The following is a 472,485-nucleotide window of genomic DNA, read 5'->3' on the forward strand; positions in this document are numbered from 1 at the left end:
TTTTAAGAATATAAGAAGAGGGCACTACTGAGCAGGGAGGTAAAATTGCCAACATCACACAGGCCGTATGCCGAAAAGGCGGTTCAACAATCTTTCCTAACCTTCTTTTGCTTCTGAGAGTCATACATACCCGTGACTTGTGATGAGAAGGATAAATCAAACAGCAAACTGAGAAGTCTCTTCTCAAGTCTTTAAGAAATTCTCTGGAAGTCAATGCAAAGGAGAATAATTACTTCCATGAATGAAGAGTTTTTCATTTAGAGTCTGAGCTAATAATCCTGAGGGTTATCATTGTTGTTAAATTATTATCTACATTTGGGCAGGACCATTTGCATGGACAAATCCCCAGTGAGTCATAACCCACACATGAAATAAAAATTAACTCTGCTCTTTCCATATTATAAAAGAGCAAAATTAAGACTAGAAATCAAATGTAATATCTGCCTCTGGAAGATCTATTGATGGATTCAGCCTGTGTCTTTGGGGCACGTCAAAGACCACTGAAGGGGTGGGTTGCCCCTCCACACCTGTGGGTGTTTCTCGTTAAGTGGGACGAGAGACTTGGAAAAGAAAAAGACACAGAGACAAAGTATAGAGAAAGAAATAAGGGGACCCAGGGAACCAGCGTTCAGCATATGGAGGATCCCGCCAGCCTCTGAGTTCCCTTAGTATTTATTCATCATTCGTGGGTGTTTCTCCGAGAGGGGGATGTGTCAGGGTCACAAGACAATAGTGGGGAGAGGGTCAGCAGACAAACACGTGAACAAAGGTCTTTGCATCATAGACAAGGTAAAGGATTAAGTGCTGTGCTTTTAGATATGCATACACATAAACATCTTAATGCTTTACAAAGCAGTATTGCTGCCTGCATGTCCCACCTCCAGCCCTAAGGCGGTTTTTCCTTATCTCAGTAGATGGAATGTACAATCGGGTTTTATACCGAGACATTCCATTGCCCAGGGACGGGCAGGAGACAGATGCCTTCCTCTTGTCTCAACTGCAAGAGGCATGCCTTCCTCTTATACTAATCCTCCTCAGCACAGACCCTTTACGGGTGTCGGGCTGGGGGACGGTCAGGTCTTTCCCTTCCCACGAGGCCATATTTCAGACTATCACACGGGGAGAAACCTTGGACAATACCTGGCTTTCCTAGGCAGAGGTCCCTGCGGCCTTCCGCAGTTTTTGTGTCCCTGGGTACTTGAGATTAGGGAGTGGTGATGACTCTTAACGAGCATGCTGCCTTCAAGCATTTGTTTAACAAAGCACATCTTGCACCGCCCTTAATCCATTTAACCCTGAGTTTGACACAGCACATGTTTCCGAGAGCACGGGGTTGAGGGTAAGGTCATAGATTAACAGAATCTCAAGGCAGAAGAATTTGCCTTAGTACAGAACAAAATGGAGTCTCCTATGTCTACTTCTTTCTATACAGACACAGTAACAATCTGATCTCTCTTGCTTTTCCCCACAACCACTGTTGGTGGCTGGGCCTGAGGGAGGGGCTGGTGGCCTCCTTTTACCGTCCTCCATGGCTCTGCCTCTGTGTTTCACATCCAGACCCAGCATGGCTCCAAGGTTTGGGGGAAACTGTCGACTTGGACAGGGTAGTGGCAAGTCTCATGACAAAGAGAACTTAGTCTAGCAAATAAAAAGCTTTTGGAGAAAAGTCAACTGAACATTTTTAAAGGAGGTTTTGTATCTATTATATCATTTGAAGTTTATGCTATTTGATTTGTAGGGGCCAGGCACGGTGGTTCACGCCTATAATCCCAGCACTTTGGGAGGCCGAGGCAGGTGGATGGCTTGAGCCCAGGAGTTCGAGACCAGCCTCTGCAGCATGGCAAAACCCTGTCACTACCAAAAATACAAAAATTAGCAGGGTGTGGTGGCGCCCGTCTCCGTAGTCCCAGCTACTCAGGAGGCTGAGATGGGAGGATTGCTGGAGCCGGGGAGGTTGAGGCTGCAGTGAGCCAAGATCGTTCTACTGCACTTCAGCCTGGGAGACAGAGTGAGACTGTCTCAAAAAAAAAGTAAAGTAAATTTAATTTTTTTTTTCAGACGGAGTTTCACTCTCTCCCAGGCTGGAGTGCAGTGTCGTGATCTTAGCTGATGGCAGCCTCCACCTCCTGGGTTCAAGCGATTCTCCTGCCACAGCCACCCGAGTAGCTAGGATTACAGGCATCCACTGCCATGCTCGGCTAATTTTTGTATTTTTGGTTGAGACGGGTTTCACCACATTGGCCAAGCTGGTCTCGAACTCCTGACCTCAGGTGATTCACCCACTTTGGCCTCCCAAAGTGCTGGGATTACAAATGTGAGCCACTGCCCAGCCCAACTTTTTTTTTTTTTTTTTAAGATGGAGTCTCCGTCTGTCGCCCAGGCTGGAGTGCCGTGGTGCAATCTCGGCTCACTGCAACCTCCGCCTCCCCGGTTCAATGATTCTCCTGTCTAAGCCTCCTGAGTAGCTGGGACTACAGGCGCCCGCCACTACTCCCAGCTAACTTTTTTGTATTTTTAGTAGAGACGGGGTTTCACCATGTTGGCCAGGCTTGTCTCGAACTCCTGACCTTGTAATTTGCCCACCTCGGCTTCCCAAAGTGCTGGGATTACAGGTGTGAGCCACTGCGCCTGGCCTCTATTTGTTTTTTAAATAATGTATAGGAAATAGGAATAACTGCAACAACAATATCCAGTATTAGATGGTAATGGAAGATGCCCATCACAAAAGACCACATGTTGTAGATTCCATTTATATGAAATGTACAGAATAGGGAAATTCATGAAGATAGAAAGTAGATTAGTGGTTGCCAGGGGCTAGGGGTAACAAAGTTAATGAAGAATGACTGTTAATGGGCCCAGGGTCTCTTTTTGGGGTGATGAAAATTGGGTAGTTCTGGAATTAGTTAGTGGTGATGGTTGCATAGTCTTGTGAATATATGAAAAATCACTAAGTTGTACAGTTTTAAAGGATGAACTTTATGGAGTATGAATTTTTTTTTTTTTTTTTGAGACAGAGTCTCGCTCTGTCCCCAGGCTGGAGTGCAGTGGTACAATCTCGGCTCACTGCAACCTCCGACTCCCAGGTTCAAGCAGTTCTCCTGCCTCAGCCTCCCCAGTAGCTGGGATTACAGGCACGTACCACCACGCCCAGCTAATTTTTGTATTTTTAAGAGAGACGGGGTTTCACCATGTTGGCCAGGATGTTCTAGATCTCCTGACCTCGTGATCTGCCCACCTCAGCCTCCCAAAATGCTGGGATTACAGGCGTGAGCCACCGCGCCTGGTCGGGATTATGAATTTTATCTCGATATTTTATTTTAATTTTAAAATAATTTTTACTTATTTATTTTTTAGAGACGGGGGTCTCTCTGTGTTGCCCAGGCTGGTCTTGAACTCCTAGGCTCAAGCAATCCTCCCACCTCGAACTCCCTAAGTGTTGGGATTACAGATATGAGCCACTGTACCTGGCCTCAATGTTTTTAACTGCAAAAGAAAAAAACCTTAGCGCTTACCACATGCCAGGACTGGCTAAGAACTTTACTTGCCTCAAGCCTCTTATCTCCATAGTTATCTCGACAAGCTTGTGTGATACTATCATTTTTTCATTTTACAGATGGTACAGATGGAGACACAGACTCAAAGAGGTGATTGGTCCACAGCAACGTGGTAAGCAAATAAACACCAACCAAAATTCACATTTCTGACCCTCACTTTCCAAATCAGACCCTTGACTATCATCCTGGTAATTCAAGGTGACATTTCTGAGTGGAGTTCACCTAGTATTTCCTCTGCTCAACGCCTTTTTTTTTTTGAAACGGAATCTCACTCTGCCATCGAGGTTAGAGTGCAGTGGCGCGATCACAGCTCACTGTGGGCTGAAACTCCTAGGCTCAAGTGATCTGCCTCCCAAAGTGGAATTACAGGTATGAGCCACTGTGCCCGGCCCTCAACCCCTGTAATAATAGGTCTTTGCAATGCCTTACCCTTGTACCTTTTATGGCATCTTTTTAAATTTGGGATTCTTCCCCCAACACCACCACCCCCTGCCGCCGGTGGCGTTTTTTTGTTTTTTTTTTTTTTTTTTAACAGAGACAAGGCCTCACTCTGTGTCCCGGCTGGTCTTGAACTCCTGACTTCAAGGGATCCTGTCACCTTGGCATCCCAAATTGTTGGCATCCCAGGCATGAGCCATCACATCTCGCCTCCTCAACTTTTGAGAGTTAAACATAGCAGTGATTTTCCCTCCTTAAAGTCCTTAATTCTTCAAATCACTTTTCTTCTGACAAAAAGCAAAGTTTCACTTCTTAGCTCCTCCCTAGGGAAGCCCTTTCAGGTCACACAAGGGCAGCTGGTTTTAAGCAAAGCTGTGCTGTTTATCCCTTGCACTTATTCTGCTCCAAGGACATGATTACCTTGCCACCGAGTTTCCCAAGGGTTTTTCTTATGTATACATGTTTCCTCTGACCTGATGGAGCATTTGGGTCACAAGTGAGTCAGCGAAAACACTACAAAAGGAAAAGACACATTGCAGCAGCCTCAGTTATGGGTGAATCCTCAGACATTCAGAGTTGGAGCAAACCTCAGTGATTATTTGCTCTGAGACCTCCTCTCTAACATGGAGAATTCCAGGGTAGAGCAACATTAGGTGACTTTCCCATGGCCATGGAGTCAGAAGTATAACTGAGCCTAAAATTCTGACGCTATATACAACTGGCTTGGTGGATTTCTCAAATGATCCTCAATCAAAGGAAACTCCTAAAAAGTTCCATTTAGTGTTACTGATGTTGCTTGTTTACATTTTACTGTGTAAAATCTACTAGTTAAAAAGGACACTTCTGGGTTTCTTGTTTTTGTTTTTGTTTTGTTTTGTTTTGAGATGGAGTCTCAAAACAAACTCTTGTTTTGAGTCTCTCTCTGCTGCCCAGTCTGGAGTGAAGTGGTGCGATCTTGGCTCACTGCAACCTCCACCTCCTGGATTCAAGCGATTCCCCTGCCTCAGCCTCCCGAGTAGCTAGGATTATAGGCCCACGCCACCACCACACCCGCCATGTTGGCCAGGCTGGTCTTGAACTACTGACCTCAGGTGGTCCACCCACCTTGGCTTCCCAAAGTGCTGGGATTACAGGTGTGAGCCACAGTGCCTGGCCTGACACTTTTGGTATATCCCTATAATGGAATATTATACAACCATTAAAATGTATGAAGATAAGTATTTTTAGATAAAATGTTAAGTTTTAAACAATTAACTAGGCCAGGTGTAGTGGCTCATGCTTATAATCCCAACACTTTGGAAGGCTGAGGTGGGAGGATCACTTGAGCCCAAGAGTTCGAGACCAGCCTGGGCAATATAGTGAGATTGCATCTATTATTTAAAAAAAAAAAAAATTGGCTGGGCGCAGAGTTTCACACCTGTAATCCCAGCACTTTGGGAGGCCAAGAAGGGCAGATCATCTGAGGTCAGGAGCTCGAGACCAACCTGGCCAACATGGCAAAACCCCCTCTCTACTAAAAATACAAAAATTAGCCAGATGTGGTGGCGGGTACCTGTAGTCCCAGCTCCTTGGGAGGCTGAGGCAGGAGAATTGCTAACCTGGGAGGCAGAGGTTGCAGTGAGCCAAGATCACGCCACTGCACTCCAGCCTGGGTGACAGAGTGAGACTCTATCTCTAAATAAAAAATTTTTTAAAATTAAATTAAAAATTTAAAAAAAGTTTACTAAAAGCAAGGACAGTATCATCCTTTTTTTTTCTTTTTTCTTTTTAAGAGACAGAGTCTTATTCTGTCTACCAGGCTGGAGTGCAGTGGTGTGAACACAACTTATTGCAGCCACTAATTCCTATGTTCCAGCAATCTTCCCATTTCAGCTTCCTGAGTAGCTTGGACCACAAGTGCACACCACTGGACCTGGCTAATTTTCCATTTTTATTTTTGTAGACATAGGGTCTCGTTTTGTTGCCCAGGATGTTCTTGAACTTCTGGCCTCAAGTGATCCTCCCAACTTGGCCTCCCAAAGTGCTGGGGATTAGAGGTCATTTTTTTTTGAGAAAAAAAAAAGTGTGTATAAACATTTATAAATACTAGAATATGCACCAAAATGTTTATAAAGCTTCTGTCTCTGAATGTTGCATTATAGGTATTATTTTTCTTCTTTTTGATAATCTATAAGTCTATAAGTTTTAATTTTTTTTAAGAAGACATAAGGTCTCACTATGTTACCCAGGCTGGTCTCAAACATCTGGGATCAGATGATCCTCCCACCTCGGCCTCCCAAAGTGCTGGGATTATAGGTATTGAGGCACCAGGCCAGGCCGTACATTTTTTGCAATTTTTTTTGTTGTTGTTGTTTTGTTTTTTTTGTTTTTTGTTTTTTTGCCAAGATCTCCCTCTGTCACCCAGGCTGGAATGCAGTGGCATGATCATGGCTCACTGCAGCCTCAACTACCAGACTCGAGTGATCCTGCCAATTCAGCCTTCCAAGTAGCTAGGACCAGAGGCCCATGCCACCACATCTAATTTTTTAAATTTTTTGTAGAACTATGTTTTGTCTCACTATGTTGCCCTGGCTTCAGGCAATTCTTTCACCTCGGTCTACCAAAGTACAATTTACCTTGGAAAAGAATAATTTTCTATTTTTAAAAAAGTGAGAATAGGCTGGGCATGGCAGTTCATGCCTATAATCCCAGCACTTTGGGAGGCCGAGGTGGGCAGATCACCTGAGGTTGGGAGTTCAAGACCAGCCTGACCAACATGGAGAAACCCCGTCTTTACTAAAAATACGAAATTAGCCAGGTGTGGTGGCCCAGGCCTGTAATCCCAGCTACTCGGGAGGCCGAGGCAGGAGAATTGCTTGAACGTGGGAGGCAGAGGTTGCAGTGAGCCAAGATCGTGCCATTGCACTCCAGCCTGGGCAACAAGAGTGAAACTCTGCCTCAAAAAAAAAAAAAAAAAAAAAAGTGAGAATAGGCCAAAGTTTTCTTAAACAGGACACAAAAAATACCAAGTATAAAAAGAATAATTGATAAGTTGGACTATATTAAAACTAAGAAAAGCAGTTCATCAAAATACTATTGTAATCCCCTGATGGGTTCTTCCTGCCCCAGTGTACAGACAAAATCAATCCACTGAGACCATGGCATTGCAGTAGAGAAAGAGTTTTATTGATATGTGGCTGGCCCACACAAGAGAATTGGAGTTATCACTCAAATCAGTCTCCCAGACAGTTTGCCAGGCAGGGGGTTAAGGAATGGGTATTGCTGACTGGTTGGGGATGAACTCATAGGGGCAGAATCACAGGCGTCCTCATGTGCTGAGTGCACCCCTGGATAGGGGGGCCACAGGATCTGGTGAGTCATGAATCACAATTCTGGATAGGTTCAGTCTGAAAAACATCTCAAAAAAAAAAAAAATCTTAGGCTCTACAATAGTGATGTTATCTATAGGAGCAATTGGGAAAGTCACAAATCTTGTGACCTCTGGCCACATGACCCCTGAGCAGTAAGGGCTCATAGAAACTATGCCTATATTTTAGCAGAGTTCAGGCCCCTCCCATAATCCTATTATTGTGGCCTTTCGTTAGTCTTATAAAATTAGGTTTTGATTCCTGAGCATGGAGGGAGTTAGTTTCAGGGAGGGACTATTATCATCCACCCTTGCTTTGCTTTCTTTTCTTTCTTTCTTTCTTTCTTTTGGATTTTGATTTTTTAAAAATTTTTATTTATTATTTTGAGATAGAGTCTCACTCTGTCCACCCAGGCTGGAGTGTAGTGGCATGATCTTGGTTCACTGCTGCCTCAACCTCCTGGGCTCAAGCTATCCTCCCACCTCAGCCTCCCAAGTAGTTGGGATTACAGGTTCACTCCACCATGCCGGGCTAATTTTTGTATTTTTTATAGAAACGGGGTCTCCCTACATTGCCCAGGCTGGTCTCAAACTCCTGGGCTCAAGGGATCCTTCTGTCTCAGTCTCCCAGAGTGCCGGGATTACAGGGGTGAGCCACCATGTCCAGCCTAAAAATAATTTATACATTTACATGTATAAATTATGCGTATCTTACAAGAGAGGAAAATAAACAATTCTAACCCTTTAGATAGGAATTGGCACATACAACAAAATTGTTGAAATATGGCCCTGTTCTGTTAGGTTTTTCCCTCAGAAAAATTGGGAAGTCGACCAAGTTTGCCTTCTGCTTAGTCTGCCATCAGCTTTCTGTATCTCTTTACAGAGTTTAAGCCTCCAGGGGGTCCTCCCTTCCCTCTCAAGGGCCCAACTCCTATGCCATTCCAGCTCTTAACTGAAGCATATATGAACCATTAAGGTGTTATCTGGAGATAAGTCAGCTCTTGTCTCTTCCCCAGGGACGTTTGTATTATAAGAGGGAACTTATAGGGACTTTCTAGACAGGGATATATGTTGGGAAGAAGAAGGGGAGGTTAGAAAGGAATAAGTTGGATTTGAAATGATTGTCAGTTTCCCTAAACTTTTTATCGGAAATTCCAAGAAGCTCAGAAGCTTTTAGGTAAACTGAAATTAAAATACCAAACTAAACTACAGCACCTATTATACACTCACATCCTTATCTCATTTGAACCTCACAACAACCCTGTGAGGTAGTCTGGGTCATTGGCCCTAATGGATAGATCAGGAGAGTCACTATTAAGAAATGCTCATAGGAGGCCGGGGTGCGATGGCTCACGCCTATAATCCCAGCAGTTTGGGAGGCCGAGGTGGGCAGATCACAAGATCAGGAGATCAAGACCATCCTGGCTAACACGGTGAAACCCCGTCTCTACTAAAAATACAAAAAATTAGCCAGGGATGGTGGCACGCACCTGTAGTCCCAGCTACTCGGGAGGCTGAAGCAGGAGAATCGCTTGAACCCAGGAGGCGGAGGTTGCAGTGAGCCGAGATCACGCCACTGCACTCCAGCCTGGGCGACAGAGTGAGACTCTGTCTCAAAAAAAAAAAAAAAAAAAGAAAGAAATGTTCAGAGTTACATAAATGGAACTAGAAGGTCTTAGAATGTGAAGTTGGGTCACTTGATTCATGGCCGCATGTTGCACTCTTCTTCCAGAAAAGCGTTTTTAACAACAGGGTTTCTTTAGCCAATCTCCCTAGAACCAGTAGAGAGGGATTCAGTGCCTTTAAATGTAGATTTGCTTTTGGCAACTTCGTCCTCTTTCTTCTTAACTTTTCTCGCTTTCCTTGTAGTCTCAACTTCTGCTATATCGCTTCTTGACTCTTCAGAAAATGCTGGTGGTAACTGCAGTGTGCCACAACCTTTGATTTAATTTTTAAATTTTTTTTTTTTTTTTTTTTTTTTTTTTTTAGCAGAGTGTCTCTCTGTCACCCAGGCTGGAGGGCAGTGACACGATCTTGGCTCACCGCAACTTCTTCCTCCCAAGCTCAAGAGATTCTCATGCCTCAGCCTCCGGTGTAACTGGGATTACGGGCATGCGCCACCACGCCCAGCTAATTTTTGTATTTTTAGTAGATGGGGTTTCACCATGTTGCCCAGGCGGGTCTCTAGTGATCCATTCACCTTGGCCTCCCAAAGTGCTGAGATTACAGGCATGAGCCACCGTGCCCAGCACAACCTTTGATTTCCAGTGCTCTCCACACATTTATTTTCATGCCTGGTCGTGGGTGGTAGCAGTGGCACCATGGGGTGACTTGGAGACAGCTTTAGTCTCTCTATGCAGCAAACCATTCCAAATAAACACATTATTTATATAAAAACAGTGCTAGGCAGTCTGGGCACTGTGGCTCATGTCTGTAATTCCAGCACTTTGGGAGGCAGAGGCAGGCAGATAGCTTGAGCCCAGGAGTTTGAGACTAGCCTGGGCAACATGGCAAGACACTGTCTCTATGGAAAAAAAAGTTTTTTCTTAGACATAAAAATTAAAGCTGGGAGCAGTGGCTCATGCTTGTACTGTAATCCCAGCACTTTTGGAGGCCAAGGCGGGTGTATCACTTGAGGTCAGGAGTTCAAGGCCAGCCTGGCCAACATGGTGAAACCCCGTCTCTACTAAAAAAACAAAAATTGGCTGGGCGTGGTGGTGCACACTTGTAATCTTAGCTACTCAGGAGGCTAAGGTGGGAGAATCGCTTGAACCTGGGGGGCAGAGGTTGCAGTGAGCCAAGATATCATGCCACTGCACTCCAGTCTGGGCAACAAAGTAAGACTCCGTGTCAAAAAAAAAAATATATAAAAATTAGCCAGGTATGGCGGCAGGCACTTATAATCCCAGCTACTAGGGAGGCCGAGGTGGGAGAATCACTTGAACTGGGGGGCAGAGGTTGCAGTGAGCTGATATGGTGCCATTGCACTCCAGCCTGGGCGACAAGAGTGAGACTCCATCTCAAAAATAAATAAATAAATTAATTAATTAATTAATTTTTAAAAATGGATCTAGAGTCTTGAGTTTTTACTTTACTGTGTTCCGAAATCTGCTAGTTTTTCTGCTTCCCAGCTTCCAGCGATTCTCCTGCCTCAGCCTCCCGAGTAGCTGGGACTACAGGTGCGCACCACCACGCCCAGCTAATTTTTGTATTTTTAGTAGAGAAGGGGTTTTACCATGTTGGCCAGGATGGTCTTGATCTCATGATCTGCCCGCCTCGGCCTCCCAAAGTGCTGGGATTACAGGCGTGAGCCACTGCGCCCAACCCAAATCTGCTAGTATGTAAAACAAAGAAAACTTGGACATCTACTAACCTAAAAGAGGATTAATTTGGCTACACCAGCATGAATTACATTGTTTGCCAAATGTGCTGAACTTCTCAACTCTGGTCACAAACTAGAAAGTTAAGCAGCCTTCTGTGTTGAGGGGCCAAATCATGGTTTGGCTGTGTGTCAGAAATGGGGTAAAGTCTATGAGGGCTTCGGTTCCCAAATTGTGGCTCTCAGTCTCCATTTCCAAACTGAAAGGGACATTTCTACCCAGCAGAAAATAAACGGTCATGCATGACTCTTTGCAGGGAGTCCACCCTACATCCTGCTCATGAATCTCCATGTTCTGTTTTTGGGAGGTGCAGAGTGTTCCTCTGTGGGCCTTTTTGGACAGGCCTTAGTTGAGCCACTTAAATTACAGTGCCATTGAGTATGGAGAAAGCTGTAAGCTCTGGACAGCTGTTGCCCCTCACCTCCTGTGGACACCACCCTGTCCTCTCCCTTTAAATTCCAGAGAAAATAGACTCCTTGGCAGCTTTATTGGAAGTCTGCCAACACCTGTTGTTAAGAACAACAAGAGGGGCCATCTCAGCCACCCCTGGGGGATTCATGGGTGCCTCCACTGTTCCCAAGCCGCTGCATTAGGGCATATCTTGCAAAATGACACTTGTAACCCACTGCTCTTCACATTACATCCTGCCAAGTGGGCCCTGCTCCAAGGCCTTAATCTTTCCTTTTGATGAAACCAACATACATTATATTGTGGGCAGAGAGCAAGGAACAAATGGATACCACGTGGAAAGGTTTGGCATCTCCACTACTGGCCAGGGAATTGACATAACCAGGACTGTAAGAGACATGAGAAATTCTATAATACTAATAACTGGCCGGGCCCGGTGGCTTACGCCTGAATTCCCCCATTTTGGGAGGCTGAGGCAGGAGAATGGCTTGAACCCAGGAGTTCACGACCAGCCTGGGCAACATAGTGAGACCCCGTCACTACAAAAATAAATAAATACATAAATACATAAATAAATAAAATTAGCTGGGCATAGTGGAGTGTGCCTGGAGTCCCAGCTGCTCAGGAGGCTGAGGTGGGAGGATCACTTGAGCCAGGGAGGTCAAGGCTGCAGTTAGCTGTGGTTGTGCCACTGCACTCCAGCCTGTGTGGCAGAGGGAGAGCCTGTCTTAATAACAACAAACAAACAAAAACTAATAACTCCTATTTATGATTTACAGTGCCAGGCACTGTGCTATACATGCCATGTACATTTTGTCCTTCATTCAATACAACTACTCTCTGTGGTATTATTGTCTGCATTTGACGAATGAGAATATTTAGGAGATTAAATAAATTACTCAAGTTTACAATAGCTAGTATGGCAGAGTCAAACTTAGGTATGCACTGAACTGGGTTTTTTGTTTTGTTTTGTTTTGTTTTTTGAGATGGAGTTTTGCTCTTGTTGCCCAAGCTGGAGTGCAATGGTGCAATCTCAGCTCACTGCAACCTCCGCCTCCCGGGTTCAAGTGATTCTCCTGCCTCAGCCTCTCAAGTAGCTGGGATTATATGCATGCGCCACCACACCCAGCGAATTTTTTTGTATTTTTAGTAGAAATGGGGTTCCACCATGTTAGCCAGGCTGGTCTTGAACTCCTGACCTCAGGTGATCCGCCCACCTTGGCCTCCCAAAGTGCTGGGATTACAAGCATGAGCCACTGCGCCTGGCCTGAACTGTTTTATTTTCCCCCGAGCACACAGAAAGACTGCATTTCCCAGAACTCCACGCTTGGAGGTGGACACATGTGACTAAATTCGGGTCCATAGATTTTAGATGTGCTATGCCCCATTTCCAGGTTTAAAACATTCCACACAAAGTTCCACTTTCTCTTCCTTATCTGCACAGCTGGAAACAAAGGATCCACCCCAGCCACTCCTCCTAAGGGCAGAGCCTAGATCCCTGAGTAACTGCTTGGAGGAGAGCCACTCAAGAGAGCTGACTGTCTAGCCTGGTCAACACAGGGAGACCCCATCTCTACAAAAAATACAAAAATTCGCCGGGTGAGGTGGTGTGCACCTGTGGTTCCAGCTACTTGGGAGGCTGAGATGGGAGGATTGCTTGAGCCTGGGAGGTTGAGGCTGCAGTGAGCTGTGATCGTGCCACTGCATTCCAGCCTGGGCTACAGAGTAAGACCCTGTCAAAAAAAAAAAAAAAAAGAGCTGATGGGCCCACATTACACTGTAAATGGGAACAACAAATAAACCTTTGTTCTGTTAAGCTGTTGATATTTCAGGGTTTATTTGTCACCACTACATAACCTTGCCTACCCTGAGTAATACAGCCAGACAAGTTGTAGCCAGGACTCAAGTGGATTTCAGTACAGGTCTGTCTTAAGCTGTACCTATAACCACTCTTGACTACTCTTTTACACCTAGCATAGGAGAATCAGAAGAGAGTTTCTAATCTAGAACTCTGCCACTTACGTGTGTGGAATCTTAGGTGATTCAATTAACTCTTCCATGCTTCATTTTTTTTCATTTGTCCAACAGGAATAAAAATATCTGCTCTCCTGACTTCCTGTGGTTATTGCAAGAAGCAAATAAGGCAATTGCTGTGAAATGATTTGGAAAATAAGCATCCTCCAAATGCAAAGAAGTGTTATTATTTAACAGAGTTTTCTGACTCTAGTTAGGAACTCATCCCATTGACTTTAGAATTGACATGAAAATTTATGCTTATATCCCTGCCTGTAAATAATACTTACTCTTTTGATCCATTTAAATTTTAACATAATCTCAAACTTACAGATGAGTCGCAAAAATGGTACCTTTACCTAGCTTTCCCACGTGTTTATATTGTGCCTAATTTTGTATATATTTCTGAATTATTCAAGAATAAACTGGTGGCTGGGCACAGTGGCTCACACCTGTAATCCCAGCACTTTGGGAGGCTGAGGCGGGTGGATCACCTGAGGTCAGGAGTTAGAGACCAGCATGATCCACATGGTGAAAACCCGCCTCTACTAACAATACAAAATTAGCTGGACGTGGTGGCACATGTCGGTAATCCCAGCTACTTGGGAGGCTGAGGCAGGAGAATCACTTGAACCTGGGAGGCAGAGGTTGCAGTGAGCCAAGATCATGCCATTGCACTCCAGCCTAGGCAACAAGAGTGAAACTCCGTATCAAAAAAAAAAGAGTAAACTGGAGATAATGTGTGCTTTACCAGTCCACAGGGAGTTCAACCCTGTTAACATCTTGATTTCAGCCCAGTGAAACTGGCTTCATCCTCCTGACCTTCAGAGCGATAAGAAAATAAATGTGTGTTATTTTAAGCCACCAAATTTGTGGTAATTCACCATAGCAGCCGTAGGAAACGAATATAGTCCATAATCAAATTTTGGCAATTGTCTAAATAGTATTCATTTAACCCATTTCAGTTCTCAAGATAATTTTCAATTCAGGATCATATTTTTTCAATTCAGGATCATGTGTTTTTAGTCTAATCTGGAACAGTTCTCCAGCCTTACTTTGTCTTTCTTGACTTGGACATTTTTGGAAAGTACAGCTATTGGCCACATGTGGTGCCTCATGCCTGTAATCTCAATACTTTGGGAGACTGAGGAGGGAGGATCACCTGAGGCTAGGAGTTCAAGACCAGCCTGGCCAACGTGAGGAACCCCCCCGTCTCTACTAAAAATACTCAAGATCCACCTGGACAACATAGTGAGACCCCGTCTCTAAAAAAAAAAAGCTGGGTGTGATGGTGAGCACCTGTAAACCCAGCTACTCAGGAGGCTGAGGTGGGAGAACTGCTTGAGCCAAGGAGGTAAAGGCTGCAGTGAGCCATGATCATACCACTACACTCCAGCATGGGCAACAGAGCGACACCCTGCCACAAAAAAGTACAGCTATTTATTTTGCAGAATGTCACTCAATTTTTGTTTGGCTAATGTTTCCTCATCCTTAGGTTCAAATTATGCAGTTATACAGGACTATAGTATCATTTCAGGAGGTATATAAAGCTGGTTTGTTCTAAAATTGATAGTTGGTTTTAATCACTTGATTAATGGTGGGGCTACCAGATTGCTCTCTGTAAAGTTATTAATTTCCTCTATATAATTAAAAAGTAATTTGTGGGGATAGTCCTTGAGGCTGTTCCTCATTATGATTTAACCCTCAAGTTTTAGCATCCATGATTATTTTTTCTTTTTTTGTTTTTTTGAGGCAGAGTCACCCAGACTGGAGTGCGGTGGAGCGATCTCAGCTCACTGCAATCTCTGCCTCCCCGGTTCAAGTGATTCTCGAGCCTCAGCCTCCCTAGTAGCTGGGACTACAGGTGTGTGCCATCAGGCCTGGCTAATTTTTGTATTTTTAGTAGAGACGGAGGTTTCACCATGTTGGCCAGGCTGGTCTCGAACTCCTGGCCTCAGGTGATCTGCCTGCCTTGGCCTCCCAAAGTGGTGGGATTACAGACATGAGCCACCAAATCCGGCCTCCATGATTATTTTCTAACTCCATTGTTTTTTCTATATTTAGTAGATGTAAGTCTACCATAAGGAAGATCTTTTCCTTTTTCGCCATTTACTTATTAATTTATTTATATCATAATAGATTTGTAGATCTATATTTTATTAATTGGGTTATAATTCACTACCATCTTTTATTGATTTTTATTTTATTTTATTTTATTTATTTTTTTGAAACAGAGTTTCACTCTGTCACCAGTCTGGAGTGCAGTAGTGTGATGATCTCAGCTCACTGCAACCTCTGCCTCCTGGGTTCAAGCGATTCTCCTGCCTCAGCCTCCCAAGTAGCTGGGACCACAGGCACACACCACCACGCCCAGGTAATTTTTGTATTTTTAGTAGAGACAGGTTTCACCAGGTTAGCTAGGATGGTCTTGATCTCTTGACCTCGTGATCCGCCCACCTCAGCCTCCCAAAAGTGCTGGGATTACAGGCGTGAGCCACTGCGCCCAGCCTTATTTTTCATTTTTTGAGGCAGGGTTTTCACTCTGCCACCCAGGCTGGAGTGCAGTGACACAATCATGGCTCACTGCAATCTTGACCTCTTTGGCTCAAGTCATCCCCCATCTCACCCAGCTCCCAAACTGCCCTGAGTAGCTAGGACTACAGGTATGTGCCACCACACCCAGTCAACTTTTTAAAATTTTCGTTCAGAGCAAATCTCGCTATGTTGCCAGAGCTCATCTTGAACTCGTGGGCGCAAGTGATTCTCCTACCTTAGCCTCCCAAAGTGTTAGGATTATAGGTATGAACCACTGCACGGACTTGTCTTTTTTTATTTTGTTTATTTATTTATTCATTTTGAGACGGAGTCTTGCTCTGTCACCCAGGCTGGAGTGCAATGGCGCAATTTTGGCTCACTGCAACCTCTGCCTCCCTGCAACCTCTGCCTCCTGGGTTCAAGCAATTCTCCTGCCTCAGCCTCCAGAGTAGCTGGGATTACAGGCAACCGCCACCATGCCTGGCTAATTTTTGTATTTTTGTAGAGATGGGGTTTCACCATGTTGGCCAGGCTGGTCACGAACTCCTAACCTCAGGTGATCTGCCTGCCTCGGCCTCCCAAAGTGCTAGAATTACAGGCATGAGCCACTGCACCCAGCCTTGGATTGTCTTTTATTTTTGATGGCCAGATTGTCCCAGATTTGGTGAGCAGGAGCCGCTTAAACTGGCTTCTTTGTTCTTTTGATATGTCCCCAACATTCTTTGAGCATTTTCTTACTTTGTAGCATAAGAAGATATTTCAGGTTCATCTTACACTTTCTCTGCAGCAGTCTGTTCTCCCAGAAGCCCTGGTTCCTTTTGTTGGAGAATGGAATTCAGAAACCAAGATCTGGGAGCTAGGTATGCTCTGTGGCTGCTTCTGTAGGCTCTGTCAGTGGACAAAGCCAGGAAATTTGTATAAAGCCGAGAGTTCATGTTGATACCTCCAAGTCTAATCCAACATCACATAGTACTTTCCTTCTCCCCATTTTTGTCACTTCCTTTTCCAACAGTAGGAGCACTGGTTTCCATTACCTTCAGTATGTTTTCTCATTTACTCAAGCCTAATCTACCAACTATAGTCAATATTTATTTACAGGGCCTTTTTTCGGGGGCAGATGGACATGAAGTGGAGAAATCTTTTTAGTTTTTTGGATTATGTTAGGGAAGCAGGAGCATAGGAGAGCCAAGGTGACACCACTTTAAAAACTGACTCACGTTGTGCACATGTACCCTAAAATTTAAAGTATAATAATAATAAAATTTAAAAAAAAACTGACTCCATCCGCCAGTTATGGTGGCTCACGCCTGTAATCTCAGCATTTTGGGAGGCTGAGGTGGGTGGATCACGAGGTCAGGAGTTCAAGACCAGCCTGACCAAATGGTGAAACCCTGTCTCTACTGAAAATACAAATTAGCCGGGCGTGGTGGCAGGCGCCTGTAATCCCAGCTACTCAGGAAGCTGAGGCAGGAGAATCACTTGAACCCGGGAGGTGGAGGTTGCAGTGAGCTGAGATCACGCCACTGCACTCTAGTCTGGGCAACAGAGCAAGACTCCATCTCAATAACAATAATAATAATAATAATTATAGGCCTGGCGCGGTGGCTGACACCTGTAATCCAAGCACTTTGGGAGGCCGAGGCAGGCAGATCACCTGAGATCAGGAGGTCAAGACCAGCCTGGCCAACATGGTGAAACCCCATCTCTACTAAAAATACAAAAATTAGCTGGGCATGCTGGAGGGTGCCTGTAATCCTCAGCTACTCGGGAGGCTGAGGCAGGAGAATTGCTTGAACCCGGGAGGCAGAGGTTGCAGTGAGCCAAGATCGCACCACTGCACTCCAGCCTGGGCAACAAAGTGAGACTCTGTCTCAAAATAAATAAATAAATAAAATTATAGGTCGGGCACAGTAGCTTACACCTGTAATCTTAGCACTTTGGGAGGCCAAGGCAGGAAGATCTCTTGAGCCAGGAGTTCAAGACCAGCTTAGGCAACATGGCAAGGCCCCGTCTTTACAAAAAAAAAAAAAAAAATTAGCCAGGTGAAGTGGTGATAGCAACAAGAGGCAGCCAAATGCCTAGGTAGATAGGGGCAGATACCCAGTGAAACCCCACCTCCAACCTGAAGGCAGTTTAAAGTCTGAAAGCCAAGCTACAAGTTAAATCCTCAGACCAGATTGAGAGCTTGTCTTCCAGTTTGATATGCCTTCCTCTGTTTGACCTCTACCCTTCCCCTATTTTACATATAACTACCCTTTCCTAATTGGTTTTCTACACTGTCACGCCCACCTTTGAGTGGTGTCTTCACTTTAACCTTTTTTGCATGCTCACAAACCAATCAGCAGGTACTTCCCATTCTAAGTCCATAAAATGCCCCAGACCCAGCCACACAGGGGACTTTCCTGCCTTTGGGTAGGGGGACCACCCAAAGTGATGAAAGCTGTTTCATCACTCAATAAAACTCCCCGCCTTGCTCACTCTTTGATTGTCAGCGCATCCTCATTCTTCTTGGGTGCATGACAAGAAGTTGGGAACCAGTGTGCAAACCAGACCTGGCTTGGGTGGGCCAAGTGAGTGGGCTGTCTCCTGCAGCAGGTAGTGTGCCCGAGCAAGGCTTGGCGGGGGCATTGCCGGCCAGAGGTCCCTGGCTTACAGAGTGACCCAGAAAAAATTCCTAGGCCGGGTGCAGTGGCTCATGCCTGTAATCCTAGCACTTAAGGAGCCCGAGGCGGGCAGATCACTTGAGGTCAGGAGTTTGAAACCAGCCTGGCCAATATGGTGAAACCCCGTCTCTACTAAAATACAAAAAAATTAGCCAGGCATGGTGGCGGGCACCTGTAATCCCAGCTACTTGAGAGGCTGAGGCATGAGAATTGCTTGAACCTGGGAGGCGGGTGTTGCGGTGAGTCGAGATGGCACCACTGCACTCCAGCCTGGGCAACAGAGTGAGACTTCATCTGAAAAAAAAAAAAATTCCTGCATTGATGGCATGTGCCTGTAGTCCTAGCCACTCAGGAGGCTAAGAGGGGAAGACTGCTTGGACCTGGGAGGCCAAGGCTGCTGTGAGCTGTGATTGCACCACTGCACTCCAGATTGGGTGACAGAGCAAAACCCTGTCCCCAAAAAAGAAAAAAAAGTTTATGCTGGGTGCAGTGGCTCACGCCTGTAATCCCAGCACTTTGGGAGGCTGAGGTGGGAGGATCAACTGAGGTCAGGAGTTCAAGACCAGCCTGGCCAACATGGTGAAACCTCATCTCCACAAAAATACCAAAATTAGCCAGGCATGATGGCGGGTGCCTGTAATCCCAGCTACTCGGGAGGCTGAGGTGGGAGAATCGCTTGAACCTAGGAGGCTGAGGTTGCAGTGAGCCGAGATCGTGCCACTGCACTCCAGCCTGGGTGAGAGTAAAACTCCTTCTCAAAAAAAAAAAAAAAAAAAAAAAAAGAATTTAAAACCAGAAGTTCCTCCTCCTGCTCTCTGAGGGCATTGTATGCTGTAACTCAGTAGTTATCAATAAACCATCTCTTCTAACTGCACTCTGCAACTTACCTTGAACTCTTTCTGTGCATGATTCAGACCTCTTGTGGTCTGGACCTGGACTCTTTTTCCAGTAACATTTTATTTTGGTTTGGTTTGGTTATTTTTGAGTCAGGGTCTTGCTCTGTCATCCAGGATGGAAAGCAGTGGCATGATCACAGCTTACTGTAGCCTCAACCTTCTGTGCTCAAGTGACCCTCCCTGGTCAGCCTCCTGAGTAGCTGGGACTACAGACATGCACTAGCACACCTGGCTAATTTTTAAAACATTTTTTTTTTCGTAGAGACAGGGTCTCACTATGTTGCCTAGGCTGGTCTGGAACTCCTGGGCTCAAGCCTCCTTCCTCAGCCTCCCAAAATGTTGAAATTACAGGCTTGAGCTACTGCACCAGCACAATTTTTTTTTTTTCCGGAGACAGAGTCTTGCTCTGTCTTGCTCTGTTGCTCAGGCTGGAGTGCAGTGGCGCAATCTTGGCTCACTGCAACCTCTGCCTCCCAGGTTCAAGCAATTCTCCTGCCTCAGCCTCCCAAGTAGCTGGGGTTACAGGTGCCCACCACCATGCCCCGTTAATTTTTTTTTTTTTTTTTGAGACGGAGTCTCACTCTGTTGCCCAGGCTGGAGTGCAGTGGCTTGATCTCGGTTCACTGCAACCTCCACCTCCTGGCTTCCAATAATTCTTCTGCCTCAGCCTCCTGAGTAGCTGGGACTACAGGCGCACGCCACCATGCCTGGCTAATTTTTGTATCTTTTAGTAGAGACGGGGTTTCACCATATTGGCCAGGCTGGTCTCAAACTTCTGACCTCCTGATCTGCCCGCCTCGGCCTCCCAAAGTGCTGGGATTACAGGCGTGAGCCACTGCGCCCAACCAATTTTTTTTATTTTTTAGTAGAGATGGGGTTCCACCATGTTGGCCAGGCTGGTCTCAAACTCCCGACCTCAGGTGATCTGCCTGCCTAGGTCGACCAAAGTGCTGGGATTACAGGCGTGAGCCACCAGGCCTGGCCTGCTTGCACAAATCTTAAGTGCACAATTTGATCGGTTTTGACAAATGCCTACCTTCATGTAATCCATACTCTTATCAACATACAAGACACTTCCATAATTTTCATTACCTTAGCAATTTCCCTAGTGTTCATTCCCAGTTGACAGCCCAGACACAGCTAGTGGCCACCATGCCCAGCCCTACTTTTTTTTTTTTTTTAATGAGTCTTGCTCTGTCGCCCAGGCTGGAGTGCAGTGGTGCAATATCGGCTCACTGCAACCTTTGCCTCCTGGGTTCAAGCAATTCTGCCTCAGCCCCTACTGGTAGCTGGGATTACAGACGCGTGCGCCACCACGCCCGGCTAATTTTTTGTATTTTTAGTAGAGACGGAGTTTTGCCATGTTGGCCAGGCTGGTCGTGAACCCCTGATCTCAGGTGATCCGCCTGCCTCGGCCTCCCAAAGTGTTGGGATTATAGGCGTGAGCCACCACACCCAGCCCCTACTTTCTATTTTTAAAATTGTAGCCATTATGGTTGTGATAATATCTCTTTGTGGTTTTGCTTTGCACTTCCATAATGATTAATATTATTTTCAAGTGCTTTTTAAATGGGCTTTTTGGCCTTTTGTATATTTTCTTTTGTGAAGTGTTCAAGTCTTTTTTTTTTTTTTTTTTTTTTTTTTTTTGAGACAGAGTCTTGCTCAGTTGCTCGGTTGCCCAGGCTGGAATGCAGTGGCACAATCGCAGCTCACTGCAGCCTTAACCTCTGCGGCTCAAACGATCCTCCCATCTGTTTTTATTCTGTAGAGATGGTGTCTCACCATGTTGCCTGGGCTGATCTCAAACTCCTGGGCTCAAGTAATCCTTCCTCCTTGGCTTCCCTAAATGGTTGGATTACAGGTGTGAGTCACTCTGCCTGGCCTGTTCAAGTCTTTTCCCATTAAAAACTTTTTATGTTTTTTTTTAATTTATTTCTAAGAGTTTAAAAAATATATTCTGGATCCAACTCCTTTGTGAAATAAATGTTTATGAATATTTTCTCAGTCTATGTCATGAGCTGAAGTTTTATTAATAGATTCTGATGAAGTTTAATTTATCCAATTTTCAGATGACTGTTGTTTTCTATGTCCTAAGAAATCTTTGCTTACCCCCAGATTACAGGTCCCTAGTACTTCACATTAGTGTCGAATCAAACAAGCACCCACTTCTTTAAACTCAGGGGTTGAGAAGTCCAAATAGACTTCTTTGGTGAGCAAATGAAGGATTTTAAAGGACATCCAAGGTTAGGAACAAGAGCCTGGAGTTCTTGGGACTTAAATCTAAGGTTGAGTTCACTGCCTCCTTTCCCAAGCAGAATAATCCTCACGTGTCACTGACACAGCCTAGATTAGAGTCATCAACCAAGCCGAATCACCTGCACTCTGCTGACCCAACAAAGCAGCCCTGCCCCATTGCACAATTGCAAGGATTTGGGAAGAGCGGGGAGTAAGTACAAGGTTGCTAGTCTGGGAGTGAGTACAAGGTTGCTAGTCTGGGAGTGAGTATAAGGTTGCTAGTCTGGGAGTGAGTACAAGGTTGCCAGTCTGGGAGTGAGTACAAGGTTGCCAGTCTGGGAGACTGCATGTCACTTCTTCCAATGATGAGCCTGTCTGATGAAGAAGGCAGTTTGTAGGGTGTGGCTTTTTTTTTTTTTTTTTTTTTTGAGACGGAATCTGGCTCTGTCACCCAGGTTAAAGTGCAGTGGCGTCATCTCAGCTCACTGCAACCTCTGCCTCCTGGGTTCAAGTGGTTCGCCTGCCTCAGCCTACCAAGTAGCTGGGACTACAGGCGTGCACCACCATGCCCGGCTAATTTTTGTATTTTTATTAGGGACGGGGTTTCACCATGTTAGCCAGGCTGGTCTTGAACTCCTAACCTCAAGTTATCCCCCTGCCTCGGCCTCCCAAAGTGCTGGGATTACAGGCGTGAGCTATCACGCCGGGTCTGTAGGGTGTGGTTCTGGGAAATGGTCCCACAATGGCAGCCATGACATGTGGTGGGCCCCTCCCACCATGTTATTTTCTTTTTATTTCCTTTCTTTATTGTTTAACAATGATTAACTTAATTTTTAAAATTCATAGTTTAAACATCAAACTTTTGAAAAAGTATAGAGTGAAATATATCCCTCCCACCTCTACCCTTCACAACAGATAACCACTATTTCTAGTTTCTTAGCTCCTTGGAGAGTTTTTTTTTTTTTTCTTTTTGAGACAGGGTCTCACTGGATCAGGGTCAGGATGGAGTACAGTGGTCCAATCATAGCTCACTGTAATCTTGAACTCCTGGGCTCCAGCGATTCTCCCACCTCTGCCTCCCAAGTAGCTGGGACTACATGTAAGTGCCACCATGCCCAGCTAATTAGAAACAAAAAACAAAGAACTTTTTTGGGCTGGGTGCAGTGGCTTATACCTATAAGCCTAGCACTTTAGGAGGTTGAGGAGATAGGTCACTTGAGGCCAGGAGTTCCAGACCAGCCTGGCCAACATGGCAAAACCCAATCTCTACTAAAAAAAAAAAAAATTAGCTGGACATAGTGGCACGTGCTTGTAATCCCAGCTATTTGGGAGGCTGAGGTGGGAGAATCACTTGAATCCAGGAGACAGAGGTTGCAATGAGCTGTGATCATGCCACTGAACTCTAGCCTGGGCAACAGAGTGAGACTGTCTCAAAAAAAAAAAAAAAACCCAAAACTTTTTTGTAGAGATGAAGGTCTCCCTATGTTGCCCAAGCTGGTCTCAAACTCCTGGGTTCAAGTGATGCTCCCACCTTGGCTTCCCAAAGCTCTGTGATCCTTTGAGATTTGTAATGCATTTATAAAATAATATAAATAGTATCTCTCTTATTAATATAAATGGTATCTACTATAAACACTGATCTGCACCTTGCTTTCTTCAATTAATATATCTTTGAGAGTTCTTCATGTCAGTATACACAGATACTTCTCATTGTTTCCTATAGGTGCGTACTATTCTGCTATATGCATGTCCCATAATGTATTTAACCAGGCCCTTGTTGATGGGGATTTAAGTTTACAGACTTTTGCTCTCTTTTCCAAAGAGTGCTTCAATGAGTAATCTTGTATACACATCATTTTGCAATCCTGTAACTATAACTGTAGGATAAATTCCTAGAAATGGAATTGGTGAGTTACCAGGTATATACACAGGGAATTTTCGTAGACACTGTCGAACTGTCTTCAACAGGAACTATTTCAATTTACACATGTATGACGGTTCCTATTTACCTATAATCATGGCTATTCAAAGTGATATCAATTTTTTGGATTTTTACTAATCCAGTAAGTGATAAATGGTATCTCAGTAATTTTTAATTTAAATTCATCTTGTAGTGAGGATGACTATTTTTTCAGATGTATAAAGGACATTTATATATACATTTCCTTTTCATTTGTATTTTTCTATTGAGTTGATGGTAATTTTACTGTTATTTTGTAGGAGCTCTTTATATAATATATCCAACATCTTTTAAAAAGTCAGGCTAGGCCGGGCATGGTGGCTCATGCCTGTAATCCCAGCAATTTGGGAGGCCGAGGCGGGCGGATCATGAGGTCAGGAGATGGAGACCATCCTGGCTAACACAGTGAAACCCTGTCTCTACTAGAAATATAAAAAATTAGCCGGGCGTGGTGGCAGGCGCCTGTAGTCCCAGCTACTCAAGAGGCTGAGGCAGGAGAATGGCGTGAACCCGGGAGGCGGAGTTTGCAGTGAGCTGAGATCGTGCCACTGCACTCCAGCCTGGGTGACAGAGCAATACTCTGTCTCCAAAAAAAAAAAAAAAAAAAGTCAGGCTAGTCCCGGCTGGGTGCGGTGGCTCACGCCTGTAATCCCAGAACTTTGGGAGGCCAAGGTGGGCCAATCACCTGAGGTCGGGAGTTGGAGACAAGCTGACCAACATGAAGAAACCCAGTCTCTACTAAAAATACAAAATTAGCCAGGCATGGTGGCGCACACCTGTAATCCCAGCTATTTGGGAGGCTGAAGCAGAAGAATCGCTTGAACCCAGGAGGCAGAGGTTGCAGTGAGCTGAGATCATGCCATTGCATTCCAGCCTGGGCAACAAGAGCGAAACACCATCTCAAAAAAAAAAAAAAAAAAGGCTAGTCCCAAGGTAGTGAGTTACCTTAATCGATTGCTCCCACTAAGTTACAGATCAAACTCCTTGTTTACTCTTTTTTTTTTTTTTTTTTTTTTTGGTAGAGAAGAGATCTCCCTATGTTGCCCAGGCTGGTAACTCCCGGGCTCAAGTGATCCTCCTATGTCAGTTTCCCAGAGTGCTGGAATTACAGGTGTGACCCACTGCACCTGGCTGTTCTACTCTTTCCTTCTTCCTCACTGCTTTGACTACACTTAAATAAATAGGCTGGGATGGTGGCTCATGCCTATAATCCCCAAAATTCAAAAATTAGCTGGATGTCCAGCCAGGAGTGGTGGCTCACTCCTGTAATCCCAGCACTTTGGGAAGCCAAGGCAGGAGGACTGCTTGAGCTCAGGAGTTCAAGACAAGCCTGGACAACACAGTGAGACCTCTTGGCTACAAATAATAAAAAAAACTAGCTGGGCATGGTGACACATGTCTGTGGTCCCAGGTACCCAGGAGGCTGAGGGTAGGGGAATTCCTTGAGCCCAGGCAGTTGAGGCTGCAGTGAGCTGTGATCCCGCCACTGCACTCCAGCTTGGGCAACAGAGTGAGATCATGTCTCAAAAAAAGAGAAAAAAATCCTAAAAACAAAAAACAAAAACAAATGTGGTGGTGTGACTGTAGTTCCAGCTGCTGCTCTTAGGGAGGCTGAGGCAGGACGATTGCTTGAGCCCAGGAGTTCAAGGTTACAGTGAACCATGATCATGCCACTACACCCCAGCCTGGGCAAGAGAATGAGACCCTGCCTCTAAATCAGTACATGAATAAAAATAAAAAGTCAGGTTTAGCTTTTCCAGCCCCGGCCCCGGCCCCTGCAGCCGCAGAGATGTTGATGCCTAAGAAGAACCGGATTGCCATTTATGAACTCCTTTTTAAGAAGGGAGTCATGGTGGCCAAGAAGGATGTCCACATGCCTAAGCACCCGGAGCTGGCAGACAAGAATGTGCCCAACCTTCATGTCATGAAAGCCATGCAGTCTCTCTAGTCCCGAGGCTACGTGAAGGAACAGTTTGCCTGGAGACATTTCTACTGGTACCTTACCAATGAGGGTATCCAGTATCTCCATGATTACCTTCATCTGCCCCCGGAGATTGTGCCTGCCACCCTACGCCGTAGGCATCCAGAGACTGGCAGGCCTCGGCCTAAAGGTCTGGAGGGTGAGCAACCTGCGAGACTCACAAGATGGGAAGCTGACAGAGATACCTACAGACAGAGTGCTGTGCCACCTGGTGCCGACAAGAAAGCCGAGTCTGGGGCTGGGTCAGCAACTGAATTCCAGTTTAGAGGCGGATTTGGTTGTGGACATAGTCAGCTACCTCAGTAAAATTGGAGAGGATTCTTTTGCGTTGAATAAACTTACAACCAAAAAGAAAAAAAAAAGTCAGGTTTAATGAGGGTATAATTTACATACAATAAGATACACCTGCCAGGTGTGGTGGCTCACTCCTATAATCCTAGCACTTTGGGAGGCTGAGGCAGGAGGATCACTTGAGGCTAGGAGTTCAAGATCAGCCTGGGCAACATAAAAATCCCATCTTAAAAAAAAAAAGTTAAAAAAAAAGACATAAAATATATACCTTTTAGGGGAGCTATCCCTTTTATGTGGAAGGCGTTCCAGCTGGGGGCTACATGTTGGTGATTTGAAGTCTCTATGTGAAAAAAATGAGCTTCAGCCATTGCAGCAAAGGAGTTACTTGGGGCAGGTTGCACTCGGGTCTGGACTGTGGCGGTCTCAGGTGTACAGGCAGTGTATTCAATGGAAAGTGGGTAAGCGCTGGACTCTATTTGGGCTCAAATTCTCTTTTTCCCACATATTAACTATGCAATCTTGTTCAGATTATATCATCTCCTTCAGTCTCAGTTTCCTTATCAGTAAAAAAAGCTTCAAAATCAAATCCCATCAGATAACATAATGAAAGCACATTGCCTAGTGCTGACACAAACTAGGTGCTTAATAAATGTTAGTTTCCCTTCTCTCCCAGTAAAAGCCAAGCCACTAAAAGATAACATGCCATAGGGCAGCAGAATGGCGTATGTGTGTGGGTGTGTTTGTGTGTTTGTATGTGTCTCATTCCCAACCACAACCTCAGGTTCTGCTGGAGTATGAAGCCATATAGAGGCCACTCATGATCCTGTTTCCAGCTTGCCACCCCTAGAATCAGACTGAAAGCTTCCTGCGCTAATAGAATACTCCCTGACCAAAGATCATATCTATCTAAGAAAAGACATTTCAAGAGTGAGTCATAGGGCCGGCGGGGTGGCTCATGCCTGTCATCCCAACACTTTGAGAGGCTGAGGTGGGCAGATAGATTGGGCCCAGAAGTTCAAGACTAGCCTGGGCAATACCGTGAAACCCAGTCTCTTCAAAAAAATGCAAAAGATATGGTGGCATGCATCTGTAGTCCCAGCTACTCGGGAGGCTGGGGTGGGAGGATCACTTGAGCCCGGGAGGCAGAGGTTGCAGTGAGCTGAGATCGTACCACTGCATTCCAGCCTGGGTGACAGATTGAGAACTTGTCTCAAAAAAATAAAAAATAAAAAAGTGAGTAATAACACCTCTTCAATAAGCTGCTACTCAAAACTACCCTGCCAAACCCGTTCTTCTGCCTTAGTGATTAGTGCCTGCCCAGCTTCCGCCTAACACCACAACCTGTTGGTCCAACAGCTTTAGATTAATAAAGAGGTTCAACAAAGAACATGTTCCCCAGGCCCTGGGACTTTGGCCTTTTCTATTCTCAGTAGTGAGCCCTTTGTTTACTGTGAGGGAGCCAGGACAGTAACAGCAGAACTAACGAATAATTATTTCCTTCCCACATAGCCAGGCAAAGATGGGTGGTGTCTGCCACCACCTTGTAGGTGCCAGATGGGCATCCTCATCGTAGTCTTAGTGTTGTTCTCATTTGCCCAGGCTAGGTGGAGAAAGCTTTGTCTCCAGATACCCATGGCCTTGGAAAGCAGCAGCTAGGTCACCTCCCAAGCGATTTCACTTGCAGGGTAGAGTGGGATGAAGATTGCCAGCCACAGTCATCCCAGCCACAGCTATGTTTACACCTACCTGGGAGGCCTGGCGTGAGCTTTTACATCCCTACATCCAGCTGTTGTTTCCAAATAGAAAGATCCAGTTTTAGCCTTCTGAGTCCACTTCATGGCCACAAGCTCTCAGTTCAAAATGAAAAGTTAGCAGGGAAGGCCACAATGGTATGATCTTTCTCAGTGAGGCATCCATCAACAGATCAACAGCTCTGGAAGTATCACTCAGAGTACAGAAGCAAGTCTGTCTTTGGAATTCAGCCTCTCCCCTGCACTTCAGGGCCCTGAGGTTTGGCAATGGAACTAAGAATTGTAGATTCTGAAGAGTGCTTAACAGATGGAGGAGTCAACAGCCAACGATGGCTACAAAGCGAAGCTGATATGATGGAGTAGAAACAAGGTGTAAAAACAAACAAAACAACAAAGTGAAGCTGAAGTATCTTATTGGGAGAAGAAAAATGCCTCTCCAGTTCCACAGCTCATCCCCTGTGTGACCCTGAAGAGGTTTGGAGGGATTCCTGGATTTGGAATTCAAGAGACCTAGGTTTTGGGTACTTATTCTTACTGACAGTCCCAACACTATCCACCAATTACTGCATGCTTACCATGCAGTGCTAAGTGCTTTATTATTCGTTTTTTGTTTGTTTGTTTGTTTTTTGAGACGGAGTCTCGCTCTGTCACCCAGGCTGGAGTGCAGTGGCGCGATCTCGGCTTACTGCAAGCTCCGCCTCCCAGGTTCACTCCATTCTCCTGCCTCAGCCTCTTGAGTAGCTGGGACTACAGGCACCCGCCACCACGCCCGGCTAACTTTTTGTATTTTTAGTAGAGATGGGGTTTCACCGTGTTAGTCAGGATGGTCTCAATCTCTTGACCTCGTGATCCGCCTGTCTTGGCCTCCCAAAGTGCTGGGATTACAGGCATGAGCCACCACACCCTGCCAAGTGCTTTAAGAGAATGATCTTAATCAGCCCTCACAGCCATGACCCTCTGAAGGAGGTACTATTATCATCTCCATTTTACAGATGAGAAAGCTGAGACACAAAGAGGTTAAGCAACTTCCCCAAGATCAAAGCAGCAGCTTGTGGTGATACTGGGATTCAAACACAGGCAGACTGGATCTAGAGGCTGTGCTCATGACCACTGTGCTACTGCCTTTTGATAAAGTTGTCTTATCATAGTCCTTACCAAAAAAGGCTGCAATTCTTTGTTTAAATGCTTATGTCCCACACTAAACTTGAAGATGGGCACAGTGTGTTACTCATTTTCCTATTAATGGTGGCCAACAGAGACCTGAACACAAAGAGAATGCTCAGTAAACATTTGTTGAATAACTATTACTTTTTGTGTTTCAGCATTGTGGAAAGATATAGGAGAGTTGAGGAAGGTGTAGTTTACTATGGAACTAAGGACTCAAGTCTTCTGGTGGTGACAATGGAAATTACCACCTTAAACTGGTACCTCCTTTGAGTTAGGCTTTGCAGACTGGGTTAGGCAAGACCAGTGGTTGCAGCTGTACATACCATTTTGGGCCCAGGATGCGTTTTTATACTTCTTCTTTGACAACAGTACTCCCCCAAGTTTTGGGTATTCCTCCTTCTCTCCCTAAGGTTTAAGTGGGACTGGCAATCACAGTTTTCTACTCATCCCCAACCAAGGAGGATTCTTGATGTATAAGTGTGCCCATTTAGGTCCTTCCCTGGCTTCTGGCATTATGTGCTAGAAGAATGGAAGTTTGGAGATAAATGAGGCTGTCCCATCTGTGTGGAGGAAACCAGGCTGCAACGTGGGACAATGAGGCCAGTGTGCAAAGAGAAGCAAACAAGCAGAGATGAGAAAAGGAGAGAGACCGAGTGACATTATTTCAGGCCCTAAGTCAATCACACCTGAGGATAAATCTACCCTTCAATGTCCCAGCTTGCTGAGCCTCTATATCCTATTTACCTAAGCAGGTTTAAGTAGGGTTTTGTCATATGCAACTAGAAAATTTCTTCCAGGCATAAGCCACCACACCCGGCCTACTGGAAGAATTTTTTAGGAAGGGATAAAGCTAAGTAACTCAACTGGTTAATTTACATAGACTGTTATATTAAAATAGCAGATATGAGTTGTAATAATTAAAACACTTGGTAGAGGCAAATCAATAGACCAATGAAACAGACCAGAAAGCCCAGAGGTTAAATAGAATGTAGAGGAGTTTAGCCTATAATAAAATAGGATTTCAAATTGGTAGGAAAAATGATAGATTTTCAAAAACTGGTGCTAGGATAACTAGGTTGATGTTTGTGAAAAGAAAAATTAGCATAGATCCCTCTTCCACACCTTACTTTAAAATAAGTTCCAGATGGATAAAGGATATAAACATGAAAAAAATAAAATAATAAAAGAATCAGAAAAAATGAGCTAGGCATAGTGGCTCACACCTATAATCCCAGCACTTTGGGAGGCCAACGCGGGAGGATCACTTGAGTCCAGGAGTTCAAGACCAGCCTGGGTAACATAGCAAGACTTTGTCTCTAAAAAAATTTTTTTTAATTATTAGCCAGGCATGGTGGTATGTGCCTATAGTACCAGCTGCTTGGGAGGCTCAGGTGGGAGGACTGCTTGAGCCCAAAAGGCCAAGGCTGCAGTGAGCTATGACTGCACCACCACACTCCAGCCTGAGTGACAGAGTGAGACTGTCTTTCTTTTTTTCTCTTTCAGTGAGATGCAGTTAGAGGTCCTTCTCAAAAGAAAAAAAAAAAGAAGAAAGAAAGAAAGAAAAAAAGAAAAGAAAAATATGTGGGAGAATTTATTTTTTTATTTTTTTTGAGATGGAGTCTTGCTCTTTCACCCAAGCTGGAGTGCAGTGGCATGATCTCGACTCACTGCAGCCTCTGCCTCCCAGGTTCAAGCGATTCTCATGCCTCAGCCTCCTGAGTAGCTGGGACTGCAGGCATGTGCCACCATGCCCAGCTAATTTTTGTATTTTTAGTAGAGACGGGGTTTTGCCATGTTGGCCAGGCTGGTCTCAAACTCCTGACCTCAGGCAATCTACCTACCTCTGCCTCCCAAAGTGCTGGGATTACAGGCGTGAGCCACCATGCCCAGCCAATGTGTGAGAGAATTTAAACAAATAATCTTAGAAAGGTGAAGGCCTATCTACATGTGACATAAAACCCAGAAGTCAAAAAAGAAAAGATAAATAAGTTTGACCAACATACAAATTAAAACCTTTTTTTCAGGATAAAAACTACCCAAAATAATGCCAAAGACAAATAACAAGTGGAAAAATATCTGCAAATCATATAAGAGGCATGGAGTTAATTTCCTTAATATATGAAGAGCTCTCTACAAATCAATAAGAAAAGGATGAGACTAGGGCCAGGCATGGTGGCTCATGCCTGTAATCCCAGCACTTTGGGAGGCCAAGGCAGGCAGATTACGAGGTCGGGAGATCGAGATCATACTGGCTAAGATGGTGAAACCCTGTCTCTCCTAAAAAATACAAAAAAATTAGCTGAGCATGGTGGTGGGTGCCTGTAGTCCCAGCTACTCGGGAGGCTGAGGCAGGAGAGTGGTGTGAACCCGGGAGGCAGAGCCTGCAGTGAGCTGAGATCCCACTACTGCACTCCAGCCTGGGCGATAGATCGAGACTCCATCTCAAAAAAAAAAAAAAAAAGAAAGAAAAAGAAAAACGAAAAAGAAAAAAAGGATGAGACTAACAATATAACAGATAAAGGGGCAAAGAATATAAAAAGGCAGTCAGGCAATCCCAGTACTTTAGGAGGCCAAGGCAGGTGGATCATTTGAGGTCAGGAATTAGGACACCAGCCTAGCCAACGTGGTGAAAGCTCGTCTCTACAAAAAATACAAAAATTAGCCAGGTGTGGTGGCGGGCGCCTGTAATCCCAGCTACCTGGGAGGCTGAGGCATGAGAATCACTTGAGCCCAGGAGATGGAGTTTGTAGTGAGCCAAGATCACACCACTGCACTCCAACCTGGGTGACAGAGTGAGACTCTGTCGCAAACCAGCCTGGGTGGGACAGAGTGAGACTCTGTCTCAAACCAACCTGGGTGACAGAGTGAGACTCTGTCAGAAAAAAAAAAAAGGCAATCTACAAAGAAGGATCTGTGAAATATTTTTTTTTTTTTTTTGGGACAGGGTCTCATTCTGTCGCCTGGGCTGTAGTGCAGTGGCACAATCACGACTGAGTACAGCCTTAGTCTCCTGGGCTTAAGTGATCCTCCCACCTTAGCCTTCTGAGTAGCTGAAACTACAGGTGTGTGACACCATGCCTGGCTAATATTTGTATTTTTTGTAGAGACAGGGTCTCACCATGTTGCCCAGGCTCATTGGACTTTTTAACATATGAAATATATTCACCTTTATTCATATGGAGAAACACAAATTAAAATTATAATACAGCCAGGCACAGTGGCTCACGCCTGTGCACTTTGGGAGGCCGAAGTGGGCAGATCACTTGAGGCCAAGAGTTCAAGACCAGCCTGGCAAACATGCTGAAATCCCAACTCCACCAAAAATACAAAAATTAGCCAGGTGTGGTGGCGTGCACCTGTAATCTCAGCTACTTGGGAGGCTGAGGCATGAGAATCACTTGAACCCAGGAGGCAGAGTTTGCAGTGTGCCAAGACTCGGCCACTGCACTCCAGCCTCGGTGACAGAGTGAGACTCTGTCTCAAAAAAGAAATGATAACACAATGCCATTTTTTATTTATCAGATACGGTAAAAAAGCACTCTCAAATATAACCACAATGAAGGGCGATTTAGCATTATTTTTCAAAATTACAAATGCAAAGAAAGCTCTTCAACCTAGCAATTTCACTCCTAGAATTTTATCTTTTTTTTTTCCTTTCTTTTTTTGAGATGGAGTTTTGCTCGTTGCCCATGCTGGAGTGCAATGGCACGGTCTTGGCTCACTGCAACCTCTGCCTCCCGGGTTCAAGTGATTCTCCTGCCTCAGCTTCCCAAGTAGCTGGGATTACAGGTGTGTGCCACCACGCCTGGCTAATTTTTCTATTTTTAGTAGAGAATGTTTCACCATGTTTTCATGGTTTCATCATGTTGGCCAGGCTGGTTGCGAACTTCTGACCTCAGGTGATCCACCCACCTTGGCCTCCCAAAGTGCTGGGATTACAAGTGTGAGCCACCGCACCCAGCCAATCTTTTTTATTTATTTTATTTATTTTTTTGAGACAGATTCTCACTCTGTCACCTAGGCTGGAGTGCAATGGTGCCGTCTCCCCTCACTGCAACCTCCACCTCCTGGGTCCAAGTGATTCTCCTGCCCCAGTCTCCCGAGTAGCTGGGATTACAGGTGCGTGCCACCACACCTGGCTAATTTTTCTACTTTTAGTAGAGACAGGGTTTCACCATCTTGGTCAGGCTGGTCTTGAACTCCTGACTTCAGGTGATCCACCCGCCTCGGCCTCCCAAAGTGCTGGGATTATAGGTCTGAGCCACAGTGCCCAGCCCAAACTTTATCTTATAAACATATTTGCATGTCTGTGAATTAATGATGTACTGCAGCATCACTAAATTAGAAAGAGACAGGAAACAATTTAAGCATTCATCAATAAAGGACTGATTAATATATGGAGGTACATCTACACAACGAAATACTATGCATCTGTAAAACAGAACCAGGAAACATATTTTTGTTTGCATATGGATAATCTTTTTCTGGAAAGATATGTAAGAAACTGGGAACAAGGGGCTGGGTGCGGTGGCTTACGCCTGTAATCCCAGCACTTTAGGAGGCCAAGGCAGGTGGATCACTTGAGGCCAGGAGTTCAAGATCAGCCTGGCCAACATGGTGAAACCCTGTGTCTACTAAAAATAGAAAAATTAGCTGGGCGTGGCAGTGCACACCTGTAGTCCCAGCTACTGGGGAGGCTGAGGCAGGAGAATCACTTGAACCCGGGAGGTGGAGGTTGCAGTGATCCAAGAGCACACCATTGCACTCCAGCCTGGGCTACAGAGTGAGACTCTGTCTCTATAAAAAAAAAAAAAAAAAAAGAGGCCGGGCGTGGTGGCTCATGCCTGTAATCCCAGCACTTTGGGAGGTTGAGTTGGGTGAATCACGAGGTCAGGAGATTGAGACCACCCTGGCTAACACAGTGAAACCCCATCTCTACTAAAAATACAAAAATTAGCTGGCCATGGTAGTGGGCGCCTGTAGTCCCAGCTACTCGGGAGGCTGAGGCAGGAGAATGGCGTGAACCTGGAAGGCGGAGATTGCAGTGAGCTGAGATCGCGCCACTGTACTCAAGACTGGGCGACAGAGCAAGGCTCTCTCTCAAAAAAAAAAAAAAAAAAAAAAAAAAAAAAAAAAAGAAGAAGTAAAGAAAAAGAAAAGAAACTGGGAACAAGGGTGTGGCTAGGAAACATTTTTGTGGTTTTCTAATTTTCTACCATGTGTATACACTACCTATTCAAATATAAGTAAATAAAATACATTTTAAATGTAAAATACCTTAAGAACAACATAGATGTGTTATGAAGTAGATTACTAACTGTGAGTTTTTAGGACACCACGCAAGAGCACAAGATTTCAAGGGCATTTCAAGCTCAGGTGGGCACTAGGGATTTTGGCTATAGACCTAGAGGAATGAGGGTGACAAATGAACTCTCTCAGTTGCCTTGGACATTCAGAGAAAAAGTGTGAAAAGCACTGCTTTACAAGATAGCAGGGCCTATGGGCAGGAAATGATGGAGATACCCCTTGGGACTTGGAGATAAGGTCACTCTGAGCATATATACATATGTATATATACATATATGTCAAGGTCCAACCTGGAAAACCATTCTAAGTCTTTAAAACACAGGGAACAGGCTGGGCGCGGTGGCTCACGCCTGTAATCCCAGCACTTTGGGAGGCCGAGGTGGGCGGATCACGAGGTCAGGAGATCGAGACCATCCTGGCTAACATGGTGAAACCCCGTCTCTGCTAAAAAATACAAAAAATTAGCCGGGCATGGTGGCGGGCGCCTGTAGTCCCAGCTACTCGGGAGGCTGAGGCAGGAGAATGGCGTGAACCCGGGAAGCGGAGCTTGCAGTGAGCCGAGATTGTGCCGCTGCACTCCAGCCTGGGCGAGAGTGCGAGACTCCGTCTCAAAAAAAAAAAAAAAAAAAAACACAGGGAACTTAATCCAGATAAATGGTTTATACAGGTGTTGGCAGAGACAAAAAGCCAAACAGAATAGTCAAATAGCCCAGACAGAGATGAGTGACAGCAAGAAGCTACTGCCACCCTTACACTAGAGGGACAGGACAACACTGTGCTACCAGAGCTCAGGGTCTAGGATCAACTACTACAAGTTAGATCCAAGTAGGTTGTAGGAGACAGCCTGATGTTGAGGGGTGGGGAGAGGATGGATACTCTGGCTTGGAGGTGGTGTCAGGGTAGGAGATACTCTGGCTTTTTCCTTGATCTCTCCAATCTCCAGAAAATGCCTCCAATTGATGGAGCCCAGCAATTCAGCTTGGAAGTCAACCAGTATTGGAGTCCAGCCCATGCAGCCTTCATGGAGTCAGTCCACCACTGACTTTTTTTTTTTTTTATTTGAGTCGGAGTCTCGCTCTGTTGCCAGGCTAGAGTGCAGTGGCATGATCTCAGCTCACTGGAACCTCCACCTCCTGGGTTCAAGCCATTCTCCTGCCTCAGCCTCCTGAGTAGCTGGGACTACAGGTGCACACCACCATGCCCAGCTAATTTTTGTATTTTTAGTACAAACGGGTTTTCACCATGTTGGCCAGGATGGTCTTAATCTCTTGACCTCGCGATCTGTCCGCCTCGGCCTCCCAAAGTGTTGGGATTACAGGTGTGCGTGCCACCATGCCTGACCTTTTTTTTTTTTTAATAGTGATGGAGTCTCGCTCCACTGCCCAGGCTGGAGTGCCGTGGCCAGACCATAGCTCACTGTAGCCTCCAACTTCTGGGCTCAAGTGATCCTTCTACCTCAGCCTCCTGAGTAGCTGGGATTACCAGTGTGAGCTACTGAACCCGGCTTCCACTGCCATTTTGAAAAGAGCAGGGGAAAAGTGAAGAATAGACTTGAAAGCAAAAAAAAAAGGCCAGGGTCAGCACAGAGGGAAATCAGGAAGAAATCAAAACATTACTGATGGGCCGAGCATGGTGGCTCATGCCTGTAATCCCATCACTTTGGGAAGTTGAGGCTGGCAGATCATTTGAGGTCAGGAGTTCGAGACCAGCCTGGCCAACGTGGTGAAACCCTGTCTCTACTAAAAATACAAAAAAATGAGCCGGGCACGGTGGCACACAACTGTAATCCCAGCTACTCGGGAGGCTGAGGCATGAGAATCTCTTGAACCCAGGAAGCGGAGGTTGCAGTGAGCCGAGACAGTGCCACTGCACTCCAGCCTGGGTGACAGAGTGAGAACGTATCTCAGAAAAAAACAAAAACCAAAACAAAATAAACAACATAACTGATGAATCCATTCCCTTGAGGAAAATCAACTGAAGGTACCTGGACAAAGGTGGGTTTCTGGAAATGCAACATCAAGACCCAGGCATTTTCTGCAAAATGTCCTTTATAGCTGGTTTGTCCAAACTAGGATCTAGATGTAGATGATACACTACATCTGGTTGTTATGTCTCTTAATATTTAAATTTAGAAAAATACCTTTTCCTAAATTAGTGAAGGAAAGAGGCCAGTTGTCCTTACAACATCCTACTGCCAGAATTTGTTTGCTGCCTTTTGCTTTCCTTTAGCTGATCCTATAGACTATCCTGTTAACTTGATTAGATCTAAGTTAAACATTTTTTAAAAATTATTTTTAATTTTTGTGGCTACTAAACATTTTTTATAATATGTCATAGTTGTTGGGTATAGAGGCTAACTAACACATGTAATCCCAGAACTTTGGGAGGCTGAGGTGGGAAATTGCTTGAAGTCAGGAGTTTGAGACCCTTTTTCTGCAAAAAATTAAAAAAATTAACAAGGGTATGGTGTCAGGTGCCTGTAGTCCCAGCTACTTGGAAGGTGAAGAGGGAGGATTGCTTGATCCCGGGAGGTTGAGGCTGAAGTGAGCTGTGATAGAACCACTGCATTCCAGCCTGGGCAACAGGGCGAGACCCTCTCTCAAAAAAAAAAAAAAAAAAGTCATAGTTGATGGTAGCTACTTAATATTGTCATCCCAGCAGGAGACACATAATATCTGGTTGTTCTGCCATTATGTTAAGATTTACCACGGTGTTATGGTGGTAAGAGCCGGGGCACAGTTAACTTACCCCTTAGGACCAGGAAGTAATCTTTGTGGTACTTACTCTTTCTAAAGGTCAGTTTCCTCATCTGAAATGTGAATAAATAGGGTTGTTGAACGGATTAAGTAAATCAATGCATTTAAAGAACCTATGACATAGTAAACATTCAAATAAACTAGCAATTATTATTATTATTTGGTTGCAATTCTACCATCAGAGAACATAGGGTAGAAGAACAAAAACAAAAACTCCCTCTCCTCAGGTCCCAACGCTTGCTAATATTTCCCTTTTCTAAAAGGAGGAAGGCCATTTTGGAGTCTGACAGACCAGGCTGGAAGTTTGGCCTTATTGCTAGAACAGGTGATATCTGTGGACAAGTTACTTCTATCAATTTTCTCCTATGTAATAATTACCTTTTGTGGAGGGGTTAGTGTGTATATTGTATTAAACACTTACAAGGATCTTCACATGTAATTCTTCCTTGAATCCTACAATAATTATTACCTGCCGGGCGCGGTGGGTCACGCCTGTAATCCCAGCACTTCGGGAGGCCGAGGCGGGCAGATTACTTGAGGTCAGGAGTTGAAGACCATCCTGGTTAACACGGTGAAACCCCGTCTCTACTAAAAATACAAAAAAATTAGCCGGGCGTGGTGGCATGCGCCTGTAATCCCAGCTACTCGGGAGGCTGAAGCAGGAGAATGGCGTGAACCCGGGAGGTGGAGCTTGCAGTGAACCGAGATAGCGCCACTGCACTCCAGCCTGAGCGACAGAGTGAGACTCCGTCTCAAAAAACAAAACAAAACAAAAACAAAAATAAATTTAAAAAAGACGAGATAACCTTTCTCTATCCTCTGTAAAGTTGGACTCCCCTCTTCCCTGCTTCACTTTGCTCCACCTAACCCACTACTATAAATATTTACCATTTTTTTGAGACAGGGTACCACTCTGTCACCCAGCCTGGAGTGCAGTGGTGCGATCACGACTCACTATAGCCACGACCTCCTGGGTTCAAGCGATCCTCCCATCTCAGTCTCCTGAGTAGCTAGCTGAGACCACAGGTGGGCGCTATCACGTCCAATTTTTTTTTTTTTTTTTGATACGGAGTCTCGCTCTGTCGCCCAGGTTGGAGTGCAATGGTGCGATCTCGGCTCACCGCAACCTCCGCCTCCCGGGTTCAAGCCATTCTCCTGCTTCAGCCTCCCGAGTAGCTGGGATTACAGGGGCCCGCCACCACGCCCAGCTAACTTTTGTATTTTTAGTAGAGACCGGGTTTCACCAGGTTGGCCGGGCGTATCTCGAACTCCTGACCTCAGGCGATCCGCCCGCCTCGGCCTCCCAAAGTGCTGGGATTACACGCGTGACCCACCGCGCCGGGCCAAAGTCTGGCTAGTTTTTAAATTTTTTGTAGAGACAAGAGTTTCGCTATGTTGCCCAGGGCTGGTGTCCAACTCCTGGGCTCACGTGATCCTCCCGTCTCAGCGTCGGGAGTACCTGACATTCCAGGCGCGAGCCACGGCGCCGGCTCCTGTTGGTTTTAGTATCTGTCTTGTTCCACTAGAATCTCAACCCCACAAGGACAAGAATTTTTATCTGTTTTGTTCACTGCTGTTTTTTCAGCATTTATAGCAGCTCCAGGCGCGTAGCAGAGAATCATTAAATATTTATAGAAAGATTAAATACGCTCTTCCGGAAGCACCGACAAACAAGATTAAATGAGCTTGGATTGAACCTCGTAGCGGCCCGTAGTACTCCTCCTTCCCGCCATCCTATAGATGAAAGGAAGAAAAGGAAAAGCCCCGCCCCTCGCTCGGCTGCTGGAGGCGAGGGCTTCGGAAGTCTTCATGCTAGTCTCGTGGGGTTCCGCGGTGTCGTCGCTGGCTGTGCGCGTCATTTCCGGGCGTCACGTAACGGAGTGGCCAACGGCCTGCAGAGCAACATGCCCAAGTGAGTGGGGCCCCGAAATCTGAGGGTGATCGTAGTCACTAGTTGTGGCCCCCATGCAGGAGCGGAGAGCGGGTTCTGGTTTCTGAAACCTCGAGGGATGGGAGAGTATCTGGGCCGGGTGGACGGAGGCAGGGAGATGGAGAGCGCTAGACACCCCATTTTAGAGTGCAGATGGATCCCGCTTAAGGCAACAAAAAAAAGCCTGGTTTATGTGTCGACGCTTTGATGCTTTTGAGTCGTGAGGCGGTCTGGCTTTTTGTTTTGTTTGTTTGTTTTGTTTTTATCTTCCATGAACAGCGCTTCCGTGGATGGGCATCTCAGTGGTTGTCGTCTTTTTCTCTTCCTTTCACCTCTTTTCAGGTTTTATTGTGACTACTGCGATACATACCTCACCCATGACTCTGTAAGTGGCATATCTATTCATAGTTTCAAAAAGCCTTATGTGTAATAATTAAATGAGTTTTGTGTTTTTTTTAAGTTGCAAGTTGTGCTTTCCCACCTGCTGAGGTTTAAGGTCTACTCCTTGAAGAAAATAATTGGAGGTTATTTTCCCACCCTTCCAGTAACTTTGATTAAAAACTGCTTAACAAGTCAGGCATGGTGGTGTGCCTGCAGTCCCAGATACGCAAGAGGATGAGGTGAGAGAATTGCTTGAGGTCCAGGCTGCAGTGAGGCATGATCAGGCACTGCACTCCAGCCTGGACAACAAAACAAAAAAAGCTGCTTGTCAAATAATAACAACAGTTAAAGCAGAATGTTTTGTTAGTACTTTTTTTTTTTTGAAACGGAGTTTCGCTCTTGTTGCCCTGGCTGGAGTGCAGTGGTGCAATCTCGGCTCACTGCAACCTGCTCCTCCCGGGTTTAAGCGATTCTCCTGCCTCAGCCTCCCGAGTAGCTGGGATTACAGGCATGGGCCACCACGCCCGGCTAATTTTGAATTTTTAGGAGAGATGGGGTTTCTCCATGTTGGTCAGGCTGGTCTCGAACTCCCGACCTCAGGCGATCTGTCCTCCTCGGCCTCCCAAAGTGCTGAGATTACAGGTGTGAGCCACCATGCCCAGCCAACCCCGTCTCTTAAAAAAAAATTTAGTGGTCTATCTTAAGAGCACTTGAGTGGATCTTTTACCATGCATGATTTTGTAATGTGCATTGGTTATTTGGAAAATGTTGATTGACTTGAGTTAGTGCCAGGGTTCAAATGTAGACACATTTGATTATGTAATGAAAACCCTTGGGAGGCCGAGGCGGGCGGATCACGAGGTCAGGAGATCGAGACCACGGTGAAACCCCGTCTCTACTAAAAATACAAAAAATTAGCTGGGCGCGGTGGCGGGCGGGCGACTCTATAGTCCCAGCTACTCGGGAGGCTGAGGCAGGAGAATGGCGTGAACCTCGGAGGCGGAGCTTGCAGTGAGCCGAGATCCCGCCACTGCACTCCAGCCTGGGCGACAGAGCGAGACTCCGTCTCAAAAAAAAAAAAAAAAAAAAAAAAAAGAAAAGAAAACCCACGTTAATTAATGTCACAATCTAATCAGAACCACCTTTAAGTATTGGGAAGCTGTCAAGCTTATGGTGGCAAATAATATTTTCCAAAATTCTGATTTTTGCTTAATAGCTCAAATTCTATCATTGGCAATACTTTCCATTGCTCTCCTTGAAGTGACAGGCTCACTCCATTCATTTTTGAGAAGTCTGAATATACAGTTTGTGTCTCAGTCACTCTCAAATAAAAATGGTGTTCCATCAAAGAGGCAGCTGGGCTGGATATGGTGGCTCATGTCTGTAATCCCAGCACTTCGGGAGGCCGAGGAAGGAGGATTGCTTGAGCCCAGGACTTCAAGAGAGGCAGCTAGTAGAGCTCACAATTTGAACAATTACATGCCTGCTTTTCCTTGAAAGAGCATCATATTTTGGCATGCAACACAAGTGGCTTTGTCTATACTTCCCATTTTGTCACTCAGAATATTAAAAAGAATTGAACTTAAGGGTTTTTAATAAAAATTAATAATTTTGTTGCTTCATTAAGGACACTCAGTGGAACTGGCTTTTTTTTCCCCCATGAGTACATACGTTGAAGAATACAGTGATCACTAATACAGTAGGTTGCCATTGCCTTGATTCATTCTAAAGTACCAGGAGTTTGGCATCATCAGTGAAAATGTCAATACAGTGAAAAAGGAAAGTAATGGCTTAGTAGTATTATGAAAACACTTTGACCTTGCAGACCTCATGAAAGAGTCTCAGAGACCCTTAGATGTCTGTCTGTGAACCATACCTTGAACACTGCAGCTCTATGCTTTGCTGTCTCTGTAGAAATCTGATTAAATCATAACTCTTTTTACAGCTGAGGCCTCACTGTGTTTCCCAGGCTGGTCTAAATTATGATTCTTGATCATCTTGAATAGTAGCTGGAAGAAACTGGCCAGTGATTTTTCTATTGTCACCTTATTTGAAATTCTTTCTAACATATGGTCAGATGTAGTACAGCATTAATAGAGATGTGGAACATTTAAGTTGGGTGGTTCCTCTTGAAGACATTATTATAGTTCTGTATATTATCTTTTTTTTTTTTTTTTTTTGAGATGGAGTCTTGCTTTATTTCCTGGGCTGGAGTGCAATGGCGCGATCTTGTTTCACTGCAGCCTCTGCGTCCCAGGCTCAAGCAATTCTCCTGTCTCAGCTTCTCCAGTAGCTGGGATTACAGGCCTGCACCACCACACCTGGCTAGTTTTCTTATTTTTAGTACAGACGGGGTTTCACCATGAAAAAACGGTCCCGCCTCAGCCTCCCAAAGTGCTGGGAGTGAGTCACTGTGTCCGGCCAAGTTCTGTGTATTATCATACATTGTCCTAGAATAGAGTGCTCTGATAAATTGGTATTTTTAGTAGCTAGTCAGTTCTTCCTTATAGGTCCCTAGTCCTTTTTTTACCCCTCTCTAGGTAAAACCCCTCGACATAATTTTCTGAAATTGTTAATGAGGGGGCTGTGCCTTTCTGCCCTTTTTTGGCATTATAGTTTAATATACCTATTATTCACCTTCTTGCTAATGCCAGAATTCAGAGAACTGAGAAGTATTTCTTTATATTATAAATATCTTTTCATGAGAAATGTCATGAACCCTTGTTCCTTCTAAAATGATGTCTTGCAAAAATAGAAAATGTCTATGGTGATTGATTTTACAGATCCCTGCAGTGGACTTAGAAATGTGTAAAATCAGCTGGGTGTGGTGGCTTACACCTGTAATCCCAGCACTAGGAGGCCAAGGTGGGCAGATCACGAGATCAGGAGTTAAAACCAGCCTGGCCAACATAGTGAAACCCCATCTCTACTAAAAATACAAAAAAAAATTAGCTGGGTGTAGTGGCACGCGCCTATAGTCCCAGGTACTTGGGAGGCTGAAGCAGGAGAATCACTTGAACCTGGGAGGGAGAGGTTGCAGTAAGCTGAGATCTTGCCACTGCACTCCAGCCTGGGTGACAGAGTGAGACTCCGTCTCAAAAAAAACCAAAAAAAAAAACAACAAAAAAGAAATGTGTAAAAACATTCAGTAGTGCTGTAATTTTTGGACTTTGGTTGATTTTTAGTCATGTTTTTGTCTTTTTTTTTGAGATGGAGTCTCACTGTGTTGCCCAGGCTGGAGTGCAGTAGCATGATCTCAGTTCACTGCAACCTCCACCTCCTAGATTCAAGTGATTCTCCTGCCTCAGCCTCCCGAGTAGCTGGGATTACAGGCGCGTGCCATCATGCCCAACTAATTTTTGTATTTTTAGTAGAGACAGTTTCGCCTTGTAGGCCAGGGTGGTCTTGAACTCCTGACATCAGGTGATCCGCACACTTTGGCCTCCCAAAGTGCTGGGATTATAGGTGTGAGCCACCGCGACTGGCTGCTAGTCATGATTTTGTTATTAGGCTTAAGGCATCATTGTATTAATGTAAGCAGTGGTTGGGAAGACAAGGAACAATTTTTTTTTTTTTTTTTTTTTTTTTGTGACGGAGTATCTCTGTGTCGCCCAGGTTGGAGTGCAATGGCATGATCTTGGCTCACTGCAAGCTCCGCCTCCTGGGTTCACGCCATTCTCCTGCCTCAGCTTCCTGAGTAGCTAGGACTACAGGTGCCCGCCACCATACTTTTTTGTATTTTTAGCAGAGACGAGGTTTCACCATGTTAGCCAGGATGGTCTCGATCTGACCTTGTGATCCACCCACCTCGGCCTCCCAAAGTGCTGGGATTACAGGCTTGAGCTACTGCGCCCAGCCAGGAACAATTTTTTTTATTTTGGAGATAGGATTTTGCTTTGTCACCCAGGCTGGAGTGTAGTGGAGTGATCTTGGCTCACTGTAGCCTTGATCTCCTGGGCTCAAACGTGCTTCCCATTTTAGCCTCCCAAGTAGCTGCAACCACCACCTTTGCTGCAGTTACTCAACTGTTCCTTGTAGAGAGAAGCTGTAGCCAATATATAAATAAATGTGCTGGGCTCTGTGGCTCACACCTGTAATCTCACAGCACTTTGGGAGGCCAAGATGAGAGGATCACTTGAGCCTAGGGGTTTGAGACCAGAATGGGCAACATTGTGAGACGTCATCTCTACAAAAAATTAAAAAGTTGGCTGGTCATAGTGGCTTGTGTCTCTAGTCCCAGCAACTCAGGAGGCTGAGGTGGGATGATTGCTTGAGCCCGGATGGTTGAGGCTGCAGTGAGCCGAGATCGTGCTATTGTATTCCAGCCTGGGCAACAGAGCAGGACCCTGTTAGAAAAAAAAAAAAAGATAGATAGAGATAAATGTGGTTGTGTTCCAATACTTTTTTTTTAAAACACAAAAGCCAGTGGCTGGCCAATGGGGCATAGTTTGCTGACCTCTGGTCTAGATAATATAGTAAAAAAATTACCACAGTGTGTTGCTGGATAATGTTTTTAAGTAATACTGTAGCAGCCAGCTAATGCTGCTGATACTAGACACGCTACTTATATAAAGGTAAAACTTTATTAAATTTTTAGTGTTGGACATTTGTTTCTACGTCTGATATGATCTTTTTATTTTACAGCCATCTGTGAGAAAGACACACTGCAGTGGAAGGAAACACAAAGAGAATGTGAAAGACTATTATCAGAAATGGATGGAAGAGCAGGCTCAGAGCCTGATTGACAAAACAAGTATGTTTCAATCTCTTGTTCTGCTGTGGTAAAATGGTCCTATTCTTTCTTATCCCTGTCTCTGGTGTTTTTCACAGAGGCAACTCATTCTGAATGATAAATAGGAGCATTTGGATGTGTCGAATGAAAGAAGCAGAAGGTCATTGGTTTCCCAAGGATATAAGAACACATTAATATTTATTATTGAGGATAGAGCAGTCAGAGACAGCAATAAGGTTAGATGGGGAAGTGAGGCAGAGAAGAGTGGAGGTGCTTAATATTTATCTATTGGCACAGACGAGATTTTGTAGCAAATTTCTATAAAGCCCCTTTGTAGTAATCCACAGGTTTTAGAAGTATGTTCCTATTCTAATAGGAGCAGGTGAGGAGTGGGTTTGTGGTTTTCCCCAAATAGTTTGAGACTATATTTAGATTTCTTATTTGTAGTCCTGATAGAGTACTAGTCAAAAAGAGACTACCTGATGTAACAAAATAGTCTGGATATGTTTTGGACCCCTGTTGTACCTCCCATGCTCTTTTTGTTAGGAACATTTTGTTCTGGCTTATTGGGTCCGGGACACTAACAGAAGGAGATATTGCATTTTTACTTTAGATCATCCTGGTATATTTGAATCACGGCCTTTCTTAATCATTCATTGTACTCCAAGCTGGCAAGCAAATATGGGCTTTGTGATGTGCCTTTTTAAAAAAGCAGTAGGCCAGGTGCAGTGGCTGATGCCTGTAATCCCAGTACTTTGGGAGGCCGAGGCTGGCAGATCACTTGAGGCCAGGAGTTGGAGACCATCCTGGCCAAATGGTGAAACCCCATCTCTACTAAAAATATAAAAATTAGCGGGGCGTGGTGGTGCCTGCTTCTAATCCCAGCTACTCAGGAGGCTAAGGCAGGAGAATCGCTTGAACCCAGAAGGTGGAGGTTGCAGTGAGCTGAGATTGCACTACTGCACTCCAGCCTGGGTGAGAGAGTGAGACTGTCTCAAAAAAAAAAAAAATTAAAAATTTGTATTTTTTATTTATTTTTATTTATTTATTTATTTGAGACAGTCTCACTCTGTCGCCAGGCTGGAGTGCAGTGGTGTGATCTTGGCTCACTGCAAGCTCCACCTCCCAGGTTCAAGCGATTCTCCTGCCTCAGCCTCCCGAGTAGCTGGGATTACAGGCGCATGCCACCGTGCCTAGCCAATTTTTGTATTTTTAGTAGAGACGGGATTTCACCATCTTGGCCAGGCTGGTCTTGAACTCCTGACCTCGTGATCCACCCGCCTCGGCCTCCCAAAGTGCTGGGATTACAGGCGTGAGCCACCATGCCCAGCCAAAAATTTTTTTAAAAATTAAAAAACAATAAAAAGGCAAAACTGTCCGGGCACAGTGGCTTACTTACGCCTGTAATCTCAGCACTTTGGGAGGAGGAGGTGGGCAGATCCTCTGAGGTCAGGAGTTCGAGACCAGCTTGGCCAACATGGCAAAACCCCATCTCTACTAAAAATACAAAAAATTGGCCGGGCGTGGTGGCTCACGCCTGTAATCCTAGCACTTTGGGAGGCTGAGGCGGGTGGATCACCTGAAGTCAGGAGTTCGAAACCAGCCTCAACATGGAGAAACCCCGTCTCTACTAAAAATACAAAATTAGCTGGGCGTGGTGGTGCATGCCTGTAATCCCAGCTACTTGGGAGGCTGAGGCAGGAGAATTGCTTGAACCTGGGAGGCGGAGGTTGGGTTGAGCCGAGATCGCGCCATTGCATTCCAGCCTGGGCAACAAGAGGGAAACTCCGTCTCAAAAACAAACAAAAAAAAACAACAAAAAACAAAAAATTCAGACGGGCATGGTGGTGCGTGCCTGTAGCCCCAGCTACTTGGGAGACTGAGGCAGGAGAATCGCTCAAACCCAGGAAGCGGAGGTTGCAGTGAGCTAAGATTGCGCCACTGCACTCCAACCTGGGTGACAGAGTGAGACTCCATCTCAAAAAAATAATAATAATTAATAAATAATAAAAAGGCAAAACTATTGTGGAAATTTTCAAATAAAATAGAGAAGCGGGGGCCTGGCATGGTGGCTCATGCCTGTAATCCCAGCACTTTGGGAGGCCGAGGTGGGTGGATCACCTGAGATCAGCAGTTTGAGACCAGCCTGACCAACATCGAGAAACCGTGTCTCTAGTAAAAATACAAAATTACCTGGGTGTGGTGGCACATGCCTGTAATCCCAGCTACTTGGGAGGCTGAGGCAGGAGAATCGCTTGAACCCGGGAGGTGGAGGTTGCAGTGAACAGAGATCTCGCCACTGCATTCCAGCCTGGGCAACAGAGCGAGACTCTGTCTGAAAAAAAAAACTAGACAAGCTTAATGAACCTCCCATTCTGAATTTCCTCACCCTTCATTTCTCATTGCTCAGCTGTAGCACTCTTGTTCCATTTATTCTAAGTTTCTCAACCTCGATACTGTTGGCATTTAAGGCTGGATAATCTTTTGCTGTGAGGGTCTTTCTGTGCATTTCAGGATGTTTGACAGCATCCCTGGCATATGCCAACTAGATGCCCGTACCAACCTCCAGTTGTGACTACTAAAAATATCTCCAGGCATTGTGCAGTGCCCCTGGGAAGCAAAATTGTTTCTGGCCGAGACAGCCACTGAATATTGTCATCTACTCCCTTTCTCCTTCCTGGATTATTATGGAGCAAACCTCAGACATTGTCCCAGTTTTTAAAATTTATCTTATATATTTATTTATTTATTTATTTATTTTATTTATTTATTGAGATTGAGTCTTGCTCCATTGCCCAGGTTGGAGTGCAGTGGCACGATCTCAGCTCACTGCAGCCTCTGCCTCCTGGGTTCAAGCGAGTCTCCTGCCTCAGCCTCCCGAGTAGCTGGGACTACAGGTGCATGCCACCACACCTGGCTAATTTTTTTGTATTTTTGGTAGAAATGAGGTTTCACCATGTTGGCCAGGCTGGTCTTGAACTCGTGACCTCAAGTATTCACCTGCTTCAGCCTCCCAAAGTGCTGGGATTACAGGCCAGGCATGAGCCACCATGCCCAGTCACAATTTTTTTTTTAGAACTGAGTCTCACTCTGTTGCCCAGACTGGAGTGCTGTGGTGCCATTAAAGCTCACTGCAGCCTCAAATTTCTGGGCTCAGGTGATCCTCCGGTCTTGGCCTCCTGAGTAGGTAGGGCTACAGGTGCACACCACTATGCCAGGTTAATTTTGTAAAATTTTTTATAGAGATGGTGTCTCACTTTGTTGCCCAGGCTGGTCTTGAACTCCTGGCCTCAAGCAATCCTCCTGCCTCGGCCTCCAGAAGTGTTGGGATTATAGGCATGAGCCACCACACCTGCCCCATTGTCCCATTTCATATGAAAAAATAAACCATGATGTAATCTTGTCTCCTTATTTGAAAAGATGTTAGAAATTTCTTGGCATTAAAAGATTTACAGTATATTCTGTAGTTACTTTCCATATGCAGCAAAATAATTTAGGATGAATAAACTTTTTTTATTTAAATTTTAATTTTTTTAGAGATAGAGTCTTACTCTGTCACCCAGGCTGGAGTGCAGTGGCCTGATCATAGCTCACTGTAGCCTTGAACTCCTGGGCTCAAGCATTCCTCCTGCCTCAGCCTCCCAAGTAGCTGGGACTACAGGTGCACACCACCATGCTCAGCTAATCTTTATTTTTTGTAGAGACGGGATCTCACTATGTTGCCCAAGCTAGTCTTTAACTCTGGAGCTCAAGAGATCCTCCTGCCTCAGCCTCCCAAAGTGCTAGGATTACAGGCAGGAGCCACTGCACTCGGCTTGAATACACGTTTTTGTTTTTGTTTTAAGGCTAGTCAGAATAAACATTTTTAGTGGAGGACTTTTTGAGAATGGGGGGGAGCCCCTCAGGGACACACCTATGAAATCCATGATTATATTGACATAGAGCCTGCTACTAAGTCAGTGACTTTGCTTCCCCCACTTCAGGCTTTACAAGCTGTCCTCTTACAAAGGATGTGAGAGAGGCCTTTTTGATTGAAAAAGTCCATATTGGGGTGTAATCCCTGAGATCGCACAGGCTTTATTCAGAGGCATATGGATAATAAGCTATTCATGAATCTCCACTTAGGTCACTTTTTTTGGATCTGATCCCATGAATTATCAATAATTGATGAGTAATTTGACTTCCTTTGCATTGGTGGGAGTGGAGTGGGATGGGCTGTAGACAGCTTATGTCAGGAATAGACTTTATGAGTGTGTATTTTAATATTTATTTGTGATTCTTTTCTAACACTAAATATAGATGATCTTCAGTTTCTCTTGTTTTCTCTTGTGCTTCATCTGAAAAAAAAATTTTTAAATTGATTGCATTAGACTTTCTTAAAAATCATAATCTCTTTTGGGGCAGGCTTATAGTTTGAAATCTTTGTATGTTTTAAATATCCTAGTTTAGTGCATCGATTTCCAAACTGGTAAACCAACATGGTGTATTATTTTGACCTAGGACAGCATACATAGGAAGGATAGAAATTTTATAAAGCCTAGCTTTTTGGGCACGTATTACACTTTTTCAAACAAAACTATGAATGGCTTGAATTGGTTATAAACTACATCTATAGATTAAAGATGACTGTTCCTCTTTGGTAAAAGACATTGATAGGGCCAGGCATGGCGGCTCACGCCTATAATCCTAGCACTCTGGTAAGCTGAGGTGAGTGGATTGCGTGGACTCAGGAGTTTGAGACCAGCCCGGGCAATATGGTGAAACCCGGTCTCTATAAAAAATAAAAAGTTAGCCAGGTGTGGTGCCATGCACCTGTAGCTACTCGGGAGGATGAATTGAGAGGGTCACCTGAGCCCGGGAGGTCGAAGCTGCTGTGAGCTGCGGTTGTGTCCCTGCACTCCAACATGGGTGACAGTGAGACTCTGTCTCAAAAAGAAGACATTGATAAGCAGGAAATTTTTGCTCCAGTCTCCCATATTTAATTTAGCCATAGAAATGCTAAGTAGAAAACATAAATCAATAAACCAATTAACTGCACTTTTAGCCGGTGAATACCTAAAAATGATTTTAAAACTGTAGAACCATGATGTAATAATTTTAGATGACAACTAGCAAGAGTAAAGTAATTGGAACCGTTGAAGACTTAAAGAAAGTGGTTATTTTAGTTACTGGATTGTTGAATTCTTATTCATCTTTTTTTTTTTTTTTTTCCTCACCCTCCAAAGCGGCTGCATTTCAACAAGGAAAGATACCTCCTACTCCATTCTCTGCTCCTCCTCCTGCAGGGGCGATGATACCACCTCCCCCCAGCCTTCGTAAGTTTAAACTTTTAATCTTAAGGGGTGTGACGGGGCAGGCTATCCTTTGATTAGGTTAGATTATCTCACCGTTGGCTTTCAAATGCTGTTGCATTTGTATGTAGATAGTAATATAAATGTATAAATATATAAATGTTGAATATAGATGCAGGTAGTAATAGAAAACAACTTTAGTGGTATAATTTCTAAAATAACTTTAGAGTTAACTTTTGATTGCATTGTCACTAAGATACTGTATTTGTGGAATCCCAAGTGTGGATCTAAGACAGATTTAAATGGAAAGAAAGCTCAGAATGAACCTGTGATTAGATGAGCTAATACATGAATAGGAGTTGCTAGGTACATTAAATTATTTACTGCTATGAGCCCAGCACTGGAGGATTAAAATAGCTGATAAACTCCTTAGTCTTTTGCCCTATTTTCTAACCCACCTAACACCAAAATCTATACCTTAGAAAGATAAGAATTAGGCTGGGCGTGGTGGTTCACACCTGTAATCCCAGCACTTTGGGAGGCTGAGGTGGGTGGATCACCTGAGGTCAGGAGTTCGAGACCAGCCTGGCTAACATCGTGAAACCCCATCCCTACTAAAAATACAAAAGTTAGCCAGGCATGGTGGTGCACGTCTGTAGTCCCAGCTACTCAGGAGGCTGAGGCAGGAGAGTTGCTTGAACCCGGGTGGTGGGGGTTGCAGTGAGCTGAGATCACCTCACTGTGTACTCCAGCCTGGGCAATACAGCAAGACTTTGTCTCAAAAAAAAAAAAAAAAAGAAAAGAAAAGAAGGAAAGGTAAGAATTAGATCATTGAAAGTGGAGTGGATCATGGGCCCAGCTTTCTGGGAAAGTTTGTTGTTTCTGTGTGACAGACAAGAGGAGACTGAGTGCTGTACTGGGTCGTACTGTACTGTAGCTCTCCTGGGAGGGGTCAGACTGAAATCACATTCAGGACCTAGACTCAATCTTGCACACAATCACGGGTATAAACCCAGGGAAGTAGACTGTTTGTAATAGTTGCACACTAATGTAGGTGGACCACTAATGCCCTGGCAAACCTTTTCTGGGCACCTGCCATCCTAGGACCTGGTCAGGCCTCAGCCCATAGCAACTCCAAGGTTACTTCTCTCTCCTTCTCTACCTTGACTGGCTGGCACTCAACTCCATTATTTTTGATAGCGGAATAGTCTATGGTATGAATTTACCATAATTTACCTCACTATTTTCTTTCTTTCTTTTTTTTTTTTTTTTTTGAGACAGAGTCTCACTCTGTTGCCCAGGCTGGAGTGCAGTGGCACGATCTCAGCTCACTGCAACCTCCGCCTCCTGGGTTCCCTGGATTCAAGTGATTCTCCTGCCCAGCTAATTTTGTATTTTTAGTAGAGATGGGGTTTTGCCATGTTGGCCAGGCTGGTTCCGAACTCCTGACCTCCTGTGATCTGCCCGCCTCGGCCTCCCAAAGTGCTGGGATTACAGGCTTGAGCCACCACCCCCAGCCTACCTCACTATTTTCTTATTAAGTTGTTCCAAATTTTAGGTATTGTAAATGATACTGTCAGAAATATCCCTGCATATAAGTCTTTGCATTTTCAAAGAATCTTTTAAAACCATGTTTTCATTTTTTACAAAGGGATCTTAAATTAGATACTTGTGGCTTAAGTTCATCAGCTTTTTGTCAGGAGCTCTATAGAAGGTACAACCTCTCCACCCCCTTGTTTTGTTTTTTTAAATTAAAATCTCAATTTTTTCTTAACCTAGGGAATCTGACTTTATTTTATTCTCCTGTCTAGGCAGGCTTGTTCTTGCTTTTTATTCATAGATTAATGTGTTATGGCCTGTGATTTTTGTGGATCTGCTATTATAAAAAGAGACCATAAGAGGGTTGTTGTTTCAGAATTTGAAGGAGTTCATGAGATCCTTTTAGTTTGATTAAGAAGAGAAAATGTTGCTGGGCGCAGTGGCTCACGCCTGTAATCCTAGCACTTTGGGAGGTCGACGTGGGCAGATCACCTGAGGTTGGGAGTTCAGGACCAGCCTGACCAACATGGAGAAACCCTGTCTCTACTAGAAATACAAAATTAGCTGGGCGTGGTGGCACATGCCTGTAATCTCAGCTACTTGGGAGGCTGAGGCAGGAGAATTGCTTGAACCTGGGAGGCAGAGGTTGTGGTGAGCCGAGATTGTGCCATTGCACTCCGGCCTGGGCAACAAGAACGAAACTCCGTCTCAAAAAAAAAGAAGAGAAAATGTTAATATGTGAGCACACCTTAACCACAGGCTCCATTCTTTATTTCAGCGGGTCCTCCTCGCCCTGGTATGATGCCAGCACCCCATATGGGGGGCCCTCCCATGATGCCAATGATGGGCCCTCCTCCTCCTGGGATGATGCCAGTGGGACCTGGTAAGTTTGAATGTCTGTCTTTCTAGTTTGTTCCATTTAGTTTAGTTACTATGCATAGCTGACACTTAATGGAAGGAAGTCAGTATGTGTAGCCAAAGCTTGAAAATGGGGAGTTGTGCTCCACCTCTGAGGGTGGAATATTTACATAAATTATCTAATTAGCTGTCTAAATGTACTATTGTAACAAATTAAATTTGGTCAATTATTAATGATAAAGAAAAAGAAATACTTGGTTTATCATTATAATTGGATGGTGTCCAGTGACCTCGTGCTACTAAAAGCAGGATAGGTTGCTTCTGTTTTTCTTTTCCTCTCTTCTGTTTCCTTGCCTCATCCTGGCTTTTGGCCATTTATACTGAAGAGAAGGGTAGATGAGCTTGTTCCATTTTGTGGGAAGGGGGAAGGTTATAGATACATTTTCTCAGTTTTGATTTGGAGCAGAGCCACTTCTTGTTGCTTGTTTAATCTTGCAGTTTAACTTGGCCACATCATTATATTAAAAAGGCTTTCAGCCTGGTAGTTGTTTTTTTATTTAGGGAGGCGTAAAAAACTTACACTTCAAACATTTTATTTTAATGTAAATTTAAACATACATTAATTTGCAAATCTTTCTGATACATGAGCAGGACCTTTGCTTTGAGAGTGTGTCTAGGCCAGGCGCGGTGGCTCATGCCTGTAATCCCAGCACTTTGGGAGGCCAAGGCAGGCAGATCACGAGGTCAAGAGATCAAGACCATCTTGGCTAACACAATGAAACCCCATCTCTACTTAAAAATACAAAAAATTAGCCAGGTGTGGTGGCACGCGCCTGTTGTCTCAGCTACTCAGGAGGCTGAGGCAGGAGAATCACTTGAACCCAGGAGGCAGAGGTTGCAGTGAGCTGATATTGTGCCACTGCACTCCAGCCTGGGTGACAGAGTGAGACTGTGTCTCAAAAAAAAAAAAAAAAAAAAAGTGTGTCTAATGATTGGAACACTGTATATTTATTGCATAAACCAGCAAGCCATAACTATAGCACATCCTCCACCAACTTTAGTTTCATTTCTTTGAAGTGGTCTGAGACCTTGTGATATAATCTAGTTCCAATCTTTTATGATTACTTTGCCTACCAAATTGTTGAGCATTTTTTGGTGATAGTTTATCTGAGTCTTCCTAAGTATTAAGTTAGTTTTCATAGAAGCTATTCTCTTTTCACACTCATTTAATTGGTTTGCAGAAAAATTATATATATATAATTGGAGTAATAACTACAACTGACATAATCAGGTTTGGGAACAGATGTGACCAACACCTACAACTCTTCTGGAAAAACAAGCTGCAAAGTTACTAGAGTAGCTTCCTAGGCAGAAGTATCAGTATGTGTGCTGCAGGTATCACTTAGAGGAGGGGGAGAGTGTAGATAAAGAGAATTCCTGCCTTACTGACTTGTGAGCCCAAAACACAATCAAATGACTTCAATGGCTTTAGCATCCTTAAACCAGGCTCACAAATTCAAATTCTTAGAGGTTTTAGGGATGTGGTGAACTGGGGAATGCATGATTCATCTAAAGAAGTCTTCTAGAACTCAGCTTCAGCCTATGGTTGACATTTGAGAATACAGGCTTGGTGTTGCCTTTTCTCCTGAGTTTGCTTTTTGTTTTCTGTTTTTTCAAACCAGGATAAAATGATAAGATTGTGGGATTTGTGTTAAAATAATTGAGTAATTAGAGGGTGGACGGGGATAGGAATGGGTGGGGAGTATAGATAAAGTTGTCCATGAGTGGATAATTGTTGAAGCTGGATGATGGATACATGGATGTTCATTATACTCTTCTTTACTATTCTTGTGTATGTTTGAACATTTCCATAATAAAAAGTTTAAAAGAAAAAAGGAATCTAGACTTTTGTATGAAATCCCAATGTTGTCAACTGATTCAAAGTAAATTCACTATGGAGACTAAAGAAAACGAGTTTCCAGTTTTTAGTCTTTGGTCTATGTCCATCCATTTCCTCTAAGAAATTCTTCAATATAGGTTAAGCATGGGCTTTTATGTCGTATTTAGAAGTTAGTAGTATTCTCTGTTCCTGTTTAAATTGGTCTTAAATTCTGTACCTGTTGGATTTTGTGTCTTTGCATATTCTTGTGTTTCACCATTTGTGATAAGGCTATATTCAAGTTTGAATATGGTTTTCTCTTGAACCCTTTGCTGCAAACCTTTAATCAAAATTATTTAGTTAAAAATAAATTGGTAAGATTTGATATTTAAAAAGAATATAGATAACGTGAAATTATGTGGCGTAATAGTAAAATTAATATCCATGAACCCACCACCCAGCTGAGAAGTAGAACATTATCAATTCCATTGAAACTACCTGTGTTCCTCCCCTACCCCTCTGCCTGCCCTCCCCTCCCTGGCTCATTTATTTGGCTGGTTTATTGATGGGACACTTAAAAAAATTCATTAATAGTTTCTGAAATGCATTAGAAAAATCAGATTTTTGTGTGCGCTAATTGTTATAAATCACGTTATTGCCTATTATTTTTCTTGACTTGAGCTAAGTATGGTTACTAACAGGTTCTCAGCATGGGCCTCCTGCTCACCTTTCCTACAACTCCGAACAAACGCTTAGTGGTAAGATTGTCCTCTGTGCCTGTGTACATTCATGAAATAGCTCCTGGTTATATGGTGGATAACACTGATTAAAAGAGCTGACTGAAAAACATGTGACTTAGTTGTGAATTTCCCTGAGTGAGAAAAAAAGGTCAGTTTAGGGAACTAGTGTCCCTGGCGATTTCTGGAAAGCAGTCTATTAATAGTTTCCCCCTTACTATCATTAGATCATGATTCCCATATGGTTCTTGTGTTGACCTTTTTGTTTTTTGTTTGAGAATGTCTAAGTAATTTACAGATGTGATAAATTTGTTGCATTTCTTCTGTCACGTGTGTCTTTTTTCCAGCATTTTGCAAGGGGGGCTACGTTTTTTGTTTTTAATTGAAGTCCCATCAAACTCTCCCTAAATCGTATTTTCTGACTCCCTTTTTCTCCCTCTTCTTTGTTTTGTCCTGCAGCTCCTGGAATGAGGCCGCCCATGGGAGGCCATATGCCAATGATGCCTGGGCCCCCAATGATGAGACCTCCTGCCCGTCCCATGATGGTGCCCACTCGGCCCGGAATGACTCGACCAGACAGATAAGGATAGAGGGGAGGCCTTATTGTATCGGTTTTATATTACCTGTTCTGCTTCACCAGGAGATCATGCTGCTGTGATACTGAGTTTTCTAAACAGCATAAGGAAGACTTGCTCCCCTGTCCTATGAAAGAGAATAGTTTTGGAGGGGAGAAGTGGGACAAAAAAGATGCAGTTTTCCTTTGTATTGGGAAATGTGAAAATAAAATTGTCAACTCTTTCAGTTAAAAGTGTGTTCCCTTTTTCCTCCTCTCTGTGTTCTCTGTGTATTATAAAAGAAATGAAACATTCCAGTTCTGTTTCTCTAGCTCATTATCTCTTCAGCATATCCTCTGCGTGAGATTATTTTTTCTTAGCTAATGGTAAATCTCTTTGGGCATCCTCCCTTTATTAGTAAAGTCATCTTGTACAGCACTAAATCTAGCACTTGCAGAGCTTTTGTTGGTTAAAATAATAAACAGCTTGGTTCATTTTTCACATGAATAACACTTTGTATAGTAAGTGGAAAATTTTAAGTCTTTTATGCTGAAGTAAGGGAAAATAGTTCCCATCGTGTGCATGTCAGCCAAGAATGGAAAGAATTGCCTTAACCTCAGCTTCTCCTTTCTCTCAGCTCCCCTCTTTCTTGGGCTCAAATAATCTGAAAAATTTCTCCTTTTTAAAAAATAACTTTAAGTCCAGGCGTGGTGGCTCACGCCTGTAATCCCAGCAGTTTGGGAGGTCGAGGAGGGCAGATCACCTGAGGTTGGGAGTTCCAGACCAGCCTGACCAGTGCGGTGAAACCCCATCTCTACTAAAAATACAAAAAATTAGCCAGGCGTGGTGGCACATGCCTGTAATCCCAGCTACTCAAGAGGCTGAGGTGGGAGAATCACTTGAACCCGGGAGGCAGAGGTTGCAGTGAGCTGAGATCGTGCCACTGTACTCTAGCCTGGGCGACAGAGTCTCAAAAATAATAATATAATAATCAAAAATACTACTAATAATAACAATACAAAATAACTTAAGGGCCGAGTGTGATAGCTCACGCCTCTAATCCCGGCACTTGGGGAGGCTGAGGTGGGTGGATTCCTTGAGTCCATGAGTTTGAAACCAGCCTGGGCAACACAGGGAAACCCTCTCTCTACAAAAAAATACAAAGATTAGCTGGGTGTGATGGCACACGCCTGTAGTCCCAACTACTCTAGAGGCTGAGGTGGGAGGATCGCTTGAGCCTGGGAGGCAGAGGTTGCAGTGAGCTGAGATTGCACCATTATAGCCTGGGCAACAAGAACAAGACCCCATCTCAAAAAAAAAAAACAGAAAACAAAAAACAACCCAAACAACTTTAAATTAGAGATAGTGTCTCACAATATTGGCCAGGCTATTCTGGAACTCCTGGTTTCAAGCATTCCTCTTGCCTCAGCCTCCTTAAGTGTTGGGATAACAGGCGTGAGCCACTACACCTGGCCTGAAAACTTTCTGTAGCATTGGTAAAATTACACAGATTTCTGTGTTACAGAAGGTGCTTTTATTTGTTTATTTTTTGAGATAGGGTCTCACTCTATTGTCCAGGTTGGGGTGCAGTGGCTCAGTCATAGCTTACTACAGCTTTGACCTCCTGGGCTCAAGTGATCCTCCTGCCTTGGCCTCCCAAAGTGCTGGGATTGCAGGGGTGAGCCACTGCGCCTGTCTCAGAATGTGTTTTTAGAATCCTGTTTGTTACATAACTAGGCTGTAAAAGTAGCATATTTTCAGGGAAGCATCTAGAAAGGAAGCCATTGGCACTGTTCATATTCAGTGAAGTATAAAGCTTAAACTCTCAGCTGGGCGTGGTGTCTCATGCCTGTAATCCCAGCACTTTGGGAGGCCGAGGTGGGCGGATCACAAGGTCAGGAGTTTGAGACCAGTCTGGCTTACATGGTGAAACCCCGTCTCTACTAAAAAATACAAAACATTAGCTGGATGTGGTGGTGCACGCCTGTAATCCTAGCTACTCGGGAGGCTGAGGCAGGATAATTGCTTGAACCCAGGAGGCAGAGGTTGTAGTGAGCCAAGATCACACCATTGCACTCTAGCCTCGGTGACAGAGCAAGACTCCGTCTCGAGAAAAAACAAACAAACAAAAAACCTTAAAACTCTCTCATATTGCAAGTGGGAATGAAAACTATTATACCCTCTGGGAAGGCAATTTGGCAGTATCTATCAGAATTAGAATACCTGTATCTTTGACCTAGTATTTCCATGTCTAGGAATTTATCCTGCAGGTAGACTTGCACATGTATGAAATGACTGACATATGTGTATTATGTATTGCAGCAAAAGATTGGAAATAATATAGATGTCCAATGATGGGCTGATTTAAGTATAATACAGTTGCATATACTATGTTGCATATACATGCATCAATACACAGTTCCATATACTATGCATGTTAAAAGAGAATAAGGAAGTTCTGTGTACCAATAGGAAACGATCTCCAAGATACACGTTGTTCTACACATTGGTTCACCTAACAATGTATTGTTTACGGCAACCTTTTTTTTTTTTTTTTTGAGACGGAGTCTCGCTCTGTCCCCAGGCTGGAGTGCAGTGGCACGATCTTGGCTCACTGCAAGCTCCGCTTCCCAGGTTCACGCCATTCTCCTGCCTCAGCCTCCTGAGTAGCTGGGACTACAGGCGCCCGCCACCACACCCAGCTAATTTTTTGTATTTTTAGTAGAGACGGGGTTTCACTGTGTTAGCCAGGATGGTCTCGATCTCCTGACGTCGTGATCCGCCTACCTCAGCCTCCCAAAGTGCTGGGATTACAGACGTGAGCCACCGCGCCGGGCCGCGGCTATCCTTTTTTAAAGGAAATATCTGTATTTGCCTGTGTATGTATAATGGTTTCTACAAGGACAAAGAAGCAACTGATAATACTGGTTACTCATGAAAGATAAAGTGGGTGGCTGTGGGATAGATATGAGGGGAGAAAGGCTTGTCACTTTTTTTATATTGAGTCATTACCTATTTAAAAAAACAGAAGTGGCCAGGCGCGGTGGCTCACGCCTGTAATCCCAGCACTTTGGGAGGCCAAGGCAGGTGGATCACGAGGTCAAGAGATCGGGACCATCCTGGCCAACATGGTGAAACCCCGTCTGTACTAAAAATACACAAATTAGCTGGGTGTGGTGGCACATGCCTGTAGTCCCAGCTACTCGGGAGGCTGAGGCAGGAGAATTGTTTGAACCTGGGAGGTGGAGCTTGCAGTGAGCCAAGATCACACCACTGCACTCCAGCCTGGTGACAGGCCAAGACTCCGTCTCAAAAAAAAAAAAAAACCGGAAGCAAAACACCTTTGCCAACTGAGGTTGTTGTTACAGTGACATTATGGCAGAGGGTACCCTAAACCAGAAATTTATAACTGCTGATGATGAGAATCACAAGGGGCCTTTTTCAAAATGAAGATTCCAGATTTTGATTCAGTAGATCCTGGGGTAGGGCCTAGGAAATTTACATTTTGGAAAAGCTAGATTTTGTTTCTTAGCATATTTAGAAAAAACTCTTAGAAGCTGAGCGTGTTGGCTCACGCCTATCATCCCAGCCCTTTGAGAGGCCGAGGCAGGTGGATCACTTGAGCCTGGGGTTCAAGACCAGCTTGGGCAACATGGCGAGACCTCATCTCTACAAAAAAATACAAAAAAATTCTGTATTTTGGGCTTGGTGGGTGTGCCTGTGATCCCAGCTACTTCGGAGGTGGGAGCATCATTTGAGTCCGGGAGGTGGAGGTTGCAAGTAAGCAGAGATCACGCCACTGCACTCCAGCCTGGGCAACAGAGCAAGACACTCTCAAAAAGAGTGGGGAGGAGAGGAGAGAGAAAGAGAAAGTCTTAGGGTCTGCTCTATTTGAGAACATAACTGCATGTGTGTGTGTGCCTATAATTTTTAAAAGGTTTGGAGCTAGAAATTGAAATGATGGTAGTTGGGTTGCTTTTTCTCCTAGAAATTTGTGACTATTTTGAAGAGGGGCTAATTTAGGTAAATAAACCAGTTTATTTAAGTAAACTAGAGATTAGAGAGATTTTGACAAATAAATGGTCTTTATGCTGTCTATATAGAAGCTGAATCAACTGAACCTTTGACAGGATTACTTGTTGCTTTTTAGTTTCACATTTAGTCACATTTGTTTGTTTGTTTGTTTGTTTTTTGAGATGGAGTCTCGCTTTGTCACCCAAGCTTGTGTGCAGTGGTGCAATCTCGGCTCACTGCAAACTCTGCCTCCCGGGTTCAAGCGATTCTCCTGCCTCAGCCTCCCGAGTAGCTGGGATTACAGGCACATACTGCCACCCCCGGCTAATTTTTGTATTTTTAGTAGAGATGGCGTTTCACCATGTTGGCCAAGATGATCTCTATCTCCTGACCTCGTGATCCGCCCACCTCAGCCTCCCAAAGTGCTGAGATTACAGGCGTGAGCCACCATGCCCAGCCAGTCACATCTTTCTAAGAAGAACTTAAGTTTCAGAAATCGATGATTTATGTGTCTGATGTTTATAGCTCAGATTTGTTAGTAAAATCTTCTGCGGGCCGGGCGCGGTGGCTCATGCCTGTAATCCCAGCACTTTGGGAGGCCAAGGCGGGCGGATCACGAGGTCAGGAGATCGAAACCATCCTGGCTAACACGGTGAAACTTTGTCTCTACTGAAAATACAAAAAATTAGCTGGGCACAGTAGCGGGCGCCTGTAGTCCCAGCTACTCGGGAGGCTGAGGCAGGAGAATGGCGCTAACCCGGGAGGCGGAGCTTGCAGTGAGCCGAGATCGCGCCACTGCACTCCAGCCTGGCGGACAGAGCGAGACTCCGTCTCAAAAAAATAAAAATAAAAAATCTTCTGCAGACTTAACAGTTTGTTAGTAGAAACCTTGCCAACTGTGCTTTACATGTGATTCCTCAAGTTTCTGGTTTGGATGGCTCTTGTCAGTTTCTAGGTGAAGAATGTGTCTTTTGTGTATGCAAGAAAGCATTTTATGTAGCTTCAGAAAAACAGTGTGATGACCTAAAAGCTTAACAAGCTTCATCTACAATGAATACAAGTAGAAACAATAGTTTTTAAAAGTTATTTTTCAGCCTGGGCAACATGGTGAAACCTTGTCTCTACAAAAAATACAAAATATTAGCTGGGCATAGTGGTGCACGCCTGTTGTCCCAGCTATGTGGGAGGATCGCTTGAGCCTGGAAGGTCGAGGCTGCAATGAGCCAAGATAGCGCCACTGCACTCCAGCCAGGGCAGCAGAGTGAGACCCTGTCTCACAAAAATAAAGTTCTTTTTGTGTTTTTATCAACTCTTAGGGCAAAAGTATAATTATAATGAATAAGACATTTCCTTTGTGAGAAGCTGTGAAGAAGACAGTAGAACTTATTTATTGCTATTGTGCCTTTAGACATCTGGTCTTAATTCTGAAATATAATGAACTGTAATGGGAGAATTTGTAAAGGTGCACACAAGAATACTTCGAAATAACAAAATTAAAGAAGTTAGTGTCGATGTGGGATAATGTACTTGCTTCCGTGGGCAGATCTGAAGCCATTGTAAGTATGCTTAAAGTCCAAGCTGTCAGCATTTCCACTGCTAGGGCTTTTGAGTGATTTGTCAGAATTGTTTTTTTTTTTTGAGGCAGACTTTCACTCTTGTTGCCCATGCTGGAGTGCAGTGGCGCAATCTCGGCTCACTGCAACCTCCGCCTCCTGTGTTCAAGCGATTCTCCTGCCTCAGCCTCCCGAGTAGCTGGGATTACAGGCGTCCGCCACCATGCCTGGCTAATTTTTTTGTGTATTTTTAGTAGAGTTGGGGTTTCACTATGTTGGCCAGGCTGGTCTCGAACTCCTGACCTCACGTGATCCGCCTGCCTCTGCCCCACCAAAGTGCTGGGATTACAGGCATGAGGCACCTCTCCTGGCCAGTTTGTCAGAATTCTAATCCCCTGATTTTAAGCTGCATGAGTAATAGGATCATTGTACAGAGCCATAGGCTAATTTGATTAATCCAAATTTGGAAAAGCCTTTGGAAAAGTTCACTGATGATTAAGTGTCCCAGTTACATAGCTCTATACTTGAATAGGTATCTTTCCCTACCTGCCAATTAAAAAAAGCCCATTGACTTTTGTCTTCATCTAATGATAATACTTGAAGCATAGCACATGAAGTCAAAATCTCAAAGCACTTTGTAAATACTTAGTCACAGTGACCCTGAGAACAGGTCTTCTAATCCTTTCCTTCTTTCCTTTGCCTATATATCATATCCTAGCACTTCGTAGGAATGGTTGTTGAAAGGATAAAGAAGTGAAGGGTATGGCTGGGTGCAGTGGCTCACGCCAGCAATCCCAGCCCTTTGGGAGGCCAAGGCGGGTGGATCCCCTGAGGTCAGGAGTTTGAGACCAGCCTGGCCTAGGTAGTGAAACCCCGTCTCTACTAAGAATACAAAAATTAGCCAGGCATGGTGGCACACGCCTGTAATCCCAGCTACCCAGAGGCTGAGGCAGGAGAATCGCTTGAATCCGGGAGGCAGAGGTTGCAGTGAGCTGAGATCACAACACTGGACTCCAGCCTGGGTGACAGAGCAAGACTCCGTCTCAAAAAAAAAAAAAAAAAAGATAAGGAGACATAAAAGAAGGTAAGATGTCTGCACTTTGGCCGGGCGCGGTGGCTCATGCTTGTAATCCCAGCACTTTGGGAGGCCGAGGCGGGCGGATCACAAGGTCAGGAGATCGAGACCAAGGTGAAACCCCGTCTCTACTAAAAATACAAAAAATTAGCCGGGCGTGGTGGCGGGCGCCTGTAGTCCCAGCTACTCGAGAGGCTGCAGCAGGACAATGGCGTAACCCGGGAGGCAGAGCTTGCAGTGAGTCGAGATTGCGCCACTGCACTCCAGCCTGGGCGACAGAGGGAGACTCCGTCTCAAAAAAAAAAAAAATGTCCACACTTCACTTGAACTGGTAAATGTCAACACCAGTAGATGTGATAAGGTGTGTATATATAATGTAATAACCCAGAGAAACAACTAAAAGCTATACAAAGAGATACACACAAAAACATGATAGATTCTTTATATTAATTTTTATTTTTATTTTATTTTATTTATTATTTATTTTTTATTTTTTTGAGATGGAATCTCGCTCTGTCGCCCAGGCTGGAGTGCAGTGGCGTCATCTCGGCTCACTGCAAGCTCCGTCTACCAGCTTCACGCCATTCTCCTGCCTCAGCCTCCTGAGCATCTGGGACCACAGGCGCCCAACACCACGCTCGGCTAATTTTTTTGTATTTTTAGTAGAGTCGAGGTTTCACCGTGTTAGCCAGGATGGTTTCGATTTCCTGACCTTGTGATCCACCCACCTCGGCCTCCCAAAGTGCAAGGATTACAGGCGTGAGCCACCGCGCCCGCACATTTTTATTTTATTTTATTTTATTTTTTGAGGCGGAGTCTCACTCTGTCACCCAGGCTGGAGTGCAGTGGCGCGATCTTGGCTTACTGCACGCTCCGCTTCCCCGGTTCACGCCATTCTCCTGCCTCAGCCTTCGAGTAGCTGGGACTACAGGTGCCCCCCGCTACATCCGGCTAATTTATTTATTTATTTATTTTTGTTGTATTTTTAGTAGAGACGGGGTTTCGCCGTGTTAGCCAGGATGGTCTCGATCTCCTGACCTCGTGATCCGCCCGCCTTGGCCTCCCAAAGTGCTGGGATTACAGGTGTGAGCCACGGCGCCCGGCCGATAGATTCTTTATTTTAAAACTTATTACAAAACTAATTAATCAAGACACTGTGGTACTTGCATAAGAATAGACATATAGATAAATGAAACAGAATTAAGAGTCCAGAAGTAAACCCTTGCGTTTGTGATCAATTGATTTTCACCAAGACAATTCAATGGGGAAGAAAATGGTTTCAACAAATGTTGCTAGGACAACTGGATATCCCCATGCAAAATTATGAAGTCGATTCCCTGCATCACACCATATACAAAAATTATATATGGGTCATGTTAAAATGGATCATATTCCTAAATGTAAGAGCTAAAACTATACAATCTTAGAAGAGAATATAGATGTAAATCTTCATGTCTTCAGATTAGGCAATGATTTCTTAGATATGACACCAAAAGCACAGCAACACAAGTTGGGGGAAGATAAACTGGGTATCAACAAAGTTTTTTGCACTTCATTTTTCTTTTTCTTTTTCTTTTTGTTTTTGAGACAGAGTCTCACTCTGTTGCCTAGGCTAGAGTACAGTGGCACAATCCCAGCTTACTGCAATCTCTGCCTCTCAGGTTTAAGCGATTCCCCTGCCTCAGCCACCTGAGTAGCTGGGACTATACGCGTGTGCCACCACACCTGGCTAACTTTTTTGTATTTTTAGTAGAGATGGGGTTTCACCATGTTGGCCAGGCTGGTCTTGAACTCCTGACCTCAGGTGATATGCCCACCTTGGCCTCCTGAAGTGCTGGGATTACAGGCGTGAGCCACCGTGCCCAGCCTGCACTTCATTTTTCTATCAGAAAAATTAAGACAACTCACAGAATGGGAGAAAGTCTTTGCAAATAATGTATCGTGTAAGGGACTTGTATCTACAATATATAAAGAAGTATAACTCAACAAATAAAAAGACAATTAAAAAATCGATGAGATCCGTAGAGACATTTTTTCCAAAGAAGATTTACAAATGGCCAAAAACCCATGAAAAGATATTCAACATTAGCCATCTAGGAAATGCACACAAATCCTTAGCCAAATATTGGCAATCAGAATTCAGTAATATATGAACATTATATACCATGACCAAAAGAGGTCTGTTTCGGGGATGCAGGCTGATTCAGTATTTGAAAATCATTAGGCTGGGCGTGGTGGCTCACGCCTGTAATCCCAACACTTTGAGAGGCTGAGGTGGGCAGATCACCTGAGGTCAGGAGTTTGAGACCAGCCTGATCAACATGGAGAAACCACATCTCTACTAAAAATACAAAATTAGCTGGGCGTGGTGGCACATGCCTATAATCCCAGCTACTAGGGGGGCTGAGGCAGGAGAATCACCTGAACCCGGGAGGTGGAGGTTGCGGTGAGCGGAGATCGTGCCATTGTACTCCAGCCTGGGCAACAAGAGTGAAACTCTGTCTCAAAAAAAAATTACTGCCGGGCGCGGTGGCTAACGCCTGTAATCCCAGCACTTTAGGACGCTGAGGCGGGTGGATCACCTGAGGTCAGGAATTCAAGACCAGCCTGACCAACATGGAGCAACCCCGTCTCTACTAAAAATACAAAATTTCCATCCTGGCCAACATGGTGAAACCCCATCTCTACTAAAAATTTAAAAATTAGCTGGGCGTGGTGGCATATGCCTGTAATCCCAGCTACTTCGGAGGTTGAGGCAGGAGAATCGCTTGAACCTGGGAGGCGGAGGTTGCGGTGAGCTGAGATCGTGCTATTGCACTCCAGCCTGGGCAACAAGAGTGAAACTCTGCCTCAAGAAAAAAAAAATAATAATATTAAATTTAATCCACCATGTTAACAGGCTAAATAAGAAAAATTCTTGATCATAGCATTTCATGCAGACAAAGCATTTGACAAAATTCAACACTTGATAAAAGTAGAGAAAAATAGAGAACTTCCTCAACTTGTTAAAGAGCATCCACAAAAATCTACAGCTGATCTATGTGTTGGCGAAAACTGAATGTTTTGCCCCTAAGTTTGGGAATAAGACAAAAATGTCCACTCTTAGCACTCTTTTTAACAAAGTACTTGAAGTTTTAGCTACCAGAAAAAATTAAAAGACATGCAGATCAGAAAGGAAGAAACAAAATTGTCCCAATTGCATATGACATAATTGTGTACATAAAAAATTCCAAGAAGGTAACTCACACCTGTAATCCCAGCACTTTGGGAGGCCGAGGTGGGAGGATCACTTGAGCCCCAGATGTTGAAGTCACAGTGAGCCTTGAAAGCACCACTACACTCCAGTCTGGGTGATGACAGAGCAAGACTCCATCTCATTAAAAAAAGAAAAAATTAAGGAATCTACAAAACGACCTCATACTACAAAATACTACTTCAACCTATAAAAAGAGCTAATGAGTGAGTTCAGCAAAGTTTCAAGGTACAAGATAAACATCCAAAAATAATGGTTTTTCTGTATACTAGCAATGAGCACGTGGACACATACATTAAAAATAACATAACTGCTCAAAAGAAAAAACAGATGTAAATCTAATAAAACTAGTATAGGCTGGGTATGCTAAAAAGTACATAGTGCTGATGAAAGAAATCACAGAAGATCAAAATAAATATATTAGAAGACTGAATATAATAAATATGTTTATTCACCCTAATTTGATATACACTTTTAACCCCATTCCTGTTAAAATTCCAGCAAGATGTTTGTAGATATAGACAGGATTATTCTAAAATTTAAATGGTTGGGCCGGGCATAGTAGCTCACGCCTGTAATTCCAGCACTTTGGGAGGCTGAGACGGGCAGATCGCTTGAGGCCAGCCTGGCCAACATGTCTCTACTGAAAATACAAAAATACGAAAATACTGAAAATACAAAAATTAGCCAGGCATGATGGCAGGCACCTGTAATCCCAGCTACTCAAGAGGTCGAGGCATGAGAATCACTTGAACTCAGGAGGTGGAGGTTGCAATGAGCTGAGATCGTGCCACTGCACTCCAGCCTGGGTGACTCTGTCTCAAAAAAATAAAAATAAAAATAAAAAATTTAAATGGGAAGATAAAGAAACTAGAATAGCAAAAACGATTTTGAGAAAGAATAGGCCGGGTGTGGTGGCCCACGCCTGTAATTCCAACACTCTGGAACACCTGGAGATTGCACCACTGCACTCCAGCCTGGGCAACATACTGAGACCCCATCTCTACAAAAATAAAAATTAGCTGGGTATGGTGGCATGCACTTGTGGTCCCAGTTACTGGGGAGGCTGAGGCAGGAGGATCATTTAAGCCCAGGAGGTTGAGGCTGTAGCTATGATCACACCACTGTACTCGGTGACAGGGCAAGATCCTGTCTCTTAAAAACAAAAAAGGAATAAAGTGGGAGGATTCTACCTGATTTCAAGACTTATTACATAGCTACACTTATCAAGACTGTGTGGTATTGGGAGAAGGACATAGATCAATGAAACTAAATAGAGATCCTAGAAATAGATCCACATAAATATGCCCAACTGGGCCAGGGGCAGTGGCTCACACCTGTAATCCCAGCACTTGGGAGGCCAAGGCAGGTGGATCACTTGAGGCGAGGATTTCAAGACCAGCCTGGGCAACATGGCAAAACCCCATCTTTACTAAAAATATGAAAGTTAGCTGGGCATGGTGGCAGGCGCCTGTAATCCGAGCTACTTGGGAGGCTGAGCCAGGAGAATTGCTTGAACCCGGGAGGCGGAGGTTGCCATGAGCCGAGATTGCACCACTGCACTTCAGTCTGGGCAACAGAGTGAGACTCTGTATGAAATATATATATATAGCTGGGTGGAGTGGCACGGGCCTGTAGTCCCAGCTACCTGGGAGGCTAAGGTAGGAAGACTGCTTGACCCCAAGATCGCACCATTGCCAACACACCTGGCCACAGAACACCTATTAAGAGGGAAAAAGACAAAGGCTGGCTTTGGTGGCTCATGCCTGTAATCCCAGCACTTTGGGAGGCCAAGGCGGGCGGATCACCTGAGGTCAGGAGTTCGAGACCAGCCTGACCAACATGGAGAAACCACGTCTCTACTAAAAATACAAAATTAGCTGGGCGTGGTGGCACATGCCTGTAATCCCAGCTACTTGGGAGGCTGAGGCAGGAGAATCGCTTGAACCCGGGAGGCGGAGGTTGCAGTGAGCCGAGATGGCGCCATTGCACTCCAGCCTGGGCAACAAGAGTGAAACTCCATCTCAAAAATAAAAAAAAAAATAAAATAAAATAAAAAAAGAAGAAAAAAGACAACCTACAGCCTGTGAGAAAATGTTTGCAAGGCCCAGCGTGGTGACTCAACGTCTGTAATCCCAGCCACTCAGGAGGCTGAGGTGGGTGGATCACTTGAGCCCAGGAATTTGAGACCAGCCTGGGCAACATGGTGAAACCTTGTCTTTACAAAAAAATACAAAAATTGTCTCCCTCTCTCTCTCCCTCTCCCTCTCCCTCACCCTCCCCCTCTCCCTCTCCCCTCTTTCCACGGTCTCCCTCTCCCTCTCCCTCTCTTTCCACGGCCTCCCTCTCCCTCTCCCCTCTTTCCACGGTCTCCCTCTCCCTCTCCCCTCTTTCCACGGTCTCCCTCTCCCTCTCTTTCCACGGTCTCCCTCTCATGCCGAGCCGAAGCTGGACTGTGCTGTTGCCATCTCGGCTCACTGCAACCTCCCTGCCTGATTCTCCTGCCTCAGCCTGCCGAGTGCCTGCAATTGCAGGCGCGCGGCCACGCCTGACTGGTTTTCGTATTTTTTTGGTGGAGACGGGGTTTCGCTGTGATGGCCGGGCTGGTCTCCAGCTCCTGACCGCGAGTGATCCGCCAGCCTCGGCCTCCCGAGGTGCCGGGATTGCAGACGGAGTCTCGTTAACTCAGTGCTCAATGGTGCCCAGGCTGGAGTGCAGTGGCGTGATCTCGGCTCGCTACAACCTCCACCTCCCAGCCGCCTGCCTTGGCCTCCCAAAGTGCCGAGATTGCAGCCTCTGCCCGGCCGCTACCCCGTCTGGGAAGTGAGGAGCGTCTCTGCCTGGCCGCCCATCGTCTGGGATGTGAGGAGCCCCTCTGCCTGGCTGCCCAGTCTGGAAAGTGAGGAGCGTCTCTGCCCGGCCGCCATCGCACCTAGGAAGTGAGGAGCGCCTCTTCCCGGCCGCCATCCCATCTAGGAAGTGAGGAGCGTCTCTGCCCGGCCGCCCATCGTCTGAGATGTGGGGAGCGCCTCTGCCCTGCTGCCCCGTCTGGGATGTGAGGAGCGCCTCGGCCCGGCCGCGACCCTGTCTGGGAGGTGAGGAGCGTCTCTGCCCGGCCGCCCTGTCTGAGAAGTGAGGAGACCCCCCGCCTGGCAACCGCCCCATCTGAGAAGTGAGGAGCCCCTCCGCCCTGCTGCCACCCCGTCTGGGAAGTGAGGAGCGTCTCCGCCCAGCAGCCACCCTGTCCAGGAGGGAGGTGGGGGTCAGCCCCCGCCAGGCCAGCCGCCCCGTCCGGGAGGGAGGTGGGGGGTCAGCCCCCCACCCGGCCAGCCGCCCCGTCCGGGAGGTGAGGGGTGCCTCTGCCCGGCCGCCCCTACTGGGAAGTGAGGAGCCCCTCTGCCCGGCCAGCCGCCCCGTCTGGGAGGGAGGTGGGGGAGTCAGCCCCCCGCCCGGCCAGCTGCCCCGTCCGGGAGGGAGGTGGGGGGGGTCAGCCCCCAACCCGGCCAGCCGCCCCGTCCGGGAGGTGAGGGGCGCCTCTGCCCGGCCGCCCCTACTGGGAAGTGAGGAGCCCCTCTGCCCGGCCACCACCCCGTCTGGGAGGTGTACCCAACAGCTCATTGAGAACGGGCCATGATGACAATGGCGGTTTTGTGGAATAGAAAAGGGGGAAAGGTGGGAAAAAGAATGAGAAATCAGATGGTTGCTGTGTCTGTGTAGAAAGAAGTAGACATGGGAGACTTTTCATTTTGTTCAGTACTAAGAAAAATTCTTCTGCCTTGGGATCCTGTTGATCTATGACCTTACCCCCAACCCTGTGCTCTCTGAAACATGTGCTGTGTCCACTCAGGGTTAAATGGATTAAGGGCGGTGCAAGATGTGCTTTGTTAAACAGAGGCTTGAAGGCAGCATGTCCGTTAATAGTCATCACCACTCCCTAATCTCAAGTACCCAGGGACACAAACACTCTGCCTAGGAAAACCAGAGACCTTTGTTCACTTGTTTATCTGCTGACCTTCCCTCCACTATTGTCCTATGACCCTGCCAAATCCCCCTCTGGGAGAAACACCCAAGAATGATCAATAAAAAAATAAAAAAATAAAAAAAATACAAAAATTAGCTGGGTGTGATGGCACATGCCTGTAGTACCAGCTACTCAGTGGGGTGGGGAGAGGGTTGAGGTGGGAGAATTGCTTGAACCTTGGAGGTGGAGGCTGCAGTGAACGTGATTGCGCCACTGCACTCCAACCTGGATGACAGAGTGAGACCCTGTCTCAGAAAAAAAAAAGAAGAAGAAAGAAAGAAAGATTTGCAAATGACATACCAAACAAGAGACTAATATTTCAAATACATAAATAACTCTCAAAACTCAAGGGTAAAAAAAGAAAATCCAATTAGAATGTGGGCAAAAGATATGAAGAGGGATTTCACTGAAGCAGATATACAGATGGCAAATCATGTGAAAAGGTATTCAATGTCATTGGCCATTAGGGAAATACAAATCAAAACTACAATAAGGTATCACTACATACCTATCAAATGGCTAAAATAAATATAGTGACAACACAAATTATGGTGAAGATACAGAGAAACTGGATCACTTACACACTGCTGGTGGGAATGTGAAATGATAATAGTCATTCTGAATACCAGTTTGGCAGTTTTTAGATATGCTAAACATTCAACTACCATACAACCCAGCTATTGCACTCCTGGGCACTTATCCCAGCAAAATGAAAACTAATGCTCACACAAACACCTGTACACAAATATTTATAGCAGGCTTATTCATAATAATAGAAAACTGGAAACAGCCCAGATGTCCTTCAGCAGGTGAATGGTTAAGCAAACTGTGGTATATCTATATCATGGAATACTACTCATCAGGAAAAAGGAACAAACTATTCATACACATAACTACCTGGATGAATCTCCAGAGAATTATGCTGATGGAAAAAGTACCCTCAGGCCGGGCACGTGGTGGCTCACACCTGTAATCTCAGCTCTTTGGGAGGCCGAAGTGGGAGTATCGCTTGAGCCCAGGAGTTCAATGCCAGCCCGGGCAACATAGCAAGATCCTGTCTCTACCAAAAATAAAACAATTAGCCAGGCATGGTGGCATGTGCCTGTAGTCCCAGCCACTCAGGAGGCTGAGGTGGGAGGATCACTTGAGACCAGGAGTTGGAGGCTACAGTGAGCTATGATTGCACCACTGCACTCCATCCCAGGCAACAACACAGCGAGACCCCATCTCTAAAAATAATAATAAAAATTAAAAATAAATAATAAGAAAAAGTACAGTCCCCAAAGGTTACATACTATATGGTTCCATTTATATAACATTCTTGAAATTACAAAATTATAGAAATGGAGAACACATTAGTGGTTGCTGGGGTTAAGGAGGTGGTGGGTACTGGAGGAAGATTGGGGTGATTATAAAAGGGCAACAGTGGCTGGGCGTGGTGGCTCACGCCTGTAATCCCAGCACTTTGGGAGGCTGAGGCAGGCAGATCACCTGTGGTCAGGAGTTTGAGACCAGCCTGGCCAACATAGTGAAACCCCGTCTCTTCTAAAATACAAAAATTAGCCTGGCGTGGTGGCATGCGCCTGTGATCCCAGCTACTCTGGAGGCTAAGGCAGGAGAATTGCTTGAACTTGGGAGGCAGAGGTTGCAGTGAGCCAAGTTCACGCCATTGCACTCCAGCCTGAGCGACAGAGTGAGACTCCATCTACAGAAAAAAAAGGGCAACACTGATGGACATGTTCTGTATATTATCTATTGATGTCAATATCTTGGTTGTAATATTGCAATATAGTTTTGCAAGATGTTATTATTGGGGAGAACTAGGTAAAGGATACAAGGATTTATTTGTATTATTTCTCTCTTTCTCTCTCTCTCTTTTTTTTTTTTTTTTTTTGAGATAGAGTCTTGCTCTGTTACCCAGGCAGGGGCATGATCACTCACTGCAGCCTTCGCCTCCTGGGTTCAAACAATTCTCCTGTGTCAGCCTCCCAAGTAGCTGGGATTACAGGCACCCACCAACACGCCCAGCTAATTTTTGTATTTTTAGTAGAGATGGGGTTTCACCATGTTGGCCAGGCTGGTCTTGAACTCCTGACCTCAAGTGATCCCCCCGCCTTGGCCTCCCAAAGTGCTAGGATTACAGGCATGAGCCACCACGGCTGGCCTATTTGTATTATTTCTTACAACTGAATGTTAATCTATAATCATCTCAATATAAAATGTTTAATTTGAAAAAAATGCATGGATTGGCTTCAGATCCCTTTTGTCTTTTATTTAATTAAATTAATTAATTAATTAATTAATTTTTGAGATGGAGTTTCTCTCTTGTTGCCCACGCTGGAGTGCAATGGTGCCATCTCGGCTCACCGCAACCTCCGCCTCCCAGGTTCAAGCAGTTCTCCTGCCTCAGCCTCCCGAGTAGCTAGGATTACAGGCATGCACCACCACACCCGGCTAATTAGTATTTTTAGTAGAGACGGGGTTTCTCCATGTTGAGGCTGGTCTCGAACTCCTGACCTCAGGTGATCTGCTCGCCTCGATCTCCCAAAGTGCTGGGATTACAGGCGTGAGCCACCACACCTGGCCTCCTTTTGTCTTTATATGTCTCAGATTCTTAGAATTACAAGGAAGGATAAACACATTAATACTGTTGGTGAGAATATTAACTCTCCTATTTCCTGGTCCCTAAAGAGGCCATATTTTTGTAAGGAACGAATTTTTGCATTCAACAAAAATAACTCATTCACCAGGCGTGATGACGCATTCAGTGAGGATGCTGAGTCTCTGAGCATGAGGTAGGTTTTGCCTTACATAGCTGATTCAGATGTCCAATCTTCTTTGCTGGGGTGCTCCAACAAAGGAAGCCTGAAATGCAAAAATTGCTGTGAGGCCCCTGTGGCTGAGGACCGAATTGGGAAAAAGCAATAATAGCCGATAACATTGGCAAGAAACCTCCTCTTCCATAGGCCCTATTGGTCCCTGTTATATATTCTGGTGAGAGGTGGGCAGAGGGACAATTAATGATATTCAGTCCTACTGGAGGGGAGTGGGTAGTAAAGCACCCGGGCCGAGGATGATTTGCTTCCCTTTTATATAATATTTTGGGGACTTCTGGGAAAAATTGAACTTACTATGACTAAGGGATAGGCATAGGAATGCATGGTGTGTTATTTTTGAGACAGTCTTGCTCAGTCGACCAGGTTGGGGTGCAGTTGGGTGATCTCAGCTCACTGCAACCTCTGCCTCCCAGGCTCAAGGGATCCTCCCACCTCAGCCTCCCGAGTAGCTGGGATTACAGGCGCGTGCCACCACGCCCGGCTAATTTCTGTATTTTTTGTAGAGATGAGATTTCGTCATGTTACCCAGGCTGATCTTGAACTCCTGGGCCCAAGCGATCCGTCTGTCTCGGCCTCTCAAAGTGCTGGGATTACAGGGGAGAGCCACCGCGGCTGGCCTGATTATTCATTTTAAAAATTTAACATATATATGGTTTACCGTGCTTAGACTATCTCTGGAATTAGGGAGTAATTGTTTTGAGGGAAACAATTGTTTTGGAGCACCCTGAATGACTGACGGGGGAGACAGGGAGACATGGTTGAATGTCTTTGGTTTTATATTAAAGAATGACTACATTTAAAATGCAATATTAGCTGGGGGCCAGACTTCCTATAAGGCTGTCTCAAGAGGTTTTTGTTTTTCTTTTTTTCTCCAAGTTTTTGCTTGAAGGCTTAAGTCCGGAGAACTGTCACCTTTCCATCTTTGCCATTGGGTCTACGGGTGTCGCCGGCATGCGGGTTACACTTTTAAGCATATGGATGAAATAGAGTGCATCTAACACTTGACTGGGAGTCAGAATATTTGGGTTCTAGTCCTGGGTGGCCCTAAGTAGGTGACCTTGGGAAAGCTCTTATTTCCCAGGGCTTCCGTTTCCGTATTTGCACAGTGAAGAAGCTGATCTCTAAAGTCCTAGGTCATTTTAACAATTGACCGTCTCAGTTTCTTCTGACCCCACATTTGGGAGGGAGTGCTTCTGCAGTGAGCCGCTCAGGTCTTGAGTAAATACATTTTGCCCATCGGTTCAGGAGACGAGACTAAGGGAGGCACCAAGAGGGTGACGGGCGCCCCCTTCCCAGCTCTCCAGCACAAAGCCCTTCGCAGGTGACCGCAGCGGTTGGTTCGCGTGTCCCATCTATGGGTCTGTGAGGTCCTTGATACTACTTTTCAGTCCCCAGCCCGATACCTGGAGTACAGCTGGTGCTCAACAAATACTGAGTGAATGTGTGAGGGAAATAAATGAGAGGCGGACGCTGGCATCCGGGAGCTGCGCAATGATCTAACGAATTTCTGCAAAAATTACAACTACCCCGCCTTTCTCCTAGGTTTCAAGGCGACTGCCGGGTGCGAAAGGAACCGCACACCCCTCAGAGGCGAAAGAAGCGTTTCAGACCCGAGAGGCGGACGGGAGCGCGGAGGGAGGAAGCTCGAGCCAGCCAGCCCCGGCGCTGCGCGCGCCGCCGCCCCTCACCGCGCGCGCCTCTGGCCGCCGCAAGCAAGGCCGGCGGGTGGCGCGCGATCTTCGCGTCGCTCTGGGCGGGCGGCCGCGGCGCCGCGCTGGTGGGTGGGATCGTGGCGGAGCGCCAGGCGCCCAAAGAGGGGCGAGAAAGCGCCATGGCGGCGGCGGCGGCTGTGTCCGGTGCTCACGCCGCGGCGAGGTGAGGGGACCGCCTCTTCTCCACAACTGAGGAGGCCACAGCTGCCGGCCCACCCGCCTTCCACGCGGGCCGCGGCTCCGGCATGGCCGGGATCATTAAGAAGCAGATCCTGAAACACCTGTCCCGGTGAGAGCGCCAGCGCCGGCCCCCGGCGGTCCTGGGCCCTTCCTAACCCTCTCCGACCTCCTCCCTGACGCCGCGCTCCGGGCCCAGTCTGCCTCTCTCCAGCCCGGAGCCCGGACTCCGTGGCAGCCCCTGCCTAACTCGAGCCCGGACAGCTTCCCCCCGCGCCCGCCGGCGCCCACCGTTGTCGCCGCTCTGTGCTTCCCCCGCGCTGGGCCCTCCTGTCCTGGCGCCGGTGCCGCTAGTCTCTCCCCACTCTAACAACCCCCTGGACTTTTTCTTTCCCCTCAAGGCCCTTCTGGCCTGCTGTCCCCACCTCCCACACCTCCAAGCAGGTCACCCCGTGCTCCCTTGACCGTCTTTCCGAGGCCCCCACGAAGCCCACTCTTGCCTGCCCGAACCAGCTGTCTTCTCTCTGCTTTCTCTGGCCTTCGGGCCCCTGCCCCTTCCTTTGGGCCTCTGACCGCCCTCCTCTCCCAGATCCTATGCCCCTGCCCGTTCTAAATAACCCTGCTACCAGTCCTGCTAAGCCATTTCCCCTTAGATTTCCAACGCTGAGGCTGGTTTTCTCTTTCCCAGGAGCTCCCACCTCCTCCTCTTCTGTCTGACCCTGTTGCATCACCCTTGGAAAAGCCCAGCACCCAGGGCCGTTCCTCTGGACTTCTTTTTCCCTCTTTTGCTTTTCTTTTCATTACATAGCCTAATTGGAGAAAGGTCATGAGAGTTGGGGATAAAGTTTCCGCAACCTTCCCTTTAAGATGTGGAGGTTTTTTTGACAGCCTGTGAAAAGAACCAACAACGTCCGCTTCTGCTTTGCAGCCTTTTATTAAGCAATGTTATGTCGCTGAGTAATTTGGCATGAGGAGGCTGGCCGGCAAAACAGTTTTCAGGTGTAGCCGAGTGACTGCTGAACCCCGTGTTGCGATTGCAGGTTGTCACAACCAGTGGCCACAAAAATTGGGAGCTAGGTTTCACTTAGTTTTCACTCCTTATTCCATGCTGGAGTTGGTGATGGTTAATACCTTAACCAGCCTTTGTATCTCAAGTAGAGAGTGACCCAGGGCTTGGCTGCACAGTGGTCAGTGGTTTTCAGGAGGTAGGGGTGAGGGGAGATGTCGGTCAACATGGGACACCCAGGCTTGCACTGATGTTTCTTTCTGGGTCTTCTCATTGCTTTGGTAAGCGGTGTGTGAGACACTTTTCCTGCCACTGCATCCCCTTTTCCTGGCTGACACTTTGATCTGAGACTTTAATTAGTAATTAGACCCAGATCCATCTTTTGGTTAATCACCACGTAGTAAAAGAAAAAGCACATTGGAGGCTGGTGCTGGAAAGTGCCTTTGGACCTTTTACTCAGATTAACGTAATATATTCTTTTTCAGGTGATAGTAATCTAGATGTTCCATGAGTCTGGTTTTGTGTAAAGATATAATAGTATTTGGGGCATGACCAAAGATTGCAGAATGGAACAGATAACTTAACCAGAGGAGAATTGTATAATTTGAAAGGACATAGAATTTTAGGGCTTAGAGATGATCTCACCTATCATAGCATTGTTGTTTAAGAGCCTGGGTTCTTTCTGATTTACTTTCTCTAAAATGGGGATAAGAACAGTATCTACTTCAAGGGTACAAAAAAAAAAAAAAAGAATGAATAAGACCTACTGTTTGTCCAGCCCAGCCAACATGATGAAACCCTGTCTCTACTAAAATACAGAAATTAGCCTGGCATGGTGGTACAAGTCTGTAATCCCAGCTACCTGGGAGGCTGAGGCAGGAGGATCGCTTCAGCTCGGGAGGCGGAGGTTGCAGTGAGCCAAGATTTCGCCACAGCACTCCAGCCTAGGTGACAGAGCGAGACTGTCTCAAAAAAAAAAAAGTATATTTTAAGATAAAGTATGTAATTGAATTGTTTGTAACTCAAAGGATAAATGCTTGAGAGGATGGATACTCCATTCTGCATGATGTGTTGATTTCACATTGCGTGCCTATATCAAAACATCTCATGTACCCCATAAATATATACACTACTGTGTACCCACAAAAATTAAAAATTAAAGGTTATTGTGTTACATGAATTAATATATGTAAGGACTTAGCACAGTGCCTAACATACACTATGTGCTCAATAAAACATGAGGTATGGTTATTTTTTGGATCACAATTTGTGTGACAATTTGACATAAGCTATAGACCTTATCTCCGGAAAAATTCATATACGCAAACAGGTAATTTTTATATAAGATTAAGAGGAAGGAGCAGTTATAAACCCCTGAAGCACATGCCTGAATCCCTCAAGGCATCTTGGAACTAGGTGAATAATCCCTGATCTAGTTTCGTACCTCATTTTATGGCTGAGGAAACTAAAGCCTGGAGAAGATAAGTGACTTGCCTAAGTTGCATAGGAAGGTAAGGTAATGGAACAGAACCTAATTCTGGTACACTTTTCTCTGTAATACACAGATATTCTGTGCACTCCTATGAACGTAGAGTTTTTTTGTTTTTTTTTTTTTGAGACGGAGTCTCACTCTGTCACCAGGCTGGAGTGCAGTGGCGCGATCTCGGCTCACTGCAACCTCCAACTACCGGGTTCAAGAGATTCCCCTGCCTTAGCCTCCTGAGTAGCTGGGACTACAGGCATGCGCCACCACGCCCAGCTAATTTTTTTTTTGTATTTTAGTAGAGATGGGGTTTCACCATGTTGGCGAGGATGGTCTCGATCTCCTGACCTCGTGATCCACCTGCCTCGGCCTCCCAAAGTGCTGGGATTACAGGCGTGAGCCACCACGCCTAGCCTTGTTTTTGTTTTTTAGAGACGGAATCTTGCTTTGTGCCTAGGCTGGAGTGCAGTGGCGCGATCATGGCACTCTACAGCCTTGACCTCCCAGGCTCAAGTGATCCTCCTGCCTCAGCCTCCTGAGTAGCTGAGACCATGCACCACCATGCCCCTGGCTAATTTAAAAATTTCTTTGTAGAGATCAAGTCTTGCTATGTTGCCCATGCTGGTCTTGAACTCCTGGCTTCAAGGAATCCTGCCTCAGCCTCCCAAAGTGCCGGGATTACAGGGGTGAGCCACTGCGCCCAGCCTGAACATACAGTTTTTTTTGTTTTTTGTTTTTTTTTTTGAGACTGAGTCTCACTCTGTCGCCCAAGCTGGGGTGCAGTGGCACGATCTCGGCTCACTGCAACCTCTGCCTCCTGGGTTCAAGCGATTCTCCTGTCTTGCCCTCCCAAGTAGCTGGGACTACAGGCGCGTGCCACCACACCCGGCTGATTTTTTTTTTTTTTTTTTAGTAGAGACAGGGTTTCACCATGTTAGCCAGGATGGTCTCGATCTCCTGACCTCGTGATCCGCCTGCCTCAGCCTCCCAAAGTGCTGGGATTACAGGCGTGAGCCACCGTGCCTGGCCTGAACATATAATTTTTAAAGAAAAATTTTAGCAGTATATGCTTACACATTCCTTGGCGAACACAGTGCCTTTTTTATTAATAGATGAAGTAGGAATAAGTATCACAGACATTGGGGAAAATTTCTGATTTTCTCAGCATTGGGCAGGGGACTGAGGAAGAGGTCACATTATAGTTGCAATTTCAGGACTCCAGGAAGAGGTGGTAAATTATGAGTCTTGTTAGGGGAAAGGCCAAACTCCTGGGGCTTTTGTGTTTGTTTAGCTTGGAAAAGCTGCCTAATCACATGTGACATTTGTGTCTCTGTGTAGTCTTTACCACATACAGGCTAGCCTGCCTGGGGAGGAACTATGACTCTGTGGCTTCCCAAACCTGATGGGGAAAGAGAGAGACGGGAAGGCATATCAAGTTAAATAAAGATATAGTGTATTAAATAAATACTGTAGGTGTTTGATAATTACTTGTTGCTGATGATGCCATTTGACCTACAGGAGAATGGCCCACAGCAGAGAGGATACACCAGTGAGTCATATTATGCTTATTTGGACATGAAGTTTTTCAGATGATAAAGTATCTTGTTGGAATGCACCCTCCTTAGTAGTAGAGTATTTTGGTAAACGAGATTTGAAGAGAATGGTATTCAATATGATTTTCTTAAATGCCTACCCTAGGCCAGGCACTAATCTGGGCACTGGAGATGCAGTGAGGAAGAAATATAAATGCCTTTTAAAGGGTTTAACTCTTGGTTTTCATGACTGCTGCTCAATGCAAATAGCTTTAATGCCCAGTATTCATTTAAATAGACCTTGGAAGAAACCTTTTCTTAGAAACACAAAGCAATGATTTAAAAAATATTCAAAATTGATTTTTCACTAAATTAGGTTTTTCTTGTTTTACGTGACCTAAGCTAATGACCTTTCGTTATACAAATAAGAAGAAATATGATCAATTGTAAAGAAAGGCAAGCATCTATCGTTAATGGAAGGAGCATGGGCTCTGGAGCCAAACATGCCAGATTCACCTTCCAGCCCTGCCACTAATCAGCAGGGCAGCCTTTTGCAGTGGTGCAATCTCGGTTCATTGCAACCTCTGCCCCCCCGAGTTCAAGTGATTTTCCTGCCTCATCCTCCCGAGTAGCTGGGACTGCAGGTGCACGCCACCACGCCCGGCTAATTTTTGTATCTTTAGTAGAGATGGGGTTTCATCATGTTGGCCAGGATCGTCTTGATCTCTTGACCTGGTGATCCGCCTGCCTTGGCCTCCCAAAGTGCTGGGATTACAGGCGTGAGCCACTGCGCCCGGCCCTGAGCCTTAGTTTTCTTATCTGTAAAAGATAAGGAGGAAGAATAATACATACCTAGTAGTTTTTTTTGGCGCATTGGGGATAAAGTTTTTATTATAGTGCCTGACATATAAATAGATGTTTAATAAAGAGTCGCTATATAATGTAGCCAAAGAAGTTAGGTCCACTGTGATGGCATGGATGACAGAAACCCGGCTAGCTCTTTTAAAACCCATCAGGAGCCTTAATTATTTATTTTAAATGACCGCAGGAAATGTGAACCTCAGCGATAGAGACCTGGCTGATAGACATGATAGATATTTTGAAAACATGTTAGATGAAATTCAGAGGCATAGAAGAGTTCAGCATTTCTTTTGGAGAATAAGAGAGCCTGATTGCAAATTTAGCCCTCTTAGTTCATGATGACTGCCTCCACTCATCATCTTGATGAACACTGAGGAGCAGCAAAGATCTTAGAGATCATCGGGGCCAGCCTCCAGTTGATAGTAGGAGTTCCAGGCTCAGAGAGGCTGTTACTTTTCCAAGGTCACTTAGGTGGAAGCTTGTCGGACTAGTCACAACTTCCAGTCATGTTCTTTTTACACTAGACTTTAGTTATTATCACGTTCTTTTCCAAAATAATTATTTCATGCATTTTCTAGTAATAGTTAAATCCTATGTTTCTGTTTCCCTTTCTCATTTTCTTGTGTTGCTTCAGAATAAAGCACTTTTATTTACTTAGCAAGTATTTAATAATAGCCCACTGTGCTAATAAGCACTTTACAAATCTTAAGACAATTTAGTCCCCATAATAACCCTATGAGGTGCATATTAGGCATATTTTATAGATGAAGAAAGGAAGCACAGAAAAGTTAAATAACTTACCCAAAGTTGTAACTAGTAAGTGATAGAGATTCAAATGCAGGCATTCCAATTCCAGAGCTGTGCTCTTCAACCACTCTGCTGCTATAATGCCTCCCATCTATTGAGTGTTTCAAACTGAACATGATCATGTCACTAGCAGCCACCTGAAGAAACAATATTACTAGCATCTGAGAAGCTTCCCACCCTGCCCTGTGTCTCCTTCCAGTCATTATCTCCACCAAAGGGTAACCAATGTCCAGATTTCTAACAGCATAGATTCAATTTTGTATTTTATATAAATTGAATTATATTTATACATTTATGTCTGGCTTCTTTAGTGCAAGATTTGTGAGATTAATCCATATTTTGCATCAAGTTGTAGATTCTTTTTCATTGCTGTATAGCATTTCATTATGTGATAATACCTCAGTTTACTTGTACATTTTACTGTTGATGGACTTCTGGATACCAGTTTAGGGCCGTTATGAACAGCGCTACTAGAAACATTCTAGTACATGTCCTTTAAACAAATGTACGCATTTCTGTTGGGAATATATGTAGGGTAGAATTTTTAGATTGTAGAATATGTATATGTTTAGCTTTAATGGATACACTAAACCATTTTCCAAAGTGGCTATACCAATTTACATTTCCACCAGAAGTGTGTGAGGGATCTGATTATTTTATATCCTTGCCAGTGCTTTGCATTGTAGCCATTCTGGTGAATGTATTTTTAATTTTCTTTCTTTCTTTTTTTTTTTTTTTTTTTACTTTGTCTGTGGTAAACAAGATAGGTATTTTATTTTTGCTGTCAGTTCAGTTTTTAGATTCTGAGGTATTTAAAATTTTAGTCACAAGCATATATCAGAACCTTGAAAGCATAAGATCTTTTTTGGAGTAATGTTCAAATTACAAAGGTACAATGAAAATAATTAGGGTTATTTCTGACCATTAACCTATAACATTTCTTACTTGGAATGGATGTAATGCTCAGCCCTCTGTCAAAATGACAATCATGTACATTAAGAGAAAGGAGGGGCTATTCTCCAGGCATTTGGGTTTTTGTAAATATTTGATCTTTAGGCTACCCTGGATTTTATTTGTTTGTTTTTTTGGAGACAGGGTCTCGCTCTGTTGCCCAGGCTGGAGTGCAGTGCCATGATCTTGCCTCACAGCAACCCCCACCTCCTGGGCTCCTGTGATCCTCCTGCCTCAGCCTCCTGAGTAGCTGAGACTATAGGTGCCCGCCACCAGGCCTGGCTAATTTTTGTATTTTTAGTAGAGACAGGGTTTCACCATGTTGGCCGGGCTGGTCTTGAACTCCAGACCTCAAGTGATCCGCCCACCTCAGCCTCCCAAAGTGCTGGAATTACAGGCGTGAGCCACCATACCTGGCCTAGGCTACCCTAGATATTAATGAAATAGTTTCATACTTGCTTTGTAATCTTGCCCCATTGGCATAGCATTTTATCTTTATTAAACAAATGAAAATTTAAATAGCCAGGCATGGTGGTTCACACCTGTAGTCCCAGCTACTTGGGAGGCTGAAGCAGGAGGATCACTTGAGCCTGGGAGGCTGAGGCTGCAGTGAGCTAAGGTCATGCCACTGCACTCCAGCCTGGGTGACAGAGTGAGACCCTGTCTGGGAAAAAAAAAAAAAGTATTTAAAAGCAATAAAATTTTCAAAGCAGTACTGTAGTATGTATTTGACATTCAACAGCATAATATATGGTTCACAGTAATGAAAATTAACTGCTTCGAAAAATTGAGAAGCATGTCAATGTAGCAGAAAGAACCAGGCTTTGGATTCCAAAAAGTGGCTGTGAATTTTGACTCTGCTACTTCTAAGCTAGACATTCAGCAAGTTTTTTAGCTTCTCCAAGTTTCAATTTCTTCATCTGTAAAATGGGCATAATAACGCATAATGCTTTGAGGATTAGAAATAATGTATAAATCTCCTTGGTCCTGAAAAAGTATTCCATAAACAATAACCATTACAATTTATCTTTACTTATTAGAGTAGCTCAAGAGAGACGACTGTTAGTTTTTGGAGATAGTACTTTTTTTTTTTTCATTATCTTCAAGGTTATGCCAGACTTTTCCAGATGTCTAATTCTTTAGACATTTAGATATTTGGAAATCACATTTCTTAGTCTTTCAGTACAGAGAGGTTGAGATTAATGCTTTTGCATTGATGCTTGAGGAGAAAACCAAAGTTGTTCCTATTTATCTTTTTTTTTTTCATATCAAGGCATACCTCAAGGAGGAAACTTTGACCTCAGCATAGCTGAAATAGCTGAAATTTGTATCTTGGGTTAGGCCTTTAGAGGATTTACTTATACAGCGTCTAAGAAGATAACATATACTTTATTAGGGTGAAAAATTAGAGGTCATTTAGGTACCCTTACTTAATACAGAACCTGGTTGAATAATCTGGGTATGGCATTAATCACGGAAAAGAAAGCTCAGTTCTCTATACCCACTGTAATGTGTCCTCCAAAACAGCAGGGATTGTGTGTCTTGGTTGCTTTGAAATCGGAGAGTTTGAGGATGCGTTGAGTGGGTAAATTGGGAGAAGATATATGTAGTGAGAATGCATGGTTGGAATTCAGAACTCAGAGAACCTTAGACTTGGGGAGTAATGGGGGTTGTAGGGAGGGGAGGACAAGGAAATCCAGTTCATCCCGTATCTTTAAGGGGCCTTTTAACTCTGTGTGGTGATGGCAAGTATTTGCTACTGGTTGTGAACACAGATATTAAAGTACCGGTGCTGAATACAGATAAATATTGGAAAAGAACATTTCCCAGTATCTAGAACCAGTAGAATCAATCAGTATCTATAGTAAAGCAGAAAACTAAAGTGTAAAATAATAATATATCTTAGTAAAAGGGTATGTAGTTGGTATCTGTTTGTCACAAAAATAAGATATATTTATATAGTGGTGTGATCTCGGCTCACTGCCACCTCCGCCTCCCAGGTGCAAGCGATTTTCATGCCTCAGCCTCTTAAGTAGCTGGGTTTACAGGCACATGCCACCGTGCCTGGCTAATTTTTTGTATTTTTAGTAGAGATGGGGTTTCACCATGTTGGCCAGGCTGGTCTCAAACTCCTGGCCTCAAGTAATCCACCTACCTGAGCCTCCCAAAGTGTTGGGATTACAGGCGTGAGATTACAGCCACCGCATCTGGCTAGGCCTAGATATATTATAAAATATTTGTTGAATTGACTGTTGTTTCATTTGCCTACACAGCAATCTTTTTACATGTATGCTTGGTCTTTAGAGTGCATTGGTTGTATGTAGCTTGGATTCCAGCCTATCATTTTAAAAAATTGTGGAGGACATTGATGGCAATCAATGTATTTAAGTCAGACTTAATAGAAGCACTGTGTTACTGTGTTCCCAACAGTTATTTCTAAGTTTGAAATTTGGAGTGTGTAGTCCAATAGAAATAGTGACGTAATGTTGAATAGTTCCCTATGTTAGCCTGCAAAAGCCACATAAACTTACTATATTAAGTTCTGGGTCTTGGTTGTTAGGGAACTATATTTGAAGGAGCTGGGGAGAGGGGGGAAAAGTATTTTTTTTCCTATTCCTTGGAGTAAGTTCCTTTAGATCATTGTATCTCACCAAGGACTGTTTTTGGTTGTCACAGTGACTGAGGGGCATGACTAGCGTTTGGTGAATGGGGGGCCGTGTCCTGCAGTACATGGAATAATCTCACATAAAGAAGCATTGTCCCTTGTCCTTTTTGACTTTTGAATGTCGTTAGATGTTTATGTAGCTGAATCCACTGTATAGATTAAATGAGCTTAGACTCTATTTTACATAAAAGCACAAAATATCGCACAGCTTTATTTTATTTATTTATTTATTTATTTATTTATTTATTTTTTGAGACGGAGTCTCGCTCTGTCTCCCAGGCTGGAGTGCAGTGGCGCCATCTCCGCTCACTGCAAGCTCTGGCTCACTGCAAGCTCCGCCTCCCGGTTCACGCCATTCTCCTGCCTCAGTCTCCGGAGTAGCTGGGACTACAGGCGCCCGCCGCCACACCTGGCTAGTTTTTTGTATTTTTAGTAGAGACGGAGTTTCATCGTGTTAGCCAGGATGGTCTCGATCTCCTGACCTCATGATCCACCCACCTCGGCCTCCCCAAGTGCTGGGATTACAGGCGTGAGCCACCATGCCTGGCCTGCACAGCTTTAAACTATAGTGAATATTTTAGGAAACTGCCATGAGGGAAGATCGTTTTGAACTTTACCAAGAATTTGTCACCGTTTTGGAAAATGCTGTTACTCTTGGTATTGGAATCACCAATATGATAAAGTTGTATATGCCTGCATTTTTATTATTTATTATTTATTTATTTGTTTATTTTTGAGATGGAGTTTTGCTCTTGTTGCCACGGCTGGAGTGCAACGGTGCGATCGTAGCTCACTGCAACCTCTGCCTCCCGGGGTTCAAGCAATTCTCCTGCCTCAGCCTCCTGAGTAGCTGGGATTACAGGTGCCCACCACCAAGCCCGGCTAATTTTTTTTTTTTTTGAGACGGAGTCTTGCCATGTTGCCCAGGCTGGAGTGTAATGGTGCGATCTCGGCTCACTGAAACCTCTGCCTCCCGGGTTCAAGCGATTCTCCCGCCTCAGCCTCCCAAGTAGCTGGGATTACAGGCACCCACCACCATGCTCAGCTTATTTTTGTAGAGATGGGGTTTCACCATGTTGGCCAGGCTGGTCTTGAACTCCTGACCTCAGGTGATCCGCCTGCCTCGGCCTCCCAAAGTACTGGGATTACAGGTGTGAGCCACCCTGCCCAGCCTGTCTGCATTTTTAGTAGTCCAAATCCTGGTGATTCCACGTTTGCATGCAAACATCTGACAACTTTGTCTTCTGGTGCAGTGGTGTTGGAGCACTTAACATGTTGAAATACAAATGATTTTATTGTAAATTATTTTCCTTTTATATTATACTTTGGACATTGTATTTTACTTTTTTTGAAATCATGTGCGTAAGTAAGTAGGTTATATTATATGTAAAAAAAATCACTTGAGAGGCTGGGCGCAGTGGCTTACACCTATAATCCTAGCCCTTTGGGAGGCTAAGGTGGACAGATCGCTTGAGCTCAGGAGTTCCAGGCCACCCTGGGCAACATGGTGAAACCCGTCTCTACAAAAAATACAAAAATTAGCTGGGTGTGGGGCATGGTGGCGTGTGTTTGTCGTAGTCCCAGCTACTTGGGGGGCTGAGGTGGGAGGATTGCTTGAGCCGGGAGGTCAAGGTTGCAGTGAGCTGTGATCGCGCCACTGCACTCCAGCCTGAGCAACAGAGCAAGACCCTGTATCAAAAAATAAAAAATAATGATTTTAGTAACTAAGAGAGGCATTGTAAAGTTAAAAAAAAAAAAGGAATTGAGTTGAGTCTGTTAGGGTTGAAAACTGGTGACTTAGTATGAAATTTCTTTTGTATGAAATTTTGAAACAGCTAAAGTTTGCTCTTGTACACTCTTTTTCCCTACTATATGTCTCTTACTCACCTCTGGAGGTCTCTCTTCTCATGCCCCCAGTTGCTCTGATTTTGCCCTCAGTGCTTTGCTACTGTACCCCCAACCTGCTCAGGTCTGCATGCTCAGTTTCCCTTACTCTTTTTTTTACCAGAATCCTCAAATCTTTAGGATATAAGATTTCAGCTAAGTCAAGAGGAAAAGTAGAGAACATATTTTGGAGCAGGAATGCCACCAAATAAATAACCAGATCTAATTCAGAATATGTCCTACTAGGTCTGCTCTCCTAAGCTACCCTTACTTTCACAGCTTCTGAATCCACAGATACTCCAAAAGTTCCCAGTTTGTTTTTGTTTTTCCAAAATGATTTCTGTGGCATTGGGGACAGGACATGGGTGTGGGGAGCGTGGTATGTATCAGTCATTTGAAAGTTGAAGAGTTCTAATATGTAGAAAATCCGAGTAAGGAGGGAATACTAGTTAATCCAAGCTGACTGCTTCTGGTCATCTGTCTCGGTGCTTTCCTAGGCAATGCTGAAAACTTTATTTTTCCTTCTCAGATAAACCTGTTTTTCTTTTTCTTTCTTTTTTAAATCTTTCTTTAAACTTGGATGAAAGAAGGGGCTGCAGTTGAGGAACACATTTCATTTGAGAAAGTGTCTTCACAGCGGCTGATACGAAATTAGAGGCCTGGCAGTATATAGTAGTATGTGTATCCTTTTGCTGAGCCTCAGTAAATCCCCACACTGTCTTCCTTTCAGGCAGGCTCTGGCTCTTTAGTCCTCTGAGCCCAGGTGAGCTTCCTAGCGTCTTTAAGGAAGGTTTGCTGCAGTAATATTGGATACACATCTGTAGGTAGTGTCTTAGCTCTTCCTGGATGTCTGGGCTGGAGAGTTCAGGTAGTCTATCCTTTTTGTCAGCTGGACCCAGACCCTGAGCTACCTTTGGGGACTCTGTTTTTGAGACTATTTATTCATTAATTATTTAGGCAAACTTTATTGCCCATCTGCCATTGGTTGCCAAGCAGTAGGAACTCAAAGACAAATGAGACAAGGTTTCTCTTTAAGGACCTAACTGCCAGTAGGTCTGTAAGCAGAAAGCCCAGTAATGCATTAAGAAGTATCTGCAGAGCTGGGGGGTTGGAGTGGGGAGTGGCACAGATGGGAAGAAAGGTGATGCCAGGCAGAGGGAGCCGCATGAACAATGATACTGAGAAGCAGCAGGGTGCATTTAGGAGATTGCCTATGGTTCTGTATCACTTGAATGTAGGGTTTGAGGGTGGAACACAGCTAGAAATGATATTGGAAAGACAGAAGCTAGATCATGGAGGCCTTTTGTACTATACCAAGACATCTAGATAGGGCTCAGCTTGTTCCCTGCTGCCTTCAGTTGCTACTGCCTTTGATCTGAGGCAACTGAAACATCTCCAAACCTCTACACCTGTGTTGACTTTTTTAAAAGTCAGGGAGATTGTATGGTTTAGTTAAGGTTGCAGGTTCTTGAGCCAGACTGCCAGATTTTGAATCTTAGCTCTGTTGATTACTAGCTCTATGACCTGGGCAAGTTATTTGACCTTTCTATGCCTCAGTTTTCTCATATATAAAGTGGCGATAATAGTAATCTTTTACATCATGAGGTCATTGAGATAAATAAATTAATTTAAAATGTATAGGCCGGGCACAGTGGCTCACACCTGTAATCCTAGCACTTTGGGAGCCCAAGGTGGGTGGATGGGTTGAGCTCGGAAGTTCCAGACCAGCCTGGGTAGCATAGCAAGACTCCAATTCTACAAAAAATAAAAAAATTAGCTGGGCATCGTGGCACACACCTGTAGTCCCAGCTACTTGGGAGGATCACCTTAGCCTGAGAGGTCGAGGCTTCAGTGAACCGTGACTGTGCCACTACACTTCAGCCTGGGCGACAGAGTGAGATCATGACTCAAAAAAAAAATAGTTAAATATAAGCTGGATGGCTGGGCGTGGTAGCTCACACCTGTAATCCTAGCACCTTGGGAGGCTGAGGCAAGCAGATCACTTGAAGTCAGGAGTTTGAGACAAGCCTGGCCAACATGGCAAAACCCCATCTGTACTAAAAATACAAACATTAGCCAGGCATGGTGGTTCATGCCTGTAATCCTAGCTACTTGGGAGGCTGAGGCAGGAGAATCACTTGAACCTGGGAGGCGGAGGTTGCAGTGAGCCTAGATAGTGCCATTGCACCCCAGGCTGGGCAGCAGAAGGCGACTTGGTCTCAAAAAAAAAAAAAAAAAAAGATAAGCTGGGTGTGGTGGTGCATGCCTGTATTCTCAGCTTCTCAGGAGGCTGAGGCAGAAGGATTGCTTGAGCCTGCCCAGGAGTTCAAGACCAGCCTGGGTGATATAGCAAGACCCTATCTCAAAAAAAAAAAAAAAAAAAAAAAAAGTATAAAGTGCTTAGAGCAGTACCTGGAATAAAGTAAGCAATTATTAAATGTTAGCTATTATTTTAAAAATAATTTTATTCTCAGAGCAATAGCATCCTTTTCCATTTTTCCTGGATATTAATTTTATTATAAAAGCTTGTAGACTGGGCTTTTAAAAGGTATTTATTTCTCTGTCTCCTTTTTAAGCACTTTGCACACCTAATTCTCTCTAATGGGAAGAGTGTGCCTTCTACCTCAACCTCACAAAGAAATTTATTTTCATATTTACAGATGATAGTCTTAAACCTGGTTTAACAAGTCTGATTAATCAGACATATTAGAGTTGATTTGCAATGTGTAGAAGAATGTAGATGGATTGTTGGATAGCTCATTCCACCTATTTGGCAATTATCATTTATTTGCTTTGTATTGTTATCAAGTCATTAAGCATTAATTGAGCATCCTTTTCCTAGACTTTATGTTTGACGTAGACTAAATGTCCCAGTTCTTGCTCTTAAGGATCTCATAGTCCTTAGGGTTAGAGACCTTTGTTTTTATTTTAAATTCTTATTTGTATCCTCCACAGCTCTTTTGTATGGTTTGAGCCCATTAACCCTAGCCAGTTGAATGTGCTGCTCTCTTAGGTACGTGTTCGTGCAGTCATTTGCCCAGGTGAAACAACTCAGATGTCTGACAGGGCTTTTCTTTCACCACCATTGGTAAAAGAGAGCTCATTTTGCACAGTCTTTGCCTCTTAACCTAAGCGTACATGTTGGTCAAAGTTAGGGTCAGTTCTGCTCAGAAACTAACGACAGCCTTACTGTATGAATTTTCTTATCCTCAGTTTCTTCCTTGGGCAGTTTTCAAAGATATATGCTACACTTCTCTAAATAGCTCTTTGAGGCAGTAACATGGATAACCTATTCTCCCCCCCTCCCCAAGATGGAGTTTTGCTCTGTTACCCAGGCTGGAGTGCAGTGGCGCAATCTTAGCTCACTGCAACCTCCTCCTCCTGGATCAAGCGATTCTTCTGCCTCAGCTTTCTGAGTAGCTGGATTACAGGCTCCTGCCACCACGCCCGGCTAATTTTTGTACTTTTAGCAGAGACAGGGTTTCACCTTGTTGGCCAGGTTGGTTTCGAACTCCTGACCTCAAGTGATCCACCTGCCTCGGCCTCCCAAAGTGCTGAGATTACAGGCATGACCCATTGCACCCAGCAGATAACCTATTCTTATCCAATAGTGAATAACAAGCAATGCCTGTTAGTGGAATAGGCCTTCCTTTTCTGAGCATTAGCAAGTACATTTTCACTTTAGGTAATCTAGAGCCTGCATGTAGGTTTTAACACTAGGAATCTAATATTTAGAGTTTATCAATTATTGTCCTAGATGTAAGTTTGGGAATGGTCAAGAAGCGGAAGTAAAGGAAATTAAGGGAACTGTGTTAGGATGACAAGAACTGTTCCTAACAAAGTGAGACATGCCAATACATGAGTCATGAGGTATAGTATCTTCAGGACTAGTGTAGGGAAAGAATTTGGGCCCTAACCACCGTGGGAGCTGAATGGTCAAATGAAAGCGGGTAGAGGGTTGCTATCCCTGAGATAGAGTCACTGAGGAGCTCTAAGTTCTAATTCTAGAATGATTACAGGTGTGAGCCACTGCGCCTGGCCTGAAGATATTCACTTCTAGGAAAGAAGACTGGCTCAAGCCAAACAGATTATTAGGGCTTCAGCTAAACAGGCTGGGTTTTAGCAAGTCTTTGTGCTTAGAGGAGGGAATTAGAATGTTCAGCAAGGCTACTGTTGCGAATTAAGAAAAGAGAACCTCTGGGGAATCCTTGTTCTTTCAACTGGCCCAGTATTGGAATGGCAGTAAATGAGAGTGCTGCAAGTCATGGGCTAGACAGCTACCGTGGGTCTGGGAAATGTATGCAGTGAGTTAGATTTGTTGACAGTGTAAATCCATATCATGTCTATGAAAGAAATATGGGAATATCTGTCAAAATAGAAAATGTAGGCTGGGTGCGGTGGCTCACGCCTCTAATCCCAGCACTTTGGGAGGCCGAGGTGGACGGATCATTTGAGGTCAGGAGTTCGAGATCAGCCTGGCCAACATGTTGAAACCCCATCTCTACTAAAAATACAAAAAATTAGCTGGGTGTGGTGATGGGCACCTGTAATCTCAGCTACTCAGGAAGCTGAGGTAGGAGAATCGCTTGAACCGGGAGGCAGTGGTTGCAGTGAGCTGAGATGACACCACTGCATTCCAGCCTGGGCAACAGAGTGAGACTCTGTCTAATAATAAGAATAGAAATCAGTGGGCCAGGCGCGGTGGCTCATGACTGTAATCCCAGTACTTTGGGAGGCCGAGGCGGGTGGATCACCTGAGGTCAGAAGTGCGAGACCAGCCTGACCAACATGGTGAAACTTCATCTCTACTGAAAATACCAAATTAGCTGGGCGTGGTGGCGGGCACCTGTAATCCTAGCTACTCTGGAGGAGGCTGAGGCAAGAGAATCCCTTGAATCTGGGAGGCGGAGGTTGCAGTGAGTCGAGATCGCTCCGTTGCACTCCAGCCTGGGCAACAAGAGTGAAACTCCGTCTCAAAAAAAAAAAAAAAAAAAAAAAAGAATAGAAATCAGTGAAATTAAAAGCAGGGCAAACAGAGAATTAATATAATCAAAAATTGTTTTGTTTCTGGAAAAGATTAATGGATTTAGTTCACCTTTAGCAAGACTGATCAAGGAAAAAAGAGAAAACATAAATATTGTCAGCGGTGAAAGAGGGGTTATCATTATAGATCGTACAGATGTTAAAAAGATGTTAAGGGATATTATGAACACCTTTTTTTTTTTCTGTTGAGACAGGATCTCACTCTGTTGCCCAGGCTGGAGTGCAGTGACACAGTCACGGCTCACTGCAGCCTCAACCCCCTGGGGTCAAGGGATCCTCCCACCTCAGCCTCCCCAGTAGCTGGGACTACAGGTGCATGCCACCATGCCTAATTTTTTTATTTTTTGTAGAGACAGGGTTTCATCATGTTGCCCAGACTGGTCTCAAACTCCTGGACTCAAGCCATCCTGCCTTAGCCTCCTAAAGTGTTAGGATTACAGGTGTAAGCCACTGCACCTAGCCTGAACATCTTTTTGTCAATAAATTCAATAGCTTAAGTGAAATGCACAAAATTATTTGAATAAAGGCTCATATAGTTTCATTGGTGATTTCTTTTAAACATTTAAGAAATACTTAATACCCATTTTACAGAAATTATTTTAGGAAATAAATACTTCCAAACTTGTTTAATAAATTCAGTATGACCTTGATAAGAAAAACATGACAAAGATGTTATAAGGAAAGAAAACTTCAGACCGCCAGGTTTGGTGGTTCAGCCATGTATTTCCAGCACTTTGGAAGGCTGAAGTGGGAGGATCATTTGAGCCCAGGAGTTTGAGACCAGCTTGGGCAACATGGCAAAACCCTGTCTCTACAAAAAATTGAAAAATTAGTTGGGCGTGGTGGTGCATGCCACTAGTCTCAACTACTCAGGAGGCTGAGGCAGGAGGATTGATTGAGCCCAGGAGGTTGAGGCTGCAGTGAGCAGCAGTTGCACCACTGCACTCCAGCCTGAGCTACAGAGCAAGACTCTGTCTCAAAAACAAAAACTTCAGATCAATATTCATTGTGAACAAAGATTAATAAGTTCTTAATAAAAGACAGTTGACCCTTGAACAGTAGTGGAATTTAGGGGTACCAGTCCCCATGCATAGTTGAAAATCCATGTATAACTTTTGACTCCCCAAAAACGTTTTTTGTTTTTTTGTTCGTTTGTTTGTTTGTTTTTTGAGACAGGGTCTTGCTCTGTTGCCCAGACTGGAGTGCAGTGCTGTGATCTCAGCTCACTGCGACCTCTGCCTCCCGGGTTCAAGCGATTCTCCTGCCTCAGCCTCTGAGTACTGGAGTGTGCCACCATGCCCGGCTAATTTTTTGTATTTTTAGTAGGGACGGGGTTTCATCGTGTTGGCCAAGGTGGTCTCGAACTCCTGGCCTCATGTGATCCACCTGCCTTGGCCTCCCAAATTGCTGGGATTGTAGACATGAGCCACTGTGCCTGGCCTAAAAACTTACTACTAATAGTTTACTGTTCACTGGAAGCCTCACTGATAACAAACAGTTGATTGACACATATTTTGTATATGTATTATATATTGTATTCTTACAATAAAGTAAGCCAGAGAAAAGAAAACATTATTCAGAAAATCATAAGGAAGATAAATACATTTACAGTTTTTCTGTACTAAATCTATGCATGCCACAAGTTTACATCATCTGTTTACAAGATGAATCAGGTTTCTGAAGTGGCGGATACCGGGAGCTGCAGATCTCAATCTATAGGAAATATCAAACTATTAAACTTTTCCTTACAATGTCATGACTTTTCTCTGCTTCTTGGGAGCATTTCCAGCATCATTAGTGGCACATTGTGTGGGTCCCATGGTGTTATTCAGGGTTTACAGTATTGCACTAAGCATCATGAATAGTACACAAGAAACACAAGAGACCACTTTTTTACTGCAATATGCAATTTATTGGAGAGATGAACTGCTCTTGCTGAGATGACATGATTCACATCATACAACGTTTTAAGCAGATCCTCATAACACGTGAGCTTACTGCAGTATTAGATAGCTACAACATTATCACAGCAGTATAGCGTGTACTACAGTTAATTTTATGCAGTTATGATTATTTAGTAGTTACTTGAGACAGGGTCTCGCTGTGTCACCCAGGCTGGATTGCATTCCATGATCATCGCTCATTGCAACCTTTACTGATACTCCCACCTCAGCCTACTGAGTAGCTGGGACCACAGGCGTGTGCCACCATGCCCAGCTAATTATTTTGTTTTTTTGTAGAGATGGGTCTCACTATGTTGCCCAGGCTGGTCTCAAACTCCTGGGCTCAAGCATTCCTCCTGCCTCGACCTCTCAAAGTGCTGTGAGTACAGGTGTGAGCCATTGTGCCTGGCCAGTTATCATTTAGTACTGCATCTTTATATTTGTTTACATTTCTCCTGACTGCAAATGGTGTCATGTATAGTCTGTAAGTATTTTTGCACTTAAGTTTCGATAAATTTCAACTTTTTATAATAGATTAGTATAAACTTTAGGATAGTAAATGATAGACTAGTATCTACATATATTTTATGCATTCATGACATACCTAACCTTTTCTTAATTTAAAAAATATTTCTAGGCTATCAGGTTTGTCTGCAAGTTTTTTCAAGTTGTCACAAATCTCCAAAAATTTTTCCACACTTTTATCGAATTTATCAAAACTTAGACACACAAACATAGACTGTGCGTGGTGACATTGGCAGTCTAGAGAAATGCAAATAAACATTCAATGTGTGTTATGTTCAGGGACGGGCTGACTCATTATTGTTGATATGTGAGGTCTCCCTAAATTGAGCTAAGATTCACTGTAATCCCAATCAGTTTCAGCAGATTTTTTTAAAAACAGAAATAGGCAGGCTGATTTGAAAATCTATATGGAAATGAAAAAGACCTAGAATGGTCAGAATAATCTGAACAAATGAACACAAAGGATTTTTTAATGCCTAAAATGAAGCTGCAGTATTAAAGACAGTGTGGTATTGGCATAAGTATATATAGGTCAGATGAACAAAATAGAAAGTTCAGACATGAGTCATAGCCACGTGCGATGGCTCACACCTGTAATCTCAACACTTTGTGAGGCTGAAATGGGAGGATCTCCTGAGTCCAGGAGTTCAGCCATGGCAATATATTGAGACTATCTCTACAAAAGTGTTTAAAAAAAGGCCAGGCACCTGTAATCCCAGCACTTTGGGAGGCTGAGGTGGGTGGATAACTTGAGGTCAGGAGTTCGAGACCAGCCTGGCTAACATGGTGAGACCCCCCCCCCCGCATCTCTACTAAAAATACAAAAATTTGCCGGGCATGGTGATGCAGGCCTGTAATCCTGCCCACTCGGGAGGCTGAGGCAGGACAATCGCTTGAACCCAGGAGGTGGTTTGTAGTGAGCCGAGATCGTGCCACTGTACTCCAGCCTGGGCAACAGAGTGAGACTTCGTCTCAAAAACAAATGAACAAACAAAAACTTAGTTGGGTGTAGTGGAGTGCACCTGTAGTCCTAGCTCCTTGGGAGGCTGAGGGAGGATCACTTGAGCTCAGGAGGTTGAGGTTACAGAGAGCTATGATTGTGCCAGTGTACTCCAGCTTCGGTAACAGTGAGACTCTAGCTCTTAAAAAAAGAAAAAAGAGTTAAGCCAGGCACAGTGGCTCATGCCTGTAATTCCAGCACTTTGGGAGTCCAAGGTGGGAGGATCACCTGAGGTCAGGAGTTCAAGACCAGCCTGGCCAACATGGTGAAACCCCATGTCTACTAAAAATACAAAATTAGCCAGGCATGGTGGCGGGTGCCTGTAATCCCAACTACTCGGGAGGCTGAGGCAGGGAGAGTTGCTTGAACCCAGGAGGTGGAGGTTGCAGTAAGCTGAGATTGAGCCACTGCACTCTAGCCTGGGCAACAGAGCGAAACTCCGTCTTAAAAAAAAAAAAAAGACGAGATGAGCCACTGTATGGAAATTGCACCTTAAATAACACAACAGTTAAAAAACCCAACATTGTAAACAACAAACAAAAATTTAGAAGGAAAGAAGGTTCTCCTAAGAAAAGCATGTAATATTGTCATGCAGTTTTCTTTTTAGAGATAAGGTCTCACTCTGTTGCTCAGGCTGGAGTGTAGAGGCACCATCGTAGCCCACTGCACCCTCAAAGGATCAAGGGATCCTCCCACCCCAGCTCTTGAGTAGCTGGGACTACAGGCATGAGCCACTGCATCCAGCTAATTAATTTTTTTTTTTTTTTCATAGAGACAGGGTCTCGCTTTGTTGTCCAGGCTGGTCTTGAACTCTTGGCTTCAAGCAGTTCCAAAGTGCTGGGACTATAGGTGTGAGCCACTGCACCTGACCAATGAAGAAGTTTTGAGAGTAAAACCTATTAGGACAAACCTCTAAGATTGAATGGCTTATTATATCAGATTATCTGGGATGAAATGGCATTAGCTATATTAGTGATTGATATGTTTTGTTTGGATGATGGAGAGAATCCTGCTATCTAAACCAACTGCTTCAGTGTTGTGTTATATCTTTGTTTAAAGAGAAGCCTGTGGTGTGGCTTAGTAGTGAAAATATTTTGCTGTAGATTTGGGTAGGAAGCTTAGAAGCCAAGGCTCTGGCTGTGATCACCTCCTCAATGGAAAAAATGGTGAAGGAAGCAAAGTGTATTTGTGGACCTTTTTATTTCTCCCAGGAGGGTTCAATTTCTATGAGAGCTGAAGTCGACTGACTGTTGCAACTTATTGACCCTATTATTCCCAATAAAGATGCTGAATTACAGAGGGCATGGTGTTGTCAGAGTTGAATGAATGCTGGGTTAAGTCCCATTTCTGTTATTTACTTAGTTCCAGCTTTACCACTGGCAAGCTGTGAGTCTTGGGCAAGTCATTAAGCTTTTTGGCCATTTGTTTCCTCATTGGCAAATGTAGATTTGGACTAAACAATTATTTAAGATTCCTTCTAGCTCTGAAATTCTGCGAATTTGCAAATCTAAGAATTTTCACTTCCAAACATTGTGATACATTTTCACAAAGATGAGAGCCTTTCCCTGTCGTCTCTTTGGCACATTGCAATCCTCTGGCAGAAATGAAACTTGATCAAAATCTGTTTTTCCAACCTGATTTCATCTTAGCTTTTACACTCTGTAACAGTAACAGATGGCCAGAAAATGTTTTCCCACATACTTGAAGTGGAATAAATAGCAGGCTGCCATTAGCCTTTTTAGCTGCCCTTGGACTCTGAATGATATTATCCTCAATTAGGAACACAAATGCTTTTTTTCTGCCAGGGACTGTGGGGTATAGAAAGAGAAGTATACAACATAATTCTTCTCAAGAATTCAATATCTGGTTGCAGTTTGTGAATTTTAGACTGGCTATTGAAGATGACTTGGAATAGTTGGTTTTATCATCACGTTGCTGCAGTTTAACCCAGTTGTATTCCATTATAGGCAGAGAGTTTGAGCTATTTTCCCTCTCCAGGTGATGAGAGAGCTGAAACTTGGGCCTCTTATATAATTCTCAGAGCTGTAGTTTCCTTGGCTGAGCAAACCTCCCCAAACCTCCCCAACCCTCCCCAACAACAGTCAGGCCCATGGAACATCTTTTATTTTTATTTTTATTACTTTTATTTTTTGAGACAGAGTCTCGCTATGTCGCCCAGGCTGGAGTGCAGTGGGACAATCTCAGCTCACTGCAACCTCCACCTCCTGGGTTCAAGCAATTCTTGTGCCTCAACTTCCCAAGTAGCTGGGATTACAGGTGTGCCACCATGCCCAACTAGTCTTTGTATTTTTAGTAGAGATGAGGTTTCACCATGTTGCCCAGGCTGGTCTCAAACTCCTAGGCTCAAACAATCCACCTGCCTTGGCCTCCCAAACTACTGGGATTAACAGGCATGAGCCACTGTGCCCGACCATCTTTTATTTTTTTTAACCTATTCTTTGTTATTGCTCTAAAATGCAGGCAAAATCAGTTAAAGAATTCTTACTGCCTTTTTTGAGAAGCTTGAATAAGGCAGTATCCATTTTTTGTTGACTCCTAAAAGTAAACTGAAAAGTGAAAAAGCGTATATATGTTATATCATTATTACAGTCACAGGAGGACCGCTCATGGTGGTCCAGCAGACGTGCATGCACCATCAGCAGTCCTTCGAGTGCTTGAAGAACTCTTGGTTGTTTAGTGCTGTTCAGCTTTTGGTGATTACTTGCTTGTATTGTTAATCTTAGACCTGATGGCACAGTATCCTCTGTGGTCTCTTGTTAGCATGTTGCTAGAGACTGGGTGTCCCTGCTGGAATGGTGGAAAATTAGCCCTGGGCATGCTTAAGAAAAAATTTATTAATCTGGTTGAGTTGGTGAAGTGCAGAAAGGTTTTTGATGGAGTTACACTATTAACTTTAACAAAAAAGTTTAGATGTATTCCCCTTAACACAGGTTAAGCACACCATGGTAGATTATAAAAAGCAAAAGAATGTCCTCCAACCACTTCTGAGATACCTTATAAATTTATTCTGTGCCAGGTGTGTTTTGGGGGAACTTATAATATTAAAATGTTAGTAGAAGTAAACACCAGTGAGCACACCTGGGTTCATACTGCCTCTTCTTGCCCTGTCATCTAGGGCAAACTGCTTCATATCCGAACCTCATGCTCTTCCTCTGAGCAATGGGGATAATAATGCATACCTCATGTGGGATATTGCAAAGATTAATTCAGATGTTATGAAGACCCTTCGTTCAGTGCCTGGTGCAAAGTAAAATGTCATTATTATTTGTAGTTTGGTTTTGGTGGCTCAGGCCAGAGAATAATGCTTTTTCCCGCTTGTGGTGTACAAAATAAGTTGGTGTTTGTTTGTTTGTTTGTTTGTTTTGAGACAGAGTCTTCCTCTGTTGCCCGGGCTGGAGTGTGGTGGTATGATCTCAGCTCATTGCAACCTCTGCCTTCCGGGTTCAAGTGATTCTCCTGCCTCAGCCTCCCTAGTAGCTGGAATTACAGGCATGTGTCACCATGCCTGGCTAATTTTTGTATTTTTAGTACAGATGGAGGTTCTCCATGTTGGCCAGGCTGGTCTTGAACTCCTGACCTCAGGTGATCTGCCTGCTTTGGCTTCCCAAAGTGCTGGGATTATAGGGGTGAGCCACCGTGTCTGGCCAAATTATGTTTTAAAAATGAAATTTTCTTTTAGCTGACAAAAGGATATTGATCTGGTCCAGCCTATGGGGCAAAAATACGTGTAATTATTATTTTGTTATTTGTTTGTTTTGAGACAGAGTCTCACTTTGTTGCCCAGGCTGTAGTGCAGTGGTGCAAACTTGGCTCACTGCAACCTCTGCCTCCCAGGTTCAAGCGATTCTCATGCCTCAGCCTCCCAAGTAGCTGGGATTACAGGCATGCCTCACCATGGCCCGGCTAATTTTTTTGTGATTTTTTAGTACAGATGGGATTTCACCATGTTGGCCAGGCTGGTCTCAAACTCCTGGCCTCAAGTGATCTGTCCGCCTCGGCCTCCCAGTGTTGGGATTACAGGTGTGAGCAACCGTGCCCGGCCTGCATTTTAAAATAAGCATTCCAAAATAATTAAGATCCATGTGATCAGAGGACCATAGTTTGAGATGCATTGCCCTAAAAACTGGCAAGGTTAGGATGAAATGTAATACAATCTGATATACTTTTTTTGTTAAGGCTTGAAAAATACATTTATCTATATGGAACTGTAAATAGAGTTAGATTTTGCAAAGAACACAACGTAGAAATTAGATACTTAGCACTTACTTAGTATAATCACTCAGAGAATGTCAGTGCTAGCTAACAGTATAACTTATTCTTGACTGTGTTTATGTTTTATTTTATCTGAAGTATGTTTCTCTTTTTTCAGAGAAGTCATCAGTTTGAAAACGTCTATCTCACTTTCTTTTCTTTAAAAGTGGCTGGGCACAGTGGCTCACATCTGTAATCCCAGTACTTTGGGAGGCTGAGGTGGGAGGATTGCTTGAGCCGAGCCCAGAAGTTCCAGACCAGCCTGGGTAACAAAGGGAGACCCCATCTCTACAAAAAATAAAAAAAATTAGCTGGGTATAGTGACATGCACTTGTGGTTCTAGCTACTCTGGAGGCTGAGATTGGGAGGGTCACTTGAGCCCCAGGAGGTCGAGGCTGCAGTGAGCCGTGATCACGCCACTACACTCCAGCTTGGATGATAGAGTGAGACTGTCTCAAAAAATAAAATAAAATAAAAATGGCTTTTTATCATATGAAAGAGCAGTTTATCTTAGTGGTTCTCAGCCTTTTCTCCTTACTCCTGCCTATCAGAGGGATCCTTACTTCCATCCTTGACAGTGGCTCACTTCTACAAGAATTCTCAGCTGGGGTAGAAAGGTAACATCTTATCAGAATCTGTGCGGTTGGACAGGAGGAGACATGTAGTTGCAGTCTTCAAAACTCATTCTGCCTGTTAAAACATTCTTATCTTTCTAAGACTAGTAGTACTTCTGAACTATGCCCTGCCCCAATTTCTGAATTGATATGGCTTCCCTGGACCACTTAAGATTAGAGGAAGGGTTGCTAGGACAGTAGAAGGAAATAATTATAATATTTTATTTAAATACATAAGAGACTTGAAAAAGAATTTGCCCGTGCCTAGTGATTACAAATAATGTTGAGTTCTGTTTTCTGCTTTCGCTTCTGTCAGGACTACTGTCTCCTCAGAGTCCTTAGGGGCATGCACTGTCTTCCTTTACTTCCTTTTGTTGTTGTCTTATTAGGAAGTATTTAGATGAGTTTATTTCTCCTTCGTACCTCAGTCCTATTTCCTTGTAGATAGCCATTTGTTTAGGAAAAGGACTGAAGAACCATTTCTTTCCGGAAGAGAAATAATCACCTTCCCTCTGTGGCAAGTTGTTTTCAGAGGAAAAGAACCATTTATTGAAAACTTGTCTTTTTGGTTCAGAGAATAAAGTTAGTTCATACTCAGTAAATGTAGATTAAATTTTTTAAAGTGAATTAAAATCAGTAAAAGTATGTGTAAGGGCCTGGGATTTTATTTTACCCTATTTAGAAGCTAATTATTAACTCCTACTGTTTCATGGATGCTGGGGGAACACACAAGACTTCTGGATCAGAGACAAAGGACTTTATTACTCACAGCCTGTTTTTCATGGCCCAGCAAGCAGCATAAGTATAATGTTTATGTCAATTTTCCTTGCCTCCAGAGTCCTGTGGGAGTGACATGAATGGGCCCAGATGGATGCCTGCATATGTGTTATAGGAATAGAACACTGAGCTTGGGGAATCCATTGCTTTTATAGTAAATGGTAAGCAGGCCTGTTCTTTGTCCTAGTGGGAGAGATTATTTCATTACTGAAAGCTGTCCTCTGTAACCACAATCCTGAGAAGAGGCCTGAGTAAGAAGTGGTTAGGACCATGCATTCTTGAAAGGCCCAGCAAGACGTGTAGGAATTTTTTTTTTTTTTTTTGGGGGGGTGGAGTCTCGCTCTGTCGCCCAGGCTGGAGTGCAATGGCGCTATCTGGGCTCACTGCAAGCTCCGCCTCCCGGGTTCACGCCATTCTCCTGCCTCAGCTTCCCGATTAGCTGGGACTACAGTCATGCGCCACCACGACCGGCTAATTTTTTTTTTTGTATTTTTAGTAGAGACGGGGTTTCACCGTGTTAGCCAGGATGGTCTCGATCTCCTGACCTCGTGATCCGCCCGCCTTGGCCTCCCAAAGTGCTGGGATTACAGGCGTGAGCCACCGCGCCCGGCCAGATGTGTAGGATTAAGAGAGACCCATGAGGCCGGGTACAATGGCTCACATCTGTAATGCCAGCACATTGGTAGGCCGAGGCAGGTGGATTGCTTCAACCCAGGAGTTTGAGACCAGCCTGGGCAACATGGCAAAACCCTGTCTCTACAAAAAATATAAAAATTAGCCAAGCATAGTGATGTGTGCCTGTAGTCCCAGCTACTAGGGAGTTTGAGGTGGGAGAATAGCTTGAGGCCAGGAGGTTGAGGCTGCAGTGAGCCATGATGGTACCACTGCACTCCAGCCTGGGTGACAGGGTGAGATCCTGTCTCAGAAAAAAAAAAGAAAAAAACGAGACTCAATGGAGGAATAGCATTCCCAACACTAAGTACGTAAATAGATAATTGATAGAAATCTTAGAAAAATTTGTTACAAAATATTTGCTGTACAAAAGGTATGGAGTAGCGTAATGAAAAGCCATACAGTCACCTCTCAACTTGAGAAATAAGCGTTATCCATACAGTTGAAGCTTCCTGTCGACCCCTCCCCTTACCCCACAGGTAAGCACTTTCCTAAATTTGTCATCATGCCAATGCATTCCTGTGTATCCCTTAATATCATACGGTATTGTTTTGCATGTTCACAAACTTCTAAAAATGATTTTTACTGTCATTTAAAATTTGTTAAAGAGCTGTTTTCATAGTACCTTCTTAAGTACTTTAGAAAAAAATTGCAAAGATAAACTTTTGCACGTCATGATTTTATGGTCCAAGGAAAAGCAAAAACACTAAAACATAGTTTAGTAAAAGGAAAAGATACATATAGTGAAAAAAGTTGGTAAATATATAGATATGTAACTCTAAACTGTTAGCATCTAATATATGTAAAGACTAAGTATAGTTAAGGTTGGTGGACAAAATACCATTCATGATTGGGGTGAAAATAGTGACTATGAGAGGCAGCAGCAGTGAATTACAGGAGTGAGATTAATTTAGACAGTTTTTCTTTTTTTTTTTTTACTTTTTTTTTTATTATACTTTAAGTTTTAGGGTACATGTGCACATTGTGCAGGTTAGTTACATATGTATACATGTGCCATGCTGGTGCGCTGCACCCACTAACTCGTCATCTAGCATTACGTATATCTCCCAGTGCTATCCCTCCCCCCTCCCCCCACCCCACCACAGTCCCCAGAGTGTGATATTCCCCTTCCTGTTTTTCTTACAGGAGAGAGGGTTATGCTATGAGGAACTGGCCTTAAATTGATCCAGCCAAAAAGATGAGAGAAGGGAACTGGGAGTAGTTAGCCAGCAGGGCAGTTAGCTAAGAGATATGTGGGCCAGCATTCTGTTGGGTCATCATTTGGATTAGGAAGAATGGCCAAGACTAAGCCCCTTACCTTGAAGAGCTTAATTTAATTGAGCAGGGGTGGTTATATTATGCATTTGAGAATTAGAGAACATCCTAAGACACTGTCATATGATTATGACCTAAACATGCATTACAGATTCCAGGAATGGAGAATAAAAGAGTGTAATGTGAGTTGCAGCAGTTAGGGGAAGAAGGCCTCAGGGAGAAGTCTCCAGTTCAGCCTTGCATGGCAGATAGTGGTGTGGAGGGAAAGGGAAATGGAGTGGCTGGCGAGAGCACAGCATCGAGGACTGGAGCAGTGAGAAATAGTGAGAGGACTGGCCTGTGTGAATATTTTATTTCAAGACCATTTGACCGATAGAGTTTCCTATGGTCTGGATTTTGCTGATTGCACACTTACAGTGTAGTTCAGCAGTTTTCATCTGTCCTCAGTATTTCCTTCAAATTAGCAACTGGACCCAGTGGCTTGATGAGATTCAAGTTTAGTCTCTTTGGGAAGACTACAGGTGACTGGTTGTTCTTTTTTCATATCAGTAAAGATATGTGTAGGGGTCTGGGATTTCATTTTACCCTACTTTAATAAGCTGATAATTAGCCTGTTACTGTTTCACATTCTTAACTTCATGTAGCTCCCTCTTCTGTTATTTCAAGTAGTGCTAAAAAAAAAAATAACAGCTTGCTTCCTGAGATAATAGGTCTCTGTTCCCCTCCCTTACTTTTATCTAGAACATCTCTTTTCTTCATTTCTCTCATCCCTATCTTGCTCATTTTTAATTCTTTTCTGTGTGGGGGTCCTTTCCTAGGAAGGAGCTTGGGAAGGTTAGTTTCATGAGTTTATAGGGCTAGACTGCTCCAGCTCCTTGGGGTCTCACTACAGATCCCTTGCAGTGGACAGAACCCTCTCCCAGTGTCAGTTACTGTTGTCAAATCAGTCCCCATTGCTTTTCATTTAATAGTTGTTGGTTATCTTGGGGTTCTTCAGTTCTCAGTTGTCAGATGCCCTTTTGCTTCCCTCCACTTTATTCTGGACAGCTGGATAGCACTTATGTCTTGTGGCTGTTGTTTTTTCCCCACCCACTTGTCTATGGGGATTTATGAAGATACTTCATATTCTATTTTGTTTTAAATGTTATTCATGGACTTTCTGTGTTGTTATCTAGTTGCTCTGTCTGGTGTTTGTTTGTTTTTATAATGGGTCTTGCTCTGTCATCTCAGTTTAGAGTACAGTGTCATGATCACGGCTCACTGCAGCCTCAACCTCAGCCTCCTGGGTAGCTGGGACTATAGGCATGCACCACCATGCCTAATTTTTTTTTTTTTTTTTTTTAGAGATAGGGTCTCGCTGTGTTGCCCAGGCTTGTCTCGATCTCCTAGGCTCCAGCGATCCTCCTGCCTAAGCCTCCCAAGGTGCTGGGATTATAGGCGTGAGCCACCACGCCTGGCCCTCTGTCTGTTTTTTTTTTTTTGAGATGGAGTTTTGCTCTTGTTGCCCAGGCTGGAGTGCAATGGCACGATTTCAGCTCACTGCAACCTCCGCCTCCCAGGTTCAAGTGATTCTCCTGCCTCAGCCTCTGGAGGAGCTGGGATTACAGGCATGCGCCACCACACCCGGCTAATTTAGTATTTTTAGTAGAGACGGGGTTTCTCCATGTAGGTCAGGCTGGTCTCGAACTCCCGACCTCAGGTGATCCACCCGCCTTGGCCTCCCGAAGTGCTGGGATTACAGGCGTGAGCCACTGCGCCCGGCTCCCTCTGTCTGTTTTTATGCGAGGGTTCAGAAATACCGAAAGACTACATTGCCATTGCTACAGCTATTGCCCCAGAATCCTCATCGTAGGTTCTTTAGTAGGATGATGACACAATCATAAGTAGAATCATAGGTCTCACCTAACATCTTATATGGTGTAGAGATGGTGTGGTCTGAGTGCATTTGTTCTGGCTGGTCTGAGTGCAGTGTTTACAACTAATTGATCACAACCCCAGTTACAGTTTTCTGTGTTCCTTCACTCCCACTGCTTCACTTGACTAGCCTTAACAAATGTTCTTTAATTTTTTCTTTTCTCTAGATTCAGAAGTGTTTTGGCTGTAATACCCAATTAGCAGATTCCCATGGAAATAATAGCTTCTTATCATTACTCTTTTCAGGTTCACTAAGAATCTTTCCCCAGACAAAATCAACCTGAGCACCCTGAAAGGGGAGGGTCAGCTGACCAACCTGGAGCTGGATGAAGAGGTTCTACAGAATGTACTGGAGCTGCCCACCTGGTTAGCCATCACTCGGGTCTACTGCAACAGGGCCTCCATCCGGGTGAGAATGAGGGTCAGAATGCTGCTGTTCTCTTTGGCCAGTAGGCCTGCTTTCTGGAGGGTCAGCTACCACAGCCCTGAGACTTTGCTTTCCTCTTTCAGATCCAGTGGACAAAGTTGAAGACACACCCTATTTGCTTGGTAATGACCTTTCTTGATTGCAAGTTATCAAATGGGGATGGCCAGGGTAGGCTTTTAGAAGATAAGGGAGAAAATGATAGGCTAACCCTTTTAGGAATGGTGGGTGTCTCCTTATGTCCCTGTGAGCTTCTCTCTGAGACAGTGTGACTGTTGTCTGGGCTTATTCTGGAACTGCTGTATGGTATAGGATTAGCACTGGGACACAAGACCCAGGACTTCTCAGTTGTTTTCTCGGTTTTAGTGTAACAATTATGGCTGCCTAGGCTCTACCCTTAGACTTTTCTATCTTCCCTTGAAATTTTTTTTTTTTTTTTTGAGATGGAGTTTTGCTCTTGTCACTAAGGCTGGAGTGCCATGGCTCACTGCAACCTCTGCCTCCTGGGTTCAAGCAATTCTCCTGCCTCAGCCTCCTAAGTAGCTAGGATTACATGTACCACCATGCCCAGCTAATTTTTATATTTTTAATAGAGACGAGGTTTTGCCACGTTGGCTAGGCTGGTCTCGAACTCCTAACCTCAGGTGATCCACCCGTCTCAGCCTTCGAAAGTGCTGGGGTTACGGGCGTGAGCCACCGCGCCTGGCACTCCTTGAAATCTTGACAGAGGAAAAATTAGAAGTTTGGTTTGGGCCGGGTGCGGTGCTGTAATGCCAGCACTTTGGGAGGCAGAGGTGGGTAGATTACCTGAGGTCAGGAGTTCAAGACCAGCCTGACCAACATGGTGAAACCCCATCTCTACTAAAAATACAAAAAATTAGCCAGGTGTGGTGGCAGGCGCCTGTAATCCCAGCTACTCGGGAGGCTGGGGCAGGAGAATTGCTTGAACCTGGGAGGCAGAGGTTGCAGTGAGCCGAGATCACCCTGCAGCCTGGGTGATAAGAGTAAGACTCTGTTTCGGGAAAAAAAAAAAAAAAGTTTAGTTTGGGTTGACTGTTGGATGATTATCGGTTGAGGGCCCTTCAGAAGCTGGTTGATGTGTATCTTTATCCCAAAAACTGGAATCCCCAGGAAAAATAATATTCCTACAACTTGGATTTGTGTTTTATCTTTTTGCTCTGAGCCCATCCCGTGCTTGTCATGAGGTTCTGCTGCTAATGGAAATGGAAGGGGGAAAATGAGGACTCTCCTTGCATTTTAGTTTGTTCATTCATTCATTCACTCAGTAAATATTTATTGTCTGCCCACAATGGGTATAGCACTTGACTAGGCTCTGGAGCACGGAGATGAATGACACAGTCTGTGCTGTCATTGTGCTGTGTGTGTATTTGTGTAAATGCTTAGTTCTCCTTGACTTCTATTTCAGTGTCTGGATAAGGTAGAGGTGGAGATGAAGACATGTGAGGATCCTCGGCCCCCCAATGGACAGTCTCCCATTGCCCTTGCTTCAGGACAGAGGTTAGTTTCTTTGAACCCTGTTATTTCCAACATATTAATTGCTCCAGATCCCCTTTTAGTTAAAAAATAAAAACTTTTTATTATGGACATTTTCAAACTTACACTAAAGTAAAGAAAATGGTATAAGAACCTCCATATACCCAAGATCTAATTTCAACAATTATCAACACTTTGTCATTCTTCTTCTTCTGTTTTTTTTTTTTTTTTTCCCTGGGATAGGGTCTTGCTCTGTCACCCAGGCTGGAGTGCAGTGGTGTGATCACAGTTCACTGTAGCCTCGACCTCCTGGGCTCAATCAGTCCTTCTACCTCAGCCTCCCAAGTAGCTGGGACCACAGGCGCACATCACCATGCCTGGCTAGTTTTTTGTAGCGATGGTGTCTCACTATGTTGCCCAGGCTGGTCTTGAACTCCTGGCTTTAAGCGATCCTCCCACCTCAGCCTCCCCAAAGCCCTGGGATTACGGATGTGAACCACCATGCCCAACGTTGTCATTCTTTTTTCTTTTTCCTGCCAGTTTGTGTATGTGTATGTATGTGCATGTGGACACTATAGTACTTGAAAGCAAATCTCAGAAACCATATGATTCCGCTTGCAGATACTTTTTTTTTTTGAGATGGGGTCTCACCCTGTCACCCAGCCTGGAGTGCAGTGGTGTGATCTTGGCTCACTGCATCATCTGCCTCCCAGGCTCAAGTGGTTCCCCACCTCAGTCTCCCAAGTAGCTGGGACCACAGGCATGCACCACCATACCTGGCCAATTTTTTGTAGTTTTGGTAGAGACTGTTTCACCATGTTGCCCAGGCTGGTTGTGAACCCACCTGCAAATACTTTCATATCATGTCTTTAACAGACAAGGCCTGGAAAAAAAATATATTGCTATCACATTAAAAAGAATTAACAGGCCAGGCGCGGTGGCTCACGCCTGTAATCCCAGCACTTTGGGAGGCTGAGGTGGGCAGATTACCTGAGGTCAGGAGTTCGAGACCAGCCTGGCTAACATGGTGAAACCCCGTTTCTACTAAAAATAAAAACTCCATTTCTACTAAAAATAAAAAAAATTAGCCGGGCGTGGTGGCGGGCACCTGTAATCCCAGCTGCTCGGGAGGCTGAGGCAAGAGAATCGCTTGAACCCGGAAGGTGGAGATTGCAGTGAGCCGAGATCGCGCCATTGCACTCCAGCTTGGGCAACAAGAATGAAACTCCATCTCAAAAAAAAAAAAAAACCCAAGAATTCCTTAATATCATCTAGTACCTATTTCATAATCAATTTTCCTGGATTATCTCTAAAATATATATATGTATATATGTATTTTTTTCTTTTTTCTTTTTTTTGGTTTTGAGACAGGGTCTCGCTCTGTCACCCAGGCTGGAGTGCAGTGGCACGATCTTGGCTCACTGCAACCTCCATCTCCTGGGTTCAAGTGATTCTTGTGCCTCGGCCTCCTGAGTAGCTGGAATTACAGGTGCCCCACACCACACCTGGCTGATTTTTGTATTTTTAATAGAGATGGGATTTTGCCGTGTTGGCCAGGCTGGTCTCGAACTCCTGGCCTCAGGTGATCCACCCGCCTCAGCCTCCTAAAATGCTGGAATTACAGGCGTGAACCACTGTGACTGGCCTAAATACATATTTTTTTACGGAACAATATGGATCAAAAGAAGTCCATACTTTATATTTGGGTGATAGGCCTTTTAAAGCTCTTATAATTATATCCCACCACACACACATTTTTAAATATACCATTTATTCTTTGTAGGAATTAGGTAATCTTTTCTAAAGAATTTCACTTGTTTTATATTCTGGCTGATTGTATCATCAAGGTATCATTGAAAATGTTTCTCATTTAATCTGGTAGATTTAAAGGCTTGCCCTGATTGATTTTGTTTGCTTTTGTTTTCTTGGTAAGAATACTTCCAAGGGGGTGAAAGGTCTCTCTCTGGCCTCTTTTCTTTTTTCTTTTTTTTTTCTTTTTTGAGATGGAGTTTCGCTTTTGTCGCCCAGGCTGGGGTGCAATGGCATGATCTCCGTTCATTGCAACCTCCACCTCCCTGGTTCAAGTGATTTTCCTGCCTCCGCCTCCCAGGTAGCTGGGATTACAGGCATGCACCACCAGGCCCAGCTAATTTTTTGCATTTAGTAGAGATGGGGTTTCACCATGTTAGTCAGGCTGGTCTTGAACTCCTGACCTTAGGTGATCCACCTGCCTTGGCCTCCCAAAGTGTGGGGATCACAGGCGCGAGCCACTGAGTGCAGTCTCCGGCCTCTTTTCTAAAGGCATTAATCCCATTAATGAGGACGTTTCCTTCATGAGCTAAACACCTTCCAGAGGCCTCATCTCTAAAACTGTCACATTGGGCTATTAGGTTTCAACATATGATGAATTTTGGGGAAACATAAGCAATCAGACCATAGCACTGAGTAACATTTTAGTGTATGGATATGCCACAATTGGTTTGTCCATTCACTAGTTGATGGTCATTTTATTTCCATTTTTTGACTATTATGAATAATGCTGCTGTGAACATTTGTATACAAGTTTTTGTGTGGTCATGTGTACTTTTCTTTCTCTTGGGTAAATACCTAGTTATGGTATTTAGGGGAGGATTTAACTTTTTCAGAAACTGTCAAACTTTTCCAGAGTGGCTTACCATTTTATATTCTTTTTACATTTTGCATTTTTTTTTTTTTTTTTTTTTGAGATGGAGTCTCACTCTGTTGCCCAGGCTAGAGTGCAATGGTGCATCTCTGCTCACTGCAACCACCGCTTCCTGGGTTGAAGTGATTCTCCTGCCTCAGCCTCCTGAGTAGCTGGGATTACACACACCAACACACCTGGCTGATTTTTGTTTTAGTAGAGACAGGGTTTCACCATGTTGGCCAGGCTGGTCTCGAATTCCTGACTTCAAATGATCCACCCGGCTTGGCCTCCCAAAGTGCTGGGATTACAGGCGTGAGCCACCGCACCTGGCCTACATGCTTTTACATGTTACATGTTTTACATCCTACTTTTTTTTTTTTTTTTTTTGAGACAAAGTTTTGCTTTGTCACCCAGGCTGGAGTGCGGTGGTGCAGTCACGGCTCACTGCAGCCTTGAACTCCTGGGCTCAAGCGATTCTCCCACATCAGACTCCCAAATAGCTGGGGATACAGGCATGTGCCACTGCACCCAATTAATTTTTAAATATTTTGCAGAGATGGGTCTCACCATATTGCACAGGCTGGTCTTGAACTCCTGGACTCAAGTGATCTTTCCGACTTGGCCTCTCAAAGTGTTAGGATTACAGACGTGAGCGACTGTGCCTGGCTTTACATCGTACATTTACTCTTTATACATGTTTTTTTTGTATGTCATACCTTTACAGTCATTATTCTTCTTGATGTTCATATCTCCCCATCTTTGGCCAGTTAGAGCATTTCCAAGTGAGCTCCTGTGTCCTTTTGACAAGACCCCAGTAATCGTTCTGCTTTTAGATAGAATAAGATGTTTGAGGATTCTTTTATACAACTTTACCCTAGACCTGAACTCAGACATCTCTCCAAGGAGCCCTGATTCCCTTCAGTGAGAAACGCTATTTAGAGACTATTGTCTGCAAAACTGTGTACATTGAGTTTTCATTGCTTTAAGGCCTTTTCAGTGTCCAATGCTAGGAAAAAGGTATTTTTAAGAAAGAGAAAAATAGGCCGGGCTCAGTGGCTCACACCTGTAATCCCAGCACTCTGGGAGGCCAAGGCGGGTGGATCACGAGGTCAGGAGATCGAGACCAGCCTGGCCAACATAGCGAAACCCCATCTCTACTAAAATACAAAAAATTAGCCGGGCGTGGTGGCGCGTGCCTGTAGTCCCAGCTACTCGGGAGGCTGAGGCAGGGGAGTTGCTTGAACCCGGGAGGCAGAGGTTGCAGTGAGCCAAGATCGTGCCACTGCACTCCAGCCTGGTGACAGAGTGAGACTCTGTTTCAAAAAAAAAGAAAAAAAACAAAACAAAGAAAGAGAAAAATAAATCATGACAATATCCTGATATTTCTCTATTCAAATAAAAGAAAAGAGGATTTTGAGATAACTTTCTGGATTTAATAGTGGTTTTTAAATTCATACACTGAGTCATGGCTCCTATCAACAGTAACATAAATGATTTACTTTTTCAAGTTTCAGAAAAACAAAACCATTATAACTATCAATAACACTACTACTGAATGCAGTATCGGGGTGTGTATGTGTGTTTTAATCTTGTGAAATATCCCATTAGGGATGTATGGTCAAAATACTGTTTTTGTTTGTTTGTTTTGTTTTGTTTGAGATGAAGTTTTTCCGCTCTTGTTTTCCAGGCTGGAGTGCGGTGGCACCATCTCGGCTCACTGCAACCTCTGCCTCCCGGGTTCAAGCGATTCTCCTGCCTCAGCTTCCTAAGTAGCTGGGATTATGGGCGCCTGCCACCATGCCTGGCTAATTTTTGTATTTTTAGTAAGGACGGGGTTTCACCATGTTGCCCAGGCTGGTCTCGAACTCCTGACCTCAAGTGATCCACCCGCCTTGGCCTCCCAAAGTGCTGGGATTACATGAAATCATTCTTTAGATGGTTGAGTAGCAATTTGACATACAGAAAGGTTCTTTTATTTGTTTAAGTTTTAGATGGTTTTTAAATTTATTTTTAGCTATGTAAAATTATGTAGCTCTGAAGTTAACAACTGTGAAACAAGGCACATTATATGTACTGTATATATATTTGTATTGTCCCACCTTTTTTCTGTACAACATGTAGCATATCTTAAATACTTCTTCTACATTGTTCTTTTCATTTAAAAATATATCCTGGAAAGCCGGGCGTATTACATGGCTCACGCCTGTAATCCCAGCAGTTTGGGAGGCTGAGGTGGGCAGATCACGAGGTCAGGAGTTCAAGACCAGTCTGATCAACATGGTGAAACCCCGTCTCTACTAAAAATACAAAAATTAGCCGTGCATGGTGGCACGCGCCTGTAATCCCAGCTACTCAGGAGGCTGAGGCAGGAGAATTGCTTGAACCCAGGAGATGGAGGTTGCAGTGAGCCGAGATCACACCACTGCACTCCAGCCTGGGTGACAGAGCAAGACTCCATCTCAAAAAAAAAAAAAAAAAAGTGTGTATTTATATATATATATATATCCTAGAGATCACTCCATAGAAGTGTGAAGAGATGTTCTTTATTCCTTTTTGTACCTGTAGAATATGCTTATCTTTTGGAGGCAACATAGTTTAGCCAGTTCTCTGTTGATGGATATTTGGATTATTTCCAGATTTTTTGCTGTTAAACATGGTTCAGCAATAAATGGCCTTGTTCATAAGTCACTTCATATTTTGCCAGCATAATTTTTTTTTCTTATTCTTTCTTTTCTTACAAGAAAACCAAAGAAGCTGGCTGGGTACAGTGGCTCATGCCTGTAATCCCAGCACTTTAAGAGGCCGAGGTGGGTGGATCGCCTGAAGTCAGGAGCTTGAAACCAGCATGGCCAACATGGAGAAACTCTATCTTTACTAAAAATACTAAATTAGCCAGGCGTGGTGGCGCATGCCTGTAGTACCAGCTCCTTGGGAGGCTGAGGCAGGAGAATTGCTTGAACCTGTGAGGCAGAGCTTGCAGTGAGCTGAGATTGCACCATTGCTCTCCAGCCTGGGCGACAAGAGTGAAACTCCATCTCAAAAAAAAAAAAAAAAAAAAAAAAAAGAAGAAAACCAAAGAAGCCAAGCCAGCATAATTTAGAAAACACTTTATTGAAATATAATTCACATACCATAACATTCATCCATGTGAAGTATACAATTCAGTGGTTTTTACTGTATTCACTGGGATGTACAACCATGACCACAATCAATTTTAGAACATTTTCATCACCCAAGAGAAACTCCATACATATTAGCAGTCACTCCTCGTTCTTCCCTGCCTTAGCCCTAGGCAACCACTCATCTACTGTCTATGTCTATTCTGAACATTTATATAAATGAAATCATACACTGTGTGGTCTTTTGTGGTTGACTTCTTTCACTTAGCATAATGTTTTCAAGGTTCAGGCATGTTCAGGCATAACCTTAAAAAGGAATAAAGAACTGTTATGTACTACAACATGGCTGTTTTAGGTAAATATATACTCATTTGCTTCCGGCTACTTTAGCTTAACATTATGTTTGTGAGAGACATCCATTTTGTTACATATGTTTGTAGTTCATTCTTCCTCATTACTGTATACCATTCCATTACCTGAATATGCCATAATCCATTCTGTTGTAGATGCTTCTAGTTTCTGGTTCTTCTTCTTTTTTTTTTCTGAGACAGAGTCTTGCTCTGTTGCCCAGGTTGGAGTGCAGTGGTGCGATCTCAGCTCACTGCAACCTCTGCCTCCCAGGTTCAAGCGATTCTCACACCTCAGCCTTTGGAGTAGTTGGGAGTACAGGTGTGTGCCACTGCTACCATACCTAGCTACTTTTTCTTTTTTTCAAGACAAGAGTCTCGCTATGTCACCCAAGCTGGAGTGCAGTGGCGCAATCTCGGCTCACTGCAACCTCCACCTCCCAGGTTCAAGTGATTCTTCTGCCTCAGCCTCCCAAGTAGCTGGAACTATAGGCACCTGCCATCACGCCTCACTGATTTTTTTGTGTGTGTGTGTTTTTAGTAGAGACTGGGTTTCACTGTGTTGGCCAGGCTGGTCTTGAACTCCTGACCTCGTGATTTGCCTGCCTCAGCCTCCCAAAGTGATGGGATTACAGGTGTGAGCTACCGCGCCTGGCCTCCCCTGGCTAATTTTTGTATTTTTAGCGAGACAGGGTTTTGCCATGTTAGTCAGGCTGGTCTCATCCTGGTCTCAGGTGATCCACTCGCCTCAGCCTCCCAAAATGCTGGGATTACAGGCTTGTAGAACTCTTCTCTATGATGACTTTGGTGGTCAATCATGACTCCATGTATTTGCCAAAACCCACAGAGCCGGCTGGGTGTGGTGACTCACGCCTGTAATCCCAGCACTTTGGGAGGCCGAGGCGGGCAGATCACGAGGTCAGGAGTTCGAGACCAGCCTGGCCAACATGGTGAAACCCCATCTCTACTAAAAAAAATAAAAAAATTAGCTGGGCATGATGGCGTGCGCCTGTAATCCCAGCTATTCCAGAGTCTGAGGCAGGAGAATTGCTTGAACCTGGGAGGCAGATGTTGTAGTGAGCCGAGATCACACCACTGCACCCCAGCCTAGGTCACAGAGCAAGACTCTGTCTCGGCGGGGAAAAAAAAAACCCACAAAGCCATACACCACAAAGAATGAATTTTCCTGCATATAAGTTGAAAATATGTAGTGAAAGAGAATAGTGCTGCTATGAACCTTCTTGTGTATATATCACACATTTCTATTTTATATACCTAGCAGTAAAATTGTTGGGTTATGGGTTCTGTTTTTGTAAATATTGCTAGATAGTTATTCATAGTGATTGTACCAGTTTTCCCTCTAGCATTGCATAAAAGTTCTAGTTGTTCCATATCTGGTATTGTCTATCTTTTCATTTTAATCATCCTGGTGGGTGTGTAGTTGTATCACATTATGGTTTAATTTATATTTTTCTGACGATTGGTTTATTGAAATTTTGGATATTGTCTTTCATAAAGCACTTGTGTGTTTTGCTCATTTATCTTTGAGTTGTCTTTTTCTTATTAATTTGTAGAAGTTCTTTATATATTCTGAAAACAAGTACTTGGTTAGATAAATGTACTGCAGATATCTTCTACTCTGTACAGAATACCAAGATACTGATCACTCTTAATTTTTTTTTTTTTTTTGAGACAGAGTTCCTCTCTTGTCACTCAGGCTAGAGTGCAATGGCGCAGTCTCAGCTCACTGCAACCTCCACCTCCTGGGTTCAAGTGATTCTTCTGCCTCAGCCTCCTGAGTGGCTGGGATTACAGGCGCCTGCCACCACGCCCAGCTAATTTTTGTATTTTTAGTAGAGATGGGGTTTCACCATGTTGGCCAGGCTGGTCTCGAACTTCTGACCTCAGGTGATCCACCCGCCTCGGCCTCCCAAAGTGCTGGGATTACAGGCATGAACCACTGCGCCTGGCCCACCCTTAATTTTTTTTAAATTATTGAACAGAAATTATTAATTCTGATGTAGTCCAGTATATCTTTTTTTTCCACTTAATGGTTAGCAGTTTTTGTATCTTGTTTAAGTTCCTTTTCTATCCTAAGGCAGGAAGAGAGTATCCTATGTTTTCTTCTAAAAGCTTTATTGTTTGGCTTTTAACATTTGAATCTCTAGTCCATCTTGGAACTGATTTTTTGTTGTTGTTGTTTGATGAAGGTAGGCATCAATATTAATTTTTCTCTTTATGGATATCTGCAAACTGACCATGCACCATTTATTGAAAAAACTATTTTCCCCCTGCACTGTCACCTTTGTCATAAATCTAGTGACTCTCAGCATAGTTTTGATTTATGAGTGAGGTTGAGGATCATTTTCTTTTCTTTTGAGACGGAGCCTCGCTCTGTCACCAGGCTGGAGTGCAGTGGCATGATCTTGGCTCACTGCAACCTCTGCCTCCCAGGTTCAAGCAATTCTCCTGCCTCAGACTCCCAAGTAGCTGGGACTACAGGTGTGCACCACCACGCCTAGCTAATTTTTGTATTTTTAGTAGAGATGGGGTTTCACCATGTTGGCCAGGATGGTCTCGATCTCTTGACCTCGTGATCCACCCACCTCCACCTCCCAAATTTCTGGGATTACAGGCATGAGCCACTGCACCCGGCCTTTTTTCTTTCTTTTTTTTTTTTTTAAGACAAGGTCTCACTCTGTCACTCAGGTTGGAGTGCAGTGTCACGATCACAGCTCATTGCAGCCTAGACCTCCTCAGGCTCAGGTGATCCTCCCGCCTCAGCCTCCCAAGTTGCTGGGACCAAAGGCATGCACCACTGTATCTGGCTAATTTTTTCTATTTTTTGTAGTGACCAGGTCTCACTATGTTGCTGGGCTGAGCTCAAACTCCTAGGCTCAAGTGATGTGCCTGCTTTAGCCTCCCAAAGTGTTAGGATTATAGGCGTGAGCCACTGTGCCCAGCGTTTTTTCTTTTCTTCTTTTTCTTTTTTTTTTCTGAGACAGGGTCTGACTCTGTCACCCTGGCTTGAGTGCAGTGGCGCAATCTTGGCTCACTGCAGCCTCAATCTCCTGGGCTCAAGCGATCCTCCTATCTTAGCCTCTCAAGTAGCTGGGACTACAGGCATGCACCACCACGACCTGGCTAATTTTTAAATTTTTTTGTAGAGAGTTTTTGTAGAGAGGGCATCTCCCTTTGTTGCCCAGGCTGGTCTCAAACTCCTGGGCTCAAATGATCCTCCACCTCGGCCTCCTAAAGTGCTGGGATTACAGGTGTGAGTCACTGTGCCCAGCCTCTTTATGTTTAATATCTATTTGCATTTATTTCTTCTGTGACCTGTCCATACTTGGTCCCACTTTTATCAGGCTCTTGCTCTATTTTCTCTCTGGTTTTTGAAGTTCTTTATACATTAGGGATATTAGTTCTTGGTGACATAAATTCCAAATATATATTTTTTTTCAGTTTGAATTTTCAGACCTCCTTTTATCTCTTGTAATGAGCAGTGATTTCACCTACATGTCAAGAATTGCTGTTTTCTTCACATCTAGAGGGACTTTGTTTCCTTCATTCCTCTCCTTTTGCCATTTCTGTCCTCTCACTGTAGAAGTATAGCTATATTCTTTGGGAAGCACAGTTGATCCTTGAATAGCACAAGTTTGAGCTACATGGGTCCATGCATATGCGGATTTTTTTCAACCAAATGCAGATCAAAATATTGCAGGGTGCCACCCACATAGATAGTTGACTTTTCATATATGCAGGTCCCTCAGGGTTGGCTGTGGGATTTGAGCAGATTTTGGTATAGGAGATGGTACTGGGGGCTCCTGGAACTTCACATACCAAGGGATGACTGTATTTGACAGGGTCAAGGTGGGACTGATTTTGAACCTCTTATTCACCTGACTGTACTACTTTTCTTACCACTACTTATGCAGAGTATGCTCCATCATTGAAGATTTTTTTTTTTTTTGACACCAGGTCTTGCTGTTGTGTCTTTGAAGATTTTATAGAAACCCTATGTCTCTTTTCTGTAGTTATACTTCCCCTCACAGACATTATCTAAATATTTAGATAGTTTGTGGTTTATAAAAAGATTTATCAATTTATTCTTTCTAACAGGAGGGAGATTGTTTCAAGGTCTTCCTCTTTTATTCCATTCTTAAAAAAAAATTTCTCATTAAAGAAAGTACTGTCCAGGTGCGGTGGCTCACGCCTGTAATCCTAGCACTTTGGGTGGCCGAGATGGGCAGATCACCAGGCCAAGAGATTGAGACCATCCTGGCCAACATGGGGAAACCCCGTCTCTACTAAAAATACAAAAATTAGCTGGGAGTGGTGGCGCGTGGCTCCCAGCTACTTGGGAGGCTGAGGCAGGAGAATACCTTGAACCTGGGAGGTAGAGATTGCAGGTGGCCGAGATCGCGCCACTGCACTCCAGCCTGGTGACAGAGTGAGACTCCGTCTCAAAAAAAAAAAAAAAAAAAAAAAAAAATTACTGCAGCCAAGCACAGTGGCTCATACCTGTGATCCCAGCTATTTCAGAGGCTGAGACGAGAGGATCACTTGAGGCCAGGAGTTCAAGGCTGCAGTGAGCTGTGATCATGCCGCTGTACTCCAGCTTGGGTAACAGAGCAAGAACCTGTCTCAAAAAAATAAAAAGACTACTGTATTATCATTATAAAATAATTTAAACATCTAATATGAAGACTGTGCAGAAAGTCTCCCATAATTCTGATTGTTGGTCTACCTCATTTGTTGTAGTGAATATGGCTTTGCCGAAAAGGTGGTGGAAGGGATGTTCATCATTGTCAATTCTATCACCATCAAGATTCACTCCAAGGCCTTCCACGCTTCTTTTGAATTGTGGCAGCTCCAGGGCTATAGTGTCAACCCCAACTGGCAGCAGAGTGACCTTCGCCTTACCCGCATCACTGACCCCTGCCGAGGAGAGGTGACAGCCCCATCATTGTGAAGGGAGAGAATGGGGGAATATTCAAAGTCAGACTGATTCTTAAAGGATATTATTCCCATTTTGTGGATTTCCTCAAATGTTCCCCATTCCTGGGAACCCAGAGGCCTTTCTGTCCAGTGTTACTGCTACATCCTTTCCTCAATTATGGATCCCCAATTCACTGCTTTTTCTTGGTGGGATCCCAACTGAGAGTGCTGGGAGTCTCTGCCTTGCCAGTCTTTTTTCCTTGGACTTCTTGCTTCTTGGTTAATTTCATTCACAGGATTAAGGGATTGTACTTTCTCTCCTTCCAGGTTTTAACATTTAAGGAAATAACTTGGCAAACACTCCGAATTGAGGCAGATGCTACAGACAATGGTGATCAGGACCCAGTCACCACTCCATTGAGGCTTATTACGAACCAAGGCAGGATCCAAATAGCCCTCAAAAGAAGAGTAAGTGTGTTCTCTGGCCTCATGAAAACTTCCATCTCTTATTCTATGAGACAGCCTGGATTTGGTATTCCCTTATTGTTTGGAATGTTATTGGCCCTGGAATGACAGTTGAAGGGGGAAGGCCTGTAAATCAGTGTTGCTCAACATCCTCTAGTAATAGAATGTTTCCACCTTCCTGTTTTCTTAGTTTTGGAAACTGCAATTTTTACTCGTATGTAGGGACACTGACATAGGCACCTGGCAGTTGACTATTGCTTTTTTTTTAATTAAGGAAACTTTAGTAGTTTTATAAGAAATTGTCTCTCCAAAGTGCTTGATACTTTCACATATTGGAGATTGAAAAGCCGCTTCTGAAACTGATTGGGCAACAGTCACTTTGAAAGTTGGAATGATACGAGGTGATAAACCCCATGTTGTCTGTGGCTTCCTCAGACCAAAGATTGCAATGTGATATCCTCCAAGCTGATGTTCCTGTTGGATGACCTGCTCTGGGTGCTGACTGACTCACAGCTCAAGGCTATGATGAAGTATGCAGAGTCACTGAGTGAAGCCATGGAGAAGTCAGCCCATCAAAGAAAGAGCCTGGCCCCTGAACCTGTGCAGGTTAGAGATAAAACAGACACCCTTAGTGGGGCTAGGGACTCAGTAGGCCAGACCTAACTCATACTAATGTAGGTGGAATCTAGACTTTATTTGGGAAATTTGTCATTTACTTCTGGGTATTCATAGGCTTTGCCTGCACCTCTGATTTTTTATTTATTCTGTTCATTGGGTACCTCCAGTGTATTAAGTATACAGTGCTGGCCACTGGAGAAGAAAAATGGAATACACCTCTTGTTCCTGTCCTTGGGGCTCTCACTGTCTTGAAAGATGGACCATAAATGAATTATTACAGTATGGTGTGATAAATGCTGTAATACAATAAACAATATGCCATGAGAGCACAAAGAAGAGGCATCTCACTACATAGGCTGAAAGAGAGCATTTAGGGAAGACGTCCTAGAGGAAATGTTTTAGCATCAGTCCACTAAGACCTGGTGGGCGAGAGCTGGGAGGGCAATTCAGAACTATGAACTGTATTCCAGCAGTTATTAGACTAATTATAATTAGGCTTTTGGAGTTTGGGTTATATAATTGAAACGGACCTAAGTGAGCTACTAGGCCAACAGTTGTGAGAGGGAAGGAACATCTTGCTAAACTGTGGTTTTCTTCAGGCTGGACCAAAGCTTAAAGAAAGCCTACAAAGGATCTTTTCAGGGTCTGGACTTCCTGTTTCTCTCTCTGTCACATGTAGATCACTCCACCAGCCCCCAGTGCCCAGCAGTCCTGGGCCCAGGCATTTGGTGGCAGCCAGGGCAACAGCAACAGCAGCAGCAGCCGCCTCAGCCAGTACTTTGAGAAATTTGATGTGAAAGAGTCCTCCTACCATCTGCTCATCTCCCGCCTGGACCTGCACATTTGTGATGATAGCCAGTCCCGAGAGCCAGGTACCCCATGAGGCCTGAGCCTGGGCTGGGTGGTCCACGTCACTGTCTAGCTCTGGGCAGAGCCTGGGGATGAAGGCTCTTTTCAGAAGACATTGTGGAGTACTTTGGTTGGCTTCCCTTAATCACAGGCATTCCTTGGGCCTCAGCCCTCCTGTGGTAGCCCTGTTGTTTGAGGCAGTGCTGTTCAGTCTTTAGGGTACAGTAGAACCACATGTCATACTTAATAAAATACAGATGTTGGGCCTCTCCCCAAACACCTCTAAATTAGAGTCTTCAGTGGTAGAGTTCAAGCAGTGTAAACTTTTTTTTCCCCTCACCAAAGTTCCTTAGGCAATCCTGATGCTTATCAGAGGTTGAAAACGACTAGGGTGAGATTTTAGGAAAGTAAATTCAACTATAGAAAACCTCAGAATTTGTAGATTTGGGTCAGTTTAAATATTTATTGTGTGTAAATGTTCTCTTCCCAAGCAAGGTTATGTTGTAATCTCGACATACTTAGAACAACTGCCATTATATATGTGTTTGTATTTATTCAGAATGAAAAAAACTAATTGACTGATTGCTTTCCTTTATGAGCCCTGGGGAAACCACTTAATTTTCTGCTTAACCTGTTTGAGTTTCCACATTCGTGAAATTGAGTTAAATGATGTCTCACTCATTACCTCAAAAGTTGTTGTCAGGCTCAAATGAGCCAATAGGCTGAATTTGGAGGACCTTGATTATAGGCTAATATTAAGTTTTATTACCCTGCTGCTTGTTTCTTCAAAACTATCTTTGTGTTTCCTTTAAACTCTCCATTGCCATCAGTTCTTGGTTTTTGATGCTTATATATGATATTAAATAGACTTTTCTCTTGCTGGCTTATCTTCTCTAAAGGCTTTGTTTACCTTATAATAAGATCTAGATTCACTGGCCAGGCACAGTGGCTCATGACTGTAATCTCAATACTTTGGGAGGCTGAGGTGAGAGGATTGCTTGAGCTTAGGAGTTTGAGACCAGCCTGGGCAACATGGCGAAACCCGTCTCTACAAAAAATTTGAAAATTAGCCAGAGATCAGCTGCAGTGGGCTCACGCCTATAGTCCTATCACTTTGGGAGGCTGAGGTGGGAGGATTGCTTAAGCCCGGGAGTTTGAGACCAGCCTGGGCAATATAGTGAGACTCCATCTCTTAAAAAAAAATTAGCCAGGTGTGGTGGTGTGTCCCTGTAGTTCTAGCTACTCAGGAGGCTAAGGTGGGAGAATTGCTTGAGCCCAGGAGCTCAAGGTTGCAGTGAGCCATGATTTGTGCCACTACACTCCAGCCTGGGTGACACAGTGAGACCCTGTTTCAAAAAAAAAATAATCTTGAAGTGATTTCAACCCTCCTCTACTCTCATTCTGAAAGGAAAGAAAGGAGCAATGACAGTGCAAAGATTGTTTTTGCCACCACAGGAAATAATTTGCCACTCACTCATTTTGGAAGTTTGTTACTAAAACAAGTATTATTTTGTTTAGTTATTTCTTCCAAGTGTTACTTAAAGGCTTTGGGTATTTTTTGGTTTGATTGTTTGTTTAGATTTTGTTTTTAATGCTTTCAGAATTCCTAATTAAGAGTACACAATTCAGAGTTTCATCCTGTCGCTTGATAAGGGATGTTTAGTACTATTCTCTTCAAGTGCCAGAGTTCTGTAATCCATACTAAGATGTGAATGACTGTAGCTTCACCGTTCATTTATTAAACTATATTGATCTTTTTGGTGGAATTTAATGAAGTTTTAGATGAGACATTTTATTTTATTTTTACAATGCAATTATTTATCTTACAAGGAGATTCTGTACATCAGGGAGGCATCTTGAAGTACAATACACCAGGCTTTCATTTCTTCTTACATTATGATTGTGAGTTTCCATATAAGTTGGTACTTACATGGAAAGGAAACACAAAATCCATTTTTATATACATAAAACAAACACCCAAAGAGACTTGACCCCAAAATGTCTTGTTTCACTTGAAAAGAACATGAATGAGATGAAAGATGAACCAGATTACTTGGTGACACACAGAAGGCAAACAAGTAGCTCAGGAAATCAAATCCTGTTTCAAGCTTGGCACATTAAGGGTAAGAAAGGTAGTGAAAGAAGGGTTTGAAAATATCATCTCAAGCCACAAAAAATGCTGGCAGAAGACAGTCTCCAAACCAATAAGATAGAATGGTTAGAAGAAGTCAAGTTAGAGTTATTGTGTGGCTACCTTATATCCAGACCTCTAATAGACTGAGTGGAATTGTCACTTCTTTTCCCTCAGTTATCCCAAGTGTTAGTAAACTTCAAGGAGGCTGGGCACGATGACTTACACCTGCAATCTCAGAACTTTGGAAGGCCAAGATGGGCAGATTCCTTGAGCCCAGGTGTTCAAGACCAGCCTGGGCAACATCGCAAAACCTCATCTCTAAAAAACCACAAAAATCAGCTGGGCGTGGTGGCACACACCCGTAGTCCCAGCCACTCAGACTGAAGCGGGAGGATCGCTTGGCAGAGGTTGCTCTGAGCCAAGATTGTGCCACTGCACTCCAGCATGGGTGACAGAGCGAGACCCAATCTCCAAAAAGAAATCAAAACCAAACAAAAAACTTCAAGGAAGGCCGGGCATGGTGGCTCATGCCTATAATCCCAGCACTTTGGGAGGCCAAGGCGGGTGGATCACCTGAGGTCAGGAGTTTGAGACCAGCCTGACCAACATGGAGAAACCCCGTCTCTACTAAAAACACAAAATTAGCTGGGCATGGTGGCACATGCCTGTAATCCCAGCTACTTGGGAGGCTGAGGCAGGAGAATTGCTTGAACCCGGGAGGCGGAGGTTGCAGTGAGCCGAGATGGCGCCATTGCACTCCAGCCTGGGCAACAAGAACAAAACTCCATCTAGATAGACATTTTAAAATACGGGAATAATTCTCAGCCTACCATACCCGGGTGTGGTATAGGGGCAGAGATCAGGGAGAGTTCTTGTAACTCTTTCTCTGGGATTTGGGGAGAAAGGGGAAGGGAGAACTAGGTAATATAGAAAGGGCTTTAAGATTTTCTGGAGTTGTTCTGTCCAATATAGTAGCCACTAACCACGTGTGACTACTGGACACTTGAAATGTGGCTGATTCAAATTGAGATGTTCTGTAAATGTAAAATACACATTGGATTTCAAAGATATGTGTCAGGTCCATGACTATGCCAAATGTCATGCCCAGGGTTAGGTTCCAGCCCATGCTGAGGTCGAGGGGAGTGGGTGGATGGGCAGATAGCCGAAAGAACACTCGGTCGGTGGGGTGGGGCACTGCCAGGGGGTAGGCAGGTGAAATGTACTTTTATTTAGCAGCTCTCTCATCAACAGCTCTCTCGCACTGGCCCGGCTGCTTGTCCGGGTGCTCGCATGCATAAAGCTGCGCGGGTGGCTCTCCCTTACCTTCAGAGTCAGCAGCTTAACTCTTTCCCTCTGGGCACAACCCAGTTCCTGGCTCTCCCTTGCCTGTCTGCCAGACGGCCAGTCTCCCTTACAGGGGTCAATAGCTTCACTCTGTCTGGGCGCCAGCGCCTGTACAAGAGCTGTGCCATGCCGTGCTGTGCCGTGCCGTCCAAGCTGAGCCCCAAGAGCATAGCATCAGCAGGGCAGTTACACCTTTTACAGACAATAGTGGTACAGGGCCAAGGGATGACCTTCCTATGTTATGGCTACATGGCTGTGATAACAGGTGGAGTTATATGCCTGTGCTCTAAACTTGCTGAGTCATGCAGGCCTGGACATCTGCCTAGGCATATTCCTTGACCAAAGCACATCCATGTACTTTACAATATGGTACCAAAAAAAGAGTGTAAACCACCTCAATAATTATTTTCATGTTGATTCCATGTTGAAATAACATTTGGGTATATTGGTTTAAATACATATTATTGGCCAGGCTTGGTGGCTCACGCGTGTAATCCCAGCAGTTTGGGATGCCAAAGGCGGGTGGGTCACCTGAGGTCAGGAGTTTGAGACCAGCCTGGCCAACATGGTGAAACCCCGTCTCTACTTAAAAAAAAAAAAAAAAATACAAAAATTAGCTGGGCGTGGTGGCAGGCACCTGTAATCCCAGCTACATGGGAGGCTGAGGCAGGAGAATTGCTTGAACCCAGGAGGTGGAGGTTGCAGTGAGCCAAGATTGCGCCATTGCACTCCAGCCTGGGGGACAAGAGCGAGACTTTGTCTCAAAAAATAAATAAATAAAATAAAAATAAATACATATTATTACAATTAATTTCACTTTTTATTTTCTTGAGACAGAGTCTCGCTCTGTCGCCCAGGCTGGAGTGCAGTGGCACAATCTTGGCTCACTGCAAGCTCTGCCTCCCGGGTTCATGCCATTCTCCTGCCTCAGCCTCCCGAGTAGCTGGGACTACAGGTGCCCGCCACCACGCCCGGCTAATTTTTTTGTATTTTTAGTAGAGATGCAGTTTCACCGTATGAACCAGGATGCTCTCGATTCCCTGACCTTGTGATCCGCCTTGGCCTCCCAAAGTGCTGGGATTATAGGCGTGAGCCACCACGCCAGGCTAATTTCACTTTTTAAATACTGCTTTCATATAGCTATTAGAAAATTTAAAATTTCTTGTGTAATTATATTGTTGTTGTCGTTGTTGCTTTTGTTTTGTTTTGTTTTACAGTAGAGGCTCACTACATTCCCCAGGCTGGTCTCTTTAACTCCTGGGCTCAAATAATCTTCTCGCCTAAGCCGCCTGGGTAGCTGGGACTATAGGCACATGCCACCAAGTCCAGCTCACATTATTTTTATTTTAATTTTATTATTTTTTTTGATTCTCACACCTCAGCCTCCCGAGTAGTTGGGATTACAGGCACCCACCACCACGCCTGGTTGATTTTTTTGCATTTTCAGTAGCAATGGGGTTTCACTATGTTGGCCAGGCTGGTCTTGAACTCCTGACCTCAAGTGATCCGCCCACTTCAGCCTCCCAAAGTGTTGGGATTACAGGCGTGAGCCACTGTGCCCAGCCCCAGTCTATATTTCTATTAGATATCATTACTTTAGAATTATCTGTCCAATATGGTATTAAATTGCCACATGCAGCTATTTAAATTAAAATGAAAATTACAATTAAAAGTTCATTTTCATTTTAATTAAAATTAAAATTAGTTCTTTATTTGCTGTAGCCACATTTCAATTGCTCAGTATAGTCTATAAGCCATAGAACACTTCCATCATCACAGAAAGTTCTTTGGACAGTGCTGCTCTAGAGACCACTTGAAGGCCACACCTGGATGTTGGAACTGCTGACTAACATGCTCACCTATCCCTGGGTATTAGAGGTGAAATGATCGGAAACTGGATGGTTCATTGGGGTCAGCACTGTCTTGAGGTGGGACAGCATTGTCTTGTAAAATCAAACTGGATGGCAAAGATAGAAATAAGGCTTTCCCCAGAAAATAAAAAAAGAAAAAAATCAAACTGGAGCTCACATTTCAGTCTTCTGAGAGAAGATTGGTGATTGATGGGGAAGAGAGTACCACCTACTTTTTAACTGTTTTCTCTTAGGGTAAAGCCTGTTAGCCAAAAACCTTCCTTATTTCTCTTTTTTAAGGGCAGGCTATTCTCTTCCCACTAGTTCACTAGAGAATTTTAGTCATTTATATACACTATTTACCATTTATATCTCATATATGATTATGTGTTTACAATTAGATATGTTGATAATTGTTAATTATATTTGATTCCAATTCTACACCCTACTATAATAAGCTCATTCCATATAGTTTATTGTTCTTTTAGCTCTAAGCAACTCCAGCAGAGGAGGCATTGTTGTGGAACCTTCTTCCTCCAGTAGCCTAGGTCATGCATTCTCAGCTGAGATAATATCACCCCAAACAGGTGAAAATTGGCTCTTTTCTTTTAAGCTGTATTGAGATACAATCTCACACCATACAATTCATCCATTTACAATATATAACTCAGTGTATTTTGATATATTCATAGGGTTGTATAACGATCTCAATAATCTAATTTCAGAACATTTTTGTTTCCCTTAAAAGAAACCCTGTATCCATTTGCTGTCACTCCCCATTTTGAATCCCTAAGCAACCACTAATCTATTTTTGATATTTGCCTATTCTGGAAATTAAAAATTGGTTTCGGGGGTGCAGTGGGGATCTTAGATATAACAATCATCTGTGGCCCTCTAAAGCTTAACCCAGCCAGGCACGGTGGCTCACACCTGTAATCCCAGCACTTTGGGAGGCCGAGATGGAAGATTGCTTGAGCCCAGGAGTTCTATTTTTTTTTTAATTAAAAAGTAAAAATAAAGTTTAACCTGACTGACAAAATTTTATTCCTTAGTACTTAGTTTATCTCATTGAGCAGCACTGACAGTGAGTTCATGGAAGATACACAAAATGTGTGGAAGATCAGTGTTACAAACTATGACAAGTAGATGGCTGTGGTTAGAGGACTTTCTCTCAATCAGTTGCTCCATCTCAGAGTTATATGGTGAGAGGTGGCTTGCAACTGCCTGTTGCCTGCCATTGGCTGCTTTGCTAGTGTTACTTATGTTTGATCCTCAGTACTTTTGTGATTTGAACTTTGAGTATTAAATAAAAATAGTTTATTTTAAAATTTTATTTATTTATTTTTTTGAAACAGGGTCTTGTTCTGTTGCCCAGTCTGGAGTGTCATGGCATGATCATAGTTCACTGAAGCCTCAACTTCCCAGACTCAAACGATCCTCCCACGTCAGCCTCCCAAGTAGCTGGGACTATAGGCATGTGTCACCACACCTGGCTAATTTTTGTATTTGTTGTAGAGATGAGGTCTCGCTATGTTACCAGGGCTGGTCTTGAACTCCTGAGCTCAAGCAATCCTTCTGCCTTGGCCTCCCAAAATGTTGGGATTATGGGTGTGATCCACTGTGCCTGGCCTATGTTACTTTTATTTTTTTTTTGCCCACATATCTATATACAATTCAGAAAATAGTTTATGTTTTATTATTTAATTCTGTAATAGTTATTCAATTCATCATTAAGTTAATCAAGTGCTGAAAAAATGTTGACACTACTCAATGAGTAATAGTTTAAAAGTTATTTTCTTTTTTCTTTTTAATTTTTATGGGTGATAGGTTATATGTTTATGGGATATATGAGATATTTTCATGCAGGCATACGATACATAATAATCACATCAGGGTAAATCGGTTATCTATCACCTCAAGCATTTATCATTTATTTGTGTTACAAACATTCTAATTTTACTCTTTTAGTTATTTTTAAATGTACAATAAATTATTGTTGACTTAGGTTGCTTCCAAATCTTGGCTATTATGAATAGTGCTGCAGTAAACATGAGAGTGCAAATATCTCCTGGGCATACTGATTTCATTTCCTTTGGATAAATATCCAGTAGTGGGATTGCCTGATCATATGGTAGTTCTATCTTTAGTTTTTTGAAGAACTTCCATACTGTTCTCCATAGTAGTTATACTAATTTACATTCCCACCAACAGTGTCCAGGGGTTCCCTTTTCTCTACATCTTTGCCACCATTCATTTTTGGTGTCTTTTGGATAAAAGCCATTTTTACTGGGGTAAGATGACATCTCATTGTAGTTTTATTTTGTTTTTGTTTTTGTTTTTGTTTTGAGATGGAGTCTCACTCCATTGCCCAGGCTGGAGTGCAGTGGCGTGATCTTTGCTTACTGCAAGCTCCGCCTCCCAGGTTCACACCATTCTCCTGCCTCAGCCTCCTGAGTAGCTGGGACTACAGGCGCCTGCCACCACGCCCGGCTAATTTTTTTTGTATTTTTAGTAGAGACGGGGTTTCACCATGTTAGTCAGGATGGTCTCAGTCTCCTGACCTTGTGATCCACCCACCTTGGCCTCCCAAAGTGCTGGGATTACAGGCGTGAGCCACCAAACCTGGCCTGGTTTGTTTTTGAGACAGAGTCTTGCTGTGTTGCCCAGGCTGGAGTCAGTGGCAAGATGTCAGCTTACTGCAACCTCTGCCTCTGGGGTTCAAGCAATTCTCATGCCTCACCCTCCCGAGTAGCTGGGATTACAGGCACTCGTGACCATGACAGACTAATTTTTGTATTTTTAGTAAAGACAGGATTTCACCGTGATGGCTAGGCTGGTCTTGAACTCCTGGTTTCAAGTGATCTGCCCGCCTCAGCTTCCTAAAGTGCTAGGATTACAGGCATGAGCCACTGTACCCAGCCTCATTGTAGTTTTGATTTTCATTTCTCTAATGATCCATGATATTGAGCACTTTTTCATATGCCTGTTTGCCATTTGTATGTCTTCTTTTGATACATGTCTATTCAGGTCTTTTGCCCATTTTTAATTGGATTATTAGATTTTTTTTCCTGTTAAATTCCTTATTTAGTCTAGTTATTAATCCCTTGCCAGATGAATAGTTTGCAAATGTTTTCTCCCATTCTGTGGGTTGTCTCTTCACTTTGTTGATTGCTTCTTTTTCTGTGCAGAGGCTTTTTAACTTAATGTCATCCCATTTGTCCATTTTTGCCATGGTTGCTTGTACCTTGGGAGCATTACTCAAGAAATCTTTGCCCAGACCAATGTTGTGGAGAGTTTCCCCAGTGTTTTCTTGTAGTAGTTTCATAGTTTGAGGTCTTAGACTTAAGTCTTTAATCCATTTTGATTTGATTTTCATATATGGCAAGAGATAGGGGTCTAGTTTCATTCTTCTACATATGGATATCCAGTTTTCCTAGAACCATTTATTGAAAAGACCATCCTTTCCCCAATGTATGTTCTAAGTACCTTTGTCAGTAATGAGTTCACTGTAGATATAGATGTATGGATTTGTTTCTGAGTTCTTTATTTTGTTCCATTGGTCTATATGTCTGTTTTTATGCCATGCTGTTTTGGTTATAGCACCGTAGTATAATTTGAAGTCAGGTAACGTGATTCCTCCAGTTTTCTTCTCTTTGCTCAGCTGGCTTGGCTATTCTGTTTTTGTTTGTTTGTTTGTTTGTTTGTTTTTTGTGGTTCCATGTACATTTTAGGATTACTTTTCCCATTTCTGCGAAGAATATCATTGGTATCTATTTTTGTTTTGAGACAGGGTCTTGCTCTGTTGCCCAGGCTGAATTGCAGTGGTACAATCATGGCTCACTGCAGCCTCAACCTCCTGGGCTCAAGTGATCCTTCCACTTCAGCCTCCTGAATAGCTGGGACTATAAGTGCACACCACCATGCCTGGCTAATTTTTAAATTATTATTATTATTATTTTTTGAGATGGAGTCTTGCTCTGTCACCCAGGCTGGAGTGCAGTGGTACAATCTTGGCTCACTGCAAGCTCCACCTCCCAGGTTCACGCCATTCTCCTGCCTCAGCCTCCTGAGTAGCTGAGACTACAGGCGCCCACCACCACGCCTGGCTAATTTTTTGTATTTTTTAGTAGAGACGGGGTTTCAGCGTGTTAGCCAGGATGGTCTCGATCTCCTGACTTTGTGATCCACCAGCCTCGGCCTCCCAAAGTGCTGGGATTACAGGCGTGAGCCACCGCGCCCGGCCTAATTTTTAAATTTTTTATAGAAATGAAGTCTCCCTATGTCACCCAGTCTGGAGTTGTTGGTATTTTGATAGGGATTGCATTGAATCTGTAGGTTGCTGGGGTGGTATAGGCAATACGGATTCTCTAATCCATGAACATGGAATATCTTTCCATTTTTTTGTGTCCACTTCCATTTCTTTTCCCTCCCCTCCCCTCCCCTCCCCTCCCCTCCCCTCCCTTTCCCTTCCCTTCCCTCCTTCCTTCTTTCCTTGCTTCCATTTTTTTTGAGACAGAGCCTTGCTCTGTCACCCAGGCTGGAGTACTGTGGCGCAATCTCAGCTCACTGCATCCTCCACTTCCCAGGTTCAAGCGATTCTCCTGCCTCAGCCTCTGGAGTAGCCGAGAATACAGGCACCCACCACCACGCCTAGCTAATTTTTGTATTTTTAGTAGGGATGGGGTTTCACCATGTTGGCCAGGCTGGTCTCGAATTCTTGACCTCAAGTGATCCACCTGCCTTGGCCTCCCAAAGTACTGAGATTACAGGCATGAGCCCAGCCCTCCTCAGTTTCTTGTGTCAGTGTTTTATAGTTTTTGTTATAGAGATCTTTCACTTCTCTGGTTAAGTTTATTCCTATAAACTTAGGAATTGTAAATGGGGTTACTCTCTTGATTTCTTTTTCAGATTGTTTGCTGTTGGCATATTGAAATGCTACTGATTTTTGTGTATTGATTTTATATCCTGCAGCTTTACTGAATTTGTTTATTGGTTCTAATAGTTTTTTGGTGGAGTCTTTAGATTTTTTCAAATATAAGAGATCATATCATCTGCAAACAAGGATAATTTGACTTCTTCCTTTCCAATTTGGATACTCTTTATTCTTTCTGTTGTCTAATTGTTCTAGCTAGGACTTCCGGTACTATGTTGAATAACAGTGGTGAAAGTGGGCATCCTTATCTTGTTCCAAATATTACAGGAAAGGCTTTCAGTTTTCCCGCATTGAGTATGATAATAGGTACAGGTCTGTTGTATATACATTTTGTTATGTTGAGTTATGTTCCTTCCATACAGTTTTTTGAAGGTTTTTGTCATGAGGGATGTTGAATTTTATCAAGTGCTTTTTCAGTATCAGGTAAAATGATCATATATTTTTGTTCTTCATTCTGTGATATGTTGTATCTTATAGATTGATTTGCATATTTGGATCATTCTTGAATTCCTGGGATAAATCCCTGTTGGTCAGGATATATGGTCTCTTTAATGTGTGGTTGAATTCCATTTGCTAGTATTTTTTTGAGGATTTTTGCATCAGTGTTCATCAGGAAGATCGGCCTGTAGTTTTCTGTTTTCTTTTTCTTTTTTTTTTTCCAAGAACACTTTCATGTAGGAAGTTTTCTTTTTGATGTGTCTTTGTCTGATTTTGTTATCAGGGCATACTGGCTTCATAGAATGATTCTGGAAGTATTCCTCCTCTATTTTTTGGAATAATTTGAATAGGATAGGTATTAGTTCTTCTTTAAATGTTCGGTAAAATTCAGCAGTGAAGCTATTGGGTCCTGGGCTTTTCTTTGCTGGGAGACTTTTTATTATACCTTTGATCTCATTACTTGTTATTATCTATTCGGGTTTTGGATTTCTTCATGGTTTGATCTTAGTAGGCTGTATATAGCTAAGCATTTATCCTTTTCTTCTTGGTTTTCCAATTTATTGCTCATGGTAGTCTCTACTGATTTTTTGAATTTCTGCAGTATTGGTTATAGTGTCTCCTTTTTTGTCTCTGATTTTATTTATTTGGGTCTTCTCTCTTTTTTCTTAGTCTGGGGAAAAGTTTGTCAATTTTGTTTATCTTTTCAAAAAAACTTTTCCTTTTGTTGATCTTTTCTATTGTTTTTTTTTCAATTTCATTTATTTCTGCTTGATCTTTAGTATTTATTATTATTTATTTTCTTCTATTAATTTTGGATTTGGTGTCCTTGCTTTTCTAGTTCTTTAAGATGTACCATGAGGTTATTTACTTGAAATTTTTCTACTTTTCTTTTTTTCCTTTTTTTTTTTTTTTTTTTGAGATAGCCTCACTCTGTCACCCAGGCTGGATGCAGTGGCGTAATCTCAGCTCACTGCATCCTCTGCCTCCTGGGCTCAGATGATCCTCCAACCTCAGCCTCCCAAGTAGCTGAGACTACAGGCATGCACTACCATGCCAGGCTAATTTTTTTTTTTTTTTGTAGAGATGAGGTTTTGCCATGTTGCCCAGGCCTGTCTTGAACTCCTGGACTCAAGGGATCTGCCTGCCTTGGCCTCCCAAAATGCTAGGATTATAGGCTTGAGCCCGGGAGATAGAGGCTGCAGTGAGCTGTGATTGCACCAGTGCACTCCAGCCCAGGCAACAGAGCAAGACCCTGTCTCAAAAAAAAAAATAATAATAATCAATCAATCAATCAATCAGGGCCGGGTGCGGTCACTCATGGCTGTAATCCCAACACTTTGGGAGGCTGAGTGGGACAGATTACTTGAGGTCAGGAGTTCAAGACCAGCCTGGCTAACATGGCAAAATCCTGTTTCTACTAAAAATACAAAAATTAGCTTGGCATGGTGGCAGGCAGCTGTAATCCCAGCTACTTGGGAGGCTGAGGCAGGAGAATCACTTGAACCCGGGAGGTGGAGGTTGCAGTGAGCCAAGATTGTACCATTGCACTCCAGCCTGGGCGACAGAGTGAGACTTGGTCTCAAAAAAAAAAAAAAATACATAGCTATTCCGTCTCTTTTTTTAGTTTTAATTTGCATGGAATACCTTTTTCCATCCCTTTATTTTTCAGTCTATTTGTGTCTTTGTAGGTGAAGTGTGTTTCTTGTAGAGAACAGATCACTGGGTTTTGTTTTTTAATGCATTCAGCCATTCTGTGTCTTTTGATTGGAGTGTTTAGTCTATTTACATTCAACATTATTATTGATAAGTAAGGACTTGTTCCTGTCATTTAATTTGGTTTCTGGCCTTCTTTTCCTTCTGACTTTCTTTCCTGTCTTCCTTTCTGTGAAGGCGATTTCCTCTAGTGCTACATTTTAATTTCTTGCATTTTTTTTTTTTTTTTTTTGGTGCGTCTGTGGTAGATTTTTTCTTTTTCTTTTTTTTTTGTTTTTAGAGACAAAGTCTTGCTCTGTCACCCAGGTTGGAGTGAAGTGGCGTGATCTCAGCTCATTGCAACCTCCGCCTTCTGGATTCAAGCAATTCTTGTGCCTCAGCCTCCTGAGTAGCTGGGATTACAGGCATGCACCACTGCACCCGGCTAATTTTTGTATTTTCAGTAGAGACGGGGTTTCGCCATGTTGGCCAGGCTGGTCTCAAACTCCTGGCATCAAGTGATCCACCTGTCTTGGCCTGCCAAAGGACTACAGGCATGCACCACCACAACTGGCTAATTATAGGCGTGAGCCACTGTGCCCAGCCAGTTTTTTTTTTTATTTGAAATTACGATGAGGCTTACAAATAACATCTTATACCCCATTATTTTAAACTGATGACAACTTAACACTGATTACAAAAACAAACCAACTAACAAACAAGCAAAGAGGAAATTAACAAAAACTCTAATTTCATCTCCCTGGTTTTTAACTTTTTGTTGTTTTTCTATATATTTTATTATACCGTCTATGTCTTGAAAAGTTATTGTAGTTATTTTTGATAGGCTCATCTTTTAGTCTTTCTATTCAAGATATGAGTAGTTCATACACCATAATCACAGGGTTATAATATTCTGTGTTTGTCTCTGTAATTATTATTTCCAGTGAGTTTTATACCATCAGATGATTTCTTATTGCTCGTTAACGTCCTTTTCTTTCAGATTGAAAGAACTCCCTTTAGCATTTCTTATAGGACACATCTGGTGTTGATGAAATCCAGTTTGTTTGCAAAAGTATTTCTCCTTCATGTTTGAAGCATATTTTCATGGATATACTATTCTAGGATAAAAGTTTTCTCCTGGTCCTGCGCAGTGGCTCATGCCTTTAATAATCCCAGCACTTTGGGAGGCTGAGGCAGGCGGATCACCTGAGTTTGGGAATTTGAGACCAGCCTGACCAACATGGAGAAACCCTGTCTCTACTAAAAGAAATACAAAATTAGCCGGGTGTGGTGGTGCATTCCTGTAATCCCAGCTACTCAGGAGGCTGAGGCAGGAGAATCGCTTGAACCTGGGAGGTGGAGGTTGTGGTGAGCCAAGATCGTGCCACTGCACTCCAGCCTGGGTGACAAGAGCAAAACTCGGTCTCAAAAAAAAAAAAAAAGTTTTTTTCCTTCATCACTTTAAATATGTCATGCCTCTCTCTGCTAGCAGACTGAGAAGTCTGCTGCCAGACATATTGAAGCTCCTTTGAATGTTATTTATTTTCTCTTGCAGCTTTTAGGATCCTTTCTCTATCCTTGACTTTTGGGAGTTTGTTTATTAAATGCCTTGAGATAGTCTTCTCTGGATTAAATATGCTTGTATTCTATAATCTTCTTGTACTTGGATATTGGTATCTTCTCTAGGTTTGGAAAATTCTCTGTTATTATCCCTTTGAGTGAACTTTCTACCCCAATGTCTCCTTCTACCTCCTCCTTAAGGCCAATAATTCTTAGATTTGCCCTTTTGAGGCTATTTTCTGGATCTTGTAGGTATGCTTCATTCTTTTTTATTCTTTTTTCTTGTATCTCCCCTGATTATGCTTTTTCAAATAGCCTGTCTTCAAGCTCACCAATTCTTTCTCATACTGGGTCAATTCTGCTTTTGAGACTCTGATGCATTCTTCAGTGTGTCAGCTGATTTTTTTCAGCTCCAGAATTTCTGCTTAATTTTTTTAAGAGATAGGTTCTCACTCTGTTGCCCAGGCTGGAGTACAGTGGCATAATCATAGCTCACTGCAGCCTCAAAGTCCTGGGCTCAAGTAATTATCTCACTTTGGCCTTCTGAGTGGCTAGGACTACAGGCATGCACCACCACAACTGGCTAATATTTTTATTTTTTTGTAAAGACGGGGTCTCACTGTGTTGTTCAGGGTGGTCTTGAACTTCTGACCTCCCATCTCACTTTGCTTTGGGAGCAAAGTGTTGGGATTATAGGCAAGAGCCACTGCGCCCAGCCTCTGCTTGATTTTTAGAAATTATTTTAATCTTTTTGTTAAAAGATTAGGATAGGATTCCTAATTTTTTCTCTGTGTTATCTTGAATTTCATTGAGCTCCCTCAAAACAGCTATTTTGAATTCTCTGTTACTCCAGGTTTGGTCACTGGGGCCTTATTTAGTTCATTTGGTGAGGTCATGTTTTCCTGGATGGTCTTGGTGCTGGTGGAGGTTCGTTGATGTCTGGGCATTAAAGAGTTAGGTATTTATCATAGTCTTCACAGTCTGGAGTTGTGTTTACCCGTTCTTGTGAAGGCTTCCCAAGTATTCAAAAGGAATTGAGTATTGTGATCTAAATTTTTGGCCACTGCAGCTGTATCTGCATCAAGGGACACCCCAAGCCCAGTAATGCTGTGACTCAGAGGTATTGCCTTGGTGGTCTTGGGTAAGATCAAGAATTCCCTGTATTACCAGGCAGAGCCTCTTGTTCTCTTACTCTCCCCCATATAGCAGTGTCTCTCCATGCTAAGCTGCCTGGAATGAGGGGAAGGGTGACACAAGCACACCATGGCCACCACCACTGGTATTGTTCTGGGTTAGATGTGAAGCCAGCACTGTACTGGGTCTCTCCTAAGGCCCATGGTGACCACTGCCTGGCTGCTGCTGATATTCACTCAAGGTCTTCAGTCAGCAGGTGGCAAATCTAGCCAGGCATGTGTGCTTCCCTTTGGGGCAGTGAGCTTCCCCTAGCTCAGGGCGGGATCCAAGAATGCCATCCAGGAGCCATGGCCCGGAGTCGGGAACCTTAGGAATCTATGTAGTGCTCTATTCTACTATGGCTGAGCTGGCACCCAAGCCACAAGACAAAGTCCTTCCCACTCTTTCCCTTCCTTTCCTTATACAGAAGGAATTTCTCTCCAGGACCACCACTGCCCCAGGCCCACAGCAAGTACTGCCTGGCTACTGCCAATGTTTACTCAAGGCCCAAGAGCTCTTCAGTCAGCTTGTGGTGAATGCTCTCAGGTCTGGGTCTCTCCTTTCAAGGCAGTGGGCCCCTCTCTGGCCCAGGGCAGGTCCAGAGATGTCGTCTAGGAGCTAAAGCCTGGAATCGGGGACCCCAGGAGCCTGCTTTGTACCCTACCCCACTATGGCCAAGCTGGTACCCAGCTGCAAGACAAAGTCCCCTTTTCTCTTCTGTCTTCTTTCCTCAAGCAGGAGGAGTCTCTCCTTGTGGTCACCACAGGTAAGAGTGCACTGGGTCACACCTGAAGCCAGCACAGCCCGGGGTCTCAACCAAGGCCCATGGCAAATACTGTCTAGGTGCTGCTCATGTTTATTCAAGGCCCAAGGGCCCTTTAGTCAGCAGGCGATGAATCCTTCCAGGACTGGGTCCTTCCCTTCAAGGCAGTGGGTTCCATTCTGACCCAGGATCTGTTGTATCTAGAAATGTCATGCGGGAGCTAGAGGCCTACAATGGGGGCCTCAAGACTCTGCCTGGTGCCCTGTTCTACCATAGTTGAGCTGGTATCCAAATTGCAAGACAAAGTCCCCTGTATTCGCCCCTCTCCTCTCCTCTCCTCTCCTCTCCTCTCCTCTCCTCTCCTCTCCTCAGGTGCAAGGAAGCAGTCTCTCCCAGAGCTGCAAACTGTGCTGCATGGGGTTGGGGGAGGGGTGATGCAAGCATTCCTTTGGCTATCCCAGTTGGCATCTCAGGTCACTTGCACCCCAAGTCCATTGGCTCTGATCCCAGCATAGCACCAGTAGTTGCTCAGGAATTAACAATCCTTGTGGCTTTTCAAATTTCTTAAAGGATCCTAGAGCACTTTAGCATGCAGTGATGGGGCTAGCCAGAACTCAGGTAATAACCTCTAATAACCTCCGGATGGATGATTCCTCTCTGACTAGGGCTGGTCTAAATGCTCTGTGGGCACTGGCAGAATTCTGCCCTGTGTTGGCTTTCTGCTGTGACAGCACTGAGTTCCAATGCAAAGTCCCATAATTACTATGATGTCTCTCCCCCAAGCACACGGATTCTGTCTGTGCCATGAGGCCACTGCCAGGAGGCTGGGGGTGGGGTGGTGTCAGCAATTCAAAACTGTCTTTTCTACCTTCTTTGGTGCATCTTTACTTAATATGATGTTAAAACTGGGTACTGTGATCACTCATCTGATTTTTGGTTCTTATGATTTCCTGTGTGGAGAGTTGTTTTTCGTTTGTGTTTTGCAACAGGGTCTTGCTGCATTGCCAAGCAGGCTGGAGTGCAGTTATGTGATCACGGCTCACTGCGGCAAACTCTCAGGCTCAGGGGATCCTCCTGCCTCAGCCTCCTGACTGAGGCTAGGACTCCCGACTGGGACTACAGGCATGCGCCACCATACTCAGCTGTTTTTTTTATTTTTTTGTGGCAGGGGGAGTGTTTTTGCCCTGTTGCCCAGGCCCACCTCAGCCTTCCAAAATGCTGAGATTACAGGAATGAGCCACCATGCCCAGCCTGGATAGTTGTTCAATTTGGTGTTCTTGCTAGGGGAATAATCACTGGAGGGGGTGTGTTTGGCCATTTTGCTCTACCTCCTCCTCTAAAAATTCTTTTCTTTTCTTTTCTTTTTTTGAGACAGTCTTGCTCTGTCACCTAGGCTGGAGTGCAATGGCGCCATCTCAGCTCACTGCAACCTCTGCCTCCCGGGTTCAAGGGATTCTCCTACCTCAGCCTCCTGAGTAGCTGGGATTACAAGCGTGTGCCACCACATCCAGCTAATTTTTGTATTTTTAGTAGAGACGAAGTTTCATCATGCTGGCCAGGCTGAGTCTCGAACTCCTGACCTCAAGTGAACCATCTGCCTCAGCCTCCCAAAGTGCTGGGATTACAGGCATGAGCCACGGTGCCTGGCCAGTTATTTTCTTATATCAAGCAAAAGTTAAAGGTTATGTTCACTACAAATAATTTTAAGAAATTAAAATTTTTGGCCAGGCACGGTGGCTTATCCCTGCAGTTTGTAATCCCTGCACTTTGGGGGGCCGAGGTGGGTGGATCACGAGCTCAGGAGTTCGAGACTAGCCCGACCAACATGGTGAAACCCCGTCTCTACTAAAAACACAAAAATGAGCCGGACATGGTGGCGCATGCCTGTAATCCCAGCTACTCAGGAGGCTGAGGCAGGAGAATCACTTGACCCCAGGAAGCAGAGGTTGCAGTGAGCAGAGTTAGTGCCACCGCACTCCAGCCTGGGCAATAGAGTGAGACTCCGTCTCAAAAAAAGAAAAAAATTAAAAATTTTTAATTGTTTTTCATTTGTGGAAAAAAAATTGGAATATTTAAAATTTTGATTATATTGCTATTATATATTTATATAAGTTGATCATTTGCATATTTAATTTGAGACATTATAATATATACATAAATAAAACTAAAAGTTAGCAAATATAGTTTTGAAGTTAAATATTGATATATTTTTAAAATGTTAATTTAACTTTTAACTTAAAAATTATTTAGGGTTTCTTAACCCAGTAATGAATAAAAAGAGCGTGCTTTATACATGTTCTTTTTAAAATGTTAAAGCACATATATACATATAGTATGTTAACATATATATTTGTGGTATTAAAATTTCATGGAGAGAGGGCAGTTAGGAAAAAAGTATCTTAAAAGCCTACTTGGGGGGTGATTATGAAGAGTTGAGAAACAGAAACATTGTGTAGGGGTCTCTCTTGGTAGGAGAATTTGGGATGGCAAAATGTCGATTGGATGGAAATGACCCTACTGGATGAAGATATGCCAGCTTACACCTAGAGGATTCCATGGTATTTCCCTTCACTCATTTCTGTGGTGTTTTCTCTTATATTTTTGAGCATCTACTACTTACAAGGCTCTATGCTAGATATACTAGTAGGAGACAGGCTGGAAGTTGAATAGGGTGACCCAGACAATACACACATGCAGAGGAAATACTTTCTACTTTTACAGTTCTTTAGTCTAATTGGAAAGAGATGATAGAAACATGGAAAGTTCATTCATTTAGTAAGAATTAAATGTAAATTCAAGGTAAACATAATGTAATATTTGGCTTATTGCTAAAAATTTCAGTTTACCTATAATATTCTATGTGTTTATTTTATAATGTCCTGTTTGTGTAGTGTTTTTAGCATTCTATGGTACTTTGTACGTATAGTATATAATCATTGTCTAATATCAGAGCTTTAGCTCTGAGGCCAGGATATGAAAGGAAATAATATAGGTTATTGTTTTGGGGGAATCTGGCTTCTGCCTCTTCGTGTGTTGTGTTGAGGGAAAATAATACTAGGATTGGGGAAACAGTCAAGGCTATAGAGTGTGTCTGGGAAGCCTAGGACTGTAATTTCTGAATCCCGAGTTTGGCGGTCTCTTTCGCCTTTCTGGAAATCTGGCAACCATTTACAGAGACAATGGAATATACTTTCTTTTGGGTCTTTTAGAGCATGTCCATTGGATATTGTAACTCAAAAGAGGGCCTCAGCCTTGCAAATCACCTCACATCCTGGCCTTTTGGCTGCACCGTGTTATCAGCTGGGCTTTGAAGCTGGTCGTTAAGAGGACTTCTGCATGCTTTAGGTGGTGGTTTGGCTTCTTTGTTCCTTCCACTGCCATTCACCTGTATTTTTATTTTATAGGTGTCTCTGCCAACAGACTCATGGGTGGTGCCATGCAGCTTACCTTCCGCAAGATGGCGTTTGACTATTACCCTTTCCATTGGGCAGGTTAGGAAAACTCTGAATGGGGCCAATTCTCGCATAGCCCAAAATATTGAGGGCAGATTCCTGGATTCATCCCTGACCGCTTAACAGGAGGTTGCCAGAGATTGCAGTGCATGCTCAGAGGGGTGCTGGAAATATCCCTCTTCAAGAGGACGTCTGGAAACTTGCAGGTTCCACTATTGATGATTCTTTATCAGTAATGAGAGGAAGTGAGTAGGGGAGATATCTAGTGCCTGAGATATTGCTTTTGATTCTACTCTCAGCCCCTCACTTCCACTAGTGTTAGAGCCTCTCCAGTAGTCCATAGTCAAATATGGCAGCAGTCAACAGCTTGCCTTTAGGGAGCCTTTGAGAAAAATCACATATGGAACCCAGAAGAATGTGCAACCTATCATTGGATAATTTTTCCTTATCCTAGAGATTTCTGCACTGTGGGTGAGGAATCAGATTCTGAACTATGACTATACTGACAGAAAGGAAAAATTGGAACATTCATCATGATCTTGGGCTAAAATCTTTTCACTTCTTCGTTGCACAGGTGATAGCTGCAAACATTGGGTACGCCACTGTGAGGCCATGGAGACCCGAGGCCAGTGGGCCCAGAAGCTGGTGATGGAATTTCAGAGCAAAATGGAGAAGTGGCATGAAGAGACGGGTCTGAAACCACCCTGGCACCTTGGAGTAGACTCTCTCTTTCGGAGAAAAGCAGGTGGGTTATGAGGAACTGGAAGACTCCAGTTGCTTAGCCTCTTGCCATTTATCTTTGAATAACAGTGGAGATAAAGCAAGAACTAGCTAATTATCCCAGCTGTATGTAATGGAGAGACATCAGTGACTTTTTTCTTTACAGAGACCTCTTTGACTCCAGGGATAGCCACAGTGTTGATGTCATGTCATCATTTCTATTCAGTAGACTGTTGCCTTGGTCTTAAGAATAATATCATTTTTGAGTTCATCCAGGAGCTAGACAGTGTTAAGCTCTCTTTCCTACATATAACATTAATGATCTTAGGATTTTTACTTTCCTTATTCTATTAGTAATGAGAGTTGAATGTATCTGATTCTTTTTCCCACCTTATTTTTATTTAGATTCTCTTTCCAGTCCTCGAAAGAACCCTCTTGAGAGAAGCCCCTCTCAGGGCAGACAGCCTGCCTTTCAGCCTCCAGCATGGAACCGCTTACGCTCTAGCTGCATGGTGGTACGGGTGGATGACCTGGACATCCACCAGGTGAGGACATGAGGAAACATGGTTGGAAAGAGGTGGAGCAGTTTACTTGGAAGGCAGCTGGAACAGTATAAACAAAGTTTTGGAATTTGGGGACTATTTACCTCACTTCTGGGAAGATTAATAGTTTGGTCTGTTTCTTTCTGAGCATGGCTGGTGAGATCAGGACTTGGGAATTCCCCCAGTTTTACTGTGAATGCTCTGCTTTGAACCTCCCGCTGAAAAAACTAACTCGCGTATAGTGCGAGGCAGGTGTGAGAACACCTGGAATATATGTGAAAGACACTGTGTTCCCTGTGACAGACTTCAGAGGGATGGTAGAGGCTTTATGCTTCCTAAGCAGAAATGGAGGGCTGCTCTAAGTTTGATTGTTGATACTAACAAAAAGTTGTGATTGTTTAGGTTTCCACCGCTGGACAGCCAAGTAAAAAGCCATCTACACTCCTTTCCTGCAGTCGGAAACTTCACAACCTCCCTACCCAGGTCTCTGCCATTCATATTGAGTTCACAGAGTATTACTTCCCAGATAATCAGGAGCTTCCAGGTAAGCATCTAGGCTGGCTATTTTTCTGTCTAGCTCATGCTTTTCCCATTTGTCAGCCTTGGGGCCACTACGTATATTTTTATTTGTTGTTAGGAGTTTTCAGTGTTTGAGTTAATTTAGCACACTTTTGTTAAACACTCTGCCCTGTATAAATGTGTACCTTTGCTCTGTTCGTAATATAGTTAATATTAGGTAGTAAGAGCCTAGCTATTGCTTTTTACAGGATGTTTCTTTTCTTCCCTCTGCTTTCCAGTTCCTTGTCCTAATCTCTACATTCAGTTAAATGGTCTGACATTTACTATGGATCCTGTCAGTTTGCTCTGGGGAAACCTCTTTTGCCTGGATTTATACCGCAGCTTGGAGCAGTTCAAAGCTATCTACAAGCTGGAAGATTCAAGTCAGAAAGATGAACACTTGGACATCCGACTAGATGCATTCTGGTTGAAGGTGAGGGGAGAGTGTGACTTTTATCCCCTGTTAGTAGCCACAGCTGCATTTTTCCAATGGATATAATCCATGGTTTTGCTCTGTCCATTTTGTGGAAGTAAGAAAATAGTTTCACAGCCCAAAGGATCTTTTACATGTGTATTAATAGTGGGATGCTGAGATACTCAGATGACCATTCTGAATTGTGTTTCATTTTCTCTGTGAAGGTGAGCTTTCCACTGGAAAAGAGAGAGCGGGCAGAGTTGCATCGTCCCCAGGCCCTTGTCTTCTCTGCGTCAGGCATGATTGCCACCAATACACGTCATGCTCCACATTGTAGTTGTTCAGACCTCCAGAGTCTCTTCCGGGGTTTTGCTGCTGCTGAGTTCTTTCATTCCAATTATGATCACTTTCCTAAGGTTCCAGGTGGCTTTAGCCTTCTGCACATGCTTTTTTTGCATCATGCCTTTCAGATGGATTCCTGCCTGCCTCAGCCTAATACCCTCCCTCCCCAGAGACCTAAGGCTTCCTGGGATCTCTGGTCTGTCCACTTTACCCAGATCTCCTTGGACTTTGAGGGAACAGAAAACTTCAAAGGCCATACCTTGAATTTTGTAGCCCCCTTCCCCCTGTCCATTTGGGCCTGCCTACCCCTCCGCTGGCAGCAAGCCCAGGCACGGAAGCTTCTTTTGGCCTCAGAGGGGAGGCTGAAACCATCAGCCAGTTTTGGAAGTCCTGTCCAGTCTGAGGCTCTTGCCCCTGACTCTATGTCCCATCCGCGGTCAAAGACTGAACATGACTTGAAAAGCTTATCAGGACTTACAGAAGTCATGGAAATTCTGAAAGAAGGCAGTAGTGGTATGGACAACAAAGGGCCTCTGACAGAGCTGGAGGATGTAGCAGATGTTCATATGCTTGTACATTCCCCGGCCCATGTCCGCGTGAGGCTTGACCACTACCAGTACTTGGCTCTGCTTCGCCTGAAGGAGGTGCTGCAGAGGCTTCAGGAGCAGCTGACTAAGGATACAGAGTCAATGACTGGGTCTCCCCTGCAGAATCAGACAGCTTGCATTGGAGTTCTCTTTCCCAGTGCTGAAGTGGCTCTGCTTATGCATCCTGCACCCGGTGCTGTCGATGCTGACTCTGCAGGCTCAGATAGCACTAGCCTCGTAGATTCAGAGCTATCTCCTTCAGAGGATCGGGAACTGAAGTCTGATGCCTCATCAGACCAGGGCCCAGCAAGCCCTGAGAAGGTCTTGGAGGAAAGTAGCATTGAAAATCAGGATGTATCCCAGGAGAGGCCACATAGCAATGGAGAACTGCAGGACTCAGGTCCACTTGCCCAGCAGCTGGCAGGGAAGGGCCATGAGGCAGTAGAGTCCCTACAGGCCAAGAAACTGAGCAGAACCCAAGCCTCCAGCTCACCAGCTGCATTGAAGCCCCCAGCTGGCAGGGAGACTGCTGTGAATGGACAGGGTGAGCTCATCCCCTTGAAGAACATTGAGGGAGAATTGTCAAGTGCTATTCACATGACCAAGGATGCCACCAAGGAGGCTCTACATGCCACCATGGACCTCACCAAGGAAGCTGTGTCCCTGACTAAGGATGCCTTCAGTTTGGGCAGAGATCGAATGACCTCCACCATGCACAAGATGTTGTCCCTGCCCCCAGCCAAGTAAGTGGCTCTGTACCTCCTTCACTCATCCCATCTCCTTCTCCTAGTTCTGATCATTGGGTTTAAGGCCTCTTACTATGTGCATTTCTAGATTGGGAAGTACCATATAGTCCAGGAGAATGCATAGAATGGCCTATTTAATGGGCAGTTTTCAAGCCAATATTTATTGCTTCTTAGAATCAGATTATCTCCTTTTTCACTGATTCACTATTTTTTCCCCTCAAGACAGGCCTTACCGTGTTAGCCAGGCTGGTCTTGAACTGCTGGGCTCTGCAATCCTCCTGCCTTGGCTTCCTGAGTAGCTGGGATTATAGACACCTGCCACTGTACCCAGCTTGCTTCACAATTATTGATACAAATATGCTATATCAGAATAATAATAATGGCATATATATAATATTATTTTCAGTGGGCTTTCATCTAATTTTTTTGTTTGATTTGATCCCCACAGCAGCCTGGTAAGGTGGCCTCAGACATTTGTACCCCCAGTTTATAGCTGAGAAAACTGAGGCTTTAGAGAGGATGAGCTCATAGATATCCTATATCTTGTAAATAGAAAAGTTGTGGCTTTGGACTTGTTTTTTCTGGTACCTTATCAGTGTCTGTCAGAGTAATAGAGAAGGAAGAATTTCATCCATTCAGCAAGTATCTTGTGAGCGCTTTCTGTGTGCTGGGCTCTGTGTTAAGCGCCAGAGATAGAGTAGGGAGTAAACAGGAAAACACAGAAATGCACAGTGAGACGAGTGGAAAAGTATCGATTTTCCCATGGGTGCCTCATGGTTTTAGGAAAGATAGAGTCTAAGGGAAGTCTTTCCTGGAACACTTTGTGGTTTAGAGACCATGGTATAAAAACAGTGCATTTAGAGCTTTTGTCTAAGTGAATTATCTTAAGTGGGTCTCTAATGCCTGTGGGTGAGCTAGTACCTGCTAGGACAGACAGCAAGGAGGAAGGAGAGGAAAACTTCAAGGGTCGAGTTGTATAATAATACTAGCCAACATTTACTGAGTGCCTTCTTTGCCTGACAAGACACAGTCCTAAGTACTTATAATATTGGTCCACTGGATTTTTATAATAGCCCTATAAGGCAAGTATTAATATCAATCCCCATCTCACAGATGAGGAAACTGAGGCTCAGAGAGGTAAGAAACTTGCACAAGATCACACAACTTGTGAGTGGTGGGGCAAGGATTAAAAGCCTGGACTTCTAATCACCCAATGTGCTGCCTTTTCTAAATGGAGACAAGTAAGGGAGATGGAAAAAGAGCAGAGGTGAAAAAGAGAAAAGAAAGGTGTGTGAAATGAGCCCTTTTAAAACATCAACAGTGACTTCCTAACTGCCCAAGCCCGTGGCCTTTCCTCAGTCCCCCTTCTCCTGGACTCCTCTATGGTAGTTAACATTGCTGATCAGTTCATTCTGAATATTTGTAACCCCACCCAGTTACTCTCAATTCTCTGAAGGAGTCTTCTTTTTCCTTGGCTGCTCTCTTCTTCCTTTTATCCTATAGGTGTAAATACTCCACAGGGCTAGGCTGTCCATATTCTGATCACTTTTGTCATAATTTTAATTTTTAATTTTTTTTTTTTGAGACAGGTCTCATTCTGTTGCCCAGTGGTGCGATCTCTGCTCACTGCAGCCTCGACCTCCCAGGTTCAAGTGATCCTCCTGCCTCAGCCTCCTGAGTAGCTGGGACCACAGGCATGCGCCACCACGCCCAGCTAATTTTTGTATTTTTGGTAGAGATGGGGTTTTGCCATGTTGCCCAGGCTAGTCTCAAACTCTTGGGCTCAAGCGATTCACCCACCTCAGCCTCCCAAAATGCTGGGATTACAGGTGTGAGCCACTGTGCCTGGCCTATAATTTTAATTTTTTAAATTATAAAAATGGTTTGTGTTTATCGTGTTGACAGTGTAGGAAATAAGAGAGTAAAGAAGAAAATATAAAAATCACTTGTAACAATCCACAGATAACCACTGTTTACATTTGGGTGTATTTTCTTCCAATCTTTGTATGTCTGCATTCATGTGTGCACTTGTGGATGGTTATGCATATAATATCCACAAATACTGTTTTTACAACAATAGGATTATATTATTTCTACAATGTTACATGCTGCTTTATTCACTCAATGTTTTATTATGATATTTTCCCATTCATTAGGCATATGAATATATGATTTTTATTTATTTTTATTTTTGGAGATGTGGTTTCACCATGTTGCACAGGCTGGTCTTGAACTCTTGGGCGCAAGTGACTCTCCCACCTTGGCTTCCCAAAGCACTAGGGTTATAAGCATAAGCCACTTCCCCTGGCTGAATACATGATTTTTAATTGCTCCATTATATTCTAGTAAATTGATATATCATAATTTATTGATCCATTCCTCTATCTGGGGAGTCATTTAGTCTGTTTCCCATTTTACTCAGGTAGAACCAATGCTGTATGAAATGTCCTTATTTTTGTGAACTTTAATCTTTGGAATATTTTACATATCTAAATCTTTCTTTAGAATAAAAACCAAAAAGTGGCTGGGTGCGGTGGCTCACGCTTGTAATCCCAGCACTTTGGGGGGCCAAGGCAGGCAGATCACGAGGCCAGGAGATGAGACCATCCTGACTAACACAGTGAAATCCCGTCTCTACTAAAAATACAAAAAATTAGCTGGGTGTGGTGGCACGTGCCTGTAGTCCAGCTACTCGGGAGGCTGAGGCAGGAGAATGGCTTGAACCTGGGAGGCGGAGCTTGCAGTGAGCTGAGATCATGCCACTGCACTCCAGCCTGGGTGATAGAGCGAGACTCCGTCTCAAAAAAAAAAAATAATAATAAAATAAAATAAAAACCAAAAAGTGAAATTATTAGGTCAAATGCTACAAACATTTTTAAAGTTGTTGATGCATTTGCCAAACTTTCAGGTTTGTAACAGTCTGTGCTTCTTAATAGTTTCTCTCTCAGAATCCCCTGCAGGGTTTGTTAAAACATAGTGGCTGGGCGCGGTGGCTCACGCCTGTAATCCCGGCACTTTGGAAGGCTGAGGCAGGCAGATCACGAGGTCAGGAGATGGAGACCATGCTGGCTAACACGGTGAAACCCTGTCTCTACTAAAAATACAAAAAATTAGCTGAGTGTGTTGGCATGCACCTGTAGTCCCAGCTACTCTGGAGGCTGAGGCAGGAGAATTGCTTGAACCCAGGAGGTGGAGGTTGCAGTGAGCCGAGATCATGCCACTGCACTCCAGCCTGGGCAATACAGTGAGACTCCATCTCAAAAAAAAAAAAAACCAAAAACATAGTTTTCTGAGCCCTATTTCTCATTCATGGAATGAGATGGGGCCTGATAATTTGCTTTTTTTTTTTATTGAGATGAAGTCTCACTCTGTCGCCCAGGCTGGAGTGCAGTGGTGTGATCTCGGCTCACTGCTGCCTCGACCTCCCAGGCTCAGGTGATCCTCTCATCTCAGCCCCCAGTAGCTGGACTACAGGCGCGCACCATCATGCCTGGCTAATCTTTGTATTTTTTTGTAGAGACCAGGTTTTGCCATGTTGCCCAGGCTGGTCTCGAACTCCTGGATTCAAGCCATCTGCCTGCCTTGGCCTCCCAAAGTGCTGGGAATATAGGCGTGAGTCACTGCGCCCGGCCTGAGTTTTTCTTAATTCTACCTTTAACTGTAACCTTGGGACAGTTTCTTCATCTGTAAAATGGGAGGGTGGTATTTAAAGGTCCTTAAAGGTTTCTTTTCACTGTGTTAATGCCTTTTTAACTTTATCTTCCATTGCTCTCCCTGACAAAACCTATGCTTCAGCTGGGCAGAGCTATTATTCTTACCAGTTTCTTTTTGTTTCTGGCTGTATGCCTTTGTTTATGCCATTGCCTATAGAATACCCTCTTCTCACTTTCACAGTCCTTCAAGGACCACCTCAAATGTTATTTCTTACCACAAAGCCACTCTTGATCCTCTTCTCCTTGTCCTTTTTCCTCTTTGATGTTGTCTAGAACTGGGGATGTCTTACTCATCAATTTATCCGTCTCCCACTCCTGCCTAGTGCCTAGTATGGTGCCTTACATACAGAAGCAACTAAATACTTATGGAATGAATGCAGGTGGCTTCAGGTGCCATTCATCAGCACCAGAGCAGTAGGTAGCTGGTCTCTTCTGAGTCTGGGATGACCTTGAATAAACTTGACATTTAATGTTGATATGAGAGCGCTGTCCATGCAGTTAGCGATGTTGGAATAAAAAGATTCAGAAAGGCCAGTGATTGAAAAATGACTTGATCTCTTTACAGCCAGTAATAGGTAATGTCAAAGTTGTATGTTCCTAATATTGGGAACTTTATCCAGTTGTCTGAGCTGAAAGGGATGGGTATTGTAAGTGGATGGGAATAAACATGTCTCCAAAGCCACATTTGTGGTTTTTGTTTTTTTTTTTAAACAGGGAGCCCATGGCCAAGACAGATGAGGGGGTGGCAGCCCCAGTGAGTGGAGGTGCTGCACGACTCCGATTTTTCTCCATGAAGAGGACGGTATCTCAACAGTCATTTGATGGTGTCTCATTGGATAGCAGTGGCCCTGAAGACCGGATTTCAGTGGACAGTGATGGCAGTGATAGCTTTGTGATGCTCTTGGAGTCTGGTATGTGGGAGCAGAGCCAGGCAAAGTTGCAGAAGTCCAGAAAGGGTTCTCTCTGCTGCCTGTATCAGACTGGCAGGGCTAAAGAGGAGCTGAGAGATGATAATATAGACATTTTCTTAATCAAGACAAAAAAAGAGAGACAGAGAAATTTTGGTGGACTTGTGGGTTTGGGTTTAATTCCATGTTTCTAGGTTATTGGTTAATAACTGACTATATCACAGAAAGAGATTCAAACCAAAGGAGAAAGCACTAGTCTTACAGCCTTATAGCTAAGTCAGGATTAGTTTCATGGTTGGTATCAGTGGTGTGAGTGTGCTTATAGTCTTTTTTTTTTTTTTTTTTTTGCCTGTGTTGTCACTGGAAAATAGGAGCTTTTTATCTGTTAATAAAATGAGAAACTTTTAGGAATTACCTCTGTAAGTTAAACTGGTTCTTTCAGTTTATTGAAATAATAGAAACTTAGGAAATGATCCTTTAAGAGTATCTAGGCTGGGCACAGTGGCTGACGCCTGTAATCCCAGCACTTTGGGAGGCCGAGGCGGGTGGATCACTTGAGGTCGAGAGTTGGAGACTAGCCTGGCCAACATGGTAAAAACCTGTCTCTACTAAAAATAGAAAAATTAGCTGGGCTTAGCGGCAGGTGCTTGTAATCTCAACTACTCGGGAGGCTGAGGCAGGAGAATTGTTTGAACCGGGGAGGTGGAGGATGCAGTGAGCTGAGATTGCGCCACTGCATTCCAGCCTGGGCGACAGCGAGACTCCATCTCAAAAAAAAGAGAGAATGTCCTATTTATTTATTTATTTTATATTGACAAATTATAATTGTATCTATGTGGTATTAATACTAAGCGATCCTATGATATATACACACACACATACAGTGTGGGATTTTTGAGCCAAACTAATTAACATCTCCGTCACCTCAAATACTTACCATTTATTTCTCCTGTTTAACTGAAACATTACACGTTCACTAACATTTCCTCCTAACCCCTCCCATTTCCCTTTTCAGCCTCTGTTAAGCACCATCCTGCTCTCTGCTTTTATGAGTACAGTTGTTTTACATTCCATGTGTAAGTGAGCACATGCTATTTTTGTCTTTCAGTGCCTGGCTTATCTCATTTAGCATATTGTCTGTCCTCCAGATTCATCTACGTTATCACAAATGACAGGATTTCCCTCTCATAAGGCTGAATAGTATTCCATTGTGTGTTTGTACCACATTTTCTTTATCTGTTCATTGGTTGATGAACACATAAGTTGATCCCATAACTTGGCTGTTGTGAATAATGTTGTAGTAAACACAGGAATGGAGATAGTTCTTTGATATACTTTTTTTCATATTCCTTGGATATATACCCAGAAGTGGATATGGTAACTCTATTTTTAGCTTTGAGGACCCTTCATACTGTTTTCCATAATGCCCATATTAATTTACATTTCCACCAACAGGGTGCTAGGGTTTCCTTTTCTCTACATCCTTGCCAACACTTGTTATCTTTAATCTTTTTGAGAATAGGCATTCTGACAGGAGTGAGTTAATATTTCACTGTGGTTTTAATTTAAGAGAATGCACCGTTTCTTAAGCTGGGTGGCATGTACCATGTTTGTTTTGTTATTATTTTTAACTTCTTATGGAAGATTTCATGTCTATGTACAAAAGTAGACAGAATCAAATAATGAACCCTCATACACCCATTACCTAGCTTTGAAATTAAGAACTCATGGCAGGCCCGGGGCAGTGGCTCACGCCTGTAATCCCAGCCTTTTGGGAGGCCAAGGTGGGCGGATCACTTAAGGTGAAACCTAATTCTCAAATTTAAATTAAAGTTCTGAAAAATCTCCTGGGGTTCTTATATATTCACCTTAGACAGCAATTAAACTTGTGACTGGATTTCTGCCTTGGGAAGCATCCAGTCTAAAAGGAAAGAGAAGGCCGGCACAGTACCTCACGCGTGTAATCCCAGCACTTTGGGAGGCCCAGACAGGCAGATCAGGAGTTTGAGACCAGCCTGGCCAACATGGTGAAACTCTGTCTCTACTAAAAATACAAAAATTAGCCAGGGATGGTGGCGTGCGCCTGTAATCCCAGCTACTCAGAAGGCTGAGGTGGGAGATTGCTTGAACCCAGGAGGTGGAGGTTGTAGTGAGCCGAGATCACGCCATTGCACTCCCCTGGGCGACAGAGCGAGACTATTCCATCTCAAAAAAAAGAAAAAAAAAAAAGAACTCGTGGCCATTTTTGTTTCATAAACACTACTGCCCACTTTCCTTCATCTCATAATATTTTGAAGCAAATCCCAAACATATCCTTTTGTCCATAAATATTTTCAGTTATGCATTGCTAGAAAATACAGACTTAAATTTTTTTAAATTGTGGTAAAATACATATGAAATTTGCCATCCTAACCGTTTTTAAGTGGATAGTTCAGTGACATTAAGTACATTCTGATTGTTGTACAATCATTACTACTGTCTATCTGCAGGATGTTTTTCTTCTTGCGAAACAGAAACTCTGTACTCATTAAACAGTAACTCCTCATTTCCCCTCCCCTCAGTCCCTGACAACCATGATTCTACTTTATTTTTATAAATTTGCCTACTTTAGGTACCTCATATAAGTGGAATCATGCAGTATTTGTCCTTTTATCACTGGCTTATTCCACTTGGTATATCCTCAAGATTCTTCTATTTTGTAGCGTGTGTCAGAATTTCCTTCCTTTTTAAGGCTGAATAGTGTTCCATTGTATTTATATACCACATTGCTTATCCTTGCATCCATGGAAGGACACTTGGGTTGCTTCTGTTTACAGACTTTTAAAAATGGGATCAAATGTCATTACACTTTAAAAAATTAAGAGTAATTCCTTAAATTCATCAAATATCTAGTTAGTCCTCAAATTTCTAGTTGTCTCATGAATGTCATAAGTATTTTGTTTTATTTTTACAGTTGTCATTGTTTGTAGAGGTTGGATTTGAACAGAATATTTTGACTTTTAAATTCATTTGTCCTCTTTTTCATGCAGAGTCTGGTCCAGAATCTGTTCCACCAGGATCTCTTTCAAATGTCTCAGATAATGCTGGTGTTCAAGGGAGCCCTCTTGTGAATAATTATGGCCAGGGGTCACCAGCAGCCAACAGTTCAGTTTCACCCAGTGGAGAAGACCTCATCTTTCACCCGGTCAGCAGCTCTACTTTCTTCTCTGCAGAGGGTAGGCTCTGGGCTGAGAGCTTGGGACTTAAAACTAAGAGAATCTCCTTTGATAGGTCTCAGTTCTGGTCCTGAAGGTGAATGAGGTGTCTTTTGGGATTGAGGTACGTGGTGAGGACCTGACTGTGGCCCTGCAAGCAGAGGAACTGACCCTCCAGCAGCTGGGCACCGTGGGACTCTGGCAGTTCCTGCATGGACAGTGCCCAGGTAAGGATGGTAGTCATTCCACGACAGATCATGGGACTTGTCTAGGACAGCCATAGATTAACTTGTACTTGTCACTGTGCTCTAAGGGCAGCCACTCTACTAGTGCCAAGTTCTCTCCAGCAGCCATTAGGGGGAGGAAAAACTCCATTGAAGCCTTTTTTGCAAAGAGCCTCTCAGAGCTCTTTCTGGGGCTTTGCATTCACTGTGCTAGTCTCCAACTTCACTTCCAGGTACTCCTGGAGCTTATAGATGAGGACAGTGTCCACTTCATTTGTGTGTCTCTTAACATAAAACTATCTGATCAGGGAACTTCTGTCATTCAGATTCAGTCCTTTGATGTGAATTTTCATTTATAAAAGATGACAAGAAAAATCTTGGCTTATGTTACATACTTCATTTAAAAATTATTGGCTGGGCGCGGGGCTCATGCCTGTAATCCCAGCACTTTGGGAGGCTGAGGTGGGTGGATCACCTGAGGTCAGGAGTTCGAGACCAGCCTGGCCAACATGGTAAAACGCTGTCTCTACTAAAATATAAAAATTAGCTGGGCGTGGTGGCGGGTGCCTGTAATCCCAGCTACTTGGGAGGCTGAGGCAGGAGAATTGCTTGAACCCAGGAGGTGGAGGTTGCAGTGAGCTGAGATCGTGCCATTGCACTGCAGCCTGGGTGACAAGAGTGAAACTCTGTCTCAAAAAATATATATATATAAATATATTTTTAGGCTGAGCATGGTGGCTCATGCCTGTAATCCCAGCACGCTGGGAAGCTGAGGTGGGAAACCAGCCTGAACAACATAGCAAGACCTCAGCTGTACAAAAAATACAGGCTGGGTGTGGTGGCTCATGCCTGTAATCCTAGCACTTTGGGAGGCCCAGGATGGTGGATCACTTGAGGTCAGGAATTTGAAACCACCCTGGCCAACATGGTGAAACCCCGTCTCTACTAAAATACAAAAAAATTAGCTAGGTGTGGTGGCAGGCACCTGTAATCCCAGCTACTTGGGAGGCTGAGGCAGGAGAATTGCTTGAACCGGGGAGGCGGAGGTTGCAGTGAGCCGAGATCGCGCCCTTGTACTACAGCCTGGGTGACAGAGCAAGACTCTGTTTAAAAAAAAAAAAAAAAAAATTAGCTCGGTGTGGCGGTGCGTGCCTATAGTTCTAGCTGCTTGGGAGGCTGAGGTGAGTGGATCATGTGAGTCTAGGAGTTTGAGACTACAGTGAGCTATAATTGCACCACTGCACTCCAGCCTGGGCAATAGAGCAAGACCCTGTCTCTTAAAAAACATTAAAATATTGAGTAGATACTGAAGAACACTTATAAAATATATGTAAGGCATAAAATAATAACAATACAATGAACCCATTTACTCACCACCTAGTTTGTTTTATTGTTTTTTAATTTTTTTTTGAGACACAGTCTTGCTCTGTTGCCCAGGCTGGAGTGCAGTGGCACGAATTCGACGTGCTGCAACCTTCACCTCCTTCAAGCAATTCTCCTGGCTCATCCTCCTGAGTAGCTGGGAATACAGGCACACACCACCACGCCCAGCTTATTTTTGTATTTTTAGTAGAGATGGGGTTTCACCATGTTGACCAGGCTGGTCTCAAACTCCTGGCCTCAAGCGATCTGTCCATGTCAGCCTCCCAAAGTGCTGGAATTACAGGCCTGAGCCACCATGCCTGGCCCCACCACCTAGTTTAATTAATACAACAGTACCATTACCTTTTAAGTCTCTGGGAGTCCCTCTCCTGAACCTCCTTCTGTCCCTCACCTGTCATAGGTAATCACTATCCTGAATTTGTATTCATTGTTATCTTGCTTTACTTTATAATTTGTACACGTGTTTATATTAATGTATTTTTAGCTTTTTTCACATTTTTCTAAATGGAATAATAGATTGTACTATTTTTGTGATTTGCTTCTTTCAAGTAACATGATATTCTTTAAATTCATCTAGGTTGTTGAATTAGCTATAATTTGTTCATTTTTCATTACTATATAATGTTATTGTATACATACACCACTTTTTTTTTTTTTTTTTTTTTTTTTTTTGAGGCAGAGTCTTGCTGGGTTGCCCAGGCCGGAGTGCAGTGGTTGCAATCTCAGCCCACTGCAACCTCCGCCTCCCGGGTTCAAGTGATTCTCATGCCTCAGCCTCCTCAGTAGCCAGGACTACAGGTGCCTGCCACCACGCCTGACTAATTTTTTTGTATTTTTAGACAGGGTTTCACCATGTTGCTCAGGATGGTCTTGAACTCCTGAACTCAAGTGATCCACCCGCCTCAGCCTCCCAAAGTCTTAGGATTACAGGCATGAGCCACTGTGCACGGCACTTTTTGCTTTTTGAAAACAGCTTTATTGAAGTATAATTTGCATAACATAAAATTCACTCATTTTAAGTGTACAATTTTATAATTGTGTAACCATCACCACAACCCAATTTTAGAACATTTCCATGACCCCCAAAATATCCCTGTACCCATTATACTATTTACTTCTTTATTCTATTCTGGACAGCCATTTGGGTTATTTCTAGTTTTTGTTTGTTTGTTTGTTTTTCCAGTTTCAAATAGGGTTGCTGTGAACATCCTTGTACATGTCTCTTGGAATATATGTTTGAGAGTTTCCCTGGGGTTGTATTTCTGACAATATAATTTCTAGATCATTAGGGTAGGCACAACTTCACCTTTACTAGATAATACCAAATTGTTATGCAAAATGTTTGTACCAATTTGCAGTTCCATAAATGTGTAAGTTGTTCCACAGGATCCTTGGCTACACCTGAGAGTGTTCTGTTTGGAGTTTTGGAGAGATTAGCATAGATCCTGCTTTGCTTTATGAGTGACAGATGAGAAAACCAAGACTTAGAGAAAGGAGGAGACATTCAAATTTAGTAGAGTTTGGGAGTCCTGTGTTTTAAGAGCTTTTCCTTGGCCATTAGCCCACTGTCTCACATTCATAACAAGGCCAATCCTTAATCTCTCTTCCACCTTGCAAGGCATTATAGCAAAGTATCTAAGCCCATGGACTTGGCAATCAGACTGCCTGGGTTCAGATCCTCTCCTTGCTACTTACTAATTATGTAATTTTGGGCAAGTTATTCTCTGTGACTTCGTTCAGTCAGATGAGAATGATGATATTCCTTTGACATAGGGTTATTATGAATATTGGTATATAAGGTGCCTAGAAGACTCCCTGGCCGTTAATTAGTTGTCTTCCTTGTCTTTCTTCACAAAGGTACATGCTTTCAGGAATCCTCAACTTTGAAGACTGGCCACATCAGGCCAGCTGTGGGCCTTCGCTTTGAGGTGGGGCCTGGAGCAGCTGTTCATTCCCCCCTGGCCTCACAAAATGGCTTCCTACATTTATTGCTTCATGGCTGTGACCTCGAGCTGCTCACTTCAGTGCTCAGTGGCCTGGGGCCCTTCTTGGAGGATGAGGAGATCCCGGTGGTAGTCCCCATGCAGATTGAGCTTCTGAACTCCAGCATCACCCTAAAGGTGTGAGGAACCTTTGGTTTTTGCCAATGTAAGGGCACATTGGTTTTTGCCCTGGACTTTGTCAAGCAAGGAAGCAGTGACACCTGTTAACCTCTTCCCTTTTCACTGTAAAATATGGTGAGGATCAAGTGAGGAAATATTAATACATATTTGCATTCTCTGTCAGTGTTATAGTGGTATATAAATGTGTGTTGCTGTCAGAAAAGCCAGGGTTCAGGTGAGGAGACCTTGTCTGTAACCCTAACCCTGTCTTTGGCATGCAGCATTACCATGTGCAAGCCATCAGGTTATCTGATTCTCAGTTTCACCATCTCTAGATGGGAGAATCTGCCATGCCTCTTATACCTTCCAAGAATGTATGGACAAACTGGCATAAAGCTGCTTCAAGCTGAATGATGGGAGCATGGGTTGTGTTAAATTGCTCTGAGCTGGTGGGGGGCATCATGTGGTTTCTCTCTTTCCTGCAGGATGATATCCCCCCCATCTATCCAACATCTCCAGGCCCCATCCCCATCACTCTGGCCATGGAACATGTTGTGCTGAAGAGGAGTGATGATGGTGTGTTCCACATAGGCGGTGAGTCAGGCTTGTCAGCCTGTTGGTTTCTCTGCCTTTTCTCCTAAAAGTGAATAGGTGACACCTAGGAACTGTTTGGGAGTTGGCAGCAGTTTGTCACTTAGAACCTTTACTTGTTTTCTCCAGCTGCTGCTCAGGACAAACCATCAGCTGAAGTACTTAAAAGTGAGAAGAGACAGCCCCCAAAAGAACAGGTGTTTTTGGTGCCCACAGGAGAGGTTTTTGAACAGCAGGTGAGGACCTAACAGAACAGTAGCTGCCCATAACCCTTGGGGGCTATACTTGTGAAACTGGTAAAACCCGGGGTTGGGGGGCAAAAAGGTTGCGTGTGCTGCCTGCATGTGGGTGTTTTGGGTTCCTGTCACCTAGCAGCGGCTTCTAGAAGTGCTGACTAGAGGATAAATGTCAGGAGCTGGAGACGAATGGTTGCTGAGGACATACTGCACCTGCCAATGAACTATGAAGAGGGAATCAAGGTCTTAGAAAAGATATGGTTATCTTAATCATTGACATAACTTGTGGATTTTTCTCCTTGAACTCTTCCTCCCTGTTCCCTTTACTGGCGGTTGTTGCAAGATGGTATTACCGTATTTAACTGTTAACTACTTATTGTTCCTCAGGTGAAAGAACTGCCTATCCTACAAAAAGAACTTATAGAAACTAAACAAGCCTTGGCCAATGCCAACCAGGATAAAGAAAAACTTCTTCAGGAGATTAGGAAATATAACCCCTTCTTTGAGCTCTGAAACCAGTGGCTCAGCCATCTGTGCCAAGGAGAGAGGCTATCACCAGCAATAGCACCACCTAGGACAGAGGGCACTGTCCAGTGCTGAATAAGTCACTACGGATGCCAGAGGGACTGGGGAGCACTCACTTCACTTGTGTGGGTGTGCTTTCCACTAGCTGTTCTTACTTGGACTGAGGACAAGGGCAAAGCATGATTGTATCCCAGGAAACTGGGGCTTGCCCTGTGTGTGGCACAAGCATCATGTCTTGCCTGTATAAAGCCTTTTGGTCCTCTGTGTACTAGGTGGAATCTTCTCAACACTGTAGGGCCATTTCACCTCATGGTTTCATGGCAGGGACATTTGCTTCCTTCACAGGCCTGTGTGAACAAGCAAAAGTACCCACCTCCTCGGTCACCCACAGAGCCACCAAAGATTCCATGTCCCAGAGCTTCCCATAGCAGACCTGAAAAGTCCATGACCTGAGCTTTGGCCATGGTAGTGGAGTGGAACAGGAAATAGTCCAGCAGAGGAGTGTGGGGGAAGGGGGCAGGAGAGGCACAAGAATAAGGGAGACCTGGACTCTGCCTTTTTGGGAAAAGGAACCAAGCTCATAGCAATTTGGCTGATAACACAATCAGATTTTTCCAGGTTAAGCTTCCTTTCTGTTATACTTTCATCATTGTGATGCTGTGGTAGAAAGTAAATAACAGTAGTGGCTCAGTCATTTAATCTTTCCCCTCTATAATACAACTTACTTGAAATTTAAATCAAGAAAAAATTTCTGACGCTGAGCTAGGTTGGTGGCATGATATGCCAGGGGTCAGTGGGGGAGCTTGCTTCTGAGCCCCCTGTTGTCCGCCTGGAGTCCTGCTTGTCTTTCCCAGCTGTGCTGAGTGGCTCTTCTGTCTCCCTGGGGTCCCTGGCACATCTGCTTTCCCAGCTCTGTGACCTTACCAGTTCTCTCCTCAGCCCTTGGTGGTTTGGGAGCTGAATATATGTTTTAAACTTTTACATAAACAACTCAACCTGTTGCCTCTCACTTCCCTCCATCACTGTGGCTTTTAAAACTCATGTATTTTGACTCAAGTGAAAAAAACACAAAAATCCCTCATCCCAGCTAGGTTTTGCCCCCTGCCCTATAAGAGAGCTATTTCCCCCTTTCTTTCCTTTGAATTCTTCTCCAACACCATCCCTTCATTCATACTGCCCTGTGATACACTTGAAGCTGTGTTGATTGGACAGACGTTCATCAGCTAACTTACCTTTACTTGGCAAGATGGTAAAATAGTAACTTAGTGATGTTACTAAAGTCTCGACCATTCACCTTTCCATACTGAAGGAAAGGTAAAAAGGTTTCTTCTATGGGAAATTATGCTTGACTTGCATACTCTAGTTTGATGAGGATAAAAAGAAACATGTAATTGCAGTGGTGTTTACAACTAATTGATCACAACCAATCATAGATTTCTTTGTTCCTTCTCCACTCTCAACACTTCATTTGACTAGAAAAAAAAAATGTATTCACCAAGGAACAGGACCCAATTTGTTCAGACTTTTGTTAAGTTTCTTTACTAAGGCAATTTTTGAAACACCAGTTACTATGGGATGGTGGGAATTTTTCATGCTTAAGAAATAGAGACTTAGGAACAAAGAAACATCTTTCTGGAGAAGATGCTAATGGGAAGTTACCTAAGGCTTGATGCTTGGTTCAACCTTATTTAAAATTTTTATAAATGACCTGAAAGTAGGATTTTACAGTGAAATCAAATGTCACTACTTCCAGGCAGTGAAAGGTAATCTAGAAGAGGTTTAAAAAACACAAAACCGGTCGGGCACAGCGGCTCACGCCTGTAATCCCAGCACTTTGGGAGGCCGAGGCGGGGAGATCACGAGTTCAGGAGATCGAGACCATCCTGGCCAACATGGTGAAACTTTGTTTCCACTAAAAATACAAAAATTAGCTGGGTGTGGTGGTGGGTGCCTGTAGTTCCAGCCACTCGGGAGGCTGAAGCAGGAGAATCGCTTGAACCCGGGAGGCAGAGGTTGCAGTGAGCCGAGATAGCGCCATTGCACTCCAGCCTGTCAACAGAGTGAGACTCCGTCTCACAACAAACAAACAAACACAAAACCACAGAAGGGTTACTAATAAGCAGGGCTGAGAATACTCAGAAAACTGACAGGTGAGGTTCAACATAATATAAGGAAATGTATTTATGGAAGAATTATCAACTGATATGCCTGAACACTGTTAGAACTCAGGAAAGAAACAAGCATTGCTGAGGGGGAGGAGAGATCAATGTGCTGCTGTGGCCAAAAGCCTAATTGCCCTGTGGGCATCATCAGGAAGGGCTTTTGGAGATAACAGAGAACAGCACTTTATACAAAACCATGGATATGTCTTGATCGGATTATCTGTGTTTCTAGTGACCTTATTTACAAGATATATGATAAAGGGAGGAAAGGTCCAGAGAACAGCCAAAATTATCAGGGGATGGAGGTATATCCATATGAGGACACATTTTTAAAATATAGACTCTATCCTGCAAAGATGAAAGCAGAGGGGAGTTAGATCAAATATCCAATCAAGAGCAAGGACCCGGTCCTGTACTACTAGCTCTAGGGCTCTATCTCATAGCCTTAGTAAAGAAAGCACTTCTCATAGCAAATCAGAAATGTAAGGAGCTCATTGTCTAAGAAGGGATGCCACCAGAAACTATACATGGGTGCAGGTTTATGAGGAATCCTTGCATGACGGCCTTCTACAAGGAATTATAGAAAAGTAGGGCTACTTGGTAATATACAACTGAGAGGGTAACTGTGTCCCTCAACAAACTACTCCTTAGTGCCTCTTTCAAAGGCAGAATGTTGATCTGAATGGATCACTGGTCAAGTATGGCATCTCTAATGTTCTTGAAGGGGGAGGAAGGAGATCTGGTAGCTGGAAAATATAATTATTCCACGTTAGGCTCACCTGAATTGGTTTAAAATCATATTCTGATTCTCTTCTCATCCCTTCCTCCCCTCACCCACCATATACCTCTGGCATCCCTCCATGCAAAGAAATGTCGAATAGGCATTTCTTGGTATAATTTACCTACACTTGTGCTTGTGGGGTGGGAGTAAAAACATATCCAGTAAGTACCAAGGCTAACCTCCTAATGGCTGGAGCTCAGTTAGGTCTCTGGGCTCTCTAAAGGAGTCCAGAGCTCTTGTCCATGTCACAAATGGAGCCTTAGAATTTCTGTCTTTCCTTATGTGGCAGCTTTGGCCATTGTGTCTTGAAATTCTCCCTCAGGAAATGTGATAGGGGATATTATCCCATGGGATTTTAGTAAAAATCAGCTTGCCTAATTTCATATTCGTGTTCATAATGAAGAAATGCGAAGTGGTGGTAGTCCTCAGGATTAAGTGTAAAGGAAAATATGCAAGGAAAAAGTAGCAGTGTCAGCCCTTTTGGACTGCTTATGATTTCTGCCTTAGAGCTACAAGACTTGGAACAAGAAATAACAATACCTCAAGAAAATGTCTGGAGAGATAGCACCACTGTCCCTCAAAGACTTCAGCCACTGCACATTACCAATTCAGCTGTGAAGCATTTACAACTGTATTATCTGTGATTGTCTGCATTTCCTGTTTACATGCATGTGCTGGGGATATGCTTTAGTGTGTATGGACTAGAGTTTAAATCCTGTCTTTAACTGGGCTGCAAGGATGGCTATCAATCCCAAATTCTGTTTTCAACTCACTGGAATAATTAATCTGGTGTTCCTGATATAAAACAGGTGGGTTCTATTCACATGATGGCTGCTCTTTACCATATATTTCACCTGACCCTCATTTTGCCATGGGCCTCAACCTTTATGTGTGCTTTTTATGGCTCTGAAAGGACTGGCTCCCGTGTGTGGAATATACAAGGTATAAACACCACCCCTCACATACCCCTGTAACTTAAATGCTTCCATTTAACTCACTTAGATTACTTTCCCCTTAGTGGTAAACGGGTTGGGGGATGGGTGGTAGTGCAAAGAAGGTAGTTTGAAATATTGCCATAGTAATATGGGAACTTTTTATTCCAACCCTTTACCCTGGCTTTTTTTTCTCTCAATATTTGCCTAAAATTCTAAAATGAGTTATAGTAAAATCATAAAACTATGGAAACAACTGAACTTTGGTACACAAGTTAGTTCGATGACATCTTGTTATTTGAGAACAGTAAAAGGTGTGTCATTGCCTCATGATTTATCATAGTCATTACTAAGGGTTTCAGAGAGAATCTGGTGTGAAGCACTATCCTTTCAGACACTAAGGCCTTTACCTAGTTGCTCCCCTACCTTCTGTCGGAATAGGATTATTCCCATGCACCTCTGGGTAGGTATAGGTAGTAGCTATTGAACGGGGATTATTTTCCCCATGGCACAAGGGGAAACACTCTTGGATAACCTTCAACAATGAGGCTTTGCTAAGTGGCCAGACTTGGGATTTGATCTTCCTCACTTGTTATTTATTAAGTTTAAGCCTTATTCAGTATCTCTAATTGCAATAGATATAGTTCCTGTGACTTCTAAAAAAAATTCCTGTTAATGCTGAGACAGTATCTTTTTTGTCAGTTTATTAATTTTTGGTCAAGATTTAGCCTGAGTCTTAAAGCATTTATTTGTGGAATGCCCCACTGAAGTGTCTTCTCCATTGGCTAAGTACATGTTTAAAGCCATGGGTTTTAATGTAAGATACTTTCAGTATCTAATTCTGTTTCCCCCACTGAGGGTGCTAAAGAGAATTAGAATCTTTACTAAGACATGCTCAGGAAAGCTTCACGAGAGAACAGCTTCAAAATCCTCCCTATGACACTGAATGGTAGTGAGGAAAGAATTCTTGGGGATGCCAGTTACATACAATAGCCTTATTACTGCTAATCACTGTCAATAAAAGGTCACTTCATTCACCTCTATTTGAGGAAAACAATGAGAATGTATCTGATGAACTAGAATCCTTGTCAGTATTGGGAAATTTTAATGTTGCAATATCTAGTCAAACTTTGAGTGTACTGGTTCTGTGAACCACCTGAAAAAACAAATTAAATGTATTAAACCATAATGATTGTTGTATATCCGTTGATAAGAATCTGAAATATATGGGCTTTTATATTGTTTATTTTCATCTCAGTCTTGGGGGGGGAATTATTACACTGTTTTTAACAGTGCTTGAAGTACTCTTTTATGAGATAAAATTTTAATGGTTCTACTAGAAAAAGTGCTCAAATTTTCACAAAATAGCCAAAACCAGTTGTATTGGAACACCAAAAAAGAATGATCAACTTCCCATTCCAACCAGCTAGACAGAAAATGAATACACCTAGGGCAAGTTGGAAAACAGTTTAATGATCACTCACCAAAATCCACAGGAGAATCTTAAATGTTTACAAGCACCAATTATTCTGCTATTCCTGCCATTACCGCATCCTTCATGGTAGAGTATCACAAGTAAAAGTTTCTGGTTGTTTCATCTACTTAAAACCAGATATAAGAAACAACCTAAGTCTTAGCAACTTCAGGCTTCAATGTGAAACCATTAAAGCCCTCAGCACTTTAGGAGGCTGAGGCAGGAGGACTGCTTGAAGCCAGGAGTTCACGACCAGCCTGGGCAACAAAGCAAGACCCCATCTCCATAAAAAATAAAAATAAGTTAGCTGGGCACAGTAGTGTGTGCCTGTAGTCCTAGCTACTCAGGAGACTGAGGTGGGAGGGTCACTTAAGCCCAGGAGTTCAAGGCTGCAGTCATGCCGCTGCACTCCAGCCTAGGTGATAGAGCAAGACCCTATCTCAAACAAAACGAAACCAAAACAAAACAAAACTCTCTTGGAAAGGTTTTCTCTCTGAAAGCAGTTCCCCTGTCCAGAAGATGCTTATGGCCCACGTATCTTCTTCCAACTGGTCAAGACAGTTAAATACTTCAAAATGCCCCAAGAGGTCCCAAAATTTAGTCAAGGCAAGTATCAATCAGGCTACATACTTTCTAGGTGTGACAAATATCAGAGTTTTGAGAAAGACATTAAAATCATCATGGAATCCTTGGAGGCCTGAGATACTAAAGCACCAATGCAGACAGTCTTATAGGAAGTCTGGAACCAATACTTCTTCCGTCAGTAACATAGGCCTTTCTAGACTTTGGTCTAGAAGAAGATGATTTTTTTGTGCTTCGAGTTAGGGATCTGTCCTTTTGACTTTAACCTTCTAACGGCTTCCCTCATATGTTTGGGTTGTAGTGGTGGCATTTCTCCCCACTTCTCACACACATCCAGTGCTAAACAGAGGGTAAGGAGAAAGTCTGATTATCACACAATAATTTACTAATCACATAATCCTTTTGAGTCCTGTAATTCTTGTTAACTTTTCTTAAGCTTGCTAAGGAAATAAACAGACATTTTTCCTTTTTAAGAGAATATTAGTATAACGTCTCATAACAGGCTTTATCATAGACAACAGTTTAAAATATATTTCCTATAGGCCATATGCTGTGGCTCATGCCTATAATCCCAGCAGTTAGGGAGGCCAAGGTGGGAGGATTGCTTGAGCCTAGGAGTTCGAGACCAACCTGGGCAACATGGCCAAACCTTGTCTCTACAAAAAATTAAAAAGTTAGCCAGGGGTGGTGGTGCGCACCTGTGGTCTCAACTACTCAGACTGAGGCAGGAGAATCACCCGAGCCCAGGAGCTAACTGTTACAGTGAGCTGTGATCGCATGATCAAGGCACTCCAGCCTGGGTGACAGAGTGAGACCCTGTCTCAAATAACTACATAAAAATAAAATTAAAAATTAGCCAGGTATGGTAGTGCACGCCTACAGTCCCAGCTACTTGGGAGGCTGAGGCAAGAGGATCCTTTGAGCCCAGGAGTTTGAGGTTGTAGTGAGCTATGATCACACCACTGTTACCATCTCATTTTGTATACCATCTTAATTTGTGATTTGTAAAAGGAAAAATAAAAAATATTAAAAAAAATAATAAAGATCATGCCACTGCACTCCAGCCTGGGTGACAGAGTGAGACCCTGTCTCAAAAAATAATAATAATTTAAAAGTATATATCTCCTGCTCAAAAAAAAAAAAAAAATTTCACCAGCTAGAGTAGCAATGGGAAACAGCCAGGCTTTTTACTCAATAAAGGGGTCAGGCAGTTCCTAGGGATCACAACATTAGGGACAACTCACCATCCCACACAGGTCACCCCTGTGATTGCTTTTCTTGTATCTTTACTTTTGGCAGCAGAAATGAGCAAAGTCCACTGCAGAAAATACAAAGTCTACTTCTTTCACCCTGGGCTGAGGAAAGGAATCAGGGAGGGGATTTCCCAGATGGTTCCTTACCATCTGTTATTGAAACTTGCAAGGAATAACAGTCATGTTCTCCTAAATAAAGGGCTCCCCACTTGGTCAACTTCAAGTGCAAATGAGAACTCCCATAGGTGCTTTAATAAGCTCCTTTGTGTAGATATTCTTAAAAATAAGACCACCACAGGTACAATCCAGTATTTGTAACCAACACTACTCACCTTCTTCTACCACCTCCCCGACGAAAACCTTGGAAATACCAGACATAGCAATAACAACATTCTGAGACACAGAGGTGCCAGTGATGGACTGGATCAGCTTGAAAGAAGCACAAAGACTCCGTGATCACAATAGTCAAAGACTGGCTTTGGAACACAGTACCAAGTAATTCACAGAAAAAGGTAAGATAACTGAAGTGCATTTTTTTTCCCACCTAAATAATCCCCTGACTTGTCTAACACCTCACTTCAAATGCCAATGGACATGGCTCTTGAGTTCAGTTCTAAAACGTGATGGAGATGAAGTGTGGTGGTCCATCCTTACCCTTTTGATGGCTGCCTTAGGGAAAGCTGAGCGGCGATACATTTCATAACGGTTCAGCTGCTCCTCAGAAAAAGAAGAAACCAGGATTCTAAACAAAGATCCAGGTAACTAAGTTAACTTATAAGAACGAATACTCAAGATATTATGAAGTCAATAAAAGTTTCAGACAATTCAAAAACGAATTCTTAAAGGGGTCAATGGCATTAGGCTTGGTGCCTTGAGGAATGAAGATAAAACACTTCTACTCCAAAGGAATTTGAGAAAACGTAAAACAAAAACTTCTTTTCTTACCTGTTAACAAAAAGAACAACACTGGGTCACTGTATCGTACTACACAGACTGTTTGCAGCATTAGACACTATCTCCATAACTCTATCTTATTGAATTTCACACTGATGGTAAAAATTTAATATACAAATTTATAATCAAACCAGTAGTTTTCAACATTAACAGATTTAGGGGAAATATCTGCAAAATATGTGGAAACAGTTAATACTCCTAATGTATAATTCTTTCAAATGAATAAAGGGGCCATGTCAATTTTTGAAAATGAACAAAGTACATGAACAGGAAATTTACCAAAATACCAATGGTCAATCAACATGGGGGAAACAACCTTCATTATTAACTAAGGAAATATTATTTTCATAGATAACATTTTTCATAAATCAGACCACTATTAAAAAAAGAATGGTATTAGAATATGGGACACAAACACATGCTGGCAGAGTGAACTGGAACACCTTTTTGGAGAGAAATTTGGAAATACATATGAAAAGCCTTTGAAAATGTTCATACTATTTGAATTAGCAATTACACCTCTAGGAGTTTATCTTAGGAAGTAATGGACAAGTATGCAAAGATATGTCCAAAGATCCTCATCATAATGTCAAAAGTAAAAATACCCAACCAGAAGCACTATAGGGATTGGTTAAATTATAGTTCAACAACATAATGGGATACAATGTAGCCATTAAAAATTATGATTTATGAGCATATTTACTGACATGAAAATATTTAGCTATACATATCAAACATCTAAAAAAACTTTGAAAAGGTACATACCCAAACATTATACCCAACTATATACTTAGAGTGAACTCTGCGTGGTGAGTTTATGGGTGATTTTTTTCTATTTTTCTGTATTCTCTGAATTATTTGCAATGAGCCCATACTACTTTTACAATCAGAAAATGTAATAAAGCTATTTCTATTTTTAAGAAAACTATGACCTAGATGTATAATTAGTGACATGGAAAACATTCACCATATCTAATGTGAAAAATAGGCTACAAAACAGTATTTGACATTTGTGGAAAAAAAAATTTATAGATATATATGTATAGAAACTATCTTGAAACTTATAAGCAGGATATATCTCTGTGGTAAGGTAATTATTTTTTCTTCTTATCTATTTATTTTTTTTGAGACAGCATCTGGCTCTATCGCCCAGGCTGGAGTGCAGTGGCGCAGTCTTGGCTCACTGCAACCTCTGCCTCCTGGGTTCAAGTAATTCTCCTACCTCAGCCTCCCGAGTAGCTGGGACTACAGGCACCCACCACGACACCTGGCTAATTTTTTGTAATTTTAGTAGAGACGGGGTTTCACCATGTTGGCCAGGCTGGTCTCAAACTCCTGACCTCAAGTGATCCACCCGCCTCAGCCTCCCAAAGTGCTGGGATTACAGGTGTGAGCCACCGATCTCGGCCTTCTTTTTATCTATTTATATTTTCTATGCTGTAACATAATTATTTGAAAAAATTGTTTTTGGCCAGGCACAGTGGCTCACACCTGTAATCCCAGCATTTTGGGAGGCTGAGGCGGGCGGATCACGAAGTCAGGAGTTCGAGACCCGCCTGGCCAACATGGCAAAAACCTGTATCTACTAAAAATACAAAAATTAGCCAGGCATGGTGGCAGGAGCCTGTAGTCCCAGCTACCTGGGAGGCTGAGGCAGGAGAATCGCTCGAAACCAGAAGGCGGAGGTTGCAGTGAGCAGAGATTGCACCACCGCACTCCAGCCTGAGCAACGAGAGCGAAACTCTGTCTCAAAAAAAAAAAATTTTAAATAGAGGCCGGGCACAGTGGCTCATGCCTGTAATCCTAGCACTTTGGGAGGCCGAGGCGGGCAGATCACGTGAGGTCATGAGTTCAAGACCAGCCTGGCCAACATAGTGAAACCCTGTCTCTACTAAAAATACAAAAATTAGCTGGGCATGGCGGTGCATGCCTGTAGTCCCAGCTACTCGGGAGGCTGAGGCATGAGAATCGTTTGAACTCAGGATGTGGAGGCTGCAGTGAGCCGAGATCACACCATTGCACTCCAGCCTGGGCGACACAGTGAGACTCTATCTCAAAAAAATAAAAAATAAAAAAAAAAACATAACATAACATAACATTAGAGAAAGGGTTTCACTATGTTGCCCAGGCTGGTCTCAAACTTAGGCCTCAAGAAATCCTCCCACCTTGGCCTTCTAAAGTGTTGGGATTACAGGCGTGAGCCACCATGCCCAGCCATAATGTATTAATCGTTTTATTTTCTTTTGAGTTTATAAAAGAAAATTTAAACACCAAGAAAAATTTATTAAATTTGTGTGGTCAAGTGAGAGCCTCGAAATGGGGAATGATAAGAAAGTGACTTACTGCATCTTCTGAATCTCATCTTCATCTACTTTCTGCTTTTTCTCTTTCTTTTCTTTGGTATCTATTTTCAGTTTTTTGGCTGCAGGATTAAGTAATGATGAGTCTTCCCTTTCAACTGTTGTTAAATCTGAGACATCCTGACTCTCGAGCTGGGAAGATGAAAGAAACTCTATTATATATTTGGCCTACTTTCCAGGCTTGGGCAAAGTAAGAAGACATCATCCTTATCACAAAACAACAAATCCATTTATTGAGTAGTTTTTCAGTTCTAGGCACTGACTGTACCATCAAGGATAAGATACAGTATCTCTCCTAAGGGAAGATTATGGCTCAGCTATGGAAAGAAAACCTGCTAAATAATCTAGTTTTCCAGTTTGGCTATGAGCACAGCTCCAGTATCTGTTTACAAGGGTAATGAAATGCCATGGATCATGAAAATCACCCTCCCCCGGGCCCACTCTTCTGACCTTATTTTTCAGAGGGGATGTCAGCAAAGTCCCCTCCATCCAGCCAGCTCTTCTGCTTCCAGATCTATAGATCTCTTTACTGCTGATGATTCCACATGGAAAGAATATTAAAAAGGAGGCCCCTTCTCATCAAAACAGTGTTTATTTCAATTTGGGACTTTCAAGTGAGCTTCTCACACGTAGTGCTCTTTTGTTCTTATTCTTCAATCCTACTGTTTCATGCAAATGTTTATTTCACATTACTAGTCTTTTTGAAGATAGGTTTGTCTCTTATTATTTATATCTCCCCCCCATCAGCATTTAATGCAATTTTACTTATGCTGGATGTTTAATAAATGCCTGTTCAAACCCCACTTAAAAGTAGGCAAAGACACTTCTCAAAACAAGACATACCTGTGGCCAACAATCATGTGAAAAAAAGGTCAGCTTCACTGATTAGAGAAATGCAAATCAAAACCATAATGAGATACCATCTCATATCAGTCAGAATGGCTATTATTCAAAAGTCAAAAAATAACAGATACTGGCAAGGTTGTGGAGGCAAAGGAAAGCTTTTAAACTCTTGGTTGGAGTATAAATCAGTTCACCATTGAGGAAGGCAGTGTGACAATTCCTCAAAGACCTAAAGACAGAATTACCATTTGACCCAGCAATCCCATTACTGGGTATATACCCAAAGGAATATAAATTGTTCTATTATAAAGACACATCCACACTTATGTTCATTGCAGTGCTATTCACAATAGCAAAGACATGGAATCAACCTAAATGCCCATCAATGGTAGACTGGATAAAGAAAATGTATTTTCCAGTATACACCATGAAATACTATACAGCCATAAAAAAGGAGATCATGTCCTTTGCAGGGACATGGATGGAGCTGGAGACCATTATCTTTAGCAAACTAATGTAGGAACAGAAAACCAAATACTGCATGTTCTCACTAATAAGTGGGAACTAAATGATGACAGCACACGGACACATAGAGGGGAACACACACTGGGGTATATGGAAGGGTGAAGGGTATATGGAAGGATGAAGGGTGGCAGGAGGGAAAGGATCAGGAAAAATAACTAAGGGACACTAGGCTTAATACCTGGGTGATGAAATAATCTATACAACAAACCCCTATGACACACATTTACTTATGTAACAAAACCTGCACATCCTGCACATGTACCCCTGAACTTAAAAAACTGGCTGTTTAATAATAAAAATCAAATCCAAACTTCACCCCCTCTGACTTAATGTAGAATCTTAAGTATACTACAAAACTCATTAATGAGATTTAACTTGTCCCTAAAGAGGAATTCAAATTTAAACTCATACAGGAATATGGGAATAGGTGGGATGAAGGTAGTCTATCTTTGACAATCTTTTCAATTTCTTTTTAGTTACTGATTTATACAAGTTTTCTAACTGTGCTTCAAGTTTGGTGGTTTGTATTTTCCTTTAAAAAATCACCTATTTTTCTCAGATTTTCACATTTATTTGGCCTAAACTTGAACATTAAATGTCTTTATAACTTTAAAGATCTCCATATTAGTGCCTATAGCCTTTCATATTTTGTAATGTTATACATTTACATTTTAAATAATGTTTTAATTTTATCATTTATGTTTTTTAATGTGCTAATTCATTAGTGTCTACTTCTATCCTTATTAACTCCTTGTTCCTACATTCTTCTGATTTATTTTGTTCTTTATCTTTTTTTTCTCCCCCAGACTCGCTCTGTTGCCCAGGCTGGATCATAGCTCACTGAAGCCTCAAGTGATCCTCTTGTGTCAGCCTGCCAGGTAGCTAGATCTGCAGGCGTGACCCACTCCACTAGGCCCTTTTTCTGGTTTCTTGAGTTAGGTGCTTATTTGCAATATCTTCTGGCTGTTAATAAAAATATGTAAGGCTATATATTTTTCTTTAAATAAAGCTTTGGCCAAATCCCATATACTTTGATAAAGTGTTCTATTAATTTCTTTAGTCTAAAGGCTATTTAAAAAATAGTTTAAAATTTCCAGGGGGTTAGTTCTTTTTTGGTGGGGGAGAAGCTTTTTGTAGTTAATTTCAAGTTTAATGCATTACATTAACAAGATGTGGCCTGTTATGATTTCTACTTTTAAGAGTTCATATTTTTCTTTGTGGTCTGGTACATGATCGATTTTTAAAAGTGTTTCAGAAACAACATAATTTTATCCTCTGTTCGGTGCAAATTTAGATATGTAGTGAGCCCTCTGTGTACTAAGCTAATTATTCAAATCCTTGCTGTCCTTGACACCTGTTTTAAAGTTTCCTTCTTGGCCAGGCATGGTGGCTGCCACCTGTAATCTTAGCACTTTGGGAAGCTGAGGCAGGAGGATTGCTTGAGCCCAACGAGTTGGAGACCAGACTGGGCAACATAATAAGACCTTGTCTCTACCAAAACAATATTTAAAAAACCTTTAGCTGGCCGGGTGCGGTGGCTCATGCCTATAATCCCAGCACTTTGGGAGGCCGAGGCGGATGGATCATGAGGTCAGGAGTTCAAGACCAGGCTGGGCAACTTGTGAAACTTGTGAAACCTCAGCTCTACTAAAAATACAAAAATTAGCTGGGCGCGGTGGCACGTGTCTGTAATCCCAGCTACTGGGGAGGCTGAGGCAGGAGAATCGCTTGAGCCTGAGAGGCGGAGGTTGCAGTGAGCCGAGATTGCGCCATTGCACTCCAGCCTGGGCGGCAGAGCGAGACTCTGTCTCAAAAACGAAACAAAACAAAACAAAAACTTTAGATGAGCGTGGTGCAGCATGCCTGCAGTCCCAGTTACTGGGGAGGCTGGGATAAGAGGATTGCTTGAGCCCAGGAGGCAGAGACTGTGCCACTGCACTCCAGGCTGGGTGACAGAGTGAGACCTTGTCTCAACAAACAAAAACTGCCTTAAAGGAGCTTGCAGTGAGCCAAGATCACGCCACTGCACACTCCAGCCTGGGCAACAGAGCGAGACTCGGTCTCAAAACAAAAAACAAAAAACAAAAAACAAACAAAAAACCTGCCTTAAAATACTTTTGTCAAATGTTCTCTTTTCCTTTTTCTTTCTTTTCTTTTCTTTTTTTTTTTCCGAGACGGAGTCTCTGGTACCCAAGCTGGAGTGCAGTGGTGCGATCTCGGCTCACTGCAATCTCCGCCTCCCAGGTTCAAGCGATTCTTGTGCCTCAGCCTCCTAAGTAGCCGGGATTACAGGCGCCCGCCACCATGCCCAGCTAATTTTTGTATTTTTAGTAGAGACGGGGTTTCGCCATGTTGGCCAGGCTGGTCTCAAACTCCTGACATCAGGCGATCCACCCACCTCGGCCTCCCAAAGTGCTGGGATTACAGGCGTGAGCCACTACGCCCAGACAAATTTTCTCTTTTTCTAAAAGTTTGTACTTTATACATTTTGATGCAACTTTATGCTCTGAAAGGCTATTTCCATCTAATCTACTGTTCACCCACGATCTCTTAAATCCCTTCTAGCTGTAAGACCCCAAGATTCTACTTCTAGAAATGTAATCCTGAGAACGATGAGTTTCTGGTCCTGACCGATACTCAGCTAGGCAACACTGCTGAACTCTCTGTAGCATAAAAACACCAGACCCAATTGATGGGTCCCTGATCACCGGGTGCGGTGGCTCACGCCTGTAATCCTAGCACTTTGGGAGGCCGAGGCGGGCGGATCACGAGGTCAGGAGTTCCAGACCAGCCTGGCCAACATGGTAAAACCCCGTCTCTACTAAAAATACAAAAATTAGCTGGGCATGGTGGTGTGCGCCTGTAATCCTAGCTACTCGGGAGGCTGAAGCAGGAGAATCGCGTGAACCCAGGAGGCGCAGGTTGCAGTGGGCCAGAGATCGCGCCATTGTTCTCCAGCCCGGGCGACTCTCAGGTTAAATCGTGTTCGATATAAAAGTCTATATCGATATAGACTTTTCGATATAAAAGTCTATCTCCCTTTGACAGGTCTGATCGACCCTCCTTCCTATAAAGACAAAAGTTGTCTTAACATCTAAGAGGAACCATATTGCGGTGAAAGGGGTGCTACGAATCCTGGGTTTTAGCTCTTGCACTACGTCTCAGTGTGACATTGGATCCCAATTTCCTCACCACCAAAGCCAACGGGCTATTATAACTCCCTTAGAAGTAGCTTTAATCCCTAAAGACAAGACTAAAAATATTAACAGTGCTTGAGCCTCTGGAACCGAACCAGCACTGGAGTTTTGTTTGGTCGTCCCCTCTCTTCCCCCTCAAGATTAACGATCTGGAGGGAATTCTGGTGAGTTCGAGTTCTCGTAACTTGTTAGGGACTAACCAGAAGCCCGGCGAGCAGCCAGTAACACAATCTCTGGGTATTCCTTCAGCCTCATCAGTACATCTCTTCCTACCTCGCCTTCCTCCGCTGCAGCTTCTTTCAAGTCCACATCTGCGTCTCCGTCAGTTTCCTCTGGGATTCCATCGGTGTCGGTAGCCCCCGGGTCCCCGGGCACAGCGGCCGTCTCATCCGACTCCCCTGTCTCTCCACCTTTGTCGGAGGGCGACTCGTGGGCATCGTCCATCACGGATAGGATTGGAGGGGAGAGGAGATCGCGGAGATGCCTGAGGCAGAAGCTCGGAAACCCGAGCTGCACAGGCCAGGATCTTACTTCCTGTCGTCGCGCAGCGATGACATCACCCCTACCGCTCTCCTGAGGGGTCATTTTGAGGCGCGCGTAGAGGACTAGAGGACTCATTTTAACTTTGGTTTGGCGACAGTGGGAAGCGGGAAAATTGGACGTAAAGAGCTCAGACTATGGATCCTCCTCGCTAGGAAACCAGCACTTGTGAAGGAGCGCAGTTTTGTTTACTAAATAACTTTTTCCTTTTCGCCTGTCTAAAAATGCAATGTCAGTTAATCCCTTCGTTAACCCCTCAGAGTAAAGTTGGGGGACTGGGAGAAAACTCAGTTCCGTTGTATGGCGGTGTCGTGGAATGAGGCTCCCCGGGACTGGTAAACTTTCAGGCAAGGACTCAACCTTGTATATTTCAACTGGCCCGAAACCGCGGGCCTGTGTGTACATAGAATTGCTAGCATTTCCCCTCCATTCCGCAAGCACCTTAACAACAAAAAGTCATATAGCTCGAGCAGAATTTATCCAATTCATTTATTCATCCACAACTATTGACTGCCTACTTCGATTTAGAAACAGTGCTAGTACCAGGGAACAAAACACACATAGTTTCTACCCAATTAAATGATTTTTTTCAGTTCGCCAGTACTGAAGATTGAGGTTTGTTTTTACAAGTCTGACACTTTTCTATCAGTTTGGTTAATCTCATTAAAACTAAGAGGAAAGCCTAAAGAGAGGAAGGTGTCTCCTTTGAACGTTTCACTTTAATGAACTAGTTCACGTACTGGGAGGATGAAGTGGTGAGGATATTTCTGTTTTAAAATTTTCTTCTCTTCCCTCATTGAGATACGAGGGGGAGGGCGTTTTATTCACCTGGGTATGACTAGGTCCCCGCACCTATTACATATTTAATTTATGCGTGCTGAAAGAATGGACTTGGAAATGTAGGTGCGCGTTACATTTATCTCTTTGTTTCTACGCTGCCTGGACGAATTACCGTATTTCCTGTCCCAGGAGCTCCCAAAACCTTTGGGGAAGGAGCGCACTTCGGGAGGCGCGTACAGGTGGGCCTGTTTGTCCCTTTCCACCTGCATAATGGGGGCCCACAAGGCGCTGTCCCCATGCCCCGAGAGGCGTGTCTCGGCACAGCAAAGTCCACCTGCGCTGGTCCGCGGAGCCCCGCCCAGCTAGGTGAGCTAGGGGGCGGGGCGCGGGGGCGCGGTGACGCGTGACGCCGGATCCCGGAAGTGACGCGCTCGTGGGGAAAAGGCAGGGAGGGGGTGGTGTCCCCAGCCGGTTTGGGGGGTGCGTTGCCCGGAGACGGAAAGTTTGGGAGCCCGAGCAGGCTCGGCTGCAGCCTCGGGGAGGGGGTCCAGCGGGTGGCGGCCCTGGGGATGGGGAAGGAGCAGGAGCTGCTGGAGGCGGCCCGCACCGGGCACCTCCCGGCGGTGGAGAAGCTGCTGTCCGGGAAGCGGCTCTCCTCAGGCTTTGGGGGCGGCGGCGGCGGTGGCTCTGGGGGCGGCGGCGGCGGCAGCGGCGGCGGCGGCGGCGGCCTCGGCTCTTCCAGCCACCCCCTCTCCAGTCTGCTCAGGTGGGTACGCGCCAGGGCCGGGCCGCTGCCTGCAGACCCTTTCTCCCCCACCCGTCTCTTGGGTCCCCAGAGAGATCGGGGGTCCTGAGACTCGGGCGGGGTGGGCTTGTGGCGTGCCCGGGGCGAGGCAGGCGGCCCGCGGGCCAGGGTACCGGAGGGCGCGCAGGTCCGAGTCCACGCTGCTCCGGGCTCGCCTGGTCTCCCGTTCTGACCCGGCTGCGAAGAATGGTGGGAGTGCCCAGGTGGCAGCCTCCGCCGCATGGCACAGCCAGGGTTCACTCTCGCTCGCTACAGGGTGCCAGCTATCGTAGCTCACAAAAGCCAATTAAGAGCAAATATGTATATCTTATATATATATATATGAGATCTCCCTCACCTCCTGCAGAAACTCCTACGCCTTGTAGAATCTCGAGGCTCCTCTGGAGGAAATTCTATTGATTTTCTTCTCTGAGGAACTTGGAACCTTCCACCAGGCTACACAGGACCTCGCTTTATTTTTTTTTTTCCCTCGAGACGGAGACTTGTTCTGTCAGCCAGGCTGGAGTGCAGTGGCGCGATCTCGGCTCACTGCAACCTCCGCCTCCCGGGTTCAAGCGATTCTCCTGCCTCTGCCTCCCAAGTAGCTGGGATTACAGGCGCCCGCCACGACACCAGGCTAATTTTTGTATTTTTAGTAGAGACGGGGTTTCACCATATTGGCCAGGCTGGTCTCGAACTCTTGACCTCAGGAACCGCCCGCCTCGGCTTCCCAAAGTGCTGGGATTACAGGCGTGAGCCACCGCGCCTGGCCCCTCGCTTTTGTTTTATTAAAATTGCCTCTGGATGTATCATTTTCAAGATGTTCGTCTTTGAGCCTCTCTTGTGCTTGAAGTTCAAATTGTAGTTCCTTGTAGTGAACCTCATTGGATTAGTCTAAGTGGCATATGCAGGATTCATCCAGGGGCTTATTCATCTAGAAATAAAGGCAGAGAGACTTGTTTAGGAAACCGAAGGATGCTGTAAACTTTTCCAAGGTCTGTTGTTAAACGCTTCAATCTGGAGCTGTAAGGACCGAGGGAAAAACATCAGTTTTGTGTGGCTTCGAAGGGGGATTGGGGGTGCTTTGTTAGTGTGAGTTAAATGTGTTAGTTCAGCAGCGCTTTCATAGCCTGATTTCTTTTTCCTTCCTTGTTCTTTTGAGGTTTTTAAGAAGTGGAAGTTCATTTAGAAATGCCTTCGTTAGCTTTTGTTCCCCATTACTTTATGTAACTTCAGTTTGAGTGAGCTTGGACCATATAAGCCTAAGGCGCTAATAAATTGTTATTAATAGATATTAAGCACTGAGTACCAACCCAGGTCTTTACAGGAAGATTTTAAAAAGCAATATAAGTAGGTACTTAAGATTTGTTGAAGAAATAAAAGTATCAGTTGCAGGACAATAAATTTCTAAATAAATGGATGGTGGATGGTATTACTCGCTGTAATTGCTAGCAGCTCAGAGAACAGAGACATCATTTAGGGATGGAGTGGAAGTCAGGGCTTCCAAAAGGAGGGAGACTTAAGCTGGCCTTGAAGGATGTGAGGATTTGGGTAGGTGAGTTATGATGGGCATGTTTCAGGTGGGTACCCCATGATCAGAGGCACAGAAATGAGAATGGAGACTTATTTGGTGCTCCTTAGGCAACAGGAGAAGAACTTCCTGCCTGCACCCTTGAGAGGTTGGGCATAATAAAGGTAAATAATAATGGATGGGTATACTTCCATATATCATGTTTATATTCTCAGTCCCTAGATCAGTGCCTGACAACTTACAGGTGTTTAATAAATGTACAGTGAATGCATGAATTGGGTTTTGAATCTTACCTGGATTTGCCACTCTGCAGTTCTGATGTCTGAGAGGTGACAAGACTGTACAGGTTTGGAGATGCCTCTGTCTTTAATGAGTTGATGACATAGCATTTGGAGATTTTCCAGAGATATCTTAACCCTCAGCATATCCTGCTAAAGTGAGAAGTTTCTCATATCTCCCACCCTCAAACACAGGTCAAATTATTCTTTTTTTTTTTTGGAGACGGAGTCTCGCTCTGTCCACAGTCTGGAGTGCAGTGGCAGTATCTCAGCTCACTGCAACCTTCGCCTTCCTGGGTTCAAGCGATTCTCCTGCCTCAGCCTCCCAAGTAGCTGGGACTACAGGCAAGCGCCACCACACCCAGCTAATTTTTGTATTTTTTGTAGAGATGGAGTTTCACCATGTTAGCCAGGCTGTTCTCAATTTCTTGACCTCATGATCCGCCGGCCTCGGCCTCCCAAAGTGCTGGGATTACAGGCGTGAGCCACCTTGCCCGGCCTCAGGTCAAGTTATTCTTAGTGCGCTCACTCGGAGACTATTGAAATTCTGCTGAGGATTTAACTGCCATATAGTTAATATAGTTAAGCAAGACTAGGAAACCTGTTGAGCACAATGCTTCTACTTTGGGCCTCTTGCTGATGTGTCCTGTCTCTGCCATAAAGTGTGTTAACTCTCTATTCCCTAGAGTTAGAGAGCTGGCTCACCTTGACTTGCTTCTGTGTCTTTTGTAGAGAGGGTAAATGCCTAATAGCTTCCCAACCTCTCATTCCTGTGACTCCTAGGGGCAGGGAGGATCTGGAGGCACTAGTTACACTAATTAGAGGTGACTCTGGTTAAAGCTAGTAAAAGATTTCTGAGCAAATGAGACCATGCCTAGGTCAGTATGTCCTCCCTTTTTAGATGTGGACATAGTGAAGGGTAGGTTACCTCTGCTCCCAACCCTCTCTCCCCTAAAGACCCTGGATTATTTAATGAGAGCTGTGGAATCATAGCTTCAGATTTGGCCTTTGTATTAGCGGCCATATTCTACCCCTATTTGTACTGCCAACTGTAACTTGCCTGAAGTAAAGCTGGCAGAAATAGGAGCTTACAGTTGCAGTGGAATAATTGTTCCAGACCACACATGTGTTTGTGTATTCACCTGTTTGTGTTCCCCCATCCCGTATTCCACAAAGGCTTTGTGTTTATTCTTAAGCTAAAAAATGCCCTCTTCTCTTACCCATCCCTTTTCCTCTACACAGCTTGGGCTTAGGTTTTAACTTCTTAAAGCCCTTCCTGATGACCCTAATACACACAGATCTCTCAAGCTTCCATGTCTTTGGAGCACGTCATCTGTAGTGTACTTTGCTTGCCTAGCTTTCACAGTTGATCGCTTTGGCCTGTCAGTATAATGTTTACATATAGCAACCCTCACCGATTGATGCTATACCTGAGAATCAGAAAGTCAGCAAAGAAGACTTCTACTAGAAAAACATGTTGTTACAAACTTTGTGTTCTTCTAGCCTTCCTTATTTACTGGATATTTATTCAGGAACAGTATAGCATTATACTGTCCACTTTTTCTTAGCATTAAGCATGTTATAGCATTAAGACCACTTGTTTTTGTGTCAGACTTCCTGGATTCACATTCCACTGCCACCACTGACTAGCTGCTTGACATTATTCAAGTTAACCACTTTGATACTCAATTTCTGCATCTGTAAAATGGGGATAATACTATCTGCCTTATAGGTATCATCTTAGATAATGTGTGTACGGGACTTACCATAATTCCTGGCATATTCTAAGTCCTCAGTCTTAGTCATCCTCAGTTCAGCACATACGGTTTTGCTGTGTTGCACCTGTTCTGTGCAAAGTACCATGCCAGACACATTATTTATTTTTATTTTTGTAGAGATCGTGTCCCACTATGTTGCCCAGGCTAGTCTCAAACTCCTGGGCTCAAACGATCTTCCTGCCTCAGCCTCCCAAAGTGCTGGGATTATAGGTGTGAGCCACAGTGCCCTGCCTGACACATTTTAAATGGTGTTTTTTCATGCTTGGGGATCTGTTTTCCAAGCATGGCAGACTAGAAAGAGTAAATAAGGGAGAGGAATCATTCATATACCCAATGTTTACCCATGATATACTTTGTGCCAGGCCAAGTGATTGCTAGATGCACTGCAAAATATGTCTGAGACCTGGGACATTGTACGTGGTCTGTCAGAATTAGCCCCTCTCTTCATACATGTTCTGTTCCCTTACAGAGTTTATAGTAGTATGATACGTCTGTGTAACAGGCCAACAAAAAGGAGACAGAGAAAGCACACAAATTTAGCATAATTTATCCTACCTCCCGGCTGTTTGAAGCTATTAACATAGGTGTATATAGCCCTATATACCTATGTAAGCCCCAAGCATCAGTTTACTGTATCTTTGTGCTATGATTTATGTTTATTATGACTGTTAGCCATCAAATAAAGATTAAATTATGTTCAATATAGCTTGTTAGTGAAAGAAGAAAAAAAATATAGTTTTCTATCCAAAATGGTTTAAATATAATTTTTTTACTTAAAAGGATAAGCAATAGATTATCTAGAAAGCACAGTTATCCAGAATGTCTAGGCTTACAGAGGCTCTGGATTGCATGGATTATACTTTATATAATACTAACTCATTTTCTGATTGTTTAATGGATGCATGCCTTCGGTCTATACCTTGGGAGCTTGGGATAGGCATTCTATCAAACTTCTTAACTTACAGTATTTTTTAGTTCTGGGCACGTAGCGGGCACTCAGATTCTCATGTAACAAGACAGTTTGCTATGTTTAGAGTTATAGTGAAATACTGATTTCCAAGAAAGAAACTCCTGTATAAGAATATTGTAAGATTTGGTTAAAAGTAAATTCTATCAACTAAAAGGCCAAAAAGATCTGAGAAAAGGAAATGTTAAAACCAATCATGGCCAGGCACAGTGGCTCACCTCTGTAATACCAACACTTTGGGAGGCTGAGGCAGCTGGATCACTTGAGCCCAGGAGTTTGAAACCAGCCTGGGCAACATGCTGAAATCCCATCTCTACGAAAAATACAAACATTAGCCAGGCGTGATGGTGTGCACCTGTAGTCCCAGCTACTCGGGAGGCTGATGTGGGAGGATTGCTTGAGTCTGGGAGGTTGAGGCTGCAGTGAGCCAAGATTGTTCCACTGCATTTCAGCCTGGGTGACAGAGCTAGACCACGTCCTCACACCACCACCCCCCAAAAAAAGAAGAAAAAAGAAAACCAGCCACAATAGCTTCAAACTGTAAATTGAGTTATGAACTAAATACTGATGTATATGAATGGAAAAGTAAAGTGAAATGTACTTCTTAGGGTTCAGAAGCACAGAGAAACTAAACCGAAGATCACAGTTGAGGAGATTATGTTATGGTTTAGGAATATTTTATGCTTAATTTCTCAAGCATGAGAAGGGTGAATAAGAAAAGAGGAAGCCAAGGAGACTTGCTGGAGAATCTGAAAATTTATAGATAGTAGCAATGAATGTGGCTTTAAACTAATTTTTATGCTGCCATTTCATTGGGGGAATAAAAGAAAAAGAAAACTATTCCAAAACAGATATGAATTTCCCAAGATGTGAAAATGTTCTGAAATAAGGAATGAAGCATGAAAAATTTTGAAAAATGGACCTCATTTGGAGGATAATAACAGATTCTCCCAAATGTCAGAAAATATGGCAAGTAATTCATTGTTGTAAAGAAAGCTTCCTAATATTTATTTAAGGACTTTGGTTTTTTTTTTTTTTTAATTAAAAAAAAAAATTTAAGAGACAGGAGTCTTGCTAATGTTGTCCAGGCTGACCTTAAACTCCTGGGCTCAATTGATCCTCCTGCCTCATCCTCCTGAGCTATTGGGACTGCAGGCACATGCCACCATGCCAGGCTAGACTTCTTCCTCTTGTTAGTGTTATTATTTTTTAAACAGTGATTAGCATAACCATTCTATTGAAATGGTCCTTTATTCATTCCCAGAATGGATCTGAACCTTGGAGATTATAATGGCGTGACAGCCTTTTCTCATGCTGACCTTTTTACTTTTGCCCACTACTGTGCCAGATTTCTTTTGAAAGTGCCTATTTTGAGCAAAATGATTTTAACATCTTAAGGAAGAGGGCAACACTGACCATGTAAGGATTGTAGAATGGAAGGGCCTGGAAACAGATCTTGTGGATTTGAATTTGTCTGATCTAAGTTCCTGCTCTTCTAAGAGAATGCAAAAACAAGATAAAATGCAACTATCCACTAGCATAGCAGTTTTCTGGGTCTTCCACTAAACTATCTTAATTAATTAAAAATAGTTTTTCAAGAATGTCTTTCTTTTTTTTTTTTTTTTTTTTTTTTTCTGAGACAGTGTCTCTCTCTCTCGCCCAGGCTGGAGTGCGATGGCACGATCTCGACTCATTGCAGCCTCCACCTCCCGGGTTCAAGCGATTCTCCTGTCTCAGCCTCCCGAGTAGCTGGGATTACAGGCGCACGTATTTTAGTAGGGACGGGATTTCACTGTGTTGCCCAGGCTGGTCTCGAACTCCTGAGCTCAGGCAGTCTACCCTCAGCCTCCGGAAGTGCTAGGATTACAGGCGTTAGCCACCGTGCCTGGCCTTTTTTTTTTTTCTTTTTTTTTTCAGAGACAGTGTCTCACTCCTTCATCCAGACTGGAGTACAGTGGTGCAATCTCAGCTCACTGCAACCTCTGCCTCTCAGGTTCAAGTAATTCTTGTGCCTCAGCCTCCTGAGTAGCTGTGATTACAGGCATGCACCACTGCACCTGGCGAATATTTGTATTTTAGTAGAGACAGGGGTTTCACTATGTTGGCCAGGCTAGTCTCGAACTCCTGACTTCAAGTGATCTGCCTGCCTCGGCCTCCCAAAGTGCTGGAATTACTACAGGTGTGAGCCCCCACGCCCAGCCAAGAATGTCTTAAAATACTCCCTTTAAGTGTGATTTTGTTGGGAGGGCAGCCCTGTTCCTGCATTTTGGAATTGCTGTACTTACATTTTTGCTTTCTCTAAAGCAGAGTGTGGTTCCCATGTTAAAAAACAAAAGGAAACAAAAAAAGGTAACATGCTTGGAAATGACTTTTGTGGTAGTTACTTTATATGTAAAAATCTAGAAGGTGCCTAATCTTAAACTGAGTAAGGCATTTACTTAGAATTAAAGATAATTTACCCAGCCTGGGCAACATGGCAAGACCTCGTTTCTACAAAAAATAAAAAAACTAGGCCAGGCGCAGTGGCTCACGCCTGTAATCCCGGCACTTTGGGAGGCTGAGGCGGGTGGATCACCTGAGGTCAGGAGTTAGAGACCAGCCTGGCCAATATGGTAAAACCCCATCTCTATTAAAAATACAAAATCAGCTGGGTGTGGTGGCCTGCATCTGTAATCCCAGCTACTTGGGAGGCTGAGGTAGGAGAATTGCTTGAACCTGGGAGGCAGAGGTTGTAGTGAGCCAAGATCGTGCCATTGCACTCCAGCCTGGGCAAAAAAGAGCGAAACTCCATCTCAAAAAAAATAAAAATAAAAAATTAGCTGAGTGTGATGGCATGCACCTGTGGCCCCAGCTACTCAGGAGGCAGAGACGCAAAGGTGGGAGAATTGCTAGAGCCCAGAAGGTGGAAGGTTGAGGCTGCAGTGAAAAGAAAATTTACTACAAAGTTTAAGATTTAAAGTCAGTGGTCTCCCTTTTTCCTGCATCCTCCAATTGAAGTTCAGTTTTTACTTTCTTAGTTGCAAAAATTAGAGACAGGAAACAATGAAACAAGCTTGTGATCTGAAGAATTTGACTTGTATCTAGTAGCTTCAGCATGTTCACGGGTCATAGGAGGTTATGGTCCCAGTGAAAGTTACATTCTTGGCCAGAAAAATCCCTTCAGGAGGTTCTTTTTCCCACATTGGATTGTTCACCCCAAACAGCTGTGAATTCTGGTTTGCAAAAGGAAGTCCAGGCTATTTCTGCCCTAGTCTTTCATAGGGAAAGTAAATTACTGGGTTTTTAGCCCAGAAACACTAAGGAAACCCCAGAAGTAGACAGTGGAGAGTTTGTTCTTAGAAAAATCAGGCTCTCCTGTGGGTAGGAACTTGGTCTCTTTTTTGGAGAGCTCTCAGAAAATATTTCCCACACTGATTTCCAAAGGATTATTGGGAGATTTTCTGTGGTAGAGAAAATTATATCGTATAATATGTTACATTCATAGAACATCTTCACATAACTTTGGTGTGGTTAGAGTTAATGGTAGTAATACTGGAAATTATATGGTATGTCTTCATATTTATCCTTTCTCAGTAATTTGTAGATCAAGTTTGTTTAGTTTACAAATCAAAAAAGAGTTTTTAAAACAAGTCAGTTGTCTCTGCTTTGAAACAAGATAGTTGTATCTGTTTGTGATATTATTACCACTGATCCAGGAAGCAGAACTGCCTCCTGGCCTACTTAAGTGGTGAGGACATACTATGGTGGCTAAGGATCAGGTTCTGACCCAACTCTGCCTTGTGACTTAGGCAAATTAAGTCACTTTTCTGCGCCTCTGTGTCTTCATATATATAATGGGCCTGGGATGGTGCCTATCTTCTAAAGCAGCATTAAATGAGCTAAAGGATGTAAGGCATATAATGCCTGGCACATGGCAAGGGTTTGGTAACCCTCAGCTGCTAGAATCATCTAATGGGAGCCAGGTGCTTGCCACCCTTGATGAATCAGAGTGAGGACCCTGTTAAGGACATATCTTTTATTGATGTTGCCATTTTAACATTTATAATAATTCACAGCAGAAGCTCCCAACCTTTTAAACTATGAAGAGTCCCATAGTTTTAAAAAGCCTGAAAATTGGCAATGGTGGCAAAGTTACAAAGCAATCCAGGTCCACAATCCTTTGTTTGAAACCTTGGGGCCAGATATGTTTTCAGGGTGCTGACTCAATATTGTATATTGAGTCCCTAGTGGGACTGTGGCAGCACCCTGGAAACATTGTATTTCTACAGCAAAACCTGTAAATATTGACTAAATGGGATAAATATGAAGCCGCTTCATATCAGCGTAGGTCAGGTTTTGCAGCTAAATGACTGCTGCTAACTTATGAAAATATATTTTCAGAGCTTTTTGGATTTCTGAATTGTTGATAAGGGACTGTAAACCTCTGCCTTTATGGTAGAAAAATTGCAAGACAAAGAAATGCACTAAGAAGAAAATAAAATCAGTTATAATTTTACCACCTACAGAAATTAACTTGAAATTTTGGTGTACAATCTTGTTTTTTTCTGTGCAAACTTTTTTTTTTAACAGAAATGACATTATTTTGTATATACTTTGTCTCATGTTTTCACGAACTATATTGTGAAAACACTTTCCTATATTTTCTGTCCTCCTCAACCTCATTTTAAATGGATGTGATATCCGTGGTATATATGAATTGTAATTAATTTAACCCCTTTCCTGACATGGAACATGAGTTTGTTTTTCGTTTTTTGCTATTAGAACAGCTCTGTGATGAACATGCATGTGGATAAGTTTGTGTGTACATTCTGCTTATAACATTTGATATATTCAATAGAATGGTAGGTGTAGTTTCAACATTCAGCCATTGCAGAAATCAACAGCTGAATATTCAAATTGCACCTCAAAATCAACAAGAAACATACATGTTGTTGAATTTGAGGACTCATAGTAATTCTGAGGCCCCTTACATCTCCTGGGTCCTTCTGACTGGGAAGTAATATACTGATTTATGGTTGCTAAATACTACTTATATTCAGAAAGTAACCTTTGTGCAAGCCCAGGACTTTTTAATGGTTAACTTAAGGCTTTACTGGTTCTTTTTCATAGACCAAATGTTTAGAAGAGGGCCATTAATAATACAAATGCATGGAGCAATATGCTCCAAGCAGAATAAAATAAAAACAGCTTTATGGCCCAGCATGGTGGCTAATACCTATAATCCCAGCACTTTGGGAGGCTGAGGCCAGAGGATCACTTGAGCCTAGGAGTTTGAGAGCAGCCTGGGCAACATAGTGAGACCCAGTTTCTATTAAAAAAAAAAGTAATTAAAAAACAAAAAAAATAGCTGTTATTTTGTAAAGTAGAGATGAGGTCTTGCTATGTTGCCCAGTCTGGACGCAAATTTATTTTTTCTTTTAAATTATAGTTGAGACCTATTTACAAAAAGACTGATGGCCAGAAAAGATTACAAAACAAATCAGTTCAGAGCTGTTTACCTGAGTGTCTGAAAGGTTCTTAGACTTTCTGATGTGGTTTTTAGAACTTTAACTCTTTGCTGTACCTGGGGAGGAGCCCCAGTCTTGGCTTTGCTCATAACTATCCACATCATGCTCACCACTCTTCCTCTGATCCAGCCTGGTGGAGTCTGTGCATTGGCTTTTGTCCTCAATGGGGCCAGCCGCCTGATTCTTGCTTTTTCAGGTTGCCCTGCAGCCATGATCAAACTTCAATGCAAAGTCCAGCCCATACTGTAGTATTTGAAGTCAGTAACTCAATAGCTCAGAAATGTTGCTACTGACAGTATTGTGGGTGAGTGTGTATGTGTGTATTTGGGATGGGTGGGATGGTTTCACTTCTTGAGCACTTAATACTTTGCTCTGTCTGTGCCAAGGGCTTTACATACATGTATTTGCTCAGTTTACCTACACAACATGCCTGCAAGGTAATTATTGTTATTTCCATTTTACAGATGAAGAAGCAAAAGTTAAGAGAGAGGTTAAAGTGACTAGCCCAGGGCCACACAGGGGAGTGCAGAGCCTGGCATCTTTGTGATTCCAAAACTTTTGCTTATAAAGCACTGCATTTGGCCACTTGGAGAATCAGTCTCTTTGGATGAGACTTAAGCGACCACTTACTATATGCTTAGGTAAAATTTTGCTGAAAAGATTAATTAGGGATTTATTTAAGTTTAATAGTTGCTTTTATACCACTTCATGCTATACCCTTCTAAGCACTTTACAAGTATTAACTCATTTTGTCCTCATAACAACTCTCTCTGTTTTTTTTTTAATAACAAAAATAGAGATGGGGTCTCACTATGTTGCCCAGGTTGGTCTCAAGTTCTGGAGCTCAAGCGATCCTCCTGCTTCAGCCTCCCAGAGTGTTAGAATTACAAGCATGAGCCACCACACCTGGCCATAACAACTGTTTGAGGAATACACTAGTAGTATTGCCATTTTACTGGTGAGGAAACTGAAACACAGAGAGATGAAGTAACTTGCCAAGGTGCAGTAAGCTAGTAAAAGTTAGAGCTTAGTTTTGAACCCAGGCAGACAGGCCCCAGAGTCTTTGCTCTTGGTTATTATGCAACTGGGACTTCTTCCTTTTACCCAAGAATGTAACACAAAGTCCTTTGGGAAGACTTTGACTACATACAGTGAGGTAGGCTCATTAAAAAAAAAAATTGGCAAATTCCCTGGAACACAGGAAAGTTAGATAAAGAGAATGCCTTTACGTCTATGCCAAATAATATATTAGTTTAGAGAATGTGGGGGACTTCCCTATAGCTCCCACATTGCTTTTTCGGACTTCTAGAAAATTCTCATCTCATGTAGGTGCACGTGTTCATGAATTTTACCTGTGAGAAAATTTAAGTGGTCCCTGTGCCCCCCGCAACCAGTTCAAAATGATAAAAATTAGTTTTGGACCCATAAGCTACATAAACTGCCAGATGCACTACCAGGGCCAAAGTTTGTACAGGGGAAGTGAATCTAAACAATTGGCAAGAACCAAAAGCCTGTGTATTTGAAGTTATTTCCAACTCTGTTTTTTTTTTTTTTAAACAATTCGCTCCCTCATTAGTGATTAACAACCAAAATTTGCATTCTCAAATAATTAGTTGGCCCATAAAATGTTTTTCAGACAGTATTATCTGGCTGGTTCAAATGATGGTTGATGCTGTCTTGAAGCCTAGGATTATGGGATGGGAAATGTTACTTTCCATAATCCTTGGTACTTTAATCTTCACAATCCTTCAATACAGGTATTAGTGCCCATTTTACTGATGATTTTCTAGTGGTTAAATGACTGGCTTAGAACTGGGCTGAGGTGGGGTTTTTTTTGTTGTTTCTTTTCTGAGATGAGGTCTCACCCTGTCACTCAGGCTGGAGCACAGTGATGCAATCACAGCTCATTGTAACTTCAGCCTCCTGGGCTCAAGCAATCTTCCCACCTGAGTCTACTGAGTAGCTGGGACTACAGGCTCATGACACCATGCCCGGTTAATTTTTGTATTTTTTGTAGAGACGGAGTCTTGCCATGTTTCCCAGGCTGGTCTTGAATTCCTGGGCTTAAGAGATCTGCCCACCTTGGCCTCCCAAAGTGTTGGGATTACAGGCGTGAGCCATCACACCCAGACAGGACTGAGGTGTTCTGTTTGTGAGGCCTTTAAGGGTCCTATTTTATGCAGAATCATGGCTACCAAAAAGACGTCTGTGGAAGTATAAGGTGGAAAGTATAAGGAGAAGGTAGTATTCTAGCTAAGTAGCTCTGAAAATACCTATGGGTCCTATATACCTAACAGTAATAGAATAGGCCTATTACTTTTTACCTACAAATGAAAATACTTTAGATATTGAAATTGGCAGAGATTCCACATTTGTTACTTTTTAATCTATTGCTATCTCCATAATTGTGTGTTTAAGACTCAGCTGGAGAATAGTTTTCTTGCTAGTCACTCATCAGCAGTCTCTCTTGCCATCTTTAGCAGACCCAGAGCAGAGTTTCAAAAGACTTTTCAAGTAGATGATCCAGGGCTTAGTGCTTCATTTTAAGGTTTAAGTTTTTCTTTTTTGTTTCTTTTTTTTTTCTTTTTGAGACGGCGTTTCGCTCTTGCTGCCCATGCTGGAGTGCAATGCGTGATCTCGGCTCCCTGCAACCTCCACCTGCCGGGTTCAAACAATTCTCCTGCCTCAGCCTCCCAAGTAGCTGGGATTACAGGCATGCGCCACCATGCCCAGCTAGTTTTGTATTTTTAGTAGAGACGGGATTTCTCCGTGTTGGTCAGGCTGGTCTGGGACTCCTGACCTCAGATGATCCACCCGCCTCGGCCTCCCAAAGTGCTGGGTTTACAGGCGTGAGCTACCGCGCCTGGCCCAAGTTTTTCTTTTTAAAAGAAGGAGTGTATAAAAAATCAGGTCCAGTACTTTTACTAGATATGTTTTGTCGACCAAATTGACAGAGCTGTCTTTTTAAAAGATGTCTTTTTCCAGGCCAGGTGCGGTGGCTGTAGTCCCAGCTACTCGGGAGGCTGAGGCAGGAGAATCGCTTGAACCCGGAAGGCGGAGGTTGCAGTGAGCCAAAATCGCGCCATTGTACTCCACCCCGGGCGACAAAGCAAGACTCCGTCTCAAAAAAAAAAAAAAAAAGATGCCTTTTCCTTATCCATTATGATCTGTTAGACTTGCTATTGTCTTCAGTTACCATCATTTCCGGTTACCTTTCTCTTTAACATATGTTCTTTTGTAAAATTTATAGTTCATTTACAGAGAAAACTGATGAAAATAGCAATCCAGGTACCCTAGCGTCTTCTCATTCAATTGGCAGATATTTATGAAGACCTGATTCTTTTGGGTGAAATTTCACAGTCACTTAAAAATATCTGTGTTTGCTGAGAGGAATGCATTATACCAAATTATAAGTTTGGTATAATGCTGCTAGTACTAGCAGAATGATATAGTAGAAGCTAAAGCCAATATTTTTTTGGATGTATGTGTGGGGCGTTCCCACTGTAATCCATAAAACCCATTTCCAGTAACTTCTGTCTTCTGTGTTTTTTATCCTAATATTGTTACTTTCAAATTGGCTCATTGTGGGGTTTGATTGTCATTCTGCTGCACCAATTTGCCCATAAACCTCTGTATCTCTTTAACAGGCAAATCATCATGTAGAAAAACTTTTTTTTTTTTTTCCAAGAGAGGATCTTGCTCTGTTGCCCAGGCTGGAGTGCAGTGGTGGGATCATAGCTCAAGCTCTCCTCCAACCTCACTCAGTCTTTTGAGTAGCTAGGACTACAGGCATGCACCACCAAGTTTGCCTAATTTTGTTTGTTTGTTTTTTTAAATTGAGACAGAGTCTCGCTCTGTTGCCAGGCTGGAGTGCAGTGGTGTGATCTTGGCTCACAGGGGCCTCCACCTCCCGGGTTCAAGCGATTCCCCTGCCTCAGCCTCCCGAGTAGCTGGGACTACAGGCACGTGCCCTCATGCCCGGCTAATTTTTTGTTCGTTTGTTTTGTTTTTGTATTTCAGTAGAGACGGGGTTTCACCATGTTGGCCAGGATGGTCTCGATCTCCTGACCTTGTGAGCCACCCGCCTCGGCCTTCCAAAGTGTTGGGATTACAGGCATGAGCCACTGTGCCCAGCCCATCTGCCTAATTTTTAATTTTTTTATAGAGGTGGGGTCTTGCTTTGTTGCCCAGGCTGGAATGCAATGGCACGATATTAGCTCATTGTAGCCTTGAACTCTTGGCCTCAAGCAATCTTTCTGCCTTGGCCTCCCAAGGTGCTGGGATTACAGCACTGGCTGAAGAACATTTTCTGATGGATTGAATCAGCTGTGAGTTTGGGCCACAAATCTGGGACTTTTTAAAAAATATGAATACAGTCGTCCCTCAGTCTCCATGGGGGATTGATTCTAGGACCCCTCGAAGATACCAGAATTCCAGCTCAAGTCCTTTATATAAAATGGCGTAGTATTTGTGTAAAACCTGTGCTCATTCTCTCGTATGCTTTAAATCATCTCCAGTCTAATTATAATACCTAAATACAGTATAAATGCTATGTAAATAGTTATTAAAACATATTTTTTAGGGAACAATGAGACAAATAGCCTGTACATGTTTAATATAGATGCAGCCATCCATTTTTTTTCTGAATATTTTTTTTCCATGGTTGGTTGAATTCACAGATCTAGAACCCATCAATATCGAGGGCTAACTGTATTATGTAATAACCTAATAACCACCAGGATTGCCTTTCCTATAATTAAAAAAAAAATTATGGGCTGGGCTCAGTGACACAAGCCCGTAATCCCAGCACTTTGGGAGGCTGAGGTGGGCGGATCACGAGGTCAAGAGATTGAGACCATCCTGGCTAACATGGCGAAATCCCGTCTCTACTAAAAATACAAAAATTAGCTGTGTGTGGTGGCGCACGCCTGCAGTCCCAGCTACTTGGGAGGCTGAGGTAGGAGAATTGCTTGAACCTGGGAGGTGGAGGTTACAGTGAGCTGATATTTCGCCACTGCACTCCACCCTGGTGACAGAGCGAGACTCCATATCAAAAACAAAAAACAAAATGTTTTGCACTTCCTGTTGCTCAAGGTGACATCTGATTCTGATTTTCTTTTCTTTTCTTTTTTTTCTTTTCTTTGTTTTTCTTTTGACAGTCTTGCTCTGTCACCCAAGCTGGATTGGAGTGGCATGAGCTCGGCTCACTGCAACCTTCGCTTCTCAGGTTCAAGTGATTCTTCTGCCTCCGCCTCCTGAGTAGCTGGGATTACAGGTGTGTGCCACCACGCTCAGCTAATTTTTGTATTTTTAATAGACACAGGGTTTCGCCATGTTGGCCAGGCTGGTCTTGAACTACTAGCCTCAAGTGATCTGCCTGCCTTAGCCTCCCAAAGTTCTGGGATTATAGGCGGGAGCCACTGTGCCCGGTCAACGTCTGATTTTCTATTGGTGATGACATAATGAGGTTATTGGAGTCATCACATGATGAATCTGGCTGGCATTAGGTTTCCTCATTACCAGGAACTGGGCCTTGTGAGATTTTGACACTTACCACATCATGCTCACCACTCTTCCTCTGATCCAGCCTGGTGGAGTCTGTGCATTGACTTTTGTCCTCAATGGGGCCAGCCGCCTGATTCTTGCTTTTTCAGGTTGCCCTGCAGCCATGATCAAACTTCAATGCAAAGTCCAGCCCATACTGTAGTATTTGAAGTCAGTAACTGAGTAGCTCAGAGGTATTGCTACTGACAGTATTGTAGGTGAGTGTGTATGTGTGTATTTGGGATGAGTGGGATGGTTTCACTTCTTGAGCACTTAATACTTTGTCTGTGCCAAGGGCTTTACATACATTTATTTGCTCAGTTTACCTTCACAACATGCCTGCAAGATAATTATTGTTATTTCCATTTTACAGATGAAGAAGCAAAAGTTAAGAGAGAGCTTAACTGACTGCTTTTTGTCATTGTTTTGCTTGTGAATAACATTGTTTTCACCTCTTTGATTGGTCTTTGGTTTCATGTGGCCGTCAGAGTTTGAGTAGAGCAAAATCTTCTCTCCCTCTTTCATTGATTTTTATTTTAGCCTTCAGTTTGATGTGTAACTACCTGAACGAAATCCTTAAGTTTGAGTTAAGCCTTAAGTCTGTTCTTGTTGTAGGATTTTGGCTTGGTTAAGGTCTGTCTGGATCACTGGGGTCTGGCAAGTATCCATTTCTCAGTTTTATCCTCTGGTCTCTGTGCTTGAACTCTGAAGGGAAGAGGACATGGCTAGACAGAAAAAACAGTACGCAGGAAACATTGTCTCCAGGAACTTTTCTCTCTTAGAGTGCATACTGGCTCTGGGGAAGGGCCTGAGTGAGCAGTGCCCCTCGGGGATCTTCTGCCTAATCCCACCTCAACCACCATCTAGCCGTATGATCTTGGGAATATTTTTTACTCTTCCTGTAGCTCAGTTTTCTTACCATTAAAAAATGGGTGGCAGGGGGCAGTGTTTTTAGCGTTTCCTGGCAGAGGTCCAAGGAAAGGTGCATCAGTGTGTCTTAAAACATCTGCAGAGTTAGACTGGGGAAAGGAGCGACTGCTTACTGTCCTCTTACTGTGTGCCAGGAACTGTGCAAGGCCTTTTACATGCCTGGTGCGAAAGGTCAAGAAGAGAAAGAGGTCTGTCTTCTCCCTTCATCCATGGGAGTGTGTGAGTGGGAGGTTGCTCTCTCTGCTCGTGAAACTTTCATCAGCAAATACTAATTAGTGCTTAATTACTATATGTTGTGCATACCACTGTAGCAGATAACTTAGGAACACAAAACTTGACAACTCCCTTAAGAAATTGGCTTGGTTATCTGTGAGTTTTCACTATCAATGACTGAATAAATAAGTGGGGCAGAACAGACAGGTCTTTCTTACAGAAGAATTCCAATTATAAATGTAGGAATAATGAGGGGAATAGAAAATCACCATTAGCATACCATAGTAATAATTGCTGCAGGCAAGATCTACCAGTGAAGAATGAAATTGGGTGAAAGCTGAAGGAGAAACAATATTTATATGGCTTCAAAGTATCTTCCCCAGAATATTTATTAATTCCTATGGCAGCTTCAACCGATGTCCACTTGTTCTTTGGTAGTCCTCTCTCTAGGAGATGGAATTTAATTCTCTTCCCTTTTTGAGTGTGGGCTAGACTTAGAAACTGGCGTCCAAATAATAGAATATGGAGAGAGAACAGTGGTAACTTTATAGTGGGAAAATCTGGTAGCCACTGCCTTTACCGAGTAATGAAGGTTAACATCACCAGTGATAAGTCATGCTGATGTCACATATCCCCAGATGTGATGTGATGAAAAGGACACTTTGCCTCTTGTGTTCCTTCCCCAAATCCATAACCTCAGTCTAATCATGAGAAAACAGAAACACAAATTGAAGAACATTCTACAAAATACTGAGTAGTACTCTTTAAAATTGTCAAGGCTGAGAAAGACAAGCAAAGACTGAGGAACTGTCACAGAGACTCAAGAGCCAAGACCATTCAGTGCAGTGTAGGGTCCTGGAACAAGGGACATGAATGTAAAAACTAGGGAAGTATCAACAAAGTCTGTAGTTTAGTTAAGAGTATTGTACCAGTGTTAATTTCTTAAGTTTTGATCAATGATTTCTTAAGTTTTGATCAATGTACAGTCATCCCTGGGTACATGTGGGGTATTGGTTCGAGGACCCCCATCTATAACAAAATCCTTGTATACTCAAGTCCTGAGGTCAGCTGTGAGAAACCCAAGTATGTGAAAAGTCAGACCTCTACACACACAGGTTTTGAATCCCACAAACGCTATATTTTTTATCTGCGTTTGGTTGGAAAAAATCTGCATGTAAGTGGACCCAAGCAGTTCCAACCTGCATTGTTTAAGTATCAGCTTTACTATGATTCTGTAAAACGTTGACATAAGGGGAAGCTGGGTGAAAGGGATACGGGGCTCTGTGCTATCTTTGCAACTTTTCTGTAAGCCTAATATTATTTCAAAATAAAAAGTAAACAAGCAAAGGGCCTATTTGATAGAGGCTCTGAAGTCAAGCTGCCTGGTTTCATATCTTGCCTCTGCCACCTACCAGTTGGGAGGTATAGATAGCTTTCTGAATTGCTTTGCCTTAGTTCCTTCATCTATAATAATAGAACTTCTCATATAAAGTTGTGTAATGATTAAATGAGGTAATGCATGTGAAGTACTTAGAATAGTGGCAAGCCAGGCATGGTGGCTCACACCTGTAATCCCAGCACTTTGGGAGGCTGAGTTGGGAGGATTGCTTGAGTGCAGAAGTACAAGACTCACCTGGGCAACACAGCAAGACCCTATTGTAAAAGGAAAAAAAAGAACAGTGGCTGGAATGTAGTAATGACGGCTGCTAATATTAATATTTATACAGAGGAAGTCCAGCCTCCTTTTAGTTACTCAGCCATTGAGCCAGGGATGTAAATAGTGCTGGAGGAGTTTGGAGGAAGAGGCTATGGTAATGGAGTAGGGTGGTCTGGAGACCCCTCTCCTAGACTACTTGTACCCCTAGGAAGTGGGGCCCTACCTTTCAAGAAAGCCAAAGATTCAGATAGCTGATAGAAGATTGGTGTGGAGGAGGGCAGGGAACAGCTAGAGGCAGAGGTAGAGAAGCTTAAAATAAGAAAGACCTGTTTGCCCAGCAGTGAGTAAGCGGCTATCCAGCAGGAGTCAGCGGAGGTGAGGTTGGTAAGGTTGGCTAGTGCTGGATCGTCATGGGATTGGATGCTGGCTTGATAGAGTCTAAGACCTTGTGTCTAGGCCACTTTATCTCTAAGTGCTTTATTTCTAAGCCTGAGAGAGAGACAATTCAAACAATAAAAAAGTTGTTTCAGTTTCAACAGGATTGTGGTTGTACTTTGTTTGTTGGTTGAAAAAATATGTTGTGACAGAATGATTATGAACTCGGTAACTCTCTGAAATAAACTTGTGTTTTATTAAATATAGTAGCTTCTCTGTACCTTAGGGGCATCATAATATATTATTCTGTGACATTTATTCTGCCTACTGCTGGTGCTTGGTGTACGAATGCATTTGCTGACCCTTTACAATAACAACATGGCCCCAGGACAGAGTCACCGTTTTAAGTATGCAGACATGCTTTTTGACTTCCAAGCCTCATCTTTTGGGTTGTCTTCTGTCACAGGGGAGTGTGTTTCTTTTATTAGTAAAGAAAAAAAAAAGAAAAATTATTGTACCACTAGAAATATGGCTAAAAATTATTGAAGTATAATTTACATACAGTTAAGCACTTGGATATTAAATGTACAGACCAATGTATTCTTACCTACATACACATCTGTTATCATCATGAAGATAACATTCCAGTGCCCCAGAAGTCTCCTTTGTGTCACCTGCTAGCCAAAAATGCCGTCCTTGAGGTTATCACTGTTCTGACCTTGATCACCATAAATTTTTGCCTGGGGACATGTTTCTTTTTCTCCACCGTACACCCATGTTCATGCAGAACAGTGGAGTGGGAGCAGGGCAGGGTCTGTATGTGCCAAATACTACACTAGACACATTCCCAGACTTAAATAAATTCTCCCGTAAAACACAGACCTGGGCTTATATAACTTGTCTAAACTCAATCCCATGTCATTGATGCCAAAGTCAGTGTTTTTTCCATTGCGCCATGCTCTATGTCTTCAACTGACATTTGCCATAATCATTATCATTATCATTAATGAAAAGTCATCTGACACTTGCCAGTAGTTTATATGATCAAAGAACATCAGTTAACACCCAGTTCTCATTTCTAAGTGCGTTTAAATGGTCAAGAGCTTTTAACATAACTCTCTTGGGAAGCAGAATGAATTAAGTTAATTTAGAACCAAAAGATAATGGCAATTTCTTCATTTAATGAGTGCCTTGTTTGTGCAAGATCACGTGCTGGCCAACGGAGTTATAGAGAGAAAAGAAGTCTCAATCCCAGCTTTGTGATCTTCTGATGGGGGAGATAGAGAATAGTGTGATGAGTGCTATGAAACAGAGGGATGCTGGAGCATCAGAGAGGAAACAAGGGGCAGGGCTGGGGAAATGTTCCTCCCCGAAGGGATGAGGTCTGGGTGGAGTATTAGAACTAAAAGGAGTTGTACAGACAAAGAAGGGGAAAAGCGAGAGTTATTTTAAGCTGGAGTGTGTGTACAGTGTGGTGGCTCAGTGTGTGCGAAGAATGGGTGTCTGGAAGCATTGTGCATTGAGACGACTGCAGGTAACTGCCTGGTATGTAGGAGGGAGAGGGGTTCTGTGGAGTAGAAAGAGATTAGCTGGGGTAGTAACAGAGGTGAGATGCCCATGTAAAGGAGTTGGATTTTACATTGACAGTAGTTATGGATTTGCAATTTAGGAAGATCACTTCAGATTTTTGGAAGATGGATCAAAGGAGTTGAGATTAACTAGGAGTGCAAAATGATTAGGGCCTGAAGGAAGGCAGTACCAGTGAGTATGAAGAGGAAGCTAAATTTGAAATATTCAGGAGGAATGAACAGGACTTGGTGACTGTTGATTTGCAGTTGAGTGGGTGATCTCTCCTATGACTTTGCATCTAAATAGGATATTACAGGCGGGTCACAGTGGCTCGTGCCCTGTAATCCCAGCACTTTGAGAGGCTGAGGCGAGAGGATTGCTCGAGCTCAGGAGTTTAAGGCCATCCTAGGCAACACAGGGAGACCCTGTCTCTACAAAAAATTTAAAAATTAGCCAGATGTGATGGTCCCTGCAGTCCCAGCTACTCAGGAGACTGAGGTGGGAGGATCACTTGAGCCTCGGAGGTGGAGGCTGCAGTGAGCTGTGATCACACTACTACTACACTCCAGCCTGGGCAACATAGCCAGACTCTGCCTCATAAAAGAATGAATGGGCTGGGTGTGGTGGCTCATGTCTGTAATTCCAGCACTTTGGGAAGCTGAGGTGGGCAGATCACCTGAGGTCAGGAGTTCGAGACCAGCCTGGCCAACATGGTGAAACCTCGTCTCTACTAAAAATACAAAAAATTACCCAGGCGTGGTGGTGGGTGCCTTTAGTCCAGCTATGCAGGTGGCTGAAACAGGAGAATCACTTGAATTCAGGAGGCAGAGGTTGCAGTGAGCCGAGATTGCACCACTGCACTCCAGCCTGGGTGACAGAGTGAAACTCCATCTCAAAAAAAAAAAAAAAGAAAGAAAGAAAAAGAAAAAAGAATGAATGAATGAATGAATAGGATATTACAACATAAAATGGGAGAGTGGGGTTTTGTGGAAGGACTGGAGTTTTGTAAGGGATAACTGAAATGAAACACTTTTTTCCCTCTCTAGTAGAAGGGTAGTATTCATTTTAGAACAGCTCCATTACTTATTTTGGTGTGCACAGGAGTTTGTAGATGGAGACCTACAGTGGTATGGTAACTATTTTTTTAAGCAGGCAGATAAGTCAAACTTTTGGTTTATCTTTTGTTTATCATGGTGAAAGCTAAGTCTCCAAATGGTTGTTTTTGTTTCCACAGCAAAGACCTGTGAACCTCTGAACTGAGTGGGAATTAGTGGTATGAAAGAAGAAAAGACAGGCCCTTCCTACTCCTTTCAGGGTTTATGTAGTTATTTATTTACCGACATGTGTGCAGAAAGCCAAATCGGTACTTTTTGTGAAATGGAATATAGTTTAGATTCAAAGGATTTTATCAAGCTTAAAGCTAACCCTGTTTTTGCTTTGGCCTGTGTTCTGCTGTAATAATCTCCTTCCTTGTGCACAGGATAACAGTGGGGGGGATCCTTAAACTGGCAGGGGTATTATTTAGCCACCCAGGCCTTCTTCAATCACACTGAGAGTCCTGGTTCTTGGCTATGAGAATGTCTCCTCATGAGGCTCAAGGACTATGTGCATAGGATTGAAAACTTCTAGAAAAGGCAAAACAAATTCTCCAGGCTTTGTGATTGGCATTGTCTGGAGTCCTCACCCTGAACGGTCATTAAGAAACCCAAATTATACCCTTTATGCTGAAAGGAAGCTTTTCTCTTCAGCTAGCCAAAATTTAGTCGTCTGCTTATGCCAACTCCCGATTTCCTGTTACTATAAATCCTTGACAGTTTAGAATGAAGAATGGTGGTGTGTAGGGCAGAGAATCCTTGTTCAAATGAATAGCAGAGCAATGGCAGTATACCCCTTGGGTCATATATAATAAAACTACAGGATAGGTTTCTTGCCCTTGAAATCTCATTGTAATAGTGCTGTGAGCCACCAAGAGTTTCCGCCATTCTAGTTTTCAGGTTGTGTTCAGGAACCATTAATACTTTCGCAATAACACAAGTTCTTGTTCATCCAGGGATGTTTATTTCAGCGTTAAATTGTAAGTAAACAAGCATGCTACAATTTATGAAAGCTGAGTATGTGACCTCTGTTCAGTGTCAGGATGAAATCAAACGCTCATAATCTGACACCTTGAATGATTTGCGTGATCATTGTTGTACTGCATGATTATTAGGTAAACAGTTTATGTAAGTAACTATAATTAGTTATAATTTTTACATGGCCAAATCAAATGTTCACAGTTTCTTGTTTATTTATTTGTTGGTTCTCCAGCATCTGTAATTAGCATCACTGTCAGCATTTTTCATTGATACCTGTGTAGACTGTGTCCTCATCACTTGCTGGTTACCTTATGTTAAAAAACCAAGTCTAGGTTTTCTCCCTAGCAGTCCTTTAGAAGGGACGGGTGGTCCTCGGCTCTATTCTCTCTCACTATCCAACCTCAACCTCAGTAGGGTCTTCAGGGAGTAGGAGCTCCAGACCCTGGGACCGTGTGGCCTGCCCAGAGGTTCAACAGCACACTGTTGGGATGAGAGAGAGGCCCCTTCACCTCTGAGAAGGAATGAACAACAGATTTTATTTTAGAGTACTGTATAGATTGAAATAACTGAACATTTCTCACCTAACAGATAGTAAGGATTTCAATAGACATTTATTTGCAGAATTAGTTTTCTACCACAAAGTCGATTGGGGTTAGAAAAAGGGGTGCACTAGTAGGGATTCTTTGATACTGTGGTTAGATGGTCATTGAAAAGAAAATGATACATTTTGGATGGATTGAAAAGCGAAATTGATTTTGGATGACATTTTTGACTGGCTTTTGTGTATTTGTGTGGCATGCAGCAGTGAATGGCTGTGTTTGGTGGTTAGATGCAGAACATTTCTTGTGGTTCTGCTGGCTGTGTGTGTATTGCCTGTTTTGATTGTGGTTAACCTGACTCACCATTTGGTTCCTTAAGGTTGAGTTTCCTTTCCTGTCCTTTATGAACATCGTCACCTTGTTCAAAAGGGAACTTTATCCTTTCTTTTCAAACGTTTACTGAGTTTCTGTTCTGTGTTAGGCCCTGTGTTAGGAGCCAGGTACAGAAAGATGATCAAATATCTTGACTTTAAATAATACCTTTCACATTTACCTCTTTAATCTCAGGTAGCCCTAACAACCCTGTAAAATTGAAAAAGGTTGTTCATGTACCCCCCAATATAAATAACTAGTCACAGAGAAATGAACAGACTTCAGGTTACACATTGTAATAGTGACTGAGCTGAAGCCTTAGTGTTTTGACCCCACCCCTACCCATTCACTAGTTAGGAGAGTCTAAATAAAGTAGGGTTGTTTGTTTGTTTGTGACAGGGTTTTGCTGTGTTGCCTAGGTTGGAGTACAGTGGCATGATCATAGCCCTCTGCAGCCTTGACTTCCCAGGCTCAAGCAATCCTCTGGCCTCAGCATCCTGAGTAGCTAGGACCACAGGCATGTGCCACTATGCCCAGCTAATTATTTTAGTTTTTGTAGAGACAACAGGGTTTCAAACGCATGAGCTCAAGTGATTCTCCCGCCTTGGCCTCTCAAAGTGCTAAGATTACAGGCATGAGTTACCATGCCTGGCCTAAACAAAATAGTTTGTTGTTGTTGTTGTTGTTGTTGTTGTTGTTTTTGAGACAGAGTTTTGCTCTGTTGCCCAGGCTGGAGTACAGTGGTACAATCTTGGCTCATAACCTCCGCCTCCCTGGTTTAAGTGTTTCTCATGCCTCAGCCTCCCAAGAACTGGGACTATAGGCGTGCACCACCACACCCAGCTAATTTTTGTATTTTTAGTAGAGATGGGGTTTCACCATGTTGGCCACACTGGAAGTGATCTGCCCACCTCAGCTTCACAAAGTGCTGGGATTACAGGTGTAAGTCACTGTGCCCAGCCAATAAAGTAATTTTTTCTTTTGAGATGGAGTCTCGCTCTGTTGCCCAGGCTGGAGTGCAGTGGCGTGATCTTGGCTCACTGCAAGCTCCGCCTCTCAGGCTCATGTCATTCTCCCGCCTCAGCCTCCCGAGTAGCTGGGACTACAGGTGCCTGCCACCACGCCCAGCTAATTTTGTTTTTGTATTTTTAGTAGAGACTGGGTTTCAACATGTTAGCCAGGATGGTCTCGATCTCCTGACCTCGTGATCTGCCCGCCTTGGCCTCCCAAAGTGCTGGGATTACAGGTGTGAGCCACCTTACCCAGCCAATAGTTTTTGAATCTAAAATTGATCAATCAGGAAGCATGACATCTACCCAAAGAAATTTATGTAGACATTTAAAAAATTCATACAAATGATTCTTACACTGGGCTATTTTATTTTTAAAAAATCATTAAAAACATTAGAATTTAAACAATATTAATTAAGGACTCATTGTTTGCCCAATAAAAATAATCGTCACTTCGTAAATCACCCTAATGAACGATTTAGTCATCATAATTTGATTTAGTGTTTTCAGGACGACATTGTTCAGTGTATTTTTTTATTGGTTTGGAAGGTAGTGAGTAAGATATTTCTAAGGGCAAAAAGGAAACAGTTTTGAAAATTCTTAGCTAATACTGAGTTGGCCAGGATGGGTGAAACAGAGTTAAAGGAATGTGTTGGCCCCTTTTCTTGTGCACCTAGAAATCCTCCAGGGCCCAGTAACCATTTTAGGTTTATTTTATTAAAAAACAGGCCTTTGGGCTTCCTGTGTTATTGATTCTTCAGTTTCTGCAGAACTTAGAAGGAAAATTTACCCCAAGTAAAGTGAGAAGAGCATTAACATTGTACCATGGATGCCTAAAATGGTATTTATTAGACACAGGCCTGTTCAAAGGCTCTGAGTGTGGGAGCAGGGGCAGCAGTAAAGTTGTCTCTTCCTGGTGGTCTTATAAGAGCTTCTGGGAGCAGCAGTCAGAGGGCAGAGCTGACCTGCTGTGCTTAAGAGAACGTGGACTTTGAGGCCTTGCCAAACTGAGGTGATTGTTCCACCTTGGGCAAATTATTTAATGTATCTGATTTCTTTCAGCTATAAAATGGGGTTATATTTTATTCTAAAATGGAATTTTGCCTATCGTATATATAGAAGACCATTCTGTTTGAAGTAGGAAGTATTAGCTAGCTCATCACTTATATTCATTTCCAGGGTCATTTGAAGTCTATCTACCTGACGAGAATATAAATCCCATCAGGGCTAAGGCCATGTCTGTTTGTTTTTCTCACTATGTCTCCTTGCCCCTAGGTCAGTGCCATGGGCTTGGTAGGTACTCAGATATCTGGCAAGTGAAGGAGTCCCCGTAATTAGTACTGCAGCTGTCGGGAAAAAGTGTAGACTTGCCGCCTATAAGCACAGGTCTGTATTTGTCAACATCTTAGAGCTTTAGGCCTATGTAGGTTTTTTGTTGTTGTTTTGTTTTTTAAGAGACAGGGTCTTGCTCTGACACCTAGGCTAGTGAGCCTCCTGCCCCAACCTCCCGAGTAGCTAGGACTACAGGTGAGTACCACCGCACTCGACTAATTTTTAAATTTTTTCTAGAGATGGGGTCTTACTGTGCTGCCCAGGCTGGTCTTAAACTCCTGGGCTTAAGCAGTCCTCCTGCATCAGCCTCCCAAAGGGCAGGGATTACAGGCATGCTGTATCTTTGTTTTTTTTTCTTTTGGTTAGCAAGTAACAGTTTGGGTTTTTATATTCCCAAGATGTCTAGAGGATTTCTTTCTTCTACTTCAGCTTGATTGATGAAAATGTCATAATGAAGTGAAAGAAAAGGCTTGCTGTACTTCCATTTTGAGGTGGACCATCATGTTTTTGAAGCCTTGTTCTCTGAGCCACTCTATTTTGTTTGGGGTTCACTCCTAGTTTAAGGCAGAGCTGGTACTCTTTGTTCCCATCTTCTCAGAGAAAGTATTTGGTTTCAGGTCAGAGCTGTTTTCCTTTTAGCCACCTAAAAGCCTCTGAAGAATTTGGAGGTAAAGAGGCTTCATGTCTGGATCTTTTTTTTTTTTTTTTTTTTTTTGGAGATGGAGTCTTGCTCTGTTGCCCAGGCTGGAGTGCAGTGGTGCAATCTCGGCTCACTGCAACCTCCACCTCCCGGGTACAAGCAGTTCTTCTGTCTCAGCCTCCCGAGTAGCTGAGACTACAGGTGCATGCCACTAGGCCTGGCTAATTTTTATATTTTTAGTAGAGATGAGGCTTCACCATATTGGTCAGGGTGGTCTCGAACTCTTGGCCGCAGGTGATCCATCTGCCTCGGCCTCCTAAAGTGCTGGGATTACAGGCATGAGCCACTGCGCCCAGCCCATGTCTGCATCTTACTTGTTAACACGCTGAGGAAAGTCTGGACATGGAGATTTATGGAGGATGAGACCAAGTCTCAACCACAGTATACTTTTCAACAAATATTGCTAATTGGAGTTAAAGTGTTCGTTAATGTGAAAATAAAATTACTTTGGATTGAGACTGCTGCTGGAGACTGCTGTAGAAGAAAAATTAGACAAAATGCTCTCTATAAAGCCTCTATTTTAAGAAGAATGATTCAGAGAGGAACATAGGTCCAAGAAATTTTCATCAACAAATGAAAACTGAACTGCCAGGTTTGCCAGATGTCTTATTTTAAGGAAATTTTTCCTCATTTGGTCTCTTGTAAAAGTCTTCCTTTTGCCTCTGAAATATACCCTGTCCCTATGTAACTTAAAAATAAAATTTTCAGAGTGTTCAAAGTTCCTTCTGTGTAGGATTTGTAATTCTGTGTAATTCAGCTGGGAATTGTATTGCATAAAAATAAAGGCAAAAAATAACCACATTGTTGGATTACAGAGTTTTGGGAAATTTCCTTAATTTATTTAGTATAGTCCATCGTGGTCTGTCACTCAGCATTTGTTGAGTGCCTGCTGTGAACAGACACCGCTACTTGTTCTTTAAGGCGGCAGCAATGTGCCTTAATGTGGTTGTCCTCATTAATGTTCTACCCTATGGTCGTCCTACCTTACATGGTATAATAGAGTAGAATGGCTGATATTTAAGGGAGGGCCTCTCCCCTTTATTTAGACACACAAGTCCTGGGCATCTCTCTTTTGGGGACAACATAAAACACCCCTGCCTAGTCCTTTATTTGGTCCACCACTAATCCTATCCCAGCATCCTGTGTAGGCCTCCATGGGGCCTACATACTCTGTCAGGGGAAGAGCCAGGAGAGAAGGAAGAAGGCTTTGAAGAGCCAGCCCCAGCAGCCTGCTGACAGTTTTCCTTCTCTCCCCACTGTGGAAGGACTGACTACCAGTGGAGAGGTGGCAGCAGGCTTTTGGCTAAGTGGAGAGGCTCTCTCTTCCTGTGTAGTTTGTGGAGAGGCAGCGTTGACTCAAGGTACAGTTAGAAGTCAGCGATGCTTTCTTTTGGGACTTTCCATGTTGATGACCTCTTCTCTTTAAGTCAAACCAAGCTCCGCTGCCCCACAGTGTTCCAAATTACTTATCAAAATTCCTATGACCACTGTGTAGCTAGATTCAACTTGATGTTATAAAACCAGTTTTTGTAAGATAATCTGTATTAAAGTGCAAGTGAAATGGCACTCTGTTAAACTAACCTGAAATCTGATGATGTGCTGTGGGAAAAGAGCTGTTTGAATAGAGGTTCTTTGCTTCCTTCCAGCTGGGTGGACAGGAAAGACATCCTGTCCCTACAGAACTGACTGCCACTGCTCCATATGTCCTCCATGCTCACTGGCCTCTTCTCCGGACCTAAGACCCGAAGGCCTATGGCCCAGATGGGTCTCACCTCTCCAAGCATGGCTGCCCAGCTTAGGGAATTATAGATGTTTCTGTTCTGGCCAAGGAGGAGCTGAGAGTGGGGGCTGATAAGCAGCTTCCAGAACTCTGGGATTGTACAATCCCTGGAGAGAGGAGGAGACTGTCTCTTGTTACCAGCTGCCCTCCTTTCACCTGGTAGTATACAGCCTCTTCCTAAAGAGCCTTACTCAACCCCCCTCACTTTTTCTGTCTCAGACTCACTCCAGAAATGTGTTTTCTGTTCCTTGTTCTGCCCTCTCTGCCGTGTTCTACCCTCTCTGCCGTGTTCCTAGGACCAGACCCTGCTAGTTCCTTCTAGAAACTGATTTTACCCATGATTGAAACCAAAGCCTTAAGATTCTGTGGGTGTGGAACACCTTCTGGTTGAAAACCAAAGGCTGTAGAATTCCATGCAGATGTGGATTGTTGATTCCATTTTGAAGGTAGGTGTGATGTGGGAGAAGTCGTGTGTGTAGTGGTTCGGAGTATGGTTTCTGGAGCCAGTTGGCCTAGGTTCAAATGCCAGCTCTCCACTTAGTGGTAAGTTAAACTTCCTGTGCTACAGTTTTCTCACTTCCAAAATGGGGGTGGTAATAGTATCTACATACACAGTCACCATGAGGGTCAAAGGAAATAATACAAATGAAGATGTTCCAAACAGCACCTGGCACGTGGTATGTGCTTATTAAATGCTAGCTTTATAACTATTCTGCGAGTGAAGCTACGGGGCTGATCAAATGGCTGCCACCAAGCTCATCCCCAGTGCATGTCTATGCATTCTATGTAGAAAATCACGATGAAGAAAAGAAGGCAGCAGAAGGTATCTCAGGATCGGTTCCATCAGAAGTTACGACGTTGAGCATATTGTCTCAAGATCTCCTTAAGGATGGCTACTAAATCTGTTTCCTGAATTGTATTGTCTCATTAAAAGTATTGTTTCCTTCTGATCTGTTGAAGCAAAAAGCTGACAACACACATGAAATTTTTTTTTTAACGGAACACCATGTAACTATAGCATATTGACTGTGACTTTGGTTACTGTTACATTTTGAGCTTTATATACACTTTATTTTTTTTATTTAATTTTTTATTGAGACAGGGTCTCGCTCTGTCACCTAGGCTGGAGTGCAGTGGCGCCATCTTGGCTCACTGCAACACCCGCCTCCCGGGTTCAAGCGATTCTCCCACCTCAGCCTCCCAAGTAGCTGGGATTACAGGCGCCTGCCACCATGCCCGGCTAATTTTTGTATTTTTAGTAGAGACACGGTTTCACCATGTTGGCCAGGCTGGTCTCAAACTTCTGACCTCAGGTGATCCACCTGCCTTGGCCTCCCAAAGTGCTGGGATTACAGGCATGAGTGCTGCTCCCAGCCTTATATACACTTTAAAAGACTTGATCCTGAAAAAGTTTTAGTTGTGGTTGGTAAACCACAATGTTTGTAGTTCAAAAAGCTGGAAAACAGTTCCTTGTGAAGGTTCCCCCAGGAGATTGTTGTTTCTAACAGAAAATTAAATACTGACCTGGAGCACCTTTTCAGTCTCCTGGCTTGCCTTGAGTCCAAACTTACTGTGTCTTTGAGACTTTTGCAGTCTGGCTCACTTCTCTTCCCACACTGCTTTGCACTAGATGCTTCAATATTAATTTAACAAATATTAAGTGCCTTCTCTGTACTGGGAACGATGCCATTTGCAATTCCCTTGAACCTGGGCCCTACTCTGTCTTGCATCTAGACCTCTACACATGCCTCTTTGCCTACAGAACTTCCCATGCTTCAATCTTTAACAGCTTTTGGGCTCATTTTAGAAAATGCAGTTGGTGGTGGTGAAGTGCCTAGACTCTGGAGGCTGTGTGGGTTCAAATCCCAGCTCTGCTACTTGCTAGCAGTATGACCTTGGGCAAGTTTCTTAACCTCTTTGGTTCATCTTTAAAATGGTGGTAATGATAGTAGCTGTCTAACTGTGTTGTTCTGAGAATTAAATGAGGTAATCCACAGTGCACTTAGTATATTCTTAGCACATAGTAGCTTCTTGGCAACTGTTAGTTAGCTATTATTATCATTTTTATGTGTCACATCCTGCAGGAAGTCTTCCCAGTTCTGCTTGAGGGGGCCCTTCCAAAGTACTCCCAGAGGGCCTGTTCTAGAACTCCTGTCATTGCCTTTATTATGCTATATTGTAATTTCCTGTTTGCTTATTTCTACCCACTTCTAGATGGCAAGCTCCTTGAAAGTAGGTAAGGTCTGTCAGCCACAGCCATATCCGCTTGAAGATGTTAGGGTAGGTTTTTTGTTGTTGTTAGTTTTTGTTTTTTAAGAGTTCCTAATTAAATTGCTATTGATTTATTGATGAGTGGGTCTGCTTGCCTGTTTTGTCATAAGTAAGGAGGTTTAAAATTGTGTTTCCCCATCTTCTCATTAGAGTAGTTTTTTTTGTTGTTTTTCTTTCTTTATTTTTTAGAGACAAGGTCTTGCTATGTTGCCCAGGCTGGAGTGCAATGGCGCAATCATAGCTCACTGCAGCCTCGAACTTTTGCGCTCAAGCAGTCCTCCTGCCCCAGCCTCTTGAGTGGCTGGGACTATAGATGTGCACCACCATGCCAGGCTAATTTTTAAATTTTTTGTAGAGATGGGGGTCTTGCTCTGTTGCCCAGGCTGGTCTCAAACTCCCGGCTTCAAGAAATCCTCCTGCCTTGACCTTCCAAAGCACTGGGATTATAGGTGTGAGATTACACCTGGATAGACTCAGCCTTCATTAAGGCAGTTTTTAAAGATGCACCAAGGTGTTTGGAATGAAGAATGCTATTCATTAAGCCTACTTTGTGTGAGGCATTAAGTAGGCTTTTTAGATACATTCTTATTGAATTTGCCTCCTAACTCCTGTGAATTGGGTGCTAAGATACCCATTTAAGAATTATGTAAAGTTCCTAAGGAGAGCCTAGTGATATTTTAAAAAAAGAAAAGAAAAATAAAAGAATGATGTAAAGTGCTCAGAGTCATTCGGCTCTAACCTGGTTCTGTTTGGCTTCATGGCACATAATATTTTCACTCACCGCCTTGCTGAGCACTTGTTGGCTGACTGGTTCCCTGCCCAAAGCTGCTGTCCCAGGGCCTTACTACCTCTTCTCTAGGGAGCTGCACAATTAAACTTCAAAAATGATCATTAAAGGGATTCATTCTTTCTGCTGGGGAGGTACTGAGTTGGCTATGGTTTTATATTGTGCAGTTGCAATACTTGAATAGCACAAAACAATGAGACTATCATGCAGGCAGATAAGGATTATGGACAAACACAATAAGCATTGGAACTTTGAGGAGAAGAGAGCTGCATTTTTATAGCTTCATTTCTTCATTTGTCCAAAAGTTAAAAATAGAATTAATTATGCCCCATAGGCCACCTGGATTTCTGATTGATACAGAAAACTTACACAACATATCTAAAGGATAGCCTATGTCAAGACTTTCTTTATCAAAATATGCCTTTGGGTCAAATCATAGTCTCTTCTGAACACATTTTCGTTTGTTTTTTATTTTTATTAAGCCTCTTCCTTAGTGGATGAACATGGTTTTTTAAGCAACAAAATACACGGGCTTAGAAAGTAGGGTTTATTGTCCCTGTAGAAAGCCTTTAGATTAGTAGGATAAGCTGATGAGCAACTTAATGTCTACTTTCTATGCTAAGAATCACTAGAGTTCCAGCCTTTTTATAACATCGCTACATTTTAATTTTTTATTTGCATATTTAGAAAACAATAACTTGGAAATGACACAGTCTCAGATGATTAGCATCCATCTGCTGAGCTATTTCTAGTGCAATGGGCCTGGTGGACCTACATGGTACCAAAGGAATCTTCACCCTATCTGGTTTGTCGTTAGTCTCTCACCCAAGCTGAGGGGCACAAGGACTGCTGAGAGGAGCTTCCAAATGTAGCAGCTGATGAAGACTTTGGGTCTCACTTTGTCATCCAGGCTGGAGTGCAATGGCACAATCGTAGCTTACTGCAGCCTCGAACTCCTGGGCTTAAGCGATCCTCCCACTCAGCCTTCTGAGTAGCTAGGACTGAGGTGCACACCGCCATGCCCAGCTAACTAAAAAATTTTTTTGTAGAGACAGGTCTCGCTATGTTGCCCAGGCTGGTCTTGAACTCCTGGCCTCAAGCAGTTTTCCTGCCTCAGCCTCTCAAGGTACTGGGACTACAGGTGTGAGCCACTGCTTCTAGCCAGGACATCTTAATTGACTTCCTTTTTTTTTTTTTTTTTTGAGATAGGGTCTCCTTGTGTTGGGCTCGAACTCTTGGGCTCAGGGGATCCTCCCACCTCAGATTCCTGAGTGGCTGGGATGACATATGTTTTTGACCAAGACTCTGAATATAAAAGTAAGAAGAACACAGTTGCAACTAAAGTTGCTTGTTCACTTATTATATTTTAAGCACTGTGTTGATGCTTTACATGTACCCCATGTAAAGCCATATGCATTGGCACTGTTATCCCCATTTTACAGATGAGGAAACTAAGGTGAGAGAGGCTGCGTAATATGTCTGAGGTCATAGAGCTATTGAGTGGATGAGTCAGGATTCATTCTGGCACCAGAGGTCACATTCCAAGTACTACATTGTACTGTCAGGGCTGGAGATTTTGTAAACCTACCAATTCAAGCTATTGTTTTCACACGTTGTTTTGGCCACAGACATTGCCTTCCCACCTCAATGAGCACACCTGGCTTTGCATTTTAAGCAGTTTTGCAGAGGTCATATCTGTCTTTGCAGGATGAAGACTTTCCTCCACACAACATAAAAGCCCTTATAGCTCTGTGACTCATCCTGACAGACGATGAGATAGGTTCTGCTGTGAGGTTGACTGTGTCCCTGTGAGCAAACTTGTGCAGAGAAAGAGAGCATGGAGGATTGAATCTGGGCATTTCTTTTTTTTTTTTTTTTTTGTGACGGAGTCTCACTCTGTAGCCAGGCTGGAGTGCAGTGGCGCGATCTCAGCTCACTGCAATCTCCACCTCCTGGGTTCAAGTGATTCCCCTGCCTCAGCCTGCTGAGTAGCTGGGACTATAGGCATGTACCACCACACCTGGCTAATTTTTTGTGTTTTAGTAGAGACGGGGTTTCACCTGTTGGCCAGGATGGTCTTGATCTCCTGACATTGTGATCCGCCCCTCTCGGCCTCCCAAAGTGCTGGGATTACAGGTGTGAGCCACTGTGCCCAGCCTCCAGGCCATTTCTTTAGCCCAGGGGCAAAGGTAGGAGCCATAGAAGGCACCACAGCAAAAGCCAGTAGGAGCTGAAGAAGACGTCTAGAAAGACTACGATGCGTGGTGAGAGGAAAGGTTGCCCAACCGTACTGAGGGCTTCAGAGATCAAGGAGAACCAAAACAGAATTCAGATTTTGTGATTGAATACATTGCTGGCCTTTGAGATTATGTTCCATTAAAGTGGGGAAAAGTGAGTGTTGCCTTGAGGGGCTTTGCAGCGAAGCCACGGGTGGGGAGTCTGCTATCAAGTATAGAATACTGACTTTAAAAGTTTGTGTTCCAAGGTCAGGAATAGTTGAAATAAGGTAGGTTGAGGGACCTTGAGGCCAATGAAGGCTTTTTCGTCTTTGGGAACCCGGTTCTGACCATGTCTAAAGTCAACGGAAGAACCTGATGGAAAGGGAGAAATCAAAGATTTCTGGAATAATGTTAGTAGTTATCACATATTGAATGCTTACTGTGTGCCAGGTACAGGCAGAAGAGCATTTCCTGTTCTATCTTATTCAGTCTGCACAGCAACCCTGGGAAGTAGGTAACCAGACCCCCTTTTACAGATGAGGAAACAGAGGCTTAGAGTTTAAACAACTTGCCAAGACTACTATTAAATTGTATAGTTTTAAACTCAGGTCTATCAAGCTATATCATAGATATGATTGAGTGAGCAGGTTATGGGGGAGATAGAGCCTGAGAAGAGAGGTGCTTCCTTCCTGTGAGACCAGAGGAAATGACTCCTGAATTCAGATGGAGAGAGGAAGATGGACCAACTCTTTGACCCTTTTCTAAGTGCATGTATTGTGCCCAATATCTGGCTCATTGCTCAGGACCGCTCCCCATGGCCTCTCACTGCTGCATACTCAAAGAGCCAGCAAACTGTTTGCAGAATGTCTACACTTTTTTCTGATGGCCAAGTCGTCTTACAGAGGCAGGGGCTCCAGAAATCTAGAGGAGGTTGCAAAAAAATTAGCTGTATGGACAGTGGATACACTGGGAATGTTGGCTTGGCCCCATGGCCTCCCAGGATCTATTGCACTTGACATAGAATAGAGGGGGCTTTTTCGTGTGTGTGTGTGTGTGTGTGTGTGTGTGTGTGTGTGTATTTTTCTTTTCCCCTGTATTTGTGGGTGTTAATATGAACCATCCAGCCAGGTCTGTGACGGCTGAGAAGTTGGTCAGGGTGTGGTTTTTAAATACATTTTCCTTTAGGTTTTCTTTCAACTATCTTCAAGTTTCTTGTTATGATGCATTTATAGGTTCCAGAGACCTGAATGTTATAGCCCTCAGTTGTCATTATAGTCCTCATAAAAAAGTTGAAGATTTGTATACATTCTCTACTCCAAAAGCCTCTGCAGTGGTGAGCATAGCTAGCTGCCTTCCAAAAAGTTTCTACAAAGGCATTTTCCTGTTTTTCTCAGCCTTTAACCCTATCTAAAGGAGACATTCTTTGGGGTAACTGGTTTAGTTTAAGTTTCTCATTTCCCTGCAGCACTACTGTTTCTGTAGGTGGTTTGGCAACCATTGGCACAGGGTCTTTTGAATTTCCAAATCGGTGACTCCTGCCATTTCAAGAAAATCTGTCTGAAATGACAAAGGACCTCCTTTGTCCTTTGAGGAAGAGACAAAATGACTGGAGAAACAAAGGCAGAGGAATCTGTTAGTGTATTTATTCATTGTTTACAAATTAGAACAAGCATCGGAATATTCAAGATTCCTGATTTCAGGAGTCCTTTTTGAAATTTTTTTGAGGCAGGGTCTTGCTCTGCCACCCAGGCTGGAGTGCAGTGTGCCATCTTGGCTCACTGCAACCTCAGACTCCCCGGGCTTGAGTGATCCACTTGCCTCAGCCTCCCGAAGTGCTGGGATTATAGGCGTGAGCCACCACGCCTGGCCGATTTCAGGAGTCTTAATTGCCTCTACTATCACTTTTTTTCCCCTGCCTAATTATATAGATCTTTTGCCTCTTTATTGTTGAAGACTAATTTTTTAAAACAGGCAACTCAGCAGTTACTGTAATATTTATTTCTACTGGGCTTTTCAAGTGTTCTTATATTTCTTCCTTGAATTAATTTACAAGGAGACTTAATTCACCTTACTGGTCTGTATTAGCCGTAGTTTCATATTAACATCTTGTTTTTTTAGGTTTGACTATCTTAGTAGGCTTTTTCTTTCTTTCCTGTCCTCTGTAAATGATTAATTAAAAGTCTTTTTGTTTTGGGCATTCTATAAATGCTCTTTTAGTACAGTTTTCTCCCTTAAGTGGTGTCATTCCTCTCCACAGTCTCTGCCCATAGAATGGCTTTCCTCAAGTCCTATGTGGCAGATGACATCAAGGGTGAGGGGAAGGAGAGTCTGGTTGGGCCCTGGCTGTGAGCAGCAAATGAGCATGTCATTGGGCCTTGGGGCAAAGGCCTTCAATGCTCTGTACGTGAGAGGAGCATAAACTGTTGGACCCGGGGTAAGTGAGTAGCCGACTTAGAACCTTTCTAGAGAAATAGCTGAGAAAGCCTGAAAGAGGCTTAAATGACAAGACATGGAGGAAGAGCCTCCTTGCCAGGAATTGGAGAATCTAGTTCAGGGAAACTTTGTCCATAGAACCCTGAGAATGGTGTATGGGGTATGAGGGAAAAATAGTTTTAGCCTGATACTGGGTGCGGAGAGGGATACTCTGTGGGATTCAGACCCAAAGGAGCTTTCTTTAGTTATTTTGGAGAAGTGATTCTCAGCCAGGGCAATTTTGGCACCTTCCCCATCCCCTTCTCACCCCAGGACATTGGCAATGTCCAGAGATGTTTTTGGTTGTCATACTTAGTGGGGTGCTACTGGCATCTAGTGAATAGAGACCAGGGATGCTATAAATTTCATACAGCATACAAAGGCAGCCTCCCATGACCAAGAATTATCTGACTAAAAATGTCAGTAGGCGGAGGTTGAGAAATTCTCCTTTAGAGAGTCTTGAGGAATTTTCATCAGGAATGGAATTCAAGTTAGGAAGTAAAACTAGAGGAGGCTGTAAAAGGCTCAGGTCTTGTTATATGTGTTAACCTGTCCTAGGCCAATGTGAAGTAAAATTATAACTAGGACTGGATTTGTGTAGTTCCCTCTGTGGTATGGTTTGTATTTTCTGATGATGACAAATTATAGTAAAGAAGCTTTGACATTCCCAGCTATGGGTGTGCCACCGTGCAGAGGACACAGGTGAAGGATGCTCACCTGTGAGAAGGGCAGGGCCTGCTGGGGTCTTGGACTTTCAGGGGCAAACCTCCATTCTCTGGGTGGCAGCAGCATGGGAAATTTTCCTGTGGTAGCTGAGAAACTGTGAGGGCCACCTGAGGCTTCCCTGGACCATTCATGCCTGTGATGGGGTGTGTTTAAGGGAGAAAGAGAATCCTTCAGATTCTCTTCTTCATAGAGTTCCCAAAATGGAAACTTTTGTATTTGGTGACCCCTTCTGACTTGTCATGCAGCTAATTCGAATACCTTAAAACAAGAATTTCTCATTGTAGAATCCTTGACCCCTGGGCTGTGGACTTTGAGGTGCAAAGTATGCAGACAAAGACAGACAAAGTGTGGTCTGTCTCTGTGCTTGAGGTAGATTTTTATATTGGAACACTTACATTAGGTAGATGTTATTTAAAAGGTGCAATGGCTCATTGCAGCCTTGTTAACACTGGTGCCCCTCACTCTTCCAGGAGGAGAAAAGCTCTTTTTTCATTTGCTGCTGAGCACCAGAGCCAGTCCCTGATTGGGGGCTTGAGCTTGCTTCCTGTCATCAGTTACAGAATATTAGATAGTGTGCAACTTTGGGGCTTGGCTGTGGGGAATGTAAGTGACTCAGTAGCATGGATGCTGGTACTGAGTCACTTACAATTATGGTACAGTATGAAGTAGTTTATAATTATTTAGTGGTTAGGTGTGTGGCTCTGACACCAGGTTGAATTCTGGCTCCAGGATTTCCTGCTGTGTGACCTTGGGCCAGTTAACCTATCTGTGCCTCAGTTTGTCCATTTGTGAAATGAGAATAATTCCATCAGATAGTTGTAAGGATTAAATAATTGTAGAACACTTTGAATGGTACCTGGTATATACAGAGTACTAAATCATATTACGTAAAATGGTGTGGTGCAGAGTATAAGTGCTGGAGGAATTCAGAAATGGAGAAGGTAAGTTGAGGGATGTGTGGTCAGGAGAGGCTTTCTTGGTGGGGCTTGAAATGGGTTGAAGATTTGAGTCAGGCTCTAAGAGAACAATAGTAGATGGTGTTCCAGACAAGGGGACAATGTGCATAAGGACGCAGAAGAAATTGTTATGTCCTAGACTCTGTAAGGAAACTGACTAGGGTAATGGGAAACTAGATTGAGTATGTGATTTTGGGGATGGGAGGTGAGGGATATTGATAAATGGGCACTAAAGATTAGTTTTTATACAGGGGCACCAGATGCTCATTTGGGCCACTAGGGATTTCTGAGCTGTGAAATGACCAAAGGAACTTGAAGTTCAAGCAGATGAGTCAAGTGTGGATTTTCAGGGTGGGCTGAAGTGAGGAGCTGTGGCACGGGTCGGAAAGCCAGCCAGGAAGCCGTTCTGATAGTTCACCTCATTGGAGCTGGACTAAGTGACAGCCTTGGGCATAAAGAGGCAGGTGTAAGTCTTGGTATTGTTTTGAAACAGTACTGTAATGTACAGGATTTGATGACTGATGGAGGTGCAAGGGAGACAAGTGCAAGGTGACCTGAGCCTCTAATCCTGCCTGAATGGCTGTGTAAAAAACTGGTCAGAGGGAGGAGAGTGGGCAGGAGGAGCTGGTTAAGGGAAGGTTTAGTGTAAACAGGAGAGCAGTTCCTCACCCACCCCTTACAACCAAGAGGAGCCCATTTTCCAAACTGAGATGGCTTCTTTTGGGCTGCAGTTTGAATCCAGGAGCAGTAGGCAAGGCTGGCATTTTCCCCATTCATTCACAGGGTATCCAGCTCCACCTGGTCCACTTGATGCAGACCCCACATGCGGTACTGGCTTCTTAGTGGCTACTATTCAACCTTACTGCCAGCTCCCTCTGATCCTCTTGAGCCAAAGGCTTTTCAGAGTGTCCAGTGGGACTTGGGCTTCAAACCTGTTTTCCCTTCATAAGGAAGCCTGTAAATCTTGATGGAGATTGGGAATATTGTCTTCCCATCTCTGTATGCATGAACCACAGACTTCTGCTATTTCCAATCTCTGCGTAGCCCTCCTGCTTAGAAGACACAGCACAGTGGAAGAAGAGAGCAGCCTTTTACAGCCCCAGGCCTCACAGGATCCTCTGAAAAGACTCGGAGCTTCATGCTCAGAATCACCCTGTCAGGAGCACTCTGTCACGGAAGGCTGTAATTTTAGGATAAGAAAGAGCCCTGGTTTCCCCCAGGCCAAGGCTTTATCCCAAACTCCCAAGTAAAAGCATTATCACAGCAGGGTGGATTGAGTTAAGGACCTTATCCATGTTTGCTTTGTCTCAATTATTTTTAGAGGAGTCTTTTTTTTTTTCTCTTTTTTGCTCACTGCTTTGTGTCCCACACTGTTCTAATACTTTCCATTTAATCTCTGATTTTCACAACCCACCCCTATTAGGAGGGTAGAGTGTTACTCTGTTTTGCAGATGAGGAAATTGAGGCACAGCACAGTTAAGTTTGCCTGGAGTTGCACATCTGGTTATTGGCGTGGCTGGGATTTGAATCCTGGCAGGGGATTCTGGGGTGTCTGCTCACTCACTGTGTTTCACCATCTCCCTTCAGTTAGCCAGAGCTGCCATTTTCAAGGTGGCATTTTCTTTTTCCTCTTTTGAGTTCTAATGAAGAAGTTGTTTTAGGAAAGTCACATGGTAACATAAGAGGGAGCAGGTGCTTTTTTGAGTCCCATGGGCCTGGTTTGAACACTGGCTGTGCCCACTTATACTAGCTATGCACCTTTGGGCAAGTCTGTTCACCTCTTTAAGCCTCAGTTTCTTAGAAATCTCAGAAATCTGTTTACTAAAGATATTATGGAAAAGTGAGCAGGTATATGTTTAGTGGCTGTGAGGTTTGGGGTTAGTTATTTAACCTTTTCTATAAGGTGAAGATGCTAATGCATACCTTCATAAAGGCTTTACTATAAAGCACTTCGAATGAGATCTGGAATGGAGTAAGTAAGGAATGAGTACTGTTGGTACTAGCAGGCTTTCAATACTTTTTTTGTATGTGGTGGTAGTAATGGTTTCATTTGGTCCTTTTTGGTTACATTTTATGTACTTTTGACTCTTATAAGCAAAAGTACCTTGCATGGTAGGAGTTGATAAGATTATAATAGACGAATGAATAAATGTATTCCACCCATGTTTGATTTCCCTGTTTAGCAGTATCTGCCTGGAAAAGCTCCCATCATTCTCGATCATATTTGCAGATATGCTAGATGGGGAACTTGGCTTGCTTTCCATTCACCTGTGCCGTTCACGTGTCTCTAGTTTGGCATACAGATATCTATTCTAGTGGTGCAGTTTTGTTTTTCATCAATGTCATTTGGAATACTTAGCAATCTGCCACTTTGCTTAGATTTTTTGGTTCTTATTTCTTTATCCTTTTGAAATACTCTACCTTTTTATTGTAAAGACCATCCTGATTAACCATGACTTTTAAATTATGAAGATTCATAATCACACTGCTAAAAAGTGCCTTTTCCATTAGGTCTTTCCTTTCTTTCCTTCTCTTTCTTTCTTTCTCTTCCTCCCCTTCTCCTTCCCCTCCCCCTCCCCCTTCCCCTTTTCCTTCCTCCTTCTCTCTCTCTCTTTCTCTTTCTTTCTTTCTCTCTTTCTTTCTCTTTCTCTCTCTTTCTGTCTCTTTCTCTGTGTGTTTGTTTTGCTTTGTTGCTTCCTATCCTTCATTGCTTAGGCCTTACTTTCTATCCTACTTATTTCCCCTATAGTCCTGGCTTATTCTCCACATTCCTGCTCTATGACATCTGAAATTCATGAATGGGATTTTTCTTTTTAGTTATCTTTCATCGATAGCTGTTACCTTTCCCCCTTGGATTCCAGAAGATCGTTTTACTAAATAAAAGGTTTTGGTCTTCATCCTGTTATGCCAATGGGTAGTTTCCAGCACAGGAAGTTGGTTTTCACATCTAATGGGATCATCTCCCAATATTCTGAACTCTCTCCAAGTCTATTGGAATATTCATCATCTTGTTTTTAATATTGACCTTTACACTTTTTTCATTACCTTACTGTGGGGGGACTTAGAGGTGGTAGGTACATCTCTCCTGGGCTATGTTTGGAGGCTCAGCAACATAAGTAGATGAAGCACAGAAAGATGGAATGAGGAAGGGAAGCTTCAGCAGGAAGGAAGGTGAACGGATTGTCTATGTGGTGCTGCCAGCCCAGGCTGTGGAGCCTTAGCAGAACAGGGTTCAGACTCGGCCCTGTTGCACATTCCCTGTGTGTGTGACCTGGGCAAGCTGTTTTATTCTTCCAAATCCCAGGTTGCTTTTTGTGTAAAAAAGGGATGTTAATGTTTACCACATAGAGTTACATTAGGGTTGAGCGAGATGTCCTCTGGTGGGCTCTGGTTTGTCTCTCCTCTTTCCTTTATCTTTTCTCTCTGTTCTGCTTGTTTCTGGCAAAGCCATTTTCTCTGTTTTTGTGCAGTTCCTCTCATGGAAATTATTTATACTTTTTTAAACTTGGGAACGTTATATCTCCTAAGAAGTATCAACTTGCCTCGTTTCTGTTACCACAGCCACTGATGTAGCTGAGGCCCCTTCCTCGCTTGTAAGCTGCTCATCAGAAATGACACTTCTTCCCTGTTACTTTGGCTGAGGGAAGAGTTTTATGCTTATCTCACATAAAGTCTTTTTTTTTTTTTTTGAGAAGGAGTGTGGCTCTTGTTGCCCAGGCTGGAGCGCAATGCAAGATCTCAGCTCACTACAACCTCTGCCCCCTGGGTTCAAGCGATTCTCCCGCCTCAGCCTCCTGAGTAGGTGGGATTACAGGCATGCACCACCATGCCTGGCTAATATTTTTGTGTTTTTAGTAGAGACAGGGTTTCTCCATGTTGGTCAGGCTGGTCTTGAACTCCCGACCTCAGGTGATCCGCCCGCCTCAGCCTCCCAAGGCTGTTTTCTTTTTTTTTTTTTTGAGAAAGTGTTTCACTCTGTCACCCAGGCTGGAGTACAGTGGTGCGATCTCAGCTCACTGCAACCTTCGCCTCCCAGGCTCAAGCGATTCTCCTGCCTCAGCCTCCTGAGTAGCTGGAATTATAGGCACTCACCACCACACCTGGCTAATTTTTGTATTTTTTAGTAGAGATGGGGTTTCACTATGTTGGCCAGGCTGATCTCGAACTCCTGACCTCAGGTGATCCACCCACCTTGACCTCCCAAAGTGCTGGGATTACAGGAGTGAGCCACCGTGCCCAGCCTAAGGCTGTTTTCAATATTGGACCTTTTATGCCTTCTTAGCTTTGAGAGTTCTCAGAAGCAAGTTTTATTTTTGCATAGAGGACCCCTACTCTCTCCCCTTCTGCTTTTTTTACTCTCTACAAATGGCATTACTTCATGGAGCCACAATCTTAGGTGGTTTTTAAATCTTCAAAAAGCTAGGAGACTCAAAATGGTTAGAGGAGGGAAATTGCTGTACTTTTTCTTCCAACCAGTCTAGGGCAAGGGAGGAAGCCCAATTTGTGTAGCACTCTTTCCTTCATGGAGGATACCCCCTATAATCTAGGTGCAAGTCTGGGAAAATTCATGCTCAGATGAACACATAGGTTGGCTCATTAAATAACACCCGTTTCTGTGAAGGACACTTGCAGAGAGCTAAAAGGCAGGAAAGTTGGTGAGTAAGAAGTACAAAACAGTAGATTAATAAACGTGTGATTATTCCTTTCAGTATTCAGAATTTAATGAGCATATATTACAGATACAAATCTGTATCTTAAAATAGTTGATAGCCTCTAGAGAAGGGATGGGGTGGACTGTTAGGTGCTGAGGCCAGTGGCCAATGGCCAGTTGGATGGCCTTGAGGTGGTTCTGACAAATTTTAAGGTACAGAGATTGGAGGACCTGGCACAGGAGTAAGCCTGACTTCAGTTCGAGCCTCAAATCTGCCTTGGACAGAGTAATTTTTCTCTTTTAACCATATTGGTTTTTGTTTTGTTTTGTTTTTGTTTTTTGTTTTGAGATGGAGTCTGGCTCTGTTGCCCAGGCTGGAGTACAGTGGTGTGCGTCTCAGCTCACTGCAACCTCGGCCTCCCGGGTTCAAGCAATTCTCCTGCCTCAGCCTGCCGAGTAACTCGGATTACAGGCACCCACCACCGCCCCTGGCTATTTATATTTTTAACAGAGATAGGGTTTCACCGTGTTGGCCAGGCTGGTCTTGAACTCCTCAGGCGATCCGCCTGAGGATCTGGAGTGCAGTGGTGCGATCTTGACTCACTGCAATCTCCGCCTCCCAAGTTCAAGAGATTCTCCTGCCTCAGCCTCCTGAGTAGCTGGGATTACAAGCGTGCATCACCACACCTGGCTAATTTTTGTATTTTTAGCAGAGATGAGGTTTCACCATGTTGGCCAGGCTGGTCTTAAACTCCTGACCTCAAGTGATCTATCCGTCTCAACCTCCCAAAGTGCTGGGATTACAGGCATGAGCCACCATGCCCAGCAGTTCTTCTTTTTTATTGCCAAATAATATTCCATTGTATGAGTATACCATATGTTCATCCATTCATCAGTTAATGGAAATTTATGTTGTTTCCATATTTTGGTTTTTGTGAATGATGCTACTTTGAACATCCATATACAAAGTTTTGTGTAGACCTATGCTTTCATTTCTCTTGGAGTGAATTGCTGAGTTATATGTTAACTCTGTTTAACTTTTTGAGGACCTGCTATATTGTTTTTCAAAGTGGCTGTATCATTTTACAATCCCACCAGAAATGTATGAGTGTTCCAATTTCTCCATATACTCACTGACATTTGTTATTGTCCATTTTATTTTATCCTAGTGGATATAAAGTGATTTTTGATTTGTCTTTCCCTCATGACTATTACTATTGAACATCCTTCTGTGTGCTTATTAGCCATTTGTGTATCTTCTTTGGAAAGATGATTTTTCAAATCATTTGGACATCTTTGAATTGGGTTACTTGCCTTTCTGTTGTTGAGTTGTATGAGTAGTTCCTCTTTGGAAGTTTTATTTGGCAGTCTGGAATTCAAATTTATGTCCGTGATCATTCTATCACTACTTTTGTGGACGAAATGTCTTTGGCGAAATAGATTTTTTTTGACACTTGCTATTAGTAATGGAAGCATAGAAAGATTTTAAATGCATAGAATGATGGAGAAAAGGCTGTTTTGTTTTGTTTTTGAGATGGAGTTTCGCTCTTGTTGCCCAGGCTGGAGTGCAATGGCGCGATCTCGTCTCACTGCAACCACCGCCTCCTGGATTCAAGCGATTCTCCTGCCTCAGCCTCCCAAGTAGCTGGGATTACAGGCATGGGCCACCACGCCCGGCTAGTTTTGTATTTTTAGTAGAGACGGGGTTTCTCCATGTTGGTCAGGCTAGTTGCAAACTCCCGACCTTAGGTGATCCGCCCGCCTCAGCCTCCCAAAGGGAAAAGGCTGTTTTTAAATAAATTTATACATGGAAAAACTGTAACAGTGTTTTGGAAGCAACTGCCCTTCCTTCAAACAGTTGACTTCCTTGGATAGCATACCAGTGTTCTAGTTTCTTCCAACCCTTTTGTTGCTTTGACTGACATCTTCCAAAAGAATTGTCAGGGCTAATGCCTTTGAAAAAATACTAACAAATTAGATGGAATTAATGCAATTAAACATTATTTTTATTTGAGAGTCTTGTGGCTTTCTTTGAATACGGCAGTCAATAGCTGATATTTTAGGGCTGCTGTTCAGAAATTGTGGACCTAAACCAAGATACCATGGTGTTAGGAGGAATGAAATGGAGACGGGAGAAGAATGGAAGAAACAGCCAGATAACTGTGTACGTTGGAGAATTAAAAGCTTTGTTTTTTCTCTTATACTCCATACAAATTAAAGCATTTTCCAGAGAGGTGATGTGGAAGGAAGCCCTCAATTTAGTTCCCCAGGCACTTTATTTTTATTTATTTATTTATTTATTTATTTTGGAGACGGAGTCTTGCTTTGTCACCCAGGCTGAAGTGCAGTGGCCCAGTCTCGGCTCACTGCAAGCTCCACCTCCCGGGTTCACGCCATTCTCCTGCCTCAGCCTCCGGAGCAGCTGGGACTACAGGCGCCCACCACCATGCCCGGCTAATTTTTTTGTATTTTTAGTAGAGATGGGGTTTCACTGTGTTAGCCAGGACGGTCTCTATCTCCTGACCTTGTGATCCGCCCGCCTCGGCCTCCCAAAGTGCTGGGATTACAGGCGTGAGCCACCACGCCCAGCCACCCCCAGGTACTTTATAACACTAGGTGAAATTGGTTTTTTAGTCACTGAAGTCTTTTGAGCTTGCCAAGAGCTTGGTTAGCTTTAAATCATTTTGGCATTACTCTAGGACCCTGTCTGGTTATTATCAGTTTTCTCATTTGAAGTTACATATCATTCAGCGGTCATGCTTACATCCGTTTCCCTGGAATCTCATGCAAGAAGAAAAAAATCCTTGCTTCATAGTAAGTGTTGGAAAGTGGGCGTCGTGACAAGTTGGCTCTGACCCAGCTTCCCTTGCTCTTACACATGTGAAACCTGTTTCTTTTGGCTAGGGCCAAGAACCTGTCGACATCTCAGCTAAAACAATCTAGTCTTATTCCCCTCTCTTTTCACCTCCCACCCCACCCCCAGCCTATTTTTCTCCTTTTCCTTCACATTTTATTTTATAAGGCTGTTGTGGGTCACTTTTTCTAGTTATTTCAAACATTGGATTCTTCAGGTGTCTTCTTTCATTTGTTTTTATTTTCCTTCTTAGAACAGTGGCCATGTGAAGCCATTCATATTTACTCTAATGTAAGAAAATCATTTTGAGTTTTGTCTGCTGGACATGCTTAGGAGATTTAACTCTGTTTTCATTCTTCTGGACAGTGATAGGCTGGTTCCCTCTTGTTTTTTAAAGACAGTTTCTTGATGTGTCGCTTAGGCTGGAGTGCAGTGGTGTGATCATAGTTCACTGGAACCTCCAACAACTGGGCTTAAGCCATCCTCCCACCTTAGCCTCCTCAGTAGCTGGGACTACAGGCATGCATTGCCACACCTAGCTAACTTTTGAAATTTTTGTAGAGACGGGGTCTCGCCGTGTTTCCCAGGCTGGTCTCAAACTCCTGGGCTCAAGCATTCCTTCCACCTCAGCCTCCCAAAGTGCTGGGATTACAGGCGTGAGCCACTTGGCCTGGCTGGTTTACATTTTTTAATGCCCGTCTTCAGAGTCAAAACTGGGATTGCCCTGGTGTTAGTTTGCATTAAAAATTGCTGATATGAGATTTATGCAGAGCTGGGACTTGCTGATATTGTTGGACTTTGTCATCTGTACTTGAAATATGAGAAAGGGAACTGCTTAAAATATCTGGGCTCCCTTTCCGGTAGCTTTAGTTGTTTCCCATCTTTAAACCAAATGCTGAAGGCATAACATAAATTAATGTATTGCTAAAGGCCGAGTGGATAAAATACACAACAGCTTTATAATATTAAAAGCTTCATTGGTACTTAACGTGTTCAGCTGCCAGCTGCATAAGGAGAACCTTGAAAGAAAGAGGGTACAAATTACTTATTTAAAATACTTTCTCCTGGTGGGCCGGGCGCGGTGGCTCACGCCTGTAATCCCAGCACTTTGGGAGGCCGAGGCGGGCGGATCACGAGGTCAGGAGATCGAGACCATCCCGGCTAAAACGGTGAAACCCCGTCTCTACTAAAAATACAAAAAATTAGCCGGGCGTAGTGGCGGGCGCCTGTAGTCCCAGCTACTTGGGAGGCTGAGGCAGGAGAATGGCGTGAACCCGGGAGGCGGAGCTTGCAGTGAGCCGAGATCCCGCCACTGCACTCCAGCCTGGGCGACAGAGCGAGACTCCGTCTCAAAAAAAAAAAAAAAAAAAAAAAAATACTTTCTCCTGGTGAAGTGGTGGTGAGATTAGCATGTCCCTAGTTGCTGGTAAGGGAATTTCAGGAACTTGTTTTAGAGTGCAGAGAACCCCCTGATCTGTAGTGTGCATTGAAAGAGTACACATTATGCCAACCAGCTCTTACCTTCAATGGAGAAATTCAGGCCAGGGCAGCAGCAGAAGTAGAAAGACCTCCACTGTCACTGAGGTAGAGACTCTGAAGGGCGCGAGATTCTGATTGTGCCTGTCCTCACAGTGGAGGGAGGCCTTTGGAGGGCCTTTTTTGCCTTTGTAGCAGGCGGGAACACTCAGGTCTGTGACTGTCAAGCGGAAGCTGGTGAAGGTCCTCCAACTGTAGATGGCTCAGGATATAGTACTGAGGTCATTATCTTTAGATTTTCTATATTCCTTCCAGGCTGAGGGAAACATGTCCAGTCTTCTTTCAACAGTTCATTTGCTTCCATTGCCAGGCCTTTTATGAGAATGTTCTAGTGCTTAGAATATGTTTCCTTCCTTAATGGTCAAAGTGCTACCATATTTTTAAACACACCCTGGGTTTCTAATTCCTACAAGAAGGCTCTAATACATGATAATGGCGGTGATAGCTCCCAAGGATATTCGGTTTCCTCACTTTTCATTCACTCCATCTCCAACATGTACAGGATGAATGGCCCCTTTGCTGATAATTCATGTGAAATATATTCCCCGTGACACCTAGATGAGCAAATTTATTGGGAGCTAAAATTCTATAAGAAACTACTTTTATTTCAAAAATAAAGCTTAAAACTGATATGTAGCTTCATCTATTCAGCAAACATTTGATCCGGTATCTACTATGCTGGATACCTAGCAGATACAAAGATGAATCTCATGTAGGTGGACCTTGATCTCAAGAGGCTTAGAGTCTAGAAAGATACATACATGTTACATACATACATATACATTCCTATACATACATACATATTACATCCTTTTTACTCTATTAAACAGGTAAAATGCAAGGGGAATTCAGAGGAGAGAAGATAGTCATTTTGGATGTGTAGTGCTGAAAGGCAGACTGACATTATGGCTTTGGGCTCTGGAGTCAGAATGCTTGGATTCTGGTGGGGCGCAGTGGCACAGCCCTGTAATCCCAGCACTTTGGGAGGTAGGGGCAGGCGGATCACTTGAACTCAGGAGTTTGAGACCAGCCTGTGCAACATTGCGAGACCTCATCTTAAAAAAATATATATATATATATTTTTTTAAAAAGAATGGCTGGATTCAAATCCTGTTTTAGAATTTATTATCTTAGGGCCCTTGTATGATTATTTTACTTCTCTAAGACTGTTTCCTCATCTGGTAAATGGAGATAATAAGTACCTATTTCACAGGGTAATTGTGAGGCTTAAACAATGTAATGTAGGTAAGGCCCTTACTGTGGAAGGAAGATCAGACATGCTATTGTGGAGGCTGCGGCCTTTGAAGGAGGAGGAGAATTGAGGCATGGGACAGTGGGGAGAAAGGTGAGGAAGGCAGAAGAAACTGTGCTGGTTTAGAGAATGGCTAAATTTTGCTGAATCAATGGGGTATAAAGGAGAGATAAAGATAGTAAGATCAGAAAAAAGAAGTTGTGGCTGGTTCACACAAGGCATGAAATCCTTCATTGGGTTGTTTTGACCTCATCTCAAGATTGAAGGATGCCACCGAAGGTTTTAGAGTGGGCAAGTAATAATCAGACTCTGGCATTAGGAGAATTAATCTACAGTGTCTATAGTGGGAAAACTTATTAGGACAAAATCAGTTACACCTCATAGCCTTTACTGCTCCCTAACTTGGTCTGATTTATATCATGGACACTTTCTTTTGTCATTGAATTTCCTAGCATATGATTTTAAATGATGCTTCCACAGCTTCTCCCACCCTACCCCACACCTCCCTCTGTAGTGACCTCTCTTCCACTTAGGGCACCTATTGACCTGTTCTTTTCTCCTTCCTTCCATCTAAGCTGGGAAAGGTCTGATATGTCATTTATTCATAATTAAATAAAATGCAGCCAAAGCAAATACATTACCTCTCATCCATTTTAAAGCACATTATAAGCCATTTATTTTTAATTGCAGTTTAAAAAGCTTTTCTTTATAAGAATTTCAGGCATCAAGCAAATTGGGAACAATCCTTTTATGCCTATTCAACTGGCCCTAAAAAATCAATCTTATTTAGGCTTTTTTGGAATAAGAGAGCAGGAGGAGTCTCCAATATCCTCCTCAAAGACAGCTGTCCTCTCCTTTGAGGAATGGAGTGAAATTGCTCTGTAGAAAAGGCTGTGTCATTGCCCCTGCCCTGGCACAAATCAGTCTGTTCCTTATGTACATACACTTCTGCCCCTCAGTGGATAAATGTGTGTGTGTGTCACGTGCCACTAGTGGCCATGGCTCTGTGCCATGCACATAACCGAACACACTCATTCTTCCATCCCTCCCCCAAGAAGCCTATTTTGGTCAAATTTGAACTTTTACTTTTTACTTAAGTTTTATTTGTTTTCTGATTCTGGGATACCCAGAAATGGTCCCCACGTTGCTTTTGTTTGTTTGTCTTCTCCTCTCTGAGTTTGAAAGAGTCTTATAAAACAAGTATTTCTGGGCCGGGCATGGTGGCTCACGCCTGTAATCCCAGCACTTTGGGAGGCCAAGGCAGGTGGATCATGAAGTCAGGAGTTCAAGACCAGCCTGGCCAACATGGTGAAACCCCATCTCTACAAAAACTACAAAAATTTGCCGGGCGTGGTGGCGCACGCCTGTAATCCCACCTACGCGGACGGCTGAGGCAGGAGAATTGCTTGAACCCGGGAGGTGGAGGTTACAGTGAGCTGAGATCTCGCCACTGTGCTCCAGCCTGGGCGACAGAGCGAGACTCCATCTTGGAAAAACAAACAAACAAAACCAAGTATTTCTTTGAAACTCATCTCATAAGTAGTTGCAAAATTGGAGTATTACTTGACTGTCCTAATAATTATGAATTTTCTAAAAATATTTGATTTTAGATTACTTAAGGCTTAGAGCACTGATTTTAGGTTCTTTTGGAGGTAGCATTTAAGGAGTATAAGGGAGCCAATTAAAGAATACCTTCTTTATTGTCTCTGTTCTAGGAGCCCTTCCCTACAGGGCCAGGCCCTTTACCTCACAGGTTGGAGCAGATCAGAATGCACACCTCCTGTGGACAGGGCAATGGAACCCCTCCAGCAGCCTCACTGGAGTGATTTCACAAGTCTTCTCAATAAATTTACTTAATTTGATCCTGTGTATTTCATCAGGTTTGTGGAGTTTGCCTGCAGATCTTGTTGATTCAGTGGGCATCTTAGTTGTGGTATGCATTCAGTAAATATTTTTATTGTGAACAAGTGCAGTTTGTTTTAGCAATATTATAATATACACTATGGTGAAGTAATTAGTTGCCTTCTGCTATTTGCTTTCAAGTAATCGGAAATAAGAAGTATTTGGGGCCAGGCACAGTGGCTTATGCCTGTAATCCCAGCACTTTGGAAGGCTGAGGTGGTTGGATTGCTTGAGCCCAGGAGTTCCAGGTTACAATGAGCTATGATCGTGCCACTGCACTCCAGCCTAGATGACAGAGTGAGATCCTGTCTCTTTCAAAAAAAAAAAGAAAAGGTTTGGGGATATGCTAAGGAGACTTAATGCTTTTCATTTACAGCATTCCCTTGGTATTTGTTAATGGCTGTTCTGCTTAGAAATAGCTGCAGAGTAGATGATGGTGCAAAAAATCAGCCATAGTGGCTTGAAGATTTCAGGAATATTTTCTACTTCTGTGGCTTTTTCACATCCTGTTCATCTAAGAAATATGGTTGCTGCTCCCAGCCATTGTGGGCAGTGGCTTTGGGGGAAGCGCTATAGTGTGAGCACAATGAATTTTGGTCATCTTGGTCCTGGTTAGATGGCCTATAATGCTCTCATTTCCAGAGTTGGTTTCTCAGAGACTGTTCACTTGTCTTTCAGGCCAAGAATAGTTACAAGATAAGCAGTGGATTTAAAAACAGAGTGTATTTTGCACTGTCTGATGAGTACATTGTGTCTCCGAAGTTGAGATTCCACATAGTGAGCCTTGGAAAACAACTGCTGGTAAATTCGGAAGATAAAGAAAAGATTAATTATACACTCCTTATCTTGCGGAGCACTTTGTGTTGACTGATGTAGTTCACTGACCCGAAGATGGAACCAGGAAACCTGGAATGTGATGTTTTACATTGTTTCTGTTGAAAAATGTACTTAACCAATGTGCAGAGTGTTCAGGGCAATATACTTGGAATGACCTTTGTCCTTGAGGCACTTGTGGGAATCTGCTTGTGACACACCTAACAAGGATGAGAATTTGGAGGAAAAACAGAAATGAGAGATGATTTAATTTTCATCAGTCCATATACTGGAGAAATATTTTTTCTAATGATTCTTAGATATCTTTTCTATATGTTGGATATAAAATTAAGTGAACCAAGATTAGTAGTGCTATTGAGTCTAACTTTTCTAAGACAAAAGTATTATTTAAAAATTATTAAAATATTGGCTCACACTTATAATCCCAGCACTTTGGGAGGCCAAGGCAGGCGGATCACAAGGTCAGGAGTTCGAGACCAGCCTAGCCAACATGATGAAACCCCGTCTCTACTAAAATACAAAAATTAGCTGGGCGTGGTGGCGGGTGCCTGTAATCCCAGCTACTTGGGAGGCTGAGGCGGGAGAATCGCTTGAACTCAGCAGGCGGAGGTTGCAGTGAGCTGAGATCATGCCATTGCACTCCATCCTGGGCAACGAGGATGAAACTCTGTGTCAAAAAAAAAAAAAATTAAAATAATATATCCTCATGATAAAAAAGTCAAACAATGGCAACATCTATAGTATTTCTACCTCTAAAAAAAATTTTTTTTTTGAGATGGAGTCTTGCTCTGTCACCCAGGCTGGAGTGCAGTGGTGCCATCTTGGCTCACTGCAACTCCACCTCCCGGGTTCAAGTGATTCTCCTGCCTCAGCCTCCTGAGTAGGTGGGATCACAGGCGTGTGCCACCACGCCCGGCTAATTTTTGTATTTTTAGTAGAGACAGGGTTTCACCATGTTGGTCGGGCTGGTCTTGAACTCCTGACCTTGTGATCGGCCTGCCTTGGCCTCCCAAAGTGTTGGGATTACAGGTGTGAGCCACCGCGCCAGCCTAACAATTTTATGTATTTATTTTTAGATTTTTTTCCATGCTTATACAAATATATTCCATTTTTATTTTGATGATGTTACATAATCCACAACTTGGCTTTTTCCGTTTTTTTTCCTCTGCTGTGTCTCTAACGCTTAATATATTATTATTATTTTTTATTTTTTTATAGAGATAGGATTTAGCTATGTTGCCTAGGCTGGTCTTGAACTCCTAGGCTCAAGCAATCCTCCCACCTCGGCCTCACAAAGTATTGGGATTACAGGCATGAGCCACTGTGCCCGCCCAAACTGAATACATTTTGACATTAATTGAGTTTTTATAATGAATTAATGTTGAATCAGCAATTTTTAAAAAATCTAATGAACATATAGCTTCTCTTCTTTATTCTGTTAATGGGAACATTGGATTCTCTGATGCTCAACACTCCTGACATTCCTTGGGGATAACTTTCGTCATTCCTTAAAATTGACAGCCGTTCATTCTTTAAAGACATTTCAGGGATGTCACAAAGCAGCAGAATATATGTATGACCTGGGCTAGGAAACCTGAGAGGGACATGGTCTAACTTGTGCTGGGAATGTGACTGACAATGTACGATGTACTGTTCAGAGCCAGAGGAAATGATACTGAGATCCAGCACCTCTAGGAGCTGTTCTCTATGTAGTTGTTGTTATTAGAGGTGATGCTATTAATTAGAGGTTAATAATATCATTAGCCTACAAAGTATTAGATTCGAAGTAACATTGTCCTAGTTGTAATCTTGAGGATTATGCATACTGAGGGGTTTGAAATGCTTTGACTGTCTTCAGTTTTGGGGGTTTATTATGTTTCATTTGCTTTCATAGTTTTTTGAGGATAGCTTAATAATCGGATGAAGTTTCTCATACGATTCCCCAATTAAACTACTTGTTTCTTTTGAGCGCTAGGCCAAACCTTGGCCATCTCTTCTTTCTTTCGAGGAAGTGAACATTTTCTCTACTTTACCAACTCTCTCTAGAACAACTGGTGAACTTGGCAGTGTATGACAGAGGAATTGGAGATTTGCTGTGAACAGCCATCACAAGTAGCCAGAGCTTCAGTACTCACTTGAGTTTAAGGTCTAGATTTGAGGTTAGTAGCTTAAATGATGTGACTTACTGGCTTCTAGGAGCTAAGATGGAGTTCCAGTGTTTACGTTTCATACTCCAAATCTGAAGAGTGAGTGAGGTGGTGGATGATCACTAACAGTTTCTTTGAGCTCTGTGAGATTTTGATTTTGTATGAATGCACCCACTTCTCTCAGACTGGTCCCTTAATTGAGAACTGAGGTCTTGCAGATAGGGAGTGTAAAGTTAGGATCTTGATTTGTATGTAAATTGGGCTGACCTTGTTGATTCATGTCTTTTTTCATCCTGATACTGATTTTTTTTTTTCCTCCTGTGTTTGGGATTGTGCATTGTACACTTTCTTCTGTCATTGGTATTTACTCTTAGGGAGTGTGGGATTTTTTAAATAGACTTGGTTTTTTTAGAGTTGTATTTGTTGATGTTGTTTCTTTTCTTTTCCCCCTCCCCTCCCCATCCTTCTTTTCTTTTCTTTTTTCTCTTTTCTTTTCCCTTTCCTTTCCTTTTCTTTCCCTTCCCTTTCCTTCCCTTTCCCCTTCCCTTCCCCCTCCTTTTCCTTTCCCCTTTCCCCTTTCCTTTTCCTTTTCCTTTTCCTTTCCTTTTCTTTCTCTCCCTCTGTTGGCCAGGCTGGAGTGTAGTAGTACAGTCAAAGCTCACTATAACCTTTAACTCCTGGGCTCAGGGCCTACTCCCACCTCGGCCTCCCAAGTAGCTAGGAATACAGGTGTGCATCACCATGCTCAGGTAGTTTTGATATGCGGTCTTGCTCCTTTGCCCAGGCTGGTCTTGAACTCTTGGGCTGAAGTGATCATTCTGCCTTGGCCTCCCAAAGTGCTGGGATTACAGGTGTGAACCACTGCATCCGGCCTACAGCAGTTTTAGGTTTATAGAAAAATTGCTCAAAAAGTACAGAGAGTTCCCATATACTTCTTCTCTCTCCCACTCACACAGTTTCCCCTATTATTATTAACACCTTGCCTGTGTGATACTAACATCTTTAATGTGTGGTACATTTGTTATAATTGATGAGCCAATATTGATACGTTATTAACTAACGTTCATTAGGGCTCACTCTGTGTGTTATATAGTTCTATGGATTTTGACAAATGCCTCATGTCATATATCTACCATTATAGTATTAAATATCATACAAAATAATTTCACTGCCCAAAGAATGCCCTGTGCTCCATCTATTCACCTGTCTTCCCTCCCCGTTGAACCCATGGCAGGCACTGATCTTCTTACCATCTCTATAGTTTTGCTTTTACTGAAATATCTAGTTGGAATCATACAGTATGGAGCCTTTCCATCCTGGCTTCTTTCACCTAACAATATGCATTTAAGATTTCTCGAAGTCTTTTTATAGCTTTGATACTTTATTTCTTTTTATTCCTGGATAATAAGCCCATTGTATGAAGGACATCTTGGTCGCTTCCAAGTTTTGGCAGTTATGAATAGAGCTGCTATAAACATTTGTGTGCAAGTTTTGGTGCAGACATAAGCTCATTTGGGTAAATACCCAGGAGCATGATTACTGAATCATATGGTAAGCGTATATTTAGCTTTGTAAGAAACTGCCAAACTGTCTTTTAAAGTAGACATATAGGCTGGGCGTGGTGGCTCACGCCTGTAATCCCAGCACTTTGGGAGGCCAAGGCGGGCAGATCATGAGGTCAGGAGATCGAGACCATCCTGGCTAACACGGTGAAAACCCAGTCTCTACTAAAAATACAAAAACAAAGTTAGCCGGGCATGGTGGTGGGTGCCTGTAGTCCCAGCTACTCAGGAGGCCGAGGCAGGAGAATGGCGTAAACCTGGGAGGCGGAGCTTGCAGTGAGCTGAGATCATGCTACTGCACTCCAGCCTGGGCAACAGCGAGATGCCATCTCAAAAAAAAAAAAGTGGACATATTATTTTGTACTCCCACCCAGCAATGAATGAGAGTTCCTGTTGCTCCATATCCTCACTGTCATTTGGTGTTATGTTTTGGATTTTAGCCATTCAAATAGATATTTAGTGGTGTCTTATTGTAGTTTTAACTTGCATTTCCCTAAGTGACATTTGAATTCGATATTGAGTGAGTGTCTTTTCATATGCTTATTTGCCACCTGTACATCTTCTTTGGTGAGGTGTCTGTTCAGATCTTTTAAATTAGGTTGTTTTCTTATTGTTGAATTTTATGAGTTCTTGGTATACAGTTTTTACTCAGTATCCGTGGGGGACTGGTTCCAGGACTCTCCTGCATATACCAAAATCTGTGCATACCCAAGTTTCTCAGTCAGCCCCACAGAATCTGCACATATGAAATGGTGGCCCTCTGAATATGCAGGTTTTCCATCTGCAAATACGGTTTCGTTGAAAAAAATCTGCATGAAAGTGAATCCATACAGCTCAAATCTGTGTTGTTCAAGGGTCAGCTGTATTTTGGATATATATCCTTTATCAGAAATGATTTTACAAAGATTTTCTCCCAGTCTGTGGCTTGTCTTTTCATTCTCTTAACTGTTTTTCACAGAGCAGAAGTTTTTAATTTTAGTAAGTCCAGCTTATCAGTGTTTTCATGGATCATGAAAGTCGGTGTTGTACCTAAATAGTCATCATCAATCTCAAGTTCACCTAGGTTTTCTCCTGTATTATCTTCTAGAAGTTTTATAATTTTGCATTTTACATTAAGATCTATGATCTATTTTATTTTATTTTATTATTTGAAATAGGGTCTTACTCTGTCACCCAGGCTGGAATGCAGTGGGGAGAACACAGCTTACTGCAGCCTTGACCTCCCAGGCTCAAGTGATTCTTCTGCCTCAGCCTCCCGAGTAGCTGGGACTACAGGCATGCACCACCACACCTGGCTAATTTTTAAAAATATTTTGTAGAAATGGAGTCTCCCACTGTTGCCCAGGCTGGTCTCAAACTCCTGGGCTCAAGCAGTCTTCTTGCCTTGGCTGCCCACAGTGCTGGGATTACAGGTGTGAGCCACCGCACCTGACCTTGATTTATTTTAAGTGAATTTTTATGAAAGGTATAAGGTCTGTGTCTAGATTCACTTTTTTTGCATGTGATTTCCAGTTGTTCCAGTACCAGTTGTTGCAAAGACCATCTTATCTCCACTGAATTGGCCTTTGCTCCTTTGTCAAAGATCAGTTGACTATATTTGTGTGGGTTGCTTTCTGGGCTCTCTATTCTGTTCCACTAATTTATTTGTTCACCCATCACACACTGTCTTCATCACTATAGCTTTATACTGGCATACCTCATCTTTTATTGTGCATTGTAGACACTGAGTTTATTTTTACAAAGTGAAAGTTGTGGCAACTGTGCACTGATTATTAATTATTGATTTAATTTCTTTAATAGATATAGACCTATTCAGATAATCTGTTCTTCCTTGGATGAAATTTGGTGGGATTGGCTTTCAATGATTGGTTCATTTCATAGAGGTTGTCAAATTTATGAGCATATATTTGGCTATAATATTTCTTCATTATCCTTTTAATATCTATGGGATCTGTAGTGATGGCTTCTCTTTTTCTTTTTGATATTAGTAATTTGTGTCTTCTCTCTGTCTCCTCCTCTCTTTATTTTTATTTTTATTTATTTTTTTTTTTTTTTGAGACAGAGTCTCACTCTGTCCCCCAGGCTGGAGTGCAGTGGCATGATTTCGGCTCACTGTAACCTCCACCTCCCAGGTTCAAGCAGTTCTCCTGCCTCAGCCTCCTGAGTAGCTGGGACTACAGGCGTGTGCCACCACGCCCAGCTAATTTTTATGTTTTTAGTAGAGATGGGGTTTCACTGTGTTGGCTGGGGTGGTCTTGAACTCCTGACCTCAGATTATCCACCTGCCTTGGACTCCCAAAGTGCTGGAATTACAGGCATGAGCCACCGTGCCCGGCCTCTCTCTCTTTTTACAAAATTTTGGGGCTGGGCACAGTGGCTTATGCCTGTAATCCCAGCACTTTGGGAGGCCGAGGCGGGCAGATCACTTGAGGTTAGGAGTTCAAGACCAGCCCGGCCAATATGGTGAAACCCTGTCTCTACTAAAAATATAAATATTAGTCGGGCATGGTGGTGTGTGCCTTTAGTCCCAGCTACTCGGGAGGCTGAGGTGGGAGAATTGCTTGAACCCAGGAGGCGGAGATTGCAGTGAGCCGAGATTGTGCTACTGCACTCCATCCTGGGTGACAGAGCAAAACTCTGTCTTGAAAAAAAAAAAAGGGGGGGTTAATCTGGCTAGATGTTTATCAATTTCATTGATTTTTTAAAGAGAACCAACTTGGAAGTGGGGTTTTCGTTCATGTTATAGTTTATAACCATAATGTCTTGGTTTTGAGTCAGTCCCTAAATTTTCACCAGTAATTGCTGTACCTGCATATGCACAAAGGTGTAAGTATTAGGAGCTAATACAGAAATATCAATACAACTTTTTAGAGTCCATAGACTTTCTAAGGCTTTCATTTTCAACAGAATAGTTTTATGAACCAACAGTTAGTTAAATCTAGCAGACCGTCAATTGAGGTAGGTGGTGAATAGGAAAGACTAGTATAGATTTAGCAGTCAGGCAGAAAGTGTTTGCATGCTGGCTTCTCATGCTAACTCTGTGTGCTTGCACAAGTGACTTCACCTTTCTGAGCATGTTAAAGTTTGTAAAATGCAAATTCTTATTTTACTATTTGGTATGAAAAGTAGAGTTAATGTAAAATATTAGGTGTCTAGTATGATACTTAATATGATACTTAATACGTAGTATAGTAGACTCTTTTTTTTTTTTTTTTTTTTTGAGATGGAGTCTCGCTCTGTCATCCAGGCTGGAGTGCAGTGGCGTGATCTCAGCTCACTACAACCTCTGCCTCCCAGGTTCAGGTGATTCTCCTGTCTCAGCCTTTCGAGTAGCTTGGGACTACAGGCGCCCGCCACCATGCCTGACTAATTTATGAATTTTTAGTAGAGATGGGGTTTTACTATGTTGGGCAGGCTGGTCTCGAACTCCTGACCTCAAGTGATCTGCCTGTCTTGGCCTTCCAAAGTGCTGGAATTACAGACGTGAGCCACCATGCCCAGCCTATACATAGTAGACTCTCTGTTGCGTCTCTTGTGCTTCTGAAATAGAATATCTATTAGACTCATTAAAGAATCTCTGAATTTTTTCATCCACCAGGCCATTAGGAGGTGATAGGACTTTCCTCTTGTTCTGTGATATATGAAGCTGTATTTCTTCCCATATAGAATTTTGACTGTTGCAAATGGCTGCCTCTTGTAAATTTAAAATCTGGAAAACAAAAAGCTGTTTATGGGAAAGCCCTCTGATTCTAGAACTGGTTGCCTTTATGCCCTCAGGGTCAAGTCTCGTACTCCTCAGTTGGGAGATGTTACACATAGCATCACATTGCCTTTTAGCCAGGTGTTTTTCTAGGTTCTTAGTCATCTCAAGTGAGTACTTATTTTTAGAACTACTCTAAGGACAGGGTATTGGGTGCCTTTTGAGAAAACTAGAAAAAGAATTTGGCAAATATAGCAAATTTGGGAGGTTGATTAAATACAGATCTCAGTAGAGGTCCTGAGACAGGCTCTGGGATTAAACTAAATTTAAACATATTACAATTAGAGAGACAAAGAAAGTGAGAAAAACCTGGACTTAGTTAAAATCGAAGTTTGTTTGTTTTTTTTACTTTAAGTTCTAGGGTACATGTGCACAACATGCAGGTTTGTTATATATGTATACATGTGCCATGTTGGTTTGCTGCACCCATTAACTCATCATTTAGGTGTTTTTTTTTTTTTTAATGTTCCAAAGTAATGTGCTTTGTTCAGCCATTTTCAGTAATAGAAGTTGCAACTAAGTGGCTACAGTGCTTATTACTAAATTATGTAGAAACAACCATTTAAAAATTAGTTTAAGCAGAAAAGCTTTAAGGCAGCAAAATTTGATCTGTATAACCTGTAAGTATATATTTTCAGAAATAAAATGTTTCCTTCAAGGACTGAATATAACTTTTAGAAAAGAAATAATCTGCTTGGGGAAGCCACTTTGGCTACATAGAACTAAAGCAGAGAGGAGGTGGCCAGTAAAAGGATTCTGAGAAGAGGGTAGCTCCTCATATCCTGGCTCTCTTGATTCAAAGTAAATAATGGCATTTGAGTAAGAAGTCTTTGCCATGAACTAAGTGCCAGGCAGGTCTGAGTTTAGCCCCAGTTGAGGGGTTACTTGCTGTTCATCAGTCCCCTCAAAGTGCTCTAGCTTCCTTTGCAAAAACCCTGTAAACATAACCTCACCCCCATTCCTTTCATCTAACCTCAAGCGTACCAAAAACCATTCCTCACACCCAGATTTAGAGACTTACCCAATAGGAAAATGATTCTGAGCTGTGAAAAGTAAACAAAACAATTGTTTTGTTTATCTGTCCACTGGACTGAATGTTCACGGATCTTGGTAGGTCACTTCATAAAGAGAAGTAAGGGAAGAAAGGCAGGGAAGATGATCAGAGAAGAGCTGAGGACAAGTGTCATCCGAGGAAGTCAAGAGGATTCATCCCGGGCATGGTGTAGTGATAAGAACATTTCACTGGGAGACAGGAGGCCTTGGTTCCAATCTGGCTCAGCCATTTACTGTCCTTTCTCCTGACTGTGTCTGTTTCCTCATCCGTAAAGGTTTTGGACAAGATGGTTTTAGGCATGGGGTTAGTGAGATGAATAAGACAAGGATGTTTCTGATAAAGGAAACAAGCTTGTTGTAAACAAAGAAAATGTAGTATTGTAAATGCTTTAAGTAGGAGTCTATAAAGAAGAGCTGTGGATATAGTTAACTCAGTGGGGCTTTGAAGAATGCTTGAGATTTCACAAAGATTAAGATGGGGGAAAGCAGAGAGAACAGCCTGTACCAAGAGATGGATGGTGCATAGCTGACACCCAAGGTATGTATAAGAGTAGGGAGGGTGATGGAGCCAGAAGGGTACCTGGGGTTAGATGTGGAGGTCCTTACTGCATGTCAGGCTAAGAAGTTTTTCCCATTGGTAAGAGAGAGCTCTGAAGCTCTTAAGTAGAAGGAAAACCTGATTAGTTAGCATTTAAAAAGTAGGATAGTGACAGCATCATAGAGAATGTTTTTTGGTTTTTCTCCATGGAGGAAGAGACTTGAGGCAGTCAAGCTCATTTTGGAGGTTATTTCAAGAGTAAGGCAGTGACTTTGGAAATAGGAAGGGACAAATTTATGAGCTGTTCTAGGATATAAAATAAATATCTGGGATTTAGTGACCCTCAAATTGACTCATTGACTTCCCCTAACCTCAGCCATGGCTGGGTTAGGTAGGAGTACATAACTGTTAGGTACAATTCGTACAATGTCTTCTAAAGTCCACTCGCCTTTGAAATCACTGAGCCATTTGGTTCCTTCCCCTGGGGATGGGTACTGAAGTTGTGTGAGCAAGCTTGTTCTTAGCCTCTTTAATTGAAGAGCTCCATTCAGAAGCAGTGGGGAGTAATTGATGTTCATCCTCTAGAGGCTGAAAAAATCAAGGACCACAGGAAGCTTTTTATAAAGGAGGCCAAACCCAGAAATAAATTTTCTCCAGAACTCCTTCTTAAAAGGATTCTTAAATCTCATAACCAGAACGCTTTCTCTCTCTGGACTAGATCTGGCTTCACTTTTAAAAAGTGTTTGTGTGTATGTTGTTAAAGAAAAAATTACTTCTGACACTTCTTAAAATGGTTCAGTCCTTGAATCCAGGAGCTTGAGGTTACAGTGAGCTATGATTATGCTACTGCACCCTAACGTGGGTGACAGTGAGACCCTGTCTCTTAAAACAAACAAAAAAGGTAAGGAAGAGGTTTTTCTTTTCTCTCTTTTTTTTTTTTTTTTTTTTTTGGGACGGAGTCTTGCTCTGTCGCCCAGGCTGGAGTACAGTGGCGCGATCTTGGCTTACTGGAACCTCCGTCTCCCTGGTTCAAGTGATTCTCCTGCCTCAGCCTCCCTCAGGTAGCTGGGATTACGGGCACCCGCCACCACGCCCAGCTAATTTTTGTATTTTTAGTAGAGACGGGGTTTCACCATGTTGGCCGGGCTGGTCTTGAACTCCTGACCTCAGGTGATCTGCCCACCTCAGTCTCCCAAAGTGTTGGGATTACAGGTGTGAGCCACCGCGCCCGGCCAGGAAGACGTTTTTCAAGACTATTACAATAAGAGAGAGAGAGATCCGGCTTAACTCCAAATATGACAAGGGCAAGTGGGGATTGATAGCCAAGGAGCAAGGTGAAGGGGTCAGTGGGTAGAAAGCGACTTAAAGGAAACATCAAGGCTAGGGGGATTCTGGCTAAACTGACCTGACAGGATTCTTGCTGAAGGCAGGCCAAAGACTTAGACATCAACAGTGGAGGATGAGGAACTTGATCAGATAGCAAGGATGGGGGTGGGTGGTGGGTGAGGCTGGTTGTGGGGACTCAAACTTACTTAGCAGGATTCTTGCTAAAACCGGGCTGGGCAGGTGAAAGATAGAAGGTGAGGTGGCATGGAGGCAAGGTCAGGCCCTAGAGGGCTTTGAGGAGCCTGACTGAAGTTTGGTCAAGCAGAGTCTTTGCCAGTGTGTGTTTTATTACAAAAGTAATATATGCCTCACCTCCAGAACTAATTTGTCTTCAAAGCTTGGTATGTAGCCTTCCATATGTTTGTATAAGCTTAGAAAAATACTCTGTTCCTACAGAAATGAGATCATACTGTACTTACTGTTATGCAGCTGCATTTTCCACGTCGTAGATCTTCATTGTGTTTCATGTCAGCACACTAGACACTGGTCTCAGTCTTTAGAATGCCTTGCCTCGTTTTATAGATTATTTACGAAAATTGTAAACTGGAAGTAATTCATATTTTATATTTTAAATTATTTATGTTCATTACTTTAAATTATATTATAAATTATATTTATATTTTAAATTCCAGTTTATAACTTTTTTACATACATTATCCCATTTGTTGCATAAAATGATCCTCTAGGGGTGGGGATAGGGCAGGTAATATGTCCATTTTACATAGAGGTTACATGATTTATTAGACTTTGCAGCTAATATGTGTCAAGTCCAGGATTCACACGTGTCAGTTGCATGTGTGAAAACAATTTTAGATCTTTGACATTCAGCTTACATATAAACCACATGTGGAATACTGTTTTTGTCTGTGGTGCTTTGGGACTTTTAGGAAATATATGTGGTGTATATAGGACCTAGACTCTGATAATAAATTTCATTTGAGACATTTATCCCTTTTAAGTGTATTATTAATTTCTGTATTGAAAATTCTTGTCATTTTAATGTCCCCAAAATGACAAAATAATCATCTTAAATAATAAGATTAAATGAATTCAGTCAGTTTGTAGCAATACTTTCAATACTTACCTTAAGTAACAGACTTTGTCAGCTAATTGGATTTCTGGAAATGTTAATGGAAGTCTCTCAGTTAACTACCTCTACTCATGTCCCTCTGGGACTCATTTCCTCCCTAGAACATCACGCCTCTCTTTCTCAGTATTCTTTATTGGTTTCCTGGGACCCTGGAGGGAAAGAAAAGGCAAGACAGGATGAATGAGGAGTGGGGAATGTGAGGCGGGGCGGAAATGAAAGAATATGAGCTGTGGAGAATTCACCTTATTCAGGAATGAGAAAAACAGCAAGGAAAAAAGCCATTTCTCAGGAAGCTATATGGCATGGTGGTGAAGATTTTGAGTTAAACCCAATGTCACCCTTTCTAGCTCTGCGACCCTGGGTAAGTTATTTCCGTCCATGCTTGTCAATTTCCTAGGGTTTCCTTACAGAGTTCTTATGAGAAGGAAATAGTGGGTTATCTAATCCACTTAAAGTATACTTGGCCCATAGTAAACATTTAATCGATGTTAGCTGTTATTTCTAAGCTTTTTAGATGCAAAGTTCCAAGAAAGGAGTCTGAAAGTCTGGATCCAGTAAAATGACCATATAATGTATTGTTCAGGCCAGGATGCTGTTAATAATTGTGGGACAACAAATATAAGCCAGTATTTGTGATTTCCCTAATGGGGGAGGCATCTGTGCCCCCAAAACTCTGACTGATTAAGGCAACTTTCCTTCCTACCACAGCCTAATTAAGCTAAGCCTCTGGACTTTGACAAGCCAGGGAGCAAATCATTCTTAAAAACTCTTTGACAGATAGACAAATACACACTCACTCACTCACTAAATCACAAAAGAAACTTTGCTTTTTCTTTCTAGGTAACATGTCTTAAAGTGATATGAGTCTGTACAAATTTTACTAAATATTTGTGCAGTATTGTTTACCCAATAAATAACTTCGAAGAATATATTTAAGTTCTTTTTTTTTTTTTTTCCAAGACGGAATCTCACTCTGTCGCCCAGGCTGGAGTGTAGTGGCACCATCTCAGCTTATTGTAACCTCCACCTCCCGGGTTCAAGTGATTCTCCTGCCTCAGCCTCCTGAGTAGCTGGGATTACAGACTCGTACCACCACACCCAGCTAACTTTTGTATTTTTAGTAGAGATGGGGTTTCTCCATGTTGGCCAGGCTGGTCTCGAACTCCTGACCTCAGGTGATCCACCCATCCCGGCCTCCCAAAGTGCTGGGATTACAGGCGTGAGCCACCATGGCCCAGCCTAAGTTCTTATAAGTAGTTTCTGCCACTTAAAAACAATAATTTTGACACATCTTAAATAGTTAGGTCTCCTCATGCCTTTAGGTGTAGATTTTTCTTACCTGTTGAGTTCTCAGTATGTGCCATATGCAGTGCTTAATTGGTGGTGAGGATATAATGGCAAACAAAACATATTTGAATCTGCCCCTGAGTTGCTTGTGGTCCAGTGAGAAAGGCAATCAAGTAATGAAAAATGCAGAGCTCTAAACTGAGATTGTTTTAATGAAGGCAAAGTACAAGGAGTTCTACAGGAAGTTCTTGAAGAGCCTGACCCGGCCTGGGAAGGTGAGGAAGAAGTTCCCTGAGGAGAGTTTTGCTCAACACTGAATATCAATTAAAAAGGCAAGATGGGATGGGGGTCTGGGAAAGAGGCAGAAAGGAGCTTGGTCTTCTAGGAAAGAAGGTTCTGTATGTGGAATGCAGAAAACTGGGAAATGTCTGTTTTTTAAAAAATCAACCAGGCTCCACTGTGATCCCACACTCTTCCCACTGTTTGCAATGCCCTTGCTTCCCTTTTTCTTGCTAATGGCATTCCATTCATCCATCATCACTTTACAGTATAATTTTTTGTTTTCATGTCTCTGACATCCTTTAGGACAGGGACTTGGTCTTATTTACTCATTGTAAGATGTTTAGAATAGCACAGCAACCTTTCTTCTTCTTTTTCCCTCTCCCCATAGTGCCAGGTACTTACTGTGTGCTTGCTACTTGGGAAGGGGGCACAAGACAGGCACAGTGCCTGTTGTCATGGAGCATGCACTGTAATGATTGTTTTGCTCATTGAGTAAATACGCTGAATGACTCACCCTTAGAATCAGAATTGTGGACTCTGGAGGCCATTTTCATAGAGTTTCAGCAGTTCTGTGCCTTCTTTACAGTTGTGCAACAGAAACAATCAATGCTCAAGGGTTAAGAAGCCACTAATAAAGTAAGTTGAATTAAATAAGATAAAGGCCCCCCAAATAATAGTGAAGGCACTGGAGATATAAGGCTTGTTAAAAATATAATGTATATGTTAATCCTCATGAATACATCCTAATTACAGCAGAGAACTCTTGTAGTGTTGTCCACTTTGTGGTGGTGTGTTTCTCAGGCTGTCCTGTCCGTGTTCATATTGGAATGACAATTTCACACTGTACTCATTCATGTGCTGTTCACTATCCACCTTTCTGTTATGGGGATTGAGAGGGAGCCGGTGTCTCACTTGCCCAGTATAGCAATAACTTAAAATAATAATCCTTAGAGCAAATGTACAAGGAGGTTTCAAACAATTCGTCATTGCTCTTGGGAAACCTATGGATTTGTGCGTGCGTGTGTGTGTGTGGTATTGTGTGTGTGCATTCACATTGCGGACAAGAAACAGAAGGGGTTAGAACAGAATAGCAAGAAGAGCAACATTGGATATAACTGCTATGTTTATCCTGAAGATAACTGTCCTTGGCAGGATAGAAGAAGGAACTCCTTGCTGGCTTTGTGGAACAAGGAGGCCATCCTTCCAAGTTTCTCGTGTGACTTGTGTCACGTGTGCAATTAAAATGGAGTGTCACCTTTCTTGCTTGTGTCTCTCTTAAGAGGGAGTAAATTTTTCCAAGTCACTGCTTTGCAGAACATGCTTAAACACAAAACCACAAGGTTCCCAGAATTATAGATTTCATAGTTGACAAGGTCCTGCCCACCTGTCACGTAGCGTCAGCATCCTTTGTGCATCAGTCCCACTGGAAGGCCGTTTGTGCACACCTGATTCCCTTCCTGGGAAAGCAGCCATTTCCAGTTCTTAGTGCTTTCTTCTTCTGGTGTTTCCTCCATATTACTGATTGTTAGGCTTATGCTGTTGTTTCTTTATTTTAAAATTTTAAACATCCTCTATTAGTCACTGTTAGCCTTCTTACACTCTCTGTCCACTGCCTCCCCCTTCATCCTTCAAGTATATCACAGCTTTTAGTTACATCAGTATTAAATGCTTATGTTTATGTTATTATGACTATTAGTATTATTTACCTGCTGAACCACTTACACTATAATTCTATTTTTTTCTTGTACAATTAATTAATTTTCTTCCTGTTGATTTTTCTGAGTTTTCTTTTTTCTTTTCTTTTCTTTTTTTTTTGAGACAGAGTCTGGCTCTGTCACCCAGGCTGGAGTGAGGTGGCGTGATCTTGGCTCACTGTGACCTCCACCTCCCAGGTTCAAGTGATTCTCCTGCCTCAGCCCCCCAAGTAGCTGGGATTATAGGTGCCCACCACCACACCCAGCTAATTTTTGTATTTTTAGTAGAGATGGGGTTTCTCCATGTTGGCCAGGCTGGTCTCGAACTCCTGACCTCAGGTGATCCGTCCACCTCAGCCTCCCAAAGTGCTGGGATTACAGGCGTGAGCCACCACGCCTGGCCATTTTCTGAGTTTTCTATGTCCAGCTTATTCTTACTTCCCAAATCACAACTATAATTTTTAAGTATTCTTTTTTTACATCCTAGGCAGATACATCAGTTGATCATGTTGGTTTCGTTTCCTTCTGCAGATGCCCCCCTGGATTCCCAGCATTCTCCAGATATGGTCTCTAGGCCTGCTGTGTAGCTGATTCCCTTCACCCCGTTTCCTGGATACCCATCTTCCTCTTTCTCGGTTTGCTCATTTGTTTGGTAGAGCACATCCTCCAGTCATTTCCTGATAAAAGAGTGTGTGGGAGGTAAAGTTTGAGACCCTGCATGTCTAAAAATATCCATTCTCTTTTTATACTTGACTGATTGGAAGTCATTTCACCTCAGAATTTTGAAAGCATTTCTCCTTTGTCTTATGGCTTTCAGAGGTGCTATTGAAAATTCTGGTGGCGCTTAATTCTTTGTATGCAAGCTGTTTTTTTACTCTCAAACTGTGTTCTCTTTATCCCATTTATTATAAAATTTCACAATGTGACTTTTAAAAAATTCTTATTCATTATACTGAGCACAGGATGGACTCATAAGCGGAAGTTCAAGGAAAATTTCTTAAATTATTTCTTTGATGATCTTTTTTTCTCTCTTCTCTGGAACTCTTGGTCCTCGAATTTTATCTTTCCTATTTCCAACCTCTATCTTTGGTTCCACTTTCTGAGAAGTTTATTCTACTTTATCTTCTGGATCATTATTTATATTTTTATTTATATTATTATTTTTAATTTCCAAGAACTTTTCACTGATCCTGGTTTTTGTTTTTTGTTGTTTGCTTTTTTTGTTTTTTAATCCTGTTCTTCTGTGATAATAGGTTTTCATTTTTGAGGTTTTATTTGGCTCCTTGTCTCATATCTTTGAGTCATTTTTTTCTGTTTTTTTGGGTTTTTTTTGTGTGTGCTCTGTCTTTTCATGTTAAAGTCTTTTCCTCAAATGTCTGGCAATCCTTGGTTGTCACTTGTATTAAAGCGTGAGACACTAAAAAGCTGATTGGATGTTCTGTATAGAGGTGGGAAGAGATTGTCAAGGATAGGCTTTATATTAATATTATATAGGGTTATGGGATAGGAGCCCCTCCTGTTTTATTGGGAAATCCCCGAAAGCCATCATCTGTTGAACTTTTCTGTGGTATCATTTATTTTCTCCAAGAAAGAATCCCTCAACTTTTCTGTGTAGGGATGGGAGTGGAGCTCCCATTCCAGCATTATGGAAGCCAAGTGGATTAGGGGGTGCTGGGATCTCATCATTCAAGATAGAGACTTTCATTCAGGGCCTCTGATTTCAGTACAGTTCCTTCCCCTACCTTCTACTGTTCCTAATATTCCTGCGTCTAGATCCAAGCTGGTTCTTACAGAATAAATCAACCCTCTCCTGTGCAGGTAGAGGAGTAATAGTCCCTGGCTGTCCTGGATGTGACAGCAGACCTGGTGGTCTAACACCTCTTTATACAGAATTTGTATTAAGTCCCAGTTTTCAGCCCCTCCCCGTCCCTGGCCTCCTCTGCCACCTGGTGCCCCTAATCCCTGAGCCTTCCCAAGGGTGCCTCTGTGAATTGGCATCGCCTTCACAGGCTGCAGAGATTCACTTTTTTCTCAGCTCTACTAACTTACCTACTTTTTATCTTTCAAAAAGGATCAACATTTTATGTTCAGTTATCTTCTCCTGTTCCTTTTGCCTTTTTGTTTGTTTTTACTCTGTTTTTAATGGGGTTCAGGAGAGAGCAGAAATAAAAGTACATGCTCAGTTTGTTAACTGAACTCTTTTGGCACTGTTGTGGGGCTTCTGTGTCTGACTGTTTCATGTCTGTGTTTTGTCTTCCCTTGAAGATTACAAGCTTCTCTGACAGTGGGGATGGTTTCATAGACTCCTTGTATCTCTCCTTTTACCCTCAACTGTTAAGTATGTAGAAAGCATTTTAGGAAGGATGTGTCAAATTCATTTGAGTAAGATGAAATCTTTTCTAAATTAGACTGATTTGAGAGAGTGTTTCCTTGTGTTGGAAAACTGCCAGCCTTTCCTGAGGTTCAGAGATAAATCTCACTTTGCAACAATAACCAAAAGAAGAAAACATTGAAAGCCTTTGGCAGAAAAAGGCTGATGAGACAAAACTCCTGTTTAGACATTATGATTTAATGAAGAATTGTTGGAGAGCTGCCTAGGACCTCTCTTCCCCCTCAAGTTTATTGCTCCCTCTTTACAGGGTCTGTGATCCAGAAGGCCTTTATCTGACTTGATGCTTTGAGTCGTTGACCTCCTGAGAACTAATGCAGGAGGAGACCCACAGAGATGCACGCTGTTTTCTCTAAACATTCAGTGTCAAGGGACTGGAGAAACTGGAAGGAACATGCACTAGAGTCAGATGTGGAATTTTGTTTCCGTTCTCATGTAATCAACTATATGACAATCAGCAAGCCATTTGAACTTCAGTTTTCTTACCTGTAAAATGGAAATACCGGTATCTGTTTTCCTTCTTGATAGTATGCTTGTAAGAGTCAAGTATGGGTACCATGCATGCAAATGCATGTAAACATTTAGACATTGTCATTTCAAGTTATTTGGTGTGTAACCATGGTACAAACAAGGATGGGCTTTATATAACATAGGATTATGGGTTCCAGACCCTCATATCGACCTACTGACCAGACATCTACATATGGGAGTCAAAATTCATTTCAGCCTCAACAAATTCAAAATAAAACTCCCTCCCGCTCCCTTCTCTTCTCCCCTACCTCACGTCACCACAGTCACAAAACAAAGCAACCCTGGTTTTCCCCCAGAATTCTCACTACTCACTGAGTAGCCTGATTCAAACAGCCGCCAGTGCACCCCAACCTGCATTTGACAAGGTCCTGTCTTTTCTATTGAATCTATCCTTTTTTCTCTGTCCTCTTTACACTGCATGAAGGTGTTTACTTCATGCCTGAATTACTAACTTCACCTGGGCTCCCTGGATCTAGTCACACACTTCTCTTAGTGTATCATTTACACACCTGCTCAGCATAATGATGAAAAAAAATTCTGAAATATGTCAGGCCATCACAACAGTATAGTGAATAACAAATGGACCATCTGAGTACCCGCCTCCCAGCTGTCAACAGAAGGATTTTTCTAAAACACCCATCTGATTATTCCCCGCTTGAATCTCTTCAGCGGCATACAGGACCCTTTCTGATTTGACTCTGCCGGCCTGTTCAACCTTGCATTCACCATCCTTCCACTTGTATGCTCCAGCCACTCGTAGTTACTTGCAGGTGTCCCACTTTGCTGAGACTACTCAGGGGACAGTGAATTTGGATGTTGCCTCTTCGTTTCTGCCTGGCTGCTTCCTTCTAAACTTTAAGGCTCAACTTAAGTATCTCCTCTTCTGTAAAACCTCTCTGTTCCTATTTCCCTTAAGCCAGTTTGTGTACTTCCTTCCCAGAATGTCACACACTGTACAGTATTGTCATTTGTTTACTGGTCTGACTTCCTCACTGAACTCAAGGGTGGGGACTGTCCAGCGCTGTGGCATCAACATTGATTGGATTCAACTGGATTGGACACTTCTGGCCCATTGAGATGCCATTACTTGTCTGTGTAAAGTAAGCAATAAAGTAGCTGGGCTACCACATGAATCATGTTTACTGCCAGCTAAGGCCACTTAGGGTATCATTCAGTCCAGAAATCTGACCTCACGCACATGAAAGTGGCCTGAGCACTTTGGTTCTAACTTATGGTTCTTCTGTCGCTGTGTTTTATGTACAGACATCTCAGATGCAGTGTTCTTGTATGTCCCATCAAGAGATTGTTGCCATTCTTAATGGATATAAATGTAGTAGGTTTGTTATACTGCATAGAGACCATGTCATACTGGGGTAATGTTGGTTCAGGGTTGGCAAGAATCTGATCTGGTAAGAGGGAATGAGCAGATTGCTGAAAACTGAATGTTAGAAGTTGCACCCTGGTGGCCCTGGGCCAATTCCTTACATAGTGCTCTGTTCTTGGAAACATGAGGGATTTCCCTAAAGGACTTATAATATATGGTATGAATAAGCAGGATAAATAATTCACTGTGGCTCAGGATCAGATAGGATAAATATTGTGGTGAAGATGCAGTGGATGATCTGGAATATCTGAGAAGGGTGAAATTAATAGCAGCCAGTGCAATCAGGAAAGATGTGGAGGATCAGGGGACATTTGAGTTGGGCCACTTTCTGTGCTTGACAGAATAAATATCCCATTTGTCTTGCTTTTGCGATTCTTATTTGATTTCACAGAGACTTTAAGCAATTTTACCTCAAGTTTTCGCTTGAGTTTTGCTAGGTCTGAAGAGTGGTAAGTAAATTTAGCTATGAGTGTTGATGGATTTTTGAAATCAGATAGGAGGAACCCTGATTCTCTGTTAAGAGACTTAGTTTCTGATCACCTCAGTTTAGCCTTTAGAGCCTGTGCCTCCCCTTGTTTTGAAAGTGCTCCCCTTTCCTTCAAGTGTGGACTTTATGTCCTCCTCCGTTTTCTACCCCTGGCAGTGAACACTACTAGGTGTTCAGCGGATGCCTGTGGAACTGAACTCACCTCGATGTCCTTTGTGATGTCCTCTGGCATCTCTGTGGGCGGAGCTCCCTGCTACTCCCCTCTCCAGCCACAGGTCAGGCACGCTCCTTCCCAGGGCTCCTGTGTTTGATGCTACTCTGCCTGTCTACCTCAGACCCCCTCACGGCTCTTTACTTTATTCAGATATTCTCAAAGATCACCTTCTTAGAGAGGTCTTTTCTGATGACCTTATCTCAAATATCACTCATTTCCTTTTTATCCCCTTCCTTTGCTGCCTCTGCTTCCTTTGCTCACTTTTGGCCCTTATCACCACATAGGCATCATAGGATCTATTTGTTTGCTTATTCGCTCACTCTCTCCCTCCTCCTAGAAATCAAGCTCCATGAGGGCAGACTTTGTCTTTTTCCATCTGCATCTCCAGCCCCTAGAAGGCGCACTTCACGTGTCTGCTGAGTACATGCGTGAGTAGCTCCATAAACAGGACCTCATTTGGCTCCTTCACCAAATAGAGTGGGCTGTTTCTATTCATCAAAACCTCCAAATCCAGCACAGTGCCCGGCATGTCTACACATGCAATCAGTTTTTAAAGGAATGGAGAGAGGCCTTTGAGGGGGGATTCAAAAGCCACAGGGCCTCACCAGTCATATTCTTCCATGCCCTCCACAGTGCTTTAGATGCCATCCCAAAACATAGGTGCCGCCGAGGTGCATAGGGCAAGGCTTGCTGCGCTTCAGCATCATGTGAAAGCAGGTTAGCTTTTTTGACATGCTAGGCCTCTCAATACTATTATACTTGCTCAAACTTCTAGAAGTTTCCATGAATGATTTAAGTCCTGGGGAGCCCATCATGGTAGACTTTACAAATGCAGAGACAGTAGTGTGGAAAATCAAGTGAATTGTCCAAGGTCAAAAAATGACAAGTGGCGGAGGCGAGTTTTGAAGTCAGTTTGGCTAACCGCAGAGCCCAAGCTCCTAACTTAGGTTCCATAGCTTCATCACGCAGGCTTGCTGTGACTGCTCCAGGACCCATTAAGATCAGTCTGAGCATTTGTCTTGCAAGTCAAGGGCAGCTATTGCATTTCTGCACAATCTTTACAGGTTAAACTTTGCTTAGGAATCTCCTAGGCTGTGTTTAAGGTTGTTTTCTCTGGTTCTTGATGCATTATATGCTGCTTTTGTTTGTCGGTGAGCAGCCCTTTGGTGCTTACAGTTTTAGAAAACCTAATAGGACAGCTGTGATAGGGAGGAAGACCTAGATTGTAAGTAACTCTTTTCTTGAGCTGCCAAAAAGGAAGAAACTTGGGTGGAGGGGGATGTTACTACCATCCTGTCTGAAGCTGAAATACCAAACAAGGAGATTAGAGTTCTCCAGTTTCGTTTAGATTTTGTTTAATGTGTTCCCCAGTCCCCAAAACTTCTAGATGGGCTTTTGGAGGAGAAGGTAGAGAAAAAGAAGGAAAAAAGGCCTCTGGTTGGAAACGTTGCTGCTTTTTGCAGTGAAGTCACTATCTTTTTTCCTTTTCTTTTCTAATTGTTTTGAGGGAGTTTTAGTGCTGACATAGGATGTCCAAACTTAATCACCTTTAAACCAGTCATGGAGGCAAAAGTTAGAAAACGATGAAAGGCTTGCTTCATCCTGCCTTTTTGTTAAGATCAAAGGCAGTTTAAATCTTAGTTTCAGGGCTCCTTGGGGACATGAACTGAGAGGGCTGAGATAGTTGAGTTCTAATAGAACTAAATTGGTAGCTGATAGGCCCGCACTCTCAGCCGCTTTAACCAGCCTTGGTGTTTCCTCTTTCTCAGTTCTTCTTAATTATTCTAGTCATCGCGTTGCTGCTGAATTATGTCCACTACATATTCACTTCATGTTGTTGTTCCAGTTAGATCAGACAGTCCTTGTTTGGCCAAATGCCATGAGCTCCATCAAAGAGAGTTTTTGATCTGCCGCTGATTTCGTGTGTGATTTGGGGCAAATAATTTGTTTTTAGATTCTTAGTGTCACCTGTGCTATAATGATGATATTTTCTCTTGTGTGGCAATTTGAAAATAAGTGTGACAATGGTACCTCACAGATTTTCCAGATCCATGTCACTTGCCATCACCCTGATCCATTGTCAGGCATAGTCATATACTTTTTGGTTTGGAAAATGAGGTCATTGTACAAATGTGTTAAAGAGATTTAATTGCATTTAGCTTCTTGTTTAGAAAGTGCTATAGAAGTTCAGGCTTAGTGGAGGATGGGGTATCACGATGTCCCTCAGGCTCCTCACCTTGTCTTCACCATCCTTAGTTGGCAATGAACAAATAGCCTAGATATCGAAATACATGTATCTTGCTTTTTAAACATTTATTTTTAATTGACAAAAACTTTATATATTTGTTGTATACATTATGATGTTTTAAAATAGCTATACATTATAGAGTGGCTAGATTGAGCTAATTAACATATATATTACCTCACATATCATTTTTATGGTGAGAACACTTAAAAACCAACTCTTGGCCAGGCGCTGTGGCTCATGCCTGTAATCCCAGCACTTTGGGAGGCCAAGGCAGGCAAATCACCAGGTCAGGAGATCAAGACCATCCTGGCTAACATGGTGAAACCCCATCTCTACTAAAAATACAAAAAAAATTAGCCAGGCATGGTGGCATGCGCCTGTAGTCCCAGCTACTCAGGAGGCTGAGGCAGGAGAATCGCTTGAACCCGGGAGGCAGAGGTTGCAGTGAGCCGAGATCCCACCATTGCACTCCAGCCTGGGTGACAGAGCGAGACTCTGTCTCAAAAACAAAACAAAACAAAACAAACAAACAAAAACACCAGCGCACTTAGTGCTTTTTTCTTTCTTTCCTTCTTTCTTTTTTTTTTTCTTTTGAGATGGGATCTTGCTCTGTCGCCCAGGCTGGAGCACAATGGCACGATCTCGGCTCACTGCAACCTCTGCCTCCCAGGTTCAAGCAGTTCTCCTGCCTCAGCCTCCCGAGTAGCTGGGATTACAGGCATGTGCTACCACACCCAGCTAATTTTTGTATTTTTAGTAGAGGCGGGGTTTCGCCTTGTTGGCCAGGCTGGTCTCGAACTCCTGACCACAGGTGATCCGCCTGCCTCAGCCTCCCAAGGTACTGAGATTACAGGCATGAGCCACCACACCCGGCTGCGATTTTTAAGATTATAATACGTTGTTATTAAGTATAATTGCCTTATTGTACAGTAAATCTCTTGAATTTATCCCTCCTGACTGAAATTTTGTTCCTTTGACCAACATCTCCCCAACATCACCCCCTCCAGCTCCTGGTAACCACCATTCTATGCTCTGCTTCTGTGAGTTCAGCATTTTTAGATTCCATATGTAAGTGAAATCATACAGTATTTGTCTTTTTGTTCCTGGCTTATTTTATTACCATAATGTCCTCTAGGTTGATAAATGTTATTACAAATGACAGGATTTTCCTTCCTTTCCTAAGGAAAGTATGTCATTGTTTATATATACCACATCTTCTTTATTCATTTGTCCATTGATGGACAGGTAGGTTGATTCCATATCTCAGCTACTGTGAGTAATGCTGCAATGAGCATGGAAGTGCAGATATTTCTTCCATATACTGATTTTATTCCGTTTGGATATACCCAGTAGTACAATTGCTGGTTCATATGGTAGTTATATTTTTAATTTTCTGAGGAACTTCATACTGTTTTCTGTAAATGGCTGTACTAATTTTTGTTTTTACCAACAGTGTGCAAGGTGCTCTTTTCTCTACATCCTTGCTAACACTTACCTTTTGTCTTTTCGGTAATAGCCATTCTAATAGGTGTGAGGTGATATATCATTTTGGTTTTAATTTGCATTTCTCTAATGACTAGTGATGTTGAGCATTTTTTCATATACCTATTGGCCATTTGTATGTCTTCTTTTGAGAAATGTCTTTTCAGATCTTTTGCCCAATGTTTCCAATCAGGTTATTTGCTTTCTTGCTATTGAGTTGTTTTGAGTTCTTTATATATTTTGGATATTAACCTCTTAGCAGATGTATGGTTTGCAAATATTTCCTCCTATTCCATAAGTGGTCTTTTTACTGTGCTGGCGGTTTCCTTTGCTGTACAGAATCCCACTTTTTCTACTTAAAATTTATCTTACGATTCTAAACCTAATATCTACATGCTCATTAAAGTGGCTTGTCACCCATATACAGCTGTGTTTTATTAACATTTTGACTTTTTTGTCTTCTTTTCCTTGCGCATAGATGATTCCCCCTTTCTTTTACAATATTATTATTATAAAAGCACTATGTGAATAGATTCTCACTGTTAAGTGTTTTAAACTGTGGTAGAATACAGAACGCAATAGGAAAGTCTCTCTTCATCATCTGCAGTGCTCCCTAACACAGAGATTTTCTTCCCCAGAGGTGAGCACAATCAGCATTTGGTGAGTGCTCTTCCAGTCACCATCCATTTGCAGCGGTGTGTATTATACAATGCCTTCTTTCGTCGCTTTCTTATAACATGGTATGTCTTGGGAAATCTTTCCATGTCAGGACTTAAAGGTCCAATTTGTTTTCTTTCCTTTGTTATTACTGTTGTCGTTGATGGTTACGTAGTATTGTATTTTAGGAGTATACCTAATATTTTACTGCTTGCCTATGGATAGACATTAAGTTTTTAGTTTTTAACTCTTACAATGAAGCAGTCCTGTACCAGCATGTGTCTTTGTGCACATGTGCAAGTATTTCTGTTGGGTAATTGCCTGGAAGTGGAATTGCTGGCTCAAAGTGAATCCTATTTTTGGTTTTGGTCGATGGTGCCAAATTGTCTTCCCAAAGGAATTTACCAGTTTAAACTCATACCAGTGGTGTTTAAGAGTGCTTGTTTTCCTAATATTTAGAAACACTTGATAATATCATTATGTTCATTTTTGTCAATGAATGTTTTAATTTGCATTCTTCTAGATTGTGTCTCTGTAGATCTGACCTTGTCTACTTTCTGCCTTTTAGTAATTCCTCAGCATTGCTGCTTACTTGATGGTGTCTTTTAAAATTTTCTTGGTGTGAATCTGTTTATCTGTCTATAGCTCTCTATCTGTGTAGGGTGGGATATCTTTTCTGTCACTTCAGGGAACTTTAGACAGGAGGTAGAGTAAACTTGTGCACTTAATCTACTCTCCTGATAAATTTCATCCTTTCTGAGCTATGACTTTATAGTATTTACAATTTTGTTTCTTTTTTCTCCTTAACATTATAATCTTTTTTTGTCTTATTACATAGCAATGTAACTGGTATATGATATTCTACTCTGTGTCTGTACTGTAGTTATAATAATTTGTCTGTTGATGCCTATTGCTAAAATTTTATTTTATTATTTATTTATTTTGAGATCGAGTCTCACTCTGTCACCTAGGCTGGAGTGTAGTGGCACGATCTTGGCTCACTGCAGCCTTCGCATTCCAGGTTCAAGCAATTCTCCTGTCTCAGCCTCCTGAGTAGCTAGGACTACAGGTGCCCGCCACCATGCCTGGCTAATTTTTGTATTTTTAGTAGAGACGAGTTTCCCTATGTTGGTCAGGCTGGTCTCAAACTTCTGACTTCAGGTGATCCACTCGCCTTGGCCTCCCAAAATGCTGGGATTACAGGTGTGAGCCACCGTACCCGGCCAAAATTTTATAAATAATATTGTTTCCAACACTAAGCATAAAGGCTCTGGGCTCAGATGGCTTTACTGGTGATTCTTTATAATTTTAGTGCTCTGTCATTGTCTTTTTTTTTTTTGAAATGGAGTTTCTCTCTGTCTCTCAGGCTGGAGTGCAGTGGTGTGATCTTGGCTCCCTGCAATCTCTGACTCCTGGATTCAAGCAATTCTTCTGCCTCATCCTCCCGAGTAGCTGGGATTATAGGTGCACACTACCACACCTAGCTAATTTTTGTATTTTTAGTAGAGGGTTTCACCATGTTGAGCAGGCTGGTGTCAAACTTCTGGCCTCAACTGATTGGCCCGCCTCAGCTTCCCAAAGTGCTGGGATTATAAGCATGAGCCATCGCACCTGGCCTGTGTCATTGATTCTTCAATATGGAAATGAGTAGACAGCTGCCCAGCTGACCTGTGACTTTAACCTAACACTGATACCATCCAGTAACAGTAGCACAAAAAGCAAGAACTTTAAATCAGTCTCAATTATGAATATAGATCCTAAATAATCTACTCTCAAGTAGATGCTCTCAAGTAGAATTTACCAATAAGGTCATAATGGAAATGGCCAATTAAGTTTACTCCAAGAATGGCTTAATATTAAGAAACCTATTGATAACATATTAGGTTGTAAAATGTGAAAAACTATTATCTCCATAGATGCAGAAAATATATTTAACCAACTATTTCTAATAACACTTTTTGGGGGAAAAAAAATAGGATACTTCCTTTACAAGTTACAGAGTATCTACCTCAAACCATTAGAGGCATTCTCATTAGAAGCAGGAACAAAACAAGTTTGCCCTCTGCTACTTGATATTATTTTAGAAGCTCTAGCCAATGCAGTAAAGTTTGCAGAAACAGAAATAAGAACTAAGGCTTTTAGGATTATTTGATATTATTTTAGAAGCTCTGGTCAATGCAGTAAGGCCAATGCAGAAACAGAAATAAGAACAAAGGCTTTGAGGATTAAGTAAGGTAACATTTCAGCTTCCCTCCTATGGTATTTTTAAGTCAGATAAGACACTCCAATTATAGATTGTTATTTTTTTAATTAATAAGACATCTTTACAAAGGAAAGGCAAAATCGTCTCTTGCATCTTAAGACACGTCTCCTGGTGCTTTTTTGTCCTTGATCCTTGCTCGTTGGCTCGTCTTGATTATCTGATCTGTGTTGAGGTCTCTCTCAAACCTTCAGTCACCAGTACAGGAGTGAGAGGTCAATACCTGTGACTGGCGGAGAGGTTTGGTTCTGTCTTTGATGACCTTTCAATGAGCTGTTTTTGCAATCCTGGGAGTACTAGAAGAACAGACTCTTAAGCGATGACACTGTTGTCTTGAAACTTGACTCTGTTCAGCAAACCATTGCAGTGTACCCTCAGTGCTATGCATCTCTGCAGTGTATAGCTGCTGTGTGTTATCAGGAGTCATTTGGAAGTAACTGGTCTGGTTGAACACCACACAGAAATCTTTACTAATTAGCTAGCTATCTCTAACTTTGGTTTGTGACTTCGGTCTGTGAAATCTATGTCTCTCTCTTTTTTTTTTCCCTGATAGCATGTGGAGAGGGCCAAATGTGAACTGTGTTGACAGCACTGGCTACACACCCCTGCACCATGCTGCTTTGAATGGCCATAAGTAAGTATCAATGTACTACATTCCTGCCTTCACCCTTCAGAACCCAGGCCTTCACGTTGCCTTTTCATTTCCTAGAAAAGTTTGCTGGCTGAGCTTAGTGGCTCATGCCTGTAATCCCAGCACTTTGGGAGGCCGAGGTGGGAGGATCACATGAAGCTGAGTTTGAGAGCAGCCTGGGCAACAAAGCAAGCCTCCATCTCCACAAAAAAAAAAAAAAAAAAATTTTTTTAATTAATCAGGCGTGGTAGCATGCCTGAAGTCCTAGCTACTCAGGAGGCTAAGGCAGGAGGATTGCTTAAGCCCAGGAGTTTGAGGCTGCAGAGAGCTATGATTGTGCCATTGCATTCCAGCCTGGTTGACAGAGTGACCCTATCTCTAAAAAACAAAAACAAAACAAAGGTTTGCTAAGCGGTGGCACTGAGAAACAGAGAAAAACAAACGTAAGTTCAGTTCATTCAGCATTTCTGTGTCTTTCTTTCATGTATAATTTAAACATCCTTCCCCACCCTACCCACCAAAAAATCTTCAGCCAAGAGTTAAGTTTTACCTTTTCTTCTGCTTGTTCTTTTTCCCTCTGGAATGTTCCAGTGCTACATAATGTTCTAGGTATGATGATCAAATTTGGGGCAGCCAGAACATAAAGGGGCTGGAATCTATTAGGTAACTAACTGCTCAATAAACTGAAAATAGATTAAGTGGTCATGAGAAAGCTGTCTTCTGTTTCAATAGTTATTTATTTACTCTCTCTTCTTGCCTGCCATTCTTTCCTCATAAAATTAGCCCTGTACACAAGAACCCTTTTTAAGGGGAAAAAAATACATTAAATGGCCTATGTAATTCTCCTGAGTATAGAGAAGTTATTAGGAACTGGGTGGGATTTGTGTGGAACGTTCTCTGGAGGAGGCATGCTTTGGGGAGAATTTGAGAGAGAAGGCATAGGCTTAAGTGATTGGGCACTGCCTTTCAGGTTGCCCAGCAAAGGGGCAGGCATTGTCGGGGAGCACAGTGAGTGGGTTTGCCAGGATGTTGAAGAATGTAAACCAGAGTGTAACAGAATAGAAGGTGTTAAAGGAAAACAAGTACTATAGGCAATAAGTAGCAGCAGTGTCGTTTTTTTGTTTTTGTTTTTGTTTTTGAGATGGAGTTTCATTCTTGTTGCCCAGGCTGGAGTGCAGTGGCATGATCTTGGCTCACTGCAACCTCCACCTCCCGGGTTCAAGCAATTCTCCTGCCTCAGCCTCCTGAGTAGCTGGGATTACAGGCGCCCGCCACCACACCCAGCTAATTTTTGTATTTTTAGTAGAGACGGGGTTTCACCATGTTGGTCAGACTGGTCTCAAACTCCTGACCTCAGGTGATCCACCTGCCTCAGCCTCCCAAAGAGCTGGGATTACAGGCATGAGCCACTGCGCCCGGCCAGCAGTGTAGTTTTTATGAGGAGGGATTATTGGAATCATTTTAGATTTTGCTGAGCAAGGAGCTCCAGAGCCCTCTACCTTAGAGTATTTTGTGTCACTTGTCCGATATTTGACCCACCCTAATTGACTCCAACATACCAAAAAGAGGCAGTGGTTGTTTCCTTCAACATTAAACATTTCTAAAATATACTGAATATGATCATTAAGTCTTTTCTGTAGCCATCTTAGATATAGCTAAAAAGAAATCTATAGAGAACACTGTTCCCATATATAGTGGGGTAATCTGAATTAAAGTGAATCTTGAACTTAAATGACTATAGTTTGTTAGCCAAGTTCATTTCCAGATGCTGTTTTGATTTACAGTGGGGATTTTCTTTGACCTCACATTCATAGGGATAATTATATACTGGTATGTGTTTAATTAGTGCTGTCACCAGGAAAAAAGCAAGTTCCTCTTTCTGGGGATATCAAATGATAACATATGTGTCTGGCTTACTTTTGCAATAACTATTTATTTATTTATTTATTTATTTTGAGAGAGAGTCTCGCTCTGTCACCCAGGCTGGAGTGCGATGGCGTAATCTCAGCTCACTACAACCTCTGCCTCCTGGGTTCAAGCAATTCTCCCTGCTTCACCCTCCCAAGTAGCTGGAATTATAGGTGCCCACCACCACACCCAGCTAATTTTTGTATTTTTAGCAGAGACGGGCTTTCGCCATGTTGGCCAGGCTGGTCTTGAACTCCTGACCTCAGGTGATCCACCCGCCTCAGCCTTCCAAAGTGCTGGGATTACAGGCGTGAGCCACTCTGCCCAGCCTGCAGTAACTTTTGTTCTGCTTGGCCTCTCTGCTTTCAGCTCCTACATCACTAAATGCTCTGAATAATGTGGTGAATAATAATATTTGTCTTGTATGATTACTTTTATGTAAATTCAACACTTGAATGCTGTTTAAACATGATAAACAAGGAAACAGGTTTGGACAAAGAGTCCAGACATTTTCAAAGTAGTAGAAAACAGACGGATTACCAAGAAAGCCTAAACAGAGAGGTGATGAGTCAGCATAGCATGGCTCAAGGTGGTTCTGCTGCATATCAGCAGCTGTACAAGTAGCTCATGGAATAAAAGGAAAAGCTGGGGTGGTGAGCTCAGGTAGAGACACAGGAGCCAAATGAGATATCTGTGAAAGGGCTTTGTGCCATATAGGTGTAAAGAGCTGTTAGCTGGAAAGACTTCTGAGTTCTACCAACTCATGATTGATTTTTGCCTTCTAGGGATGTGGTCGAGGTTCTTCTGAGGAACGATGCGCTGACCAACGTGGCTGACTCAAAAGGCTGCTACCCTCTGCATTTGGCAGCCTGGAAAGGAGATGCCCAGATAGTGCGGTTGCTCATCCATCAAGGGCCTTCACACACCAGAGTCAATGAACAGGTCGGAAGGAAGGGAGGCTTTCCTTCCTCCATTCAGCTATAGCCAGATGTGGCAACCCCATCACCATCTTAGCCCCATAGTTCAAATCTCAGAGAACCAGCTCTTCCTTTTCTTTCTTTTTGATAATCAGTTCCTTAGCATGGAACCACCTCTTCCATACCCTAATTGTGATTCCCCTCTTCCCAGTTCTACTCTTCTTAGTAGATCTTATACTATGAGGATGTATTTTATATGCATTTGACTCATGCATATTTGGAATAGTACTAGAATAAAAATGTATACACAGTCAGCCCTTCGTTTCCAGGACCTCCCCATAGATACCAAAATCCAAGGATGCTCAAGTCCCTTATGTAAAACGGCAAAGTAACATTAGCTGTCTCTGTCTGTGGGTTCCGCATGTGCAGACTTAACTAACCATGGATGGAAACCTGTGGATATGAAGGGCCAACTGTATTCACTTTATGTGCAAAATTTGAAATAATGCAAACCCTGCAAAATTGCATGGAGTCAGTTTCAAGCTAGTGAGCTTAATTAACTGTGGGCTGGGTGTGGTGACTCATGCTTGCAATCCCAGCACTTTGGAAGGCTGAGGCAGGAGAATTGCTTGAGGCCAGGAGTTTGAGACCAGCCTGAGCAACACAGTGAGGAGCCCCAACCCCCCAGGCCCCATCTCTATAAAAAATTAAAAAAAAAAAGGCCGGATGTGGTGGCACACACCTGTAGTCCCAGCTACTCAGGAGGCTGAGACGGGGGATCACTTAAGCCCAGGAGTTTGAGGGTGCAGTGAGCCATGATCATGCCACTGCACTGCAGCCTGGGTGACAGAGTGAGACCCTGTCTCAAAAGTAAAAGTAAATTCTGTTTATGCCATTGACATGGCAATGTAACTTTCCCAGTGTTTGTCAGTACTGTGTAAACCATGCTCTTGTTTTACATACATCAGAACTTGCAGCAGTATAAGTACTCATGCTAGTGCCAAAAAATGAACTCACAAATCAGGAACATGTGAGGGGAGGTCAGAGGTGATTCAGTGGAATGAAGATCATTTCCATGATGTCCTCCGAGTAAGCATGCTTTGAAAAAGCAGAGATGATTCTTAGAAAATGAAAAAGGCAGGATTTGAGCAAAAATAACCGTATAATGGCCATGGATTTAGTTACTCTGAGAATATACCTGTTCTTTACATTTATATCTTTGGAAAAAATTGTACTTGGATTATGCAAGTTTTAAACAAGCCTCTTACAAATACAACTCCCTGTCATTTGGGTTGGAAGTTGTGTGCAAGTTTGAGAGGAGACGGGCATTCCTTATATGATAAGCCATTCTCCCCTTTCCTCTCTCTGCTCTGAACTGAAGCAGATACTTTTCTCAGTTCCTAGAAGGAGGGAGATATTGATGTTTCTCAGTAAGCTTAGGACTATTTTTCTAATGACTTTGCCGAGAGGGGATTGTTAAATTACCTGTAGGATTAGATCAAAGTTTTCCCTCAAAAAATAGGAAATTATCCTGGCAAGTCCATCTGTCAGGAGACTCATGCAGCTCTCAGTTAGCTGTTAAAAGCATGACTTTGATTCTGAGGGGGGCAGCTTCATTCTGAGACATGAGAAAATTAAAATAGTGCTCCCAAATCTCTTGATTTGGAGATTGTGTGTATATAGCTGTTAATCAGCCTTCCTTTCCCCTTTTGGGCTGTATTTTCTGGGTAGGTGAGCAACAGACATTTAAAATCATCAGTGAGGATGTTTGTTTATAACATTTGGGAATGAAAAGTATCTGTTTAGAATTACTTCTTTAGAATCTAAGTGCAATTTTACTCCTTCTAGCTAAAGTGGTCATTTCTCTTCTCTGGAGGAAATGCATAATGAAGTTTGCTTGTAACTAATATTCTTCAATGTTGGAAAGACTGGTCATCCATTAAAGTCCTTCTCATTTAAGAAATTTTCAGCAACCATTTCTAATCCTCTTTGCTCACGTTTGCCTTGAAACACAGCTGCTTGGATTTTTGAGCTACTTGAGTGTGCTAGCTTAACCTGCTCACAGCTGCCTCCTGCTTGGAGTATCAGTTGATAAGTGGGACCCCAGCCCAGTGCTTTGAGTATCTGGTAGGCAGGTGGTGGGCAGAAGCTGGGCAAGATGTCTGCAGTAGCTTGAAGACTTTAATGGATCTAGCTAGTGGTTACAAGTACTATATTGATTCATTTTAAAACCATTAATATGGTTCCAGTAGGATGCTTAGATTAAAGGGGGGTAAGAGTAAGGTGCTCTGGAGGTTGTCTTTCTTATTAACTTCCCTTTGAGGCATCCAGAGGGCAGATTCAAGTTGTTCTAGGGTTGGGTTCCCTCAGGGCTGTGTATTGCTTTGATATATTTCATCCATTTTGTCATCACTTTTTCTTTTCCTCTCCTTTTTGTAGAATGCTCTTGAGATCAAAGAACTCAAAAAGTACGGCCCCTTTGACCCTTATATCAATGCCAAGGTGTGTACTTTGCTGCCAGGAATTCTCTGCATCATTTCTCCAAGCTGTACCTCCTCTTTGGTCCTCTCCGCTTCTACTCTTGTCCACTCAGGGTCCTCCTCATCATGCTGACTGTTGTCTGCTTCAGTCCATCTGCTTTTGGCTTGTCTGGGAATGGGAAAATGCAGCTGCAGTGGGTTTTGGCTTTATTTTTAAAACCCATACTAATTTGGGAAATGGTGGGTGGTTTTTTCTGGAATATTTGAAATGGCAGGAATGGGGAAATAGAAAGGACCATATTACATGCTTAATTTACAATTTTGATTCTTAAAATTTTTTAAATGTAGTTAAGAGATGTCAAATTATCTTACTTTTTAAATAAGCATAGAAAAAATGATTAAGTTGTACCTCCTGGAATTAAAAAATATTTTTAACCTACTTTCTATCTGTCTTTTGAAATGGAATCTGATTTTCAGGTTTCAATAGCTAATGGTGGAGATGTGGAGGAAAGGACATGGTTGATCCGTTTTATTCCTTTAAAAGCTGTTGCATGACTCTTCTCTCATCTCCTGGAGTTTGTGCATCTCTGCCTGATGCTTTAAAACCACGACCCAATATCTCCAGCCATTAGCTTCTCTCTGCTTGATCACTCTTGACCCAGGAAGCGTTCTGAAATAGGAAACTATGTTGCAGGACCAAGGGAGCCTTAGTCTCCCTCCCTGTGAGGCTGGGACAAAGAGTAGTCTGATGGGCCTGGTGATGAACAGGCCAGCCCTGTCTGCCCCTCAGCCTTTACCACATCTGAGCAGCAGAGCTTGTTCATTGGGTGATGGTGTTAGCCTCTTTCCTTGGTGCTCTCACCCGCTGGTTTTGGTCAAAGATTTTATTCAGATGAAGTTTGCTTTTTGGCAACAGTCTGGAGTGTGCTCAAGACACTACATTATCCACATTAGCTACCTTTTACTTGTTCTGAAAACAGCTGCCTTGGGGAAGAGAAACATAAGGTACTTCTGTATGTTTCCAAACACAAGGCAGATATTTCATGCTTTTGAGAAATAGTGATTTAGCAAAGGAAGCCCCCTATGGGCTGGACCTAGGAAGGCCCTGTGGGAGATTTTGTTCAGCTGTTGGGTCTTAATGGTAGAGAAGCAATTTGACCTTAGGTAGTGGAGCACATCAGCTTTGTTTTGGCTTACTCTTTCTTACCTCCTTCCCCTTCCCTTCCCCTTCCCCTTGCCCTCCCCTTCCCTTCCCCTTCCCCTTCACTTCCCCTTCCCTTCCCCTTCCCCTTCCCTTCCCCTTCCCCTTCCCTTCCCCTTCCCCTTCCCTTCCCCTTCCCCTTGCCTTCCCCTTCCCCTTCCCCTTCCCTTGTGCTTCCCCTTCCCCTTCCTCTTCCCTTTCCCTTCCCTTCCCCTTCCCCTTCTCTTCCCCTTCCCTTCCCCTTCCATTCCCCTTCCATTCCCCTTCCCTTCCCCTTCCCCTTCCCCTTCCCTTCCCCTTCCCCTTCCTCTTCCCTTCCCCTTCCCCTTCCCCTTCCCCTTCCCTTCCTCTTCCCCTTCCCCCTTCCCCTTCCCTTCCCCTTCCCCTTCCCTTCCCCTTCCCCTTCTCCTTCCCGTTCCCGTTCCCCTTCCCCTTCCCCTTCGCTTCCCCTTCCCTTCCCCTTCCCCTTCCCTTCCCCTTCCCTTTCCCTTCCCCTTCCCCTTTCTCTTCCCTTCCCCTTCCTCTTCCCTTCCCCTTCCATTTCCCTTCCCCTTCCATTTCCCTTCCCCTTCCCCTTCCATTCCCCTTCCCCTTCCCTTCCCCTTTCCTTTCTTTCTTTCATTTTAAAAAGGGTCTCCCTCTGTTGCCCAGGCTGAAATGCAGTGATTGGCCTGCTCTTTAAATTCTGTTTTCTAGTCTTCAGAATAGGAAGATACTCTTATCTTAGTTTTTTTGTTTTTTGTTTTGGAAGTAGAGTGATAGAGTGAAAAACTCATAAGTCATAGGCTTTCATGTCAGACCAGAGTTTAAGTTCTGGGGTGCGACTTATTAGTTTTGTTGACTTAAGCAAGTTACTTAATTTCTCTGAGCCTCAGTTTCCTCTTCTGTAAAATACGGCACTATAATCTACCTTGCTGGATTGTTTTGGAGTTTAAATAAGATAATATATATAAAGTAAAAATATCTGGTAACTAGTAATATTTGAGATACTAATTTTTTAAAGTGTATGTAATGTATTTCTGCAAAGGCATTTTTGGAATCTGTTTTTGTTACTAGTAGATGACGCTTAATGAAACATTATTCAGTTAGTCTATTCAGAGTTTTCTTTTATGGGGAGGAAACTTGAAGTGATTGTTTTCCCAACAGTGGTTAATTTAGTGAGCTTATAAAGCTTTGATAAAGGGTAAGACTTTGGTTCTTGAAAGTACATTTTCCTATCCTTTAATTTTGCACATATAAAATAAAATTAGTTTAAATGTAGTAAGAACATACTTCTTTCTTTGGAAATAATTCCCTTTGCCTCTTCCCTGAAAGGCCAATTGATGCAAACTACATTAAGAGTAAAGCTGAGGCCAGGTGCTGGAATTACAGGCATAATCCCAGCACTTTGGGAGGCTGAGGCTGGTGGATTACCTGAGGTCAGGGATTCGAGACCAGCCTGGCCAACATGGCAAAACCCCATCTCCACTAAAAATACAAAAATTAGCTGGATGTGGTGGCATGTGCCTATAATCCCAGCTACTCGGGAGGCTGAGGCAGGAGAATCGCTTGAACCCAGGAGGCAGAGGTTGCAGTGAGCTGAGATTGTGCCACTGCACTCCAGCCTGGGCAACAGAGTGAGACTCAAAAAAAAAAAACAACAAAAAAAAGGAAAGCTAGCCAGTGTAGTGGCTCACATTTGTAATCCCAGAATTTGGGAGGCTGGGGCTGAAGATTGCTTGAGCCCAGGAATTTGGGACCAGCCTGGGCAATATAATGCGATCCCATCTCTAGAAAAAATAAAAAATTAGCCAGGCATAGTGGATAGTGGTACATGCCTGTATCCCAAATTCTCAGGAGGCTGAGGTGGGAGGATAGTTTGAGCCCAGGAGGTTGAGGCTGCAGTGAGCAGTGATCACTGTCACCTGGGCAACAGAGTGAGACCCTGTCTCAAAAAAAAAATAATAATAATAATAGAAACAGAGAGGTAAAGCTGTTTGGGTTGTGCTGAGAATGCAAACCCTTCTTGAGCTGATTCAAATCTAACCTCCTTTGACCAGGCATGGTGACTCACACCTGTAATCCCAGCACTTTGGGAGGCTGAGGCTGGCGGATTACTTGAGGTCAGGAGTTCGAGACCAGCCTAGCCAACATGGTGAAACCCCGTGACTACTAAAAATACAAAAATTAGCTAGGCGTGCTGGTGCATGCCTGTAATCCCAGGTACTCGGGAGGCTGAGGCAGGAGAATCACTTGAACCCGAGAGGCAGAAGTTGCAGTGAGCCAAGGTTACGCCACTGCACTCCAACCTGGATGACAGAGGAGACTCCATCTCAAAAAAAAAAAAAAAGAAAAGAAAAACTGATCTGATCCCCCTAGGTTTTGTCCTGATTCAGTGGATTTTTATAGATCTGGCTTATGTCTAGGAATTGTTTTGTTAAAGTACTTTTGAGTGCTAAGTTCTATCAGGCACCTGTACAAATTAAGAAGTCTCAGATGGCTTATTTTGGGAGCAGAAGTAGTTTTTAGGAGCTTTCATGTTCTTTTTTGACATTTGGGGCCTTTTTCAACAAGTCGGTGTAAACCAGCCAAATGTAAATTATCCTTAGCTAAGGCAGAACCATGAAAATTGCGCATTTTCCCCCTCTTAACAATTCTTCCTTAGTCTGAGTCATAAAATGAGTAACAATCAAATTAATATTAGGGCAGATCTATTTTTTTGGTACATTTAAAATGATTTCACAGTCTTAGAACTGAAAGGGACTTGGAATTTTATCTAGACCAGTTGCCTCCAAATATAATCAACCTTTCTGGTTGCATTAGTATCACCTGCAAGCTTCTAAAAAACTTTTTATTAAAAAAAAAAACTTGTAACTTAAAGTTTTAAGAATAATGCCATGAACTATGGTACACTCTTCTTGATACTACAGTGTTAACATTTTGCTACCTTTGCTTTTTCTCTTTCTGTGTGTGTGCGTGTGTGTGTGTGTGTGTGTGTATGCAATAATTGTTGTCACTGATGAAATATTTGATATTAAGTCATGGACATTATGACCCTTTAATCCTAAACACTTCCATTTTGGTATTAGTTAGTTCTTTGACCTAAATCTCCTAAGAACAAGGACATTCGCTTATAAAGCCACAATACATTTATTACATTTGGAAAATTCAATATTGATACAATACCATTATCTAATATAGAATCCATGTTCAAGTTTTACCAGTTGTCTCAAAAATGCCCTTTAGAGCAATTTTTTTATGATCGAGAATCCAGTCCAGGATCATACATATTAATAATATGGAACAGTTCCTCAGCCTTTCTTAGCCTTTCATGACATGGATGGTTTTTAAGAGCACAGGGCAGTTGTTTTGTATACTGTCTTTCAATTTAGCTTTGTTTGATATTTCCTTATGATTAGATTCTGGGTATACATTTTTGGCAGGAGCGCCATGGAAGTGGTATTATGTATGTCCTTTTTAGTGCTTTGCATCAACAAGGCACATGACGTTGGTTTGTCTCATTCTTGATGATTATGATTGATTGCTTAAGTTGGTGCCTACAAATCTGGGGTAAACCTACTACTAGCATTTTAGCATTTTTTTTTTTTTTTTAGTTCCCATGTAATTCTAAAAGCTGGTTTGAGAACCACCAATTTAGGCCAACCTTCCACATAGAGCAGGAATCTTTCTGTCATTTGAAAGGTGACCCTCTACCCTGTATTTTAATTATTTGCTTGTTTTCCCTAATAACAAACAGAACTCATTACTACTTGGCAGCCTGTTTTTGGATTCCATTGAGTTTTGGTTTGTTGAGTTTGATTGGCATCTATCTTCCTAAACCTTCCATTTTTTTTTGGATCAGAGTTCTGCTTTCCAGAACAATACAGAGTAAGTCTAACTCTTCTTCCACATGATGGACTTGCTTTCATGCTTCTCCTGTGTCCTTTCAATCTCAGACCTAGTTTTTCCTTTCTTTCCATTATGGTATGTTTTTCTAGGGCCTGTACTTTCATTGCTGCAGATAGCTATAGGCCAGGTGTCCCTAACTTCAGTATCTGCCAACAAGGGGTAAGTGTGCAGTTGGGCTGTAATCTGAGCACTAGGAGGTGATAGTCCTGAAATAGTTCCAAGAGGAGAAAGGTCGGGAAAAAGTTTCTTTCTTCCTTTTTTTTTTTGAGATGGAGTCTCACTCTGTCACCCAGGCTGGAGTGCAGTGGTGCAATCTTGGCTCACTACAACCTCTGCCTCCCAGGTTTAAGCGATTCTCCTGCCTCAGCATCCTGAGTAGGTGGGATTACAGGCAAGCACCACCACACCCAGCTAATTTTTGTATTTTTGGTGGAGACAGGGTTTCACTGTGTTGTCCAGGGGGTCTCTATCTCCTGACCTCATGATCTGCCCACTTCGGCTTCCCACACTGCTGGAATTACAGGCATAAGCCACCGCACCCAGCCAGAAGTGGGTCTTAAGATGAGTAGGAATGGAGAATTTGTGCAAAAGCATTGGGGGAAATTTGGGCTATTTCCTCTCACTCCATTTTCTCAGTCCAGATTAGTAGTAATAGGATTTTGGAAACTCTGGAGGTATTGTGAACACCTGTAGTGAGATTTGGAAGGTGTGACAGGGAAACATTCCAGATGATCAGGAGTCTGTGCTGCTCCTTAGAATCCTTTCTTTTCTTGTGAGTGTATTAACCAGCACTTAATAATAGTTTCCTAGGCCTGCGAGGCGCGGTAGCTCACGCCTGTAATCCCGGCACTTTGGGAGGCCGAGGCGGGCAGATCACCTGAGGTCGGGAATTCAAGAACAGCCTGACCAACATAGAGAAACCCCGTCTCTACTAAAAATACAAAATTAGCTAGGCGTGGTGGCACATATCTGTAATCCCAGCTACTAGGGAGGCTGAGGCAGGAGAATCGCTTGAACCTGGGAGGCGGAGGTTGCGGTGAGCCGAGATCATGCCATTGCACCCCAGCCTGGGCAACAAGAGCGAAACTCCGTCTCAAAAAAAAAAAAAAAAAAAAGAGTTTCCTAGACCTTACCCTCTGAGGTGCTACTTTGGCAAGTCTGAGATTGGACCTCCTACTAGTTTTTTTGTTTGTTTGTTTTTTTGAGATGGAGTCTTGTTCTGTCGCCCAGGCTGGAGTGCAGTGGCGCAATCTCGGCTCACTGCAACCTCCGCCTCCTGGGTTCACGCCATTCTCTTGCCTCAGCCTCCCGAGTAGCTGGTACTACAGGTGCCCGCCACCACGCCCGGGTAATTTTTTGTATTTTTAGTGGAGACGGGGTTTCACTGTGTTAGCCAGGATGGTCTCGATCTCATGACCTCGTGATCCGCCTGCCTCAGCCTTCCAAAGTGCTAGGATTACAGGCATGAGCCACCGTGCCCGGCCCCTACTAGTTATTTTTAAGCTCCCATGTAATTCCAAAATGAAGCCAGTTTGAGAATCACTGATAGTTCTTGCCCTGATAGTTGTCAGGCTCAAAAAGCCTACAGTAATAAGAGCTTATCGTGATGGCTTGTGTCAGTGATGGATGTGGTCACCACAGATATAATAAACTTGGGTATTACAGTTACCAGACCATGTCTGGCATGACTGAAACCTAAGTAAGATGCTCCCTATACTGTGTCTATGAGTGTAACTTTCTGCAGAGATGTGGTTAGACCATTTTTAACATGAGGCAGGAAATTTGCCAGTAGTGATTATGACCTTGCCTTTAGCAGGGCAGCTTTGTGAGAGCTGCTTTCATTCTGGCGAAGAAGAAATAGAGAAAAGTTTTTTTGTTTTTTTGGTTTTTTTTTTTCTTTGCTGGATGGTTTAGACTTTTACAGTTCTTTAGCCCTAATGGCATACTTTTTATAAAATCAAGGACAATTTATTCTGGTTGTTGGGAGACAACTTGGATATAAAAGAGACAGTAGTATTTGCTTCAGAGTAAATAGTTTTTCTGGATTGGAATTTTAATAAGAATAAGCTGACTTTCTTGGCTCTTTCTATCACACTCATCTTGAGATGTACAACCTGGAGAATCCTTTTAAACTTCTTTGGGTTACTACTCTGCCCCAGAATTACTCCACAGAAAGATCCTGTGAGTTTTTGTTAATGTAGGTGTTGGTTCATCAGGAGAAAGTGATAATCAACCAGAGAAATGTTGGGTTAAAAAAGAGAGAAATTGAAGGGACAGCTCTAAGTTTGCTTAGGAAACTCATGGCATAGCTTAATAGGGCCTTCCAAATGGGTATCCTAAAAGGTTTGTTTGGCACAGGGAGGACCTCAAAGACTTGCTTTCTGCCCAGCATTTCCCCTTCCTCCAGACTTTCAGGTTACATGGAATTTGCCCCTCAGGGCCCAGTCATATCATAGGAGGCCATGGCTGGCAGGCCGGCTGTATCCTCTGGCCAGCGAAGGCTGTTGGCACTTTCCTGACAGCTGCTCTCCTTGAGTTGTGTTTGAGCTCAGTGCAGCTTCCTCTGCATCCTCTGTTTATTTGTGTGCATTTATCTTTGCATGTGTCCTGCTACTACTTTTTCTGTCCTTATTTCATTTAAAAATTTTTCTTTGCCATCGTTCTCACCTTTTGGGGAGTTGTTCCCAGCAGCTGTGGATCTTTCTGGTATACTTGGTATAGTTGGAAAAAATGATGCAGTCAAATGCCAGATCAAAAGCAGATGGAATTGCATATGCATGTTTGGGTAATTCCTAATCCATTACTTTTAGTGTTATTAATAGAATTAAAGCAATTGCAGAAACATTTAATTTTGACCTTTTGACCACTGAAAGGTGCACAATATTGACTTAACTGACAAACCCCCTCTTAAGCTTTCTTTCCCAAAAGTAGCAGAAGCCTCCTGGATAAATTTAGGAATCTCAAAATCTTGTGGGAGAATTATTTTCATCAGTGCTTCTCAAAAAGGAGAGGTCATGGGACTTACTTTATTTCTGCTCTAATTAGACATTGTCAGTAGTAAAAGAGCATAATTGGAATGACTAACATTTTGCCTCTGGTGGTTGATAAAGCACACAATTCTCCCATTTTATCCCAAATTCTGTCTTTAGTTTGAAACAAAATTGGCATTAGAGGACTGTGGGTTGTGAGCTTGAATTGATAGCAATATTACATTTGAATATTTTGCACCTCTCACACAAAACATGCCAGCGTTTGCCTCTTTCTTACATAAGAAACATCTTCCCGTGCTGGCTGCCATTTTAATGAAGTAGATACTGCATGCGTTGCTTGGTGCAGGCTCCTGGGGTAGGCACAGTGCAGTGTCAGGGTCCCTTATTTCTCTGTGACTGAGCCCGAGTGCCCCCTTTACCTGGAAATGGCTTTTGGCTGATACCTTGAGCGATTTTTAGTCTGCTCTGTTACTTTTCACTGTTGGCTGATTGATTTGCATGCAAGAAGCTGTGCAGATGAAAAACTTTTATTAAAAAGCTTATGTGTAAGGCAATGGATGGTTGACAAATCCAGAATCAGAACCATAGGGTTGAATGCCTACAAATTGTAAAACCATTTGAAGTTTAAACTGAAATAATAGCAGTGATATTATTGGTATTCATCTTGCCAGGGCTTCCACCAAATGCCTGCCACATTTTCTTGTTCACTCTCCTTACAACCTGGAGACCCTTCCTTCATGGCACACAGGGCATTGCCAGTGTTTAAGAGATGACTTCTCCCCTCTCACAGTCACTGGGGGAAGGTGTCGCTGATTAGACCAGTCAGGCTTGTTTGTGGGGGAGTATGTCTGGATTCCGACTTTTATTAGCCCCCAAGTGTTGCTGCTATTTTTCTCATTTAAACTTCAGTGGTTTTACGAGTGGTTGTCCCAGTCAGGTGCCTGTCTGCCAGTGACCTTTCTGATGTGATCTGCTTGTTAACCCTTTAGAACAATGACAACGAGACAGCCCTGCATTGTGCAGCGCAGTATGGCCACACAGAGGTGGTGAAGGTGCTCTTAGAGGAGCTGACGGACCCCACCATGCGCAACAACAAATTCGAGACCCCTTTGGACCTGGCAGCACTGTACGGGCGACTGGAGGTGGTGAAAATGCTCCTTAATGCACACCCCAACCTCCTGAGCTGCAACACTAAGAAGCACACCCCTCTGCACTTGGCAGCAAGGAATGGCCACAAAGCCGTGGTCCAGGTCCTCCTCGATGCTGGCATGGACAGCAACTACCAGGTAGCAGGGCGGGTGGGGGCTCCTCCAATCTCAAGAGACTCAGTCATTTTGCAGAAGGCACAAGGACCATGCTGCTGGGCTGTGCTCTTTATTTAGCACGTTTCACATCATGTTTCAAATGCTTATTTGCCGACTCATTCTAATGTGACACTAAGAAACAAATGAACTCCTCAAGCAAGTCTATTATTTTTTTGTTTCTTTTCAGGGGGTAATCCGTAGTCATTAAACCCTGAAAAGATGTGCTTATGGACTGGCTCTCAAAACCAGAAAAGTTTCATTATCTTCCTATCCATGTGTTCCCACTGCCACCATTTAGCGCCTCCACAGTCTCATCAGCTTGACGTTGCCAGCAAGAAATGTCACATTTCCTTTCTTTGTTAGCCTTTCCCATTCAGATGAATAATTCCTTAGGTGTTGTGTTGACCAAACCACATTTGAAGTGAGGGTGTTTCTGTTGTACTTTTCTTCTTATTACTCCTTCCACCCAGGAAGGTGGAGTTCTGAGGCATTTCACCAGTAGATGGCTCTAAGAGTAACTGTTCAGTTATTCACACGTGGCCTGCTGGTGGCACAGAATGGCCTTGGTGTATGGGCCATGATCGTGGTTTTGGAATCCACACAAGAAAAGCTGGAAAGATAATGACAGAGGGCTTTGTGTAGTTTGTTTTATTTTGTGTCCCTTCTTGTCTGTGTCCCCTTTGTCACGTGAAGCCGCACCAAACTGTTCTGATGACATCCCGCTCTGCGCTCTCGTTTGCTTTCCAGACGGAGATGGGCAGTGCTTTGCATGAGGCTGCTTTGTTTGGCAAGACCGATGTGGTGCAAATCCTGCTGGCTGCAGGTGAGAGGTCGGCAGCGCTCTTGTCTACACAGCGTGCCAGGGTTGGGATTGTTTCTCCCTAGTCCCCTAGGGGGATTTTTGCTGGCTGTGTTTGAACTCAATGTATGTGTATCTCCACTGGTTGATTACAAGTGTGTAAACTGTTCTTGAATAGCTGGATTAAATGGCTCTGGATGAAAAATGTTGGCCATGCTGCTGACAGCCTTAAATGTCCTAAAATTTGACCCTTTTGGAGGCTGGCTTGAAAATGCTCACTCCCCTGGTCCACCTGGTGTGCCTTTCTAGGAACTGACGTCAACATAAAAGATAACCATGGACTGACTGCCCTAGACACTGTTCGGGAACTGCCTTCTCAAAAGAGCCAGCAAATAGCAGCATTAATTGAAGGTATCATCCTTTCTCCCTGTCTGGGTGACCAGGGGACACACGAATTGAACCAAGGCATTTGTATTTGGTGCAGCACTTTTTATTTTTATTTTTTGATCTTTCCATGTAGATCACATGACTGGAAAAAGAAGTACAAAAGAAGTAGATAAAACCCCCCCACCCCAGCCACCTCTCATCTCCAGTATGGACTCCATATCACAGAAGTCTCAGGGTAAGGTAACTCTCCCCTATGAGTAAAGGGGTGCTCAGCTTGAAAAGAGTTGAAAATTCGTGGGCAGAATGGAAAAATCTTAATTTAAATAATAATTTTGGGGGATTGTGAGTACTTAGTTTATATTCAGTTCATTTTTTGCCAACTACTATGTGAAGTTTTATTGGACATAGTTTATGCTTTTGACTGTGGGCCTCTTTCCTACTTTATTTTAGCCTCCACTTTTCCAGTTGGCTCTGTGAGATCTATTCTGAGATGTGTAGTAGAGAGGATCATCTCAAGATGAATTCAAATCTCAGTGAAACCTTCTTTTTCTAACACATAATCACAATCTAGTGCCTTGTACACAGTTGACGAGTAATAAATTTTTTTTTTTTTTTTTTTGAGATGGAGTCTCACTCTGTTGCCCAGGCTGGAGTGCAGTGGTGTGATCTCGGCTCACTGCAACCTCTGCCTCCCGGGTTCAAATGATTCTCCTGCCTCAGCCTCCCAAGTACGTGGGATTACAGGCACCTCCCACTATGCCCAGCTAATTTGTTTTTGTATTTTTAGTAGAGACAGGGTTTCACCATGTTGGCCAGGCTGGCCTCGAACTCCTGACCTTGAGATTTGCCTGCCTCAGCTTCCCAAAGTTCTGGGATTACAGGCGTGAGCCACCGTTCCCAGCCAATATTTAATGAGTATCATCTGATTGGTAGGGGGGTACATGGCAAATTTTGATAATATATCATATGAGCAACAAATGTGGTCTGGATGGGAGCTTAGGGAGTCTAGCCTAACAGTAGTCAGGATCCACCTTTTCAGATGCATTTAGCAGCCTTTTGGGTCCTTGATATGATGAATACAAAGATAGAATAAAGATTGACACCTTTCCCCAAATATAGATTACAATAAAGAAGGCTAGAAAAACAGAACAAAGCTAAAAATGAAAAAGGGAAAGGGATTTCCCAGAGGAGTGCAGGGAGATACGGGCTGAAGGGTGCCCAGCTCTCTGAACTGTGGAGTCCTTGTCTTCCTCCCACATGCACTTTTTTTCTTGACCACATAATCTGCTAGTAATGGGATTAGTAGTTCACTAACCTCTTCAAGGATTTTACATTTATGGTTTTGATTATTTACAGGTGACCCAGAGTTGCCTGGGCTCTAATAGTTGGTAACTTTGCAGAGTCACACATTTGGATTGCAGGTGCTCCGAGGCTGATAGTTATCTAACAGGCCAAGCTAACAGCTGCATGGGCCTCCAGCTCAGAAAGCCTTTGCCGTCCTCTATTTTGCTTGAGCACATGGAGACTCTTATTAAAGAATGTAAAGGGTAACTTAAGTTTTTCAGTTACACCTTGCTATATCTTATGGGTTAAGTTTATGTCATTATGGTATTGAGGTATTTTGGGACTTTATAAAGGCCTTGGGAGGTATCTCTTATAGATGTCAATGGTTTTTCATATTGAATTAAAGAAAAATCTGTTTAGATCTCAGGGTATAAAGAACAGCTGAAACTATACGTATTCTTGTCCATGGAACAAAGTAATCATTTTCTTGCTCTGGGTTAGTGTTTGTGAGCGCGGGTGACTAAAGAGGCTTTGGGTTGCTGCAGTGGTTGGAACCTGAGATTCTGCTCCCCTTCAGTGACTCTCTTGCCCTCCATCCTCCTCTCAGGTGACGTGGAGAAAGCAGTGACTGAACTGATTATAGATTTTGATGCAAATGCTGAAGAAGAGGGTCCCTACGAAGCTCTGTATAATGCCATCTCCTGCCATTCGTTGGACAGCATGGCCAGCGGGCGATCATCTGACCAAGACTCCACGAACAAGGAGGCTGAGGCAGCAGGAGTGAAACCTGCTGGAGTGAGGCCTGTATGTGACCCGGGGCTTACACCTCCTGGGGGCTGTGTTGGCTGGCTGGCCCCTGAGGTGATGGGGCACGGGGAAGGGAAGTGTGATCCCTGGTGCCAGCTCATGTTTCCGGGGCCTGGAGCCCACTTATTCTCTTCTTCATGGGGCTCTGCTGGGTCTCTCTTGCTGAGTGTACTGAAACTCTACAGATCACACTGAGGTTAGAGTTTCATTTTTTCTAGTTTCAGTATAAGCAGCTTGCATCTTTACGTGACTTCATTGGCCTTAGAGCAAATTAAACATCTTATTTCTATTTAGCCTTAGTGTTGCTTCTGTCTTTGGAATTTTTGCTGTATATTGTCTGTTTTCTCTCTGAAAAGCAGAAGCATACAGTGAAAGCTCACTGAAATGAGTTCCTATCTGTCCTGAGTGTATGCTTACTATCCACTTGCCCTGAAAGGATTCTCCATTTGGATTTGGGCAGGTTCTGGATTCAACAGGGTTGTAGCAGGGCTTAACATTGTATTTATTAGTATGTGGCATTCCTATTTTATCTAATTATAATGCCTCCAGCCATTGAGATAAGAGGATGAGAACAACTCTGAATTTTTCCTTCTCAAGGTCCATTTTCTCATCTTTCTGTTTCTTTCTCTAGTACAGATGCTCCTTGACTTACAGTGGGATTATATCCCGATAAAGCCATTGTAAGTTGAAAATCTCATAAGTCAAAAATGCAGGCAATACACCTAACCTACCAAACACCATAGCTTAGCCTAGCCTAGGTTAAATGTGCTCAGAATATTGCATGAGCCTACAATTGGGCAAAATCATCTAACATAAAGGCTGTTTTATAATAAAGTGTTGAATAGCTTATGTAATTTATTGAATACTGCACTGAAAGTGAAAAACAGAATGGTTTTGTGAGTACTGGAAGGACAGTTTCTACTGAATGCTTATTGCTTTCCCACGATGATAAGGTTGAAACATTGTACCATCGCAGGTCAGACAGTCTGTACCTGCTTTTACTTCTAGCCTTGTACATTGTTCTCAAGATAACTTACCCCTGGCTTCTCCCCTAGGGTTATGTTGGGAGTGTAGGCCCGAATCACTGGTCCCACTGACCCTCCTTCCTCCACTGCCACGCACAACAATTTGAGGTTTTGAGCAGTGCCCATTAGCTAAACTGACCATTGCTCTAATGAGATCCTAGTGCTAACCCCATCTGGAGACAAATTTTCAGGCCTGTGTTATTTCTTCCTGTTGGAGGGGCTGGCCTTTCCCTTTTGGTCTGAATCTGGCTTGTGACCATTTTGATGATCCTTTGGCTGCAGATAACTCTTGTTTCTTGCAGGTGTGCCCTGGGAATGACCTTATGATTCTTAGAGTGTTCTTTTTCATTAGGCTCTTTGCTGTGCCCTGCTATGCCCTGAAACACCATTTTAGTATGGATCTTGGAAAGGCCCGCAGTCTAGTGGTAGTCCACCAAAGTGGGTGTTATCAAGGACTGTGACAAAACTCCTTGTGAGCGGTGAAAGCAAGTGCATGTGCTGAGCACCACCAGTATAGCACTTCTATAGACAGCTAGTTATTTCACTTATTTTGCTTTTAGGCACAACGGAATTAAGCAAATCCAGGTTTGGAGGAAGGTGGTGTTTTAATTGGTACTTATAGGTGATGCCCATTAGGGGGCGCTGCAGTCTTTGCAAGAAGCTGCTCAGGGTTACTGAAGAAAGCTGAGAATGATTTCCTGTGATTGATTTACACAGGTCTCTTTGTTCCCTCCTGCTCTCCTTTTTGCCTCCTTCTCTCCCTCCTGTGGTCCTAAGCAGAAACGGGTGGATGCTTTGCCATTTTTACTTGTGTATGTTGTGGCTGTGCTGTCTTCCTGGCCCTTGGTAATTAACTATGGCAAAGGGCCTGTTTACCTCTTGGTAAACACAATGGATGGTATGTGTAAATCACTGTGGTACTTCTAAGCCCTGCTCCAAAGTTTTCACCTTAGAGAAAAAGACACAGGTATTTCTCTTTCCTTCCAGTGTCCCTGGTGATTGTTTCTTACACAAAAAGCTTCCATATTGTTCTTTCTAGGCTTTTTTGGCCTTAGGAAGGCTTCTACGATGAGTTCTTTTTGTTGTTGTGTTTCCTTTTTGTTTTTTTTTCCCTCAGTTACTTGATGTCCCAAGGTTGGTTAACTGGTGATGGATACAGGCCTGCTCCTTTTGCTGTTCCCTTCCTTACAAGGTGGCACTGGAACCAGGTTCCTGCACTTCTGGAGCAAAGAAGGGTGGGGAAAGTGGGACTTAGTGGGACATCTGATATAAATAGCTTTGTTTGGCTTGAACATACAGGCTTGTTTTGAAGTTGTTGCCATTGGGCATCCATCTGGTTCCAGGGTCTATGGGAATGACCGACTTATCAAGATAGAATACTGAGCAGTGAAGCCTGTTTTAAGAGAGAGATTATGGATGCCAAAATGCTAATGCGAGTAGCTCCTAAAACATGAGAAACATCTTTCCATGCAGATTTTGCTTGAGCTCTCGCGTAACTCAGCGTTCTGTTCTTTGACTTTCTGAAATACTCCTGTTTTAACAACACAGTGAACAAACCTGCAAGCCAGGGAATGAACCTGCAGGACAGCTCTTGTTTTGGGTCCCCCACTGCCTTTAGTCGGAACACTGATTCTCAAGCATGACCAGGGCTTTGGAATATAAACAGTGCTAAAGGCCCTGCAGGTACAATGGCAAATATCTCTTCAGCTTTCAGTTTTCCTTCATCAGGATCATCCTGTGTCTTCCTGAAATTGTTTACCCATGATCTAACTTATCCTGTGTCACCTTTTCAGTGACTTTCTTATTCTAGAGCAGGGGTTGGCAAACGACAGTCCACAAGCGTCTGTTTTTGTAAATAAAGTTTTATTGGAGCATAGCCACACTCATTTATTTACATATCATCTGTGGCTACTTTTGCATTATAATGGCAGAATTGACTGCAAAGCCTAAAATATTCACTATATGGCCCTTAAAAAGCTTCTTTTCCTTTTAAAAATGGGTTTAGATGGGCTGGGCACGGTGGCTTACGCCTGTAATCCCAGCACTTTGGGAGGCCAAGGCGGGTGGATCACAAGGTCAGGAGATCCAGACCATCCTGGGTAACATGGTGAAACCCTGTCTCTACTAAAAATACAAAAAATTAGCCAGGCGTGGTGGCGGGCACCTGTAGTCCCAGCTACTCGGGAGGCTGAGGCAGGAGAATGGCATGAACCTGGGAGGCGGAGCTTGCAGTGAGCCGAGATCGCGCCACTGCACTTCAGCCTGGGCGACAGAGTGAGACTCTGCCTCAAAAAAATTTTTTTTTCAAATGGGTTTAGATGAAATAGAGTTTCATATAATACTTATTATTGAAGGAGGCAACCAAGGATAAGAGAACAGGTTGAGCTTTTTGCTAATAAATGGGAGTAGACCAGTATCAGAGCGTTAACATTTCAACAGGAATTAACATTTTTGTCCTTGATTACTTTCCTCATTACTTCCTCAGTAACTTTGATTTGTTAGAACAAATTTCACAGGTTGATTTCTTTTGATCCAGTGTTTCTTCTTTCTAGAGTAGACTGAAAAGTGAACCACTGATTTTCCTAAGGTAAAGTTTTATGTATCAGTATTATGAAGGAAATTTTCTAACAAGGCAGTTATGTGTTCTCAGTACTGGCATTTCTCACTGTGGTCTAGGATATGAAAGAGGTGTTTATGATCTCTGCTACAGACATCAAAAACCATAGAGCATGCTAATTGAATTGTGTATGTATGCACAGAGTTCTCCATCTGTTCAGAGACGAAACCTTGACTTTAGTCTCTCAGGGGAGTTCCATACATTATTTTTTTCATTTCTAAGGGCTAAGATGAGGGCAAACCAAAAAATTAGATACTTAAAAAAGAGATCGCAAAATATTTATTTTTTTCTCTTCTGCAGAGGGAACGTCCACCACCTCCAGCAAAGCCACCGCCCGATGAAGAGGAAGAAGACCACATAGATAAGAAGTATTTTCCCTTGACAGCTTCTGAGGTAGAGGGTTGTGGGTTTATTCCCCATTGCTGAAATTTGAGTTTGTTGAAAAGTGCATCGATGTGTGCTTTAAAAGACTTTGCTTTCTCATCTTCTCATCAGCTCTTTGGATTATAAATTTGTATTATGTGTACTAGTAATCTGGAATAAGACCTTCCAAACTCACAAAGAATTTTAATATAGCTCTCGCAGACAGGCCCAGTATTGATCTGCCATACCACACGGAAAGTAAAATGTACATTTTTTCCTGGCTCCAATAAGCTGAACAGTCTCACTTTTTGCTTTTAAGCCTCTTGTCTTTTGATACAAGATGTAGAGCTTCCCTTTAATCACTGTTCCCTAGACTGTGCCTCATTAGCAAGCTTTAGTGCTTCTGCCCCAAACATCTTATTCCTGTTTTTGTATTTTTTCCTGTTCGTTTCACATGAAGACTCTACACCAGGACAAACATGAATTGAGCCATGAAGACTCAATTAGAAAAGACATAGGAGTTATGTGGGATGGCCAGGGCTGGAAGATCAAAGAAGTTTATTTGAAAAGAATAGTCTACCCTTTTGAAAAGGAAATGTCATCATGAGGCAAATAACTCAATCACTTAGAAGTGTGAAAAAATTGTGTTTTCCTTAATCTTTCATCTTCAAAATGCTCTGCTAACACTTCCTGCCATTAGAATATATCTATGGAATATTTATTGAAAATATTACATAATTTTATTAGTCATTTTGTAGCTCATTCAATGCCCTATTCTCTAATTTAAAAATCAGCTAATATAAAACAGTTAATTACTCTCATCACTTTGTCCCTAGAAGTTCGAGTTATTGATTTTTTACAGTATTGCCACGGACCATGGCAGGTTCTTTTATTCAGTATAAACACATGGAACCAGAAGGATGGCTTTAGTTTAACAAAATGTATAAATACAAGGAAGCCCTTTTAAAAACGTAAAAGTCAGTGTTGGAGATAGGGGAAGATTTCTATGCTAGGTACAAATTCTGTCCTTAATTCTTTCCTTTAGTTACAAAATGCTTATTATAATGTCTCATCTAAGGGTTTCTAGATTTGCAGCCTGTTATTACCACCTCTGGATAATAACACATTTCTAGTAGATCCAAGTGTACGCAGTAAATCCTTCCATATTTTTATATAAATAGAAGTTTGTCTCATTACCCCCCTCCTTTTTTTTTTTTTTTTTTAACAAGGAGAAGCCTAATAATAAGAATATTCAGTTGGGGCTGGTTCTCTGTAAATGCCTTCTGCCCCTCTTTAACAAGCACTTGAGTTAAAATTCATAATGCTTGGGCAAGGCTCTTAAAGAAACACTGGATTATACCCAGAACTTTCTATTCTCCCAAGGTTTTCTAAAGCATTCAATGTGGCAATAACACAGTGTCAAGAAGTGGTGGCTGGGAGAGAGAAGGGGGAAATCTTCATATTACTCTCCTAGATGGGAGAGTTTGAGATACATTTTCTAAAACTTGCTTCTGAATAGCCTGGAATTCTGGATCAGTTGGAACAGCATAGTCAGTATTTGGAAGATGGTGAAACACTGAATTTGCTAATTTACTGGTGATTATAGGTACCTGAATACAGAGGTGATACGGCCTGCATATGATCCAGGCAGATTTTATTCATATGCTGTAGTTTGTAGTCTGAATGGTCTTCTTCAAAGTGTACTATTATGTATATTTTTTGGACTTTGTTGTCTTTCCCTGTCTTTCCTTATACTGTTAAAGCTTTAATACCCTAGACTCTATCATATCTCAGGAGACACTGACTTCATCAAACTTAGGTTTTTGTCTTTGGCAAGCTATCTGCCCCAATATTTGTATTCCTATTCCTAAGCCTGGTCATTGTCAGATGACTCATAGAAGCCTTTAGGAGAAGCCAGAGTATACCTAGCTCTAGGAGTGCTTATCAGATTAATGACCTGATCATGAAACTGGCTTAAAAACATTAGACACATATACTCACACACATACACATGCTGTGTAGATGTTTTTGCCCACAGAAGGGGCTGCCAGCTGCATCAGGACTGGCCGTAGTCTTCTCTGTGCTCAGATATGCTAAATATTCATGGAAGTTGCAGCTGCTGGAGTATCTCTTCCCAGAAAGCTCCCACACCCCAACTGGACATTCCATTGGTCACTGTTAGGTGGTGACTGCTCATAGCTTTTCTCTGCAGCAGAAATGTTGCTTTCCACATAGCCGGGAAAAAAAAAATATATACACACACACACACACACACACACACACACACACACACATATACACATATATATATACACACATATATATACGTATATACACACACATATATACATATATACACACACATATATATACACATATATATACACATATATATACATATATACACATATATATACATATATACACATATATATACATATATACACATATATATACATATATACACACATATATATATACACATATATATACACACATATATATATACATATATATACACACACATATATATATGGCTTTGATTTATTGCCAGCCCTGGAGGAAAGGAAAAAAAAAAAAGATTAAGGAGTAATTTAGTAAAGAGCAGAATCCTTTCTGTTGAAAATCAGTTATTGCCGTATTGACTATGACATAGGGCTTCTGGAGTGGGAGCTAGGAAGGCTCAAAGAAAAGCAGTTTATTGCTTTATTGTGAGGATTTTTAATCCCATAGCTGGTAGGAGCCAGCACCAAGAAGAAATGATCACTCTACTTGTCGTCTGGGTATGAGCAATTGGATGAAGAAAAAAATGAAAGCCAGAAGAAAATGAGGCCATACTGGTCCAGGATCAAGGGAATTGACTTTTATGCCCATGGCTCTGTTGTGAGCTTTCTGTATAACCTTGGACAAGTCCCCAGACCTCTCTGGGAACCAGGTTTGTCATCTACGAATGAAAGAGCAGAACCGGGTGCTCTCTGGCTGTTACTGTGATGGTTAGGATCCCTTCCAGCTCTGGCATTTGATGGTTCTCTGCCTCTATTTGTCCTGCACAAGAACTAGGCACAGAGTGAAAGCAGGTCCAGTGGGCCTGATTTTCCACATGGAAGTCATCAGCCCTCTGCTGCATGAGAAGAAAGGATATTATAGGCTGGGCATCCAGGCTGTCAATTACCTACCTCTGAAGGAAGCATGCCGGAGGCTATATGAGAGTTCTTCCTGTGTGCGGAACACTCACTGAATCAGATTTCTAGGGCTCTGTGTAAGTGATAGCTGTAGGTGCGTAAACCTGCAGAACACAAATTCCTGCCTGTGATGCCTGTGGTATTAAGTTGACACAGTGTGAACTGCTTAATGGTCCCTCTTTGTTCCCTTAATTGTGTTCCTATCAAGAGGCAAGGAATAAGTAATATGAGTAAATGGCTCATTGTAATGAAATAGCTTTTAGCTTCCAGGTAGCTTGCTGTAAGTGGAGGTTCCTGCTGTGCTTAGCAGAATTTTGGAAGGAAACTGTCCTTTTGCCTTTAGAGTGGCAGCCTTGTTAACAAACAGGAGCTGCAGTTTCTTGTTTAGTCTGACGCTACTAGAGTCCTTGTTGTCTCATTAGGCACATAACACAGTGAGCTATGCCTTGAGAAGCAAAAACCCGATGAACCACAAACCTGATGCATTTCCAGTGGGCTAAGGGACATGTCAGTATGGAAGGAAATCTCTGTGTTTGCCAAGGAATCACATTTTTAGGGTAGCATTATTTGTTAGATGGAATTGGGAATTCCCCCTACTCCCACCCCCTTGTTTGTAATACGTTACTTGTCCTAGCCAAACTGATCAAGAAGAGATCTTGAGCCTTGGTTTGCTGTTCTAATAAGTAGGATTTGTCTTAATACTAGCTTATTCTTATTTTTCTTCTTATTTTGCCTGTGAAACAGTTTGGATTCTTAGGACAACTGGGCCAGAATTATCCTCTAAAGCAAGGACATCCATTGTCTCTCACAAAGTGGCTGTAGCACTAATTGTGGTATCTACAGCTTGATTCAAGGGAAAGCGTGGCTACTCTGGTACCAAGACAAGCCGTGGCCATCAGGCCCTCAGCTGGTCAAAGCCTTACAGTTGCCAGGTGTAGGAGCCAGCTCTGGTTCCGTTATTTCATCAGAGACACTTGACTGCCTGGATTAGGAATTTCTCAGTAGACAGCTGCTTTTCCCCCTCCACACTGAAATTCAAACTTTCTAGCCACTTGACTCTTCAGAGCAGAGATTGGTGGAAGTAATTTAAAATTGTATTAACATAAAGGTTGTAGGAATCCAGTTTTGGGGATATCCTTCCCAATAACCCTCAGGACCTCTGAAGAAAAGCTCACAAAAATAGAGATGGACTTACAGACAAGTTTGTTTCTAGTAAACGTCAAATGTTGAGGGTCAGTTGGAAGTCATTTTGGTTTCCTCTTGAGGAGGTGGGAAGGATTCCAGTCTTTGGATAGTATATGTGCATATTAGAAAAGAAACGTGGAGAAAGAGGTCTGCCTTCACGATGGAGCATGGCTAAGAGCTGCTTGGCAAGTATTAGCCTCAGAAAAGAGATTATGCAGAACACTGTAGGCATGGGAGACGCAAGAAAGGAAGGATCCTGGATTTTATTTAGCATTTTTTGAAGACTAAAATCAAAGAAAAGGGAGTTTTTTGTTTTTTTGTTTTTGTTTTTCCTTAGAGACAGGATCTTGTTCTGTCACCCAGGCTGGAGTTCTGTGGCACAATCCTGGTTCACTGCAGCCTCAAACTTCTGGGCTCAAGTGATCCTCAGAAAGGGGTGTATTCTAATCAAAGGCCTTTCAGATTGGAGGTATGGATATATATCCAGAAATGCAGTTGTGATTCTATGTGACACTTGAATTATTCACCTTCTCTTTTCCACCTTTCTTCTTTGATGAAAAAAGAGCCAATAATCTCGAATTTGTTCCAGACTGCCTGTCTTGGTATTAGCCACATGCACAAGATACACTGGATGTTTCTCTCCCTTAGGTTCTGTCCATGAGACCTAGGATTCATGGGAGTGCAGCCCGGGAAGAAGACGAACACCCTTATGAACTGTTGTTAACAGCAGAGACAAAGAAAGTGGTGTTGGTGGATGGAAAAACAAAAGGTACGTTCCCCACAACTCCTGGCAGAACCAACTCCAAAGGGATTTTTAAAGTTTGTGATCCTGAGTGGAAGGGGAAGATGTCGTAACTATGATATTCCTTGGGTTGTGGTGGTTGGGTTTCACGATGATCTGGGATGGTGGGTCCATTATGGCTTTTCATTTCCAATACCTGACCTATATGCTCTAGGTTGGAGTTGGCTGCCACCTTCAGTATGCGAAGCAAGGAAAAGGTTAGGTCAGACTAGGTGCTAACTGTGGGAGGAGAGACCACCAGCCCCACGGCAGAGATTGATTTGGGGTCTCAAATCATAAACCCTCAAGTTAATGCTGTGGAAAAACAAGCTCAACAAGTCAGTCCCTTTGGGTTCAGGCTGACGGCACAGACTCTGCTTTTGAGTCCTGACCTCAGAGTGAGACACTCCTGGGGAGGGGCCCGTGATTGGCTGCCACCCTGTAACTAGAGTGCTCTGTCGCCTTGGCCTACTTTCATTGCCTCTGCAAAATTCAGTTTCCTCTGTAAGGGAGTGAGTGCTGCAGTACTGAGATCCAGCCCGTCGATATAAGTGCAGTCACGACAGAGGTGAGTGTGCACTGCTGGAGAATTTGTGTCAACCCCTGTTCTAAGGAAGAATGATAAGGGACAATGCAGTTCCCACTGCAGTTTGAAGGAACTCTTGTGACCTTTCCCAGCTCTCTACAGCTTGCAGGTATTAGGGCCTTCATGGGGTATGCGTACCTTCTTTCAACCCTAAGACATTCCATGGTTCAGGTAAGAACAGAGGATGAGATGGTTTCCTTTGAAATGCCCTTTGCTGAGATCTGTCAGTGGGTAGAGGGCGGCAAAGAGAATGTGTGCATATGCGTATGACATTGTAGACTTTATTTTTAATGGTCCTGTTTAAAAGGTTTTCTCTTGCATGCAGACATTGTGGTCATTTTCATAGTGTTTTTTTTTGTTTTGTTTTGTATTTTATGGTTTCCATTCGGAGCTTTTTAAAAAAGTTATAATTTAGATACAGTAAAATTTATCCTTTTTGGTGTGTAGTTCTGTGAATTTTGACAGATGGAGTTGTATAACTGCCATCACAATAAAAATATAGAACAGTTTCATCCCCAAAATTTTTCCATGTTCTTTTGTAGTCAACCCCTCTACCTTCCCTTATTTCTCACAACCACTGCTCTGATGTCTGTCCCAATAGTTTTGCCTTTTCCAGAATGTCATATAAATGGAATCATACAATCTGTAGCCTTTTGAGCCTGGCCCCTTTCACTTCGCTAATACATTTGAAATTCATCCATGTCATTGCATATATCAATAATTCGTTCCTTTTCATTGCTACTATCCCATTGTGTGGATATACCCCAGTTTATCCCTTCTCTAGCTGAGGGATATTTGGGTCATTTACAGTTTTTGGCAATTACAAATAAATCACTAAAAACATTCACTTACAGATTTTTGTGTGAACAGAAGTTTTCATATCACTTAGATATGTACCTATGAATGGGATTGCTGGGTATCCCAGCAATAGATGTTTAACTTTATATGAAATATATAATATGTTTAACTTTATAGGAAACTGCCAAACTATTTTCCAGAGTGATTATACCATTTTGCGTTTCCATCAGAAGTGTATGAGAGTGATATACATCTACTTGCTATATATATCATCCCTAGCACTTAATATTGTCAGGTTTTAAAAATTTTAGCCATTCTAGTAGATACGTGGTGTTAGTTCATTATGGATTTAATTTTCATTTTCCTAATATCTAATGATGTTGAGCATTGATTAATGTGATTAGTTACCATCCTTAATATCTAATTAAATGTCTATTCAAATTTTTGCTCATTGAAAAAAATTAGATTGTTTTCTTATTATTGAGTTGTGAATTCTTTATATATTTTACATACAAATTCTTCATTAGATATGTGATTTTCTCCCAATCTGTGACTTGTCTTTTTGTTGCCTTAACAGTGTCTTTTGAAGAGAAGTGATTCTTAATTTCAATAAAGTTCAGTTTATCCTGTTTTTAAAAAATGGATAAGGTCACCAATCTTTTTTTTTTTTTTTAAGACGGAGTCTTGCTCTGTCACCAGGCTGGAGTGCAGTGGCCCAATCTCAGCTCACTGCAACCTCCACTTCCTGGGTTCAAGCAATTCTCCTGCCTCAGCCTCCCGAGTAGCTGAGTCCACAGGCGCGTGCTACCACGCCCAGCTAATTTTTGTATTTTTAGTAGAGCTAGGGTTTCACCATGTTGGCCAGGATGGTCTCGATCTCTTGACCTCGTGATCCACCTGCCTTGGCCTCCCAAAGTGCTGGGATAACAGGCGTGAGCCACCATGCCTGGCCACCAATCTTTTCTATTTTTTTTGCTAAAAATTTTATATCTTTAGGTCTTACATTTAAATCTATGATCAATTGTGAGTTAATTTTTATATATGGTGTGAGGTATGGATCAAGTTTCATTGTTTTACAAATGGCTATCCAATTGTTTCTGCACAATTTGTTGAAAAAGACCTTCCTTTCGCTATTGAATTGTCTTTGCAACTTTGTTACTTTTTTCAGAATTGTTTTAGATATTCTAGTTCCATTGTCTTTCCCATTTAGAATCAGCTTATTGATTTCTTCTCCATCCCCACACCCGGTTCTTAGTGTGCACAGCTTGTTGATTTCTACAAAAAGTCCTGTTGGGATTTTGTTTGGGATTATATTGAATCTATATTGATTGTGAAGAATTGATAACTATATTGAGTCTTCCAATCATATTGGTAGAATTTTTTTTTTTTTTTTTTTGAGACAGAGTCTTGCTCTGTTGCCCAGGCTGGAGTGCAGTGGCATGACCTCAGCTCACTGCAACCACCACCTCCCAGGTTCAAGTGATTCTCCTGCCTCAGCCTCTCATGTAGCTGGGATTACAGGCATCCACCACCATGCCTGGCTAATTATTGATTTTTAGTAGAGATGGGGTTTTGCCGTGTTGGCCAGGCTGATCTCGAACTCCTGAACTCAGGTGATCCACCCGCCTCAGCCTCCCAAACTGCTGGGATTACAGGTGTGAGGCACCAAGCCTGGCCATATTGGTAGATTTTTAATTAAAACATTTAGAAAAGGTGAAGTAGAACACTAATGCCCTCTCTAGTCATTCGATAATAAATTATGCTTAAAAAACTAACCCTTAAAAAACAAGCAATTAATGAATGCTGTGTTTGAAAATGGTTCATAGTGAAGGAATAATTTTTAGCATCATGGAGGAGGGAGATTCCAGTTCTTTCTTTCTTTCATTCAAAGGTTTCATCTGGAACCACTACAAGATAATTGACTCAACCTTTGGAAGAAAGAAAAGTGGAAAGTTAGACTAACTTCATAAGTGGGGCTGGTGTCCTTAGCTACCAAGTGTGCCTGAAAGGGATTTTGTATCCCCATATCAAGAGATCGTCAGGTTAAGGAAGGAACTGCCAAGGAGGACTTTTGGCTACACATCTGGTCCTCCTATGCTTTGGTTTCTTCCAATTCTGCAATATTGGGCTAAGTGTTGAGAGTGGGTGGTATAGAAGCAGATTTAATTGAACCACAGGCTGTGGGATGCGCCTGCCTCAAGGCTTGCTGTTTAGATCACTCAAAGAGCTTTCAGACAAAATACCTGAGACACTGAATATGAAAATGGGCTCTGCTAGTTTCTTAGAAGCCTTGCCTATCCTGGCAGCCTGGCAGGAAAAGCTAGCCTAGAAGGAGTGCCTGCTAAGGTTAGTATAAGTGAGGTACATCAGCAGACCATGTGGTAGGTATTACTGAATCTTTTCTGTATTTCCTTTAATGTCATTGTCTTATGCAGCTTTTATGAATTAATTAATCAGTTTTCAAAAGGCCATGTTAGTGAGACTGTCAGAGCTTTTAACCCCTCCTTAGTATAATTAAAAAAACTACAATGTGTGAGGGTGGTGAGGGAAGAGAGAGACCCTCTCATATTGTTTTATACTCAGAAAAGAAAAGAGAAGCAAAACTAAAGGCAGGTAGCCTGGCACCTAGGAACAGACCCAAAACCAAGGAACCAGACCCGAAACCAGGCCTGGGCCTGCCTGACCTAAGCCTGGTAGTTAAAATTCTACCCCTGACCTAGCAACTGATGTTATCTCTAGATTATAGAAAGACATTGTAAAACTTCCCGGTCTGTTCTATTTCACTCTGACCACCGTTGCATGCAGCCCCTGTCACGTACCCCCTGCTTGCTCAATCGATCATGACCCTCTCACACGGACCCCCCTTAGAGTTGTGAGCCCTTAAAAGGGACAGGAATTGCTCACTCGGGGAGCTCGGATTTTAAGACACTAGCCTGCTGATGCTCCCAGCTGATTAAAGCCACTCCCTTCACTATCTTGGTGTCTGAGGGGTTTTGTCTGCGGCTTGTCCTGCTACATTTCTTGGTTCCCTGACCAGGAAGCGAGGTGATTAACGGATGGTTGAGGCAGCTCCTTAGGCGACTTTAGCCTGCCCTGTGGAACATCCCTGCGGGGGACTCCAACCAGCCAAAGCAACGCGGATCCTGAGAGTGCTCCTGGGTAGGCACTTGCCCTGATGGGACGCCTTGCCAGAGCAGTGTGTGGCAGGCCCCCGTGGAGGATCAGCACAGTGGCTGAACACCAGGAAGGAACTGGCATTTGGAGTCTGGACATCTAAAACTTGGTAAGACTTGTCTTTGGAACTTGCCCACTCCATCTGAGTGGAAGCATGGCCTGATCATCCACGGTGTGCCTTTATCGGCACTTTGGTTTTGGTTTTGACATGGTTTGAATTCCTTGACAGGGTTGGTCTTGGGAATTTGCCTCTACCATTTGAGCGGAAGCATGGCCTGATCACCCATGGCGTGCCTGTACCGGCACTTTGGTTTTTGTTTTTGACTTGACTTGGGTTGCTTGATACTTTGGTTTTGGTTTTGACCTGGCTTGGATTTCTGGATACTCTGATTTTGGTTTTGATTTTGGTTTGGTGTAAACTGCAAAAGTGTGTGTGTGCCCTTTTTACCTGTTCTTTGTTTTGTGCGTGTGGTGTGAGCGTGGTGTTTTGTCTCAAAGAAGCATGGGTCAGGAACAAATAAGCCCACCCTACTAGGAACTATGTTGAAAAATTTCAAGAAAGGATTTAAGGGAGATTACGGTGTTACTATGACACCAGGAAAACTTAGAACTTTGTGTGAAATAGACTGGCCAGCATTAGAGGTGGGTTGGCCATCAGAAGGAAGCCTAGACAGGTCCCTTGTTTCAAAGGTATGGCACAAGGTAACCTGTAAGCCAAGGCACCCAGACCAGTTTCCCTACATAGACAGTTACAGCTGGTTTTAGACCCCCTTCCCCGCCACAGTAGTTAAGAGAACAGCAGCATAAGCGGCTGGCAGAGGCAAGGAAAGACCAGCAGAGAGAAAGAGAGGAAAAGACAGGAAGAGACAGAGAGACAAAGAAGGAGTCAAGAAAAGAGAAAGAGAGACAGAGAAAGAGAGAGGCAGAAAGAGGAAGAGACAGAGGCAAAAGGAAAGTCAGAGAGAGAGAGACAGAAAGTCAAAGAGAGAAAAAGAGAAAGAAATATACAAGTACTTAAGAAAAAAACAGTATACCCTATTCCTTTAAAAGCCAAGGTAAATTTGAAACCTATAATTGATAATTAAAGGTATTCTTCGTAACCCTGTAACACTCTAATACCACTTTGTTGTCAGTGTAGTCAGTGTAAACAAGGGCGTATCCCGAAAGCACTGAGGCCTTCCTATCAAAAATCCTTAACCCAGTAACCCGCAGATGGCCCAGATGCATTCAATCTGTAGTGGCAGCTGCTTTGCTAATGAAAAAAAAAAAAAAGCCATCTATACCAATTCTAAGTTAATTTAGACTAAACAAGGTCTTATTAATAGCAAAGGATAATTGAAATCCCAAACTAACAAGGTTTTCAACAAAAGTAAAGTTTGCTAAAAGTTAACAGTGTAACATGTATTATAGTAACTTCTAATCTTGTGGCCTTAGACAGTCTAGTCCACAGACGTAAAGAAAGTTCACTTAAAAAAAAAAAAAGAATGGTTATCTTCAAAGAAAAAAAAGTGGAGGGAGGCAAAATTTATGTAAAAAGAGTGTTATATAGTAAATTCTTGTCCTGAAATAAATTAACCGGTTGTTTAAAGAAAAAAATGTTTGTAATAAGTCAGAAAGTTGAGACATGTTGAAGAATTATCTGTGAAAGTCATGAAAGAAAAAATGTTATAAAAAAATTTATGCAAAAAATGTTGTATAATTTAAAAGTAATAAAGCCTCCTGAGTACTATTAAAGAAACAGTTTATGTGCAAGGTGTATAAGGAAAGTAAACTATACCTTTGGTAAAAGGATTATAAGGAGGCATAAGAATGTGGATTTTTACCTACATTAAAAGGTTAAAAAAAATTATTGCTTTGAAAGTTTAAGCAAGTTTTAAAATGTTAATTGTAAAAAAAAAAATTCTGTGTGTAAACATGTTAGCTAAAGTTAAAAAGGTATCATTCAGTTTTTCTGTGAACTGGACATTAAAGTAAAAATGCAACAGGTTTTTCTTAAAGCACCAACCTGCTCTTTAACAAAAATTATGAAAGGTTAAAAAGAGTCTATAAAAACTTACCTTATGGTCAAACATGAAAAATTGGATAAATATGTCTACAAGGTTTTATTAAAATTAAGTTTAACGTTAATAACACACTAATATAAAGGTAAAATTTAGCTTATCTGGTATAAAAATCATATAAGAAGCATTATTAAATATAAAATGGTGTTTAGCTTTCTTTGGTCTAAAAACTAATAAAAATTGGTGCTGAAGGAAACATTCATTTTACTAGAGGATGATAGAAGTTAAAGACTTAAAACAAACTTTGGCAATTAAGACAGCATACCAAGATGCAAATGCCTGGTTGGAATGGATCAAATATTCCATCTGCACATTAAACAAAAGCAATTGTTATGCTTGTGCACATGGCAGGCCAGAGGCCCTGATTGTCCCTCTTCCACTAAGGTGGTCCTCCAGTCAGCTCCATGGTAGCTCTTTTCCGGGATTCTACAGCCTGGAGTAATAAGTCATGCCAAGCTCTCTCTGCTATATCTCAAAGTCCAGCACCCTGCGGGGCAGCCCCTGAGGGCCATCCAGCTTCCATCTCCCAACACTAGGTTCACTTCGTGTCTCTCACGACAGGGAAGAAATTTAGCATTCCTTGGAGACCTGAAAGGATGCAGTGAGCTTAAGAATTTTCAAGAGCTTATCAATCAGTCAGCCCTTGTTCATCCCCGAGCGGATGTGTGGTGGTATTGTGGTGGACCTTTACTGGGCACTCTGCTGAATAACTAGAGTGGCACTTGTGCTTTAGTCCATTTGGCTATCCCTTTCACGCTGGCATTTCATCAACCAGAGGAAAAAAAAAATGGCAGTTGGAGTTTTAACCCAGACTGTAAGGCCCTGGCCAAGGCCAGTGGCCTATCTCTCAAAAGAATTAGACAGGGTTTACAAAGTCTGGCCCCCATGTCTAAGGGCCCTGGCAGCAACAGCCCTGTTAGCACAAGAAGCAGATAAGCTAACTCTTAGGCAAAACCTAAACATAAAGTCCCCCTGTGCTGTGGTGACTTTAATAAATAGCAAAGGACACTATTAGCTAATGAATGCTAGACTAACTAGATACCAAAGCTTGCTCTGTGAAAATCCCCGCATAACCATTGAAGTTTGCAACACCCTAAACGCCACCACCTCACTCTTGGTATCAGAGAGCCCGGTTAAACATAACTGTGTAGAGGCATTAGACTCAGTTTATTCTAGTGCGCCCAACCTCCGAGACCATCCTTAAACATCAGTAGACTGGGAGCTGTACGTGGATGGGAGCAGCTTCACCAACCCCTGCAAAGTGACTCTGAAGAAGACGACAAGCCCTGCTTCAGTTACACCCGGAAGCTGACTGGTCCACGCATGGCCGAAGCATGAGGAAACTCATCGCGGGACTCATTTTCCTTAAAATTTGGACTTATACAGTAAGGACTTCAACTGACCTTCCTCAGACGAAGGACTGTTCCCAGTATATACATCAAGTCACTGAGGTAGGACAAAAGATAGCTACAGTCCTATTATTTTATAGTTATTATAAGTGTACTGGTACTCTAAAAGAAACTTGTTTGTATAATCCTATTATATCCAAGGTATGTAGCCCAGTCTCTAAATGTTATGTTTGTGGAGAAACTGTAATAGAAGATCAATGGCCATAAGAAGCCTGAGAATTAGTGCCTACAGACCCAGTTCCTGATGAATTCCCGGCCCTAAAGAATCACCCTGATCATTTCTAGGTTCTAAAAGTCTCAATTATTAGACAATATTGCATAGCTAGAAAAAAGAAAGAATTCACTCATTCTGTAGGATGACTTAGTTGCCTAGGACAAAAACTGTATAATAATACCACAAAAACAGTTACGTGGTGGAGTTCAAACCGCACAGATAAAAATCCATTCAGTAAATCTCCAAAGTTGCAGACCGTTTAAGCCCACCCAGAATCCCACCAGGACTAGACGGCTCCCACTAGGCTATACTAGATATGTGGACATAGAACCTACGCTAAGCTGCCTGACCAGTGGACAGGTAGTTGTGTTATTGGCACTATTAAAACCATCTTTCTTCCTACTGCCCATAAAAACAGGCGAACTCCTAGGCTTCCCTGTCTATGCTTCCCGCAAAAAGAAAAGCATAGCTATTAAAAAATTGAAAAATAATGAATCGCCCCCTAAGCGAATCATACAATATTATAGGCCTGCTACTTAGGCACTAGACAGCTCATGGGGATACCAGACCCCCATTTACATGCTCAACCGAATCATACGGTTGCAAGCTGTTTTAGAAATCATCACTGATAAAACCGGTCAAGCCTTGACTATTCTGGCCCGGCAAGAAACTCAGATGAGAAATGCTGTCTATCAAAATAGATTGGCTCTCGACTACTTGCTAGCAGCTGAAAGAGAGGTCTATAAAAAATTTAACCTTACTAATTACTGTCTACACATAGATAATCAAAGGCAAGTAGTTAAAGACATAGTTAAAAATATGACAGAACTGGCACATGTGCCCGTACAAGTGTAGCATGGATTCGACCCTGAGGCCATGTTTAGAAATTGGTTCCCAGCACTAGAAAGATTTAAAACTCTTATAATAAGAGTTATAATAGTAATAGGAACCTGCTTACTGCTCCCTTGTTTGCTACCTGTACTTCTTCAAGTGATAAAAAGCCTCATCGCTACCTTAGTTCACCAAAATGCTTCAGCACAAGTGTACTATATGAATCACTATCAATCTATTGCACAAGAAGACAGAAGTGGCGAAAATAAGAGTGAGAACTCCCACTAATAAAAAGTGAGAGTCTCAAAGAGGGGAAATGAGGGAAGAGAGACCCTCTCATATTGTTTTATATTGTTTTATACTCAGAAAAGGAAAGAGAAGCAAAACTAAAGGCAGGTAGCCTGGCGCCTAGGAACCAGACCCGAAACCAAGGAACCAGACCTGAAACCAGGCCTGGGCCTGCCTGACCTAAGCCTGGTAGTTAAAATTCCACCCTTGACCTAGCAACTGATGTTATCTATAGATTATAGAAAGACATTGTAAAACTTCCCGGTCTGTTCTGTTTCACTCTAACCACCGGTGCATGCAGCCCCTGTCACGTACCCCTGTTTGCTCAGTCGATCACGACCCTCTCACACGGACCCCCCCTTAGAGTTGTGAGCCCTTAAAAGGGACAGGAATTGCTCACTCAGGGAGCTCGGATTTTAAGACACTAGCCTGCTGATGCTCCCAGCTGATTAAAGCCACTCCCTTCACTATCTTGGTGTCTGAGGGGTTTTGTCCGCAGCTGGTCCCGCTACAGTGAGATGGGAAATTTTTTAAATTACATTTTTAGGCTGGGTGCAGTGGCTTACTCCTGTAATCCCAGCACTTTGGGAGGCCAAGGCGGGTGAATCACTTGAGCCCAGGAGCTGGAGACCAGCCAGAACAACATAGCAAGACCCCCATCTCTAAAATAAAATTTTTTTAATTTTTAAAAATTACATTTTTATATTATCTTATTAGTATATGCTCACTGAGGAAGAAAACATTTCAAGCAATACAGAAATGAATATAAATAAAATGTTAAGGTTCTTCTCACCTCCCTGTTACTCATAGTTGCTAGAGGTGATCATTTGAAAACGTGGTAGGCTGGGCGTGGTGGCTCACACCTGTAATCCCAGTACTTTGGGAGGCCAAGGAAGGCTTACTTGAAGCCAGGGGTTCAAGACCAACCTGGCAACATAGTGAGACCCCATCTCTGCAAAAAAAAATTTTTTTTAAGTAACTGCCTTTTAATAGCAAAATAATACCATCCTAATCTAACCACAGAGTTAAAAAAGAAAGAAAGTGTGGTGTATATGATTCAGACCATTTGTTATCTTTATACAAAAGTGACTATGTGAAATTCTTTGTTTGTATTTAAGCTAACGTGGGATTATATTTTACAAAGTTTTTGTGAACTTGCATTTTGTATTTGCCTTGTCTATAGAGCACAGATACAATTTTATCTTGGTCCTTAAAATCTAGCTAAATATCCCATAACTCATTTTTTCCTTCTCCAGGATTTCTGTTATAAATTATGCTTCTGTGGACATTCTGTACATGTGTTCTTAAATACTTATAAAAGTATGTCTGTAAAAAAGATTGATAGAAAGTAGAATTAGCGGGTCAGAGTGTATGTGCATGTCTAGATCTAATGGGTGGAGCTAAATTGCCCTCCCTTAATGGTGAAGAGAAGTATGCTCTTCTCCATACCTTCCCAACATGGTGTATTATCAGTCTTTAATGTTTTCCACCATGTTAAGCAAAAAACGTGCTATTTGTCATTGAAACTGAGCAACTTACCTTATTGATTAGTGTTATATGTTTAGTCTATGAGTTGCCTGTTTTTTTCTATTTTTCTACATAGAAATTAGTGGTAGTGGAAACACTTTGTGTAAATACCTATAATACTTGGCCAAAGTAGTACTCAGAGGAAAGTTTATATTCTTAAATTCATTTGTTAAACAACAAGAAAGATTAAAATTTAACCAAAAGACAGTAGCAGAGAGTAACTAATAGATTGTTAGGGAATTATTGAGATAAAAGCAGATAGTATATTGCTGATATTTTATGTTATGTGTGCTACACCTTAGTGAAAGAAAGAAAAGTAAAAGTAAAGAAACCAAAAGGAGAGACTTGATCATTAAAATGAATTTGTATTTTTTTAAAGATTTCTGACAATTTTGATCAAGAAAGAGGAAAAAACCGCTACATATGAAGATGCTATAAAGAATATTGTTGGCCGGGCATGGTGGCTCATGCCTGTAATCCCAGCACTTTGGGACCCCAAGGTGGGTGGATCACTTGAGGTCAGGAGTTTGAGACCAGCCTGGCCAACATGGCGAAACCCCACCTCTACTAAATATACAAGAATTAGGCCGGGCGCGGTGGCTCATGCCTGTAATCCCAGCACTTTGGGAGGCCGAGGCAGGCAGATCACAAGGACAAGAGATCGAGACCATCCTGGCTAACATGGTGAAACCCTGTCTCTACTAAAAATACAAAAAATTAGCTGGGTGTGGTGGCACGCGCCTGTAGTCCCAGCTACTCAGGAGGCTGAGGCAGGAGAATCGCTTGAACCCGGGAGGCAGAGGTTGCAGTGAGCCAAGATCACTCCACTGCACTCCAGCCTGGGTGACAGAGCAAGACTCTGTCTTAAAAAAAAAAAAAAAAAAAATCAAGAATTAGGCGTGATATCACACACCTGTAATCCCAGCTACTCAGGAGGCTGAGGCTGAGAATCGCTTGAACCCAGGAGGCGCCTCTTTTTTGAGGCTCTGTCTCAAAAAAAAAAAAAGAATATTCTTAATTGTACATTTTAAAATAACTAAAAGAGTGTAATTGGATTGTTTGTAACATAAAGGATAAATGCTTGAGAGTATGGATGCCCCACTCTCCGTGATGTAATTATTCCTCATTGTATGCTTGTATCAAAACATCTCGGCCAGGCGTGGTGGCTCACGCCTGTAATCCCAGCACTTTGGGAGGCCGAGGCGGGTGGATCAGGAGATCAGGAGATGGAGACCATCCTGGCTAACAAAGTGAAACCCTGTCTCTACTAAAAATACAAAAAATTTAGCTGGGCATGGTAATGGGCACCTGTAGTCCCAGCTACTCGGGAAGCTGAGGCAGGAGAATGGCATGAACCCGGGAGGCAGAGCTTGCAGTGAGCCAAGATCGCACCACTGCACTCCAGCCTGGGTGACAGAGCGAGACTCCGTCTCAAAAAACAAAACAAAAAACAAAAACAAAAATCTCATGTACCCTACTATGTACCCACAAAAATTTAAATTAAAAAAAATTTTTAAAATTAAAACTTCAAAAAAGAATATAGCCAGGCACAGTGGCTCACACCTGTAATCCCAGCTCTTAGGGATGCAGAGACGGGAGGATAGCTTGAGCCTAGGAATTTGAGACCTGCCTGGGCAATATAGTGAGACCCTGTTCTCCACAAAAAAGAATAGAAAAAAGACAAAAAAGAATATATAACCTCAAATTAAGAGATTTTAAAAATTAATAATAAGATGATTTATAGGAATAAGTTTTATGTGGTTAATCAGAGTTGCTGCCATCCCCTGGGAGCATTTAGAATTGTTTTGGGGGCGTTTTGGTCCATCACAGTGACTGGTTAAGGTGGGGTTGCTACTGGCATTTTGCGCCTGGGGACCAGGAATGCTAAGCATCCTGTACTATGCAGGACAGTCCTTCACAGTGAGTAATTTTCCTACCCAGAAATGCCATTTGTGCCTATAGAAGAAACAAAAGCTGGCAGAAGTGGAAAGCCTTAATAGATCTATGAAGTAGAAAGCCCATCCTCCAAAAAGACACAAGGCCCATGTGATTTTATGGTAGTTTTATTTAACTGGGTATTCCTGTTGAATTATTTCAAAAGTAGAAAAAGTCTTCTGAAATCATCATACAGGGCAAGCATAACCAAGAGCAGTGATTCCTGTTTTGTATAGCGTAGTCATTTATTTCTCTTTCATGTTTAACTCTTTGCTCGCTGGATGTTCTGGACATATTACCACTTGGAGAAATAGTGGACAACTTTCCATGTTTGATAGTAAATGGGAATGTAGCCAAGAGCTCTAAAAGCCATCTTGTTCTTTGTGGTGCTTTTTTGTAGCATCCACTAATAGTGCTTGGGTCCAGGTGAAGTGGTACTTAACAGAGGACAATCATGAATGATTATCTGAAGACAGTGATACATGTGGACTTTCTGGCGTGCAGTTACACTTCAGAGGTTTTTGAGATTAAGTCAGTATTTCTGAGAGCTACGCATTTGAGTCTGTGCACAGTTTGTGCATGAGTATGAAGACCTTAATCCTTCCAAAGGGGAGGAAACGGTTTTTAGCTTCTACCTCTACTCCTACATCAGAGTACCAATTCCTTAGCCTTTGGGGAATTCTGGAGTGTAAATCTTGGCTTTTCCCTTTGCCAGTTTTGGATTGTTTTCTCAGGTGTGCTTCCGTCTGTAGTCCCACTTTTACTGTTGGTTTAATGAGATTTCAGGAAGAAGAGAAAATAGGTACCTGTGTTCGATCTATCATCTTTACCAAGAAGTCCAGGCTAGATTTTCAAAATAAATACCCAGGAGTATGTTTGGATGCTTTTTCCAAAGGGAAAACATATCAATGAGACAGTTTGACAATTAAGCCTTAACTTCAGCAGCTTCCTCTTCTCTCGCCATCTTTTTTTTAAATAGACGGGGTCTCGCTCCATTGCTAGGTTGGGGCACAGTGGCACAGTCATAGCTCCCTGCAGCCTCAAGCTCCTGGGCTCAAGCAATCCTCCCTCCTGCCTTAGCCCCCTGAATAGCTAGACTAAAGGCATGTGCCACCATGCCCAGCTAAAAGTGTTTTTTAGAGATGGGTTCTCACTGTATTGTCCAGGCTAGTCTCAAGCTCCTGGCCTCAAGCAATCCCACCTCAACCTCCCATGTAGCTGGGGTCACAGGCACAAGCCACTGCACTGGACTTTTCTCACCTTCTTGCATTAGAGGAGCTCCTGCACAAAGTCCTGCTGAATAACTGTCTTCTTATTATTAATTTAGGTTTCTGAGTTGGAATAGTTCAATTTTCTTTCCATTGTGGAACAAGTCCAAGCCTTATGAACTGTGCTTCTAAGTTTTCCTCCACCATATGTATTGACAGCCATTTATATACATGTATATTATGCATTTATATATATGAGACATATGTAAAGTAACTGAAAGATGACAGAATATGTTAAATTCATATAAAAGTGATTTTGGTGTCCAAAAGAGGGATAAATTATGTCAGTGTAAGAGATCATGGATGGCTTTATTAACGAAATCACACTTGAGCTGAACCCCTAGATAGAGTTATACCTGATAGGCAGAAGTAAGGAAGGAGAGAGCATTCCAGGCAGGAGGAGTGGCATAGACAACAGTGAGATGATGGGAGGAGATAGAGAGAACATGTCTGGAGAATGGTAAGAGTAATCCGGTTTGGCTGGAACAAAGGGAACTTGTCATAGAGCATTGGATCTCCACCGTCAGTGTTTATTCCCGAGACAATGCAGTGTTGTTGAGGCTTTTTGAATCCGGCGACAGGACAGGAGCCACGCTTCACAAATATACAATTGTGGACTCTTAGATTGGTTAGACTGGGAGAGACTGGAGGCGGGAATGCCCTAAAGTCAAGAGACTTCACAGAGTCTCTCCAAGGTAATTGGAGCCCAGACTAGAGGGGGAGTAGGAAGTTATAGGAAGGGAGGTATGAATGGGAGAAGTATAGAAGAAGCAGAATTAACAGGACCATGGAACAAAATGTATAGGAATGAGGAGAGGAATTTGAGGATGATTCTGAGGTTTGAGCTTGGTTAATTGAGAAAATAATGTACAACTAACAGAAATAGAGAATTGAGGGAGGGGGCATGTTTGAGGGATGATATTAAATCCGGTTTCAAATGTGTTAAGTTTGAGGTGTTTTAGGTACCAGAGAACATCCAAGTGAAGATACTTCATAAACACTTGGAAATATGAGTCTGATGAGAGATGTGAAGGTTAGAAATACAGATTTAGGAGTCATCCAAGTTGAGGTGATTCTTAACGTTAAAGAGAACCCAGGCTGGGCGCGGTGGATCTTGCCTGTAATCCCAGCACTTTGGGAGGTTGAGGTGGGTGGATCACTTGAGGCCAAGAGTTCAAGACCAGTCTGGTCAACATGGTGAAACCCCATCTCTTCTAAAAATATGAAAATTTACTGGGTGTGGTGGTGCAAGCCTATAATCCCAGTTACTTGGGAGGCTGAGTCATGAGAATCATTTGAACCTGGGAAGCAGAGGTTGCAGTGAACCAAGATCACACCACTGCACTCCAGCCTGGGTGACACGAGCAAGACTCTGTCTAAAAAAAAAAAAAAAAAAAAAAAAAAAAAAAAGTCCATTGCTGAGAGACGAGAGAGATTGAAGAGGTCCAAAACAGAACTTAGCCTGGGCAACATAGTGAGATCTTGTCTCTACGAAAATAAAAAATTTTTAAAAATTAGCTGGGTGTGGTGGTGTGCACCCGTAGTCCTAGCTACTTGGAGGCTGAGGTGGAAGAACTGCTTGAGCCCAGGAGGTCAAGCCTGCTGAACTCCAGCCTGGGCGACAGAGTGAGACCCTATCTCCAAAATAATAATAATAATTTTTTTTTTAAAGAGTAGAGCTTATGTTTAGAGGCACAAGGGGAAAGAAACATAGGAAGATAACTGGGATAATGCAATATCTTAGGAGCTAAGGCTGAATGTGACAGAAAACCCTCAATAACTCTGGTTGAACAAGATAGAAGTAAAGAGTGCTGGGCTCAACAACAGTTCATGACCATTAAGGACCCAGTCCCTTTCTGCCATCTCATGGTTCAAGATGGCTATCCAAGTTCAAGGCATCAGCATGGGAAGGAAGAAAGGGGAGAATGGCACTTTAAAGATAGTTCCCAAAAGTTACACATGCCACTTTCACTTATAACCCACTGGCCAGAACTTGGTCATGTGTTTACACCTTGCTACAAAGGAGGTGGGAAATAATTGTCTTTATTCTAGGTGGCTGTGAACCTGTCTAAAAGTCCCATAACCAAGGAAGGAAGGGGAGAGTGAGTACTGGGGGCAATGGACAAACAGTATCCATTGATCTAGAAAGAGCTAGAAGGATGAAAACTAGAAAAAGGGTTAGGCAGTTAGAAGGCCATTGGTAAAGCCTAAATGGGGTCTAATTTCTAAGGTAGGAGAGAAGTGATGAAATTACCCCCCAATTTTTACATGGTGTTGAGAGTAGTCATTAAAAAAGTTTGATCTGTCTTCTCGGGAAATTGGTGTGATTGTCCTCCAAAAAGTGCAGGTGCTGTGGGTAAAGATGATGGCTTAAAGAGAGCAGAAGAGATGAGGAAATCGATCTTACATAGTTTTCAAGAGATGAATGAAAAGCTCACTGAGCCTGGTAATCAAGCTGGCATTTGAATTATTGCTCTAGCACTTACTGGATGGTGACTATTATTTAGGGAATCATTTAACTTCTTTAAGCCTCAGTTTCTACATGTAGAAGGGATACTAATTCTTACCTCATGGTTGTTGTGAATATTAAAAAGAAAATGCTTGGCATAGTGTCTGGCACAGAAGGAGTAGTACTCAATAAGTAGTAGCTGTTGGAAGCCAGCTGAGTTAGGTGAATTGGTAGAGGACTCAAGTCAGTTGTTTCTTGAGTATTTAAAAGGGCTCAACATTCCAGCAACTGGAGAAGAGAAAGCAAATGGCTATGAATACCCACTACAAGAACTGGCAGAAGATCAAGGGGAGCAAAGACAGCAAATATGCTATTAAATTAGGCATGGTTAGAAATCGTGGCTGGTTGGAAGCTGATCCAGGCAAAGCTGGTATATTGAAAACTAGGGAAGTTTGGGGGCCAGAGGTCAGAGGTCCAATGACAGGTAGAGAACAGACGCTTTAGGAGTTCAAGAAGAAGGGGGAGATGTAATGAGGTAATCAAGACCAAGTCAATGTGAAACAGTCCGAAGTCCCAAAGCTGGGCTATACCTATGGGCCCCAAGGTGAGTACAGATGGCTCCTAATCTGAAGATTCTCCACTGTGCTATTACATGTAATCCCAAACCAAACTTATAAGAATACTGGCCTTCCCTGGCATTTGAGTTTTATTCTGCCTCTTTAAAAGGGCTACTCAGAATAAATCAGTCTCCTTTGCAGAGTCAGGAGAAGGGAAACCAGCCTCTCTGTGCAGTGTTAGCATGATGAGCTAAGAGTTCAGAAATGACTGTAAATGAAAAATGGTGATAATGATAGCAGCTATCATTTACTGAATGCTTCCCACGGGCCAGCTGCCATGCTGATTTCCTTTATGTTGATTATGTCATTGTATATCTTGTGACAGATCTTCAGGGTAGGGGCTATTTTTGTCCCTGTTTCAGAGCTGAGGAAGAAAAGGTTAGGTATTGGAGCTGAGACTTAAACCCTAGTGTGACTGAATCCAAAGCCTGTACTTTTAACCATGAGGCTAAAACCATTTCATCAAAAGCCTTTCTGCTATTCATGTTCTTAACATCATAGAACTGGTAGGGACTATAGAGAGGTCCTTTAATCACAGATTCAAACTAGCCTAAATCCCAAAGCCCTGGAGAATGCATCCCAGGCATTCATTTTTTGAAAGAGACCTAGAGAGGAAAAGTCACGGGGCTGGAACTAAAACATGGGCTTCTTGAATCCCTGTCTAGCTCTTATTCTATTTCTCAGGTTGCCGTGGACCAAAATGAACTCTCAGTCTATTTGTCTTATCAAATTGCAGTCTTCAGCAAGTGTCTGAATAACTTGGTCAGGACCTTCCTTCCAGGAAGAGCCTGGTGACCCTCTGAAAGCAGCCATGTACTTGGGAGTTCTCCTGCACACCCATGGTTTTTGATGCTCACTATAGTGACTAGGCAGCTGGAGGATTCCAATCCTAATGATACGGAGAACACAAAACAATATGAGACACTGGGTCCCCCAGCCTTCTTCTCTGGGCCTGAGGGGAGATTTGAATTAGCAACTCCTCACATGAGCTGCATTCTTTAGCCTTAATTTAAGTGGGCAGAGGTGAATGAAAATGTGTAAATGTTGAAGTGTTATTATTCAAAAGCCCTTGAGATCCCATAGCTCATCGTAGTAATTAAAATGCAGCACAGAAGACCCCTTGCTTCAGTAGCTCACAGGGTATAAGGAAAATGAATGAGGATCACAAGTTGATGGGATTGGGAATTAGCATGCTGGTGTGCCATATTGAGTAGAACAGCTGGCCTCGATGTATGGGTAGCATAAGAAACAGGCCTCCCTCCCTGTGTGCCACTATCTCCTTGTTTCTCTCCTAGAAGGGCAGACTGTGGGGAGGGCAGAGCTCGGGGAACATGGGAAGTAGTGTAGGAGAAAGGCCTAAGGGTCTCTTCTGCAACTTCACTAGTCCCTGGGCGTGAGGTTTGTTGCCCAGGGTGGTCTCTAACTCCTGAGCTCAAGTGATCCTCCTCTCTCAGCCTCCCAAAGTGCTGGGATTACAGGCATGTACTGCCACACCTGGCCCTTCTCTGCCTTTTCTAATGTATTTTTACTTCTCTGTAAGCCTGACAAGGTCTTATTTCTCCTTCAGTGCTCAGCTCGAAAGCTACCTCTTCTGAGAAGCCTTCTGGTTCGAAGTAATCAGGCTTTCCTTTTTGTCTGCCAAGCATATGATTTATGCCTGTCTTAAAGCATCTATTGAGGCAGACTTGGTGTCTTTATTTTTTTTATTTTTTATTTTTTGGTGAGACAAGGTCTCGCTGTGTCTCCCAGGCTGGAGTGCAGTGGCATGATCACAGCTCACTGCAGCCTTGAATTCCTGGACTCAAATTATCCTCCCATCTCAACCTCCCAAGTAGCTGGGACAGCAGGTGTGCACCACCACACCCAGCTAATTTTTAAATTGTTTATAGAGATGAGGTCTCGCCATGTTGCCCAAGCTGATCTTGAACTCCTGAGCTCAAGCAATCCTCCCACCACAGGCTCCCAAAGCGTTGGGATTACAGGCGTGAGCCACCACACCCGGCCTCTTTATCCTCATATCCACCTGGGTGCCTCCTGAGGACAGACACTTCATACATTTGTCCATGGGATGAGTGGTTACAGTGACAGTTCTGGGGCCTGTCTCAGAGTTTCTCACTTCAGCCCTCTCACCATATTACCTTCTGTCCCTTCCTTCTGCTGTTCAGAGTTATAAGGATGGTGAAGGTAATGAATGCTTGTGAAGTGCTTTATATCTTACAGAGTACTTTCATGTACCTTATCTTTGATGATCCTTGTGACAGACCTGTGAGGAACGGAGAAGTAGTTGGTCTCATCTGTGAGCAAAGTGTGTTGTAACGGACCCTGTGTGGAGGATAATAACAATTTCAACATCTATTGAGAGCGTGGCATGTGCTAGACACGGTTCTTAATGCATTACACGTATAATTTAATTACCGCAACAATCCCCCAATTAAGATCCCAGAATTGCACAAAGAAGTGATTTGCTTAAAAACTGCTTCTTGATCAGTATATTCTATTGTTAGCACCTTGTCCCTAAGAGACCTTATATTATCCTTACTTTGCAGAAGGAAGAAACCATTGAGTAATTCTTTTCCCACCCATTGATCTGCCAAAAAAAACTCATCTTGGCCTTGGATGTAGTTTTTAATGGGAACAAGAACACCAGCCTTAGGGTCTTGGATCTCGGCAAGCTTTTCAGATACCAAAGTGTCTTTCTTAGGAATTGCCTGGCTAAGTCATATGATTATAAGAATTTCTTTCCATCATTTCTTATATTCCACAAAATATTGGTGGATTGTGGTTTCTCTAATAGGATTATGACCCTCAGAGATTCTTCCTCCACATATTTCCTTCCTCCGTAAGTTTCCATTCTTTCCTTCTACCCACTTCCTTCCCCTTGGCATGTGTCTGGTATTGAGCCCTTGGCATCTGTCTCTCTTTCATCATTGATAGCTAGCATGAATGGGTGGCTGTTTCACAGGGCCTGCATTGTTGGCTCCCACAGCAGCAGTTAGAACATTCTCTGTGGCCTGGGTTCTGAGGTCCACCCAGGCAGTGTGAGCCAGGCTGGCCCCCAGTTCTGAGCTGTGGTGTTTCCTTTCATTGTTGGTGCCTTAGCTCCCAGTTGTTAAATATGAAGCTGGAAGTTGATACAAAGCAGTAGAAGCCTGTGCTCCTTTTACCAAAGTCATCTTGCATTCAAATATAGTCAGAGGGACATTGTACCTTGGGCCAGGATCTGTAGGAAGTCGGCTATTAGAATGTGGTCCCAGAGATGGCAAATTTTACAGCCTGATTAACTCTCCCCATCAGCTTCTCCTAGGAAGTACTATTGACCTGAACCACATTAAATGGTCATGTGTCATCCTCACTGTAGCCCCACCATGCAACATCACTGGGTAGCTTTGTTCTGGCTGCCAGTTGTTATATGTAATATTCGTAGCCATGAGTCGTGGCTTCCTGGGGCCTTGGTTAAGCTATATGAAACTCTTATGTAATCAGCATTCCTTCTTCCCTAGAGAAAGGATTCAAGTTTTTCAGGGTTTGTTCATTGCTCAGGACCTGACCTTTAAGTTGAGTTGAGGTGTGAAAGTCCCAAAGTGGTCAAGTTTGAAAGTCCCAAAGTGGTCAAGTGTAGAGGAGGGGCCCAACACAGTGGCTCACGCCTATAATCCAGCACTTTGGGAGGCCAAGGCAGGCAGATCACTTGAGGCGAGGAGTTTGAGACCAGCCTGGCCAACATGGCAAAACCCCGTCTCTACTAAAAATACAATAAAATTAGCTGGGCGTGGTGGCACACACCTGTACTCCCAGCCACTCAGGAGGCTGAGATGGGAGAATCGCTTGAACCCAGGAGGCAGAGGTTGCAGTGAGCCAAGAGTGTGCAACTGCATTCCAGCCTGGGCAACAGAGCAAGACTTGGTCTCAAAAAAAAAATAAAGAAGTGTAGAGGAGAGAGATGCCAAAGTTGGTGCTTCTGTGCTCCTGTGGATAAGTAATCAGAGCCATAAAGTGGAGCTAATTGGCTGCCCCTGGCCACTTCTCTAGACTCGTGAAAAGCTGAACAGACTGTGGAGACTGAACTGCTCTTCTGGAGCTGGGAGGGGAGAGGGGGCGATGGGAGAACTGTATCCCTGCTCAGACCTCAGCGAGTTGGGCTCACTGTGAGAGCTGGTTGTTGAGACATTTCTTAAAGGCTGTTTTGAAAAAACCACTGTTGCAGGAGAGTAGCGTCATGCTTGGGCATTGGAGACTGTGTTTTAGTACATTGTGTTTATAAAGCACTGCTCATTTTGCACCCCTCCTCACCTGGCTACCCTCTCCAGTTGCAGAACTGAACCTCAAGAAGGGGCTTTGGGCCTTCAGGCATGCTGATGAGGGAGAGTGGGTGCTGTGTAGACAGCAACAGGAGAGGTACCCAGGCAGGCATCTCACATCCCTAAGGGGGAGAAGTGTGCCATCATGACATGGTGGAGACCTGGATTCTCATCACTATCATGACATTAAAGGGATTTTTAAGTATCATGCAGCCCAGCCCAGTCACTTTAGACGCTGAGGCCCAATAAGATGAAATCACTGCCAAGGCCACACAGCTAGAGAACAGCTCAGCCAGGACCAGAGCCAGATCTTCAGGCTTCTAGGTTGAAGTCTTCTCCTGCACCACCTGGGGTAACCACTAAGACTCCTCATCTGTAAACATAGTTGACCCTTTTGGTTCTAAGATTCTCTGAGCTCATGAATAGTTCTTGAGAGTTTTGAGCAAACTAGGGAATTGTTTGGTATAGGTGCAATAGATCCCACTTATAGAGAAGGTTAAGTTGAATATTATGGAATGTGAGCTAGTGCTGGACATAGTGTTATTTACTCTGATGATGTGGGTTAAAATCTTTAATGGGGCTGAGTTCATGCAAGGAAAGCCCCTGGGTGTGCCAGTGTAGTGCTGATGTTAGATTCTGATTTGGCCAATTATTTATGCTACTTCAGGGCGAGGTATTTGAGTGTACAGTAGTAGCTGGCCTCATGAGCTAGTAGTGTCAGATTTCTAGGATGTTAGGGAAGTCTCGAGAGAACTGCAAATGTCTCCTGGCATTGACAAATTAGACCATTTTGTTTTCAGTGGATCAACTAAGGTTAAACTTAAACAAATATGAGCAGCTGGGAGATTTTGGAAGAAGCAAGATGTGCACATTCTCAAAAAAAAAAAAAAAAAAGAGAGAGAGAAAGAAAAGTCTGTGCTCCCTGAGGAAGGAAGGATGAGGCGTGGAACTCGGAATGGCCCCCTCCGAGGAAGGAAGCAGTTATTTCTCTGCCGTTTTGTTTCTGTTAAGGAATTCCAGAAGTTGCAGGTTGTGGATCATGACCTCTTTTTTTTTTTTTTTTTTTTTTCTGTTGCTGCTTGCCAGAGGAAGGGAGGGCGGGTGGCCTTTAAATAACACTTTGGCCTTTATGGAAATGTATCAGATGTTCCAGGAGTGGGTCTCCCTGCTCGCGCTTGCTCACTGGTGCTCTTACTTTTGCTTCATGTTCACTCACTCTGTCCTGACTTGTGTCCTTTCTCTAGGTTATACTTAACACTCTTCTCGCCTTATATAGCAAGGTCTGGTCGTTAATGTTAACAGAAATCTAACAACAGGGAAGGCTGCCAGATAGCATTAATCAGGCCAGTGTTTGGAATTTCATAAATGCTCTGACTTTGGGTACAAATTGAACATTAAGAACAATATGAAAACTGTCTTCCTTCCTCTCTCTTCTTCTCTCCTCTCCCCCTCCCCAGCCTATCCAGTTTCTCTCTCTGTTTCTCTGTGAATTCCTCTGCTTTGCCATATGCTTGCTGCATTGGAACTTTGTTGATTTTTGCCACGTTTAATTTTTTATTTCTCTGTCTCTCCGTCCACTCCAAGACCACAGGCGGAGCAGCAGCAGCCGGAGCCAGGACTCTGCGGAGGGGCAGGACGGGCAGGTCCCAGAGCAGTTCTCAGGCCTCCTCCACGGCTCCTCCCCGGTGTGCGAGGTGGGGCAGGACCCTTTCCAGCTGCTCTGTACCGCTGGCCAGAGCCATCCAGACGGGTCCCCCCAGCAGGGCGCCTGCCACAAGGCCAGCATGCAGCTGGAGGAGACGGGTGTGCATGCTCCTGGAGCCTCCCAGCCCAGTGCCCTGGACCAGAGCAAGAGAGTGGGCTACCTCACAGGCCTGCCCACCACCAACAGCCGCTCGCACCCTGAAACTTTGACTCACACAGCATCTCCGCACCCTGGTGGTGCTGAGGAAGGAGACCGGAGTGGGGCCAGGAGCCGAGCGCCTCCCACTAGCAAACCCAAAGCTGAACTCAAACTCAGCCGCAGCTTGTCCAAGTCTGACTCTGATCTCCTGACCTGCTCACCCACAGAGGACGCTACCATGGGGAGTCGGAGTGAGTCCTTATCCAACTGCAGCATTGGGAAGAAAAGGCTAGAGAAGTCACCCTCCTTCGCCTCGGAGTGGGATGAGGTAAGGCCGACATGACGTCACAGGGAGCTGGGCTGGCCAGGCTGGCCGCAGCCCACCACAGCTCCCGTGAGTGCCAACTCTCAGGCCCAGGATCTGGGCAAGGTTGCTCTGGTTCCTTCACTCCGTAACTAATGTATTTCTGACAATCGTAAGAAGAGGCGAGCCTCAGGTAGTCTGGATCACAGAGGACAGGTCCTTAATGGTTAAATTAGAGGGTGGAGGCCCCAGCAGAGCAGGGCTGAGGGAGGGGCACTTTCTAGAAATGACATGCTGTTTGGAAATATTTGGATCCCATCAGCCCCATTGAGAGAATCATGCTCACCCTGGAGATGCTTAAGAGCTGGAGTACTTCCTATGAGTCCTTCAGGAGAAAAAGAGAAGATCCAGGGTTAGTTGAGAGGTGTGAGGGGTGTTTAGGGGAGGACAGGGTAAGTCTGGGGGGAAAGCTGCTGAAAGGGGGCTTTTCTTTTTTATATATATAATTTCAACTTTTATGGTAGATTCAGGGGGTACATGTGCAGGTTTGTTACATGGGTATATTGCATGATGCTGAGGTTTGGGGTACGATTGATCTCATCACCCAGGTAGTAGACATAGTACCCAATAGTTAGTTTTTCAGCCCTTGCCCCCACTCCCTCCCCTCTCCAGTAGTCCCCAGTGTCTATTGTTGTATCTTTATGTCCATGAGTACCCAATGTTTAAGGGAGAACATGCTGCACTGTTTGGTTTTCTGTTCCTGTGTTAATTCACTCAGGATAATGGCCTCCAGCTGCATCCATGTTGCCTGAAAAGGACACGAGCTCATTCTTTTTTATAGCTGCAAGAGGAAGGCTTTTCTATTCCCTGCTTCTCCATGGTTATTCTTACTGTGCTGTCCTGGAAGGCCAAATACTTCTTCCAGCAGAAGGGTCCTGCCCATCCCACATTCCCAGATTGGTCAGGCAGAAGAGGGATAAGTGGTTCAGGAAATGAAGATTGGGGAGTAGAAAACATTGGGAGTCAGAGGCCCAGTTTTCTTTCATAGCCATTATTAGTTGGAAATATGTACCAATTTCTCTGTGACCTATGGCATGTCTCGCTGAGCAGAAGAATGTGTTTCTCAAAGATAGGTAAACACCATGGGAATGTTAAAGTACCACCCTTGCAAGCTTCTTACTGAGTGGAAGCTGCCTTTGAAGTGGACTGGGTCTGTCTCTGAGGAATAATTTCAAGAACTCCATTTAGCTCTCCAAGAGGAGGGGAACACTACAGCTGACATGTCCATTTGAACAATCTGTACACTTAATGCCCTACCCAACTCTATTTGGGTAGGTGCTGGAAAGTTATGTAAACCAAAGCCAATCCATTTCCAGTGAAGGAACTGGGTTGGGGGTGGGGGCTGTGCTTCCAGCGCTACCTCCAGATAAGGTATAAGATGAAGCTTAAGATTCTGATTAGGCAGAGACAGAGGAATCCTGTGCAAAAGATTTTCATTGCTTAGTAAACAAAGATTTGGTGAGCCTGTGCTAGATGCCTGGCCACTTGTGGAAAGTCACTATGAGTGAGATAGCTCTGGGGGAGGGGGGTGCCAGGAGATTACACACTGGAGTGTGTATATTTGTAGGAATGTATGCTCTACCTTTGTTTTTTAAAACAGAGTTTTACTAATTTACAGTCAGCTATAGGAAAACTTCAAGATAAATTTAAGAGGAAGGTGAAGATAAGTGCAGTGTGCTCTGAAATGGCCATAGAGGTCAAGAGAGAAAAACATCAGTGACTCTTACCCAGGTCTGAGATTTTTAAAAAATCAGTGGGTGGGGGAGTGGAGACAGGAGGTGTGAGAGGGTGGGAAGAGATTCAGGAAAGACCACTAGAGCAATGGGATTTGACATGGAATTAAAAGACTGAGTCTTATGGTTAAAACCAGATTGAAGCTGGTGGGACGAGGAGAGGTGGGTGGAGAGAGCGGCATGAGCAGAGGCATGGAGCCAGAAAAGTTCAGGTCATTTGGTTTTTCTAGGGTGCTGACTGTGTGTAAGGGCAGAATGAGAAATAAGAGTAGAAAGCGAGATTTGCACCAGGTAGTGAGAGGGCCTCGAGCATCAGGCCAAGAGATGAGTACAGCCAGCCCTCCATATCCATGGTTTTCTGCATCTGTGGATTTAGCCAACTGTGGATAGAAATATTTGGGGGAAAAAATAACAAAACAACAATAAAAAATAATGTAAATAAAAATACAGTGTAACAATTACTTACATATAGCATTTACATTGTATCAGGTATTATAAGTAAACTAGAGATGATTTAGAATATACAAGATGTGTGTAGGTTATATGCAATGTTATTTCATGTCAGGGACTTGAACATCCACAGGTTTTGATATCCAAATGGTGTTCTGGAACCAATCCCTAGTGGATACTGAGGGATGACTCCTGGATATGCTATCAAGGCAGTATCTCAGAATCCTTTAAACGGGCTGGAAGACAGCTTTACCAGTCTAATGAATCACCTCTTCTTTATGGCTCCTTCTGAGCGTATCCCAAACCAGAGAGGTCAGCAGTGCTGGGCGATTCTTCACAGGATATTTATGTCCTGTTAACATGCAGCATTTCTGGGCAGCCTTATGGGCTCCACTGTTTCCTCCTGGCCAAGAAATACAAAATCACCTGGGCAAAGCTGGGCTTAATTGAGGTTGGCTGTGTGGGCTCGTAAGCCAGTGTCTCTTTGCATCGAGAGGAGTTTCATTTGCTGATATCACCTGTGCAGATAAAGGTTGCAGGTGCTTACAATGGCCCAGGGATCTACATCTATCCAAGATCTAGGTGCTGTGGGCCAGTTCTCTAGTGTGACTGAAATGCAAAAGCCCTGCTACATTTTAAATTTGAAAAAACTTAAAGGCAATTGAGGTCTTATTGGAAAGAATTCAGAAGATCAAGGTTTGCTTACGTCCTAAACATTAACAGGGCCCTTTATGTGTAACCCTTCAATGTTGTTTCTTAGTGATACTGTACTTGGTTTCTGTGGATATCACTCTGTAAAGAGAAACTCCAAAAGTGTTTCCCCCAGTGATTGGCCCTAAACCCAGGGCCTTGGCAGGCTTTCCTGGAATAGGGCATTAGTTAATGGCTGCTCCCCACCCTATCCCTGACCAGTGCCTGTAGCCGGCTTTGCCATATCCTGTTCTTGCTGATTTTTTTCTTTGTTGTCCTTGGACCCCCGGGAGGTGGGGAACTCTGCTCTGAAGGCTCTGAAGGTGCTTGGGCCTAGCTCACCTCTTCACTGTGAGACCTGGGGAGGGAGAAGGAAGGCTGTCGGGTGGGAGCCCCTCAGGCTGCTCCTGGAAAGAAGTGCAGGACCACAGATGGGCTCAGGTTCAGGAGTCAGCAGATCCAGCTTCAAGCCCCAGCTCCTCCATCTCCACCTCGGTGCATGGACTACCTCAGTAAGCTCACTGTTATTATTCTTATTTGTGAAACTGAGGCAGTTAGATCTGTGTTTCAGAGTGTTTTACCAATTAGAGATGTGTTTAACTGCCTAGCACAGTTCCTAGCATGCATAAAGTGTTGACTAAATGGTAGATATTAATGTTACTATCTTGCTTGGAGCTGCAGAGAATGGGAACTGAGGACTGGAGTGTGTTCAGACCTTATGAAATGCAGAGCTCAGGCCGGGTGCGGTGGCTCACACCTGTAATCCCAGCACTTTGGGAGGCCAAGGCAGGTGGATTACCTGAGGTCAGGAGTTCGAGACCAGCCTGGCCAACATGGTGAAACCCCCTCTCTACTAAAAATACAAAAACTAGCCGGGTATGGTAGAATGTGTCAGTAGTCCCACCCACTCAGCAGGCTGAGGCAAGAGAATTGCTTGAACCCAGGAGGCGGAGGTTGCAGTGAGCGGAGATCACACCACTGCACCTCAGCCTGAGCGACACAGTGAGACTCTGTCTAAAAAAAAAAAAAAACAAAACAGAGCTCTTTGCAGGAGGTTCTTTGTTGTTTGGTGGTAGCAGAGTCACGGGGAACCCCTGGAGTTCAAACCCTTCAACTGGTGATCCTCCTGCACAGCTCTGCCTCACTGCAGGGATGGGAGAGCCCACCCAGCCTGAGAAAGTCAGGCAGGCACCTTCCCCACTGTTCTCATTTGAGAAATTAATGAGCTTTCTGTTGAACTCCCTGAGAGGAGAAGAGAGGTTGGAGAGAAATCTACAGCCTTCTCTACAATTTGTTTTTCAAATATATTCTTCCACATAATGGCCAGCAAATGGCTGGTTGGTTGAGATGATGTTCTCCAGTTGGGGAACATGTATGGCTAATAGATTTGGGAGTCATTTTCTCCAAATACAGACTGCTCCTTATTGTGGGTTAATGCAGCCCTGTTGAACTACCCTGAGCAACATGACTTCTGAAAGATGGCCTGGTTAAGGTAAACCTCTGTGATCATATCTGTTAATGACACTAGCATTCTCCCTATTTTCTATTGTATTTTTGGTGACAAAGAAGTCATAGAGTTTGCCTTTAAAAGAGCTCAGCCTAAGAGGAGATCTGAATCCAAACTTCAGTAGTTATTTTCTGTGTTCTCCAGTCAAGTCAAAGCACTCTTTGTTGTCTTAATGATGCTTGGGACATAATAGAGGGCAAACTGAGAAGGTGTACGTAAATAAAATTTTAAAAATATACAGATAAGGAGTGGGAAATTCACCCACATCCCTCCATGCATACTTAACCTCTGTTAACATTCAATACATATCCAAATTCGGAGTCTTAGTGTATTTACTGATTATAATTTGCTTTTCTTACCTAATAACTGCACGTTGTGGATATCTTACCATGGCAGCATCAATAAGACCTGGATTCAGATCGTCATTCTAAAAAGGCTGAGTATTCTCTTGTATGGCTATATCATAAGGTTGGTTAGTTTGTTGTTGTTGAAACTTCTCCAACCATTAGATACTGCACAGGGCATTTTCCACCTGCCCTTCAGGTCCAGTTCCTACCCTTTTCTATCTGCTTATGTGTCGTGCATTAATAGGCCAAGGGGTTGTTGGATTGGTTTTGTCCCTCTACTGAAAGCCACCACTCCTGGGAGGGACCTTCTCCCAATAGCTGTTCTCTCTGGGTTCTAGTAAACAGTCCTTCCCTTTGACCCTTCTGACCTAAGGCTCCTCACTGTGACTAGCTCCCCTCCCTGCACCTTACCCAAACCTGTGTAAATAATCCCATTACTAAGTTCCTTCAGGTGCACAATTTGTGCCGTCTTTTCCTGCAGGGACCCTGAGTGATACAGCAGTTTTTGGCACTGTTTCTATCAACTCTGAGCAAGCATAGATGGCTGTATGCTGGAGCAGTAAACATGACTCTAGCATGTAAATTGTAAATTAATCTTCATTTGCAAATGAACTGAAAGGCTTAGATATTCAGGGTGCTGGGAAGCAGGAGAAATTCATCATTTAACTGGAAGCACCAGAGCTGTGGCAGTAGAGTCATGGCGGGACCAGCATTTAGAAAGTTTCTTTCACTCTTTGACTGAATATTGGTTGAAAGGAGTGCAGCTGAAACTGTAACCAAAGGAGGCATTATGCCTCCAGGAAAATCTCAGGGAGAAGTATCACAAGCAGCAGTGGTAGCTGTTGGATCAGGCTCTAAAGGAAAGGGTAGAGAGATTCGACCAATTAGCGTGGAAGTTGGAGACAAATTTCTTCTCCCAGAATATAGAGGCACCAAAGTAGTTCTAGGTGACAGGATTATTTCTTATTTAGAGATGGTGACATTCTTGGAAAGAATGCAGACAGAAATAAATCACTATTGAAATGGCATCACGTGAAGCTGCTCCTTCCACTGAAGTCCTAAAATATTTCATAATATAATTTCCATGTCTTTCTTTATAATAAACTAAATTTCTAAATTTTATTTTAAACTTTCTTTATAATAAACTAATGATATATAAAGTAATGGCATCCAGTGTCTCTAAAACTTTGTTTTTCTGCACTGATATAGACATCTCCAAATAAAAATATGTAAATTTAACAAAATTAAAAATCCAAAACTTTAAGCCTTTCCCACTTCCTACTATAAGAAAGAAACCTGTTCTCCCTTCATCAAGCTGGCAGTGTCCTCAGCATCTCAGCTGTGTGTTCCTGCGGCAGAGTCTCCTTTTGGTATGTCTTTATCCTCTGTCTCTTGCACAGTGTGATGTACCCACAGCACACACACACAGCACCAATTAACATCTGAGATAAATACCTTGTAGGAATAACAAAAATGGCTTTCTGGTCATATTGTGGTTTGAATGGATAAAAAGTTTGTGATGACCAGATTAGCCTCTCACCTGCCTTTGAATGGGATTAAAGTTTATGAAAGAGAAAACCACAGAAGGCTGTTTGTCTACTTAGCATAAACATTGGAGTCATTTAAAACTTGGCTAAAGGCTTAAATGATAAATTTGTGTTTTGTAATCAGCTTTCATAAATATTAAATAAGTGGGAGATGGGTGAAGAGCAGGGACATGCTTTGTATGCATTTTGTATAAGATGAGAATAATTTCTGGCACAGGATTTTGGGAATGTCCTGGCTTTGTCTGAAATGGTAGCTGAGGAAACCCTTGGCTCTTGAATCCTTTTCCTGAGAAGTGAAGTGGCAGCAACTGGGAGGGCACCCTTTCAGGCCAAGTCCAGAAGTGGCCTCGCCACCTCGCCCTTTCCAGCTCTTTCTCATTAGAGGCATGATGTCATCAAGAGACAAGCTGATTGGTTCAACTCCATAGAGGCTTTGGCTGCTTTTAACCCTTGGGGGTTAGGTGTGCAAAAAGAAGAATGTAAAATAAGGAGATTTGCATTTCCACTGATGATGACTAAATTTCCCACGCCATATTCTGCAATGTGCATTGTTCCTCTTTATGTAAACAAGCATGCTGTGTAGTCTTTTGTGCTGAGCAAAGCCCTCCCGCCCTGAACAAGAATGTGACACTCCTACCTCTGGGGAAAGATTAGGACCTGGAGTGTCTATTTAAGTTGTTTCCAAGTATACAGAGTAGTCACAACTGTTATCCTAGATGAAACACCCTTTATATTTCCATTGGCTTTAGGTGGTCTGGTAATATTGAGGTAATTTGTTCATATTTTTAAAATAATCTCATTTATTTTATAGGCAGCCCTAAATAAACAGTTTTGGCCTTTCTATCAAAGTGATTTTTGTTAGCCTAGATTATATATGTGTATACACACACACACACACACACGCATATATGTATGCGATGTGTGTGTGTGTGTGTATTTATGTATGTTTATATGCATTTCCATGGCCTTGATGCTAACAGGAGAAACTCCACGGTGTTGTGAATGAGCGGGAGTTAGTCCTGGCTCTGCAATTGACTGGTGATGAGAAAACTGGTGTGTTCAGCACCTCTCTCTCCCGCTTGCTGGTCCCTTGCTGCCATCACGTCTCTAACTGGACAGGTGCTGGAAAGCGGGGTTGGGGGAGTGGGGGAATGCACCCTCCCTGCTGCTGCCACTTCACTTCCCACCGATGCATTTCCCCATTGCTGCTGTCCCTATCTGTTACTCATCTGTTTCCCTCTTTCTTTTTGCCTTTGCTCTTTCTCCCCTTTTCTTCTATGCTTTTTTGTCTTTTTTTCTTCCTCCCTACTTTTCTCATTCATTTTTCCTTTTCATTCTTATTTTTACAGGTGGAGTTAAGGATAGGCTTCTCTTCTAGCCTCTCAGCCCTCTGTACCAGAGGGATTTTGCTTTTATTTTTTCTTTTTAACATTTTTTCCAGGGTTGACCCACATTTCTATTCTGCACCAGCATTTCTGCCACTCGTGGTATCCGCAGGCCACCACACCCACCGCCAGCCCCAGTCCCCCACTAAACAGCCTGGTTCCCTTTAGCTGCAGCAAGAGGGCACCATCAAGCACCAGGGAGGGAGCTGGGGTATTTGCAAAATCACCAGCAAAAGGAGAATTTTCCTTTTCTCCCTTTTTTGTTATGTTACAAACTGAAAGCTTGGGTGACAATGAATGTAGGTGACTATAGATGAGAGGAATTTGACCTTTATTCCAGTCCATACAAATGCTGAGAATCAGAGAAGGAAACATTTTCTGGGATATTCTTTTTATACTTTGGTTCTGGTTTTGTATCTTGTTTTTCTAGTAAAGTATCAGTAGGATACAGAGTGCGTGATTTTGTATGACTTTGGGAATAATAGTTCATTTTATATTATTCTAAGCAATTGTGTCTAAGAACAAGTAGAGGTATTTTACATAATCAGTAATAGTATAAAATTGAAGTATATTTGTATTACAGTTACACGTTCAGCTAATTTGTTGAGCACCTGCTCTGTTCCAGGTAGGCTGTAAGTGCTGGGGATACAGCAATGAACAAAACAGACAAATCCTCTTGCCCTCATGGAGCTGGCTTTCTAGAAAGCTAGAGGGGAATGAGAATTTAAAAAGAATGAATAGGTAAAAATCGTAGTATGTAGTTGATGATGGGAGTGGTTATGAGAACAATACAGCCAAGAACAGGATTAGAGGGTGCGGTGGGAGGATTGCTGCCGTTAGGTGAGTCAGCCAAGGAAGGCCCCTTTGAGGAGGACGTGAAGGAGCAAGCTGTGCATGCTTGGGGTGGGGAGGGAGAAGCATGAGTGGTTATTGGGCTACTTTCTCTTAATTAATTTCTCCTGTAAGAGAAATTTAAAATCCTACCCTACACTTAATATTGTCTTACAAATATACCTTATAACTTGACTTTTACTTTTAACTTCCTTTTTCTTTAGTCATGATTGCTACCTGTTGCCTTTCTCATCTTGGTTTTTTTCCTTGATTTCTTTATTTTAAGCTGTTGGGTGCATGCTTTTAAACATGCACATACCCACATTTTTAAAAAGCTATTGAACTAGAATGAAATCATAATTTCTCAAACTTGATCATTGTTCTTGTTGTCATCCTAGGCAAGGATGTTGGGTGAGTTCTGGCAGAGGGGCTGGGTTATAGGTCATTGTCTTAGGAAATGCCTTTCCATAAGCTCATTGCATACTCAAGGCAGAAATAAAATCTGAAAACCAGGATCACGAAGCAAAGGGAAGAGAATTCAAAATTACTAAGACCAGAAGATGGCCAGAAATCTCAGAAATGGGAGATCCAGTGAGGGAGGCCAACTGATTGGGTGTTCATGGAGGCAGGGAAGGTGAGTTGAGGGTATGCCACCACCACTTGGAACACAGAAATGGTGCTGATGTCCTAAAAGAGCACTCACCACAAATAATTTGCCCTGATGAATCTTAAATACATCCTCTCAGGAGCCAGGCCCATAGGTAATTACAACCAGTAAGAGAGGGAGATGCTGGTGGCCTCAGACATTCTCTGATCCTGGGTGGACTTAGGGGACATCAGGGTAGAGGGAGCTTCTTAGAGACCAGATATGAAGGTGGTCTGTGTGTATGCATGCACGCATGTGTGTGTATATATCCCAGAGAAGTTTAATTTGTTTAGAGATATGCTGTGTGGTCAGAGTGGCAGCCAGATGGTGGGGGATAGGCTTTTTATTATGTAAGACTCTGAGAAAACAATTAATCTGGACCTCATTTGCACTTCCTTTGAAATGTGTGACCCTCAGAAACAACACAGGGTCTTTTCCTGACCCCAGTGTTATGCCAGCATCCTCAAAGATGTGCTCTCTGATCTCAGCTCTGTGAGATGAGATCAGATCATGGACGACTACCCTCCCTGCCTAGGGCTCCTTTATCCTGCTTTCTTCTCCATAGATGTTCCCTTTTGATGCTACCAGGTGAGTAGCCAGTGGGTAAGAAGAATGTCTGTGGCCTGTAGCTGCTGGGCAGGGCCAAGATGCTGAGCGAATCTTTCCCAGGTATCCTACTCTTGCTCACAAGCTCTAATGACCCAGTCTCTGGCGCCACAGGGCCCACCTGTCCATAACTCAAGGCAGCCTGTTTTATTTGCCTGGACAGGTGGAAAACTGCCTAAGCTCACTAGGTGCCTACAAATGACAATTTATCTGGCAGTCTGTTCTTGGCTGTCCTGATTTAAACAGGCAAGAAGCCATTGTAAACTCAGCTGAAATGTTGTGGTTTGTGTAAATGTTCTGGTTCCTTTCCTTTCCACTTTGGATCTAGTTATTTTCAACAGAACTTCCCCCAAAAGCATGGAAGAGCCTTATATCCATTATGCAGTGGGCATACAGTCCTGGTTTTGCAGCTTGGGCCCTCTGTACTGGGCCAAAGGACAGTGAAGAGTGCCGTGGAACTTGGGTGCAGTGGCAGAGGACTGGCATCCCATCTTCACACTGTACTTCAAGGGTGGAGATCTCCCAGCCTCAAGGTCATAGGCTGTTTCTGTGTCCTTGGAGGGAATATATAGCTTAACCTCCATATCTAACTGTATGTAGAAATCTAGGCAAAGCTAACCCTAGAAATGGAATGTTTATACCTTAGGGATTTTGTATTTTTAAAATTATAATACCTGAATCTAGGTGAAATTTTAAAGGTACCAAAGACTATATAGTGAAAAATAAGTCTTCCAGATTTTCAGTTCTTCTCCCTGGTGTTTTGAATATCCTTCCAGAAATATTCTCTGCATGTAGAAGCATTTCTGACATGTTAAGCATTTTTCTTTTTAAAAGACAAAATGGTGCTGTCTCATGTGTACTGCTCTGAACCTTGCTTTTTTCATGTAATAGTAATTTTTTGAAAATCATTCTAATTGAGTACATGAAGTTTTCTTTTTTATTGTTCATAATATTCCATGGTGTGCATATACTATCATTTATTTTTGTTTCTTGTAGGTGGACATTCTACATGTTACCAAGCTTTTACTGATTAAAGCATTGCTGCAATGCAAATCCTTGTACAGAGTCATTGTAAGATGTTTCTAGAAACTGAACAGCTGTGTGAAAGAGTTTGTGCGTGTTAAATTTACTTTCCTACCCACAACATGTAAACACCTTATCAACATGAGGGTGGTCAGCCTTTTAGTCTCTTTTTGGTTAACAGATTGGTAATGTTATCTTATCTTGGGTTAGTTTTAAAGTGTGTTTCTTATTATGAGTGACATTGGCATCTCTTTATATGTTTACAAAACACTACTTTCTATATTCCTTTTCTCTTTTTTTTTTAAACGTTGTTATTGAATTGATCTCTTTGTTACTAATTTGTAGAAGCTCTTTGTATTTGAGAAAAATTAGCCCTTTATCTATGATATGATTTGTCTTTTGGCCTTGTGGTATTTTTATGTTTTTTTTAACATGTGGAAATTTAGAATTTTTATGTAGTTGAATCTATCAATCTTGAATGACTTCTGCTTTTTTTTTTTTTTTTTTTGAGACAGTCTTGCTCTGTCACCCCGGCTGGAGTGCAGTGGCACAAACTTGGTTCACTGCAACCTCCATCTCCTGGGTTCAAGCTGTTCTCCTGCCTCAGCCTCCTGAGTAGCTGGGATTACAGGCACCTGCCACCACGCCCAGCTAATCTTTGTATTTTTAGTAGAGACGAGGTTTCACCATATTAGGCCAGGCTGGTCTGGAACTCCTGACCTCAGGTGATCCACCCACCTGGGCCTCCCAAATTGCTGGGATTACAGGCGTGAGCCACGGCGCCCAGTCGACTTCTGCATTTTGTATCCCAGTTAAGAAGACTTTCCTTACTCTAAGATTACAAATATATGTATATTATTTGTATATATACATTATATATATTATTACATATACATATATAATTACATATATAATATATACTTATATGTAATATACAAATATATATTATTTGATTACAAATCTATTTTTTATATATATATAGTTACATATTCTATATATATACACACACACAAACACATAATTTCCTCCTGATATTTTATGGTTTCATTTTTCAGGTATAAATCTTTGTTTCTTCGGAATTCATTTTGCTATGAGGAGTGCTAGACATCCTGTTGATTTTTAGCAACAATTTGATCTAGCCCACTATTTGATTCACTTTTCCTGGTGATGAAACTAAAGCTTTGAGAGCTGAAATGACTTGCCTACGGTCTTAGGGTTGATAAATGTGGGAAACCAGTTGGAACTACATCTTCTAAGGATTGTATTTAGAATATAGGTGAGCTAAACCTTTATTTCAGCATTAATTAGCAGTTACTTTTCATTTCCTCTTGTTTCAACCCAAATTATTGCAGCTTTATCTTACTTTTTCCCTCTAACTGCAGACAAAAATATTGGTCTTTGTGTATGAAGGAAAGCAACTTACGAAAGGAGTCTCCTGGGAGAAGCATGTGTTTCCTTTTTTACCGTAATATTAAGACTCAAAGCATTTCTTCCCTTTACTGCTCTCTAAGATGGGGGGCTGTTAGGTTTTTCTTTTGTGACTTGAAAAGTGAGGTGATGATTTCTGGCAAATTCTAAAATTTGGAATTTGGAAGGAATCCTAGTTACCATGTAGTCCAGCTCCCTTATGAACAAAGTCACTTCTGTGTTGTCTAAAAGTGACCTTCTTTACTACCGTACTTGACTGGTTTAAAAATAATAATAGTAACTAACTAAATAAATAAAAATGATCTTCCAACTTTTGCTTGTAAACCACAAGTAACCCCCTCTACCATCCACCGTTACGTCTATGAAATAATGAAAAATCCTTTCTCATATCCAGCTAAAATCTGTGACTTCCACCCCATCAATTCTGGTTTTACCTTCTTGGTAGGTCATGCATGCAGTCCTCCATAATAGTTGTTCAGATATTTGAAGCTGCAATTATGTCCTCCCACCCTCAAACCTTCTCGTTTCCTTGCCAGGCAGGCACGCCAGTTTCTTCTCTCTCACCTCAGATGGCTTATTTTCAAACTGCTTTTGTCCCGGCCCTTCGGTGAACATCCTCTTGAAATCGTATGACATTGTTACAGATGCTTGTACATAATGTACATTGCATGGTACACTATGATGAGATTTACATGTTGCAGGCCACCTGATAATGCTTCATCAAGGGGTTTGATGCGCATCTTAGTCTCCTGAAAACTTAAGGGTTCAATCTGTCCGTGAGCCCAAGTCAAAGACAGTGTGCACAATGCTTCCAGAGGTACCACACCTCCATCAGGAGGCCATACAGAAAGCGGTTCTGTGGAGTGGAGGTGTTTGTTGCCTTTTAAAGCTTTATCCTGTGATTTCTGCCCTGGAGATACAGCTCAGCCTCTTCCCTGTTGTGCTCTTTTGGCAAAATCAATGTAGCTTTTCCCCATGTCCCATCACATAACAGTGACTCTACCTACTCTCCACCTAACAGCGTAATCGCCTGCTCTGGGCCCATGAGACTTGCTCAAGCATTTTTTAGCAGCTACATGACTCACTATGACCTTAATTTGCAGGTAAAGATGCTTTTGTACCAATTTTTCATTTGAAATCAATAGGACAGATAAGGCCTGAGAAAGCCTATGTTGTCTAAATGACCCTGAGCCAGGCCTTGTAAAGGGTCACTCAAGTCCCCTTGTGCTCTTGACCAGAACCCTTCCTCCTCCTCCCCATTTTGTGCCAGTCGCCAGGGTTTCCTTCCAAAATCTCTCTCCTCCATTCAGACTCACGTATCTGGGATCCTCAGCGGCCACCACCTCAGTATCTCCCTGCTTGCCTTTGGGCTTCTCTAGCTCATCTTACTTGTGGCTGCCTTACCATGTTCCTCAAATATTTTGTGTTATCCTCCCTTGACTAAAAACATCCTTGCTTCCCTATTGCTATGGTTCAGAGTCCAGACTCCTTAGCCTGGAGTGCATGATTCACCAGAGAATGAGCCCATGGCCCAGCCTCTATAACTGGCCTTCTCTTTCATCTCATACCCTATTTTTCCAGCTCAGTTAATTCCTATACTCACTGTTTTCCCCTACACGTTGGTTTATACTATTCTCCCTACTTGGGTGGCTTTCTCCATTTCTTTTTGTTGAAATTCCACTGTTCATTAGAGGCTTAGTCACTCATTCACCACACTGATGGAGAGCCTACTGTGTGCTTAGGCTGGGCATACAGAAATGAAATTGTAAACAAACATGCAGCTTTTGAGGGACTTAGACCCTAAAGGGAGAGATAGATATTAAGCAAGTACAAATAAAAATATTACCACAAATGAAAATAAGTGCTCTTGAAGAAAAGGAGCAGAGTGCTGGGCAAGGTGTGGGAGGTGAGGTGAGGCCCCATTAGATGGACTGGCCATGAGGCCTCTCTGCAGTCAGGCTTAGGGAGGCTGAAGGAGCTCAGTAGCCCAGTAAACAGTGTTGGGGCTCAGGAGAGGATGAGGTCAAGTCTCTGTCTGCCATAAAACCTGCCCCCTTGCACTTTGAGCTTGACAGGTCTTTCCATCAGCAGCTCTTTCCGCAGGCACTACATGCTTTGCTGCTCTTGTTTGTGTGTGTGGCCCTTCTCCCCAGTCAGATGAGAGACCTTTCCAGAGTAGTAATCACAGTTCATTTTTACAAGCCCTGCGGCTCCCCAGCCCCAAACGGGTGCATAGAAAAAATGCAAGTCCTTGATTAAGGGCCTCAGAAAGATGTGGGATGTCCTGAGTCCTTAAAATGTCATGTTTTCCCCCAAAGAACTCAAGGTGTGGATTGCTAAAGACTTGCTGCGCTTGGGCATAGATAGGTATCTGTTTTTCTTCTTCTTGAGGGAGATATAATAATTAAGCCCTTCTCCTTCACCTCACCCTTAAATTTGGAATTTTCTTTTCTTTTTCTTTCTCTAATAATAAGGTAGAGCCCTTTTTTATGCCACAACTGAGAGATTCTAAAGCATATTCAGAATAATTTGCTTCATAGATGTGAGCACAGAAATTTACAGATTTTGGGAGATGTATACTGAATGTCTTATGACTTTCTCACTTAATAAATTAATCCTCCCTCACCCATTTTTTAAAGGTAAAAATATTTCACTAAAACAAGCTGGTTCGGAAAGGGGGAGATGAATTTGGCATTTAAATGTCAAATATGTTTTAAGCTAACTTCATTCACTGCCCGTTCCTGCCTCCATATATAGTTAACATTTATAAAGAATGCAAATAGAATCCCCCTTGATAATGTCACATTGGTGTTAACAGTCTTTCTGCTTCTAAGTATCATATACGTAAGTCAAGAACAGAAATAGTTTGGACAGTTCTTGGCCCCTATTATTCCAAATTAGATTGAAAGAAGAAAAGAACCAAACCAGATATGGTATATTTCTGTTAAAATATCAGCTCCTGCTCAGGTAGCTCCATATGTTCCCACAGGTCTCCAGAAGGACTTGCTGCAGCAGAGCAAAGCAGAACTAAGCAAATCCTCAGCTGGGTTCATGTGCTTACAGCCATTACGGGCTTTACAGGCACTTAATAGAGCAGAGAGTTCACATCTCAGACATGTATGATGCTGGTGGAATTCATTTGGTTAAAGAAAAATTTTTCCAAGGCCCATTTTTTAAGAATCAAAAATATTACTGCTGATCCCCAAATAAGGTCTTTGATGAGTCTCTCCTGTTGGGGTATTAACCTAGGGGTCTGGCCATGCTCCAGTTCAGATAACGCTGTTTCTCTGTACTAAATTCTTCCTGAAGGTTCAATTAGATTTTGGCCTTCTTTCATCTTGGGCAACAACTCAAGAACTGCCCATTTCTAAGGCAGGAGCTTAGTGATGGATGCATTTGTTTCACCGCTGACAAAGATTCCAATGTAAAATCTGCCAGGCCCTTGAGGATGGAAACAGAGATTGATCTCAATGAAGAACGAGTCTATTGGTCCTCATGCAGAGATGCATTAACGTCTCTCTGTGCTCTGGAAGGGGTTCACTTCCCCAGGTGGACCTGAGCAGGCTGGATGTTGCAGCCTGTTCAGCGGCAGGATCGGGCCCTGTTCCTGGAAGAGAGCTCCACTAAGGTACTTGTTAGAAGTCATCAGTGGTGTTAACACTCAGGTTCCTTTGGTCGGTGGTTCCACAAAGCAACATTTACTCAGCACCTACTATTGCCAGGCTTTCAACTGCTCTATGTGGCATTATGAGAACATAATGTTGCAGGTTTAGGTTTGCTGTGCCCTTTTTACCAGGGGTGTGTCTGTGTGTCTGCTGATGAATTTCTTAGAGGTATATTAGTTTGCTACCTTGGTACCTTTTGCCACTTAGTTTTGCTTTCTCCTTTTCAAGGAACAGCATATGTGTGTTTGTTTCATTGTAGTGATCCACTGCAAATTGTGTATAAGCTTTTGTGGGTGGTTTTCTATTTTGACATCACCGTAAGTGTTTTGGTTCTTTTTCTTGAATGTTTGTTCTCTGTCTGGAGTCAAACCCGAGACAGACTTGGAAAGTGAATAGTGTGGGATCAGCTATCCCACAGTCACTAGCCCCAGCCTTGTTTTTCAGGGACACCCTAAGTGGCATTGGGGAAGGCAAGTGGACCTGCAGGGCACTCATTGACGTTAGTCAGAGCATCTGAAACAAGAAATTACAAGATTCCTGGGTCTAGACCTGGCTTGTGGGAAGTTCTGTCTGCATCTGGGGAGCACCATGTACCCTTGTCAAATTTGTGGCTGTGCCTTTTAGTTTAGTTTAGACAGTGCCTCTCACTTACATTAATTAAAAGATATTTTTAAGCCTTTGTAGTCTTGGTATTACTCAGGCCGGTATCATTGCATCATTTGCTAAATTTTATGTAATAAGGTAATTGTGTCTACATTTCTTCACTGTTGTGCTAGAAAAGGAAATAAAACATCATAAATCTGAAGTGAGCTTGGTCAGAGGCAGTCAGATCTACAAAAGTGAGGCCGAAGAGAGGAAGCCTGAGCCGAGTGATGATTGATCCCTGTGACATCACAGAAGGACAAATGGGCTAAGGACAGACTTGATCACGAATCCTGGCATCCTGAGCCAAAACCCAGATGCAAAAACTTAAAGGGGATATTTTACAAAAAGTGAGGGAAACAGCTCACTTGACACTGGTGGCGATAGCCTGTGGGACTCATTACCCGCGAGTAAGTGGCAAATGTTGGCTTGGGAACGGCCTCGCCCTGAGTAACAGGAAGAAAGGCGTTGGCTGGCCTCCCTGGAGCCCTCTTCTCAGCTGCACTGCCAGTGGCTGAGCAGGCTGGCCGGACCGTGCACTTTACTTTATCAGCAGGTATTTACTAGGTGCCAATTATGTGTCAAGCTTGGTGCTAGGTGCTGGGTGCAGGGGGTAGAGTTAAAGGACACAATTCCTTCTCTTAGGAAGTTTCCTTGAAGGAAGTTGAGTGGCTCCTGAATTCTATCTAAAGAGGGCTTAAGAGCAGCCATCTGGTTGAAGTAGGGGCTGGGGGCTCATCTGAATGGTGTGCTTCACTGTTTGGCTTTGTTTTACCTGTTTTATGTCTTAGATCAACAAAAAGAATTTTCTAAAATACACTTCTATTTATATCTTAAATAAGAATAAGAAAACATTAGTTGTTTATATGTAAAAGCATTTTATTTTTATTGGTGTTGGCTTGGCAGGAGGCTATTGAGCTTATAGGTGGGTAAATGTGCCCCACCCCCTGGGTACCCCTCTTGACATGGCCATTGCTGGCCTCTGTTTCCACCCTCATGTCACATTGACACATGGGTCTTAGGGTAGATGTTTGTTTTGAGTTCTACCTCAAGGCTGGCTGCAAACTGCTCAGAGGTTGCCAACCTGGGCGAGTCGGGAATCAGCCTCACTTCTCAGTTCCACAGTTGATTTACTAGTCATCCCTGGATATCAGTTTGTCTTTCTGTTAAACAGAATAAAACAAGAGCGTTTCCTGCCGGTTTCCTGTGGAGTGTGGCAGGCCAGTGCTTGTTGGCTTCATTCAGAAACCAGGCCTTTTGGAAATACAGAGCCATGTCCTCAGTGACTGCCCTTCACAGGTGGCTGCCCCACCTCTCTCCGCTTGCCTCCTGCTTTACATTCAGAGCAGGAAAGCTGTTAGCACAAGGTTCATTTAAAACCCCAGTTGAGGAGGTTATCATAGCATCCTTAATTCTAGTGAATGGCTCTAGTTTTCCCTTCAGCAGTTGGAGTGATTAAATGTCATAATATATCAGGGGAGTACCAATTATGAACATGGATTTCATGCTGGGTGCTTTTACATTCTTTGATTGGTGTTGGGCATAGTACTAACTTACCTTGGCAGCACCTTTAATTGTGGCATTCATGAATTGAATTGGACTCTGAGCAGCTGGAAGGGTCTGGGGCTGAGGACTGCTGCCAGGGCTTCACCTGCCCTGTCACAGTTGGCCTGATGGGGCATCTAGGATCTTACTCACGTTTGACTTCATGCTGCCCAGGCAACTAGGCAGAATATTTTTGCTTTGAGCTGAGATGCTGCGTTGGTTTTCATTGTAAAACATCAGAGTCAGAAGGTTCCCTAAGTGTGAGTTCTCTCATTACAGGTTAGGAAACTGAGCCCATTAAGGATGTGACCTACTCAGAGTCTCACGAGACCTTTGACAGCGCCCAAACCTCTGCTGCATAGCAACATCTTTGGCGCAGACTGGGTACTTGATACCCACTTGTTGAATAAATGAGCAAACCCAGGTCTCTCGAGATTTGTTTAACAGTTATGTTAACTTTTTTTTGGTTTAAACTGTCAACATACCAAATCTGGTTTTGGTTCAGTGACTGATCTAAAATATTAGAAGATTCTGCCAGTTTTCTAGAAACAGTACACAGACTGGTCAGCCTTCATGTTGCTAATGCTAAGTGGAAAGTTTAACCCTGTAGTTCCTTCTTTCTCTCATATGTGGTGCCTTACAGCAGTGGTTCTCAAAGGGCAATTGCAGACCAGCAGCATCACCCGTCCCTAGGAACTTTCTAGAAATGCAAATTCTTCCCTCCTCCCCCAGACCTTCTGAATTAGAAACTCTGGGGCTGGGCCCCGGTAATGTTTCTACAGGCTCCTCAGGTGGTTCTCAGGCACGCTGAGGTTTGAGAACCAAGGCTGAAGAGCCACGTCCTAACAGTGTTCCCTCTATTCGTGAACAGACTATGCATGTGAGCACACAGTTATGAACACGCAAGAACCAGGCATGGGATTACATAACACTAGCAATCAAATAAAATGTAATGCAAGTTTTATCTGACATATTTAATATATACATGGTAGTTCTCGTGCCATTGGTAATTAGGCAAATGAAAAGCAGGTCATATAAATGGCTATAATGAATATTACCTAGGCAAATCAAGTTTTTATAGTTTTTCCCTATTAGCTTTTTAGTATCTGCTAGCAGCCATTACTGTTGATGACTTCCCTAATTACACAGATGTACATTCTTCAGACACTCACAGAGATACACTCACTTACATTTGAAATTCTGGCTCAAATTTCCCAATTGTTAGGATTCCCTGTGACCACCTATCTCTGGCTGAGTTTTAAAATCTCAAAAGCAGGATTTAAATGCAAATAGCTTATTTGGGAGGTGATCCCAGGAAGCACTGGTAGGGGAGTGGGGGAGTGAGAAAGAAAGGAAACCAATAAAGGATTTGTTACCCAGCAGGTTACCCCTTGGGCCGTGGCCTGCTGGGGAACTCTGGGAGACTCAAATTTACTTTAGATCAAGGGAGCTGGGGTATTTATGTACCACTTCCAGTCAGTCTGGGTGAGGGCTACTCACCTAGTGGGAGTAGGGGCAGGACGTTAATTCCCTCTTGCTTTCAGTCTACCCAGTGTACAGGTCTAGAGGGCTCTGGCAGCCTAAGAGAATCCTCAGTCACAGGTGCTTGCAGTTGGAAACTGGCAGATGGGAGGGTTTAGAAATGACAAATGCCTACTGTCTGCTTTACCACCCATTAGTGGCACAGGAAGGGTTTTCCCTGGGGTCCTGGTTCTGGAGGGAACATGGGCAGGCAACTCAGGGGCTGAGAGCAGCTGCCAAGGATGGTGGTAAGAGAAGGGAGAGGGTACTGTGAAAATAGACTCTGGGTCTCAGAGTCTGGGCCAGGGAGAGGGCACGATGGAGTGAATGAAAAATCCTGGGGCACATAGATGGCTGGCGTCAGGTCTCTTTGTCTCTTGGGGAGGGGAAAAGGAAAGCAGAGGGTTCTGGGCACTGGTAAGAGTAGTAGAAGACAGAAGAGAAACTTAAATTTCTTGCCAGCCTGTGCCTTTCCTCTAACTCCAACCCGCACCCCCATCTTGTCCTACTGTTGTTTTCCATTTTCTCTAGGCTAAGAGAACTGTCAGAAGCCCATCAGTCTGGGAAGAAAGGGAGCTTCATGCCTGGCCTCCTTGTGGGTGGGTCCGCTGGCACATTGTTTGCATGCCACAGTGGTGAAGATGGGGAAACTGGAACTTTGCATTCTTACTGAGATAGTCCTCAATACAGTTTCGACCGGTCCACGATGAAAGGAGAATGAAAGGAGAGAGTTAAGGGCAGTGAAGAGTGCTGTGATAGTGCTGATGGTATTTGATTGCCAACCACCTTTATTCTGATTATGTTCATTCTTTCCCTTTTTTTAATTTTATTTTTTTTAGAGACAGGGCCCCACTCTGTTGCCCAGGCTGGAGTGCAATGGTGTGACAATAGCTCACTATAGCCTCAAACTCCTGGGCTGAAGTGATCCTTCTGCCTCAGCCTCCCCAGTAGGTAGGACTATAGGCGTGCGCCACCATGCGCGGCTGTTTTTGTTTTTGTTTTTTTGTAGAGACAGGGTCTCGCTGTATTGCCCAGGCTGGTCTTGAACTCCTGGACTCAAGAGGTCTTCCTGCCTCAGCCTCCCAAAGCACTGGGATTACAGGCATGAGCCATGGCACCTGGCCACTTTTCCTTTTTCTGTGCTTCAGTTGTTCTTTCTTTTATAAAACAAAGGGATAGTTTTCATGTTGATTGTTAAATGTTTGTCTTTATTAAATTTATTTTGAAATAATTATAGATTCACAGGAAGTTGTAGAAATAGTCCAGAGAGGTCCTTTTTTTTAGTACCCCTCACCTAGTTTCTGCCCATGGTAATATATTATTTAACTCTAATACAATACCAAAACCAGGCGATTGACCGTGGAAGAATCCACACATCCACACACCTTATTCACATTTCACCAGTTTTGCATGTATGTGTGTGTGTGTGTGGGGGGGGGTTATATGCATTTTTATCATGTGTAAGTTCATGTGATCACCACCACAATCAACATGCAGAACTATTCTGTCACCACAAAGATCTCCCTCATACTTTTTTTTTTTTTTTTTTTTTTTGAGATGGAGTTTCGCTCTTGTTGCCCAGGCTGGAGTGCAGTGGCATGATCTCGGCTCACTGCAACCTCCGCCTCCTGGGTTCAAGCGATTCTCCTGTCTCAGCCTCCTGAGTAGCTGGGTTACATGCATGCGCCACCACACCTGGCTGATTTTGTATTTTTAGTAGAGATGTGGTTTCTCCATGTTGGTCAGGCTGGTCTTGAACTCCCGACCTCAGGTGATCCGCCCACCTCAGCCTCCCAAAGTGCTGGGATTACAGGCGTGAGCCATCACGCCCAGTCCATCCTGTTAATTTTTAAAGTCATTTGCCTTGATAAAAAGTTGACAGCTTTATAACATTTCTGTTCCTCCCAGTTAGGAAGGAAAATGGCCCACACACTTACCAAATTAAGGGGCTACTGCCACGTGCGTCCCTGTTGAAGTGGGACAGCACAGTGCTCTGCACAGAAGCCATTCTCCTGAAAGAGGCAAGTGTGTGTTTCTGCCCAGGGCTGTAGAGAAGGAAGGGTGAGAAAGGTCATTTTTCCCAGGTCTTTTTCCTTCAGTGCTCAGCCCTCGAGAGGCCTAAGTCATGTATTAGGAAGCTCAGGCTTCTGTAACAAAATACCATAGATTGAGTGGCTTAAACAACAGATGTTTATTTCTCATAGTTCTAGAGGCTGGGAAGTCCAAGATCATGGTGCCAGCCAGCATGGCCCCTGACAAGGACCCTCTTCCTGGCTTAGAAACGGCTGCCTTCTCACTATATTCTCACATGGCAGAATATATGTATCTCCCTCTTCTATATAAACCCTACCCTCATGAATTCCTCTAACCCTAATTACCTCTCAAAGGCCCCATCTCCAGATACCTTCATAGTGGGGGTGAGGGCCTCAGCATATGAAATTTGAGGGAACAGAACTCAGGCCATAGAAGGTATCTTCATCAAGGGCTGCTCCATATTCTGCCACCTCCTCAGTTGCAAAATCAGTGGGGTATCTTGGCAGAGAGGCAACAAGAAAGGTTTAGGCCCTGTATTGCTAGCCTTGTTACCTTGGTTAAACTATTTAGCCCCTCCGAGCCTGAGTTTTCTCACCTGCAAAATTGAGAGATTCATGTGGATAATGTCTGAGGCCCTGCTTGCTGAATCTGCAGCTGCCTGCCTCCTGCGGCCCTCGTCTTCCTTTCCTCCATTTCCACTGACTTGGTGGTGAGAGCCCAAGGGCCAAGTTTGTTGATCCCTGTACCAGCTTTTCTCACTTATTCCCACTTCTGGGGGCAAAGGAAAAAAGAGGAGTTTGAGATTTTGAACTTCACAGTTTTGACCAGAGCCATCCTGTTTATTTTCAGCTATGTAGAAGCATATTTGAGATTCTGATGCTTGTGCCTGCCTACACACAGACACACATGGCCTGAGCACAAAAGTATTTGAGAAAAACAAGGCTCTTATTGATCATTTCCTTCAGTCTCAGACTCTCTCTACACCAGTTCACTTATTACTCAAGCATCTGATTCTACAAGAGGCAGAATTTTCGAAGATGAGATTCCTATGCCCTGGCTGACAGTGGAGCTTTGAAGCCCAGCCTGGGACCCTCTGGCCTTTAGCCAGGGACTCTTTGGGGTCCCAGTAAGCTTCCCCTTCACCCCTTTCTTCTCTCCCGTAGACCTCAGGGATTGGCCCACCTGTCCAGGTGTCTGCCTCCACTGTGTCTTCCCTCTTCCCTCGTATCCCAGAACTCTGGGGAAGGAATAATGTTTTCCAGTGTCTCCCCAGTTTTGCTGTGTTTGAAATAAGCACACAATCCCCTTTTAAGATTTTATTGCATGTTAAAACAAAAATGGGAAACTGAGAGGTTTGCGGAAAATAGCCAATAAATAGCCAACAATGGGGATGTTATAAAGTTATGAGAAATACTAAAAATAACAGTTGTCCTGGGTCTTGGTCAAACGTTAATAAACTAGCTCTTTCCTTGGCTCCTCTGACTGCCTTCTCTCTAGATATTGTCTTGAGGTTGTAGCTTCCACTCCTTTTCTGAAGAGCCCTACCTCCTAGCACATACACAAAGCCCCTAGAGAACAGTTGTTGGCAGCAATCAATGCTTACAAAACAGCTGAGACTGGTGGGCTGTGATCGCTCTGGAATCTTCTTGCAGGCTGAGATTGGAGATGGCCTTTGAATTGTGGGCAGCTCGGGGGTCTCCCACTGCAAAGGTCTCACAAAGTGTAGAGGATTGCATGACCATCTTTTCTGCCTTTCCTCTCCCTTCATGCCACTTTTCTTGATGTCTTTCCTGAGAAAATTTGTACACTCCATAATTGCAACTTGCAAGACTCACTTGCTAACAAACCCAAGGGTGTAAGTCCACAGGGCCTTTCCTGGAATAGGCACTCTTCACTGGCCTGTTTTGAAAAGGCTGTGTTCTTCCTAGTAATCCCATGGGGTTGTACACTTTAACCTGACACTTAGCCCCCAGCTGTTGCATGTTGCTGCCCATATAGGCAATGGATTTTCTCAGGAGTCCTCACACTACCAGCCCAACAAGAAGCCAGGGCTTGTTGCTCTCTGCCTGCCAGCACCACCCTTTCTTCAGATGCTGAGCTCTTCTGTGGCCTCCCATTTTCCTGCCAGCCAGAGGGAGGTGACCAGTCTGAACTTCGGTTCCAGAACCTATTGGGCTACTTTGAGGACATCAAGTTGTGTTCCTGTCCACTTGGCTGAGAAAAAAAGACAGAAACCTATATGATTTAGGAATACTGACATAGATGGTAGGTTAAAGAAAAGCCAGAGGATAATAACATTTAATTCAGGATGGTGGTGGCCTCAGAGGAGCAGAGAAATGGGGGGAAGTGATCCCAGGAAGGGCATTTTCTATTTCTTAAACCAGGTAGTAGGCATGTGAATGGGTCATTTATTATTGCTGTTGAAATCACAATACTATAAAATATGTTCTTTGGAATTTAAGAAACATTTCATTTTTTTAAAGAGGAAAGAACACAGTTCCTTGTTGTTGAGGTCAGCATGGGGCTGATGTAAGAGGATATCGACACAGGAACTTAGCAGTAAGGCAGTGAGGACGCAGTTGGAGGAATTTCAGGTGGGAAGATGCCACACATTTGCTGGGTTAGCCACCATGTCTCCCCCCTCTCATTTTCTCTTCAGGAAAAGTCTCAGATCCAAGAAAGATGTATGTCCTAAACAAATCCCTCCCTAAGAATCAGTTAAGGTGTAACCACTTTTAAAAGCTCTTTGTCTGTTTTTCCACTGGGTGTTGACTGAGCCCACCCAGTGCTTAGTACCTGGTAGGAGCACTAGTGAGAAATACAAAAGAAGCTGAAGAGGCGTGTCCATGTGTCTAAAGACCGGGAGCCATCCTCGGACCTTATGTATGTGTGAGCAGGTTTGCATCAGTGTGGTACAGCCAGGCTGCCTCTGCTGCAAGAATTCTAAAGCAGAAACCCTAGATGCAATCAGTCCACAAAGGGTGCCGGCAGGGCACCAGTGCTCATCAGTGCTTGTTATGTGCCAGCCACCCTCCCTGTGTCATCGCATCCTCCCCACACCGTCCTGCGAAGCAGGCATTAGCATCCCTGTTTACAGGTGAGGGTTACATAGGAAACTGAAAATAATTATCTTCCATGTATCTTTCCTTCCCATGGAGTGTTTCTAATGTATCCTCCATGGTTATATTTGGGGGACATAAGGTTGCCATTTCCATAATTAATTGTCTGTGATGGGGTTGTGGGTGGGGCAGGGCTCACATTGGTTCCTAGCTCAGACATTTTCTTTTGGATGACCTTGGATGCCCTTGAGCCTCAGAATATGTCTGCGAGACTTGGAGGATTCCCCCTGCTTTTGCCTTCGTGCCTTACAGTCTGTCAGGGTAGGTAGGAGGACTGTGTTGGGGAGAAGGGTCTTAGTTAACTGAGTGACCCTCTGTCTCTGTGTACTCAGCTTGAGAACTGGGTGGGCTAGGGGCAGTTTCTTTTCACCCCTTGCCACATGCAGATGAATAGAAGCTGGAAATTTGACTTGCGTGAGGTAACCTGAGTTGACAATGAGAGCCCATGACTTGCTAATGCCTGTGATCTGTAACCCAGAGATCATGGCCTGGCTAGTTGGCCCTGGACAGAGGCAGTGATAAATAATGTGTAAGGCATTGTTCAAACAGGAACCTTGATGAGGAAGAAAGAAGGGCTGAAAATTTCGGGAGTCACCTGGGGTGGTTTACCAGCCTGCAGGGGAGAGACTTCTAGGAAAACGCAGCCAGAGAGGGGTTCTGTGTCTCTGGGAGTTGACTTATTTGATGGTGAAGGTGGTTTGAGAGTTTCTGCAGTCATAGCGGCTATCTTGTTTATGAGGCACTGCTGCCAGTTCCTCCAGAGGCTTTCCACATGTGCCATTGTTCCAGTAGAAGCCTCTTACATGGCCACTTGGGATGAGGGTTGTTTAGTTTGGTTAATTACAAAACCAAAGGAGGAAGTCATTTTTTAAAAAGAATCAAACAATTTAACCCCAATGGATAGATGTGCACCCTTTTGATGTGGATCTGGGCCCTTTCTTCCAATGTAGATCTACTAATTTGGAGTTCTCTGCCTTCCTTTTATTACATGAACCACATCTATAAAACACCATTGACTAAAATTTCCAGTTTGTTTCTTAAAAGTAAAGCCAGAATTTGACCACTTGTGAAGCAATCTGAGTATAGATTTCTTTTGGAATTTTTTACAACTTACTTCCCTAACCACCCTTAATTCAAGAGCACATTTTAAAAAATGATCTCATTATTGAGTCTCTTCGAAGTACTTACTTGGTTGTCACAGAAAGGTTCTTTTACACTGGTTCCATAATTTATGTAATGTTTAATTAAATTTTCTATTTTCATCAACAAATATAACCATCCTAAGCAGTTTTGGAAATGACCCCAGCTGACTCTTGGTAAGGGTAACACTGAGTGTGTGGAAGCAGAAGACCATGGGTGTGCGGGAGCAAGCCTGCCCAGTGTGGACATAGCCGTCCGCTGGCATCACTTACTGAGGGACAGGGTGGCATGCAGTTAGCTCGCTGGCAGATCACTTAAGCGGAGGTCAATAACAGGTTTGCCAGGTAGGTGTCGTTATCCCTGTTACAGATGACCAAGCGGAGGTGTGGGAAGAACAAGTTCCTTGCTCACAGCCGCGTTGCTGAAAGCGGCAAAGCTGATTCCACAGTCTCAGGCATTTCACTACCTGCAGACTCTGCCCTGTGGGAGCCAGCTCTGTCTGAGGTGAGGGAGTAGAGGCAGGCCCACAGCCTGCATGAGAAGGAGCAGGCCTGAGTTGAGACCCTGTTCCCTCTCCTCACTTTGGTATTGTCTTGGATCCTCCGGTTTGCTTCGCGCCCCAAGAGCTGCCTTGTAGAAAGGCGTCACTCCCTCACATAAAACGTTTTGTCCTGAATGGAGAAGCTGCCTCCAGCTGAGTGTCCAGGAAGTGAGCTATTGTTCACACAACATGTTCTAAACGTTCTCTGCCAAAAGGAAGCCCTTTCCCTCTGGTGTATCTTTTAAAACAAAACAACAAAAAACAAAGGAACCTGGATTTTGATTAACTTGTTTTTTAGATAGAATTTTGTTTATTTTGGAACCAGATAAATGTGAATGGCAAGTACAAGCCCTGTCTAATCGCTGTAAACTGAAATGTGCAAGGGAGGAGGGTGGTGTGGACTATTTGCCTGGCATCTGTGGTTTTACGAGGACTACAGATGTTTCCCAGTGTAAGTAAGGCTGGCATCTGGTCAAGTTACAGAGGGAAACAGGCACAGTATCTCCTGCTATGGCCCTGGGAAATGGCAGGGACTAAAATCCCCCAGCAACAGAGGTAGACAGGCATTGCCTTTGGAGGAGGAACAGATCTCACCATCCATGCTTACAGCAGCAATAACCTTGCATTTTAGGATGATGTCACTCAGGGAATGAATGAATTACACCAAAACTGTGTCTTTTAGGCAATGCACAGCTTGCTCAGACTTGTGTCATAATAAATTAACTCCTCATTAGAGCCCTGCCTTGAAAGCAGGGCTGCACTCAGACCTCTTGTACATTGTCTCAGATCTTTACAGCAGGCCTCTGTTGATATGTGCATTTTGTGTTTGAGGAAACTGAATCTTAAGGAAGAGAAGTCAGGTCATTTGTCCATAGCAATGATCCCATGAGTGACGACTTTTTTTCACCTTATAGAAGAGGAAGTTGAAAGTCAACAAAGTTAAATGACTTGTCCAAGGTTCCACAACTAATTAGGTGGCAGAACCAGAACTTGAACTCAAGTTTTTAATTCATAAGTCCTTGTTCTTTCCACCCCTACACACTGCCTTTCCAATGTTCTCGATCCAGTACATTCGAAATCCTATGCTGAGCTTTCATAGAGTGAAAGCGAGGCTTGAAACAAGCTGGACACCATGAATTAGGTGGATAAGGAATTGAGCAGTGCCCACATATGGCTAGTGCTGTGATCCACGGACGTTATTTTGATTTTCTCATGTTTGCTTTTCTCTTCTTTAAAGTGGGAAGAATGCTAGCTCCCCACCAGGGTGCTTGTGAGGAGGGACTGGATCACCAGGAGGGCAGTCAGCTAGTGCCTAGTGCAGTGAGGACCCCACTGAAAGAACCCAGCCCAGGACCTAACACCCTGCAAGTCTTGAGTTTTCACATTGTTGAACAAAAGTGCTTTCAGGGTCGGTGGTCGACCTTGCTGTGAGCACATGAATTCTGTTTTCAGGAAAGATGAATGAGCCTTCAATGTAGTTCACATAGCTTTCACATACTCCAGAATTTTGAAGGTGTATTTGATTTTCTAATTTTATTTGATTTCAGGAGACAGAGGATACAAACATATTCTACTAGCTAAGTATTCTAATGTGCTGCTTATCATGCTAAAGGAACTCACAGATGTAGGGATCCATTTCTTTTGACCCTGATTAATATGAGCCAGTTTCCCAGGGTGTACTCATCCTGGGAACACTGATAATTGAGTTTTCAGACTGTCAAGTCTGGGGTTAGCCTGGGTTCCAGAATAGAGAAAGCCACACCACAACACAGAAGCTGTGCTGAGAGCCCTTCACCCAGAAGGCTTTGTGACAGGGAATAATGGTGCCATCGACTTTCCCACATTCCTTTCTCTTTGTTTCCTTCGCCTCTCGGGCATGTCTTTGCTTATTAGCATGTTGAACAGAGTTCATCACAAATGAAACTCAGACCAGTGTTAATCTTACAATTTATTATCCTCTAAAAGATCTGATCCTGAAAGATTTTTCCAGTATTTCAGTATGAGACTTTTCAAACTACAGAAAACTTGAAAGACTTGAGTAGTGAATCCCTGAATATCCACCACGTAGGGCATGGATTCTATAATTAGCATTTTGCTGTACGTGCTTTATTGCATCTATCCATCTGTCTACCCCTCAGTGCACTTAGCAATCATGTTATTTTTTGATGCATTTCAAAGTAAGTTGCAGACATCAGTACTCTCATCCCCAAACACTTTAACGTGTATATGATTAACTAGAGTTCGATGTTTGTTTATAGTTATTTGGGGGTAGGGGGGTAAAATTTATACAAAGTGAAATCCATTAAGTCTGTTATTCCATGAGTTTTGATAAATACGTACATTTGTCTAACCCAAATTCCTATCAAGATACTGAACATTACTGTCACTCCCAGAAAGTTCCCTAGTGCCTTCCTTAGCCAGCCAGTCCTCACCCAGCCTCTTCTGGTAGTTTTCCACTCTAAATTTTGCCTATTCTAGAACTTCATATAAATGGAATCACTGCAGCATGTGCTCTTTTGTATGTCTTATCTGAAAGGTTTTAACTAGTGCTTTAAACTGAAGTCTAGGGACTCTGTCAACTTCATTTATACACCTTCTTCCTGTTTCGCAAGTTCAGAGGTAATTAGGAGTGGTAAACTGCAGGAAATCTCAAGGCAGCTGATGGATCCTGATAGTGTATTTGTATTAAGTATGTATGTATGTATTTTTAAACCTTAAGTATATATAATTTGGTACTCAGAATCCTACATTTGACCACCCTGATATTATAAGACAGGTGTTCCCCTGTAGAATCTGAGGAGCTAAGACCCCTTTCCCTGGCCACACTGCTAAGGAAATTGATTCTGAGTAGAAGTTTAGGATGTTTTCTTTGGCCTGGTTTTATCCACAGCCAGACCAGCAGTGTGCTGTAATGACATTCAGATTGTGAAAGAACCAGACCGAGAGACAGTTACTTGGAGGCTGGTGGGGGTGCCCGAAGGACCAACTGGCAGATTAACCAGTGTTTTTAGGTAACTGCAGGCTTTCTGAGGTTTGTGTACTTCCTCCTCACCCCTCCCCACCATGCCTGGGTGAAAAGTAGATTGTGTACATTGAACTAGAACCCAAATACATAATCCTCATTAATCTTTTAGATTCTTGTCCCACTTATTGAAGCCAGTACTTGGCTTATAACCCAGAGTTATGTGGCAAGCAGTAATAAAGTTAATTGGAATCTAGGTCTCCCAACTTTTTTATTCTTTCAGCAGTTTCTTGGCGCTTTGAGTAAAAGATTACTTTTACATTAGGCTGTTCTGGTATGAGAAGGTCATTTGGCAAGTATTGGTTCCGTGTATTTCCTTCACGTCATGTCAAGTCAGGGCCATGTATTTCCTCCCGGTCATGTTCATGTCATGTCCATGTATTTCCTTTCTGTCAAGCTGCAGATGTGGGCCTAAGCCCTGACCTCTGAGTCAGGGAAAGGGCCAGCTGGTAGTTGCGGGGTGTGAGGTGCTTTTGGGGAGCAAGACCAAATATCAGCAACCCAAGAGGTATAGGAAAGACAAAAATGAGGGGGCAGGTGGGAGGTTAGAGCCTTAGACCACGCTCTGGAAGCCAGAGCTCCGTGGCTTTCCTCTCTCCACCAGCCTAGCCTGGTGCAAAGACAAAAGGCAGGCTTTAATTGGAGCCTTTGTCAGGGAAGACGGACAAAGCACTTTTGAAACAAAACAGCTCTGTTGTCTCTCAGCCTAGTAGGAAAAGGGGAGTTGAAAAAGAAGGTGACGATGTAAAGGGGATTGAAGTAGGGGGACACAGCAATTAACATGGTAACAACCCAAATGCCCCACGGTAAGACACAGCTGAAGTGGAGACTGAGCCCGCTCTGTGGAAAAGGGAGTTCCTCATTGTTAGCCGCCATGTCTGGTCGCCTCGGCAAGGACAGCCCTGAGCCCGCTGGCAGATAGTTACTCATTCCCTGCCATGCGCCTTTCCCCTCCCCCATCCCCTTCTGCCTCCCTCTCCTAAAAGCAGTTGACAAGGTTAGAAAATCAGGACAAATAATTTACTTCAATCCATCTTTGTTTTCCTGAGGCCATGCGCAATTCAGTCTGGGAGGAGAAGGAAAAAAAATCACCCAGACCCTGGCCAGTGACCCTTTTTCAGATGTGGAATCAAAGCCCACTCTAGGCTGAGAGGCGTCTGCTGCTAAGAGGCAGAAGACAGAGATGGTGATGAATTCTTATGTGGTTTCTGGGCCTGAGAGTGCAGCTGTCAGCAGTCTTTAGGGTTCTCTGCACAGCCTAAGGAACTGATTTTGACGTCAGCAGTCGCCTGATGGGATCGGCACAGAGCATCTGGTGAGGCTGAGGAGGCTGCGGCTCAGTCGCTCAGCCCCCGGCTCCTGGGAAGGGGGAGCACTGTCCAAGCAAGGCCATCGAGCCAGAGGAGAGGGTCTGCCACTTTGCCCCCGTGCAGCAGGAAGCAGGTTCGGCTGCCAGTGGCACCAGCGAAAGTGAGAGCACTGCCCTCTGTGGGCAGTTTGGGAGTGCCTGTGGAGGAGAGCTTCAGTTTCCTCACCTGAAAAGTAGGGTAATAAGTTTGCTTGGCTGTGAGTCGAGGCTCTGCAGGATTGCTCAGAGAAGGGATCAGCTGAAAGTTGTGGAGTGTGAGGTGCTTTGGGGGAGTGCCAACCTTGTGCCAGCAACTCAGAGAGTCAGAAAAACGTAAAAATGAGGAGGGAAAGGGAGTTAGAGAATTCATACTGGTCCAGAAGGGAGAGTGTTGGCTGCCTTCCCCCCTTCCCCTGTTAGTGTAAAAGTGACCAGTGTATTAGCGATAGCTAACAAACATTTGTCATCGAACACCACCAGTGTGCTAGCTGTGTACAAGGCATATGGTGGGATCTAAAGAAAACAGCGTGGCGCAGGGTCCTTACCCTGAATGGTTCTTTAGTGTCTCTGGGACACACCATAAAACAGTTAATCAGGGAAGTAATCCTGCAAAGCAGAAGGTGTTTCTGGGCCAATAAGGTCATCAGTGCCGAGTGGAAGAGGCGAGGTGGAAGGTGTCTCCCGCCCCGTGGCTCAGGCCTAAGGAGACTGATGTGTGTTTTCCAACTGGCAGGGGGTCCTAGGGCACCAACAGCTCCCAGGCAGCAGAAAGGGTGTTAGGAGGGAATGTCTGATGTCAGGAGCCAACTCAGTTATAGAAACTTCTCTCGTGCTCCCATTTACACCAAAGGAAAGTAAAAGGAAAGTGATTCCTTTCCCATCCTCCTCTACATGGGGCCCCAACGAAAGACATATTGACCAGACTGATTCCTGCTCTCCTGATATTTGGCCCCATGTCGTAGCCCTGCACACAGCCGTGACTTGTACTGCCTCCTGAAAGGGAGCCAAGTTACACCAAAGCTTGAGGTCCGCCTGTGCCCAACACACTTCCTGGCACACAGAAGACCCATCAAAACTCTTTCTTTCCCCTCCTTCAACTCCCAGTATTTATTAAAAAGCTAGTTGTCATCTGCGTGGCTCTGCCGCCTGGTGATGGGGGATGGAGACCTCTCCATACAGAGCTCCACCTCCCATCCCCACCCCGTGGGCAGCCAGAATCCTGCGGTCTAAACAAGCAGATGTCAGATGGCCTGAGCAGCAGTATCTCCAGTGTTTGTTTTTGTTCTTGTTTTCAGCCATATGGGGAATACATTTTACACAGCCCTGGCAGGGAAAAATAGTCTAAACAGAGTCGTCCTGAAAACTTTTTGAAAATGGAGTATTTCCAAGCATTTTTTGAAGACAAGAGTCCATTATGGTGATAACTTTCAAGTCCTTATATTAACAAACACGAGTATAAGTTTTCAGTCAGTTCACGTGAAGTGCACTAATAAGGAAGCATGGCCATTTCTCATCTCTCTCCAAAAATGTCACTCATCCAAAACCACAGAAAAAGAGGAGAACACTAAATGGTGCCCGTCCATTACACTTAACCTGCCTCTTCCCCTGAAATGCAGACCATTTCTGGGAAAGCTGCCTGTTCAGATTTTTTTTTAACTTAAAGCTAGGAGGTTAAACTGCATGAAGTGTATAGATCAGAATGATATCTGCTGTGTCTGAACGCTCTTCTTTGTGTAGATTGAAATGATCTTATTTCCTCTCTGCTGGTTCTGGGCATGAGGGTGAGTCTGAGGCAAGGAGAGAAGATGAGCTCCGGCTTCTCCCCATCTGCACAGCTCAGGCTGAGGGCTTGGGCAGACCACAGCTCCAGACACTCTGTGGTGCCAGGGTGGGGACCTGCCAATCTCTGCCCAAACAGGACCTCTTCGCTGCCATGTCCCTCCTGGCCCTGAGCTTCCACCAAGACAGGTTCCAGTTGCTGAGGAAGGAGTCCAGGGTTACAGGCTGTGAGTCCATTGCCGAGGACCCTGAGTTTTTCTGGAACTAGAACCAGCTCAGCTTGACTTAGCCATGGCAGTTCACAGAACAATAGAACAACTTCCTAGCCTGGGCAAAATCGTCCTGAGAGCATCCATTAGCATTTCCCAGCCGGTCTGCAGTCTGGAACACCTCACATGGATACCCGGGTTTCTGGGTCAGGCACCTGTAACCCCAGTGCTTTGGGAGGCTGACGCGGGAGGATCCCCTGAGCCCAGGAGTTCAAGGTTTCAGTGAGCCATGATTGCGCCACTGCACTCCAGCCTGGGTGACAGAGCAAGACCATGTCTCAAAGAAAAAAAAAAGAAAAGAAAAGAAACCTGGGCTTCTGCTGGCCTATGTCAGTTGACTAGTGGGTGACTCCTGGGGCAAGCAGGAAAGAGCAGAGCGGAGAAGCAGCGAGGGTGCTCAACTCTGTTCACTCTGATGCCAAAAGGCCCTTCGGCAAAATTTCACAAATTGTACCACCAACGGATGCTGATTGGACAGGCCAGCTGGGGCTTCGGATGTTAAGTGATTATGGTGATAATGAAATATATAATATGACTTTATTTCAGAGGATACCCTGGAGTCACCCCACCATTTCAGCCCTTTCCTTCCCCAGCACGCTGCATGGCCGTGGAGAACAGCTTTTCCAGTGCAGACTCTAAAGAAATGGAAACTACACTTTGGTTCATTCACAGATTCATTCAATAGGTTCTCTATTTACCATGTGCCAGGCCCAGCGGGTGACAAGGCAAATAAAATACGCTTGATGCCAACCCTCATTGGTGTCTACAGTGTTAAGCTCTGCGTGTGAGTAGAATAGAATGCGGAGAGGCAACTGGGAGATGGGTAAGGGAGACTTTTCTCTGAATAACATTTTGTATCTTTTGAATTTTGAATCATGTGAATGTATCAAAAAATAAGTGTAAGTAAAAATATTTTTACAACTTTAAAAATAGGTTTTACTGGACTGGAGCACTCAGAGGACAACAGAGCGGAAGTGGAAAGCAAACTAACCTTTTATTGAGCATTTACTGTGAGCTAGACCTTCAGCCAGGTGCTTTATGTACATGATATCTTTTAATCCACACAACCCTGGACAAAGGCAGTATCATCCTCATTTTTATCCATTTTAAATGGAAGCTTGCCAGGTATGGTGGCTCACACCTGTAGTCCCAGCACTTTGGGAGGCCAAGGCAGGAAGATCACTTGAGCCCAGGAGTTTGAAACCAGCCCAGGCAACATAGTGAGACCTTATCTCTACAAAAAAGAAAAAATAGCCAGGTACAGTGGCTCATGCCTATGATCCTAGCACTCTGGGAGGCCAAAGTGCACAGATCACTTGAGTCCAACAGTTTGAGACCAGCCTGGACAACATGATGAAACCCCGCCTTTACAAAAAATAACAAAAAAATTAGCCGGCTGTGGTGTTGCACGCCTGTAGTCCCAGCTACTAGGGAGGCTGAGGTGGGTGGATCACTTGGGCTCAGGAGGTCAAGGTTGCAGTGAGCCGTGATCACACCACTGCACTCCAGCCTGGGCAACAGAGCAAGACCCTGCCTCCAAAAAAAATAAAAATTAAAAAAAATAGCAAGGCATGGTGGCACCTACCTGTCGTCGTCGTCTTAGCTATTCAGGAGTCTTAGCTATTCAGTGGGAGGATCACTTGAGTCCAGGAGTTTGAGAGCAGCCTGGACAACATAACAAGACCTCTTCTCTGTTAAAAAAAAAAAAAAAAAAAAAAAGAATAATAAAAATAAAAATAAATGGAAGCTTTGGGAGGTCTGGGGAGTTTCCCTTGTATCATGCTGCCCCTGCTGAAGGAGGCAGCACTTGAAACAGACATGGCCAGAGAAAGAGATGGGGGTGGAGGGAGGCGTTTTCTTCAAGGGGCAGAGCCAGCCTGCTCTGACACTATCCTTCCTCCCTGTGCCTCTGGGCTGCTGGGGCCAGTGTTTAGAGACACACCCTCAGTTTGCTGCAGGGGTCAGATTCGTTTCCCTCTGCCTTGCTGAGCTCAGGGAAGGAGCTTGCAGTCTGGTTAACAGGCAGTCAGATGACAGCCTGAGCCAGCAGTCGATTCTGTGGCTGGAGGAAGATACCTCCCCGAGCCCCCAGCTGCCCAAGGAGAGATGGCGCTTGCTCTGTGCTCTTCTGCTGGGTGTCAGATGCACGGCTTTGTCTGCCAGCTGAAGGCTGGCTGGAGAATTGTTTTTCCAATTGTCTGACCCAGGCTCCTTACTTGCACTTAGAGGAAAAAGCATCCAAGCCCTGGTACAAAAGGTCCTCTTTTCATTCCTTTGGAAAAAGAGCAGTGAATGAGCTCATTATCACTGCAACCCAAAAAGGAGGAGGAGGGGAAGAAGAGAAGGTGGCTGCTCCCCACTGCCTAGTTCTGCCCCTGGCCAGGTTTCCTGGGGAAGGGGGCCTGGATCTGGCCCATAGTGGCCAAGGCCAGATGGCTGGGACAGGTGGTCCATACTGGGGGCAGCGCTGGAGCCATTGGATGCTTTGAAACTAGCTTTCTCTGCTGTGGTCCAGAAGAGGGACAGGTGTCTGTGCCCCGTCTCATCTCCTGAACGCAGAGCTCTATCCAGGACTGCTGGACTCCAAGAAGCAAAAGGCCTTCCATTTGGGCCTAAGTGCCTGCCTCACCTTTCCTTCCCAGAGGTTTCTGTATGCAGGCGCTCTAGAAATCATCCTCACTCCCCAGAGCTTGTGGTCATACAGTATCAGTTATCTGTTGAATGCTTATGATTTGCCAGGCACTACCCTAGGCACTCAGGGTAGCATGGAACAAAGCCGGCAAAGTCTTCACTCTCATGGAATTGAAATTCTAGCGTGAGCAATGAGATGGCCAGGTCTGGCCTGTGATTGCAGCCTCTCCCCAGTCTCTGCTGGTCTGGGAGAACTGCTGGGGAGTGACATAGAGATGCCTTGAAAGGGAGGCTCTTCAGTATTTCTAGCAGCTAAGCCCAGACTGTCACCATCTCACTCCCTTCAGAGCAGTACATCGGACCCTGTGGGCTGGGGCCAGAGAAGGCCTCTCTTAGACCTGAGCAGCAGAGTCCTGATACCTTGCAGGCTGGTGCTGGTCCTGGGAAGCATCTGAAAGAGACCTGGAGGTCAGACCCCACTGGCGCTGTGGTGAGCTGGTAAGGTTTACCCCAAGCCTGACTGCCTCTCCTCTTTGTTCTTTCTTCCATTTCAGATTGAGAAAATCATGAGTTCTATTGGAGAAGGGATTGACTTTTCTCAGGAACGGCAGAAGATCTCAGGTACCGTACTAAGTGGCCATTTTCCCCACAGAAACTGGCAGTCTGGCTCTTTTCTGGCTCAGGCTTTCCTCTAACACAGAAGACAGACATTCAGTGGGTGGGAGAGGTCAGCTTCAGACCACGTCATGCTCCTATAATTCAGTCTCCAATACCTAGACAGCCCCATCTTGCTGTTATTTTTAGAGCCATGACTCCTTTTACATATGGGAGGGGAAAAGGGACAAAATGAATTTTAAGCTGCCTATTGGGAAAAATTTTTAGATCAACAATCGTAACTTATTCATTATTTTATGGGCTTTCTTAGATGGGCTTAAATCAGAGTGCACCTCAGCGTTGGTCTCTGCAGCTTCCAAGATGGCTCTCAAGAGTCTCATCCGTGATGGTGGCGGAGCACTGGGTTAGACCAGGGGTCTCAGACTCGTAGCATGCATGTGAATTGCCTGGGAGGGTTGACTGTGCTGTTTCCTCTTCCCACAGCTCCTTGTGCCTGACTCAGTTTACTTCATCACTTACCATTCTTACACTGTATCACTGCTACTTTGGTCATTCTTTTCTAAGCCCTAGTAGTGAGGCCAGCTTCTGTTCTCTTTGTTTGAAACAGGGAATGGGGAGGCCATCTGAGCTGTTTTATCTGATGATAGGATTGTGCTGTGTTGCTTTCTCAGGCGAGATGCTCTTAAAGATGCCTCTCAGAGCAGATCTCACACCTCTCCCCCAAGCATCCAAAGATGGTCTGGGCACTGGGGCATCCAGGCTGAAAGCAGCCCAGCTGGGAGCCTGGCCTGTCTTCACCTTCATGGAAATGCCTCTCTGCCCTGAAGGGGTGGAAATTCTTGCTCACTCAGGAGGCTCCATCCAGGATTGACCTGTCAGTCTCAAGTGACACCTCTAGTTCCTCCATGGGCTTCTGTGGCCCTGGGCAGGAAGTCTGATGGGTGGGCTTGAGTGTGCACATCAGGGAGAAAGGAACATCAGAGACCACGGGGCCTGGTGGGGACGGGCTGGGCTCTGGAGCCTCACAGCCCTGGGTTGAAATCTTGGCTCTAGAGACATATGTGTCTTGGCAAGTCACTTAATGTCTCTGCACCCCTCACCCCATATCTGCAACCTTTGGATAATAGTGTCAACCTCACAGGCTTGCTGTGAATAAGTAGTAGATAAAAAAAAATTTTTTTTTTTTTTGAGACGGAGTCTCACTCTGTCACCCAGGCTGGAGAGCAATGACGTAATCTTGGCTCATTGTAACCTCCGCCTCCTGGGTTCAAGCGTTTCTCCTGCCTCAGCCTCCTGAGTAGCTGGGATTACAGGCATGTAACACCACGCCTGGCTGATTTTTGTATTTTTAGTAGAGATGGGGTTTCACCATGTTGGTCAGGCTGGTCTTGAACTCCTGACCTCGTGATCCGCCTGCGTTGGCCTTCCAAAGTGTTGGGATTACAGGTGTCAGCCACCACACCCGGCCCTGTGTTCCTTTTGTCCATGAAATCATTACTTACTCATATCGAGAAACCTAGAGAACAGAGGCTTCTGCTCACTGGCCGTGGCTCCCTCCACAGTTTTCAGTCCTGGTTCCCAGAGCCACCATCGCTCCAGCAGCAATGTTTCCCTGGGTGCTAGCAGAGAGGGCTGAGCTGAGCTTGGTCCGTTTTCGTCAGTCTTGGATTATGCTGGAGTCTGCAGAGGTGGCTTTCCTGGCTAAATTTGTGGATCTGTTTTCAGGATCTGTTGCTTACACTCAGTCAAGCCATCTCACACTCTGTTGTAGCTTGCAAGCTTTTCCAAGGGTCAAGTGTTTGCGGGAAATGGATGTTCAGGACTGAGACAAACACTGTTACCATTTTCAAAGCTGTGCTTTGACCACAGGGATGGGAGGGATAGCAGTCAGTTCCATTGAGGATGGTTTCTGCTTTCTGTGTCCAAGGAGCAGGAGCCAAAATCACTTGCATATGCTTGAGAGCTGTGAGTCAGAAACAGCCATTGCCTCTTGGATTTGATAAGTCGGGAGATGTGGCAGCACCTCGGGAAGAGCCCTCCCCTTGGAAGGGTTAATGCTGAGCTCTTCCCGTGACATCTGGTCTCCTGTCTGATCCCACCTACTAGTTTTTTGTTTGTTTGTTTTATTTTTGTTGTTGTTGTTGTTTGAGACGGAGTCTCGCTCTTTCGCCCAGGCTGGAGTGCAGCGCGGTGATCTCCACTCACTGCAAGCTCCGCCTCCCGGGTTCACACCATTCTCTTGCCTCAGCCTCCCGAGTAGCTGGGACTACAGGCGCCCGCCACCACGCCCGGCTAATTTTTTGTATTTTTAGTAGAGACAGGGTTTCACCGTGTTAGCCAGGATGGTCTCGATCTCCTGACCTCCTGATCCACCCTCCTCGGCCTCCCAAAGTGCTGGGATTACAGGCGTGAGCCACGATGCCTGGCCCCACCTACCAGTTTTTGTCCCCCGTGAACCCATATGAGTGTTGAGAGGCAGTCTGTCTCTACCCTTGGGTTTTTGGATCCCAGCACACAGTCTTGTTTTAGTACTCATTTTCTTGAACCATCCTCTATAGTCCAGCTTGGGAAAGTCAAGAACAGGCACATGTGGGGGACCACCTAAACAGCGGGTTCATCCACCCGGGCTGCAGAGCCCCAGGCTGCTGTGTCTGCACCACTGCCAGGTGCTGAAGCGTGGAGAGGATGGGCTCAGGCCTGCCCATGAACCCTGTCTGATGGGTCAGGAGGGGGCTTTCCCCAGGATCTCAGGGAGTACTGTCTTCAGCTTGGACCAAAATGGAATCACTGTTTATTTTGACTGGTCAGTATCAGGGTTCAGATTGTCCTTGGGTTGGGCGTCAGGATCAGGGAGAAAAGATCTGGGCTCTGGGGTTAGTCTGGGTAGAGGAGGAGCAGGCCCTCCAGCAGGCAGCCCTGCACCAAGTGTGGGATTGCCCAGCACCACTGGTTTTGCAGAGGCGCCCGCACCCCCCAGCCGAAGGGCACGACCACAGCATTGGAGTCTCAGTTCTGTTTTTAGGGCCACAGGCCCCTGGGCTGCCACCACTGGAGCTAGTTAGCTGAATCGCCAACAGAAGCGTTTACAGCTAACTCATCCCTGTGCCAACTCCCATTCTCAGGAGTCCAGGAGGGTATGCCTTCCCACTGGCCCAGGCCACTCTGGCTCTGTCAACAAAGGCCTTCTCCGTCAAGCAGAAGGGAACTTGCTTGGCTGTCTTCTGATAAAGCCAGCCATGTTAGGTATTGAGTAGCTGGTCAAGCAGGATCCTTCTGGGGCCTGATGAGAACCCTCTCTTTTCCAGGGCTCATCTACAGCCTATTGGGATACCAGTATCTCCCAGCATATTTAGAGGGTAATGTGTCCAGGGCATATTTAGAAGCCCTGGACTTCTGTCCCTGTACCTGTTTTATCTTTTTGGCCTGTCTCCATCTGTACTTGGGATTTGGCCCTGGTTTCCCCCTTGCCCTTGGCCATCGCTGTCCTCCCCCAGAGTGTGAGTGGCCTGCTCTGGGGTGGGGCACTTCCCCTGGGCTCTAACAGGCCCCAAGAGAAGTCCGTCCCCAATTTGTTTGGTATACTCACCTAAGGAACATCAAGTGTAACGGCCTTATTTCATTGCCTGTTTTTATAAGAAGCACAGTCATTCGTAAAGTGGCAAGTAGGGGGGTCACTTACCTGTGGGCTATGCCCTTTGGGTCTGGTCATTCCTGTGTCCTCTCCTGGCTGTCCTGGAAACTGTCGAACAAAGCTCTAGGAGCAGTCCCTCTCTATTCTTCCTGACAAGCTGTTTCCAGCCCCTGGAGCTAGAGGTAAAGTTTCATATCTCCGCCCTTCATATGCATTTGTGCAGCCAACATCGGCTATTGGGAAATCTGTCATTTCGCTCTGATGCTAGTGCTGCTGTCTCCTTCTCCCTCAGCAGCCACAGCAGCAGTTGCTTCTGCTCCGATGTGATGTCCGATCCCTGATGTATTTTCCTGAGCTTGGAAGGGGGAGGGTGAGGAGGGGAGGAAGGGGAGGGCCAGACATTACGAGAGTGAGCAAGGACTGTGGAGCCAGCAGCAGGCAGCGTGGAGCCCAGGAGCCTTTAGACAAAGCATTCTGCTGCGGCTCTGTCAGCGCGCACATCCACCGGCAGCAGGCAGGACCACAGCTGCCCGGCTGGGGGATTACAAGCAAGAATGAATCAGCACCCGGGGACACTTGACTTCATGGGCATAGAAGAACCTGCCACGTAGGCTCCTGGAGCAGACTTCCCCATTCAAGGGCAGGGGAGCTCAAGTATCCCCCAGACTCGGCATCTTGGAGCGCTGCGGCAGCGTGCATCCAGAAGGCCGCCGGGTCCCTGACCATCATCTGTTCTGCAGGAGACAGAGGAGAGGGAGTGGAGGCTGGCAGAGTTGGTCACCAGGGTCTTGTAGATAACCAAGGAAGTTGGCATTGTCCTGCCCCAAGGGGCAGAAAGTACCTGGGAACGGCAGAATGACTTTCACCGTGTCAGGAGTTCACTGGAGGTGATGTGTTTATAGTTGGTTCTTCCTTTTCCTTCCTTGTACCTCTTTTTCCTCCTTTTCACTTTTTTCTTTCTTTCATCTGTTCTTGCCCACAAGAATCAGAGAAGTAGGTTGGGGTTCAGGCATCCAGCTCAGAACATCCAAGGTCTGCCAGAAAGGGCTGAACTTCTGTCCTCCCTGCACCACCAAAATCCCCATGCTGATCGAGGAGCAAATAGATGTCCTCCCTTCCCTGCTCATCCTTAGAGGAGAACGCCAAGATCCAGAGACCCTGGGACGACTGTGGCTGTCTTTATCACTCAGCCAAAGAGAGAACAGCGCAGGACGTGAATAGACTTAAGCCGCCACAGCTCAGCTGACAGAGGACCACTTCCTTTTTCTCTCTTTTATCTGGTTGGGTTTTGTCTTCTTTACCCAAGAACTGAATTTGCCTGCCTGCTTTCTACCTGAGCAGGCAGGTGAGTCACTGGAACAGCTGTTATCAGAAGAGGAAAATGAATGCCCAGCCCCTGAAAACCAGCCTGGCCCAAGAAGGCAACACTTCAGACGGCGTGCTGGCCCAGGAGACGCCCTGCTTGCCAGCTGCCAGAGTCTAGCTGTGGATCGGGCTCCTGGCCCACTGGCCGCGCAGCCCGGCGGAATGCGATGCTGCCGTCCCAGCAGAGCCACACCTGAGCCTGACCCCCGAGCCCCGGCCCATGTGCCCCATTCAGCCCCTTGCTGCCTTGAGCCTCTGAGCACAAAGGGCCGGTGGCCATGGTTTGCTTATTCCGGGACTGCTGGGGGAAAACAAGTAAAAGTCTCTTTTCTCCCCCTGCCGTGTTCTGTGCTGCTTGTGTTGCATGTGCTGGGTCCCGGTGAACAGCCGCCGCTGCTGCTTCCCTCCCGGAGCCCTCGCTGTGTGCCTGTGTCCCTCAGCTGCATGAAGATGTGTGCTCTCTCCTGACTGGTTTATGCTGCAAGGTCGCAGAACTTGCCCCTCGCCACGGCCCCACAGGGGCTCCAGAAGTTGCATGGATGAGAGGAGCGGCGGGGCTTGTGGGCACTTAGGAGCTCCCTCAGCCCCCTCTAGTGCCTGTGGGGACAGACTTTCTGAAATATCTTCAGCACGCACGCTGATGAGGAGTTGACCTGGAGACTGTTGGGATTTGGCTTCCCCCACCCCCGACCTGTGGGCAGAGATCATGCATGTGCAGCCGTGGCCCTGGAGCAGCTCAGACCTGGGGGTGTGAGTGGGCAGCAGCCGCCCGAGGCTGGGCAGTGTGTGGACAGCACCAGGTGGTCCTGTCCTTGGCTGTACACAGAAGAGGAGCTGCGTGTCTGCTGCTCTCTGGTCTCTTGTATATAGTTTGGCTGTTTGATGGTAATGACTATGATGTGGCAATGCCATCTATCTTCCTCTGAGTGCCGCTGCTACCGCCTTAATGGTTTTTCCCTTTTCAAGCGTCTGCCGATTCCTCTCTCATCAGGTTTACGGACGCTGGAGCAGAGTGTCGGGGAGTGGCTGGAGTCGATTGGGCTGCAGCAGTATGAGAGCAAGTTGCTTCTGAATGGCTTTGACGATGTCCACTTCCTGGTAAGTGGCTGCAGGCCTCCTCAATGGCAGGGTGCTGCTCAGTGGAAACAGGCCTCCCTGGCCTCCCCTCTGGCCCCACAGGAGTCTGCAACAGTACGTAGACCCAAATCCCAGGGAAAGCTCACTGAGGTCACTCAGACACCAGGAAGTCAGCCAGGTGGTATGTGCCTTCTTCCCAAACTGTCCCTCTCCCTCTGCCCCAGAAACGGCTCCAGAGGGAGCTCTCTTTGCAGATCTGCTTCCCAAGAAGGAGGGTCCCTGATTCAGCCCTGTGTCCCCTCCCTGGCTGTGTATCCCATCAAGGCTGGGTACGAGGAGTTTTATTTATTTCTCAAAACTTGGTGTCAAGTGAGTTGTCACTGAAGCAAGGAGCCTTGCCTCCAGCAGAAAGACCCCTTCCCTGCCCAGCCAAGGCCCAGTGCCTGGGGTAGAGTCCAGAGTTACACAGCCTTATATACCCGTGGCCTCAGAGATGGCCCAGAGGAAAGGCTGAGTTGATGGCCTGGAGGATTGGTTGCTTCTTTGAGAAGCTCTCTCACAAAACACAAAGGGCCAAAAATAAAAAGAGAAACCAGGGTGTTTCCTCTGGATCCCTGCAGAATAGGGACCCATTTAGGACCCTGGGCTCAGGATCTGGTGCACACTCTGTCATTTCAGAAAGTAGCTCTGATCAGGGTACCTGTCACTGTCCCTCTCTTGGAAGCCCTTCTAGAGGCATCTGCATGCGCCGGGCCTGCTTCCAGGAGCAGGCATTTGAGCCAAAGTTAGTGATCATGGTCGCTGACACTTCTCACTAGCGCTTACTGTGTGCTTGGCGCCGTTCTTAGTGGTTTGCGTGAATTAGCTCATTGAATCTTCCCAGCAGCCCTGGGATGTGGACTCGTATTAATCCATTGCCCAGATGAAGGAAATGAGGTAGGTCCCTTGCTCAGGGTCACACTGTCAGTCATTGGCAGGGTGGAAATGTGTGTCCAGTGCTCTGGATCTGGAGATCAGGCTCCAGCCACTCTGCTGCACAGCCTCTTTCTTCTCTGTGGATACAGGGATGGGGGCGTGGCCACCTATGTGCTTTATGTCACCTTCTAGCCTGAGTCATCTTGGTTTGAGTTAGACCCACCCGCTCCGAGGGGATCTCTCTCACCTGTGCCCGCCTTGCTCCGCTGCCTCAGTTGAGGGCTGGGGTCAGAGTCAGCATGCAGCTCGCACCACCTGCACTCTGTTCTCTAATGGGGGCTTCTGAGGGTTTCTCGCTGATCGGGTTGTGTTTGGTGCCTCCTGAATAGTGGCCTGCCCAGGGAGCTGGCCTGAGGCTTCCAGGAGGGACCCACCTCACCCAGAGCCATCTCCAACTCCAGGGCAAAAGATACTGTGGTGTGCAACAATGCACCCTTTCCAAGCCAGCTTTGGGACAGTTAATTTTCAGCTTTTAGAAATCTTAAGTTTTAAAATAGCAATTTTTTTTCTTTTTAAAAGTTAAACTGAATGTATTTATGGTTCTTATGACCTAACTCCTGACTCACCACGTTCCTCGGGGAAGGATGACAAACTCGGGGTGGAGAGGGGGCTCAGGCAATGCGTGGGGACCCAGGTTGGCCCCTGGCTCGGAGTGTTGAGGGGCCTTCCTTCTCTCAACTCACCCCTTCCTCAGGCTGGCCGTCAGATGGGCAAGTGAGGGTGGTCTTAGGGTGTTCCCTCCCTGTACTTCAAGATGCTAGAGGCTGAGCTGTTGCTTCCCACCTCTCCTTCTGCTGATTTTGGAAAGAACAGGATTCCTACCCCTCAAATAGCCCGAGACTCCGTAGGACTGGAGCAGAGAGCAGCTGAGCAGGCCTTTGGAGAAGTGTGGCCTTGGGCCAAAGCTTCATGCACAGGGCAGGGCCTCTGTAAGATGCGTCTGTTCCTATGCTAGAAGGACCCTCATTGAGGGCGGCCTGCAGCTCAGTCCTTCCAGGGGCTCTCAGTGCTGGCAGGTGGAGTCTATACAAGAAGGAACGTCGAGCACCCCTCGGGTGAGCCGGGACCTCAGATACCTAGAGTGGCCTGCTGTGCACAGCATCCTGGGTAACCACGTGTGAATGGCCAGGTGGGCTGTCAGGCAAATTATGTTTTAACAGCCTAAAAAAAGAAGGCAACTTGGGAAGGGGAGCGTTTCTGTTATTGAAATATTCCCTCATTGCATGTGGATAACTTACATTGCATTAGCTACAGTGGATCCCATGTGGTTAGGTTTCCAATAGGCTACAATGTTTCCCTTGGTTCTGAAATGCCCTGGAGACTCTTCTACAAGATGCAGAAGTAGCTTCCAGGAAGCCAGGCTGGACATGTCTGAGGAGCGTCTGGAAACTGAGGCTGTTTGACAGTCATGGTGTTGCTGTGGGATCTCCCTGTGATAGGGCCCTGCGAGTTGTCATAGGAGAAGTACAGGGCATTTGTGCACATCACACAGCTCCCTCTCAGAGTGGAAGGGACTGTAACGCCATGTGGTCTGATCGCCCTCTCTGCCCGAATCCCTTCCAAGTAGTCTCTGCCATGATGGTTTTTTAGTGACAAGGAATTCACTACCTTGTAAGGAGGTTACCCATTCATTCTTTGCATTGTACTGGCTGATGTAGAGCATTCTTTATATTGAGTCAAAATCTGTTTCCTGTGGCTTCTGTCTCTTGGTCCCAGGTTTACGTTTTGGGACCACACAGAACATGTTTAAGCCCTTCAGAAAATTGAAGACCTCTGCCCCAGGCTCCAGGTGCCATGCCCTCTTATTCTCCTCTTGTGATGTGGTGATTGAGCTGGACAGGCAGGCAACTTGAACTTTATCCACACTGTCTTGCTTACAGACAGAAAGGGCCTTTGATTTAGAGGGGCAGGGCCAGGGCAGTGGGGGCTGCCAGGTGCTCCCTAGGATGGTGGAACTGACACCAGACGCAGGGAGAGAGGGAAACGTGGCTCACACATCTGCCAGCCAGCCAGCCCACGAGCCCACCACACTGCACCTGCATCGTAGCTGGTTCCATTTTCACCACAAATCTTATCCACAGGAAATGGGCTTTCTTAGGAGAAGGGAGGAAATGCATTTAATCAGCACGGAAGGAAGGTAATTGGTGGTTGGCAAATTTGTAGCTCCGGGCGTGCTAGCGCAGGTCTGATGCCCTTCACTCAGCCTGACGCCCTTCACAGAAGTGTTGATTGAATAAACGATGGTGGTCCTGATGCTGGAGTGCTAAGTAGATATTTAAAAAACCACATTTTTGAAGAATTGCTAATGTGGGGAATGTCCCCCTTGTAGTGCTGAGTGAAGAAACTGACACAGAAATTCACAATATGATCTTAATTTCTGAAAAAGAAAACATGTATGCATAGGAGGTGCAAGGGAGTGAGCCAAGATGTTTTCAGTGGCTATCTCAGGAGGACTCCGGGGGCTTCATTTTCCTCTTTGGAGTGTAATCGTTTTTCTCCATTTCCCACCATGAATAGATGTGAAATCAGAAAAGCAAATAACGTAGGTGTCTTAAGGAACTTGATGGTCCAGCTGGGAAAACAAAGCACATAAAAGAGCAGCCAGTGTCAAGTGCAGCGGAGGCTGGCAAGCACCGCCAGCAGAGGAGGAGGCCTGGATGGCAGAGATGCTGCTGCTGCCCAAGTGGCAGAGCCAAGTCCAACCTCGAACCTCTGGGTTCTGCTGTCTGTCCCAGGGGTTTCGTAGAGATGGTGGGACTTGGAAAGATCACAGAGACAGGAAAGGCCTGCTGAGAGGGGCCAACCTGTCTCTGGTGAGGGAGGAGGCTGCTGGGGGGCAGTGACGGGCAGGGCCCTGACCAGGCGGGAGAGATGGCTGGGCCTGACCTCAGGGCTCTCGAAAGCCACGTGTGGGAGAGTCCCAAGGTCTCTGAGCCCTGGGCATGGGGGGATGGTCTCTGCTAGTGCCCCACACCAGGCAAAAAGCCCCTTGAGTGAGGCATACCTTAGACATCCAGGGCACAGCTGAGAGCCCACGTGTGGCAGGCAGTCATGGCTCGGGGCAGTGGACAAATGGAAGATGGAAATGAGGCTGGCAGCAGGCTCAGGAAGGGTTAGAAATGGATACTGAGTCGGCCAGGCCGGATGGGAGGCCGCCTGCTCCTCCCGTCAATTTCTTTCTCTGCAGGCTCCTGCTACGTGGCAGATAGGCCCCCGCTGTCTTCCTGTGTGTTTCTGAGGTGGTGCCAGCTTGTTCCTACGTGTTGGAGAGAAATGACAGATAAAGAGAGGCCAAAGGCATAAGCTGGGGCCAAGAGGTTCTTCTACTGGCTTCTTTGAAACTTTCCAACCAGGTCCCCAAGCCCCTGAGGCTCCCTTCCTGTTCCTGTCCCCTGGATTTGCTCCTCACTCTCCAGCCCTCTAAACCAGCTTCACGTGAACAGTGGGGCTTGTCATCACCTCCTATGACATCCCTCCTTTTGCCTTCTTCTGCCCCAGGCCCAAGAGGCCACTGCCAGCCTAAGCGAGCTGCCACTGGGCACCATTATCAGAATGGTCATGGCCAAGAGGCCCTCTCCCCAGCCCCCACCTCCACCCCCGTCCCATCTCCCTGCACAGCACTCCATGAGCTGACTGCTGTCTTGGAGTTTTCTGCCCAGTTGAAGCAGAGCCTTAAACAGGAGGATCAGTGGAGCTGAGGCTTGGAAAGGAAAGGAATCCTCTTAGACAAGTGTGGATCCAGCCTCCTGGACTAGCTAAATTCTGTAGTCACTTAAGAATGTAATTCCTCGGTATCCCAGGAGGAAGAATGTAATTCCTTGCTATCCAAGGAGGAAGAATGTAATTCCTCGCTATCCCAGGAGTTGATGCTGCACCAGGGCCTCACCATCTCTGCCAGACTCTCCCTTGGTCTCGGGAGCCTGACCAAGGGCAGCCCTTTTAGCAAGTGAGACAAGGGACAGGCTCATTTGGGGCCTATTTCCAGCGAGTGCACCTCTTGCCCCCCCTCCCTTTCACTGCCTGACTGCAGCGCAGGCATTCCAGGTGACCAGCTGGAATCACTCAGGAGCCCTCCTCTGACTGCCCCAGGTACTGCTCTGGCCTTCTCCAGTCCCCTTTACAGTAGAAGGAACTCTGGGAACATTCTGAATGCCTGTTTTCATGCCTGCTAATTTGACCAACTGCTCTTTAAAGTGGAGTTGGACTGGCTGACAGATCCTCTTCCGTCGCTCCTGATTGCTGGCCTCGTTGTGAGCAGCAGCAGAGGCGTCTTTCCTGGCACCTCGAATGTCTAGGTACTCACTCAGCCAAACCCCGCATTGCGGGCTCTCAGTACGGTAATGTGCCCACTGTCACCCCTCAGGTGGCGTGGAGCTGGGACTGGCAGCCACGTCCCTGGACCTGGAGTGGTGCTTCCACCTCCCAATCTTCCCTTCCCAGGAAGATGCAGCCCCTGGGGCTCATGCTCATGTGCCCTCACAAGGTTGGAGCCTGGCACTGGGGCCCATCAGGCTGGGTGAGTGCATCACCCCTGGGCTGGTCCAGGTCAGACGTCCACCCACTGCATGTTGGGAGCCATTCAACCATAGGCTGAGAAAGGAGCTGGCAAGGAATGAGATGCAGTTCGGCTCTGTGCACTGGCTCAGGCCCCCCAGGTTCTTCTGGGCCTGTGCAGCCACCACCACTGCCTGGCCCGTTGCTTCTACCCGCCTCCTCCCCACCCTGCTCTCTATGAAGCTCCGGGTTAGTTAAGTAAACTGGATGGGGGAAGCTCAGGAGAACTCAAGAGTCTACTTAGTGGCAAAGGGAACTGGACCAGGAGTCAGGAGAGCTGGGTTCCCCTCCAGGTCCCCGCCCTGTGTGACTTTCGGCAGGTTACCCTTCCTCCCTGTTCGTCGTCTGTCACGCGGGCCTTCATTTGACCTACTTACTTCATGAGGCATAAACTCCGAAGAGGACACAGTGTTATGTGTGGTGACATCGTGTCAGAGAGCAAAACCGCATGTAAGGACGCAAGGTGGGAAGGTGGTGTTTTTCTGAAAAAGGCAGTGGGCAGCAGTCTTTCTCTGCAGGCTGCAGAGGTTGGTTTTGTCTCAGTCTTGTCCTCAGATCCATGAGTTAAAGCTGCTTTGGGTGGTCTTGGGACCAAGCCTCTGACTCCAGACTCACTTGGTCCCAGCAGATCTACACGGCTGATTTGGGGGTGACTGTGGCACCTTGACCTCAGCCAAGACCTCAAAGAGGAAGGTGTTTCAGGATGGCAGGCAGGAGATGAGTGGGAAGGCTGCCATGTCTGCCCACAGAGAGAATGGGGGCACCAAGGACCTGCTTGGGAGAACAGGGGTCAGAGTGGGGGGGTGCTTTCATGAAACTGGGAAGAGTTTCCCAAACCCATGTGCTGTCATATCCATCCTTGAGAGCCCTTCCCATGACGTGACAGATAACAAGGGCCTCAGAAGTCACCTGCAGAGGCCTTAGGAACTGGTAACACTTGACTCTTCCTGGTGGCTGTCACCACTGAGTTTTATCCCTTGAGGTGAGGCCAGGGGTGGCTGGGGTATGGGATAGGAAAGCAGAGAGCTGTGGGTGGGTCAGGCCAAGTGGTTCCTGCTCCTTCTGCCAGCTGTTAGTTGAGGGTAGGATGTCAATGTGGGGCTACTTTGGGAAATTCTGTTGCAGAGTCCTGGCAGAGCAGATGAACAAAACAGCCACTGAGCGCCTGATTCCTGCCCTCAGGCTGATGCTGGGTAGCAAACCCTGTGAGGCAGGCGGTTCCACTCTTGTTTAGCAGGTCCTGCTTTCTTAAGAACCTTGAGCAGCTGAACCGGGATTGGAACCCCTTTCTACCACAGCTGCTTTGCATAGTAGCTGGTACTGGGAAAGCCCTCGCCCCAGGTGGGTGACTGCACGCAGGCCTCAGGGAGCATGGCTTCTATTTCCCATCATTATTAAGAATTGGGGCCATAGTGGTGAGTATTAGAGAGCCCTGTCCCCTCCTCTTTGCTTTCTGTCCCCTCTCCCGATGGTTCTTCCTGCCCCCACCCCCGGGCCAGCCCCACAGCAGATGCCCTGGGACTGGGAGGAAACATGTGCTCCCCCTCCTCTCTGGGCCCATGCACCATGGCCATTATAGCCCCAGCCTCAGAAGTTGGTCCTGGCTGAGACCAGAAACCTGTTGTGTGTTTAGTCACCTGCACCCCAGACGAACGTGCTGAGTAACATGTTCTGGGGACTGCATAAACCACCTGTAGTAGCGGCCGGCCAGCATTAGCAAAGGCCGGAGAAGCCCGAGTGCCCAGTGGCAGGGTGAGTGACGGGCGTGCTTGAGTTGGTGCCGTCGCCACAGGTGTTGATAAATACAGTGAAATGTCATGGGGGATATTCACATGCAGTAGATGGGCATGTTAAAAGAGGCAGGTTAAAGAAACAGGTGGCAAGTGGTGGGGAAAAAAAAGAAAAACTGTCTGCATTCAGCCTATAATCCCAATTTTGCTGAAGTTTTTTTTCCTAATATATAGCTCAGAAAAATACACCAAAATGGTAGAAGTGATCCCAATCTTCCTTTTTTAAGAAAATTAATTAACTTAGGAAGATAACACCGAACAGTGGCCTTATGTTTCCCCCTGAGGTGATAGACTTATGGGTAGCTTTTACATTTTTCTTTGTACTTCATTTTCAATTTTTTTTTTTTTTTTTTTTTGAGACGGAGTTTCGCCCTTTCCCCCAGGCTGGAGTGCAGTGGCGAAATCTCGGCTCACTGCAACCTCTGCTCCGCCCCCAGTTCAAGCGATTTCTCCTGCCTCGGCCTCCTGTGTAGCTGGAATTACTGGCGGGCACTACCACAGCCAGCTAATTTTTGTATTTTTAGTAGAGATGTAGTTTCACCATGTTGGCCAGGCTGGTCTTGAACTCCTGACCTCAGGTGATCCACTCGCCTCAGCCTCCCAAAGTGCTAAGATTACAGGCGTGAGCCACCGCACCTGGCCTATTTTCAAATTTTTCTACTAATAAACTTGTATTATTCAAGAAACTCAAAAGAATCTTTTAGTGTAGGGAAGAGGTCGAGGGCCAGGAGAAATCCATCACGTTCTTAGAGACAGCGTCAGTGTCACAGTGTCACGGTGAACCAGCCTGTGCCTGGGGAAGCTCTGGGGTGGGGAGGAGCAGGCAGGGAAGAGGGCAGGGCCAGCCATGCCTCCCACATCTGCCCGGGGTTTGTTACTAAGCTTTGGCAGCTCCTCTCCCAGAATAGGCAGGCCCCAAAACTCAATCCAGCAAGGGTGTGGCTTTGTCCCCGCACTCAGCTCTTCCTACCCTCCCTACTCTTGGTTAGCGGAATCTGCCCTTGTGGCCTAATTTGCAATTTCTCGTGTGTCCAGGTTCTCCCCGCCACATACCCCCTCTCCCCTCTTAGGAGGGTCCCTTCCCACAGTGCCCTGATCCCTGAGTCTGAGAAAGGGAATGGGTGGTGAAGGGGAGAGGCTGGAGGGCTGCAGGGAGAAGCACCTTGTAAGTCCAGGATCATAGCTCTGTCTCGTTTCTTCTCTTGCAAGAGAGGAGAGTTCAGCCTTGAGTTTCCTGTGACTGATGGGGCAGTCAGGGGAACTGGCAAAGTGACCGTCTGAGAAGAGACAGGCAGACTGAACATGGAAAGGAGGGTGGAGGGGGCTGCCGGCCGAGTGTAAAGTCTGGAGCTAGAGTCCAGGCTGGCGCAGCTCTGGCCCCAAGAATCAGAATCTAGTGGCCTTGGTTTGGGTGAACGTCCAATGCAAGAGAGGGCTGACGTCTGGCCATTGGTGGGCCCAGGACTGCCCCTCCACACCATGGCCCATGGATTTCATCACAAGACTCAAGCCTTCCTTCCCTGGGCTCTCCAGGACAGAGTGGGGCAGGTGATAGGGTGGTCCCAGGCCTTTCCCACTGGTTCAAGGTCGGTAAGCCCTGGGCCCTCTGCCTTTTCCCAGGCTCCCTCTGGAGACCCAAGAGTGGGAAGAGTGACATCCCCCACACACTAGGCTTTCTGATTGTGGTTATGAATGAAGCCTGCTTTCCCAAACTGCTTTTTATCTGCTGGACCCCCCTCCTGCAGTCCCCCAACCCCCACCATTGTCCCTTGTCCCTGCCCCATCCACAGGCCTCAGCATGTGGGCTCTGGGTCAGGCTCTCAGCTCCAGCCACAGTCTGCTTGGTGACTTTAGCAAAGTAACTTAGGTCTCTTGGTATTCTCCTCCGTCAAATGGGGCTTTCACCCCTGTCTACAGTGGAGCTATTTAGAGGATTAAATGAGATTAGTGCAAGGCACTTAGCTAGTGCCTAGAACACAGAGGGCTGACAATAATTTTTTTTCTTTTAAGATAGGGTCTCTCTCTGTTGCCCAGGCTGGAGTGCAGTGGCGCAGTCACAGCTCACTGCAGCCCTGACCCCCCAGGCTCAAGTGATCCTCCCATCTAAGTCTCCCAAATAGCTGGAACTACAGGTACACACCACCCTACCTGGCTAATATATATATATTTTTTTTTTTAAGAGACTGGGTGTCAGTCCGGGTGTGGTGGCTCATGCCTGTAATCCCAGCACTTTGGGAGGCCGAGGTGGGTGGATCACCTGAGGTCAGGAGTTCAAGACCAGCCTGACCAACAATGGCGAAACCCAGTCTCTGCTAAAAATAGAAAATTAGCTGGGTTTGGTGGCACATGCCTGTAATCCCAGCTACTTGGGAGGCTGAGGCAGGAGAATCGCTTGAACCTGGGAGGTGGAAGTTGCGGTGAGCCAAGATTGTGCCATTGCACTCCAGCCTGGGTGACAGAGCAAGACTCTGTCAAAAAAAAAAAAAAAAAAAGAGACTGGGTGTCTCACAATGTTGCTCAGGCTGGTCTCAAACTCCTGGGCCCAGGAGGCAGTCCTCCCAAAGTGTTGGGATTATAGGCATTGAACCATTGCACCTGGCCCTACAGGGGCATCAATAGTTGTCACCTGTGTTTAGACTATGACTGGTATTGGTGGCAGTGTCGTCATTTTCAGCTCTTGCAGTCTGGTGCCTCTCTGCTGGGTCTTCCACCAACTCTTTCCCAGCTTAACCCCCATCTTCCTAGAAAGCCTCCTTTCCCATCTCACCCCTTCCCTTTCCAGGTCTTTTTCCGATCCTGAAGAGACTAGCTGAGAGTCTAGCACCTCTCAAAGGTCTGAATAGAAAACACTTACCATCTATTGCCTCTAAGGGTGAATCACCTAGGACACCTAATCTACATAATAGGAACCTTGGTCCCCACAAGCCTTTATCTTTTTTTTTTTTTTTTTTTTTTTTTGAGACAGTCTCACTCTGTTGCCCAGGCTAGAGTACAGTGGTACAACCTCGGCTCACTGCAAGCTCTGCCTCCCAGGTTCATGCCATTCTTCTGCCTCAGCCGCCCGAGTAGCTGGGACTACAGGTGTCTGCCACCACGCTAATTTTTTGTATTTTTACTAGAGATGGTTTTTCACCGTGTTAGCCTGGATGGTCTCAATCTCCTGACCTCGTGATCTGCCTGCCTCGGCCTCCCAAAGTGCTGGGATTACAGGCGTGAGCCACCGTGCACAGCCCACAAGCCTTTATCTTAACCCAGACACCCCTTTCTTTTTTCTTTGTGTGTGTGTGTGTGTGTGCGCGCCAAAGATTTATTTCTTCATTTCTTGCATTTGAAGGACTCTTCGATGACATCCTTGGCCTGAGACTCCTTGCCATAGTCCTTAACTACTACACAACTGCAACCAACCACTTTCCAGGGTTTCCCCTCTCTGTCTATTTTACAGAGGCCTGCCCATTCCCCTAGTTTCTTGTTGTCATCAACCTTACTTAGGTTGATTTGCCAGACACCTCTTTCTATTGACTCCAGGCCTTTAGATAAACTCTTTCAACTAGTTGCCAATCAGAAAATCTTTGAATCCACTTGTGACCTGTAAGGCCACCACCCCCAAACTTCAGCTTTGAGTTGTCCCTCCTTTCCAGACTGAACCAGTGCATACCTCACATATATCGCTTGATGTCTTGTGTCTCCCTAAAATGTATGAAATCAAAGGGAAGGGAATCCTCTATAGAATGTAAATTTCCCCCACAAGAGGCAGCTTTGCAGGGCCATTTCAAAATATGCTAAAGAAATATATTTGGGGGTAAAATACTTTGTTTCGGGGCTGCTGTCTGTCATGCGATGCCATACTGGAGTCAGGTTGGCACTCGGTGTCTTGTTGCTACAGAGTCCGCTGGGTCAGTCTTAGGATCTCTGCTTTAATGATAATGTGGGACTGTTGTGCCTGAATTCCACAGGGAGGAGGGTGTAATGAGGCAGGTCCAATGCCCCTACCCATCATGGCCTGAACCTGTTTTTCAGGTTTCTGTGGGATCCCCTTGGCCTAGAGGGGGGGTCCATTCAGTTTCCTGGGGGGCTGATGGTTTTATTTTTGGTTCATACCGCTGAGGTACCAGATGCTGTCTGGCAGAGCCACACCCCCTGAGCTGGCCACACGCTCCCAGTCAGAACTTCTCTGCGGTTTGGATGTGTCAGGGTCCTGTTTCCAGAAGATCCGTTAAAGTCAAAGCAAACTCCTACCTACCCCGGCCTCGTGGAGCCTTCCTGCGGTCCTGCCATTTGCCCCATCCTGTAGACAGGGCTGCAGGAAGCAGCCCAGCCAGCAACCAGTGTGGAGGGAGAGGGAGTCCAAGGCCCAGGCCGGCCCCTCCCCATCTGGGGCTGCCCTGCAACCCTCAGTGGTAACTTAGGACAGCTCCTATTTCCCCTTTGGCTAAAAGGGTCTACACCAGTGTGTCACCACTCCCAAACAGTCCCCTTCCTGGGCCTTTGCCACTTTGTTGAATGAAGACCTCACCTGCAGTTAAGCAAAATATTAACACGTGAGATGCCTTTCAAGATGCAAAAGGATATTTTCCTTCTAAAATCACATGGGCAGGAAGGCTCTGAAGATGTTAGAGCCCCAGTGGACTGGAGAAAGCCAGGAAGAAAGCAGTGTGGGTCCTGCAGTAGCCCCTGCCGCTTCTCCTGCCTCCTGCTCTCCCAGGACGCCCGGGGCCGACCCGGGCCGACCCTTGTCATGCTCCTTCCGTTCGCCTGGGCCTCCATGCTTTCAGCTACCTTCTGCATCTTCAGGTGGAGCCCAGTGACAGATACTCGCAGGAAGGAGAAAGCATTCAAATGGCTTAGGTTGATGGAAAGTGACACTGATTACAGCCACCATGGTAGACGCTTCACGTGTACCTTACCAAGGAAGGGCACCCAGCCACGATCATGGGCGACTCTACAAACCCAGCCCCTTACTGAACTCCAATAGGCCAGGCTGGCTTCTTCCAGAGTCAGGCTGGCCCTTGGCACAGTGCCCGTGCTATGTATCCAGAGGCCTGGGCCCACATCCTGACCCTGTTTCTCCCTTATTGGAGGCCCTGGCATTTCTGAACCCACTCACCTCTAAGAATTGGATTCTGTACAGTTAAAGGAACAGTGTCCCTTCCCCGAGAGGTGGAGAAAAGGTGGCCAGGAGGGAGAGGGTCCTGGGAGGAGCATTTATGCGCGATGCTGAGAGATGGGATTCTACGGAGGGAGGCAGCATTGGCTCTCAGCTCAGCAGGGGCTGTGCCCCAGCCCAGGACGGGTGTCCTGCTCCTGCTGTCTGGCAGGCGTCTGCCCGCACCCCCACACTTTGCTTTTGTCTTCAGTACACCCTGCCTGCCCCAGCAGGAAGAGCCGAGGAAGACGACTGGGGTTGGTCAGATGGGGCCTGAGCAGTCCCTTTGCCATGCTCTAGTACCATGGCCTTGGATAAGTCCAGTCTGCTCTCCAAGCCTCAGTTTCTTTCTGTGTAATGTGAGCAGCTCCTATCTGAAAGGTTTATTGGGCGGATTTTTGCAGGTCATGGGTGTGAAGCCCCTAGCACAGTGCTGGACTGTGGTCAGAACTCAGTATCACTGGCCCGCATCTTCACTGTGAGCCCAGGACAGGCCACACGTCACACGTCACCTCCCACAAAGCCCGGCAGAGGGTGCCCAGGGAACTCTTGTTATGCCCAGAGCTCAGTGACCCAGGGGAGCACTTCTTGCTGTCCCCTTCCCTTGAGTTCTCCAAAGCAGGCCATGGCCATGATCACAGGCTGAGGAGCCAGGCCGCCAGGGGCCATCCTGGCTCTGCCTCTTCCATGGGAGCACTTTTTCCTCTGCAAAGCGGGGAGCAGTCGGACACCTGCCGGCGATATGAAGTCTGAGCGAGTCAGGACAGGGGGAGGCCCAGATCCCAGGCGAAGATCAGTGCTCTGTCCCGCCTTGGTTGCTGGGAGCCCTCCTGTCCCCTCTTCCTCAGGGACTGGACCCAAACCAGGCCAGGCCGGAAGACTAGTTGTGTGTTTCAGATGTCACTTGGAGTTGTGAAGCTTTTATCAAAGCTGAGACAATCCCTGTTAACTAAAATCCCTAGGACAATGAACTGTTGTCCTTTATTCACTTCCTAATTATAGAAGTGTCCTGCCATGTAGTAAGTACTCAGTAAATGTTAGCATGGTAGCAGATAAAGTAGAAAATCTCTTTTCCCCCATGACCCTCCTTGTGAAGAGGTTTCTAAAAGCCAGTGGTCCCTTCTCCCTGAGTAAAGAGGGTGTGGTAACTTCCAGAAACGTTTCTTGCCCTTTGAGGATATGTGGCACTGAGTAGTCACCACACAAGCTCATCCCCCGGTGCGGAGATATGGCTACTTCAGGAATTGGGAGGACCCCGCGCTGCGCCCGGAATGTGCTCTGGCAATGGTTTGCCTTTCTTTTCTGTCATTTCCTTTATTTTTGTGTGTTTCCATTCATCTCTTGTTCCTCAAAGCTGCACACAGCCCGCCCTTCTGCTGGCCAAGGTCTGGTTAGCAAAGGGCCTGTCTCCGGCGGATCTGGCTTTCCTCGCTGTCAGCCTTCAGGTGCCCTGAAAGCTGGCGAAGGTTTCTGAGTCAATGCTGGGGTTGAGTGGGAGTTTAGAACATCACTGCGGTGCCGCAGTCACTCTTGGACGTCCACGTCCTCTTGGAGGTTTGAGGCAGGCTCAGCTCAGCCGTTCGCTTTGGTATCCTCATAATCAGGTAGAAAGTCTGGGCCGGGGCCAGGGGCAGTGGTGCACACCTGTAATCCCAGCACTTTTGGGAGGTCGAGGCAGGAAGATTACTTGAGCTTAGGGGTTCAAGACCAGCTTGGGCAACATAGTGAGACCCCATCTCTACAAAAAAAAAAAATAGCCAGGCATGGTGGTACATGCCTATGGTACCAGCTACTTAGGAGGCTGAGGCAGGAGGATCACTCGAGCCCAGGTCAAGGTTGCAGTGAGCCATCATCACACCACTGCACTCCACTTTTAAAAAAAAAGTCTGGGAAGGCGGCTGCCTCTCTCTGCCTTTCTGCAACAGCAGACGTTAGATTTGGTCCCAGAGCCACTGTAGGAACTCTGTGGTGACTCTCAGATTTGGGGGTGACTTGGCTGGCCTCAGACCTGGAGTGGTGCCCAGGCCTCGCTTGTGCCCAGCAAGGGGTGTGTTCTGCAGGTGGAGCAGAGTAGTGGGCTTCCAGCCTGGCTTTGGGGCTCTCTTCACCTGGGCTCTCTGAAGCTTAAGTCTGGCAGTGTCCTCTGTGGGACAACGTTTATGTCACCATGCACAGGCTCTGGGGAGACTCCCGTGGCCAGCAGTCACCACACGGGGCGGGGGCCAAGCAAGTCATGGTCTGCATGAGCTGGCCCAAGTCACTTAGCTTTTCCAAGTGTAAAGTAATGCCCACCACAACAGAGTAAAAGTCCAGAAAGAGGCCCAGAAATACACAGGAATTTCAGACACCATAGAGGCCATTCCAGATTGGGGGGAAAAGATAGCTCATCAAGAAATGGACAGCTTGCTGCCAGGGCAAAAATAAGGTTGGATCTTGACTCTTACACCTTACAGCAAAATAATTTCCAGATGGATTAAAGATTTAGCTATAAAAAAGGAAACAAATTACAGGAAAAAATATAGAAGAATGTAAAACACAATCTTGGAAAGGCAAGATCTTTTTAAGCCTGACATAACTGAGAAGCTCTGCAAGAAAAGTTGGGTACACTTAGCTACAAAAAATAGATTTCTACATGAACAAAGCCAGCATAAAAGCCAAAAGATAAATAGCAAACTGGAAAACAAATATCTAACTCATTTCATAGATAAAAGGTTAATTTTCTTTTTTTTTTTTTTTTTTGAGATGGAGTCTCGTTCTGTCACCCAGGCTGGAGTGCAGTGGCGCGATCTCAGCTCACTGCAACCTCCGCCTCCTGGGTTCAAGCGATTCTCCTGCCTCAGCCTCCCGAGTAGCTGGGATTACAGGCGTCCGCCACCACACCTGGATAATTTTTGTATATTTAGTAGAGACGGGGTTTCACCGTGTTGGTCAGGCTGGTCTCGAACTCCTGACCTCATGATCTGCCCACTTCGATCTCCCAAAGTGCTGGGATTACAGGCCGAGCCACCGCGCCTGGCCAAAAGGTTAATTTGCTTTATTTTTTGTTGTATGTACACACACATACACACACACTTGTGCACACACATATATTGTTGTTTTTGTTTGGAAACAGGCTGGACTGCAGTGGTGCAATCATGGCTCTCTGTAGCCTTAATCTCCCAGGCTCAAGTGTTCCTCCCACCCAGCTTTCCAAGTAGCTGAGACCACAGCTGCGCACCACCATTCCTGGCTAATTTTTTTATTTTTGTAAAAACAGAGTCTCACTGCGTTGCCCAAGCTGGCCTCAAACTCCTGGGCTCAAGTGATCCTCCCACCTCACCTTGGCCTCCAAAAGTGTTGGGATTACAAGCGTAAGCCATTGCACCTGGCCAATTTTCTTATTATGTAAAGAACTCCTACATAGCTACGCAGAAAAGACCGACAACTTCATAGAAAAACTCTGAGGCTGTCCGGGCGCAGTGGCTCACGCCTGTAATCCCAGCACTTTGGGAGGCCGAGATGGGCGGATCACGAGGTCAGGAGATCGAGACCATCCTGGCTAACACGATGAAACCCAGTCTTTACTAAAAATACAAAAAATTAGCCAGGTGTGGTGGCGTCCCAGCTACTTGGGAGGCTGAGGCAGGAGAATGGCGTCAACCCAGGAGGCAGAGCTTGCAGTGAGCTGAGATCGTGCCACTGCACTCCAGCCTGAGCGACAGAGCGAGACTCTGTCTCAAAAAAAGAAAAACTCTGAGGCTATAAGCCAGTTAACTCAAGGAGCTCTGGGTGTCCCCAAGTGTGCGGCACCAGGGCCATGTGGACAGCAGCATTGGGGCTGAATCTGGCTCCAAATGCACTTACCATGTGACCTTGGCAAGTCACCAGGGCTTTATGGGCCTCAGCTTCCTCAGTTGTAGGGTGGGAATAACAACAGTCCCAATTTTGTTTTGTTTGGTTTTGTTTTGTTTTTGAGGTGGAATCTTACCCTGTCGCCCAGGCTAGAGTGCAGTGGCGTGATCTCGGCTCACTGTAACCTCTGCCTCCCAGGTTCAAAATGATTCTCCTGCCTCAGCCTCCCGAGTAGCTGGGATTACAGGCGCCTGCCACCACGCCCGGCTAATTTTTTGTATTTTTAGTAGAGACAGGTTTCACAATGCTGGCCAGGCTGATCTTGAACTCCTGACTTCAGGTGATCCACCTGCCTCAGCCTCCCAAAGTGCTGGGATTACAGGGGTGAGCCACCGCGCCTGGCCACAATAGTCCCTATTACTAAATGGCTTGGGCAGGTCCAGCGTGGAGTAGGGAGGGAGTGCTTTGGAAATGCTAGATAGATAAAACGTGGAAAGATGCTCATCCTCACCTCTGGATGAGATGATCCTACTCCGATAAGAAATGTGCAAATTGAAACTGCAGGGAGACTCTTTCCCTGCTGTGTTGCTGATGGTGTGGGGGATCTAGCACTGGCGTCACTAAGAAGAGCAGAAAGAGCTGTCAGTGTTAAGGCACGCACCCTTGATTCAAGTAAGCAGAAACCCTTCCTCATAACAGGCCTAGACACGACACTCACGGGGAGGGTGTTCATGCAGCACTGTGTGCAGTAGCTGAAGTTGGAGCAAATGTCCTTCAACAGGGAACTGGCTGAATAAATTATAGCATATTCCTAACCTAGATGATGCTGCAGCTTGTCCAAAGGAGGTGGGCCCACATGCACTGCTGCGGAACAATCTCCTGTGTATATTCCGTGATAAGAACAAGGCACCGAGCGTGTGCGAGAATGGCATTTGTGTGAAAATGCAGTGTGCAGGCACAGGCCTGTCTGTGCCCAGCGGGGCTCTGGGGACGTCCAGGAAGTGGCAGCAGCTGCAACTGCGAGGGCCTCCATGGCTGAGGGATGGGCAGGACCTGTGAATTTTGCATCATAGGCCACACTGTGTATTTTAAAATTAAATCTGCTCACACTATCTTGTGACTTCTGTAATTAGAGACGTCCTCGCAGGGGCCAGGAGCGTGAAGGAGAGAGTCAGGCTGCCCAGGGTCCCCTCTTAGCTCCACCACTAGATGTGTGATGTCAAGAAATTTCTGACCTCTGTGTGCCTCAGTTTCCTCATCTGTTAGATTAACGGGATTAACAGAGACCCTAACATGCAGGTTGTGAGCATGAAGTGGGATGCGCCAGGTGAAAGCTCTCGGCCCTGTCATATAGTAAGAAAGGAGCAGGAGCACCAGCCTCCGCCCCCACATCCTTGCATCGTGCTTAGCGCTGCAGGTGGGCGCTCCGTGTGCCTCTCCACCCTCAGCTGCTCCGTTGAGGCCAGTGGAGGTCTCAGAAAACAGCACGGACTGGGCTCAGCTCTGACCCACCCTTCTCCCTGGGACAAGGACGCCCTTTTCTGACAGTCTCCCCCTTGGAGGCTTCTCTCCTTGGGGTGAGGCTGGGTCCTCGGGTACCCAAGTCTGTCACCAGCCACCCGCCTGAGGTGGTTGTTACAACCTTAGAATTATAAAATCCTGTCTAAGAGGAACCTTAGGATGAGTCCACTAGTTCTTTATCTTGGATGCATGGAACCTGCTCCCCAGAAAAATGCACACACACTCAGGGGGCCGGGACTTGTGGCTGGGCCTGGGCAGGCGGCACCCCCACCCTTGTGTGCCCTGGCCGGCCTCAGCACCCTGTGCATATTCTGGAGCCCCAGCTCTGCCTAGCTCCCCTGGGAGCCGCCCGGATGGACGTGGGCAGTCTGGGCAGACTTGTCCCCATGCCCTCTTGGTGCCTGCAGTGAAGGAGAATTTGGTGCAGGGCCCTGAAAGGCCCACCTGACCCCCTCAGGGCCACCAGCCATCCATCCAGGAGGGGCCCTGACATCCACCTTTCTGCTCTCAGGGGTCTAATGTGATGGAAGAGCAGGACCTGCGGGACATCGGCATCAGCGACCCACAGCACCGGCGGAAGCTGCTCCAGGCGGCACGCTCCCTACCCAAGGTGACCATCGCCGGCCCTGTAGCCTCAGCCCGTGCGGAGCCAGGGCCACCTCCCTAGCACCACCTGCACCAAGAACAGGGGAGGAGCAGGGCTCCAGCACACGCACATCATAGCAGGACCTCTACCCCTCACCCTAGGAGCTCCGGAAGGGCCGCACACAACCCTGTTTGCTTCCTCACTATGCCCTAAGGCCCTTGGAGAGTCAGCAGAGCCCTAGGGCAGGGAGCAGGCTCCTCTGGGGTCATGAGGAGGTTCTGGGGGTCTGCCTGGCCCAGGAGCCTGGTACCCGCTGGCTTGGCCTTTCACCCAGAGCCCCCTTCATGGTCTCTCTGGCTCACTGGAGCCCTGGCCAGCCTGCACTGAGCCCTGGCACCGGGCCCCTCCCCGAGTGGGCTTGAGGGAAGTACCGTCTTCCCTGGGGAGCCAGGAGCTGGTGGGCCTGAGCCTCTCCCCTGCACTTGTGCTGAATGCAGTGGCCCCGTCCCTTCTACCTGTCCAGAGCTTGGGAAGCGCCCGCTCTGAGGGCACACACTATTCTCTTGTCCCTCCAGGCCCGTGACCTCAGCGGAGCTCAGGGCGGAGGCGTTCTGCAGACCCCCCCTCCCTACCTAGGCTTGTCTGCTAGGGCCATCTTCCAGCCCTGTCGGTGCTCCAGCGGCTCCTGCCTTCCCCATGGGGAAGCCGAGACCAGCAAGTGATAGGAAAGGCTGTGCGAAGTGGGGGGCTGGAAGGTGCTGAGGACCCCAAACACAGAGGGCCCCCTGGCCACAGTCTGTGTGAGCTGGCTGGGTCCATGGTCCTCGGGTCCCTCTCCTGTGAGTGCTGAGATGTCAGTTTCACCTCCCTCCTTGCCCTGTAGGTGAAGGCTCTGGGTTATGACGGGAACAGCCCCCCTAGCGTGCCCTCCTGGCTGGACTCCCTGGGGCTGCAGGACTACGTCCATTCCTTCTTGTCAAGTGGTTACAGCTCCATTGACACCGTGAAGAACCTCTGGGAGCTAGAGCTCGTCAATGTGAGTAGTCCCTGCGTGGCCCGGCCTGGACTCTCCAGAAGTCTGAGCTTCCCTTAGGGGCAGCCTGGCCCAGCGGAAGATGCTGGGGGCTGGAGCGGACTGTGAGTGAGTTGGCCACCTGACCTGTCACCTCGCTGCTCCTCATCACCCAGGTCCTGAAGGTCCAGCTGCTCGGCCATCGCAAGCGCATCATCGCCTCCCTCGCAGACAGACCGTACGAGGAGCCGCCCCAGAAGCCCCCCAGATTCTCCCAGCTGAGGGTGAGTCGGGGAGGGACAGAAAGGAATGTATGTTTGTTCCCTGTATTTGCAGGAATTACATAGAATTCTTTAGGATTCTTCAGAGACCACTGTAGTGTAGGAGAAAGCAGCTCCAACAAGAAGAGAGGAGTACAGGAGAGGAGGTTTAGAGAAGTTCCCCGCCACCTGTTTCTACTTGGGGATGGCCGATCAAACACATAAAACTTGGGGGATAGTAGGAAAACACCAGGCCATGGCTGGGTATTGAACTCAGCTCTGTGCCTGGGGACAGGGAGGGGCCGAGTCAGGTAACACCTGAGACAAATCCAAAAGGCCAGGACTCACAGCCACCTGGGCACCCCCCAAATCTGAGTTCGAATTCCCAGGCTGGGGTGGCTAAGACAGCTTGCATTTTAAAAACCTCACCCATGATCTGTTGCTCCTGCCGGTAATTCCTGACAACAGAAACGGGTTAGACTCAGAGCCTGCAGCTGAGGAAGAGCTCTCCCCCAGCCCCAGGCCAGAACATGCAGGAATGGCGGTAACTAGAGCAGCCGCTCCCCGAGCCCTCGGGTGCACTGGGCCTGCCCCGCAGGTCTCACCCCATTGAACCCTCAGGGGCTTCGTGAAGTGGGTCCTGTTCATCCTCCTTTTACAGATGAGAAAGTGGAGGCCCAGCCTTGCTCTGGGAACCAAACACACAACTGACATTCAGATATAGACACTGAGAAGCCAGGATTGTATTCTGTTGGGGACGGTGGCTTTAGGGCCCTGACTGACAGGGCTCCATTTTTTCTCAAGGGGGTGCTTTGTTTGGTCATGTGCAGAGGCCTGCAATGGATCAGGACAGAAGATTTAATCTTTTATAAATGCAAAAGTGGCTTCCCCGCCCTCTCGGGGGACACTAGTGGACGGTGGCTGCGTGGTGCCACCTGTCTGACACCCCTGTGGTGTTGGCCCCTTCGCTCCCTGCTGCTTCTCCCGGTGCCGCTGCCTGTGCCGTCCTAACCAGTGGGGCTGGCTGATACCTGTAGTCGGGCACTGGGCCGAGGGTTGCAAGTTCCACCTGGATTTTTCCCTCCACAGTGCCAAGATTTGCTCTCCCAGACGTCATCCCCACTGAGTCAGAATGATTCCTGCACTGGGCGGTCGGCAGATCTGCTGCTGCCTCCAGGGGACACAGGCAGGAGGCGCCATGACAGTCTCCATGACCCTGCGGCACCCTCCCGAGCGGAGCGCTTCAGGATCCAGGTGGGGCAGGGGGAGTGGAGGTGCAGCCAGGCTCTACCTCATTCCTCTGGGTGGGACAGGGCCTCCCAGAACCACCTGCTGCCCCATACTTGAGCACAGTTGGGCTGGCACCAGAGTCAGGAGGCACTAGCCTGCTCTGCTCGCCCACACCCAGCCGCCTTGCGTAAGGCCCACCCAGCACCCATGGTGCCGAGCTCGGGCCGCACAACTCACTTTAGCTGTCAGCTGCTGGGGCCACTCCTGTGTCCTGTACTTCCCTCCCTCAGGGGTTCAGATCCCCTGTCCGCTCTTTCTCTGTGGCCTCTTGCGTCCTGCACTGCCTCCCCTGCTGGCCCCAGAGCCCTCTGTGCTCTCCTGGCCTCTGAGCTCCTTCTTGGCCCCTTCCTTCTCTGCTTACCCACGTTGTTCCCCAGAACTGCTTTCCCTGCAGCTTCACCTCGGCAGCATTCTCTTCCTCCTGCTCAGCAAAACCACAGCCAGACCAGATTCTGTTCTTCCTGTTCTCTGCCTGCAGCCCCGTGGGGGGCACCGCTGGAGACGCCTCCTCCGCTCCCGGTGCCCGCTCCAGCCCTGGCGGAGGTGGGCCCGTCTCACACTCCTGGCTCACCTTCTCAGGGCATCATTTCCAGGGGTCCTGGATTTACTCAGGACCTGCCTGTCCTGCCTCCCTCCTTGTACGGACCTTGGCTTTGTCCTTTGTCCTCTTCTTGGCCTGTCAGACACAGGATTAGCAGGTGTCCCTCAGGCCCCTCCGGGTGAACTTCAGCTTCACCCCTGCTTGTTTCTCTGACTCTCACTTCTCACTTCTGGCTCTGGGGACTTCCTTTCCCTTTCTACAAGCACAGCCATGAGTTTTAAAGGATTTTTAAACACATTGTCCAGCAATTCCGGTTGCTGTTGAGAGGCTCTGCGCACTGCTGGGAAGGGAGGGCCTCCGTGTTTCCTGAATCTTTTCCTTCCTCTCCATTCCTTCCACCAGTGCCCTGGACAGGGACCCATGATCTCTCACCTGGACCGCAGTGGCCTCCCCCACCCCCTAGCTGCTGCCAGAAGGATCCATTTGGAATGCATTCCTAGGCACGGGCGGGTGCTTCACTGGCTTCCCCGCTGTGAAGATCCCTCCCAGGCCCTGGGCTGGGTCCCAAGGCGTCCCAGGGTCTCGTGGGCGCTGTTCTCTCCTTTGGTCTTTGTGCAGAACAGCCTGGCAGCCTGTGCCCCCCACACAGACTCTGCCATCTCCTCTCTGGTCATTTCCCATCTCCTTTGAGACTCATCTCGGACACCACAGAGACTGTCCTTCCCAAGCCCTGCTCTCAGGCGGTTTGGGTCCCTGCTGTGCCTCTGCTGTGGCTAGCACCTCCCCTCTCCCGCAGTGTGTTTGAATTGCTGGTCTGCCCCCTGCCATCTCCACTCGACCCTTGAACTTGCTAAGGTCACTGGCATCTTCACCCTTGAGTGTGCTGGAGCCAGGCAGCAAGCCCATGTGCTCCTCTGGAGCAAGGAGCAGGTGTCCAATTGCGTGTGTTTCGCAGGAGGAGCACCGTGAGGCCAAGCTGACCCTGCGGCCCCCGAGCCTGGCAGCCCCCTACGCCCCAGTGCAGAGTTGGCAACACCAGCCAGAGAAACTCATCTTCGAGTCCTGTGGTTATGAAGCCAATGTGAGTTGCTCCCACCCTCCCAGCAGGGCCGGCCTCCCTGCTCCTTCTCGGCCAGGCACCTGCGGCCAAGTCCCAGCAGGGACTCCACAAAGCCAGGCCCAGGGCTTTTGAGCTGTTCTCCACTCTCAGCCACTCTTGACAGCTAAGGCGAAGGGGTGGAGGCCTCTGGATCCTTTAGCTAGGGAGTTGAATGGAGGGTCTCTCCAGCTGGGGCAGGAGAGGGGGTGTTGTTATTGAGAGGGGTAACTACTTGATTGTGGGACAGTCCCAAATTGGTTGGGTCACCCCTGCATGGAAACGCAGGATTTCCTAAGCCTGGCCACTGCTCGCCCCCACAGTATCTGGGCTCCATGCTGATCAAAGATCTGCGAGGGACAGAATCCACGCAAGACGCCTGTGCCAAGATGCGGGTAGGGTGCCTGTGTGGGCTGGAGGGCGCTGTGGGACTGGCCAGCAGAAGGCAGCAATGGGGGCAGTAGCTGCAGTTGCCTGGGCCCTGCTGCACTATGTAAGGATGGGAAGGAAGCTGGGACCTGTGGAAGCCCAGGAGGCTTAGCCCTGAGAAGGGGCACTGACAGGGCCACCCCTTGTTTCCTGTAGAAATCTACGGAGCACATGAAGAAGATCCCCACCATCATCCTGTCCATCACATACAAAGGTGTCAAGTTCATCGATGCCTCCAACAAGGTGTGCTGCTTACAGGGACTCTTGGTGGGAGTGGGACCCACATCCCCGTCAGACCCACAGGGCTCCAGGGCAAGCAACCCGGCTGCCCTGTCTCATCTCTTATCTCCCTAGAGGGTCCCCAGTCCTCTTATTACTTCCCACTTTGCTAAGAGGCGTGTCTCTCATCTGCTGGCCTGGGTGCCTGCTGTCAGCCCCGTCCCCGCCCTAGTGATCACTGCTGTTAGCCTCGCCACCTGGGCTCCACTGGCCGCACACCTGCTCACAGGTGTGATTCCCTCCGTGAGCAAAGGACTTTCTCTGTGTGCCACCGTGTGGGATCCCACCTTCCTGACACCCTTCCCACTTTGCCCCCACCCTGGAAGGTGGGAGGGGCTGGGGAGAGCTTGTGGTTGGGTGTGAACATTTTACTGCCTTAGTTGTTGTGGTAAGGGGTGGAGACCCCAAACCAAAATCGGGGACCCCCACCCCCACCAATAAACAAAATGAGAAGATGAAGGGGGGTTTGCTTGATGCTCTAGGCTGGGACAGAGAACAGTGACAATGGTAACAGGCTGGGGCAGGGGGTGCCAGAGGCATGCCTGAGCCTGAGAATTCCAGAACACGGCTTTCCCCAGCAGAACGTCATTGCAGAGCACGAGATCCGGAACATTTCCTGTGCGGCCCAGGACCCGGAGGACCTCTGTACCTTTGCCTACATCACCAAGGACCTGCAGACCAGCCACCACTATTGCCATGTGTTCAGCACCGTGGATGTGGTGGGTGGGGTCCTGGGGCCGGGTGGGGCAGGCTTGGGTTGCAGCCCTGAGGCGTCCAGCCCCATTGCAGGGCACAGATGCGGCGCTGTCCTGGCCCCTGGCCAGTGCCTGGCAAATGTTTGGTTCATGAATGGAGCCCAGCAGCACTCAGGCCGGTCCCCTTTCACAGTGATGAGACTGACGCGCAGAGGGAACAGGGACTGGCCCAGGGCACTAGGGACAGGAGGTTCCAGCTTTTTTTTTTTTTTTTTAAGAGATGGAGTCTCACTATGTTGCCCAGGCTTGCCTTGCACTCCTGGGTTCAGGCAAGTTACCCACCTCAGCCTCCCACGTAACTGGATAATAGGCGTGAGCCACCGCCCCTGACTTTCCAGCTTTTTGGCGAGTGTTTTCTTAGGTCAGGCAAGGCCTTTGTTTCCCCCGGCTCCCTGCCCTAGGTCTCCAACCTCTGGCTGGGCCGCCTCCCAGAAATGCCCTCTACTTCCCTCTTAGGGGCAGTGGTGCCCTCTTTGGCAGATTTTCTTCCCTCAAATTCCTGCTGAGGCTCGGCTCTGGATGCCACTGGGCCGAGGAGAGTTCATTCTCACACAGCTGCCCACAGGGAGCAGACCAGAACTGACAGCCCACAGGCGGGGGTTCCCTCTAACCTGCAACAAAGCATGAGAGTGGCCCCAGGCTGCTTCCTCACCCCGGGAGGAAGTCAGAGGGGTCCAGGTCTCTGCCGCCCTCAGGGATAGCAGCTGCTTCCAGAATCTCTGTGGCTCCTGGAATACAGGCAGCTCTGGGCATCCCCACACTCCTGGGACCTCATCCACCCCAGTCCTCTGTTTGCTCTGGGCCAGTGAAGGTTAGGAGGAACCAGGCTTTGCTGCTTGCTGGCTGTGTGAGCTTGGAAACATCGCATCTGCCTGCTTCCTCATCTGTCTGGAGGGGATATAATGTGGCCCACCTCAGGGGCCACTGTGAGATGGATGAGGTGGTCCACACAGCACAGTCAGTGGCATTTACCTGTTGCTGACTTTTCCCACATACACTCAGTTCTGCTGTAACGCCACACATACGCTCCTAACAATCACTGTGCTGTGTAAAATCACACAAGGAAAACCACAGGGTTTATGGGGAAATGGAGTTAGGGGCACAGCACTCACAGACTTTGTCGGTGACACATTAAAAATAAAAGCACTAGCACCACTTACATTAAATGGTAAGAAATACCCAAGTACTGCTGCAGGCACGGCACCCTGCCTTGGAAAAGACCTGCCGTAGGCTTACAGCAGTGTGCACCTGCCCTCCCCGCAGCCCAGCTCCCGGCCACATCCTGTGTAGAGCGGGAAGAACAACAGAGACCTAGGAAGAGTAAAGGAGGGAAAGGAGGGAAGAGTGGAAGGAGGTAGGAGCGCTCCCGGGTAGACTTAGAGGGGGACACATGGTCCCTGCGAGGAAGGGCATATCCAGTGTGAAGCGGCTCCTGAACCAGGTGCTTAAGTGGTGATCTGCTTCCTCCCAGAACCTGACCTACGAGATCATCCTGACGCTGGGGCAGGCCTTCGAAGTGGCCTATCAGTTGGCCCTGCAGGCCCAGAAGTCCAGGGCGACGGGCGCCTCTGCAGCTGAGATGATTGAAACAAAATCTTCCAAACCGGTGCCTAAGCCTCGGGTCGGCGTGAGGAAATCCGCAGTACGTGGGCCCCACTGGCCAAGATCCCCCTCTCCCTGGCCCCAGGGATTCAAGGGCTCAGGGTGGTCAGCGTGAGGAGGGTCTTCTGGCACTTCCAGAAAGCTGGCCCTCCAGGGAAATGACCCTCTTAATTGTCCCCCAACCCTGCCAGGTCTCGCCCCTGGAAAGGCAGCAGCTCCTCTGGCCTGGGCGGGCCTCTCATGCTCCTGTTTCCCTCCCTCGCTGGGCTCCCCCAAGGGCAAGGCCGTCAAGGGGCTGCAGAGAGCGGCCTGCAGGCAGCCCCCAGTAACTGCGCCATCCCTGTGTCTGTGTCTGCTTTGCTCTGCACCCCAGGTGCCGCTGCCCCCCGATAGTCGCTGTTGTTACTGTCACACCTGCACCACCCACCGTCCTTCCTACCTACCGCTGCCATCTGTTAGTCCTGGAGTCAAGGTCTTTACGCCTCCTGCTGTCTTGTGTGTCAGTCTCCCCGAAGTGACCGTGAGCGCTCTTAGCCTCTGGCGGCCTCTCCCTCTGCCTGTGTGACATTCTTTCCCCTCTTCCTGAGATGCCCTCTGCCTGTTCTGTGTGTGCTTCAGCCCTCTCTGTTTTTCTGTTGTGTGTCCTCTCTCCAGAGGTCTGGGGTGACTGCTGTGGTCTTGCCTTGGGGTGAGCTCTCTGGGCCTACCAGAGAGACCCGAGGCTGGACATTTGCAAGCCCCATATCCCCTTCCTGCCCAGTGTGAGTGGGTCTGGGGCTTAGAGCAGGAGGCCCGCCTAGGACAGGGGTCCTTTAACTGAGCAATCCCAAGAAATCCCGGAGAGAAGCTGTGCCTGGAGGTGGCCCTCCCCAAGATGCTCCAGGAGGGTGTCCCTCCTCCGCCTGCCCCCAGGGGCCTGCTCTTTGGCCGAGGAGAATAAGGGCTGCCCCTCCCAGCACAGGGGCCACAGCCTGGCCTGGGGGTGGGAGGGGCCTGCTGCCTCCAGCCCTGGCACAGAGCTCCCTCTGACTCTTGACTGCTTCCTTGTTTGGCAGCTGGAACCACCTGATATGGACCAAGATGCCCAATCCCATGCCAGTGTCTCCTGGGTTGTGGACCCCAAACCAGACTCTAAGCGGAGCCTCAGCACCAAGTATGAGACCACTATCTTCTAAAACAACCCACTCCCTGTCTCCACTAGTCTCACTGTGCCTTTGCCATCCGATCTTTCTGCTGTCCTCAACTCTCTCCTTCCAGCTGCTGATGCCAAGGCCCCACCTGCACTGGGACCTGCTCCTCTTGGGCGGGCGGCAGCGTAGACGCTGTACACTTGCAGCTCTCGCACCTACCACCACCGAACACTGTGAATTCTCCCCCTTGGGCTGAGGACAGCTTGAGGGGGTGAGTTGCCTTTGAGGTGGGCATCAAGAGGGCTCAGGGGTTCTGTTGCACCCTGGAAGCCTCCACGGGCAGGCACTGTGAACCCCGACGGGCAGGGCAGTCTCCAGCAGGATCCCAACGGCACTGATAGCTCCCCAGGGTTGGGCTGGGCTCTGTGTGGCTCCCTCCTCCTGTCTGCTGTACTGAGCCACAGCTGGGCACCGTTGCCAAGAGCTAGCTGACTGTTCTCACCTCTCCTGAACCAACCAACCACTGTGACCACCCAGTGCCAGAGTCCCCAGCACTCTGCTCACAGCCGGCCTGCAGCCCCACCCCACTGTCCTCCGCTACTCCGAGGTGCTGGCCTCACTCTCATGGCTAGGCCCTTGTGAGACCTTGAGCTCAGTGATGTGGCTGGACCAGGGACAGACTGCTTTCTGTGAGGGCCCAAGATATGCGCCAGGCCCTTGGGTCCGTGCTGACTGCCCCACTTGGGGCTCTGGGTATCTGAACACTCACAGGCTGGCTCACACAGCAGGTGTCTCAGTCCTGATGGGCCTTCCCCTCCAAGGAGGTGGGTGGCATGTGTGTGGACAGCCCCTCTATCTTCGCCATGGAGTCTCAAGGCCTGGCAGCCTTGGGCCTGGCTCTGGAGTCTAGCTCACTGAGGAGGAAGGCCTTCCGTAGAACCAACGAGGAGGCGGCCTGTGCCCTGCACACACGGCGCACCTTCTTCCCTCACAGAACAGAGCTGCTGGAGGACAGGGACCTGGACCAAGTGGCCTCCATTGTCCTCTGGGAGCTTTCTGACACTCTCCACGGTGGGGGATCACAGATAGACAGCGCCGTCCAGCATGCCCCTGACCACCTCCCTCAGCCTCCTGACTCCTCCGAAAGGAGAGGCCGTCCCATCGCAGCAGCTCAGAAGCTGGGATGGTGGAGCTGAGTCTTTGAAGAGGCACCCCATTCTCCAGTGTGGGCAAATCAGTTTGGATGGCAGGAGACAGGAAGGAAGCGGCGCCCATAGGCAGCCGTGCACACATAGCAGAGTCCACTAGGAAAGCCAGTCGGCCAGGGCAGTCAAAACCCAAGTCGATAAACTGGGTGGGTCCTGCGTACCCACCCATCCTTGTGCCTTCCTGAGCAGAGTCACTGAGCCAGAGGCAGTGGGGGCTGCAGGCTGTGGGTGCTCAAAGCAGGCATGGAGGGTGCCCCGGGGAGGCTGTGAGGGATCGTCTGTCCTGCTCTGTGTTTCCTTTCCATTTCCTCCACCGTCCGCAGGCCCCATTGGTTAACCCTTTCCTCCCCCCATTGTTTGCTTCTGCCAAGCTGAGCCACTGAGGAACCACACTGTGCTGCGGAAACATAGACGTGGGGGCATAGGCTCCCACTGCCACCACCGCCATCGCCTCACCTGCAGCTCTGAAGACCCAGGCCTCACCTCCGCCTGCAGGACCTCCTCTTGGCCACTTGGCCTGGGCCTGCCACCACCACGTCCTGCAGAACGAGCCCTGCCTTGGCTGTGGAGAAGCACTCCAGGCCGCTAGCAGATGGGACTGGCATTCCAGAGGGTCAAGAAGTGACTTGTTCAGAACACATTGTTTTTAACAGAAAAAAAATCTTTTTATAAAATGAACTTTTAACACTTGGCTCAAACCTCTAGGTCATACTGCCAATCTTTAGACAAATGGCCATGGGGCAGAGGACAGGGGAGCTGAGGTTGGTTCAGAGGCCAGCCTGCATAGCCTCTGTCCTCAGGACGGAACTTGGGTGCAGCTCAGTGGGTCGGAAGAGAAGGCGGTGGCCTGTGGGTGAGGGGAACGGAGCAGGCTCAGGCAGAATTGAGTACGGTGCGTCTGCTTTTCAAACCCAACCATATCAGCTGCTGCTCTTTATGAACTGCCCAACTTCCTGTCCCTTTCAGGGGCTAGACACAGGCTTCTCGTAAGAACACAGCCTTAGAGGCACCTGAGCAACTCAAAGGTTTCCGGTCCATTTCTGGGGTTCCCGATGGGAAGGTTCAGTGGCCAAATGAAGATAAGTGTGCAGTTTCTAGTGCTGGGAAGTCTTAGCCAGCACCAGAGCGCCAGGCCTCTCCCTGGCCTCTTACCTGTCAGTGATCGGAGCACTGCCCTGGGCTGGCCGGCGCCGTACTGCCTGCGTTGTGTCAGAGAATAGGAAAAGCAGCTTTGTTTGGGGCATTAATGCTTGGAGTGGGGTCAGCTAAGGTTGCTACTTGCCAATTTGTGATTTGTCTAATCAGCCTGTGTGATTGGGGCTCATTTTGATTCTCTGAATTATCGGTTTGACGGTTACACTTGGCTGCTGGGCCCATCCCTGGCCCCCGGTGTGGAAAAGGCTAAATAAGGTGACAGTGCATCGATGCTCCCCCGCGTGGCCTTTGGGGCAGGCTGGCATCCCGGTGCGCCTCTGCTTCTTAAGCTTTCCTGCTGCTCGCTTTGTTTTTAAAAGTAACTTGGGTTGCATTCTTCCCTCTGGACTAGAGTAGAAATGCAGGGGAAACTGCTGTGGATTTGAGAGGCAAAGTTGGCTCAGCTGTGTGCCCAGTTCCTCCTGTGGGCACTTTAGCAGGCTCCGAGCTTTCCTGGCATAGGTCAATCAGGTCCCAGGATGAATAATCCAGGCTTCAGCAACACTCCTCTTTCCCAGCCAGCAAAGGCTGTGAATTTGAATTCTTTGTTGGTATGTATGTGCAGGGAGTACTGTTAGGCACATTCTTAACCCATGTGGTTGGCCAGAAATCAGAAGTGGGGCTGTGTCTCTGACTGGCTAGAGGCCAGGCCTTGTGGGTTTCTATCTGCTAAGCACCCAGCAGGTTGGGGCCTGGGACTCAGCTCTCTCTGCGGTAGAGGCAGGCCCTCCTCCACTTCTTGGTACTAAACGAAGATCTCGACACCTTGCAGTTTTACTTCATTTCCTGCCCCTTTCAGGGCCTGTGAGGATGCCCATGAGCTACCGCTGTACAGTTCTCGGCCCCGGCTTTCTTCCAAGAGTTGACCAGGAACCCTAAAGCATCCAGAGTAGACTGCGCTGCCACTGCGCACATGCTGGTGCCCGTCTTCCTCCTAAGGGGCCAGGCCACATCCAAGTGGGCCTCTGTCGGGGGCGGGGCGGTAGGTCCGAAAGAAACCGCAGACACTACGATGCACTCCTCAAGCTGTCTTTTGTGCTTAGATCATCCATAGGTGTTTCTTCTGCTTGAAGCTGCTATATCATCTTTATTTATTCAGGGTATTTTCATATTGGAAGCCTTGGCTAGTCTGCTCTAGCTCTGGGTTCTGTTTAGAGATTGGTTTATTTCTGAATATTCAAGAAAGGAAAATGACTGGGCCTTTCTTTCTTTTCTTCTCCTCTGGGATGGGTAGTCTCCCTTTCCTAGAAAGGTTATTATAACTTTAAGGACAGGCTTCAAGTGGGAAGGCCCCTACTTTTGCACTTCTCCAAGTGCAGGTCACACCAGGGGCAGACCCTGTCGCTGCGTTTCTGAACTGTGAAGGAGCCCATTCGGGTGGGAGACTTCAGATGGGCTCAGTACCTGTCCCAGCCACAGGCTTCTTGTCCACCTCTTCTCCCCTGCCCACCAGCTGCTCAGCGCATAAGACCTTCCCGACAGGCTCTGCGTGTGCAGCTCTCTGCGTCCCTCCTGGGCCCTCCAGCGTCAGACACTAATGGGAGTTCCCGAGATGCTCGGGTTTGAGCAGGGAGCAGGCAGAGCTGCAGTCAGAGACATTAGAAAACCAGTCTGAATTGGGTCTGTCTTTGAGATGCCCAGGCCAGCAGAAAGCAGCTCAGAAGTATTGTTGCTCATGGTGTGGCAATGGACTGAACTGTAATGAAAATGTTATTTAATCTTTGTCTCTGTATTTTGATACTTGAATGACTTTCCCTTTTGTTTTACTGTATATAAAATTGTTAATCTGTCTGATTTTGTCTGAATTATAAACACTTTGAGGTACCAAACATAACCAATCTGTGCAACAACATAGACTGACCTCAGTACCCAAGAGAGTGTAAATATTTCTGGGCTTCCAGCTTTGGTTTTGTTATTTTCATAACTGTACACAACTTAGAACAGACTGAATTAATAAATGAGAAGCGACATGAACGCAGCCTTAATTCTTCTGAGTCTTTGAATTGGAAAGCGTCTTGATGGTTTTCTGGCAGAGGCGTGGGCACAGGCGAGACGCAGGCTCAGGATCAGTGATTCGCATCCTACACCGTTTGGCTGAGATGACGACAGCTTGGCTGTTTGGCTTTCTGTCTCGCACTCTCTAACAAACAGTTAGTTACAGCTGTGCTGTGAGGCGCAAGGGCCCCAGGATTCACCTTCCCCTCCTTAGGAACATCGTTCTGTGAACACCAAGCCAGGGCCACATTCTAGTTACTGCTGCAGTGGCATCTCTTCTGCCTCTTGGTCTGGGCTTGTCCACCCATAGACATGAACCGAACATCTGCCTCCCAGGCAGCCTGGGGGATCTAGAGCTGTGAAAGAAAGTGCTCTCCTTTCAGGAACTTGCTTGGATTGCAGAGGTTAAGTTTTAGACATAAACAACTAGCTACCAGCCCGAAGCCGTGCTATGGTAGGGATGCAGAGGGCAAAGTGTTCCCAGAGGGCTGGTGGCAGGGAGAGGAAGGGGCAGGGTGCTGAGCTGTATTTAAAGGGGAGAATTTGGGAAAGCACAAGCAAGCGGTCATAGCGGCCCCTTCACTGATTGACGGAGCACCTTGGCCCCTTCACTGATGGAGCACCTGTGTTCCAGCTCTGCTAGCTTTCCAGGCAACCATCTCATTAGCCCCACTCCTTTCCGGACAGGTGTTGTCACCTCTATTCATAAAGCAGGGCCCAGGGCCTCTATTCATAAAGCGGGAGGGACCTTGAGCCCCATCTGGTCCAGTGGCTCCAGCTGCCAGAGCCCCTGTTCCTAGGCCTGTTTCAACCCCAGCTGCCTAGCACTGAACGCTTTTATTCCTGAGTTTCTGTGGACGCTTCCGTTTCTTAAAAGGGCCTTAAAAAAGAAAATTCACTTATCTAGTTCAGTACCCATATTGAACATAAACAATAGTTGTTTATGTCTAAAACTTAACCTCTTTTATTGGTAGAGAAAACAAGGTCCAGACTTGGAAAATGATTCTCTCCTAGCCAGCCTGCCAGCGAATGGCAGAGAGCCAAATCCCAGGTTGTAACTCCCAACTAGGGCTTTGTAGGCCACACTGCGTTGAGTTGGGAAAGTCCACTGAGGCCCAGTGGGGGAGGCCTCACATTCCAGAGGGGTTCTTCATCCCCACATCCCTTGGCTCCCTGGCTATGGCGCTCTTTCCTAAGCAGAAGAAACCTGACAGCCAGAAGAGAAAGGTCAGGTCATAACTAGTGTCATCAGGGCACCAGGACACATAGCTGCTATCATCATCCCTTCTGGGACCACCTTACACATTCTGCCTCTGTGTGAGGCACAATCCCTGGCCTCTTCCACTCATTCCTTTCTCCCCCTTCAGGGGCTCATTTCTGTCATACTCCTCCACATCCTCATGAGCCTCCCCTTCACAGATGCTCAGGCTCCTAGACAGCTGGGTTGTTACTACTGAAAATTGGGATAGATCAATCCTCAGCAATGACCAGGCCACGGAGGAGGAACTTTCAAGCTGGAGCACTTTCCAAGGCAGCTCAAAACACCCTCTAGTCAGCCATGGCCACCCCTGACTTCCTGAACCCAGAGGGTATCCAAGTCCCATAAATAGGGACAGGCCGACTATCTAGTGTGTCATGCAGTTCAGCCTGGGGCTCACACTGCACCCACTGTCATCAACTAACAACAAGGAAAGCTAAAGTCTGAACCATCCCTTCCTCCGTGCAGCCTCTACGACTTTGAGACCGCTTTTTTCAGGATTCGGCTGTTAGGAACACTATTATAAACAACTATTTACCAAATAGAATTTTCCTAACACCATAAAATATTTATTACTCAGTAAATGGAGCTGGGACAATTGGGCAGCCAAGGAGGAGGGAGTGCAGGGAGATTCCTGTTCCAACTTATGCCAAAATAAATTCCAGATGGCTCACATATTTAAATGTAAAAACAAAAAAACAAACAAAACTCAAAGCTAGAAGAAAATGGGAGGCTTTTTTTTAATAAGCGTGGTTTGAGAAAGGCCTTTCCAAACGTTATAAAACCCTGAATCCATTTTTTAAAAAGGATTAATATATTTGAGTCTATAAAAACTAAACATTTCTGCATAGCAAAATGCACCTTTGAGAAAAAGAAACAATGGAAAACTAACATGTGCACCACATGTAACAAGGACACCTTGACAACAGCTATCAAAAGTAAACTAACGCCTATGTCTCGGAAGATCAGTAGATGCTCTTTTCCCTGCTCTTCCCACTAAGTACGATTAAAACCCCCAGTGGAAACACCAGTGGGCACAGACAAAAACCTGTTCTTCCCAGCCAGAGGACCAGGAAAGGGGCAGCTTAGCAAGACAGAAAATTTAGACAATAAATAACTGCTCTACTCCAGCCAAGCACCACAGGAAAAATGGGGCCCCACCCAGATCAGCAAAGGCCAAGACCTCTGCCCTCACAAAGCTATAATGAGGTGCCCAACAACCTCACGCATGTTGTCAGAGGGGGCCTGGTGAAGAGACAGAACGCTCACCAGCGCCCAGTGATTGTGATGCTGCTCCCGCCTTGGGAGTCAGTGGAAACTACAGGGGCAGCCGGGAGTGCCACGGCACCCCAGCAGTAACAAGCAGCCTCCCACCTCAGGTGTCAGTGGAGGCCAGGTGGGGAAGCTGGGCTTTGACCCCCAACCTGGCAGTAGTATGCTATTTCCTTTTCCCTTGCTAGAGTGGTGTCAAAGTCAGCTAAAAGAGAAGGTTTAAATAAGAATGAGAAACAGAAATGTCCAAGTTTCAATAGAAAATCACTTATCATACCAATATCCAGAAAACTCTCAATCTGAATTTAAAAGGCAGTAATCAATAGATATCAACACTTAGCCAGACATGGTGGCACAAACCTGTAGTCCCAGCTACTCGGAAGCCTGAGGCAGGAGAATGGCTTGAGCCTGGGGAGGCAGAGGTTGCAATGAGCCGAGATTGCGTCACTGCACTCTAGCCTGGGCAAAAGAGTGAGACTTCGTCTGGAAAAAAAAAAAAAAAAGATATCAGCACCAAGATGGACAGATATTAGAATTATCTGACAAATATTTTAAAGCAGCCATAAGAAAGTTTCAACAAATAATTATAAACACACTTGTAGCAAAAGAAAAAGTCAAATGTCTGAGCAAAGAAATAAAAGATATAAAGAACCTATTGGAAATTCTAGAACTAAAAAAATACAATAACCAAAATCAGTGGATGGGCTTAAGAGTGGAGTGGATGGGAAAGGAAAGAATGCACCATAAACTGGGAAACAAAACAACAGAAATTACCCAATCTGAACAACAGAGAGAAAACAGATTGAAAAAAATGAACAGCATCTCAGGGACCTGTGTGACCATAACAAAAGATCTAACATTGTGTCAACGAAGAAGAGGGAAAAAGAGGCTAAGAAAATACTCGAGGCCGGGTATTGTGGCTCATGTCTGTAATCCTAACTCTTTGGAAGGCGAAGTGGGAGAATTGCTTGAGTCCAGGAGCTCAAGACCAGCCTGGGCAACATAGTGGGACCCTGTCTCTACAGAAAAACTTTAAAATTAGCTGGGCGTGATGGTGTGTGCCTGTAGTCCCAACTACTCTGGAGGCTGAGGTGGCAGAATTGCTTGAGCCCAGGAGGTCGAGGCTGCAGTGACCTGTGATCACACCACTGCACTCCAGCCTGGGCAACAGAGTGAGACCCCCATCTCAAAAAAAAAAAAAAAAAAAGCACTGAAAAAAATAATGCCTGAGAACTTCCAAAATTTGGCAACAAACATAAGCCTTCAGATTCAAGAAGCCAAGCAAATCCCAAACCAGATAAACTCTGCGAAAGTGGTTAGAATTAAAAGTCATTTCTGGCCGGGCATGGTGACTCATGCCTATAATCCCAGCACTTTGGGAGGCTGAGACAGGTGGATCACGTGAGGCCAAGAGTTCGAGACCAGCCTGGCCAACATGATAAAAGCCCAAAAAATGAGCCAGACATGGCGGTGCATGCCTATAATCCCAGCTACTCAGGAGGCTGAGGCAGGATAATTGCTTGAACCCAGGAGGTGGAGGTTGCAGTGAGCCAAGATTGCGCCACTGCACTCCAGCCTGGGCAACAGAGGGAGACTGTGTCACAAAAAAAAAAAAAAAAAAAGGAAAGACGAAAGAAAGAGAGAAAGAAAGAGAGAAACAACAAAAAACAACAAAAAAAACAGTCACTTTTGTGTTAAAAAAAAAAAAAAAGCTGGAGAGACAGTTCTCATGCATAAATGCCTGGTAACAAAAACTATTATTACAAAAGACCACAACCTTTTGAAAACTAGAACCTAGCACAAAGACCATCACAACCTTATACCAAAAAAATACTTCTGCAAGGACATCTGCTCAGCAACTGACTGTCCAACCCCAAACTGGCCCCACCGTTGTTATTGATCCTTGTAGCCAAGGATAATTATCTCAAAACAATTATGTAATCCTCATTTTTCCTTTGAAAACCTCTGTCTTCCTTCAGGTCCCTGAATATGCACATGGTTTACTATCACACATGTATTCCCATTGCAATACCTTATTACCAAATAAATATCATTTTCTTTTATTAGAGGGCCTCACTCCATTTGTTATTGAGATTGACATAAATGTTGTCAGAAGTGGGATGAGGCAGGCTCACTTCAGAAGAATCAGAGGCCCCTGAAACTGAGTGTATTCTGACTGAGCCCTTTGTGCTCTCCATCTTCATGAGTTGCCTTTTCCAGCCAGGTGAATCTCCTGTAGGATTCTCAGACTCCCTCTCTTTGGTGAGTTGTTTTTCACTTTATAGAGGATTTGTTTCAGTTACAAGTCTGTCTTTAATAAAGGACACTACATCCCTCCCTCCTGGGATGATAAAAGACTTTTTGTCCTTTCTGGAAAGTCCTTTCTGGGATGAGGACAAGGGCCCTTCTGGTTTGAGTGCTCTGGTTTCTACAGAATTTATATCCTATCTGTGAGGCAAGTCTTTTCTGGAGAATTTACTTTTGGTTCTTCCTGCATGCCTAATTTAATAGTGTGTTTAATCTGCACACCTGGGTTAAAAGTATTGTGAACACTAATTTTGGTCTCATTTTGGTTTGGTTATGCGTGTCTGTAAATGATTTGGCCCTTTTCCTTTGCTGATTTCTGGAAATTCTCCAAGAGCAAAAATAAACATTCCAAATGGCAGACACTAGTGGATGACTAATTAAAAGCCATGAGGGCAGTTGCCATGATCTAAAATACCAGTCCAGACGCCTGACATTCTCTGGTGGATTTACAGGATTATCTTTGCTCTTGAGAGATTAATAAGAAATGGAATGGGATTCACAAACGCTAAGGCATGCCAGGTTTTCTGAGGCTCCAGCCAGCTATATAATATGGCCCATTCTTATGCATATTTTTTAACTGATGGGCAAATTACGTGAAGGAAAATTCAGAGCTCAATGGTCATTAGTCAAACCCTCTAAAAAAGAAAAAAAAAACACACACAAACCCTCCAACTACAATGTTAACATATGGATCCTTCTAAGATCTCTACTTTGAATCTGCTAACTTTTCTGCTGGTGTTGAGATAACACTCTCTTCTAATGGCATTCCAGCCAATTTTTTTTTTTTTATCTTAAAGGTCTTTCAAATTAATGGCTTTACAAATTACAACAGCTTCATGGCAGCCAACAACCTAGACACCTTTTGTAAATGTAAATTTAGGTTTGTCTAACAACCACTTAAGGTGATAGAACAGTTAATTGAAGGATTAATAGTCTACAAGAAAAAGAACTAGGTAAATGCTTATAAAAGTTAGGTTCTCAGGGCCAGGTTTAATCCCAGCACTTTGGGAGGCCGAGGCAGACAGCTCACTTGAGGTCTGGAGTTTGAGACCAACCTGGCCAACATGGTGAAACCCTATCTCTACTAAAAATACAGAAATTAACCGGGCATGGTGGCAGGTGCCTGTAATCCCAGCTACTTGGGAGGCTGAGGCGGGAGAATCGCTTGAACCCAGGAGGCAGAGATTACAGTGATCTGAGATCATGCCACTGCACTCCAGCCTGGGTGACACAGCCAGACTCCGTCTCAAAAAAAAAAAAATTGGGCTTCTAGACCAAACAGGTGACAATCATTAGCTCAGAGTAATAATATAAGGTTTCTCTGTCCAGCATAAAAACTGCTTAAGTCTGACACAAGGCACCAGAAAAAGCCAAAAGAAAAAAAAAAAAAAAAAAAAACACATACACACACACACACAGCCAAAATGCTTGCCCATCCACGTTGATTATTCAAGTAAACCAGACCAGCAAACAAAAGATAAATTTGCTGCTAATTCAAGGCCACTTGGAGACTGTTCTTCTTATACAGTTCAGTTGGTCTTAGTTAAAATGCAAACACTGAAGAGTTACCCCCAAACTCTTTGAAACAGAAAAAAGGAAAAGGATGAAGAGATTTTAAAAAGCTAAACTGTTTACGAAAATTTTGTTCCACAGCTTTCACTGGATTAGTTATTGGAGCAAAATTTAGCCATGTGAACAGGTCCCATTTTGTCAGAAGCGTAAGTTGGATGCAACCATCTTTTATAAACTGGTGAGTTTGTATTACTCTCTCATGACTAAAATTTTAAAATGAAAGCTATAAGATTTGTGTGCGTGTGTAAGCATCTGGTGTATTTATGCATATATACATGTATTATATATGTTGTGTCTACATGGTAAAATCTGACATAATCAGCCAGAAATCCCTGAGGGAATTCTATTCAGATTAGCTTAGATAAATGAGCACTCATAGAAAATATATAGTAATTAACCCAAATGCCTTTTAGAAGTAAATCTTTAATAAATAAGCTAGTTTTTAAATTATTGGTAACATAAAAATAGAAATGTCTTCAAAATAGTCGGTATGCATTTTTGGCTGCATGCTGGTCTCTTAGATATTAAACTGTAAATTCAGCTTAAAAACAGAATAATCTTTGTGTAACCCTTTGGTAAATAAGGCTAATTTAATATTGTTGGTTTCATAAAATCAGCTGTATCTCCTGTGTTATCAACAAAATACCCATATATTTAAATTTCTTAGGTGAACACTTGATATTCAGAGGCTATAAAAATGGTTAACAGAGAAATAACTTGAAATGATGACAAGCTTTGTCTAATACCTCAGTTTTCATAAGTAATCTAGGTAAACTGTTAAACATAAATACATCATGTAAATATAAAGAGGAAAAACATTTATACATGAACTTTTCATGTAATTTAAAATCTTTTAAAGTGTATTTATTTTTATTTTTTATTTAATGTGGCATCTTACTATGTAGCCAGGCTGTTCACAAACTCCTGGGCTCAAGCAATCCTCCTGCCTCAGCCTCCCAAATAGCTGGGATTACAGGTGTGTGCCACCACACCTGGCTAATTGGAAATCTAAAATTATGCTTAATTCAATTAAATGATAGATGTTCATTAAATGTCTGGGTCATTTCCAAATAAGATAAAAAACTGAAACAAATGACTGAACATAAATATTTTTGTTCCTGCTTCTTAAATTTTATAGAAAGATTAAATATATTTTGGCCCGTTAGTACACATTAAAAATTATGGGGAAACATGTTTCTAAAAATTATAAAATGGTTTTTTCTCTTTGAGAAAAAAAGAATAATTTTGTCTAATTTGGAGATTATTTAAAGGTAATTTCAAAAAGTAAATTTAGAAAGGAACTAGAAACAAGGTAGAAAGGAATCGGTAACTAGGGGAGAGAGATATGAAGAAAGTTATAGGTATGAAGAGTATTTTTCGTAAGTAAGTTAAAAAGAATAATTTTGTATGAGAAAGAATCTTGGGCCAGGTGCAGTGGCTCTCGTCTGTAATCCCAGCACTTTGGGAGGCCAAGGTGAGTGGATCGCTTCAGCTTGGAAGTTTGAAACCAGCCTGGGTGACATGGCGAAACCCCATCTGTATAAAAAAATTACAAAAATTACCTGGGCATGGTGGTGCACACCTGTAGTCCCAGCCACTCAGGGAACTAAGGTGGGAGGATCACTTGAGCCCAGGAGGCAGAGGTTGCAGTGAGCCAAAATTGTGCCATTGTACTCCAGCTTAGGTGACAGAGTGAGACCCTGTCTCAAAAAAAAAAATAAAAATAAATAAAATCTAAAGATTTTATGTTTTACCAAGATAAATTCCTATACTGTCTTTAATAGGTTTTTTTTATTACTTAAGAAAACTGAGCTTTGAAAGGATTGTTTTTACATCCATATAATTTTCTCTATTTCTTCTGAAGTCTTGATTACCACTGTGGTTAAACGCATGACTATTATTTCACTGTGCCATATGATCCTGTTTTGATCAAGTGCTTTATATCTTTTGGCATCTTTGATGGGCTTCCCCAATATCAAAATTCTAACTTAAGTCTTTTTAAGCTAGATTTAACTTTGGGATTTTCCAATTGGGCCCCAGAGAAGGTAAAAGAATGTTAGAGCTACTAAAATTAGGATTATTTAGAAAATGGTTTGGGAAACCTTGTCAAATAGTAAGTGAGGCAAGATCTTCTTTTAGTTACATGAATGGATAAGTTATTGATAAGAATCTTCCAAAATTGTATAAAACTCTTAGAAATCTAATTTATCAGTCATAAATCTGGTTATTATGTCATAAGCCAGAACATAGCCAAATTTCCTTGTCAATTGCTGATTATAACCAATTTCCATCCAATTTTTAATCATGATTATTCTAAGTCTCTGTCATCAACAGTTTTGATTTTTTCTAAAGATATCTGCAATCAGATTCACAGAAAAGACTGTAACAAAACTCTTCAGTCTAGGTTACTAATAACTATAAGATCAAGACTAAATAAAATTTTTTCAGAACTCTAATGAAGAGACTTGAATTCATGAAACTGCTAATCAAGATCAAGCAGAAAAAAATTAATTACATAAGATTAAGTAACACTGATGATGGTAATGTTTTGGTTACATTTTTTATTTTTTTTCCCCCAAGAGTCCCGCTCTGTCGATCAGGCTGGAGTGCAGTGGCGTGATCTGAGCTCACTGCAACCTCCACCTCCCAGGTCAAGTGATTCTCCTGCTCAGCCTCCCAAGTAGCTGGGATTACAGGCACGTGCCACCACGCCTGGCTAATTTTTGTATTTTTATTAGAGACGGGGTTTCACCATGTTGGTCAGGCTGGTCTCAAACTCCTGACCTTGGGTGATCCACCTGCCTCAACCTCCCAAAGTGCTGGGATTACAGGTATGAGCCACTGCACCTGGACTTTCTTGTTACTTTTATGTAAAATATTATTGGTTCTTTCCTTAAATGTTTCATTTTCAAGTTTAAGGAAATTTTTTCTCTTTAGAGTTTGGTAAAATATACTTTTGTGAAGAAACATGGAAGAATTTTCTTTTCTTCCCTACTTGATTCCTCCAAAATTTAGAAACTACTTGGGAGTATTCTTATTTTTTTATGGCAACATGGTTATGCACATAAGTTCAATAAAAATTTGCTCTTTTTTTTATAGAGTGCGATTGAAAATATTGGTTATATTACCAAGGCTCTGACTGGAACGTCGTATTTGAGAACATAGAATGCCCTTCAAGGGTTCCCAGCCTGATAGTTTCGTTTTGTTTTTGAGACGGAGTTTCACTCTTGTTGTCCAGGCTGGAGTGCAATGGTGCGGTGTCGGCTCACTACAACCTCCGTCTCCTGGGTTCAAGCGATTCTCCTGCCTCAGCCTCCTGAGTAGCTGGCATTACAGGCATGTGCCACCACGCCTGGCTAGTTTTTGTATTTTTAGTGGAGATGGGGTTTCACCATGTTGGTCAGGCTGGTCTCGAACTCCTGACCTCAGGTGATCCACCCACCTCGGCTCCCAAAGTGCTGGGATTACAGGCATGAGCCACTGTGCCCAGCCTCCAGCCTGATAGTTAATGAGTAAAAATTGTCACTTTCTAGCAGGCCCAAGAACTTTAAGGCTATAGGTAAAATGTAAAATCTTCCTTGATTTGGCTTAGCCTCAAAAGGTTTCTAAATCTGAAATTCCTATGTGATCAATGTAGAAAGAAAAAGTTACGTTTCTAAAGAAATGCTACAGCCAGGCACTGTGGCTCATGCTTGTAATTCAGCACTTTGGGAGGCTGAGGCAGATGGATTGCTTGAGCCCAGGAGTTCAAGACCAGTCTGGGCAACATGGCAAAACCTCATCTCTACAAAAATACAAAAAATTAGCTGGGTGTGGTGGTGCGTGCCTGTAGTCCCAGCTATTCAGGAGGCAGAGGTGGGAGGATCACTGAGCCCAGGTGGCTGAGGCTGCAGTGAGCTATGATCGCACCACTGCACTCCAGCCTGGGTGACGAAGTAAGATCCTGTCTCAAAAAAGAAAAGGCCACGGGTGGTGGCTCACGCCTGTAATCCCAGCACTTTGGGAGGCAAAGGCGGACAGATCACGAGGTCAGGAGATCTAGACCATCCTGGCTAACACGGTGAAACCCTGTCTCTACTAAAAAATACAAAAAATTGGCCAGGCGAGGTGGCTCACACCTTAATCCCAGCACTTTGGGAGGCCAAGGTGGGAGGATCACGAGGTCAGGAGTTCGAGACCAGCCTGGCCAACATGGTGAAACTTCATCTCTACTAAAAATACAAAAATTACCCTGGTGTGGTGGCTGGTGCCTGTAATCCCAGCTACTCGGGGTGCTGAGGCAGGAGAGTCACTTGAAACCAGAAGGCAGAGGTTGCAGTGAGCAGAGATCGCACCACTGCACTTCAGCCTGGGAAAAAGAGCAAAACTCCGTCTCAAAAAAAAAAAAAAAAATAGCTGGGCGTGGTGGCGATCACCTGTAGTCCCAGCTACTTGGGAGGCTGAGGCAGAAGAATTGCTTCTTCTGGAGGCGGAGGTTGCAGTGAGCCAAGATCACACCACTGCACTTCCGCCTGGGCAACAGAGCAAGACTCCATCTCAAGAGAAAAAAAAGAAAAAAAAATGCTGCAACATACCTGTTGTTAGATTCTAGCTCTATGCATTGTTTTCAAGTTCTTATTTTCTACCTATAATCTAGACTAGATCCTAAACCTAAATTCTTCCTGATTCTTCCAATCTAACTTTCTTCCATGGAATTAAAAAAAAATTAATTATTAAAAATTCTTCCAGCTACTCTACCATTCTATTCTTAAAGCCCTATGAGCTGAAACTAGATTAATTTTAAGAAACAAATGTCATGCCAGATTTATAGGCCACAAAAAAAGTTCAGCAAACCACCTGATGCCATAACCAAAGACATTCAAACTACAAGCTGAGATGAGAAGTTGACGTTCTCACACTATAGACAGCTTTTCCATAAGATTCAGTATCATGAGACGCTTACCCTCTTACTGCCTGCCATTTTCACTTGACAGGATAATGGTCATTTGATTTACACAACTGGTTGCCTTTTTAAGCCTGGTTTAATGGCTCAAAACCATTATGCAAACTGAGATTGTCATTACTATGAATTTTACTTTGTATTTTCCCTTTTTAAACTGTGTATCTGTTATGTTACTTGTCAAATTTTTGCAGAAGTACAACTCCTAACATAATATGCTTCTAACCAGAAATGCTGGTCCAGCACTTTGAGATGATAGCAAGACTACAGGAACAGACAAATTGAACTTAATAATGGACTCCAGGTAGACTTAATCTGACAACCACTCCCTCAAACCTCCCTTGTTGCTCAAATGTGGCTAAAAAGGTTTTGACACTTACTCCTACTTGCCAAAACTCCTTCTAATGCAGAACCAAACCAGTAACCTGGGACAGGTTCATCCTGGCACTGAGGGACATCAAAATCTAACTACAGAATGATTGATCACTGATGCTTTTAGAGAAAGAATTTGATCAAAAGGGAGAAATGTGAAAGTTATCAGAATTAAAATGGAGTTACTTATGTTTAAAAAAAAAAAAAAACTCTGAAAAATAGAGCCAAGGTAGGCCATGAAGAGAAGGGTCATACATAAATACCTGATAACAAAAACTATTACAAAAGACTGCAAAAACCACGTTACACAAAAGCCATCACAACCACACAAAAAATACTTCTGTGAGGACATCTGCTCAACAACTGACTGTCCAACCTTGAACTGGCACACCCTTGTTATTGACCCTTGTAGCCAAGGATAATTTTTTTTTTATTTTTTATTTCTTTTCCTTTTGAGACAGGGTCTCTCCCTGTCTCCAGTCTGGAGTGCAATGCTGTGATCATATCTCACTGCAACCTCAAACTCCTGGGCTCAAGCAATCCTCCCACCTTAGCCTCCCAAGTAGCTAGGAGTACAGGTACATGCCACCATGCCCCACTAATTTATTTTTATTTTTGTAGAGATGGGTTCTCACCACATTGTCCAGGGTGGTCTAGAACTCCTGGGCTCAAGTGATCCTTTTGCCTCAGCCTCCCAAAGTGCAGGGATTACAAGCATGAGCCACCACACTTGGCTAGGATAATTATCTTAAAAGGATTTTATAATCCTCATTTTTTTCTTTAGAAACCTTTTTCTTCCTTTAATATGCACATAGTTTACTATCGCATGCATATTCTCATTGTAATGCCCTATTCCTGAATGAATATCATTTCCTTTTAGAGCACCTCTATTATTTAGGTTGACAACCCAAAGAAATTCACACCAAGATACCTCAAAATTAAATTTCTGAAAATGAAAGACAAAAAAAAAAAAAATTCATGGAAGCAGCTAGAGAAAAATGACACCTTACCTATATGGGAAAAGCAATTTGAATGACCGGATTTCTCCTCAGAAACCGTGGAGGCCAGAAGAAATTAGCACAATATTTTTCAGGTGCTGAAAGAAAAAGCCTATAGCCTGCAAAAATATTCTTTAGGAAGGAAGGGGAATCAAGACATTCGCAGATGAAGGAAAACTAAGGAACTTCGTCAGGAGCAGATCTACCCTAAAACATTGGTGAAAAAAATTTTGGGTTTTTTTTTTTTTTTTTTTTTGAGAGAGAGAGAGACAGTTTCACTCTGTTGCCCAGGCTGGAATGAAGTGGCATGATCTTCGGTCACTGCAACCTGTACCTCCTGGGTTCAAGTGATTCTTGTGCCTTAGCCTCCTGAGTAGCTGGAACTACTGGCACGCACCACCACGCCCAGCTAATTTTTGTATTATTAGTAGAGACAGGGTTTCACCATGTTGGCCAGGCTGGTCTCGAGCTCCTGACCTCAAGTGATCCACCCACCTCAGCCTCCCAAAGTGCTGGGATTACAGGCGTGAGCCACCATGCCCAGTGGTGAAAAAGAAGGAATGGAAATGATAAAAGAAGGAAACTTGGAACATCAGGAAGGATGAATGAACATTTAAGCAAAAATATGGGTAAATACACTAGACTCTCCTTCTCTAGAGTTTTCTAAATGATGCTTGATGGTTGAAGCAAAAATCATAACACTGTCTAATGTGGTTCTAAATGTATGTAAAGGAAATATTTAAGACAATTTTACTTTAAGCGGAGAGGGTAACGTGATATAAAGGGACATACAGGGAGGTACGGCTTCTATGCTTTCCTCAATTGGTAAATGGTGACACCAATAGACTTTGACAAGTTTTATGTGTGTATATAAATATCCAAGACAGCCACTAAAAAGTTATGCAAAGAGATATACTCAAACACTGTCTAGGTAAATCAAAATTGGTTTTTAAAAATTGGTCAGGTAACTCACAAAGAAGCAGGCAAAAGAATAAAAAACAGGATAACTAGAAAATAATATAAAATGGCACACTTAAGCCCCAATATATCATAATTATATTAAATGTAAATGGTATAAAACACCAATTAAAAGAGATTGAGGCCGGGTGCAGAGGCTCATGCCTGTAATGTTAGCACTTTGGGAGGCTGAGGTGGGCAGATCGCTTGAGGTCAGGAGTTCAAGGCCAGCCTGGCCAACATGTTGAAACCCTATCTCTACTAAGTATACAAAAGTTAGCTGGGTGTGGTGGTGCGTGCCTGTAATCCCAACTACTGAGGAGGCTGAGGCATGAGAATTGCTTGAACCTGGGAGGTGGAGGTTCCAGTGAGCTGAGGTTGCACCACTGCACTCCAGCCCAGGCAACAGAGTGAGACCGTGTCTCAAAAATAAATAAAGAGATTGACAGAGTAGATTAAAAAGCATGAACCAACTATATGATGTCTATAAGAAACTCACCTCAAATAACAATATAGGCAAGTTGAAAGTAAAAAGATAGATATATTATGCAAACATTAATCAAAGGAAAGCAAGAGGAACTTTATTATTTTTGGGGAGACAAGGTCTCATTCTGTCACCCAGGCTAGAGTGCAGTGGCACAATCACAGCTCACTGCAGCGGCACAATCACAGCTCACTGCAGCCTCAAATTCCTGGGCTCAAGCAATCCTCCAGCCTTGGCCTCCCCAAATGTTGGGATTACAGGTGTGAGACACCATGCCCAGCCAGGAGTGACTATATTAACAGCTCATAAAGTACACTTCACAGCAGAGAAAACTACAAGAGACAACGAGCATTATATAATGATAAAAGGGTCAATGAATCAAGAAGACATAGCAATCCTAAATGTGTATGCACTAAACAAAAGAGCTGCAAAACATGTGAAGGAAAAACTGACTGAACTGAGAAATGTAAACAAGTCTACAAATGTCATGGACTGAACTGTATCCCTCCCAAATTCATATGTTGAAGCCCTAACCTCCAATATGACTATACTTGGAGATGAGGTTTTTAGGAAGTAATTAAGTGTGGGGGGATCGGTCAGAGTGGTGGGAAAAACTATAGGGAAAGGACGCAAACCTTCTGAAAGGTCAGAAGGTTTTGCAGAGCCCCAGGGGAGACTAGCTGAAGACAGCTGTTCTATATGAGCATTTTCATAAGCCAATTGCAACAATATCAGTGGCCTGGGCATGACTAATTTGTCTCTTAATTGCCTGGGTTAACCGACTGATAAATTCAACAAATGGCTCCTGAGGCCCTTGTCGAACATTTACAAAAGATCCCTGTTGAACTCTGCCTTCGGGAATTCGGTCCCAAGCCCTGCAGGTGCATAAGGACACTTGTACATATGCTTGGGGGACAATGTAATTGTTATTGTACATTGACATAGGGACCCCTCCCCTGGAGCATAGCAGCCTCGTTATGTTTTGCCCAGCCAATTGATTCTGGTTGGCTTGTTCTTCACACAACTCATCATATTCTGCCCTCCAGTGGAGGTATTGACTGGCCTCTAAAGTTGTTTTAGCTAGCACTGATAAGTCCCATGGGGTCATATGGAAGTTACCTGCTATGGCCTCAATTAATCCTTTCATACGTGGGCTAGCACTCCGTTTTCTCTAATGCTTTTTCTTGTTTCCTTGTAAGTGTTGAAAGTAATGGGTTCATGTACCTGATTGCCTTGTTGATCTTGCATCACCAGGCAGGCCAAGAGCTCCCCTTCTAATGCCACTTGCCTAAGACAGGGTGCCATAACTGTAGTGTATCTCTTGTCTTTTTTCCAATTTATTGGGGGAGGGGGCTCAGGGAAAATCTCTGTGGCACCTTTACCCGGTAATGGCGGGGCTGAGGGACGAGGAGGAGGTGGTAAGGTAGATGATGGTTCTTCCTCCCTTTCCTTTTTAGGTTCTTCTGTGTAGAGCGGAGCCAAAGCAGCCCTAAGGCCCATAACGTTAAAGATGTTACTGGTACCCATTGCCCTTGCACATGATGTCGTTTAAGATTTCTTCCCACTTGTTCCCAGAGCTCTAGGTCTAGTGTGCCTTCTTCTGGGAAAACAAGTTTGTATTAGGTCCCTTAACTGGGCCTCCGAGACCAAGGCTCTACTTTAAGCAGCTGTTTCAATACTTTTATATACTGTTGCTGTTGAGCTTATAACTGTTGTCCCATGATGAAACCCTAGCTTGAAAATCCCCTCAAACTTGGAAATCCCCAGCAGGCACCAATTACTTACTGCGCAGTCACTTCACTTTTGTTTTCAAGGGTTCTGTCGCGATCCATTGCAGCGTTCCTCACGTGGGGCACCACCTGCCAGGTCTGTCCCGCAGACCCTGGCCGATGGATGAAATGAGTCCTCAGACACAGGTATGCAGTGTAAAAGCAGCTAGGTGACTGCTTGGCTCTAGTGGCTACAGAGCAGCCCCAAGAAGCTGGAGCTGCTCTTTTTTTTGTTTGTTTGTTTTTTGAGACAGAGTCTCGCACTGTCTCCTGAGCTGGAATGCAATGACATGATCTCGGCTCACTGCAACCTCCGCCTCCCGGGTTCAAGTGACTCTTCCACCTCAGCCTCCCGAGTAGCTGGGATTACAGGCATGTGCCATCACACCCAGCCAATTTTTTTGTATTTTTGGTAGAGACGGGGTTTCACCGTGTTAGCCAGGATGACCTCAATCTCCTGACCTCATGATCTGCCTGCCTTGGCCTCCCAAAGTGCTGGGACTACAGGCGTGAGCCACCACACCCAGCCCTGGAGCTGTTTGCTTTTATTCAGTGCAGGCACAATGCCAAAAACCTGGAGCCAACACAACCTGCAGATAATTAACATTTATTGTTCCCCTTTCAGGGAACACTCACAGATGATAAAAGGTCAGTTCCTGGTCAACAAGCCTATTTAAGATAAACTCCCCCCACTCCCTTGTACCTACTCCTTGCCCTCTGCCTCAGGGTTATCTATAACAGCTGCCTTCAGCTATTCTCCCCCAGGGCTCTGCAGAACCTTCCGACCTTTCAGAAGGTCTGCGTCCTTTCCCTATAGTTTTTGCCACCACTCTGACAGATCCCCTATACTTAAGGTTAAATGAAGTCATAAGGATAGGGTCCTTACCCGATAGGATTGGTGGCCTTATAGAAGAGAAAGAGTTTTCTCTCTCTTTCCCCTCACACACGTGCATATGCATTACAGAAAGGCCATGTGTTGACATAGAAGAAAGCAACCATCTGCAAGCCATGAAGAGGACCCTCACCAGCAACTGACCCTGCCAAACCTTCATCAGGGAGTTAGTTAGCAGCCTCCAGAATTGTGAGAAATACATTTCTGTTGTCAAAACCACCCAGTTCATGGTATTTTGTTACAGCAGCCTGAGCAGACTAATACAACAAACATAGTTGAAGATGTCAACACACCTCTCTCAGCAATCAATAGAACAACTAGACAGAAAATAAGTAAGGAGATAGAAAAATTCAACACCACCACCAACCAACAGGATCTCATTGACATTTATAGAACAATCTAGCCAACAACAGCAGAACACATGGTCATTTTAAGTGCCCATGGAACATACACTAAGGTCATTTCCTGGGCCATAAAACTAACCTCGACAAATTTAGAAGAATTAAAATCATACACTAGCCAGGTGTGGTGGCTCACACCTGTAATCCCAGAACTTTGGGAGGCCAAGATGGGTGGATCATTTGAGGTCAGGAGTTCGAGAGCAGCTTGGCCAACATGGTGAAACCCTATTTCTACTAAAAATACAAAAAAAAAAAAAAAATAGTTGGGTGTGCCCAGCTACTCAGGAGGCTGAGGCAGGAGAATCGCTTGAACCTGGGAGGCAGAGTTGCAGTGAGCCGAGATTGTGCCACTGTACTCCAGCCTGGGCAACAGAGCAAGACTCCATCTCAAAAAAAAAAAAAAAAGAATTAAAATAATATACAGTGTGTTCTTCGACCACAGTAGGGTCAAAGTAGAAATCAATAGCAATTAAGATAGGAAATTCTCTAAACACTTGGAAATAACACACTTCTAAATAATCCGTGGGTCAAAGAGCCAATCTCACGGGAAATAAAAATATACATTAAAATGAATGAAAATAAAATATTTCAAAATTTGTAGGACAAGGCAAAGCAGCACTGAGAGGGACATTTATAGCACTAAATGCAAACATTAGAAAAGAGAAAAAGCCTCAAATCAATAATCTAAGCTCCTCTCCCAAGAATCTTGAAAAAGAAGTGCAAATAAAAATAAATTCAAAATAAGCAGAAGGAAGGAAAAATAAAGATAAAATCATAAATCAGTGAAATGGAAAACAGAAAACAATAGAAAAAAATCAATGAGCCGGGCGTGGTGGCTGCCACCTGCAATCCCAGCACTTTGGGAGGCTGAGGTGGGCGGATCACTTGAGGTCAGGAGTTTGAGACCAGCCTGGCCAACATGGTGAAACCCCATCTCTACTAAAAATACAAAAATTAGCTGGGCATAGTGGTGCACACCTGTAATCCCAGCTACTCAGGAGGCTGAGGCAACAGAATTGCTTGAACCCAGGAGGCGGAGGTTGCAGTGAGCCGAGATCGTGCCACTGCACTCCAGCCTGGGGTGACAGAGCAAGACTCCATCTCAAAAAAAAAAAAAAAAGACAACAATGAAACAAAGAGCTGTTTTTTTGTTGTCTTTTATTTTATTTTTTATTTTTTGAGACAGAGTCTTACTCTGTCACCCAGGCTGAGTGCAGTGGTGCAATCTCGGCTCACTGCAACCTCTGCCTCCCAGGCTGAAGCGATTCTTCTGCCTCAGCCTCCTGAGTAGCTGGGATTACAGGCGCGTGCCACCACGCCCGACTAATTATTATTATTTTTTGTACTTTTAGTAGAGACGGGCTTTCACCACATTGGTCAGGCTAGTCTTGAACTCCTGACCTCGTGATCCACCTGCCTCTGCCTCCCAAAGTGCTGGGATTACAGGCATGAGCCACCACGCCCAGCCAAGAGCTGGTTTTGTATATATAAATATCAATAAAATTTAGAAACCTATAGCCAAACTGACCCAAAAAACGAGAGAAAACATAGATGACCAATATCAAAATCAAATGGGCTATCACTATTGACCCTGCAAACATCAAAAGAATAATCAGAGAATACTATGCAGAGTTTGTCATATATAAATGGGACAACTTAGACCAAATAGATCAACTCCTCGAAAAACACACTGTCACAACTCAACCAGTGTGAAACAGATCATTCAAGCCTTATAAGTGTTGAATCTATAATTCTATTTTTTATCTTATTTTATATTCTGAGACAGGTTCTCTGTCGCCCAGGCACTGCAGCCTCGACCTCCCAGGCTCAAGCTACCCTCCTATCTCAGCCTCCTGGATAGCTAGGACCACAGGCATGCACCACCATACCCGGCCAATTTTTAAATTTTTTGTAAAAACAGGTCTCAATATGTTGCACAGGCTGGTCTCAAACTCCTGGGCTCAAATGATCCTCCTGCCTTGGCCTCCCAAAGTGCTGAGATTACAGGCATGAGCTGCCATGCTGGCCTGAATCCATAATTAAAAAAAAAACAAATCTCTAAGTTGAGGTAATTTCACCAGAGAATTCTATCAAATGTTTAAAGAATTAAAACCAATTCCATGCAATCTGTTTTGGAAAACAGAAGGGAATGCTTCCTGATTCATTTATTCTATGAGGTTGACATAACCCTGATACCAAAACCAGACAAAGGAAATAGAAAAAAGAAAATTACAAACCAACACCCCTCAAGTATATAGGCACCAAAAAAATCCTTAACAAAATATTGGCAAATAGAATTTGTGTATGTGCATGTGTGTGTATGTGTGTAGGATTATACATCATGACCAAGTAGAGTTTGTTCCAGGGCTGTGAGGCTGGTCACTATTTGAAGCTCAATCAATGTAATCCAACATATAGTCTAATAAACTAAAGAAGAATAAAAATATATCAATTGAGGCAGAAAAAAGTTTGACAAAATTCAACACCTGTTTGATAAAAACTCTCAGAAAAATGGAAATAGAGGATGAACAATAGCTCCCCAAATGTATCCACATCCTAATGAACGGAACCTGTGAATATGTTACCTTATATGAAATGGTACTTTGCAGATGTGATTAAATCAAAGATCTTGAGATGGAGGGTTTGCCCTGTCTGGAAGAGCCTGATGTAGTCACAAAGGCTACTAAAAGAGAGAAGTGATGATGACAGCAAAGGTTGTAGTGATGTGCTTTGAACATGGAGGAAAGGGCTACAAGCCAAGGAATAAGGTGTGCCCTAAATCCAATTGCAAGTATTCTTATAAGAGGCAGAGGGAGATTTGGTATACACAGAAAAGAACCATATGATTTCCATGTAACCATGGAGGCAAAGATTGGCATAATGGGGCCACATGTCAAGGAATGTCAGCAGCTACCAGAAGCTGGAAGAGGCAAGAAACAGATTCTTCCCTAGAGCATCCAGTGGACATATGGTCCTGCCAACACCTTGATTTTAGCCTGATGAAGCTGATTTATGGACTCTAGAACTGTGAAATAATATATTACTGTTGTTTTAAGCTACCTAACTTGTGATGATTTGTTACACAAGCCAAAGGAAACAATTATGTCCATCCCTAGAGCCCCAAGAAGGAATTCAGCTCTGTATATTAATTTTAGCCCATGAAACACATTTCAGACTTCTCACATCCAGAACTATAAAAGAATAAATTTGCATTATCTTAAAGCACTAAATTTGTGGTATATTGTTATAATAGCAATACAATACTAATTCAGACAGGAACTTCCTCAACTTGATAAAGAGCATCTACAGAAAACCTGCAGCTAACATTATATTTAATGGTGAAAGACTCAATGTTTTTCCTCCTAAGACTGGGAACAGGGAAAGGATGTCTACTCTCACCAGTCTTATTAAACAAAGTGCTGGAAGTTCTAGCCAGTGCAATAAGGCAGGAAAAAGAAATAAAAGATATTCATATCAGAAAGAAGGAAAATGGTCTCTATTTGCAGCTTATATGACCATCTACGCAGAAAATTCCAAAAAAAAACTACAGAAAAACTAGAATAAATTAGTTAAGCAAGGTCATAGGATACATGATAAACATATAAAAAGCAATTGTATTTCTATACTAGCAATGAATATGTGGAAATATGATTTAAAATAAAAAACCATTAAGGATAAATATGACATGATTACACTTATATGAGGTATCTAAAATAATCAAACTCATAAAAGCAGAGAGTAAGGTGGTGGTTGCCAGGGGCTGAGGGGAGAAGAAAATGGGGAATTATCCAATAGATGTAAAGTTTCAGTTATGCAAAATCAGTAAGTTCTAGAGATCCGCTGTATAACAAAGTACCTACAGTTAATAATATGGTATTGTGCACTTTATGTTAAGAGGCTAAAACTTAAATGTTCTTAGCAAAAAGCAAAACAAAACAAAAAAACACATGGAAGTTTTTGGAAATGATGGATATGTTTGGTACTTTGTGGTGAAAGTATCATGGGTCTATGCATATGTCCAAACTCATCAAGATGTATCCATTAAATATGGGCATTATTTGTGTATCCATTTTACTTCATCAAAGCTTAATATTAAAAAATAAACACCATTTGCAATCACTCAAAAAATGAAATCCATATGTGTAAATCTAACAACATACATACTAAACTTGTGTGTTAAAAACTATGCAATGCTGATAAAAGATCTACATTGATCACATAGGAATTTCAGATTTAGAAACTTTTTGAGGCTAAGAAGCCAAATCAAGGCAGATTTTAGATTTTACCTATAGTCTTAAGGTTCTTGGGCCTGCTAGAAAGTGATAGTTTTTACTCATTAACTGTCAGGCTGGAGGCTGGGCACAGTGGCTTATGCCTGTAATCGCAGTACTTTGGGAGCTGAGGTGGGTGGATCATCTGAGGTCAGGAGTTCGAGACCAACCTGACCAACATGGTGCAACCTTGTCTCCACTAAAAATACAAAAATTAGCCAGGCGTGGTGGCATGCGCCTGTAGTCCCAGCTACTCGGGAGGCTGAGAACCTGGGAGGTGGAGGTTGCAGTGAGCCAACATTGTGCCATTGCACTCCAGCCTGGGCAACAAGAGTGAAACTCCATCTAAAAAACAAAAAACAAAAACAAAAAAACAAAAAACAAAATAAAACAAAACAACAGCTGGGTGTGGTGGCTCATGCCTGTAATCTCAGGCCAAGGCAGGCAGATCACTTGCAGCCAGGACTTCAAGACCAGCCTGGCCAACATAGTGAAACCCCATCTCTACTAAAAATACAAAAACTAGTTGGGGGTGGTGGCAGGCACCTGTAATCCCAGCTACTCGGGAAGCTGAGGCACGAGAATCGCTTGAACCCAGGAGGTGAGGCGGAGATTGCAGTGAGCCGAGATCATGCCACTGCACTTCAGCCTGGGTGACAGAATGAGACTCCGTCTCAAAAAAAAAGAAAAAAAGAGAACATATACATAATTAAAATCAGAAATAAGAGTGGGGAAATTACTACCAACTTTACAAAAACAAAAAGGATTATAAGAGTATACTATGAACAATCCATATGTAAAAAATTAGATAACCTAGATAAAATAGACAAAATCCTAGGCATATCAATTACCAAAATGGATTCAGCACGAAAAAGAGAATCTAAATACAAGTAAAGAGTTTGGTAATCAAAACTTCCCAACAAAGAAAAGTCCAGTACTACATGGCTTCACTGGTGAATTCTACCACTCATTTAAAGAATTAACACCAATCCTTCTCGAACTCTTCCTCCCCCAAAAAACAGAAGAGGCCAGCATTACTTTGATTCCAAAGCCAGACAAAGACACCACAAGAAAACTACAGACCAATATCTCTTATGAATACAGATGCAAAAATCCTCCACAAAGCACTAGCAAACTGAATCCAACAGCATATTAAAAGGATTATGCACCATGATCAAATGGGACTTATCCCACAAATGCAGTATTGATTCAATATAAGAAAAATCAAGGCCGGGTGCGGTGGCTCACGCCTGTAATCCCAGCACTTTGGGAGGCCGAGGCAGGTAGATCACGAGGTCAAGAGATCGAGATCATCCTGGCTAACACGGTGAAACCCCGTCTCTACTAAAAATACAAAAAGAAATTAGCCGGGCATGGTGGCGGGTGCCTGTAGTCCCAGCTACTCGGGAGGCTGAGGCAGGAGAATGGCATGAACCTGGGAGGCGGAGTTTGCAGTGAGCCGAGATCGTGCCACTACACTCCAGCCTGGGCGATAGAGTGAAACCCCATCTCAAAAAAAAAAAAAAAAAAAGAAAATCAAACAACATATCATTAATAGACTGAAGGAAGAAAAGCATATGATTATCTCAATTGATGCAGAAAAAGCATTTGACAAAATCCAAGGCAAAGTGTGGTGGCTCATGCATGTAATCTCAACATTTTAGGAGGCCAAGATGGGAGGATCTTTTGGGCCCAGGAATTTGAGACCAGTGTGGGCCACACAGTGAGACCTCATCTCTACAAAAAATACAAAAATTAGCCAGGCATGATGGCACACGCCTATAGTCCCAGCTACTCAAAAGGCTGTGGCAGGAGGATCACTTGAGGCCAGGAGGTCAAGGCTACAGTAAGCCGTGATCGCCCCACTGCACTCCAGCCTGGGTGACAGAGCGAGACCCTATCTACAAAAAAAGAAAAAAAAAAAAATCAAACAAAAAACTCAATACCGTTTCATGATTAAAAAAAAAAATTGTGAGCAAACTAAATAGAAGACAACTTCCTCAACACGATAAAAGGTATTTATGAAAAATCCATAGCTAACTGTATACTCAATGGTGAATGACTGAAAGCTTTCCCCCTAAGATCAGGATGCAAGACAAGTGCTTTTATCACTGCTATTAGACATTGTACTGGAAGTTCTAGCCAGAGAAATTAGGCAAGAAAAATAAATAAAAGGGATCAGAATTAGGAAAAAAAAATGCAAAACTATTCCTATTCTCAGATAACATGATCTCATATGTAGAAAATACTAAAGAATTCACAGAGTATTTGATATAATAAACTCAGTGAAGTTGCAGGGTACAAGATCAACAAACAAATTGGTTTTACTTTTATACACTGCCAATGCACAATACGAAACAGAAATTAAGAGAACAATTCTATTAACAATTACATCCAAATGAATAAAATACTTAGGAATAAATTTAACCAAGGAAGTGCAAGGCTTGTACACTGAAAACTATAAAAGGTTGCTGAAAGAAATTAAAGACCTAACAAAAGGAAAAGACATTCTGTGTTCATGGATGGGAAGACAAGATAGCAATACTCCCCAAATTTATATATATATATCTCCTTATCAAAAATTCCAACTTCCTGTTTTACAGAAATGGATCCTAAAATTCATATGGAAATGGAAGGGATAGCCACATAATCTTGAAAAACAACCAAGCTGGAGAACTTATACTTCCTAATTTCAAAACTTACAAAGCTTACAGTAATCAAAACAATATCTTACTGGCATAAGGATAAACATATAGATAAATGGCATAAAATAGAGTCCAGAAATAAACCCTTGCATATATGGTCAATCGATTTTTGACAACAGTCAAAGACCAAGACCATTCATCAATGGGAATAGGACAGTCTCTTCAACAAATAATGCTAGGAAAACTGGATGTCCACATACAAAAGAATAAAGCTGGATCTGTTCCTTACACCATATACAAATACTAACTCAAAATGGTAGTTTCTCAATAAATTAAGCAGGGATTACCATAGAACTCAGCAATTCTATTCCTGGATATATGGGTAGACACTCAAAAACATAGAAGACAGGTGTTCAAACAAAAACTTATGTATGAGTTTTGTAAATAACGCCAAGTGTTCACTGTGGCATTGTTTACAAAAGCCAAAATGCTCAGCTCTATATGTTGAAAGGTACACATAGCCAGAGAAGAGAAAACTAAGGGCTTGCTGGCTTCTCAGCTAGTTGAGGGCTGAAGTCATACCCATGGACTAATGAGTGGATAAGCAAAATGTGGTATATTCATGTGACAGAATATTACTTAGCTATAAAAAGAATGAACTACCAATACATGCTAGAACACAAATGAATGTTGAAAAATGAGTGAAAGAAGCCAGTCACAAAAAGCTACATATTATATGATTCCATTTATAGGAAATATTCAGAGTCAGAAAGCCCATTGAGACAGAAAGATTAGTGGTTGCCAGGGGAAGGGAATGGGGGAAAATGGGCAGTGACTGGTTACTGGAATGGGATTTCCTTTGGTGGTGATGAAAATGTTCTAGAACTAGTTAGTCGTGATGGCTGTACAACATTCTGAATGTACTCAATGTCACTAATAGCTTTCATATTACATGTATTTTCTCCACAATTTAAAATACAAATATACATTTTTTTAAAATTCCCTCAAACCAGTGGGCAGGATTGAATGGAGCTATCTTTCCTTGTTTAGGGACAAGATCCCTGTCTCCTCCATGAGAAAGCATAAGAAAATAAATTCAAATTTTCTAAGGTACTGATGAGTCCCTATTTTAATTGTGAAGTACAAAGCAAGGTTCTATTATCAGTCCAGGGTCTGCACCTGCCAACTGGACAATCTTCTTCCCAGGAATCCCTTCAGAGTACTTTTACCTCTAAAATAATGAGGTTTCCAAAACGTGGATTTTTTAAAAATTCAAATTAATAGTTACAAATCAGAGAATCCAACTGGGCAAGCCTCACTGTTTATTAAACATACCACTTTATCTGGGCTTCCCCATCCTGAAGCTGTCTAGTTATAAGACGAAAAATGCAAATGATCCAGGCCCTCCAGCTTTTCTAGTCATAGTAAAAGTCACATTGTGTTGATCTAGCTCTGTCACCTACCTAGGATCTACCCTCTAAAAAAGGAAATCAATTAGAAGGAAACACTGGGCCTAATGGAACTCAAATCCCCCTTCTGTTGTTCTTCCTAGATTAGGTGTGTTAACACTCAGCAACTTCCATCACCTAAAATGATGAGAACATTGTTTTTCTTCACCTTGCCTTGAGAACACATAATTGAATTTCCATTTTCTAAATCTGAACTGAACATTTTCTTCATTTCAGCCATACTAGGTTGGAGCTGGTCTGCTGCAGTCAGCCTGAAAATGAGTTGGTCTCTACAATCTCAGGAGACAAGCCCAAATCCTTCCTAGAACCTCTCTTATTTGTGATGCCAACAACAGCTTACAACCACAACTGCCCAGAATGGAGAAGCCAGAAGGATGGAGGCTGCTCCACCTCTGAATGCCCACATCACCTCTGCCTGGAAAAACCGGGTGTTCTAAGCTTAGAGATGAGGGAAAGGAGACTTACTGGGCTAGAGAACAGGACCAGAATAAACTTGATACAAGTGAGTCACAGACCTAACTGTCCAAGTCTGAACTCTGGATAACTTGAGAGAGAGGTCCCATGAACTCTGAACTTGTCCTCAACAGAATGCTTGCTTGTAGCCAATATCCATTTTCATCCAGCCCCGGGTATGCATATTGCTTCAGACCATGCAACAGAAGAGGAAACTAAGGCTCTTAATATCCCTTGACTTCTTGTTGCATTCTCTGAAACCTTTAGGGAAATTTGGTCCTAGAAATGAACTAACTTCCCTAAACCATGTCCTCTCCTGAGGTGAACTGGACAAAACAAAGGCTTCCAAAAGAAACCCTTATATTCACAATTTGGATAATTCCAGAGGTCTAAGAGCTCCCCAGGAGTAATGCTTTACCCTTAAAGAAAATAAGGCTAGCACCTGGGTATCTTGGCTGTTCAGCTCTATATGTTGAAAGGTACACATAGCCAGAGAGGGGAAAACTGAGGGCTTGCTGGCTTCTCAGCTAGTTGAGGGCTGAAGTCATTAGGGCTTGGCCTCAGCTGCAGCACAGGAAAAATGGAGGATTTCTTGCACTTAAGAAGTTTATTAATGAATGGGTATGGACCAGTTGGTGTTTACATGCTTGATCCCTACAGCCTTGGTGTACTGGCTGCAGGGCCTGGGATAGAAGCTCACTGTCTGCTGGTCACTGGTGATGTTACTCCAGGAAGATGATGGGCCTCCTCTTGGGTCCAAGGTACCAGGGCTCTGAGCCGACGCTATCAAACAGACTCCACTTTTGTTTCCAGTGCCTGGGCTGGGGAAATGAGGGTTTTTAGGATCTCAGTGTAGTAGGGACCAAACACCTGCTGATTGTGATGTGTCAAGTTGACAAACTTTTGGCCCAGTTCTGCCAGTTCTGCTTCAATGAGAGTAAGGCCTCCAGGAAGGTCTAATAGAGACCGCTGCACACCAAGAACCAAACAGCATTTGAGAAACAAATGGATCCGCTGATCTGTGAGCAGGAAAAGACACTGATAAGGGAAAAGGCAAACAGATTTCAGGGAGAAAATTCCCCCTGCACTCTACTCACCCATGTTCTAAGTTAACAGATATGTACCAACCTGCCCCCCTACCTAGAGATAATGAAATTTGTTTTGTTTGGAAAGGGGGCTGCTATCTTGCTCTCAAGGACAAATATAAAAAACTAGTGTGTTAGTAAATTTCAGATTATTCAAAAGATTGTTTAAGTAGCCATCAGTTAGATCCTAGTGAGTGTTTGACATAACAGGAGGAACTTAGACTGATCCTTCAGATGGCTAAGGTTAGGAGCAGGCTGGCCAAGTTCATGGCCTCCACTCCAGCATGAGGGTAGGGGATTCCCCACTATAGGAACATGTCTTCCAGCTAAATTCAGCATTAGTTTCTTGTTGGGAGATGGGGGAATGTCAGATTTCTTGGGTGCCATCAGAGAATGACCTGTAGGCCCAAGTGACTTAACCAGGTCGGCTGGACATATCCCACACCTAGAAGTCATGAATTTCTGGGTGCAAATCATCCTGAGAACCACAGTTAGTCTTTAAACTGAGACGGATATGATTTCAACCCAGCATTTTGAAAAAAATCAAGGCTAAACAATGACGTACCTAATGACCATGCTTCATGTTGTTAAAGGTTGGGGTTCCACGGTTGGGATCTATCTCTTCCCTCACCATTCTTACTACCCCACAAGCATACTCACCAATAACACTGCAGACACAGTTCTCCTTCTTGGCAATGTTCTGGAGCTGTCCCATTAGAGATGCTGTATTATCACTGCTTAGAGCAACAAGGCCCATATTCTTGAGGCTTTGATGGATTTCCTGAGATACCTGTTCACTCACAGTCAGTATAGCTTCCTCAGGCCTAGACCATGAAAGAAAGTAAGCTGGCACCCACCAGGTAACCCTGGCATAGGCCCAGGGCCCAGCATGCTGTATACCAGATGCCAGGCCCACTTGAGGGAGAATGTCAGCCACCCTCTCCACCCCTAAACCCCAGCCCCTGGCAGGCTATAGGGCCCAGTGGGTAGGTACAATGTCCTCACTGTAACCCTCAAGACACCAGCTATTCTCTATATGTGGCACTGTGTTCTACTTCTTAGCAAACAAGGTAAATGATAAAATCAACTCTGGAAAAGTATTTAGTTGTGCTCTTGGATCCACTCAGCATTCTTTAGTCCCATGGACTTTATTTTTATATATATATGTTTAAGACTTTCTTAGGCATTTTCCAGAATCATCTGTCCCACCTCATCAGTTATAACTACAACCTGGCCTTCTGATTCCTCTTTTTCCTTTGGTGTGATGGCCTGCACACAGCGGGATGTTCAATAAATATTGCTGACCGACTGACCAAGTCCTGGATATATGTGATGATACCAGCCCACAGTCACCACTCAACTAGATAATGACCCTTTTGCAGCAAACTATCTTCCACACCCTTTTTGGAAGAAAGGTTTTTTTTTGTTACACCCTCATGACCACTTATGGAAAGAAACCAACAATCTTTGTAGATGGTTCCACAGGGCCTTTCTGTGGTTTGTGGTAGACAGTAAGCAATCGTTCATTACCTGCCTATGTTCTAAATACCACATATCACCTTCTACTCTAAAAAGTAACTATGCAGCTCACCTGGAGTGAAAGTCTTCCAACAAGGATTTGGTTATGCGTTTCAGTTTATCTACAAATTGGGGTGAGCCAAACAAAACACTGCCGGAGAAACTACTGGCCACCAGCAAGACTGAGGCCATGACGGTTAACTGGTGCAACTGGGACTTCAGCTCCTGCAGCCGGGTTCTGTCCATCAGCAGGGTCTGGGAACCAGGGAAGAACAGGCTGTCAGGGGAAGTCCCGATGGAAGCCCTGAACACAAAACAAGGCAATGCCCCCAGACATTCCTACCTCAGGGAACTCTTCATTTTCAAGGTCCCAGAGAAGGAGGTTCAAGAAGCCCTGACACAGCACCATTGTGGGGCTGAGGGGCTCTGGGTTGTTGGCTGCCTCATTGGGAGAGGGGCCAGCCACACTGGAGGAGTCAGAAGTGTCTGGGCAAGTCGGAGGTGACATGGTGAGGTCTCCTGCTGCTTGGGTCAGCCATTTGGTGGTGTGATTAAGGAGACCTATGACAGGTAAGGGAGTGTGTAAGCATCTTTAGCATCTTCATCTCTGAGGCTTCAAGACCAAGGTTCTTTTCAAGTATACTCCTGGTCAATAAATAAATGCTTTGAGGGTCTTTCTGTCTTAGATAAATGTTCCTTCTCCCTCCCTTCACCTAATAAGCAACTTTCTATTCCTAAAAAGAGATAGAGTACTCTCTAACATTATAAAAGTCAGACCCAAGGTAATACCTTTCCCACTCCTGCCCTCACATTATATACATACTAGGCTGCTTATTGAGGAGTTCCTGGAATTTAGCCCGTTCATACTGAATGGAATGTTCCTGCAGGTGGGGTTGAAGGCTCTGGATAGTGTAGTTCACCATGTCCATTTTCATCCGGCCCAGAACCTGGAAGATCCCTCTGACACAGGGGGAAAGAGAATATTTATACTACTAAGCTAGAAACCCACCCAAGGAGTCATTAAATCACTGTATTTTAGAGTTAGGAGGGGCTTAAGACTAACTTAGTCTTACCTCCTACATTTTCAGAAGATAACATGTGGCCCAGAACCCAATACCCAGGGTGAGTCAGTGGCAGAATTGGGAACAGCTAAGTCTCTGGACCTTGAAGCCTTCAGTCTAGATCTCCTTCACTATGGTCATTCTGTTGCCTCTTAAAAAGGGTAGTCAGTGGAAAGAAATACACCAGCATGCTAACAATTCTCTTCAGGAAGTAGGATTATAGGTGATGCTATTTCTGACTCACTGGACCAACTGCTTTTTTTTTTTTTTTTTTAAACTTTCTGGGTCTTGGTTCCTAGAGTTGTGAAATACGGATGACCACTCATCACTGTCTCCTCATAGTGTGTGAACCGAAAGAAGAGAAAACCTGGGAAAGGGCCCGAGGGCTGGGCAAGGTCGCTCATGCCTGTAATCCCAGCACTTTGGGAGGCCGAGGTGGGTGAATCACCTGAGGTCAGGAGTTTGAGACCAGCCTGGCCAACATGGTGAAACTTTGTCTCTATTAAAAATACAAAAGTTAGCCAGGTGTGGTGGTGTGCACCTGTAGTCCCAGCTACTCGGGAGGCTGAGGCAGGAGAATCGCTTGAACCCAGGAGGCACAGGTTGCAGTGAGCTGAGATCTCACTGCTGTACCTGGGCAACAAGAGTGAAACTCCATCTCAAAAAAAAAGAAAGAAAAAAAAAAACCTGGGAAAGGGATGTTTTAACTCCTTAAAAGAAAGAAGTATGTACTGTAGTGTCTTATGGTATTACAGAGGGGGGGCCCAATCAAGCTAAGGATAACCAAAAGGCCCTGTGGGGCCATCTTTGGAAAAGAAGAGTGAATTGACCAGAGGGGAGAAAAAGGGTGTTAGTCAGGTCTTTAGCAGGGAAGAGCTGGTCAAGACGATGGCTATAATCTAGGTCTGGCCCAGCTTTTCCGGGCTCAGGGGCTAAAGCAGGTTTTTGGGGGCAGTATCAAGTTTCATACCTCAGTAGCCAAACAGGATCCGTAATGTTTTCTAGTTTCTGCACTGCTTCATCTCGAACTGGTGCACACAGCAAAGCCATCATGTTGAGAACGTACTTAGAGAGATAGAGGACTTTCAGGGCCCCATGTTCTGCCTCCTGCTTGAGCAAGTCCATGTCCAGAGCTTCTTCAATCTCAATTCTCAGGCGGTTCTGGCGTGGTAATAGCAGTGATAGCAAGATCTGCCCAGGAAAGAAAGTCAAAGGAGTTGATCTGTTTAGATCCCCAAACTTTATCCAATGGGCAATCCCTTTAGCTAAAGACATACCAGCCTATGTTTTTTAAGGATCAAGAAGTTGGGTCCCTAAATTTCCCATGGAATATTATTTATCTTTGTTTAGAGGCCGGTGACAATTCAAGGATCAAGGGGATCAATTACAGGAATAGTATATCATTTTCTAGGCAGAATGAGATATAGAGATGAATAAAATCAAGGAGTGTGGTAAAAAGACATACGGGGTACAACAAATATAAAATACCCACCATCACATGGTGATGACGTCTCTTAACTTTAAAAGGGAGGCATTTTTTAGATTATTTTACTTCAAAGGGCAAGGATGAAATAGGCATAGGAGCTGTTGCAAGTCACTGAAATAGCCTATTAACCCCCAAAATAAGTTCATGGTAAACAGGGACTCTTATTCATCCCCTGCCTCTGTAACACACAGGACATGGTGGGGGCCTAGGGTATAGGATTCAATGAATATTTAATTGAATAGAATATGGTGTTGTCATAGCAAGATCTCAACTGTTTACCTTCATGTTAAACAAATAAAATCAAAGTTGCTCCATACTATCTACTTTAATTGCCAAACTCTGCCAGTTACCAATTTGGAGCCTCTCAGCTCCAAATCTACCCTTCAGTGCCTACTCTGCAAAAACGGAGCTGGGCCCTTGAATTATTTTTCCTTTGCTAGCTGACACAATGTTAGATTTTTGTCAAAAGAGGGTGGTAAAAAGAAACTGCAAGAGAAAAGGGCCTTCCTTCTTGGCTCTGGTATGCTCCTCTCAGCAAGCTCCTGCATTGTGGAAGCTTCTTTGTTCAAATTACTGCATGGTTTCTGCCTCTTGATTGGCTCTGACTGGTAAAAAGTTGAGTGAGGTTTGATGACCAGCAAGTTTCAAGTACTTTAGATGCCTTAAACACATGCAAACTTGAGGATAGCAGATGATCTCCACAAAAATTCAGGGGCCTGTCACCTCAGTAAAGTTTCTAGAGTTTCAGTGGTCAGGAGCTTTTCAAGTGATATCCTCCAAGGTGAAGGACAAATTGCTGTACCTGAACCACCCACCATTAAAAAAAAGGCATAACACTTAGTAGGCCTTTTATAATATTTTTTTTCTTTTGAGACAGAGTTTCAATCTGTTGCTCAGGCTGAAGTGCAGTGGCATGATCATGGCCTCCAACTCCTGAGCCCAAGTGATCCTCCCACCTCAGCCTCCTGAGTAGCTAGGACTACAGGCACATGTCACCATGTCCAGCTTAGTTTTCTTTCTTTTTTTTTTTTTTTTTGGAGAGATGGGGTCTCGCTGTGTTGCCAGGCTGGCCTCAAATTCCTGGTCTCAATCTATCCTCCTGCCTTGGCCTCCCAAAGTGCTGGGATTATAATCATAAGCCACTACACCTGGTCCTCCTTTTTGGATTCTTTTGAGACAGAGTCTCACTCTGTTGCCCAGGCTGGAGTGTAGTAGCATGATCACAGCTCACTGCAGCCTCAACCTCCTGGGCTCAAGTGATCCTCCCACCTCAACCTCCTAAGTAGCTGGAACTACAGGTATGACCACCATGCCCAGCTAATTAAAAAGATTTTTTTTTTTCTAGAGATGGAGGTCTTGCTGTGTTGTCCCTGCTGGTCTTGAACTCCTGGGCTCAAGAAACTTACCCTCCTTGGCCTCTCAAAGTGCTAGAATTACAGGCCTGAGCCACCACAGCCAGCCCCTTTTCGGATTTTTGAGGCAACATGCACCACATTTGTGTTTGCTACTTTGACATTCATTTGAGTGATTTTGATTTATTTAGAATCACTCGAGGTTACCCATATGTCGTGGGGGATGGGGGAGTGCTAACTAACTAGAGCAAGAGTAGGCTCTGCAGCAAGTTTAGACTGTAGTACAAGCCACTCTACCATTTGGGCCTTATGATCCTGCAGATCCAATGACACTTTAAGTGTCCATAGCAAATAAGGGTGCTGTACAGAATGTCTTGCAAGCACCAATAAGGGAACCACACATGGACCTTTAGGAATTGGGAGCAAATCTATTCCTTCTTTAATGATAATTATTCACCTTTTGAGAAACAACTTCTTGGGCCTTGGTAGAAAGTAAACACCTTACTATAGAACACTGGGTAACCATGTGGCCTAAGCTTCCCATCAGGAATTAGGTATTGTCTAACTTACGTAGCTACAAGACTGGACATGCACAGCAGCAATCTATTATCAAATGAAAATGGCTTATAAGAGACCAAGCATATACTGGTAATAAGAACAGATACACAGACCAAAAGAATAGAGAGCTGATAAATAAAACCTGGATATATAAGGTCAAATGATTTTCAACAACAATGCCAAGAACCAATGGGGAAAGGACAGTCTTTTCAACAAATGGTGCTGGGAAAACAGGATATTCACATGCAAAAGAACAAAGTTGGACCTTTACCTTACCCCCATATAAAAATATTAATTCAGTTGTGCACATGTACCCTAAAACTTAAAGTATAATAAAAAATATATATATATATTAATTCAAAATGGTAGTGGCTCACGTCTGTAATCCCAGCACTTTGGGAGGTCGAGGCAGGCGGATCACCTGAGGTCAGGAGTTTGAGACCAGCCTGAGCAAAATGGTGAAACCCCATCTCTACTAAAAATACAAAAAATTAGCCGGGCGTGATAGTGCACACTTGTAATCCAGCTACTACTTGGGAGGCTGAGGTGGGAGAATAGCTTGAACCAGGGAGGCAGAGATTGCAGTGGCCAAGATCGCACCACTGCACTACAGCCTGGGTGACAGAGCAAGACTCTGTCTCAAAAAAAAAAAAAAAAGAAAGAAAAAAGAAAAAAAGGACCTAAACATAAGAGCTAAAACTACAAAACTCTTTGGAGAAAACATAGGTGTAAATATTCATGATCTAGGATTTGGCAGGATTTGACACCAAAAGCATAAAATTCAATAAAAGACAATCCAATTTAAAAATGGACAAAGTACCTGAGTAAACATTTCTTTGAAGAAGATGTACAAATAGCCAACAAACACACGAACAGATGCTCAATATCACTAGCCATTAAGAGAAATGCAAGTCAATGAGATACCACTTCACACCCATTAGAATGGCCATTACCAAAAATGGAAAACAGCAAATGCTGGCTAGGATGTGGAGAAATTGGAACCCTGGTACATTGCTGGTAGGAATATAAAATGGTGTGGCTACAACAGAAAACAGTTTGGCAGTTCCTCAAAAAGTTAAACATAGAATTACCATAGGATCCAACAATTCCAACTTTAGGTATATACCCAGAAAAATTAAAAGCAGGGACTCAAATATATACTTGTACACAAGGTTTACAGCAGCATTATTTACAATAGCCAAAAGGCATAAAGAACCTAAACGTCCATCAACAGATGTATGAACAAAATGTATTCTATCCATATAATAAGAATATTATTCAGCCATAAAAAGGAATTACATTCTGATATATGCTACAATATGGATGGACCTTTAAAACATTACACTAAGTTAAACAAGTCCAAAACTAAAAGGACAAATATTGTATTCCATTTATAAGTACCTAGAGTAGTCAAATTCATAGAGACAGAAAGTACAGGTGCTAGTGGGAGAGGGGAAAGGGAAATTATTGTTTAATGAGTACAAAATTTCTGTTAGGGAAGATTCAAAGGTTCTGGAAATGGATAGTGGTGATGGTTATATTGTAAATATACTTAATGCCAGTGAACTGTAACACTAAAAAATAGTAAATTTTGTTATGAATATTTTGCCACAACAAAAACAAATCCTAAAAAAAATTAAATAAATTTTTTAAAGCCCCCAATATGGCCCATTCCCCAGGGAGGATCAGTCAGCCATCTTATGGCAGATGATTTCACTGGACCTCTAACAGTTTAGAGAGGGCGAGATTCATCCTTACTGGGATAGACACATATTCTGGATATGGAGTTGTCTTCCCTGTTTGCCATGCTTCTGTCAGTACCAGCATCCAGATAATCACAGAATGCCTTATCAGCTGTCCTGGGTCTTTGCCTACTCCATTGCATTGCATCTGCTCAAGGAACTCATTTCACAGCAAAGGAAATGCAGTGAATTCATACCTACTAAATTAACTGGTCTGACCAAAAAGCTTTCACTGAGAATCAGCTGGCCCTAACTAAAAAGTAGAATGGCTTATTTTAGACTCAATTACAGCATTAGGTGAGCAACAATACCTGAAAGGAAGGGAATTGGTCTTACAGGATGCAATATATGCTTTGAATCAAAGACTTTTTTTTTTTTTTTTTTTTTTTTTTGAGACAGGGTTTTGCTCTGTTGCCCAGGTTGGGGCACAGTGACACAATCATGGCTCACTGCAACCTGTGCCTCTCAGGCTCCAGCAATCCTTCCGTGTCAGTCTCCTGAGTAGCTGGGAATAGAGGCATGTACCACCACACCCAGTTAATTTTTCTATTTTTTGTAGAGATGGGTTTCACCACATTACCCAAGCTGGCCTCAAATTCCTAGACTCAAGCATTCTGCCCACCTGAGCCTCCCAGAGTGTTGAGATTACAGGTGTGAGCCACTGTGCCTGGCTTCAAAGACCATTCTATGGTGCTGTCCCCTAATGCCAGAATACATGGGTCCAGGAATCAAGCAGTAGAAGTAGGACTGCTTCCTCTTACTAGCACACCTGATAACCCACTTGCAGGATTTTTGTTTCCCATCCTGCCAACTTTGAGGTCTGCTGATTTGTGTGAAATACTTGCATTGGTTCCAATGAAACAGAAGATGAAACTGACCATTGGGGGCTCCTTATACCACTGAACCAAAAGGGTAAAAAAAGGAGTTACTGTACTGGATGCCGTACTTGCTCCTGAGTACCAATGAGAAATTGGATTGTGGCCACACAATGGGGGTAAGAAAGACCATGCCTGAAACTCAGGAGATTCTCTGAGTTGCCTCTTAGTACTTCCAAGCTCAATATTAAAGGTTAATGGAAAACCACAACAAACAAAGCAAAATGTCTCAGACTCTTTGGCAATGAAGGTTTGGGTCACTGCACCAGATAAAGAACCCCAACTAGCTGAAGTTCTGGCCAAGGACAAGGGAAATATGGAATGAATGAATCGTGGAAGAAGGAAGCCATAGATAACAACTATAGCCTTGTGACCAGTTATGGAAACAAGGACTATAAATTTTATCTTTGCTTATTATATGTATGTTTATTTATATATGCCAACATTTTGTTCTTCCTCTTTCTTTCCATTGTTATTTTATATACAAGTTGTTAGAAGTTAAATTTTATGATTTAGCCTTTAGGTAACACAATAGTCAGTGAAACTGGCTGAATTTGAGGAGCGGCCAGTGATGGATACAATAACTATTTGGGCCATGTCTCCTCATTTTGGGGGAGGATAAATAATAAATAGCTATCTGTCTTGTAAGAGTTCTTTTCAGGAATTCAAATGTGTATAGAAGAGCGCATGTGGAAACTGAGTAGCCGAAGGGGTGGACTGTGCCATTTATCAATATATTGCCTCACAGATCCAAATCCATTGTTCTTTGCTCTGTGAAAATGGAACTAAGTCCTTTCCATATCTTTCCTTTGCCAGATAGCACATTTTAAGCTTCACCGGCAGAAAGTGTTATTTAGTTTTCTGTGCTGTGTAACATACTGCCATAATCCTAGCAGCTTATAAGAACACACATTTATGATCTCAGTTACTGTGGGTCAGAAGTACAGACGCAGTTTAGCTGGGTCCTCTGTTCAGGGTCTCACAAGTCTGCAAGCAAAGTGTTAGCTGGGCTGCATTCTCATTTGGAAACATGACTGGGAAAGATTCCGTTTCCAAGCTCATTCAGATTGTTGGCAGAATTCATTTCCTCACAACTGTATACTTGAGGGCCCCAGCTTCTTACTGGCTATTGTCTGGATGCTAACCCCGGGTCCTAGAAGCCACCTGCAGCTCCTTGCTATGTGGCCCTCTCGATAGGCAGTTCACAACACAGCTGTTTGCTTCTTCAGGGCCAGCAGGAGAATCTCTCCCTCCAGTCTCCTAAGACAGAGTATTACATGATGAAATGTAATCATGGGAGTTATATCCCATCACTTTTGCCGTACTGCTTAGAAGTTGCAAATCTCATCCACTCAAGGGGAGAAGATTATACAAGGGTGCAGAACATTGTGGGTCACCTTACGGTATGTCTGCCACATACTAGAAAGACATTGCAAAGGCAAGAGCTTTTATTCCCGGTTCTGGTATGTTCACTCAGCAGGCTCCTGCAGTACTTGGCTCCTGCAGCATGAATAGCTTCTCCAGTGCTTGGTTCCTGCAGTGCACTGTGGTCAGCAGCATACACAGGCCAGTAACGTCTCATGGCATAGCTATGCCCTCTCAAATGAGGTCCTTGGTTGGCCTCTCTCAGCCCTAAGGGTATGATAGATGCCCTTTTATCTGATATTCAAGGATTCTTTAGTTTTCCTTACTCTTACTAGCCAAGCCCTCATTTCTCCTACTCTCTGTTATAATAATTTTTATATTAAACCCTCCCTGCTAAAATTACTGTATGATTTCTGTCTATTGCTTAGTCTCTGACTGATTCATGGACCATGTTCAGTTAAGATTTGCTAGCCACTGACACTCCAATGAGCTGGAGATGTCTAGAAACTTTACATTTACAAATGGAAGGTCACTCACCTCTTTAATTTCTTTCAGAAGTTCAAGAGCACAGCTGAAGTCAGGGGGAGTTGCTGATAGTTGCTCTTTAAGATGGTCCCAAAAGGCATTGTGCACTGTCTCCTTGACCTTGCCTTCCAGACTATAAGAGGGTTAAATGAGCAGATTACTCTCTCAACCCAAAAACAGTTACAGTGTCATAACCTCCTAAACCCCAAACTGAATTTGATATGGTAAAAGGCCATTATAATAACAGGGAAAGGCCAGGAACTATGTTGGAACTGCAGCAGAGTTGAACAAGCTAGGGTTAGATTTGTATTTCAAGGGCAATGGCAAAACCTCTCAGAAGGGCTCCTTGTGGTTCCAGAGCAGCCCTCTCTCTGCAGTAGAAAGAACCCTGAATGGAGAGAAGTCAGGCTGACTTTTAGCACTGACTGTGCATCTAGCCTAGATAACTTGATTTCCATTTGTGTATACACATAGCATTGAGCTAAATGATCTTTCATTTTCTTATACTCCTGAAATCTAGGAAAGGATATTGCTTCTTTGAAAATACCAAAGGTCCACAGATATTTCCAAATCAGCGTATCTAAAACTAAATTCATTATCTTCCTCCTCCAAACCTGCTCCTCTTGTATTCCCAATTTCAGTGGCACTACCATCTATATAGTAATGGAAGCCAGAAAGAAGTCTTTTTTTTCACCTTGAAAAAAATACAAGGAGCAAAGGAAATTTGTTTTATTTTATTTTTTGAGACAGGGTCTCACTCTGTTGCTCAGGTTGGAATGCGATGGCACAATCAAGGCTCACTGAAGCCTCAACCTCCCACGCGCAAGCAAATCTCTTGCCCCTGCCTCCTGAGTAGCTGGGACCACAGGCATGAGCCACCGTGCCAGCTAATTTTTTTATTTTTTTATTTTTAGTAGAGATGGGGGTCCCGCTATGTTGCTCGGGCTGGTCTTGAACTCCAGGGCTCAAGAAATCCACTTGCCTCTGCCTTCCAAAGTGCTGAGATTACAGACGTGAGCCACTGCACCCAGCCAAGGCAATTCAATTTAGAAATGAGGGTCTTTCAACAAATAATGTTGGAACAACTAGATATCTAAATACAAAAAAATAAAGAATCTAAACACAAGCCTTAAACTCTTCACAAAAGTTAACTCAAAATGGATCACAGACCTACTTGTAAAATACAAAACTGTAAAACTTGTAGAAGATAACATAGGAGGAAATATAGGTAACCTTGAGTTTGGTGATGACCTTTTAGATACAATGCCAAAAACATAATCCACAAAAGAAAAAATTGCTAAGTTGGACTTCATTAAAATTAAAAACTTCTGCTCTGTGAAAGACACTGTTAAGAGAACAAAAAAACAAGACACACACTAGGAAACAATCTTTGAAAAATATATATCTGATAAGGATATATATCCAAAACATACAAAGAACTCTTAAAACGCAACAATAGGAAAATGAACAACCATTAAAAAATAGGCCAAAGACCTTAACAGACATCTCACCAAAGAGGATGTTCAGATGGCAAATAAGTATATGAGAAGACGCTCAACATCATTTGTCATTTGGGAGTTGCAAATTAAAACAACAAAAAGAAAAAAAAAAGACACCGCTATATGACACCTATTAGAATGGCCAAAATCAGAAAACTGACAACACTAATGGCTGACCAGGATATAGAGAAATAGGAACTCACATTCACTGCTGGTCAGATGTAAATGGTACAACCAGTTTGGAAGGCAGCTGGGCAGTTTCTTACAAAAGTAAATATACTCTTACATATGATCTGGCTATCACGCTCCTGGGTATATACCAAAATGAGTTGAAAGCTTATGTTCACACGAAAACCTGCACACAAATGTTTATAGCAGCTTTATTCATAAGTGCCAAAACTTAGAAGCAACAAAAATGTCCTTCAACTGATAAATAAACTGCCCATAAAATGGAATATTATTCAATGATAAAAAAATGATTTGGGAGGCTGAGGCAGGTGGATTACTTGAGGTCAGGGGTTCAAGACCAGCCTGACCAACATGGTGAAAACCTATCTCTACTAAAAATACAAAAATTAGCTGGGTGTAGTGGTGTACGTCTGTAATCCCAGCTACACAGGAGGCTGAGGCAGGAGAATCGCTTGAACCCAGGAGGCAGAGGTTGCAGTGAGCCAAGATTGTGCCACTACACTCCAGCCTGGGCAACAGAGCGAGACTCCATCTCAAAACAAAAAGAAGGCCGGGCGCGGTGGCTCATGCCTATAATCCCAGCACTTTGGGGGGCCGAGGCGGGCGGATCACCTGAGGCCAGGAGTTCGAGACCGGCCTGGCCAATATGGCAAAACCCTGTCTCTGCTAAAAATACAAATATTAGCAGGGTGTGGTGGCACACACCTATAATCCCAGCTACTTGGGAGGCTGAGGCAGGAGAATCACTTGAAACTGAGAGGCGGAGGTTGCAGTGAGCCGAGATTGTGCCACCGCACTCCAGCCTGGGTGACACAGCAAAACTCCATCTCAAAAACAAACAAACAAACAAAAAAACACAATGAAAAAGAAAAGAAAAATAAGCCATCAAGCCACAAAAAAACATAAAGGAAACTTAAATGAAATTACTAAGTGAAACAACTAATCGGAACAGGGTCCATACTGTATGATTCCAACAATATGACTTCCTGGAAAAGTCCTCCTGAGCAGCGGGGTTTACAGCTGCCTCATTTTTAAAAAATGTTTAGTACAGACAGAGTTTTGCCATGTTGGCCAGGCTGGTCTCCAACTCCTAGTTGCAAGTGATCCACTCGCCTCGGCCTCCCAAAATGCTGGGATTACAGGGATGAACCACCGTGCCTGGCCCCCTCCTACCATCATCTCTTACAATTAACTAGTCTCCCTGCCTCTAGTCTTGTTCCTTTATAATCTGTTTTCCACACTGCCACCAATTCACTCTAAAAACAATGCTGTTTCTCAGATGCCATATTCAACATGATGTAATGCTTATTTAAAGTCCTTCGGGGGCTCCCCCATCACCAGCAAGATAAATGGCTTATGTTACCTTATATCATACTGCTCTGGCCTCTCTTTCCAATGTATTTTCTTCTACCTTGTAACACCTTGGGCTCAGCCATTGCAAGTCGCTTGTAAAGAACATACCATGTTCTACCACCATTCTCTGCCTCTGACATGTTGTCACCACTACCTGGTGCAACCTTTCACACCAAGACCACCTGGAAAGCACTTATTCAACATCCAAGACTCAAGTCTTCATAGGCCTAACCTTCCTCTGTAGGCAAATCTTCCCTGATCTTCCACAGGTAGCTGAACACTCTCATTAAACTCTATATATGCATAGCTACAAGTGAACTTATCAGTCTAATCAGTCATTTTCTATTATTCAACTGTCTCCCCTACAAAAGTTTCTTGACAGCAAAAACTGCCTTATCTATATCTCTATCCTTAGCACCCAGCATTTTGCCTGTGACATAATAAGGACTCAATAAATGCCTGGTAAATGAATATCTGAGAATGAAATTTCCCTTAGGAGCCTACAACTGTAATTAACATCATCCTATGAACCTAAGGTAAAGCCAACTGCCAATAATGAGTAACCTCAAACAATTTCAGCCTTTTTCCCGACATAATTTTTTATATCACCATACCTGGAAACCCAGTTCTGAATACTACTATTTCTCCGGCTTCATTTCTCCCTCTCTCGTTTCTTCTACCTGCCATACCCCTCTATCCCTCCATACGCCTGCAACTCCCTCACCACCACCCTATCACAGACCTCATTCTCCCAGTTTCAGTTTTCTCTCCTCCCCTGTGAGCAACAAACATCTCTAAACAGTGAGAGAGAAGCTGAGAGACCTGAGTTTGGTGAAAACCTGTTCCCAGCATGGAAACTTGCTAACATCAGTCAAGAACAAATCAAAGAAGCATGAAGACCAGAGGAGCAACATGTGATGGAGAAAGGCCCTTTAGTAACAGATACCCCACAATGGCCCTCTGACAAAAGCATTTAAGGACGCAAATGAATCACGAGTTGTTATTATTTGTCTTTTGGTGGAAAATTAGAACAATTTTATTTTTCAATTGTTTTTTCTTTTCTCAGCCTCATCTGTGATACAATATTTACAATCTTTTTTTTTAGAGACAGAGTCTTGCTCTGTTGCCTGGGCTGGAGTGCAGTAGCACTATCACAGCTTACTGCAGCCTTGACCTCCCAGGCTCAAGTAATCCTTCCACCCCAGTCTCCTGCATAGCTAGGACTACAGGCGTGCACCACCACATTTTGCTAATTAAAAAAAAATTTTTTTTTGTAGAGACGAGGTCTCACTATGTTGCCCAGGTTAGTCTTGAACTCTTGACCTCAAGCGATCCTCCCACCTCAGCCTCCCAAAGTGCCGGGATTACAGGCATGAGCCACTGTGCCTGACCAAGAACTGTTTTAAAATATAAAATCTGGGCCAGGTGTGGTGGCTCACGCCTGTAATCCTGGCACTTTGGGAGGCCAAGGCGGGTGGATCACGAGGTCAAGAGATCGAGACCACCCTGGCCAACATGGTGAAACCCCACCTCTGCTAAAAATACAAAAATTAACTGGGCATGGTGGCGCACACCTGTAGTCCCAGCTACTCAGGAGGCTGAGGCAAGAGAATCGCTTGAACCCGGGAGGCTGAGGTTGCAGCAAGCTGAGATCGCGCCACTGCACACCCCAGCTTGGCGACAAAGCGAGATTTCATCTCAGAAAAAAAAAAAAATCTGACACTGAAATTTACCCACTTAATTGTCAATAAACCAGCAGAGCCAATTCAATTCATACTTACTGAATGGTTCTTCTTTACCACAATGTCAATATAACTAAGAATAATACAAATAAAGCCTGGTGTGGGTATGGAAGCATTCTTTATCAACAGTGTTCAGATTTTGATAAATAAGCTGAGTTATGAAGCTGGGGGAAAAAAAATCCCAAGAGTCAAAACACCACTAACAGAAAATCTTTATCTGTGCCTGTTTAGTATGAAGCCACTTAAAAGGGTAGCTGATAGGAGCTATATGGTAGGCAGCTGACAAGATAACCCCAAAGATCTCTGCTTCCTGATACAGTCATCCCTTGGTATCCAAGAGGGATTGGTTCCAGGATCCCCCTCGGAAATTCATGGATGCTCAAGTCCCTGATACAAAATGGCATAGTATCGCATATAACCTATGCACATCCACCCATAAGCTTTTTTTTTTTTTTTTTTTTTGGTTTTGTTTTGAGATGGAGTCTCAAAACAGGCTGGAGTGCAGTGGCGTGATCTTGGCTCACTGCAACCTCTGCCTCCTGGGTTCAAGCAATTCTCCTGCCTCAGCCTCCTGAGTAGCTGAGACTACAGGCTCGCACCACCATGCCTGGCTAATTTTTGTATTCTCAGTAGAGACAGGGTTTCACCATGTTGGCCAGGATGGTCTTGATCTCTTGACCTCGTGATCCACCCGCCTTTGCCTCCCAAAGTGCTAGGATTACAGGCGTGAGCCACTGCGCCTGGCCCCATAAACTTTAAATCATCCCTAGATTACTTAAATATCTAATTCAATGTAAACGCTATGTAAGTAGTTGTTATACCATATTGGTTTTTAATTTTGTATTATTTTGTATTTTTTATTATTGTGTTATTTTTTATTTTTCTAATATTTTCTATATGCACTTGGTTGAATTCACGGGATGCAGAGCCCACAGATATAAGGGCCAACTGTATTCACATCTTTGTGGAAACCTCTTCCCTTGAGGGTGGGCAGGATGTAATGACTCATTTATAGCAAACAGAATGTAGCAGAAGCGGGCCGGGTACGGTGGCTCACGCCTGTAATGCCAGCACTTTGGGAGGACAAGGCGGATCACCTGAGGTTGGGTGTTCGAGACCAGACTGACCAACATGGAGAAACCCCATCTCCACTAAAAATACAAAATTAGCTAGGCGTGGTGGTGCATGCCTGTAATCCCAGCTACTTGGGAGGCTGAGGCAGGATAATTGCTTGAACCTGGGAGGCAGAGGTTGCAGTGAGCCGAGATCGCGCCATTGCACTCCAGCCTGGGCAACAAGAGCAAAACTCCATCTCAAAAAAAAAAAAAAAAGAATGTAGCAGAAACAATGGGATGTCACTTCTGAGATCAGGTAACAAAAAGACTGGCTTCTGTCATGGGCACCATCTCTCACACACACTCTTGTTCTCTCCCTTGGAGGAAAGCCAGCTGCCATGTTTAGTATACATATATACACCATGTTTAGTATATAATATATAGTACATTATATATAGCTGCCCTATAGTAAATTCCATGTGGCAAATTGAGGGAGCCTCTGGCCAAGAGTCAGCAGACTGACTACAACTCATGAAAGACTATAAGCCCGAGGTATACAGTTAAACCATGCCCATATCTCTCATCCACAGAAACTGTGACATAATGAATATTATTTTGCTGGGCACAGTGGCTCATGCCTGTAATCCCAGCACTTTGGGAAGCTGAGGTGGGAGGACTGCTTGAGCCTAGGAGTTCAAGACAACCCTGGGCAACACAGTGAGACCCCATCTCTAAAAAAAAAAAAAAAAAAATCGAAAAATGAGGTAGGAGGATCACTTGAGCCCAGGAGGCCATGACCATACTACTGCATACCTGCCTAGGTAACAGAGTGAGACCCTGCCTCCAAAAAAATAAAAACAACCAAAACGGAAAAATGAAATGTTATTTTAAGCTGCTAAATTTTGGGGTAATTTGTTATGCAGCAGCAGATAGTACTACAGGCTGCTTCCTCCAAGTTTGTCAGAGATCTGAAATCCACCATATTTATTCCAACAAGTGTTGCTTTGGTTTATTTGTTGACTAAGTAACATTTGCTTCTTGGCCTTCTTTGGTACTAATAATTACAACTTAGTACTCTTCTGTTTAAGTTGTTGAGACCTCTCAAGTTTAAATACTCATTGTATCATTAAATAAAAATGCTTCAAGTCTGATCTGAAGCCATCAGTGCTAAGTACCTAAGCCAGGATGAGCAACATGAAGAAAGAAGAAGAGTCTATACCTGCTTGGAGGTAAAACCTTCTCTTCCATGTAGTAATCACAATTCATCCCAATCTTGTTGCTCAGCTTGGAAACTTCATTAACGGTTTCTGTCAGACCTGTGACAGAAAGAACTGATGGTGGACAACAATGAGCCCATGCAAGTCTGAATTTCTATTTTATTCAGAGATTCACTCAATCTAGTAGGCCCCAAATTTAGATTAATCAAACTGGTCTTACACAGACTCACCCAACTATTCTAGTGATTTATGTTTTCTGCACTCTATGCCCCACGACAGTGCTAGAAACTTTCAGAATAGTAGTCTAACACTGGGGGAAGGCAGGACAAATAGCTAGTTTATAAAAAAAAGCAGGAAGTGAAACAGATGAAAAACTTTTCTCTTAAAAAGTAAAATCGTATTTATAGCAGCAAAGAAACAATAATTTGAAATTTGCAAAAATAAACATTCATCTAAGTATTAAGGTTCCACGTTCCTTTTCCTGTCTCTGATGCTATACATGATGAAAGCTAAACTCTCCCTACAGATAATACTCAGATGTTACTGAATAGTGCCAAAGTCATTTGGTCTTCTAAAGCGGTAGTTCTCAGATTTTAGGAATTCACAGACTAATAAAATTTCTGAAAATATTTTAAGCAACTGAAAACAACTTGCCAACTTTTTGTTTTGCCTAGTATGGACAGTGAAACAAGCAAATAAAAATCATCTACCACCACCAAAATCATCATTTCATCAAAGAAAAGATAGCTTAACCTCTGAAAAAAACCAGAAAGGAAATATTGTCAAAATAAACAGCAGTCCCTTAAATGGAATTAACTTTAGGAAAACTCATTACAATATCTTTATGATTTCATTTCACTAAATAGTGCTAAGAATTTTGTCACAGACCAGCATGGGTATTTGGCAACCACTGTTCTAAGTTTTTAACAAATAGCTAGTTTATAAAAAAAAGCAGGAAGTGAAACAGATGAAAAACTTTTCTCTTAAAAAGTAAAATCGTATTTATAGCAGCAAAGAAACAATAATTTGAAATTTGCAAAAATAAACATTTATCTAAGTATTAAGGTTCCACGTTCCTTTTCCTGTCTCTGATGCTATACATGATGAAAGCTAAACTCTCCCTACAGATAATACTCAGATGTTACTGAATAGTGCCAAAGTCATTTGGTCTTCTAAAGCGGTAGTTCTCAGATTTTAGGAATTCACAGACTAATAAAATTTCTGAAAATATTTTAAGCAACTGAAAACAACTTGCCAACTTTTTGTTTTGCCTAGTATGGACAGTGAAACAAGCAAATAAAAATCATCTACCACCACCAAAATCATCATTTCATCAAAGAAAAGATAGCTTAACCTCTGAAAAAAACCAGAAAGGAAATATTGTCAAAATAAACAGCAGTCCCTTAAATGGAATTAACTTTAGGAAAACTCATTACAATATCTTTATGATTTCATTTCACTAAATAGTGCTAAGAATTTTGTCACAGACCAGCATGGGTATTTGGCAACCACTGTTCTAAGTTTTTAGTGCAGACCTATAGTACAGCTGATAGCATTCACACATAATAGGTATATATGGTAGTTACAATGATTACGTGGTGTATAAAATGCAGCCGTATACAATAAATCATATTTTATCACTCTCTTTTGATGCAGCATCATGATTTTTCACAGAAAATTATTTGGCTCCAAGATGTGGAGGAGATGTAGATGAACAAAGATTGGCCACGAGTTGATCATTGTTGAAGCTGGATGATGGATAAATGGGGGCTCATTGTATTAGTCATTCTATTTCATAAATGTATAATTTTTCTATAGTAAAAAGATTTGAAAATGTAAAAAGGAAAAATAAGGTTACTGTAGAAAAGTTACACAGGAGAATGCCCCTGTTCTTAGATACATGATGAAATATTTAGAGGTAAAGTCATGACTTTGTATCTCACCCCAGTTAAAATGGCTTTTATCCAAAACTCAGGCAATAACAAACGCTGGTGAGGATGTGGAGGAAAGGGAACCCTCATACACTGTTGGTGGGAATGTAAATTAGTACAGCCACTATGGAGAATAGTTTGGAGGTTCCTCAAAAACCTAAAAATAGAGCTACCACATGATCCAGCAATCCCACTGCTGGGTATATACCCAAAAGAAAGGAAATCAATCTATCGAAGAGATATCTGCACTCCCATGTTTATTTCAGCACTATTTATGATAGCCAAGATTTGGAAGCAACCTGTGTCCATCAACAGACAAATGGTAGATATACACAATGGAGTGCTATTCAGCCAAAAACAAAAAAACAACACAAGATCTTGTTATCCGCAACAACGCAGATGGAACAGGAGGTCATTATGTTAAGTGAATTAAGCCAGGCACAGAAAGAAAAACTTCACATGTTCTCACTTATTTGTGGGAGCTAAAAATTAAAACAATTGAACTCATGTAGATAGAGAATAGAATGACAGATAACCAGAGGCTGGGAAGGGTAGTTGGGTGGGGGGTTGGGGGGTTGCAGGGAAGCACAGATGGTTAATGGGTACAAAAAATAGAATGAATAAGATCTAGTATTTGAGAGAACAGAATGACTGTAGTCAACAATAATTTAGTTGCACATTTTAAAATAACTAAAAGAGTATAATTGGATTGTTTGTAACACAAAGGATAAATCCTTGAGATGATGTGTACCGCATTTACCCTGATGTGATTATTACACATTGTATGCCTGTATCAAAATATCCCATATACCTGATAAATATACACACCTACTATGTACCCACAAAAATTTAAAAATTAAAAGAAGTCAAGGCCAGGTGCTGTGGCTCTTGCCTATAATCCCAGCACTTTGGGAGGCTAAGGCAGGCAGATCACCTGAGGTCAGGAGTTCGAGACCAGCCTGGCCGACATGGTGAAACCCCGTCTCTCCTAAAAATACAAAAATTAGCTGGGCATGGTGGCACATGCTTATAATCCCAGCTACTCAGGAGGCTAAGGCAGGAGAATCGCTTGAACCCAGGAGGTGGAGGTTGCAGTGAGCCGAGATCGCACCATTGCACTCTAGCCTGGGTGACAGAGACTCCGTCTCAAAAAACAGCTAGTTTATAAAAAAAAAAAAACCCATCAACAACAACAAAAATTAAAAGAAGTCAAGACGTTGCAATTTTAAAAGGCAGGAGGGGGAAATACAGGGAGAGAGAAAAAGCAATACGGCAGAATATTAACACTGTGGGCATTCACTGTATTATTTTTTACTTTCCAGCAGACTTACGATATTTAAAAATAAAAAGTTAAGGAGATTGTAGACCTTTACCAAAAATCCACTGAGTCTCTGCTTAGGTAAACATGAAGGTGAACTGGACCTTAAGTGGACGCTTGAGGTTCCCTTTATTTCTGCAGCCTCTCTGAAGTCTTTAGTTTCAGCCAAAATGGCAAAACACAATCAAATATGTAAACAGACTCACTGCTAATTCACTAATGCTAAATGAGAGCTAAGAGAAAATCTTCAGAAGGGGATTGAACTACAGCAGCTTATTGAGGGACGGAGGGAAATATACACAGAAACACTTTCCAACTACAACAAATCAAAGTTCATAGCCTGCCTTGATAAGACTTCTGTTGCTCAAAAGTTACACAGCACTAAGCAATTCCAAAACAGCTCTAAAATTCAGGAATGAGGAGAGCTCAAAGAGAAATTAGAGATAAAATTTAACCGAAATAGATTTTAAAAATCCAGATCCCAAGGACAAAGACATTTTCAAGTAATATAACAACCAAGTCAACCTAATACACAAAATTTCAAATTTTTTTAAAAAGGAATTTGATTATTCATTTTACTGAGAGTTGTTTTATATATGGACTCATTTAAATAGACACCTCAAAAACTTAAATTGTGTGTACAAAAAAACGGATTTTTCATCCTACCTCAGGTTCATAGCTGTTGGAAATGACCCCAATATGCCTTTTGGTGCCATTCAGTTAACCAGCAGCGACCTCATGTGGCCACAAGAAAAACCAATCTAATTCAGCCGCAAAGCCTCAATCTAATTTTTCGCATTTCAATAGTCAAGAATTTTATCTTGAGTTGTTGCACACGGACAGCTCCTCAGTTTGATGACTAGTTACGTTCTCTGGAGATTAAGAGAAATACAGCATGAGTCCCAGTGAGACTGGACCTACCACGAAGCGCGGAGAAGACCTTGTGCCCCAACAAGAACACAAAAGAACACCCACTACAGAACCGAGCTAGAGACTGGGCCCAGGACACTACTATTTCTTGAGTTAGCAAAGCGCTGAGAAAACCCAATTCCCGTCTGGGATCATTTGGGTTCTTTAAAATCAATCCCAGATCTATCTGCCAATCCCCCCTACATATTCAAAATACAATACAAAGGAGGGCTTTGAACCGACTCAGTCTCAAATCTTGTCAGATTCAAGTAATCACGCTTGGGTCACTTCTTTCTCTAGAACCAAAAACTCTTTGAAGACCTCTGCCCTCGGGCCTGTAAGTAAAGGCGGGTGGGGGAGAAACGGAGAAAGACAAACGAGAGAGGGATAGTGAAGAGAGAAAACTTGGGGGATGGGGGGGCCTGCGGACCCCCCACACTAAGCACCCCCTAGGGGGCCACAGGGACTGCCGAGCTGGACCTACAGGGAGGGGGGTCCTCGGAGCCGCTCTTGTCTTCCTGGGGGGGTCCTGAGGTTTCGGGCTTACAGGACCTGCCCTCTGAGTCGCCAGGATATTTCGGGGGCACACTCTCCTTGACGTCTGGCATTTTGCTGATGGTATCTGGGTGAGGGAGAAAGGCGTGTTGTTGGCGTCGGGGAAGGGGCCTCCCCAATTGCCAAGGGGGTCCCTGGGGGCGGCGGGAAGGGGGGTAGCGGCCTCAGGGTCTTGGGGGTGCTGAGGGGCAGAAAGGGGCAAAGGAGCGTGGAGGAGCGGAAGTCGAGAGTGGGACAGAAGTGGAGCGCTGGGCGGCAACGAGGAAACTAAAGCCACAGAAGCCCGGCGCAGGGCGGGAAGCGTGGGAAGGCCCCTTCCTTCGCGGCGAGGTGCCCCCCTCGCCCGAAACGCCGGCCCAGGCCCGCCTCCGGCTCCCAGGCCGTCACCTCCTCCTCCCCCGCCGCGGGTCATCCACTGGCGTCCGCTCGGTGGGCCTCGCGGCCTGGCGGCCTGGAGCGTACCACCGCGGCGGAGCGGCGGGTTGGGGCGTCGCACGGTGAGAAAGGCCGGGGCCTGAGAACAAACCGCCGCGGTCGCCGGGGCAACGGGACGGGGCACGTGCCCCCCCCGCCAGAGCCGGAAGCGGCAGGCTCGTGCGTCCCTCCTGAGCTCGAAGCCAACCAGGCCTCGAGCGGCTCGCTGCGGCCGGTTCATGCCGGTCAGCTCCCGCCCCTCGAGAAGGATGGCCTGGAACTGCTGAGACGAGGCCAGAGCATGCATGGGGCTTTTCTTCAGGCTGTTTGGACAGCCGAGAAGCCGAGCCACACCCAGGAGGGTTGTTTCACAGCGTGTGCCGCAGGGGCGCAGGGGCCGCGCTCTTTCCTCACATGTGGGAGAAGCGGAGGAGCCGCCAGGGCTGGGGCCAGGCTCTGCCCACTGGGGTTCCGCCCGTTGTCGCCCTCCGCCTCCTGGGCTCTAGCCCTTGCCTTTCTTGACTCTAAGTCTACTCTGTCGCCCTTGCAGTGATGTGAAGACCTGGAGTGCCCCTGCCTGAGAAAATAGAAAGGAAGCGTTTCCTCTTCACCTGCTCCCGTCTCTCTTTATTACTGTGTCATGACTTCTTACCATAAAAGTGTACAGTAACAAAACAAAACAAAAGATGAAAGTATTATGGTAAGAATCCGGGCGCGGTGGCTGACACCTGAGTCCAGCAGATCTCCTGTCAGGAGTTCGAGTCCAGCCTGGCCAACATGGTGAAACCCCGACTCTACTAAAAATACAAAAATTAGCCGGGCGTGGTGGCGGGCGCCTGCATTCCCAGCTATTCGGGAGGCTGAGGCAGAGAATTGCTTGAATCCGGGAGGCCGTGGTTGCAGTGAGCTGAGATTGCGCCACTGCACTCCAGCCTGGGCAACAGAGCGAGACTCTGTCTCAAAAAAACAAAACAAGGCCAGGCGCGGTGGCTCGAGCCTGTCATCCCAGGGCTTTGGGAAGCCGAGGCGGGTGGATCACCTGAGGTCAGGAGTTTGAGACCAGCCTGACCAACATGGAGAAACCCCGTCTCTACTAAAAATACAAAATTAGCTGGGCGTGGTGGCTCATGCCTGTAATCCCAGCTACTCAGGAGGCTGCAGCAGGAGAACCGCTTAAACCTGGGAGGCAGAGGTTGCGGTGAGCCGAGATCACGCCATTGCACTCCGGACTGGGCAACAAGAGCAAAACTCCGTCTCAAAAAAAAAAAAACAAAAACAACCTTTGCCTTGTTAGTGTGGAGTGTGGATGTTTCTTGCACAACTCTTGGGTTTGGAGGGGGAAATTATAAAGACACCCAAAAGCATTTGTGCTTAAAAAAAGTCCATTCCACCTTGAGGCCCAGGCATATACCAGGGGAGTGGCCTAGCCAAGTTACTGTTTATCCAGAGCATCTCAGACTCATCCATACCAAACCTACCCCTTCCTCCTCCTCGCCCTCTCCTGCTATTTCCCTCAGGGATGCCAACTGTGAAGCAGGCCAGCCTTCACCCTAAAACCACCAGAAGTGGGAGGAAGTTGCATGATGACTTCAGCAAAGAGTTCAATGAAATATGATGCTTCCTTATTACATAGGGAGATATTTAGGCTGGGTTATTGATTTCTCTTTAAAAATGCAAATCAGGAATTCCATTTGGCATTTTTACTTCTGGGAAAGTTTCCAGAATAACACCAGTTCGTTTCCCCCACAAAAATTGCATTGCTGTAAAACTCCCTACTGATGTCTGAAATTCCTCTAACAATTCTTTCATATATGTTAAATTGTCTGTTTAAATATTCTCTTAATATTCGAATTGTCTGGGAGGGTCAGTGGGAAGAAATAGCAGTCCAGGAGCACATGGTAGTGTGAGAGGGGGGTGGGGGAGGGTGGAGAGTGGGGAGGGGACCGAAGCCAGAACAGGAGGAAAAGGAGGTAGCAGAGAAAGACAAAATTAGTTTTCCCAGGGTCAGCCCAGGTACAGCATTTCATGATCTTTATCATTAATAGTCATCAGAACCAACCAAGCAAAAGTTAGAGGTTGAGGGGAGTAGAAAGATCAAGTAAGAGATATGCACTTCTTCCCTTTGGGGTCTTAGTTAATAACTGATTTCTCTGTAATGATTTACAGAATGCTTTTACATCGCAGATCTATATGCTCTGCACACAATCTCATTCAGTAGGCAAGGCAGGTGTTATACTGGACTGTCTGAAAGGTGAACAAGCTGGGGATCAAAGAGGTTTCAGAGAGTAACCAAAAGTCACACAGTAAGCAAGATCTTGACTCTTGATCAGATACTTTTTCTTAATTCACATGACCTCCTTGACTCTGGTATCTATTATGTACACAATAAAATATAACATATAATGGCATGGTAAGTACTGGGGCCGGGGCTATGAACAAGAAGTGCTACCTGAGGACTGAGAAAGGGTGAAAGATCTTGCTAGTGTTTGGGTCAGTTCAAGCCCAGCCTTTAGCCAGGGTCCTCAGTAAGATTCTCTAACTCGGCTGGGCTCGGTGGCTCACGCCTGTAATCCTAGCACTTTGGGAGGCCGAGGCAGGCAGATCACCTGAGGTCAGGAGTTCAAGACCAGCCTGGCCAGCATGGTGAAACCCCGTCTCTATTAAAATACAAGAATTAGCTGGGCATGGTGGTGGGCACCTGTAATCCAAGCTACTCAGGAGGCTGAGGCAGAAGAATCGCTTAAACCCAGGAGGCAGAGGTTTCAGTGAGCTGAGATCGTGCCACTGCACTCCAGCCTGGGCAGCTGAGCGAGACTCTGTCTAAAAAAACAAAACACTCTTGGAAGCGAAGGCGGGTGGGGATCACTTGACGCCAAGAGTTTGAGGCCAGGAGTTTGAGACCAGCCTCGGCAACACAGCAAGACCCTGTAAAAAAAAAAAAAAAAGAAAGAAAAAAAATTCTCTAACTCATTTGGTCTTTGGTTTATGTTAGGCCTGGCTCTCCCTCAACCTCAGGACCCTCTTTAAACTCTTCTAATGGGTAAAACTGAAGTTTCTACGTATGCCCATTATTTAGCAGGAATGCCCCTCCTGGATAACTTCACACCTTTGCCCTATTAAAGTGCACATACCTCAAATGACCCATAATGCAAGTATTTCCAAGCAACCCAAGAACAGAAGAGAAGCCCTGTTTCCTCTTACACTGAAATATGACCAAAGTTGTCCAGCCCAGGGTTCCCTTTTTCTACCAAGATGTTGTATGACTTTTCTATTCATAATACATCCATTTGTTTTAATACTAAAGTCTATTTCCCTTCCTCAATTTTTTTTTTTTTTTGAGATAGAGACTCACTTTGTCCCCCAGGCTGGAGTGCAGTGGTACAATATTGGCTCACTGCAGCCTCGACCTCCTGGGTTCAAGCAATCCTCCTGCCTCATTCCTCCAAGTAGCTGGGACTACAAGTGTGTGCCACCACACCCTGTTAATTTTTGTATTTTTTGTTGAGACGGGGTTTCATCATGTTGCCTAGGCTGGTCTCAAACTCCTGAGCTCAAGCAGTCTGCCCACCTTGGCTTCCCAAAGTGCTGGAATTACAGGCGTGAGCCACTGCGCCTGGCCCCTCCCTCAAATCTTTGAATAGAATTCTTGTTCCAGGAGGAAGGGCTTCCTGTACTTGTTGGTACACCTCTGTATATCCCCATGGGTGCCTACAACCCAGTTTGAGAAGCAGTTCATGGTAATTTCAGGCCTGCAACTAGAATTTTCCTATTCTTCAACCATGTTCTCACATATGAGAGCTTTAACTCAAGCCCAGTAGTGTGGTCTATTCTCATTATTAAATACTATTCTGTGTACACTACCCCACAAAAGCACATTATGTAGAAAGTCAGTCCTATCCACAAAGACATTCTGAAAGAGGGGTGTATAAAGACAAAGATACAAGCGACATACTTGGAGGTGGCTGTAAGAGGTAGAGAATCACAGAATTTAAGAGGAATCCTGGATACAAATCTGCTAACTAAAACAAAACAAAAATGAAAAACCCCTCACTTTACAAAGAAACATTTTAGGCTCAGTGAGGTTAAATGACTTGGCTAAGGTCACCACCAGTTTATGGAAAATTCAGGACTAGAACCCATATCACCGTCTGTTTACTCTGTAATGTATAGAGGTATGCAAGAGTAAAAGCTAATACTGTAAATAAACATTTACATTTCCTAAAGAAAAATGTAAATGATAGGGCATGGAATGGAGAAAGTAAGGGATGAAGTTAAATAAAGGCCAAGATGCAAGTACAGTCGAGTATACTGGAAGATAAACAGTCAACTAAAGTGGTAGGGACACATAAATACAGGGTGGGACATTTAAATGGAACCATTTGGAGTCATGTAAACTCGGACTGACTTCATTATAGCCTCCCTTATGATACAGAACCGCACGTCAAAACTATTTGCTTTAGTCTTTTGACAAATGTGTTTTCTCCACAGAACCCAAGAGTAGGAGAAGGGTTGAGGGAATCTGGGGGCAGTCTGGAGGTGGTCCTTTGAAGCTGAATGTGAAGTGTGATGGATGGGAAAACCATTACAAATCTCTAAGGGAGGAGGCTCAAAGCGGAAGACAAAGAAGATTCTGGGAGCAATGTTTACTGCCTCCTTTTCTAGCCACATCTCACTCCATTAGCAACACCTCACAGGCTCTGCTCTTCCGACCTCAGGGTCTTTGCATATGCTGTTCCTTCCACCTAGCATGTTTCTCCCTGCTCTAAAAGCCCCTTTCGCCTCCCTGACTCTCATCCTTCAGAACTAGCTTACAAGGCCTAACTTCCTCAGAGGACCTTCCATGGCCCTCCATTAGCTTCTCTCAACACCCTGCATGTTTTCTCCATAGCACTCATCACATTTTGTAATCATATGTTTGTTGGCATACTTAACCTTTATTGAAATGTGACTCTCCCATGAGACTAAGCTTTCTGGGAGCAGGGACTGTGTGCATTTTATTCACTGTTGTGCCTGGGACATAATAGGTGTCCAATCAATAATTATGGAATGAATGAACAGGGGAGACTGCATTGTAAGGGGAGTGACAGAGAATGGGCCACTGCTCCCCTCACACACCCAAGATGTCAAGCAAAGTATCTCTCTCTGGATCCAGTCTCGGTTACCAGGGTCTGTCTTTCTCTTTTTGTCTCATAAGCATATAGCCATGTTTTTTCTCTTTCTGTGTCTCCTCTGTCCTTAGCTTCCTGAGAGAGCCTTTTAAACCAGCAAAGACAATGTCTGAGAGAAAAGGACTTTTGAGGCCCTGTGACACTGGAGTGCCTCCCACCCCCAATCAGAAGGTGGCAGCAGGGGGCAGTGGCACCATGGGAGTAACTTAGAACCTGGCTCCTAGATGAAGGAGTTTCTCTCTCTCTCTCTGCAGAGCAACCCAGGGTCAGCAGCAGCCGAAAGCCACAAAAACTGACTTTAAAAGTCCTCCTAAGAGCTGCATCTTTTGAGTCCCCAAAACAATCACGCCTTGTGCCCCAGGACACGGCGCGAGTTGCACACTTAAAGCAGTTTCCACAGAACCGCATTCAGTTGGTTTTAAACTCTGGGGAAAGCTGGCAGCCTCTTTGTGGGTTTTTTAAAAAACTAGTTAGAGGGACAATTAAACCTTTATGGGCCCCAGAATGTACCTATGCAGACATAAATAAGGATCATTCTTCATCACTGGAGAATCCACTTTCTGGCAACAGATATATTTTTCTGCCATTGCAGGACAGAGTTGAGCTCACGTCTGAGAACCTTTATGATTAAATGGGCAGGTGATGGGGGTTAGCATGAGCAGCGTTAGAACTTTGACCCTAAATTTGGCACAGGCCTTTTCTCAAAATGGATGTATCACAGGCCTTGGGCTTAGATGGTCTTAAATAAATCACATAAACTCCCAAAGCCTTTCCAGAAAGCCGCCAGGATTTTAGGCCAAGAAAACTCATCTTGCTCTCTCTTTGTGTTACTTCAGGCCAAAATGCTCCATTTGTCAAAGAATCCTGACTCTTTTATTCCCACTCTTAACAACACAATACAATGTATTCATATATTTACAGTGCAGTGCCCTTCAATGGTCCAGATGATTTTTTTAATCCAATAACATCATTAAATGCACCGGGGGCTCTCTTCTTAAAGAACTTTTGAGTAAACTCTTTTGTTAAGGGAAGCGATCTTTCATAAGGCAAATCATCAGTCTCCAATTTGTTTTCCAAATCTGAGATTTTCTTAAACCAGGGTCTACTTTAGATGATGGCTTGTGCATTTTCTTTTATTTTTCTGACTTTGGTTAAGACAAGCTTTTCCTGACTAGACATTATTGGGTAGGGATGAAGGAACCTCAAACACTTGAGAAATAAATCAGTTTCAGTCATTTGTGTCATCCATAATTCTTTAGAACCACCAGCTTAAAGCAAAGCATAATGATCTCCTGACAAAGAACCCAGCCGCACAGATTCGAGGGCCAGCCTATTTGAAGTCCATCTCAAAAGAAACGTGGGGGGAGGGTGTTTAGGACATTATTGTAGTTTTTTTGTGTGTGTGGCCAAGTACATGGCATAATATTTATCATTTTAACCATTTGTAAGTGTGTACAATTCAGTGGCATTAAATAAAATAAATTCACAATGGTATGTAATCATCACCACTATCTATACCCAAAATTTTTTCATCACCCCCAACAAAAACTCTGTAATCATTAAACAATAATTCCCTGTCCCTTGCTCCCTCCAGACCCTGGTAACCTCTATTTTATTTTCTGTCTCCATAAAGAGAGAACAGTTTTATACTCCAGTTTTTCTCTGGGACTTTTTTTCTTTCCACAGCGGTGTGGCGGGGGAATGGGGAAAGTCGTGGCCATCCTTTTTCACCTTGTAAGTCCTTCCCAGTGCCGCCTCTCCACTCCCCTTTCCTTCACCGACAGCGTCTCTAAGATGAAGCCAGAGCTCATTTGAACGGTTTAAACTTGCAGAGGGGCTACAGTCCCCAGCGGGAACAAAAGGAGGTCACTGGGTCTGAGTCTCTGTTACAAGCTCAGGAATGGCAGGAATTTTGTGACTTCAATAGTCTGAGGAAGTGGAACGCGACGAGCTAGATGGCTGTTTTGGTGTCTGAAGCCTATGTGGCCCCCTGTGTAGCACCAATCAGTTGCAGAGTTACTCACCTGAGATCTGTCAGGGCTAACAGAGATGGGATTGCAGTAAGAGGCATAGAGAGCTCCCTTGGGCACCCTCAAATTCCATGCTGTGGAATTTCTCATTGAAAAACACTGGCTAAGCCACTCACAACCTCTGCAGAATTTACATCTCTTGTACCCATTTGTGGCCAACAGAGGCACACTCAGAATGACTCATATCCTTCAGTTTGGGTTTGACTTTGCTCATAATGCTTGGAAACTCTCAAAGGAGCTAACCTCCCCCGTCTCCCCCACCCTCACACAACTCAGGATAAACAAGAGATTCAGCTTATGAAAAATCTGATTTTTGGTTGTTTCAAGAACTACTTGGGCACCCCCAGTCGCCCCTCCCCAACTTCCAGGACTGTGAGCCTGCTGAGGGGGCCCTTAGGACAACCATGGCAGGGTGATTCAATGGCTCAGAGAAACTGCAAACCATGGGATGGTGGAAGGATAGTCACCTTGAAGGCAGGAGGCATGGATTTCTTCTGCTTCCCACTTGCTAGTGACCCTGGGCAAGTCACGTCACAGCTCTGGCCTCATTTCCCTTATGTTGAGTGGAAGTGCCCTGAAACTCTGAGAATTTGGGAGTGAGGGGGTGGGGGAGCAAGGCTTTCTAATGTCTGGAACTCTTAAAACAGGGAACAAAACCTTTTGTTTCCCATAGGTGCTGACCTTAATGGAAAGAATGGTTGTAAGGAGGAGGAGGAGATTTGGGGAATGAGGAGAGTGGATGGGTGTTTTTAAGGTGTATTTTAGGATAGATTGAGAATTAAGTTTTGGCTGGATCTTTATGAGGAATTGTTCAGCAGGCATCTGGAAATAAGCACCTGGAGTTAAGAAGAGGGATTGGGACTGACAACAGGAATAGAGTCAGGAGTCATGGTTGATAAATGAAATGGTAATAATACAAGAGACATCTATCAAGTGCTTACCATAATGCTAGGACCTTGGGGAGCCCTTCACGTAGACATGTTCCTACCATACACACAACAACCCTATGACAAATATGTTGTTTTTACGCCACTTTACAGATGAGGAAAACTTAAATATCCCCCCAAGGCCATAGAGTGAGTAAGTGGTAAGCCAGGGTCTTGAACCCAGGGAGTCTGACTTCAGAACCCTTAACCTGACTTTTCTATCACCTTCTGAAGCTACAGTGCTGGAGAAGCATGGGAGAAAAGAAATACTAGTGAACAGAATCTTGACAAATACCTGTAACAAAGTACTCCTATACTTGATCAACTGCGACCTAAAATCAGATTCTGAGAAGATGAAGGGGTGGGTCAGAAACAGAGAACTATCCACTTCTATCTAGTGATGTTGGCAGTTGGGATGACTCTGCACAAGTTAAATAATAATGATACCCAAAATATATTGAGCACTCATTATATGCTAGGCACTGTACTAAAAGGACTTCACGTATAGTATCTCATTTAGTTATCTTACAAATCCTACATAAAAGCTACTATAGTGCCCATTTAACAGGAGAGGAAACTGAAGCTTCCAGAACTTAAGGGACTTAACCAGCTGGGAAATCTCAGGGCTGGGAACTCAAAGCCAAGCTGTGTGCTTCCAGAGACAGCTCAAGATTTGCCTCCCGAAAGCAGCCTTTCCTGACCGCCTCTCATAACAGACATGGAGTGAAACCTCTTGACATTCCTGATTTGTTTCGTGTTAAGATACTCCCTGGTTTGCAGTTAACGCCAATATTTGAAGTCAGTACGTCTGGAAGCTGTTAAAGCGTTATCAGCTGTCTTGAACTACTGTTTAAGTTTATTACGTGCACCTTCGAGTTAATTTAAGACAACTAGAATAAGCAGTAACTAATTTTTGGTCCCCCCGAGGCACGCCCAGCTGATTCCCACCACACCCAGTTCCATGGAGAAGCTTGATTGGTCCACAGGTTCTGTCTCCCTTACAGTGATTGGTTCAAATAAAAGCACGTGACCAAGTCAGGCCAACGAGGCACAAGGAGAGGTCAGCTGTAGCGGCTTCCGGCAAAGTCCCTCCTCTTTGTACTTCATCAGGAGTTTTTTGGAAAGTGAGGGTCCTTCCTGCTCCAGACTTTGTCCTGCTGGAGTGGGAGGCCGCCTGACTACCAGCTTCACTAAGCGTGGAGAGGCAGGGAGCCCCTGAAGCCCACCCTCCTGCCCGAGATTCCCCAGCATCCAACCAGTACATTCTTGTTGAAGCTGGTTTGTTTTGGGATGCTTGCCGCTCCCCACCCGCGCTGAAATGTGGGCACCATGAGGGCACGCACCCTGTCCGTCTCCACTGCTGCACCCCTAGCCCTTATACATAGCTGGGCACGGAGAGATACCTTATCATGTAGCTGAATGATGAACGAGTGAAGTCATGAATGAACCTAATATAAGCTCAGAGCGTGGCGGGGCGGGGCGGTGGGGATAGCTGGAAAACACCTTAAAATAATCTAATCCACATCTCTCTTTTCTAGTGTATAGTAAGAAAAGAAACAGGAGCTGCGTGTTAGAAAGTAGTTATTCTAACTAGGGCAAACACTCTCTAGTGCCATAATGAGGATCTTTGGTTACTGTAAGTCAAGCATCCCAGAGGGGCTCTGATGCCACGCCCGGTTCAAGTCGGAGAACAGGACACCCAGAAGGATCCAGCTAAATAAAACTTCAGCGTCAGTTGATGATAGAAATGGAGAGTTGGTAAGAAAGATACAAGATTTTGTATTCAGCATTTATTTTTTATTTTTTATTTTTATTTTTGAGACGGAGTCTTGCTCTGTCGCCCAGGCTGGAGTGCAGTGGCGCAATCTCCGCTCACTACAAGCTCCGCCTCCCGGGTTCACGCCATTCTCCTGCTTCAGCCTCCCGAGTAGCTGGGACTACAGGCACCCGCCACCATGCCCGGCTAATTTTGTATTTTTAGTAGAGACAGGATTTCACCGTGTTAGCCAGAGTGGTCTCGATCTCCTGACCTCGTGATCCGCCCGCCTCTGCCTCCCAAAGTGCTGGGATTACAGGCATGAGCCACCGAGCCCGGCTTTTTTTTTTTTTTTTTTAAGAACATACAATTTTTGTACTAGTTGATTAATGTTTAATGTTGGCTGTTTTGATGAATAAACTTTAGGAAACACACGGTTATGATTCCAGGGGCCTTTAGCATATAGAGCTCCATCTGCATCCCACTTTGGACTTAGGGGCGAGACTATGCAAAGCCTTGTTTGCTGGGAATGCACCTCTCTAAACATTCAAAATTGCAGAATGAAAGTTATGAAGCACTGGCAGACTTCACAACTCCCTTACATTCCATTCCATAGTTTGTCTATGCTTTTTACCAAATATTTTGTTTCCTTTTCTGAATTTCAGACATCCACATTCCACAGAGAAATATTTTCTTTTAAAATCAACTTTATTGAGGTATAATTTTCATAAATGTGCCAATTTTAAGTGTACATTTTGATGAGTTTTACAAATACATATATCCATGCAGCCACCACCACAGTAAAACAGAATATTTCCATCATCCCCAAAGGTTTCCTTGTCCCCGTTTGCAGTCAGTATCTGTCTCCTTATCCCAGGGCCCAGGCAACCACTGATCTGCCTTACCTGTTCTAAAACTTCATATAAATAGAATTGTACAATATGTAGTTGTATTTGGCAGGTAGAGCTGCCAAAAAATACCACAGACTGGGTGGCTTAAGCAATGGAAATTTATTTTTTACAGTTTTAAAGACTGGAAGTCCAAGATGAAGATGTCGGCAGGTTTGGTTTCTTCTGAGGCCTCTCTCTTTGGCTTGCAGATGGCTGTCTTCTGGCTGTGTCCTCACATGGCCTTTTCTCAGGACACACACATCTTTGGTGTCTCTTCCTCTTTTTATAAGGACACTAGTCCTATTGGGTTAGAGCCCCAATTCAATAGGTTCCTATTGGATTTGACTTATTGGCCCTTTGACTTCATTTAACTTTAATTACCTCTTTAAAGGCCCCATCTCCAAATACAGTCACATTGTAGGAAAGGATTTCAACTTACGAATTTTGCGAGGGACACAATCAGTTCATAACAGTAGTCTTTTGTGTCTGACTTCTATGACTCAGCATGTCTATGTGATTTATCCATGCCATGGCATCTATCAGTAGCTTGTTCCTTTTAATTGCTGAGTAGAAGTCTATTGTATGAATATATCACCGTTTATCCTTTTATCTGTTGATGGACTTTGGGCTATTTCTAGTTTTTTACTATTATGAATAAAACTCCTGTAAACATCCTAGTATATCTTTTTGTGGACATATATCTTAGTTTATCTTGGGTAAATATCCAGGAGTAGGATTACTGGATGATATGGTGTTTAATTTTGTAAGAAACTGTCAAACATTTCTCCAAAGTGGGTGTACCATTTTATATTTCCACCAGCAGTGTATGAAAGTTTCAGTTGTTCTACATCTTTACCAACACTTGGAACTGTCAATTAAAAAAAAAAGTCATTCTAGTGAGTGTGTGATGGTTCCTTGTTGTGGTTTTAACTTGCATTTCCCTGATGACCAATTGTTGAGCATTTCTTCATGTACTTATTTATCATCCAGATGTCTCATTTGGTGGTGTCTGTGCAAGCCTTTTGCGCTTTTTTTTTTTTTTTAAAAGGACTTTAGGCCAGGTGTGGTGGCTCATGCCTGTAATCCCAGCACTTTGGGAGGCTCAGACAGGAGGACCACTTGAGCCCAGTAGTTTGAGACCAGCCTGGGCAACATTGCAAGACCTCATCTCTATGAAAAAAATATATTTTTTAAAAGGACTTTATTTTTTAAGAGCAGTTTTAGGTTTACAGCAAAACGGAAAGGAAGATACAGATTTCTCATCTACTCCCTGCCCCAACATGTGTAGACCTCCCCCATTATCAATATCCCCTACGAGTGTGGTGCAGTTGTTGCCATTGATGAACCAACAATGACACATCACAATCACCCAAAGTACATCATTTACATGAGGGTTCTCTCTTGGTGTTGTACATTCTGTGAGTTTGGACAAATGTATAATGATGTGTATCCATCATTATAGTGTCCTACAGAGTTTTCACTGCCCTAAAAATCCTCTGTGCTCTGCCTATTCATCACCCTTCCCCACTCCATCTTTAAATTGGCATTGGCAAAGTTTTTAAAAAAAATTTTTTTAATTTTCTATATATTTTTTTGAGATGGAGTCTTGCTGTGTCACCCAGGCTGGAGTGCAATGGTGCAATCTCGGCTCACTGCAGCCCCTGTCTCCCAGGTTCAAGTGATTCTCCTGCCTCAGCCTCCCGAGTAGCTGGGATTACAGGCGCCCACCACTATGCCTGGCTAATTTTTATATTTTTAGTAAAGACGGGGGGGTCTCACCATGTTGGCCAGGCTGGTCTCGAACTCCTGACTTCAAATCATCCACCCACCTCGGCCTCTCAAAGTGCTGAGATTACAGGCATGAGCCATCACATCCGGCCAGGCAAAGTTGTTTATAATAATCTCTTACAATATCCTCCTATTACTTGTAAAATCTGTCATTAAGTCACTTCTCTTATTTCTGATATTCTTAATTTGTGTTTTTTCTCTTTTTTCCTGATCCATGCCTAGAGGTTGATCAATATGATCTTTTCAAAGAACTAGCTTCTGGTGTCATTGAGTTTCTCCATTGTTTTTCAGTATTCTATTTCATTAATTTCTGTTTTGATCTTCATTATTTCCTTTCCTCTGCTTACTTGGGTTTCATTTTCTCTTCTTTTTCTCATTTCTTAAGGTAGAGGCTGAAGTTATTGACTTGAAACCTTTCAAGTGCTGATTTAGTGGCACCCACAAATTTGGATATGTTGGGTTTCCATTTTCATTCCATTCAAAATACATTCTGATCCCTCCTGCCTTTTTGACTGATAGGTTATTAAGAAGTGCCTTATCTAGTTTCCAAATATTTGGAGATTTTTCTAAGACTCTTTCTATTACTCACTATTTATAACTTAATTCCATTGTGGTAAGATAACTTTTTTATTATGACTTGAATCATTTCAAATGTTTGAGACTTGTTTTATGGCCCAGAATATGGCCTATTTTGTTAAATGTTCCTTGCGCATGTGAAAAGAATGTGCATTCTGCTGTTGTTGGATGGAGTGTTCTATAAGTGTCAACTAGGTCAAGTCGATTGATGGGGTTATTCAAATCCTCTATACACTTGCTTATTTTCTACCTAATTATCTATCAGTTATTAAGAGGGAGTAGTGAAATCTCTGATTATAATTATGATTTTTCTATTTGTCTTTGCAGCTCTATCCATTTTTGCTTCATGTATTTTGAAGCTCTGTTATTAGGCGCATAAACTTTTAGAATTTTGATGTATTGACTTATAATTATGAAATGATATTTATACTTGATAATATTCTTTGATCTAAAATCTTCATCTGATACTCATATAGCCATCCTATCTTTTGATTAACGTTAGCTTGGCATATCTTTTTCCATCCTCCTTTTACATTTTAACATATTGTGTCTCTATATTTTGTTTCTTATAAGCATTATATAATGTCTTGCTTTTTAATCCAATCTGACAATCTCTGCCTATTAATTAGAACATTTAGACCACTTACTTTTGTTTCTCACCTCAAAGAAATATGCGGGTTGTTTTGTTTTAATTGTGGTAAAATATATATAACATGAAATTTATCATCTTAACCATTTTAAGTATTCAGTACAGTAATGTTAAGTATATTCACATTGTTGTGCAACCAATCTCTAGAACTTTTTCATCTTGCAAAATTGAGACTCTTTGCCCATTAAATAACAACTCCCCATTTCCCTCCTCTCCAACTCCTGGCAACCACCATTCTACTTTCTGTTTCTATGAGTTTGGCTGCTCTAGATACCTTGTATAAGTGGAATCCTACAGTATAGACCATTTACTTATAATGTGATTATTGACAGGTTAAGTTTAAGCCTATCAGCTTCTTTTTGTTCTATATTTGTTCCATTTCTTTTTTGTTTCTTTCTTTTCTCTTTTTCTCCCTTCTTTTGGATTGATTTTTTTTTATAATTTCACTTTATTTTCTTTGTTGGGTTAATAGCTATAATTCTTTGTTTTGTTATTTTAGTGGTTGCTTCAGGGTTTATGGCTTGTATATCTTATCACAGTCTGCCTTCACCATTTTACATATAAGAATTTTAATATACTTCCATTTCTCCTCTCCTGACTTTTCTGCTTTCATTATCATACTTTTTACTTATTCATATGTTATAAACCATACATCTTTTTTTATTTAAGCAGTCAATTATCATTGAAAGAGATATAGTTTTTTATAAATCTTACATATTTGCCATGTATTTACCTTTATTCCTTTGGGTAGATCCATATTTCAATCTGGTATCATTTTCCTTCCGCTTTAAGGATTTTCTTTAACATTTCTTGTCTGTTTGTTTGAGACAGGGGCTTGCTCTGTCACCCAGGCTGGAGTGCAGTGATGTGATCACGGCTAACTGCAGCCTTCACCTCTTGGGCTCAGGCAATCTTCCTGCCTCAGCCTCCTGAGTAGCTGGGACTACAGGTATGTGCCACCACACCCAGCTAATTTTTAAATTTTTTGTAGTGACAGGGTCTAATCTTGTGGCCCAGTCTGGTGTTGAACTCCTGGGCTCAAAAGATCCTTCCATCTCAGCCTTCCAAGGTGTTGGGATTGCAGGTGTGAGCTACCGCGTCCAGCCTAACATTTTTTATAGTACAGTTTTGCCATTGATGATTTTTTTCAACTTTTGCACATCTAAAAAGGTCTCTATTATAGCTTCATTTTTGAAGATACTTCTGCTGATATAGGATTCAGATTGACAGATTTTTTTTTTCTTTCAGCATTTAAAATATCTTGCTGAACTGTTTTCTCACTTGCCCTGTTTCCAGTGGGAAATCTGCTGCTATCCTTATATTTGTGCCTTTATATGTAATATGTCTTTTTTTCTCTGGCTGCTTCTAAGATTTTCTCTTTATTATATATATTGAGCGATTTGATTATATGTGCATTGGTGTAATTTTCTTCAGATTTCTTTTGCTGGGGCTCATTGAGCTTCTTGGATTTGTGGGTTTATAGTTTTCATAAAATGTAGAAAATTTTTGAGCGTTACTTCTTCAAATATTTTTTCTGTACTCCCTGTTTTTCAGGGACTCCAATTACATGTATATGAGGCTGCTTGAAGTTGTCCTGTAGCTCACTGATGCTCTTTTTATTTTTTAAGCATCTTTTTTCTCTGTATGTTTAATTTGGAATAGCTTCTATTGTTATGTCTTTCTAATAACTAAAATTTTCCTCTGCTACATCTAGTCTGCTATCAACCTTAGCCAATGTAATTTTCGTCTTACTCATTGTAGTTTTCATGTTACTAATTGTAGTTTTCATCTCAAAAGTTCATTTTGCATCGTTTAAATATTATGCATGTTTTTGAACATATGGAATATAGCCATAATAACTGTTTTAACATACTCGTCTGTTAATTCTAACATCTTTGTCAGTTTTGGGTCAATTTTATTTTTTATTTTATTTTTATTTATTATTATTTTTTGAGACAGAGTCTCACTCTGTCCCCCAGGCTGGGGTACAGTGGCGCGATGTCGGCTCACTGCAACCTCCACCTCCTGAGTTCAAGCAATTCTCTTGCTTCAGCCTCCCTAGTAGCTGGGACTACAGGCATGTGCCACCACGCCCGGCTAATTTTTCGTAATTTTAGTAGAGACAGGGTTTTACCATGTTAGCCAGGATGGTCTCGATCTCCTGACCTCGTGATCTGCCCACTTCGGCCTCCCAAACTGCTGGGATTAGAGGCGTGAGCCACCGTGCCCAGCCAGTTCTGGGTCAATTTTAATTGATTGATCTTTCTTCTCATTATAGGTTATATTTTGCATGCCTGGTATTCTTTCATTAGATGCCTAATGTGAATTTTACCCGTTAAGTACAGGATATTTTGGTATTTCTATAATATTCTTGAGCTTTGTTATAGGATTGTTATAGGATTCGATTAGGTTACTTGGCAACAGTTTGATTCTTTTGGTCTTTCTTTTAAGAGTTACTAGGTGGGAGCTGGGTGCGGTGGCTCACACCTGTAATCTCAGCACTTTGGGAGGCCAAGGAGGGTGGATCACAAGGTCAGGAGATTGAGACCATCCTGTCTAACACAGTGAAACCCCATCTCTACTAAAAATACAAAAAAATTAGCTGGGCATGGTGGTGGGCGCCTGTAGTCCCAGCTACTCGGGAGGCTGAGGCAGGAGAATGGCATGAACCCGGGAGGTGGAGGTTGCAGTGAGCCGAGATCGTGCCATTGCACTCCATCTCAAAAAAAAAAAAATAGTTATTAGGTGGGAGCCAGGCGAGTTGGATCATGCCTATAATCCCATCACTTTGAACATTTTGGGAGGATGAGGCGGGAGGATCACTGGAGCCCAGGATTTCAAGACTAGCCTGGGTAACATAGTGAGACTCCATCTCTATTTAAAAATATAAAAATCAGCCAGGCAAGGTGGTGTGGGCCTATAGTCTTAGCTACTCAGGAGCCTGAGGTGGGATGATTGCTTGAGCACAGGAGGTTGAGGCTGCAGTGAGCCAAGCTTGTGCCACTACACCCCAGCCTGGGTGACAGAGTGAGACCCTGTTTACAAAAAAATTAAAAAGCGTTATTAGGTGGGACCAAAGCAGTGTTTTGTGTTGGGGTAATTATTCCTCAATACCAAGGCAGTACCCTTTTGAGTAATTTACCCATGCCTCATGAATTATGAAGTTTTCCAGTCTGGCTGGTGGAAACACTCTTCCCACCTCTGTGTGAACACATAACATTGCTCTCTCGTCCTCTTAGAAGGTTCTCTCCCTAGCCTTGGGTAGTTTTCTCACCCTATGGGTCAATAATGCCAGATACTTGTGGGAGACCCTCTACACATCTCCAGGCCTCTGTGTAGCTCTCTCCTGTCTGGTATTCTGTCCTGAAAACTCTAGCTACCTTGGTATCCTTTTAGCTCTGTCTCTTCAACTCAGAATTGGCTGAGACGTGCCTGGTTTTCTCTCCCTCTACCACAGCCTGGAAGCCTTCATAAAGCAGTAAGCTGTAGGGCAGTTGTGGGGCTTACCTTGTTTTTCCATCTCTCAGTAAATGTCCTTTCTTGCCTGAAACAGTCTTGAAAACCAACTTACCTTCTTTCCTTCCTTCCCCCTTTCTTCCCATTCCCTCCCTCTCTTATCTCTCTCATTCTTTCCTTATCTCCCTCCCTCACTTCCTCCTTTCTTCCATCCTTCTTTGTTTCATTTCAGGAAGGAGAGGAAATCCAGTCACTGTTGCTCCATCTTGGCTGGGAGCAAAATTCCTTTCTGTTCAAATTCTTTCTTATCCTTTGTTACAACTGTAATAGTGCTGGGCACATGGTTGGTTCATTGATTGAATGCTGCTTGAGTGCATTCATCTTTTAAGTAATAATATCCAAGTAAAAATTTGTTTAGCAATTCAATTGTAGGGCCAGGTCCTGTGGCTCACGCCTGTAATCCCAGCACTTTGGGCGGCTGAGGTGGGTGGATCATTTGAGGTCAGGAGTTCGAGACCAGCCTGGCCAACATGGTGAAACCCTATCTCTATTAAAAATACAAAAACTAGCCAGGCATGGTGGTGGATGCCTGTAGTCCTAGCTACTTGGGAGGAGAATTGCTTGAATGCGGAAGGCGGAGGTTGCAGTGAACCGAGATCATGCCACTGTATTCTAGCCTGGGTGACAGAGCGAGACTCCATCTCAAAAAACAAACACACACACACACACACACACACACACACACACACACACACACAAAGAATGATTGAGTGGGTAGGATACTTTTTTTTTTTTTTTAAGATGGAGTCTCCCTCTGTTACCCAGGCTAGAATGCAATGATGTGATCTTGGCTCACTGCAACCTCCGCCTCCTGGGTTCAAGCAGTTCTGCCTCAGCCTCCAGAGTAGCTGGGACTACAGGTGCCTGCCTCCATGCTTGGCTAATTTTTAATAGAGACAAGGTTTCACTATGTTGGCCAGGCTGGTCTCGAACTCCTGACCTCAAGAGATCTGCCCACCTCAGCCTCCCAAAGTGCTGGGATTATAGGCGTAAGCCACCACCCCGGCCTAGAATACTTTTTGTTTCACCAAACAATGTAATTTTATTTTAATAACATCTCTATCTGATGTTCCTCTTTCCATTTTATAAATTGAAGCTCTAGTTCTAATAGATTCATGTCCCTTCTGGTTTCTTTACAGTGTGCACTGCTGGCCCTCACTTTGTAACATTTTTTGTCAGATGAAGTTAACACAAATCAATATTTCTTCTTCTACAAGAGAGGCTGACATTCTGATTTGGAAATCTTCATTGAAGAAATTTGGCTTATACTCTTGGAAACTTCTGGCTTGCATAACACTTTGACTTCTAGCTTAATTCTTGTGGAATCTTGGGGTTCAGGCCCTTCTCCTCAAGTTCTTTCTGTGGCCCAGCCAAATCTTGTGCATCCTTCCAGCCCAGCGCAAGCCTTCCTTCCTCTGTGAGGCCTACGGCCACAGTGATCTTGTCCTTCTACCTGCTCCTTGGAACTTCATTGTCTTTTCCACTCACTTGGTGCCTAATTGACCGTCCTGCCTTGTCCTACCCTTTGTGTTTAGTCAGAGCATCTGTTTCAACCAGCTTGCAACCACCTTCAGACAGGAGGCCCACAGTGCCTAAAACAGAAATAATAATAATAATAGTAATAACTAGCATTTATTGAGTATTTACCATGTGCCAGGCCCTATTCTAAGAGCTTGCTATGGATGACTTCAGTTAACCTTCACCCCATTCAAAGGGGTTAGTGCTGTTACAATCCCACTTTCCAGATAAGGGAGCAGAAGACCAAGGGAGCTGGGTCACTTGCCCAGGGTACCTAGCAGAGCCAGGATTTAAACTCAAGCACTCTGAGACCAGAGCCTGAGCCACCCTCAACCCCTACACTCTGCCGTGGCACTGGGGGTGCAGTAGTTGCTCAGTACAGCTTTGCTGAATGAATGAAAACGTGGAGGCTTGGCCTGTGCAGGAGAGAAACCTCCAGAGGAGGCCCTGTTCTGTTACTCTTACAGCTTTGCTGTTTGCCATCGCTACTTGCACATTATTGCTGTTGTTTCAGGAGCAAGATCCTGTGTGGTCCAGGAGGGAAAAGAGGTTAGGAAGTGAGATGCCCACACCCCTCTCCTGCCTTCCTCCCTTGCAGGTTGGGCAGAGAGCAAGTTGGGGCAGTTCTTCTTCCTGCCACCCCTTGCTCTCAGAGCTAGCCAGCAACCTGAAGCAGGGAGAGGTGGAAAGGAAGGCATGGGGGGCAGCAACAGCCTCAGGATCACTGGTTCCTGGGGCCCTTGCCTCCCGAGGCTCAGTCAACCGGATGGTCCTTTAGCTTGCCGGAATTTGGCCGGATTTACAGAGATAAGATCAATCTGACCCTTAATTCCTTAAATGTAATTTATGGGCTTGCCTCCTGTGTGCTACAACACGTCTGGCTATCCAAAATCTGGTAATTAGTTATGTAAACACAGGATCCTGCCTTTGTGGATTATAATTGGACTTGAACAGCAAGAAGCAGGGACTTACATGGTTGAGGCTGCACTGAAACTCTTCTTTTGAAAACACTCACCTGAGCCTTTGAAATCTTCCCTGTGGCTCATGGATGGCTTTAACCAGACCAAAAAAACTTTTTTCCTCCTCCTCCTGCAGGCCTGGGCAAATTTGTTCCCAAACACCACCAGGCTTTCTAGGTCCTCTCAGATGATGGGCTGAAGATGCCCCGTCATCTGGGCTGGACTAAGAGGACAGGTGCCCTGGGAGGGAGCCTCCATGGAGCTCCTCATTGTCTGTTGGAACATGAATTTTTATACCCCCTCTAAGAAGAAACAGGATTAGGAATTTTATGCTGTTTGGAAAAGAGGAGAGGTGGCTGGCACAAGAGAAAGATCTTTGCTTTTTATTCATGCTGTGAGTTCCCCAGGAGCCTTTGCTGTACATACACACACAAGAGCCAGGAGGATTAGAGGAAAGAAAATGAGCTGATTGAACCAGATGGTTCAGGAAGCACTCCCAGGAGGCTGCTGGGATGGATGAATCTGCATCTTTAAATAACATTAATTTCTGAAAGGCCCAAATTGTTTCCTAAATTACTACACTGAACTCTTACCTTTCATCTATTTTTATGGCACCTCTCTGGTTGAAGGCAGGAGCTACTGCTTTCTGACAAACCATCTTTGGAGAAATTCCTCATCCTTGGTGCAGCTGGTAAGGAGTTGTTTTCCAGAAGGAAAAAGGAATCCTTAAGAATCAAAGTGCTTTGAAAAACAGATTTAGGCAGGAACAACCACCCCTGGGTGATCTAAACAAGCTACCAAGTTCTAATGCCAGCTGAGACACTCATTTCCTCAGTGGCTGGGGGCAAACCACTTAACCTCAGTTTCCCCATCTGTAAAATGGGGTTAATAATGCTTACCTGCTGCAGGAGTGCTGTGAGGTTTTAATTGGGTAATGGCTGTGGAGCCCTTTGATGTAGTAAGTTTTATTAACTTACAAGGGATTCCCTGAGGCCAGAAAAAGCAGTTAAACCCAAGAGAGAGAAGAAAGGCACTGAAATGAAAGCAAAGCTCAGCTAAGCGTTTCACCTCCAGCTCCAATTTCAGAAGTGCAGAGTCCAGCTGCTCCACTGTGAGTGGAAAGCAGTGGCCGGGGCTGGGGACTGTCCGAATAGCATCTGGGGAGGGAAAGCTTCAGGGTCATCTCAGAGGGAGCTTGGCTTTCAGATTGTGAAGGGTGAAGGTAAGCAAGTAGTCTTGCTTGATCAAGCCAGGATCATTCTCTGGACCCACTGAGGTTCTTTGTTAAGAACCTTCTCCAGTAAGAGAATTATTTTGCTATTAATCCAAGGTCCTTGTAATTGAATTTAGAAACCCCTAGCCTCTGGCCTCCCGTTTCCCAACAATTAAATAGAGAACTGGCCTCTAGCCAGGGTTGCTGACCAGAGAAGAATTGGAAGGACGGCACCAACCAAAGGTCAGAAAACTGGGGCATTTTCCAAGCTCCACCATTCACAGCTAGGCAGACCAACCTAGACTGCTTGGCCAGCTCTGTGCTTCAGTTTCCCACTCCATAAAATTGATTGCTGTTAAGGCCCAAATAATTAAGATTTGGAATGTGAAATGCACTAAAATGATGAGGAACAAACCCATACTCGCCCTTCAGTAAGTTAAAAAAATCAATTATTTGAATAATTTTACTCCAAGCCAACTCATTCAGCATAAGAGACTCCATGCTCCTCTTCCTCCTTTCTAACTTTTGTTGGGTGCCCACCACACAACCACAGTCATTCAGCATCAGCTACATGAACACAGCCCAGGAGGGTGATCAACTTGTCCTGATTTGCCTAGACTATCCTCGTTTTAGCTCTGAAAATCTCATGTTTCAGGAGCCCCTCCTAATCTCAGGCAAACAGGGATGGTTGGTCACCCTAACATGTCCTTGGGCTGGTTGGAAAGTGCTGGGTACAGTTCCTGTCAAGCAGCTATTGACCTACCATGGGCATATCTTAGGAAAAGGGGCACTGTGGTGTGGCAGAGGTGAGGGAGTCCTATGATCCAGACTGTCATTTCTGGCTCTGCCTCTCTCTACTGACTTCAGATCAGACCCGTGGCCTCAGTTTCCTCACCTGCAAAGGGAGGTGGTGTGACATGATGCCTTTTCACCTTTCCTCCAGGAGACATGGCTGCAAAGACATGCCCATCAACTTGCCCAGCTCCAGGGGGGATGCTGTGTGCTTTGCAATGAGTGGCAAAACACACAGTGTGGGGACACACTGGGGACCAAAGTCCACCCCTGCTTGTGGGATTCAGCTCCTTGGTGCCCACTGACTCCTTTAATGCCCTTTCTTTGTGAGAAGGAAGAACATGGCTGGGAACGTGTTAGCCCTCAACTAACCAGTTGAGTGTTGTGCATATCTCTTTAGATAACTTTCCTTCCTAAAATGAGCACATTATATTCCTGAGATCTGAAACTTTACTTTTCCAAGACTGTGTTCAAGTTTGGCAAAATGAGCGCTGAGTCCAAAAATTAAAGCAATTTAAAAGACCCACTATTTCCCGTATCATAATTTAGGCTACATATTTTTAGTATGGTTTCCTACTCCTGTGTTTTATTTTACAATATAAAGAAAAATACCTGCTGTAAAGGAAGTAAAATTCTATAAATTATACATATGTTTTGTCTTCATTGTCCAGATTCTCCAGCCAGCCCATTGCTTGGATATACCCTTTGTTTGATCCATGTAGACAGAGGAGATAATCAGGGTTGGGATTGTTTTGATGGAGGTGGCTTTCTTTTTGGGGATTGATTCTTTTAAAAATGCCCTTGATAGGCGCTTATCTTAATGAAAACAGTCTTCTCGTGACAGACCGGAACCTGGCTTTCATAGCATTAAAAAAAGTAATTTACATTAAGAAATGGGAAACAATGATTGAATCAAAGCCACCCTGAGCAGCTTCCCCCTGCTCTGCTCCATCTGAAAACAGCCCTGTTTCCATTTCACCGCTGAGCTCAGCCTGCCTGCTCCAGACGTCCAGACCTCGCACTCTATAAATTGTCTCTGCCCTTGCCCCGGAGTTGCTGACTATATGTATTTTTGGGCCCGGCATTAATTCCCTCATCCTTGGCTGGTGACATTAAGATTTGTAACTGATAGAATGTGTTTTTAATGTATTTCCTGCAGGTTACCATTAAAGAAATCTAATTCTTCTGAACTTGCAAAAGGTTCTGCTGCCATTAAAAAAAAAAAAAAAAAAAAAAGGTATTACGGGAAGAATTTCCCCAAAGCCTCCAGATGGACTGGGCAGCCAGAGGGGTCTGGGGCTCTGGAATTCTCTGCTTAGCTCTGCCACTCACTCTTCCTCCTCCTGCCCAGTCTGTTCTCTCTCTGCACCTTAGTATTCCTGGGTATGAAATGAGGATAAATATTTGTCTATGAGATGAAGGTGTTGTAAGGATTAATTGGTTGGTGCTTCGGGAAGCCTTTGAAGATGAAAGACGCTCTCTGCAGATGCTAAGTAAACTCATAACGTGTCTGATTTTAATGAGCCAGGTGAAGCCAGTGGGGATGGCTGGAGATTAACTGTGCCTAGTCCAGAGCCTGCCTGCATGGGCTGGACTGAAAACGGGGTGGAGCTCCCCGCTAGTCCCCTGCGTTTGATCCCATCACTGTTTCCCCTGACTCCTGGCACAGAGCCTGGCACATTGGTTCTCTAGAAATATATGCAGAAGGTAGTGAGTTAGAATTTAACCTAGCCTCTCATGTCGCAGAGAGCAGGGCTTCAGACTTCCTAAATTATGCTTATTGCCTCTCATTCTAGCACATGGCTTGGTTGCAAGTTACTTAACCTCTAAATCTCAGTACCTCATTTGCCAGTGGGGATAGTCAGAGTCCCCATCTCGAAGGTCTGTGGTGAGGATTTGTCATAAACAGGCTAACAGCAATTGAGCACTTGCTTTACATCAAACACAGGTTCTAAGCATTTTACGCTCATGAACTCAATAAACGCTCATGCAGCAATCCCACCAGGGAGGGACTGTTATCCCCATTCTACAAATGGCAAAACTGAGGCAGAGAGAGATTACTTGGTAGCTTACCCAAGGCCTGAGTTCTTCAGTGTTAGCTAGACCACTGCTCACGAAGTGGAATACTGCCTGTTATGCTTAACAGAGTGCTGGACACATCATAAGTGCACAACAAACAAGTTGCTTGAGGGGTTCTCAGACTGCCTGATTTGCCCAGCCAGGAATACAGGAGCTAGGAGAGAAGGGACCAGAGTAGACAGAGACAGGGGCCCCAAGCTGGGGGAAGTCACCAGGTCTGTGTGCAACAAGCCAATGTGCAGGTTTTAAAAGGTGTAAGTCTGGGCCTGCTCAGGGTGACCACATTTGGGACCCATGATACTTCGTCAAAAAATTTTCCTACCAAATCATGGTACCTCAAAGACAATCTGAGCTATGAGTTTTGAATGCTGACCTATGGGAACTCCTGGGATTGTGCCATGGCTTATGGTGGAGGATCGTGCTGTATGCAGTGTTGCTATTCCAGGTAATTAACAAACCAAGGATCAGAATGAATCAACATACATTAAGACTCTGGCCCAAGCAGTCCTCTGCATCCACCTGAAGAGCCAGAAGGGAGACTGAGACCCACAGAAGAATGATTTCATACTCCAGCGCTGTGACATCACAACCCAGGCTCTGGCATAGGAAGGGAACCAGCTGAAACGTGGGTTGGGGGAAGCCTCTGGTCAGAACAGAAATATCTTCAGTAACTGCTGCTGGTGATAGAAGGGGAAATGGAATTTTGTTTAAATATTATGTTGTTTTGAAAAGTCTGACTAATGTGAAAGTCCCTATTTAAAAAGGAGTTGACTCTACATTGAAATTGGTTGGTGTTTCCACACCCACATGTTGACTAAGGCCTTGAAAAACAAACTTCCTGGTAGATCCTGATGCAAATCACCTGGGAGCAAATGCTTCAAGGTACAATCTGTGAGCTGTGAGCAGATGTGCCTAGCCAAGAAAAATCCTGGGTCTGTGTTTATGAAAAGGCAAACAGATCCCAAAAGGAGGCCCAAGCCCTAGCTGGCTTTGGGCACTGGCCCTCCAGGAAAGAACACACAGATTGGAAGGAGGCCCTAGCACACATCTCTGGGACCCCAGTGAGCCCCTATTTCAGACCCCCTCTCAGAAACACAGAGAATGGGGGAAGAGGGAGGGCCACATGGAGCCCTCTCTTACTGAGCGTAAATGTGTGTCATTCACTGAATCTTTAGCACAGCCCCATGAAGCATGTGCATATTACTATCACAATGTCCATTTTCCTGATGTAGAAATAGGCTTAGGGAGTTTTAAGCAGTGTGACCTATGTCCCAGTTTGCCCCAGAGAGTTTTGATTTACGCTGTTGTTTCAGCATAACTGGTAATAGCCTTTCCCTTCATTCTCATAAGGGCCCCATTTGGACATTCTAGGTTAAGTGACTTGCCCAAATTCACCCCACTAGTGAATGGCAGAATTGGGATTCAAATCCTGGTTTTCCTCTGCTCAGAAAGCAGACCCCAGGGCAATTTCTCCTCATTCACAATAACAAAGGTGGTTCAGGGGCATGATTTCCAAAGTCTCAGCAGCCCTTTGGGAGCTGAGTGCCTGCTCTCCTCTCTTTCACTGAGGGCCTCTCCAAGCCTGTCTGATTGTCTCTCTGTGCAGGAAGGAGCCTGATGGGTGGCGTCAGTGCTCAGCAGACAAACCAAACATGTTCACCAGCACCCCACCTTGCTATGTTTGTTTTGTCTGCTGAGCACGTTTCTACCAGCTCCTCTACAATAAAAATGCAAGATGGGGCTTCCCCATTTGGTCCACCAGCCCAGCTCCCGAGCCCTAGCCTCGGCCAGCACCACTTCAACCGACTGAGTAGACCCCTTTCCTTGGAAGACTGCCCTGGGGCCGGTCCTGAGCTGTCCGGACTTCCATGGCCTCTGTTTCTCCAACACTTGCCTTGAGACACAGTGAGGATTTGTCTGTTGTCCCAAGTTCCTCTGCAACTATCTATGTTTTAGGACCACAGAACTGGTCCAATCCAAGCTCATTTTTCTGGCGAAGAAACTCAGGTCCAGAGACATCAAATGACTTGCCCAAGAGCACACATCTGAAAGTTGAAGGCAAAAAACCAGGTCTCCTGACTCTGAGGCTAGTTTCAAGCTGTGTTAGTTCTCACTTTGGCCTGAGACCGCTTGGTAGGGGGAGACCTCCAGTATACACGTGGAGAAGGCCTTTACGTGATGATGCTTGGATGCCAGAGGCCAAGATTTGTCTGCATGAAACGTCCCTCAGCCCAATTGCTAATATCTCAGGATCAGCAGCAGGGCCTTCATTCAACCACCCACTGAATCCATGTACCTGCCTTTGTGCCAGGTGGTTATGCACAAACACCTCCAAGCAAAAGAAATCACTACTCCTGAGGTGGCCCTCTGTCTTCAGACAACTGGCTGCTAGAGATCCCTTCTGATCATTGAGTGGGAGATGCTTTCCTTTCACCCAATCCAGGGCAAGTTTGGGGCCCCTTCTTCACACCCTTAAAGTTGAAGATTCATAACTACCACTCTTTTGATTGTTCCTCATGTGATGTTGTTTTGGAATATGCATTTGGAGTGCAGACTAGGTGGTCAGACCTGAGATTGAAGCCTACCTCTGCCTTTTATCTGCTGTGTGGCTTTAGGCAGTGGCTTAACCTCTCTGAACTTCAGTTTACTCATCAGAAATATGAGGAGATCATGCTTAGTGTTTACTTCATTGGGTTTTGTGAGGATCACAAAATGCTGAGATTATCTACATTACTGGCTAGCTCCAGGATCTGGCACAGTAAGCTCTTATAAAGGGGAACAATTAATATTCTTACTTTTTTTTTTATATAGACAGCCTCTGTCACCCAGGCTGGAGTGCAGTGGTGCGATCATGGCTCACTGCAGCCTCGCCTTCCCAGGTTCAACAAAGCAGAGGCTCCCACCTCAGCTTCCTGAGTAGCTGGGACCACAGGCATATGCCACCATGCCTGGCTAATATTGTTTATTTTTTGTAGAGATGGGTCTCCCTGTATTGCCCAGGCTGATCTCAAACTCCTGGGCTCAAGTGATCCTCCCTTCTTGGCCTCTAAAGTGCTGGGATTACAGGTGTGAGCCATCACGCCAGGCCAATATTCTCACTTTTCCTCAACTTCATACTGTATTTCTCTAAATGCAGCACCAAAGTTTTTGTTTCTCTGGAAGCCATATCACATGACCAACTTTTATCATGAACTAAAACTTGTGTCCCTTTTTCATACACACAAGTGCTAACACATTTCACCCCTAACATGTCCTCTCACAGTTTTGTTTTGCTTCATTCTCTCCCTCGAGCTTGCAGTCCTTGGACTCTTTTCATCCTTTTAGAGGCTGCCTATCTTTCTGGCCCATCAAGACTCTCTTCTGGATCGGAGATCTGGAGACCAGGGGAAGACGATAACCATGTGAAAACCACGAAGGCTCAGCCGTGTGAGGCTCTTGCCTGCATCTTTCTGCTTTCCCCCCTTGTGGGTCCTTAAAAGCCTGCCCAGCTGCCCAATGAGGTGACCCCTTAGAGCCTGCCTGGCTGTGTTGACGTTCCACAAGCAATTGTCTGCAGAGGAGCTCTTGTGCTCCTTTTGAAGTTCAGTGGAGTGAAGTGTAATCTAAGTGAGCTGGAACACATTTCGATAAAACAGCTTGCATGGCCAGGGCCTCCTTTAGGCAAAGCCATTAACATGGGAAGCGGAGCCGGGCTCAGCTGAGCTTTCCAGTCTGGATTCCCCAGGCCTTCCACTGGCTTTTGATCACAGGACATTAGGATTTTGGTGCTCGGAGGGATAGCTCAGTATAACCCCCTTATACACAGATGAGGAAACTGAGGCCCAGGGAGGGGAAGTAACTTTCCTGAGGTCACATAGCTGGTGAGGTGCAGAACCAGTGTTGGGACACTTGTCCACACTGGCTAGACCCTCCCTGTGCTATACAGAATGGCAGATGGGCAGGGAGGAAAAAGATAGAAAGGACAATGCAAACATGGAAGGGTCAGGTTCCCTCCCTGGAGGATGCCTGGTGGGCCTTGGTGTCCACACACAGGCCAGACTGGCTGAGGAGGGGAGGATAAGAGCATAAGTCTGATGAGTCCTCACAACTTTTTCAAAGCACATTTGCATTGTTGGTCTCAATTGAGTCCCATAACACCAGGAGGAACTCAACAAGCCGGGCTGGTGTCTTGCTGATGGGGAGTCTACCAGAAAGGTGAATTGACCTGCTCAAGGTCCCAAAGAGCAGGTGGGATGCTTCCATGGGAGTGTTTTGCCCTGGAAAATGGCTTTAAAATCACTTGGGTAATATATGGGAAGTAACAGAATCAACTTTGTAAGGTTGTTGTGAGGATTAAATAAGTGCTTAGAATTGTGGCTCAGTAGGGCTGGCTTCTGTCATCACCATCATCACCACCATCACTATCACCACTATCATTACCAACACCACCACCACAACCACCCCATCATCACCACCACCACCACCATCACCATCACAACCACCATCACTACTACCACTATCATTACCAGCATCATCACCATCACCACCACCACCATCATCACCACCACCACCATCATCAACACATCACGACCACCACCACCACCATCACGACCACCACCACCACCATCACAGCCACCATCACCACCATCACAACCATCACCACTACCACCACCATTACCATCACCATCACCACCACCACCATCACCAACACATCACAACCACCACCACTATCACCACCATTACCATCACCATCACCAGGACAGCTGTTGTTCTTACCCACCCTCAGGACTGATCCAGCCAGCAAGGCCTACCCTCCCTCCCTTCCCCTGGGAGAAAGGAAAGCTGCTCTAGCTAAAGGTGGCCTCATTGCTGAACTTCTTGCCCAGACTTCTAATCCACTGATCAGAGGACCTTAAGAGTACCCTATGGAAACTCTGGATCCATGGTGGCCCCCATAGTAGGGGAGGTGAGGCTGACATTCTGAGGTGCCCAGACTGTGTTCTGGCTCTCTAGATACCCCTCTGAGCTTCCAGAGCCCCTGAGAAAGGGAAGCCATCCTGTCTTACATGTTCCCCCATCCTTGTTCTCCAGGGAGGCTTCTCAAGAGTAGAGGGCTGCAGAAGGGCTTTCCCTACTCCTGAATGCCAGCAGGTCCCCCAGAACAAGACATGCAGCCAATCCCTCACCACTTGGGGAGTGAGTGGGGGCAGGAAGGCAGGGGGGACCTGATCTTTCTCTTCAGCCTGGGAATCTCTGTGTGCTGCTCTCTGGCAGCAGATGGTTCTTCCTAACTATGTCTGACTCAGGCTGATGTTAGAATGAGTTGGCCTTCCTAGGAATTGACGGGGTGAAGAGAGCCAGGGCCTGCTGGGGGCCCCAGGGGACCCTTTCCATAGACAGAAACAGAACCTTCACAGTTCATCTTTTTGTGTGTTCTGTATTTGAATTCTTCTTAGCCTCATTCTAGTATCTTAGCTTTTTGAGGACAAAATTCAAGGACATTTTCTCTCTGCAAAACTCTTCACGGCAATGGTCAGCTGACTTTTCATTATGTATGCATAAATGGATGGATCAGTTCTGAGCTGGTCCCTCGCTTTGCTGTATCCTAGCATCTCTCCCTCCACCCCTCCATCCTTGAGTGAGCAACACGTTTCAGACCTCATGCTGATCAGCAAAGGTACAGAGAAGACAGAATCCCTCCCTCAAGGAACTCTCTCGCAGTAAACATCACACCTCAGACCACGTGGTGGGTGCCACCAGAGGATGGTACAGGTGTGTGGAGGAAGCAAGAGGAGAGGGACCTGGTCTGACTGAGAAGGTTATAGTCAGGGAAGGCTTCCTGGAGCAGGGGATGTCTGAGCAGAATCCTGCTGCAGGGCTCTGAGCCAGCAGGCATAGGGGGTAGGGATTTGGAAGGATGTTCAAGGCATCCCAGGCCACAGGGTCACCTAAGCCAAGATGCAGAGGCACCAAAGAACAGACAAGCCGGGGCCCCTAGGAGATGAGCAAGCGGAACATGGGGTGTGAGAGGGGAGAGACAGTGGTGGGTGGAGATGGGAGCAAGGCTTCATGTGACAGCTCATCCTGATGGCAGCAGCATCCTTAGTGGAGGCTCATGTTTGTTCAGTCTCTCAATCAAAGCAGCAACATGGTAGGGGCGGGTGGAGGGTGGTGGTCTTTCAAGCCTAGGGCTGAATCCTGGCTCTGTCCCTTGGGGGCTGTATGATGTGGACAAGGCACTTAACCTCTGTGAGCGTTGGCCTCCTCTTCTGGAAACACGGGGATAATGGTCCCTCCCTTGGAGAGTTACTTGGAGAATTCACGAAAGCCCCCAGCAGAGTGTCTAAAACTTAAGAGGGGCTCCATAGAAGCTAGTTAGTCATTCCTTCCTTTATTCATTCTGGTTCTCCCTGCTGCTTGTGTCAACTCTACAGTCAGGTAAGGAAGCGAAAAACTCATTATGTTAATTAGGACATAGGTTTGGCTGCTGTGACAAAGGCCAAAGTAGCATTGGCTCCAACGAGACAGCAGGTCATTACTCTCTCACACAGCAGCTTGAGCATGAGCAACAGGCTGGATATGGTAGCTCCACATAGTTGGGCACCACCGCTCCTTCTCTGTAGCTGCTCTGCCACCTTAACACCCAGCTTCTATCTCAGGGCCTAAGATGGCTGCCCCAGCTCCTGCCACTGCCTTCACATTGTAGCCAGTGGGAAGAAGAGACAGGAAGTAGAGGGCTTAATCTTCCCATTAAAGGCCTGACCTGGCATTTGTACACATCCACCTGAGTGTTCCAGGTCACATGCCATTGGCCAGAACTTGGTGACATGACTATATCTGGCTGCAAGGGAGGTTGGGAAATGTATCTCTAACTCAGGGACACTCAACTGAGGAGACCTTTTTTTTTTTTTTTTTTTTTTGAGACACAGTCTCACTCTGTTGCCCAGGCTAGAGTGCAGTGGCGTGATCTCCACTCACTGCAACCTCTGCCTCCCAGTTCCAAGCGATTCTCCTGCCTCAGCCCCCTGAGTAGCTGGGACTACAGGCATGCGCCACCACGTCCAGCTAATTTTTGTATTTTTAGTAGAGATGGGGTTTCACCATGTTGGCCAGGCTGGTCTCAAACTCCTGAGCTCAAGTGAACCACCCGCCTTGGCCTCTCAAAATGCTGGGATTACAGGAGTGAGCCAAGCGCCCGGCCTGAGGCATTTCTTGGTCACAGCTGGGAGAGTGGCTGGTGCTAGGTAGAGCGCAGGGATGCTGCTAAGCCTTCTGCCATGCGCAGGACAGCCCCCGGCAACAAAGAGTCATCCAGCCCAAGATGTGAAGAGTGCCGAGGCTGAGGAACCCTACTGTAGCTGGGTAGCCAGGACTTCTATTACAAAATGAAGGAGAGAAATGGTACAGGGGATAACCAGCAGTTTCTGCCATAGTTACATACACTAATGGTTACATGATTGAAGAGGATTAAAATGATATATTTTCCCAGGGGTATCTCTCTCCAGCAGGGATCAAAACTTTAAGTCAATGGAGCTTCACGGACTATCAAGAATTAGCCTGCAAGACAGCGAGGACTGTGGTTGGCCAGTCCTGAAATCCCACCCCGTGGGTGGCCCACCAGAGCCACCAGGGAGGCCAGAACCCACAAAGCCTCCCAGGGAGACAGTGCTCCACAGGCAGGGTTCAAAGCCTGGCCCTGCAGCAGTTCACCTTCCAAAATGTTCTCCTTGCAATAACTTGGGACTTTTTGAAACACATTTCTGATTGGTTCTGTTTTCCAAGGAGGTGAAATCTGGGCTGGCCACAAAGGAGGGTGAGAGATAAGGGGGCCTTAATTTTCAGGAAAAATACAACAGTAAAATTTTGGGGGTATTCATTTGGCAACAGTAAATTACTTGTGTTAAATCTCTGCATGAGAAACGCCAACACAGAGGAGTGAGGATTTTAACATATTTTGTAAAACGATCCCTATTCAGCTTGGCTTTCTCAATATCTGTGGTTATTGGGCATCTATAACATTCCAGAAACTGTCCTTAGCACTTTATAGATGTTACCTCCTTTAACCTCTCTATCAACCCCACAAAAAAGCTGTAACTGTTATTCCCCTTATACAAAGAATCAGAGAGATGAAGCAATTTGCCCGAGGCCACACAGCTAGTAAGATGCAGTGAGACAAGTTTTTGCCTCAGGAATGTCTAGCCCTAAAGCTCATTTTCTTCCCACAACCACCTCTTTATCTGCCAGGATGGCCACAGGGGATCTAACCTATTGTTAAATGTCTACCCGACCTGGGAAGGAGGTTCACCCCATCTCGGTTACTTGCTCCACTGTCTCACCCGTAAACAAACCTCAGTCGGTGGATAAATGCTGCAGAGAATGGAGTCACCCATCCTCTAATTGCCAGCTGGGAAACCGGAGCACAGAGTGGTCAAGTGGCTTGTTCAAAGCCACACAGCAAGTGAGAAAGTAACTCAAAAGCCCTGTCCCTCAGCTCTAACGAATAAACAAACAGCTATGGTGCCACAGTCCCCACCACCCTGCAGGTCTTGCCAGGAAAGCTGAGCTATTCATCTGGGGAAGAGGTCCATGAGGGAAGAGACTCTAGATGTTCACAGCAGTGGGACTCCTAGGGGCTACACAGAGGAAACCAGCCAGGAAGAAAGGTTGTTTTTGTCAGCGGGAAGTAAATAGCAGTGACTCAAAGACACACGTGCTCTGAATCCTTTGAGCAGCCAGGGCCCATTTTTAGATAGATGCTCTTTTGAGCCATAACCACACCCAGTGCCACAAGACGGCATTTGTCAACAGGAAGCCCATCCCTGTGATGCATCTTCTCTCCCTCCTGCTCTCCGCCAGGGGTGATTGCTGGGGGCCAGTGGGAACCAGAAACAAGGGGCTAAGCCACCAGACTGAAGGAGCCAAGCCAGCAATGACCTTCATGCCTCTGAGGAGGGCAGTTGTGTCCAACAGCCAGACCTCAGATTTTCCCAGGCCAGGTCTACCACGAAGGGGCCTGAAATAGCTCTGAGGTTCTATGCCCACGAGGCAAGGAAGGCAGGGGCAGGGACTGTGGGCAGTGGGAAAGAGCACAGTGCCACTTTGTTGGGGAGATGAGAAGCTCTGCCTCCACCAGACTGTGGCACCTGCCAGAGACATAGCTGAGCAGAGATGCTTGCCCATAGCTGGGCTCAGCTGAAAGAGAAAGTCATTTGTTAGGCTACGAAAAATGGTACCATGAACCTGAAACTAATCACAAGAAAAACAATCAGACAATCTGAACAGAGGGACATTCTCAACTAACAGCCTGGACTCAAAAAGTCAGTGTCATAGCAGCATTATTCACAGTAGCCAAAAAGTAGAAACAACCCAAAGGTCCATCAACAGATGTATGGATAAACATAAAATAATATTCCACTGTATGGATATGCATAGAATGTAATATTATTCAGCCACAAAAAAGAATAAAGTTCTGATTCATGTTACAACATGAATGAACCTCGAAAACATTATGCTACGTGAAAAAGCAAGTCGCTAAAGGCCACATATTGTATGATTCCATTTATATGAAATGTTCAGAATATACAAATCCATAGAAACAAAGAAGTAGATAAGTGGTTGCTATGGGCTTAAATGGGAATGGAAAGTGACTGATAATGGGCATGCGGTTTCTTTTGAGCATAAAAACTTTCTGAAATTATTTAGTGGTGATAGTTGCACAACTTTGGGAATATATTTTTTAAAAACCACTGAATTATACACTTTAGAGGAAGGAATTTTATGGAATGTGAATTATATCTGAATTTTTAAAAGTTTTAAAGACATTACAACTAAATGCAATGTGTAGTCCTTAATTGGACTCTATACTGAAAAAGAAAAAAAAAAGCTATAAAGAACATTATTGAGGCTGGGCACAGTGGCTCATGCCTGTAATCCCAGCACTTTGGGAGGTCGAGGCAGATGGATCACTTGAAGTCAGGTGTTTGAGACCAGCCTGGCCAACATGGTGAAGCCCTGTTTCTACTAAAAATACCAAAAAAGTAGCCAGGCATGGTAGTGCGCGCCTGTAGTCCCAGCTATCTGGGAGGCTGAGGCAGGAGAATCTCTTGAACCCAGGAAGTGGAGGTTGCAGTGAGCTGAGATCATGCCAGTACACTCCAGCCTGGGCAACAGAGTGAGATTCGAGACAGAGACATTTGAAAATAAACAGTGTATTAGATGATACACTGTGTATCAGTGTATCAGCGATGATAGTGCTCAGGTCATATAGGGCAGTGTCTCTGTTCTTGGTAGATATACACAGAAATATTTAGAGTGAAATGTCATGATGTCTGCCACATACTCTTAAATGGTTCAGCATTTACAGCTATGACAAGGTTAAATAACTTGCCCAATTTATATAGCAAAATAATAACCAATTTCCTAACTTTGTCCTTTCTCACAACTGAGAAACTGTTATTATTTTGTGCAGGCTATAGAGGCCGGGCACAGTGGCTCATGCTTGTAATCCCAGTACTTTGGGAGGCCAAGGCGGGTAGATCACGACGTCAGGAGTTCAAGACCAGCCTGGCCAGCATAGTGAAACCCCATCTCTACCAAAAATACAAAAATTAGCCAGGCGTGATGGCGTGTGCCTGTAATCCCAGCTACTCGGGAGGCTGAGGTAGAGAACTGCTTGAACCCGGGAGGCGGAGGTTGTAGTGAGCCAAGATCACACCACTGCACTCCAGCCTGGGCGACAGAGCGAGACTCCATCTCAAAAAAAAAAAAAAAAAAAAAAGAGCATGGATTGTAAAGCCAGACCGCCTGGAAAAACATGCATCTCTGCCCCTTACCAGCTGTGTGACCTAGGGCAAATTACTTAACCTCTCTGTGCCCCATTCTTCTCCTTTTAAATATGGGGATGATGATGATGATGATGATGATGATGATGATAACAATAGCAGTATCTACTTCCTGGTGTTACGTGAGTTAAAATGTAAAGCCCTTTGGACAAGGCCTGGCACACTGAAAGTGATCTGAATGGGTTTAGGGAAAAAATCTAAAATCTGGCCGATCTGTAGCAGAGACCAGAACTTTATGCTTCTTCCTCCCTAGAGAGATCATGGAATCTCACAGGATACCAGGATAGAGAGCACTTTCAAAAGGGCCAAACTACTGGAGGAAGAATGATAGGTGAACAGGTTAGAGAAAGGGAAAGCCAGCCACAAGGGGCAGGACCTCAGAAATCAAGTCTAGGGGGTGGAATGGCATGGGAGTGGGGAGAGAGCAGATGTTGCATAGGTAGGGGCTGACAATGGGATGCCCTGAACCGAAGGAGGGGAGACAGGCTTAGGAGCTCCTGTGTTCTAGCTCAGGAAACTGGGCCCCAGAGAGGGGAGTAACAGGATCTGGGGCTCACACCTCGTAGTGGCAGAGCTGGGGAAGTATTGGCAAGACTCCTGGTCCCATGCTGTACCCTGACAGGAATCCTCAGGATGTGGCTTCTGTTGCTATATAAATGAAAAACACCTGGTTACTTAAATGATGGGCATTATTAAAATGTTCTTTGAGGGATTACCATTGCTTTCAATACTTTATCTCTTTCCCACACCATCTCTTGCCCCATAAATGGAAAGCTGTTATTGAAAGGAGACATATTACCTAATATTTATTGTTTCTTACAAGGCTGAGTGCCATGCTAGGAAATTTATGAAAACCAGTCAGGTAGGTTCTATTCCTATTCCCATTGTGCAGATGAGAAAAATGAGGCTTAACAAGATTAAGGAGTTTGACCAGCGCTACAGCTAGTAAATAACAGGACAAGGTTTATACTAGGTCCTTCTGTGCAGAGGTTGTACTGTTTATGCTGTACCAGTGGTTTCCAGAGTGGGTGCCTGTGCCCCAGGAGCTGAGTGGGAAGTAACATTAGAATGTCTATTTTTTATTTATCCTTTTTAAATCCCAATATTTTGAAAAGATTTTTATTTCATTTTTTAGAGATAGGGTCTCACTATATTGCCCAGGCTGGAGTATAGTAGCTATTCACAGGTGCAATCATAGCTCACTGTAGCCTTGAACTCCTGGGTTCAAGCAATCCTCCTGCCTCAGCTTCCCGAGTTGCTGGGATTTCAAGTGTGTGCCATCCTGCCTGACTAAATCCCTATTTTTTATGTAGATCTTATAATGTACCCAAAACATTAGCCCACTAGTTCATGTGTATGCAGACTCTACAGGGTAGCCACACAACAGCCCACCCCAGCCCCACTTCCCTTGTTGCCTAATACTTACCCAGAATCCTTTGTGGCCAGTGAAGCCATGTGACCAATATAGCCAATGAGACATCAGGGCACATTCATCATAGGACAGACATTTTGCTTCCTAGGAAGGGGACAAGTGTCAGAGCATGAACGGCTGGCACTGCTGCCACCCCCATTTTCCTGCTGAAAAGGCAGATGCAATATTAACGTGTGATTTTGAAGGGACAGACTTAAGAACAAAAGTCAACACACTAAGGATGGAGGAACTTCGGAAAGCTGGAGAGAGAGCCCAGTCCTTAATGATATCCTTGATCTGATGAAATGACCTCAGACCATCTTCTCCTTGATCTCTTTTAAGGTCCCAGTAAAGGTCCTCAGAGATCTAACAATTACTGCCTGGGCTTTCAGTTATTTGCAGTTTCATGCATCCGGACTGACTAACAGGAAGGAGTCTATAAATGTGCATCTATTAGGGATGTATGGCCAGATTTTTTTACCGGGATGGATTCATGTGATAGGGATCACAAAAATTTGAACTCTACCATTTTCTGCTGTGCTCTGGGGTATAGGGGGCTGATGAATGGGCCCAAAGTGATGAACTCTGTCTCAATCTCTGGAATGCTGGGGGAGTGACAGGGGGATTGGAAGTGTGGGTTTGTAAACTGGCTCTCAGAAGAATCCAATCTGTGCAAACGGCTAAGTGCTGCGAATTCTCTTGTTTTCCCCTGTTAGTTTTGCTTGGCTATAGAAACTCACAGAAGAAAGTGTGCCCTATGTCAATTCTCATTTTCCAGAACTCTCAGCAGGTTTAAAGGACCCAGGAAGGTACCCTCCTGGGATAGCCCTTATGACCTGAGTCCAGCAGATAGAAACTATGAGAGCTGAGAACTATGAGGAGAGGGCCCTTTGCATTCCATGCAGGTGAGTAGAAGGGGAACAGGAGACTGTGTGTCACCAGAAACAAGGTCCCTGCATCTGGAGAAATTAAACTGGGCTGCAAACGACAGAACAATCACATTGCAGTGGCTTAAACTAGATAGAAGTTTACTCTTCTGTCATGTAAAAGAAGTCTGAGAGTAGGGAATCTGGACAGATATGGTGACTTTCTGGTCATCTGAGACTCTGCCCCATCTATATTTCTGCTGTACCATCCTAGTGGCTTTTAACCTCAAAGTCACTGCATTGTCCAAGACAGTTGCTGTGCTCTAGCTCTTACATCTGAATTCTAGGCAATGAGGAAAGGTTAAAAGGGTCCATCCTTTCTACCCCTTTAAGAAGTTTTCCTGAGGTCTCTGCTTACATATTACTGACTGCAAGTAAGTCTGGGAATTTTCCTTTTGCCTGGGCACAATGCTGCCTTGAATACAGTTGAGGTTCTGTTGCTAAGGAAGAAGTGGATTTGGAGTGGCAACTAGTACCTTCTGCCCTGGTCTCCAAAAGCAAGAGGCATCTTGGGTCAGAAGAGAGAAGATGGGACCAGAAATCAAAGGACATGCTCTAAGCTTGATGATGAGTCCATGACTTTGAGTGGGTCTCAGAACCTCACTGAGCCTCAGCCTCAAACAGAGTGCCGTGGGAGAGTCAAATGAAACGATGCTGTGGAAGGGCTTCCTAAACCATTAAGCACTTTTCCCATGTAAGGAATTACTGTTTTTGCTACTGCTGTCATGAATAGTAAGAGTAGCTGGCTGTGCTCTCCAGGGAGAAAGGCAGAGGAGCCTGGAGGAGGAAGAAGGATGGCATTTCCTGGGACACATAAAAGAAGGAAGGAGATGCTGCTGCTTTAGCTATGCATGAGGAACACCTCTGCAACAGGGGTCTGTTCCCCCAGCGCCACACACCCACATCATGTAAACACCTACAGTCTGGCAAAGGCCCGTGCTGCCTGCTTCAGTCCTCAGGGCCCCAGACAGGCAGGCAAACAAACCCAACACTGTGGGGGAAGCCTAAACACCCTGGGGAGAGGGGAAAGGCTCCAGGAGCAGAAACCAAGGCCTGGGTCCCCACAGGGCCAAAATAACCTGCTGATTGAGTCAATCAGAAAACAAGCTGGTCAAGCCAGTGGGGGAGAAACCGAAACCCCAGCCAGATCTATTATTTAGCAGTTTGCCACCAAGCAAAAATAAAAATTATCCCCTGCCCCCGACCCCAACCACGGGGTTGTTGGTGTCAGGCCTCACCTTGGGTCAGCCCAGGCCAAGTCAATGTTTCAGACTGGCTTTCTCCACAGCATCCAGGAGGGTGTCTGGGAGGCAGACTCCTGAGGTCAGGGGAAGGGGCAACTTCTCCTCTAGGCCTCTAGGCCCTAAGTCCTTGACAGCAGCACCCCCAAGGGGCTGCAAACAGCCTGTTTCTGAATGAAGGTAGTGAGAGAGATCAGTGAGAGCCCAGGGGTGCACTTGAAGAGCTGTTATGACACAATCCACCAACAAGTATGCTGAATGCCTACTCCCTGTCTGCAAGCCCAGGGTGATGGTGGGTTTCTGTTCCAGAGGCTGTGAGCTTGGGATCAGAGCCTCTCTTGATGCCAGTGTACCCCATTTCCCCTATGCCCCCCAGTGTGAGCTGTAGAAAGTCTGCTGTTTGGAGTCCAAAAACTAATTGGTTACAGCTCATGGAGAGGCCTGGGGAGGGGGGAGTATGAATTACAAGCAGTGTAGAGAATAAGTCTTGTTTCACAGTCCCTTTGGCTTGGCACAGGTTAAGTGTGTATAAATCAGGGTTCTGTAGCTTTACTTTCTAGTTTGCCATTCCCTTCACTCAAGACTCAAACCAGAACTTAAAAAAAATGTTTTCTGGAAGTAAACATGTACAGAAAAGAACACACATTAGTGTAAAACAGCTGGAGAATTTCCCCAAAGTGCACACACCCAGGTCACAGCATCTAAATCAGGAAGCAGAACGTTGCCAACCCCAGAAGCCCCTTAGTGCCCCTTTCCAATAATTATTCCCCAAGGGTAACCCTGTCCTGACCTCTAGCACCATAGATTAGTTTTGTCTGTTTTGGAACTTTGTATAAATGGAAGCATACAGGATGCCTTTTGTGTCTGGCTTCTTTCACTCAACATTATGTCCATAAGATTCACTCAGCTTGTTGTGTATGGTTGTCATGTATTCTCACAACCGGATAACATTCCAGAAGACACTTCATCCATTCTGCTATAGATGGACATCTGGGCTATTTCCATTTGGGAGCTACCACAAAAGTGCTGCCAAAAGCAGAACTTTCTTTTCACAATCAGATTCCATAGTCTTCCTTGAAAAGTGTTTTATTGTGGCGAAATATGTATAATATATATTCCGCCATTTTAACCATCTTTAAAGTATACAATTCGGTGGCATAATTACATTCACAGTGTGTGCAGCCATCACCATAATCTGTTTCCAAAACTCTTTCATCATCCCAAACAGAAACTCTATATCCATTAAGTAATGATTCCCCATTTCTTGGTAACCTCTAATCTACTTTCTATCTCTATGAATTTGCCTATTCTAGATATTTTATATAAGTGGAATCATACCATATATACACTTTTGTGTCTTCTTTCACTTAGCATAATGTTTTGAAGGTTCATCTGTGTGTTAGCATGGATCAGAACTTGATGCCTTTTTATGGCTGAAAAACATTCCCTTGTATGGATGTACCACATTTTATGTATCCATTCATCTGCTGATGAACATTTGGGTTGTGTCTACCTTTTGGCTGTTGTGAATAATGCTGCAGTAAGCACTGTTGTATGCTTATCTGTTTGACCCACAGACTTCTACTGAGGACTTGCTGTGTGTCATGAGCTGAGATAGGTACTCACCCATCCACTAGTAAAATGTCATGTGAATGAAGTGGCATTATTATCCCCACGCTACAGATGAGGAAACGGAGGCTCAGAGAAGCCAAGGAACTTTCCTAGAGACATGGGGCTGATCTAAGAGGCTGAGGCCATGGCTCAAATCAAGACCTTTTGACCTCAAGTCCCTTATTCTTTCCATTACTCCCGTTTCTCTCTTGCAACCCTGGTCATGGAGGAAGTTAGAAGATTTTGGTTTACGACCTAGTTCTTGCTTTAGTTCCATGTAGAAAAATCTTTCCCTTGGAGCCACTAAACCTGGACTTGGACTTTCTGGAAGCATTTTCCTCTCTCCTGGCAAACAGCCCAGGACTAGGGAACAAGAGACACGTCTTGGCCCTCTTGACTCAGCCCTTAAACTAGTGCTCTAATTTGGTTGTTGTTTTTTTTAAGCTACAAAGTTATGCCATACTCCTGCCCTCCTGCCACCAGCCTCCTGAGTGGCCCAGAGCTCAGGTTACATTTCTTAGTTTCTCTTTTGGTACAAAAAAACAAAACAAAACAAAAAAACAGAATTTCTGAGACCTAATTGGATTTTTACTCAGGGACACAGAGAGAACCACTGGACCCAAAGCATCCTCTTTCTCTTCCCTGTCACAATGTTTTGCTGAAAGACACCTACTGTGTGCGGGGTCGCCTGCAGTTTTGCTCTGGGAAGTGGTCACATGTGTGATACAGTCCCTGCCCTCAGGGCCTCCCTGTCGGGCTGAGGAGGCTGGACACAGCTATGGAAGCCTAATGATCAAGCCCATCAAGCAAGTGGGGTTCTAACAGTACAGGAAGGCTGCACAGGGTTCTCGAGGGAGGGTGTGGCTGTGGAGCCCAGAGTTCAGCATGATGTTCCCTGGCAACTTCTGCCGAAGGCCCTTGTGATTCACCATGCAAATGTTTCTTGAGCGCTGGCAACGTGCCAGGCTCCTTGCTGGGCCCCAAGGAGGGAGCCACAAACACGGACAAATTCCAGGACCTGCTGGAGCTGTTCTCGGGCTCTAACGTGAGGCAAAACTGTGCACAAATCCTGGGGCACTCTGGACACTGAGCTCCGGACCCCGTGCAGGCGGTAGTCGCCTCTGCGCGGAGTAGGAGCTTTGTGGGCCTCCCACCCAGCATCAGGAGAATCAGGGCCCACGTGGCGGGCGAGGGATCTGCGACGCAGCCACCGGGCGCCCAGCTGGGGTCCCCAACCCCACCCCCAGCCTCGCTGTCCCGCTGTCCTCGCGCCGCGTCGCCTCCCCAGGCTGACAATGCGCCTTTCAGGGGCCTCCGCCCCCGCTGGAAAACCCCCGCGCGGTCTGTCTCCCGGGCGGCGGGCGTCTGCTTTCCTCGAGGTGAGGGATTCCGCGCCCCCGACGAGGTGCAGCTGCAAAGCGCCCGCAGGCGCCGGCCAAGCCGGGCCTGTCTGTGACTCACCGCCCGGAGCGCGAGTCTCCGGCCCGCGGACCCCAGGGGACCCCGGGGGCCCGCACCTCCTCCCCAGCTCGGGTCCAACACACTTTTAGAAGTTGCATAAATACATACATTCCATATCATATATACATATATATAATTCATATATATATATATATATATATATATATATATATATTTTTTTTTTTTTTTTTTTTTTTTTTTTTTTGAGACGGAGTCTCGCTCTGTCGCCAGGCTGGAGTGCAGTGGCGTATCTCGGCTCACTGCAACCTCCGCCTCCCGGGTTCCAGCAATTCTCCTGCCTCAGCCTCCCAAGTAGCTGGGACTACAGGCGCACGCCACCACGCCCAGCTAATTTTTGTAGTTTTAGTAGAGACGGAGTTTCACCATGTTGGCCAGGATGGTCTCGATCTCTTGACCATATCACACATATTTTTAAAGTCTGTTCTCTTTTCGTTTCCTTTCCTTTTTTCTTGACTTTTCTTGCCCTCCATCTCCAGGTAACCCATACTAAGACCCTAGAATGAACCCTTCTATATTTTTCTCCATGTTCATATAAACATATGCAAGCATCTCTCTATACATTTACATACACACAAAGGTATATAAATGGGATCTTGAGTGATATTTTTCTGTATCTTTTCTTGTCCATTAATACCTCATAGGAACTGGTTTGGTTGCATAGCAGTCTTTTCTTTAAAAATTATTTACATACAATTCACCCACTTTAAGTTTATAGTTGGATGAATTTGGGTAATTGTACTTAATCAACAGTTCTCTCACCCTAAACAGTTCTTCTGCCCCTTTACAGCAGATCCTCTCTCCTCACCCCCATGGTGTGGATAATTTATTCAACTATCCCCTTCTGACAGGCATCCACTGTGTTTCCAGTTTTTTGCTACTGTGAGCAACAGTGTGATAAAAGCCCTTGTCACATATCTTTGTGTGCCCAGAAGTTGGATTGCTAGGCTGAATTGTCCCTGGATTTAATTTTAGAAAATATTTCAGATTGCTTTTGCAGAAGGTCTAACACTTAATGTCCATGTCCCGGCCAACAATGAATGAGGGTGCTTTTCCCCCACACCCCAGCGGCAAATAGGTGGCACAGCCCTTGGTGATTTCTTAGTCCTCTGAAACCACCCTGAAGTATCTGATTGTTACTTTAATTTGTACTTCCCTGACCCCTTAATAAACTTGAGCAAATTTTCATCTCCTTGCTGGCCATGGGCTTTGCTTTTCCAGGAACCACATCCCCTTGGTACATCTTTACATGCTTTAAGCATAGAGATTCCCACTCACCCAGAATGGCTGGGGAAGGAGGTGCTTGGAGTTTATGGAAAGGTCTAGATAATAGAGAGTTCCCTCATCTGTTACACCCAATTATGAGCTTTCAAAAGATGAGACTATAAGCAGATATATGTATAGTAATAGTATAGAGAATAGAGTGGGCTTTGGGGTTACTTACAAGTTGTGTGCTATTGGATAAGTTATCTAATCTCTCTGAGCCTCAGTTTGCTCATCTGTGAAATAGAGATAATGATGATTGCGCCACCTGTCTCTTTACAGTTGTGGAAGAGCTTAGCAGTAATTTATGTAAATAACCTGAGACATCACAGATAGCCAATAAATGAAGTCAGGTATGATATGCATGGTTTAGGCTTTCCTCGGTGGTTAAACAGGCCTTTTGGAGGCCTAGGGTTAGCTTGAATGTCAGTCCACATTGCATGGGTCTGGGTGAAACTGGGATGATTTAAGTTTCCTGTGGACCTAGTGATCAGATTCACAGAAACTCAGGCTTCACAACTTTGGCACTACTCATATTTTGGGCTGGATAATTTTTTGTTGTGGGTGGGGCTGTCCTGTGCTTCAGAGGATGTTTCGTGGTACCCCTATTCTCCACCCACTAGATGTCAATAGCAGACAGACAGACAGACAGACACACACACACACACACACACACACACACACACACACACCAGTCAAAATGATTAAAAATGTGTCTTCCCTGAGGCTGTCCTTGAAATGCCCAGCCTGGACACAGGGAAGACCAGGGAATGCTGAACCCACCAGGTGCTTTCCCCATATGTAGGAGCTGCCATGTCTGCCCTCAAAGGTCCAACAGTCTAAGTGTCCTCAGGCTGAACACCCTGGACTTGTCATTGACTAATCGTTGATTCTTATTTCTCCAGCCAGTCAGCCACCACGACCTGTTGATTTTCTGCATTTAGAACCTCCTGCACCTACCTGTCTTTTTCTCTGCATCATTCTCAGCATGGCACATAACCGGGGGCTTGGCAAGTGTGGGCACGATGCAGAGATGTTGGGAACTATTGTCAGGGATGCCCAGCTGGGCCAGGAGACACCACCAGGGGCCTTCCCTGGGGGTGGTAACAGTTTTCTTTTTTTTTAATCAGTTAGGACTCTTGTTTACCCTTTGTACCCAGCGCTAGCCCAGTGCCTGACACATAGTAAGCACTCAAAAATAATCTGGGGGTTTGATTAATCAATTGATTAATTAACTTGATACACACACACACATGCATGCATAGAGATGGCCTCTCTTTTTGCCGTCCATTCACATACACATTACCTTTCATTACAGAGACACCAGGTTACAAAGAAAACCCTTAAGAGTTTGCTGTTGACTTGAGCCGTGTCACTTGTAAGAAGGACAAAATATGTATGTGGTCAGTTCGAATCCCAGGCCTGAAACTGGAAATAAACTAACCCCTTGTTGAAATCGCACAGGAAACCTGAAGGGAGGTGGGGGAGACGGGTGGCAGGAAAAATGCCTGAGATCTTACACAACTTGTGCAAACAGAATGACAGGGCTAGGCAGCCCTGGGAGTCCAGGAATTAATAGCCCTGCCGAGGCTCCGGGGCTCTGGAGATGGAGCTATTTAAAGTCAAGAAATGTCATTTCCACCCACAGAGCCTGCCCCAGTTGCATTATCTGGAGCCTCTTCAGCCCCGGTGTTCTGGCAGCCTCCTGGCCTGACCTCCCAGTGGCGGGACCACGGGGCTCAAGGCCAACCTGTCATCACTGCTCTGTTGGGAGATTGTGGGGGGGTGGGGGGGGCTGACCTTAGCCTCTCCCAGTTCCTCCTCTTCCTCTTCTCTGCTCAGGCCCAGGACAAGCTGAGTGGACACTCAAGGCCCAGCTCACCCCTCTGCAAAGGCTACTGAGAGTACTAAGGTTGCTGCCCACATACAGGGGCCAGCCAGCCTGGCCAGCAGGGTAGGTCTGGGGTAGTGGATGGGGAGAGATGGGGTGTGGAGACATAGACCCTTGCCCACCAGAATCATACTCTTGTCCTGCTATATGACCTCAGGCCATTTGCTTAACCTCTCTGGACCCTCATTTCTTTACCTGGACTGGGAAATGAGAGTCTTCCTCTCCTTGCCCTATTTCTGGGGAAGGCCACAGGAGATCAGAGAAGGGATGTCTTTTGAACCTTTAGGAAGAAAAGCACCATAGAAATCCAGGTATTACCTGCAGCTCCTCCTCCCCTCCCTTCCAGGCAAGGTAATCCAGGAATGCTTCCTCCGGAGGCAAGAAGGCAGGAAGCTGGCATTTGAAGTGTCAGTGGGCTGTAGACTGTGTGACAGAGCCATCCAGCCCCATGCTCCCAGGAGCTGAGGTTCACATTCTTGCCAGGCACCTAAGGCAAGAACTCCCTCACATCCTGTCTGCTCTGATCTTACATATCTGTTCTGGCTGATGTTGCTGCAGTTTTGGGGAGGTGGGGGACTTAGAAGCCCAAACAATGTGCCAAACCAAGTTTTGCCCTGCAGGTGTCTAATGCCTGGGGATTGCTGGGCTTTTTTCCTGAAGCTGAGGAGAAAGCACAGTGGTGCTAAATGAGTTTCCAAGAGAGGTGTAATGAAATACCAGGGACACCCCAGCCCAAAGTCTTCCTGAACTCATTGCTGCTGCCACCCAAGGGGTAAAAGGGAGCTAGGAAATGTCTTTTTTTTTGTCTTTAGGAAACAGCAATGGAAATGCAGCCTTCTACTCTCTTAAGCCCCCTTCTCTTGTCTTATCTTAGAACTTGCGTGAAAGCTATGGATATTTTCCTCATTTAATTTTTTAATTTAATTATTCTAGACACACTAAAAGGTATGTATCAGAATAGTCTAGATTATGCTGCAGTAAAAACCCCAATATCTCAGTGGCTTAACACACACTTCTGCTTCTGCTACTTACTGCTTCTCACTTCTGCTACATGCCCTTTGTGGATGAGCAGGGGACTCTGACCATTGAAATCACTTAGGGACCCAGGCTGGTGGAACAGCCACCATCTGAAGCACTGTCAGAAGCAAAAGAGATGCCGGGCACAGTGGCTCATGCCTGTAATCCCAGCACTTTGGGAAGCCAAGGCAGGAGGATCACTTGAGGCCAAGTTCAAGACCAGCTTAGGCAACATAGCAGGACCCTGTCTCTAAAAAAATTTTTTTTAATTAGCCGGGTGTGGTGGTGTGCACCTGTAGTCTCGGCTACTCAGGAGGCTGAGGCAAGAGGATCACTTGAGCCCAGGACTTGGAGGCTGCAGTGAGCTGTAATTGTGCCACTGCACTCCAGTCTGGTGACAGGGTAAGACCCTGTCTCAAAAAAAAAAAAGAAAGGAATCTAGAGGGTCTCAAAAAGGCAGTTAATGCTCTAGCTCACAAATCATTGACCAGAACTAGTCACAGGGCCTCTCCCAACCACAGAAAACCTGAAATTACTATCCTACCAGGCGCTTGGAAGGGGAAGGACCCAGAAATGCTTGGTGGACAACAGTAATGATGACCGCAGAATAAAGAATTATATCACAGACACCGTGTACCTACCAACCTAGGAAATAACACTTTGCCAATACCAGGGAAGCCCTCTGTGTACCTGATGCAATCCCATCTCTCTGCTCTCCCCACAGAGGTGACCATTCTCCTGAATGTGATATTTGCCATTCCCTGTGTTTCTCTGTTTTACTATCTATTTCTCCATATTTACGATATGTAATAGTGTCTTGCATGTATTTAAAGACCATATAAGTGGTATCATACTGTATATATTCATCTGCAACTTTCTTTTCTGATCTACTGTGTGTTTCTGAGAGCCACCCACATTGATGAGTGAAGCTGTGATTGGTTCTGTGCTGTATACAGTCCCTTGTGTGACTACCGTAATGTCCAGTCTCCATGTCAGCTGCTTCCAGCTTTTCATGATTACATACAGCACTGCCATGAACATTCTTATGCACCTACAAAACAGAGCTTCTTCAGAGTAAAGACTTAGGAGGGCATCTTCCTATTGATGACATATTGCCAAATAGCTCTCTAAAATGGTTTTACCAAGTCATTCCACATCCTCACCATCACTTGGTTATGTTTGATGAGTGGGACATTCCCCGAAGGTTTTAATAAAGTTGAACTCTTTTTTCCTTTTGATACGGGGTCTCACTCTGTCACCCAGACTGGAGTGCAGTGGTGCAATCACAGCTCACTACAACATCTGCCCCCAGGCTCAAGTGATCCTCCCACCTCAACCTCCCAAGTAACTAGGACTACAGATGTGCACTACCAGGCTCTGCTAGTTTTTTTTGTATTTTTTGTAGAAACAGGGTTTCATCATGTTGCCCAGACTGATCTTGAACTCCTGGTCTCAAGCGATCCTCCCACCTCAGCCTCCCAAAGTGCTAGGATTACTGGCGTGAGCCACTGTGCCTGGCCTAAATTGAACTCATTAAGTCAGTTCATATATGTTTATCAAACACCATCTACGTACCAAGCACACAACTAGAAGCTGAGGGTAATGAAGGGGGATAGAACTCAGTCTCTGCCCTCAGTGAGCTTGCAGTCTGGTGAGAAATCACCTCATTCTCTTACCCACAGGAAACCACTGTCTTCTTTTTTTTTCTTTTTTTTGGAGATGGAGTCTTGCTCTGTTGCCCAGGCTGGAGTGCAGTGGCATGATCTTGGCTCACTGCAAGCTCTGCCTCCCAGGTTCACGCCATTCTCCTGCCTCAGCCTCCCAAGTAGCTGGGACTACAGGCGCCCACCACCATGCCTGGCTAATTTTTTTTTTGTATTTTTAGTAGAGACAGGGTTTCACCATGTTAGCCAGGATGGTCTCGATCTCCTGACCTTGTGATCCGCCCGCCTCGGCCTCCCAAAGTGCTGGGATTACAGGCATGAGCCACTGCGCCCAGCCCACTGTCTTCTTTTTAAAGGACATGCTCATAAACTCATGACAAGACAAAAGCCAGGTGCTTGGGCAGAAGGGCCTAGGATCTGAGGGCCCAAACACCTTCAGCCAAGCTCAGACAGGATGGCTAGAACCTTGGCTCAAAGCTGGTGGCCCCTCAGGCTTCTGGAACAGGGTGGCTGGAAGGCTCAAGGCAACAGCCACGGTCTGGTGAATCACCCTTGGGTGGTAGTGCCCCTGCATTCAGAAGGCCAACAAGAAGCCTTCAATTCTCTAGGTAAGCAGTTGGCAAGACTAGGCTGGGGGCAGGTGTATGAGGGAACTGTAATCACAGCAGTATTAGTGGTGCCAATAATCATATTAAAGCAATCCTGCAAGACAGGCAGGGTGAGGAATCAAGTGTGTCTCCTGGGATTTGGGCCTGAGCCACCAGGTAGGAGGATCGGGTCAGAGGCAAGGTCAGTGAATGGAGAGCTCTATTTCTGTCTGGTTGTTTGAGGAGCCACGTCAAGTCAGCAGTGTGCTAATTATTGAAACTTATGCTTTCCTGCATTGTAGAGTTGATTATCTTTCTTATATATCTTTTTCTTATAGCAAATGAAGGACTCCTTGAAAGAAGTGGCAGGGATCTCAAAAATATTCTTATCAATGTTCTGTATCTTGATCATAGTGGTGTTTACACAAGGGTATGCATTTATGGAAACTCATCAAACTGGACACTTTAAGTCTGGGGTACCCAACCCCTAGACTAGTACCTGTCTGTGGTCTGTTAGGGACTGGGCTGCACAGCAGGAGGTGAGCAGCGGGCAGGTGAGCATTACCACCTGTGCTCTGCCTCCTGTCAGATCAGGAGTTGAGAATAAAAGCTAAAATGGCTCTTGGCTATAGCTCTGGGTATAGCTTAACTAAGGAAATCAATCCAGAAATGCACATTGAACCCAGGTATCAGCAGGATGTGACTCCAGACTCTCTAAGGGATATGAAAACATTTTTTAAAAACCACCTTAATCAAGTTATAATTCACATACAATAAAATGCAACCACTTAAAGCAGCAGTCCCCGACCTTTTTGGCACCAGGGACCAGTTTTGTGGAAGAGAATTTTTCCATGGACCAGGAATAGGGTGAGGGTAGTTTCAGGATGAAATTGTTCCACCTCAGATCATCAGGCATTAGATTCTCACAAGGAGCATGCAACCTGGATCCCTTGCATGCGTGGTTCACAATAGTGTTTGAGTGCCTGTGAAAATCTAATGCTGCCACTGATCTGATAGGAGGCCGAGCACAGGTGGTAATGCTCACCTGCCCGCTGCTCACCTCCTGCTATACAGCCCAGTCCCTAACAGACCACAGACAGGTACTGGTCTGGGGGTTGGGTACCCCAGACTTAAAGTGTCCAGTTTGATGAGTTTCCATAAATGCATACCCTTGTGTAAACACCACTATGATCAAGATACAGAACATTGATAAGAATATTTTTGAGATCCCTGCCACTTCTTTCAAGGAGTCCTTCATTTGCTATAAGAAAAAGATACATAAGAAAGATAGTCAACTCTACAATGCAGGAAAGCATAAGTTTCAATAATTAGCACAGGCTATGAGGGCCAGGGTATGGAGGGGGCAGCCTCTTGGGAAGTACCTGGTCCTAATGCCAATATACTTGGGACAGGAAGCTCTCCATCACCCAGAGAGAGCCAAGGCAGAGGCAGGCCAGGCACCACAAGACCTGCTTCTCCCAAAATATTTCACTGGCCTGAAATGCCACCATGAGTCACCCCTTTGGTTTAAAACATTTGCTAGTCCCTCTGAAATAGCCATATTAAAATGTACATAAATGACCCACAAGACAACCTTTGAGGTGTGTGGCAATTTTACCTCCACTGACATGTGCAGGTAAAATTGGTTATTGGATTCTGCTACCTCAGGAGAGGAGAGGGCAGCTGCTGGACTCCTCTCATCTCCTCATTTTTTAAAAAACCCCGTGAGAGAGTGATTTCCTTCTTTTAGGATGTCTCAAATCACTACACGGAGGCAAGCCCCATTTGAAAGCTTGTAACATCCATCCTAACCCCAAAAGAAGGGGGATTTTGTGAGAAGAATGAGTTCAGCAGGGATGTGGGAGAGGCCCAGCACAGGGGTGGGGGGGAATACCCAAAGTCCATGGTCATCAGGGGCATTGGGGCACTGAAGGTTAGGACTACAGGTGTTTCCCCCTGGAAAAGAAAAGACTGCAGAGGTAGGAGATTGCTGCCCTCAAATATCTGAAGGGTGGTCGTGAGGAAAGAGGACTGGAATAGTTTGATGTGACCTAGTTGGGAGTAGGGTGGGGAAAGCCAGAAGGCAGCAGGTTTTAGCTCAACGTGGGGAAGAACTTTCTTATGGTCAGAGTTACAGGCAAGGGAATGGGTTGCCCCAGGAAGTGGTAAGATCCCTGTCATTAAAGGTATGTAAGCTGAACCCAGACACCCCTTAGCAAGAATTCAAGCTCTTAGGTCCCTTCCATCACTGAAATTCTCTAATTTGTTGGTAATCTCATGGGTAGCCCTTAAGAAGCCCCAAACCAACAAATATTAGTTGAGCAATTGCTTTGTACAAGGCAGGATGGGGCTTGGACGCCAAGGCACAAAAGCCATGGCCTCTGGCCTCTATTTAGCTGGGCAGGTGGTATAGGGGCAGGGTGTGTTTAGAATCACAGAAAG

The 472,485-nt window shown here is 44.2% G+C and overlaps 5 protein-coding genes and 3 pseudogenes across 44 annotated transcripts, besides 38 other annotated features; 6 read left to right on the forward strand and 2 right to left on the reverse strand.

The window, feature by feature from the left end:
- Positions 23,633-23,806: a silencer, noted in NCBI's record as "fragment chr6:34710368-34710541 (GRCh37/hg19 assembly coordinates)". NCBI's record gives its function as "represses an EF-1alpha promoter that drives an FKBP-Casp9 reporter gene in an ReSE screen in K562 erythroleukemia cells {active_cell/tissue: K562}" and the evidence as "EXISTENCE:reporter gene assay evidence [ECO:0000049][PMID:32094911]".
- On the forward strand, positions 25,182-25,760 carry RPS10P13 (ribosomal protein S10 pseudogene 13; annotated as a pseudogene).
- Positions 37,382-38,139: an enhancer, noted in NCBI's record as "NANOG-H3K27ac-H3K4me1 hESC enhancer chr6:34724117-34724874 (GRCh37/hg19 assembly coordinates)". NCBI's record gives its function as "activates a minimal SCP1, AML or CMV promoter by ChIP-STARR-seq in primed H9 embryonic stem cells {active_cell/tissue: H9 hESC(primed)}" and the evidence as "EXISTENCE:reporter gene assay evidence [ECO:0000049][PMID:30033119]".
- Positions 38,140-38,897: an enhancer, noted in NCBI's record as "NANOG-H3K27ac-H3K4me1 hESC enhancer chr6:34724875-34725632 (GRCh37/hg19 assembly coordinates)". NCBI's record gives its function as "activates a minimal SCP1, AML or CMV promoter by ChIP-STARR-seq in primed H9 embryonic stem cells {active_cell/tissue: H9 hESC(primed)}" and the evidence as "EXISTENCE:reporter gene assay evidence [ECO:0000049][PMID:30033119]".
- Positions 38,175-38,234: an enhancer, noted in NCBI's record as "active region_24386". NCBI's record gives its function as "activates an Ori minimal core promoter by ATAC-STARR-seq in GM12878 lymphoblastoid cells {active_cell/tissue: GM12878}" and the evidence as "EXISTENCE:reporter gene assay evidence [ECO:0000049][PMID:35858748]".
- Positions 38,445-38,614: an enhancer, noted in NCBI's record as "active region_24387". NCBI's record gives its function as "activates an Ori minimal core promoter by ATAC-STARR-seq in GM12878 lymphoblastoid cells {active_cell/tissue: GM12878}" and the evidence as "EXISTENCE:reporter gene assay evidence [ECO:0000049][PMID:35858748]".
- Positions 38,547-54,899, forward strand: SNRPC (small nuclear ribonucleoprotein polypeptide C). Of its 2 annotated transcripts, NM_003093.3 has the most exons (6): positions 38,547-38,593; positions 38,954-38,996; positions 43,637-43,745; positions 48,950-49,039; positions 51,333-51,437; positions 54,488-54,899. In NM_003093.3, the coding sequence occupies exons 1-6, from the start codon at positions 38,586-38,588 to the stop codon at positions 54,610-54,612; spliced, it is 480 nt and encodes a 159-aa protein (NP_003084.1). In that variant the 5' UTR covers positions 38,547-38,585; the 3' UTR covers positions 54,613-54,899. The 2 variants fall into 2 exon arrangements, 1 of the variants encoding a protein (NP_003084.1); NR_029472.2 differs by lacking the exon at positions 38,954-38,996.
- Positions 72,368-72,457: an enhancer, noted in NCBI's record as "active region_24388". NCBI's record gives its function as "activates an Ori minimal core promoter by ATAC-STARR-seq in GM12878 lymphoblastoid cells {active_cell/tissue: GM12878}" and the evidence as "EXISTENCE:reporter gene assay evidence [ECO:0000049][PMID:35858748]".
- Positions 72,478-72,527: an enhancer, noted in NCBI's record as "active region_24389". NCBI's record gives its function as "activates an Ori minimal core promoter by ATAC-STARR-seq in GM12878 lymphoblastoid cells {active_cell/tissue: GM12878}" and the evidence as "EXISTENCE:reporter gene assay evidence [ECO:0000049][PMID:35858748]".
- Positions 72,538-72,587: an enhancer, noted in NCBI's record as "active region_24390". NCBI's record gives its function as "activates an Ori minimal core promoter by ATAC-STARR-seq in GM12878 lymphoblastoid cells {active_cell/tissue: GM12878}" and the evidence as "EXISTENCE:reporter gene assay evidence [ECO:0000049][PMID:35858748]".
- Positions 72,765-73,301: an enhancer, noted in NCBI's record as "H3K27ac hESC enhancer chr6:34759500-34760036 (GRCh37/hg19 assembly coordinates)". NCBI's record gives its function as "activates a minimal SCP1, AML or CMV promoter by ChIP-STARR-seq in naive H9 embryonic stem cells {active_cell/tissue: H9 hESC(naive)}" and the evidence as "EXISTENCE:reporter gene assay evidence [ECO:0000049][PMID:30033119]".
- Positions 72,888-73,247: a silencer, noted in NCBI's record as "silent region_17082". NCBI's record gives its function as "represses an Ori minimal core promoter by ATAC-STARR-seq in GM12878 lymphoblastoid cells {active_cell/tissue: GM12878}" and the evidence as "EXISTENCE:reporter gene assay evidence [ECO:0000049][PMID:35858748]".
- Positions 73,125-158,556, forward strand: BLTP3A (bridge-like lipid transfer protein family member 3A). Its single transcript, NM_017754.4, has 21 exons — positions 73,125-73,336; positions 102,695-102,857; positions 102,959-102,997; positions 104,299-104,390; positions 115,259-115,448; positions 115,763-115,903; positions 116,336-116,506; positions 117,198-117,390; positions 136,659-136,745; positions 137,281-137,451; positions 137,832-137,971; positions 138,371-138,512; positions 138,766-138,959; positions 139,166-140,613; positions 145,044-145,240; positions 148,267-148,421; positions 148,508-148,658; positions 151,896-152,158; positions 152,626-152,734; positions 152,861-152,967; positions 153,355-158,556. The coding sequence occupies exons 1-21, from the start codon at positions 73,293-73,295 to the stop codon at positions 153,478-153,480; spliced, it is 4,323 nt and encodes a 1,440-aa protein (NP_060224.3). The 5' UTR covers positions 73,125-73,292; the 3' UTR covers positions 153,481-158,556.
- Positions 92,351-92,410: an enhancer, noted in NCBI's record as "active region_24391". NCBI's record gives its function as "activates an Ori minimal core promoter by ATAC-STARR-seq in GM12878 lymphoblastoid cells {active_cell/tissue: GM12878}" and the evidence as "EXISTENCE:reporter gene assay evidence [ECO:0000049][PMID:35858748]".
- Positions 92,441-92,490: an enhancer, noted in NCBI's record as "active region_24392". NCBI's record gives its function as "activates an Ori minimal core promoter by ATAC-STARR-seq in GM12878 lymphoblastoid cells {active_cell/tissue: GM12878}" and the evidence as "EXISTENCE:reporter gene assay evidence [ECO:0000049][PMID:35858748]".
- RNY3P15 (RNY3 pseudogene 15) lies at positions 154,885-154,968 on the forward strand (annotated as a pseudogene).
- Positions 158,504-169,113, reverse strand: TAF11 (TATA-box binding protein associated factor 11). Of its 4 annotated transcripts, none has more exons than NM_005643.4 (5): positions 168,829-169,084; positions 163,974-164,122; positions 161,331-161,418; positions 161,009-161,105; positions 158,504-159,762 (listed from the first exon to the last, which is right to left on the reverse strand). In NM_005643.4, the coding sequence occupies exons 1-5, from the start codon at positions 168,997-168,999 to the stop codon at positions 159,632-159,634; spliced, it is 636 nt and encodes a 211-aa protein (NP_005634.1). In that variant the 5' UTR covers positions 169,000-169,084; the 3' UTR covers positions 158,504-159,631. The 4 variants fall into 4 exon arrangements, with proteins under 4 accessions (NP_005634.1, XP_011513129.1, XP_047275226.1 ...); XM_011514827.3 differs by lacking the exon at positions 168,829-169,084 and adding an exon at positions 164,441-167,070; XM_047419270.1 differs by lacking the exons at positions 161,009-161,105; positions 168,829-169,084 and adding an exon at positions 164,441-167,073.
- Positions 168,758-169,309: an enhancer, noted in NCBI's record as "H3K27ac hESC enhancer chr6:34855493-34856044 (GRCh37/hg19 assembly coordinates)". NCBI's record gives its function as "activates a minimal SCP1, AML or CMV promoter by ChIP-STARR-seq in naive and primed H9 embryonic stem cells {active_cell/tissue: H9 hESC(naive and primed)}" and the evidence as "EXISTENCE:reporter gene assay evidence [ECO:0000049][PMID:30033119]".
- Positions 168,861-169,210: an enhancer, noted in NCBI's record as "active region_24393". NCBI's record gives its function as "activates an Ori minimal core promoter by ATAC-STARR-seq in GM12878 lymphoblastoid cells {active_cell/tissue: GM12878}" and the evidence as "EXISTENCE:reporter gene assay evidence [ECO:0000049][PMID:35858748]".
- Positions 170,043-170,925: an enhancer, noted in NCBI's record as "H3K27ac-H3K4me1 hESC enhancer chr6:34856778-34857660 (GRCh37/hg19 assembly coordinates)". NCBI's record gives its function as "activates a minimal SCP1, AML or CMV promoter by ChIP-STARR-seq in primed H9 embryonic stem cells {active_cell/tissue: H9 hESC(primed)}" and the evidence as "EXISTENCE:reporter gene assay evidence [ECO:0000049][PMID:30033119]".
- On the forward strand, positions 170,297-379,032 carry ANKS1A (ankyrin repeat and sterile alpha motif domain containing 1A). 12 transcript variants are annotated; one of them, XM_011514431.4, is made up of 25 exons: positions 170,297-170,641; positions 248,281-248,361; positions 251,052-251,208; positions 253,623-253,685; positions 262,732-263,028; positions 263,794-263,869; positions 264,155-264,256; positions 264,366-264,467; positions 266,124-266,320; positions 270,266-270,358; positions 275,344-275,464; positions 298,515-299,101; positions 335,141-335,207; positions 341,189-341,295; positions 359,600-359,698; positions 360,558-360,710; positions 360,863-360,970; positions 362,036-362,200; positions 363,733-363,858; positions 364,197-364,268; positions 364,459-364,545; positions 365,160-365,300; positions 366,808-366,978; positions 367,994-368,091; positions 378,956-379,032. In XM_011514431.4, exons 1-25 carry the CDS (start codon positions 170,445-170,447, stop codon positions 378,987-378,989), a joined length of 3,501 nt encoding a protein of 1,166 aa, XP_011512733.1. In that variant the 5' UTR covers positions 170,297-170,444; the 3' UTR covers positions 378,990-379,032. The 12 variants fall into 12 exon arrangements, with proteins under 12 accessions (XP_011512733.1, XP_011512734.1, XP_006715099.1 ...); XM_011514432.4 differs by having other exon boundaries at positions 365,163-365,300; positions 378,956-379,023; XM_006715036.3 differs by lacking the exon at positions 378,956-379,032 and adding an exon at positions 369,648-372,448.
- Positions 170,422-170,471: a silencer, noted in NCBI's record as "silent region_17083". NCBI's record gives its function as "represses an Ori minimal core promoter by ATAC-STARR-seq in GM12878 lymphoblastoid cells {active_cell/tissue: GM12878}" and the evidence as "EXISTENCE:reporter gene assay evidence [ECO:0000049][PMID:35858748]".
- Positions 207,162-207,335: a silencer, noted in NCBI's record as "fragment chr6:34893897-34894070 (GRCh37/hg19 assembly coordinates)". NCBI's record gives its function as "represses an EF-1alpha promoter that drives an FKBP-Casp9 reporter gene in an ReSE screen in K562 erythroleukemia cells {active_cell/tissue: K562}" and the evidence as "EXISTENCE:reporter gene assay evidence [ECO:0000049][PMID:32094911]".
- Positions 273,397-274,045: an enhancer, noted in NCBI's record as "NANOG hESC enhancer chr6:34960132-34960780 (GRCh37/hg19 assembly coordinates)". NCBI's record gives its function as "activates a minimal SCP1, AML or CMV promoter by ChIP-STARR-seq in naive and primed H9 embryonic stem cells {active_cell/tissue: H9 hESC(naive and primed)}" and the evidence as "EXISTENCE:reporter gene assay evidence [ECO:0000049][PMID:30033119]".
- Positions 298,720-299,323: an enhancer, noted in NCBI's record as "H3K4me1 hESC enhancer chr6:34985455-34986058 (GRCh37/hg19 assembly coordinates)". NCBI's record gives its function as "activates a minimal SCP1, AML or CMV promoter by ChIP-STARR-seq in naive H9 embryonic stem cells {active_cell/tissue: H9 hESC(naive)}" and the evidence as "EXISTENCE:reporter gene assay evidence [ECO:0000049][PMID:30033119]".
- Positions 304,557-305,072, forward strand: HSPE1P11 (heat shock protein family E (Hsp10) member 1 pseudogene 11; annotated as a pseudogene).
- Positions 305,784-305,933: an enhancer, noted in NCBI's record as "active region_24394". NCBI's record gives its function as "activates an Ori minimal core promoter by ATAC-STARR-seq in GM12878 lymphoblastoid cells {active_cell/tissue: GM12878}" and the evidence as "EXISTENCE:reporter gene assay evidence [ECO:0000049][PMID:35858748]".
- Positions 325,536-326,187: an enhancer, noted in NCBI's record as "OCT4-NANOG-H3K27ac-H3K4me1 hESC enhancer chr6:35012271-35012922 (GRCh37/hg19 assembly coordinates)". NCBI's record gives its function as "activates a minimal SCP1, AML or CMV promoter by ChIP-STARR-seq in naive H9 embryonic stem cells {active_cell/tissue: H9 hESC(naive)}" and the evidence as "EXISTENCE:reporter gene assay evidence [ECO:0000049][PMID:30033119]".
- Positions 328,817-329,665: an enhancer, noted in NCBI's record as "H3K27ac-H3K4me1 hESC enhancer chr6:35015552-35016400 (GRCh37/hg19 assembly coordinates)". NCBI's record gives its function as "activates a minimal SCP1, AML or CMV promoter by ChIP-STARR-seq in primed H9 embryonic stem cells {active_cell/tissue: H9 hESC(primed)}" and the evidence as "EXISTENCE:reporter gene assay evidence [ECO:0000049][PMID:30033119]".
- Positions 329,666-330,512: an enhancer, noted in NCBI's record as "H3K27ac-H3K4me1 hESC enhancer chr6:35016401-35017247 (GRCh37/hg19 assembly coordinates)". NCBI's record gives its function as "activates a minimal SCP1, AML or CMV promoter by ChIP-STARR-seq in primed H9 embryonic stem cells {active_cell/tissue: H9 hESC(primed)}" and the evidence as "EXISTENCE:reporter gene assay evidence [ECO:0000049][PMID:30033119]".
- Positions 338,968-339,487: an enhancer, noted in NCBI's record as "H3K4me1 hESC enhancer chr6:35025703-35026222 (GRCh37/hg19 assembly coordinates)". NCBI's record gives its function as "activates a minimal SCP1, AML or CMV promoter by ChIP-STARR-seq in naive H9 embryonic stem cells {active_cell/tissue: H9 hESC(naive)}" and the evidence as "EXISTENCE:reporter gene assay evidence [ECO:0000049][PMID:30033119]".
- Positions 340,526-341,043: an enhancer, noted in NCBI's record as "H3K4me1 hESC enhancer chr6:35027261-35027778 (GRCh37/hg19 assembly coordinates)". NCBI's record gives its function as "activates a minimal SCP1, AML or CMV promoter by ChIP-STARR-seq in naive H9 embryonic stem cells {active_cell/tissue: H9 hESC(naive)}" and the evidence as "EXISTENCE:reporter gene assay evidence [ECO:0000049][PMID:30033119]".
- Positions 349,314-349,977: an enhancer, noted in NCBI's record as "H3K27ac-H3K4me1 hESC enhancer chr6:35036049-35036712 (GRCh37/hg19 assembly coordinates)". NCBI's record gives its function as "activates a minimal SCP1, AML or CMV promoter by ChIP-STARR-seq in primed H9 embryonic stem cells {active_cell/tissue: H9 hESC(primed)}" and the evidence as "EXISTENCE:reporter gene assay evidence [ECO:0000049][PMID:30033119]".
- Positions 351,173-351,674: an enhancer, noted in NCBI's record as "NANOG hESC enhancer chr6:35037908-35038409 (GRCh37/hg19 assembly coordinates)". NCBI's record gives its function as "activates a minimal SCP1, AML or CMV promoter by ChIP-STARR-seq in primed H9 embryonic stem cells {active_cell/tissue: H9 hESC(primed)}" and the evidence as "EXISTENCE:reporter gene assay evidence [ECO:0000049][PMID:30033119]".
- Positions 362,290-362,961: an enhancer, noted in NCBI's record as "H3K27ac-H3K4me1 hESC enhancer chr6:35049025-35049696 (GRCh37/hg19 assembly coordinates)". NCBI's record gives its function as "activates a minimal SCP1, AML or CMV promoter by ChIP-STARR-seq in naive H9 embryonic stem cells {active_cell/tissue: H9 hESC(naive)}" and the evidence as "EXISTENCE:reporter gene assay evidence [ECO:0000049][PMID:30033119]".
- Positions 367,269-367,769: an enhancer, noted in NCBI's record as "H3K4me1 hESC enhancer chr6:35054004-35054504 (GRCh37/hg19 assembly coordinates)". NCBI's record gives its function as "activates a minimal SCP1, AML or CMV promoter by ChIP-STARR-seq in naive H9 embryonic stem cells {active_cell/tissue: H9 hESC(naive)}" and the evidence as "EXISTENCE:reporter gene assay evidence [ECO:0000049][PMID:30033119]".
- Positions 368,508-369,335: an enhancer, noted in NCBI's record as "H3K4me1 hESC enhancer chr6:35055243-35056070 (GRCh37/hg19 assembly coordinates)". NCBI's record gives its function as "activates a minimal SCP1, AML or CMV promoter by ChIP-STARR-seq in primed H9 embryonic stem cells {active_cell/tissue: H9 hESC(primed)}" and the evidence as "EXISTENCE:reporter gene assay evidence [ECO:0000049][PMID:30033119]".
- Positions 369,336-370,161: an enhancer, noted in NCBI's record as "H3K4me1 hESC enhancer chr6:35056071-35056896 (GRCh37/hg19 assembly coordinates)". NCBI's record gives its function as "activates a minimal SCP1, AML or CMV promoter by ChIP-STARR-seq in primed H9 embryonic stem cells {active_cell/tissue: H9 hESC(primed)}" and the evidence as "EXISTENCE:reporter gene assay evidence [ECO:0000049][PMID:30033119]".
- Positions 377,540-377,740: a silencer, noted in NCBI's record as "peak5763 fragment used in MPRA reporter construct". NCBI's record gives its function as "represses an SCP1 promoter by STARR-seq MPRAs in K562 erythroleukemia cells {active_cell/tissue: K562}" and the evidence as "EXISTENCE:reporter gene assay evidence [ECO:0000049][PMID:32103011]".
- Positions 388,273-388,442: an enhancer, noted in NCBI's record as "active region_24395". NCBI's record gives its function as "activates an Ori minimal core promoter by ATAC-STARR-seq in GM12878 lymphoblastoid cells {active_cell/tissue: GM12878}" and the evidence as "EXISTENCE:reporter gene assay evidence [ECO:0000049][PMID:35858748]".
- On the reverse strand, positions 399,117-422,381 carry TCP11 (t-complex 11). Of its 25 annotated transcripts, none has more exons than NM_001366331.2 (11): positions 422,247-422,381; positions 421,789-421,926; positions 417,149-417,260; positions 410,104-410,224; positions 403,159-403,379; positions 402,201-402,339; positions 401,951-402,087; positions 401,471-401,688; positions 401,201-401,382; positions 400,270-400,433; positions 399,117-399,543 (listed from the first exon to the last, which is right to left on the reverse strand). In NM_001366331.2, the coding sequence occupies exons 7-11, from the start codon at positions 402,060-402,062 to the stop codon at positions 399,311-399,313; spliced, it is 909 nt and encodes a 302-aa protein (NP_001353260.1). In that variant the 5' UTR covers positions 402,063-402,087; positions 402,201-402,339; positions 403,159-403,379; positions 410,104-410,224; positions 417,149-417,260; positions 421,789-421,926; positions 422,247-422,381; the 3' UTR covers positions 399,117-399,310. The 25 variants fall into 25 exon arrangements, 23 of the variants coding, with proteins under 23 accessions (NP_001353260.1, NP_001248750.1, NP_001248749.1 ...); NM_001261821.2 differs by lacking the exon at positions 402,201-402,339 and adding an exon at positions 421,062-421,267 and having other exon boundaries at positions 417,149-417,245; NM_001261820.2 differs by lacking the exon at positions 402,201-402,339 and adding an exon at positions 421,062-421,267.
- Positions 428,706-429,499: an enhancer, noted in NCBI's record as "OCT4-NANOG-H3K27ac hESC enhancer chr6:35115441-35116234 (GRCh37/hg19 assembly coordinates)". NCBI's record gives its function as "activates a minimal SCP1, AML or CMV promoter by ChIP-STARR-seq in naive and primed H9 embryonic stem cells {active_cell/tissue: H9 hESC(naive and primed)}" and the evidence as "EXISTENCE:reporter gene assay evidence [ECO:0000049][PMID:30033119]".
- Positions 429,500-430,293: an enhancer, noted in NCBI's record as "OCT4-NANOG-H3K27ac hESC enhancer chr6:35116235-35117028 (GRCh37/hg19 assembly coordinates)". NCBI's record gives its function as "activates a minimal SCP1, AML or CMV promoter by ChIP-STARR-seq in primed H9 embryonic stem cells {active_cell/tissue: H9 hESC(primed)}" and the evidence as "EXISTENCE:reporter gene assay evidence [ECO:0000049][PMID:30033119]".
- Positions 433,900-434,100: a silencer, noted in NCBI's record as "peak5764 fragment used in MPRA reporter construct". NCBI's record gives its function as "represses an SCP1 promoter by STARR-seq MPRAs in K562 erythroleukemia cells {active_cell/tissue: K562}" and the evidence as "EXISTENCE:reporter gene assay evidence [ECO:0000049][PMID:32103011]".
- Positions 465,598-465,979: a silencer, noted in NCBI's record as "fragment chr6:35152333-35152714 (GRCh37/hg19 assembly coordinates)". NCBI's record gives its function as "represses an EF-1alpha promoter that drives an FKBP-Casp9 reporter gene in an ReSE screen in HepG2 liver carcinoma cells {active_cell/tissue: HepG2}" and the evidence as "EXISTENCE:reporter gene assay evidence [ECO:0000049][PMID:32094911]".
- Positions 466,374-466,668: a silencer, noted in NCBI's record as "tiled region #4993; HepG2 Repressive non-DNase unmatched - State 8:EnhW". NCBI's record gives its function as "represses a minimal TATA promoter and a strong SV40 promoter by Sharpr-MPRA in HepG2 cells {active_cell/tissue: HepG2}" and the evidence as "EXISTENCE:reporter gene assay evidence [ECO:0000049][PMID:27701403]".

The sequence above is a fragment of the Homo sapiens genome, chromosome 6, assembly GCF_000001405.40.
Source record: "Homo sapiens chromosome 6, GRCh38.p14 Primary Assembly".
Classification (NCBI taxonomy): Eukaryota; Metazoa; Chordata; class Mammalia; order Primates; family Hominidae; genus Homo; species Homo sapiens.

Bases quoted from the DNA above. Each gene is read 5' to 3' on its own strand.
- SNRPC (NM_003093.3), top strand. The intron at 49,040-51,332 runs GTAAGTTTAAAC...TCTTTATTTCAG, and splicing joins ACCACCTCCCCCCAGCCTTC to CGGGTCCTCCTCGCCCTGGT. The intron at 51,438-54,487 runs GTAAGTTTGAAT...TTTGTCCTGCAG, and splicing joins GATGATGCCAGTGGGACCTG to CTCCTGGAATGAGGCCGCCC.
- BLTP3A (NM_017754.4), top strand. From the start codon at position 73,293: ATGGCCGGGATCATTAAGAAGCAGATCCTGAAACACCTGTCCCG. The intron at 115,449-115,762 runs GTGACAGCCCCA...CTCTCCTTCCAG, and splicing joins CTGACCCCTGCCGAGGAGAG to GTTTTAACATTTAAGGAAAT. The intron at 140,614-145,043 runs GTAAGTGGCTCT...TTTTTTAAACAG, and splicing joins TTGTCCCTGCCCCCAGCCAA to GGAGCCCATGGCCAAGACAG.
- TAF11 (NM_005643.4), bottom strand. From the start codon at position 168,999: ATGGACGATGCCCACGAGTCGCCCTCCGACAAAGGTGGAGAGACAGGG. The intron at 161,106-161,330 runs GTAAGGATGGAC...GCTTCTTTCAAG, and splicing joins CTAAGGCAGCCATCAAAAGG to CTGATCCAGTCCATCACTGG. The intron at 159,763-161,008 runs GTGAGTAGTGTT...CCCTCTGTTTAG, and splicing joins CGGGGAGGTGGTAGAAGAAG to CACTGGATGTGTGTGAGAAG.
- ANKS1A (XM_011514431.4), top strand. From the start codon at position 170,445: ATGGGGAAGGAGCAGGAGCTGCTGGAGGCGGCCCGCACCGGGCACCTC. The intron at 263,870-264,154 runs GTGAGAGGTCGG...GTGCCTTTCTAG, and splicing joins GCAAATCCTGCTGGCTGCAG to GAACTGACGTCAACATAAAA. The intron at 264,468-266,123 runs GTAAGGTAACTC...TCCTCCTCTCAG, and splicing joins CATATCACAGAAGTCTCAGG to GTGACGTGGAGAAAGCAGTG.
- TCP11 (NM_001370687.1), bottom strand. From the start codon at position 421,912: ATGCCAGACGTCAAGGAGAGTGTGCCCCCGAAATATCCTGGCGACTCA. The intron at 401,689-401,950 runs GTATGTATATAA...TACCTGTCATAG, and splicing joins ACTCCTCAATAAGCAGCCTA to GTCTCCTTAATCACACCACC. The intron at 399,544-400,269 runs GTGAGTATGCTT...TCCTGCTCACAG, and splicing joins CTGTGTCTGCAGTGTTATTG to ATCAGCGGATCCATTTGTTT.